Source organism: Hesperophylax consimilis, chromosome 4 (genome assembly GCF_061612785.1).
Source record: "Hesperophylax consimilis isolate HC1 chromosome 4, BYU_Hcon_1.0, whole genome shotgun sequence".
In the NCBI taxonomy this organism is placed as follows: Eukaryota; Metazoa; Arthropoda; class Insecta; order Trichoptera; family Limnephilidae; genus Hesperophylax; species Hesperophylax consimilis.
This window is the reverse complement of record NC_142839.1, coordinates 23,223,391-23,670,716: the sequence shown is the minus strand read 5'-3', so window position 1 is coordinate 23,670,716 and position 447,326 is coordinate 23,223,391. Positions and strand designations below refer to the sequence as shown.

General features: G+C 35.1%; 4 protein-coding genes and 1 long non-coding RNA gene across 9 annotated transcripts; 2 read left to right on the top strand and 3 right to left on the bottom strand.

Annotated features, from left to right (window-relative positions):
* The first annotated feature begins 19,982 nt into the window (after positions 1 to 19,982).
* Positions 19,983 to 51,624, top strand: l(2)34Fc (reeler domain-containing lethal (2) 34Fc). The gene is made up of 4 exons (XM_089631325.1): positions 19,983 to 20,033; positions 25,192 to 25,525; positions 45,956 to 46,056; positions 51,250 to 51,624. The coding sequence occupies exons 2-4, from the start codon at positions 25,193 to 25,195 to the stop codon at positions 51,317 to 51,319; spliced, it is 504 nt and encodes a 167-aa protein (XP_089487451.1). The 5' UTR covers positions 19,983 to 20,033; position 25,192; the 3' UTR covers positions 51,320 to 51,624.
* A 5,194-nt stretch (positions 51,625 to 56,818) lies between these two features.
* Positions 56,819 to 62,885, bottom strand: LOC149424391 (MKRN2 opposite strand protein). 2 transcript variants are annotated; one of them, XM_089631322.1, is made up of 5 exons: positions 62,566 to 62,885; positions 61,725 to 61,854; positions 61,459 to 61,536; positions 60,061 to 60,232; positions 56,819 to 58,237 (listed from the first exon to the last, which is right to left on the bottom strand). In XM_089631322.1, exons 2-5 carry the CDS (start codon positions 61,847 to 61,849, stop codon positions 57,971 to 57,973), a joined length of 642 nt encoding a protein of 213 aa, XP_089487448.1. In that variant the 5' UTR covers positions 61,850 to 61,854; positions 62,566 to 62,885; the 3' UTR covers positions 56,819 to 57,970. The 2 variants fall into 2 exon arrangements, with proteins under 2 accessions (XP_089487448.1, XP_089487449.1); XM_089631323.1 differs by having other exon boundaries at positions 58,077 to 58,237; positions 60,057 to 60,232.
* A 39,949-nt stretch (positions 62,886 to 102,834) lies between these two features.
* Positions 102,835 to 199,038, top strand: eys (eyes shut). The gene is made up of 22 exons (XM_089631321.1): positions 102,835 to 102,962; positions 177,378 to 177,555; positions 180,986 to 181,134; positions 183,547 to 183,777; positions 184,337 to 184,450; positions 184,650 to 184,818; positions 184,908 to 186,093; positions 186,210 to 186,523; positions 187,236 to 187,449; positions 187,855 to 188,006; positions 188,558 to 188,694; positions 188,790 to 189,038; positions 189,191 to 189,367; positions 189,828 to 190,062; positions 190,523 to 190,686; positions 191,296 to 191,499; positions 191,818 to 192,018; positions 193,617 to 193,745; positions 194,271 to 194,516; positions 194,613 to 194,794; positions 195,283 to 195,604; positions 197,588 to 199,038. The coding sequence occupies exons 2-22, from the start codon at positions 177,401 to 177,403 to the stop codon at positions 197,752 to 197,754; spliced, it is 5,097 nt and encodes a 1,698-aa protein (XP_089487447.1). The 5' UTR covers positions 102,835 to 102,962; positions 177,378 to 177,400; the 3' UTR covers positions 197,755 to 199,038.
* LOC149424390 (uncharacterized) lies at positions 126,742 to 127,321 on the bottom strand. The gene is made up of 2 exons (XR_016302113.1): positions 127,133 to 127,321; positions 126,742 to 126,986 (listed from the first exon to the last, which is right to left on the bottom strand). It is a non-coding gene; the product is annotated as an uncharacterized LOC149424390 (long non-coding RNA).
* Positions 199,039 to 199,097: 59 nt separating the features above from the next.
* Positions 199,098 to 433,331, bottom strand: mtgo (miles to go). Of its 4 annotated transcripts, none has more exons than XM_089651521.1 (8): positions 432,953 to 433,331; positions 312,490 to 312,857; positions 231,367 to 231,584; positions 208,013 to 208,238; positions 205,931 to 206,169; positions 205,508 to 205,674; positions 202,130 to 204,359; positions 199,098 to 202,046 (listed from the first exon to the last, which is right to left on the bottom strand). In XM_089651521.1, exons 2-8 carry the CDS (start codon positions 312,677 to 312,679, stop codon positions 201,708 to 201,710), a joined length of 3,609 nt encoding a protein of 1,202 aa, XP_089507647.1. In that variant the 5' UTR covers positions 312,680 to 312,857; positions 432,953 to 433,331; the 3' UTR covers positions 199,098 to 201,707. The 4 variants fall into 4 exon arrangements, with proteins under 4 accessions (XP_089507647.1, XP_089507648.1, XP_089507649.1 ...); XM_089651522.1 differs by lacking the exon at positions 432,953 to 433,331 and adding an exon at positions 312,951 to 313,329; XM_089651523.1 differs by lacking the exons at positions 231,367 to 231,584; positions 312,490 to 312,857; positions 432,953 to 433,331 and adding an exon at positions 209,270 to 209,429.
* Positions 433,332 to 447,326: the final 13,995 nt, after the last annotated feature.

The window sequence follows — 447,326 nt, the reverse complement described above, 5'->3', positions numbered from 1 at the left end:
AAATATCTGGAGTCGGTGAATTATTTTCCCATTTGATCTCTGGTGAGTTTACGTGATGTTCTTGTATTGTTTTGTATTTATTTTGCTTATATAATGCACTTACATAATGTTGATTGACTAGATCAAGGCTGCCCAACCTTTTTAACAGTTGGGCGAAATTGACTATTTAAAAATCACTGGCGGGCCACTGAATACTGGCGGTTCCTATTTCCATGGGGGGGGGGGGGGGTTGTTAGAGAATTTCTATAAACATAATTCCCCACAAAAAAAATTAGTGCTCCCCACAAAAAATATTTGAAATCCATGGGGGGGGGGGTTGTTACGGAACTTCGCTGAGAAAAATTCCGCACACCCAAAAAGATCATTGTTTAAAAAGTAAGTTCAAGAAGTTAGATTTTTCGTTTTTTTTTCGTTCTGAGTAGCCTAAATAGCGATAAATCGCTTTCGTTGGCAACACTGGTGACCGCGCGCAAGCTGCATTGTTTGTTTTACGCGACACTTTTTCAAATTGGCGGGTTTTTTGAAAATGGTTCACGCGGGCCACTTATACTTCGTTCACGGGCCACAATGTGGCCCGCGGGACTGGGGTTGGGCATCCTTGGACTAGATGATCATTTGTGGAAAAGTGAGTGGAAGGGTTAAGTTTTTCCTTTGGCGAAGATTTAACCCGGACAACAAAATCGGAAGTCAAAAAATGTGTGTATTATTTATTTATTTGTTAATCATTATGTTTATGTAGAAATATTCTCTGAATATTTAAAATTAATGAAACATAAATATATCTGCGTTTCTATTTGATTGAATAGGCTAATAATAATAATCTTAATCGTAGTTCGCCTAGCCTGGAAAATAAATTCCACCAGAAAATAAATTTTAATTAATTAATTCCCTTCTTCAATATTCGAAAATAATTCGCTTTATAAACACATTTACTTTTGTAAGATTTAATTAATTTCCTATTAAAAGTTAAAAAATAAATTAATATTCCTCTGATAAACTCACAATGAAAAAGATGTATGCTGTGCAAAGTGAAATGTGTGATCTATATTTTATATTATCACACGACATCGCACCGAATTACAATCACTTACAGCGAAATCGTCACATACATTATTATTTATTTACGGCTGGTTCACGCAAAACCAGGTTGAAAACCTTATTTAGAAACTAAGTGTCCAAGTTTCACCCTTTCAATACCAAAGTTCCTCCTGAGGAACTTGAACGAAATCGTCACATATTATTATTTGTGTGTGACGGCGGGTTCACGCCCAAAACAGATAATTAATTACCATGTCGAAAACTTTATTGAGAAACTGAGAGCCCAATTTTAACCATTTCAATACCAAAGTTCCTCCTGAGGAACTTGAACGAAAACGACACATTTTATTATTTGCATGGGACGACGGGTTCACGCCCAAAACAGGTAATTAATTGCCATGTCGAAAACTTTATTGAGAAACTGAGCGCCCAAATTTAACCCTTTCAATACCAAAGTTCCTCCTGAGGAACATGAACGAAATCGTCACATATTATTATATGTGTGTGACGGCGGGTTCACACCCAAAACAGGTAATTACCACGTCGAAAACCTTATTGAGAAACTGAGTGCCCAAGTTTCACCCTTTCAATACCAAAGTTCCTCCTGAGGAACATGAACGAAATCGTCATATATTATTGTTTGTGTGTGACGGCGGGTTCGCGCCCAAAAGATGTAATTACCATGTCGAAAACTTCATTGAGAAACTGAGAACCCAATTTTAACCCTTTTAATACCAAAGTTCCTCCTGAGGAACTTGAAAGAAATCGTCACATATTAATATTTGTGTGTGACGGCGGTTTCACGCCCAAAACAAATTAATTACCACGTTGAAAACCTTCTGAGAAACTGAATGCTCAAGATTAACCCTTTCAATACCAAAGTTCCTCCTGAGGAACATGAACGAAATCGTCACATATTATTACGTGTATGTGACGGCAGGTTCACGCCCAAGTTAGATAAGTTTTGTATAATATTTATACAAAACTTAGATATGTAACCAGTGCAATAGTAACTCAACGCAATTATAACTTGTTAGTATAATACACCATGTTCAGAAAATAGCAGGTAAAAGAACATGCTGAAAACCTTATTGAGAAACTGAGTGCACAAGTTTAACCCTTTCAATTTCGTTCAAGTTCCTCCTGAGGAACGTGTTATATATATTAAACAATTGTCTGAGCGATAGGTTTTTTTTCCTTACTAGTAAAAAATAACCTAAAAATAATAAAAATCAAATTAAGCAAAAGTGAGAAAAAAAAATCATACTCCAAAAATTTTCAAATAATTGTTTATCAAGCTTAAAATATGGTCTGCATGTGGAAATAAAATTGCGGTGCTGAAAGGGTTAAAAACTACTTATTTATGAATTAACTGATTAAGGACGGGTTGTTTCACAGAATTTGAATAATACATCATTAAGTGTGATTAACACATTCATTCATAATCTCCACACAAATACAGCCAATGGCCGAGAAAAATTGAGCTGCATCACAATGAAGTATATTAAACGAAAAACATCCTTGCCTCTGAAACATTATGTTATAATCCCAGCCCGAGGGTCGTAGCAATATTTTTAACTCATGCTTTGAAAATTGTGCTGAAATGAGAATTTCGCCGGCGAATTTTAAAAACTTTCCAGGGGCGGACCCCCCGTTCTGCAGGGCATTATGTATTACCTCCGATAAGCCCGCACCACATGTTCAGCCTCGGGGTCTACTGATCCTAAATTCAGCCCTGCAGGGTGCCCACACAATAGTGAATTAATGGAATTTGTCATGAACGATGTTGGAAAATCCAAGAAAACCCGTAAAAATTCCAGATACCATTTGCTTCCAGAATTTGTATGGTTTTCCTTAAAAATGGTGATAATATTTCGTCATATTCATTTTAATTCATATATAATATTTATGACGATGAAAGTACCTACATAATGAATATTGAAAATAATCAGATATTTTAAAATTCCGAGTGAATATAAGAAAGTAGTTTGTTTGTCTGAATCTGAAGCAACAAAATTCTCGAGCTTCGGGATCTGGCGTCATGAAATGTATTCTATATGTGTCACACACATAATACGCTATGTTGCAGATACGTTCAGAATCGTACTGGTAAGAAAAACACTATCGAAGTTGATTTAGCCGTGTTCAGTGACCAGCTAATGAGCCAGGTACTTGGTACATCCCAATTCACAACTCCCTCTTCTTAATTTCCTCTCCCTTTCCGTTCCCTCAGCACCACAACAATCTCCAATTTCGGAATAATAAGGTTATAGGTTTTTATCAAAAGTAGATAGATACCTAGAACGTTTTGTTATTTTAAACAGAAATTAAATAAGAATACACCACGAACAAACTTTAAACACAACTTTTACACGACTGATAAACAACCATTATTTATTGAAGAAGAAGAAGATAATACTAATAAACATGAAACAGAATAAGACAGACAAGACAGAAAATAAAAAGGTAACCGTCTGAACTGGGGATCGAATCCAGGATATCTGTCTCACCGGAACTATCGACCAACTCGGCAAAGATAATACCGTTAATTTATTTTAATTTTTAAGTGTCTTGTTCCGTTTCATGTTTTATTATATTTTATAGTATTATCTTTTCTTCAATGATATATTATTATTATTAAATTGATGGTTATAACTTATAACCTTCAAAACTGATTAATTAACTGAAAAAATTTTATTTCTACAAAATTGAACCATTATTTAAAATTGTCCAAAGAATGGAAGCTAGCAGTACTCAATGAATTGCTGAACATAACCTGATATATGGCAGTCAAGCAGATGGAAGATAAAAGTAAACTGAATGAGGTAAAAATGGAAGCTAGCAGTCCTCAATGAATTGCTGAACATAACCTGATATATGGCAGTCAAGCAAATGGAAGATAAAAGTAAACTGAATGAGGTAAAAATGGAAGCTAGCAGTCCTCAATGAATTGCTGAACATAACCTGATATATGGCAGTCAAGCAGATGGAAGATAAAAGTAAACTGAATGAGGTAAAAATGGAAGCTAGCAGTCCTCAATGAATTGCTGAACATAACCTGATATATGGCAGTCAAGCAGATGGAAGATAAAAGTAAACTGAATGAGGTAAAAATGGAAGCTAGCAGTCCTCAATGAATTGCTGAACATAACCTGATATATGGCAGTCAAGCAGATGGAAGATAAAAGTAAACTGAATGAGGTAAAAATGGAAGCTAGCAGTCCTCAATGAATTGCTGAACATAACCTGATATATGGCAGTCAAGCAGATGGAAGATAAAAGTAAACTGAATGAGGTGGAAATGAGATCTCTAAAGCGTATATATGTGGTAATTCGTCAGATTAAAGATTGTAAACATGTAGAGCGAATGAACGAATAATGGAATGTAAGGAGAATATTATATGACACGAATGTGAACCATATACTTAAGACGGCCATGGCAAGAGTCAGAATAACAGAAGGTGTGTAATAATCAAAGTGTGTTTGCCAAGACAGAGTTATTTGGCGGTCCGTCCTGTCTGCCTTACCTTGCGGAGAAACGGTGTGATGGTTAGTTAGTTAGAGTTAGATAATGATTTTTAATCAGTTGTGTAAAATGTAACATAGTTTTATTAGTAAGGCCCTGATATTAGAACTTTGCCAAACACGGCGACGCACGTGTTCTTTTTACAGAACAAGTTTTCGTTTTTAGTTAATGTAATTAATTCAAAATTACATTTACAAATTAACTTTTATGAATCTATTAAGAACTTGTCTAATTTCTCACTTGGCCTAGTACACATTTAAATAAACGAGTTGTTCTCTTTTACACAATATGGAGGTAGGTCAAATTCACTTTTTTATAATGTGAAATGGTACCTTCTTTGCCATTTTATTATTAAATATTTTTTATCAATACACGCAATGTATGTAAGTATTTGTTAAAATGATTTTTTCAAGGATATTGGTAAATAAATTTTATTATAAATTTTAGTTGCTTGCGGTATGTATATATTGAGGAAAATAATTCTCCTCAGGTCATGTGTCATCTTTGGGGATGCTGGAGGTTTTTTTTTTTAAATTCCAGGAAGGAAAAAGGTATAAGGGGTGGGTAGGAATCTGGGGTCAGTGTGTCCAGGAGTGATAGATGTATGAAGTCATGTCTTCCACTGTGGTGCAATGCGATGTTCGTAGAAAGACCTGTCGAAGAGGTCAAAAGATATTCCTCAACCAGTCTCTCCCGATCTGGCCCGCCAAGCAGATGGTGTGATCAGGTCAGACCTCACTCCCACGAACCGGGCACTCCTGCTAAGCCACCAAACGTAGCGTTTAACTTGGGGTAACCTAAGACAGACTTGTTGGTAATCCTATAATTGGTTCTCGGGGCACCGGTACCAATACCCGTCTCTAAAATTGTAATAATGGTTCCGTGACACCTGTACACAGTGACAATTTAACTTGCCTTCAAACCCCTGCAATTCCAATTTCTACAGATTTATGACATATTTCTCTTTAACTCTTTAAATTTTTAAGTTGTTTTTGAAGATAATATCAATATATTTGCGTTATATCTGTCTTACTTGGCAGATTTAAGGGTTGGGAACTCTTTGTTAAAAAGTAAAAGATTCTACTTATAATTGCGTTTATTTACGTTATAAATAATAGGTCTGGATTTAGCTACACTGTTCATTACCCGAGGGTTGGTGATTCTCTTGTTCAAAAAGGTCGTTCCCTCTCAATCTCATCTCACAAGTAATTGTTACACTCTAGTGATATCTGTCGGACTCTGGAGTAAGCTTTATGACTAGCGCCATCTATCGCTTAAATATTCAACTTAATACCATACATCACAATTTGTAATGGCGAAACGGTAATTATATGAAATTTCCCTCCATAGAAAAAAATCGCAAAGTAAGCTCTGAAAATTATTAAAACGATGTTTGGTTTTGTTATTTAATATGTTATAGGCAGTTAAAAAATTATAGTGTATCTTTAAATGCAACGAAAGCATTTATCGAGATTTTTGCTCTATTTCAAACGACTCGTATTTTATTAAATATTTTCACAATTTTCGCCTAATTATTATCGTTTTTTTTAATATTAGCGCGCCCACTCTAACATTAATATTTACATATCTCCCTTTCAAACCATCTTTGAAAGTTTACTACAGGGCCTTTGAAAGCTTACTACAGTCATTAAAAGCGATGAATAAAACAAACCTGTAAACATAACCTACGTAACCTAATTAACCTAGTTTTTGTTTCATCACTTTTCATGACTTAATTTCACCTGTTAAAGGTGTGTTGAATTGTAATTTTGGTGGGTTATCCGTTCAACATTATAAATAGAAGACGGATTAGGTTATACACATCGATCAAAATTATTCATTATTCACGTAAGGATCTAAATACTTTATTCAGTCATTGCTAAATACCTAATAATACCTAATATGTAGCTGCCAAATATAATGGGATAAATTAGTTGCAAGATGATATTGTTAGTTCTGAAATTTGAAATATGATATCGACACATATGACGTTTAATAAATAGTTCTCAATGGTCGAGTGGTTAATACGCCCGTCCCGGTAAGACAAGAGATCCTGGGTTCGATTCCTAGATGTGACCGTTATCTTCTTATTTTTCTGTGTTAGGTTCATGTTATTCTATTTCATATTTCGTTTAGATTTTTCTGTGTTAGGTTCATGTTATTCTATTTCATATTTCGTTTAGATTTTTCTGTGTTAGGTTCATGTTATTCTATTTCATATTTCGTTTAGATTTTTCTGTGTTAGGTTCATGTTATTCTATTTCATATTTCGTTTAGATTTTTCTGTGTTAGGTTCATGTTATTCTATTTCATATTTCGTTTAGATTTATAAGTATTATCTTCTTCTACAATAAAATAGTTTTATTTTATTAATATTCACCGTTAAATAAATAGATGACGAAGTCACACATCTTTCCCGGTTATGGACACTGGTTCGAAACGTTAACTAAAGAAAGAGGTAGCGCAACACGGCATAATACCCCAAAAATAAATCACTTTATTAAATAAATTTCTCAATCATAATATTACAAATTATTTGAAGGTCATAAATACCTACTAAGTAATAATATTATTAAATGACTATTCATAGAAAAAATAATATCCTGGAACTATTGCGTAGCGGGAATATCCAAAGATTTCTGGAAAACTTGCAATTAAATCGTGGTTTACCTTCATATATAAAAAATATAATAATAATCCGGTTTCGTCCGAGATCCGGGTCGATTTTTCTTCAGTTAATTGAATATTTTAAGTCTTTGTAGCGCGTAATGAAAATTGTTGTATGGAGATAAAAATTTCACAAAGAAATAAACTATGCAAATTTCACTGTGACAGAACTCAGCGTTGAAGAGTTTTTGTCGATTCAGGAAAACCGAAATTCTGCTTTATAACTAAGATTATATATTATTATCTGTTGTACATTTAGGATGTTAAATTTGTATTCAACCCAAGACATGATATAATTATATCACAGTGTTTTGGTTGTTCTCTTGTTGAGGTTAAAAAAGATTGTACGATACCGCAGTTTTCAATAGAGAGAATAATTATGACTTTATTAACGGAGGTTCCCAAACTTTTTAGGCCCATTGACCATTACTTTTCAAATATATTTTTCTTCAGCGCCTCCCCCCCACAATTCGACTAGGCCCGAATAAAAAATAAACCGATAATAATTATTTTGGTTAATTATTTTGGTTCAGAAAATCATATACAAAAGATTTTTTTTTTAATTTTATGAAACCGAAACCAAAATCAAACGTAAAACTCAACAAAAAAGTGCTGAATTTAAATCATATACAATCGCCTCCCGAAGAACTTTTTACTTTTGATCTCCCACAAGCTACTGAATCTGAAAAGTAGACCCCAGAAGTCAATTATTTCCGACACAATGAAGTCTGTAGTAATTCCAAAACAATCATTTTTCTAATTGGATTCCATTTAAAACAGGTTTTCCGAATATCTGGAAGAGCCGTCTTATGATCGCCAGGAAATGAAAATGGTTGTTTTCTTATAAGTTAAGATATTTATTTCCTAGATGGCAGTAATGCATAGCAGATTCAGATTATTATTTTTTACATAAGGTTAGGGGTAGAGTCCTAGACATCGATCGCGGGTTCGGATCACCGTGTCTAGCTTGCAAAGCGTTCCCAAATAAATTTTATTCAATCAAATTATTGGTATAACACATTTAATTCATATAAGGTGGGGCAAAAGTAATGTCATAATGTGAAATTAACAAAAAGCAATGGAGCCGTACACACCTGAAGAACGCGGAATTATTGTTACTGCTTATTTGACCAATTTCCGGTCTGTTGTTTTAACGCAGTACGAATTTCGACGTCGTTTTCCTCTTCGTCCTGCACTGTATGCGCGAACAATTAAGCGTTTGGCTGAGCGTCTCAAGGAACCTGGGTCCACTAGAGATTAGAAATGTTGCTCGTTTGGCCGAGAATACGTCTGGGAGTTCACAAATATTTGGCATCAGCAGACGTTCATTGCGTCGAATTTTGGTGAAAGACCTGAAGATGTTCCCATACAAAGTGCAAACCGTTCACTAATTGGTGCCTGCTGACCGTCAAGTGAGGTTAACTTACTCCCACAAAATCATAATGAGCGACGAGGCCCATTTCCACAAGTAGTTATGTGAATACATTTTTTTGCGTTTCTGGGGAACAGAGAATTCACGCGAAATGCTCGAAGAGCCGTTGCATTCCATCAAAGTGACTGTTAGTGCAGTATTTGCAGTGAAAAGTGATTGGCCCTAATTTTTTTTAAGCTGACGGCGCGGCACCGGCGTGGTGAGTGCTAGAGACAGATTTTAAATGAGTTTTTTTTGCCGTAAGTTGCTGAATTGGGTCTCGATCATTGTTGGTTCCAGCGGGACGAAGCACAGCTCGGGCAACGATGGAGATTTTGAAACACCAATTTCCGGCCCGTGTGATCTCCGGTCTGGCGAACTGACGGTGACTTCTTCCTTTGGGGTTTAACATTGAAGAAGAATTCACCAATTTGGAGCCAGATGTTTTGCGAGCAACAATTCCAAATGCCGTAAAGCGAGCACAAATGTGCATCAACTCAGGAGGTCATTTGAGCGATATCATTTTGATGACATACCCGGTCACCCATTTTATCATCTTAATGTCATCAATTGCACACCCTCAAATAAACTTTCCGTGATAACAGAGCCCATTTTTTTTTCATTTCTAACAAAATGGCAGCCAATTCACATGATGATATTACTTTTGCCCCACCTTGTACAAAACAATGCGTAGTGTACTTACCGCACGTTGCGGTAGATAATCTCAGTATCACCCTGGTGAAAGGAGACTAATCGGAATGGAAACGTTAATTTGAACGGCTTCAGCCGTGTTTCGTGACCAATGAATAGCTGGGAGTAACTAACTTTTAATTATATATTTTATTAAGGAGTTGACGGTAGGTAAAAACATAATAATTTAGGAGTGGTAGCGGAGGTCGCGGGTTCACGTGAGCATGTAAATTGTTTTCCCAAGTTGGAAATCACTGCTACCACTAAAAATCTAATCAAAACTAATCACTATATCTTATCTACTCTAAGAAGGGGACGGCAACCTGCAGCTCACGAACTAAATTTTGCTCTTCGGCTTTTAGTTGCATACTTCTGATAAGATGCAACACTAAAAATACTACAGATCAAAAGTGAAAGATAAAATAATAAACTATGAAATTTAAAATTGAATGGGTTTTGGCGGTCGTTGGTCCGATGGGTACAGCGCCCGACTATCAACCGAAGGAATCAGGTTAGATATTTATTTCAGATTCCAATTTAAACATTTTTTCAAAAACAAGTAAAACTGACTGAAAAGGTCTGTACTATAAATATAAGGGTTTATTACTTTAAACAAATCGTTTCTTACAGTACTTACATAATATACATATTAAAAGGATCTTTGTTTTTCCATTAGACCATGTAACTGTGTGAATGAGGTCATAAATATATGTTTTAATTGGCTGTAAATTATTTCAGACCAGATTTTTTGTTTTATATTAAAACGCGCACCTGGAGGTAACTTACACATACCTGATATTGATAGACTCACTGAAGATATTTAGAACTAAAATATACTACAATAATGCATTATTGTCATCGATAAGGTTACCGACTCATGTGCTGCCCAGTCAATGAAGGGAAAAAAAGACCCAATGTCGGAACTAATTCCCCGGAAGCTGAATTTTTCACAGATGTTAGAAGACCTTTAGACATGTATTTTTAGAAAAGTCCCCGACTTTCCCCCTTGTGCTTCCTTCCCCACCCCCCCCTTGAATATATTTTTCAAAGCCTTTCGGAATACGCTAATATCTCCTTAATGGTTTTATAAAATCAGATTATTTATTTTTTGTTTAGTTTCTTATTAGTTATTTTAAAAAATTGTATTCTTTCATTTTTGCAAAAAAAGCTATAAAATCTCTACAATTTATTAGTAAAGGAAAAATATCAGTTTTTAAAATAGTATTTCAGAATATATTTGCACATAACTTTTTTCTGAGCCTGTTAACGAAAAAAAATAAATCAATAAAACTTGTAAACAATATTTCTAGCTATAAAATAATGTATATAATGATGGGTTTTAATTTATAATAAGGCACGTAGGCTGTCAATAAGGAGCACGGCGCGCGGCGGCTCGAACGCGCAGCGGTTCCCGGCGCAGCGAGAAATTACAAAAAACCTTAGGAAAGTAATGATTAATTCATGTGTTTGCTTTTTTCATAACAAATTCATCTAACGTTGAAGAATTTTATTGTTATTTACCAGGTTTAGTTCGGAGGGGAGGGGGGGAATATAAATATTTTCCCCTGCCCAATGAAGCGCTTTCATTATCAGCCAACCGCCGTGCCCCGGTCTGGCTAAACAGTCATATTATGGTGTATGATTGTTTGTGACTTATTATTTAAATAAAGGTATGTGGGAAATTTATGGGAATCAGTTTACGCGTCCTCAACAGTAACCCAGATGCTCCAGGGACATGAATATTCTCGGGCAAACAGAGCCTACACTTTAACAGCAGCGTCTCTTGTCCACGTAATCAGAGAAGAATACCGAGAAATTGATGTGAAATTAAGACAAATAGAAAATATGTATCAAGATTTTACGTGTTACGTGGAATAAAGATATGAGGAGCGTAATAATGATGACAATCTAAAAGAGACGATTTCATATACTGAAGCAAGTGAAGACAGGATTAAGGAATCATCGAGTAGGACTGCCAAGTTGTGGCTTTACCTTCTACATTGTATCGACCTCATGCTTAGATTTATATTTGCAGAGAAGTCCGAGAATCTGAAAATGCACCTAAATACTATTGTTGATATGCTTCCATTTTTCCACCCGGCAGGACATTTACCATACGCAAAATCAGCACATATGTACGTTCAAAGTATGTTGCAACTCGAATCAAGAATAACTAAAGAAGAATATAAACTATTCACTGAAAATGGGTACTTTACATTAAGAAGAAGCGACAGATATTGGTCCGGTACGTGGACGGACATGATCATCGAGCAGTGTCTCATGCGACCAATGAAGTCAGTAGGAGGTTTGACACTTGGGCGCGGAATCACTGACAACGCTTTGTCAAAGTGGAAACTTGGAACCACTTACTGCGTGAAAGTGCAAGAGAGCATTGAAGAATTCATCGGTATAGAATTTCATTTTACTGAACAGCATATTGAGCTGCGCAAATCGCAGAAGAAAAGGGATTAGCTAGATATAGGAAAATATATATCATGGCTAAGACAGCACAGCCCGTTCACCAAGCTCTTGGGGGAGCTGGTGTCTTTATCTTCAGGGTTTATTTCGGATAATAGTGTCAATTGTGATAACGCTTATGAGGTGGGCCTGGCAGCTATGCAAAAAATGGAAGGATGTAATTTTGGAGATATACGACTGAAAAGGAAAGACATGGTGACTACCCAGCAAGATTCAAATCCGCAACTGTTAGGACGAGACAAGTTGCAGTAAACCCCCAGCAGCTATTTAACAGAATACTGTGCATTAGTGATAGTCCTAGCAAGCTTTAGACCTACTTAGGAAATGAATTGGCTTCAAGACCCCTTCTATTTTTGATGAAGTCTCCCTTCGTAAAGGAACAAAATCATGTATGGCGAAAGTATTTATCGAAAGTATTCATGACGAAGTTGATTTGGAAAATGCTGCAATAGTCATCGATGGGGGATACCTACTGCACTCTGTTGTTTGGCAAACTGAAACTACTTACGGAGACATCATTAAATCATACTCACGTTTCGTCCATACTAAATTTGGCAAACATTCTATTGTCGTTTTCGATGGATACCCTGAAGAACCAACTGTAAAATATGAAGAACAAAGACGAAGGTCGGCTAACAACTCATCGTGCGATATTGAATTAAACTGCACTACACGTTGTTTGACTAAGAATGAAGCTTTCTTACCTAATAATAAAAACAACAAAAATAATGATAGAAGCACTGTGTCATGAATTTAGTGAATCTGGTTTGTAAACAGTCACGGCCGCAGGTGATGCCGATATTGACATTGTACTAACCGGCATCGAACAACTCAACATCTTCTCAAAAGTGATTGTTGTTGGCACGGATAGTGGTCTTTTGGTATTACTTGTAAGTCTTGCTCCTGAAGAAAAATCTATTTTTTTCTGTAAAGATGTTGGTGGAAAGCCCCCTTCAAGAACTTTCAACATCATAGAGAAACCTATAATGTTACGTAAAGATATTCGAAAACACATGCTATTTACCCATGCCATTACGGGCTGTGATACGACCCTATCATTATATGGGTTAGGAAAGATAAAAGTTGTTGACATGATGAAAAACAATCCCGAAGCAAAACACGCAGCGGAGGCATTTCTGGAAAAAGATGCAACTGAAGAGAACTTGTTGCAAAATGGAGAAAAATTCGCTCTCGCCATGTATGGTTTTGGTAGCTACTCTAATTGAAACGAAGTTCGAAACTATAAGTTTACCAGACTAACGACAAAATCAGCTTTTAAAACTAAATTTGACTTGGCAAAACTACCACCGACTTCAGAATCGTGTCATCAACATTTTTTGAGAGTTTATTTGCAAGTACAGTTGTACAGTTTGGTTAGGAAACAAACTAAACCCTATAAACTGGGGATGGAGATATGAAAATGTAAATGAAAATGGTGGAAAGAAGAAATTTTTGAAATAATTTGCTCCTGATGACCTTCTTTCTATGGTGTACTGTTCCTGCAAGTCTGGATGTGGAAATTACTGTGGCTGCAGAAAATCTGGATTTACCTGCTCTGCCATGTGCTACAACCGTAACGGATTATCATGTCTGAACACACGCCAGTATGACGAATAAATGGAAGACTCTCTTGACTAGAAAATTATTTAAATATTTGCCTAATTTTGTCATAGATAATATTGATAAGCATATAATATAATTTACAAACCGTTTTTTCATTATAATATTTTTTGAGGTATATTTTAAGAAGCTTGTTTGAAAGTAAACCATTTTAGATCCATGCAATATGTGATTTGTTGTTTCGGTATTTTATTGTTGATAGGTGCACATAATAAAACAAGTGAGAATCTCCACAAAAGATTTTTCAGAACTTCGCCATAACATAAGGTCTGCAATATTTTAATGTTGTGAAAGGGTAGTCCTACGCTGTTGTAGATATTTTTGGCTTATTTAAATAATAAGTTACAAACAATCATACAACATAATATGACTGTTTAGCCAGACCGGGGCACGGCGGTTGGCTGATAATGAAAGCGCTTCATTGGGCAGGGGAAAATATTTATATTCCCCCCTCCCCTCCGAACTAAACCTGGTAAATAACAATAAAACTCTTCAACGTTAGATGAACTTGTTATAAAAAAAGCAAACACATGAATTAATCATTACTTTCCTAAGGTTTTTGTAATTTCTCGCTGCGCCGCGAACCGCTGCGCGTTCGAGCCGCCGCGCGCCGTGCTCCTTATTGACAGCCTACGTGCCTTATTATAAATTAAAACCCATCATTATATACATTATTTTATAGCTAGAAATATTGTCTACAAGTTTTATTGATTTATTTTTTTTTGTTAACAGGCTCAGAAAAAAGTTATGTGCAAATATATTCTGAAATACTATTTTAAAAACTGATATTTTTCCTTTACTAATAAATTGTAGAGATTTTATAGCTTTTCTTGCAAAAATGAGAGAATACAATTTTTTAAAATAACTAATAAGAAACTAAACAAAAAATAAATAATCTGATTTTATAAAACCATTAAGGAGATATTAGCGTATTCCGAAAGGCTTTGAAAAATATATTCAAGGGGGGGTGGGGAAGGAAGCACAAGGGGGAAAGTCGGGGACTTTTGTAAAAATACATGTCTAAAGGTCTTCTAACATCTGTGAAAAATTCAGCTTCCGGGGAATTAGTTCCGACACAAAACCTTCATTGACTGGGCTAGACAAACCATTATCATGAATTGTTAACCCTCGAGGCTAATATGTTTGCTTAGAGTTACAAATACAGTGGTGCCTCACACAACGAACGCCTCGCACAGCGAATGCTGCACACAACGAACTTCCTTTTCGTTCATTTCACGATTCATACAACGAACTTCGCTTCACACAACGAACTTCGCTTCACACAACGAAGTCGCCCGATCTTCTACGATCACTGCCGATTAATTGCATCCTCCCGCGCAGGCAGTCGTTACGTTAGACTCGTTAGTCACTGCGTAGTACGCTTAACTTACGCACGTATCGCAGCAATCGTTCTTCATTACGAATTAAATCGCACACGTATCACGGCAGTCGTCCTTTTAAGATAAACTCAACATTTTTTTTTATATGATGAGTTCTAAAAAAAGCAGGAAGGTGATTTCTCTTTTGCGCACCATCGGCGGAAAATGGATGAAGATGTGCAAGATTCGATTATTTCTTAAAATTAAAAAATGTGTGTTTTTTCATTATGTTTTTAGATGTATCTAAATAAAAATAATAACAAAAAATTTATCTTTTTTTATGTCATCTTACCATATTTTATGCTACAGAACGAATTATTTTTTTTAACAAGTATTGTTATGGGAAAACGCGTTTCACATAACGAACTTTTCGCATAACGAACTTGCTCCTGGAACGAATTAAGTTCGTTGTGTGAGGCACCACTGTAACCATTTTGGAATTTTGCAATTTTATATGTAGCCATCTTAAATGTGCTATATAAATTTCGTATTTTTTGACTTGTTGTATAAGCCATTATCATACCATTTTAGAAAAAAAAAATTTATGTGAATACCGCACAAGAGTCCCAACTGCTTCCTGAGAATGATGAGACTATGGCATCCCCATTTGGCGAATGTTATGATGCTGAAGGTAGTGGGGAAGGTAAGGAGATGGGGTAGAAAAAGGTGGAGGAGTACCTGGCTATTCACCAAACACAGCTAAAGCCATTTCAAGCGAAGTTTCAATTCTGAATGACGGTTTTGCACCAGGGCGATACTAAGAGTATCGTCCACTCTGTACAAGTATATAATATAATGAATAAATAGTGAAATAACACAAATTAGTCAAATAAAATTTACTTGCGCACGCCGAGATTTGAACCCGCAACCTTCGGCTTACTAGTGGAGAGCCTTACCCCTCCACCACGGACACCGTCAATACTAATATTATCTATTAAATATTTTCTAAGATTGTATTCGAAATAAACTTCTAAATAAAAATGTTATCAAAAAAGATTACAACATACATTTTACTCCAAATATTGAAAATTATGCTGAGAAATTGGATTTTAAAAAAATTAAGGAAACTGTCACATCACTTTTAATCTCGTTCTTACAAACTTTTAACTCTGAGAATTTCCAAAGAAAATAACAAAAAAATATCTCACTTTTTTTGCGCACATAAAATGCTGATTTCTTGAATATTCATTTTACGGAAAAAAACACTTACAGTGATCATAGTAATACATTTTGAAAATGTTCGATTTATATCTGATGTTACATTACCACACTTTCAGATTTAAATTTCAACTTCAATTTAAAACAATACGTTATTGTATTGTTTGTGGACTATGAACGAAAAATAATACAAAAGTCGTATAAATATAAAGATTTTTAATGATGTAATAAGTTACCTGGACTTTTTAAAGAAATTATGCCCGAAAACAAATTTTAATAAAACATTGTCACTTTAGACAGATAACAAACAAATTTTAATAAAACATTGTCACTTTAGACCATAGACATATGAATATTAGTAGACCTGCCCTAAGTGATTAAAAGCGTATTATCCCCACTCCCCATACCGGTTCCATTGAGCCGGCTGGGCTCGCGTACGGCCTCAAGTGATATTTGAAAACGTGACGTCATCATTCTTGTGCGAACTATGGTCGAGGCATCATCGGTTCATTTTACGAAATAACACGGCAAAATGTTTACTTGTACTATGAAAACTGGTAAAAATAGATGCGAAAAAAGAGAATAAACCCAATTGTCGTATTACATTCCATATATAAGCATTATTTTATTTTATTTTAAGCATATTCACATCGTATAATATGAATCAGTTGTTACTATCACATCGAGAAACGTCTGGACGCGAAACACAAAGCTGGTTGGTTGCTGGGAAGTAAATTATGAACATTTATAAAAGTGTCTTAACTAAATACTCTGAAACAAACTACGACTCTGAATATAGAAGCTGCCTTACTTTGCCGAATTTGGACTTCGCAAATTTGTTCATAACGTGGCGAGTAATTTGCGCTCCCATGTAAAAATGTCTATTCATTCAAAGCAGATTTTACTTTTAAGAAGTAAATGGTGATATTATAATGCGAGATGCCTATTTACTGTCAGATTGATTTATTGACGAATCACAGTCATCTTCACTCCCTTCGTTCTTCAACAGTTGATTTTACCCCTCGCCTTTATCTTCTCGTCTATTAATTCCTATGTCTGTGCTTTAGACAGATAACTGATAGCGAATTTTGAGTTCTTCACTTTGGCTATTCTTAAGATTTTATCTATGAAATCTAATGTATACATTTAGATGGAAAGATACATAACCACAAGGAAGAATATTAAAATACTAATAATATATGCAAGCGGCTCTAATGGCATAATCATATTTTGTGATGTTTGTGGCTAGAAATATCCTTCTGGGGCTAATCCATTCTCTTGGTTGAATGTTGAATCTAAAAGTTCGAATGTTTTAAGATTTTAGCGACCTTAGTCTGTCTTAGTATGTTGATTATTATTTGAGTTGGACCTTGCTGCATTTCCTCCTTCTCATTAGGTCAACGATTCGGATAGTAGCCACTATCAATATTTATACTATCACAGATAATAGAAACAATGGAGTAGCTCCATGAACTACTATTAGTATAAAACCGCACGCACGGAAGTGTGGCCAACATCGTTTACCTATACTACTGCAAATTGTTAATGTTGGGTGCAGGTCCACGACGAATAAATATATGTTATACCACACAACCGTCTGGAGTCCTGAAACCATGGCATCCTCAATTGGAATGTGTTGTGAAGTTGAAGGTGGTGGGTAGGGCTTCCATGCTGTATCTCAATTTTTACCGACTCTCTTTTATGTTTGGCTCAATGCGGGAGGGCAAATCAGAAGCAAAAAACAAACCTATCTACAAAATTGGAATGGAAGACTTGTTTAAAATTTATGATTTTCTGATGTATTCCTGTTCATTTATAACTATTTTTTAGGTAGGTACTCATTTCAACATAACTAGTAACTCAATTTCCTTTTCACGTCCCCAAAGGAATAATAGGCCCAGTGTTATCGTAAATTCGCACTCTGGTAAGTTTATATTGCAATTATTTATATTTGTACAAACTAATAATATCGATGTATTTATTTCTCCCAAACACCTTGATGCTAAATGCCACCAGTAGCGTAGAACAGATTTAATGAAAAATATTATTAACGCAATACAATTTTATAATTTAAAGATTTTTTGTTCTGTGAGGAACAAAGTTAACAATTTTAATTTAATGTTATTGCATGTCATTTCATTGGTGATAATTATTTGGCTTTCTGCATTTTTTTTTATGAAATGGTGATAGGTATACCAAAAACCTTCCTATTGAAAGTGCTTTCTTGATAATGCGATGATTCTTATGAACAATTTTACGAAGCCATTATGATGCGTATAAGGAGGAGAAATTTACCGCGAGCCGAGCCACAAATTACAGGAATGGAACGAAGCAACCGCAAACTTCGTTCCTTTCCCATAATTCGTGGTTCTGCTCGCGGTAAGTTTATCTTGTTTATACACAGCTTCACCTGTAATCCTAAGCATGAATGTTATTTTTTTGTTGCGGCACATGATTGAAAACGGGGAATCAGAAACCTTACTTGCGCGAAGGTGCAGTGGACCTTGTAGGCGGTTGAGCGGGAGCTGCGTAGACCAGTGAGGATGCTGCGTGTCCTCGTGGTGGTCATGGTGCATGGATGAAGCGCTGGTCAGCGGCGCTGGAACCATGGCGCTGTAATCCGTTGTAGCGCTAGCCAGGGACAACGGCCGGAGCCAAGGCGCTAGGATGATGTCCCGATAGAGTCCATGATGAATACGGGCGAAGCCGGGAATATTGTCCTTCGCGCAAATAAGGTGCACGGATTATCACTCATTGATCCTTGTAAACTGACGGCGGATTGATGACTGGCTGACTGACTAGTTCCTTCACGCTGCCGCTTTTATAAGGTGAAGAAACTTCTCGAACATTTTGGTTGCTATGTAGATATTACCAAAGCAAAATTAAAAAATAAAAGAACATCCAAGAAGCTTGTTTAGAAAAAGCCGAAACTTCTAGAATGCCGTTCGAATCAAGTAGTGGCGTACCACTACATACCTATATAAGAACCGTCCAATACCCACCCGAGAAATGTTTTTAAAAGTTTGTTATATTCTGCCCCTACAGCGATTGAAATGTAATGTTACAACATGTTTTGCATAAAATAGTATTACTTACAGATTGATCATCAATTTCCAATTAAAATATCCTTTATATTACCAGACTAGAGAGGAGTTGGATTCGAGTCCCAATTGCCACCTTAAGCTTTATTTTTAATTTTCAATGTCTGTCTGTTTCATATTTTCATACGGAGGCATCATAAGGATGCACTATTCCTGTATAAAGTAGTTAACCATAATATTCAATGCCCAGAAGTGCTAAACAAGATTCCATTCAATATACCTGCGCGTTCAACACGCTCTTGTGTCCTGTTCAGGGTTGATCAAAGTAAAACGAACTCTAAGCAGAATTCTTGCCTGAACAGACTATGCAATAATTACAATAGCGTATTATCTAAGGTTGATATTTTCAGTTGCGAACTTACCAAATACAAGAGGTCCATAAAAGAATATTTCTCCGATGGTTTGTGAATAATGTTTATGTCTCTATTGTTTATATTGTTTGAATCTCTATTATGATTTGATTTATATCTACAACCTCTCTCCATGGCTATAAATGTATTGTTTTGTAAATTTTCCTTTTCATATAATTTTTTTTTTGTATATTTTTAAAAATTAATATTCCTTTCTCACAAATTAAAGTCTCAGTTGAAGTCACAAGGAGGAAATCCATAATTGGTTTTATTTTACTAAATAACACTTATGTACAAACTGATTAAATGTAAACTGTCGATTTCCCAAAAATGAATAAATATCTCCATTGATAGTTGTTGATATTATCAGTGTCAATGATAAAATATGGCAGTGAGGTTTAAGCTTCATAAAGTTATCCCAAATAAAATATTGAACTAAAAAATTAATTTCATATATTGTTTAAAAATAAATAAATTTGTGTTCCGACGCCACTGGCAATATATCCCCTTCCACGCACAGCAAAGCGGCCGAGAATTGTAAAAAGACCGCGTTGGCCAGTTCTCACCACACTGTCCAGTTTGAATTCGTTCCGTAAAGATCAATCAAATATTCAGGTGAGTTCATATTTATATTACTAACCAATAAATCCATTTTAATTGTACCATTAACACGATCAATTAAAACATACATTAAGCCGTCCCAACGATCGATTTGTCTCGTTAATCCTGACAGCCTTTGCGGTCGATCACCCATGTAATTTTATTTTATTTAAATGACCTTTTAATCGATTTGGAATGTTAGAATACTGGTTAACACTTGTTTGAATTGATTTTATTTTACTGTTTTATGATTTTTCAATAGTTTTATTACGGTTCAATACATTGTTTTATTGTAGGTGAATAACGTAGGTAGATTTATTTTATTAAATATTTGGAAAATAATAGTAATATCAGTGTTAAATTTAAAAAAAAAAAAAAATTGGTTTAAAATTCAGGAAAACGGGACACAACGGGTTTGGTGGGCTCATTTTATTTAAAAAAAAAACTTAGTATCAGCTTTTAAAAATGAGAAACAACTACATATTTCAGTAGCCGAAAATGGAAAATAATTTTAATCGTCATCCATGTTTTGGCATAGGTAAATATTAAAATAAAATTAGGCAAGTTTTTTAATTTATTTTTTAATTAAACACAAACTAAGAACCAAAAAAAATATGTTGTTTTTGGGATAAATTAGAGAAACAAACCTTATAATTTTCACGTCAATAAGCCGCCAAGTGAAAAAATACAAATTTTAACAATATAATTATTTTTATTATTTTATTTAGTACATGATAATATACATAATATATATTTGTGTGATATTTTGACTGTCCATCTTGTATAATTCCCATTTTACGACAGTCAAAACTTGAATGAATTAGCATACATGTTTTGTACAGAAAAAAATAACTGAGGCCTGTTTAGCATAAATTAAAATGATAATAAAAATAAAATTATTGGTACATATACGTAAATTATGTATTGCCATTTTTCTCATTCTCATTATTATCTAATTGATATAAATTGGTTTTTTTAAGTGCATAATGGACTGTGTCCCACTTTTCTGTATATTTACTTTTTAGTATAGAGATAGTTGTGCGAACATAATCTTAAATTTTAAGGAAGTTGGTGACATTTTATAATACGATTGACAAATGTTATAGTGGGTTCTAGCAAAACCTCCTAGATCACAAGGCCAGGACACTCATTCAAACAGCCTCCTAAATGGAATGGGATTTTACAAATATTAGTTTTAATTTTTTTTCAATTTATTCTTATTTATCTAAACATCTTAAAATGTTTTAGCTAATTTAAAAAAAAAAAAAAATTTTGAGGTTCCCATACAAGTTAGGAGGCTGATTTGATTGATCTAGGAGGTTTTGGTTCTACCCTTTGTTCAACCTATGGTACCTACCATTTATTCGCTTTTGTGTGGTTTAAACTTTGGAGTAAGTACTTTCGTAGTTTTACTTAAAAGATACGTGCAGTCCTTACTGAACTATTCTAGAAAATATGCGAAACGTATAAAGAAAGATTTTAGTAAAACCTTACATTAACGTCATGTTATTTGATACATCATCTAAAGCATTTTCTGGTATTTACAGTTATTTAGAATTTCTACCCAAAAAAAATTCTTTAGACCTAACACGAAGACAGGTAATTACATTTTTTGTTTGGAGAGATAAATCGTTATTTTAAATCCATAATAAGAACAAATTCCGCAGCTCATCTTGCTGTACAAATTTACAAACCTCTCAAAAGAAGTTCTTTCATTTGTTTGTAAATTAAAACTTTTTTCTGTTGTAATTGAGAACTGAAAAACAATTATAATTATTATTATTACCTACCCATTACAATCATTTCGCAGTTGCAAGTACCTAGCCAAGGTAGAAGCTGCCTTTGCAATGTTGACATAGTTTATTGCAGAGAAGATTAACATTTTTTTCTGGTATATTACTCTAGCTTATTACTCGTCACGTACTTACCTTCAAGATTTAAATGATAATAGTTTTACCTTGCGCTAGAATGGGAAAAGAGGTAAAAACTGAATAGGTACCCGTTTAGCTACTGGTTACTAGTTTTTAAACAATTTTGTTAGTTTAATGCTTGTGACAGACCACGCTATATATAGCGCACTATATTTTCGTGATTTGTCGCCTTCCTAATTGTTCAAAGAAGAAGAAAATATTAACAAATCTCAATTGTATTTACAACAGAAAAGACACAGAAAAAAATATAACTGTCCCAACTGGGAAATGAATTTAGATCCTTTGTCTTAATGGGATAACACTCTCCCAATTGAGCTTGTGATGCCTAGTTATATTCGGTAATTTTTGGAGTTCATTGGTTCGCGTACGAGTTCAACAAAATGGTTATTTTTTAAACAGGTGGTCTATAACTTAAACCACATCTACAACATAACTTTTTGACATATTTAGACTTCTGAGCTTTTTGCTGATAACCCAAAGCAAACACTTGTGGCATTTGCAATTTCTCCCTTATCTCTGCCTAAGGGTGTGGGGTTCTAGAAGAATGTATTTATTATAATGTTTTAGATATATTACTCAAACTTCATTAGATACCTTATACTAATTTTTACCTTACTTAACATTGCGCACTTGAGGTGATTTTTCACGAAAACGGCTCTCTATATAAATTAACTAAATATTATTATCATTATCTGATAAAACTTTAGTTAGCTTAGCAACCGTTCTTTGGCTGAGTTACGAAACCATTCTAGAGTGGGTAGTAGGTCACCTGAGCTAACCTCTGACCCTCTCTTGTTACATCCCATACATCCTTTATACGTAATTGAGGGCGACAGGTTCTCACACAAGTGTGCTTTTGGGATTCCAGCCTGTTTCGATTCTCTGTAATAAATAAGATTATATTATTAGATAACATTATATATGAATTCTTTGATTTTTAAAGGGTAAATATTTAATTAATCTGAAACGTGTCTTTACTCAAAACCGAAATTTTTAAATTTCTTAAATAAGAACTGAAAAACTGTTTTTAAATAATATGTTAATACATAGAAAAAACATAGCTTTTAAGGTTTTTAAACTTTGTCGAGTTCTGAATTTGCCGAAGGCAAATCTAACAACACTTTGCTTTGCAAAGGTCATTGATAGATCTGAAAATATAATAAAATTATGTATAATCCAATACGCAAACACACAATTAGGTACCGCTCATTTGTAATACATCTGAGATTTTTTTGCTATTATCGCATCGACTCAAGTAGATATATAATGCATGGAAATGGGACAAGGTTGATTGAACTTTCTTGCGTGTCAAAACAGCTTTTTCCACTCGTCAATGAGTTTTTGGCTGTTGGATGTGATCATGCATCCACATAGACAAAATTTATTTTAATAGTAATAGTACTTATCAAGGTTGACAGAAGATGACAACTCTAGAGTTAGTTGAAAGCAGTCAATGACATGTATATAAGAAACACGAAACAACTGCAGGTTGTAGCCAATAGTTGTGATGTTAGCCAATACTGTGCTAAAGGTTAAGCTCTTTGAGAATCATTTTGACCTTATGGCTACAGCATCTCTCTTACTTCTATAGCTAACAAACGTATCTATAACATCTGAAGAGGCTTCGTAGGATATCTTAGGATTTTGTATGTATGTACCTATATAATTAAGTATACTATACATGTAATATTCGATCAAAGTTCAGGGTTATCCATCGTACCCTTACGATATACATTAGTACCTTAGATACGCAAAGGGTTGTTAATTAATATCTGTCAATTAAATGCTAATTAAGATTGATTACCATAGATTTTATCCTCTAAGCAATATGCTCAAGGTTGGTGGGGCCGGCAGCCTATAGGTATAATATTCTATCCAGTACCTGTCCCCAGGGGTATGATGGCTAATTTCCTAATGTCGCACTTTTCTAGCTCAAAATGATTAAGATTTGATCATTGATAAAACTTTTATAACACGTTTTATAGAAGAAAACTGTAAAATGATATGAATACACTTATCGGGTAAATAAAAACAATCTTGTTTACTCGGAAAGATCCAACATAAACGTGATCCAAAAAATCTCAATCCAATCTCAAAGTTGGCCGGAATTCACCCAAATATTTCACACTGATCTTCACGACTGCTGTCATTACTTGTATATTATTATTAACTAAAAAACTAAAACTATTAGCTTAAGCTTATTATTAGCTTAAAACAACCACTTCTACTGCTTGTAGTGGTCATATAGTAATTTTTCTCTCATTTCCATCCTATCTACATCGCATACTTACAAAAAACGAGTAGTTATAAATATATAATATTATTTGAATGTATGTAGGTGAGTATTCCAAAACGTCGCGTCGCGGGTTCAATTATCTGCAACTTGAGCGATTGGTTGTATATATTATAATATACATTTACTATATTATTTAATTTATACCATTCCTCAAAATATTAATATGGAAACAAATTAAATGCCTTACTGCGGTTTAAAGCTAATGAATCCACCTAGATTTCACCGTTTATATTTTAGGTTCTATAAATTTGGCACATTATGGCCAGCGATCGCTCAAAACATTTTTGCAAACATGCCATAGTACGCCAAAAATCGCTCGAGTGGATAGCAAAATGTTTGTACACGTTGTTTTTACACGACTTCATCACTTATGTCGTTAAGATTTCCACTTTTTTTAAGCGATTTGTTAGGGCAAATTCAACCGCAGGTCTGTCCGATACACCAGGGCCGCGCGTCGTATATTTTTATGCACGACTGCTTTACTTACGTCGTTAAGTTCCTGGCTTTATTTTAGGGTATTGCCTCGTCTTACCATACCTCCCGTTTTGAACGGCACCGACTCGTTTTCCGGTTATCGGTCCCGGTATCCCAAAGAGAGCTTTAGGACACCAAAATATCTCATTTTAGAAATGCGTCATCATATAAATGATGGTGGGTGAAATTATGATAGCACTTCCCCCCGCTCCAAGTGTCCCGTTTTGGGGGAAAAGATAAATGGTAACGTTACTCATAGCTCATCTCCGGTGTTTCTATTGTTCATGGTCGTGATTGATGAGTCATGAGTATCGAACATCATCGTCAAACTACCCACCTGGATATCGACCACCACTGTACTTAGTAAGAAGATTATTAATGATGTTTTCATTGGATGTAGATGACTTGGTTTTTGTGGTTTCACGCCTGTCATTATGATGGAATCGTTGTAACTTAAGTATTACTTTTCCAGTATGTCCTCCGCCCTGTGCTTCCTGATGATCGCCGCTCTGGCCGTGCCCGCGCTGGGTTATTCGACCGGCGCGCCCCAGGACGCTTGCGCGGACATGGTGCCCCAACATGAAACGCCCGCGCAGACTTCCGCCGCGCCCTACACGCTGGCCACCAGCCGCAAGGCCATCCGCGGCGGAGACGAGATCGTCCTCACCGTGTCCGGCAAGGGGGCCGCTGACAAGATCCGCGGCTTCATGGTGCAGGCTCGCCAAGGCAACAACATCGTCGGCTCCTTCAAGGTCGACCCCAAGGATAACTTCGTGCAGCTGATGGACTGCGGCAGCGGAAAGGGGGTAAGTTTCAGCTAGAGATAATAGATTGTAGGTACCAAATTAATGGTACTTACCTACTCGTACAAGCGAAGTGATGTCTTATTCCATGTTCAAATATTTTGTTAACCTCGAATAGGAGACATAAATAACGTAGGTACCTACATATAAAGTAGGACTACTCGTTTATTGACGCGTCGTAAGAAAATTATTGTATCTAGCTCGTGTTTCTATATTATGAATCCAAGATTATTAAGAACAAGATTAAGAACTATTTTTATAATATTTGGGAAATAATTAAAAAAAATTACTTTCCCTCTATTTGAATTTCCTTTTGTTTTCGGTAATGAATGAATGAATGATGTGGAAACTAACCCACTTCATGACATCATATACTCGTTATTGATGACAATGCACTCTATCAACAATCATGCACACACACGCGCGGCATATACTCATTTCTCTGAAATTGGATGGCATTACATCAAAAATAAATTTCAGTGTTTCGTTTTATCGGAACGTTCAAACTGGGTGATGGTGCAACTATGTTAAAAATACGACTCCTACGATTCTCTAAGTAGATATGTATTATAGAAAAAAAAAATTTAACGGGTTGAATTTTTGTTACTGACAATCATTTCAATCTACGAATACTTCTCAGATTACTTCTTTTCAGATTGATTGATTGATAGCTACGGATAATCGACTAGTAGCTATGTAAATCGGAATTTCGCAATGCCTAGACAAATAGACTATGGCAACCTCGCTATGTGCGACATTCCTCGATCAAATTCGAGCGGGCTAAATCGGCCGCTTCAGCATTGGTAAGCCGACAAATATGACATTTACGTGAGTAATTGCGCTCTTCCATCTCACCGAAATATACGTGAATTGCATAATTTTGTCAATACGGACTGCTATATTCATCGAGCGATGAGGGAAGTTGACGTAATTAATTGATAATCTATCTAAAAAGACAAATAGTCTGATAAGGTATTATAAGATGAGTATCAAAGCCAGGAAAGTGTTTCCAGCCTTTGTTTGTCATAATTTCATGAATAGCGAATTGAGTACATCCAAATTAATAATATTAAAAATTGGTATCTTAATGAAAAAATCAACTCGTAAATTATCCCGCCTAAAACATTTTAAATTTCGAAAGTTCTCGATCTCCCGATGACAGTAGAGAGCACAGATGTACCACTCACGTAGATTGTAATGAGAAAATTAAGAACATTCCTCTATTAACATCAAAGACAAAACGTGTAATATTACTAATATCTAAGCTTTCGACCTATATACGGATTATGTTCCAAGCCGCGCTAAGCTCGAAATTCCAACCAAGCCTAGCTTTAAATCAACCGATATACCGGGCCTATACATATTATATTGGCAATCGAATTTCTATGAATATAAATCGGATTGCAGTGTTAGTTAGAGTTGCATGTGAATGCAAAACCAACATGACCTAGAGAAACTAATTATGAAAGTGAACAACAAGAACTTATTCGTTGAATAAGTTATTCGTTCTATGGCTCCCTTACAAATTGCAAAGACTCACATGGGAAAATGTTATACATTTTATTTTAACTAGCTAATGTACCACATTATTTATTACCAACGATTTGTTATATCGTGGCTGGTTATTCAACCTCGCAATTCTTACATATAAATTATTTCCTCTAACGCCTAACTGTCTTGCAGTTTGCATAAACGTTTAATTAACCACTATAATTTAATTACGGATCTGTCACAAGTCATAAGGCAAGGGGAAAATACTCAGAAATAATACAAAAATATGTATTTTGCAATTGATTTCACTGCTAGTTGTGACCAATAATTATTGTCAGTAGAAGTAGAATCGATTAACATTCTGTATATTTAACGTGTTTTTTCTACATTTTTTTACCTAGGCATATTATGGAGGTTAGAGACGTTGCACACACTAGGGTGGAGTGACGTTGTATGGGACTTTTTTTTTTAAGATGCCAGTACTGTAATAGCAAAAAAAAGTTGCCTTTATATAACACCTCTTTCGTCTTAAAAAATCAACTCGATCGAAACATTCCTTTATTCAACAACCAGCACATTTATATTTAGAAAAAAATTGTATGAAAAAAGTCGCTGAAAACTCTGCCAAGCATTATAAACAAGCGATATTCATAGCAAAAATACAATTTTATCAGTGGTTTTATAGCTAATAAGGTGCATAACACATGTGAAAATAAATATAAAATTACCATAGTTTCAAGGCGGGGTCTATTTTTGGTTTTTTGAAGAGGATTATTGATTTTTTATTGTTTTTTTCGTGTTTTTGAGAAACATGTTTTTTTATTAAATAAAATACTTTAACAAAGAGAATTTTTTTAAACATTATTGAAGTTTTATAATATTTATCGTGTTTGAAATGAGATTTGGTGTGAAATTCGGGCATTATATGCCTAGATTTTATTGTCGCCCGAATGAATCCATCTCTTGCTTCAGGCCCAACTGTAGACAACGATGCCTCGGTAACTAATTTGATGCACCTCTCGACTGCTTGAGTGTGGCAGGGAAATCTGGGAAATTCAATACTGTCCTTTTCTTCACCGAAATTATTTATCATTTTGACTAGGTCGTCATTACTGATTTCGGATAGTATTGGTGGCGGTGTAACTTCGCATTCCTGCCAGTTGATAATATCGTAATATTTACTTGCTGAAAAGTTTATTGTTGGAATAATAAAGTCTGTAACAACAGATGGACTCAGACATCTATCTCGCGCCTTTAATATTCGTCTCAAACCCAATTCTCTTACAATAAGGTTGTCATCCATTATCATGGATATTAGCAGATTTTCCGGGTGGCAAAAATAGGCGTTTCTTTGAATTACTGGATAAATTATAGCTCGTAGATCGGTGCTCAAATATCGGGTGAGTTTTATTATAGTAAAAACATGTAATGCCCCATCTTTACACGACGGGTGCCTCTTTATCTCAAACCATGTCGGAGCATATGCTTTAACAACATATTCAGCAAGAATTTTTAGGTTCACTGAAGGGTTAGTTGTTCCTATATATAATCGAAGTATTGAGTTTGCTGTCGTCAACCAGCGTGAGTGACAAATACTACCTGGATGACGGTTTGCTAAATTTGGTGGGCAGTAACCTGTTGTAACTGCAAAACATATTTCACACAAGTATTTTTGGTCCGTGCTCAAATTTTTCAACTCCTCTGCGTTGAGTTTGTGCAACTCAAAGTGTATTGGTGAATAATTTATAACGGTGTTTTTAGAGCTGCTTGAAAGAAGTTTTCCAATAGGTCCTGAAAACCCTTTAGGTCCTGTTGTAGCACCATCTAAGTGTTGAAACAAGTGGCGAAGGGGAAGTTCGTTTGCATGCAGCTGACAGATAAACCATTGTAACGAATGACCTAATTCCAATTCCATGAATCTAATAGTTCCATTTTTTGCCTGTATTGACAGCAGTCCCATCACATCCAATCGCTGATAAATCATTCAAATTAAAACCGTTCATTTTTAAATGGTGTAACATGCTCTTTGCGATGTTTTTGCTAGTTCCTGATGATGGTGTAACATGTCCAACATATTGAGACCCCGGCTCAGATAAAATGGAATAATGTTCTTCTGAAATCGTTCTCCGATGATATCTATCCCCTATTTTTTCCTGAGACAGTGTTTTATCCTTCCTTCCATCGAAATATAGACCTCGAATTTTTGTTGACTCCGACGACATCTGCCATGTTTTTATTAAAGAAGTGCGACACGTTTGTCTAGCTCGTTTGAGTTTGCTCCTATCAATCACCATTTTAGAGTCGTCTTCGGTTACTATGCCAAAATCTTGTAATGTAGCACTTGCAACAGCTAATGCCGACCTGTCTGACAAACCATACTGATCGCAGATTCTGGCCAAAGTGGGGAGTTTTAACATCATACGGGAATTTTCTGGAGGTTGCGAAGAATGTGAAGAAAATGATTGGTTTTCATCAAAAAAGGGTTGACGTGGTTTTGTAGCTGATGCTGTAGATGAGCTGACCTTCGAAGCAAGTTCAGATAAACAAGCTTGCATCCTCATTTTCCGATGTAATTTTTTTGTTGTGTCGGTGTCTATTGCTCCCAGCATCATTTTTCTCGAGAATCTTTGGTCTTGAAGGAATGCTTGTTCTTTGGTGGGTACCTTGCGCGTCTTTTCGCAGGAACACATATTCAGATTGTTACATTTGCATGAAACAATATCGAAAAGTTTATTCATTTTGATTTTATAAGAATTTAACTTAACATAATAATTCACACTTTTTTTTTGCCAATTTTTAAGTTTTAAGTATTCGTTATAATGATCTTGGATCAGTTTCATCACTCGATTGTGTGAAACAATGGGAATAGAAGCGCGCTTCCAAATTCCTTCAACAATTATTGCAGATTTTATTTTATTTAACACTTTTTATTTCAAATACTGACGGTTTTTTTGTAGAGTTAAGATTACGCTATATCGTAAGAACAAATAATGTTTAATCACTTCTGAGACAGTAGGTAACACTTGAGAGTTCATTTCAGTTGGTGCCCCGAATATTGGACATAAAATTTTGCTTCTCGTGTAATTTGCATTCATTTTCACAACAATTATATGTGTTAAAATTTAATCGGACAAGGATTCTAACACGTCTACGGTCAGCGGTAGCCGAAACGAAACTAGATGCAAGTCGCATCTAGTTTCTGCGACGAAACAATAGGAGCGAAATTATCCCCCCCACCTCCACAGCGCTCACAAACTCACTAGTTTAACAGCAATTTATGCAGTGTCTTTTTTTTATAAAACATGTAATGTTAAATAAGGTAAATGCAATTGAAATTAATGGATATTATTTTATATTTTTGAGACTGTACTCAGATTTTGGGAAAAAAAGGCTAAATTTACGTTTTTTACGTTACGAAATCGCTAGGTTGTTGAATGAAGACATAAGTTTAGATTTTTTTAAGTATTTTTACGAGAATATGAATGACATGAAGCATCTTTTGGCAGCTATTACAATACCGAGATTTGATTTTTGCAATGTCGCTCCATCCTATTGCACACGCACACCCTACCTAGAAGTTTCAATATACAGGGTGGGTCAGCACGTACTCGAAGGATTCCAACCAGCGATTCCAGAGCATATTTTGAGTTAAAAACTTTTATTTATTTTTTTATTTATAAAAGATATATATTTCTCCATACACGTCGCCACTGTGTAATTGGGTGCAGCCTAGCAGGTCACGTGATACGCACTCCGTCTCGCTCCAGCAGCACGCTAACAGCGTTATTCGTCGCAAGGCGTAGCAGTTTGATCAGTGGCGGAATGTTTCTCAGACAGATGTGGGTTTGAGGAGGCAATTTGGGAGGTGGTTTGGGTACCGCCGCCCCGGGAACCATTTACTGGATAACCAACATCATTCACATAGGTCATTTCAAGTGGTTCGCGACGTTTGGCGACTTAGCAGGGGTGCACGGGTTTATGGGGTGAGGTTTGTCTAGGTCTTGGCGGCGGATTTGTTTGCCCACCTACCTCGTGGCGGGTCGAATGGGGAGAGACTGGGTGAGGGAGACCTTTTTTACCTATCCAGCCGGACTCCTCGACCCATCGCCTTGCACCCCAGTGGGAGGTGTGGATTCATACGTCCGTCACTCCTGGACACATTAATCCCCAGATTCCTACCCACCCCCCATACCTTTTTCCTTGCCAGAACTTTCTCTCCTTCCTTTCCCTAAAAAGTCACACCAAAGATGACCGTCAATTAGGATCGATAGATACATATATACATAATTGGGTAGCGGTAATATATTTAAAACCTATTTTGAAGCTCATTAGTTTTTATTCTAAAGAATTGACATTTATTTGAAACTGTTTTTTAAATCAATGTGCAACAGAATTATATGACTCCAGTTTCGATCGGCAGTGCTTTATTTCCCATTACATAAGTCGTGGTTATATAATTTAAACTTGATACAAGCGCGCAAGAGGCCCGCTTATGGCAATGGAACGATAAACATGTTTAACATGTTCTCTTAAGCTATATTATAATATGAATTGTGTTAATATATGTCTGTGTGCAAAAGTTAAATAAGCAATGTAAATTAATTTAAAAAAAACATTTAACCTTTAGAACACCAGAACCTTTTTGAGGGAAATCAAAAATGGAATAAAAAATTAACTCTAAAGTGTTTCAAGTGCAAGCGATTATGTTAAAAAAAATTACGCATTTTCTCATGGCACACGGGTTTAAATCGCATATCAAAAAATTCCAGCTAGGGCGAAATTCAAATGCCAGCAACCACCCAGCAACGCATAAACAGTTTCTCGGCGGGAAAAAATTCTTGTCACTTGTGCACGAACGGTTTAGATAAGCACTTCTATTAGTTTTCATACCTACGTGTTATTTTTGTTTAGTAAACGACCTCGTTTCTAGTTTTGAAGATTATGAACTTTGATTTAACATTATCCTTTCGTACTACCTTCTTGGCCACACTCAAAATCAACCACAGTCTACTAAGAAACCCCGAAACTTTCCATATTCCTTTCCAAAGTGCCAACGTAACCTTCTCACAAACTAACTCTTGTGCGAATGTGTCGACTATAATATAACTTGCAAAGGGTAATGGAAAGATTCCGCACATATTTAACGATGGCCCCCAGAACTTTTGTGAATTTCTCTTATTTTAACTTGACACATGACCTAAACTTTATTGTATATTGTTTTTGTTGTTTTACATACTTACTTTCTGTATTTTTACATATTATGGATGGTTTGTATTTTATATTCTTTGCATTTTTTAATGTTAAACGTCTCTTCATCTGTTGTGCGCGTAAAAAAATAATAATCGTATTAGGTTCTCAGAGATTATAGTATTTCGGTCTTCCATATTCTCCAAACGCTTTCCTTTTATGCTAATTGATGATTTAATGACACATTTAATCTTTTGATTGTGAATGAAAACTGGTTCGGTTGTAATCGTAGACTGCATGTCATAACAGTTGTTGTCATTCTCGTCAGTAGTGGGCTTACCTAATATGAAAATAAATATTATTCGCCTTTCTTATAAACGCGATGTAAATATTACGCGTCGCGTAGGTTCAGAACAATGGAAAACTTGACTTAAAACCTTGGCTATTTTTTTAATGATAAACTTATGTTTATAAGACAAGGTTTTATGCAAAGCACAAAGGATAACAAATTATTAGAAGCAATAATTAGTCGCCTGAAATATCAATACAAATTGAAAATAACATATTGGATTATTTGGCGTGTTGGAAATAAACCGACGTAGCTCAGTGGTCCAGACCACCTGACCGGACATTAGAAGGTGTGGGTTCAATTCCCGTCGGAGGCATTTTTTTTTACTGAATGAGATCCCGTAATGAGTAAGATTAAGAAAGGGGCCCTTAGATGGTTTGGGCATGTAGAGCGAATGAGCGAAGATAGGAGTGGAAGGAGGATATATGATGCAAATGCGAATGGTAGCAGAAGTCGGGGACGCCCGAGGACGACATGGCACGATCAAGTGAATCAGATACTCGAGTCGGGCCATGTCAAGAGTCAGAATAATAGAAGAGTATGTATGAGACGATGTATGAATGTGAATGAGGCCAGAAGTGTGTGCCAAGACCGAGTTGTTTGGCGGCCCGTCCTCTCTGCCTACCCCTGCGGGGAAACGACGTAGTGGTTAGTTAGTTAGCTTTAGTATGTTCGGTTAAAACGATCTTAAACCAGGCTCAAGGCCGGCTTTACAACCGACGTTGAACCGGCGTGTAATAATCTAATTTAAATATATAAGCATCCGAATAATTTGAATTATCTAAATATGTCGATGTTCTCACAAATGCCCCGCTCCATGCATACCACAAAAAAGTGTCATGGTTAAAATACTTTTTTTTTTTAAACATTATATGTACAGGGTGTCCGGAAACTAGTAGTACAAGCAGGAAAATGGTGAATCGACTTCACATTGAAACCAAAAACTTTTTTTTTTCAATCTGAATATTTCAGAAGTTTAAATCACACGATCGACTTCAAATGTGATGTAAATTCACCAGTACCACTAGTTTTCCGGAGACCATTATGTATATATGCGTATAATACAATATAGGTGTAGGCTTTTACGTATTTACATTAAGCCAGGATAATTTCTAGTTTTTTTTAATTGAATGATTTACAATTATTATATTATTTATTGACATCGATTCTCGATCAGCTGTTGCACAACCTAATTTAACACATTTTTAACACCAGGTCTAGACTTGATAAGTGTCATCATTAAGTGCGGAAAATAATAACGGAACATTCGGAAAGTGTCGTGCATTCAGTATTAGTTATTCCTTCGTGAAATGTGGAATCTGATTCAATGAACTCAATTTTGCTTCAATTGTATCATTTTCAAAATTTGAATTGCTTCTGTAAATAATAATTCAGACAAGCGATAAAGTTGGTAGGTATAGTTACACACTTATAAGATAATATTTTAACGTAAAATTATTTTAATAATGGTCTTTGTCGAAATTGGAATTACAATATCCCGTGATTTTACATGAGAATGTAGTAGTAATAATAATTTATATGTAAATCTACCAACGCTTAATAAATACACGACAGAATTAAAAAGCTTATTTCGCACAAGTGTAATTGGAATAAAAAAATACCTCATATTAATCTTAATGGTTGGGGATTAAAATAACGTTTGGGTTAAGATATTTTGGCTTTGACCACGGTCATTCCCACCGAGCCCCTTTTGGCAACGAGTTCACATATAATAATATAGGTAGATACCAGGTACCAGGTACCTAATCATGGATTTTCGAGCATGAATTGCTGTCGTCATTAATTGGGATTCTGTAAGTAAGATTCTGAAGTAAGATGAACGAAATCACGAATGAGAGTCATGATAGCCAGATGTATGTAAGTAGATCATCGTCATCTCATGACCCGCTATATCAGTCAGTCCGAATCCTCGTTATGTGCGACTTCCTCATGCCCATTTAAGCGAGCTTAAGCCTTGGTAAGCCGCAGAACAGTTCCCTCTTTAGACACTGAGGTGCGAGCAGTAACAAATGTCAAATATGACATTTACGTAAGTAATTACTCCAATCTCACCGAAATATACGTAAATTGTATAATTTTATCAGTATGGACATTACATTCATCGAGCGATGGAGGATTTGATGTTTTTAATCGATAATCAATCTCGAAAAATAGTCTGACAAGGTATTATAAAAGGTATTTTTCCATGAATAGTGCATTGACTACAGAAAAAAAATACTATTTGAAAATAGTATTCTTGCATAAACCACCATAATTGAAATGAAGAACTTTATAATAAAAACAACTCGTAAATTAGCCCGCCCAAAACATTTAACATTTTGAAATCTCTTGATGACGTAGGAGCATAGATATGCCACTCACGCAGCATAGAAAATCAAGTACTTTCCTCTAGTAAAATCATAGACAATATTGTAATATTGCTGATATCTAGGCTTTCGACCTATATACAGATTATTCCTGACCGCGCTAAGCTCCACATTCCAACCAAGCCGAGCTTTAAATCAGCCGATATACCGGGCCTAGTAGGTAGGTACCCCCCTACAGTAGCTGGACACACAAAACTTGAATAACGAAAACTGCATATCTTTAAAGACTCCTTTGTGAACGATGCCTAGCCATGTACCAAGTTTCAGTGTAACTTACCTTTCACTTTTGTAAAGTGTTCAAACAATTCAGTTGTACGTATACATTGTAATCATGGGATGCAATTCTACAAACCAAGGTCTATGACCAAGATACGAATTTACAACGAATTGTTTCGAGAATAGGTATTGATTGTATAAGCATGAAACATGAACTGTTTTCCGTCTATAATTATTATAATTGATTCGTTGCATCTAACGACCTGCCTGCAGTTTATTTGAGTTCAAACACCTTTAACGGCATCAAAAACATGCTGGAATTTGTTTGAAGTTTGAAGGTTAGTACCATCCTAACTAATATTATCTTCTACGTATAAATAAAAATGTAAATGTTCGTTTGTTAAAAATACTATAAAGTTCTTCACTGATTGCTTTGAAATTTTTACACAACTTGCATTCGAATACGCGTTTGTTTTTATATACCTATATTATATGGATGTCACTTGTGACAGGTAAATACATCCTTTTTTTGAAAAACAGCGCCATCTGTGTACAAAAAACAACACGCGCTATAATTAACCGAATGGGGTTCAGCTAGTTTATAATATAATGCGAAAATGTGCATATTTTTTTCCCTTTTTTCACTACGCAACGGAGCGACTTATTCTAATATCTTTGGCAGCAACTGATCGACGTGGTTTTTGCATAGGGGTAGTTGGAGGACTCGGAATGGACATTTCATCCCCGTGGGAAAATTCTATGCACAGTAATTTCACCTTAATGCTTAAAAGCTAGTCGATATATATAGTACCAATGCAGTATATTATAGGATATTAAGAGACGTACCTGATTATTCCTGATAATATTTGGAATTAAAAATATGATATAATATTATTTTTTTAATGGTTTATAAGACAAGGTTTTTTATACATAGCACAAAGGATAACCATTTATTATTATAAGCAATAATTAGTCGCCTGAAATATCCATACAAATAGAAAATAACTCCCGAGAAAAAATAAATGCCGCCGACGGGAATTGAGCCCGTACCTTCTGATGTCCGGTCAGGTGCTCTGGACTGAAATATACAAAATAAAGTTGGTTGTTTACAAGTGAAAAAATAAACTGAGCCGTAATTGTTGATTGAATTACTAGTACATATTGAATTATTTGCGTGTTGGAAATCCATCATGACTCTGTTTAATACCTACTGTTTTTTCAATGATTTGTTAATGAAAAATAAAGAAAATTAGGTCACCGACGACCAAAATGTCATCCACATTTTTTACTCCAATTAACCTCGGGAAACACTGATTATAGTAAATCAGGTACTTCTGTATCGGTATTCAAGAGAGATCGCCATGAGCGATAGTTTTGAAAATACGCAATAAAGCTGTTGTGAGAAAGACGAATATTAAATAATAACATCGCATCAAAAGTCAGTCAAAACCTGATTATTGAACTGTTGCGCGATCCTTTAATCGTGATTGAGTGAAAAATTTATTCAAAAATAAAAATGAATGTTTCATAATAACGTCAATATATTTTTAAATTGTTGATTTATTATAATACTAGCTGACTTTTACAGATACACACCATCGCGAATTATTCTGTTATTGCCTTTTCAAGATGTACGATTCCGTAGAACATTTATTTATGTATCTCATAAGATTTAGCCAGCGTTAGCAATGAAAACGCCCGAAAATATTTTCATACGACTTGATTATGAAACATCGAATTTTCTCCATTTTGTCTAAGCATAAAATGCATGTCTTATATATAAACATTCCAGAAGAAATTCTCAAAATCCGTTGCGTAGTTTAGAAGAACTAAACGCACAGACAGAAGCGGAGAGCGACTTCATTTTATACTATTTAGAAATTAGAGATTAGTAGATGATGACACAGCTTTTTGTTGATTTATTATAATATAAGTAGATGATGGCACAACTTTTTGTTGATTTATTATAATATTAGTAGATGATGGCACAAATTTTTGTTGATTTATTATAATGTTAGTAGATGATTGCACAACTTTATGTTGATTTATTATAATATTAGTAGATGATGGCTCAACTTTTTGTTGATTTATTATAATATTAGTAGATGATGGCACAACTTTTTGTTGATTTATTATAATATTGGTAGATGATGGCACAACTTTTTGTTGATTTATTATAAAATTTGTAGATGATGGCACAACTTTTTCTGTTCCCCGCCACGCGTTGCTGTACTGTCTGTGCAGATAGAGATACAATAGCGCGTGTTGCTTTTACGTCCAACAGATGAAAAAAAACCTGTCACAGGTGATATCTATATAATATAAAGATAGTACATAAAAACACACGCGTATACACACGTTTTATTATTGTTTGTTTCAGTCGACCACAATAATTACAGTAGTTACCCCGTCTAATTATTGTTGATTATCTGATACTTCGGCGATATCACGGGTTGATTTTATGCATAATAAAGTTAATTTTCGTTTTTAATTACCAAGGAAATGTGCTTTTATAGGAAAGATTTTTACCAAACTACCATTTCCGACAAACATGTTTTATTTACTTTAACCAACCGCCAACATAACCAAGTTATCAAAAATGTCGGTTCAAAGAAGCGTCGGAATCGGACAGAAACAGTTTGTGTCATTACGGATAGAACTCCATCAGACTTCTAACCTTACAGCGGCCATTCAAGAGCTCATACGGAATAAAACCTACTGATATAAAATATGGCTAATTTATCAAAAATCTCTTCAACATATTCGCAATCCTATTAAAAACTGGACTGCAGGCCCTAAGTAAATGAATTGATAGGTTTCATGTTTAACTTTTAGTATAAAAGGAATGTACTAACGCGACGTGAGAACACGTATTCATAAAAATCATTATATTTTCGCATTTCGTCATTATATATTAACGCAGGTGCATGAACAAGTGTTCCGATATATTCGTAAAGTATTAACATTTTATAAGGATACGGCATGCTGTCCCGTTTTAAACAGGATTTTAATAAATCAGCAATACTTATTTGTCTCCGTGCAGTTGGGAATTTATGCCTCGTTCGCATTTGTTTGTGACCTTGTTTCTTTATGCAATGTCCATGTTTTCCGTTCTCTATCCAACAATCTCCTTTCTCTCTCTTTTAAAAATGATCTTCAATCGACAAGTTCTCATCCTCAAACTACCGGATTTCTTCAGAAGTAGAATAAAAAATTAGCAGAATGAAGTTTAGTGAGTTGTAAACAATTCAAAAGAAACCACACCCTTGTACTTTCATGATGTCGATTACTTTTTTATGTAAGAAAAACATCAATAAAAAATAATGAATCAACTAAATATTAATCTATCATAATGACAAGGAACTAGGTTATATCTAGTTATTTTTTTATGTGCACGACCATACACGAGTTTCCATGGGACCATAAAAACTTTTAGGGTGATAATGCTCATTGAATATTTTGTTGCCATGTAATCATAAATGTTTGATTATTTTTTTAATAACTGGTTCTTCTGGAGTAGAAGCCCAACATTGAGAGAATTCTGCGAAGTCCTTGAATTAAATTAACCACGACATTGTTGGTATATTTTTTACGCCTTAATAATTATATGTTTCGTTTCTGGCAATGGCAAACGGTTATAATATTATAACCGTTTAATTAAAAATCAGTCAGGTCTGTCTTGTTCGGTTCAAGTACGAATTTATTGTACCTAATACAAAAATTACTGTAGATTTCTTTAAAAAACTGTTTAAAAAAACAAACTAAATTACAGGTAAGTATAATACATAACAACCCAAGGCTATTGTTTCTTTTGTTGGACGTTTTTACAAGAAGTAGACAAAAAATGCAGGATCAAAAAAATATTGACGGACAAGGTTTTCTTTGTAAAATAAACAAATAATTACAGTTGGAAACATTGTAATGGTGACATTGTGACATTTTCATTCTCAAGGTTTTTAATAACTAACCATCCCGCCGTTTCCCCTCAGGGGGAGGCAGAGAGGACGGAACGCCAAACAACTCGGTGTTGGCACACACTCCTTGCCTCATTCACATTCATACATCGTCTATAAATACTCTTCTATTATTCTAACTCTTGATATGGCCCGACTCAAGTATCTGATTCACTTTATTTTTTTTATTTTTTATTACAAGATAATACATTACAAAATGATAACAAAGTAATAATGTATTATTCCCAGTGAGTTTATAAAACTCATTTCGGGAAAGACAACATTAGAAAGGACAAGACAAATAAATAAAATACATTAAAATAAATAAACGCAGATGTTATTATGGAGTTCCAGAGAGAGATTGTGTTAGTCATTAATGAAAATGCTAAGGAAATAGCTTTTACCAATGTTTTTTTGTTCGTTGCCGGAAGTTTTAAATTACTAGGTAATGCGTTATATTGTTTATGTGCAATGTATTGTAAGGAGTTAATTCCAAATTTGGTCGTGTAAGTAGATGACGATAAATGTATTTGATTTTGTGCTGGTGTATGTCAGAATTAAAGACTGGTTTAGTGTTGGTGTGTGAGGAGTGTTGAATTATTTGTAGAGTGGCAGTTGTGATGTTACTTGATCGTGCCATGTCATCCTCGGGCGTCCCCGACTTCTGCTACCATTCAATTACTAAATTTAATAATTATCTTTTAAAAATCTATCGTATTCTAATCTATCTTAGTTAATAACTAAGTTAACTGATGTATATAGGTACTTCACATTGTTTATTAATCTTTAATGGGTTAAAAAATTCGGTGAAGTAAAAATATCTTTTCCTGGAAAATTATATTCAATTAGGAACTGGACTTGTAATGTAAAGCTGCCAACCAAAAACGCCCCTGCAAAGTAGCTGGATTATTTAAACTTTGAAGTTTTTTTTCGGAAGGGTGGTTATTAAGTAATTGTGCTAATTACTTTATAATCAGCTACCTGCCATAAATTAATTTTTCACGAAATTTTTGGTAAAATTAGAAAAAAAAATTACTTCAAAAACATCTTCTGTAAATTAACTGAAATCAGAGAGATACTTAAGTAGGGTTCGTCGAAAGATTTTTTTTTGTTTTTTTTTTATATATATTTATATGTATAGGTAGCAGTAGAAACACACAATAAGCCAAAAATAACGAAAACCTAGTAAGAATCTGTATATTCCGATCTAACCACTGAGTACAGTTGAAGCCATTTCAAGCATCGCAACCCAATTTCTACCGATTTACAATAAGTTTCTCGTTAACTCTTTAAGATGTTAAGTTTTATAAAAATAGTTATTTTAGAAGATACTATCTATACATTTGTTATGCCGAAACGTTAATTATAAATGAAAGAAGAAAATCGCAAAGTAAGCTCCGAAAATGATTTAAATCACGTTTTGTTATTTTATTTAATATGTTATAGGCATGAAAAAATGTACAGTAACTAAAGTGCAACTAAAGCATTTGTGGAGAGATGCTTTATTTCAAACGAGTCGTCTTTTATTTAATAATTTTACCATTTTCACTCAAGGCGATGCACTACGTAGTAAAGCAAAATCATGTGTTTTTGGTTTGAAAATTTGGTCGCCTAGAAATGTTTCAGATGCTTTAATTAAATACTGCAAGCAGAATACATCCTGGTCTTTAAAATAATGGAGTTTTTTTTAGATAAGTCTTTTTATAAGCCCAGAAAAAAATAGTGTATAAGGCCTATAAAAACTGCTTTAAAGTTCAAAATCTCCTACTTACGAACCCATTTTCGGTTATTTTTCATTTTATAATGTGGCAAATTAAGTTATTTATAAAGTCATCGAAAAAAAATTAAATATTTGTGCCTGAAATTCCACAAAATAAAATAAAAGGCACTTTTTGGCCATGTTTTTTTCTTGCATAAATCAAAACAGGTGGATGGTGTTAAGCGGGAATTTAAGCCTTATCGCCGTCTACGTAAGGTGTGTTATTGATAGCGGCTCGATTTAAAATATAACACGACGTAGTGTATTGCCTTAATTATTATCGTTTTTTAATAGTAGCGTGCTCCTTCTAACATTCGTATTTACTTATCTCCCTTTCAAACCATATTTGAACGTTTACTACGGGTTCTTAAGGTTAAACGCAACGCTCGTTGTATTCTATGTGTTCACAGATGGCGTTAATTAAATAATTTTGTTTAAATACGCTTTTGCAAGGTATTGCTTTACAGTATTAAGACAAATTATTTGTTTGCGCCCTCATATACGCAATATGAATATGAATAAATAGTTTTGTCCATATAAAAACTCAATTCTATCGAGAAAGGCATACAAATACAATATTGGATTGAATCATCGGTAAAATATTGTATTTGTGTGCCTTTCTCGAAAGAATTAAGTCTTTAAACGAACAAAACTATTGATTCATATTCATATTGCGTATATATACGGGCGCAAACAAATGATTTGTTTTAATATTGTAAAGCAATACCTTGCAAAAGCGTATTTAAACAAAAATTAATTAATTAACGCCATCTGTGAACACGTAGAATACAACGAGCGTTGCGTTTAACCTTAAGTTTTCACTCTGCAACGAAGCCAAATGAGTTATTATTTATTCATTGCAAAAGCAATTGTTCAGTAGGTTATGTAAAAAATCTGTTTAGCACACTTTTATTTGAAATTATCGCAATGGAGGTCAAGATCACCATACACGAGAATTAACGAAATCCAACCTTCCTCAGATGTTAGGTAAAATAAAACTAGTTTTATTTGGACAGTCCTTCATCCCAAAGCAGCCGTGAACACTAGAAGGTCGTCAGGGTCTATTGCCTCTAAATATTAAAGGTATCATTATTTATTGATTGTCAAATAAGTTTCAATATGAGTAACCCAAATCAAGGTTTGTCCATTCGTGTCGCTTGGCAAAGTGTATTAAATGCGCGACCAGTTTCCGAGTGTTTTTACTGAATTTATTTGATATGAATGAATTAAAGCTTTTTATAATCAATATTCCCACCAATGACTAAAGAATATGATTCAGACAACATTACATTATTATATAATAATTCATTGAGCTACTTTTTTTTTTTTTTTTGTATTAGGCAATTCACCCTAAAAAGAGTGCTATGTGCCGTTAAAGATAGGGGAGATGGTTATAATTTTATGGGAAATCTATACGGGAATAGGAAATCTCAAATATTGAAGTCATTCAAGTCTATGAACTTGTATAGAACTGAGAAAATGCGAGAATTGTTAAGAGAAAGTAAATAAGGAATACTAAGGGGAGATTGGTGGGTGATTTTTATAAGTAAACGATAAATGCCTTTGAAAGATGAATGATTTTTACAATTAAAGAAAACATGATCAAGAGTCTCATTTTCCAGGCCGCACTGGCAGAGTGGACTATCTAGGACCCGGATTTTAAATAAATGGGATGCAATGGAGCAATGACCAATTCTCATTCTCGAGATACAGGAAATAAATCTTTTGGATTTTTTCTTGCCGTGGAACCAAGGTTTACTTGGTATATGATTTTGTATTCCAGCATAAAAAGCACCAGTTCGGGTTTTCGTATCAGACCAATTTTCTTCCCAGGAGCGAATCATATTGGATTTAAGAATTGGGATGACGTCAGAGATAGGAATTCTAAAATCTAAAGGATTAGAGCCAGAAATTGTTCCAAGTTTAGCTAGAGAATATACTTCATATTACTGTAATCAAATATGAAATGAAAATTTAGTATATAAATTGTTGTATCTCCGATGTTTTCTCTCAAACTCTCCGATTCAATAAAACTCCGGCTTCAACACAAAACTTGGACTTTTATTGTGATAAATTAACAGTGATTCTGATATATTAATTGTCCTTGAGGTTCTCACTTTATTTATTCTCCTACTATTCTCCGACAGCTAACGCCATATATGGGTAACCTAATAGACTAAACTAGTGCCATCAATGGGTGACTTCATATACTAAAAATGAGGACATTATATGTTTGAAATCTAGGGAGATCCCTATGAGAATATACATATATTTATTTTTTCAATTTCCAACTTATTATAATAAGATGGCAGTAAATATTAAGATTAAGGACGGATCGTTTCACAGAATTTGATTTTTAAGTTCTGTGAAGGTTCTATTCAAGTTCTGCTATTATTTCAGTTTTGTTAGACAACTGACCAATAATGAGTACCTACTAAGTATTTTCTGGTTAAAAATGTTTCCTTGATTTTATTCAAACAATCATATTTATTTTTTCATAATTTGTATAGGCAGGTAGGTAGGTACTACACGGAGAACACTTGATATGAAATACTATATTATTAGTTTTATTATTAAAAACGGGACTGCAGGTCTTTATCGAATGAATTGACAGAGTTGAATGTTTTATGAGGACGGCGGAACACATATTCATACAAATATTGATATTGACATACTGATATTGTCTCATTCTGTCATGAATTATTTATTAAAAGAATAACACGTGTTCTCGGTATATTCTGAATAGCTTATATTTTATCAGGAAGTTGGCATGATATCACTTTTTAACAGGATCATTTTTCTCAGTGTAGTTGCGACTGGTGAATTTTCTCGCCATTTTCGCGATTTTCCGAAACAAGCAAATGTTTTTCGAATATGTTCTATTCGAAAACATGTTCTTTTTTTAAATTTTAGTACAAAAATTTTTTTGGTGGGTAATAGACGATGGACCGCTCCACAACACCTTTCTTCCTTCACATTCATACATCGTCTCAAACATACACTTCTGTTGTACTGGCAAGTTTTAGATTCAATTATTGATCGTGCCGTGTCTTTGAGCTCATTCCATTTACTTGAACATCATACCAATATTGTTGGCTTTTCATAGTTCCTCTTGTAAGTACTTACTTATTTCAATAATTAACATATTGATCAATTAAACCAATAGCTACGAAGTATGGTGACATATCTACAGAACACTAAGGTATGGATGGAGAATTATATATTTTGCTTTTCATGGTTCCTCCTGTAAGTACTTACTTACTTCAATAATTAACATATTGATCAATTGAATCAATAGCCACGAGGCATGGTTACATATCTACAGAACACTAAGGTATGGATGAAGAATTATATTCAAAAGTAATCGTAACTCAAAGTGGGCCTGTGGGTATACATTAATTAGCGCAGAGGCCAAAAGTTTAACGTAATTATTATTTGCAAAACATGCTGCGACCGGTTATTTAAAAGACGTGAATATTACACCACTGAAATACTTACTTAATTATTCGTAACGCGCTTATTATATGTAAATTTACGAATCTCCTTGAAATAAGAATTTTAAGTGTACTTACACTAAATTAAAATTAAAAATTTAAATTAACCCCACCCTGAGGAAAATAATTTGATCTTAGCCTATGTCATCTTTTGGGATGCTGTGTGGAGGGTCTTTTTCAAAGAAAGGAAGGATAGGAAGTTCTGGGAAGGTAAAATGAATGAGGGTTGGGTAGGAATCATGGAATCAGGGGAGATCAAGGGGTTTTCCAAATCAGCCTCTCCCGATCAGACACGCCACGTGGGCATGTAACATCCTAAATACACCTCAAACGATGAACCCAGGCACCCCTACTAAAACACCAAACGTAGCGAACCACTTGGGATGACCTATGGCAGACCCCTTGATGACCCAGTCCAAAACACAGGGTCCAGCGTCGCTTATTTGTGTGCATGGTTTCTTCACTTACGTTGTTATGATTCCAATGTTATTTTAGGGTATCGTCCTAATTAGACTGGTAGCTAAAGATATGCGTTAACCCTGATGCCGGGATGAAATGCCAATCGCCCGCGGTATACGGGCTGACACTATTTTCGTAATAACTTACTAGTGTCATGTTAAATATTTTTTTGTTACGTCTTACTAGATAATGTATTTATATATTTATAAAAAAATATAAATCTTTCCTATGCAGTTTCCCTAGAGGTGTATAATATCTTCAGAGAAATGTTTTTTTCTCTCTCTAATGTTAAAAAAAATATTATGTAATTAAAACGTACGAAAATATTTTTGAGTTTGGTTTATTTTATTTTACTGCTAAATAAGCGTTTTTCACAATTAAAATAATTCATAATATGAAGCTTTTCTGTAAACAAATAAAGAATAAAATGGAATTAAAATGAAGACATTGAATTTTACGACGCTTTTTTCCACAGATAAAATCCCGGGAAGTACTAATACTTATTCATCGTCTAGAAAAATCAAATTCGGTGCTTACCGTTAAGTTTATAGTATTTCAAACCGTTTTATATAAGTACTGCATAGACATATGAATTCCTATGTCTGTGAAGTACTGTTATTATTAATATGATATATAAATAGCCTACGTCCGTAGGGATTGCTTAAAAAATATTTGTATATTATCGTTAGGAATTCGTCTGAATTAATTATAATGTGAGCACGAGCGAATCCCAGTTATTAGTCTTATGTCGCTTTGAGGAATGTGTTATTTTCTTTGCTTTTCTATTTATTACACCGTAATATCGTAACATAACTAGTTCAGACATAAAATAATTTGTGATATGCGATGTATTGGTAGGTACTAACTGTGAACTGTGATGGTATAAGAGAAATACAAGAAGTTAACTACTAAACAATATGTTCAACGTTTTTAAATTCATGAACTTTGAAGTCATAGTCTCAATAATACTTCCAGTATAATTAGTAATGTTGCCAGTTTTGCGGAAAATAATTAGCTACCAATTGAATTGATAATGAAGATAATGAAATTTCAAAACAACGAAGAAGTACCTTACAAATACCTACTTATACAATTTAAAAATATGATTTTAATAACCTATTTTACTGTTTCTTTCCAGAACTCTGTCACCCACAAGAAGCACGAACAGAAAGACGACAAGAGGTCCTTCAAAGTGACCTGGGTGGCCCCCAAGGATCTCAAGAACGACATTGAATTCAGGTGAGATTACCACGCTTCGGGAAGTTCGATTTCTTCGGGAAGTTCGATTCTAATTAGGGCCTAACATAACTTGGAACTTGTAATGACTCTGATCGATTCTGAAAATAAATGTTAGGTTTGAAACATAGAATAAAGAAAAACACAAGAAATACATGTGGGTGCGTTTCGTGATTAAAAAAGGGCGTGCTATACGGGCTAGAACCAAAAGGTACTTATTACTAAGTCAGTGGCGACATTGGTTTTCATTTAAATCTACATGGAATGCATTTTTTTCAAGTCATCTTCTTTATTCTATGGTTTGAAAGGATAGATAATAGAGAAAAGCAAGGGAGTGGAACCATTATAGTATAAAATAGGGCGCAAAAAACTGTCGCCGACATCGTCACCCATATCGCATCTATGCGCACGGCGTCCCGCCTTTGTTTCTACCTACACTCCAAACACATAACTTTCATCAGCTCCACCACTTTGATGAGCTTTGAAAGCATGCCGGCGACAGTGGGCACGCTTCCATGCCTTATCTCTGATAGTTTTAATTATCTATGGTTTGAAACGAAGTCATCCAGTTTTCATGCTTAGCTGTTGTTTGTTTGATAGATTTACAATCTTATCTAAGCAGGCTGCTAAAAATGAACGTAAAACATTTTTTTTGTGTGAATAACGCAAAAACGTCCCAATTACTTGGAGCCTATTGGGACTATGGTATCCTCATATGGTGAATTTGTGCGGCCAAACGGAGTGGGGAGGGAAATAAGATATGGAAAAGGAAGGTTGCGATCTTCCTGGCCATTCAGATCTAGTCAATATATATTTTTTAAATAAACTAACAAATTCTAATTTGTTTGCACATTATCGGCAATATTTACAGTAGCGACACCTAATTTATCTCAATAAGAAGTCAATTCAAAAGGAAAATTGTGTTTGAAAGCGATTAGGTAGGTACTATTGGTAAAGACACAAAGGTTTTCGTTTCAATAGGTACTTGAATGTCGGTATTTTAAATTGCAGACATTGAAATGTAGACGGAGAAAACTTACTGACATGAAATATTGAAAATTTATTAAAAATCTGGTCAAATTATTCGTTTTCCAGTTAAAAACAGGACTAGAGGCCTATAACGAATGATTTGACAAATTTCATAACAAACCATCAGTAAAGCAGGAATATTTAGGAATGCAAGAGAATCATTAATAGGTCAAAATTCGAACACGACCTGCAGATCAGCAAAAAGCTGGCTGCCTGTCCGCATGGCAGCAGAGCATTCTGGTCGCTTGCGGGCTCAATAGGTCGAAATTTTTGCAAACCCAGTTTGCCACCTCTTACCAGACCTGACGGCTCACTAGCAAACACCGCCACCGAAAAGGCTAACTTATTAGGGAAAATGTTTGCGGAAAACTCGACCCTCGACGACGGGGGTGCTGTTCCGCCGTCGGTTCCTCACTGCGGCTTCTATATGAAAAAGCTGAGGATCCGGCATCGGGATGTACTCCACGTCATACGGGGTCTCGATGTTAACAAAGCTAGTGGACCTGATGGAATACCTGCCCTGGTATTGCAGAGGTGTGCTGCGGAAATAGTTCCAGTTTTGACAAAGCTCTTCAAAATGTCCCTGAAGTGTGGCACTGTGCCCTCTGGTTGGAAAAAAGCGGTAATTCACCCTATTCCCAAGAAAGGTGACCGCTCCAACCCGGCCAACTACCGCCCCATAGCGATCACATCAGTTCTGTCCAAAGTGATGGAACGTGTGATCAACGACAAACTGCTCACATACCTCGAGAAGAACAAAATTATCAACGACCGTCAATACGGATTCCGGCGGAACCGCTCGTGCGGTGATCTTCTCGCGTATGTGACGCATGTTTGGGGGCGGTGCCTGGAACGTCACGGTGAGACCCAAACGGTCGCACTAGACATATCCAAGGCCTTTGACCGGGCCTGGCACCGAGGACTTGTCAACAAATTGCATTCTTACGGACTTCCCGCATCCCTGTGTACGTGGATTGCTGACTTTTTAAGGGATAGGTCGATTCAGGCGGTTGCTGACGGTTTCACCTCTTCCTCGCACTCCATAAATGCTGGCGTCCCACAGGGATCGGTTCTGTCTCCGACTTTGTTTTTGTTGCACATCAATGACCTTTTGACATGTGCACCGATTCATTGTTACGCGGATGACAGTACAGTTCATGATAGCTTTTTGTTTGATAAGCCCCCAAAGGGCACACAAACTCCAACGGCTCGGAGGGCTTTGAAGCAGAGAATGGACGGTTATCTCGAGAGTATTTCCTCCTGGGGTAAAAATAATCTCGTCGAATTTAATGTTTCAAAGACCCAATCCTGTCTGATTACGTCTAAAAGGGATCCAAATGATAATCTAGTCTCCTTCAACGGAAGCAATCTTCCGAACAGGCCTTCCATTGATATGCTTGGTGTAACTATAAGTGACCAGCTCAGGTACGGGGGCTCCATCGAAGCCAGAGTAAAGATGGCCTCTCAGAAGCTGGGCGTACTGTACAGGGCCCGCAGATACTTTAATAGTACACAACTGCTCACCCTGTACAAATCGCAAGTGCGCCCTACTGTCGAATTTGGCAGCCATCTCTGGTCTGGAGCCCCAAAATACCTGAAAAAAACCCTTGACTCTGTGCAGAAACGGGCGGTCCGTTTGATAGATTCCCCAATCTTAACAAACGGACTGCAATCTTTAGAGCACAGGCGTCAGGTAGGTATGCTGTCCTTGTTCTATCGGTATTACAATGGAAGATGCTCTGAGGAACTAGCGTCATTGATCCCTTCGGCACCGGTGCGTAGTCAGGATACACGCCAAACGCGCGCCCAACATTTGTACACAGTTGACACTTGTCACATGAGAACGGGTCGCTTCTACGATTCGTTCTTAAGTTCAACAGCTCGGCTGTGGAACGAACTGCCGGCCTCTGTGTTTCCTCCCTCCTAAAACATGGGACTCTTCAAGACCCATGTTCACTCCTTCCTCTCCACAAAAAGACCCTCCACACAGCATCAAAAGATGACATAGGCCCTGAGGGAAATTATTTTCTTCAGGGCCTCCTGTGTGGAGTAAATATATAAAAAAAAAAAAAAAAAAAAAAAAAAAAATTTATGCGGAATTCGTAAGTCGGAACACGTGTTCTTCAAAATAATAATATTTTCGCATCTCGTCCATTATATTTATTCTGACAAGACCACCTGCGTTGAACACGTGTTCAGATATATTCTGATTGGGTAATATTATACTAGGAAAAGGTCACGCAGTCACATTAAATTTAACTCTAACTCTTGATAAAAAAAATCGGTACTCTTTTTTTTTCGTGTATACGGTACACCCATGTTTGTATATCGATACGTGTATATCGGTGACCGGATAAATCATCACATCTTTAAAAAGTCACGGAAAGTTATGAAACAAAAACTTTATTAAATGGGTTAAGTAGGTTAGGTTAAAAAAAAAAATTTCATCGTTTCTAATGACTTTATATCACTTTTTAAAAGTGTGTTGAATTGTCACTGTGTTGAGTTATCATGGAATCGTGTATATCATCGACATGATCATGTATACCCATTTAGCTTTAAAATTAAAAGTTATTATTGCTAATCTGGGATTTAGGATCACAGGGGCCTATTTACAAAAACATAGTTTTGAAATTTACGCAAATAATTATTGGAATGCTCATTTGCCCAACGGATATGCCCAACTGTATCTCTTAAACAGTTTTATGTACGAGATAGACCGCCGTGAAGCTAATAAATATTATTATGTCATTACCGAAACCAAGCTTAACTCAAAAGATGAGTTTTTGAAGATAGGCCCCTGTACTACTCAACCCCCGAACTGATCCGGGTTGCGGTGTCGTGCAAAATGTCATAGTTAATAATAATATTTGGCTCATTTATATAGCGCCGTTTTCTTGAGAAATCACTTCAAGTTACTGATTACAACGAGAAACCGGGATCCTTGGAAACATTATAGCTATTTCCTTATTTTCAATTTCCATGAAATAATGACGACCTTCTTAGTTAGCATTTCAATATTTATTGTATATAATATAATAAAAATTAATAAAACTTTATTACTTTTGTGAGGTCAACAAAAATACGATTGATAAACAAATCATGGTATTAGAATTAGAAACCATATTGATGTAAAAATCATTAATTTGTTGGTTTTATCCATAGACATATGAATATTAGTAGACCTGCCCTAAGTGATTAAAAGCGTATTATTCCCCACTCCCCATACCGGTTCCATTGGAGCCGGCTGGGCTCGCGTATGGCTTCCCGTGAATCTTCTTGTCGTGACGTCATCATTCTTGTTCGAACTAGCGTCGAGCTATGGTCGAGGCATTTTATGAAATAACACGGCAAAATAGTGGCTTGTGATATGAAAACTTGTAAAAATAGATGTGAAAAAGAGAATAAACCCAATTGTCGTATTACATTCCATATGTAAGCATCATTTTAAGCTTATTCACGTCGTATAATATGAATCAGTTGTAGAAACATATACTATCACATCGAGCCAACATTGGTCGAATGTAGCGATTCTCAAGTGTGCGCATCGTTGAATTTTTTTTTGCCGAATTTAGACTTCGCAAATTTGTTCATAACGTAGCGAGTAATTTGCGCTCCCATGTAAAAATGTCTATTCATTCAAAAGCAGATTTTACTTTTAAGAACTAAATGGTGATATTATAATGCGAGATGCCTATATACTGTCAGATTGATTTATTGACGAATCACAGTCAGCTTTACCCCCTTCGTTCTTCAACAGTTGATTTTACCCCTCACCTTTAATTTCTAGTCTATATATTCATATGTCTGTGGTTTTATCTAGTTTTTTTTTACTTAAGTAGATAGGTACTACATAATTATTCAATTTTAAGAAGAACTCGGTATGTAACACGTCTTGTAAGATACACTTAAAAAAGACTTGCAAAAGTAAATCTTATCACACATTTACAAAATAGAATAAAATTATTTTCTAAAATATTATATGCAGTGCCTACTTAATCGTTTGTCTGAATTTGAAAAGATTATTTTTAATTTGATCATTTCCTTAACACAATCATCATCGATTTCAATTTTGTAAAGCTCACTCGTGTACAAATGTAGTACATACTCCAAAGGAAAATGCATAATCGGTATGATTGTATAATTTATGAAATTTACTATTTTCAGGGCCACCATCGCTCTCAATGGCGGAACTTTCTGGGTTGCAGTTCCCTCCGAGAAGGTGAAGATTCACTAAACTATAGCATAAGTACTAAAATGGCGACCAGGGCCAAAAAGTGGCTTATCAAAAATTAATGATTAAAAGTCCAAATTTTATTTATGGGAAAACCATAATATCTCTACTTATTCCGAAATTATTCATTCCAAAAGAATTTGGTTTTATTTTACTAAATAAGCCGCTCTAAAGTTGCCAAAATAAGATAATATCAGTTATAAGTTTATTTTTAACACCTATTGTAATATTTATAATGACCATTTTTCTTAATTGAAAATAATTGTACACAAACGCCACATTATAATAATTTTTATATATATAAATATGTATAGGACAATAAATATTTTCTTTTATTTATCCCGAAAACCAAATGTGTAGTGAAATGTTTTTTTTTATATTTATTTGATTATATTATTGTGTAAACACCAAAGATATTAGAAGAACGAGATGTGCTTTGCGCAGTTCGTACTGAGTGGAATTGTTTTGCCGAGTGTCGCCGGTTTTGTTCACCAATACTACTGCACACCTTCGCTTGCGCTAAGGTATCCGCACTAATACATAGAACAGATTTCTGTGCGTACACGTCCCGATACCGTTCAAAGTACCCTAATTAGGTAGTACTCCGGGTACGGTCCGGCGGCCAACATAGCATATCTCGTTCTTCTAATATCTTTGGTAAACACCTACTTACTGAAGCCTTAGACACATTACACTATAAGTTCAAAGCATTTTGTGTAACTCTATATTGCTCGCCATACAATCCCATACAGACCTGTCACACCTAAAAATATGATGTGTTGTAAGTGTGGGCGTGGCGACGATATGCGTTGTGATCTGCTAGCCAGACTATATTTAAAAATTATTCGACTCCTGTCTACGGTAGGAGAAGGGTGAGTGGTTTATTTATGAGAGAAGGTGTCGGAACCATTTATAGAGCGCCGTAATTACGCGACTGTCAAGGTGACAGAGCACATACAAATAAATGATATTCCGCGGCAGTCCCGCAATTGATCTGACCCCTTCTCCTGAGGAAGATTATAGCGTAGTGTGTCACCCCAACATATAATACGTACATGCCACGCCCAATTTATGCGCGCATAATATAGCGCAATGTGTCTAAGGATTTATAAATTTTTGGAAAGTAAATATAGCAGTAACTGTCCATGTGATGTTATAAACAGACTATTCAAATAGGGTTTAATCTAACATAATAATTTTTGTTTTGTTTTGAAAGACATTTCACAGCAGTTTAGAGCCAGTTCCTGGTGAGGAAGGTTCAATCTTCAGTCGAACTATTTTTTCAAATATATATTAAATACATATTAATATATAAAAATCACGTGTCACTGTGTTCGTACACGCTAATCTCCTAGCTAGTTTTGGACACGATAGGTAACGCTGTTGTCGAGATCTAAAAAAAAATTTCAACGATTTTTTTTTTCAAACTTCTCATCCGAAAATACATACAACCACAAACTTTAATTCCCTATATAGAAGGCCATCTGTGGAAGAACAACGTCTGCCCGGGCCCACTAGTCTATTAATAAAAATAGATGCATCGTAAAAGAAAAAATATTTTTATGCGTTGATTTTTTAAGCAATTATACAGGTGTCTGGGGGTAAAGTGCACAAACTTCGGAAGGTGTTTCAACATGATGGTAGAAATAAAGAAGATAAGACAAAAACTTTTTTCTAAATTCCATCGTTTTTTTTCCATACAAAAATATTGTTCCACAAGAATATTAATTTTTCCATAAAATTTGTTAAAAAAAAGATGATAATGAAACGTTTATTATTATTATTTTCTGTCCAATATATAAAGTTGATTGTCTGTTTGTGGCGGGAGGGGCGGCGTGGATTTGATCTGTTTACAAATCTGCACACTTGACCTTCAAAACAAGAGGAAGGTCACTGACCACATGAGATTTCGAAAAACCACCCCAATACCTTTGTCCTACCCCAGTAGTATTTTGATACTTTTTGGTGAAATTTTGCACAAAAGGAAAATTACTGTCTACATCTGATTTAGATAAAGAAAAACCCGGGAAACCCAGGCACTTCAGTTATATATTATTAACATTTAAATATAAAGTGGTGTCCCGGTGTAGCCTTCGTTTTTAAACAAATCTACAGTTTTATCCTGAGATCAATGAATTTTTGCACACTCAACTATCAAACCAAGAGGAAAGTCACTGTCTATATGAGATTTCAAAAAACCACCCCATCCCCTTTTCCCACCCCTTAAAGCAGAATTTTGATGCTACTCAATGATTTTTTAAACATTTGAAATTCAAATTAGAGTCTACAACTGATTTCGAAAAACTCTGCGTAAAGCTGGGGACTTCACCTATATGCATCTGTCTATATACCTACGTAAAGAAGGGTGTGCTGGTCTAGTTTGTTTTTTTTTATAAAAATTAACATTTTTATTCTGCGATTGTTCAAACTTTCCACACTTTACCTTAAAAACAAGAGGGAGGTCACTGTTTACATAAGATTCCAAAAAACTGTCCCCATCGACCCCATCCTACCTTTACACTGTACCGACAGGGACGCTCTTGTGAGGTGTGAATTTTGATGCATCATCGTGAAATTTTGTTCAAATTAAGATGATAATTACTGTCTCCATTTGAATTCTAAAAACTCTGCATGAAGTCCGGGCAACGCCGGGGACATTAAACTTGTTTGACAAACATAAAGACCAAAAGCTGAAAACTCAACAAAGTTCAAATTGTAAACCTAAAAGCTCAAAGATCTAAATTCAAAGCTCTCAAACAAAACGTCAACCAACATCATTGTCGTGGTTTAGCTCTCCACTCAATGAGTGATGGATGCAGTATCCATTAATTTTATATTTTCGTTCATTCCCAATCATATTTATTATTTTTATCATAATTTTTCGCATGTTATGTAGCAAACAGGGATTGCACCGTCCGTTTCACTAATAAAGATATTGAATTATGAAGTGGTAGTGTATGGTAAAGAAAGTTGGGGATGTCCGAGGAAGATATGGCATAATCAAGAGAATCAAATAATTAAGTGTGATAAAATGAGACGTATCTGACAAACTACGAAAGGTGTGTAGTCATAATATATGTCGTGGAAGTGAATGGTTGGAGAAGTCGAGGTCTTCCAAGGAAAAGATGAAACAATAGGTACTTTTTTTATTGTACAACAGAACGTTCATGCCAGTTACAGTACAATTTTACATCAGCATTTAGCTAAGTGACTCTTCAATAATTGTTTTAGGTCATTTAGAGAAGTCACTTACATCTATATTCTTTGCTAGTTCTTTCAATAACGCCACTCCCTTCATCATGCTATGCTTTGCCAGGACGTCGGTTTTGCCTTTTGGTACTCTGAATAAGTCATGGTATCGACTTCGGCTGTAGTGGTCTGGTACATATAAATCATAGCATCCCAAGAGGAATGAGCTATTGATAAAATTGTTCCAAATTTTGTAAGACATAATAGCTAAACTTGCTTTCCGCTTAGTTTCCAGACTCACAGAATTAGTTTCCTCAGGTAAGTCGATATGGTGCATGAACCTAGGACAGGTTCCATGCGTCCGCATATAGACATACTTGAGGAATTTCTTCTGGATTTGCTCTATCATATCAATGTACTTCTGGTGGTACGGTGCCCAAACATCGCTCGCATACTCCAGCTTGCTTCTCAGTATGCCAACAAAGAATGCTAACATAGCATCTTGGTTATTGAACTGCTTGCATGCCCTAATGACGAACCCAAGAAGTTTGTAGCAAGACTGAGTGAGCTGCGATATATGGTCAGAGAATTTCAGTTCGGGATCAAAGACGACACCGAGATCCTTTACGGAATTTAAACGTGATAGTGTATCTTATAATCCTAAAGTATAGTATTTAGAGAACGAGTGTAAGACATGGTGACACATTTTTTTGTATTGAAATCTAATTTGTTTATCAACGACCATTCAGATAGTGCATCCAGATCAGCTTGCATTTTAAGACAACCTTGTTGGTAGCTTATTTCCATCAGAATTTTAAGGTCATCTGCAAACAGTAGACATTTACTATTCTTACATAGTTTTGGATGTCATTTATTAGTATTAGAAACAACAGCAGTTCGAGGTTAGACCCTTGAGGAATTCCAGATTTCACTGAGAATTTTTTCGAATTATGCCCATTTACCGAAACAAATTGGTTTCTGGATTTTAAATATGATGAGAAAAAGTTTAGTGTTGGTAGGTCGAAGCCTAGTTTAAAAATTTTCCTCAGTAGGATATCATGGTTAACACGGTAAATTAAAATTTACGGTAAGTTAAATTACTTATCTGTAGTTAAGCGAGATGTAAGGATTTATAAGGCTGATGTAAGCGAAATGGACAAGATTAAGATGAGACAATACCCTAAATTCAAGGCAGAACCTTAGCGATGCAAGTGAAGTAGCCGTGTACAAAAATATGACAAACCTGCAGTTGAATTTGCTCTATCAAATGTCTGGCTTATTGGACGACCTGCGGTCGACTTTGCCTTCCCAGCCCTAGACAATCGATCTTTCTGTGGGGTTTATTTTAATTATTTTTGATGAATGTATTACTAAAGTCTTAAATGTTTCTAGAGCGATCCTTCGGGAAGTTTCTAATTCATTGTCTAGAAAAATAAAATCTGGTCCTTACCAGTAATTTTATAGTTGAAAAACATAAATAAAATTTTAAAACCTTTTATATAAAATATTTTAATGGTTAATTTATTTTAATTCTGTTTTTATTAATCTTAAATTTAAATAACTTACATCCGTAGGGATCCTCTAGAGACATTTGAGATTTTAGTAATACATTCATCAGAAATATGTGAGTGTCAAACAAACCCCGTTATTAGAGTCTTTTGCCATGTTAAGAAAGGGATGCTTAAATTTTTTGGCCAAAGAGAGCGAATGACAAAGAAAGGAGTGTGGTGAGATTATATATGACATCGAAGTGAATAGTGGAAGAAGTCAGGGACGCCCGGGAAGACATGAAATAAATCAAATACCTACAAAAATTTATTAACAATATTATTATTTCTACCTTAAAACTACACCCAGTTTACTAGAGTTCACAACCCCAAAATTTTACTCCAAACCATTAATAACCCCGAGCAACTCCGGGCTCACTTCAGCTATTTATATAAAGAAGATTGTCTGTGACAGCCGGAGTTCCTTTGAATTTTATACAAATCTAGCTTTATTATGAGATTGATAAAATTTCACAGACGTGATCTCCAAAATAAGAGGAACGTCACTGTCTATGTTTGATTTTGAAAAAGTTAATGAATAAACCCCGAGAAACGTTGGGGAGTTCAGCTAGTTTTATTTTTTATTAATGACTATTAATAAATAAGTAAGCAGAGAGGTAAGAGCACCAGACATCACAGTTCCATTGAATAACTTTCCCACCCCCATCGAAACCTTATAAAAATTTTCCTCTACAATATTTCGCTTAGCCTGCTTGGAAAAAATAAACAGTAATAAATAAATAGAAAAACGTATTTTGCTTTAATTTAATAATACATAAATTCAAGTCAATATTCTACACACAATGTGTAGAAGAAAATACAAGAAAAAAATGGAATTTATTTTACAAATATCAATAAATAGAAATAAATTATTGAGGGTTGCCATCTACTTGCTAATTCCTACCTAACTATGGTATCTAAACTATTTACAAATGGCATTTAATAATACTGTACTTCCAGTCAAAACTTCTTTTAATAAATAATAAATATTTTAGTGCAAATCAATATTATTTGGTAATTTGTTGGAACTTTACTTGTGTACTTTGTACCATGGTTTTTATATGCACCGTTTCATCTAATTTAAGACTAATGTTGTTACAATAACTAAAGTATTATTCAGCGATGAAAAAAATAAATATGACGATAAGTTGACAATTATAAGGCACAGAACTGATAATACATAGTTGGATATCATTGTACTTTTTATAGAATAAATAATAAGTTTAATCCGACCACAGTCAGTTTTGAAAGAGTTGAACCTTGAACCTGCGTCATTCGGCTCTGGTAAGCCAATAAAATATATTTTTTTAAATATCAATACATCCCAAAAAACTGCTGCATGAAACCAACTATTTCAATAAATACTTTGGACCTCTCAGTTGATAAATTACAGAGCTCAAAATTTTTATACTGACTAACCTCGTCCAAATGAAAATGGCCAACTTTGAAAGAAATAATAACTGAATACATAATGCAGTTTCAGATCACAACTTTATACACATTAACTATTAGAACGTTATATGAATTATTATATTAAAAAAATTAGGCTGGTATTTTTACCACCCCAGAAGGTTTATAGTTTTTCAAATATAGCTTTCGGGGAGATTGCACTTTCAAAACGGAGATTAGATGATTCACATATTTTCTTACAAAAGTACAATATTTGAAAAACATAAACAATATGCAAAGCTTTTCATTTGAGAAAATTAGGAAATTCTAAAAAAAATTCCATGGAATGCATCAAATGTGCAGGCACAATCAGAGCAGTCCGCTTCGGGTGCCAACTTGCCAAGGTGCCAAGGAGCAAAGGAACAAAGTTGCTGATAATAACCCAACACCTAACACAGCACCTTTTAGGTTTTTACTAGCGCCAGGCGCCATTTTGTTCAGGGCCGACCCTAACCTTAAGATAGATTAATTATTTATTATTTCTCTTATTATGTCCTTTCCCATCTTCCCAGTGAATAAACTGTCCGCTGTCGCGCACCCTCCTATAAAGGGAGATATATTTGCCAGCAGCGGTGGTCCTGGGAACAATGAACTTTTCACAGAAAGTGGTTCTACATGCGGCTGCCTCAGACATCTTGCCGCAGTTTACTTCCCGCAAGAATGCCAAAACGAAGGTGTAACAGTTGTATGATTCCTCTTTGTAGTTATTTGGGGTCCAATATGGCTGCTTGCAAATCTAAAAACAAATATATACATATTTTATAATTATACGAAACAAATCATTACTTTTACAACTTCATGCATCACATGAATCGCCATGACAGACATCTGCCTACATAGCTGCCGATTGTCTATGTATTACATTAGCGATAGCCGCGTAAGACCAGGTTAAGGAGCATTTAAGTATATTTCTTGTTACAATTTGTATGAGGCGCGATAACATGGTAGTTTGGTACAGTTTAGAGCTAGAACCAAGAGTGACTTTATTTTATCTATCAATACAATCAGGTGGGTAACGCAACATTCTTGAAAGCATAATATCAAAGATGGTATTTGTTTCAGTATGGTACATAATAATAATGTAAAGGTCTGTAAAACAAAAATGCCCACTACAGCCTTTAAGCCTGTGAAAGTCCACGCTATAAGCGTGCTACATTTTCGTGGCTTTGCCTATTTCAGCATATCGCTCGCAGTACATTGCCATTGGTAGTGTATGGCGAGCGATATGCTGAAATATACCAAGCAATGATGCGTATAGCGTAATGTGTCGCCTACATTATTCATTTAAAAACTAGCTGCCGTGTACCCAGCGTTACTCGGGGTTAGCATGGTTTGGAGTAAAGTATTAAGGTTGTGACTTCTAGTACAGGTAATGCATGCTATGGGTGCATTTTTATGGATTGTAAAGAATCGAAAAGTTTATTTTTTTAAGCATTTGATTCATTTGATCATGCCATATTTTCGACGAGCGTCCTTGACTTTTACTACCATTCACTACTGTATACCACATTGTTAGTATTGAAAAAGTATATTATATCGACTCTTTCCGACTCCGTATCTTATTCTAGGGCAGAGATAATGTGAGGCGATGCCATACGTAGTAATGCAAAATCATGTGTTTTTGGTTTGAAAATTTGGTTGCCTAGAAATGTTTCAGATGCTTTAATTAAATGCTGCGAGTATAATACATATTGGCCTTTGAAACAATCGAGTATTTTTTAGATAAGTCTTTTTATAAGCTCAGAAAAAAATAATGTTTAAGGCCTATGAAAACTGCTATAAAGTTCAAAATCTCCTACTTACGAACCCATTTTCAGTTATGATTTTATTGTATAATGTGGGAAATGAAGTTATTTATAAAATGATCGAAAAAAAATTATATATTTATGCCTGAACATCCACAAATTAAAATAAAAGGCACTTTTTGGCCTTGTTTTTTTCTTGCATAAATCAAAACAGGCGGATGGTGTTAAGCGGGAATTTAAACCTTATCGCCATCTACGTAAGGGTTGTTATTGATAGCGGCTCAATTTAAAATACTACACGACGTAGTGCATCGTCTTAAAGTCTTTCTCGGGCGTCCATGACTTCTTCTACCATTAAAACAACTCTCTAAACACTCCTGGTATTAATAAGAACAATTTTTGAAATTTTTAGCGAAATCGGTCTGGTAGTTTTGGAGTCTAAAAAGCACACACATCCGGACATTGCATTTTAATTGTATGGATAGATGATAGATGACTCTTTTGCTAAATTTAGAGCTTTGTTTCTTAATATCAAAAGATAAATTTTCACTTTGGTTTATGTAATCATTGAGGTAACACAAAAATACACTATAGTGAGAAAACGGCTACCTGAGAAATATCAACGTGGTTTTAGTGGGTAATGGGGCCTTATTGGAAGAGCATAGAAAGTAAGGTTAAAGGGGGCTCTATAGTGAGTAGAAGGCCATTGTAATGTGTGCCGCTAACTGAGTTGTTTTTACTTGAGGAACACAGAGACACAGACCGTAGTTATAAACGAAGGATAGTGGTGCATTAAATAATTTGGCATACCAACCAGTTCAAGGGTTTCATCCCAGTGGTCCGCCCAAGAGGCGGGAAGCTGTCCGATAAGGAGGCACTGGCCCCAATTCTCCCCTTTCCTCTGGAGTCCTTTTTTATCAAATTCTATGACTTTGCATGTTGAAGTCGTCACGCCAATGTGCAGATCCTTAGAGTTGAAATATTCACTGAAACCAACAAATGGGGGGGTATAAAAATAAAACGGCCATTTGTTCATTTAGACCTAATGATTGATTAGTGATCTATATTTCACTCTCTACACCATGCAATCTTCAAACTAAAGCAAAAAAGGCTCTAAGTCATTCATAAACGACTTTTAAAACAGTGGTCTCTTCCACTTTTGGTAAGGTTCAAAAGCGCCACTCTCGAAATGCACCAATCACGATCCAGAAATCCAACGTGACAGCCGAGCTGGTTGAAGTACAAAACCGCTACTCTAACAATTGTTCAGAAACCTTCAATCAAGAAAAGTTCAAAAATGGCACTAAACCTCCACCATTCAAATTCATTTGTTTTTAAAACAAATTATTGATTTGTAAATGCGAATCTATAAAAAAACATTCAAAAACTTGCAAAAAAAAAATCACAAAAAAACTTAAAGGGCAATATGCAAATCATTTTTTTTTAAATGCTGATCATTTTGAATTTGTGACGGTCTTGCTTTTACACCCCTCAAATGTTGTATTATTTTTATACAAAAATTAAATAACTTTAGTTAGGCACTTGCCAAAATATTTTACTTCTTCAGACATTTCCTACCAACATTCTCTAAACGGGGCTATAATAAGTCCAAAGACTATTATTCAGTTTTTAGTAGTAATGTCAAACAGCTTTTTTACAGTATATTAATGTTAGTAGTAAACATCTGCTGACCCTGCACAATTGCGAGTGTGCACTACTGTTGCATTTGGCAACCACCTCTGGTCTGGAGCCTTTAAAAACTTGAAAAACCCTCGACTCTGTGCGGAAACGGGCGGTGGTTTGATAGATTCCCATGTCTCAGTAAACGGATTGCAATCTTGAGAACACAGACATCAGGTGGGAATGCTGTCCTTATTATACCGGTATTTCAATGGAAGATGCCCTGAGGAACTTCCACGACTTGTTCTTGAGCTCGGATGTAGTACGATTTCCATTTGAACAATTTGAGTCTCTTCAGTACGCATGTTCACTCTTTCCTCTCCTCGAAAAGACCCTCCACGTAGCATCCCAAAGATGACATAGGCCTTGAAGGAATTTTTTTTTCAGGGCCTCCTTATTTTTGATTATTTCTTATAATCTTTTCAGCAATAAATAATGGATTTTGTAGTAATTAAATTATGAATCAAGCTCATTAACGTTGACACGAGATAGAAGTTTCAACAAGCAAAATGAAATCTAAATAATAACTTACTTTAAAAAATCACCTGTCGTGGGTTTGATTAACACCGCACAAGAATTCTGCGATGCCTTGACAAATGGGAAGGGTACTCTGAAAGAAGAAAAAAGTTATAAAGAGAAGTTTTAGAGAAGTTTGTAGAGAAGTTAGAAGTTTGAATACAAGCAGATTTTATCAGTTTCTTGTCAAAGTAGAATATCTTTGTAAAATAGAAACTATCACAAGGAAAATGAATTAAAAAATATATATTATTCCATTTAAAAGATAATGTTTACACTTACCTGAAAGGTAAAAGCCCAAAGTTGGCCAGAGATAAATCAACCTTACAAACAGGACAACTTTCAGGAAGTTCTTTACAAAATACTTTTGGTCCACAGTGCTGGAAGCAAATTATTCCAGGCTCCATGTTTACTGAAAAGAGAAAAACTGCATAAATAAGGAGATTACCATAAAAAGAGCATAAATCTTAATGCACTTTTCATTAGCGATGTTAATAATAGCGTGAGACCGGATGAGCCGCAAAATGCAAAATACCTGGCATTCATGAAAAAGAAAAAAATTCCATTTTTCTCACTCATTCGTGCTAGCGGAACATTTCGAATTTCGAATACAATGGCGACTAGTCGACTAGCGACATCTAACCTTTTTCAATACAGCTACGGGACTCGAATATTATTATTTCTATTTCATTATTTGACATTCTGACAGGCCCCGGCCCCCGATACATTATAACCTAGATCTTTGCTCTTCTATTGTTCTAAAGTAGAGCAAAACCTCGAATGTGGAACTGTTCTGTATCGAATTTCAAATGGAGGTGGTCGATTGTCCGAATGATGGTATCGCCACTAAAACAATGCTAAATTTATTCCAATAAGGATTTCAGTTTCTCTTCCGAAACTGAAACAAAATGTTATCAGCGATAAACAATAATAATAACAAAAGCTAAACAATGTTACACATCAATTAGTGTGATTAATTTAAACTTTAGTACCTACATTTCATTTAACACCCTTTAACTTTTAACATCATAACTATGAAAGAAGATTGAAAGAATAAAGCGAACAAAACATATATTTTTAAATTTTAAATTAAATTTAATTAAATAAAATGAAGTTAAATTACCAGAGTATAGAAAAATAAATAATCTCCTCCTATTTGTCCAACATTTTCACTTGCTTTTCATTTTAAAAATGAAAAAACTTTTGACATTATAGCGCGAATAAAAACAAACTTGTACGTATCGAATTACCCGTCAATATCATCGAGAAAACACTTGAATTTTATAAAAAATTGTATCATTTAACATTTTTTACTATTGAAGTAAGTTTATATGGTTTTTCTTGTATTTCACATAATAAAAAAGTTTTCACAGCTTCAAAATGCTTCGAATTCTTTTGTTTTGACAAGATTGGATGACGCATGCGCAGACGGCAGACACCCGCGCGCAGGTGCGGCCGATTTGAAACTGTTCGAAAAAAAACAAGAAACCGCCCGGTGCCAGCCGCTGCTAGCCACTTCTAGCTGTAGCCAGGTAAAGGTAAATACCGCCGCAAACAGCCTAAACTTTTCACCGTTTGATTGCATTCCAATCTTGCGCTGATAAATCTCAACTTTAATAGTCAAACAGCATAATATATATTCGTTCAGCATCATTTTTATGAAATATCTGGGTAGGTACATAATTATTATTATGCAAAAATTACCACGCGCATTTCTTTTATTATTCGTAAGAATCATACCTACGTAGGCAAGAACCCGTATCGATGATGAACGACTTTACGCAGTTGATATACAAATATGAAAAAACGTGTAAATATGTAAGTATCTACCATAAGTAGGTACTTTTTAAAAATTACAAAAGTAACAGGTTCAGTCAAATCCTTTGAGCTTTTGAATGCATTTGTGCACACCTATAGTAGTTCAAATTGTTCGAAAGTTCGAAATATGACATGTATTGTATTTATTTAACTACTTACTTACCGCGCTTACCGTGGTTTATTTGTGCAGCCGGTCCTATGAGGGCGCAATTGGAGCAGACAGCTCCTGGCTCCGGGTGCTGACTTGCCAAGGCGACGAGGAACCAAGGAACCAAGGCGCTGATAAAACCTAACACAGCGCCCTTGAGGTTTTTACTAGCGCCAGGCGCCGTAGAGCCGGCTCTGAATAGAGTACATCACTACACAAGTTCCAATATTGACGATTTGAGTTTTTTGGTTGATTAAAAATGTAGAAGAAACAATGTGGCACCTGTCGTCTTAATTTTGACAATTAAACTATACTCCGTAGCTTATATTGAAAATGAAATTGCCAGCTGAAAAGAGTGGCTTCACATAGAAATTCCAGACAGAAGAGGTAGGCAGTGAGTGGTTTATTTATGGGTAGGCAATACACATTTTTATGATGTCAGCTCACCGTTCGAGAGTAGTTTTTGCTGCTTCAGCACTTCATTTTTATATCTCATCAAAGAAATAATATATCCGTAACATAATTATTGCTGACTGCGGTCACAAAGATTTCAAGTTTTTTTTTTCAAGAAATAGTATCTGCTTGCATTGACCCGGAAAATACATTATCTGAAAAAATACTAAAGTTGAACCTTTCGAACGGCATGACATATGACTCATCGATGTAAGAGCGGGTTCAAACGTTTCAATTTTAGTTGATCAACTCGACACTTAGCATATTGACAAGTGTGAACCTTATTTCAAGAACGTTGATCAAGTTTTTAGTTAGAAATATAATTACTTCTCCAAATTTTGCCAATTCACTTTGTGGCACCATTTTATTGATGAAATAATTAAAAACACTTTGTTCTTACCACGATATATATATTTTTTAAATCAACATGGTTCGAGAACGATGTTCTCTTCATCAGGACATTAAACGTGCTAAAACTAAATTATCAAGTATAGAAAAACAGGCGTTGGTAGAAATAGAAGTAGTGGGTGGGGGGAAGGGGAGAGAGGTGGAAAAGGGAGGAGCTCAGAAGATCAAAGACAAAAAAATACAATGGAAATATGTTTAGGATAGGGTTATTCACAAAATCAATTTGATTATTAATAATATTTAAATTTCTATTGACATTTTTCCTAATTTATAATATTTCCTAAAGATCTAAGTGGAAACCACTTAACTTTAGTGTGTACTACACGCCTGTTTTACTATACTTGATAATTTAGTTTTAGTACATTTAATGTCCTGATTTAGAGAACATCGTTCTCAAACATGTTGATTTAAAAAATATATATTATCGTGGTAAAAACAAAGTGTTTTCAATTATTTCATTAGAAATATAATTGTTCAATAAAAACTGATCAACTAAAATTGAAACGTCGGAACCCCGCTATTTTGTTTTCTTTGTAGATACTAAATGCATTAAAATAATATTTTTCGCCATTTCGCCTTTCGACCTTTTTCAAAGCAACAAAACAATGATACACTAAACTTGTTAGCGATGACCCACTGCCATTTTCATGGTTCTACTTTTATTATACCTATATTAGTTTATTTTTTATTAGTTTCAAATGGCAAAGTTTGCACATGATGTAGGTATAAAGTAAAATACAAGTATAAATTCATATTTTTCACAGTCCTCACTGGGGTTTCCTGTTCTGAGACGGCAGTTAGAGACGGTAGTTTTTTAAACTTTTGTGTTTAGTTTCAAGTTGTCTTTATCACTTTGTTCTCTCAGCGATGTTTTTACTTTTGTTGTAAATATATTAATTTCCATTGTTTTCTTTGTTTGATTTAGTAGAGTATTGTATAGATTCGTATCATAAAATTGAATATTTCTCTGGCTAAGTACTTATGTTGGGCAGTGGAGTATTCGGGTATATATTTTTTTTACTTTTACACTTTGTAAATTGAAAGTTTTTAATATTTCACTTGTCGGAGTTTTAACCAGAACTTACTTTTGGGCTATGTTGAGCCGATTTTGTGTGAGTGGTCAGGGCAGACTTCCAATTGTCCCGTACCTACTCTATTAGAAAATGACACAAAGCATGGTTACTTCTTGAATGTCGTTTATGTTGAGGATATTACGAATATTTCGAAAGAAGTATAATATGTACCTTGTGAGTTTTTTGTAATTATGTTAATGTTTTAGTTCCATCGGAGATTATCATCTAAAAAATAATAATAGTGTTTTATTATCTTTTTTGTAACAAATGGATATAATGATATCCTCACTGGGTTCTTCCGTGCTATTTCAATTCCAAGATATTTGATGATTTTGTGTGCTATAGGTAATAATGTGTCAGAGGTATGATAAACCTTGATTATGTTGATAGATTGCTAGGAATGTATGTAATTTGAGATTACGTACAAGTAGTTTCAAAAGTCAATATAAACAAGATAAAATTCTTATTTATACCTACGAACATCCGTTATATTTTCAATAATGGAACTGATGTAAGTATTATAATCTTTTCAAACGATAAAGATACCTACAATTCATTCTCAAAACCTTCATTGGGGACACAACAAACATCTCAGGGGAGGTGGGATAAATAAAATTGAGCGATTACATCGAAACACGATAATGTCTTACTAAGGACGGGTTGTTTCGGAGAATTTGAACAATTCATCAAATTTCAACGTTCATTTTCGCGTTCTGTGAAAGTCCTATTTAAATTCTGTTATTATATCATTGTAGGCTAGTTGCTTGAAAAAACTGAAATAAAAACAGAACTTGAAAAAATCTTTCACAGAACTTGAAAATGAACGTTGAAATTTGATGAATTGTTCAAATTCTCCGAAACAACCCGTCCTAACATTATTGCAGTGAAAGGGATCGTCACTTGATAGTATTAAGTTAAACATACCACAAAACTATTGTATTTAATGTTGTAGGTAGGTACTTGGGTAGGTACCCCAGATTACTCTACATAGATAGCACATAATCTATTCAGTATGTAGTCTATTGATTAAAATAATGTTGATATTAAATGTTGCCATAATGTGTTCAGTGTCAGTGTGGTAATACGAAAGCCCTTTGAACTTGTAACGCATACCGTTTTGTTTCGTGTATAAGTACAGTTACGAAGTTTATAATTCCTAATCTAGGGTGTTATTCATTCCGTGAACTTTTCCCGAACTAAGGGCGGGTACGAACGAGCAGTCATTTGTGTTGTTTTAAAACACCATTTCAATAGGAACTGTAGGAGAGGGAAGCAATTATTTTAAGGAGGATTAATGTTCCTACTTCGGCGATCTGGTAACCGGAAAACACGTACATATTTCAATAAATACTATTATCTGGTCCAATGAGGGATGATTCGGGCATTATCATTTGACATTATATTATTTATACACAACCCATTAGGCCGGATCAATGCTGGAAGGAATATTTTGTTCAGGGAATTTGGATTATTTTGTAAATGTATATTATAACGGCAGTAATTACTTAGATTACCTACTTGTTGATTTTATATTGGTTCAGAATGATTTGATGTTTTACATTACAAAAAACCAAGCAAATAATTTTCTATATAACTTATGTGTAAAAAAATAATGGAAAAAAAAGAAATAAAAAGCCAGAAATTTGAAAGTTTTAACACAGATTTAGCAGATTTCACGTGTCGGTATGATGAAGGTAATTAATCTTGTTTCTGACGGGTTGGCTGGTGGTTTGTGGTATTCCTGTGAACCGTGACCCTGGTACCTCTGCCACGGTGGGATCACAAACGCATTTAGCAAACGAACGTACTACGAACTAGTTTGTTGAATTTAGTAGTTACGACGATTTGGAAAAGTCTGCCGTGCCATTACGTCATGTCCCGTGATGTCGGCTACCGTACACGCCGCTAATATACTCGCGTATATGGTTAAACTGCAGAAGAAGCAGTAGAAAGTTAAGAAGTTAAAACATATTTTTCTTTGTATTACAATTTCTAGTTTGCGTAGTTTTGATAATTTCAGAATATTATTCGATTACGGCGTGTTGCGCATTCGTTTTTCCTGTTTTTGGTTAAGAAAATGTGGTCTATCTACAGTTTGCAGAACTATCAGTATGTACCTAAGTAATGAAATTTCCGCAGTGAAAATCAGCTAAGTGAACTGAATTGCAACCTTGAATCTCGAGCCTTGAACTTTGAGCTTAGAACCTTAATTCTTTAAAAATACAAATCGCTGACGTCTTGGTCGCGGGGCAACGTTTACTAAGTACTTTTAAATTCTCTGTCTTTAAAATAAAAGACTCGCGATTCAATTCGACAATGTTCATTTTTTTTCATTCTTCAGCTTCCTAACAAAAACAACATTATTAGATATTAAATTAATATATTATTAAATGCATCCAATAGACCATTGCACAAGCAAGGGTCTTTTTAAAGCGATGTACCTGTATTTACCTGCTTACCTCTAATAATAGCAAAGCAGGACTCGGCTGGTTTTTTCATCACTGACTTCCTAGTAACAAATATCCAAGCCTCACGGAAAATAAACACGGGCGGATCTATAAAGGAAAGTAGGTGGTACTACGTGGTCGGAAAATATATGCCGTTATGGGTAAAATGGCGATTTCGTGGGCCAACAGTCGGCAAACACGCATCACGTGAACCAGGTCACGACTCCATGACTTCTGACTGGCTGTGCCTGGGTCTGGGTCTGTGGCTGGCTCGGTGTTTGTGTCTAGTTTGTGTCTGTGTGAGTGAGTGACTACCATCAGCGTTCTGTCCCTGCATGTTTTATGCAGTTAAAGTGTCGCTTCGGTGACTTTTAGCGTGTTAATTGATGTAAAACAGAAGACAGCTCGAACAATGGTACTAATTTGTAGAATAGGAATAGGACAGAGATGTTTATTATCATTTTTCTGGAAAACTTAGATTCTCTCGGGATTTGGATTTTGTATACCTACAGATATATTTTTTTTCAGTATTATATTTCATTGAAAAAGCACCGAAAACTAATTGGCGCTTGCAAGGAAAAAGAACCGATTCAAATGAAGTTCGATATTCTTCGATATTCAAAATTTAGAAGTTTTTTGTTCATATTGAAACCTTTGAGACTGGTTTACAACATCAAAATGTCACTGCCTGTTATTATTCAGATAATCCTCGGATAAGTAATCCACTGGCAACAAAACTCAGATAATTCATAGAGGTGATATTTATACCATCTTCACTACCTGATACTTATACTACATACGCTCCAGGAATCTCATTTCTAGTGCACTAGTTTACTTACATTTTAAATCTGCCGGTTTCACGCTACAAATCCATATATCAGGATTGGTATCAGAACTCTGTTGTGAACTTTCGTTAATCGATACATCGTGCACATTAAAATAGTGATTTATCTTAAGGCGATGCACTACGTAGCAATGCAAAATCATGTGTTTTTGGTTTGAAAATTTGATCTCCTAGAAATTTTTCAGATGCTTTAAATAAATTCCGCGAGTATAATACATCTTGGCCTTTGAAATAATCGAGTATTTTTTACATCAGTGTTTTTATAAGCCCAGAAAAAAATATTTTATAAGCCCTACTAAAACTGCTTTAAAGTTCAAAATTTCCTACTTACGAACCCATTTTCGGTTATGGTTTTATTGCATAATGTGGCAAATTAAGTTATTTATAAAATGATCGGAAAACATTTTAATATTTATGCCTGAACATCCACAAAATAAAATAAAAGGCACTTTTTGGACATGTTTTTTTCTCTTAAAGTACTGATTATGTGCGGATGTTAAAATAATATAATTAATATTATCACTATTCACTTGGGTTCAACATGCAAACCATGATAATTCATAATGCTGTACTTACTATGACAAATATGTAATTACCACTGAATAATAAATGTATTATAATTATTTTTGGGGTATTATGCCGTGTTGCGCTACCTCTTTCTTTGGCCAATGTTACGAGCTGAATTACAGTGTCCATTATCACGGCATAATTCCCCAAAAATAAATCACTATAATACTTTTAGCCATGAATATTTAAAATATCATATCATAATTCATTCAGTGGCGGGTAATAATGTAGTAAATATAATATTACACTGCCATCTACGTATTTCAAATGAAAACTGGTTGAAATGTACTAAATGTACTACTTTAGATTGTATCATTATTAATGCATCCCTATTGCGCAGTGGCGTGCGGCTGATGTATAAATGCACCCATAGATTTGAATGGAAATCAATGGCGCCACCGATTCTGTACCTTTTATCTTGTGTCATGATCGTTCTACCGTAAGAAATTATTGTTTTTACTAGGTCAATAAAAGCCCATGTTTAGTTGTAATCTGCCTTGAGCGTCCTTCATACATGGAGAAAACATACAGAAATAAAATATTGCTATTTAATTAAGAATCTATATGAAAATGAAATTCTTTACATACACCACTTTTAATTATTAAACTATCACAATTTAATTATTGGTATTAATATTCTCTTTACATTATTCATATTCCGATTAAAAACGGGACTGCAGGCATTTAACTAATGAAATCATAGATTTCCAAATAAACTATGAGTAAAACACGAATGTCTTTGGTAATAAGATTAAACACTTCCTTTGCACAAAATTAATATACATACCAAGGAAGAACCTTTTTCAATCAACTCCCTGAGGAAATCAGAATCATAAACGACAGAAGACAAGCTTTGAACATTTTGAAAAAATATTTTAAAGTTAAATTATCAAAAAAATGAATAGTAAATATTCTATTTAAGAAGCAACTTCTTCTCCAAATATAGTATAGGTACATATTAATAAAATAATAATTGTCTTTATCCCAGAAACTAATAACATCATATTTTAAATTTATATTTAATAGCTTTATTTACAATATTTTTTCCTACTTCTCTTGATTCTATATTTATATCTACAATAACATAATGTACACTCCTCTTCCAACCACAAGCGAATGTTTCTCTGGAAGATATTGTCATTGTAAATTGTAAACCTTATTACTTACATGTACTTTTTCCTTGAATAAATAAAAATAAAAAATCTATCAGTAAAACACGAGTGTCTTTGGTAATAAACTACCAGTAAAACACGAATATCTTTGGTAATAAACTATCAGTAAAACACGAATGTCTTATGGTGATGTCGGAACACGTGCTTATAAAATGTCTAATATTTTTGCAGTTCGTCATTGTATATTATTAGGACAAAGCAGGTGCATAAACACGTGTTCCGATATATTATGAATGTACTAAAAGTTTATTAGAGTTTTAATAAATCAACAATACTAATTTATCTCCATGTACTACACAATAATCAACATTTGAAAAGCTATAGCCCACTCTTGGTCATGAAGAAATGCACGCCACTGGTATTGCGTATTGCGTCAAACCTATAATTATAATTGACTACATGGACAGTAGATTCAGATAATGAAAATATGGTTAAATTCAACCTCACAATAATAATAAAATTACAACATACAGTTTCATATGTCAACTGCTAGCGCATATGAACATGTGCAAAAATAATGCAACGGATGAAAGTTTGGGAATTTTTTTATAATTTTATTACTTTTTTTGTTACATTTCATTGATTTCCTTACTTGCCATGCTAACTTGAGCCGTGTTGTAGCAAGCAATTTACTCAATTTTGCTCAAGATAAAAAGTAAAAATTAAACGTACTTATTACGAAAATTAACGATAACGAAATAATGGTCAATATATCATAATAATCCATCTTAACAAATGGATTGCAATCGTTAAAGCACAGGTGTCGGGCGGGAATGCTGTCCTTGTTCTACCAGTATTTCAATGGAAGATGCTCCGAAGAAGTAACGTCATATTCGGGCAACACGCCAAACGCACGCTAACATTTGTGCACAGTTGACATTTGTTATATGAGAACGGGTCATTTCTACGACTCGTTTTTGAGTTCAACAGTTTGGCTGTAGAAAGATTTTAGTGTTTTCATCCCTCCTACAACATTCAAGACCCATTTTCACAATCTTATCTTCTCTTAAAGATCCTCCACACAACATCCCCAAAGATGACACTGGCCCTCGGCTGTGGAACGATTTTCCGATCTCTGTATTTGATGCCACCTACAACGTTGGTCACTTCAAGACCCAGGTTCACTCCTTCCTTTCCACGAAAATATCCTCCACACTACATCCCCAAAGATGATATCTGCCCTGAGGCAAATTATTTTCCTCAATTTAATTTAATATTATTTTTTTAATCTTTTTAATTTAAAAAAAACTTTATATCTGTGAAAAAAATAACGTACTTCACCTTTTAGATTTTAGTTCACAAGTTCGAGTTGTTCACTCGATGGTGACATATCAAACTTATGGCCAGGCTCGGCTTGGCTCGGCTCGATTGTGTGTGTTCCCTAATTTGTGTAAAATGGCTCCTTCGTGTGTGTCCAGCTTTAGACCGTAAGCTTCTAAGTAGTTATATATGAAATACTTATTTACTGAAATTTTGAGTAAAAAGTTCTAAATTGTCACTGGTTTTCAAAATGCATCTTTTTATTCAAACAGTAATTTTTATATTTATTTCATTTAACTTAAAATATAACAGTTTGAGAATTTTTGTCACAGGAAACCTTTTACATTTTCCTAACTACCGGTGTAGAGTTTACAGATAACACATTTTTTATTCTTTGTTATATTTTTGTTTTTTATTCTATTTGCCATGTTTAAAAAAAGAGTACACATGCTATATTGCATCTTTTCTCAAAAAACATTTCGCCAGAAAATTTTCCTAAACACATTGCTGGCAACATAGAATAAATAAGAAAATTAAATTGCCTTCTTTACAAATTTGAATGGAAACAAATGCGTTACTGACTTAGTACCTTTTGGTTCTAGTCCATTCAGCACATTGTCTGTCTCTCTTACACTAAACTTGCCTGAAAATGTACATCGGCATCCCATTTGAATTTCGTAATGCTGGTGAAACGATGTTTTTGTATAAAAATATAGGCCCAAATTGGGCTTATATTTGGATCACGAAACACGGCCATAAGGCACTTCTTGTGATATTCTTTATTCTATAGCTGGAAAGCTTAGGAATGTTTATTTATGAAGAAGTTTTGTCCTGATCACGTATAATAGAAACAACGGAAATGAGTCTTGAACCATAATTAGTAAGAAACTGTCGCCAACATTGTTCACCCGGTAACCGGATAAATCATCACAATGATAATTCATCACATCCTTAAAAAGTTATATAAATTCATATAAAGTAATGAAACAAAAACTTTATTAACTGGGTTATGTAGGTTAGGTTAGGTTAAAAAAAATTTTTTTTCGTGGCTTCTAATGACTTTATATCACTTTTTAAAAGTGTGTTGAATTGTCACTGTATTTAGTTATCATGGAACCCGTTCACCCATACTACTGCAAATCGCATCTCCGCACAGTGGGCACAATCGGAAAGACAGGGTATAAAAATTCAAAGAATAATACGAACTTCCACATCATAATATCTGCCAAATTCTGACTAGGAGTTCAGTGTGTTCTACACTCTTGTGTTGTGTTTTATTATTTAAATAAGGATTCGTTGACGACCTACAATAGGTGAGAGATCGTAAAAATAACTAAAGATATTGTACGGTTTCTTTGTGCAAAAATACTTCTGCTACAATTTTTTTTTTCATAGCACACAGAAATGCAAAAGGTCAAAGCCAACGGAGTTTTCAGTGCTGCTATGTAAAAAAAAAACGTACAGAATTTTATAAAACACTAGCTGTACCCGTAGTCGTCTGTGCAGATAGAGAAACAATAGCGCGTGTTGCATTTACGTCCAACAGATGGCGCTGTTTTTAAAAAGCCTGTTTGTGGAACAGAAGGCACAGTTTTTTTTAAATGCATGTTTTTACCTGTCACAGGTGACATCTTTATAAAATAGGCATATAAAAAAACGGATTCGAATGCGACGTTGTGTGAAAATTCGAAGCAATAGGTGAGGATCAAACGAACTCTTACATTTTTATTTATATGCTCGTGACGTCACGAGCAAAAAAATGGAATGGTTTATTTTATTATTAGAAAACTATTCTTTCATTCATTTTTGAAATCGTATTAGAAAGATCTATCCACACGTCTATATTACATTTCATTGCCTTCGCCGCCTTTTTGATAATCTAGGTAGTTTGGTGACGCTACGGTCGGCAGACTTTCGTAACACATCTCCCTTTGTTTCTTTTATCTATGGTCTCGATGGTCAGAGATAGGAAGAGAAAAAAAATACATTCGAAAAAAACAATTTTATTCAAAAGTACCTACTTTTGAATAAAATATTACGGTTAAATCATTTATAGAGATTCTTGCACACATGTCCTGCATGGCGGGAATGGCAGGCGGGTGTTCCTAAATAATTCGAAACTTAAACTTTATAACAAATTATTATAAGCAATAATTATTGGCCTGAAACACAAATATAAATTGAGAAAATCTTCCGAGAAAAAATAAATAAACTTTATATCGGTGTTCAGAAATAAATCCAAACATTCGCTCTTTAAAATGATTTGCCTGTACCTAACTACATAATATACAATAGAAAGTATTTATTTTGATAAAGTTATCCAGTACCAGCTATATGTAATGTGAGTTTTTGCAAAGTTTTAAAAATAATGATTTATTTGTGTACTTTAGTACTTGCGTTATATCTACGTGAACGTAGGTAGGTACCGGTACGTTTCTTTACTTAACAACTTGGCAGTTGGCACACCTGCTCACAGCAGATAATATATAATAAACACATTTTACCCATAGAGTAAAATCTGATTCACGTTTTCGGCCATAAAACGTTACCTACTTTAACTGCGTTGTTTGGCAAACAATGATAAATATGTTTTTAGCATGTAATTTATTTTTTTAATCCCATAAATGTTTACCCAGACACTCAATTTGATTATAGTATCATTGAAAATACAAAACATACATTTTATAATTAGTAATTATGTGAACTGTAGAATTCGCGTCGCTAATAAATAAATCAAAACCAAAATTTCCTCTGAAATCATAAGACTTGTAAGTAGGTGTAGGTACCTAAATACCTACCTACTTAATTACTAACCATAAATATTTTACTTAAATTTAAAAAAAAATCAATTTATGAATTATTTCGAATGTGTGCGAAGATACGTCATCATCTCAATAACAATTATTGTTTTAAAACTTTTATTCAGGCCGGTAGATACCAAATAATACTGATTATTCCGATTTGGCAGCTCGTAGAAGGAACCAGTGCGATCTCTGACGGGATAGAAAAGTATTATCCAACAAGGCCACCATCTTGAACCGGAACCGGAACGTAACAAACAAATTTACAGACAGATGAAATAACACAACATGGTCGAGGTTAAAACAGGACTCTGCTACTCTAATAATGAAAAATATGTATAAATTTAAATATATGTATGACAAATTAAGAATATGATGATGGATAAATTGAATATGGTATTTTATTCATGGATGATAGACATCAAAGAGAAGTACTTTTCAAATAAGTAATAAGTAAGTAATAATGACCTTGATCTTAAAATTCTCCACTTTGAATAATATTTATAATGAGATTAGTACTTACGACAAACGTCGATTCTGAATATATATTTAAAAAAATCAAAACATCCTTTAAGTCATTCGCCCCATTTTAGCATTTTGGAGAGATTGAGTAGATAAACTAATTTTTAATCATTTATTCTACATAAAATGTATTAGAAAATAAAATGTTGGCATTAGAGTTCTTCATTTCGATTTCGATTGCAGCCAAAAATATATTTTGATAGTGAACTTGCAGTGTAATATATATTTAGTAAGTCTATCTTCCCTTTAATCATTGAAAATTGTGGATAGGTACTACATTAATTTGCTGGAACCCCCAACGTAGTCAGGAATATATTTAAATGGAGCGAAAGATCGCCGGAGAAAATTACCGGGAAATACTCTACAAAGTGGAGTGCAGTTCACGAGCGCCTGTCTGCCGAATCTAATAATTGCAATTTGAATTTCAGATTTCATCGGGGACTATTTTCTAGACGGCTTCATAAAAAAATAATATTTTCACAATTCGATGCACGAATATCAAAAGTTCGCTGTGTAATAAAATTATCGCGAAAATACTATCAAGAAATCTGCAGATTCTCTTCTATTACAGAATGACAAACATCCACGTATTATGAATAACCTGACAAGATTTTGAAAACTTCTACTATTATCATTATTATTTTGCTTCCTCAATGATGGATGACTTTCCAATTATGTTCAGCATCACTTTGTAGTCAAAGGTACTAAAAATGATAACTGTAAATTCTATCCGGGGTATTTAATGGTACGTATACATTTGCGAACTGAAACGCGAACCGAGCCACGAATTACGGGAAATGAACTAAGCAACTGCAAGCGGAGTTTCGCGCCCTTTTGCGGTTGCTTTGTTCCTTTCCCATAAGTTGAGGTTCAGTTCGGCAGTTCGGCTCGCGTATGTATACTTAGCGTAAGGTTTCCACTGACAAAAACCCTTAAGGCGATGCCATACGTAGTAATGCAAAATCATGTGTTTTTGGTTTGAAAATTTGGTCGCCTAGAAATGTTTCAGGTGCTTTAATTAAATACTACGAGTAGAATACATCTTGACCTTTGAAATAATCGAGTATTTTTTTAGATAAGTCTTTTTATAAGCCCAGAAAAAAATTATGGAAAGGCCTATGAAAACTGCTTTAAAGTTCAAAATCTCCTACTTACGAACCCATTTTCGGTTATGATTTTATTGTATAATGTGGAAAATTAAGTTATTTATAAAATGATCGAAAAAAATTTAAAAATTTATGCCTGAACATACACAAAATAAAATAAAAGGCACTTTTTGGTCATGTTTTTTTCTTGCACAACCAAAACAGGCGGATGGTGTTAAGCGGGAATTTAAACCTTATCGCCATCTACGTAAGGGTTGTTTTTGATAGCGGCTCAATTTAAAATATTACACGACGTAGTGCATCGTCTTAAATTGTAATATTTTAATTTCTATGAAATACATACCAATATATATGTAGGTACTGTTAAAAGGTTCAGTTTGAAAACCAGTGAGGGCCTTTTTGAACTTCTTTAGCTAAAATGCTGTTTTTTTCATATTTTATATAGAACTTAAAAGCTTACAGCCAAAGAACTTCACTTTTTTCAATGGAAACCTTACATTCATCATCCCAACTACTTATGTACGCACGTATATATATACTACATATATATAGACCGGTCGGTGGCCGAGTTGAAATCGCATTTGGGTCCTACCCAGGCGTAGTGTGTTCAATTCCTCGGCTGGCTAAGTCCTCCATCACAACACAAGCATCATTTTCAGCTTACTGTGGTGGTAGTAGGAGATTTTCAAATATTGTCAGGTTATTCGTAACCTGGGAATGTTTTACTTTCTTTAAAAAAAAAATATATATATATATATATATATATTGTTGTGTTCCCACAAACAGTTCTTCAACTCGTCGTGGAAGGAGATTATAAAAATAAATGGTTCTTTATGATAAATCAGGGATTTATTAATACTTCGCGGATTACAATGGTGACTCGATAGTCGACCTAACTAGAAGCTGGCTAATTGAGATCTGAAACAGTAAGTTTGTCTGGGAGCATTCTCACTGGCCCTGGCGACTACTGACCACTTGCTGCCATCTTTGAAGGTCTTACTTCCCAACAAAATCATTCATAGTATTTCTTGCAACAGACTAAGAAGTTTGTGGTTTTGGGTGCTGACCGTCAAATATTGAATTGATTCTAATGATCATCAAATCACAAGCATTGTATAAATATATGACCAAGGCTGATAGATATAGATACAAATAGGTTTACGAAGGGACATGGGTTAGGTTTTTAATGTGATTTAAGATAATATCAAGCAGTCAATATCGTTATTTGATTGATATGTGTTATTTAATATTAAATCATTTGAAATAATATAATGTCTATTTGCGGAACGTTCCAGATAAAATAAAGGACATACTCTCAATATCGCATTTTATATATATATAGACCACCATTCAGTTTTGAAACGTTAATAATTGAAATATATATATATATATATAGACCACCATTCAGTTTTGAAACGTTAATAATTGAAATAGCTTTAGCTGTGTTTGGTGACCAGATTTGAATACTTACTTCCCTCTTCCCCATCTCCTCCCCACCGCTGCCTTAAGCCTCACGACATACCCCAATTGGGAATGCCATAGTCTCGCTGGCTCCAGACGGTTATGAGCAGTTAGGAGTTACTCACAAAAAAGAATCAGCTTGTTATTTCAAGGATTTTCTGCTTCTTGAAGCTTACCTAGAACAATATACAATTGAGTCTGGTTAGATGACCGTTCTGTAACGTGGACCTAACAAGCGCCGGACATAGCATTAGTGCGATTTTGTATGAATGACATCAATGTCAATGTTTTCAAAGACAAATCTAGGGTGAGGGGAAATTGAAAAAACTTTTGAAATGATTTGTTGCATAATTAACTATTATAATTTTACAATTATAACGATTTATGATATTTTTTGGGTGTTTGATGAGACAGGGAATGGGATATGTCAATGGTAAAATTACATTTGGTAATTAGGTGTTGGTATTTTTCATGCATCTTCCTGCTCACCCCGCGGTTTCAAATTGTTCTCGAATAGGGCTTTTTAGGTTCATGTTCTGGAAGGAAAAACTTCCATTATGTTTATTAATTATACCGTGACATTTGGTAGTTTCATTTTAGACAGGGGTTAACTCTGGCCAGCGTAGGTATCTTGAATCAATTTTAGTTTTATTTTTTTTAAATAACGTGAATTAGGTAGATTTTGGGAAAAAATAACGTGACCGAAAAACTAAGAATTTAATTTCAAGATTTAAAAATTTTCTTAAATAAAAAAACTCCTAAAAATGTTACTGTATCGTCCGAGTTTGAAGACTATTTTTAAGAAATCCATTTTCTACGGAATATTTGAAAAATTTGAAAACTCTTTCTTATTTTTTGTACAATAATTTTCGAGGCTCAATAGCTTACGATGAATAAAATGATATGCTCAAATAATGATACATTCTAAACGAGAAAATTTTTCGCAAACGACGCCAGGCCTCTCCCTTCTACAGTTTATGTTTCAGAAACACATAACTGAATAAACAAAGTTTTTTTTACCTACCATACCCTTAGTTCCTAGTCGGTATATAAATACATTCAAACTCTGACTAATCCTGTACCCAATTATTATCATGGATAATATTTCCATGTTGCTCGTTATCCATGTTTCCCTTACATACGAGTACAATTTGGTCATTATTTAACGAAATACTTCGCTGGCTTGGGTTGCTATTCTAAAAATATTTATTCCTCTACATTCTCATATCAACAATGCAAAAACTGCTTGTTACGGATCGTTGAGTGATTTCAGGGCGCGTTTATTATTTCTAACAACTGCCTACTCGTTTTTCCGGCAACACAAGTAACCGGGGATGTCCCGTTTCCTGAAAGTTAAACCCTTATCTTCTGCCACTGAGTTGATTAAATGAAAGGTAATTTTTCCCAATTATTTGCCGCCCTCAAACTGAATAATTTTACTACGTGAACACTTTTTATTTAACGAATATTCTAATTTGGTTAAAAAAGTCTAGGAATTGTGAAGTTGTTGATGTAGAATCTTTTCTCATTTTTGCGATATTATGATTATTGATGTAGAGTTGAAACATTGCATTAGCTTAGAAATTTCATACATCACGTTGCACATTTCCCAACTGACTGGAAATTATGGTAGCTAAAAACCAACTTCGCTTTCTTGCGTCAATCTATTATTCAATTTGGTATAACAGGATGGGGTGTCACTTATGAAACTCATGCACAATCTCTTTACATTGCGCAAAAACTAATTAATTAAATCATTTTTAAGAAATCATTTTAAATCCTTCAGAACCATTGAGTTGTACAGGGTTTTCCAATAAGAGGTGTTATTTTGATATTCAATCGTAAAAGATCAATGGTTTCGTTGCTTGAGTGGTACGTAGCGCCGTCTTGTTGAAATTAAACGTTGTCCTGATCAATACCATCCAATTCCGGCCATAAAAAATCATTAATCATCTCTCGATAGCGCAATCCATTCACCGTAACTGTTACTCCAGCCTCATTTTCGAAAAAGTAAGGTCCAATGACTCCACCGGACCATAAACCGCACCAAACTGTCACACGTTGAGGATAGAGAGGCTTTCAACAATAACTCTTGGGTTTTCCGAGCCCCAGATGCGACGATTTTGCTTGTTGACGAAGCCACCTAGGTGGAAATGGGCCTCATCACTCAAGATGATTTGCATTTGATTCACTCAAGTGAATTTTAATAATTTCAATTCGTTGTTGAAGGGTGTATCGTTCCATTTTTATTAATGGCGTAGTTTCTACTTGTCAAATGTCAAAAAATGACAGCTTCAAAAGTAACATCTACAGAAATGGCGGGCTATTCAAAATAACACATCTTATTGAAAAACCCTGTATATAAATAGAGACTACATTTCTCGCAATATCAGTGTTAAAATTTTGTTTCCGTGCGGGAAGTTGGAAGGGGGGTGTGGCGGCTGTCGGTGTCGCCCGAATCTTTCTGACCGCGAACGAACTCAACGAACGAGCTGAAGGTGACCGGCGCGCCGCCACCAAATGTTCCACGAGTTTTTGACATTAGTAAGTCAGTTTATACTACTACTGATTATGGTAAAACCATACTTAGCGATAAAAGGTTATACCATGGTTTTCCCTATATTTTACAGTACAGATATTTTGTATAATATCTCAGCGTGCAAGTCTGCATTCTGTAGTTATCGCAGGAGACCTGCGCCCGGCGAACGCTTGTAACTGACTGATGCCCGTGATATCTCACATCGGACAAACATCCGATATGCATCCGAACCCCAAAGCCGACTCTATCTATATACCTCATTGTTCAGAACTCATATTTAAAGAATTTAAGGTCCTAGACCACACAATTTTACAAGTGTATCAAGAAGATTAATAAAGACGCACCATTCAGAAACACAACAAATCTCGAGCAAAACCGCAACTGCACTGTCAACAGAACTACAAAAACATGGGAACAAAATTCTTTAATAGGTTACGAGAACGTATAACATCCCTTCATAACTCCTTGAAAGAATTCAAAACACAACTAATAAAATACACTGAAAACTTAATATAATGTATAATAATCTCAATTTAAAAAAAATAAAAAAACAACAGAAAAACATTTTCCACTCTCCCCCTCCATACACAAGCAAAGCTTTTTATGGGGGTATCTTTGAATAAAAATATGGATACATTATTACGAAAATGAAATGTTTTCATTATTACATTATTTCTCCGTTATCTCAATATTTTTGTATAGTAAATTTATTTGAAAAAAAGAACACAAGAAGTAAGTTTGTAGGTGTGTTTCGTGAGATCCAAAAGTCTGACCATTTTTGCTTAAATTTCATATACAGAATATACAATGTAAGTAAGACTAAATGGGCTAGACCCAAAGGATACTGGCGACATTGGTTTACATGTAAAAGTACACGGAAAGCTTTATTAGTGTTCTCATTAATGGAATGATGACAACCCTTATGTCGAGAATTACGAAGAAAGGGAAGAAGAAGGGGAGGAAGCGTGTATTACTATATTTATTTTTGATACCTCACAAGCGTTCCAAGTGCACTTGCACTTACCTTGCTAATATATCAAGACAAAATCGGATTTTCATGAATAAAATAATAAATTTGTAATGTACTAAAAGTTTATCAGCAAATCTGTTAATTCATTCGTTAAGGCCTGCAGTCCTGTTATTACGCGGATTACCAACCAAACATTTACTTTTATTATAAGACCAAACGTCATGCTCACTGTGTCTACTAATAGAAATTTATAACCGCTGTTGAAATGCGGCAAGAATAGTTTTCCTTGAGTTGCGTCTACAGATAATTCCGCAAATCTAAATACGTTCAAAACACAAGACTGGTTTAAACATAAGAGAACTCTGCATAAGAGTCTGCGAGCTTAAATAATCGTTATGTGTGGACAATCAAATTTCAGCAGATGGTGTGAAACTAGAATTTAAACTTCAGTCGGAGAACGCAAAGGGTTTGTTTCGAAATGCGTCAGCAGGTGAATCCGCATTTGGAATTTTAACACATCGTACGGAAAACAAAACTGCTTTTAACTTAAGATTGAATCTTTGTGTGAGTCCCCAGCTTTACCACTGCACCTCGAACGCGATAATGTTTTCCTCCAAAATGCGTCAGCAGATGACATGTATCCATTACTGGAATGCATAGTTATATTCTGAACACAACACAAGCTTTAAGTTAAAAGTTACTCCTTGTGCGTGTTCCCAACTAGAATTTAAACTATACCAAGAACACGAAAACGGTTCCCTTAAATGCGCCTGCAGATGAATCCACAACTGTATTTTTATCTGTAAGCGAGTTCTTAGTTTAATTAACACCCATTGTTTATTATACACGTTTCATTTCTTATTAGTAAAATAATAAAAATTTAAATAAACACGGGAAGTTGCATCGCATATTTATTTGTACGTAGTTGTCAGCCATGTTATACCTTTCTCTGGATTTTGTAATAATGTCTTTAAAATGTATCTGAAAAACTGTGAAAGAAAATCGTTCTCGCGTTTGAGAGTTATTTTTTACACCTTTTTTGTGGTCAGCAGGCCGCACCGAAAGAGCTTGCGAGCCGCTCAAAAAAAATCGAGAGCCGCAGGTTCCCCACACCTGGTTTGATCGCTTATAAAATCGGAAAGACTTTTTCCGGCCCTAGCTGTGTATGTGTCCGAATAAAATGTATTTCTTGAAAATGTTTATTGTTTCTTTACATCAAGTTGGAATTTTTAACCTCACTAGGTCAAGCCTGTGTTGAGGTTAATAATTTTACAAAATAATAAAAGTAACATAAAAAAATATATTGAGAGAACAATATTGTTACATTAATGTTTCTACGAATTTGGTACCTAAACTAATTCTAGACAATTCATTACAGCATAATGTAGTAAACATGTAGGGTGACCATTATATACTTTGATATTTCATTGTAAAAAAAACATAATGAACTATTATTTTTAAAGGGAGAGAAGAAAAAAACACATATATTACAAGCTGTACCCCATAACGCGTTGCTGTGTCTCAGTTTGTCTTTGCAGATAGAGAAACAATAGCGCGTGTTGCTTTTTCGTCCAACAGATGGCACTGTTTAAAAAAAAGCATGTTTGTCCAATAGATTTTTTTTCACAGCTGCTGCGCTGTTTTTCAAAAAAACTTGTTTTTATCTATCTCATGTGACACCTATATACTATAGGTATATAAAAAGCACACGCGTTTTCTAATGCAAAGTTGTGTCAAAATTTGAAAGCAATTGGTGAAGAACTTTCGTACATATAAGATTTTGAACAATCGAACATTAACATTTTTATTTATATTGATAATATATAATCGACCGATTAAAATCTCTCGTTTACGTAAAATCTAATCTCGTGGTTCTTCTAAAATCTAGACACCAGATACAGGAAAAGCTGCTTACATTATGAATTGATACCCTGCATTTCCACCACATAATCCAAGTGCAACAGTCTTAATTCCTATTTCTTTAATTACCTTAGAACTTGTAGGAACTACGTTATGTAGGTGATAGTTAATAGTCTATAGTGTTTGTATTTAATTGTTGTGTAACTCAACGTCCGTGTGCAAGATTATTTGTGGTTGATTACAAATTACACCCATTAGTCTAGTATACCCGAAGGCTAAATGGAATTGCCTTTAATCTCGTGTAAACCATTTCCGTGGTAGAGCTCCTTGTACAGTACATGTCGCGTGTTCAAAATCCGTCGTGAAAATATGTTTAATTCGAATTACTTTTTTTACACATTAACGTGAATCCCACACATCCCTTAAAGTAATAGAGAAATTGAGTGAAAATGTAAAATTGCAAGTGAATTACAAAAAAAATCTCACCGTTTGCTTTATTGGGTTTTAAAAAATACGCTAGTTTTGTGAAACAAACAGTTCTGTATACATATTTCATATAAAATTTCATGTTTACTGGGTTGGATAAACCAATTCGAATTTTACACAAAAATAATTTAGAATAAAATATATATAAAATACAACATAATATTGATAGTGGAATTGAGAGAAAAAAACGAACATTAAATAATAAATAATGTAAGCAATATTACAAACGATAAACGAAATAAAATAAAGAAAAACAAAATCATGAAAATGAGTAAAACGAATGATCTTATTTATATACGGCAGGTTTTGAGAGTTCGTAATTATTCACCTTGTGATTTAAGTTTTTCCTACTAAATTTACCTGGGGATAAATGAAAAATATCAGCATCTGAAACTATGTTTTTTTTGTTCTTCTGAGAAATCAATGTTGTTTGTTTTTTTACTAGACAGTGAAAATGAAAGTTTTTCTAAAAGGAAGTCATTGTAAATAGCGTTGTGATTTATTAAAGAAATTTTTTGTTGGATATATTTCTTTTATCTTCTGGCGTCGATAACTTATACTATAAAATCCATGTTTTGTATTTTTGTATTTTTTTTAATGTTCATTTTTAAATACTGCTAAAGCAAAGGTACTATCAATCTCTCCATTGTCTACCCGCACTTTAAACACACATTTAAACAGGTTATAACTTCAATTTTGCAAAGATAATGTGGAAATCACATGCACCATCCCTCTAGTCAACCCGCTTTTGTGTATATATTAAGGATGTTATCTATACTCTATGCAATTCTATGTCTTATCGACGTCTATATGACAGATCTTAACCTAATTTAACACAGTTAATCTTTAGGAAATTGCGCAATACGCGGCAACCCCCTCCACCCCATCTGGACACTCCCCCACCCGCAGATAAAATAGTTATTTCATTGAACCATCTGTTCTACATTTTGCTCAGTTGCAGTCTAGGAGCGTATTGGAAAATCCACTCGCCCCACTCAACTTTATACACCCGGATATTTCTCCTCCTCTGGCCTTTACCAAATTTTGCATACATACATCGTTAAGTACTCTTGAGAGTTTGCGCAAAATAGACTGTCAGATAATTTTCTAATACTCCATTATTTTAATTTACTGCAATTGGGTATTTTCATAGAATAATGAACACTAGAAATGCGCTGTTTCGTGATTCAAATATTGCAAATCGGGTCTTAAATTTCCTATACAAACCGTGTTTCATCAAAATTCGAATGGGATGGTGATATACAATATCACGTAAGTGTAAGAAAGACAGAGAGCATGCTAAATAAAAAGGTTTTAAGTCAGTGGTGACATTGGTTTCCATTTCAATCTACAGGGAAGGCATCTCTAGTATATATTACTTATTTGTTTTTTTTTATCTACATTACATTTGTATTAGGCAAAACATAATCATTTATTAAATTTGGTGCACGTATATTGAAGTTGTCATTATGTTTGCTGGTCGATATTAAATCCTAGCTAAATATGTTGCCTGTTCTATAGATGTATTAATGCTTTTAAAACTCTACACATAACAGTACCTATAACCACGTACAACAGTATAACCACGCGTGCAAGGCGCTGTTCGGCCTCCCTTGGCGGTGCAGCGCTTCGTAGATGTTTGCAGAGGGAAGTGAAGTAGGTTCGCCGCAGAGTAGCCGCAACGAGTGGCCGCTACCGGAAATCGGAAAACACTCTTGTCCAGGCCGTTGCCAGTGGCACGGTGCGCCCCTACTCCATACATGAAGAATTTTCCTCAAGCCACCGTAGTACATATTTAACTATTGTATTTTATATATCCTATATTCAATTTCATATCATATAACTCTTTTACATTTAGGCTTTTATATGGCGTTCAATGAGCATTGAACTCACCGCTCTGTTCAACTGAATTGAAGAAACTTTATTATTATCATTTATTATTTTTTAACGATAAACTAATCTTTATAAGACAAGGTTTTATGCATAGCATAAAGGATAACAAATGATTAGTCGCCTGAAATATCAATACAAATTTATTTATTTTTACTCGGGAGATATTTTCAATTTGTATTGATATTTCAGGCGACTAATTATTGCTTATAATTATTTGTTATTATCATATAACGTTAGTCAGAAGCATTAAAAAATATAATTCTTCTCTCCTGTTACCTTTATTGATTGTTGAATACACATAAAATTGAAATAATAGGTATATCAAAAAATGTTTAAGGCACATAAATTATAAAGTAAATATTGCAATTAATAATCTAAATTATTGTGATTTTGTTCAGTAAATTACCCGAATTATGAGAGCGAAGTTTTTTTGGAATATTTTATTACTACTTTAAATCAATAACGGAAAGGCAAACAGGAAAACGAGCTTAATGCTCCATTTCATGTAGTTTCTTCTCGCACTAATTTTAAGTACAATTCTTGTTTACGGAGATTGCGTCGTGTGGGGAAAGAAACTAATTATAACGCAAAAAGTCATCTTGAAAGTATAACTCAAAGTACCTATCAGAACTTGCTCTGACCATATTAAACAATATGGTCAGAGCATAATAATCAACTCTTTGCTAAAACCGTACCTATTTATACTCACACAAATAATACACTTGATCTACTAATGAACATACCTAACAAAATCACTAGATCCTTCAATAAAAAATACATCCAACAAGCAAAAACGAAGAAATTTCATTTACTACGGCATAAAACTTTACAACAGACTACCACTCTCGTACAAAAAACTAGCAAATGTCAATATATTCAAAGCATTAATAAAAAATGGATCTGGGACACAGGGAGACACGAATTTTATAGAATATTGCAACTAAACACAGACAGATTGAAGAGCAGAGGCGGATTTGCCCTTAGGCCTATGTAGGCCCGGGCCTAGGGCGGCCAGATATTAGGGGCGGCCAATCGTGACAAAAAAGTCACAGATGATAACAAGAAATTACTTCCTAAGTACCTAAATATTCTACGTACGAAATAGCGATATGCAAGAGCGTGTTCACACACAGCACACAGCGCGCCTCCACGCCCCGCAGCCGCCCTCGCCACAAGGTCGAAAGGCCTCCCTCACCCAGTCTCTCTCGATCCGGCCCGCCACGCAGCAGGTGGGCAGACGTATCCGCCGCCAAGACCTGGACAAATTTCACCCCATGAACCATGAATGATAATGGCAGGAAAATTAAAACGGTTTTGACCCTAGGAACTTACTGAAAAGTTTGGATACTCCTGGTCAATATGATGGGTACTGAGAAACGGGCGGCTACATGGACTGGGGCCTAGGGCGGCCAAGACTGCAAATCCGCCTCTGTTGAAGAGAGACAACCTGTGTAATATCCAATTGATATAAGTATAATTAAAAGAATCTATATTAGCTAAACTGTTAAGTTTTAAAAAATACAAAAAATTGTGGCACACATTCTAATTAGTGTAATAGATTATATTAAAATTTTTATTTAACTAAATTGTGGTGTATGTGTGTAAGGGGAACAGCATGAGAGCGAGACAGCGAGTACGAGACGTATATAAGAGATCGTATGAGCGGGAATGAGCCTCTCAGTCCAGAACCGTGATAGTCTTCTTTCAAATAAATATTATAATACAAGCATTGTTATTATTGAGTATGTAGAGATAACATACGTTACAGTGGCGCAGCACGGTAGTTCGTAAATTATTAAAAGTTTACGGAGAATCAGATGATTCAAGAAGATTATTCGAATTTTTGGTGATCACAGTATAGTCTGGCGCTTTTGGGCGTTGGATCGCTAAATTTTGAAGGAAGAAGAAGAATAATAAAAGGCTATCAAATTGGAGAATTCACACGCAGCCGAGGCGAGCACGCAGATCGGGCCGGGCAAATTGCGCGGTAAAAACGCAATTTTACACGTGTGTGGGAGCCGACATTGCAACATTTTGTCGAGAATACACCGTTACACGGGGTACGCAGAAGATCCAGGATCAAGATCGGCATCAAGGGTGAATTGGCCGGAATCCGGGACCGGGGTTCTGTCGCTACAGCGGGAAGGAAGACCTTGGAAGGTGATCGTGTCCGCAGCTGAAGGGAGACGGAGCCAGAAAAGGGTGCTGAGACGTTGGTGATTCACAGGCTCAGGGCAGGGGCTCGGAGCATAACCTCTGGAAGGGCTGAGATACGTATATTTTATTCAACTTGTTTCAGTTCTTCTCCCAATGGAGGCGATTTGTAAGAATTTGGGGACGTTCTGTTACAGAACGGGAGACTGGTCATTGTTCAGGGAACGATTGGATCAGGCCCTCATTTTAAATGATGATAAGTTGTTGTCACCAGAACGCAAAAGAGCATTTTTGCTGAGTTGCCTCACGGAAGAAACTTTCTCTCTATTATGTGATTTATGTTTTCCAAAAAAGGTTTCTGTTTGTTCTTTTGAAGATTTATGTAAATTATTTGATTCACATTGCAAACCAGTTAAAAATATTTTTGAGTCTCGTGAATTATTTTATAAATGTAAACAGTTTCCTAGCGAATCCGTTAAAGATTACGCGGCTAGATTGAGAGGGTTAAGTTTATCTTGTAATTTTGAGCTGAGATTGGAACCATGTTTAAAGGACATATTCGTTATTGGGATTTTTAATGAAAAATTGAAACACAAGCTATTCGTAGAGGCAATCAATACTTCTTTTACGGATTGCATTAATCTAGCGGCGACGTGGGAACATGTTGTGGCTTTTAAAAAAGTAAATCCGAATTTAAATGTTGTTCATAAGGAAAGCGAGTATTTCCATAAATCCAGGAAAGATAGTCCTTCCAGGAATAAAAATTCAATGCGGAGTAAATCACCGGTTAATGGTACGTTAAAAACTTGTTTTTTGTGTGGAAAAAAAAATCATTTGCAAAGAGATTGCTGGAAAAAAAATTTGTGTAATCATTGTAACAAATCGGGTCATCCTAGTAATTTGTGTAAATACAATAAAAATTATGTAGGTACTAAAAATAAACGGTTGAATTCGGTGTTCGTGGTTAATAATAATGTGGGGCCGGAACCCACATATATAGATTTGTTAATTGGTATCATAATATTGCCGGCGTTGGTAGATACGGGAGCTGCGATAAACGCGATACCATATGAAGTGTATTTAAGATATTTTGTTTCTTACGATTTAGAAAAGTATAATGTTCATTTGTCAGGGTATGACGGAACGCAGTTAAATGTTTTAGGTAAAGTGAATTTAGAGGTGTCATTTTTAGGTAAAAGTGCGAAAATACAGTTCGTAATAATTAAAAATGGTAATTCTACAATAGTTGGTAGAGATTTTTTACAAGTTTTCGGTATCGGATTAAGTGGAATAAATTCTGTAAAATTCAGTGAGATTAATTGTGATAATCATCTTGTTTTTCGTGAAAGTTTAAAGAAGAAATATGCTCATGTTTTTTCAGAAAAATCGGGTAGGCTTAAAAATTATGAGGCAAACATTGAAGTTAATTCGGACTTTAGGCCAAAGTTTGTAAATCCGAGGCCATTACCTTTTAGTTTACGTGAGAAAGTAGAGATAGAGTTACAGAGAATGTTGCATGAAGACATTATTGAAAAGGTAGAAATAAGCGATATTGCAAGCCCGATTGTTGTTGTAAAAAAGAAAGACGCTTCAATTAGGATTTGTACTGATTTCAAAACAACATTGAATCCTATGTTAGCGAAGTTGAAATACCCACTACCTCGTATTGACGATTTAATTTCATCTCTGAATGGTGCAAAATATTTTGCTAAGATAGACTTACGAAATGCATTTGGACAAATTTCATTGAACGAAAAGTCTAGAAAATTATGTGTGATTAGTACGCATATAGGTTTATTTGCATATAAAGTATTGCCTTTTGGCTTAAGCACGAGTCCGGCCATCTTTACGCAAGTCATTACGGCGATAGTTGGTGGACTTAGGAACGTTCGTGTATTTTTAGATGATCTACTTTTATTTGGGAATTCTAAAGAGGAATTATTTTCTATTTGTGAAGCAGTACTTAGCAAGTTAAGTGATTGCGGATTAACTATTAATGAAAATAAGTGTTCTTTTCTAGAAACAGAGATAGAATATTTAGGTTATAGAATTTCGCAGAAAGGAGTTATGCCTTTAGAAAATAAAATATATGCTATTACCCAAATGAGTGTACCGAAAAATGTTTCGGAACTTAGAAGTTTGCTGGGAGTTATTTCCTACTATAGGTCTTTTATACAGAATGTGTCAGGTATTTTGTCTCCTTTATACCAATTGTTGAAAAAAGGGATAAAATTTGTATGGTCTCAGGAATGCAATATTGCGTTTGAGCAAGTTAAGAAACTGCTGACGTCAGACAATATTTTGGTGCATTTTGACCCACAATTACCTATCAAGCTAATTACAGACGCGAGTGATATAGGTATATCTGCTATTATATGTCACGTATATGAGAATGGCATGGAAAGACCGATTGCATTCGCTAGCCGTTTATTGTCAAAAACGGAATTGAGGTATTCCATTCTAGATAAGGAAGCGTGTGCAATAATATTTGGTTTAAAAAAATTCTTTCAATATTTATATGGTAATAAATTCGTTCTAACTTGTGATAATAAAGCTTTGGTACATATTTTGAACACTGAAAAACAAGTGCCAATACTAGCGGCAAATAGGCTACAGCGCTATGCGTTGATTTTACAAACATTTGACTATAATATAGAATATGTCAAGTCGGGTGAGAACAAAGCGGATTTCTTATCTAGATTGCCGGTTAATAGTAATAATAATTTAAGTGATTGTATCGACGAGGTCGACGGTAGCGAATATTTCTTAAATTATATTGGTAGTCTGAACGTTGATAAGATTGAATCGGATTTTTTAAATATAATTGAGGCGGAAACGACAATTTCAAAAGAAACGATGAAGCAGTTTTCGATTAAAGATGTAAACATAGCAAGCATTACTGGGTTCGTAATCAATGGTTGGCCGGATAAAAAGTTTTTAAAGGATGACTTGTTAAAATTCTGGTATTTTAGAAATAAATTATCGACTTATGACTCGTGTTTATTTTATAATAATAAATTTGTGGTTCCGAGGGAATTAAGGGAAATCATATTGAATTTCATACATCAATCGCATTTAGGTATTGTTAAATCTAAAAATCTTGCTCGAAATTATTTTTTTTGGTTAGGTATGAACTCAGAGGTAGAAGCAACTGTGAAGCAGTGCGTTCGATGCTTGGAGTGTTTACCCACTCCATGTAAAGTTGAGTTACAGCCGTGGCCAATCAGTGGATTAATATGGAATAGATTGCATATTGATTTCATGGGACCTTTTGGTGGTTACAATTTTTTGATAATCGTTGATGCAACTACAAAATGGATAGACTGTCACATCGTAAATAAAGTAGATTCGTTTTGTACAATAAAAGTTTTGAAAAGATTATTTTCTAATTTCGGAATTCCGGAGCAGATAGTAAGTGACAATGGTACAGCGTTCACTTCAACAGTTTTTAAGGAATTTTGTCATAATTTTAATATTAAATCGTTGACATCTCCTGTCAACCATCCAGCTTCTAACGGACTTGCCGAAAATGGGGTTAGAACGGTAAAGAATTTTTAAAAAAAAATTATGATAAATAATAAATTGCCTGCTGATTTTGAGGATAAACTTTTAACATTTTTGGTTGATATTAGGAATACGCCTTCTATGTCTACGGGGATTGAACCTAGTAAATTAATTTTGGGAAGGAAAATTAGATCAATTTTTAATACAATCATTCCAATATTAGATAATGTTGAAGGTCAAGGTTTTAAAGGGATTGATAACACGATTAAAGATAAGATGTTATTGAGTCAGCAAAAACAAAAAAAGTATTATAGAGGAAAAAAGATTAAAAAGTACTTTGATGTTGGATCTAAAGTTTTAACCAGGGATTTGAGAAGTGATAAAAACAAATGGATTTTAGGAGAAATTTATAAAAGATTGGGGAATAGGGTTTATTTAGTAAAAATTATGTCTACAGGACAAGTGTGGAAACGCCACCATGATCAAATTTCAGAGAGGAAGGTTAGGTGGGGGGAGAGTGACAGGAGTGACAGAAAATGTCTTCCCCAGCTCAGGAAATCCCAGTGGGGAAAACATTATGAAATAAAATTATGTCAATACAAATCTTCATTGTTGTGTCTTGCTTTCCAACTAAAATGTTATTTTAAAGGACCCTATATAAAGGTAATTCCCCATTAGCTGAAACCGGTTACGGTCAAATATAAAAAATAGTGGAAAAAATTTTAAAAACACTTTATTATTTTATTTATTACAATGGAATTCCACCACGAATTGTCAGTATCAGAAATAGAAATATTAATTAATCATAACTAAATTTTAGACAGTAGCTGGTTTGTACCTATGAACATAATAGCTAAAAAGTAGAAAATCTGTTTATCTAAAGTAGCTTAAAGAGAGTTTTAATTTTCTTTTTAATTTGTACAGCTTTTTCTGTCTTTTCTAATTCAACTCAACGATTTTCGGCTCTCAATATCATTTCCATCATGAAGAATTTACATATTATGTAACTGCTTGGGAGGTACATTGTGTCTTCTATAGTTTTAAATTAATACAAAAAGAAAAAAAATAGCTGGTTAAAGTAATTATTATATTATCATCACGAGTAGGCAGATACTATGGGCCGCCACACATTTCTGTCCCGGCACGCACTCCTGGCTTCATTCTCATTTAAACACCGGTCTCAGACATACTACTGTCATTCCGACTCTTGACATGACCCGAACAAGTATGTATTTTAATGGGTTGATATTGTCATATCTCCCTCAGGCGTTCCTGACTTCTTCTAACATCTGCTTTCACTCCTTTCTCGGACGATAAATAAATATTTGATTTGATAAATATTTTTTCACTTAATTCGTAAATCAATCAATGTTTTTGTCGTCATCTCTATTGTCACAAGTCACCCTAGATAATCGTTATTTCTGCCATTAAGTTTTTCTGTTTCATTTCTCGGTAAAAACTAGTTGGAAGAGATTTCTAGATTGAGATTTGTGTACACGTATGTGGCCCTTCTGTATTGTGCTTTGTATACAGTAGGGAGGACCGTCAAAGCATTTAACTGAATTCGGATGTATCAGGGCTCTAAAAAGCAACGAATTCAAATATTGGTGACGCAAAAATTTAGAAAATTAGTAAAATGTGTAATTATATATATAATTTTACCCATTGCCAATTTGGGAGGCGTGGTTGTGTACCGCTGTCCCGGGACCATTCATTGAATAACCAACACCTCTTCCATTGGTCACTCCAAGTGGTTCGCTGCGTTTGGTGACTTAGCAGGTGTGCACGGGTTCATGGGGGTAAGGATCGTCTAGGTCTAGGCGGCGGATGCTTCTGCCCACCTACTGTGGGGCTGGAGAGACTGGTTGGGGGAGATCTTTTTACCTCTCCAGCAGGACTTTCTCGACCCATCTTTGCACCGCAGTGGGAGGGAACGTTCATCACTCCTGGACATACTGATCCCCAGATTCTTTTCCACCCCTTTTATTTTTATCTTTCCCAGATCTTCTTCTCCTTCCTCTCCTTCCATTCCTTAAAAAAACTGCATCCCAAAGAAGACATAGGCCCTGATGGAAATAATTTTCCTCAGGGCCTCCTGTGTGGAGCTAATAAAATTTTTAAGTAGTGATTTATTTTCATTAAATTAAAATGACGGCACAACTTTAATTTGCAATTATTAAATTATTTATAAATATAAATTATGTCATTCTACTTTTTACAGTGTGCCAGAGGAAAAAGTTTTGAAACTCACACCCATCGGCTTCGCCAAGTTCAATAAATATCTTTACCATTAATTCGACATTTTTACCATACTATTTTTTCCCATATCGCTTTTGAACACCTACATGTATTTGTTTAGATTGAGATGTTGTAGAGAACCGTCGAAAGTCATTTCTCTACAACATCTCAATCTAAACATTGAGAGGTTCTCTACAACATCTCAATCTAAACATTGAGATGTTGTAGAGAACCTCTCAATGTTTAGATTGAGATGTTGTAGAGAAATGACTTTCGACGGTTGAGACATGAGATGTTGTAGAGAACCGTCGAAAGTTATTATTCTATGTAAAAAAGTACCTAATTTATTTAAAAAATCGCAAAATCAATTATATTCGTCTCTATATAGAGCCAAAAGCACAACCGAATCTGAAAATAAAAATAATTAGTTAATTATACAAATATTAATAGACGTAGCAGCCAAACTTTTAAAATATGAACTAACAAACGAATTATTTTAAAAGCCATGATTTTGTTTGTATCCACACCGACTTATTGTCCACCGACTGACAAATAAAGTGTGCCAAAGAGAAGAACATCTAAAAAAACCTTTATGGGTGTAGTGACGGTCCACCCTACGTATGACGTACAACCCCTTTTGGGGTCTATTTATATATTTATACAGCACAGTGGGCTTTTCCGATGAGGCTGTAAGAACTTTACGACTCACCGCATCCTCCTTTGATCTTGTTTATCTTAATAAAGATACATTGAAAATGACATAGGCACAGGCAGCCTCCCAACTTTATACTCTAAAGATCGGAACAATATTCCGATATTATGTACATACAAACTTCTAAAGAAAATTCTACCTAAGAAAAAAATGATTACGTTAACTCAATTTCATGGTGATATTTTAAAATCTTTTTGAAAGTAAAAACTCGAGTTATGTAAGGGAGCTTTATTTTATGAAGAAATATACGCAATGTCGATAGTATAATTTTATTTTGTAACAATGTGCCAACCGATTTTTGTTCAACCTTGCCTTCATCAGGGCAGGTACAAATATCTACTCTGACGATAATAAAGGTGTACCGAAACCGGCTGACGTATTTTTATGTTTCAAAAATAGATTGAATTTTCAATTAAGCAAAATATTTGAAGAAATATAATTATAGTATTCTACAACTTTTATTGAATTTTTTTTAGAGGAATAAAAAAAAATATTCCGCTCGTGCAAAATATAAAATATGTTGCTAATTAAGGACGGGTTGTTTTTCACAGAATTTGAAGATTTCATAAAATTTCAAAAGTTAATTTTCAAGTTCTGTAAAGGTTCTATTCATGTTCTCTTACTATATCACTATTGGCCAATTGTTACACAAAACTGGAAATAATAACAGAACGTGGAAAATTCATGACCTTTGAAATTTGACGAATTGTTCAAATTCTCTGAACAACCCGTCCTAAGTATTCTGCCAATTCACATTCATTTTAGAAATTTTCATGTCTTAATAATAATGTTAATATTTTTTCATTGAATAATGAGTAACTGAATGTGATTCAGTGAACAACATTGAAAAACTGACATTTTTAAAAGAGGCATCTAATTACCGGGTTTTGCGAGCTTTAAAAAGAGTCATCTAATTACCGGGTTTTGCGAGCTTTAAAAAGAGTCATCTAATTACCGGGTTTTGCGAGCTTTAAAAAGAGTCATCTAATTACCGGACTTTTGCGAGCTTCAAAAAGAGTCATCTAACTATCGGGCTTTTGTGAGCTTTGGTTTTTACTAAGGATCTATGAGACCAAATAGACCACAGCTTTGGATTTCTGATAATGACGATAGATTAAAAAATCATCTTTTTTTTAACATTTATGAAAAATAAATCAATTTTACGAGCAAAATGGGAAGCTTTGGATGTGAAATTCGGGATCGTTTTCTTAGACTCCAAAATAGGCCAAATCAACCGAAACATTGGTTTGGTGATAATTATAGTGATTTATGATTTTGATTTGTGATAATAGTGATAGACTGGGCACGATTCAATAAAAATATCATCGATTCGTATCAACAATGAAAAATGCATAAAATTTACTAGCTAGTTGTGGAACACTCCCTATGTAGAAAACTTCGGCCTTTGCAGTTTTAGTAACGCGACGAAAAATGGCCTCTTAAATATGGCTGGACAGCAACATCTGTGTGCAAAGTTAGTCCTAAAAAAGGAAGTTGGCAAAAACTATGTGGGGTTTAAAGACCCCTTTTGTGAAAACAAGTTACCTGGTTCTCTTTAAATAAATAAATTAGAAGGTATGTAGGTAACACAATCAGCCATATATAATATACTTACAGTTCGTTGTATCAATCCCTTTTCAGTTTTCCAAATGACCAATCAAACGCAACTCGATGCGTAATTATTAATAGTGGTTCAATAAGTAAAGTGAAGTGATATATGGTCTGGTATACCTGTATTTTGTATTGTATATACAGTCTGTAACACGTGCACTGGTTTCCAAGTAATTCTATTCTAAATAATATATCCAGATGTTCGACTGAGAATAATATCTCAGTTGAATACAGCAGGGCAGAAAACCTTCCAGAGGTTGACGGCAATGTTTGAAGGTTGAAGAATTCACAGACACGTGCATTAGGGGTAAATTACTTAGGACGGGTTGTTTGAGAGAACTTGAACAATTCATCAAATTTCAAAGTTAGTTTCCAAGTTCTGTGAAAGTCCTATTGAAGTTCTATTATTAAATCAACATAGGCTAGTTGCTTCACAGAACTGAAAAAATAATAGAACTTTCACAGTCCTTGAAAATTAACTGTGAAATTTGATGAATTGTTTAAAGTCTCTGAAACAACCCGTTCTTATTGTCTCTCAGAGCACGTGAATAGTCCACGATGCTTGGATAAGTTTGTATTAGTAAAGTTAGTGCTCTAAATAAAAGGAATGTATTTTCAACATCAAAATAATTATTAGAGCTTTATTTTTATCTAGTATTTTTATTTCCAAAAATATTGATTAGGTGTTTTTGACCACAGGTTAAAATATTACTATTTTGGTCTGGATATTCGTTTAGGTAAACAAAAAATGTCAAGATATCTATGTATGTAATTTCTATAAATAAAATGTGTATTTGATACTTGTCCTTACTTTTCTGTCGTTTCATACAAAAATAATTAATAAAAAATTCAATTCTCTCGAGTTTTTTTTGCAAATTGCCGTCGGTAGCTTATGTTTCATAAAGGTGCACTCTTTAATTCTGTTCTGTGGTTAATTAACTGGTTTTCTCATTGTAACATCGTTTATATCATATTTCTCACCACAACGGCAAAGATTTCTGTGAGACCATATGACTTGTTCCCAAAGGCGAACAAATTATCCTGAATGGTTAACTATCCCGCAGCCAAGTGGAGGTGTAGGTAGTACCCAAAATCACCATCCTCCTTATATTAGCTAATACTTGACATATCATTTTATTATTTTACGTATTCCTGCGCAAATACATAAATTACCATTAATTGACTGAATAATTGGGATGTCTATAGTTTAAAAGCCATGCATGGGGTCGTCGGAAGACCCACTTAGTTACAGACGTTTTGTTTGGCATCTTGCCTGTCAAGAGTTAAATAGACATTTGCTTACGTGGTGGTGTGGCGGATGGATAAAAAGATTAGGTTATATGAATGAATGTTAGGAAGCTAAAGAATGAAACAAAGAAACATTATCTAAATGAATCCTGAGGATGAATTTAAACGAAAATAAAGTCTCAATACGCACCCAGTATCTTAGGGTATTATTTGTTGGTTGAGGTTTACAAGTGACTAGGGGCGTGTGTTTCAAACTAGTTCGAAAAACTTTTTATACCATCGATGTGCACAAATACATTCATAGTGTCCTCTTTAAAACGATTTGCCTTTACATACTTAATACTTTATTTGTACGCTATAATTACTTCTTTAACGTTAAAAAGTAGCATTAGATGGGAAAAAATGGTTGTGATTTAAAAATCGTTTATATTTTCTTCGCTCCAACAACCCAGTTTTCATTTTCATTTTCATTTTCATTTTCGTTTTCGTTTTCAATTTTTTTAAGGAATTTATCTTTTCCAAATTAAATAAATTTAATATAGAAGGTCGTGAGCACCTCGTAATAAGGGTAGCAGATTGAAATGCCGCAAACTTGACTGAACTTAATAGAGTTTACGAGCCCCTTGAAGTTCAAAGGTAGGTTGTCGTTATATTAGTATAGAATGCTTCTCCTACGAGCTTTGAGCAGTGGCGGCTCGCGTTTACACGGCGAAAACTTACTGATATAAAATACTGTAGATTTATTTAAAATCTGGTCAAATTATTCGTTTTACTGTTAAAAACGGGACTGCAGACCTTTAACGAATGAATTGAGAGAGTTCTCAACAAAGTATCAGTTAAAAGCGAATGCTTTATGAGGACGGCGTAACACGTGTTCATACAAATACTGATATTGATATTGACATACTAATATTGTCACATTCCGTCATGATATTTACTAGGAAAAGAACACGTGTTCTCGATACATTCTGAATGACTAATATTTTATCAGGAAATTGGCGTGGTAACACTTTTTTAACAGGTTATTTTTTCTCCGTGTGGAGATATATTTTTATAGCCAAAACGAACAAACAAATACCTCTTCGGATGAGTAGGTATAATATCATTCTAGGTATTAAATATAAATGGTGAAAATTAATCGTTAGTTTTGTGTCGCTATTTTAATATCAAGAGTCCCAATCGCCCACAACCGCCTGGAGCCAGTGATACTATTGATTCCCCAATTGTATACTTATATTGTGAGGCTGAAGCTAGAAAGGAGGGAAAGGAGACGGTGATGAGGTATGTGGAGGAAATACCTGGTTATAAACGTGGCTAAAGCCAATTCAGACAACGTTTCAATTCTGAAGAGTGGTCTTTCACAAGGGCGATACTGAGAGTATCTCCCACGTATATTATTCACAAAAAATGTATATTATTCAATAGGCTCATTTTTTTATGTTACAGCAATTATAAGAGCTCCTTTGTAACTTCTCTTATTGCTACATTCGTCGTTTATAACAATATGAAGTAACAACGAAGATATCAGCGGTATCCCTTAAATAGTATGTTTCAATGATATAAAGAGTAGGTACGTATTTAAATAGAAGTTTTATATAAATTGCCAAGGTATTTGATCGAGTTGATCATGACACTTTACTACTCAAAATGTTCAAACTTGGCTTTCGATCAACAAACATTTATCTTATTACCCTCCTATTTGAAATCCAGAAACCAATATGTGTTAAAAAATGGACATAAATCTAAAAAAATCATGTGATGTCAGGTGTTCCCCAGGGGTCAAACCTTGGTCCTCTGCTGTTCCTCATAATTATAGACGACATCCAGGTGTGTGTAAAATATATCAAATGTCTTCTGTTTACAGATCACCTCAAACTTGATGGAAATGATCTCTTACCAAGACTGCTTACAAATGCAATCTGACCATGATGCCGTAGCAGAATAGTAAGAAAGAAACAAGAATATCAGAATGAAAAGATTGTACTGTCACTCTGATACGATCTTATATCTACACATAAAAATGTTACATTGAAGGTGTAACATTGATGTGAGATCGAACTGCTTCCGACTGCTAATCGATGACCATCTCAATATAACTCTTTGTTATTATTTTTTCGTATGAAACAATTACTTTGTGACATTTTATATTTAAATAAAATACTTTGTTAAATAACCACGGGTTTTTATTAATTTTACATAAATCATCACAGTGATAATTCATCACATCTTTAAAAAGTTATATAAAGTCATGGAAATTGATGAAACAAAAACTTTATTAACTGGGTTAAGTAGGTTAGGTTAGGTTAAAAAAAATGTTCATCGTTTCTAATGACTTTATATCACTTTTTAAAAGTGTGTTGAATTGTCACTGTGGTGGGTTATCATGGAACCAATTTTCACACATCTACCGGTTTCGCTTCAGTCAAGTTTCATCAGGATGTTAGTTAAAAACTTTAAAAGTTTTTAACTAACAAAGTATTTTATTTAAATATCTTTGCTATTAAATTGTTATTGTTATTACTGTTATTTTAGTTATTAGTTGGGACGGCATATTATTTAATTAAATTTTGTTAGTTAGTAAAAAAACGCTTTCTTGAAAATCTAAAAATCGCAATCCCTGAAAAATCACGAAAACCCTAAGAAATTCAAACAAACGTAATAAATTTTTCAATTTTGCAATACAACTTGAATAATTTTCCTAAACAAATATATTTTTTTATTATTACAGATGGTGATGATACACTGATGAAAATTTGTTAAGGCCTACAATCCCGTTTTTAACCGGCTTACCAATGATTTTAAGAGATTCTTAATATATTAGCAATACTCATTTTTCTCCGTGTATTATACACCTACTCAAACCATTCTAAAATAAACACATTAATTTAATAAGTTTATAATTCTCTTAAGCATCTGACGTAATCCGTACGCATTATCTTTCACATTCACGTGATTACGCGTATTACGTTTGATGTTAAAAATGACAAAATAACTCCAACTTCTTTTGTTATTGTTTTTCTGACGTACTTACATATTTCTCATTGTGTTGTATTGTCGGTAAAAATAGCACAAAAATACGGAGTCGTGCAATGTGCAATGCGTTAAACACGTTATTTTTTAAATGCCGGTGACCAGTGTAGTTTTCCCTTGTTTGGGTCAGATATCGAAGTGTTAAAGTATAAGAAAATAATATTGTGCAATCAATGAAATATCCAATTCGGGCGCTGCTGCTACTATTCGAACTAAATCTAAATAATTTATGCATTTGGGAACATATCGAGGGATTTCGACGCAACGCACAAATCATAACCACAAATCAGAATTTTGGCTTCTTCGTCAGAATCTGAAGCATACTCGAACGGTGAAATCTGACTTTATGAAACATGTTTCTTATTTTGTTGAGTAATTTCCATCATGAGATACGTGCTCTAAAATACTTATTTTAAACTGTCTAAATAATAGATAAGACACCAATTAAAAAAACTCCACACAAGAGGCCTTGAGAAAAATAATTTCCTTCTTTTTGAGTAGAGGAAGGAGTGAACATTGCTTTTCACAACCGAGCTATTTAACTTAAGAACGAATAAATGACCTGTTCTCATTTATCAAATGTCAACCGTGTACAAATGTTGGGCGCTCGTTTGGCGTCTTTGCCGACTATGCACCGGTGTCGAAGGGATCAATGATGCTAGTACCTCGGAGCACCTTCCATTTTAATACCGGTAGAATAGGAACAGCATTCCCACCTGACACCTCTGCTCTAGAGATTGTAATCTGCTTATTGATAGTGGAATCTATCTTTTGTTGACTCCGCGTTTTAGAATGATACACAACACAAGGACTACGATATCGCTACATAATAACTTATGTTAAGGCAATGCCATACGTAGTCATTCAAAATCATGTGTTTTTTGTTTGAAAATTTGCTCATCTAGAAATGTTTCAGATGCTTTAATTAAATACTGCGAGTAGAATACATCTTGGCCTTTGAAATAATCGAGTATTTTTTAGATAAGTCTTTTTATAAGCCCAGAAAAAAATAATGTAAAGGCCCATGAAAACTGCCTTAAAGTTCAAAATCTCCTACTTACGAACCCATTTTCGGTTATGATTTTATTGTATAATGTGGCAAATTAAGTTATTTATAAAATGATCGAAAAAAATTTAATATTTATGCCTGAACATCCACAAAATAAAATAAAAGGCACTTTTTGGCCATGTTTTTTTCTTGCATAAAAAAAAACAGGCGGATGGTGTTAAGCGGGAATTTAAACCTTATCGCCATCTACGTAAAGGTTGTTATTGATAGCAGCTCAATTTAAAATATTACACGACGTAGTGCATCGCCTTAAAGAAAAAAACTTAAAATAATGTTGTCTGTCAAAAGATTTAATTTAATAAAAAACACTAATTCACGAAAAATATCATATTACATATTTTACATTTCACATAGTCATCATTTTGAGCTTTTTCGTGAATTATGGAGGGAATATTATACAAGGATCCAAAGGCTAGTTATCATAGCTAGTTTAAATTAAATATGTTGAGTGCATTTAAAACATCCGTGGGTATTTTTCTAACAATAAATTCTATAATATCTACCTTCACACACACAAGGCATTCTTCGCAAAAGAGTGTTTTTTTATATCTATAGTCTATATCTTCATCTTTTTCATATTCCCGCACTCCACCAAATCCTTTTACAAAGTATTCCATAGATCCCTGGCTCCGGACTGTAAGACTACCTTTGTTACATACAATAAATCGATGTCTATGCGTGCGCGTCTAAACCTCGTAATATAAGTTATTTTTGCCGTTCGTTAACCCCGAGCCTTCGTTTTATAAATATATAATTCATTTCCATAAAAAAAGAAAACCGAACAACGCGGAATCGATGAATTTCCACTTTACTTAAATAGTTATGAGCGATTCCATTTTAACGACGCTATAAAAATGGTGTCATTCGTAAACATAGGCAGCAAGCACCTAAATGTGTTTTTTTTTAAGTTTGTGGTTTTCATTAAAGGTTAGATGGGATGACTTCAAGCATGCGACATGAACTTTTCCAAAAAATATTTACGACAAATGTTGAGTTTTATCAGAATTTATTGAAAAAAATTCTAAATTTTATACGCAGAAATTTTCCAAGCGATAAATTTGAGATTCATTGCCCAAATTTGGGACACTTTCACGATAAAAAACAGTAACAAGAAAAAACCCTTCGTTTATTTTAAAAGGCTTTTAGGGTATAATACTATAATGTCGGTTGTATACTATGTTCATATTGTTCATAGCTGGGAAGGGCTCATAGCTCATACACTTAGCGGTCAAATGGAATGTGTTTAATTTGAAATATATCCTACATTATTGTTTGGGGTAACATTGAAAGTGCCAACTAATGTTTCGCAAACAAAAAGCTTTTGCCTCCCTTGACCGGAGTAGCCTGTGGCCTCATGTGTGTAGAAAAGTTAGCAATGTACTGTTACCGGTGGAAGGTATTAGGAGAGGTGCGCCGCAGCAAACATCGGTAAACCCTCGGGGAGCGAGTCACGGCCCGTGTTGTTTACTGGTCTCCATGGTTACTACAACTGCCTATATCGCTACCCGTACAGTCCTACAGGGCGAGCGGCTAGCCATGTCATCTCTACAGCGATAACGTTTGTAGTTATAAACACGCGAAACCACAACCAAGATACACCCTTTAATCAAAATTATGACACAATTTGTACCAACGTCTAAGCATGTACACTCAAACTAAAAAACTTTTTTACTAAGGGTGTTTTTACTTAACGAATTTTTTTCTTTGTAAAGAAATGGACGGAAAACCGCAGACCTAGTCTACGTTGTGCGACGTGAAAATGGAACACAATAAAGGAACAAATCAAATCCATCACAACAAAATAATATTCATACTAATGGAGTGACTTTTTTATAATGTGGTTGTATTTTGCTTGTTTGTTGTGAAAATGCATCCCATTAGTTTAGTTTTCCGTATCAGTCCTGTCGAGTTTTCCACCCTCAAACCGTCCTCCGAAACGAATCCGCCGTCAGTATGTTTCTGGCCGTCACGGAGACAGGACGTATCCTTGCGCGTCCAGAAGGCCTGTACAGAAAGAGGCTCGCGTTGTGATGATTGGCCGCTACTCCGTCAGAGTGGGGGCACGTTGCAAGATTTGAATTTTTAAAAAGGACGCCGTGAATACAAGAGTGGCATTTTCTGAACACGTGAGTTTTTTCCAAATTTTTATTCAAAAGTTCATCAGCTTAGAACTTTCAGCTTTTGGCTTTCATGAACCTAGTTACATGATTAAAAGTACTAGTTACACAGGGACATTCTTAACTTTGCAGTCAGTAAGGTAGATTATGTAGATACAAAAATAGGTTTAAAAAATAGTTCATTAGTTTCTCATTTTACTGTATTTTATTCTATGATTATGTCAACCTAACCTAACCTCAACAAGTTTCAACCCTTTTTTTCTAAACATTTTTAAATATGGAACATATTCAATAGCTCGTGATGGAAATGAGAAATCCATAGAAAACTGAGCATATTTCATGACGCCAGAGCGCATCCAAGAATTTTTGATGCCTAAGAAAGATAAAACCTTAGTTTTTCCATGAATAAAAAAAAGAAATTATTTTAAAGCTGATTTAATGAAAAGAATACAAATATGGTTGCCATTTAATATTTTAATTTCAAGATGAAACGAATATAATTATATCAATAAGCTTACAAATACCTTCAGCAGTATTAAATAGTATTTCTCTCGACCTTCTAATTAATATACCCTAGCCACGCTAGACTAGATCTAGGCTAGAGGTGGCCTAGTCGAAAGGGGGGATTCCTAGATAACGTTTACAACATCACTTATACACTTTAATGGCACTAATCAAAGAAAATTTCCATAATATTAACCTAATATTTTACGCCATTCTATCGCAGGGGTCGGTGGAGTGAATAAAGCCGTATAAAACTGAACTTTTCAACCGTAAAATGCTAAATTAACTACAGTTGTTGTTTAATGCATTTCTTCGGCAAATACATAATAATACACCTCCTTTAAATAGCTTTAATGTCTCCTTTTGACGACCTACGTGTGGAATACATAAGACAAAAAAAATCTTAGTGTATCTTATACTACCGCAAACATAGGTGATATACACAAAAATCGCTTGGCAAACAGAATTTTAAAACGGTAGAAGCGCAAAAGCATGTATTTATTTATTTTGTGAATAATTACATAAAAAAGTTAATCAAGAGAAATTGTCACAAATAATCTTAGGCATAAAACTGTATTTTTTTAAAGTTGTTTCATATAAGCGTTCATAATTTTCTACTGAAAAAAATATTTAGTTCTTCAATATATATTTTTTTTGTAAAACCGCACACGAGTCCCAACTGCTCCCAGCCATCTGGAGCCATTGAGACTATGGCATCCCTAACTGGTGTATTTTGTGAGGCTGCAGGTAGTGGGGAAGGGGAGGAGATGGGGAAATACCTGGTTGTTCAGATCTAGTCACCAAACACGGCCAAAATCATTTCAAGCAACGTTTCAATTCTGAATGGTGGTATCACACCAGGGCGATACTAAGAGTATCTTCCACTCCGGAATGTGTCACAAATATACTGTTTATTGTTTTAAATCCATAAATTATGAAATAACACAAATTAATCAAATAACATCTGCCGGGATTGGAACCCGTGACCTCTGGCTTGCTACTTTAGAGCCTTACCCCTCAACCACGGAGGCCCCCAAAATCACTTTGTGGTGTCATTTTTATTAAAATAAAATAAATAATTATTTATAACTTTTAAAGTTTATATTTGTACTGTCCTGATGAAGGTTGAGTTCAACCGAAACCGGTCGACGTATATAAATGTAATAAAGTGGTTTAAAACAAAGATATTCTTTCATTTGTATAATAATGTCAAGCCACAAAGTGTTTGCTTCCTTCGATAATTATTTATTAGTTTACCCTCATATTTTATATGAATTAATTAAAATGTTATTTTAATTTTCTCAAGCGAAACGATATGAAAAACTTCTATTTATCAAAAGTATATTTTTGGTATTCATAGCGTAAACCGATTCGTAGCAAAGATTGAGGGGAAGCTACAAGCCAAAAATGTGTATATTTTTGGTATACATTATATTGTAGGTAATAGGCATTAAAATCGCTTGACAAACGGGGTCTAGAAACGTTCAATTTCAATCACAAAACTGGTTTTTATTTATTTTGTAAATAATTTAAATAAGAAAGCATAAAAGTTAATCAAATGAAACTGTCACAGATAATCTTAGCTATAATACTGATTTTTTTAAAGTTGTTTCCTTTACGCGTTCGTACATTTCTATTGAAATGTATTTTTTTAGTGACTTACATTTATATTTTTTATTTAGTAATTTATTTTTTTATTCGTATTCTACTCAAGCGAAATGATAGGAAAACCTTCAATTTATCTAAAGCATATTTTTTGGTATTCATAATGTACACCAATTCGTTATAAAGATTAAATAGTGTTTTGGCATTAAGCTTCGCCTTAATGGAAAATAGTGATTTCAATGATAGCTTCGCCCTTTGGCCCCAGAATCAGAGGTACGAATCTCGGCGAGCGCTAATATTTAATAATAGTAATTGTATTTGCATATTATATCAAAAATGTACTTGCCAACCTTCCTCTTTTTCTTACGCATCCCCAGTTCACCCAGAGTTGCAACTTACCCCAATTGTGGACGTCATAGTCTCACGGATACAAATACAAGGCACAATTCTTAAGAGTTTTTTAAATTAAGAATATATTTATATGCCAACAATGTAGTGGTAACCCTTTCAGACTTGAATTAAGACTGGCAGTGATAGAAAATATTTGTGGCTTGATAAGAATTTTTTTTCCAATTGTTTAGAATTTATTGCTACTTTAATTTGAAAGAATATAAGGTCTTGGACGGCGTGCTTCACATAAAATCACTAATCGTAGACTGTATACAAAAAATGTAATATTTTGATAAATTCAAAAAATATTATATAAATTCAAACATTGAAAAACACCTTCAAACTTATATAATAAAATTAAAAAATACGGGAGAAAAATTCGGTCGAGATTAAACACAAAATCATTTTTAAAAATGTAAAAATGGCTACTGCCTGAACTAGTGGCTGAAATTCAGTAAAATAATAGACCGCAAATTAGAAAATAAACTTAATAATGTTTGCTCTAGATAGTTTTTTGAAATCGAAAAAATAAATAATAAATATAAACGGTCTGAAAGGGTTATATAAATACAATACCTTACCAGCACGTTTCAGAGTAGCCTACCTTGTACCCTAAGTATCCTCCTTGAGCACCATTTGAAATCTTGCAATGGATTTAGCCATGTTTAGTGACCAGCCATTTGAAAAACCTACTACTACTTCTTAATCCCTCTCTTTCCCAACTCCTTCCCATTCCCACTCTATTTAGTTCTAAAACATACCCCAATTCGTTATTTCAAATTCATTGTTACTAGCGGATACTTCACCGGTTGACACAATCAAGTAAACTACGTACGTAAACTACTTACGTCAAAATGTGTATGCAACCGATTGTTTTTCCAAGTAAAAAAAATGATGTCATAGTTCCACTGGCTCCACCAGATCTGACTCTTGTATGGTATTCATATAGTAATATGTTATGCTTACCAGAAAATGTGCGTGGTATTATGCCATAAATTATGAACTTAAAAAAATAGCGATGAATGCGTGCATTTTCCTTATTTTACTGTTCGGGGATCATGGTATAGGTTATTGATAAAACAAGGTTTGACTTTTACCGCCCGAACGCACATCCCAAAGAAATCGATACGAGAATGAGACTACTAAATCATGTTTAATGGATGTCACCGTGTTCAACAGGTATTCACCGTAATATTATGTATATTATAAGACAGGTAAATAACTAAGCGGAATCGATTTAACAGCTTTAAGAATAAACAAAGAATGAGTTTTATACGATTTAAGGATAAAAATTGTGAGGCTTGGAATGCAAATTATATTCTTTTAGATATTGTAGGGTAGGAGAAAATTGGGGATGAGAGGTAAAATGATAAAGGTGGGGGTTTAGTTTGCTATGTAGATCTAATATCTTTTAGCGAAGTAATAACTTTTACTGCATTTTTACGTGATGTAAAAGATTTCTATTATTTGCAATTTTTCTACCTGGCTTCCTCGAGTTTCAACATTCTTTCAAAGATTTATTATTCTCGTTGCGCATTATTATTATATGCAAAATATGGAAAACCACAAAACATGATAACAGTTCGATCTGTACCGATTTGAAAGAAGTCTGATGTCACCAACAAATAAAGACAGAGTTTCAAATTTCTAACGAAATAATATATATATATATTTACTTTCTGTGAATACTTAGTTTTGAAGCTCTTAAAAAATGTTGTTTTTGAAGATAATTTCTACACATTTGCCGAGTTGAAAAAATGTTATGTTAAATTCTGTCTCTAAGTATACGAAAATTACAAAAACACATCTCATTCTGTTAGTCAACATCTTTTTAAATTGTTTTTTTAATGAATACCACAAAATAGTCCCAAATGCTCCCAACCGTCTGGAGCCAATGTGACTAAGGCTTCCCCAATTGGGGCATGTTGTAAGGCTGAATGTTATGGGGAGGGGAAGGAGATGAGGAAGAAAATGGTGCGGGACTACCTAGCTGTTCAGATCTGGTCACCAAACACTTCTAAAGCCATTTCAAGTGACGTTTAAATTCTGAACGGTGGTCTTATACCTTACACCAGGGTGATACTAAGAGTGTCTTCCCCCTGAAATGTACCGCAAGTATACTATAAGTTATTTTAAATGAATGGGAAACAACACATATTAATAAAATACAATTTAGTTGCGCCCGTCGGGAGTTGAACCCGCGACCTTCGGCTTGCTAGTCTTACCCCTCGACCACGGAGGCCGTCAAAAATCAATCAAATCTTGTAGGTATAAAAAAAATCGATCACAAAAAAGATTTTTGTTTTAAATAAGTTATGCTTTATTAAATATTTTCGCTTACGCCTATTAATCATAATCGATTTTCTGTAATAGAAAGTTCCCTCTAACATTCGTATTTACATTATCTCCCTTACAAACCATCTTCTTTTTTAATGCCATGTGCGGAGCCTTGAGGAACAGCTGCGCGACCTTTTTCATACGAAACTTAAATTTTGATTTTAGGCTGAAATACCCAACCGAACTGAATATTTTTAAAACCAAAAGTTGCAATAAATATCTAGTAAGGATATGTGCTATTTCTACTTTAGAAAAAAAATGTCACGGGATGCCAAAATTTCGTTCACAATTTTTAGCCCAAAGTCAAGTACGTCCCAACATCCTTTATATAATCTGTAATTTACTTTTTTATGTGAATATTTACTTTAAATGTTGATTTTTGCTATTTGCTCCTGGCAGGTATCAAATTTATCAATACGTCTCTTCTCTCTTCTCTCTTCTCTCTTCTCTCTTCTCTCTTCTCTCTTCTCTCTTCTCTCTTCTCTCTTCTCTCTTCTCTCTTCTCTCTTCTCTCTTCTCTCTTCTCTCTTCTCTCTTCTCTCTTCTCTCTTCTCTCTTTTTCTTCTCTCGTCTCTCGTCTCTCTTATCTTTTCGCTCTTCCTTTTATTTGTTGTACTTTATTTGTATTATTTTCATTTCATTCATTTAGTTGCTTTCTTTTTTTTATATTCTATAATTGCCATAAATATAATATGGATAAATTAAATTGCATAAAAATATTGATTTTATTATTATATTAATCTGAATGCACTATGTATATTTATGTAAGAGCCCAAAGGGAGTATATTAATGGTTAAATTTAAAAAAAAAAAGATTTTCCACAACTTGCTTTTGATTAACAATTTTTATCGCGTCATTCCACTAGACCACGGATGCCAGATCTTGCGTTAACCACGCGTTGTTGATTATAAATTACAAATTAAATATGCTGAAGACATTACCGTAACCCTTTCTTGTACATTGTGACCCAGAGGAATCCGCTTTGTATATTCGTGGCTTGGATGTTATGTAAATCTATCTTGCAAACCTTACCTTAATACGAGAGCCAGTTAATTTGATTAATCATTAAAACGGAGCAGAACCCCCTGAAGCCTTACAAGATGGTAAACTACTTCTTGGTGAGATATAATTGATAGGATAATAATTAATTGCTCATTTGGCCGATCAGGAATAAAGGCGGAGTGCTTTTCCATTTCACTGAGCGGCCCGGCCCGATGGAGGTATTATGTAAATATGAAGTTATTCACGAGCTTTGCCTTTCCACGTCCCGTATATCTACGTTCTACGGTTCTACGTTCTGGATATTTACGTTTCCCTTCGACGTATTTGTTTATTTAGTATATAAGATAAATATATGGGTATCAATGATGTAGTTTATTTGGTATTTGTATAACCGAGGAGGCTTTTTTAATTAGGGCAGAGATATTGCATTAAGTATTAATTCTACTATTTACACAACAAATATAAATTTTCAATGATATCGATTGACAACTCTTTGAGTTTTACGAGAACAAACATAAGCTGGCTAAATTTTTATATATTAAGACTACATTTTTATATATTAGTTTCTAGAAACCAGTTAGAATTTAACTCAACCACTTGAAATGCATTTTATAATAAAATACATTGTCCTGCCACAGACCGCTTTCTATGTAGGGAAGTTAAAATTTGTGGTTGTATATATTTTTGCATTAGTAATCTGAAAAAAAAATCTAATTTTTTGGGTCCACACTATCCTGTATTTCAAGCTGGAACCAACATTACACATTCACGAAATTTCATTGAAATCTTTTGGGTGGTTTCGGAGATTAGCGTGTAGGAACAGTGAAGCGATCATATGAAGCGAAAATGAGTTGGGGACGTCTGAGGAAGACATGACGCCAAGTGATTCATTTCTCACTAGTCAATGAGTTGGAATAATAAGTAAGCATTTTTATTAGTCGTATTTACGGATGATGAGCTTATTTATATTACTGGTAAGGATTATGAAAATATAATTGAGAAAATCAATAGCGATATAAACAATGTGTTCAAATAGCTGAAAATTAAACTTAAACTCAACATCTCGAAAACGAATCCATGATCATTGGTAACTGAAAGTTTGGTGAGTTTCAAAAAGGCTAAAAAGGTGTCTTTCCTTGGAACAATTAGGAAAAAATTTCTATAAAAAAAACGAATTTACTAATTCACAAAACAATTATTGCACTACACATCTACTATTCCAGTATTATACTGTTTTATCATTCTCAATCGTAAGTATCGTAGTAATGAAGGTAGCTTAAAAAACTCCAAATAATCCAGAATAGAACAATGATACATTTTTCGAAGGATAATAAATATAAATCAATACAAAATTGCTTAAGGAATTAGACATTAGAATGCGTGTTTTAACAATTTACTACCGACATTCATTAGAGACCTACATTATAATATAGATTTCTACACACACCATGCAAGACACAAAGAAAACATTTGACTAAAAGTTGAACAAATCAAAACACAGGATTGTTTACTGTTTATTATGCAGTGTATAAAGGCATAGAAATGTACAGCTTAGTTCCCGGTCAAATTAAAAATTTACCTATATTAAGCATATAGAAAAATGTAAGAAATATGTATGTAATAAGTGTTAGAAATAAGCAAAGTGTAAACTAAAATATGAAATGTACGTCTGTTTACATTAGACATCATAAAGTGGATCTACATTGAGTTAAATAAATAAAAAATAATAATGAGTCTGGCGGTAACCGTCATTTAGTCTCTGCCTAGGAGGAAACGGCGAGATGATTAGTTAGTAAGATTGTAAATCAATGTAATATGTCAATCAATGCCACATTTCTGGCTGGTCCAATCGCTCCACTCATTCTCGGCAGGACTGCCAGACGACTGCAACTTAGGTGCTTTGGTCAAGTCACAATCTCATCCTAATGTTTTTTTTATAATTCTTGTAACTTTTTACTCTTTATCTTAATAAAATTTTAGCAGAAACACTAATTAGTGGAGATGAGATTTAATCCAGTTATATAATTCATGTACGCACTCGCTTACTGCCTACTAACACTGGATGCCTGGACATTGGGGGTCTACAGTCATTTTTATAAAAAAGTATCTTCCTTTAAAAATAAAACATCAGAGGCTTGACGTGTACGGTGGAAGGAAGAAACCATCTGTTTCCTTAGAACGCCCTTGGAAAAGTGGTAGGCCTCCAAATGCCGTATTCAAAATAACAGAACTCTGTCTTCAAACACACTCCTTTCAAAAATCATAGAACGACTGATTTTTACATATTGAATTTATTCATGTAACAAAATCGTACCGTCAATACAATTTTTAGTATTATTTCACCCGCCATGCTAGGGATGTATCCGTGTTATGGTGGGTAAAGTTTACATATTGAATTTATTTATACAGGGTGTATCGGCACTAACCCGACAAACTTTAACCAGCTATTCCTTAGCACATTTGGAGTAAAAAATGCTATGGGCACTTTGCTGTCCGGTAGCATTTTTTTTCAATTAAAAACAAAAAAAATAAAAATTTCCACACTACATCACTGTCATTGGCATTGCTTTTCGTGTTCAACAGCTGTTATAAGCAAGTATGTCGAAAAGCGTCTTCGCTCTTTCGCACACACTAAATAATAATAGTTAAAAATGAGACGAATGGTGCCGTGCCATTTCGTTGTGATTGTAAAAGTGCGCCAATATAGGTACACATGTACATTATTCAACGGAATTCGAATAAAATATTGCCAGAAGGGTTTTCAAACTTTGAAAAGGGATAAAATAGTGGTGACATGTGGTGAAAATATGAATAGTAAATTTTTTATTTAAAAAAAACGTTACCGAACAGCAAAGTGCACATAAGATTTTTTACTCCAAATATGCTAAGGAATAGCTGGTTAAAGTTTGTCGGGTACGTGCCGATACACCCTGTATATTAAAATTGATGATAGTATTTATCAAATGTATTACACAATTTAGATTGATTTCTAAATATTTTATATGGTAATTAAATTAAGTAAATCAAATAAGTATTGTGATACATGTTTGGGTATTATCATTAAACTATATTTCAGATGTAATAATACTCGTACACAACGTTATTTGTGTTTTCGGTTTCGGTTTTTAGGTCAGATTAGGGAGACGGTTGAAGATTTTATGAGTTAGGTAGATGAATTGTCTTCTGACACAGTATGTAGTTTAGGTACTTTGTGGTGCCGGTTGGTTTTATAATTCTGGTGGTGTAATTGTCTTAGCATTCATTTTAGATGGAGTTGTTTAAGATATTATACTTGATGAGTAGTCAAATGAGGGAATATCTTGTCGGTCGCTTGTTGATAATATGTATTACCATTTTTTGGGCTTTTTGTAGAGGATCGATAATAGTTTGAGCATATCCACCACAAATGATAAGTTTCAAATGTTATAAGGTATCCCCAGTTTTGGACGTATGTCTCAAATGTTATAATGTATCCCCAGTTTTGGACGTATGTCTCAAATGTTATAATGTATCCCCAGTTTTGGACGTATGTCTCAAATGTTATAATGTATCCCCAGTTTGGACATATTTCTCAAGTGTTATAATGTATCCCCAGTTTTGGACGTATGTCTCAAGTGTTATAATGTATCCCCAGTTTTGGACGTATGTCTCAAGTGTTATAATGTATCCCCAGTTTTGGACGTATGTATCAAGTGTTATAATGTATCCCCAGTTTTGGACGTATGTCTCAAGTGTTATAATGTATCCCCAGTTTTGGACGTATTTCTCAAGTGTTTTAATGTATCCCCAGTTTTGGACGTATGTCTCAAGTGTTTTAATGTATCCCCAGTTTTGGACGTATGTCTCAAGTGTTATAATGTATCCCCAGTTTTGGACGTATGTCTCAAGTGTTATAATGTATCCCCAGTTTTGGACGTATGTCTCAAGTGTTATAATGTATCCCCAGTTTTGGACGTATGTATCAAGTGTTATAATGTATCCCCAGTTTTGGACGTATGTCTCAAGTGTTATAATGTATCCCCAGTTTTGGACGAATGTCTCAAGTGTTATAATGTATCCCCAGTTTTGGACGTATGTCTCAAGTGTTGTAATGTATCCCCAGTTTTGGACGTATGTCTCAAGTGTTTTAATGTATCCCCTGTTTTACCGATTTTCGATAGGTTCTCATGCCGCCGCAAAAGTTATATGGGATGATATGTATTATATATAATTGAATACATATTGTAAAGAGTCTGGGCTGCACACCGGTACTGTTCGTCGGATTCGTATTTAAATAACTGTAGAACAAACACGCCATTCCTACCACTCACACTACACTGACTTACTCAAATGAAGGGAAAATAAAGATTGGCTGCTGTTTTCTCAAAACAAATTAAAAATGCCCTTTTTTCAAATTCTGTACCCATTAAATTATATTTCAAACAGACTAATGCCATACTAAATATAGGGATTATCGAACAGTACTGTAAAATAAAAAGGTATCTCTTTGCAAAATACTTCACATTTTTGACAATTATTTCGTAATGTGATTTTTTTTTTGCCATGTGATATTTTTGTAATGTGATATATATTTTTATTGTAAAGTGGTATTTTAATTTTTAGTAATGTGATGTGGAATGTTACAGCATTTTTTGTTTTGATATGTTTATTCTTGGGTAGCGTCCAATTTATTTAACGAAAAGTAGTTCATGTTTTTAATAGGATAAGCTGCAGTGTGACGAAATCGGTTTGCATTATAAACTTTATAATAGTTTAATTAAGCGGGTAACTCGATCGGAATGATTTTACTAAATTTTATTACAAACTAAAAAGAACAACATAGTTACGTCAATTAAAATGAAATTAACACTTTTAAATTAACTTAAAATTATTTTTAAATATCATGTGAAATCACACTGCATAATTTCTGTATTAACGTTGTTAAATAAAATATATATCCTGATTAACATTATTTTAACACATGAACCATTCATATTATCAATCATACCAATTTCAGTTGTATGTGATGATGTGAAAAATTTCAGCGTAATGTAATGCGAAACATTATTCGCGTTCAATAAAACTTTCATTTTCAAAATTGAAGCTCACTGTGGGAACCCAGCGATAAAATCAGATTTTAATCTATCAAATGTATATTTCTTTTTTTTTTTTAATTTTCTCTTCTAATCTGAATCAAGGATGCTTTTAAAGTTTTCTAACGGTGTTCATTCGAAAGGTTAATTCTCTCTAATTATTTTTTTGATACGCACATTCTGATGATTCTGAGGAAAATATTTTAAAAATGCTTTTAACTTCACAAATCCTCCAATTATAATATCCCCAGTTACATATAATGTACATATATCATTGTGCACTTATCCAGTATATTTAAATCCCTTTAATGGGGCTAAAAGATTAGGCTATACGCATTACGGCTTAGCCTATTTCAGCATATCGCTCACCGTACAATCCCAATGGAAAAGTATGGCAAGCGATATGCTGAAATGGGCCAAGCCTCGAGAATATGGCGTGGTCTGTCACAGGCTTTACATAATATTATGTGCAAAAAAGGGAAATAATCTATAGGTATATGTGAGTGTGTATGTGTGCGAGGGTAACTTTGGACGTGTGTGTGTGTGTCGTACGACGGTGATTGCCGTGACTCCTCAGAAAATAAAAAAAGCCTCATTTCTCATTCGTAGAAGATTGAGAATGACTGGGAATTTCCAGATCAAATTGAAATAAAATCAGTTAACGAGAGTGGATGAAAATTTGAATACAATCCACCAAAATAGGTACTGACGAAGCTTGTTTTTTTATCTACTTGAAAAAATTCTGCTGGAATTTAAATAATCACACAGAAAATATTTGAATATGTGTACTGAAGAGGAAACTACAAGCCAAAAATTTGTATATTCTTAGTATACCTTATATTGTAGGTAATAGGCATTAAAATCACTTGACACACGGAGTCTAGAAACGTTCGATTTCAAGCACAAAACTGGTTTTTATTTATTTTCTAAATAATTTTATAATAAAGCAAAAAAGTCAATCAAGTGAAACTGTCACAGATAATCTTAGCTATAATAATGTATTTTTTAAAATTTGTTGCCTTTATGCTTTCATACATTTCTATTGAAAAAATTTTTTTTCAGTAGTTTACATTTATATTTTTTATTTAGTAATGTATTTTTTTATTTGTATTCTACTCAAGCGAAGCAATAGGAAAACCTTCAATGTATCTGAAGCATATTTTTTGGTATTCATAATGTTCACCAATTCGTTATAAAAATTAATCAAAAGAGTGATTTGGCATTAAGCTTCGCCTGAAGCAGAAAACCTCTATAACAATCAGCTCTAGCATTATGAAATTTGCACAGCTTCTTTATGTCTGAAGTATTTTCTGCTTGCAAAATTATTTTCAATGGACTATGGAGATTTGGAATATTCATTCCAAAAGATTTATGTGAATACCGCACAAGACTCCCAACCGTCTGGAACCAGGGAGACTACGGCATCTCCAACTTGGGAATGTTATGAGGCTTAAATGTTTTTGTTTACAAAAATTCTGTTGAAACTCGGTCACTGAACTGTACAGGTTAATAACTAATTACATTATACGTAAGACAGCTATACAGTCCAAATATTTACATTATTCGAGACGCGAATAAAATATGCCACCCCTCCGGCCCACCCTATTCCGGGCAACCCCACTCTCCCCTATACTAACGTTTTTTTACATTGAATCCCATCCGATCCAAATCTTGCTCAGTTGCATTCTAGGTCCTGAGGAAAATATTCTCACCCGCCGTAGATCTGACTCTTATCTTGTCTAAATCAATTTTTGTTTACCTTCATCGTTTTTATAAAGGCTTTGCGAAAAAACAATTGGCTTAAACACGGAGAAAAATGATCCTGTTTAAAAAGTGATAGCATTCCAATTTCCTTCTAAAATATTAGTCATTCAGGATATATCGGAACACGTGTTCTTTTCGTAATAAATATCATGACGCAATGCGACAACTATGTCAATATCAATATCTGTATTTGTATTACAATTTGAGGTTTTACTCATTGAGTTATTCCAACAATAAAAATAAAGTAAAAAATAAAATAAAAAAAATAAAAATAAATATGGGGGCCTCAGCACGGGTAAACAACCCAGTGAGGCCAACATTACTAAATTGAAATATGAAATATTGTAAAAAAAATGTATCAACAATAAAAAAATAAAAAAATAAAAAAGTTTTTAGCTGCTATTCCAGCTCTCTTGGATGACAGCGAAAAATCCATTATTTTCAAGGTTAATGACAATTTCTAAACCTTAGTGGAGCTGAAATCGCCCCTTGTAACTGGTAAGACCGGGCACAGACATATAGTATTAAGATAAATCATTAATACGTTTAAACATATTTTAGTTTTCTATTTTAAATAATTAAATTAGGAGGAATGTAATATAGGTAGGTAACTAATCATATTAGTTTTTTTCTATTTTAAATAATTAAATTAGGAGGAATGTAATGTAGGTAGGTAACTAATCATATTAGTAGTTTTCTATTTTAAATAATTAAATTACGAGGAATGTAATGTAGGTAGGTAACTAATCATGTTAGTAGTTTCCTATTTTAAGTAATTAAATTATGAGGAATGTAATGTAGTTAGGTAACTAATCATATTAGTAGTTTTCAATTTTAAATAATTTAATTAGGAGGAATGTAATGTAGGTAGGTACCTTATCATATTAGTAGTTTTCCATATTAAATAAATAAATTAGGAGGAATGTAATATAGGTAAGTTCCTAAACATAAGATTTTTACTGCACTTTTTGTTACAAAGCCTTATTACAGCTTTTGGCAAATAGTTTTTTCCATAAAAATCCTCTTTCATTATTTAAAAATGGTTACCTTACCTTGTTTGACCTTTGCTACTGTGGATTTTAAATTTTACATTATCTTTTTACATTAGCTTTTAAATTACCTTTTATTTTTTTTTACATTAGCTTTTAATAGGGTGCTTTTTTAAATAAAGTTTTAATTTAAAATTGTTAGCATTCTTCATATTCAATTGGGAATATGTCGGCACGTAGCGAGAAACATACTATGAGTGTTTTAGTTTCAATATCTTCGTAGGGATTAGATTTATTGGGAAAAAGAAACAGAGGTCGGGCTGTGCGAGGGCTGGCGATTTTTGTGTAGGTCTCTTCCTTGTTGACTCCTTTCTTAACTTAAAAAAAATCTCTGCACAACTTCTTCAAAGTTGACATTATTATGTATATAATATTTCATAGATCAACATTTTGGACTCTTAAACGGTGTACAGAAATTAGTGGTACAATGGGAAAATTGATGACTACAATACATTTAGAGCGGATTTTTAGGTATAACTTATTGAACCGGTTCCAAAAGGTTTTTATAACCCTTAAAATAAATACCCTGAAATGAATGCTTTTATCGAAATGTTCATAATTTTAAAAAAATGCATTTTTTGGGTTCTCTGTGTAATGTAGATTCAACATTTTCCACTTGCACCACTAGTTTCTGGACACCGTGTATTAAAATAACAAAATGTTTATTTTAGTTCTGAATTGAAATCAATTATATCAACTTATAAAACAATGTTTTCCATTTGAGAGCAAAAAATATTACCTCTCACAAAATAAATCTAAAAAATGATTTTAAATGTGTTCAAAAACCTTAAAAATGTATTTATTGAATATTTGTGAATTTTTTATTATTTTCGATGTCAATATTTTAAAAAAATGGGGTGTACCTTCAATGGCCAGCGGCCTTTTCCGCCCATCTCTCTCCATGCTACATGACAGGCAATTTAAATTTCCACGCATAAAGGAAATATATCGGGTATCACAAAAACGTGCTTAAATTATATACTTTCGATGTTATTTCAGGACCCAAACTAGGTAAAATACCAAGCCAGTATTGTTACCATTTAGAATACCTAAAAAGATCAATTTCAATCATCTATACTTTATACGGTGATTAAAAAAAATGCTAAATTGAAAGAAAAATTAACTTTTGGACGAATGTAAATTTAATATATTTTCTTCATGCTGCTAAATAGAACCAAGGGTAATGGGCCGTGGACCATTATTGGTATGAAACCATGCGCCCAAAATTTTCGCCAACATCGTTTATCCATTCTACTGCAAATCACATCTACGCAGAGCAGCCCCCGCCTTTGTTTCTACCTACATGCTAAACGCACAGCTTTCATTAGTCCGTTCAGTTTTGTCGTATTTTGGCGACAGTTTCAATTTCACAAGTGGCCCGAAGCCAGGAAATCAATCGCACAAAATATTAATTTGCATGGCAGATCTTTCGTAAAATCATCGTCTGAAAAATCTCCATTATTTGAAGGTTCTGGTAGTTATTTATACATAGGTTTGAGTGCAGTTAGTGTATCTAACTAACTGATGCAAACACAGAGAATAAAGAAGAATACTAGTAATGCATCCCATGAAGATTTTAATGGAAACCACTGACCCACGGCCGACTGGTTATAGCCCATTTGGCATGCGCTCTGTCTCTCTTATATTTGTCTCACATGAATTTCACAATGATGGTAAAAAACAATTCTGCTTTTGGATCACGAAACACGCCCATGCGGTATTTCTTATGTTCTTCTTGTTCCATGAATGCAAATATTCTCCCCGTTTCTTGGTTTAAAGGATTTTTTATTTGCTAAGTAACGGTACCTATCTAAAATATTTTAAAATCTTAGCTAAAATAATACCTACTGGCTGTTTTTGGATTTTAAACTAATTTCCATTTCAGTTTGAAATTGAAATAGAAACCCATCGCTTTTTGAAGTTCCAGGTGCTTTTTTGCACGTGAATGCGAAGTTACTTGTGTAACATTTTTAACTAAATATGCATCTTGGCAACATCCGCAATTTTTTACGGGTTTCAACATACACACATTGATTTTCTTTGGAGATAAAAAACCCAATGTCTTCACTACTTTTTTATGGACATGGAAGTTGTCCATTTAATTTTATGATGAATGTCCAAAAAGCCTAACCATTTCACCATTTTTATACATCGATATATAATAACAATAGATTAGCCGCCCCCTATCAAATTCCAATGCTTCGCTTTGAAGGCTTGGATATAAATACAAGTTCCTTACAACACAAAACAGAGCACAAAGTTATCGCTCAATCCCATGTTGTAATTTGTTAATTTTATCGGCCAATAGCAGCTTCTAAAAACAAACAGATCTTTCATTTTTCGTGACGTAGTTTTGCTGAAAAGAAAAGTTAGGTTGTTTTTATCATTTGTTTCTTTAATCGATACGCCGGCCGCCGCCTCGAAGCTATCCATAGATCTTCACAATACTCATGGGATGAACTTGCTGGAAGACGAAACAAGGTAAAAAGCAATGATTCTTCCGATATTTCGACTGCAAAATAATGCACTTTGTTTTTGAGAGATGTTTTCTTGAACCAATATTTTTGGTTTCGGTGTTAATTTTTAGGTTCACACGACCTGTCTAGATAATACTCTGTCGGTGTCTTTATAACATTTTGATGTTCCATTTCCTTATTGTGATCTGTACTGTTTATGATATTTTCAGCAACATTTCTAATGCTTCGATACTCTTCATTCCAATTATTTCCAATGTCAAAATCTCGCTCACTTAAGAGAAGATTTTCATTGTATTATGCGTATATAGCATTCGTTCACGACCTCAGAGTAGAGTTGAGTGCAAGAAGAATGTCTTTGTAAAAGCTTCTCTGGACATTTACACTCTTTCCCTTATCTCGTTTCCGGGATCCCAGCTCACGTTTAGCGAAGCGCCACTTACTTGACCTTTTCCACCGGAACCCATTTACTAACAATGACTAACAGGCTGACATCACTCTACTTAACTTTAACTGATGGACACTCTATTTGTTTTCGTAACATGAGGACCAAAACATTTTATTATGCCAAAATGTTGCTTTATTGTATCAACATTCACTGACAAAGTATTTCATTTTGCCAGCGAAGTTATTTCTTCTAAATAAAACAACTCAACGTCGCATCCCGGAGCAGAGATCAATAAGCGCCGTCCATACAAATTGGATGTTCCTACTCCTCTAATATTTCAATTACATCCCGTATTTTCGTCCACAATCTCAAGATGTTATTTCAGATAATAATCTCAGATATCCAACGAACCGTACGGGCACGTGTTTGGCCTTTTTCATAATAAAAAGTCAGCATTTTCGCAGGACTCTTTATGACTATAACTAACGCGTAATTAAATTATTCAAAGGATTTAGCTACGTTTTATTTGTTTACTCGAAACGACGTCGGATTCCTGCCTCGTGTAACGTGTAGTGGTTAGTTCACTTGACTCTGGATCTTGAAGTTGCTGTTCTATTCCCATCCAAAATATATTAAATTACTCTCTTCAACATTCACCATCCTGTGAAGGATGTGTATTGTGTGTGTGTGTGTAATCCCACTTTATAAATATAATAAACGTTCCTACGCGGGGTATACGGGGAAAAAACACTTAATGTGACAGACAAAGTTAACCCCTAGAAAACATTTCACAAATTCCCTTTATGTAATAAAATGGTTAAATTTCACGTTTTCCAATAACAGGTGAGCAGAGAACATGAGCCCGTAAGGGTTGGTTCACAGAACGAATGAAACAATACACAACACGACTTAGTCCTATATTATTGCCTTTAAGCTTGCTTTATACCCTTTTTACGTTTCTGAAAGAAAAATATTTTTATTATGGCAAAATTATTTAATTTTTTTTTTATGGCAAAATCAAATTTATCTTCCGAAAATATCAGCTCAGATTATTGTCTTGTTCATTGAGAAATTTCATCAGCAGAAAAATTGCCAGATATTTAAAATCAATAAACTATTCAACATTTAGAAGTACTTATCATCCTATCGAATACTTATTTATCCACAGGTATACCTCCATATGCCCTTTTCTCAATCAATGACGTCAGGAAATTTCACGAGTCGAATCAATGACTTCAGATTACTTCACGAGTTGAATCAACAAATAGAACTTTTGATTACTCAGTCTTGTTCTAGCATATACAGTACCTAATGACTTAACAACAAACTTTCCAGGACTTTTCTAGGGAATAATTTGATGTCATCTAATATTTCTTTAAACAAGTCACAGACATTTTTAGCACAGCAAAAATATTTTGTAAGATTTACGTTAATAATTATTGTGAAATTACATTACACCAGTTAAAGTTATACGAAATAAATGTCGGTCCTACCCAATGAGCAGATGACTGTGTGATGTCCCTGGGGAGACAGGTTCAATTCTTAGGACGGTTTGCATCATAAGTTAAACTTGGTTTGTCGACTTGGCGTCTTGCACCACAAAATTTAAGTCGTTAAATGCGTTCAAAGAACTGTCAAAGTTAAATACCCTAAAGGGGTTGTTAAACCGAGTTCAACGTGTTTAGCCCTACTCACAAAGCAGTACTGTCAATTTTTTTTAGGTTATCCCTTCAATTTCTGATTTTAGTTAAAATCTATCTCATTTTAATTTGTATTCACAATGAACATTTGGGATTTGTATTCTGACGATGATGAAGATATTATAAAGTTTATAAGTAGACCGTTTATAGCCAGAGAAGTAAACACAAGAACACATTTTATTTGAAACACTCAGTGCCAAGAAGTTTCAAAGAAGATTTCGTCTCAGTCAAGAGACGACATCATTATTAGTGCAAGAAATTGAACCTCAATTAAAATTCAACACCAATAAAAACAATGCTGCGACTCCTATGAATCAGGTATTATGTGCATTAAGATTTTATGCAACAGGGAGTCAAATAATTACTTGTGGCGATGTGATTGGAGTTGACGAGTCCACAGCTTGTCGTATTGTGCACCATGTTACCCATGTCATCGCTACTTTTTATAAAAAAAATATCAAAATGCCTAATAATTCTCAGGAGCAGCAGAAAATTTCATCAGAATTTTACAGAATAGCGAAATTTCCTCGAGTATGTGGTGCCATTGATGGCACACATGTGCGCTTACTGTCTCCTGGCGGAGGTATGGCAGAGATTTTTAGGAATAGAAAAGGGTGCTTCTCTATAATACGCAGTATGTAGCTGCAGCTGATCTACAATTCCTTGATGTTGTGGCGCGGTGGCATAGGTCAGCCCATGATTCTAACATATGGGACAATTCTGCCCTGAAAAGAAATTTTCTTCAGAGAAAATTTGACAATAAAGTATTGTTAGGTGACAGTGGTTATGCTCAAACCAATTATATGATGACACCCCTTACAGAAGGTACTATACAAACGAGAGGACAAGCATTGTACCAAGAGTCACAAATAAAGACAAGAGAGCTCAGCGAGATGCTCTTAACTTGGAGCGAACACTTCTTATCGAGGAGTACTTTACAATGTTGTAAACATCTAATCATACCTACAGCATTCTTATAATAATTTAAAACAATATAATATCGGAGTTTATATTATTGCTGTTCAGACGCAAAAAATTGTCATTACAAAGATATTTAAATTTAAAGAGTTTTACCGAAATTCACTGTAAAATTTTGGTACCTCGAAGTGGCGAAGTGTAAGAGCTTGCATTGTGCATTATTTAATTCACACTTAACCAACTCATAATAATCCAAAACTAATATTTGAATACGCCAAGTGTCAAACAATTTAGTATTTTTATTGTTAACTTTGTGGGTATCTACCTATACCGAAGCCGCAGTGAGTAGTGTATTGGCCAGTATAGTACCTACTAACATATTGGTTCCGAGTGCGCTGAGATATCTAGGCTGTCCCATTAGCCACATCTGCAAGTAAATAATTACAACTTTTTCTTTCCAAAAACCATTCTTAATATGGATGCTCAGGCATATATTTGTCTCGCAAAGGACGCAGTGAACTTACTGACCAACATGATTATGGATCCCAATAATAAATTCACGAAAGAACATATCGCTAAAATTATTCCTAGAACCAATGACATATTAGGAACAATTGGCCAAATGGCTGTTAAAATGGCGAATCTTGAGGGTGAATTAACAGCTCTTAAAACTGCAACCCCTAATGTGTGCACCCCCTCAGTTTCACAAACTCAGAGTGTCTGTGATATCCTCGCCGAAATCAAAGAACAAAGTTACAGAGATAAAAATTTGATTATTCATAATATTCCGGAGAATACATCGTTATCTCAGACTGAATCAATAAATAGCGACATAGTGTCAGTGAAAAAAATAATTTCAGATTTAGATATGTCAACATTAAATCTTGACTTGAAAATCTACAGATTGGGTCAAAGGCGTGCCGATAAACCAAGAGGAATTAAAATCGAGTTTCCGGAAGCTAAATGGCCGAAAGTACTATTAAGCAAGAAACACGCATTAAAAAATAATATACGTATTTACCAAGATCAGTCATTTATGCAGCGGAAACAATTGAGTGACCTAAGAAAAGAATTGGAAAATAGAAAATCTTCTGGTGAAACGGATATCACGATAAAATACATAAATAATAATCCGTCGATAGTCAAATCGAACCCAAAAAACTAAATTCTAAAATAAAAATATTTTATCAAAACGTACGTGGACTAAGAACAAAATTACAGGACCTGAAATCAACCTTACCTACTCTGGATTACGATTCTTACGCTTTCACTGAGACATGGCTGAACAAAAACATTGATACTACGGAATTGGGTTTCTTTGAACACACAGTGTACAGACAAGATAGAAGCAATAGCAATAAAACTAGAGGAGGTGGTGTGTTAATATCCGTAAATAAGAAATTCAACTCAAGAAAACTCAAATGCATCTACACTCATCTGGAACAACTATTCATCATGGTGTCTACCAATAAGGAAAAAATTATTGTTGGCTGCTTATATATACCCCCTTCTTCTGATGCTCAATTATACAAAGACCACTACCTCGAAGCTGAAACAATACGAAGAAAATTTCCAGATGCCACTTTGATATTAACAGGAGACTACAATCTACCTAATGTAACGTGGGACACAGAAAACAATAAAACTTCATGCACGGACAACATCAATCATGGTTCCCATGATATAATCGAGATGTCAAATTTTTTAAGTCTCCGGCAGTTAAACTACGTCTACAATGTTAACGCTCGTCTTCTCGATCTAGTGTTTTCCAATTCTTCTTCTGTAAAAGTATCCGCATCTGCTGAAGATATTCTCCCAATCGACAAGTATCACCCTCCTTTAACGATCGAATGCTACAGTTCAAAAATAGAAAAAAATCCATCTCCATCAACAAAATTAAACTTTTTCAAAGCTGATTTTAAGCAAATCACAAATCTTCTATTGTCTACTGACTGGAACTTTCTTGACTTTGAAGAAAACCTAAATGTAATGGTAGACAAATTTTACTTAATTTTAAATAATGCAATTGAATTGTTTGTACCCGTCACTAAAATCACTGTGCACAACTACCCAAAATGGTTTAGCAACGACCTTATTAAAATAATTAGAGACAAAAAAATTGCTCATAAAGTTTATAAATCGTCACGTGATCCTAAAGATTATGTAAAATTTTGTGAACTAAGAAAGACAACTAAAAATATGTCCAAGTTATGTTACAAAAGGTGTATCGAAAACTGCGAAGAGTTGGCAGCAGCTAATCCTCAGAACATTTATAAATTTGCGAACATGCTCAATAATAATGACTCTAGTATTCCGTCAAACATGTATTTAGATAATAAAATGGCCGATACCCCCCAAGAAGTCGTCAATCTGTTTGCTGAATTTTTCAGCAAAGTCTATGATACTGCAAACAACTCTCCATTATTCGATACAACTACAGCTAACAATGACAACAAGATCGATTTTAGCCAATGTATATTCAAAGAAAGCGATATTAGAACTAAATTAAAATCCCTTGATATTAATAAATCGGCTGGTCCCGATAACATTCCTCCAATTTTCTTATCAAAATGCTTATCAGTTTTAACATTACCTCTAACTAAACTTTTTAACTTGTCTCTAAAAATTGGTACCTTTCCACAAAAATGGAAAACCAGTTTTCTATTTCCAATCTTTAAGAAAGGAAATAGATCAGATATCTCTAACTATAGACCTATATGTATCCAATCGTCAATCCCTAAACTATTTGAATCTGCTCTGCTTTCTAAACTCTCGCCTGAGATTAACAAAGTTATTTCACATCGTCAACATGGTTTCATGGCAAAAAGATCTACTTTTACAAACTTGATGATCTATCAGGAATACCTATTTAATACAATGCAAAAGCGTCTTCAAACAGACGTAGTGTATACTGACTTTAGTAAGGCATTCGACAAAGTCTCACATAAAATTCTCATACATAAACTTAGTGCCCTTGGAATAACAGGGAATATTTTGAGATGGTTTGAGAGTTATCTGCATAAAAGAAAAATATGTGTTAAACTCAACTCACACTATTCACACCAGTTCGAAGTCTTTACCGGCGTCCCACAGGGGTCTCATTTAGGACCAGTACTATTTTTATTGTTTATCAATGATATAACTACGGTTTTTGATGGAGTCATGATTCTCTTATTTGCAGATGATCTCAAAATTTATAAAACCATTACAAATATTCATGACTGTTACGTACTACAATTTAATCTTGTGAGGCTACAAGAGTGGTGCACCCACAATGAACTATTTCTCAATATCGATAAATGTCAAACGATAACTTTTGCCCGAATCAAAAATCCCATTACGCATCAATATAGCATCAACAACATTTTCCTAAAAAGAGTTGAGAATATTAAGGATCTTGGTATTATTTTTGACAGGCAACTAACATTTGTTCCTCATATAAACGAAATAACCAACAATGCCATGAAATGTTTGGGTTTTATATTAAGGACAGCGAAAGATTTTAAATTAATAAATTCCTTCAAACTGCTATTCACTGGTTTAGTTAGAAGTAATCTAGAGTATAACTCAACAATCTGGTCTCCATTTTATAAGATTCACCAATTAAAAATTGAAAGAGTGCAACATAAATTTCTGCGATTTATTAATTATAAATTAGGAATTCCAAACGAATATCTTAATTACACTTTCCTCATGAACTTACTAAATTTAACCGATTTATCATTGAGACGCACAGTGTGCGACTTAGTATCTCTTTTCAAAATTTCGAATGGCAGACTGGACGCCATTGATTTGACGAGTCTTATATCGCTCCGTGTACCTACGCGCGACACTCGACAGACCGCTCTATATAATGTTCCCATATCTGCTAACAATTATTTTCAAAACTCACCTATTCAAAGACTTCACATACTCGGTAATAAGTATAGCTCAATTGATGTTTATCATCACCAATCAGTATACAAACTAAAATACAGTATACTAGAATGTTTGTAACAGATTCATAATTTTTTTTTTCAAACGCATATTTTATTGTTTCATTAACTAAGCTTTGTTTTGTAAAATTCCCAATCGGGCAAAATAAAGATTGATGATTACAAAGATGGTTTACAACAAACTGTAGTGTTTATCTTTATAATAATAATAACAAACTTACTTGTCTTGTGTGTATTACCTACTTACATTATTGTACTCTTGTAACTACACTATATTTATATAAACTTATCGAACTCATTGTCCAAATTCCAATAACTATATACTTGAATTGTATCTACTTAACTACCTACCTATATCTGTTATATTTTTCTCAAGTTTATGTATTAGTTTAACCTATGTTCTGTAAAATATTCAACCGACGTACTTTGTACAATAAACTTTGCTTGCTTATGTTTATAAAATAATAACACCATAACAATAACCCTACACATTGTTATGTAAGTTCATACTCAATTGATTATGCTATGTAATTAAAATATTTTATAATGCTACTGAACAACAAAACCCATAACATGTATATGTAAAAGCCTTCTAGGCGTTAATAAAATGAAATAAATAAATAAATATGTAAAAGAAATAAAAAACAAAATTACTCGGATATTTTTTTTATTTTTAATTCCATCAACAGAAGCTCTTTTTGTCTTATTTCGTCATTATGTCTATTTGCTTTAACTTTTTCTTCAAATTCTAGAAGATTCATTTTTTTTTTGTGCTCAATTTCTATTTCAAGCGATTCTTTTTGTAGCTGAACCAACTCCAGCTTTGTCTCAGAAAGGTCTGTGGAACTTTCTTTGTAATTTTTCTTCATCTTCTTCGGATTTCCTTCAGTCTTATCTGGAAATAAAAGAGTATATAATTAAGATTTTAGTGCTTTCTCAGACAATGTAAAATGAATTTATGTTGCCTAAATAAACTTAAATTTAAAAAATTTATTTATATACTTAAGTATACTACCAAAAATTGATATTTAGAAATTTTACATTTGGTTTCGACTGCATCCGTTTTCTTGCTTTCAATGTGATTGTAAAACTCCATTACTTTTAAGGCCAAAAATTGTTCTTCCTTCGAAAAGTTATGAGCTCTCGCACGGGACTTTATTATTTCGGCACTCATTTTATGGATTAAAATAAATGAACACACTATGCAACCACAACACAATCACAATATATTTTGACACTTCAAGTAAAATGAAACATCGTAGCTGTTTTATCGACGCGTAATGGCGGTAACCATGCGGTAACTGTTTTACCGACGCGTTAATGACGTTTAACTAAAATTGCCACCCAACTGCGTGGTGAAGGACGCAACTAAACGCATTTAAGTTAAATGTATTTAGGGTCTTAAATTCGTTTAGTTAAATACAATTTAAGATATAATTTGCGATAGTTGGTGCAAGAAACATACATTTTTAAATACATTAATAAAAATATTTGTATTTTTATTGTTATGTTATTATTACTGTATTAAACATTTATTCTGTGCTTTCCTAAGTTAAAACGGTTAAATTAAAATGCTGTGCTCATGGTTGTTTTACAGCATAAAAAAGTGTTTTAATGTGACAGCCCTACAACTGAACGGGAATTAAAAATCCAAGAAACACCTGCAATAATATTAAAATACATACATGTATTGGAAGAACACGGCAGGTTTAATTGCTACAATAGTTCAGAGAAAAGAGAATTCGTCCACTTAATGGAAGATCCCGTGGCGTTCGAATCCGGGACGCAGCAATAACCTTTTTTTCTCGTCTTAGGCCTAGGCCAGAATCTTAACGACGTAAGTGAAGCAGCCGTGCACAAAAATATGTGAAGCGCGGCCCTGGTGTATTGGACAGACCTGCGGTTGAATTTGCCCTATCAAATCTCTAAAATAAAGTCGTGAAAAAACAATATTCAGCGAGCGGCCCGGCGTAATGACTACGGTCGACTGTGCCTTAGCAGGCCTAGAAATCGATTTTTCCGTGGGGTTTATTTTAAATATTTCTGATGAACGCATTACTAAAACTTCAAATGTTTCTAGATATATCCCTCGGGAAGTTACTAATTCATCGTCTAGAAAACTAAAATTTTAAAGCTATTCTTTAGTTTTCAAACCAGTTTACATAAAATATTTTAATGGTAAGGGACCTGTTTTTGTTAATTACTTAGGGATCCCTCTAGACAGATTTGAGATTTTATTAATACGTTCATTAGTAATAATTAAAATTTAAGCGTCGAGAAAACCCCCGTTAAGTATTTTGTCGTCTTAACCGTGGATTCTTGGTAAGTCAGCATTTGGTAATTTCATGTGCGTTATGATTGACGATTGATCAAATAAACGGACTTAAAATTTGACAGAATTTGAGTCGAAAATCGACGGTAAACTTCCGGGTAACCGTTACAATACATGAAGTGGCCAAAAGATGGTTTATTTGATAGCGATGTCAAATGTGACGGGGGTACGAAAACTGGACTTAATGCCTATGACAGACCACGCTATATTATTTTGGCTTGGCCTATTTCAGCATATCTACCTTAATCAATGACATTACAATACATCCAGACTTATTATTGTTTCACAAAATTAAGATAAAATATGGCAAGTACGAAAAACTCTTATGTTTCCACTAAATTATTAATTCAATGTTCATGTATGACAAAGATAGACAGTCGAAAATATATACGTATGAACGAAAAAACGATAGGACCGGGCGGCGTTTTCGTATTCAAAAGTGTCGAGCACTACCTCAAAGCCGACTAGAGTTACAAGCCTGAGCGGCTGATGGATGTTAAGGCGAAGCTTAATGACAAATCACTATTTTGATAAATCTTTATAACGAATTGGTGTACATTATGAATACCAAAAAATATGCTATAGATAAATTGAAGGTTTTCCTATCGTTTCGCTTGAGTAGAATACAAATAAAAAAAGAAATTACACAATAAAAAATATAAGTGTAAACTACTAAAAAAATATTTTTAAAGGAAACAACTTTAAAAAATACAGTATTATGGCTAAGATTATCTGTGACAGTTTCACTTGATTAACTTTTCTGCTTTGTTATAAAATTATTTACAAAATAAATAAAAACCAGTTTTGTGCTTGAAATCGAACGTTTCTAGACTCCGTTTGTGAAGCGATTTTAATGCCTATTACCTCCAATATTAGGTATACCAAGAATATACACATTTTTGGCTTGTAGCTTCCTCTTAAGATGTCAAGTGATCGAGTAATAGATCAACCACAGTTTTTAAATTGCGGTGATTGTTGTTGATACTCGTTGTTATTGCTGATTGGCATGTCATTTTACCGCAAGCATATAATAAACAGAGTGATTAGACTATGTAAAACAGCAAAGTTTAGTTGGCAATAGCACTGACTTCGTAATTAGGCTGTTGAGTGCCCAGACCTCTACTCCGGTCTGCCTTGGATTTTCTTTATGACAACTGTACTATTTATGATATTAAATATCAAATAATAATATATACTATTTATGAAATGGTATTTATTTGCTTTTACTGGTGTTTGCCGAGTAATTAAAACACTTTCTCATCACACATGAGAGCATTTTTTTTTTCATTTTTTTAAGGCAGAACACATAGAGGTAGCACGACCTTACGTGACGCGTGACAGTTTATAAAAATACGAAATCGAAAGCACTACAATCGACATACTATTTGCTTGCGACTTTGAGATTTCTACATCGCATCTTTATATATTGTAACGTCGTTGGTATAAGTTGATGATTTTAGTTAAATTTATTTTATAAAACAAAGCATCGGTTAAGCGCAGTATCCACCGCGAATGTTACTAAGCTAGTACTAACTTAGTTGTGTCTTTTCATACTTTCGTTTCCAACACGAGCTTGTATTAAAGTACGAAAAAATAAGTTAGTACCATTAGTAGTTTAGTACTAGCTTAGCTTCGTTCGCAGTTGATATTGCGTTTAACACTTCAAACTCGGTAGAAGTAATGTTAGGTTAGGTTAATATAGAGTTCACACTAGCCTTTGTAGGCATAAAGCAAAGCATCGGTTATACCTACCTTTATTTGGGTCAATAAATTTTTTTAAATTAAAAAAAAGTAAAGTAAGTTCACGTATATGCCTATAAAGGTGTAAAGAAAAGCGTCGGTCACACTTTTGACTCGGCATTAAAATATCGCGGTCATTCCCCCATGATGAATTTTCGCGCCGCCTTTCTTTCAACCATCCCTTATATTTTCATTTACTTTATATTTATGTGGCAGCCTTATAAAAATATTCCCCTCTACACGGCATTAAAATTCTACGCTGTGTTTTAAAAAAATACTTAATAATGGCGTAATTGCCAGAGGCGGGATTTATCTAAGGATTTAAACAGATACTTAAACAATTATTGCAATTAGCATTACAGGGAAATACGTGTTTTAAATAAAGCGGTATGTTTTGATTACTCAATATAACCGTGTTTTAATTTTTTCACAACAAACGGAAAAAAATCTAAGTAGATTATTTACATTGCCGTTGCCATGGTTTACAACCAACTAAATGCAATTATTAAAATGTGTTCGTTTTAAGTACTTACCTAATGATTAAAGTACTCGATTAGATTTACATACCAAATAAATATAGGTATATGACAAAATTTCTCGAAATATTATTAAACAAAAATTGTTGATATTTTTTTAATATTGACGAACCATGGCTTAATTCTGAATATTTTTTTAACATGTTTAAAAAATGCATGGAAAATTAACCAGTAATTATTTTTTTTTTACTATAATGTATCTTTTTTATTAATAAATGTATTTAAAATACATGTATATATATATATTTTTTTGGTTTGACTGAGGATTAAACCTACCTCCCCTGAGACTGGAGTCAACCGCGCTCAAAACTGAGTTAAATCCCAATCGGGTAGGACTGACATTTATTTCGTATATTAGCTACTGTAATGTCTTACTATATCCGTACTACATAATATATATACTGTAATATATCCGTGTGTGTATGCGTGGTTGCCTCCAAAAGTTGAACGGGAAGTGGGTTTAATAGATGTGTTTAAAAATAGAATATTTGAGCAACAATAATTACTGAGCGTGCTTGGGGGTGATCTTTGAAGTCATATTTACGGTATAGTTTGCCTTTGTGCCTTTGGTACATAATACGTGTGAAGTCATACTTACGATATAGTTTGTTTGTGCCTTTGGTACATAATTCCTATGAAGTCATATTTCACAATAATGGTGCTATAAGAATTATCCAATAAGGTTGGTTTTGTAGTACATTACAGAGGAATATCGATTGTTAAAGACGGGTTTTTTCACCGAATTTGAACAATTCTTCTAATTTCAAAGTCGTTTTTAAAGTTGTGTAAAGGTTCTATTCAAGTTTTTTTTTATATAATTATTGGCCATTTGTTTCACAAAACTGAAATAATGACAAAACTTGAAAATCATCTTTGAAATTTGGTGAAATGTTCGAATTCTGTGAAACAACTCGTCCTTAGTATTTTAAATAAAATAAGTCTAATTATTTAATCAAAATCATCAATAATTTGATATCACAAAGAGAATGTGTAATTATTGAAAAAATAAGTATTCTATTTAATGTCCTCATACATATATTTATATATTTATGGTGATAAATAAATATATTTATTATCACCATAAATTAACTTTTTTATTATGTTAAATTTATTTTTTATTTCATCTAGTCATAAATATGGATACTCTTTCTAACTGTAAGTTTATCTTACATTTTAATCAAAGTATTGCGAACAAAATACCTAGTTCAAGCTAATGGGCAGTATATTATGCAGTATTTAGCTAGACAGTATTTAGATAGACCAGTTCTGAGAACAGGCTCCAGAACTTAGTCACTAATATCGATCTGACAAAACAAAGTAGCGCTTAAACTAATACACTTATTGACTATTATGATTTCTATTGACAATATGAAAACATGCATTACAATTAATTTAATTGAATTAAAAAAATATTTTTTTACATTAGCTCCGTACAGGAAAATTATCCCATACTACATGGCAGAAGCAAAACAAAACATATTGAAAATGTAAATTGTGTACTCTAACATATAAATAAACAAATAACGATACTATAATAATACATCCCCGTAAACACAAGCTCAGACTAATTATATGGGTACATCTTATATTATGAAAAATTACTATTTCATTGGAGGCGGGTATGGGTACCGCCGCCCCGGCAACCATTTATTTGATAACCAACAACTCAGTCATAGGTCACCCCAAGTGGTTCGCTACGTTTGGTGACTTAACAGGAGTGCTCGGGTTTGTCCAGGTCCTGACGGCGGATGCATCTGCCCACCAACTGCCTGACAAGTGGGATCGGGTGAGGCCGGTTGAGGCAGGTACTTTTTAACATCTTCAGTCGTACACACTCGTCCCATCGCCTTGCACTGCAGTAGGGGGGATGGATTCATACGTCCGTCACTCCTGGACACATTGACCTCCAGATTCCTACCCACCCATCATACCTTTTTCCTAAACAAAATTCCTTCCTTTCCTCAGTAAGACCGTACACACAACATCCTCAAAGATCCCTCAGTGCCTCCTGTGTGGGGTTCATATTTATAAAAGATGTTTTTTGTGATAAATTAATAATGATTTTTTTTTAATTATGTAACAATACTTTTTGAGTAAAAATATTTTGAAAGCGGTACCCACACCCGCCTCCCAAATTTTAAACTATATTTTATTCCGAGGTTTTACAATATTTTATTAAATATGGTGTTTCATTTTGCTGGAGATGTATTCAAATGCAGAAATTTTTTCTCCATTTGCAATGTACACGGGTAAATGTAATTATTCCTTGCCTGAGTGTAATTAGTGCGGCCTACCTGTGGTCGCTAGCGCGGCTCCTTTTCACCTTCACAACAACACAAAGCTTTATGTGGTGAATACTAAATGCTCTGTACTCTGCAGTTCAGGTACGTACCCTTCACAGGGAAAAGGCTAGCCTCCGCTGCAAGCACTCAGCGCGCGCTACACGCCAGTTTAGTTTTTCCGCTATGAAATGAATTCGTGGTTTCCTAGATCGGTATACGCGGACCAGGTGGTACGGCGACTATGAATCAATACTCAGTCATACCTGTGGACAGAGTTCTACATACAGCGGCCTAACTGAGTAGCGTAGCTTACACACCCGGTTCAACTTCTGCAACCCCGGCACCGAAGTTTGAACACAGCTTAGAGATCAGAGTTGCTTAGTTGCCAGAGTTTTTGCAACAGTTTCCAGTGTTGCCTGTAGAAACCTGGAGTTGCCCGGTGAAGCCGTATGAATTATCCCAGAGTGGCGACTTCATTAGCGCGTTGCGAGTTTTTCATGCGTATGTATGGCCGCGGAGGGAGCAACTAGGTCCCTCACCCAATAAAACTTTGTAATATTTTGATGCTTTTGTTAGCATTAATGTGCCCATTCCGCCGGATGAACTTTTACAATTATTTTTTCGCAGAGCGAGTACTGAAAGCAATAAAGACAAAACCTCTGCCAATTTTTATTATTCCATCATATGGGGATGATGTGGAACGGGATAAGTAAGAACTATGCAGGTTTGTTTATTTTAACTGAAATGTTTCTTCAGAATAATTTAGTTTAGGACGGGTTGTTTCACGGAATTTACTATTATATACAAGGATACAATTATGGTTTAAGATTGTTTACAAAATATACATCATTTTTTTCAATAGTACTACCCATCTCAGTTGAGAAATATATTCGCGTGTTTGAGATGCACGAAAATTACCTAATTATTCGTATTCCTGTTAAAAACGGGACTGCAGGCCTTTAACGAATGAATAGGCAGGTTTCCTAGCAAATTGTCGGTAAAACACAAATATGCTATAACTTACTGATATAAAATATGGTTAATTTAGTAAAAATCTAGTCAAATTATTCGTTTTTCGATTTAAAACGAATGATCTTACAAATTTCATAACAAACTAACTGTAAAGCACGAATATGTTATGAGGAAGTCGGAACACGTTTTGTTCAAAATAATAATATTTTCGATTTATCCATTGAATTTATTTGGACAAGACCACCTGCATTGAATACATGTTCAGATATATTCTGAATGACTAATATTTTATCTAATACTGTCGAATTTCGTCATTATATTTATCAGAAAAAGCGCAGTTGCATAATCAGGTGTTCCGATATATTCTGAATGTACTAATATCTTAATAGGAAATGTTTTTAACAGGATTTCATTAAATCAGCCATACTCGTTTTTCTCTGTGTGGGGAGTAGTGCAACGACAGTTTTAATTTAATTGCGTAATATAATAATATGATGTAATAATAAGGTTACGCGACATAAATGAAATAATAGTGCACTGCAAAATTGTAACAATAAATTATTGTAAACAAAATATAATTTGATCATCAAATTTAAGGTTGATATTCAAGTTCTGTGAAAGTCCTATTCACGTGCTTTTACTATCCAAGTACTGTGGAACAACCGGCCCATGATGAAATAATAACAGAACTTGAATTTTAACTTTAAAATATGCTGATTGTTTTATCTGCGAAACAACCCCTCCTTTTACTTACATCAATTTACATTGACAAATGAGAACGTAGAAAAATATGGAAAAAAAAACTATACTATCCAAAGCGTCGTAGCATCTTGTACATATTATGGCAAAATTAATAGCTATTTAAAATGATTTAAATAACATTGGGAGCTTCAAATAATTATGTCCTGTAAATTACAGACTGCGGACAAGCTGTGCCAAATTTCATCATGCTGTACAAATACGCCATTCGAGAATATTATAAGTCGGACACACAAACAGATTTTCTGAATCTTATCTAGTTCAGATTAAAAATAATGAACCCTTTATAATTCAGTGAAGAAGAAGATATAATACTAACAAATCTAAACGGAACATAAAAAAAACAAGACACAGAAAATTTAAAAAAAGTTAACGGTTACAATACCGGAACAGCGTCTTAACCACTCGACCATTAGAACCTAGTTATTAAACGTTAAATTTCCAATTTAGAATTAACAATATTATCTTGCAAACAATTTTCCCATATTTTTGGCAAATACCTTTTTGAATGGTAACAATTTTTTTTTATAATTAATTTCGAGAGACCAGAAAACTGTTAACTAATCAAAATTCTCAAGAACTGTTGCATACTATTATATCAAGGTAGTAGCATATTATTTAATGCTTACAAAAAATATTTTAAAATATGTTAAATCTTGGTCTAAAATGTACCAAAATAGATATATATTTTGTTATAAGCCTACAGTAGTGTTTCCTTAACATCGGTTGTGCGATGCCATAGATTCACGTCCTTGTTTTTCATTTTGATTGCACAATATTTATAGTTACTTATGGGTTCTTGTATAAAACTTCTGCTTTTCAAAACATTAGTAGGTAAGTACCATATTTTTATGTTTAGTTTAAAACTTCCACCGAAAATGTCATATATTATGTTATTTTTTGTTTTGTCTTTTATCTTTAAATAAAATGAACACTTTAACTAATTCACTTCTACGGCTTAAGAATAAAATATGTAATTAAGGTGTACATTTTATTTAAAGAAAAATAAAATTAAAGTGTACATTTTAATCAATTTTATGTTTTTTTTTTAAACCTTAGAAGTGTCATAATAACTACTATAAATAATATCTACTCATCTACACAAGCACAGGCTTTGCCTTCTTGTTTTTTTGCTACATACTACAACGTATTTTTATATGTTTAACTGTTCCAATGTTTCAAAACAAGTATTAAAACATTCAATAAAAAAATCAAGGAAAGCTTAGGAATGTATGGTTTTTGTAAGCGAACTTCAAGTTTCTTAATTAATTTAGTTTGAAAAATAATCACAATTACTCGGAGGACTTATCTGATCTGACGAAGGAGTTTTCCTAGAAACATTAGTTCCCAACAAGAGAAGTTGTGGAAAAGCCGACAGAATTACCCGCGAACTGAAAAACTCCCCCTCAAAGATGATTTATTGTGGCGAAATCTCTATTTTAACGATCACGAGTTGGTTCTTTCTTTCTATATTGGAAATTCCCTTCTCATCCATTTGTTCCATGTTCGTCTTCATGGTATTTACCTCCTCGGATCTCCCTGCCTCCTGTCTCCCTGTACTCTCATCTCCCAACTCCCATTAGCTTTCTTACATATTCACACACCCGTTCCTCGATCACGAAATATTACTTTGAGAAAATTTCTGATTAAAACTTGGAATCGGAGTTACTTGGGAAACAAGAGTTGGGATAAAATAATAATTTTCGATTTCGGAGGTATAAATCCATATTCATGAACATATTGGAGCGGCTTGGCGTAAATTTTATTCATTTCGACTTTGGGTTCATCTCCTACAAGTTCCGAAAATTGAATTATTTTACCACGAAGACAATTTTTGCAATTCTCAAACAAAAAAGTGATACAGAAAAAGATGCGGTCTCATCTGGAAAAGTTCAATTCCTGGAGATTGGATTGAATTCCTAGAAATATAAAAGTTCAATTGAGTTAGTTTACAATTCAATCAATTAAAAAACGAATTAAAACACGTCATTTTATATTTTCTTATTTGTAAATGATGCCAATGGATTTACATTATTTGGAGCATACCTTAATAATTTCTCAATAAAATTTTTTAACATGTTATAATTTATAATCTTAAACAAAGGTTTAAAATGTAAGCAAAATAAACATTTAGAAATGTTTACAAAGCTAAGAATATGATACATTATTTCACTTAATTAATTATTAAACAACTAGCAAGCAGATACGCGTGTAGTTTTACGGGTAAATTAAATGACATTTATTAATATTGTTGATATTTAATTTCTTTAATTGCCTCAGAGCAAAATTTATTAAAACCACTAATTAGGCCGCAAAAAAATTGCAGTAGTCATAACAATTTGCAGTATGTATTTCTTTTTTATATTGTGATCATTTTGGCAAAAAGGCTGATGCAAAAATAATCTATAAACTATTTATTAGAAAATGAAAAATCTGAACGGATTGTGATTCCCACAAAAACAACAATAGGAGATAAATGTGATAACTATGATCTAGTGAGATTTTTTCTATGAGCGGAATTGAAGAAGAATGTTATACTAATTTATATGAAGGTTTTTAATATTTGAAAAACATTTTGATTGTGTAGTTAACAGATTTTTTTTGGTTGAGGCTGGGTTAAAGAATTTCCTTTGATTTTTCCAATGAATGTCAAACAAATGTTGGTTCTTTTTTTTGAGATTTTTTTGGTACTAATTTGTATTTCTGCTTTGACGCTTTGACTTTGTTCTAGAACAAAAAGCAGAAAATTATGTTTTGATTAGTTACTTATAGAGAACGCCTTGAATAGTGAAGAGCTTGTTTTGGTTCAACATACCCACGGCCCTGGGGTTTACACTCGCCGCTTGCATCGCAAATAACAACTCAACTTTGGACTGAACATAGCAAAAGCATTACCAAGAGCACTACAAACTACGACTACGTTAGAAAGTAGAATATAATTTATTGGTTGAGGCGTGGTAAGTAATTCTCCACACCCCTTCAGTCTAATAACATACCCCAGATTGGGGATGCCATACTTCCACTGGCCCCGCGCGATGTGTCTCGCAAATGTTAAAAAAACAAACATCTTTCATCAAGTCAGCGGCAAAATGTTTTCAAAACATCCGACAAAAACAAAAACATTGGGGTGTAGGGCCACAATGTTTTCAGTTTCCGTGGCTGATGGAAAACAAAAACCGTTGTGGCTCCGACCTATATCCCGAGTATCTACAAAAAGTGTACGTTTTTGTCGAAGAAGACACGCCTTCAGTTGTCGGCCAAAGAAATTAAGGTACCTACCTTCCTACCAAGTAGTCTAAAACAATTTGTTAATTAATGAAACAGAATGAAATAATTTATTTCAGTATTATTCAGTTGAACTGAAGAATTTACCAATCACTGGCCACTAGGAACATCGGACTAACATTACAAAAGTGGTTCTTCAATGGACGTTATTCCTAATTTGCCTTATCATCCTCATCTTGTGCTCAATCTTACAATCTTCTTTAATAAAAACGCAGCTCTGCAAAACTGGCATCACAAATTCTTCGTATCCAAACCATCGTTTTTTTAAAGAGAGGAATTGAAAAACGTTTCTTCTTGAATGTTGAGAATCAATCGTAAATAACACAGAATACAGTACAGGGATATATAATATAGACTAGCCCCACAAGTTTCAGTGATTTCTGACCTAATTTAGAAAAACCTTTTTTCAAATGCAAACAACAACAAACAATTAAATATTTCTCTTGATGTCTCTAGTCTCTCGGCCGAGTAACCGACCGACCCTAACTATCCAATACCTACATTGATTTATTTTCTAGGGTGAAAATTTGAATTTGAAGTTACCGGTAAACAAAATGACTTTACATTTTTTACTCCAAATAAGCTGTGAAATCACTCTTAACAGTTTGTTTGGTACATCCTGATACATCCCTTATAAGTGTATATCACGAATAAGTTAACGTTTCTTTAATTTGCAACACGTTCCAGTATTCGATTACTAGATCTGAATAACCAGGTACTTCCCATTCTGTCTCCTTCCCTTCTCCGCTCCCCTCATCATCGAATTGACACGCCATAGTCGCACTGGTACCGGACAATTAGGAGCAGTTGGGACTCTTATGCGGCATTCAAGTAAAAAAAAATCTACTAGTATCTTATCCGGATGATTGATTTAAAATTTCGTAACTAAGGCGATGCCATACGTAGTAATGCAAAATCATGTGTTTTTGGTTTGAAAATTCGGTCGCCTAGAAATGTTTCAGATGCTTTAATTAAATACTGCGAGCAGAATACATCTTGGCCTTTGAAATAATCGAGTATTTTTTAGATAAGTCTTTTTATAAGCCCTGAAAAAAATAATGTATAAGGCATATGAAAACTGCTTTAAAGTTCAAAATCTCCTACTTACGAACCCATTTTCGGTTATGATTTTATTGTATAATGTGGCAAATTAAGTTATTTATAAAATGATCGAAAAATAATTAAATATTTATGCCTGAACAGTGAACATCCACAAAATAAAATAAAAGGCATTTTTGGCCATGTTTTTTCTTGCATAAATCAAAACAGGCGGATGGTAACAAGCGGGAATTTAAACCTTATCGCCATCTACGTAAGGGTTGTTATTGATAGCGGCTCAATTTAAAATATTACACGACGTAGTGCATCGCCTTAATATAATTTGATAGATAGAGCTATTGTTTCAGCGTCAAAATGATCAATGATTTCGAGATAATCCGATAAAATTTAATTAGTCACCCCTTGATGTCACCCCTCTTGGTGTCACCCCTCGTGGCGTGAGTGGGGTCACCCCATGGCACGCGACACTGCCTCGTCTCGGAAAACCAGCGGAGCCTTCATTATGTAGTGCTAATCATGAATATCATTACTCTTCATTTGCATCTAGGTAGGTACCGCCGAAACTTTATCCAGTCCCAATGGTCCGAATACGTGAGGAATGCTGAGTGTGTACTCCAAACTCTAAGTGCTGTTTCTTCGTATGCAGTGTAAACTCAAGTCAGTGGCGTACCGAAAATGGATCCATTCAAAGTTAACAAACCTAATGTTTGACATTTGTCATCTGTAGTCATTGAGGTTATAAACAAAATCAACCCGTAAAAAATATATCTTTTTTTTTACTAAAATGGAAGTGCTTGCTATGCCTAGCTAGCACTTCTGTTTTGCTATGTGGGATACAGAGCAGATCTTGGTGTCGTCCCTGGCTGTGGTTGTTCGGTACCTATAGCATTCCAGCGGGTTAGCTACTAAAGTATTAATGATTTTTTCTCCTCGAATGGAAACTTTGGTAGCGCATGTCAGCGAACAAATATTCGTGACAAGTATTTATATAACTTTTTTGAATCTTTTATAATTTCTCAATGTATTTTTGCATGGTATGGGCCCATACAGCTTTGAAAGGGTATTTTTTTGTGTCCTGGCCAAGATAATTTTTTTAATACTGTTGTAAATAAAGTTGGTTAGATTAATTTTATTTAAAATGACATCACAAAAGAATTTTTCAATTATTGAAGAAGTGAAAAATGTAACATTTCACACTTTAAGAAAAAATTAAAAACAAAAACTAATGTCTCCCTCTCACGTCCCCACTATTCCAGCAGCACCGTACAGACGAGACGGAGCGCCAATCAATCGATCAATCGATGCGCTAGGTTATATCCAATTACATCTTTTAGAACGATTAAGATCAGGAATTGCTGGTTAGTCCGTCGGGTACGCCCTGATGCACCCTTTAGGTATATTTCTCAATTTGGGTACGAGTACAGCACCCCCCCCCCCCGGGGATCCTTTATTGGTTAACCAAGAGGTTCGCGACGTTTTGTGACTTAGCAGGGGTGTCCGGGATCATGGGATGAGGTTTGTTCGGTCTTGGCGGCGGATACCTCACCAACTTTATGGTAGGATAGTAGGTTGAGGGAAACCTTTGACCTTTCCAGCAGGACTCTCTCGGAACACCGCCTTGCTCCGCATTTATACTTCCGTCACATACATCCTTCCCAAAACTTCCTCTCCTAACTTTCCCGAAAGCTATTTTGCTGAAAACTCACATCGAGAAGCAAAAAAGTGTAAATGGTGTTCTAAAAATAAACGCTAAGACAATAAATTGTAGAGAATAATTGTCAGTTTCGGAGTCATAAATCCATATTCATGGACATATCCGAGGGGCTCTTTCCAAAAGTTTAATAATTTCACGACAAGAGCTACTATCCCATGCAAAAATACATCGTGCTTCATTCCAGTTGAAGTTTGAGAATGCAGTAAGGAGTGGAGTGCGCCGCATGCGGAAGTATTGCATATTTATTATTCACACGGGTTTCTTGGCGGTCTCTACGCCACTGTGCAGATCACAGCTTCCCAACATTTTTTGAGATCCCATCCAATTTAACATTACATTGATCCAAGTGACATGCGAACATTTTTACCTGGTTGGATGTACCAAAGTTTAGTCAGTCCATTATAAGGGTGTTATTAAGATCTTCAACTGGAATTCATAATTTATAGTTAATAAATCTCAATTAATAAAAATAAATTATAACTTAGAAATTTATGCTGCACTCTCTCGATTTTTAGTTTAGTTTCAAACATTTGAACACGGAAATTTTCAAGAGTAATTGGGTGATATTTAACTTTTGCCCAAAGTATTCAGTTTGTGTTTTGTTTTTTTATTATTTATTAAACAACTATTAACAACTCTAAACGATAACTTGTATTTTACCTACTTATATTATCATTAAAAAATAAGTATATCAATAAATAATTAGTTTATTGTCAAAGTAATTTATTTTCGTTAAAAAAAATGCAAATTCTGTGTTTTAAAAGGCAATGATCCTGAGGCAAACATTTTTTATAAGTTATTTAAACATCACAAATCGAACAGTCATAATATATAATATTGTAATTAATAAAACAGAAAATTTCATATTGGTAATTTTTTTTAAAGAACTATATAAATTTAGCTTTAACTGGTGGCTGGGTAGTCAAAAAAACAAAACTCATAGTTTGAGAGGCCTTGATGTAGTAAATAACTTGTATTTATAAAGCCACCCGTCCTAAACTACGAGGCAACCTTTGCATTGATACCTGAAAGGACCGTTCAAATAATGTAGGTGAACCCCATTGTGTAATTAAATCCATTTCAGAGTTAGTCGAAATTCCGCTGTATTACAATACATAAAATATATATTATTCGGCCTCGAAATTCGCTGCACGTCTGGCCTTTTTTGTGCAGTGTGAATTACTACGTAGCTCTAACGGAACATGCAAATTAGTCACCGCTGAGGTACAGATCCAATACGTACACAGTGGGTACAGTACAGTATGTACTAGGTACAGTAGAAACAGTACAGTACATGTACTGTACAATATGTACATGTACGTGCACACGGACAAGGTCCCGGGACAGATACTAATCGAGTTCTGTATCTGCGCCTCCTTTATTACTTTTCGGGCTTTTGTTTACGTCCCAACTCCAGAATACCATTTCTCTTTTCATCTTTTGAAATAGCACTTCTCTCTCCGTGTTTCTAAAGTTATTTATGAGAACTATTTGTTTGGTATTTTTTAAACTTTCTACAAAAACTACAAAAGATTTTCGAATATTATTTACTTTGACATTTTTTTCAAAGTAAATAATATTCGAAAATAATAAACACGAATTTCGAGCGTAAAAAGCGTTTATCAAACGTTAATATTTTAATACATTTGGAATTTCAATTTGGGAAGCGGGTTTTGGTACCGCCACACAGCAGCCTCAAAAGATGACATTATTTTCCTCAAGACATCTATCCTGTGCGGGGTTAATGTAAAAAGAAAACCAAAAAACGTTAATACTACATTAATACTTTTACGTTAATAAGTTAAAACGTCAAATCATTAATTTGTTCATTCGTCCGTACGTTTATTACTATTTTTAACCTATAAATTTCAGCCTAACCTTCAGTCCTTAATTATATTTTTTTTGTCCTTTCGGTCCGTAAATATGTATATTTTTGGATGACGAAATACAAATATTTTGGCGTCAAATCGTATTATGCACACGATTAAAAACCACCTTTTTTCTTCTTTTGTATGGTGGGGGGTCAAAAACAAGCCCTTATGAAATACAATTTCTCTTTCGGCTTTAAAAACTAAAGAACTTATGTTTAATGACGGTACAAATTTATGATAGCGTGCGTCCCGTAGAATTTTCAGACAGATAATAACAAACACAAATAAAATGTAAATTGTGTATTTAGGACGGGTTGTTTCGGAGAATTTGAACAATTCATCAAATTTCAACGTTCATTTTCGGGTTCTGTGAAAGTCCTATTCAAGTTCTGTTATTATATCATTATAGGCTAGTTGCTTGACAAAACTGAAATAAAAACAGAACTTGAAAAATCTTTCACAGAACTTGAAAATGAACGTTGAAATTTGATGAATTGTTCAAATTCTCCGAAACAACCCGTCCTTAGTGAGTTAAATAATGTGACAGAAATCTGGTTTGATTTGAAGTGAGAGGTTTATATCCATAATAACGTAGGAATGTTGTGGGTTATTATTTCGATGCAGCAAAAGAATTTTAATTGACTCTTAATGTAAGCGTGCATAAATTCGTAAACATAATTGTCTGTCACTAGTGTGGCATGAGACGATTCTGTCAGTTTTTATTGGCTGAATATTTGAGGTTATAGAATATACCCTATTTTCAGAGAAAGGGTATTTAAGAAGAAATAAACTTGATTAAGATAATAAAAGCCAAATTGATTTTTAACGGGCATTTTGTGGCAAAATTGGCTATTCCAAGTAGTATTATGAATGAAGTCAGCTAAACCATTAGTTTTTAAACATTTATAATTGCGGGATTCCAAGATCGTAAAAATATATAATCAAAAGGATTAAATATGTCGGGGCCAACATGAAAATCAGCTAAATTGGCAAATCTAATACATAAGATGGCACCAAAATTGTATTTTATATTTGTTTGGTTTAACAGCTTAAGACCTTATTTTAAAACTATGAAAGTCGTTAACATTTTAAAACGTTGAATTTTGAAAAAAATATCCATGTCCATGAGAAACAGCTGTGCGGCATATTTCATACAAAACTTAATTTTAGATTTGATGTCAAAATATTCAACCAAACTGAACAATAATACTTTTTCAAAGAATATAGTAAATTTCTAGCACAAATATGATATAGCTTAGTTATTTGCTCTTTAAATACAATGAAATATAAAATAAGAAGCATTTTGATGAGTTTACATTTAAACTACAAACGACCGATTTACGTATGAACACAATAATGTCGTATTTAAATTAAAATTTCCACCCAAAAAAAAAAATTTTTTTCAATGTTTTTTTTTTATTATTTAATATTTCTTTATATTAATGCAGTAGGTAGGGTAAGATTATTTTTTAATAATTATTATTAACTCACAAAAATGCCAAAGTCGCATATAAAACCAATTACAATCACAAAAATCGAACTCTTTAAAAGCCTATATTTTATAATTTGAAACAGAAATAAATAAAATAGATCACATCAGTACTAGATATTTGCTATATTTTTTGAAAAAAAAATATTATTCAGTTAGGTTGGTTATTTCGGCCTCAAATCCAAAATTAAATTTTGTATGAAAAAGGTCGTGCAGCTGTTCCTCTTATAACATTGAAAAAAAAAGAAATTTGTCCACTTCTTATGAAAATGTAGGTAGGTATTTATTATTCTTATAAATGATGAAAGTAGGTACTAATAGTAAAAAGTAATGTAGTTTAGAGAGTGATGTAGAATCATTTGAAACATTGTATTAGGAATGCGTAAGAATAATAATTAAGCTGGAATATCATTAGATCACCTATGCACCGATAACCGAAATTTGTATGTTTAATTACCATACTATAACGATTTTAAGTGACAATTTCAAACCCACCAAACTTGATCCTTACATAATAAATACAAGCACTTAACCCCAACATTATAATAAATTACAAATACCCCTCGTAAGCATAAAGTGGGAAAATGTAATTTCAAAGCATGTTATTTCTATTGGTGTGCCGTAAGTATTTCCATTTTACCCTTTTAATCCGAAATTATTAATTTCATTTTGTGGAACCAGAAACCTTAAAATAAACGCAGAACGAAATAGCAGCGGAAAGTTGACGTAATAAAATGGTTTCGTGTCATTTAATGTGATTTTAGTAACTTTGAATAAATAGGTTTAATATTGATTGAATAAAATCAGCGCGACGTTTAAGCTGACAGGTGCTTAGCGAAAGGTATTTAGCCTGGAGTAAGTCACGCACTGGATGTTAAACTAATCCCTTGTTCACCGGAATGAAGCCTGGACTGACTAGGAAAATCACCCTTATTTGAAAGCTTCAACGAAATCGAATAACTCCTGAATTTCGAGCTTCCGGAATGAAAATAATATATATTCCTCATATTTCAAAGTTTGACGCGGAAAGGGGATTTTCTCTCCTGCTTTCTTTCCGGTTTCTATTTTTGTCTGTGTTTTACAATTATTTATTTGGTGGTTTGACAAAATGATTTAGTTTAAGATGACTGTGTTCGTACACGCTAATCTCCGACACCGCCCAACCGATTTCAATGATTATTTTTATGAACGTGTATGGTTAGTTTCAGCTTGAAATATAGAATTGTTTCAGACCCGATAGGTGGCGCTGTTGTCGAAATCTAAAAAATATATAAATGTTTTTTTTTTTTTTAGATTTCTCAAATTTAAACTTCCCTTCATAGAAGGCGATCTGTGGCAGGACAACGTCTGGCACAACACAACTCGATTTGTGATTCTACAACGATGATAGTAATTTTTTTCTAGTAAAATACTTTCCTTACACCTTTCACAAATTTTTCAAAGATATATGCAGGGAAAGGGTTTTTCAATTTCGCCTTTCTCTCGGACTTATGTTTTTATTAAAAATACATATTTGGAGGGTTGTCAACTTCCCTTTTCTCAAAGTTAGTAATTAGTGAGACGTTCTTTTTTGAAGACTATATATTTTTAGACGTAATTTAAGTACTTTATCTAGTGATCCCTGACATTATTTAGAGCAGGGGTTCCCAACCTTTTTGTACTCTAGAGCACATTCTAAAATATCGGTAGGGTGGCGGGCACCACCTATTTTTAATCGACAAAATCGGGGCAGCAATCCCAATCAAAATGACAACAACGCGGTTCCAGGCGGGGTGCTATTTTTACATCACTCCTTGTACACGCAGAAAACCCGAAGTGAGCCGATGATCGCCGAACCGAGCGGGACGGTACGAGCACGTGACGACTGTCAGTTTGGCTGTCGGGGCCATGCTTATTGCTTTCACTGACAGACAGAGCTGGCAGAGTCATGTGCCATGTGTAAGAGTCTGAGCGGTCACTCAGCTGAGTGACCCGTGACGATATGTGGAGGTAAAAAGAATTCGTTTTGCAAAAAAAAACATTAAAAGTCACCGGAGACCAAATTTACCTATATATTTCTTACTAAACATAATATTGTCATGAATCGCTGGTTAAAGTAATACAAGTACGTCCATTATCATCTTGTATAATGTGGTCAGGAATCGCTGGTTAAAGTAAGTCAAGTACGTCCATTATCATCTTGTATAATGTGGTCAGGAATCGCTGGTTAAAGTAAGTCAAGTACGTCCATTATCATCTTGTATAATGTTGTCAGGAATCGCTGGTTAAAGTAAGACAAGTACGTCCATTATCATCTTGTATAATGTTGTCAGGAATCGCTGGTTAAAGTAAGTCAAGTACGTCCATTATCATCTTGTATAATGTTGTCAGGAATCGCTGATTAAAGTAAGTCAAGTACGTCCATTATCATCTTGTATAATGTTGTCAGGAATCGCTGGTTAAAATAAGTCAAGTACGTCCATTATCATCTTGTATAATATTGTCAGGAATCGCTGGTTAAAATAAGTCAAGTACGTCCCTTAATATCCTGAATAATACGATTCGTGGTTCCAAACGATATTAATTTCTAAATATTTCACTTAAAATTTGTTAGTTTTTATGTTTTCTGTATTCGTCTATGATATCAAAAAACAAACTTTTGAAACGTTAGAGGAAACTCCAAAATACCCAGAGCAACTGGGCACGTGGGGTAACTCTAATTCAGAAGTCTTCGTCGAAAGGCTAAAATTGAGACAGTGCATTAAATAAAAAATAAAACTACAATATCTTGGTCACATTACGTCGAGCAATATATACATATACACGAGCATTATCTCTTCGGTGAGTTGAGCCAACTAATAAATTAGGTTAACATTCATAGGAGGCGTAACATAAGAAAACGCCGCACCCCATTACTTCTAAACCTAAGGATGCAGTCTGAAGATTGCTGTGATGAGAGCCAACCCCCGATAAGAAAGGACACCTGAAAAGCACAACGAAGAAAAAGATTAATTCTGCTCAATCGATTCGGAAAAAAAGTATCCTGTTTAAGCCCCCGCTTACCCGATTAATCATTAACTCGTTAAGTTTTTAAGTCCCAAAAAAAGACTTTTTTGAAAATAATATCTATACATTTGTTATGCCGAAACGTTAACTATATTAACGGTCATGAAGTACCACCTTACACAGTATACACACATCTTAATCGCTCCGAACTAACATTAAAAAATATATGATTTTTAACCCATGAAATAGAAAGTAAAAAGTTTGTGCGGTGTTTGAAGTGTTTACAGTGAAGGATTTCAATTCAATTTAACTCAAAAGTGACTTGTGTACTGAGAAACATTAATAAACATTTTTGATCCAATGATAAAATGAAGTGACAATCAAAAAGTGACAGTTCAATGTCTTTTACCAGCTACGATTTAAATTTGTCTAGCGAAATACATCAAATTCCATTGATATAAAATTAGCTAACAATAATTAAACTATTATACGAAGTGTTTTAGAATCGATGAAATAGGACTCAAATCTCTAAAAAAAAAATTTTAACAGATCAATGAACACAACAATAAACAACTATTTTTATTTTCTTTGCTGCTCGGTTCCTATTATAATCTGATAAATCCACAGATCACCTTGCGGGGTTCGTGGGTCAGTGGTATAAACAGCCGGACGAGTTTATGCAGACATTCTGGTGAAATCAGATCGAATCCTACTGAAGCCCAAAGAAAAAAAATATTTTATTTAAATTCATAAGCGGCCGCTACACTACTCGCTTCGACGCTTCGACGAAGTCCTCGACGAAGTTCGAAGTGCGTGCCCACACACTCGTGTACTTCGCGAGTAACTCAGTCCAACCAGTCAGTGATTGGTTTATTTATGCCGTGACGCTTCGAGTCCTTTGACTCGGGCGCATTTACCGACAACAATCGGAAGTCTTGCGAAGCGAAGCGAAGATGCCCGAAGCGAAGCGAAGTTCGTGCCCACACTATCGTATTCGGTCAACTTCGATCAACTTCGCGAGTAGTGTAGCTGGGCTAATACATTTTTATTTTTAAACTAATAATATCCGATCATCGAACCTTTCTTCAAAATGAATAAGCAAAAGAAACCTCAAAAAAAGGCGCCATCTAGCGACTCAGAAGAAGAAGACACAATGACTAATAAAATGATCAAATGCATTGAAAAAAAAATTAATGAATTAACCAGTCAACTCATGAAATCTTTTAATGAACAAATAAAAGAACTTAAGAAGTCCGTTGAATTTTGTTGCGAGAAACTAGACGAATATGAAGAAAAAAACAAAAATAAAGAAATATTGATTAAACAACTTCAAGTAGAAAATAAAGAAATTAAACTACAAATTAATAAAATGGAGCAAAATGAAATAAAAAACAACGTCGAAATACAGGGTGTTCCTTTTAAGGAAAATGAAAATATTAAAAAATTATTTAATAAGATACTAGAAACACTCAAATGCGATATAGAAACTATTAAAGTGGCAAATATTTACAGAATCAAAAATAAAAACCCGAACAAAAATCCTCCCATAGTAGTTTATCTACAAAACAAAGATAGTAAAGACGTTATCATAACACATAAAAAAATATATGGTATTTTATATGCAAAAAACATAAATTTTGAAGAAAACAGCATAATATATATTAACGAACAACTGACCCAACACAATAAACACCTACTTTACCTAGCTAAATCGTCAAGGCTTGGATATAAATTTATTTGGGCAAAGAACGGAAAAATTTGGATGAGAAAAAATGAAAAATCTCCAATCATACAAATAAGAAGCTCAGAAGACATCCCCTCCGAATAAATAATAATAACACCACATAGCAAACACCAATCAACCTTTAACATGGCTGAAGAAAACCACATACATGAAAATTATAAATGTACCAACCCATATGAACTAAATCTACTTTTTAAAAATGTTATTAAAAAAAATATCTCTATCTTAAACATGAATATTAGAAGTTTACGGAAACACTTCGATGAGCTCTGTATCCTTATTAATAACCTAGATTTTTCTCCAAGCATAATTGTTTTGACTGAAACTCAAATGAAAAATGTTATCCCATATAACTTATCAGATTATACCACAATTTCCTCTGCCTGTAAGCATACTGGTCATGATGGAGTCACTGTCTTCTTTCATAATACTCTGAAAAATGTTGCCACTGAATTTATTGAATTTAAGTCAGCCAATGCAATAAAATTAACCTTTTTTCAAAACAACTATAAATATCATGTACTAGCCATATACAGATCCCCATCATTAAATGATTTTTTATTTGTAAAAGAATTAAAATCTTTTGTTATAAATCTTGACAGAAACAATTTTACTTTTTTCCATTTTGACAGGTGACATTAATATAAATATTAATGATAAGAATATAAATGTAAATTGTCAAAATGAGTATCTAGATTGTTTATCAAGCTCTGGATATATGTCATATATTACCTCACCAACTAGAGTAACCTTAAGTAACTCTGCATGTTTAGACCACATATTTGTCAAATCGCACAAGGCGACCAATATTATCTCTTCAATTCTTGAAACTAATATAACAGATCATTACCCGACCTTTTATGGACACCAATTCAAAAATACACATTTAAACCAAAATTCTGTAACTCTAGAAAAAGTAGACATTGATTATAAAACTTTAAACTCTTTACTTCAGTCAGAAAACTGGGAAAATGTAATATCAATAGAAAATCCACATTTAGCATTAGAGAATTTCTATAATACTCTTAGAGATTATATTCTAAAAAGTGAAAGTAAAATAGTTGTCACTAACAGAAAATATAAAAAAATTAAACCTTGGATTGCAGTTTGATATATCAATTAAACAAAGGGATAAATTATATAGAGAAATGATAAAATATCAAATGGATTGCCAAAATAATAATCTCAGAACAATGCCTTATCTGAAAACAAAATATCTAATGTACCGAAACTTACTAAATAGACTGATACGAAACTGCAAAAAGAAATACTATTGTGAACAAATTGAAAATGCTAAAAATAATACTAAAAAAACTTGGAATATTATAGATGAAATTGCCAACAAAAAAAATATTTCTTCAAATATTGTAAATGAGGTTAAAATAAATAATGAAATAATAACTAACAAATCGACCATTGCAGAATGTTTTAATAATTTTTTTACAAATATAGTAGACGAGGTACTTGAATCTTCCGGCATTAATGTTAATCATGATTATATGGAGACATCTCCTCAATTAGATTCTAATAACGATTCAATTAACTCTATAGAATATTTTTCTCCTATTACATTTAAAGAAATTGAAAAATATATTGATAACCTAAAACCATCCAACTCTAAGGGAAATGATGGACTATCATGTGATACATTAAAAAAAAACAACAAGTATTAACGCCATTACAACATATTTTTAATATATGCCTCAAAGATGGTCATTTTCCAGAACAATTTAAAATCTCCACTATAATACCTATTCATAAATCTGGGGATACGCATAAATTAGACAATTACAGACCAATATCCCTTGTTTCAAACCTATAAAAAATATTCTTAAAATGCATCAAATTTAGAGTCATTGAACACTTAGAAAAATATAAAATTCTATCGAAAAACCAATACGGCTTTCGTAAAGATCTAAGCACTGAGGATGCCATATATGAATTGACAAAAAATATTTATACATCTATCGATAAAAAAAAAGAAATGTCTTGCCATATTCCTAGATTTAAGAAAAGCTCTCGACACCGTTAATCATAATTTACTCATTAAAAAAATAACTCGACTGGGCTTCAAAAAAGACACACTAAAATTACTATCAAACTATCTTAAAGACAGAACACAAAAAACAAAAATTGGGAATAATTATAGTTCAGAGAAACAGATAAAAAACGGAGTTCCGCAGGGAACTGTTCTTGGCCCAATTTTATTCTTAATTTATATTAATGATTTATGTAATTTTGAAATCCCTGGTAAAATTGTTTCTTACGCCGATGACACGGCAATAATAGTGGATGGTAATAATTGGACAGAAACTTTTTCGAAAGCAACTGTATGTATTTCACTTGTTTCAAAATGGTTAAAATACAACAAACTTGTCTTAAACTACAGCAAAACATTTTACTTACCTTTTTTATAAAAACATGAAAAACAAACCAAAAGACAACCTTAAAATTAGAATCCATAATACAACTTGCAATTAAGAATTGTGCTTCCTGTGCAACGAACTCGCTAATGTCAAAAATATAAAATATTTAGGAGTATCAATAGATATTAATCTTAATTGGAAATCACATATTAATCAAACCACTTCTAAACTAAGATATCTTACCTACATATTTTATAGACTCAAGGAAATTTAAACGCTGAAAAATTGAAAATGATCTACTTCTCTCTGGTGCAATCTGCAATCACTTATGGCATAATAGGATGGGGTGGTGCACCTGATACATTTATTAAGCCTCTACAAATAATTCAAAAACACATAATTAAAGTCATATATAACAACAATAAAACATTCTCGACCGACCTATTATACAAGGAATCTAAATTATTTAACATTCGTAAATTATTTATATTACAAACTATGAAATATTTATTTAAAAACAAAAATATTTTCAAAATAAATGAAAACAGAATGAGCAAAATAACAAATAATATATATATATATTTTTTTTTATAGTGAATACCTCACAAGAGTCCCAACTGCTCCCGTCTGGAGCCAGTGAGACTATGGCATCCCCGATTGGGGGATGTTGTGAGGCTGAAGGTAAGTGGGGAAGGGAAAGAGGAAGGTGGGGAAGTACCTGGCTATTCAGATCTAGTCACTAAACACGGCTAAAGCCATTTGGAGCAACGTTTCAATTCTGAATGGTGGTCTTACACCAGGGCGATACTGGTAGTATCTTCCACTCTGGAACGTGCCGCAAATATACTATATATTATTTTAATTAATTAATTGTGAAATAACACAAATCAATCAAATAAAATTTATTTGCGCACGCCGGGTTCGAACCCGCGACCATCGGAATGGCAGTCCAATGCGTTACCACTGGACTATGCCGGCCGTCTATATATTTTATTTTTTCTAAATATTTTAATATATTTTACACCCCCAAACCAATACTAAATTAATGCAGACACATAGCAGTTTCATTGGTCCTCGTACATTTAACCTTCTACCACTACAAACTCAAATGATAAATAAAAAGATAGAATATATTAAAGAGGTAAAATTATGGCTAAATGAGGCAGATATTGAAACGCTTTTTATATAAATTTATTGATCCTTTCTACAACTCACTTGCTGAAACTTTATAAACTATTGTACATAATGTTTTCTCTTTACTTTTTATAATAACTATAAACAAAAAAAAACTTTTCTACTAATGTATATTATACTTTAGGTACGTGAAATATAGTAATCGTTTTATATTACCCACACTCAGGCAGTGCCTTAGTGGGTTTTCATTTCTTGTGTATACTATTTGGTATTATATATTGTGTTATTATATACTATCTATTAATATGTATAATATGTGTAAAGAAATGAAAATAAATAAAGTAATAAAAAAAAATTACCTCTATTGAAAAAAAAAACGAAAAATTAGCTCCGAAAACTATTAAAAACACGTTTTGTTAAGTTATTTAATATATTATAGGCATGAAAAAATCACAGCGCATCATTATATGCCTTTAGTTGAATCTGTCAAGAGATGTTTGCTCTATTTCAAACGAGTCGTGTTTTATAAAATATTTTCACCATTTTCGCTTAATAACGTTTTTTAACATTAGCGCGCTCCCTCTTACATTCGTATTTACATTTCTCCCTTTCAAACCATCTTTGAACGCTTACTACGGGGCCTTATTTAGTGCCTAAATGTGGTATAAGCAGAATTAAAAAACCTTTTTTTTTCTTCTAATTAGTATCTACTTTAGCTTTCTTAAGCTTAATAAGCTCGTAATTCCACAAATTTCCGATATTCGCATTATTTTTTGCGTCAGACGGCAGTTCTTTTAAATTTTCAGAAAATTTTCATAGTTCATACAGAATACACTTCCTTCTTACTGTATTTAAATTGGTAATGCTTGCAAGATATTGTGCACTTTTAAGTAACGTATAATTGGAAATTTGTTCAGCAATCAATTATGTATTGCTAGAGCTGAACTGAATTTGTTCATCAATCAAGTATGTATTGCTAGAGCTTAACTGAATTTGTTCAGCAATCAAGTATGTATTGCTAGAGTTGAACTAAATTCTTGTCGAAATAAAATTACATTTTTACAAAAAAAAACCTAATTTCAGTAGCGCCGCTCCCATAGAAACAGAGAAAAAACGTTTTTTAAAACTAAAATTTGCCATAATATGGTGTTCTAGTTGGTAAACTTAGAATGAGGTTCAAAGAATACCAACAGGTAAAACATCACAAAAGCTCTAGCAGCCACTGCCGCATTACACGTTTCCTTTGAACCAGCAAAAATATTTAAACTATATATATAAATTCTCAGTGCATATTTACAAATTGTAGATTCCGAAGTTTATTTTTTACGGAAAATGCTTTTGTAGAATTTTAAAATAAGCTACCAACTTTACAGACAGACAAATCTTTACACTACGTGTAACTTCTCTGAATTGGTTAAAGTTGGTATCCACTGTGACATCTGAACTCGATCCGTCCGACTTCTAAACTAGCATCCTACCGGAAAATTGATTTGTTTGTAAGTTTTTATTGTCAAGCTAAGACCAAAGTTTACAAGTTCCAGTGGTGGATTAATGGGCGTTTTACACTATCCTTTTTTTCATACCGTATGATTTTTTGTTTTTGTTTTAGACGATCATTATTTTCACACATACCATTTCAAACAGATAATTGCCATTAGAGAAAAAAATAATAATCATATATATAATCAACCAACCAACATCCATGATGGTCATCCATCATGGATGTATTCTGTTTCTTGTATCATTTAGATTTGTTAGTATTATCTATGTCTTCAATGATATAATTTTGAACTTAATTATTTAATTAACATGAATTTCATACGTTGTGGCCTGTTGGTTTATGGGCATGGCCAGTTTCCACGATTAGAGGGAAGGGCAAGTAATGGTTTGGGTGTTAGTCCGCCACTGCGGACGTGGCGGATTAAGTATTTCCTTACTAAACCTATGTCAATCGCTTCTGTCACCCGGATACTGGCTACAGAGGCTACCCAATTAATCGGCTGGTGACAGCGGATCACGCTCTTTGGACGCCCAAAGTTGCACTAACTCCCTTTGACTGATATTATTATTTAATTAGCCCATAACATCGAATCGTTACTTCAGCTTCAATTAAATTAATGCCTTGCATACTTTCCCACCCCCACGTCCACCCCCTCATCTTGCCACCCCCCTCATCCTGGCACCCCACTCCTTCCAACGAGCTAAATATTACAGTGGTCACCCGTCATGGGAGTAGAGAACAGAATATGTGTACGTGGGTGTTTATACTGCTTATCTGATTATCATCATTATTTAAGTAGGGTCTGGGACATTGCTTTGATAGACAAGCAAAAGAACACCTGGAAGTAGGGATAACTTTTGTATCTTTTTTGTGTTTTAAGTTTTCAAGCGATCAATATTAGAAATGTGTTATCATTATACAGGATTTTCCAATAAGAGATGTTATTTTCAGAGATGTGCTTTATTTCAAATAAATCCATTTCAAATGGAAATGCAAAATGCAAAATGGGTATTTTCCATTTTGCATTTTAAATGCTTTTCTCAATGCATTTATCATTTTAAATGCTTTTTTGCAACATTCTTCCTACTTTCTCCACTCATCTATTTTTCATAGGCCCCAAATGTCAGTCGGTCCTCAACCTCGCTATGAGAGATAATTTACATTTTTCAAGTTGCTTCCTGGTAGAAGCCCTGGCAATCGAGTGATACCATTACAAAAAATACTGATTCAAATACTAAAAATGGGGCCATGACGCTGTAATATTGAATGTTAGATAGCAGTTTCTATGTTTTTACGTTGGCAACATTTGTCCCGCGCAAATTTTTTGTGGTTCATAATCTGTAGTCGTGGCATTTTTTGATTTACCATCATGTAATATGTTTGTTCTACATTAATGTCCATTATTAAATGACAAAACTGTTTAAAAATTCTATAATCATTTTAATTGTTTGACCTGAGAAACCATTTTGCATTTTCAATGCATTTTGAAAATAGGTATTTTGCATTTTGCATTTGAAATGCTTTTCTAAAAACCATTTTGCATTTTGCATTTTCAAATGGAAAAGTTTTGACCCATTTTCATTTTGCATTTCAAATGGTTTTTGGTACCCATTTTGCACATCTCTGGTTATTTTGATATTCAATCGTAAAAGATCAATGGTTTCGTGTGGCACGTAGCGCCGTCTTGTTGAAAGTAAACGTTCTCCAGATCAGTACCATCCAATTCCGGCCATGAAAAATAATTAATCAATAATAATAATAATAATAATAATAATTGGATAATTTGTAGAGCGCCGTTTTTGTGAAAAATCACCTCAAGGGCGCTCATCATCTCTCGATAGCGCAATCCATTCACCGTAACTGTTACTCCAGACTCATTTTCGAAAAAGTAAGGTCCAATGACTCCGCTGGACCATAAACCGCACCAAACAGTCACACTTTGAGGATAGAGAGGCTTTTCAACAATAACTCTTGGGTTTTTCGAGCCCCAGATGCGACAATTTTGCTTGTTGACGAAGCCACCGAGGTGGAAATGGGCCTCATCACTCAAGATGATTTGCATTTGATTCACTCAAGTGAATTTTAATTATTTCAATGGGTTGTTGAAGCGTTTATCGTTCCATTTTTATTAATGACGTAGTTTTTACTTGTCAAATGTCAAAAAATGACAGCTTCAAAAGTAACATCTACCAAAATAGCGGGCTATTCAAAATAACACCTCTTATTGGAAAACCATATGCATGTTCATTATACAAGATTGAGAGAAGGATACATATTCAGAATTTAACCAATCTAATACATTTCATTGAGATTGGTGAGACATTACTTCGTAATTTCGCAAACGATACCAAGACTATTTTTATTTTATTATTTTTCATTTTAGTTAATACTAACCGTGCGTCGAGAAATAAGGTAGTTACCTACGTATGCGAAGTATTGTAAATTTCATTAATTTAATCATATGGTAATACCTCTTCGATTTTTAAATACTTTCACAGATTCTTCTGTATACCAATAAAAAAAACAGATAACACTATTTTTATTTAATTTCGAATTAAGAAGTTTGATTAAAAAGGACATAATTAGTTATAGTCTTACTTTCATTTTTTTTTCAATGTATGTTGCAATGATTTCAGACACAGGCGTCTAAAAAAAATGCCTACGAAATATGATCTTTACCAGGCAATAAGTGTGCAAATTATAAAAAAAACAGCAACCAAATCATTTTTGTCTTGGAAAAACTGAAAGTAAACGGATGCTCTTACTTTTCTCACGTGATGTGTCTGATTTTATATTTTTTTAATGAGTTCATATTCTGTAAACATAAATTAAAGATAATTATAAGCGAATGTATTTGAGAAGAAATACGATTGTGGACGGAGCAAGTAAGTGTACAAGAACAGAGGTATGTTGCTTTACATCATATCTGACTCGCCCGGAGGGAACATGGAGTGATGATTAGTTTTTTTCATTATTTGTTTTATTGATAAAATAAAATAACGTACTTTCAAACAGAATATGATAATGTGGGCACCACTGTTTCGCAATAATTTCGCAATTTAATAAAATTAGATAAAATGAAATACAATGATAAAGGCAGTAACGATTTTTTTTTAAATCCGTCAATTTTTTGAGGTACGGTTGAATACGTTGTATATAATGAAGAACGTGTTGTAATTTTATTGTATATATATGTTTTATTCTTATACCATATAATTTTTTTGTAATATTGCCTTTTTTATTCTTATGATCAATTTTATATCTGAAATTTGTTTGTATCCCTCATTTTTTGTATCGAGTGAAAGATTGTTGAATGCTTTTATTGTCTGGTATTTTTGGTGTCTTTATCCAAAGCTTTTGTGTTTACCTTTGAGGTTTTCATGTTTTTTTGTACGCTTGTCTAACTGGTCTATTAATAATAGTTTTTGTTTGTTGAAATTTGTGTCAAAATGTAGTTTAGTAGTGTTTTTTATGAATACTTGGCGTATTTCTAGTACGTCGAACATATTGAATATTTGATCACTGTCGTTTTTTTTAAGTATTACCTTTAAGGGGGTTTTCTGTGCGATTTCCATATGACTGATAGCTGAGTTAGTTACTCCTCTCCAAACAATGATTCCATATTATATTTTGGATTGACAAAGTGTTAAATGTTTTTTTTCATATATGTTTGAGAAAATGTGTATCGTTTAAGGAGTTTATTTGTGACTAGTTTGATATGATGTGTTCAACTGAGGTTATGGTCTGTTTTTTTAAATAGGTTCCATAGTGAAATGGTGAAATAAATTTTTCAATATCACGAGATTTTCCATCAGTGAAATTTAATGTTATGTAAACATTTTATTATTACCGCTAACAACATTTTTTAAACCTACCAAACAATATTATATTAACTGTGTGTTAAAATTTGGATTTCACAACAGTTAGACAAAACTTCCTTTAGCTTCCTTTACATTTAAAGGAAGTTCATTGAACCTTTTAATATTATTGACTGAGCTTAGCGAAGTCCGGTTTTAACTCGTTTTGAACGTTTTGCATTTTGTCTGTTTGTAAATTTGTTTCTGCTTTCCGTTTTCGGTTCAATGTGATGATTACTTTCTTATTCTCGTTTTTTAAATATGATGGTACCTGCATGCCTGAAGAAAGTGTGTTTATTATTAAGTTGGTAAGCATTTAAGTGTCTGTTTGCAAAATCTGATGATTTCAGTGCAAATTTTAGTTGCGATTAATTAAATAAAAGACAGTTAGAAACATAATTTTTGGACGCGAAATCCATTGTTCACAGAATTACTAGTTATTATCGAAGAAATAAGCACTACTTACTAAGACTTTATAGTATATAGTATATATATTATATATATATATCTTTACAAAATTGACAAAAATTTCAAGTTTACATTACAAATTACGAAGTAATACGAACCAAGCTGCACCGTGAAAATGACTTAAGATTTAAATGTACTTCACGAAAGTCCTATACTTTAAATCCATTTTAAAATCATGTGTCGCGACAGAAGACCAACACCCACACACGTAAGTGTACAAGAACTCTGAACTAAAGTGTGAGTAAAGATCTCATAAACAGATGCGAACTCTGCTTAGAGTGTGATCATTATTATTTATGAGTCAAATTCCTTAAGTTTTCAGTAAATCTTTGTGCAAAAAATAGACTAACCGTTCTACTCGTAAGATTCTTACGCGCCGGTTCAGCAGCTTGACAGTCTTGTATATACAAGACTGTCAAGCCCGGTTTAACTATACTTAACAGAAAGCCACAAACCAAAAATGTGTGAATTCTTAGTGTGCCTTATATTGCCACGAATAGGCATACAAAAAGAGTCCAAAAACGCTCGATTTCAAGCGCAAAAATGGTTTTTATTCATTTTTTAATAATTTTATAAGAAGGAAAAAAGTAAATCAACAGAAACTGTCCCAGATAATCTTAGTCATAATATTGTAGTTTTTTTGCATGCGTTCATACATTTCTAATGAAAAATAAAAAATTTAGTAGTTTACGCTATAAAGTGATTAACAATTGTATTTTCATTCTGCTCAATAGGATAGGAAAAGCTTCAATTTATTCAAAGCATATTTTTTGGTATTCATAATGTAAACCAATTCGTAGTAAACATTAATCTAAAATAGTGATTTCGCGTTAAGCTTCGCCTTAAGTGGTGGTAATAAGTCAAGTTTTCACTATTCCGTCCTAATTAATGGGGATAATGTTTTCGGCAACAATACGAAAAGTTTGTTAAAACTAAGTAAAACTGTGGTTGAAATGCCAGTATTTTAATCACGAGGTTTGCTGGTTGATTCTCAGCGTACTCTAATTTATATGACTTTGTCTTGATTTTCGGAAGCGCTCACAATAGTTTCAAGATCTTACTGCTTTATTTATCAGAGAAATTGAAGTGAAGGCTTGGAGATGAGTTCATAGTAACAAGAGAAGTACAAAAAGGTCCGGGAATTGCTGGTCGGAATAGTCGGTCGGAATGGTCGGAGTCTAAAGTCAAAAGTATACAACATGGTACAGTTAAGTATATACTTGTACTTCGAAAGGCAAACTAGGAACGAGGAACATTGTATATATTTACCGCTGGGTTGGAGAATGTTGAGAGTGAAAATTGGAGAAGGCAATGGAAACTGAAATAGGGAATTTTTTTATCTGCATTATTCTATTTATCTAAGGTACATGTCTTAACATGGTAAATAATATTATAAATTAGCATGCAAACCGCTTGAACTCATCTACAAATCTACTACTATTATCATGTTTAAACCTTTTAATTTTAAGTTTTTTTTACATATTAAATAATATTAAATAGTTTATTTATAAACAAGTCCTGCTATGTAATTATTACTACGCGAGACAGCTGTTTCGCATTCTGAAGGCATCATACGATACTCAGAAATCAATAGTAGGTAGGTTAAAAAAAAACAATTTTTATTTCTAAGTAAGGTATATGGAAAAAAATATCTATAAATATAGCGTCGGTCAGTGGCTTCACATAGTTTTATGATGATTTTTGAAGGCGAAACAGCTGTTAATAGTTATAATAATTACACAAAACTTTTTTTAAATAAATTTAATAGTAATATTATTGAATACACAAAAGAAAAACTTAAAATTATAACAGGACCATTAATAATTTAATCAAGTACCTACATAATTCAGAAAATTTCCTATTTTTGTTGCATTTATGAACTGGTTTCGTTGAGATTAGGATTGAGAAATAGGGAACCGAAACTATGGATTGTTTATTATTATTTTTTGCAATGAAATAAATATTTCAAAGTAGTTATTCATGCGGGCGAAAACAAGGGTTTCCTTCGAGAAAATTGATTTAGTTTTAAATAGCTGTCTTATAAAATAACACATAATTTAAATTATTTTTTTACATAGTACTCAACACATTTTTGTATTATGACTCAATAAACTGAAGTCAAAGTCAGTGTTGGGCCATTTAACACCTCTGACATCGGTCACCCCCGATGGTTCTATACGTTTGTAGACTTAGCAGGGGTCACTCCCGGACACATTAACCCTCAGATTCCTACCCACTGTTCATACATTTTTCCTTCCCAGAACTTTCTCTCCTTCATTTCCTCCACACAGTATCCCCAAAGATGACATTGTGGAGCTAATTAAAAAAAGCCCGGCGGTAAAAGTAGAATTACCCTTCTGGTCGGTGTATTAAGATGGATATGACGTTGGAAGCTGAAAAATCTTACCAGGTTAAGTTTTGACCGTTTCATTCAATCAGATTTCCCTTTTATAGTTAAGATTGTAATTAGAGAGGACCTACTGTCTTACCTGGAGGTGATCGAATTATTGTTTCAGATAATTCATCCAAATGAGTTCCCTTAATAATTCTATTTTCAAACTAATTTTAATACTTAACTTTCAGTGATTAAAAGTTAACCGGGATTTTGCACGGGTACAAGCTGGCATAATAACATTAAAAAAGTGTGTAAGCTTGCTGAGAAGATTAATTCGTTCAAAATAATAAGCTGATTTATTAAAATCCTGTTAAAAACGGGACAGCAGGCCGTTTCCTGACAAAATTTTAGTACTTTCCGAATATATCGGAACATGTTCATAAATCGTTTCGCTACAACCGGAGCTTCATAAGGCTGTATTATACAGCCCTGATGAAGCTACGGTTGTAGCGAAATCCGGTCGGCATTAAGATGGCACGAGAGATATTTCAATATTTTTTGGTTTTATGCATTTTCAAAGTCACTTGTGGCTATAAAAGCACCTCGAAAAAAATATTTATCAATTAAAACTATTAGATCAATGCATGTTCTCTCTTTTTCAGTTACAATCAAATTTTAAAAAAATATATTTTTATTACTTTACAACTGTTTATAAAAGATCATTTTCCAATAAATCATAAATTTACGCTCCAAATGCTTTACATCTGGGTCATACACGAAAAGAAAAAAAAAAATTTTGTCCTAAAACAGATATTTACCTAAATCACCCTATTTATATTTTTTTATGAAATATCTTAATAATGACACAATATTATTTTTTTAAACTACGTAAATCACTTTGAAAGTGATTTTAGGGATTGAAATACAGGTATTTGAAATACAGGTATTTGAAAAAAAAATGTATTTCAATACCTAAAATCACTTTGCAAGTGTTGAAATACAGGTATTTGAAATACAGGTATTTGAAAAAAAATTGTATTTCAAAGTGATTTTAGGTACTGAACTACAGGTATTTGAAAAAAAAATTGCTAATTAAAGCAGTATTTAAGCTACGTTACTTGATAAAAAACATCAATAATTTTTTTAGTCATATTCAATTTTTTATCTTTACCCAAAACACATAAAAGTAGACGATTTTTTTGTTCCTGTTCATAATAGAGGGAGTCGTACTAGCTCGTCTTGATACTTGGATCAACTAGTACAAGAGAGAATAAATACCTATTCCAATTACCAGTGATTGTGAGCCCAAAATTTTTATTTCCCTTGATTTCAGAATGGATTTGTGTGGGGTATTGCTCACTCAGTACCCACAAAATTTTCTAAATAGAATTCTGAAGTACGATTCCCCTATTCGCTTACTACATTATATTCGTCATTATTACTGTCTTATTGAAGATTGAAGAATATTATCAACCGGGAGCATCCATTCTGATTCGACGTAAGAATAGTAGAACAATGTTTATAAAATTATAAAAATGGTCTTGGGCCCGAGGTGGATTAACTTGATTTTTTTCAATATTGGTCCAAATTTATGTAAAAACTTTATATTTTCAAAAAACATATCATCCAAGATATATATATATCATTTTACAACACCACAATATTAATCTTATATACCTAAAATTAAATACGAAATCAGACTTTTCCATTTGATCTAAATAATTAATAAAAAAATATACAGGTTTGGCAGTTGTGTTTAACTGACTAAATAAGTAAAATTAATAAATTTGCATGTTAACATAACTTTTCAATATTCTGTAATACGTAACTATGAAAAAAATCAATCAAAATCGTGAGACACGACAAAAACTCAATGTAACTCAAATTTTGGCTAAAATGCTCAAGACTTCATTCGAATCTCAAATGTATACATACTGGAGTCCATTTATGGTCATGGATTTGAAGTACATGGTGCTTTTAAATGCTGAATCATTTTAGTTCAAGTAGAAAACTTCCACCCGCGAGTAATGGATGAAAATAGTTTCCGGCAGACCGTTCCGGACTTATTTGATGAGTTTTCCGTAATATATCATAACAGAGGTCTACGCCATACACCGCTGCGCCGGCATGGAGAACTCCCCTTCCATACGCCACTAGCTACGGGCTACGAGAGATGAGGTACTAAGTACCAACTACTACGCCTAGCCAGTACTCCGTAGTAATGGTACTGGATCCACGTCCATAAGCTAAGTTTGTAGAACTGGCGTAGCGTATAAATGGGTAAACACCGTCTGGCTCGGATGGTGAATTTAAATTGGATGAGAGAACCTGCTATGGTCAGTTTCCGGACTCGGACTTCTGTGGGAAGCTTTCAATTTTAATTAGTCGGTGCCGCGCAGCCCAATTGGAGGGATTCTGCTCTGTATATTATTCAAATCCCAAGTCAGCGGCATGTGAAAATCTCACTCACTCTACAGAAACATTTGTAATAAAGTAATATTCCTAGTTAGCGTGTTTGTTATGCCAAAGTCGGACAATACCATGAAGATCCCTTTGTAATTGTTAGTTTGCGTAGGAATACTGTAAGCACGGAAAGGAGAAACATTTAGGTGCTTATGTATTATGTACAGTGAGGGAGCTGTGCCAAAGGAAAATATAAAAGTGTATTAATACAAATATTATTTTCCTTTACCCGGAATCCTCTCGTCTTTCATTAAATAAACAGTAAAAAAAATATTCCTTTGACATAACCCTAATTTGAGCGAGATACACTTTTATATAATACTAGCTCCACTCATCGGCGTCGCAAGGGCTTCACATCATACTTAGATAGTAACGTTCCTCTTGTTTGAATGTAAGTACGGAAAATTTTATCAATATTGGAATAAAACTGAAGATTTGTATGAAAATCAAACAAACGCCGGCCGCCACAGACAATCTTCTTTATATAAATAACTAGTGAAACCGGCCTTAGTCAAGGTAATTAATGGTTTGGAGTAATGTTCTGGGGTTTCAGAATTCTAAACAACTGGGTGTAGTTTTGATATGGAAATAATAATATTGTCAATAATTGAAAAAGTTAATTTTTTTAAGTATTAGATTCACTCCATTGTGCCATGTCTTCCTCTGTCTTTCCAGACTGCATCTACCATTCACTTCCACGTCTTTTAATTTCATAACACAAAGGAGTGTGATTAATGATTGACTTATTTTGAACGCCAAATGTGCAAAATTAATTTACAATGTATCTAAATTCTACTTTAAGGCAGGGACAGTGGATGGGGTTTTTTTTTAGAAATTTCATGTAAACAGTAACTAGCCCTTATTTTGAATGCCAAGTTTGCAAAATTTCATATCGAAATAAAACTGTAGATTTGTATGAAAAAACAAAGCCACACCAGAACATTTTTTATATAGATATTAATCGATAATATATAGCTAATTTTTCCAGCGTTGTAGGCAGTAATTTTTCTCTTATTTTGAACATAACTTCTTTAAGGGGTGGGGAAGAGGGATGGAGGTGATTTTTCAAAATCTCATACAGACAGTGACCTTCCTCATGTTTTGAAGGTCAAGTGTGCAAATTTTCATTAACCTCGGAATAAAACTGCAGATTTTTATACAAATCAAATCTACGCCGCCCGCCCGACGGTCGCCCCTCCGCCGTCCGTCTGCCATCTATCCGCCACAGACAATTTACTATATATATATTAGATATCAACAAACGAGTTGCAACATAGAAGGTGGAAAGCTGTGCCTACCCTAAGGAAAACGAGCCTCAAAAAGAAACGAATATAATAAATCAACCGAAAACAAAATAACTTGAAGTACCTACGTTATTTATTCCAATGTAAACATAAATAATCTCAACCAGATGGCTAAAATGATCTGTAAAAGATGATTATAAAATGGCAATCTTCAAATATTTAATTCATACCCGGGCTTGAAAAAACTACACACAGCCTACCTTTAGTTGGAGCGATGCACGCCACTGTGTAGACACCGGGTGCAGGTAATGTGGGATCATTTATTGTAAAAATATACTTCGTGAGTAAATGGATTCCCAAATAATTTAGCACTTTCTTTGAGGTCCCATTACCTGCGCGTAACTTTGAAGCTTTCTTTTCACTAATGGATAACACTCCTTGCTTTGCCCCTTAAAAGCACAATCTGGACATAATGTTGGCTGTTAAACTTTTTCAGCAACAGTTTTACATGGGTAAGAATTTGAACAACAATATTCTTTGTGTTTCAAATAAATTCGTGAAATATTAGGAAGTATTTTTAACAAAATTATGTAAATCCGTAACTTTTTTCTTGTTACGAAATATGTTTATGAAATGTTTTGACGTGGGGAACATTAACAGCGGTCCGTCAATCTTCCATCTTTTACAATTTTGTTAAAAGCCCCATAACACTTTATAACGGGAGTTTTAAACTAAATCGTGAATCATGCTGTGTGATTTGTAATCAAATATAGGTCAGCCTTCCCCTCGAGCATCAATCTTGGCTAAGGTAACATGTTTTATCTATTATGACATAAAATTTTATGAATCCTGAGTCCTTACAGTCACCGCAACGTGTGACATTCCTCGCTCCCCAATGACCAGAAGGCTTGGGGGGGCTGAGGTATTATATATTAAAATATTGACAGGCGGTTGGTAAGGGCTGATGGAGCAACCCTCTACCAGGTCCGACTCCCGGCTACCGGCTGCCGGCTCCCAGGGGCGGATGTCGGCAAGTAATACCCTTTGAAAGATGATATTAAAAGTTTCCTCTAAGTGAATTGCAAGTATTCCCGGGAAAATTGAATTCATTAAATCGGTAAAGCGTAACACGTAATATTACCGGAACTAAATCCAATTTCATGTTTTAAATTGATTTTCGACGGTTGGCTATTAATTTGTGCTGCCAGAGATTTTCGCCAGTATCATCTGTTTTATTAGCACTGGAGTCAAGGGTCCTACGTATATAGGAATATAAAAAATATTCCTACCATGTGGGCGCGCAATACTTCCCACATAGGTAGTTTACTAATTTGAACGATTAAATTGTTTACGTACCTATTTTAGTTTCGTGTGAAACGCCGCGGTCTGTCACTGAGTTCTGGCAGGATATTGACACTCAAACGGGCGCGTTCCTGTGTGACGGATTATTTTCACCATTGTACATTTAGGTACCTACATACAAGAGTTATTGTTTGATAATGACACTACCAGTAGAAGGTTCTTTTAGAATGTCACAATTAATCAAATAAGTTTTACTACCCTAGTTAATAATTAGATCCAGGGTTTGAACTCCAAGTTACACTTCAACGACCGGGAATTGGCGATCAACGGTTGTCTTTATTGAAAATGGCAAACATTTTAAAAGCTGTTGGGCGAATTGACACTATATCAAAAATGTCACGGGGGTTTTAACAACTAGGCTACATTTTATAATTATAGGTGGTAAGTTGATGGATAGATTAAGTTTGAATTTAATTTCTTACCGTTCGTTTCTTTGGATCATTTCACTAAATTGTATGTTACTAATTTGTAGATTGTAAGACAATTTGAATACAGATTTATTTTCACAGTGTGTGTTTAAATTTGGGTAATTTAAATAATGTCATGTGCCTAATTGTAGGTTGCAAGATAGATTAAGTTTGAATTTAATATCTTTTCGTTTCTTTGTGTTATTCGACTTATTTTAGAAGACCCTAAGGACAACTTCATAAAAAGTATATAATTTATCCATTTATTATTACGATAACTCCTATGAAGACGATAAAATGGCATTTTTCGCTTGTTTTCCCAGGGGCAAATCACAATATTAACGGTATGAAATCATCGGGAATATGTGCACATTAGGGCCCGGCCCGTTGGCGTTGCCTCGGGGCTTATTCGGTGTGCCCTCTGCCGTGCTCACACTGCTCACTGCCCACCTCCTCTTCCAGGGCCCTGCCGGAGCCCTGCGGCCCTCGCCCACTGCCTCGAGGCCTGCTATCCACTCTCACGCCTCTGCCTCTGGGATAAATGAATTAGGGAGTAATTTCAACCCTTGATGTCAGATGTTCAGAGGACGCAGCGAGTGATAAAAACTGCTAAATTTTTATAAATATGAGTTTTTGAAAAAACTTATAATAACAGAAAAATGTGAATCGTCAAAAATAATCCTCTTAAAAAACTGATAGCAAGCAGTTTCCTATTAAAATATTATTCATTCATAATACATCGAGAACACGTGTTCTTTTCATAATAAATATCATGATAGAATGCGACAATATCAGTTTGTCAATATCAATATCTGTATGAACACGTCCACAGTCCTCATAAAACATTCCGCTTTTAACTGATAAAGTCCTGCAGTCCCGTTTTTAATAGGGAAACGAATAATTTAACCAGATTTTTAATAAATTACCAGTATTTTATACCAGTAAGTTGGTAGAGGTGTATGAGGGGTAGGTAGGAATCTAGGGATCAGTGTATGAAGGAGTGACGGACATATGAATATATCCTCCCTGGTGCGCGCAATGGATGGTCGAGAGACCAGTTGGAGAGGTCAAAGGGTCACTCCAAATCAGCCTCTCCCAATCTACCACAGGCACATCCTGAAAACACCTCACCCGATGAACCCGGGCACTCCTGCTAAATCACAAAACTTAACGAACTACTTGGGGTGACTTATGGATATATGTTTTTTATTATCCAATAAATTATTCCCGAGGCAGCGGTCCCTTATCCGTCTCTAAATCAATAATAAATATCGATATGAAAGTGAATGAAGTAGTGTGTGTACCAAGACAGAGTTGTGTGGCAGTCTATCCTCTGTCTAACCCTGCCGAGAAACGGCGTCATGATTAATCCTTTAGTTATTTCTTTATCAATCGTGAGTTTGTCTTCAAATATAGATGCAAGACTTAACATATATTTTAAGTAGGTGCTTTAATTTGTACTTTTATTATTTTTAATCTATCAATATTATGTATTTATCTAATTTCTACTGAAACCGTACACAGTAGGTACCTCGGAATATACGTATTTTGCATCCCTCATTCTATGTCAATAAAATTCAATTTAAAGTAAACGTGTAATCCAGATGTTTTTACTTCAAAAGTCTGTCGGGTACGTTAAGATTAACTCGGTATAGAAAATAGATACAAACATATGTATATCTATTCACGTCTTGTAAAAATACGTTTGCATAATATATTATTTACGCGAAGAGTTATGAAGAAGCCTAGGTCCCGGGAGTGGCCAAGGAACTTTCGTGTGTGGCGGAACATTCATCGTATTCAACTGAGTGCTGACAGTAGACTGCTAGCAACAACTTTATATCTCCTTTTGAAATAAAAAAGAGCCCCAACACGGAAATGGAAGGCCTCATTTCGACAGGGGGTGTTTTAGTGTGGCGCAATTATTATTGCCGCACTGGGAATCTGATACGAGGGTGCATGCAGGAGTTGTAGCCCGGTGACTGAGAAACTAAAAGCGGAAAAGACATGAAGGTCTTCTATTTTATTTGTATTATTATTGAAATATATTCCAATTATACAATGAATGTTTGAGGATTGGTAAAGAGACGAATGAAAGGTGGAGAATTCCCCGGGCCGAAGATCGACACCGCGTCGGAGGATGTAGTCAGTGGCGAATCCTACAGGTCGATGGTCAACACCAGATTAAAGCGGAGATGACGGTGGTCGAGGCGATGAAGTTAGTGGCTCAACACCCCGTTGATGGAGACTGGACTTGTAGATGGTTCTTTCCGGTACTCCAGTGTGAAGTAGGTAGAGAATAAAGCGCGCTTATAGGTCTGTCACAGGCTTTATGGTTCATGGTCCATCCCCCTCCATTCTATTATCTATGGATTCTTACATCAGGAATATAGAGATTAACGCAACTATTGTCATCACTCGTCGTGAGCTTTTATTAACAAATTGGCTGTCTAAATATAAGACTTGACGCCGTGTTTTTGTACCACATTATTCAATTATTAATATGTCGGGTGATACTGTATAAATATGTAAACACATTATCTGGTAAGACGTTACAATTTACAAAAACACCATTTTAAACACACACAAAAACAAGTAAGTTATAACGAAAATAGTGTCAGCTGGTATACGGCGGGCGATTAGGATTTTACTCTAGGCATTCTAAAGGTTAAACAAAGGTTTCGACAAGTCTTTTTATTCCTCGTCTGAATGCGTCTGATAGTCAACGAATTTTATTTTGCATCATAAATTTTATGTTACAAGTTAGGTTCCCACGCCGAAGTGCAGAAGAAAAATTATGATATTTTTTCTGTATACAAACATATAACAAGCCTGCCTGCTTCACAAAGGATTTATTTTTTATTTTTCAAAAACAAACGTATCGCAAAACAAAATGTTGTTATGTTGGCGCTTCTTTCCCAGCATTACATATATTCAGTAAAATAGCCAAGTATGTTTTTTGCATTGTTTCACATCCTCTTTGGCATATTACAGATCTACGCATTTGACAATGAGATCGCGGGTTCGATTCCTGTTGCAGCGGAAAATAGATGGTGCTGCAGCAGAAGCGTGCATTCCATGTAGACACAACGGTACTGTAGGCTGTGCCTATCATACCTTATTCACATAAATAACGTTAAAATTTGTGAAATGATTGCAATAAATCAATTAGCACTTACCAATACGAATTGCAGCGCCGAGTGCGACGTGTGAAACTCCGAAAGCATATATATAAGGTGTCAAAAGCAGAACCTAAGTATGCAAAATTACGTCATATTCAAGTGCTGACTGTATTATACGAAAGAGGCTGTGTCTTTGGGTACAGATATAGATACCTTTACATGAGTTTGGGTACTACCCTTTGTTGTATCCCTCTGACTCTCTCGCTGGAATGCTAGGACCAGATCGTCTAGACTCATCGCAATCGCAGATCGCAATGGTGGTAGTAGCACATAAACTGCTCAACGGACATATTTGCAATCCTGATGTTCTGGAAAGTATTACGCTTTATGTCCCAGATAACTTCACCGGAGCTAGGCAACACATGCTTTTTATTTTTCCAATATGCGTGACTAACCTACCAATGATCATGCCTTTGGGGAGAATGACTACGCTATTAAACCAACTATCTTCTGATATTGTTTTCATTCAAACCTCAGTGAAATCAAAATTAACATGAGTATTTTTTTAACGCGAGGCTACATCGCAACGTATGTGTGTTATTAATTTGTAATGTTACTGGAATCACTGTTTTGCACAGTAAACAATACATAAATAAATAATATTATATTGGCTTTTTTCATTGCATTGTCTGTCTATTTAAGGGGAAAAGTATCGAAATTTTGTATACCCAATAATTGGCTTTTAATTATGTAAGCGGTTATTTGGATATTTGACCAGCAGCTAAGACATTCTTAGAGAAAACATTAGCGAAGGGATTGTCGGTGGTATCAATATCAATTAATTGCTATTTTTCATACTGCCTACCCCGATTAAAAATAAATTTGTGCACGACACAAAAATGGCTTTGCAGCTATCATAAATTAAAAAGTACTTATCAACGACCCTTTTCACCTCTAGTCCTTCCTTTCGCTCGTATTTCCACATCGTACCACGGTCAATGAAAACTACCATAGTTCTACTAACTAAAGGTAGTGGAATTCTAACCCATTTAACGAAATACCATTTTTGTAAACATGTTTCTATTATTTATTTTAAATACACTTTATACTTTCGCTTGCCAGCAATCGTATAAAGCACAGAACCATTTTGTTTTTAGATAAATCGGTTTCCATCATTTCTAGTACCTAACACATCACCCCTTATCTTTCATCGTGTCTTCAGTCTCTGGTCCTCCCGCCCCCGACGCGCCAACTCGTAAATGCTTTATACTCAATTAATTCTGGTACGATTAGCGCGGCTCGGCCCAAGTACGCATCGGACGCGACCCTTATCATTATTACTCCTGCGATTGGACCAGACTGCCTGTGTCCATTATTTATACTCAACGCGGACACTTGGAAATAAACATCGCTTTCTTCACTACGGAAACAAACATTTATCACTTATCGTTAGGAGACCCGCGTAATTATTTATAAGCATAATTGTTATGAATTACAAACATAGATTTTAAAATATGATGACCGGATAAATAATCAAAATGATAATTCATCACATCTTTAAAAAGTTATATAAAGTCATGGAAAGTGATGAAACAAAAACTTTATTAACTGGGTTAAGAAGGTTAGGTTATGTTAGTTTTAAATTTTATTTTTTTTCATCGTTTCTAATGACTTTATATCACTTTTTAAAGGTGTGTTGAATTGTCGATGTGTTGATTTATCATGGAACCTTAAAATATATGTGTACTTACAGTAGTCCCAGTCATCGACGGGAAATCTTCCTTCTCTCACATTTTGCATGTAACGAAAAAGACAGAAGATACTAGAACGATGGCGTCACGTACAACCTCTATCTGGGACTACTATACAGTTATCCGTCTTACTTATTAAATTCTTACGTACCGGTTCAGCGCTGGTGCAATTACGTCTGGTTTAAGGCTGTTTTAACCTTACCTACGCCCTGGTAAATCAAGTATTTCACTACACCTATCTTACGCTGACTGACGATGACGCTGGGCGTCAGTAATGCTGTGTTCGAATACGCTCCCATACACTTCTTATCGCTGTGCTCGAAGGACATGAGTGTAATTTCAACCCACGATCAAAGGTCTTCTGCTTCTTCGCCTGCCTCCTACCGTCCAGATTTCGACAAAGGCCTCCTTTTGTCTTTTTTTATTTTTTTGTAATTCTTAACAGCTCTTACTCATCCGAAGTCGACAATCTACTTAAAGACAGCCCACTTCTTTCGCGGGCGACCTCTGTTTCTCTTGCTCTTTCAATTACACAGGTGATGTTTATTTACATTCTAGCATCACGATCATGCATTGTAAATATAGTTTTGTATTAGTGATCAACGAACCGGTGGATGCAATCTGTTACCCATAAAATGATAATTATTTGACTAGTCCATAGTTAGTAATAATATAGATCATTGTGGAAATATGTTATAATTTTTCACAGCGCCCTTGATGTGATTTAGCACAAAAACTGCGCTATACAAATCATCCAAATATTATTATTATTGAGCTCTACCAACATTATCATTGATCAGCATATTTTAACTTGAGTGAGGCTATCGCACATAATTATAAATGTTGTTTCCTATCAACAAACCTAACCGTAAACCTAAATACCGATTTGTTTTTCATTTCCTACTACGCTCTTACAAAGGTTTTTGTCATTGCAAATACATTGTATAAAAGGGACAATTATAACGACTTAGACCCCAATCTGTAATAATGAAAAAAATTGTACAAATTGAATAAAATAAATAAATAATACAATCGAGAAGCCGCACATCTAAAATGACTCTGTAAAAATGCCATTACGGCACACGTGTCTTTTTCTATAAAATATTGAAACGATCGTAATGAACGTTATTATATGGTACTTTTATGGATAGGAACTTATTTTCCTACGTCGGGGTCGAGGCGAGGGGAGATAATTTTTCTGATTTTGCCGGTTCAATCAATTGAAAATTGCTGATTCCCAGTTTTGGTTCAATTGCTGAATTCCAACTTGAAGCTACGACTTAACTGTAAACCACAGAGTTGGCAAAATGTGTAGGAATTAAGTTATGTGGGATTTTTTTAACTCCTCGGGCTGATTTGTTACCCGCCGAGTCAATATGTTCGCTTTTCGGATCAGCTTATGTCTCATGGAAATCGTTGTGTCTCCTTTACCGTCATAGTTAGAAATATGAACTAAGCCGTGTGAGAGAGAAAACACCAAGCTTTATAAACAAAAATAGAAGTTAACTACAAAATAATTAGAATGTACACCTCAATGAAACCAAACGTTCCGACCGGATTTCGAGAAAAAAAAAACAAATTAATTATTTTTACATGAAACAACAACTTTTTTATGTTTGATATCAAAATTAAAAATACACATTTTTATTTCTATAATATTTTTGCGAACGAACCAATTGTAAGCAGCGTTTCGCGCCATTTGCGGTTGCTTCATTCCTTTCCCACAAGTTGTGGTTCAGTTCGGTAAACGTAGAAAGAGTTTTTAGTTTTCGGATACGCTCAGAAATATCCCATCTAGTTTTTATTGAGAAGCAGAAATACACACAAATTCTCCGACTTTCTGACAGCATATTTAATGAATATAACGATCAATATGCCAGAGGTCTGAACGGATAATGATCAGATCAGGATCAACGTAAAATAATGTTACGCCATGCTTTAAATCAAAGGTTCCCAAACTTTTTTGCCCCGTAGACCACTTTTTTTTTCAGTATACCCCCTGCCTGCCGAATATTGAATTTTTCTAAAACTATTAACGTCCCATATGATATACATTTATTTTTTTCGTATAAAGATTCTCTTCCCTTGCCTGCCCTACAACCGGGTGGCGATATAGTTCCTCTGTTTTTGCATTGTGCAGACAGGGGCGCCCTTGTGATGGTGGTATTACACCAAATGAAAATGGAGCAGGATAAGCAACGGGAATTTCTTTCTGTAGCTGGCCCTACAGAACTGCCCCTTAAGTTCTTTCTGTAGCTGGCTTATTTCGATCAGTTCTTCTTGTCATATGATATCAGATTCTTCAACATTCCATTTCCACAGTCAAAATATCCTCAAACTTAGTTTTGAAGTCTGTGTGAAGTACATCTAAATGTTGAACGTCATTATTACCCTGGACGTTTTTCAAAAACAAGTTGAGGAAATGTGCAATGTTTTTGTTCAATATATTAATTCTGACGAGAAAAGGAACGTAGACTCTATTTATATACCTCAATAAACAACTTTACGATATATAAACGTACACATATCAAAAAAGTAATTTCTCAGTCTATTATAAGTATTACGTAAACTGTGTTATTTGTGTTAGGTGTATTGTGTCATTTACGGAACTCATAAATATTGAGTTGAGGTAAATGGGGGTCCGCTCGTATGTACCCCCATTTGAATCTCGTGGACCCCCAAATTTTTTTCTCGCTGATATAGACCCCCAGCAAGCCGATATCGACCCCTGGGGGTCCATATAGACCACTTTGGGAACCTCTGCTTTAAATCGAGGCTTTTCTGTTAACTTTGTAGAACTGCATACTACATTTTAGTAAGGAATATAAAATTACTCTATTCGAAATATTTAAATAGTGTTCAAATGATGGTAAGTAAAAAAAACATTAAATTTGCGGAACATGTAATGTACACGTTTTTAAAGTTATTTGATATATTTTTAAATATTGTCGACTTACTTCTAAAAACATTTAATTAATAAAGTGACAACATCATAAACATAATTAATTTCTAACCAAGTTAAGCAAGAGAATAATTAATGTAGCAAAACTCTAAGCATTAAACCATTTTTACAGCGCGAAATTAAAACATAACGCCATAAGCCGAGAAACGCCCGAGGGACTAGCGCATAAATTAAAATGAAACACCTTATGTACTTATACAAACCTGGCGTTTTACATTTTAAACATACATATTTAAACAAACCTGGCATACTTTATATTACATATTTATTCAAAACTCCCGCCTTTGAAGAATACCGTGTCGCGAGGCCGACGTCCTCCTGATTAAGTTTTTTTTACGTAAATTCCCGAGAAACAATAACAATGAATAAATTAGTCTGTATTAATTTCAAACTTGGTTGAGAATTTTCCACTGGGAGTTTTAATCCTAAGCCTTCTGGTATAGATAAAAATGCGTATTTTAGTGCCATCGTATCTATTAAAAAAATTTCAAAACATTGCCTTTATTTTTTCACTTCCTACGAGGATGTAAATTATTTTCAATTTTGTGATTTTTTGCAATAATTATCTCCCGAGTAAAAATAATTAAAAATTAAACATAGTTGATTGAAGTACCTACTAGTACATATTGAATTATTTTGCGTGTTGGAAAGGGGCCGTTCAAGTATTATGTAAGCACTCTAGGGGGGCAGGGGGGTCTTTGCTTTGCTTATTTTTGATGACATGGGGGGGAGGGGGGGTCGAGATAGTGATTACGTCAGCACTGCTCAGCAGTAGTTATTTTTTTACACATTGGCAACCCACACATTGTCTATGTTTGAAAACCGAATACATATTCGAGGATTCCCACGAATAATTAATACTTTTAGGTACTCGCTTAAAAAACAGAATACATTAACAGAAAAATGCATATAGGTACCAATTTTTACGTAAGCATGGGAGGGGGGGGTAAGAGCTTTGCTTACTTTTGGCGATAAGGGGGAAGAGGGGGTAAATAATTGTAATAAATCTGCTTACGTAATACTTGAACGGCCCCAAATAAGCCGACGTAGCTTAGTGGTCCAGAGCACCTGACCGGACATCATAAGGTGCTGGTTCAATTCCCGTCGGCAGCATTTATTTTTACTCAGGAGATATTTTCAATTTGTATTGATATTTCAGGTGACTAATTATTGCTTATAATAATTTGTTATCATTTGTGCTATGCATAAAACCTTGTCTTATAAATATTAGTTTTTCATAAAAAAAAATTTTTTAAATGATTAATATTTTACTAACATGACGACGTCTTTACCAATATTCGTGGTATTTTCAAAGTTCTGTAATAACGGTTTACTAAGAAATCAAAACCTCTAATAGCGCCTACATGGAGAATACTTACTGATGTAAAATATTGTTAATTTATTAAGAATCTCTCAAAATTGTTCTTATTCCGATTAAAAACGGGACTGCAGGCCCCTAACGAATGAATTGACAGGTTTCCTAAACACGAATGTGTTATTGCGATGTCCGAACACGTGTTCATAATTCTAATATTTTCGCATTTCGTCATTGTGTACTATCAGGACAAACGCAGGTACATCCTAAATGTACTGAAAGTTTATTAGAAAAAATTACTCATTTGTCTCCGTGTATCGTGGTTACAAGGAATACATTTTCGATCATAATATAGTGCAGTACATTTTATAACCAGTGGCGGCTCGTGACTTCTGGGTGCACTAGAATGCTAATAATAAATAAAATGGCATTATTGATGAAAATGATTTATTTTTATTTTCTAAAATTCAATTTTTTGTATGAAGATTTTCAGAAAATCAGTGCAGTGCGCTGCCAAACTGAAATTGAATGAAAATCTTCATTCAAAAAATCTAATTTTCGAAAAGAAATAAAAAAACGTTTCAGGCTACAACCAACATCAATAATGCCATTTTATATAATATTAGCATTCTAGTGCACCCAAAAGTCACGAGCCACCGGTTACAACTATTATAAATCACCTAATACACTGCTTGTAGGCGAACGTTGATAATGTATGAATATATATGTAAAACTTACATTTTTCTCCACGGGTTAACGAAAATCGGTATTCATGGGAGTCCTCAGTATTCATTATTCTCGACTTTTCATGTAGTTCAAATCGTTAATTGCTGACACGTTTCAGCATTTCTAACCAAACTGCTGACGATTTCGGAACATCAGATCTATTTTAGGACTAGAATGTTCTTATATTATGCTTTCAGTAACGTTTATGAATTATTCGTTGATTATTGATTACAAAACCTACGTAAATTACATGAATGCTATTTATATCACTGTTGCTTACGATAAATATTCGTAAAATGTTCGAAAAACTTATGCTTATACTCTCTGCGTCATACGATTATGTTTAATTTATTTATGTGAGCATGGTAAGTGGTAACATGTCTAGGTTAAAGTCGTGAGAGCGTGGTAAGTGGTAACATGTCTAGATTAAAGTCGTAATATGAAAATATTAATGAGAGCGTGGTAAGTGGTAACATGTCTAGATTAACGTCGTAATATGAAAATATTAATGAGAGCGTGGTAAGTGGTAACATGTCTATATTAAAGTCGTAATATGAAAATATTAATGAGAGCGTGGTAAGTGGTAACATGTCTATATTAAAGTCGTAATATGAAAATATTAATGAGAGCGTGGTAAGTGGTAACATGTCTATATTAAAGTCGTAATATGAAAATATTAATGAGAGCGTGGTAAGTGGTAACATGTCTATATTAAAGTCGTAATATGAAAATATTAATGAGAGCGTGGTAAGTGGTAACATGTCTATATTAAAGTCGTAATATGAAAATATTAATAAGAGCGTGGTAAGTGGTAACATGTCTATATTAAAGTCGTAATATGAAAATATTAATGAGAGCGTGGTAAGTGGTAACATGTCTAGATTAAAGTCGTAATATGAAAATATTAATGAGAGCGTGGTAAGTGGTAACATGTCTATATTAAAGTCGTAATATGAAAAAATGAATGTGAGCTTGGTAAGTGGTAACATGTCTAGATTAAATTGGTAATATGAAAATGTTGTTGTGGAGTGTAAGGTTAAAATTTTATTTATTTATGTACAAAACTGACGATAAAAAATAATGATTGAAGGATTTCAGCCATTCTAAATGATACCAAACTAAACCACACACACTTATTTAGACAGGCATATTAGCGTATTTCTTGATCCTGAAATAACATCTATGCGTAGGTCCTGAAATAACATCGAAATTACCTACATCTTTGCGTAGTTACTTAGGTCCTGAAATAACACCTTTGCGTAGTTAAGTAGGTCCTGGAATAACATCGAAATTACATTTTTGCTTAGTTACTTAGGTCCTAAAATAACACATTTGAGTAGTTGCGTAGGTCCTGAAATTACATATTTACGTATATAGGTAATATAAGCTCGTTTTGTGTTACCCGGTATGATGTATTAATGAGTGGAAATTTGAATCTCTCTTGTTTCATGTGTTTTAAAAAAGAATAGTTGATAACTAATTAGGTATTTGTTTGTTTGTTTCAGCCCTCGGGCCGTGGCCATGTGACATGAGGGAGTGTGTGAGGGAGCGGGCGGAGTGGGGGGCGGGGGCGCTACTGGCCCTGGGCGCCGCCCTCCTGGCGCTGGCAGGGGGCGCGCTGGGCGGCCTGGCCTGCCTCAGCAATCCCTGTCTGCACGGGGTGTGCATCGATGACCTCAACAGGTGACTGATTATTAATTTCCACCCAGTTCAATGACCAAAGAGAACACGGTAGAAAAGTGAGGATAAAATAACTATTCTAACTTCACATATTATTTCTTCAACAATTGCAAAACCACTTTGTGGCGTCATTTTGATTTAAATTAAATAAATCACTTATTTAATCAAAGAGGATCGACATGATTCAAGACCAGTGGTTTTTCGTCAGGATAAAGGGAGTGACAGATTACGCTATAAGTTCAAAGCGTTTTATATAACTCCATGTTGCTCGCCATACAATCCTATACATACCTGTCACACCTAAAAAAGACAAAGATATAGTATTATAAGTGTGGGCGTGGTGATGATATGCGCTGTGATCTGCTAGCCAGGCTTTATTTGAAAATTATATCAGAACAATTTACGGAGCGCCGTAAATTACGCGACTGTCATCTGTCAAAGTGACAGATCCCATACAAAGAAATGATATTCCACGGCAGTTCCCCAATTGATCTGACCCCCTTTCCTAAGGAAGATTATAGCGTATTGTATCACCCCAACACATAATACGTACATGCCATACCGAAATTATGCGCGAATAATATAGCGTAATGTGTCTAAGGCTTGAACGTATAATGAAAATTAACCAAAAATAGACAAAAATATTACAATGAGCGGTGATTAATCAGTTATTATTATATCGTCGCATTAATTCGTAGACTGCGTAACTCCAAATTTTTCGAAAATACGTTTTTAATGCCATCTGGTGTTAAAATTAGTCCCGCATCGACTAGTAAAACTCGAAAATTTAAAAAAAAATTAACCCTTTAGATAAACACAAATTAGGAAACTGCGTAAAATCATGGTGCCATTTTTACTCGCGAATACTTCGAAACTCCTTAATTCAGTATTGGCCGGTGAGCCGTGCACGCTTGTTGTGTTTTTGACTGAGGAAATTTATTTACAGTGTGATAGTTTTATCGTGAAATTAACTGAGATAAGTTGATTAATCAATTTTGAACATTTTATAACCTTAATTTTAATTGTGAAGTCACGAATAGCGTTTTGTATCTGTAGTCTAAACTGACGTCTTCTGCACCGTGTGACGCTCTCCCGTAGCTCTCTTGTTTTATGTGCCTCTGCGGTTGAGTTCACCGCTTTTACAGTGGTACCTGCTTATCACCACACGCCCTCCTGATGTCATCATCACTGCATGAATTGATTTAACTAACCCGGGGCCCTTCGCGTCCTACCTAATAGGTCGTTGTTCTGTGATTATCTCTTCTTCAAGGTCACCATCTCTTTGCAAGCGGATCTCCTCCTGATGCATATCCGGATCCGGTTCTTCACTGTCCTCTTCAAACAAACCCAAAATATTGACGGTGGAACGTGCGGCAATTCCATCTCGTCTCTCCTCAGACACAGTCCGTTCTCTGTCAGGCATCTTCCGCGGGTCAAGCACATGTCTTGGTATGCCATCTACTTCGATGTTGTTGACTGAAGTAAGTCCTGTCACCCTTTCACGCACGATGTGCATCTCCCATCTACTGGCTTAACCGCAAGGAGATCGCTCACTTAGAACTCAGTCAATATAAGCCAAAGATTGTACCAAAACACTGCCTGCAGGGGATCGCTTCCACTTCTGGCTGCAGTTCTCTTAATTGTTTGATGATTTCGTTCAACTATACCGTTTCCAGCTGGTCGGTATGCCGCGCGAAATCTTTGACGAACATTCCATCTCTTACACTTATCTGTAACACTGTAGGAACAAAATGCAGTACCATTGTCCATGAGAACTACTTTGGGCGGGCCTCTTTCCCGAAACACTTCTTCCAAATGTCTGATAATCGAAGCTGCATTATCTGACTCGATTTCCCGCCACACGGCAAATCTACTTGGACCCCAATCGATAAATGTGAGTAAACATTTCCTACCAAAATGAGTAACATCAACTGCCAAGCGACTCCAGGTTGTCACAACATTAAGATTACCCGCTTCATGGGATGATGGCGGAGGGTCAATTGTCCTGCATTGTACGCAGGAACGCACGCATCTATCGACGTCCTTTCTTCTCGCCTCGGGATCGACCAGCCGGGCAAGATGAAGCGTTCACTTTACTCCAAAGTGATGCTGAGCATGAAGAGTTTCTACGCAAAGCACATGTTTGCTCACCAGTTCCACTTTCAAGTCTCTCCCACCTATCTTCACACTCTGAGGAGTCTCTTTCACAACGTTTCCTGTCATGGCTACTCTTTGCCCGGGTCTTGCAAACCCTAGTAAGTACATCAGTTTTATTTCTACAGGACAACAAGGGTGATCGACAATGTCAGATCAAATTCTTCTACAATCTCCTTCATCAACTCCAAGCATCACTTAACGAGCATCTCTGACACGACTACTCCCGGTCAGTGTAGATCTCACCCAGCACAAAACCGTCGCCGAATCTGTAATGATCTCCAGAGTTTGAAGATTTCACTTGAGAGTCAGATTTAATCCCTTAAGGAAGAAAAATTACCAGCATTTACAAGACTTAAAACAGACATTAGAAAAGGATTACCACTCCTTTTACGATAACCTTCCGCATCATTAAAATGCATCTAAATAGACTGCCTCGACATATACATACATTGTTGTGTTTTATTTTGTTAATGTGAAATTCCTATCTCCCAAATTTTCCGCTAGGTTGTTCATAAAACTGTTCGCAGAAAAGTATGTATCTTTTGTAAAATATGTATCTCCATTCTCGGTTTTTATGTAAACTTCCTAACTCCGATTTGAAATAGAAAGCCTTAACTTACAAAAGTTTAATGATTGAAAATAAATTTCGAAATATATTATATGTTCGAAACATAAATAAAAAGAATGAGCCGTCTTTCATTTTTTTTCACTGCGAGGTTTTTTGTGCCTCCTGTAAAATTTTACATTTGGTGGTTATGCATTCTACGAATTAATGCGACGATATAAAACAATTATACATGTTATCATAAAATAGGCAATTAGTTTATATAACAAACACTTTTATAAAATAACACATTTGTGTGTACATCCATAACTTTCCCCGACAAGGAAGAGGCCCTGGGTTCAATTCCCAGATGCAACCAAATCTATTTCTGTTTCAAATTTTTCGTTTGAGAGTCGTTAATATTCAAGAAACTAATGAGCCCTTAAAAGAGCATCAGTGTGATTTTCTAAGAATAACGTTGAAGCCAAATCTAGGGTAAAGAAAACTGCCTGGCTATGACAAACTTTTGAAATGATTTGTACGCAAAGTAATAAAATGAATAATTTTAATTTATTTTTCATATTGTTAATGCAATTATAACAGCTTATGAGTTAATGGGTGTTTGATGCAGTGGATGGCGGCTTCAAATTGTGCTCGATTAGCTACGTCCAAGACCATTAAGGTTCATGTTAATATTGTCTTCATTGATTAAATATAGAATTTATTGTCCAGTACGTATTCGTGCTACTGCATCGATGGCTACACAGGAATACAGTGCCAGACTAACTGGGACGAGTGCTGGTCCAGTCCCTGTGAGAACGGGGGATCCTGTATCGATGGGATCGCAGAGTATAACTGCACATGTCCAGAAGGTTTTGTTGGTAAGTTCAAATATACCAAGTATTTAGGATCTGTAGATCCCGAGGCTGAAGCTGTGTTGTGGGCCCTGGTTGGTCTGGGGGAGCAATCCATAATGATTTTTTTTTAATAATTACTCTGCAAAAGTTGCATCTCTGAGCAATTTTCTACCTAGAAAGAAACATTCTAAATTTATTATCAAATTGAAGAAAATTTTACTATACCACATTTATAAGTCGAGGAAATGATGAATTGAAAATCATTAAGGCAACATATTATTTATTAACATTGCTATTTATTTATTTTTATTTAAGTACATAAAACAGGCATGGTGCCCAAAAATTTACATACATGGATGTTTAAATGCATAATAATAACAAAAATAGTAACAATATGAATAAGCTAAATATGCAGAAGTAAATAACAAATAAGAATGGGTAAAAGGTAAATACAAATATGTTCATAAACGATTTGTTATTGTCACACCTGTACTGGTGAGACACTGATTAGGTAGGTGCAATGTTGCTTCTCTTTAAATAAAGGGCTTCATTACAATATCAGCTTAGTATGATTAAAGGTAATACGTTTTTTTTAAGTGTTTAATTTAATTAAAAATGTCTATTTCATTATTAGAGCCATGTATAATGTTTTAATTTCTTAATGTTCGCGGTACAGGAGAAAAATATCCTGTATTTGTGTGGTAGGCTTTAATATAGAAAATGTCTTTCATCCTCCTTGTTGATTTTCTTGATGGTATATTGATGTTAATTTGGGAAAAAATGTTTGGTGTATGTATAATTTTGTGTAGAAGCAGTACGTTAGAGAGTTTACGTCTGACCGTCAGTGAGTGTAGTTTATAGTGCAAAATTCGGTCATTATATGTTCCAAATTGACCAGATAAACCTTCATGATAAGCAATTACATGGGTTAGTTTCCTTTGTATGGATTCAATCCTATAATTATGAATCTCATAATTGGGAGACCAAATTGTTGATGTGTATTCGAGAATACTTCGCACAATTGATTTATATAATGTTAAAGTTAATTCTGTACCTTTAAAACAATTTGTGATTCTTAGCGTTAATTCTAATACTTGTGATGCACTTTTTGAAATTGTATCTACATGTTTATTGAAGCTAAGTGACGAGTCAAATGTCACGCCTAAGTCTTTGATTGAAGTTGTTTTTAGTAAATGGATATTGAATGTGATATGTGTTTGAGAATTTATTAATGTTCTTTGTGAATGAAATTACGGCACATTTGTTTTCATTAAAATATAAATCATTTAGTGTGCACCATTCATGAAGTGATGATAAATCTTTTTGCAAATCGGTGCAATCTTCTAATGATGTAATTTTTTTGTACAACTTATGAACAAAAAAGAACACAAAGCTGAGATTCATGTCCATGTTCATGCAAAAATCAGTATTTTTTTTTGTTTTTAATTAATCTAAAATAAAATGCATTGATAAGAAATTGTACTCAATGGACTTAACTTTACTTGGAAATAATTTAATGACTCATTGGTTTGCGCCTACACATCATACTGATGAAGCTACTAATAATTTCTTCACAACGTAACTTTAAACAATTTGTGGTGCGGGCCCATATGCTGCAGCCTTGGTAGTATGCGCCCAAATACGTCCCTGACTCCATGCGTTAAAAAACCCATTTTTCAATTTCACCCGGTTTTGAATCTGTAACCTTTGAAACCGGATCCAAAACTCTTACTGTTCTGTCACAGAGCTCACTTAGATATACAAATATATGACAACAACAAAAAACACTTTAAACCGTTTTGCACACATACATTCTACACAATAAGTAACTGATAAAAAAATTTTTTAATCACATTGTCATAATGTATAAGAAAATGGGAGAAGGGTTCTATTTCACGAAAGTCACTCCACACGATCCTGGTGTTGAAAAATAAAACACATTATTGTTTATTCCTACACTATCGGATAGTGTACGCATGACACGGGGGATGTCAAAAATCTAGAATTCTAATGAGAACGGAATTACCACTACACTTTATGACCGTGTGTTTTTTTTTACATGATCAACAGATTTTGTTCAATGAGTGTTATTTAAATTTTCCTAATACAAGCTGGTGCTTGTAAAGGAAAGAAGTTCTCATTATTTTATAATTATTATTTTATAATTGTTATTTTATAATTATTATTTTATAATAATTTTTTTATAATAAGTAATTATTTTAAAACTGTATGGGAAAACAAACATAAAAAGTAAAAATAAAGGTTTTAAAAGGAAGGATAATAATAACACAGAAACATGAATGACAATTTTTAAAAATGACAAAAGTACGTTACATATTAATAAAATGAGTTTTTCACAGATATTATTTTTATGCAAGATTAATACAAACGTATGGAAACAACAAAAACTCACATGGCAATTTAATTTATTTTCAGGACTCAACTGCGAAGAAGACTTTGACGAATGCGTCACGAACCCTTGCCAAAACAATGGGACATGCCAAGATGTCCCAAACGGCTACGAGTGTCTCTGCCTGCCGGGCTATTCGGGTCCCCATTGCGAGGTGGACATGGCCGTATGCAATACCACGGAGGAGGCCCGCTGCGACAACGGGGGCAAGTGCGTGGAGGGTCTCGGCATGGCATTTTCCTGCCACTGCACTCCAGGTGAGTTGAACCGAATTGTTACAAGCCAAAACTATGGGACATGTCAGGACGTCCCAAATTGCTACGAGTGTCTCTGCCTGCCCGGCTACTCGGGCCCCCCATTGCTAGGTGGACATGGCCGTGTGCAATACCACGGAGGAGACCCGCTGTGACAACAGAGGCAAGTGTGTGCTGGGTCTCGGCATGACATTTTTTTGCCACTCACTCTAGGTGAGTTCAACCGACTTATTACAGGCCAAAACCAGGGGACGAGTCACAATGTCCTAATAGGCTATGAGCGCCTCTGCCGGGCTACAGGGACCCCCACTATGTGAAACATTAGCAGGGCCGGCCCTGTGCATGCACAATTAGTAACTACAGTCTTTAATTGATGGATATGTTTAAAAAATGTTATTTAAAAAAAAAGCATTAGTTTGACACTGAAAAAAAACTTTATTCAGAAATATCCCGGAACTAAAAACTATGAGCACCATTGACTTATTTTTACCTTTTACATAAATATATAAAGTTTCATCCAATTATTGTGTGTTAAAATAAAGAAAGATATTTTTTCTTCTAGGATGGGAAGGAAAACTTTGTGATCTGTCGATAGATGAGTGCGCTTCCTCGCCTTGCCAAAATGGTGGACTTTGCATAGACCAGCATGCTGATTTTATATGTGCTTGCACATTTGGTAATACATTTTATCAATTCAGACCAATAGAATAATAAAAAAAATATTGTGAATTTCCAATACCAAACAGCTCCTTTTAGCCCCTGGACTAAAATAGCAGTTCTGGGAAATTATGGCTACCTTGTGGTGCAATTCGATGATAGTTTTTTTACTCTGCAACTATTATGTAATATCAGTTTCAAATCTTTATTATTTTCAGGATACACTGGAAAGCGTTGTGAGTCCCAAATAGAATTGTGCTCAAACAATCCATGTACCAACAAGGCACTCTGCATGATGGAGGACACTATCAAAGTGTGTTATTGTGTTCCCGATTTTCATGGAGAAAAGTGTCAATTCCAGTACGATGAATGTCTCCTGGGGCCCAGGTTAGGTTACCCAAAATCTTTACCAGAAAATATTGTGAAATGGTACTAGAGAAAAAATTTCAATGATAATAATTAACATTATCTTTCAGATGCATGAATGGTGGCACATGCTTAGATGGAGTGGACAATTTTACCTGCTCCTGTCCTCCAGGGTTAACGGGAATTCTCTGCGAGTGTCTTATTCTAGATGACAATCAATTGGACTGCGAATACGTTAGCCCAACTCCTCTTTTCGAGAACACTACGTCAATATATGTAACTCCCACGTCACAACTATACACAATCTACAGTACTTCTGTGGAAACTTCAACTGCCGATGGCGAAACATCAACCGTTGAAGATACAACCTTCAAATATAAAACAACCATGTTGTTCACAGAGCAAGGGACCTCTGTAACGAATGTGCCAATGTCTACATGGGACCAAAGTAGCCTTTCAACTTTAGATAATAATAATTATACAGTAAGCTTTTCATCATCACAATCACCTTCAGAAATAACCACAGAATATGCTGAAACTTCAACGGAACCAGCATCCAAACCTTCGTCAGAGTCCACGCAGACAGTATATTCTACAGACGCAACAACAAACAACGAATTATTTTTGACAAGTGCATACCCATTCAATCAGAGTACAACTCAAATGTATACGACGTCTTCCGATTACCAAAGTACAAATTTACCTTATTCGATACCCTTCACTTATACTCTCAGTTCATCCACTGACAAAGATGAAGTGTTAAAAAGTACCTACTCTACAGACTCTAATATAATTCTAACAACTGAATCTACTAATACAGACACTACTGAAAGGTCGCCTGATTCTATTACTACAGAGGGGACTACAAATGAAATATTAACAACTAATGACGGTACTGCTTCTTCAACAGTATACAGCACAGCTGTTAATGAAGAAGATTTGAACACAAGATTCATACCTGAAAATATGAAGACTGACAGCACTTCAACCAGCACTACGACTACTTCTACAACCGAGTCTATTGAATTTACTACCCCCCCAGCTGTATTGACAGAGGAACCATCGATTCCTCCCTCCAGAGACTCTACAATAATGACGTCTTTCAATATGGAAACAACGTCCGAAATGTCATCATTATTTACCGAGTCACCTTTATCTTCGAGTGGGTCTACATTTAGTTATGAAACAACTGATCAGACCTATGAATATACATCAGTGAGTACTGTAGACCCAGACTGTTCAAAACTAGGATGTTTGAATGGGGGCAGTTGTGTTCATTCAACTGAGGGACCCAAGGTAAGTCATCAAATACCAAACTAATAATAAACCTATCATGAAATGAACACATCACATGAAATCTGTTCTCAAAGTATGTACATATTAATGATGAATTGTTTAATTTGTTTATTTAGTGCGTCTGCAAGTTTGATTTTGACGGTCCTGTCTGCGAACACACGTTAGGTATCGCTTCAGCGGCGTTCAGTGGAGATTCCTACTTGACTCACAAGTTGCATAACCTGACCGGTATTACCGTCCAGCTGAGAGCGAGGACTCTGTCTACCGAAGGAATGATACTGTACGCTAACATCGGACAGGACACATACATTTGCCTATACATGCAGAAGGGGCTGATGAAGTTTAAGTTCTCCTGTGGATACCAAACAATGTTACTTAGCGAATTGGAAGTACCAGTGAATAACGGATATGAGTTGAGAATTAAGGCAATGTAAGGGTTAAATTTGTTTTTTAAATGAGTTTCCTAGTGCCATTATGGTAATCAGATGAAACAGATCTGTGACATGTTGTAAATATCTCAAAAGTGGCAAGCGAAATACACGGCAATTGTCGTACTGTCGATTTAGTGGTTTTAACTGTCACATGTCGCATGAGGTCTTATGCTATCTATAACCAAATTGATTTTTTCCCATAGATTTTAAGCGCCATTACAGAAATTGAGATAGCGAATGTAGCAAAACATAAGCATAAGCAGGACAAAATAGTGGCAGTAGGTTGTCTCATACAGCATTCCGTATTAGTTATTCGTCTTAGTGGAAGTGAGTAAGAGTATCTTGTCATCTCAATCACCCGCAATGTAAAATGAAGTATTCGCTGCAACTTTTAAATATAAAAAGGCCGCCCAATCCTATTTCTATATATTGTTCGCAGACACACGTTTTCTTTGAATTATACACGAACAAAATTTGAATTAAGAATTTACTGGAAACGTAAGAGTGTTTGTTACTTGCCACATTTTTTTCTAATTTTGTAAGACCATAACGGGTCTAAATATATTCTAATGTCATTGATGATAAGAGAATAAGTTGGGTTAGTTTGTTGTATGTTCTTTTTCTTCACTTTTCTTCAGTGTTCTGTTTTATCATGGAACCCTTAAATGCATTTAAAATAAATGATTTATAAAATAACATGTGTCTTTGTAGATTAGAACTCACCGACCATAGAAGACACTGCAATGCCTCGCTCCATATCAATGACACTCTGGCGATGAGCGGCGGCCAAACAGCAGCTCCGACTTCCTACCCGCCGGACAGAAACTCCTGGCTTCACCTGGGGGCAGTAGCGGATGGCTTTGGAGTCATTGACCATTCCCCTCCAGATCTAGCTCCCTTCACGGGCTGCATGATGAGGCTGCAAGTAAGTGTGAACAAAAACAATTAATCCTAGTTTTTTTTATTCTTGGCACATCAGCCGTGAATCGGTGGTTAACAGGCACAATTTTTATAGTAGCAAAAGTAAAAAAAATTAAAAATGGTGCAGATCGTCAATTTTATAACCATTTTTTATAGCCCTTTGTGAGTACAATTGGAGCAGTCCACGCCAGGTGCCGACTTGCCAAGGCGCTAATAATACATACCTAACACTTAACCCTTGATTATTTTTCATAAAAACGGCCCTACACAAATCATCAAAATGAATTAATCCAGTGATAACCTACAGTTGGGCCGGCCCCGGGTCAATTGAATCAATATTATTTTTCATTTGAGGAAAATTCTCATATAATAATTCGACTGATTAAGTTTTAATTATTGTTGTTTCTAGATCGATGGAAGACAAAGACACATCTTCAAAGATGCTGTTGATGGGTTTGAGATAAAGGAATGTTCATCTCTGGCCTGCCTCTCAAGTCCATGTGCAAATGGTGGCTCTTGCAATGATGATGGTGATCACTGGACTTGTAGTTGTGCCAACGGGTAATTTTATTATTAAATATATCTAGGTGCTGGAAAATACAAAATGTTTGAATTTCTAACCATGTGAAGTTGGATTTTAACATTGTATTATCAAAAACAGGTAGGTACCTAACACATTGAAAATTATTGTAGTAAGTACCTACCTGCCTAGTTAAAAATAATGTAGTTTTTTTATTATTATTTGTAAATACCTACCTACTTCTCCAAGTTTAAGGTCTCTAAACACTTATATTCTTGTTCGACAGTTTGGCTCGATCGAACATGTTGACTTGGAAGAATACTCGTTCATTGCGTCCAAGACAATGCCATTGCATCCTCGACGCAAGACGGCTCAGTCAAATCGTAAATTTCTGTCAAACATCGAGTAAGAATTACGGCCCTTGTATTCGCATCGAGCCGTTTTCTCGATATCGAACAAAAAAGCATAGAGTTAGATGGTACTCACTTTGATACATGTTCGAATGAGCATAAAACCACCAAACAAGAACGAGTGTGGGTACTTTACCTGGCATCCCATATTATGTGTTGTAAAATAATGTATTCTTTTACAGGTATTTGGGCCATGACTGCACGGAATCTGTATGTAGCACAAACCCATGTCAGTTTGGCGGGACTTGTGTGCGCCACCCAGGAAGCGGATTCTTATGTTTATGTCCTCTGGGAAAGCATGGCCTATTCTGTGAACATAGTAAGTAAAAAGCTTTTCTATTATTGAATAAAATCCAGCAGTCTTTATCTTGGTACCAGAAAATATCAATATTTAACTTAATTAATTTATTTCAGATTTGGACATTGCCCAACCTTCCTTTTCTCCAATGGTGGGAGGTTTGTCTTCGTTTGCAGCATATCCCCTGCCCCTGCAACTAATATCTCATGGTCTGGAAATGCATTTCAAGATAAAGCCACATAATATGGACCAAATAGCACTTCTGGCATTTTTGGGACAGTCAAGCCTGCATGATCCCAAAAGTGACCACTTGGCCGTTACATTTGTGAAAGGATACATAATGCTGACTTGGAATTTAGGAAATGGTACGTATGGGTGGGAATACACGGACTAGGGAACTATGCAGTCACTGCTTGAAGCTGTCGATATTGACTGCTTGTAGCAGTCTATTTATTCCCAGCCTATATATTAATTTATTAAATCATCGTTATTTGCCAGTAATTCGTTATGTTTTCAGGTCCAAGACGAATATTCACCAGCAGACCATTGCTAGCCCGTGGCAATCGTCCGCACACAATAAGGATTGGCAGATTGGGTCGGGCGGCTTGGCTCTCAGTTGATACAATGCCTAATATTACCGGCAATGCCCCAGGAAATCTTCACCAGTTGAATGTCGTGCCTCTACTTTATTTAGGTAGCTAAGAAATTTGAACTATTTTTAACTAAAATCAAAAATCGATAGGTGGGTACCTACTTACCTAGATTACAGCCATAGGACTGGAACCAAATTAACTTTCTCAGCTTTTATCAGTTCATTTTTTATTTTAAATCTTCTACAAACCTCCTGCACATATTATCCATCGTACAGTAACAGTCATTAGGTGTATCCGAGGGTACAGCACATTATCGGCAGGTTTACGCACAACTTAAGTGTGGCCTAAAACAATTATTTAATAATCGGTTTTAAAGTTATATACTCATATTACACACTCATATATATATATATCTAAAGTTCTTAGATATATATGAGTATAATATGTAATTGTCACATTATCCAAGCTCCATAATCGACGATGATGGTTTCGATAATATTTGTGTCTCAGATACCAATATAACCTAAATGTAACATAACACTTTCTAATCATATTTCCTAGGTGGTCACGAATCTTCCAACTTCTCTATGTTGCCCCACGACCTTCCTTTACACGGGGGCTTCTCGGGGTGCATCTTCGACCTCTGGCTGCGAGGTGGCGGAGGGTCAGGAGGGGGCGCTGGAGTGCCCTGGGCCCCCGTGAAGGGCCGCGCCGTGGGGCAGTGCAGCGTCACCCAATGTCATCCCATGCTCTGCAATAATGGAGGCGCCTGTCTGCATCATTCTGCCTCATACAGGTGAGATATTTGCTCAATACATTCTCAAGCTCGGTACCAAAGTATTCACCACATTGTAAAGAATCTTACACTCTTACCATTACATTACTCTTGAGACTATTACCTCAGCACTTACATGCAGTAAAATTGAATCATTTCAACACATCTGTATCACTCCCAAATGAGATAATATTCAACGATCAAACCAGTGCCAGGAAGACAGATCATGGTAGAAGTACGCACTCAATGCTCGTGAAATATCGTCATTAAAAAGTGAAGCATTGATTGTGTTTTGTTTAGTAACAAATTCTGAATAATCAGGTAGATTCTGCTCAACCACCTTTCCCTGTGTCTTTGAGCCATTTTCACTATTGTAGTAGGGATGCCGTAGGTTCTCTGAAGACTTACGTTATGTACTAACTAGCAGCAATTTTGGAATAACATGCGTATCATTTTATTTATTCAATTGTTTCCTTTCCAGTTGCCTGTGCAGCGATGGATGGTTCGGCCCCCTATGCACCAACCAGCGCAATCCCTGTGACTCCACCGTACACAACTGTTCCAATGGTGCCACCTGCGTTCCCATAGTAACGGGCTATCAGTGTGATTGTCCTTTGGGGAAAACAGGGGCCTTCTGCGAAAAAGGTTAAGATAATGCATGCCTACTTCATAATTGGTTGAGCAAGAAAATAAACTTACATTTTATTGCCTTTGCGCTTGCAAGACCGGCCATGTGAGTTTTAAATTTTACAGGGGAAGCACAAAACTTCCCAGTTTTGTATTCAAAAGCATCAACAAACAATATTTAAAAAAGTATTCTGCGGTGGTTAAACTTATGCTTGTAGCCGAGACTGGGCCCGATTCCTTGATTTTTTAACAACTTTTTCGTATGAAATTTATTTATTTTTTAAATCTTGCACATAGCCGTTTTTGCAAAAGCGCAACTACAGTATATTATTGTCACTGTTCTGGTAATCTCTTGTCTCAATTTGTAAAATATTCGTTTCGGAGAGAAAAAATGTTAATAAATTCACACCAATATAATTTCGAGGCATTTCGCTGATATTGGAGCTCTCATGGGAATCACAAAATCATTAAAATAATAGTGTATAAATGACAACAAGAAATTATTATTTTGATATCATATTTTACGGATGTATTCACTTTATTATGACTCGTGTCTTTATGGCCAAAGCTTTGATATTTTTACTGTGGTTGCAAAACAAGTTATATGACGTGAATATTTTTTTACAGATGTAGAATTATCAGACGTGTCTTTCTCCGGGACTCGATCATATGTGAAGCTGAGTTCAATACCGATGGGAGATATTCATTTCAGCCTCGACTTTGAAGCTCGACCATCTCATCCCAAAGGATTGCTATTTTATTCAGAAACACATGATGGCTGTTTCGTCTCTTTGTCACTGCAGGGCGGTTTGTTGGAATACAGATGGGCCGGTAAGTATTTTTTAATTGTGTTACAAGAAAGAACTTATTTGCAATCGAACTTTAAATGGAACAAGACAACAGAAGAATCAGTAGAATAGAATTACTATAAAATCACCAATTAAAACATAAATCATTACCTCTTGTTCATCCTTCTCTTCAAGAACAACACAACCGCTGTTTGAAATAAGAATTATATTATCTGTGGTCATCCTTCTCACAAAACACAACACAACTACTGTTTGAAATAAGAATTGTAATATCTGTGGTCATCCTTTTCTGTTTGATTGTTTGAAACTAGAACTATAATCTATGGTCATCTTTCTCCAGGCATAGAATGGGGTGTGGGTTCTGCAGGGCGGGTTGTGGTAGTGGTACGCAGCGGGGTGGTGTTGTCGCTAGGCTCATGGCACGTGGTGCGAGCCGGCCGCTATGGGCGCCGTCTATTTCTCTGGGTGGATGGCACTATGACCACAGAGACACTGGCCACCCATCACTCATTCAGTTCTTTCAACACTTCAGTTTTCATAGGTAAGCCAAATTATTAAAACCATAAAACCTTTGTGATAATGAGAATTTTTATGATCGCTCGTACCTTAGCTATTGGAGATACAGTAAAACCCAAGTTCCAAAAGTTTATAATAAAAAGTAATTCTTTACACCCAACAAATACATATGTAAAATAATAATAATACCCAATAACAAATATACAGTGCATAACAAAAATTATAAAAAAGAATTAAAAATAATTTCTCCTCGTTGTTGCCGGATCTAATGAGAAACAAAAGTGAAAAGTTTATAATTAAATTTATACACACATTTTAACAATATGTAATAAGACGATAGCTAGGGCAGTTTAACTCACTATCACAGGGCTGTCCCATCATGAATATGCCTTATAATTAGCCTGGTAGTGAACAAATTAAACACTTACCCCCTAAAACCAGTTCACCGAGAGTTTTTATGAAGAAATCTTAATTAAAGAAGAGGGGAGAAACTCCTGAAAACTCTAAGGAAATATAGTGATTAATAGTGGGTTGTGCGGTGACTGTTCCAGATTGTCTTAGCCTAACTGATTGCAAGGTCAGGGTCTATCCATTCCCTTGAAAGGGAGGTTTAAATTTAAACAAAATAAAACATAATATGTCCAGTTTCGAACAGCTAACACGCACTAAACTTGTTAGTGTTAGTTAATACAAATAAAAGAGAGCAAACAAAATCATGAAAAATAAATAAACAAAATTAATGAATCAGTTGGTAGTAAACAGAAATAATGGAATTTAAACTAAAACCATTTAAGAAAAAACGTAAGACATGAACACATACTGTCAGCTAACACGCACTAAACCTGTTAGTGTTAGTTAATACAAATAAAAGAGAGCAAACAAAATCATGAAAAATAAATAAACAAAATAATGAATCAGTTGGTAGTAAACAGAAATAATGGAATTTAAACTAAAACCATTTAAGAAAAAACGTAAGACATGAACACATACTGTCAACTATGTTAGCAGTTTAATAACATAAGAAATATAGGTTAATAATATGTAATAAAATCGTAATACAAGAAAAACCGAGGAGTGTCAGAAGCAATACATTTGGCACCTGAAACGAAAGATGAAATTGCTCTAATCAGCAACTCTAAGCACAGGCCACCTTTCAACCCAAATTTGGACAATTTTTTCAAACATTCAAAATTATCTTTGTAAGACACAACATCAGCATTCCAAGCCCGTCTTGTTATAGTGCTCAAACCATCCAACATTTCCTCTCTCGTTCTTTCATAAGCTCGCAATATTGTTATCAGTGCCACAAAATTTGCCCGGCAGACTGGTTTGTATCATCACATGAGCAATTCGGATGAGAAGACAGTGTCAGAAAATGTAGCCTTCCCCTGAACTCGCCACGTCTGGACAAAATTTGTGTCATGTGATCCAGTTTGATGTATTATGTATATGCTCGATTTTCCTTTGTCCAACAGTAGGTGGATAATTTAAAGCTTGATTTAGAGAAAACACTGTCAAATCTTTGGCTTCTCTCTAATGAGCCAGTCAGTAGTGAAATTTTCGTGTGCCATCTAATCAGGAACCCATTCGATTATTAACAGGGAATATGTATTATGATTTTAGGGGGAGTAAGGGACCTATCAACCCTCCCATCGGATGTGATGTCAGGTCCACCCATGTCCTACACTGGATGCATCAGGAAGATGATAATAAACACCCAGCCCATTCCTCTAAATAAGAAACACATAACAGGTACAATCTACACATACATTGTATTACAATTTGGGTGGCGAAAATGGGTACCGCCGCCCTGGTACAATTTATTGGATAACCAACACCTCTGCCATAGATCACCTCAAGTGGTTCGCTACGTTTGGTGACTAACAGGGGTGCCCGGGTTCATGGTTGAGAGGTTTGTCCTGCAGATGCCTCTGCCCACCAACGGCGTGTCAGGCCGGATCGGGAGAGACTGGTTGAGGGAGACCTTTTGACCTCTCCAGCAGAACTCTCTCGGATGGATTTATATGTCCGTCACTTCTGGACACAATGACTCCCAGATTCTATCACTCCTCCTACCTTTTTCCATAACTTCCTCGCCTTCCTTTGCTAAAAAGACCCACCACACAGCATCTCCAAAGATGACATAGGACCTGAGGGAAATTATTTAAAATGTTCTCGGATAATATAAATAAAGCTACATACTCGTGTATGAAACCTCCAAAACTACCCATGAAAGTGTCAGAGCAAAAAGTAATTAAACCTAACACTAATTTGCAGATTCCCGCAATATTGATGACTGCGATGGTGAAGTCTGCGGGGGTGACGTGTGCTGGAATGGAGGAACCTGTTTTATCGATCGAATACGAGATCACAATATTGCGCGCTGCGTATGCGATCCACTCTTCATGGGAGACAGATGCATGCAAGCCATTCCTTGCTCAGAGGGTCGCTGCAATAAGGGGAGATGTGTGAAAGGCACATGCATTTGTCCCACAGGCTGGAATGGATATTTCTGTCAAAACCGTGAGTTAATTAAACAATATTGTATTGATTTCACAAATATTACTTACATATTAATAGATTTTAAAATACTTATATGTATAACTTTTTCATTTACAGAACTAAAAGTTGGCACCCCTCAATTTACTGGAAACAGTTTTATGATCATTGATGAAAGCAAACTGCACAAGTTTGAGAAACAAAATGTCCTCGATAAGTACAGGTTTAGAAGGAACATCAATAACATTTATATGAACTTTACAACTGTGCAGCCAAATGGTCTCTTATTATGGGGTGAAATGGTGAGTTTTCAATCACTTATAACTTATTGCTATAATCCCAGATCAAAATTAAATAGTTTCTTCTTTCATTATACTTTCTTAATTTGGAAGGCGGGCACGGGTACTGCCACCCTTGAACCATTTATCGGATAGCCAACACCTCTGCCACAGGTCACCCCAAGTGGTTCGCAAACAATGTTTGGTAACTTAGCAGGGGTGCCCGGGTTCATGGCGACAGACACGTCTGCCCACCAACTGGAGAGACTGGTTGAGGTAGAGCTTATGACCTCTCCAGCAGGACTCTCAGAACATCGCCTTGACACACTTACACCCCAGATTCCGACCCAACCCTCATACTTTTTCCCTCCCAGAACTTCCTCCCCTTCCTTTCCTAAAACACCCACCACACGGCATACCCAAAGATGACAGGCCCCGAGGGGAATTTATTTCCCCGGGCCTCCAGTCGGGTTCTAATAAAATAAAAGTTCTTGTATTCTCTTTGGTTTTAGGATAATAAGAAATTCGTCAGTATTGGCCTTGAAGGGGGTTATTTAAAACTCAGTTGGACGTTGCTAAAACCAACCCGAGAAAAGAAGTCACAGAACAGCATGCCAGTAAATGGCAAACTGAGTGGATGGCCACATCAAACTGTCAGCGATACGGTTGTCATCAAAGTCCTGCAGGCTGGCAAGTTCTCCAATGGAGACTGGCATACTCTAGAGTTGGAAATCCTTCCTGGAAATATAACTTTGCTGACAGACAATAAGAAGGTTTATGAGGAATCGGGAGGGAAATATGAAATGAAAAATTCCGATGTCACTTTGTTCATAGGTAAGTCATTATTTTATCCTCTCATGTTGATTGTGTACACATTTAATTCTATTTTTATTGCGCACCTCCACAAGCTCTATTATAATAAAATTATTCACTACTGCTTTTGATTTTGATTTGAAGGTAATAATAATTTGGAATACAGGATAAAAATTCCTTACAAATCTTTTGTTAATTTTCCTATACCAAAATAGTGATTTCAAACATTTGATATGGAAATTCTTAAGTCTAAAGATAAACTTGAGGTGAATTAAAATCTGCGCTGAACAGGCGCCTTAAGCTGGGAATACTTGTCCAATTTTTCCATCCTTAGTCTGATCCACAGACATAGGAATTAATAGACGAGAAGATATGGGCGAGGGGTAAAATCAACTGTTGAAGAACGAAGGGGGTGAAGCTGACTGTGATTCGTCAATAAATCAATCTGACAGTAAATAGGCATCTCGCATTATAATATCACCATTTACTTCTTAAAAGTAAAATCTGCTTTGAATGAATAGACATTTTTACATGGGAGCGCAAATTACTCGCCACGTTATGAACAAATTTGCGAAGTCCAAATTCGGCAAAGTAAGGCAGCTTCTATTTTCAGAGTCGTAGTTAGTTTCAGAGTATTTAGTTAAGACACTTTTATAAATGTTCATAATTTACTTCCCAGCAACCAACCAGCTTTGTGTTTCGCGTCCAGACGTTTCTCGATGTGATAGTAACAACTGATTCATATTATACGATGTGAATATGCTTAAAATAAAGTAAAATAATGCTTATATATGGAATGTAATACGACAATTGGGTTTATTCTCTTTTTTCACATCTATTTTTACCAGTTTTCATAGTACAAGTCAAAATTTTGCCGTGTTATTTAGTAAAATGAACCGATGATGCCTCGACCATAGTTCGCACAAGAATGATGACGTCACGTTTTCAAATTTCATTTGAGGCCATACGCGAGCCCAGCCGGCTCAATGGAACCGGTATGGGGAGTGGGGATAATACGCTTTTAATCACTTAGGGCAGGTCTACTAATATTCATATGTCTATGGTCTGATCAGACTATCGGAAGGCCTTCATCTATCATGCATCTGTTGAAACAGTAGACCCAACTATCGGATCAGATGACCAACTCGGAAAGGGTGCCGCCGATTTCGTTACGAATCTGATTGTGAGTGCTTTCTTTTGCATAGAAATGAAATACATGTCCGACTTTTTCAACTCATCAAATCATATCAAAATTTTCAGTTTCCAATGAGTATTGACAACGAACTACTACTATCAATGCCTATATAATTACGATAATAATTCAATTTGTAAAAAAAAATAATTTTATAACTGCTGTGTAATTATTGACAGCTATTTTGTCTTCTGAAAGAATCAAACCTGATAATGTCTTCAGAAGGCGAAACAAATATTTATTTATAAATTGAATAGGTGAATTAAGTAATAATAATATTGTTGAATATAAAATAAATACTTTAAATTAAAATGGAGTTCTACAAATTATGTCTATGTAACATAAGGTTAAAGGAGTACCATTAAACTGAGAGGAAGTCTGTAAATAAATAAATAATTAAATTGTGCCATAGATTATATTTTGTGGTGATTGTAGAGTTTCGCTAGACAGATCGGAAACGACTGAAACCACAAAAAATCTGACACGAGAATCGGAAGTATATTTGGTTCATTCGATCTCATAGTCTAATCAGACAATTGGAAAGCAAAATTAGACATGTATTCCCGGCCTCACAGACCATCATGCCATTCCGTAATATCTCTCCCAAGTAAATTTAGATCTCAAGTAATAAACATACATTGTTTCATTGGATTCTTACAGAAAATCGTATTTTGCTTGGCAACTGATTCTTATAGCAACTTACATCTGAAGATTTTACTAAATATTTTATTATTATATTTTGATGTGGTAAATTCCATTGATTTGCTAGCCAGTTTATTTAATTTAATTAATGAAATGTTCAACTTTTCCAGGAGGTTTTCCCGCTAACGTATCGACCGCCAATTACACCCGAGGACTGTACTCCTCAAACTTCGTGGGTTGCGTCAGCGCTGTGTCTTTCGGCGCAGATAAACAAACTATCAACAACTTTTCCAACTTTGAAAGTGAAAATATAGAAACATGCAAATTCTTCACTTAAATAATCATGTACGAAATGCAACATTTATTTCAGATAATGTAAATATTTAAGAAAAGTACAAACAAGTGCCAGGTTAATGTGAATGGTGCTCCGCTGAGCCAGAGGCAAAATGTTTGCTGTTCACGGTCAATTATTTACTGATTTTTTTATTACCTACATACTACGGATATTTTCAAAAAAGTAATAAATTGAAGAGAGATTTAAATCTTGTTTACCTGTCAAAATTCGGAAAAATTGGAATGTCGATTTTGAAGGGGTCGTTGAAGCGAGTGAACGCTTTATGGCTTTTCCAAGATTCGTGTGGTGTAAATACTTTTCCTGCTATCTACCTATTTCAACTGTGCAGTTAGTTTTGGTGATAAATTTCAAAGTTAAAGTTGAACAGCTGAATTTTTGTTGTGCAATTAAATAAACATATTCATGCTGTGCATATGTACTAGTAAAAACCACAAAGGCACTGTGAGGTGTTAGGTATTATCAGCACCTTGGTCCCTTGAAAGTCGGCACCCCGGGATACGGGTGAAAATGAAAGATTCCCCAACCTTCTGTCACCCAGCCTTCCCGTACCCCATATATGAAGGAAGTCGGCGCCCCGGGGTATGGGTGAAAATATGAAAGAACCCCAACCTTCTGTCACCCAGCCTTCCCCTACCCCATATATTATGAGGGAAGTCAGCGCCCTGGGGTATAAGTGAAAATATGAAGGATCCCCCAACCTTCCGTCACCCAGTCTTCCCCGTACCCCCTATATTACGAAGAAAGTCGGCGCCCCGGGATAAGAGTGAAAATATGAAAGATCCCCCAACCTTCGGGCACCCAGTCTTCTCGTACCCCATATATTATGAGGGAAGTTGGCGCCCCGGGATACGGGTGAAAACACGAAAGATCCCCCCAAGTCGGACCCAGCCTTCCCGTACCCCATATATTATGAGGGAAGTTGGCGCCCCGGGATACGGGTGAAAACACGAAAGATCCCCCCAACCTTCTGTCGGACCCAGCCTTCCCGTACCCCATATATTATGAGGGAAGTCAATATCTCATTAATTCAATACCATAAATTAACGATAATAATTTATTTAACTTGTGATTGGCGAAACCCATTAACTCAATCTCACATAAAAGTTTCAATAATTTTATTTATTTAAAACTTTGGAAAATATATAAGACTGCCCAGGGTTTTATTAAAACAAAAGTTTTGTAATAAGTAGCTTTACGTTGGGTCGTACGTAGTTTTTGGTCTTAGAGATTCCTGTTACAGAATTGGAAGGTAACGCACACTTTGTTCATGTTTAGTTGTTTAGAATAAGACATTTGTTGAATCAAATAATAAACACGTATTATAGTACATAAAATATAATTGTTTTATTAATATTTATAATGATGTTTATAATATATATATATTCATATAAATTGTATATCTATTTTTCATATAATATGTATATTTATATATATATTTCTTCCTAAATTAATGGATTTACAAATATTCCAAACATTTCAACTCTAGTTATGTTTACAAGTCAATACCTCGATGTGGCGACATTCGTTAGTTAGAGAACCAATCACGAGCAATTAGCAATTATCCTTACAGTTACTGAGCAGAGTAGGCTGAGTAGTACTGACTACGTTCCCTTCAGTACGAATAGTAGTGTTAAGATCAATGCTGTTCTGTTGCGGTTGCTCTTGCTGTTGCTGTTTTTCAGGGGTTAAGGAATATTGTAAATTTACAGTGTCACATCCAATACACTCAACATATATAATACATATGTCACTACTTTATGATAACTTTGTTTACAAATGTTCAAAGTTTGATAAAGAAAAATCTGCTTTCCAACCGTCGAGATATTACGTTAACAGCAGAAGGTTTTACATATAACACACATTTAGGCCACTTACATATAAATATATATTATAGAAAAATAACACAACATAGTCATAAACCAACTATAGAAAAAATATATTATCTTTTAAATTAATAACTCTTATAGAATGATTTAAACATGACAAATTAATTTTCATTTAGTACCAACTAAGGAGTCGCAAATGGAAGCAAACATTCATTTTTTCAATTTCAATAAAATATGAGGACTTCAAAATAATGTAAAAACAAAAATAATCTCAACATTAATTTACTTAGATTTCTTTCAATAAAAATATTACAAATTACCAGCTGTATAAAAGATTTATCAGAGTGCCCCGAAACAGTAAAGTAGTTTAGATCCATAAATAAGTTAAGGTATAACACATTAATAGGACATGAACATACGTACAACACGGCACAACAACATTGTATTATTATTTGTACATTGACATACGAGTAATGAAGATAGAAAAGCAAAAAGGAATCAGCCAACATAGCAATCAGCGGCTCATCACGTGGGAGGAATGTTTGGGACTATTTCATACTCACACGGTGCCGGGAGCGGACATTCCAGTCACATCCGGGACACTCCAGCGTCAAACACTTCAAACTTCCTTCATAACTAAAGCTCGTCATCACTTGTTCCTCCCTCTCCCTCCAATCAACCAATCTATGTTCTACTTTAAATCTTTATAAAATCAACAATAAAACTATAATTTACACAATACATACCATTTTGATCCAGCCCCGGGATATACAACATTATGACATATAACCACCTCGTCTTGGCCTAACTAAAATATTATAATATGTAGAATTTTGCTATAAAATTATTTCATTTAGCACCAAATATATGTATAACTGTATATGTATATTATAATAAAATAACATGTCTGCGATGGCACAAGTCTGTCTCGCAAGAAGAGGAAATATTCAAACCCTAAAATAAACACAAGAGGTCAACAGGGGTAAACGGGGCCTCTCGTTTCTCAACTCTCGCATACTCTCCCAACAAACAAACAAACAAACAACCAGCCCAGCCATCCTTTGGTCCATATTCATATCAAAATATATATCATGTATCATCAATACAAACGTATTACTAAGACATCAATCAAAATTGCAGGAAAATTCAGAAGGCTAATATATCATAATATGTATAATAACAGTTCACTCAATAAAAAGCGCCATAAGACGGGGTCATACCCCAATGTAATTCATAGTAATATTTATGTATATTTATTCAATACTTGAAATAGCACATATTGGGGACACAGGCAGAACACTTGGTTGGAAAGCAGCTAACAGATATCTCTTTATATGTTAACTCTATTAATGAACAACCATTAACACCGTATATAGGGGATTCTTCAATAGATTAATCCATTTTACAGATCTTACGCAATTAGGGTATCATTACTGAAAACACCAAACAAAACTTTGCAAAAAGCATGAGTAAGTTTAATTCAAAGACCAGGAGGTGGACGTTCTCTAAACTAATACTTCCTATACTTTATCAAAACAACATATTATTATTATAAATCTTTTGTTTTCACGAGGAACATCCAAACTATTACGATCGATTGGCTCGCATTTCTATACAACTGCCAGAAGATAAAAAAGATTTGTTTGCAATTTTTCACCAATTCCTTATTATTTATAAATCAGCCTTTGAAAGTTTGAGTTGTATATTTGACATTGACGGCAGATGTAATCGGCAATCTGATTGTTTTCTATTCCATACATTTTAACAATATTATATCTGGGAACTGGGTTTAACAATTATTCTTTCAACATATTTTGGAGAAATCTGGTGGAATAAAAGTGTGAAATCTTATAATACCCGTGTTTAGAATCAACTGACAATACTTAGCTAAACACACAATAAACACTCACACGGTGCATATGTCAGAAAAGGGTTGAATTTGATATAATTTTATATGAGCTTGACATAAACACTTACCTGTAAAAATACTCATAATAATTGTTGGCTGTCGATAATAGACAAACTTTTAATAATTGATCTGACATTGTAACACGCACGGTGTCTAGTTTAAATATGATTTCTCATCCCAAATATTGACCTGTAGGAATCCTATACCGAAGTGTGCCAGTCGATGAATTGCTTTACTGCCATTACACTGAAGACAGCGACGCAGAGGAAGCCAAACACGAAGAGGCAGGCCCACTGGTGATCGGTCATGGGGGCTGCATTGGACTTCCTTGCGGACCGGCGAGGGGCGGCAGTCACGGTGGGTGGGGCGGGGGCGGGGGGCAGGCTAGGGGGCGCCGGGGGCGACAGACCCAGCACCGGAGACCAGGCACCCTGCAGCGGGCGGCCCTGTACCTCCCTCTCTGCACACACTCGCACCAGGTACTCACAGCCGCCCTCCAGTTCCTCTATCTTCATGCTGGTCTCCAAGCCTCGATACACCTAATGGTTAAACACATAGAATTACGGATCATGAAAACAAATGTTAAGTTGGTAACTGATTCGTATAATATAATGCTTATTACCTGTTTATAGTCCATATCTTTGGTTCTGCAGCACTGCACGATGAAAGTGAGCGGCTCCTCAGACATGCCTTTGGGCGGGACCCACTCAATGAGGCTGGAGTTCTCAGTCAGCTCTACTTGTCGAGGAGCTCTCAGGGTGATGGGAGGGGCAGGGGTAGTCTCCCACGCCACGGGCTCAGAGTACTCCCCCTGTCCACCAGCGTCGTTGTGAGCGCACACCCTGAACTTGTACTCGGTACACTCCTGGAGCTTCTTTACCCTAAATGAGAGGCTGGTTCCCTGGTACACCACCTGGTACTCCTTCCTCCTGGGACTCTGCATCTCCACGATGTACTGCGTAAAGTCAGGATTCTTTCCATCTCCCCACTTCAGCTTCAGGAAGTTGTGTCCCTGTTGGACACACTGAAGTACGGGTGGAGGAGGTGGTGGGGGAAGAGTCTCAAACTTAAGTGTGGGTGAATAGTTTCCTGTGCCAATTTCATTGACAGCCTGAATTCTCACTTTGTAAGTGGTTTCTGGCAACAATTTATCTATTTGATGCTCGAGGATAGGGCCTTGCGTGAGGAAAACCCTTTCTCCGAGGTCTATGCGGTAGTGAGAGATAGCAGAGCCATTGCAGTCAGGCTCCTGCCAGGCAAGTGAGGCATCGCGAGCCGTGGCCTCAGCTCGCAGCGTTGGAGGGGCAGCGGGCACGGCTGCCGGGGTACACACGCTGCGCTCCTCCGACCATGCACTCTGTCCCGCTTTGTTACTGGCACACACCCGAAACACATACTTGGTGAAAGGTGTCAGACTTTTAACATCGTGAGTATGATGCAAACCGTTGAAGATTTGCGAGAATGTATTGTCTTGGTCATTTGGCAGGCTCATTTCCAATCTGTAGTCTGTAATGGGACCGCCATTGCAAGGTGCCTCCGCCCACTTGACTTGGATACTAAATGGAGACTTGGCAATGGCTGTGAGGGACTGCGGGGGCTCTGGGGGCGCGGCGCCGCTGGTAACCTCCAAGGGCTCCGACCACAGGCCTCCTCCCGCCCTGCTGAATGCTTTCACCTTAAAGGAATATAGTCTTCCAGGTAGGAGTTCATGGACGGTGCATTCTGTTTCAACACCTTTATATACAAGTCTACTGTTCTCTTGTTGGGATAATTCTACATTATATTCTAGGATAGGAGAGCCGCCGTCGTAGTCAGGTTTGTTCCAGCGAAGGGAAATGGAGTGCGGACGAGGTTCCCCTAGCAACTGGGGAGGAAGGCAAGCCCCTGGGACAGTGGCTTCTGTGGTGATGCTCTGGATATCCGACCAGCCACTAAGGCCGCCGCCCGTGGTACAGGACACCCTCAAATGGTAAGTGTGTCCAGGCTGCAGCCTGTCGCAGGTCACCTCCTGATCTGTCCCCGTATATACAACTTCAAACTCCGCTTCCGACTTCATTTCTAGAGTGTAAAGTTCAATCTCCGTTCCGCCCTTATCTACGGGAGGTTCCCATCGAACTCTGAAGGACTGGGTGTGTTTCTTTCCCTTCAGGACGGGCTTGGAAGGAGCACCGGGTCTCTCGGGTAGAGTGCGATACGTCACCTCTTCAGACCATTGAGATCCTCCATCTTCATTATGGGCTTGAAGTCTAAATACGTAATTAGAGTATCTTGCCAATCCTTCGCATCGCGCTTCCACCTCTCTGCCGTTGTAGGCGGCAATGAATCCATGTTGAGCGGCATGGTCGGCGTCTTCCATTTGAAGCGTGAAGGTATCGTCTCCCGGCCGGCGATCCCAGTACAGAGTTAAGGCGTGGGACTGACAGTTTTCGAGGGTGGGTGGAGCGGGAGGTGGGGGCGGATAGCCGCATGTGGTGAAGGCGACTTCCTCACTCCAGGGGCCCTGACCCACATCGTTGATGGCAGCGAGACGGAAGCGATAGCGAGTGGAGGCTTCCAGCTTCTGCAGGTGATGTTGCTTCATGCGGGTATTGCAGAGGTCCACAAAGTCCCCACCTTTGCCTTCATCGTACTGCAGCACGTAGCTCTGGATGCTGGCGCCGTTGTCATGAGGCGGCTGCCAGCGCAGCTGCAGGGAGGCGCGCGTGCGCTGGGCGGCGCGGGGAGCGGTTGGTGAGGTGGGCTCGGCAGGGGCGGTGCGCACCACGGCGGCTGCCGATGCCGAGCCCGTCACTCCTTCGGAGCGCGCTTGCAGGCACAGCGAGTATTCCGTTCCAGGGCGTAGGTCCTGAACCCTGTATGAAAATAATCTCAACTTAAAAGACAACCCCACCTATACAGAGTTTTTCAGCATATACCTGAAGGATTTTAACCAGCAATTCCTAAGTTCCTAAAAATTATAATTTCTATCACACATTGCCGAGGCGGAGAGCATATCAGGTGACCCGCTAGGCTGTGGCGTTGTGTGATGGAATTTTTTTTTTGTTTTGATTCAAAATAAATATCATCAGTAGCAAAATAATATCTAAAATTTTAACTTCAAATGTGCTCAGGAATCACTGGTTAAAATCCTTCACGTACATGCTGATACACCTGTATTTGCAAACATCACATAGATACTAAGATATTTGTACTAAATAAAAAAAAATTAAATCTTAATTACAAAAGCGACAGCAATACAAGAAATGTTTTAACAATGGGGAAAGATACTTTCCACAATTAATACTATATTTTATAATTTATTATATGAATAACTTTAACCCCTCAATCTAATTTGTCCGCTTCTGGGAACAGTTGATATTAAGTTCTCATAGAAATCATTGTATCCCCCTTACTGTCATAGGGAGAAATATGATTCGAACGGTTAGAAAGAGAAAACACCACGCTTTACATTCGAATCTAGAAGTTAAAGAACGATTAAAATGTACACCTCTACGAAACCAAAGGTTCCAATGTCAATTCGAGAAAAAAAATTATGAAATTTTGTGAATTTTTTATTAATTATTTTTATATGAAATCGAATAGAAGCGAGTTGACAGTAATATTTATAATGCATTTGTCTATAAAAACATATATTTTTTTTTGTTATCGGTGATTTTAGTTCAGTATTTAGATGAAAAAATGTTAGGTGAGCCACTTATAAAACTTTTTTATGTTTGCATTCAAAATGTTAATATTTCAAAAATCGTATGTTTATTTCTAAAAATAAAATTTTAAGGCGTATTTCATCACCTTTCAATGACAATTTTTAGTTTTGGGATACATTCAGAAATATTCCATTCATTTGGATTTTATCATAAAGCCGAAATACTCCAAACTTCTAACAGAATATGCCAGAGGCCTGAGGGGTTAATGAATAAAGTGGTTTGATGGCCAACCACTTACGTTTTGTCAGAAATTGATCTTATTTGTCGAGCAAATATGAAAGAATCGGAGTGCGAACCTGCAAGAGAGCGAGGGGCCACTATATATGGCCTTGTAGCGCCCCTTGTCGCCTAGCAGCAGTTCATAACGCAACTCTCCACAGGGCGGGGGCGCCACGGGGGGCACTCCCTCCAGGCACGGAGGGCTCCACTGCACCAGGGCGGTGCGAGCTGTCACCTCAGATACCTACATTTGAAGTAAAGCATAATGTTAATTATCTAGAATGGGGGGATGAAAATACGTAGAAAGAAATGACAATCACAAATCCAACAATCACCAGTGTATTTGATCGTAACAGTTAATAATCAGCATCGATACACATATCAATCCTTGATACGTTAACACGATTATTGGAACAGAATATTTGGTGATGATGTCCAAGCAGAGGTAAGACAATAAGAGCAAAAATAAAGCATAGGTAAGTCTCTAGAAGGTAGCTTACATGAGGTGTCTGGAGCGATGATAGGTAATCCAGCAGTGGCAGCGAGTCCTCCTCGTCCCCCTGTACAGAGGTGGCGGCCGAGGAGCCTCCCTCGCCCTCCGAGGAGGTGCCGCCCACCACAGAGCCACCGCCGCCCCCGCCGACCCCCGTGCTGCCGCCGCCCCCCTGCGATCGGTAGCGCCCGTTGGAGAACTCCTTGCGCGGGGAGAGGGCGGGCGTACTGTGCCCAGAGTTAAACCCTGCAAATAAACAGAAAATCAGACAAAATGTTATATCAACCGTTTGGTTATCTTATCTATGGGGCTGTCGCATATGTGATCCATGTGTTTCAGTAAAACACATACATTGCGTCAAAAGGTTTTGATGAGATATATTCTGTTGATAAGGCCAGTCTTGTAAAGGTTAAATTTCTTCTCTCTTCACTACAGTAATCGCCTGTTAACTGAGTCAAATCAACTGTTTACAGCTCGCTTTGTCATTTCCATCGTGAGCTTTGGAGCTTTTAAAGAGTGTTGTATTCTACTGTTGAGACAGAAATAAATCGATTATACTTATCAAATTTAATTTAGTTATTATGTACAGTTTATCTTATCCAAATCTAAGGCGAATCGTAGCATAGTAAAATATATTTTTATAAAACTAGATATATAGGTACCTACATATTACAGAAGGAGTAGATAGAGCTTGAAATATTTATTAAAAATATATTATACAGATAATATGGCAGAATGTGTTTTTAAAACTCAAACTATTTTATAATCGGTGAGACCACCTACAGCAGTCAGTTAGTACTTTAACTCAAATAAATTAGATGCAAACTTATTTATTCATAATGATTTATTTTGTGATATATTTTTTATTCATGTGATTTATTTTTGGGGTATTAACCATGTTGCGCTACCTCCTTCTTTAGCCAACGTTTCGGACAGCATTACAGTGTCCATCATCAGGGCAGATGTGTAAAGATTGTGGTAAAGTGAGCTTATGTATGTACATGTGATACCGTGTCGCCAACTCCAATCCTCTAAGAGCTGGTAAAACATTAAAATTTTAGATTGGTTTTTGCCTTTAGTTTTGGTGTAGCCCTCAATTATCGGATACCAAGAACTATTGAGCTTAGCGCCGTCGTCTTTATTAATATTTATAGGATTTTTATGAATTTCAATTTCCTCCATAATAAGGCGTGCTCTATATCTTTTAGGTCTTCATCCAAAATTTCAGGAACAAATCGAAAATAATGGCCGGTTTCAATTAAATGATCGGATAATCGATTTTTTCTTCTTTTTTCTAAAAATTTTAAAGTTTAAGAATTGACAATATTATTACTTTTCTTGTTTTAGTGCATAGTAACAGCATGCATATTTTGAACAAATACTGCTGCTTATTCATAATCCATGTTTAATTGATATAATATTGCAATCAAACACAGATTGATTGAAAGACAACCTGTGTAATATCCAATTAATATAACTGTATAATTAAAACAAACTATGTATATTAGCTTTTAGATTTACATTGTAAAATGTTAAGCATTTATATATACAAAAAATTGTAGCACACATCCTAACTAACATAATAGGTATCAGATTATATCAAAACATAAATTGAATAAAATAAAATACGAATAATGTATTCCCCAGCATGGGAAATCCCAGTTGGTAAACATTATGATATCTAATTATATCAATACAAATTATCTATCAACTATTTATATTGATAAAAATGGAAATTTTTGTCTGTTCAAAATCTTAAATCTCCAAAAGTTCTTTACCGATTGCTTTGAAATTTGGACACAACGTTGCATTGGAATACGTATGTGTTTTTATGTACCTATATTATATAGATGTCACCTGCGACAGGTAAAAACATGCTTTTTGGAAAACAGCGCTATCTGTTGAACGTAAAAGCGACACGCGCTATTGTTTCTCTATCTGCAAAAACAGACTGAGCCAAAGCAAAGCGTGGCGGGGTACAGCTAGTAGTAAATAAGTAAAGAAATAGCAAAAAGAAAATTGCCAGCCAGCCAAATAAGAGAAAACATATTTTTTAATGTTTTCTCTTAAATTAAATAAAAGTTCTTACCTAATCCGTCATTCCTCTGTTTCTGGTCAAGCTTCTTGCGCAGTTTAGCGTGCTGGCGCTGCGTCCGCTCATCCTTATGGTAGGGGTGCGGGGGCGAGGGGGGTGCCATGAGGTGGTGTGCTGACGGAGGAGGGCCCATTGGGGGCGGGTGGTAGTGGGGTGGGGGGTAGCCCGGGGGGATCTGATAATAGGACTGCTGGTGGCCATTGGCACCGTTTGATGGGCCCTGGAATTATATAAATACACAATAAATAAAAATAAATTTAAATAGTTTTTTGTGAATAAGTCTCAAAGGCTTGGAGCCGATGGGAATACGGCTTCGGTGTGCTGTTAGGCTGAAGGAAGTGGAGACGGAAATGAGACATGAAAGAGGAAGGGTGACTAGGAAGTAACTGGCTATTTGGATCTTTCATTCAGCAAAGCTAATACCACTTCAATCAACATTTCCTTCCTGAATACTGGTCTTTCACTACGGCGACACTGAGAATATCCACCACTCTGACAATGCATTACAAAAATAAGATGTTAAAGGTTATTACGCAATCCGTACAGGCAGCAGAGAAGGTCGCATTGAAGAGAGATACTTTCGTTTGAATCTCGCCTCACTTTATATGAACCATCTATATTTTTAACTGTTTTATTTATTTTTGCTGCTTTCGAATATATATTTTTGCAGCCTTCATGTCTAGCACAAATCTAAGCTTCCTCGGCAGTAAATATTTACAAAATTCAAAACGTAAATGAGTATTTTGTCGCTTATGCTTTACTGGATAAATGAACTCATACTTTTACGAATAAACAAATTATAGTATATATTCAAATTATCTGATCGTATAGACACAATAATATAAAACAATAGCATAATCTTATCGTATAGACACAATATGGAACAATAAAAAAACGAAATGATAACAAAATTGCACAAAAATGTATATATTATTTCAGATTTAGGGTTTAGCCCACCCTGAAGTGTTGACACCACAAAAATAGGGTTGAATAATATTTTGTTAAAAGTAAAAGCAATATCTGTATTTCTTTTGTTTTATCATTTACACACAAACTTACGTCTGGATTTGTGTAAAAAGGTAAGGAATTCATTTATCCCGATTGTTCGCGCGTAATTTCACCCCGAGCGTCGATCGAATCGACAACAGGCCAGACACCAAATGTCAAATAGATGCCAACATGGCGCCACGTAAACAAACAACAAGGCGTTCCTTATGGAGTAATCTAAAAAACAAACTCAAGTGCACTTACGGAATTAACCGGCTGTTTCTCGCGGTTATCGACCTCCTGCTCTTGATCATCCGACATTTTCATTATTTATTGTTGTAGTTTTACATTAATACGACCGTTGGACAAAAATAACCCGTTGATATAGACACTCGCGATCGAACTGACGTTGTTCGCCACGGGGCAAGGTTGGCAATCCGTTTTATCAAAACAAGCGCGAAATGTTTCACCGGCGACTGCTGATATGGCATATCGGGAAATAATCAGCTCTTCTCAATGCACAATGCGGTTTGTATTGAATTTATAATAATGCTATTATCAAATAGAGGTGAAGTTAAAAATTCGTCATTATTATTTAATAAATTGCGCTGTTAAGTACCTACCTGCGTAGAAATAATTATTTATTTTGAACATCGAATCTAATTTTTTTTAATGTGTATACATATATTTGCTGTGGCCCAGTTTGTCTATGCATATAAAGAAACAATAGCGCGTTTTGCTTTTACGTCCAATAGAGTTTTTCAAAAAAGCACGTTTTTACCTGTCACGCCAGAACACACGCGTATTCGAATGCAACGTTGTGTCAAAATTCCAAAGCAATCGGTGAAGAACTTTTGGAGATTTAAGATTTTGAACAAACTTTACATTTTTATTTATAAAGATTTTTGTAGGTGGGGCAAGGTTCCTCGAGGACTGCTAGGTAGGTACCGTCCAAGGTTCGTAGAAAATGTATTTAACAGGTAGGTACCGTCAAAAAGAAAACGACACTCCTTTTACGAATACGAGGTATAAAACGTATTATTGGTTTTATTCAATTTTGGAACGTTTGGCAAGCTGAACTTTTAGATATACGAAAAATTTAGTGTGTGCAATGTCAGAAATTTATATTTTCACGAAATGTATACTTTACAAAAAACGAAAATCGCTCAAGCAGTAGAGTAAATAATGCATTTGAGGTTCCCCTATGCAAAACTAGGCTTGCGCAGAGACATGCTTTTTTTCATTGCGCCAAAAATTTACAATGCACTCTATCAGACTGTAGAAATTAGATGTAAAAATATAGCGTATACAAAAATGTAATAAAGACTTGGATCGTTACTAATGACACAAATACTTAACTGCTATAATAACATCCTACCTGCTCTAACTTTATAAATTCTTAATTTTTATATAACTTGTTTTGTTTTTTTTTATTTATAATTTTGTAAATACGGAATTATTTGTTTTATAATATTTTAAAACATAATGTTATAATTTATAATCTTTACCGCGTAATATAAGTAGGTATAACCACGAACTGGCGATACCTATGTGGGATTTTTTGATATTAAACATATATGCAAACTACTATACTATATTTTTTGTTTAATTGTATAATTTTTTTTTAAATTTTATAGTTCTTTCTTTTTTACTTAATATAAAATTTATATATTTATATGTATGTGTGTAACAAAATATCAAATTTAAAATAGAAAACATTTGTACAATTTTTATAATAGTTTTGAGAAACACAACGATTATTCATAGTATTATTTTCTCGTCGAATTGTTATTTGGAATTTTACAAGTAAGTGTGCGAGTGTACTTTAGATGTTGTATATCGACGTTTGTATGAACATTGAGTATGTATTCAGCTGTGTTCTGCAGCCACTCTTCAAACATCAAGAAAGAATCCCATATTTGGTTGAGAATATAAATGTCTAATGATTCTAGTTCGGAGTTATATAAAGTTTTGAGGAAGATAGTAACTGTGTAGATAGGTTAGATTATGCCGTATTTAAAACGGGGTGAAAATTACACCCCGTCGTCAGTTTCTAATCAATGTCCGCTTTAAAATGTTCGCCATTGTTTTTCCGTATTAAATATTTGTATCCAACAAATAAATTAGTGCATATTACTTACCTACTTGCTTTGTTACCTACCCGAATCAACCGGAATGAAATAATATTAACTAAACAATATGGTGAATTGCGTAAATTTGTGACAGCTAAATGGATATTTCATAATATTCATCGTTAATCTATAAATTAGAGACAAAACTTTCTGTGCAAATTCAATGTTACCAGAGCTCACCGTTCAAGAGTTTCGTTGCTACAGAAAAACATATTTTCTTGCTAAATAACAATATCTACAAGTGACCTGCGAAAAGTGTTGATAATGGAAATAATTGATGTAAATTAGTCAATGATGGGAATCCATGCGAGAGCATTAATTTTTTTGTGTTAATATATAACTTGATTACGTGGGATAATTTTAGCCGCCAACCACCAAAAAGTTGAAGAGATTAAACTGATAGAAGTGTGATTTGGGCGTGTGCATGTGCCCGAAGCTCAATTTTTCCTTACTCTCGGTGAAATTGTATGTGATTTTAAATTAAAAAAAAACAGACAAACATTCCCGGGTTATGAATAACCTGACAATATTTTAATTCATTAAATATACAGAAAATGGGGTTACGCTATACGCATATTTTGTTTTTAATATTCTTCCTATCGGTTAGATAATAATGAAATAAGTAATTATTTCAGTTTATGGAAATGAAAAGTAATGAATTAATAGTTATCCCGTTAAAACTAAAACCGATTGTTACTTGGCGGCCATTGTTATTGATGTCAAAGAGGTTAGTTTTTTTCTTCACTTATTTAAAACAAAATGTGAACCTATGATCCTAAAATAGATTCTTAGGTTGTCAGTTTGGGTTTAATTAAAACATAAATAAATAAAAAAGTAACCTAAAAAAATTGTCAAAACATAGGGGGAATAAAAGACGTCAAATTATCCGTTTTTTACGAAATAGCTACTAAAATGGATTATTTTTCATTTTCGGAAACTGGAATACTTACTTCTCATTGTTATTTAACTGACACATAGTGGTTTCTCTATTAAAAGTGCGTTGCCCCTATTTTCTGTATATTTTCCTGTAATTCATCTTACTACAATCATTATAATGAGGAAATGTTGCTTGTGCAATGATAGAGAACTTATCTAGGATAGCCACATTTCTATAGATTATCTATTCAGCGACGTCCAATGCTGTCTAACATAATACAAATCGCAGGCCGGTATTTTTTTACTGCCGAGCGAATACTTTTGCACAATCACAATGGAAATTTCCGGTAGGTACTGTGTTTTATTACATTAAATCGAGTTTTATTGATATGTAGGTGTCAAGCATTGTTAAAAATATCGGATGTATGTATTGTGAACCTTACCATATATGTACATAATATTATATTATGTTCATTTCATATTCATGTAAATAAATAACACAATTTACTCGTAGAAATTGTGTTTATTGGAAATATGCATTGTAAAAGATAATACGTGAGAAATACATTTTCCGTTCAATGGTAACATCGAAATATAAAAAGAATCTTTTCAAATCCAGAAAAGCGATTAACCCCTTGGGCAATTTTCAAAGATATTCTTTAGACAAAAACAATATTAGTCTTTTTGTGAGATACCTATAATATCTCCTAGCATGACACGGTCTCATAAAAGTTATGTTATCTCATTTTGTATTATTGTGAGAAATATGATTTAAACGATGTTAGAAAGAGAGAATTTCGCGGTTCAAGTTTAGGTTTTTTTAATACCGTAGAAACTCACGAAAAAAATTAAATAATTCAATGAAAACCATATTTAGCATTTGAAAAATATTTGTCAAGGTTAGCAAATTTTTAAACTTTCAGTGAGGACTGTGAAAAAAAAAAAATTTATGCTTATATTATACTTTATACCTATATCATGTACAAACTTTACAATTGCAACTAATAAAAAAAAAAAATCTACAAAAATTATGTATTCCATCACTTGTTCATATTTTGGTAACACGTTCACAGGTCGAAATTCTTCACATTTTTTATTTCAAATCTTTGGAATTTTTATCACCCTGCGCAGAAGATTAAGTTCGCTATAGTAAGGTGATCTGCAGCGTAGTTCAGTATGGAACTTTTCTGTGCATGTCGATTGCTTACTGACTGACCCGTGGCACGACGGGCTAAGAAACTGTTCTCCTATTTACAGGTAATGAATCTTCTAAAATTTTAATAGTGATCCCATCTTGGCTGGGCTTCGATTTGATGTCTGACAGTTTTATGCGGAGTTTCTGACAGTTTATTTTCTTAAATTAAACTTTTTCTTCTAAAAATGATTACATTATTAGGTCTAGATCAAGGCTGCCCAACCTTTTTAACAGTTGGGCCAAATTGACGATTTTGAATCACTGGCGGGCCACTGAATACCTGACGGTTCCTATTTCCATGGGGGGGGGGGTTGTTAGAGAATTTCCATAAAACATAATTCCTCACAAAAAAGTTCAAAATGAGTTCTCCCCACCAAATATTTAAAATCCATGGGGGGGGGGGGTTGTTACGGAACTTCACTGAGAAAAAATTCCGCGCACCCAAAAACATCATATGATAGGATATATATGACGACACTTTTTCAAATTGGCGGATTGGCGGGTTTTTTGAAAATGGTTCACGCGGGCCAATTATAATTCGTTCGCGGGCCACATTATGGCCCGCGGGCCTGGGGTTGGGCAGCCTTGGTCTAGATATTACCTCCGTAGGTACCTGTCACCTGAGATTAATTTGAAAGGTACGTGCAATAAGCACCTCTTTCTCCGGCCGGAAGTAGGTACCTATGTAATTAATAGTATCTAGTAGTTGGTAGACAGCGGAAGTAGGCTGGTTCAGAGCACGCACGTATTATTGCACATCGTGTCACAGAACAGAGGAACCTCCCTAAATGGCGCTCCTTGGCGGGACAATAACAGTGTGCTTCAGATGTATGGAACGCTAATGACTTATGACTATCAAGGCAGGTACCTAGAGCAATGACTATATACTAGTTAGGTACTTAGGTTCAGGACAGGCCATGTGCAGGAGCATTTGGAATAATCCGATCCGGGCGCCGACTTGCCAAGGCGCTGATAATACCTAACACCTAATACAGCGCCCTTGAGGTTCTTACTTTTTTATGTAAAATCGCACAAAAGTGCCAACTGCTCCCAACCGTCTGGAGTCAGTGAGACTATGGTATCCCCGATTAGGGTATGTTGTGAGGCTGAAGGTAGTGGATTGGAGCAAGAGATGGGGAAGAGGAAGGTGGGAGAACGTACCTTGCTATTTAGATCTGTTCGCCAAACACGGCCAAAGCCATTTCAAGCAACGTTTCAACTCTGAATGGTGGTCTTAGATCAGGCCGATACTGAGAGCATCTTCCACTCTGGAATGTGCCGAAAATATACTACAGGATTTTCCAATAAGAGGTGTTATTTTGAATAGCCCGCTATTTCGGTAGATGTTACTTTTGAAGCTGTCATTTTTTGACATTTGACAAGTAGAAACTACGCCATTAATAAAAATGGAACGATACACGCTTCAACAACCCATTGAAATTATTAAAATTCACTTGAGTGAATCAAATGCAAATCATCTTGAGTGATGAAGCCCATTTCCACCTCGGTGGCTTCGTCAACAAGCAAAATTGTCGCATCTGGGGCTCGGAAAACCCAAGAGTTATTGTTGAAAAGCCTCTCTATCCTCAACGTGTGACTGTTTGGTGCGGTTTATGGTCCGGCAGAGTCATTGGACCTTACTTTTTCGAAAATGAGGCTGCAGCAACAGTTACGGTGAATGGATTGCGCTATCGAGAGATGATTAATGATTTTTATGGCCGGAATTGGATGGTATTGATCTGGACAACGGTTACCTTCAACAAGACGGCGCTACGTGCCACACAAGCAACGAAACCATTGATCTTTTACCATTGAATATCAAAATAACACATCTTATTGGAAAACCCTGTAAATATATATATATATAACTATATGGATAATTTGTTAAATAACACAAATTAATCAAATAAAATGTACTTGCGCACGCCAGGATTTGAACCTGCGCCCTCCAGCTTGTCGAGAACCTTACCCCTCGACCATGGAGAATAGCGCCAAGCGCCGTTTGTCTCGGGACCGGTCCTATGTAGGTTATTACAGGTTTGAAATGGAAAACTGGCTATATTAGAATGCTGCAGAAAACTGGAATTCCTTCATCAGCTAATGTGCCTACTAGTCAGAAGTTCATATCAATTAAAAACAGAATACCTACTTATAGACTTCCCTAGCAAAGGACCATCGCGTCGTTAGTCATTGACAAATTAATAATGTTTATCTTGCTAAATTCTTCCGAAATGATCCTCCTTCCACGAATTTCGCAGGATTCCAATCAAATACCCGTAGAAATTGAAGACGTACGTTCTGTCTAAATCGTTATAAAAATATTGGGTTCGATTTATGAATGGCAACTGTCGACGTGTCACGTACGGATTTGAGTTTTACGATCAATCGTAGATTTAACACGGTGGTTCCCAACGCGGGGGCCATCAAAGGTTTTAAAAGAGCGTTGGGGGCGATTTTACATGATTTGGTGGGCGATAGGCATACTTTGTGCACTTACTTTATTATATATTCACTGTAGATAATTCAGTGTTTTTTTTTTGTTGAGATCTACTTTTGATGCAATTTAAAGGTTTCCTTTTCATAAAATTCCAATAGATTTTTCGTAACGAAAAAAGTGTTCTTTGGAATCTGATTTCCTAACGATAAAAATTAACATAATTTTTTGGCTTGTCCTTGGCGATAGTAAATTTTTGGGGAGGAGGGGGGCGCTGAAGAAAAATATACTTGAAAAGTGGACAATGGGCCCAAATAGGTTCGGAAGCTAAGATTTAAGATGTAAATCTCAAAGAAACTGAAAGTCCAGCTCTGCTAAGCAAATATAATAATTCTAATTTATATTCACTAAAAATACCATACAGTAATGCAATAATCTTAACATTTCTGTCGGCTTTAAATCCGCCGTATTGTTTATTCCTTGTTAATTTGTTACAAAAAATCAACCCGTAAAAACAAAGTTTTTTAAACTATAATACATCTGGTAAGTTTTTAGATTCTCAAGGCCAAAAGCATTTTTATTGTTTGTTTTTGGGGTGTTATGCCGTGTTGCGCTAACTCCTTCTTTAGCCAGGCTAAAGAAGGAGTTAGCGCAACACGGCATAACACCCCAAAAACAAACAATAAAAATATAATACATCTATTTTAAAATGTATTTAAAACTTTCAAAAAATATTTGATTAAGTATTGAACCTTCCTATACAAGAACTGAAGCCGACAAATCTACCATCCGCACCATATGCCGATCGGGTAGGACTGACATTTATTTCATATAATTGCTGTAATGTCATCCTACTTCAGAGGAATGCAGATATGTCCGCGTGTGTGTACTTGATTGCCACCAAAAATGCACTGTCAACGACAAAGGGTCTATCTGCCAAGCTTCAGCTCGATCGGGTCAGGAAGTAGGTTAATTTTTTGATCCAAGATATAAATTTTTTGATCCAAGATATAAATTTTTTGATCCAAGATATAAATTTTTTGATTCCATATATAAATTTTTTGACCAAGATATAAATTTTTTGATCCAAGATATACATTTTTTGATCCAAGATATAAATTACCATTTTTTTAAATTTCCAAATTTCAATCCAAGATTTGAATTCATTCGACGGCCGGCATAGTCCAGTGGTAACGCATTGGACTGCCATTCCGAAGGTCGCGGGTTCGAACCCGGCGTGCGCGAATAAATTTTATTTGATTAATTTGTGTTATTTCACAATTAATTAATTAAAATAATATATAGTATATTTGCGGCACGTTCCAGAGTGGAAGATACTACCAGTATCGCCCTGGTGTAAGACCACCATTCAGAATTGAAACGTTGCTCCAAATGGCTTTAGCCGTGTTTAGTGACTAGATCTGAATAGCCAGGTACTTCCCCACCTTCCTCTTTCCCTTCCCCACTTACCTTCAGCCTCACAACATCCCCCAATTGGGGATGCCATAGTCTCACTGGCTCCAGACGGGAGCAGTTGGGACTCTTGTGAGGTATTCACTATAAAAAAAAAAAAAACAAAGGTGAAATTTAAATAGATGTATTGAAAAAAAAAGGGTGTTGCGGTCTCTGGCAATTCCGGGTAGTGAAATTAGTAATAAAATAAAAGCACGTAGTGATTGCCTCCTATGATTAGGTATACAATTAGTGCGGGTCTATGACGATAGGTAAGCCAAGATCTCTCCGATATGCCATTGCAATAGAGAATAGAGATAGCGCAATAGACAGAGCCGGTAATTGAGTCACTTGATCCACTGAATAGATAGGCCTATAGAAGAGAAATTTGATAAACTTTTTTTTAAATCGATATTCTTTCTTGTAAAAAGAGAGATAATGAATGTCATTGCTTTCTGAGACCTGGGAGACGAAAGATCTTTTATGAAATGAAGAAATCAGTTTTATATCAAATCGGTGTTGATCATATTCTAGGGTTTATCTGTTCATCTGTTCAGTTGTTGAGCCACAATTGTGAAGTGCTGCAGTGAGTATGTAGTGTTTAGATCAGTCATGCCCAAAGTTTTTTTTTTTTTTTTTTATAGTCAATACCTCACAAGAGTCCCAACTGCTCCCGTCTGGAGCCAGTGAGACTATGGCATCCCCAATTGGGGGATGTTGTGAGGCTGAAGGTAAGTGGGGAAGGGAAAGAGGAAGGTGGGGAAGTACCTGGCTATTCAGATCTAGTCACTAAACACGGCTAAAGCCATTTGGAGCAACGTTTCAATTCTGAATGGTGGTCTTACACCAGGGCGATACTGGTAGTATCTTCCACTCTGGAACATGCCGCAAATATACTATATATTATTTTAATTAATTAATTGTAAAATAACACAAATTAATCAAATAAAATTTATTTGCGCACGCCGGGTTCGAACCCGCGACCTTCGGAATGGCAGTCCAATGCGTTACCACTGGACTATGCCGGCCGTCAAAAGTGGTCTATATCGACCCCCAGGGGTCGACTTCGACCTGCAGGGATTCCATGACATGAAATGAAAAAAAAATGGATGTGCGTGAGATGTAAATGGGGGTCTACGATAGTAGATCCCATTAAGGCAGGCTGTCATCAGAATTTTGGCTTTTATGCATGTATTAATCGTCCTATCACAGATATTACCCATGTAGGTACTTACGTAATAGTTTCTTATGTTAGATTTATATATTTCCTAATTAGTATGAAATATAAATTGTGTAAGCAGGCTATTCGCTTTGTGGTCGCAGTGCCTACGTGTAAAAACTACGATACACTAAAAGACTAAGATACCAGAAGCAACGCTTTGCGCCCATCCGCTCAATAGCAATGCTTGTGCGAAATTGTACCGTAGCGCGGCTACCTGTGTCAGCATCAAAAACAAATTTAAGTTATTGATTTTGTAAAAAAAACAGTATAAGGAAAATAAGGGTCTACCTAAAATAGAAAAAAATCGGTATGTGGTCAACGGGACAAAAAAGTTTAGGGACCTCTGGTTTAGATGGTCGATATTCCTGCCCGGTTACTTGGAATCGGTTCCTTGTCACTGGAATCGTTGATATTGTTTATCTGAGGAACCGATTACAAATGTTTATCAAAAATGAAAATATATATGTTAGAAAAATTAAAAAAGCTCGCTTTTTTGAGGAACCGGTTCCAGAAGAAACTGGATAAACAACCGGATAATTGGAAACGAAGTGACAACTCATTTCAGATATATTATCAACCATCTCTAGTAGTGTGTACACTGTGCAGTGGAATAGTACCGGGGTATCAATTAGCGAGGATCCAGCGAACAGTTGCAGTCGCCGCCAGCAATTGAGCAATTATCCAACGTGACGGGGGGTTTTACGCCCTAGATTATAATAATATAGTACCCACTCGTATAAATACATATTATAAGGGAGAGAAGGCATAGAAGTTGATTGTAAACTCGGTTTGGTTGAAATGTCGAGCACCGTAAATCCGTATATAGGTCGTCAACCTAGATATCAGCAATATTAAACTATTAACTATAATTTTAATAGAAGAACGTGTTTATTTTGTCTTTGTAAAACAGAACTACTCTCTGCGTGGATGATATGGTATATATATATATATATATATAGATGTACCATAAAGTTCTTTATATATATAAAGAAAGCCAACGACATTACCTACATTTTTTATATATTTTATTAATGTTATGATCTTTGGGTTGATTTTGAAAACACATTTTGAAAGAACACTTGCTTAGTAGGTAAATATAAATATTAGGCATTCTGTACATGAAGAGACAGCGAGAGGAACACCCTTCACCCCAACATAAATCTCGTTCATCATGTTAAAGCGACATAAGATTCTAATGACGGGAGTTCGCTCGAAGTTAACATTTAATTAATTCTGATGAATCCGTAACGGTAATATATTTATAAAATATACTTTTTATTATTAATTTTAAAGCGTTCCCTACGGATGTGAGTTATTTATATTTAAGATTAATGAAAACAGGACCTTACAATTAAAATATTTTGTTTAAAAAAAAGGTCTAAAAATTTAATGAAACGTTTTTCAACTATAAAATTAGCGGTAAACACCAGATTTTATTTTTCTAGACAGTAGATTAGTAACTTCCCTCTAGAAACAACTGAGATTTTAGTAATACGTTCATTAGAAATAATTAAAATAAAACAATAAAAAGATCAATCTTCTAGGCCTACTAGGGTAAATTCGACCGCAGACCCGTCCATTACACAGTATTTTAGAGATTTTCTACAGCAAATTCAATCGTAGGTCTGTCCGCATAGGTCGCGAGTCGCATATTTGTGCGCATGGAAGCTTCACTATGTATTGTGTATTCTCACAGTTCACATATTATGAAGTATATTCCAATTTACAATAATTTATCACAATAGTTTTGTCACAATCTTCACATTCAAAAATGATTTCGCACACGGCGGCGCGACGCGTCAAACTTCAGTTTGCGTGTGAAAACTAATTTATTATTATAATAGTATATAGTTTTAATAACAGAGGGCGCCACTTCCGTTCACAACAATCTTAAACAGTGCACTCATTGGAATAATACGATCAGATAATAATAATACTTTCAGGAAGTGTGTTTTGTATTATGAATAATTTAATAGTAATAAATTTTCAAAAGAAAAATACTTTTAAAAGTAAAAAGTATGCATTTGTTGCAAGAATAAATCAATAATGATTCCTTGATATTATTTTAGCTATTAATAGTGCGGCTCGAGATGAAATGAAAGTATGTAAAATCAACTGTGACTGAAGCAAATTGCAATTCTCTGAAGTGGTGGCAAAATGTTGCATCGGAATTTATCCGAAAGAAAACATGGCTAGAATCAGAGGCGGCTCTAGGGATTCAGTCGTGGTAGGTCATTTGAAAAAAATGTGTGACTAATCTTTATTTGATATTGTGAAAAATGCCCATATATTATTAACTATATCAATTTGTTATAGAGTTTTAGAGTCGCGGACTCTAAATAAATATTATGTTAATATAATAAATTGGAAATAAATACACAATCCATGTACTTACGGCAAATTATTTTTAAGATATTAAGTTTTAATGTAGTTGTCCACAACATTAAAATAAATAAAATCAGTGTTTGATTCTATTTGACAATGATTTTTTACGTTTTTTGTTTTGTTTCATTCTAAATCGATAACAACATAAATAATTATTCTAATCCTTTCCCGAACTATGCAATTGAAAAACAACCATTGTTCCACACACTACAAGCGTGTAAAATGAAAAAACGACATTTGTTTATGTCACCATCTCTGTAAAACATATAATATTCACCGTGTTGTCTCCCCCACGGTCATGACCTAAGCGTCCCTAAACTTTCTTCGGAAGCTAATTTTTACTTCGACGAAAAATATAGTGCCATCTCGTTTATTCTATGGCGCGCGTAGGGACAGAAGATGCCAAATTGGACATTCTTTAAATTGACCCAGCGAATCGTGTGGACTTGTGAATGAAAGCTTCTATTAGAGACAACAGATGTCACTGCTAGTCACTCGCCGCCGCCGCTGTTTCGCGTTACATTTTAAATGTTTTGATGCACATAATTGATTATTATATTTATTATTGTTGTCTTATAATTTTGGGGGGTCAAACACCAATTGACCTAAGGGAAGAACCGCCACTGGCTAGAATAATGTGATAATAGCTGTGGTCTATAACTTAATTTTCTCATCTCTAAGGTTGTCATCAAATGGAAATAGTTATCAATACTGGGTACCTACATATTAATACAGTAAGTAAATTTTTGATGTGAATTTTCACAGATAAGGCGCTGTACAAATCATCCAAATATCATTATTATTATTACTAAGGTAATCAAATCCTACTGCTTTGAAATATATTTTTATAAATCAACAATATTTTTTTAATCTCCAGGTCACGCAAGACGTAAAAGCGATAAATCAGCTTAAATAAAATTCTCAAAACGAAACCTTTCAATACTTTGCGATAACAATTATTCCGAGAAATGTTTTCAACCGTTTAAATTAAATTGCCCGACAAAGCTATAAAATTATCTTTATTAGTTTTGCATACGTACATAAAAATATGCATTTTTGTCAAAATTTGAAGAGGAATTTAGTTCAAATTGACAAGAATATTGTCGGTGAAGAACAGTTATTTAATTCATAAAAATTATGAACTTTAAGCTAACAAAAGTAATCGTTTGAAATGGAGTTGGCTAATAAAAAGAAAAAGTTTATAATGATAGATATAAAGTTTTAAACACTTATCAGGCGGCCATTGAGCAAAGAGCAACTGACAAACAATTTGTTTATACTGTCACGTCACCGACCTCATACTTATGTATGTCGTTCTGTAATGCAATACATCTATTAATTCTGCCATTGCCATGCAATTTTTTGTTCTGTGCTTGAAATTACCTAGTTTTAAGACCTCTAAGTTAGAAAAGTGAGAATATGGATTAATGAATGGCCTACAATCGTTCTATTTTCCATTTCACATAATAACCAGGTAGGTACCATACATTATATTTTTATATCACAACCACAATAATAATTCCACAGCATCCACCATGTTAATGTTGATTATATGAAAGTTAGCAATGATGGCATAATTATTACCATTTTCTTGGCAGAATGATTATAATAATTACAATTCAGCATGTCTATTATGTTCATGCCCACAGAAATATAAAGCGCACGATTTATTCAGTGAAATGTGAGTGGCGACATCTGTAAATGGCGAGCGACACCTCAGCTGAGAAAATTAAAACGCGGAATAAAAGGCGGGAAATACACACAATCGGTTCGGTGGCCAATGTGGCCACCCATGCGACATGCGGCGCGCGCATACGTGGGAAAACTGTGGGGACTGCGTTTCACACACACTGGGTAGGTACCTGCCTAATTATTGTACAAAAACAACTATCTAATATTTTAATACATAATATAATAATTAAGTTGGTATATTCATAGTTATAAAAGTGTTGTCCATCTAACGTCTATTCTTCCATTTTCGAATATTCTTAATTTTCGAAATGTTCAAAACGAATCGACTTGTAAGTATTCTATACTCTTTCCCGTTTCCTCATGAGGTCATTTAGTGTAGGTACTAGCCTCATTATTATTGCACAGATGTTAATTTTGCTAGATGTTAAATTATCCTAGATTCTTTAACGAGTAGTGTGCACTCACCTAGAGATCATTTTATGAGAATAACGAATTGGAATCAGTGTTGTATTTGATTCAGAGATGTTTAGAAGAAGCGGAAAGCATATATTCCATAACAAATCAAAACATTTTTTAAAAATTGACTAAGTCAAACATGAAAAAACCGTGCCCGATTACCGATTCTAACATAATGTATGGAAAGCTGAAAGAATTGTGGTTTCTGTTGATACTGGGAACTAGCAGGTTCGATTTTAATGATCTGGACCGAAGTGAAATGAGTCAGTGACTGTTGTATTATTAGTTGAGATTTGGAACTGGGAGGTTCGATCCTGAGAGGGTTAATACTTCTTGAAGGGGTTCCCTGAGATGAGGGTTAGGGATAAAGTTTTTGGGTGCGAAAACTACATATATTTATAGTTTAGTTGGAATGGGATTATGACCGAACAATTTCAAACGAATTAATTTTCGCATAAATCAGTACCTCGTAAAATGAAGCCTTTTCAAAAACAAAGAAATTCCAGATTGAATTTATGCAGCAAAACTATGCTAAAGGATATATTAGAACTTTAGTGAAATAGTTATTATAATAATATTTATGATTTGATTTCTATAGCGTCATTTTTCGTGATAAATCACCAAGAGGTCGCTTTAGAAAGTAAGTAGTTAATACGCAAGTTTAGAGATAAAATAAACTTATCATTATCATGAATGCAATGAGACACAATGACTCGTGACTTCTGAGTCACGCTAAATCGATAAACAAAAGTGGGTAAGATTATCTATAGGTCAGGGAAGGTTGAAATAATTACTAGAAATACTAACACGATGTTTAATGGCCAGTTGGTTGACCATTCAAGATTCCAATACAGCCGCCACAATACTATTAAACTAATTGATTTGCATTATTTGTGCAGCGAATGGAGTCTTCCAGCATTGCTCTTCGCGTTTTACGAGTACTCTCGGGCAGACTGTTTTTAAACCGGCCCAATAAATCATGCGTAATAACGGCCGGAAAACACTAATACAAATGTACAGAACGTGAACACAGTGGCTAATATAACAAATGTATACATTTGTGGCTTTTATTTAATTCTGCAAACAACTGACGATGATCTAAGCAACACATTCGGTGAGTAAGAATCTTGGGAGAACACATTGAAGCAGATCAGAAATGAGATAAATTTAATAATATAATATATATGTAACATAGACTACAAGATAAAGAGCTTATTGACAGACCGGACACGTACAGTGTACCACTGTGCTATCCGCAGAGCCAGATCTCCATAATGTGCATATATAGTCATACCGCTGATAGATCCGATGTAACCTCTCTTTCTGTTAAAATTGTACAAGGAGAGGACATCGGCATCTCTGTGCCAGGGAATGTTCAAGCAAGCACGGGCGTGCGTCCGTGCGTGCCTGAACCGGCAAGCTCCGACTTAGAGAAGACGGGAAGATCACGAGTCCTGGCAATCTCATTGGTCATCTCGGGGAATACATGCAAGAGAGATGTAATAATGTAGTATTTATCAAATAGCTTATAGCTTAGGATCCCGATACAACAATCCTACGTCATCGAGTACATAGATGAAACTACTTTGTAGTGAGAATAGACGTATAGTATGACTCTTGGAGGGTTCGGAGCGGTCATGGAAATAGTGAACTATTTTTTTCGTAAACATTAGGTCATAAGGTACATGAACGTAAATGGTTTCTTACGTTAGGGGTCGATTAGTAAATGAGAAAAAAGCAGATTTGCCGACCGGCAGCCTGGAACATTCGCAGGCAACCGGATTTAAAGTTGGATAAAAATTGGTAAATTTTACGTCATCGGATACACGAACGAAACCAACGAATAACTAGTCTAGATCATCCCATTTAAAGAATTTCTTGGTCTTGCGACCAGCAGCCCGTCAGTGTGTTCATTTCAATATAAAGTAGTTATTATTAACAATTTATCAAATTTCAAAGAAAATTTTCAAGTTCTGTGAAAGTTCTATTAAAATTCTATTATTGTCTGAGTTTGTGAAACAACCGGCAATAATGATATAATAACAGAACTTGAATAGAACCTTTAGAGAATTTACAAAGTATCTTTGAAATTTTATCGATTATTCAAATTCTGTGAAACAACTGGCCCTTGAAAAATTGCAACTAGAACTTACTACCTACCCCCGGTCTCTCAGACCGCTGACCAAATGCAAACGCACGAACGTGTCACTTCGATGTGGCACCGGAGAAGGTACGTGGACGCACGAAATTTAAAGACGCTTAGTTAGCTACAAAAATAATACCTCTGGTGTCTGTGAGACCGGGAGTAGGTTGGTAAAGGTTAAAGATTTCTAACCTCAGACATTGGAATCTAACATCAATATATTTTCTAAACCAATCCAAGTGTGGGTAAATGGCAAAATTCGAATCCTTCTTGAACTGAGGAATTCTAAGAAAACATTATTTTCTTTTGCGAATTATATAATATTATTACACTATACAAGAAAACGAGGCAAAAGGCAATACAAAAATAACCCTTTCGTCTATTTATAGATATAAAATCCTCTGAATTCAGTACTCACGGCGGAAAATTGCTATTTTTAGAACAAGCAAATGAAGATCTTATCTGAGAGGAGACTCCGAACAGAGCAGATTATAGCGTGGTATTCTCCCTAGAGATTATACTAATATTAGCCTTATGAGACTAACAAAATAAATAAATATCTGTATTTTGAACATTACATTGAAATATGGAATAAACATAAAGGTTATATAATAGTTTTTTTTAATAGTCCTAGGGGTATAGCATTACATAAATAATTTATTTACAGTCTTAGGCTTAGAACGTACTGTGATTCAACGCAGCGATTTAGGAATAGCTGAAAACGCCAAACTTATAAAAAATCCCTAATACGCCGCTTTAGCGTTGATATAGCTACACGAGGAAGAGGGCCGTACATTGCTCGGGTTAAAATCGTTACTCATAATACTATCGGATGCCAGATTTTTTTAGGCTGGCTGACTGTTCCAAGCCTCAATAACACGGTCATATTCGCATTTCACGTTTTGTTGCTAAGTTCACGTTACTTCAGATGACATTTGTAATGTCATTGACCCAGTAAATTTTTATTTACATCGAAATCCGGCCAATTCGGCCATGCGTTCGGTGATTGCTTTGAATGGATTTAAAATATCCCTTCTATAGTGATTCAATTGATCGTGCCATGTCTTGCTCGGGCGTCTCCGACTTCTGCTGCCATTCGCATTTGCGCCATGTATTACATGGAGATGCAAATGGGTAATACTGCTTTTTTACATTTTCATCAGGCGAAAAAATGTGAACAATGTATCATATTGCCGGCGCTATCCTGACGGTATACTAAGGGGCCAGCCGATATAAATCTGACAGCTACTAATACGGCCGGTATACGTATCTGCAGCGATTAAGAGTAACGTTTCCCACTATCCCGACCTTATACGCCCGTATTATATTTATACCGCGATATATTCATGCACTGCTGATAGAAAAGCGAAATATTCATAACGGAATTATTCGCATAAAGAAAAAAGTCCATTTATACATGGTGTCCGGAAACAAGTCGAAACTTTGTGAATCTACATCACATTTGGGGTCAATTTTGTGTTACAACATTTTTGATTTGAGCTTATGAAAATATTTGTAAACACGTTCAAATAACACAAATTATGAATTTATCATGCATCGTCTAAACAACAATGACTGTGTCTAGATAGGTACGTCAGTACACAGTGCGCACACTTACACCCACAAAAATTCTGACACAATTATGACAGGAGATATAATCTGAAATAAAGCATAATACGCCATAAATTCGTTAAATAATATTCCATAAGAGAGCTTTCGGGAGATTTAAATCTGCGTTAAGCCGCTGTCAACCAGTGGCGGATCCAGGGGGGGGGTCACGGTGGTCATGACCCCCCCCCTGGATCCCAGCCCAGGGGGGGGGTCATGACTACCTAGGTCCTGGGCCCATCCAGGACCTAGGTGGACCACTAATTAAAATTGTTAAACATAATGTTTTTATATATTTTTGGTCACAATATAAATTTTATTTAAGTACTTTCAATATTTAATTAATTTAATATAATACTTTGTTTGACGGCAAACGCATTATTCGGGAACGAACGCATCGAAAATTTGAATGTTACCGCGTCACCGCGCACCGCCACCGGCGCGCGCTTCGGCCGCCACCTTTCATATTATTATGACACATTTCGTGTAACCACGTGTGACGCTTGCGCGCGCTTTGTTTCGACTAACGTCTAGCGTCTAGCAAAACCTAACCTCAATCGGAACGACTAAACTTTATTAATAAAGTGTTTACTTTTATTTGTTTACTAAGTTAAAAAAAAATAAGTTCCAATATAAGTAATAGTGTTCTTAAAAATTGTTGCTGCAAATTCAATTCATTACAAGAAATGGTAAGTAATCTAATCAGTTTCTTCATTATGCCAGTGTATGTGTGTTTAAACTCAAATGTTATTTGTTAATGTTCTAAGGCTGGGGTTAGACTCGTAAGTTTTTTTCCTGTAAATCGCTCTTGAAGGCGAGTTTGGCCAAATTCCCAATGTAAACAACACCAAAAGTCACTTAACGTAAATTTAGTAAGTTACAGAACTTATTCTTTCGGAAGTTTTTTGACAGGTTTGGACAGGTCTAACGCGCCCGCGCGAATTACCAGCCTTCCTATACTTCCTAAAGCAATTCTTAAGGCGAGACACAACCTCGTTCATCGAGGTTTTGCCCAAGGCTAACATTTTAATTTATTTCGGCGAAATTATAATTGAATTTAAAAAAAATAAAATTATGCCGCACGAGGGATGCAAGTTATTTATATTTTAGATTAATAAAACAATACCTTACAATTAATATATTTTACGTTCAACGATTTTAAAACTTTATAACCCGTGTATAACTATAAAGTTAGCGGACTTAGCGGTAAGTACCAGATTTTATTTTTCTAGATGATGAATTAATAACTTCGGAAGTGGACACATTTTTAATATTTGTAACAAATTCTTCAGAATCAATTAAAATGAAGGCTAAAAGTGTGGTTAATTTTTTTACTAAGATTACGAAAACGTGAGTAATTTTTTTTAGAAATGCATAGTATTATTTTTAATGATGGATTTTGAATGATTTACATGAAAATGTTCCGTCTCCGATTATGTTCGCTTAATTTTGTAAAATTCCACACTGATTATTTTTTTTATACGGCAACACTTTGATATCCGGCGAATTTTTGAATTTGACGTTTAACGTTCACTAGATTTATTGTTTGTTCTCTGCGAACTTAACCACTTAACCTTTGATTTGACTTTTTGCATGAGTAGGTGATTTGGTATATTTATGCTTTTTGCTAAAGATGGCGGTGTTTTGACAGATGTTATGAACAGAACTCCGTACAATTTCATGCCATTTTTGTGACATTCGTGTGGAAAACGTTCTTTTTTAAATGACTTTCGGCTAGTTAATTACCGTTTTTTTGCACATATAAAATTATGTCCCGTCTTTCCGGTTTATAAAAAATTGTCTGATTTTTCGAGTTGAAATTTTAAAAAAATCACCAGGGTTTCAAAAATACGATTAAAAAAAAATACGGAACGTCTTAGAATATTTGTATATATTATTATCAAAATTAAATTATAACTTCTTGTAACTGTAACTGACCGGACCTAAGTCCTCCATCACAACACAAGCAAGCATTTTCGGCTTTCTGTGGTAGTGGTAGGAGTTATTGTTGGGTTATTCGTAACCCGGGAATGTTTGTCTTTCTTTAAAAAAAAAAAAAACTTGACCACGACTACGTGACCCCCCCCTGGCGCCAAAGCTGGATCCGCCCTTGCTGTCAACCCGTAGTACATAATAAGTCTTTCGTCCCGACCAGACATTTCCCTAATAGATTTCATAACATGAAAAATTGCTTTATATTAAACAAGACACCACGGGCGGCGCACGGTGTTACGAAAATGTGTTTTTGTGAACATGGTTTATTTATGAGGAAAACTGTTTTTTTTTACTGTAATTACTGTATTTTTCATGAAAATTTTTACAATTCTTCCAGAAAAATGTAGACCTAAGAAAAATAAATTAAGGTTAAGGTACTGAATAAAATTAACAAAACACGGAAATTGTGTTATTTTAGTGATTTATAAGTGAATTATTAATCATAAAACAATGTTTTATAGGTTTTTCATAATTTTTTTATGAACGTTTGAGATTATTGTAGCACTAAAAAACAAGTCTTTGAATTAAGGTTTAAATTGATACATCAAAATAATTTTTAGGTATGTAGGTAACTAAGTACTAAAAACTGATCTTGAGAAATATAAATTAGGTGTGTTAAAATTTTATTAATTTTATAGTACCTACTAAAAATATTTTTAGATAGCGACAGAGTATAGGAAAATATGTTAATAATAAAAGTTAGTAGACATAAATAATAATAATCCTCATTCACGATACGGCAAAAATTATCTCTCCAAATATATGTAAAGTTAATAAAAAAATTAACTTAACCGCAAATATCTGCAGCTGAAATTTTGCAACCAATAGTTATGACAAATTTCTTTATATTGATTTCCTAGAGGATCCAGGTGGACAAACTATATTTAAGTTTAAAAAATTACCCTCTATGTCCGAGACCGTAAAAAATCCATAAAGCATGAAAAATAAAAAAAATAAAAAAATATTATAACAACCAAAAGATGTTTTACATACGACACGAGCCTTCGAAATCAACCCAAAATTATTTCAAATTGATCAAAGTTTGTGCCACCATTATGTCCACTCAAATCTCGTCAAAATAATCCTCAAAAGCATTTTCGGTCATAAAAAGTGTTAATTTCAATATATCGTCAAAATTCACGATGTCCAATCGGTACTATGGGGTGAAGACAATGTGCGGCGCAGCTCGAGACACTCGACAGCTAGCAGACTTCGAATTCGTGAAATTATCTCCGAAGGAGGAAAATCACTACTACCGCTATATATTTCGAAAATAAAACTGTTTTTAGTGTCATCAAGTTAACTTGTGGAACATTTGATGTCATTTTGATTATATATAAATAAAACACTTTGTTTACACCACTTATATATTCAATAATATTATTATTATTCAATTTCCAAAAAAAAACAATAAAGAATAACACAAGAAGTGCTTTATGGGTGTTACGTAATCCTAATATTTGCCTAATCGAGTCTTAAATTTCCAATATAAAACTGTATTCACGAAATTCAAATAGCACGGAGATATACGACGTTAGACGAGTGTAAATGAGACTAAGGGCCTGATGTTTCTCAGAATTTTAACTTCTGAGAATTTTTTTTTAAAGTTCTGTGAAAGTTCTGCTTTTATATCTGATATAATAATAGAACTTGAACATCTTCAAAAAAAATCAAATTCAAATAGAACATTTGTTTCCATTCAAATTTTTCATTGAACATTTGTTTCCATTCAATTTTGTGTGGAAGGCACTTTCAGTATTTTTTAAATTTTATGAATTTCAGTCTTGTTGCACAGAGGTCCACAACCCTAATTGGAATCGCCAAAAAATTCAACAATATGTTGTAGTATCGAATTTCATTAAAGGTATTTTCCCTAACAGGTAACTAGAAGACGATTTGTGACAAGTGGCAAGACATGACTGAAACAGCTTTTACCGCATTGATTGTCATAAAAACTGAGGATCTCGCTCCAGACTGGGTGAACATAGAAATAAAAAAAAACTGATTCGGGAGTGGCTCTTTCCAATATATCAAAGGACGCTGAGTGGACGATGAGTTCACGCCACTGACCACAAAACGTGTATGAAATAATAAACAATAGCTAGGACCAGAAGAGTACCTTGGTACCTATTTGAACCAACTTTTGTGTTGTAATTTCGGCCATTTTTAATTCTTCTGTAGCCGCTGAAAATACTTTCTTAGATTTAAAGCTGAATACTGTTCTAGCAAATTTGAATGACCAAAATATCTTAGAAATCTTACAATTAACACTTTCTGCACTGAACTTTTATATTCATTCTTTCTGAAAGCATGAACATAAAAGGTCCTGGAAAGAGCATTTTTGTTTGAATGACATTGAAGCCAAATATTTTTGAAAAAAATCAGGGAAAATTGCCTGGCACTTGTACGACAATTTTTTTAAATGATTTGTAAGTGGTTTTAAACGAACTATTTTATTTTTATATTGTTAACGCATAATGGTTTTATGGCATTTGATGGGACAGGGAATGGGATGTCATTAAAAAAATAAATATGCAGTCCCCCTCTCCCCGCGGCATTAAATTGATCTCGAATAGCTCTGTCCAAGGAGTTTTAGTTTCATGGTTGAAAGACCATGCACTTTAACCGTGTTTGCTGATCAGATCTCAATATCCAACTCACAACATATCCCAATTGAGGATGCCACAATACCAGTGGCTTTGGTTAGTATGTAGGAGTTAATAACTATGTTGCAGTAATAACTATGAATAAAATAGTATTGCAATACTAACATAGTGCTGGGGCGGATGCTGGTGGTTCTGGGGCGGGGGGTGCTGCAGGTGGGGCGGCAGGTGGCTGGGCGGGGGCGGGGGCTGCGGCGACAGGAACACGTGCCGGACGTTACCGCTCTCGTCCATGATATGCTGGACCATGTGGCCGGAGGGCACCTGCACGGGCACGCCCATCGAGCCCTGCTGCTGCCCGGGCACTCCCATCGGCATAACGGGCCCTGCAACACACATACATATTACTAAATGTAGACAATTACATATTACGCAAGACAGATCCTATAACAAGTGCACAACTCAAGGCCGGAGAGATCAGTGTTCATAATAATACATTATTATGTACATTTCGGTTCTACTATATCAGTATATGTCAAGCACCAACGAGCGCTGAAATAATTTTATGTTTTTGGTGATTTTATTAGTAATAATTAATAATATTACCAGTATTGACTAAAATTGAGTTAATTGTTTTGTGTTTAATTCGTAGATCTGCATTTATTTAAATTTTTTAATTTAGTATAAATCTAATTTAACATTATTTATATATTACAGTTTGAAAATGGCCTCGAAAGCCGAAACAGCTGTGACATAATAATAAAAACCAAAATACTTGCAGAACTTAATAATAATATTATAAATGGTGTGGTGAAAGATAACTCCGCAGTCTTCCTATCAAACGGGTTGGGATATGCACGTATTTGATAACCAAGATATTAAGGATATAATGGGGGATATAGGAAAAACGTTATTAGGTTATGATAAAAAAAAACCAACAGTGAACGATAAAACAATTGAAAATACCAACAACGCCTGGCTGGGCAATGACCATATCGGCAATTGGGTGACGTTACAGACCCATAAAATATTCCACTACTAATTTTTGATTGATAACAAATCACAATGTTAATATTTGCGATTGCTAACAGGCTAGTTATGAGATTCAAAGACGATAAAGAGCGCTATAAAAAGTGGTATCCATTAACCTTAATAACTCCACAAGAACAGCCAAATGATAACCAATCTTCATTGGACGGCATGTTACTGTTACTGATACTGTTTGGCTACCAACAATCTACGAATTGACAAAAAGACTAAATCAATTAGGCGACATTACCATTACTCTTCTTATTCGATGAATCACAAGTGGAAATAACTTGAATTGGATAGCATGGAATAAATAATGCAGGACTGGAGCGGGCGGGATGCAACATTAATCATAGTATGAACCCCGGAGGAGAAACTGCACTCTAGATTCTGGAAAGCTTCGTTAATCAAATCCTGAAAATTAATCTGTTAGATACACTTGGAATTATCGGCTGTCTTTGGTTCTAGGGGAGTTATTATTTCACCCTTCGAAACAATGGATTCATAGAATAATGTGTACTTCTTTCAACCTCTGAATAATGAAGGTCACTTTTTATCATAATTTTCCAGAAATCACAATATTAAGACGATCATTTTAATAAAATAAGCATGCGATTACCAGATTACGTCCCGGACCAAGTATAAGATAAATAAAACGGAATTCATTTCTCAGAAATAAAAACACGTTAAAGTAGTTAAGGCACAACAGCCTTTTTAGCATGGAACACTGAGACGCTGGAAACGGGCCAACTGCCACCAGTTATATCATACTTTACAATCGCTAATTTAATTTACTGTCTGGGAAATGGCTTTTTTTAATACGAAAATCAGTTGTATGTAGATTTTTCGAAGCACGCCGTAGCAAATTTATTGTGACAATTATTTGCTTCCATGACAGAGTTGGAAAAAATTAGATAATTCTAAGAATTTAGATGTTAAATACACATTGACACCCCTGAGTAAGGACATGCTAATTGCTCATCAAAAGAAGAAGCATTTTGGAAAACAGTCAAAATCTAAATAATTAAATAATGAGCCTATGGTTTAAAAACGAATTTACAACAGTTTATTTTAATTGGGGTGATTTAAGTTCAATCGCAACATAGCGATAAAAATCCAACAAATCTTCAGCGATATTCACATATTTCATAACATTTACATAACTTCCAAGCTTTTGACAATGTACCTAAATAATTATAATTTTTAATGGGCATAAATCGCGATAAATTATTTATGTTATTGCTTGCAATAAAATGACAGAACACCCACCGTATGCACTGTGAAATGTATGGTTTAATACGGTAATAACAAACGAATGAAATTATTTTTATCAATGTTGAAGGTAAAATGATTGTACTATGAAGAAACGCCAAAAGCAATAAAAAATGTTTACGATCGTAAAGAATTATTATCAAAAGTCAAGGAGACCATAAGAATGACGAAAAACGCATTGCTTAGGAATAATTAAAAATCCTACATAATATTTTGCAAAACGGAAATGTTAATAATTAAAAGTGCTACAAAATATTTTGCATGACGGAAATTTTAATAATTAAAAGTGCTACCTACATAATATTTTGCATGACGGAAATGTTAATAATTAAAAGTGCTACATAATATTTTGCATGGCGGAAATGTTAATAATAAAAGTGCTACATATTATTTTGCAAAACGGAAATGTTAATAATTTTTTACGTAATATTTTGCATAACGGAAATGTTAGTAATTAAAAGTGCTACATAATATTTTGCATGACGGATGTTAATAATTAAAAGGCAATTAATTAAATTCAGAAAAAAAAATAATTGAAAAGCAATATTTCATTTGCTTTATTAATTGAACCGAATTCACAGAAAGAACAAAATTATTATTTCTTGTTAAATTTGGCATAGCTTTTAAAACTTTTTTTTCACTTTACTCGGGGAAACCTCATCAAGTAACGGCGAAAAAATTATAATTATGAGTCTTATTTTAGGGAAGGAATAATGTGTTTCCAAATTAACTTGAATTCTGGGCTTCAAAGGTTAATTGGAATCGTATTGATTTCAACGATTTAATTACACAGACATGCAATCTCGTATCAATATCTTTGTATCCTACCTTATTTTTATTTTTATCTTTATGTTTACAAGATTCACCTACTCCAATTCCTTTCCTGTATGTGATCATGTACATAATATTATATATTCAGTATTGGTTATTTATGAAGGGAAAGAACTATTTTAAAGAATACCTGACATCATTAAATAAGTTCATTTGCTTTATTATTCTTTTTTTTCATTTCAATTCTGTTTAAAATTTCTTTTTAAAATAATTATTTAATTTATCTTTATTTTCATCGCTTTCTTATTTTCAATTGAACCTATTTAACCTATACCTATTTTACAACTGAATGAATCATGTATTACATTTATATAATTATACACAAATTTCGACTACCATAATACGGACATGTGTCTAGTGTGGCAGTCGAAAAGCATGTAAAAAAACCTGTATCCAAATATATTTTTATGAAAAAAGAAAAAATAAATAAATAACCGTAGGCACATAGGGGTGGGCTGTTAAAGGTTTTTTTTTTAAATTAGATAGCAATTTCTCTGAGGGGTGACAAATGTTGTTATTTAGATTATACCTGGCCTCATTTTTAGTTTTCAGATTTGATCCTTTTGAGAGGCTTAAAAATTCGACATTTATAAGTGAATTATTGAAGTTTCTTAATTATTCATCCAGTACAACCACAACTCATGCAAGGGTCTCTTCAAAATGCTGTATGTATGTATCGATGTATTTATAAATGTATATATGTATTTATCGATTTAATAACTATTACAGAAACATACTAGTAAATTAGTGATCTTCTATGATAAACCATTCTCCCTCTCTCTTTCTCTCTCAAAAATATCCTGAATCGGATCGTATATTTTGCTCGCGGGGCACCAAGCCTAAAATTATATTTAAGATGCAAATTTTTAAAGGAGATTTCTATTTAAATAAATTTCACATCAGTGCGATGCGAATTGGAGTTTCATTGATGGAACCTGCCCACGTTACATATGTACATATTGTACTACATGTATGTGCCACCATATCCATGTGTCCGAGGCACGGGAATAATCGATTGGTCACGTATTGTGTTTTTTATTGTATCAGTAATTATTAATCGACGAAACGTGATTTTATATTTCATCGTTTGTAATTCATTGTAGCAAACTGCAACGGAACGCGTTCTCGAGAATAATTAATATATAAATATGCATTGCCGAGAAGTCATAATAATAAACCCAAAGAGCACAGAGAAGTAAACAATCATTAAAATAACGATAACCTCGGCGAGTTGATTGGAAAAACCGGCAAAAAGAAAAAGCGTAAAACAAATTAAGCAGTAAAATATCATCATAAAAATTGTGATAAAATTTTACTAAAGCTAAAGTTTGCGTTACGTAAAAAAAAAACAAGGAGAACTTGATCATAGCGGGGGTGGAATAAAAATGCCTTCCATATAATAGACAGTGTCGGCCAGTGACCAAAATTTCAGGGGGTGCAATAAAACTTTTTTTATGTAGACAAAATCATTGTTCGCTCCTTAAAGTATTTAATATAAGATACGAAACACGTTAGTTGCATGAATGCGCCCTAAATAAATAAATTTAATAACACTATACTATAGAGTTGAAGATGTTACCAAAACCACCATAATAACGTACGTTTTCATGGAAAGAAATACGTAATATTTATTAGGTAAATCATTACTTTCTTATCATGAATGAAAGAAGTCATACATGAAAATACCGCACAATAAAACAGCTATTTAGGTAAATCATTACTTTCTTATCATGAATGTAAGAATGCATACATGAAAATACTGCAAAATAAAACAGCTATTTAGGTAAATCATTACTTTCTTATCAAGAATGTAAGAAGGCATACATGAAAATACCTCAAAATAAAACAGCTATTTAGGTAAATCATTACTTTTGTATCATGAATGTAAGAAATAAAACAGCTATTTGCTCACAGTGTTTGAAGTAGGTGTTCGGTGGAGGAATGGAATGAAATGAAATGAAATAAACGTGGCGACTGGAGAATGATATTAGAATTTACGAGTATTCCAGCCAAGCAGTCATCTCAGTTGGGAAGCGGAACGAGAGAAACGGGGTCGATACTCAACCAAATAGAGAATAATTATTGCACTACAAAATATGGACCGAGCTATGGATTGTGTGCCATGTTGGAAAGGTTAATACTACTATGTAGAATAAAAGTAATTTGTATAAAGGTGAAGATATTTTGAAACTACACGGAGAAAACATACTGACATGAAACACTGTTAATTTTTTAAAAATCTGATCAAATTATTAATTTTCCTGTTAAAACGGGACTGCAGGCCAATAACGAATGTATTTTTATTTATTTATTTCATCATAGCAATGATGAATGTTGGCATGCAAGTTTTGTATTTATACTTTTTAATAGCATCAATATCATTAAGCAACTCTACTTTGCCTACGTACGAAGTCATCTGGAGTTTGCATCAGTTGTTTGATCTCAATTTTTTAAAATCCATAAAAACAAAATCGAAGCAATTCAAAAGAAATTCCTAAAATATCTTTGTTACAAGTAATTTGTAAGATTTAATAATTATGCAGAGGCAGCTTCATACTTTAAAATTGATTCACTGAGTGTACAGAGGCATCATAAGGGCACTATTCCTGTATAAAGTAGTTAACAATATAATATTCAATGCCCAGAGTTGCTAAATAAGATTCAATTCACATTTCAATGTACCTGCGCGTTTAACACGCTCTTCTGTCCTGTTCAGGGTGGATCAATGCAAAACGAACTGTAAGCAGAATTCTTGTCTGAACAGACTATGCAATAATTACAATAGCGTATTATCCAAGGTGGATATTTTCAATTGCGAACTTACCAAATACAAGAGGTCCATAAAATAATATTTTCTCTGATCTCTTTTGGCTATATAATACTTATATACAAACTGAAATAAACTGCCGATTTCCAGAAAATCAATAAATAAAATAAATATACCCAATCTGGCATTACAAAGGTTTGCTAAATACTAACATGCTTAACAATAAACATTTCATATTTATTATGACTTACATCAACATTGTTCCGATACTACTTTCATAGTAACTTAAGTACATATCTTATACAACAACTATTACTTGTATGTTCAACAACTCTCAACGATAACTAGTATTGTACCTGCTTATATTGTCCGTACTCGGCCTATTATGTTATGTAATTTATACACATTATTGCACTCCTGATCAGCTTACCTTAAACATTGTATACACATTAAAGCCTTCATAGCGTGAATAAATAAATAAATAAAATAGAATGTTTTATGAGGACGGCGGAAAACGTGTTCATACAAATACTGATATTGATATTGTCGCATTCCGTCATGATATCTTTTACGAAAAGAACACGTGTTCTCGATATATTCTGAATGACTAATATAATTATTTAACAGTGTCATTTTTCTCCGTGCACATAAACCAATTCCGGTAGCACTCTAATAATGCACATAGAATATTATTTGAGCTCTGGTTTTACAATGTTTAGGGAAGTTCGCATCTTTGCCACAGATTTGCCTTCCTCCTGAGGGCGCAGAAACGAATGCAACTACCTCATTAAGGCGATGCACTACGTCGTGTAATATTTTAAATTGAGCCGCTATCAATAACAACCCTTACGTAGATGGCGATAAGGTTTAAACTCCCGCTTAACACCATCCGCCTGTTTTGATTTAGGCAAGAAAAAAACATGGCCAAAAAGTGCCTTTTATGTTATTTTGTGGATGTTCAGGCATAATTTTTTTTTTTCGATCATTTTATAAATAACTTATTGCCACATTATACAATAATATTATAACCGAAAATGGGTTTGTAAGCAGGAGATGAACTTTAAAGCAGTTTTCATAGGCCTTATACATTATTTTTTTCTGGGCTTATAAAAAGACTTATCTAAAAAATACTCGATTATTTCAAAGGCCAAGATGTATTCTACTCGCAGTATTTAATTAAAGCATCTGAAACATTTCTAGGCGACCAAATTTTCAAGCCAAAAACACATGATTTTGCATTACTACGTATGGCATCGCCTTAATTCAAGTATCATCTTCACGGTAGGTATTCTAGTAATAAAGTAACGAGTGTAAAACGTAAAATAAGAACCACTCATTAAACATACTAAATTCGGTTGTCTGTGATGTCCTTTATTCCTACGTGAAATTCTTCATAGTAAATGAACTCAATAATTTGATTTGAATTTAATCGCTATTTTCAAAATTGGAACTGCTAGTGGGAAGAATAATTCAGACTTAAATTAGGTACCTACCTAAAATATAAGATTTTAACAGGAAATTATTTTAATTTACTTTTTCAAAATTGGAATTATAATGTGTAATCCTGTGATAAATCACGTGTTGTTGTCAATGAAAACAAAATATGTATAAGTAAAAAATTAAATGTCACGCCGAGAATCGAGCCCCAATTAAGAACTTGAAAGACAACTGATATGACAATGACAATGCTTACACCACCAACTATTGTAAGAACGGCAGTATAAATTCATTGTATGCAAGTACTGAAAATAAGAATGATGTATTTTTGATTTTTTTAGAATGTAACGTAGGTACATACCACCACAACTCAAATTATATTATTTAATTTTTTACAAAAATAAATATCTATCTAATTTACGAATATGCTACACTTTTACGTATTGCACATGTTTCAAAAAAACATTTATTTAAGAATTAATAAAACTGTCATTACCTATATTATTTTTGTTGCTGGCTTTTTTCTAATTATGAAAGAAAAATACGACAAGCCAAAAAAATAAACTTAAAAACGGCGGCCTTGACGCGATGCAGGTGGGCGTCGCGACGGCGCAACAGGTGTCGGCGTCCCGCTCTGCGCTGCAACCTGCTACTATAATACAGCCTACAGCCCTGAGCCCGGGCAGGTGGGTCGCGCGACCCTCACCCAACCACACTCCCTCCCCCCGGGCCAGCAGTCAAGGGCGACCCGGCCGGAACAGAGCGACAGCACACTACTCTAACTACTGCAGTGATGATCAGCCTTTGTAACAGGATTTATCAAATATCTATATGCTAAAGGGCCGCACGGGGTAGGGTACATACAGCTTGACATGGATGATTTTGCAGTTCGTGGTATCGCAAACCTATTTATATTTTCTTAAAACGCCTTTTTTTAATAAAACAAAAACTATAAATAAGCGCCACAGGCGAAAACTTTATATCTCCAATCCAAACAATTAAGTGGTGTCAAATTTAATCATTCTGAAATATAAAATAACATAAAAATGCTTGGAATTTTGGGCAGCTGATTCTAATTAGACAAATAAAAGTTGGTCACGAAAACCTTTCGTATTTGTAATACAGATTTTGAAAACGTCAAATATTTATTTTTCGCATTGGTGGCTATTAAATAAGCAATATCAAAACTCTTTTCTTTTGCTTATAATAATATATGTTTTCAGAAACATATTTTGGAAGCGTAGCCTTACAAAAAGGAACCCATGCTAAATATCAACCAAAGCGCGCACGTAGGAAGCGCCACAGGCAAAAATATTGCTGGTTTCAAGGTCAAATCAATAAATTAATGCTGTTGATTTTTATACTTCAGAAAGTTACACAAAAACTAGTGAAGATTTTTTTGTTATTAAAAATAACGGAAGGAAACCTTTAAAATGCATTAAGAAGATTCTGCGCTGTGAAAGTTAATAATTTTCTACAATAATAAAGGTCGAACCACGAAATTATGTCTTAAGAATTTGAAAAAAAGCTTACTGTTTTGAGTGGCCGATTTAAAACTTTGATGAAAGACTAAAGTTGGACCCTTTTACAAAATAGAACAGAAACCGTTGAATATTTTTTCAGAATTTTATTGGTATTTTATTTGGCCGTACGAAAGGGGTCGTGGGGCACACGAAATGGGCTCGCGGGCCGCGTGTTGCTCATCACCGAATCTATCTGGTAGCCAGCTGTTTGTTCAAATCGACCCGAGATGCTAGTACACAGATCGGTAAGTGTACAAATATAAAAAACAGCTGATTTATATGATAACCGTACCTAACCTGGAATAAAAAAAAACATACCATATAGCTACATATAATATACTTACTGTACCTAGGTATATCTTAGGGCCAGTTGTGCGAGATGTATATATTATGGGCGTCAGCAGGGGGAGGGCGGGGGGACCCCTAGACAAATTGGTGAAAAAAAAAGTTACGTTTGTAACTGGCGCCAAAACAAAAAATCTGTTGTTTTTTATAATAAATGTGACAAGTTTAGTGCCAGATACAGGCGTAACGCGTCGTCTCGGTCAGGGCCGGTCTTCCGCTTAGGCCCGATAAGGCATAATATATCGTCTGTGGGGATGTTGTGAAAATGGTTGGTACACATTGAGAACACAGGACTAGAACAGAAAATAATATATCAAATTATCCATAAAGCCGAAGGGCCCCCGGCTAGGTTCCAAAATGATACACATTGAGGAAAAAGAACTCAAGAAAAAAAAACACTCTTTTAGGAAAACTTAGCTAGCAGTGCTTTGAAGTCGCGACGCCTGGGCGGGAGTTTGAAGCATTTGAGCACTCGGCTACTCGACGATTAAGTTATATGTTTTAAAGGTTCCGTTTTAAGCAATAATACCTAAATTATTTCCGTTTAAGAAAATACTAAAGAATTTTTGTTTGAATATTGTTGGGGTTGTTGACACCAAAAATAAAAAACAATAGCATTTATTGGTCAGTGCTTCGAGAGTGTTATAATTCATATTCCACTCTCTTCACCCGCACCGCATACCTACCCCTATTTTGAATACCGTAGAAAAAAATTCACCTGTGACCAGAGGCGGTTCCTTGGTACGTGCATTTGTGCATTGCACTGCTTGTCTTCAATCTCTACATAACAAATTACAACGACATCTGTGCCCCAGTGATCGATGTAAGAAATTCGTAATTCCCGTCAGGTCATTATTTGAGCTATCTTCTAGTAAAAAAATCCCGCTCAAAAGCAAGCGGTCGTGCATACCCAGATATGCACAGAACCAACTTTTACTATACTACTAAAACAGCATCGGGCGGTATCGAGACAGCCCGAAGTAGCCGAAACGGTGACATGAGCGAGACAGATTACACTCTTAACGTCAAATTACGTGTTAGAGCAGTGCAGATACATAACCAATCCGTGCATTATCGAAGTGCTTTGACGGCGAGTGAATTTTGCATCACTTTGATCATGCGTAATCCAATGCGTTTGGAATGGATTCGCTTAGAAATACTAATGTTCAATGTTAACGCAACAACATTAACACATTGGAACTCGTTCGCGGTGAAATCAAACGGTTTCGCTATATTTTCAACGATGAATTGAGTGTCCTTTATTTTCAAGATAATTTTGTATTATTTAATCAGTTATTTTACAAATATAACTTAGAAGATAGAAGGAATTGCAGTAGGTGTTCCCATTCATTAATTTGCTCCACCTAAATTACAGACTAGGTACATTTTAAAAGTGAAATGCACTGCTGGTAATTACAGTCACGGGCCGCGTCTGCCTGTGACGCTTTTCCGTTTCTTTGTGAGAGTTGTAAGTAATTTTCCACTACCTTCGCTCTCGTCACTTACTCCAGTTGGGGATGTCATAGTCCCACAGAGCTCCGAGATCATTGAGGAATTGGGAACATTTTATACAACAATTTATACAAATGATAAACAAAAATTAATTGTATTAATCTATTCTTATCGTTCTTTTTTTACAATAACTTTTTATTTATTTTTCGGAATAACTTTATTGAGTAAAACCTCAAATTGTAATATTTAATTATTGAAGACAATATTAGCGATTTCTAAACGAAAATCTGAAACAGAAAAATCAGAAAATGATACGGTCGCATCTAGGACTCGAACCCAGGACCCTTGTCTTTCCGGGATACCGCTCTACCACTGAGCTAATGGGACCCTATCCCCTTCGGTCACTTTTAATAAGAACTACCAACATTGTCTTCATTTTTTCACCGCACATTTTTATTGGCAACTATCTTTATGTATGATCGCAAGATTCAACCCGAACTAAAAGCAATCTAGACAGCGTCTTTTTTTAGATAAACCTATTTTATTTTTATTTTTAATGTGCGACATCTATTGACTTTTCTGCAAGTCTAGAATGAATATTTAATTTTCAGAATAACTTTATTGAGTAAAAGATATAAATTATTATAGGAAATTATATATATTACATTACTTTATTTCCTATTCCTCAGTGGTAGAGCGGTGTCCCGGAAAGACAAGGGTCCTGGGTTCGAGTCCTAGATGTGACCGTATCATTCTCTGATTTTTCTGTTTCAGATTTTCGTTTAGAAATCGCTAATATTGTCTTCAATAATTAAATAACTTTTTTTATATCAACGCATTAAATGTAAAATTAATTCACTTGTACAACTGTATACAATTACAATTGGGTATAAACGAGTATATACATACAATGGGATCAAGGGGTACGGCTCTCGACTAGCAAGCCGGCGAGGGTTCAAATCCCGGCGAGAGAAAGTAAATTTTGTTTGATTAATATATGTTATTTCACACATTTCAAATAATACATAATCTCAGTATATGCCTGGTGAATAACCACCATTCAGAATTAAAATGTGTTTGGTGATCAGATCTGAATATCCAGGTACTTCCCCACCTTCCTATTCTCAATCTCCTTCCTCTCCCCACTACCTTCAGCCTCACAACATATCCCAATTGCGGTTGCCATAGTCTCACTGGCTCCAGACGGTTGGGAGCAGTTGAAATTGTTTGCTTGATATTGTTTTTAAAAAAATATCACATTACTTAAGCCACAGACAGTAATGAATCGATACAATAATAAAAAGTTACTCCGAGAATGCTAATCGAACTTAGTTGGCCTTTTATTCAATTTGGTCGATTCTACCGTTAAGAGGGTGAGAGAGATTTTTTCGAAGAAAACCTCTTCTTGTTTTTCGTGGACTTGGATATTTTATTTATAAACAGTTTCAGGAAGCAAAGAATGAAAAAAATAGTAAATTCACAGAAAGGCGAATAACGTTTCAAGGAAACGAGTAAAATAAAGAGAATTATTTCAAAGGAGTTTCGCTGACATCTCTTTAAATATTATATCATATTACGTTGCTTCGTTTCTTTCCCATAATTCGAGGCTGGGCTCATATTTCAGCACGTAAATGTATACGCAGCATTACATGTTGTTTACACTAATTTGTTGTTTTCTTTTATTATTAAAAATAATTTAGAAACATCAGTTAAAACCTATTATTGGTTCAGTTATTTTACCTACATTAAAGAATAGTGTTAACAGTTGGTTTTTCCAATAAAATAAAATACATATATATTTTTAAATACCAAAACGTTTTCGTCAAATTATTAATTAGATTTATGGGTTCCATGATAACTCAAAACCTAACCTTTCAAAAGTGACAATGTCATTAAAAGTAGTGGAAAAACCTAAAACCTAACCTACGTAACCTATTTAACCTAGTTTTTATTTCATCACTTTTCATGACTTTATATCACTTTTTAAAGGTGTGTTGAATTGTGACCAGATTTCTGATAGCGTTGTCACTGTGAGAAACAGTTTACTTTCCTTTTCACTTCTATCTATTTTTGAACAAATAATGCAAACAAGCGTATTTCCCCGAACTGATAATTAAAGAACCTCCCGGGCCGAGTCCATTTGCATTATCCGCTACACACTACACAACTTCCGCAATGTTTTTTTTTTATTTTTAATTTAGGCACAATATTTTTTACATTTCAAAATTTTCCAGTAATGTTGGCCTCACTGGGTGGCTTGCCCGTGCTGAGGCCCTCATTTTATAATATAAAAATATAATCTACATAATACATTTAAAGAGATTTTTTTTTTATATTTACTCCACACAGGAGGCCCTGAAGAAAATAATTTCCCTCAGGGCCTATGTCATCTTTGGGGATGCTGTGTGGAGGGTCTTTTTGTGGAGAGGAAGGAGTGAACATGGGTCTTGAAGAGTCCCATGTTGTAGGAGGGAGGAAACACAGAGGCCGGCAGTTCGTTCCACAGCCGAGCTGTTGAACTTAAGAACGAATCGTAGAAGCGACCCGTTCTCATGTGACAAGTGTCAACTGTGTACAAATGTTGGGCGCGCGTTTGGCGTGTATCCCGACTACGCACCGGTGCCGAAGGGATCAATGACGCTAGTTCCTCAGAGCATCTTCCATTGTAATACCGATAGAACAAAGACAGCATACCTACCTGACGCCTGTGCTCTAAAAATAATATATTTAAAATATAATCTTGTATGTTTGTGAGTGATGTGTTTTTTATATTGGTTTTATGTGTTACGTGTAGGTTTTTTTTAAATTTTACTGTATGAAATTTTGGTAAAATTGTCTTTTTTGTTCTTTAATTCATTTTGTAATTTTGTGTGTAAATTTATTTTTATTTTCCTCAATTTTAATTTCAAGTTTTACACTGTTGAATGCTTTTATAGCATGGTAATGGTAGTGTCTTTGACCAAAGCTTGAATTTACTGTCGGAGTTTTTACGTTTTCTTTGTACGCTTGTCTAACTGGTCTGTTTTTGTGTATGTTGAAATTTTTTTTTTGTGAAAAATGTAGTTTATTAGTGTTTTAACGTATAATTGGCGTATATCTAGTACTTTACAGCTGTTGAATATTTGGTCTGTATCAGTCAGTCTATGTTTTTTTAGTTTTACCTTTAAGATCGTTTTCTGTGCGAAGATTTCTATGTAATCGATATCCGAGTTTGTTGCTCCTCCCCATGCAATAAATTCCATATTCTATTATTGATTGGTTTAGGATACGAATGCACCTTTAGGATTCGCCACAAAGTCTATACAAAACATACGCATACGTCATACTGTAACCTGTCGAAGGAAATTCATATTCAATATAGGTGATGTTTAAATACATAACCCGCATCGAGGTAAAAATTTCAATGATGCATAAAGACGTGAAGTGAATCACCCCAGACAAAGTTATGAGAAGCAACTCCAGAGGTTGTGTGAGGAGTGATTACGCAGAGAAAAATGAGTATTTCTTATTTATTAAAAATCTCTTCAAATTATTGGTTATCTGGTTATAAATGGGATTGCAAGCCGTATCCTGATAAACTTTTAGTAAATTCCTCATATATCGAAACACGTGTTCATGCACCTCACCTCACCTCTCCTAACCGCATACCTTGATAATATACAATGATGAAATGCGAGAAGATCAATTTTTATAAACACGTTTATGTTAAGTTTGTTAGGAAACCTATCAATTCATTCGCTAAGGACCTGCAATCCCATTTTTAACCGGATTACGAATAATTTGAAGAGATTCATAATAAAATTAGCAATATTCAATATTAGTAATTGTTCTCCGTGAGGGCCTACTATTATATGGGTATGAACTGATTGTCATGACAGGGATGTCTGGAGGCGAATCGAATAGCTTAAGGGTTTGAGGATGAGAAGAGTAGGAGTTAAGCATTCAAAGTAATGATAGGGCATTTACCGGCGCACTCAAATTCGAACAAGGTGATGCCATACGTAGTAATGCAAAATCATGTGTTTTTGGTTTGAAAATTTGGTCGCCTAGAAATGTTTCAGATGCTTTAATTAAATACTGCGAGTAGAATACATCTTGGCCTTTGAAATAATCGAGTATTTTTTAGATAAGTCTTTTTATAAGCCCAGAAAAAAAAGTGTATAAGGCCTATGAAAAGTGCTTTCAAATCAAATTGAGTTCAAAATCTCCTACTTACGAACCCATTTTCGGTTATAATTTTATTGTATAATGTGGCAAATTAAGTTATTTATAAAATGATAGGAAAAAAATTAAATATTTATGCCTGAACATCCACAAAATAAAATAGAAGGCACTTTTTGGCAATGTTTTTTTCTTGCATAAATCAAAACAGGCGGATGGTGTTAAGCGGGAATTTAAACCTTATCGCCATCTACGTAAGGGTTGTTATTGATAGCGGCTCAATTTAAAATTTTACATGACGTAGTGCATCGCCTTCAGTGGAAATATTTTATTCTAAGCATATATACAGGATGTCCGGAGGTAAAGTGCGCTAACTTCGGGAGGTGATTCTAAATGTTGGTAGAAGTAAAAAATTTGATCAACTTTTTTCGAAATTTCAATGATTTATAGTAGTTTTTAGGTAAAAAGTTGATTTGTTTGTATGGGAAAATAAATATCTTCTACTGAAAATATTTTTGTATGGATAAATAAATATCCGAATTGTTTTATAATACATTTTAAGTCCATCAAAATCAAGTTTACGTATTTGAACCAACATGACGTGTTATTTTATGAATCTACATGTAAAATATTACAATGTAAACTATCTTGTATTATCCTTTATACGCGTAAAAGAAAATTTCACGTGAAAACATTTTGAAAATCGATTATTTTCTCATTACAACACAACGTTGTAGGTATATGTACCAAGAAACATCACTCAATAATGATACAAATTAATATACTCGTACGAGCTGTGTTCACACGAATAATAATAATGAAAAGTGTAGACACACATCAATTCCACAATATTACAGGAATTATGTGAAACTTAAAGTAACTCGGATGATTTATATTTTTAACGTATCAAATTTGACACGTGTGGGATTGTGCATGTCAAATTATTATTAATATTTAACCACAGTCAAATAAATCAATTTAAATGAAGGATCAAAGGGAAAGGCTTCATGATCCTTTTCATAAAAAAATTAAATTATGATTTAAGGCTAAAATATCGAATTTGGGTAACGATTATAAGGATGTTGTTGACATATTTAATGTAACAATCACTAAATATAAACAACAGGTCCTAGAATAATTTATGGGTATGTAAAAAATGTGTAGGTATATTGACTGCCTCAACACAGGCTATCCGCTAGCCTAGTGAGGCAGGTTATGAGAATCCTCAACTTCTAATTTTGTTTTCTATCATTTATTAAATAAAGATATTATTATTATATCGAAGAGCAAAACAAAAAATCTAATTAAAGAACACTTCGAAATTTTTTTTAATCTACGGATATGTGCTACTTTATTTATTTCTCTTTTTAATTATACATAGCTACTTAATTTATATGTGTTTTAAATTATATGAGACATTGGTTGAAGAAGATCTTTTTACTTATAATATATATTTTTTACTTTTACCTCCAGAATTTTACCCACCCCTCGTAATTTTTCCTTCCCAGATTTTACTCTCCTTCCTTTCCTTAAAAATAACCCTCCACAGAGCATCCCCAAAGATAACAGGCCCTATGGGAAAGAATTGTCTTATTTCCTTCTATTTAAATATGAAATAAAATTTAAAAAAATAAAACTAATACAAAAGCATTTCAATTTAAATTATATTAACGACTGATTTACGCTGGAACATATATTTTACAATGATTTATTTTAAGTTGTATTATAATATTCGGACAGTAGGTATAGTAAAATAATTTTTTAATAAGTAATTCATTAAAAATGCCAAAATCGCCCTTAAAATCATGCAAAATCGATTTTATGAAATCATGAAAATTAATGGCCACATAAAAATAGCACATATCCACACTAGATATTTGCTATTCCTTTTGAATATTCAATTCAATAATGAATTCGATTCAATAATTATTCAGTTTGTTTTAGCCTCAAATGCAAATTCGAATTTTGTACGAAAAAGGCCGCGCAACCGATGTATTTCATAAAGGTTAAAAAAAACTTATTAGTTTTACGCCTGTCAGGCCCGGGTTACGTGTGAAAATGTAAAATAAAACGTTGATCAAACAGCATCAAATTATCAGAATCATCGGGATCCCACTCAGGCGTTGTAGGTTCAATCCACTGCTGGTTAAGTCCTCCATCATTGCACAAGCAATTTCTTCCGCCTATACAACACTGCTTGAAGTTGGCAGCAATTTTATTTGAAGGAACATAATAAGAGAGAAGAATAAGTAATTGAAATCACAACATATCACCAGTAACGACACTGACACAAAAGTCCCAACTGCTCCCAAATGTCCAGGGTCAGTAGGACCATTCAATCCCCAACAATCGGGGTATGTTGTGAGGCTTAAGGCAGTAGGGGAAGGAGATAGGAGATAGAGTAGGGGAGGAGAGAGAGAGAGAGAGAGAGAGAGAGAGAGAGAGAGAGAAAGAGAGAGAGAGAGAGAGAGAGAGAGAGGTTGGGAGAAACCTAGCTATTCAGACCTGGTCACCAAACATGACTTAAGCCAATCAAGCAAAATTTGTGACTCTCCATTTATGGGTCCATGACTAAACAGGAAAGTTACAAATCAGAACACCTCTAAAGAATGATATAAAATATACCTTACGAGTGGACATATTCTTATTTTTGTATAACATGTTTATTATATAGCGAATCTAGGAATCACGCAAGTGAAAAAATGGTTGGACTCAAATACACTCACACTAAACATATCGAAAACAAAATTCACAACGTACAGCATAACCAACACAGGACAGCCAAAAAACAATACAAACACCATAAAAATACACGAATGCATAAACACCAACATCTGCGATTGCCCCCCTCTAGAAAAAACAGAACAAATAAAGTATCTAGGAATCGTAATTGACCATAATCTTAGATGGACACATCACATCAAACAAATCACAAATAGACTCCTCAGAACAATACACATTTTCCTAAATATAAGAAACATATATAAAATAAAACAATTGAAAACAATATATTATGCACTATGCCAATCAATAATAGAATATGGAATAATTGCTTGGGGAGGAGCAACAAACGCAGCTATCGCTCAAATAGAAATCGCACAGAAAACGATATTAAAGGTAATACTCAAAAAACATAAACTAACCGACACAGACCAAATATTTAAAAGCTGTGACATACTTGATATACGCCAATTATATGTTAAAACTCTACTAAACTACATTTTCGACCAAAAAAACAATCCCCAACAAACACAAAATATCACTAATAGACCGGTCAGAAAAGCGTATAAAAAAAACATAAAAACTCCGACGGTAAACACTACCTTTGGACAAAGACACCATAAATACCACGCAATCAAAGCATTCAACAGTCTTCCACTTGAAACAAAAATTGAAGAAAATAAAAATAAATTCAAACACAAAATAAAAAAATGGATTAAAGAACAAAAAAGACAATATTTCCAAAATTCTATAACATAAGAGAATAAAACATATACACGCAACACAAAAAATGTATAAGGCAAGCGGCACGCACAAGCACATAGATCATTGTAAATGCCGATTTCCATTCTCTTCTAATGTTTTTATTTTGGTATGAGAATTGGATTTTGATTTCTAATCTTTATTTTTGATGTAAATTTATCTTTATTTTAATGTTGTTTTTTGTTTAAATGTATAAACTCGTATATTTTAAAATGGGTCCTCAGCACGGGTGAACAACCCAGTGAGGCCAACGTTGCTGAATTGAAATGTAAAGTACTGTAGGTAGAGTAATGTATCAATAAATAAATAAATAAATAAATACTACACATAAATAATTATTGTATGCATATACGTACAGGGTTTTCCAATAAGAGGTGTTATTTTGATATTCAATCGTAAACTATCAATGGTTTCGTTGCTTGTGTGGCACATAGCGCCGTCTTGTTGAAAGTAAACGTTGTCCAGATCAATACCATCCAATTCCGAAAAAACCATTAATCATCTCTCGATAGCGCAATCCATTCACCGTAACTGTTGCTCCAGCCTCATTTTCGAAAAAGTAAGGTCTAATGATTCCGCCGGACAATAAACCGCACCAAACAGTCACACGTTGAGGATAGAGAGGCTTTTCAACAATAACTCTTGGGTTTTCCGAGCCCCAGATGCGACAATTTTGCTTGTTGACGAAGCCACCGAGGTGGAAATGGGCCTCATCACTAAAGATGATTTGCATTTGATTCTCTCAAGTGAATTTTAATAATTTCAATGGGTTGTTGAAGCGTGTATCGTTCCATTTGTATTAATGGCGTCGTTTCTACTTGTCAAATGTCAAAAAATGACAGCTTCAAAAGTAACATCTACCGAAATAGCGGGCTATTCAAAATAACACCTCTTATTGGAAAACCCTATATTTACTTTCTTAGTATCTGTCAAATTTTATGGTTATTGTGTTATCGTTATTACTACTCATTATGCACATGTAATCTTTACAATTTTTTTTATAAACTATGTGTACTAAAAGCCCAATAGGCGTCTAAGTAAATAATATTCTTTGCGAAAAATCACCTCAAGGGCGCGGTACAAATATTAATTGCTAGTTTTATTTTATTATGAACAAACGCCAAAACAAACTCTCCAATAATAATGTAAATGTAATATAAGTATAGTGTACCTAAATATTCTGGTAGTATTGGCGAACATTTGTAACTTCTTGAAAGTAATACAATGCATGAAGCAGAGGAAATTTGTACGTTGCAATACCGCTGCAACAATGTCTCGTTGGAAAAGGCGATGTTACATTGTGGAAGATATAAAAGATAAGTGAAACGGCTACAAGCCAGCGATGAGATTGGAAGATAGAAGTAGGGGGTGCTGGGACGGGCATCTCCGTTAAAGTAACAAGTCTGCACTATAGGTAAAGAGCATAGCTTCTCAAGTTTTTTACTTTTCAATGCCCAACTCCATCGGGACTTCAGAGTCCCGGTGGAGTTGGGCATTTTATCCATTTGGATCTTCCAGGGCTATGCGTATGGCTTTATTTTGAAATGTTTGGATTTTTTAAAATGGGACTCTGTAGCGTGGGCCCAGATGGGTCTTGCATATTATGTTAGTTTTGGCATCATCGTTGATTTGTAAATTAGGAGTTTGTTTTTTGCTGATGGTTTATTATTTCTTTTGCATAGGATGGGTTATTTTTAACTGGGTCTTCTGTGACTCTGGTTGAGAAACATTGGTCTAAGTCTAAAGTTATAAAGTAACATGTCAGGTAGTAAACCCTTGGTTAGTTCGCTGCGAAGCAATGACTCTAAACCTGGAGGACACCGAGGAGCTTTTGTTGAAATACGCTTCATTAGACCTGACCTTATATACTTGACCTTATGGAACGTATAGATAATAGAAACAAGGGAGGTGGGCCATAAGAAGATAACTTATTGATATAAAATACTGTTAATTTAATAAAAATCTGGTCAAATTATTCGTTTTGACTTTTTACTTACTGATACTGATATTTATTAGGAAACTAACATGTGTACTCGATATATTATGAATGACTAATATTTTATCAGGAAATGTCATGCTATCACTTTTTTAGCAAAATCATTTTTCTCCGTGCACGAACCTTAACCCATTATCACCAGTAACCGTAAGCACAAAAGTCTCGTCAACATAATTAACCCATACTACTGCAAATTGCATATAAGTACAGCGACGCCCCAACTTTTTTCTACCTACAGTCGGCACGCTATCATATCTAAGGTTGTATCTATGGATAATGCTAAAAAAATTTTACCAAATCTAACCAAATTTTCTCACTGCATTTAAAGGAGTAATACCGTACTAGCTATTACAATATGCATTATGTTACAATAAACCGTGAGAATAAACCTTATACCGTACTAGGTACTACAATATGCACTATATTACAATAAACCGTGAGAGTAAGCCCGATACCGGCCTATGTACTACAATATGCACTACATATGTTACAATAACAAACAAATTATTAATTTGGTGTAATGAAAATAGACTTTACTTAAATATCTCAAAATTTGAAATAGTTAGATTTTATCGAATAAAAAATCCAGTGATTTTTGATTACAACATTGATAACAATGCTCTTCAAAGACTTAGGCATCACTTTTCAATCAAATCTCTCATTTGTTAACCACGTAACAGAAATCTCTAATAAGGGCTTATAAATGTTGGGATTTATAGCTAGGCTAACCAGAAATTTTAACAATATAAAGTGTATTAAACTGTTATATTTTGCCTATGTAAGAAGTCAACTGGAGTACAATTCTCCTATCTGGAACCCACATTATAATATACATGTACAATAGGGTGTATCGATTTTTAACTTTTTTTTTGTTTTCAAATTCCAAGTTGAAATAAAGTTGCTACTAGGTACCACAACTTACCACAATTTTTTTTGGATTTTTAAAAAAATGTGTAGGTCTCCCGCACAAGGCCTAAAGTTTTAATTTTTTTCAAAAAATATCAATTTTTTTTAAATTTAAAAAAATAAATTCATAACTTTTGTGTTTATTCCAAGTTAAAAAACAGTAATATTAGGGCATAAAAATAAGTAAGAAACGGTTTTTTTTTATAAAATATGGTATTTTGGTCTCCCGCACAAGCCCTAAAGTTTGTTAATTTTGATGAAATTTTGTAATTTTGTGTACATATATGAACCATGTTTTTTTAAAGTTTAAGCCACCGGAATTAATTGTACTTTTCTTACAGAGGGCATAAAATGAGACAATATATATATACATAATTCTTATATACATACACTAAAAATATATAGCACATATATACTATATATATATAATATGTTTTATACCTGAAAAAAGATAGTTGGACGGTGTAAATTGTATGAGAAAGGTGTTGAAAGAAACTGATGTTATTTGCTATTACTGTTGTTTATTACAAAAGTATAAAAGGTTATAACATGTCATAAAATGTAGTATAAAAACTAAGTACAAAATGTTGCTGATTACTTTCCATACGACATGAGTGGCAGTTTTCTTGTTCTACTGCAAATTTACTGACTTGTTTAAGTATTCGTCCTTTCATCTTGGCTTCAAAACCTTAAATCAAAATTATGTATAGTATTTACATAGGCCTAGTGAAAATTTTATAAATGTTATTACAGTTCCCAAATAAAATTTCAATTTAATATGGGAGACAATTCTATTGCAGAAGAGTTGGCCAAACGAAACCCCGGCAACATCTCGCACGCCAGGTGGCTTACTCTGGCAAATCGAGTCCTTCGTTTGTATGTAGCCACCGATGATCCGACCCCTCAGCTAAGAAAGCTTGCAGAGTTCATGATGAAGGTCTACATACCATCATGGTTCTCAATTAAGTGCAATCCCCAAATCCCGCAACCTTCCATTCATTTTTTTAAAATGATTCTTTTCAGCAATTACTTGGTAGATGAGCTAAGAAAAGTCGTCCATGCAACGTTACAGATAAATGCTTTCATGGCTCACCCAGAGCATGTTTTGATAGCTATGCTGTTCGATGAACGAAAACATATCAGAGCCTTGGCTTCTGAGAATCCAGAAAGCTCGCTCAACCGTAAGGAAAGGGGTAATGGTATTTAAACCCCCTCAGATCAATTTTGATGCCGAAGACTATATAGATATGATTGATTGGAAATCCACTTCAGTAACCGAACCCCCTCTTATTACTGATATGAGCCTTGAAAAGTTGGAGTCAATTGCGGAAACTGGCAGAAGTGGAAGGGTTGAATTTAGAATTCCTTCTCACACTCAAGCGGTGGAACGAATTGTCAAGGAAGTCACAGAAGCTTTGAAGCGAGTATGTGGGCTAATCGAAAGAGATAGAGATAGATACGACATAAGTGGCAGTTTTCTTGTTCTACTGCAAATTTACTGACTTGTTTAAGTATTCGTCCTTTCATCTTGGCTTCAAAACCTTAAATCAAAATTATGTATAGTATTTACATAGGCCTAGTGAAAATTTTATAAATGTTATTACAGTTCCCAAATAAAATTTCAATTTAATATGGAAGACAGTATGATAAAGACGTTATTTAGAAACATTATAACTACAAAATAGTAGAAAAAAACTTACTTAAATTCTAATCCTTTGCAGAGGTTTTGTACTGGCTCTTGGTCTCGAACGTAGGTAACTCTTTACGGTCTTCCAGTCTGGCACGGATAAAACTATCTCTTTCGATTAGCCCACATACTCGCTTCAAAGCTTCTGTGACTTCCTTGACAATTCGTTCCACCGCTTGAGTGTGAGAAGGAATTCTAAATTCAACCCTTCCACTTCTGCCAGTTTCCGCAATTGACTCCAACTTTTCAAGGCTCATATCAGTAATAAGAGGGGGTTCGGTTACTGAAGTGGATTTCCAATCAATCATATCTATATAGTCTTCGGCATCAAAATTGATCTGAGGGGGTTTAAATACCATTACCCCTTTCCTTACGGTTGAGCGAGCTTTCTGGATTCTCTTATAAGCCAAGGCTCTGATATGTTTTCGTTCATCGAACAGCATAGCTATCAAAACATGCTCTGGGTGAGCCATGAAAGCATTTATCTGTAACGTTGCATGGACGACTTTTCTTAGCTCATCTACCAAGTAATTGCTGAAAAGAATCATTTTAAAAAAATGAATGGAAGGTTGCGGGATTTGGGGATTGCACTTAATTGAGAACCATGATGGTATGTAGACCTTCATCATGAACTCTGCAAGCTTTCTTAGCTGAGGGGTCGGATCATCGGTGGCTACATACAAACGAAGGACTCGATTTGCCAGAGTAAGCCACCTGGCGTGCGAGATGTTGCCGGGGTTTCGTTTGGCCAACTCTTCTGCAATAGAATTGTCTCCCATATTAAATTGAAATTTTATTTGGGAACTGTAATAACATTTATAAAATTTTCACTAGGCCTATGTAAATACTATACATAATTTTGATTTAAGGTTTTGAAGCCAAGATGAAAGGACGAATACTTAAACAAGTCAGTAAATTTGCAGTAGAACAAGAAAACTGCCACTCATGTCGTATGGAAAGTAATCAGCAACATTTTGTACTTAGTTTTTATACTACATTTTATGACATGTTATAACCTTTTATACTTTTGTAATAAACAACAGTAATAGCAAATAACATCAGTTTCTTTCAACACCTTTCTCATACAATTTACACCGTCCAACTATATTTTTCAGGTATAAAACATATTATATATATATAGTATATATGTGCTATATATTTTTAGTGTATGTATATAAGAATTATGTATATATATATTGTCTCATTTTATGCCCTCTGTAAGAAAAGTACAATTAATTCCGGTGGCTTAAACTTTAAAAAAACATGGTTCATATATGTACACAAAATTACAAAATTTCATCAAAATTAACAAACTTTAGGGCTTGTGCGGGAGACCAAAATACCATATTTTATAAAAAAAAACCGTTTCTTACTTATTTTTATGCCCTAATATTACTGTTTTTTAACTTGGAATAAACACAAAAGTTATGAATTTATTTTTTTAAATTTAAAAAAAAATTGATATTTTTTGAAAAAAATTAAAACTTTAGGCCTTGTGCGGGAGACCTACACATTTTTTTAAAAATCCAAAAAAAATTGTGGTAAGTTGTGGTACCTAGTAGCAACTTTATTTCAACTTGGAATTTGAAAACAAAAAAAAAGTTAAAAATCGATACACCCTAATGTACAAGCTGTTGAAAGAATACAAAACAAATTATTACGTTTTATAGATTTTAAAATAGGAATTCCAGCAATTATTTTGAACTACAACACTCTGTTAAATTATATGAATATGCTCAAATCGTCAGACAGAAGAATTTTCACTGACTTGGTATTTCTATATAAAATTCTAAATGATTTAGTTGATAGTCCGGTATTGCTAGAATTGATAAGGTTTCGGATTCCACAACGTAATACTAGAAGTCAGGATTTATTTCATTACAGAAATTCTGGGACTAACTACCATATGTATTCCTCTTTGCCCAGAATACTAATGGAGGGAAACAATGATACCAAGTCAGTGGACATCTTCAATTTATCTTTAAACAAATATAAAATGTTGTTAATGAAGCAATTTAGTTATGTACAATAAATAATGTATATTTCTGAATATTCTCATGTAAAAGCCACGAAAAAGGGCGTTAATAAATAAATAACCCGTGAGAATAAAGCCGATATCGTACGAGGTACTAGAATATTCACTATGTTACAATAAACCGTGAGAATAAACCCGATACCATACTAGCCACAAGGTACTAGGAATTACAATATGCACTATATTACAGACTGAAAACTTCTGTGGAGCCACCAAAATGTATGAAACTATTATGTTATGTGAGTTCTGTTGATAGTTTACCAACTTTAGGAGTGCATGGCAGATGCCCTACATTTGGTATTCCGACCCCAAGTGTCATTGAAAAGTTTCAATAACTACACGTTACATATTTGGCTACAATATACAATCATAAGTTATAATAATATCATATGAACTTTTGCCACAACACTTGATATCAAAGTCCAACCAAATTTAAATAAAGTACATACCCTAAATTTTTGATTAAGTTATAATATTTGATGAAAACTTCTTAGAAAACAGTTCTCTTTGGAAATTTTAGATGGCGCCACTTATGTTGGCATGCGAAGCGAGAGGGTACGGCAGACATTAACGTAATAATATTCGGATGTTCATCGCACAGGAAAAAATATTATTATTTAAAAGGTCGATAGGCACAATGCAGAGGATCGTTTAACAACCAAAGAAAAAATATTATAATGTAAAAATAATTATGATTGAGAATACCGCGCAACAGTCGACTCTAACTTCTTCCAACCGCTTGGAGCCAGTGAGACTACAACATTGTGATGCTGAAGGTAGTTGGAAGGTGGAAGGAGATGGGGAGGAGGAAGGTGAGGAAGTACCCGGCTATTCAGATATGGTCACCAAACACGGCTAAACAAAGCCATTTCAAGCAACATTTTAATTCTGAATGGTGGTCTTAATCCATGGCGACAAAGAGAGTATTGCCACTCTGGAACAAGCGGCAAATATACTACTTCAGTTGTAAGGAATGAACCCTATTTTCAATATCATACGTATCAAATCAAGTAATACTTTAAAGATAAGTATTAGAAATAAAACTTACTGGTGATAGTATATTCATATAGGTACCTACCTATTTTGTATCTACTAGGTCAACGCACTGCATTTGTATTTATTTATGTTTACGCACTCCGACGTATAATTTACAAATATGTACGTAACTACTTATTAGGAAGAAAGCTACAACCGAGAATTCAACAACAAATAATTGTTATTTCATCGGAACCATGCTGTAGTTTTCGTTAGCCGCGCGGGTGTACGCCTGCAGAGGAATGAATTCGGTATTTCTATCTCGTAGGTACTACATATTATTTTGAATGAATAATTAGTGAAAACACAATTTACTCACTTACGCACTCCTGAAATCAAGTCGAGAGCCTTGCCTCTCGACCTCGCCCATTTACCCATAAACCTTTTTTATTATAGTTATTATAGGTATCATACCTACATATTCTTGAAATAGAAAACTTAATGTGATTATTATTGACTTCGCGTTAAAACTAATATTTATTTCTATTGATTTGTTGATGTTTCGCTATCGGAGTCGACCAACATACCACTTACTAAATAGAGACCTTGACATTTCAATAAAACACATAGGCATGGTTCTGCCGCCGAGAGCTGGGTCGTCACCTCTCTTTCCGTCACACGCCTCGGTTATGAAGAAGAGGGAGAGGTTGCAACGGAGTATTGGCTGAACAAAACTTGCAATTAATTCCGTCTAGCTTTAAACTTTACACTGAGCAGAAAATCCCTAGAAGCGTAATTAATCAACCAATTTACACAAGACCTTTGACTAATCCTACCGTTATCATCAGTATTTACTAATCAGTATAATTATAGCAGTAGTCAGTATTTGTATGCCATTACACGATCTCAGTATACTTACGTCAGTATTGTAAGTAATGTTGCGAGAATCCCGCATATATACCTATAGACAATGCCTGTACGACTATAATTTTGCCGCTCGGTACAAAGAAACTAGTGAAGCGTTAAAGATGGGTGAAGGACTGGTTTTAATGGATGAAATTTTGCTGACTGATCCACACGACTACAAAGATAATTTTAGGATGCTTTAAATTGGTAGATATGGTTACTCCATATATTTTGAAACAAAATACACAAAATGAGAGCGAGAGAAAAATTAGATGTATCTCTACGTTTCTATGTGTGGTGTTTGTGTTAAGGTGTATAAGTGCAAGCGAGATAGTATGTTTGCGAGATTTTATAAAAGGCGATACATGCACGTAGAGTGTCTATTTTGTTACAAGCAGCTCCCTAATAAATACCAGTACTTGATTACGTATATACTTTACTGTGTACTACACAATGAAGGGCACGACAAGTGCGTAAATACCGCTCCAGCCGCAATATTGGACACAGCCCGATTTCTCTTGAGCGTATTTTTGTAGTCAAGAAATACTGACGACTGGTGTACAGAACGCCCATCAGTATCCCCACCACTTTTCGTACTGATAAGCCGATCCAAATATGTATATGCATCAGTAATGTCGTTAGTATTTTGCCAATACTGACGTGTGTAATGGGGGTATTGATCCCAATTAGGTCAGTAAAATTGATTGGCTGTTCTAGAAATAATTTCGATACTTTAAAAATTTTTAGGAAAAATTGAGCTAACACACCCACAACGCACTTCTAAAGGTCTATCCCTTCATTGGGTGTACTTTTGGCTGAGCTGAGGCGTGGGAGTAGGGCTCCCATCTGTTTCTCTGAAAGCTCGACAGAAATACTCCGAAAAAAACACTACCGAAATACGCTAAAAATAATATATACTGAAAAATCCTTCTACCATTCCCGCTCAATGAAGAATTAAATTTTAAAAAAGCCATTTTAATAGAAGTTAGTATTATGTGACATGTACGAAAACTAGTGCATGGAGAAAAATGAGTATTCCTAATTTATTAAGAATCTATTCAAATTATCGGTAATCCGCATAAAACGGGATTGCAGGACTTAAAGAATAAATTAACAGGTTTTCTGTTTAACATTTAGTAAATTACGAATACATTATTACGATGTCGGAACACGTGATCGTGAAAATCCGAATATATGATGCGTAATTTTATATTTGTTTTATTGTTTTTTTTTTTAATTTTTGTTTTACGAAAATAATTTCCTTTTCCATTATGTACCATAATAAGGGCATGGGCACGGTAGTTGAGAAAATCACCAAAATATTTATAAAATATTTATAAATTTATAACAACGAAGATTCGAAAATATTCGGACATCGTGTTCCGACATTGTGATAAATACATTCGTAATTTACTAAAGTTTATCGGGAATCCTGTTAATTCGTTGCTTAAGGCCGGCATTCCCGTTTTTAACCAGATTACCAATATTTTGAATTGATTCTTAATAAATTAACTCATTTATCTCCCTACAAGGTGGAAATTGGTTAATCTTCATCATATCTGTGGTCGATTTTTGTCATAACTTTAATTTTTTTTGTGCTTTCGCTTTCGAGTAAATCGGGCCCGAAGGATGATGATTGTTGGGAACTAATAATTTAGCAATCGGTGAAGAACTATCGGAGATTTACGATTTTTATATTTTTATTTATATAGATATGGTCACCAAACACGGCTAAAGCCATTTCAAGTAATTTTTCAATACTAAATGGTGGTCTTTCTGAGAATATTTTCCATTTTGATAACCATTTTTGTTATATTCATCGTTGAAAAAGAGGGAGAGATTATAGCGGAGCTATCGGCGGTAAACCTGTCTCGCATATTGGCTGATATAGGCCGCCAACACAGGCTTTTAATTCTTCCCAGGTCCAGAACTAACTTACCAATGGTGATGCCCCTGGGAAGACTCACTAGGTTAATTAACTCCCTTCCAGCTAACTTGGATATTTTCCATATGTCCTACAACGACTTTAAACGCGAAATATTGTATTTGTTTTAACTGTATACTTATGTATAATTTTTTTTCCATATTTTGTTTACCGCTTTTGCATATGTTTTAATTGTATACTTATGTATAAAATTTTCTTCAATAATTTGTGTACCGCTTTTGCAATGTATTGGTTTTTGTACTGTTTTTGCAAATAAATAAAAAAAAAAAAAAAAATAAAAGATAAAAAATATCCCATATTACAAAGTTATAATAATAATATTATTATATTACCAATAAGTACATGTGTTATACATACGTTAGTACCAATAAAGGGTAATTATTTATCAATAAAATCGACTGGATAATACATTACATTTTAATCATATGTTTCGCGGAGGTGATCACATGCTATCCAGTTTGGCTAATGACATTAAAATGAATTAATAAAATTGTTTTTAAACTTAATACTGTACCTACTTGCATTTGTACCGCGAAACATTTACGTTATTCCCTGTAGTCATGCAAAACGTCCATTAGGGAGCATTTAACCCTTTACTACAAGTGTCATTCCACAAACTCCTAGCACGAACACATAGATGTGTTTAAACAAGTTGGTGATATATTTGATAAAAATCTTTATCAATAATCGATAATAACCAAAAAAAAAATTTATCATTAATCGATAAAAAATATTTATCGATAGTCGATAAACAATCTTTATCGATAGTCGATAAAAATATCTTTATCGATAGTCGATAAAAATATCTTTATCGATAATTTATAAAAAAGATTTTATCGATTTTGCCGGTAACTCGTTTTCTTTCCCGACTGCAGATCGGCAGACAAACAAGAGCATTCGACTTGAATTATTATTGTTTGTTCGTTGGCAATCTGCAGTTGTGCTTGGGAATGAAAATAAGTTACTGACACTGATAATCGATTAAATCTTTATCGACGTGTCCGTGCTTGAAGGACAGATATTTTTAAAGTGGTTGAAATATGAAAAGATATATTTTTTAACTTTCAATCTAACTTTTTTACTTAATTGTACAATTTATGATTAATAGATTATTTCAAGTAAAATATTGGTTTTTGAATTCACGTTTGATAAAATAAACATTGATATACTTATGAGAGTATATTGGTCGGTAGCGATTGTTTTTCATCACATCGACGTGCCACAAAAACAACCTTACTAATAAACGTATTTAAAATTTTACACAACTGATAAATAATCGTTGAAGATACACAAATGGTTGTTGATCAGTTGTGTAAAATTTATAACACAATTATTAGTAAGCCTGAAAGTGCTTGATCTGCACATCTGCAGTACGTTAACGTCTAGTACACACATTCGTTCTTTCTCGATCGAGTAAAACCGTCGAGTAAAAACGAAAGTTTGATGTTCAGACGTACTCGGCTACGAACGGGCTCGAAGCGCGCCGTGAGTTTTGCCGACCACGCGGTGATATTTACTCAATATCGAGTAAAAGAAAAAAATTGCAACTAGGCTTTAACAGGTGCAAATAATGTTCACAGTTATTACAAACAAATATCCTGATGAATACTAATTTAAAATATGAATATTTAGTAGGGGATTTATCATAAGTAAATAGCAAAAGAAATCAATCAATAAATAATTAAGTATTTTTTTCCGTTTACGATAAATCATTTTTAAAATGTCTTTTAAACATTTAATTTTTTTGTTTTTGCTTTGACCGACGATTGAACCTTCCTACTCAGAAACTGGAGTCGACAACTCTACAAAACCTCGCCAAATGCCGATCGGGTAAGACCGACATTTATTTCGTATATTAACTGCTTTAATGTCACCTTCAGAGAAAAACGGTGACCGGATCCATCAAAATGACAATTCAACACACCTACAAAAAGTAATATAGTCATGAAAAGTGATGAATAGCTTAAATAGGTTACAATGGTAATTTAACAAGTTTTTGTTTAGGTTACATAATAGGTACCTATTTAACCAAGTTTTTGTTTCATCACTTTTAATAACCCTATATCACTTTTTAAAGGTGTGTTGAATTGTCATTTTGATGAGACATCATGGAACCACCAAATTATAAATGTCACCAAAGTTCATAGAGTCCATTGTTGGTTAATTTCCGCTTCCAAGATTAACATTAATCTATTACCGAAAACAAAAGTGAAATTCAAATAGATTTAAAAAAAAACCGCTGGCTAGAATAATTCTGGTAGGTAGTGAAAGGTTAACTTTGATAATATCTACATTATCAATGGAATTAACTGTGTCGTTGCGAATCGCTTTGAAACAATTATTGACATAGATAAAAGCAAACTTTTTAATGGCCTTCGCCACGAACGTATACAAATAAATATTCCCTTATGGGAATATTTGTACATGTAGGTACTACTCACTAATACCACTTTGTTTTACTTTCACTGATCACTATTGCTTTGGCAAATTTTAAAATACGTTTTTTGTATCACCACGGGAGGTTGAAGGATAAACTAAGCAAGAAAAACTAACTATACTTTAAAAATTCGGTTCGGTTTTTATAATTCAACATACTGACAATTCAACATACCTTTAAAAAGTGATATAGTCATGAAAAGCGATGAAAAAACTAACATGTATGTATACCTTACCCACGTAACCTAATTGACCTATTTTTTGTTTCATCACTTTTCATGACTTTATATTAATTTTTTAAGATGTGTTGAATTGTCATTTGATGATCTGGTCACCTGAAAATTCATACCATTTCATGTAAAATGCAAACGAAATTGGTAACAATTTACTTTCGTTAATGTGTGTAAAAAAAAATAAACTATCAAGGGAGAAAAAACACACACACAGAAGATTCCAATTCGAATGTTAGTACAAAATAAAATGTAATATTATGTATTTTAGGTTCCTTGGACAGGGTCTGAAATAAGGGTCCAAACTCAACCCGCAGTGACCCTCAATTAAACAAACAACTCAAATTATCCTAACGCGGAATAAAGGTAACCAGGAACCTAAATAATAATGTGGGTTTAGAGAAGAATTATTAGAACTCCTGGTTGAGTTATATAAATGCCTGTATCTTTTTTAAAGTACTTTTTGATAAAATACAGGGTGTCCGGAAACTCGTAGTACAAGCGGAAAACTGGTGAATCTACATCACATTTGGAGTCGATTTTGTAGTATATTTTTTTTTTATTTGAGCTTTCGTTATCGAGTAAATCGAGTTTGAAGTTGATTTTTTTATTTTTTTTTATTTTTTTTTTAATCAAATTCTTATAAATTATTACTGAAGATCAAAGTACCCAACTAATTAAAACTATTTGAAAGTAAAACAAATGAAGAAACTCGGATTTGAAGCATTATTTTGAAATCACCCTTCATTTAACCCGGTGTAATCATAAAATATTTCTGCTCTGCAGGGTTAAAACATCTGTTATTCAACCCTAAACACCAGAAAAAACTTTAACCCTAAAATAGCCGAAAAATATTTTTTTTTGGTTTTTTTTTTTTTTTTTTTTTAAATGCTCAAATCAAAAAACTTTATGTTTTTTGGGTTCCCCATGTGGTGTAGATTCTCCAGTTTCCCGCTTGTACTACGAGTTTCCGGACACCGTGTATAAGACGAAAATAAAATAAAGTCGGAATCTTAACACAAACAAAACTGAACTTCTAAAATTTTGTCCAGTACAAGCTACACATATAAACATAAATGTTAACTTTAATAACAATCATATCGAACCTTCCCAAATTTGTTCACTGCTGGGAATACAACTAGATGCAAATATAAACTGGAAAGAACATGTATCTAAAGTAGAAAAAAAATCAGTAGCTTTTCTTTTGTTCTAGGCACCCTTAAAATATCTTAAACATCGAGTCAGTAATCACCGCATACTATGGAAACGTATACTCAAATACGGAATAGTTTTTTGGGGAAATTCAGTAAACGCTAAAGATGTTTTTATCATCCAAAAGAGGTTCCTACGAAAAATTACAAACTCTGATTACCGGGATTCATGTAGACCAATTTTAAAAAATCTCAAACTTCTGACAGTGACGGACTATACAGGGTATATCGGCACGTACCCGACAAACTTTAACCAGCTATTCCTTAGCACATTTGGAGTAAAAAATGTTATGGGCACTTTGCTGTCCGGTTCTGGTTGTCGAAACTACATTTATTTATTTATTTATACTGGGTTTTACAGATGATCACACTTACGTGAGAACAATCCACTTATAAAAATTCAGTTATTGTACAATTACAAAAATCTACAATTAAATAAAGATACAATAAATTAAATACAGATACATACAATTTAAATACAGATACATGCAATTAGAAAACAAAAACATCAAAAAATAAAAATAAAATACACAATCATATACAAGCTCGCTCAAGTAACACATTACACTATACATTATTACAAGTGGTAAGAGGCATAAGAAATACGAGAGGTATGTATAGAGAGAAAATTGACACAATGAATTAGCTAATATTTTTTAATAGCGCCAGAACTTTTTTTCTGAATCCGTACAAATTATCGACGAAAATATCTATTTCAGCACACTCTATCTTGTTATATAGTCGACACATCTGGGTCAGAGGGCTAAAGTAGGCGATATTATTTATAAATGTATTCAGGTGAAAAATATTATGGCGCCTTAAACAATGCGAATTGGGGACATTTATTTTAATATTGCTAAGACATAATGTAGTATCAAGTTGACCGTGAATAATTTTATGTAAACATATGAGATCAGTCAATTGCCTTCTAATTTTAAGTGTATCAATCTTGAAGTAATCACGACGTACGTCATATGATCTTAGATGGTCATGTAATCCACATTTGAAGGATAACATTCTTAGCATTTTTTTTTTAATGGATTCTGCAATATTTTCATATTTGCAGTAATGTGGATTCCAAATAGAGCTTCCATATTCAAGTTTACTTCTAATTAAGGCATTGTAAAGAGTTAGAATTGATTGAGGATCTTGGAAAGGTTTACATATTCTATGAATAAATCCCATCATTTTTAATGATTTGCACTTAATGTCGTTAATGTGTACATCAAATATGAATTTAGAATCAAGAGTGATTCCTAGATCTCTTATTGAAGATACTTTTTTGAGAATAATATTATTAATAACGTAGGAAAAATCCTTTATAATTCTATTTCTAGTGAAGTTTAAAATGTAACATTTTTCAACATTTAAGTGCATATCATTGACAGTACACCAGTTATTAAGTGTGTGGAGGTCGTTTTGAAGCAGTTGATGATCGGAAACAGACTTGATTTTACGAAAAATTTTAAGATCATCGGCGAAAAAAGCATAATCACAATTTAATTTCGAGCCAAGGTCATTTATGAATATAAGAAAAAGCAGGGGGCCAAGATTTGAACCCTGTGGTACACCGGAAGTTACAATTATAGGGGATGATTTGTATCCATTAATAAGAACTAATTGAGTTCTGTTATACAAATATGATTTCATCCAGCGAAGTAGATTTATTTATTTATTTATTAAACGCCATAAAAGGCTTTTACAGTAATGTGAAACATTGGATTATAAGTACACAGTTCAGGGCTGTCAGAGACTTGACAATTAGAAATAGCATTTTTCATTAAAATAATACATCCACAAGCAGTTTTTATTGATGCTATACATATACATTTCACATATATGTATATATGTGGAATGTATATGTATAGAACACCATATATATGTTACACATAAAGAAGAACACAACAGTCAGTATGATGCAGTACAAACAGACATTTAACATTTCACAAACATATCAGTTACATTCATAACCAAGTATTTTTGCCTTGATGCAAGACGGTGAGGTTTTGAAAATATCAAAAAGGTCTGTATACGTGTTGGCAGTGCGGTGAAAACGCGCCAACGGTGAATGATACAAATAGTTAGTGCTATGATTGTCACTGTGGAAAAGATGGTGGAGTCGAGTTGATTTAACAGGGACACGAAAATTTATAACACTTAACATTTGAGGGCAGTCTATGAGATTGTTCAGTAATTTAAAAAGTATAAGAATGTCATTAATAGTTCGCCGGGTAGAAAGAAGTGGTAGATTTAGACCAGACATTAATGTATTATAGCAGATATCAATTACAGGCTGTCTCAATTTGAATTGAACGTATCGAAGAAATTTTCTTTGTACTTTCTCCAAGCGGTGTAAGTTACAGGTATAAATCGGAGACCATACAGGAGATGCATATTCTAGGTGCGATCTCACAAGAGAGCAGTAGAGTAATTTAATTGACTCAATGTTTTGAAAAGTCCTTGTGTTACGCATTACAAAACCTAGAATTTGCATGGCCTTATTGGAAATTGTTTCACAGTGACGATCAAAGGTAAGTTTTCTGTCAAAAATAACACCAAGGTCTTTGATAAATGGTACTAATGCAATTTCATTATTGTTAATTGAATACGATATGGTTATTGGAGTCCGTGAACGGTAAAAACACATGTGGAAACACTTTTTTACGTTTAGGAATAATTTGTTTATTTCACACCAGCTAGCAAGTCTATCTATATTATGCTGAAGGATAAGTGCATCATTTAAACATTTTATAATCTTAAAAAGCTTTAGGTCATCTGCAAATAGAATGAATTTGACATTTTCGAAACATAAAGATAAATCATTTATAAACAATACGAAGAGAAGTGGGCTCCATGTATTCCTATTTGTTCAACAAACTAGTTACAATAAACTTATTCATGGTATATTCAGAATCGACGTTTGTTTTTTCTCTACGAATTTATATCTATTCCTCATTATCATTGAATTATCATTGATAATGTTGCTATAAAGATAAACAGTTTTAGAAAGGAAAAATGAAGAATGAATCGCCTGTCGGCATGCGGGCAGACATTAATATTCATGATACAGGCCTTCTCCTGCGTACTGTTATTAAAATGGCATTAATTATTGGGGTCCGCGGTCGGGAGTGTTGGGGGGGGGGAGCGGCCAGCCTCCCACACAGAGGCGGCGGGTTAGGGCGGATTTGCAAATTAATATTACAATCCCCTTAGTAACAATTTTGGCTTCATCAGCTGTGATGGGTTATCATTGGGTCAGACTCTTTGTACTTTTTAAATAATGGTAACTTCACCTCTTCTAGCCGAATGGTGAATATTTATTTGCGAGCCGAAACGCGAATGGCCGAATGGCGCGAAACGCCGCTTGCGGTTGCTTCGTTCCTTTCCCCATAATTCGAGGCTCGACTCGTGTTCCGATTCGTAAATGTATTCGCGCCATAAGACTAACATAAACAATTCAGTACCAGCTTGACAAAATGCACTGCAAAGTTACTAAATAACAACAAAAACTCTTATAACTAACTACCATAATATTATTATAGGAAACAATACCAACATAATATTAGCTTAGGAAGCTGGACCTACCTACTACCTACCTACTACCTACCTGCTCCCTATTGCCTATCTACTACCTACCCATTTAAGTGTTATAAAATAAGAATTATTGCTCCATATATTCTTAAATTGCTGAGGGAAAAGATGGTTTCAACTCGGACAAAGATGGAATGTAACTACTTGTCCACTATTATTAATATGATATTATTTGAGTACTAGTTCCGTCATTTTGATAATGCACATCTGAACAAAAGTTTCCACTTAGAAATGAAAGTTATGTTTCGAATATTCTATTCTATTTTAGACCAGCTTTTACCCAGAGAATTTCTAGAGGGCGAAACTTCCAGCCCTTATATCTTCAAAAGCAAGCCCTTCAGGTGAAAACGGGAACCTTCTTCATGGAGGGTTACCACACCATATAAATTCATTCATTTTCAAACATTTGATTAAAATTGGCAATATTGATATTAAATTATACAATCTACACATTCGAGACATTTGATTGAAATATGCAAAGTTTTTATTAAATTAAACTCAATATGAAATTTTTAACGACTCCTTAAATAGCGACTATTAGGAACTTTATTGTGAATATTACTTAGAAAATGAGTGATAAGATATTAATTCAGTATATTGTCTTCTTTTTTCTAATGTAAGAAAATTAAAGTATTGTGGTCGTTCCTCGTAAGATTGGAGTAAGGTGTTTTGTTGGAACAGTTACCACTTTACATATTGACATGACATCACTGTTCAAATAACGCTGAGCTCCGCCGCTGCGTGGCGTTACGCGAAGGTTCCATTAATTATGTTGTTTTACAAGGATCCTATTCTTCAACCCGGCGATAATGAATGTCCCCTACAATAAATACCCGACATAGCCACGATCCCCCGCTCCCCGCTTCCAACTGGGGACTAGAGCAGGCAACTATAGACTATTGAGGCCCAGTACTGGGGAACGGGTAGCTACTAAACGACACACTTCGGTGTCATTGTTATTCCAGGCGAGATGTATGGCGGGCGGTGACTCAGCGGGATACGCTGTACGCCACACAAAACCCAATATCAATGTTGCCAATCAAGAATACTTCAAAAAGCAACGAGTCAAAGTAGGAAAGTTGTAGAGCTTGGCAAACTAAAGAATGCGCTATGCGCTTTGCGCTTCGCGTACTGCGCAGCTTTGCCGAAGTTATTTGGAAATCCAGAATGGTGATTGATTACTAATTAGTGACTTTTTCCGGTTGATCCCGCCTTCTACCAAAATCGGTTTCTGCTCATCTACCAGAAGGCGCATTTCCTTGTTTGCCAGACTTCTACTTATCAGCATTAAGTAAAAAAAAATACGTTTCATAAGATATGATTCTGCTGATGCGAAGGTTTATAATATCGTTTTTCGAAATTCCAACTTTTGAAGTTAGTTTACAGGCAAAAAAGGTAGTTGAATTAAGAAGTTAAGAATTTCGAAAAAAAAATTTTACGAAGTTAGTGCACTTACCCCCGGACACCATGTATGAGAGAAGATATATGAATGTGATTGTGGAAAAGAGTGCGCGCCGAGAGACAGATGCGTTTCATCCACTATGTTTACCCCGCAGTTAAAAGTAAGTTTTACCAATGACATCTCTAATTATAATAATTATTATTATCTCTAAATAGTATAAAATAAAGTCGCTATCTGCGTCTGTCTGTTTGTGCGCTTAGTTCTACTAAACTATGCAACGGAGTTTGACAGGGTTTTCACTTTCATTTAGAAAATTTCTTGCGGAAGGTTTACATTTATGATACATGCATATTATATTTAAAGAAAGTAGAAAAAAGTTCATGTTTTATAATCAACTCGTAAAAATTTCGGGCACTACATTGCTAACGCTGGCTAAACCTGAGATACATTAAAATAATTCAATAGGGAATTGTACAGGGTTTTCCAAAAAGAGGTGTTATTTTGATATTCAATGGTTTCGTTGCTTGTGTGGCACGTAGCGCCGTCTTATTGAAAGTAAACATTGTCCAGATCAATGCCATCCAATTCCGGCCATAAAAAATCATTAATCATCTCTCCATAGCGCAATCCATTCACCGTAACTGTTGCTCCAGCCTCATTTTCGAAAAAGTAAGGTCCGATGACTCCGCCGGACCATAAACCGCACCAAACAGTCACACGTTGAGGATAGAGAGGCTTTTCAACAATAACTCTTGGGTTTTCCGAGCCCCAGATGCGACAATTTCGCTTGTTGACGAAGCCACCGAGGTGGAAATGGGCCTCATCACTCAAGATAATTTGCATTTGATTCACTCAAGTGAATTTTAATAATTTCAATGCGTTGTTGAAGCGTGTATCGTTCCATTTGTATTAATGGCGTAGTTTCTACTTGTCAAATGTCAAAAAATGAGAGCTTCAAAAGTAACATCTACCGAAATAGCGGGCTATTTAAAATAACACCTCTTATTGGAAAACCCTGTATATCTTAAAAAGGCCTCACAACCTCAAAACTTTACCCCAAACCACGTATTAGTCTGTTTATAAGTCCCCGAGCAAAGCCGGGTTTACGTCAGCTAGTTGATAATAATTTGCATGTTTTGATGCTCGTAGCACCATGTTTTATCTCGTTTCACGTAGCAGACGCCCAATATGAAAATGCTTCATTAATTGAAATAAAATTAATAATAAGAATATTTTAAAAAAATCAGCAACAATAATCTAGTTTTGTACAATTAAGACCACCCGTTTTCATAATATAGGTACTTCGTTTATAACTAACGGTGATATTTCTTCGGGAGTGTTGTTATCAGTAATTTAATTATTAATTAGCCGTGAGCCAAGCTTCATGTCTGTTTTTTTGCAAGCCTAAAAGCATTTAAGCATTAAAATGAATCATCAACATAAAATGTTTTTTTTTCAACTTTGAGGATTTAAAAAAAAAAATCACAAGTTGCGCCACAATACGAAGTATGTCAAAAAATACGAATAAATAAATAGTAGTATATCTGTGTGTAAGGATATGATGGCCAACCTTATGATTCCAGAGATAGCCTCATTTTTAATGTCAGTGCCATACAACTTTTTCTTAAAATGATAACTCCTTCATTTGTACACGCAATTGCTTCGTACGAAATTTTATAGTATAGTAATGATCAGCAGAATCCATTTCTAGCCAAAAAAAAATACCCTTGAAAATTCAAGTCTCTATGTCTATGAAAGGCGATTTTCAGCCCACTGTGCGCCATTACAAATTTGTTCATTATTTGTATTTGCCTGTAGGTAACACTCCTGGAAAATGTCTTCCTGCCATGGAAGTTTCAGAAAAAATGGACAAGTAAATACAATCTTGGCAGGTGACTATTATTGAATTTAAAAAATAATTACATATTATTAATAAGATTTATAAGGGTAGTTTGGGACGACTCTTTGACATCTTCAACTGGTCTTTCGAGCCATCGCCTTGTGCCGCAGTGGGAGGGATGTTCATAGGTCCGCCACTCCTAGACAAACTGATCCTTAGATTCCAACCTACCCCTCATACCTTTTCCTTCCCAGATCTTTTTCTCCTTCTTTTCCTTAAAAAAGGCCTCCACACAGCAACCGCAAAGATGACATAGGCTCTGAGGGAAATTATTTTCCTCAAGGCCTCCTGTGTGGGGTTAGTGTAAAAAAAAATGTGCATTAACCGGGGAACTCCGATGGGTCTCTGGAGAACATGTGAGCATTCTAATATGATCCTTGTTGCGATTTTGACCATAATGCTTAGAAAAATGTATGAAAAACAATATCAGCATCGTTTGGGCTAATAAAACTTTAAATTCCACCAATATTTTTCTGTTTCATGCTCCGGCCTTCAACACGTTAAAAACGTAATTTCTAATTTAATTATTAAAGTGTACCAATAAATTAATATTCTTATGAGTGAAGGTCAGAACAAAGGTCTCACTTTTGATGGTCTAGAAAAGTATTAACCCTCTGTACTCCAAATTATTTTCTATATGGTATACAAGCTACTTCATAGGGTGTAATGTAAAAATATGAGGAAAAATTACGATATTTTTAGAAAATTAGAAAAAATGTTTGGTAAGGCAGTAAAAAAAATTGTATAGTTTTGTTAAGAAATATATATTTATTATCATATAAGATTGTTAATAAAAGAAAAATTTGCATATTCTAATCTTTATAATTTTTAACGTGTGGTATTTTAGAAACCAGTCACCCAAATGCATATGTGGCTTGTTAGGACACTTGTCACAGTACTCACTGGTTACCCGTCTGCCACATTTTACTGCACTTTTCGACCAGACCACACAGTCCCTCTTGGGACATTTTCTTAAAATATGGAGTTTTCTATTGAGCTTGGTCTCTGATGGAGTGAGAATATTTATTGCCCAGTAAAAAATATTCAAATAAAATTAATGCGTAGTTATTGTTATGTATGAAAAACAGAGCAAAAAGCACAACCAATCGTAAATGGGTACTGTATACAACTGAATATAATCATGTATATACCTGTAAAAGCACCCTTTTATTTTTTAAACAGTAAAATGTATACCCAATCTTTATGTGGCCGCTGCGGCGCCATGGGATTTGTTAGAATGTTTCCTATGTCGCCGTGGCGGCGACAACGGAGTACAAAAAGTTAATGTATTTGAAATTTAAAACTTTTACCATACCTAAAAGCTGGTCCAAAGTTCAAAATCAATTTAGCAGAAAATGAATACATTTCATAAGCCGGTATATCAGTTTCTCCGTATGCTCGCTAAGAGAGATATTTACCTCCGTCAAGTTGCTGTCTGGTAAGAGCCCTGCTGAGATAAGCCTGGTGTTATAACATGGAGAAAACTTACTTATATGAAATATTATTAATTTATTAAAAATAGGAATGGAGGCCTATAACGAATGATTCAACAAATTTCATAACAAACTATCAGTAAAGCACAAATATGTTATGATGATGTTGGAACATGTGTTTTTCAAAATAATAATAGTTTCGCATCACGTCCATTATATTTATTTAACACGTGTTCCGTTATATACCGAATGACTAATAATTTATTATAAATGGTCATGCAGTCACATTTTTAACAGCATATTATATTCCGAACACTTGAACTGTGAATCATATAAAATTTAAACCAATATAACAACACCCCCCATACACACAAGCCCTGCTTTTTTATGGGGGTACATCATATACTTATATTATATAATTAATAACTGTATTATGTAATTCGTCATATAATTCATGTAATTCGTGTATCTTTTTTTTTCTTAGAAAAATGTATGGATGTATGCCGAGTTGACATCGCGTTTGGGTCCCACCCAGGCGTAGTGAGTTCAATTCCTCGGCTGGCTAAGTCCTTCATCACAACACAAGCAACATTTTCAGCTTAGTGTGGTGGTAGTAGGATATTTTCAAATATTGTCAGGTTATTCGTAACATGGAAATGTTTGAATTTCTTTAAAAAATAATAATAATAATAAAAAAATAATAAAAAATAGAATTTTGGTACCGGTAAAAATAAGAAAGTAGATACTTAGTAGGTGCAGGATGTAGGTACATATGTTAGAGTCCAGATGTCGGACTGGCAGGAGCCTTTTACGTCTCTGCTTGTGTAATAACAATTAATGCGCTATTTTTCTAAAATATCTAAAGATAAAAAAGAGTAACCGTTAAATTGAGCCGTGGTACGGTTTACCGGGAGTCGTGCGAATACGGCTCATTAAAAAGAGCCTCAATACGGCTCGCTCTTGAACGAATTATCATCAGCGCTTGTCCACCATTGTTACACGATAAAAAAACAATACTTTCCAGACAGACTTTAAACCAGTACATTAATATTTATCTTAAGCTCATATAAAAGCTTTTTTCATACCTTATCAGTCTTATCTCAAAAAATATTATTTTGGCTGGCAATTATCCGCACGACAACCAATGACTGATTACGATTAAATATTTTTTGTATGTTGACAGTAGAAGTGGCCACACACGGCTGTCAATTAAGTCCAGATTTGCTCTCAGCTATCAAGACACTCACGAAATATTTTATTTGAGAAGGGGAGAAAAAAAGACAAGTGACAAGACATGTCGTCGCGGCGGGAGTCAGTTTTAAATATAAATAATAGATGTTCTTCACGATCTTGACATAAACATTAACTTGTAGATTAATTGTTATTTTGCTTTGAGAGTTATAATTTTGTTTTTTCCTGGGAATTCTGACGATAATTGCGAAAATTCCCGGTAAAATTAAGGGATGAAGGCTGAAACATCTCACGGTGAAGCAAACTATACATTTGAATGTATTTATTTTTTTACATAAAATTAACATAAATAGTTTGTAAGGAACTGAAAAAAATATAATGATGAAATTCACGGACATGGGACGAGAAAAGAAATGTAAAGCAAATTAGATTTCCAACAAGGAAGATCTCAAGCACCCAGAAATCTCAAATACAAGTCGCCCAAATAAAATAAACAGTTAAAAACATAGCATTACGCCTTCTTTTCTTTACAGAAAAATTGAAACAATGAAACTATTTTTGTTATTTGTTTTTGGGGTGTTATGCCGTGTTGCGCTAACTTCTTCTTTAGCCAACGTTTCGGACAACGTTACAGCGTCCATCATCAGTTGTCATCACATCATTATTCGGAACCACGACCAAGATACAAGACTTACTGAGGTCTGCAAAGACTTAGGACGGGTTGTTTCGGAGAATTTGAACAATTCATCAAATTTCAACGTTCATTTCCGGGTTCTGTGAAAGTCCTATTCAAGTTCTGTTATTATATCATTATAGGCTAGTTGCTTGACAAAACTGAAATTAAAACAGAACTTTAAAAAATCTTTCACAGAACTTGAAATTTGATGAATTGTTCAAATTCTCCGAAACAACCCGTCCTAAGTTTCCTCTGGAAACGGATGGAGTGTATAAACTCAGCTGTTCCGGATGTGATAAGGTCTATGTAGGCCAGACAGAGCGGACTATTTCCAAAAGGATTTCAAAGCACTTTCGAGCATGTAAACTCGGCCATCCTGACAAATCGGCAATCGCGGAGCATTTGATTGAAACCGGCCATTACTTTGGATTTGTTCCTGAAGTCCTCGGAAGACGCAAAACTCACACAGCTCGCCTAGTTACGGAAGCAATTGAAATGCACAAAAAATCCATTAATATTTATAGAGACGACGGATCTAAGCTCAATAGTTCTTGGTATCCGGTAATTGACAGTCACACCAAAGCTAAACGCAGAAAACCATTTTAAATTTTACTGTTAAACCAGCTCGTAGAGTAGTGGAGCTGGCAACACTGTATCGCACACACATACTTAAACACGCATTTCACCACTATCAATTACACATCTGCCCTGATGATGGACATGATCGATGTCCGAAACTTGGATAAAGAAGGAGTTAGCGCAACACGGCATAACACCCCAAAAACAAATAACAGAAATACTTGGCCGTGAAAATCTTAAATCATAATGAAACTATTACACAAATATTAAAGAAGGAAAGTTTCAATTTCCATTGAATTTTGCTAGGGGAGATGTTGAAAGCGAGGAAGCAGGAACGAAGGAAGAGAGTGCATGGCTATTCGACCTGATCACTAAACGGAGCCAAAGCCATTTCAAGTAACGTTTCGATTGTTAATGGTTGTCTCTGAGAAGGGCAACCATGAGAGTTGCTCACACTTTGAATAAGGTGCAAATAAATTATATTTTGTAATAAAATAATTAAAAAATATTTAAAAAATTCATTGCGGGTTTGGAAAACGCGACCCCTGAATCCAGGAGTCCAGGAGCTTACTGCTCTGCCAAGAAGATTTTGAAATGAGATAATTTGTACACGGACAAAAATGGAATTGCTGATTTATTAAAATTTTGTTAAAACGGGACAGGAGACTGTTTCCTAATAAAATGTTAGTACATTCCCAATACATCGGAACACGTGTTCATGCATCTGTGTTTGCCCAGTAAATATATTTACTGGGTTTGTCTGTTTATTTTTGTATTTTTTGTAATGTTTTGTAGTTTTTATACTGCCTCAATTATTTTATTTTTATAAATTTACGTTAGGTACTTTATTTATTTTATTTTATTTCATTTAAATTCGTTTAATTTAACATAATTTCAATACATGTCTGTCCATTTTATTTACAAACATAATTGTCACATAAGATTGTAAAAGAGGGGCCTCAGCAAAGGAAAGCATCCAGTGAGGCTCACATTACCAAATAATACTTATAATGTATCAATAAATAAAAATGATCTTATTTTTATAATACATGTTAATTTAACGGTACTTGTACCGTAAAAAAACAATAAAGATGGTAATCATCCCTTTGTTAAATACTGGGTTCGATTGTGATCTAGGAGGTTTTGGTTCGATTCCCAGTTGAGACCGTCATCTTTTTATTTTTCTATGTCTTGTTCTGTTTCATGTCTCGTTTAGATGCATTTGTATTATCTTCTTCTTCAATAAAATAAAAACATGTTCATCACTAGGTGACGGCCTCCGTGGTCTATTTTGTGTTATTTCACAAATTACTCATTTAAGGCGATGCCATACGTCGTGTGACATTTCGAATCAAGCCGCTAACAATAACACCCCTTATGAAGATAGCGATAAGGTTTGATTCCCGTTCAACACCATCCGTCTTTTTTGATAAATACAAGAAAAAACATCGCCAAAAAGTGGCTTTTATTTTATTTTGCGGACGTTCAGGCACAAATATTTAATTGTTTTACGATCATTTTATAAGGAACTTAATTTGCCACATTATACAATAAAACCGTAACCGAAAATGGGCTCGTAAGTAGGAGATTTTGAACTTTAAAGCAGTTTGTATAGGCCTGATACATAATTTTTTCTAGGGTTATTAAAAGACTTATCTAAAAAATACTGGATCATTTAGTAGGCCAAGATGTGTTCTACTCGCAGTATTTAATTAAAGCATCTACAACATTTCTAAGTGATCAAATTTTAAACCAATAAAACATGAATTTGCATTGCTACGTATGGCATCACCTTAAAATAATATATAATATATTAACTCTCGGTATCGCCCTGGTGTAAGACCACCATTCAAAATTGAAAAGTTGCTTGAAATGGCTTTGGCCATGTTTAGTGACCAGATCTGAAAAGCCAGGTACTTCTCCACTTTCCTCTTCACCATCTCCTTCCCCTCCCCACCACCTTCAGCCTCACAACATACCCTAATTGAGAGCAATTGGGACAATTGTGGGGTTTCACAGAAAAAAAAATATGTAAGTTCAAATGTCCACTAACGCTGTACAAAGTATACATTTTCGTTAACATGTCATGTGAACTCATACTAAGGTACACGTTGAAATATGTACATAATGAACAATAAAGTTCTTGTATGTAGGCCATTGGGGTTTCCAACATACGAGAACGAGTACATTTTGATGACATACAACACTAAACATGTTCTCAGAAAAAGAACCGGCGCAGCGACGATTTATTGGGTCGTAAAATGCAGAATCGAGGACGCGTCAAATACTGAATGCAGGAACCTACCTCAACATCAAAACAGAATACACCACTCAATGTTGAGTCGATACAAAATCAGATAATAAATTCAATATGTGATATATTTCCAAACAGAATCACAAACAGTGGAATTAAAAAAAAAATAATTGAACGTATTCTAAGGACTAAGGATATAATGTAATGAGAGGGTCTGAAGTAGGGATGCGTATGAACGATACATTTTAATAAAATAATGATGTTCAGAATTAATCGTTCTTATTTTTTTACGCGGGACAGTGACTTAATTGTGGAATCTAAAGTATTTAAATGAATTTTGATAGTTACCTAAGTTTAATGGAACCATACAAATAAATATTACTCTTTTCGAAATGTTTGACGTTATCATTTCGAAATGCTTAATTTATCTATGTATCTCGATTATGCCCATCACTAGGGTGATTCACCCAGTAACATACCATGACTTTTCGAATAGAGTTTTTTTTATATAACCTTTCGTACGCCGCTGTGATCTTCTCAACCTAAAATAAAGTAATATACCCTGTACTACGATTGCTGTCGTATAAATAGCAATCGGTGTAGACATTGGTATAAAATAATAAAACTACCCGATAAACATACGAAAACATCCCATTCGGTAAGGTACCATGATTGCTGATGACAGAATACCCAAAAATCTTCACAATACGCCTATTCAGAATGCATCATCATTGGATATGACAATATTACTCGAAAACATCCATGTATACGCGCGACGCGATAACTGAAGTGACACGTATAAAATGCACTGTTAGGCGGCGTCTAGACTCTAGACAACTGGAGAGCCGCCGTCGCGACGCCCTATTTATAGACGACGTGAAAAACAAATGGCTCTTCCTTCCCGTCAACTGACTCCGTCCGCCACCACCGTACAGTGTACGTGTACTACAAGCCCTGTCAGTGTACTCTGTCTCTGTACTTCCAACCTGCTACCCCCGCCCACGATAGCCTCCTCCCGCCCATGTGGGCAGAAAGCTCCAGAAAGATCAGTGTTAATTTTAGGCTCTCTTTGGAGTGTTTAAAGACGTAGGCGGATAATCATTACCATTACTCATTAAGATAATGGAATAATTTTCTTCTTGAAAGAGTGGAGCAAAAGGTTAGATAGAAACAAGAAATAATTTCACTTTACTTTTACTAACTTCTAGTTACTAGACTTTCATTATATTTATTTATACGCCCATTGGGCTTTTACGTAAGATTTAAAATGAGCAGTGGAACAAAATAATACCTTAACTATAAAGCAGATTTGTGTTTAAAGTAATAATAACTAGAACGTATATATTAACAACAACCTATGAATAGTTGAAAATATGAAAATCTTAACTTTATCGCAGAAAATCTGTTTACTTCTCTCAGAAACAACTATTGAACGATGAATTAGCGTTGTTGAGGGACGAACTAGACTGACTTAGCAATGATTCGTGATTATTTGGATTAAAAAATGTACTCGTAAATTACATTTTGGTCTCCGATGACATTTTTGAAGTTTTTTTTTCAATAAAAAATATTAAAAAATCAGTAGGTATTGGACAGTTAGGACTGGTTTTTTCTCATAATTTGAACAGGTCATCGAATTACAATGTGTATTTCATGCGTTCAGGTTCTATGACAACGAAATTTGTTGAATTGTTCAAATTTTGTGAAACAACCCGTCCATAGAGTTGGGTTGAGGGGTTGAGCGGTTACTTGGCTAAGTGACCAATTAGGACAATTTTGAAAAAAATCATAAAAAAGTCACCGAAGACCAAAATTTCCGTAACATTTTTTACTCAAATACTGGTCAGGAATTACTGGTTAAAGAAAGTTATGTACATCCTTTAACAACCAGACCCTGTATATAAATAAGAACCATAATAACCATAAGAACCATAATTTTGTTTCATTTCAATGATAAAATAATTTGTATAATTTTACTTGGTTTTTTAATTGGTGTAATTTTACACGCGTTCTAATTGGTATAATTTAAAATGTATTATAATTGGTATAGTTTAATATGTATTTTAATTGGCATAATTTTACACGTATTTTAATTGGTATAAATTTACATGTATGTATATTAATTGGTATAATTTAACATTTATATTAATTGGTATAATTTAACATTTATATTAATTGGTATAATTTAACATGTATTTGAATTGGTATAATTTAACACGTATTTTAATTGGTATAATTTTACACGTATTTTAATTGGTATAATTATACATGTATTTATTTTCCGACTTTATGTCCGGGTTAAATCTTCCCCGCAGGAAAAACTAAACCCTTCCACACACTTTTCCACAAGTGATCATCTAGTCAATCCACACTATGCAAGTGCATTATACAAGCTTAATAAATACAAAAACAATACGTCAAATCACCAGGACCAAATGGGAAAATAATTCACTCCAAATATTTTCATATCAGAGGGTTCGGCTCGGTAGAACTTCTAATTGGACTTATAAATCCTACTGATCCCTCAGTACAAATATTTAAAAAAATCTTACTTTTAATATTTTGATTTGTATTTCTATTTTCTTTAAAATATCTTTTTATCAATCAGTTTAATCTTCATTTTTATTTCTAATATGGTTTCTAAAATAATATTATTTTTTAAATTTTTCTTTATGTCATGTCCATTTCCATTACGTTTTATTATTTCTTTTACAAAATATTTTGGTAAAAACACTTGGTTCGTCACTAAATAATTACCCACCACGCCGTTTTCCAACATACGTAGACATAAAGGATACCGCCACACAGTAAACTTTGTTCACACTCCTTGCTTCATTTACATTCATACATCGACTCATACATCGACTCTTACATACTCTCTCATATTCTTACTCTTGATATGGCCCGGTCTCAAATATTTGTGCCATGGTTCGCGTCCCGAGTTCAAATTTGCATCTCTTCCGTGTTATTATTTATTATCGTTATACTCGGTAGGTTATTTTGGTGAGAGTATCGGGAATCGACAGCAGCAGTTACCAGTTACTTCGGGAGAAGCTGTTAACCGATTTTATGGGTTTATCGGCTTCGAAATGCATCACCGACACTATAAATATTTGTGAACGCGGAAGCAAAACAAGATGATACTTTGTACAGTCCGTAACACATAAAAACAGCAGGTATCACGATAACTAATGTTTAATTTTTAGGCGTTGCGAATTGAAAAGCGTTTTCACAATAAATATCCACTGAAACGGTTTTAAATGAATAATAATCAATCACGCGAGGTTAATATTTTATGTTTTAATATTTTATTTTATCATCTTTAAATGCCTGTTAAGTTACACGTGATGGAAAAAAATAATACATTTGAGAAAACCCATCTTTATTTTTACAAAAGAGAAATATCTACACTAATCTACAAATTCTATCTTAATCTATCTACATTTTGCACCTAGAGAGTGTTGAGAATTATGTAGGGCGCAAGTGTTGAGAATTGGCGTGGGGCGCCAGTGTTGAGTTTGGAGCTCCCCACGTTATGCGCCAGTGTTGAGAATCACGTAGAGCGCTAGTGCCGGCTTTGGCATTGTCAGTGGTAGAATCATGAGAATCTAATTATTCAGTAAGGTTAGGTTCGGCAAGGAATGCCTTTATACGGGGGACATTCAACAATCTAGACTCCACTTCCCTCGTCAAATGAAACTCCTGAATGGTACATGAGTGTATTTATAGTCACCAGGTACATTGTATAACACAGTATACATCCTAAATTATTTCCTGGCTGATTGAATTGAACAATCTCTTTCTCGTATTTGCTCTGACTGGCAGATGTGTTTAACAGACATTAAAAGAAGGCACATGATGGGGCAAAGGTTTGGTATACGCTTACATGAGTTGCCCGGGGGATGCAGGAGTTGCGAGGCCATCGAGGTGTTACTCACAGTCGTTTGTCGTTTCCCATACATACATAGTACCATAGGTTCCTACCTAGATAGAATAAAGCCATACTAGAGATTTATATACAGGGTTTTCCAATAAGAGGTGTTATTTTGATATTCAATCGTAAAAGATCAATGGTTGCGTTGCTTGTGTGGCACGTAGCGCCGTCTTGTTGAAAGTAAACATTGTCCAAATCAATACCATCAAATTCCGGCCATAAAAAATCATTAATCATCTCTTGATAGCACAATCCATTCGCCGTAACTGTTGTTCCAGCCTCATTTTCGAAAAAGTAAGGTCCAATGACTCCGCCGGACCACAAACCGCACCAAACAGTCACACGTTGAGGATAGAGAGGCTTTTCAACAATAACTCTTGGGTTTTCCGAGCCCCAGATGCGACAATTTTGCTTGTTGACGAAGCTACCGAGGTGGAAATGGGCCTCATCACTCAAGATGATTTGCATTTGATTCACTCAAGTGAATTTTAATAATTTCTATGCGTTGTTGAAGCGTATATCGTTCCATTTTTATTAATGGCGTAGTTTCTACTCCTCAAATGTCAAATAATGACAGCTTCAAAAGTAACATCTACCGAAATAGCGGGCTATTCAAAATAACACCTCTTATTGGAAAACCCTGTATATATCATCAAATAAAATTTACATGGGCACGCCGGGATTTGAACCCGCGACATTCAGATTGCTAGTCGAGATCCTGACCCCTCCACCACGAAGGCCGTCAAATCTAGAAGGATGTGGAAATTATAGCAGCGCGGCAATTTATTTGTACAGCACGTTAAATTATTCATCGTCATCTTTTGTTCGGGCCAACCGCGTTTAATCCTTCATTTACCCTTCTTTCAATATCTTTGTCATCCTTTGCATCTTTCTTATGTCGAAGCTAGTAAATATTTATAATAATTCGTGTAATGCTAGAACACGAATAACTCTATTCGTATTCATGATAATATATTATTTATTGTGTTGGCATGCCTAAGATATTATGACTTCACGGTCCATAAACATAAAATGCGGGACGTGGAGTGGAGGAGTTAGTAGGTTAGCCCATCCCGACTTTTATGAATGTCAGAATCGAGTATGGCTAGAACGGGTCCAAGCAAAACCACCTCAACACAGGCCGGGACTCATTTCTACAAAACTTTAATAAAATATCTCTCTAAATAAACTAAACAAAGAGTTCAAATTTAAGGTATTCCCCCGGAACACATGTATGTGTTGCATTAAGTAATTACAATATATAATTTAAATTTTTGGTTGTTATTTGTTTTTGGGGTGTTATGCCGTGTTGCGCTAACTCCTTCTTTAGCAAACGTTTCAGAAAACTTTACAGTGTCCGTCATCAGGGCAGATGTGTTACTGTAACCTGATGATGGACACTGTAACGTTGTCCGAAACGTTGGCTAAAGAAGGAGTAAGCGCAACACGGCATAACACCCCAAAAACAAATAACAAAAATACTCTTGGCCGTGAAAATCTTAAATCATGCAATATATAAATATTTACCGAGTGTACCGGAGGACGAGGAATTTTTTAACACCGTAAGGGAATGGTTAATACGGGTTTGTGGCGTGGGTAAACCGGCTGCAGGAAAGTTCCGAAAGATACAGAGTAGGCCCCCAGGTTACGAATAATCTGACAATATTTGAAAATCTCCTACTACTACTATCACAGTAAGCGGAAAATTTTTATTGTGTCGTGATGGAGGACTTATCGAGCCGAGGAATTGAATACACTACGCATGGGTGGAACCAGACGCGATGCCAACTCAACCACTGACTCGTCGAAACCTTATAAAAATAAATATGTAGATTTCCACATGATTATTTTATAAGGTAGAATAGCTCCTTACACCATAAGGATTTTATATAAGTAAGAGGCTAACCTGATTCAGTATCGTGGCCTGAATCTAGATTCATTAATTCTATAAGATCCTGCAACATAATGTGTTACAAGGTGGAATGGCTTAGGATCTTATACACATAAGCGGCCAACTTGTTTCAGTATTCGGCCAGGATTGAAGTTTTTCCATCTAAATAGTTACGTAATAGGACAGAATGCCTTACAACATAATCCTAGAGGATAATCTTATATAAATAAGAGGCCGACTTGTTTCAGTGTTCTGCCGGGGTCGAGGTGGTTTCTCATCTTAATAGTTATGTAATAAGATAAAATACCTTACAACATAATCCAATAGGTTAATCTTATATAAATAAGAGGCCAACTTGTATCAGTGTCCTGGCCAGGGTGGAGGTGGTTTTCTTCCTACATAGTTATGTTATAAAACAGAATAACTTACAACATAATTTTATTGGAGGATCATACATAAATAAGAGGCCAACTTCAGTGTCCTGGCCTGGGTTGAGGTGGTTTTGGTCTGGAGACGTAAACGGCGTTGCGCACATACTCGTAAATGATTTAATAGAGCAAACTGGTCTTCCTGCATTTATGTTGTTATCGACTCATCGAGAAACTAGAAGCGCATTTCGATATTATTTGCACCGTTAATCAAAGTAAATGTTGTTTGCATAAAACTTAAATACTCACCAGTATTTTTCATAGTAAAACATATTTTCAAAGTTAGCCTGATGGGAAGTGAGCCTTATACGTTTTTTTTAATCATGACTTATGAGGAAGCTACATGCCAAGAATGTGTATATTCTTGGTATACCTTATATTGTAGGTAATAGGCATTAAAATAGATTGACAAACGGAGTCTAGAATCGTTCGATTTCAAGCACAAAACTGGAACTGACACAGATAAGCTTAGCTATAATACTGTATTTTTAAAAAGTTGTTTCATTTATGCGTTCATACAGTTAGCTGTTTAAATTAGAAATAGACGATTTTTCTTTTCTGAACCGGATCCTTGAAAATTTTGAAAATTTATTAACCTGGCAAAACAAAGTTATTTTACTACAATACTCGTATATATCTATTTTCAATTTTCGACCTATTTATTTATTGTTTGAAACATTTACAGAGTGTTAACAATTATTACATTTATATTATTTGGGTGGGAATGTGCACAGATATTAACACCCCAATTAAAATTGTTCACAGCATGCGTAAACAAGGTTTAGTTGATATTAGGCGGAGATGCTATTAGTGAAAGAAAAAAATATATATATAATAATAATTAAAAAGAAATATAAAACATGAATATTAAATATGAAATATAAAATATAGTAAATGTACACCTGAGAGCGAGCTGCTTGATCGTCAGGAGATTAATACACGCACGTGAGATATTTTATTAATCCTCATGAATTAGACACATAATCTTTTAGATATCACCATGTTTATAAATTCGTTTAGACTAGTTTCTAGACTGGCGCTCAGTGGTGATGTCTTATTTTAAGATGTTTAGTTAATATAATTTTACGAGTGAAACATCGTGGTCAAGTTCAAATTACGTTGTGCTTTCAAATAGCCAACCACCGAACCACCCCTGATTTTCTAAATATAAGTCTTTGCTCTTGTATAGTTTAAATTAAATATACAATTATATTATTATATCTTTTTTTTTTTTTTTTATTAAAAAAGAAAGACAAACATTCCCGGGTTACGAATAATCCAACAATGTTTGAAAATCTCCTACTACCACCACAGAAAGCCGAAAATGTTGCTTGTGTTGTGATGGAGGACTTAGCCAGCCGAGGAATCGAACACGCGACGCTCGGGTGAGACCCAAGCGCTATGCCCACTCAACCACTGACCGGTCTCAATTCTATCTCAATTGATATTCTGAGTGTTCATTTCAATTCCCCTTATTGCTGCAAGCTATGGTGGAGCATATTACCAGAATACGGTAAGTTTTAATACATGTGGTGACAATCTGACATTACAAACTGGCAAACCTAGTTTCGAGAAGCTCTAAAAACCTTCTAAACCTCTTAAATCGTAATTGGGTAGGACCGACATTTATTTCGTATTTTGTATGTCATCCAATTTCAGAATATGTAAGCGTGTGTATTCGTGATTGAAAAAAAAAACAAAAACAAAAGTTGATAGAATGCATTTTCCTTCCTGATTTTGCACAAAAACGGCGCTATGCAAATATTATTATCTTCAACAAAGAGTCTATCTGCTGAGTTTCAGCTTGATCGAATGGCGGGAAGTGGGTTAATTTCCACTTCCAAGATTCCATTTCATTCGCATAATCATTCAAGAAAACAAAAATAAAAAAAAGATTTTTTGTGTAGATTTTGTGTTTGAATTTTGCTAAGGAATTTGAAGATTTTCCTTATCTTTATGGGGAATTGGTTATTGTCCTTGATATTTTAGAAGACTTGTTGACCTTACTATTATTTCACTTCAACAATGTACACACATACCTATACATATATATTTTAATAATTTTTCTTCATTCAGTGAAATGGTTATTACAGTCAATGTTTAGACCACCAAGCTAGGCACATACACATGCCTGTGTTGTGTTGGTTGATATATGATGTTTATTGGTTTCACTCTCTTAAATATTACTTATAAATAATCGATCTATACAGGGTGTATCGGCACGTACCCGACAAACTTTAACCAGCTATTCCTTAGCACATTTGGAGTAAAAAATGTTATGGGCACTTTGCTGTCCGGTAACATTTTTTTTCTTTTAAAAACAAAAAATAAATAAAATTTCCACACTCCGTTACTGCCCCCAGTATAGGGGTAAAGTACTTGGCAACGCCGCGCTACTGTCATCTCTTTCACACGTATTCTGTCTCAAGTCCCGTGTGGGCTATCATAAGCAAGTGTGTCGAAAACCATCTTCGCTCTTTCCTACACACTAAATAATAATAGTTAAAAATGAGACGAATGATGCCATACCATTGTTATTGTAAAAGCGCGCCAATACGTAAGTATACAACGAAACTCGAATAAGAATTGCCAGGTGGGTTTTTTAATCGCTTTAATCTGACTTCTAACAATAATTAAACACGTAAAAATTTATTCAAATATTTCCAAGTATTATTTAATATAATATTACAGTACAGTACTTTGAACCTTCGCAATAAATTTATTTGATTTTAAGTTTTGTTTGTAGAACTCCATTTCAATTTAGAGATTTTTTTAATTTTTAACAGTCTTATTATTAAATTTATAAAAACAGTGTGTTTATAAACAAGTTCTGCTAGTTGTAATTATTATTACGCGTGACAGCTGTTTCACCTTCTGACGGCATTATCAAACTGTGGTGAAGCCACTTACAGATGACGTAAGTGATAACTTTCTATTTTTATTATCCTGGCTTTATTGATTTCCGAGTAAATTGTCGTAAATTATTATATGCTAATTCCTATTATTGCATTGTTTAAAATTTCACTTAATGTCGTTGGTATTTCTAACTGATGACTCAGGGGTTTATTTCCCTGAATAATTAAGTATTTTGGGGTCTAATTATCATGCATTTCATTACATCCGATATATCTACACAATTTTTATGTTGAATTGGGGAAAGTTTTATGGCTAAGGGAAGGAGTGGAAGGTGAGGAAGTACCTGGATATTCAGATCTGGTCACCAAATACGGCTAGTCATTTCAAGCAACGTTTAAATTATGAATTAATTAATCAATTACGAAAAAGCGTGGGGTTAAGAATATTTTTTTAAATTATAGTTGTAATTTATTGTCGAGTTTTTAAAAAATTTGCGATGTTTTAAATAAAATTTATTAATTATTATGTAAATAACTTAGCAATCTGGCAGCATTCATTTGCAGGTGGTCAATCCAATGCAGTCATGACGTTTGTGTGAGTGCTTTCCTTTGTGTGCGTGTGTTGCGCAGCAGTTTTATATGAACCGTTTTTTTATTCATCAGGATTGTTTTTAAAACTATACATTCTTTGTACCTTCAAATTAGTGGAAATAAACTTAAGTGTGTCAAGCTGCTCGTTATGTTCCGGTAATTCTGGAAGGCTTTTAACATAAGCAATAATATTCATAAATCACATTCCGCGATGTTGTAAGTAACTAAATTTATTAAAAAATATACGTTGTAGGATAGCCTAGCAAGTAACATTTTGACAGAGCACTTACGGTGATTTAAAAAACAACGGCGCTGTTCAAATAATCCAATTATTATTATTGATAAGTACCTAAGTGAGGAAAATTGTTTTTAAAAGTGCTCAGAATTATTGGACTTCGATTATAAATTCAGGAAACCTACTAATTAGTTTCTTAGTTTCAAAATTAGACTATTTAATACGTGAAACGCGTAAGAGGTGAAACCAGAGCATTCCAGAGGTGAAACAATTTAGATACAAAAATAAAACTGATGTGTACAATACAAGAAGACAATCAGTGATTCGCATACGAAAAATGTGAATAATCATTATTGTTAAATAAAATATTTATTTTCTGGTACTGGATTATGTAATACGGGCTTCGTTCGCAGCGGCACGCGAGTTGCGACGTTGCTTTCAAATTTTGACAAAGGATAAAACAGTGGTGACATGTGGTGAAAATATGTTTAATTATTTTATTATTTAAAAAAAACGTTACCGGACAGCAAAGTGCACATAACATTTTTTACTCCAAATGTGCTAAGGAATAGCTGGTTAAAGTTTGTCGGGTTAGTGCCGATACACCCTGTATAGATATATGTAAAGCCTGTGGGCTTGTTTTTTTAAACAAATCTACAGTTTTTTTTTCTGAGAATTATGAAATTTTCCGTACTTGAGTCACAAAATAGACGGAAGGTTACTGTCCACATGCAATTTAGAAACAACTCCCACCCCACTAAAGCAGAATGTTGATACTGATTGATTAATTTTTTTTTAATTTCAAAATATCTGATTTAATAACTTTGTGTAAAGCACGGGTAACACCAGAGACTTAAACTAAATAATACCAAAAAAAATAAGAGGAAACCGAACAGACAATTTTTTAAAGCTAAATGACAAAAATCCATTTTTAAGCCATTGACTTATGGTTGCCTGCAGAATTAACTATGACAATCTGTATGTACTTCGAGAAGATTAGTACATTAGCACTAATGGATAAAAGCCACGATATTTGGAGACTAACTTAACAATAGTTTTGAATCGTTAGAAAATATTCGTGATAAGGATATATTATATTCAGTGCAAGGAACATGTTTGTATCATTTGAAAAAAGAACACAAGGAAAATGTTTGTGTGATTAGGATGCATTCAATGCAGAAAACCGTTATGAATTTGCAGATAAGATAATATAATGCAGTGTAAGGAGCATGTTTGCATCACTTGAAACTAGTGATGTAGACCCGGGAATATTCCCGGGTCGTGTGGAATAGCACTGTATGTCGTGTACGTCTCAAAGGTATGTTAAAGTTAATAAGGGACAGAAGTTCAGTACAGTCAATGTCATTGTTTCAAATTCTGTGTATAAATATTGAGTCAGCTACTGCTCGTCTTTGCTGAACAGTTTCAAATGTACACTCAAAGTTATTGTTGATAAATAAATAATATAAAGATATAATGTGCACAATGTACTTGTGGGCGCAGCGTGTAGGCGTCTTGTATAGGGCCAGCTGATAATTCAATGGTGACCAGCTGCTAACCCTATACAAATCTCAAGTACGTCCAACAATTGAATTTGCGAACCACCTCAGTGCTGGAGCCCCACAATACTTGATAAACCTAGTTGATTCTGTGTAAAGGAGGGCGGACCGTCTAATTAACAATCCATTGTTAACAGACCGATTGCCATCTAGTACGCACAGACGTAATATGGGCATGCTGAGTCTGTTCTACGGGTATTTTAATGGAGCCTGTTCTAAGGAGCTATCAGCAGCATCGTTGCTCATTCGTGAAACACCCGTTCACAGTTGATGTAGGCTTCATGATAACGGGCCGTTTCTTCGACTCGTTTTTGTGTGAGATTTGAATATGGAATTTTTTTATTTAACAATAGTGTCTGTTTGTTATTAAATATTCGCGATAAATACATAATAATATTATACAGGGTGTATCTGCAAGTACCCGACAAACTTAGCCAGCTATTCCTCAGCACATTTGGAGTAAAAAATGTTATGGGCGCTTTGCTGTCCGGTAACATTTTTTTTCCATTAAAAACAAAAAATAAATAAAAAATCCACACTCCGTCACTGTCATTTGCCTTGTTTATCGCGTTCAACAGCTGTTATTAGCAAGTGCGTCAAAAAGTGTCCTCGCTCTGTCGTACACACTAAATAATAATAGTTAAAAATGAGACGAATGGTGCTGTGCCATTTCGTTGTGATTGTAAAAGGGCGCCAACGTAGGTACGTACGTACATTATTCAACGAAACTCGAACAAAATATTGCCAGATGGGTTTTCAAGCTTTGACAAAGGATAAAACATTGGTGACATGTTGTGAAAATATGAATAATAAATTTTTTATTAAAAAAAAATGTTACCGGACAGCAAAGTGCCCATTACATTTTTTACTCCAAATGTGCTAAGGAATAGCTGGTAAAAGTTTGTCGGGTACGTGCCGATACACCCGTATGTGTTATATTATAATGCAGTGAGTGTAGGTTAAATGCGTTTATCAGTGAGAGTTTTTTTAACATGTCAGCACAAACCACGGAGCCGTAAAACATTCCGAATCGGTCGAGTTATCTGACAGATTAGACTTCCGGTCGCTTAAATTGCTCAAATGCTTTTTTGCGATAAAAAAAACATGTAGATATGCGGATAATCAATATGTAAAAAATGTTAATCTAGCGAATTCCACGTTCTTTGAAATATTGGCACCATAGATAATAGAAACAATGGAGATGTGCCATGGACCAACAAATGCGTCTTCGACACTCGCAAAACTCGCTCTGAAAATTTCTGCTGGTTCTGATTCATCCACGCTACACCTAGTCACATCTATGGATTTCCGAAAAACTCCGGAGCGGGTTTTGCAAGTCGACGACTCAAATAACTATAATAAAATAAAATAATAAAAATATTAATGCATACGCAGAGCGGCGCCCCGCCTTTGTTTCTACCTACAAACGCACAACATTTCGCACCTAACCTTTTTCCTTCCCAGATCTTCATCTCCTTAATTTCCACATAACGACTCTCCACCCAGCATCTACAACATTTTATTGGCTCCGCCGTTTTGATAGTGCGTGCAGTTCAGTGGTGGCCAGGTATAACTGCCCTATATATATATACATTTTTTTACTATTATTGTATTAGGCAAAAGTCGGCAAGCGTCCATGACACATCTCCCTTTGTATCTTTTATGCATGGTTGGTACATAGCTCTATTACAGAGGCCAAACACAATCGCAAATATAGTTTTTGCATGGCCTTATCAATATAATTCTAGATCGCATTGAACGATTTCGACCTAACCTAACAATGTTAGGTTAGGTTAGGTTAGGTTAGGTTCGTTCATGTTAGGCTAACATGAACGAAAAGATACAGGACGAGGAACGCTGTTAGATTACATTAGTTAGGTTAGGTTAGGTTAAGAAGGACATGCACAATACTGCACAATGCAATCATGAGAGCATGCCAGTACGAAACACACGATCAAACAAACTGTTCCGCATCACGTACTCAAAACTAAATACACACAATTTTCATTTTTCAGAAGAAAGTGCAAAATACAATAATATCCTTTCAAAGGCCGATATTTTCCAATTGTCCTCAAGGGCATTTTACTAAATGTATATTATAAAAAACTAAATCAAATTGTTAATTACTAAACTATTTCTTTCATTTTCACTGTGTAGTTTTTCTTTCTTTATTTTGTCTATTTTTATCTTTGATAAAGTATGTATTATTTGTTTATTATTTTAATCTTATACTATCTATCTGTATACATTCAATCCGTGCTTTTTTAAAATTGTCTTGTTCTATCAACTTCACTTTAGGTTTTTCTTTAAATATTAATGGTTTTCAATATATAATAATATGAATTTTATGCCGAAACTTATTACTGGTTCATGCAACTATATGTTCATGTAATTATTTCAATAAAATATGTAAAAAAATTGTTTCCCTAATAAACAAAAACAGTTTTATTTTCGATTGTATTTGTACTTCATGTAGGTACGTTTTTTTGTACTTTAGAATCATCGTTATATTTAAAAAAAAATGTATTACCGAAAACCCAAAAAATACTAAAATCTTGTGTATATCAGTAGTGGTTGTACGTTAACTTATTTACACTTCCAGAGTCCAGACATGATACCTAATATGGCGATCAACCAAACAACGCTTTTTCAGGCTAACAATTTGTCATCAATCTATGCCAAGAAAACGTAAACAGAAGCTTCGGGCAGTGTAATATATTTTTTACATTTCTTTTTTGGGAAAGAAAGGAGAAAAAGTTCTTGGAAGGAAAAATGTATGAGGGGTGTGTAGGAATCACTGCGGTGTACGGCGATGGATTGAGAGAGTCCGGCTGGAGAGGTCAAAAGGTCTCCCCCAACCAGTTTCTTTCCATCCGACCCGCAACGCAGTAGGTGGGCAAACGCATCCGTCGCAAAGACCTAGACAAACCTCACCCCCATGAACCCGGGCACCCCTCTGCTAATTCACCAAACGTAGCGAACCACTTGGGATAACCTATGGCAGGGGTGTTGGTTATCAAATAAATGGCAGTACCCATACCCGCTTCCCAAATTATAAAAAAACGTTAAAATAAAGGTTTTATGGATAACAAAACTGTTCAGTCACTACATTGTATTACTACAATTTCGCTTTTAGAAATTAAAAATACATACAATTATTGTTTGTATTATGAATTGAAATATGTGTAATGGTAGGTAAAGAATGTTGAAATCGGAAGGTATAGACTAATTTCAGTAAAGCCAACATACACCCTTGTGAAAACTTTTGCGTTATTATCTTGGAGATAAAACGTGATACTTAGCAAAAACGCCTTCTCCCAACAAGATAATTATTAGGCTATCTGCTTCACACCGTTCGAAGCCAAGGTATGTTAGGAGACTGAAGGGGCGGGGAGGGGAGGGAGACGGGGAGGAGGAAGGTCGGAAAGTACCAGGCTAATCAGATCTGGTCAAAAAACAGCTAAAGCCATTTCCGAATGTAACTTAGAGGTTCGTTGTAACACCAGTTTGGCACACGGCGTCTGACACAAATCATTCCACGACATTATATTATGTAAGTATACATATATATACAGGGTTTTCCAATAAGAGGTGTTATTTTGATATTCAATCGTAAAAGATCAATGGTTTCGTTGCTTGTGTGGCACGTAGCGCCGTCTTGTTGAAAGTAAACGTTGTCCAGATCAATACCATCCAATTCCGGCCATAAAAAATCATTAATCATCTCTCGATAGCGATCCATTCACCGTAACTGTTGCTCCAGCCTCATTTTCGAAAAAGTAAGGTCCAATGACTCCGCCGGACCATAAACCGCACCAAACAGTCACACGTTGATGATAGAGAGGCTTTTCAACAATAACTCTTGGGTTTTCCGAGCCCCAGATGCGACAATTTTGCTTGTTGACGAAATGTCAAAGTCACATTTGCATTTGATTCACTCAGGTGAATTTTAATAATTTCAATGCGTTGTTGAAGCGTGTATCGTTCCATTTTTATTAATGGCGTAGTTTCTACTTGTCAGATGTCAAAAAATGACAGCTTCAAAAGTAACATCTACCGAAATAGCGGGCTATTCAAAATAACACCACTTATTATAAAACCCTGTATACGTACAGATTTTGTGATATATTAATATAGTGAAACATTAAGCTTGGCAAAATTGAAGCCAATTAAAGATACATAAATCACAAGAAAGTGTAAAACATATTAATTATTATAGAAAACATAATTAAACAGTTTGTTTTTGGCACTGTTTTTAATGTATCGACATGTTCCCGAACAAATGGTCCCTTCCTCAAGATACAAAGTATGCCAAAATGATATACAAGTATGTAAAGACATAATCTAAACTGTAAAAATAAGTGTTGGTCGAGGATAAGGGGGGCGGAGGCGTATATGTGTAAAACCATGTATGATCGTGTGAGAAATGTGGAGAGGGAGTAAGTGTTATGAGTAAGATTAAGAAAGGGACGCTTAGATGGTTTGGGCATGTAGAGCGAATGAGCAAAGAAAGGAGTGTAAGGAGAATATTTCACGAAATGCGCATTGTAGCAGAAGTCGGGGACGCCCGAGAAACACATGGCACGATCAAGTGAATCAGATACTTGAATCGGGTCATATCAAGAGTCAGAATAGGAATTGCAGATTCCTGTGTTGGGAACTCTTTGAAAAAGTAAAAGGTTCTTTACTATAATTGCGTTTATTTACGTTACAATAAATAAGTCTGATTTAGCTACACTGTTCATTAGAGGGTTGGTAATTCTGTTTCTAGAAGCTTGTTGTCTGGCAATAATATCCCACAGGCAATTGCTACACTCTAGCGACATCTGCCAGACTCTGGAGTAAGCTTTATGACTGGTGCCATCTATCGCTTTAAAACCCAACTTATTACCAAACATCACACTTAACGCAACACCGGAATAATATACAGAGTAGAATTAAAGTCAATGTAATGTAGTTTTTTTAACAATGACATTGTGCTATACAGTAGTGAATGGTGGAAGAAGTCGGAGACGCCCGAGAGAGGCATTAGCAATAGCGAAGCATTGAGGGATGCACTAGTGAGATATAAATGGTACCAAGAAGTAATTTTGCAATAATGAAGAAGTCATAATAATATTATTATTTATTTATTTTTGTAAGAAAGAAACAGATATAAATATACAAGTTAACTGAAGTCAAGCCACAGAAGTTTCTTATGTTAAAGTTCATTGGAAATGAAGTTTTAATATCTTATAATTAATTTGGTGTTAAAGGAAGGGGAGAGGAAGAGGAAAATAGGAAGGGGATAGGAGGTGCTCCCGATACATAACATACATATTTATCATCTCTATTATGACTAAGCGGCGGTGAATTACGCTGAAGAATGCATGAAAGCTATAATAGAACAGCTACAGTGAAAAGAATGCATGTAAGTAAAATGAATTGAAACATATTTCACAACAATATGTATTATTGTTGCAAAGGGCAGTACCCAATAAAGCAAACAATGTAATGAGAAACATATGTTTGTTATTTAAAACTGGATGACAAATTACCAACTGATTTATGACGAGTCGAGAAGCCGCTTATTAAAACATTGATGATTATTTTATATTTAATTATTATCCTAAGTTTAATGTATCACATTCATTGTGCTCGACAAATCATATTCCGATATTATTCAATCAAATATTTCAATTAAAAACGTCATAAAATAATAGAGAAGGAATTAATTAATTAATTGAGACTTTATGAACATAAAGTCATCATTCCAAGTAGAAAAGTTTTATTCAAAATGTTTCATTTCCCATAAAATTGGAAAACTTCTATAATGGAATGAATTACGTCCACCTTGATAATTTTGAAGGAGTTAATAATATGCTCAGTGTTCAGATGTAATAAAACAATGGTGATAGCCTCCGTGGTTGAGGGGTAGGGCTCTCGACTATTAATCCGGAGATCAAATCCTGGCGTGCGCAAGCAAATTAATTTGCATTATTTCATAATTTATTCATATTTAAGGAACGTTCCAGAGTGAAAAATACTCTTAGAATTGGCGTGGTGTACCGCCACCATTCAGAATTGAAACGTTCCTTGAAATGGCTTTAGCCGGATTTGGTGACTAGATCTGTATAGCGGGGTACTTCCCGTCTCTTCCATATTTCCTTCCCCTCCCCATTAGTAATATTTGGATGATTGGTATAGCGCCGTTTTTTGTGAAAAAATACGTCTCAAGGGCGCACATAAATGGGAATGTCATAGTTTCACTTGTTTCATAATAGTCGGGAGAAGTTTGAAATCTTATGCGGTATTCACATTAAAAAAGCCAAAAAAATGTTTTGACTGATGGTCTTATTGAATTTGAATCTTTAAAAAGTTAGAAAATTATGACGGGAATAATTTCCTCATTGTCCATTGTACTATGAGGAAATAATGTAATATCCTTTTTATTCAGATGGGTCAGAAAATTTGATGATTTAACTAACATTCTGCTGCGTATTTTAGCGCAACGAAACTTCGTTCCTTTCGCGATTAGCGTGTTGAATTTTCAATAAAATTTGCACGAGTTCTACTTGAGTCATATTTTTTTGTAACTCTTGCGTTTAATCATTTAAATTTATTGATTTAATCCGATTATCGAAGGCAATATTATGTTAAATGCCTACTCATAAAAAGCGAATGTGAATTTGAACTATTAGCAAGTTAAATTGAAAAGAAATTGTGCAAAAGTTCATGCAAAAAGAAGGAAAACATGCAGACAATAAATTCTAAAATTAAATCAACATAATATTATTAACTATTAATTGATTGGTTTCTCAGTATTTGGAAAGTAAATTGTTTGCGGTTTCAGCGTTTATAATAGCATAATAGGTTATTATGACAAATATACAAGGCGGGGAAAAAATAATGTAATAATGTGAATGTGCCATAATTTTTGCAAAGCAGTCAAATGTAATTGTGCAGGACGATGACGAAATTAAGGCTGCGTTAAAACAACAGACCGGAAATTGGTCAAATAAGCAGTAACAATAACGCCACGTTCTTATCTTATGTATTGCTCCATTGCTTGTTGTCAACTAATTCTCTATCTCTATGAACTTATACAATTTAAAACGGAGGTGGGAAAATAAGTGCGTTGTCGGTAAAATATGAAAAGTCTGGAAAAACATAGTTTATTTCAAATGAAGTTATAAAAATAATAATAAACTTTAAACACGTTAAAGAGATATTGAAATCATACGTTTCCATACCATTTATTTATCTTAACTTAAAAAAAATATTAATACAACATTATTAGATACAGTTAATTTCATAACACGAGTATACCCTTTGTATTTGAGTGATTCACTGATTATGTTTTTAATTACAAATTTTACATATTTATAACATGTGTGATAATCATTATGCACATACGAGTGGTTGCATTCATAAAAAACAAATTGTACAGAAGGTGGTAACAAAATTAATGATCCATGCCTTTACAGTAAAATACCATTCTACGTATTCCCAACCCTTCAGTACTTTCAACACTTTTGTTCAGTTTGCAATGTTTTCTGGGTATTTCAAATGCGCTATATACATATTTTTTATTAATTTTCCGTAAAAACAAATACATTTTTAGAAACTAGATAAAATTATCTTTCCGGTATATGCATTCTTCTCAAATTATACCGAATAAATTAAATTTCATCATTTTAACTCCCTCCAAACCCGACGTCTAATTTTTGATCAAATATTTTTAAAATCCTAAATAATGGTCTAGACTCACCAGAACTTACTAATTTAATAAATCTTCATATTCCGTCTAGATCAACCCGACAATCTGATTTATTTTATCTACCCTTGTGTAGAACAAACATTCGAAAAAATTCCCAAATTCCTCCTATAGTCCAGTCAGCCTGTGTTTTTATATGTAACTAAATAGTATAAAGCTAATTTTTTCCCCATCGACTACTATCATCTAGACAAGTGTTTAGCAAAAAGTCCCCGCCCCTACCCCTCTTGCCTCCCCCCCTGTGCCCCCCCAAACATGAAAAGTGTAAGGGTTTCGTAAATCGCGTCTATCTCAATTACTAAACAACATATCGGATTGCAATTTTTTTTATTCTCTTTGCTGTAACGTTATTTACAAAAAAAATTCAGTTAACTTTCGTCGTAACTTTTACCGTTTGTTTGTAATTCGTATGATAAGGTAAGAATTTGTATATTTTTTGGCACATAATTTTACATTTTGTCACAGAACTTTTCAGGCCGACATTTTATGAAAAAATATTTCCTACAAAAGTTGTAGCCCCTATTATTACCTTTAAAATGATATAAAATAGTACTTACTTTGTTGGAGATCCAGCGAGATTATCATGGCGGGTTCGGTCGAGGTGGGGCCGGCCGGCGCGGCGTTGCAATGCAGATATTGTTGTATAGTGATAGTGTTTTTTATCTTCAAGGAACACTATTGCATTTTCCATAAATAAAACTAATCGAGTCTCGGTGAAACCTAAATTCCCCACTTTTTAAATTTGTTTCAAATAATAATAAGTCCTTGTATACAGCGAAAATAGGTATTTTAAATAGTTTTTGGTTTGAAAATGCATGTAATATTTTTTAAAGATGTTATTTTAGAACAAAATAATTGCGGTAGCTTAATTTGATCATATCCTAAACTTCCATGAGAGGTTCTTCATTTTCCTCGACTTCAACCAAAGTTACATTGCTGCATGATCCACCACAGCTCCCGCACATTTCTGTGCAATCAAGTGATGCTTTAAAGCAGCTACAATTATTTTTGCAAGCCTTTTTGCAGTTGCAGGAAACTAAGTTTATAACTTCTTCAGGTGCCGGTGGTTTTTTTGAGTGCACTGGGTACAGCATGTTGTCTGTTAAAATCTATCCCCAGTCCGTAGCGCTGATTTCCTTATCTCCAATCCATTTTTGAATCTGATAGTATGTTCGATAGGCGTGTTGTTCAGCAGCATCAGATGTTGGAGGGAGGGACGCCATTTTAAATTTGGATTTTAATGACATTTTTGCAACAGCTTTAAGGTACATTGAATATCTACTGTCATTCAGACTTGCAGACTTTGTGCATCCATATAGTTTCAAGACAAAAGCCTCTCCTACCTCTTTGAGAATATTTTTGTCTGCCTGTTTTTCATAAAACTGTAAAACTTTTGTGCGGAGATCATTTGATGAACTTAGCAATTTGTACGCGTTAATTTTGCCTTTGCCGAATAAATAAGATGTGGTATCACATCCTGTGATAGCATGCAAAAATAATACCACATCCTTCATATCACCAATATCTTCACGAATCTTGCTGATGTCATACGTTGATGGTGTGCCAGAGGGTTTTTGAAAGAATAGTTGCACATTTTGACACTGTGGTAGCCCTAACAATAGAACGAAAAGATCAGTATCCTGTCCGACAACAACTACAGGCCTCCCACTTTGAATCTGGAAGACATCTATTGCTCTTCCGACCACTTTAGTATCTGCATCTTCCTCCGCCACAATGGTTGGAATGTTTGCTTCATTAAGCTTCTGAGAGAGCTGTTCAATAAGCTGGCTTTTGTTTTTTGGATTTGCCAAAAATTCATTTTGCTTCACAGAGCATTCCATATTAACGTTGAATTTCATTTCTAGAGATGTTTTTTTACTTCTCCGCATATGTTCGACCCCTTTTGTGGTGGGATAGTCAGGATACCCATCGAACACAACATGACAATCTTTCCCATACCGTTTCATTACAGTATCAACATACTTCTCTATGATGCTGCTATATGTTACTTTGTCAGGCCAAATAACACTGTGAAAAAGATACCCTCCATCTACTACATATATTTTTGGGGGCAAATTTTTAAAAACTTCGTTGCTTACTGTCCACTTTTCAAATATTTTCATAAGACTTGATTTAGTTCCCTTTCTTATCATTTTATTGTTTTCAAATAAAGACAAAGGGTATGGGCTAAGTTCATAGTCGAAGTATTGTTTGAGATTATTTGTTCCTTGAGACATACATATAACCCTATTAAACAGCTGATCAGGATTAATTGGCACTTCTTCAGATCTCACATTTATACCACTTACTACGGAGCCTATAGTTTTAACTTTATTTTTTCTTTTCAATTTAACATCTGCAAAATTATTTCCTTCGATGTCTTTCAAGCATTTCATTCCTACATCATACGCTTCATCGCAGTTTACACCCGAACTTGTCACTACTAGACCAGAGGATAAAGAAATTAAATCGTTGCTCTGTCGGAAAGGATTATGGATACGCAGCCACCCGAGAAATTTATTAATATCTTGCAAGTCCCTTTCTCTTCTACTGCATCTAAGTTCAGTGTGCTGTTCGTTAAACTGAGTCAAGCAGCCATAGAACTTCTCGAAAGCCTCACAAATTTGTAGGGATGCAGGAGCGCAAGCAATGAACTTGGTTAGCGTCCTCTCGCTTAATCCTGGTCCATGAGTAAGGCCACCTATGGATTTTGATGATCGCATTAATGTCTGCTCTATGGTCATGTCCGTCCAGATACCGGTAAAAAATCCATCTGTACGCCGAACTGTAAAAAAACCTTTATTGACGAACCTTTCGAAGTCTTCATTTGACATCTTCGATTGTAGACTCAACATTTGTTGTAGGTATATGTGTGCGGATTTGGCGTAGAGCAAATGTCCAGCAGCATGGAAATACGGTATCATTTGCTTGACTGTATTAATGTGCAAATTCCAATCGCCGATTCTCTCTGCCAGAATAAAGTCTAGAGCCAAATTCACCAATTTAAACTCTTGTAGCCACAGTTTTGAAGTTCTACTAGTTTTAACCAAATCTTCATACACTTCTTCTAGTCTTGTCATTATTTCATTTGTTTTACACTCTCTCATGGCGTCTTCAACAGTTGTTTGTTTGTTAATTGTTTGGATATGAATATCATTAAAGTCGTTTGTAATCATTTCTTTAAGAGATGAACATTCCTCGAATAGCAGTAACATCAAAGCTGCCTGGGTCATCATGTGAGCTCTATAAGACCTTGCGTAAGCATGTCCTGACATAAGGTGAGGAATCGTTGATTTTCCATAAACAGAGGTCCACATTTCTTCGATTCCACTACCTTCCATAAACTTTCCTAAGCAACCAAGGAAACTCATTAGAAGATGGAATCCGCCTAGTCTGACGATTACTCCAGATATTTCACTTTCTGTAGAAGAACTTGCCTATTTATGGCCTTGACATCAGTCACTCTGCATGCAACAACCTGAAACCCCCTCCTCAAGGCCAGTACACTCTGATGTCACATCCCGACTTTCACGGTTGATATTTGGCGTTTCCTAGCCATAAAGTACACATTAAAATATATCATTTTAAAGGTAATAACAGGGACTACAACTTTTTTAGGAAATATTTTTTCATAAAATGTCAGCCTGAAAAGTTCTGTGACAAAATATAAAATTATATGCCAAAAAATATACAAATTTTTACCTTATCATACGAATTACAAACAAAAGGTAAAAGCTACGACGAAAGTTAACTGAACTTTTTTTGTAGAAAATGTTACAGCAAAGAGATTAAAAAAAATTCCAATCCGATATGTTGTTTAATAATTGAGATAGACGTGATTTACGAAACCCTTACACTTTTCATGTTTGGGGGGGCACAGGGGGGGAAGCAAGGGGGGTAGGGGCGGGGACTTTTTTCTAAACACTTATCTAAATGGTAGTAGTCGAAGGGGAAAAAATTAGCTTTATACTATTTAGTTGGTCTAAATGGTGTTCTACGACACAGGCTGACTGGACTACTATATGTGCACAATATAATAGAAAATTTTACAGAATTGACATTTTTTGTAATAACCTAAAGAAATATCGATATGAAGTAATGCGTACGATCGATTATTAATATGAGAGTATGGAATGTATCGGGAGCATCTCCTATCCTCTTCCTATTTTCCTCTTCCTCTCCCCTTCCTTTAACACCAAATTAATTTTAAGATATTAAAACTTCATTTCCAATGAACTTTAACATAAGAAACTTCTGTGGCTTGACTTCAGTTAACTTGTATATTTATATCTATCATTGTATATTATATAAAAGCTGTTTGTTTCTTACAAAAAAAAAATTAAAATGAACATTACTCTTTCTAAATAATAAAATTTTAATATCTAACGTAAAAATGTTGTCAAAAACGCTAATGTTGAAATATTATAGGTACGTACTTTTTTTTATTTTTTTTTATTATCAATATAAAGTTTTTTTACAGGTTTTTTTTACGATGTCTGTCTCACTAGGATAAACCTGTGTCGAGACAGACGAGTTATTTATCGCGTGTATGAATTCTTCGCACAATCAATTCCATTTTGTAAAATGCCATTTAAACTCAGGACGCACAGATAACTGAAAGCAGCAATTTTGATGACGATTTCTGTTTCTCTCTAATTATATATATTTTTTAATATTATTGTTATTAGCATGCATTAGTTTGACAGTTGAGTACTGAGCGTAGCGAAGTCCTGTTTGAAGTCGAGCGCTTTGCATTTCATCTATCTGTAATTTTGAATTGTGTATTCCGTGTCCGGTCAATCCTGTCAAGATGGTAGCCGTGTTGGACAGTACTTTTTTACTCCGCCATAGTTGAATGAGCGACGTGCTGTCAAATGGGAATAATCAACATTACGCCAGATCCACTGTTCACAGAACTACTAGTTTAAAATTCAAATGTTTATACATATTCTGTTTCTTCATGCGTTACGCGAATAGTAACAACTAGGTTACGTGTACCTTTTTTCTACTTTTCTCAACATTCTATAAATATAATATGCATGTATTATATATAATTATATATTCTTATTTGTTATTTACTTGCATATTTAGCTTACATATTATTATAATAGATTAATATTAATATTACTTACATTTTCCTTTTGTTACTATTTTTGTTATTATCATTTTGTTATTATTATGTATTTAAACATCCATGTATATAAATTTTTGGGCACCATGCCTGTTTTATGTACTTAAATAAAAATAAATAAATAAAATAAATAAATAAATTATATATAAACTTCCGGAATAAATTCTAAAAATGATAGCGAAAACCTTATCCAAATCCGTCACGTAGTTTAGAAGAACTAGGGGAGACCCAGGCAAAGCGGATGTGTTAAAGGGGGGCTAGGGTTTTAAAATTTTTTTTTTTGCATTTTTTTTTAAATTTTTAAAATAAATGCTTAATATTTTAAGAATATTGTGTTCAAATTTCAAGTTGATTGGAGCAAAATTGACGAAGTTACGAGTATTTTTATACCTGTCGGATTTTAACCCCTACCCGACCATACGTATAAGCCGAGCAGAGCAGGAAGCTGAGAGACAAACTAAAGAAGGCAGGATTCGTCGTAGACAGGAGCAAAAAGGTGCTTTAGACATAATGGATGATAGCAACATCCTTTATGGACCTGGCATTGATGATTCAGTGTGACGTAAGCCGATAAAATTTGCTTATAAACGTTTAATACCAGATTTTTTAGTGTTCAAAACTTTAAAGCGTTTTTCCCACAACTCACGTTTTCAAAGTCGGTGCCCGTCATAACTTCAAAACTACTGCACCGATCCTTTTGAAATTTTGAAAACTATTTCTGTACATAATTTACGAGGTAACGCTGGAGTTTTTTTAAAATTTGTTAATAATTATTATTTTACAATAACAAATTAGCCGATTTTTTTCACTAAAAATAGCCTTTTTCCCTTCAAAGTGTTCCAAAAAAGTGAAAAATTAAAATTTCGAAAAACCCTCCCAGCGTTACCTGGGAAAAACTATTATCTAACGAATGAACTTTAATTTTTTGATTTCAAATGACCCAGCACCGAGTTATGAGGGGCACCGCCATTCTACTTTTTTTTGAGACGCGTCCGAATAATTGCTGCCATTGCCGTATTTTTTAATATTTCTCCGTGAAAATTTTATACAACATTCTTAAAATGTCATACTTTACTGTACTCTTAGATTTAATAAAGAGATTTTAACTGTGTTGTCACAAAAAATTCACAAAAAAATGCCTTTTTTCGTACGAATTAACCCTAGCCCCCCCTTAAGGGAGATATTAAATAAAACACACAATGTTTGCACAACATAAAAACTTTATAGAGTGAAATGTTAAAAAATGTTTGTCTACAAAAGTAAAATAAATGAAAAGGTAATAAATATTATTTAGAATTATAAAAATAATGTAAATTTAAAAAAACTCTTCGTATTGTTCACTTTGCCCGGGTACCCGGGCAAAGTGAACTTGGGCTCCGGGCAAAGAGAATTAGGAATCACAATCGTAGTAGAAGTAAGAACCATATCCACCATATGAGGTTCATGATTCGTGAGCCCAACTTTTATACTGGCTGCATTGAATCCAATTCTCTATTAATGGTTCAACATAATTTTAGTTACAATTAAGGGAAATCAATTTTTTTCAAACTTTTAGTCCGCTGGTAGATGGGCCAAGTTTATTTTATTAATTATTTATTTTATTTTTTCGATTGTTGGCTTCATTTTCGTCTTTTTGTATGTTTTTGATGGGATATTTAATACGCAATTGCACATAATCAATCAAAAAGTTCATTCACTCGGGTAAAGCGAATGGTCCATCCGCTTTGCCCTATTCGCTTTGCCCAAGGCAGTATCAAATAACATTTTGCTAAAAAATATAATGTGGTTTCTGTATTTCTTAATTAAAGTTAGTTTTTTAGATAGGAAACAAATAAACATTGGATGAAATAAACTAATCCTCACATTAAATATAACCAAACAATAATAATCACAAATACCTTACCTTAGTTTATCGTATGAAAGTTCTAAGAAAACGATTTCTTATCAAAAGGAGCGTGCGTTCTTGCCAAACGACAAATATTCACTGTCATGGCGTCGGTAGTGATGCGGTACACCGATTATGAAGTATTAGCGCATTGTAGTGGTAATTTTCGGAAATATTCAATTCACCCGCTTTACCTGGTCCATTCGCTTTGCCTGGGTCTCCCCTAAGCGTACAAACAGACATATGCGGATTCAACTTTATTTTAGTACTAACTGACGTGTACCCGGCGGAATAAATTCCCTAAATGATAGTAAAACCCTATTAAACTCCGTTGCATAGTTTAGAAGAACGAAGCGCACAAACAGACAGACAGACCCGGATAGAGACTTTGTTTTAGACTATTTAGAGATAATAGAGAAGAGATAATATGTAATTAAGAAGCTTACGAAACGGGAATGTTGCTCTCTCATTAAATTATATGAATATTTTGCAAGTTGCTACATAATAACATGAGACTAATCATTATTGTGTCCTTCTATCTCACAAAGTTAATTGTGGACAATAAATGAATTATTGTACAGTATTCCGTGTATTGTACTACAAGACTACAGCATGTACTAGTGCGGTGTGCACCGTACAGCGGGTCCCCACAAATCTTAACAATGGTGAAAGGCAATAAATTGCGAATGATGCTATGAATAATTTGTTTCAGCTATTGAATTATTAATGGGAAATGATACAGGAAGAGACAATCTCTTTCCTCGAATTTCTCTTCATAATGAATATGGTATACTTTGGTTGTCATTTCAGATTGATTTCTGCCTACGTTATAAGTACTACCCGGTTTGAGTATATAATGTGTTGATTCATTATATTCAATAAATAATACTAATGCGATATTATAATCATTTTGGCAAAATAACAACGAATTTGCAGCGGTCGGAGTGATAACAAGTTAAATAAAAAGTTATTATTTTCCAAAGCAGACAAACAATTCTATACAAGATGTTACACTAATATTGATTAAATTTCGCGAGTCAAAGCTTTTGAAGCATTTATTCTAGAGGTGGGTCCTATGAGTAGGTACTTTTCGTTACTGGGTACAACGAGTACAGGTACAAAGAAATACCTGGTAAAAAATACCGGTGACAAAATACTCAAAAGTATTTAATACCGACCTGAGGATTGATTCAGAATAAGTAATTTCTAAACTGCCCTCACATAAATTCTGCCCACATATTCTCCACAAATTTTGTGCGTAAGCTTGATTCCCATTAATTATTCGAAATGCAGGAGGGGGCGGGTTGTTAGAGAATTTCTGTGATACATAATTCCCCACAAAAAAAAAAAATCAATTATGTACTTCCCCACAAAATATTTCAAAATCCATGCGGGGGAGGGTTTTTACAGAACTTCTGTGAAAAAATTTACCTCACAAACAAAAATTCATATGTGATTCCCCACAATAATTTTTCAAAATCCATGGGTGGTGACTGGTGAGTGGTTACGGGATTCCCTGTCGAAAAATTCCCCACATTTTTTCGAGCAAAAGTAAAAAGTCACAAATACCCATGAAAAGTACCCATCAAAAATACCCATCAGGAATGCCCATCAAAAATACCTATTACAAATACCCATCAAAAATATCTGGTAAAAGTACCTATTAAAAATATTTAGTCCCGGTATAAAATACTTGTAAGTATTTTGGAACCAGGTATTTTGGAGATTTGTCACAATTACAAAGTATCACATGAAAATACCCGGTACTTTTACTGTGTACGATAAATACGCCTCACCTCTAATCTAATCCCATGTTAAATAGTGTTTAGTATACAGATTGTCCAAAAATGGTAGCTGGTATTTGATAGTTGGATAAAAAAAATGGTTGTTTATTCTTTATTTATAGACAGTGATCGGAAAAATTATTTAGCAAAGATTATGTTGTCCAGATGTCCGCCCTTCGCACTGTATGTCAAATGGCTTCATATTGTTGGAAGCATGCATCTAACTAATCAATTGAAGCTGAGAACGAACTGTTCCCGAATAAAGTGATTTCTCGTAAAGGCACAATTAACTGGCCTCCCGAGAGCCCTGACCTCAGTCCGATGGATTATTTTTATGGAGATACCTAAAAAGTAAGGTATACGAGAACCAACTGACGAATTTGAAGCAAAATATTAGATCAGAAATGGCAGCCATCTCAAGAGCGACGTGTCAACGCGTTGTTGCTAATCTACGTTCAAGATTCTGGATGTGCCAGCAATGCGAAGGGCGGTATCTGGATGACATAGTCTTTGCTAAATAATTGTTCAAATCAGTGTCTGTAAATAAAGAATAAACAACGAATTTTAATATTTAAATTTTTTTGTTTTATCCAACTATTAAATACCCGCTACCCTTTTTGGACACCCTGAACAAATAATCAATATTTTAGTATTATTTATAAAAGGCCTATTGATTACGTACTGATTATAAATTAAAGAACAGCAGTATAACATAAATAAAAAATATATCAAAATAAATTTAAAGAACCATTGAAATTTATATAGAAGTAATAAAAATATATATTGTGAATACGCATACGCATAAATTTTGATTACTCGTTATTTATATTAACAAAAAGTGCTGAACTAATTTGGCTTTGAATGCGTCAAAATTTAAAACTAAAATAACTACGACATCTATTAGTTCATTGCCCAATCTACGTACACAAAATTAGTATTGTGACGTCTGATACAATAATAATACTGAGTTTGGTCGTAATGTTGACGTCTAACTGCATTAACCCGGAATGCAAAAAATTTGTGATTTGTAAGTAATAGGGGTTGACTTCTTTTCATAATACGTATATACTCGTACATATTAAAACGTTAACGTTAAACCACAAAATATTCAGCTCAACCATTTTATACATTTTAAAAGAAGTCAACCACTATTACTTACAAATTGGTGGTTTGTAAGTAATAGTGGTTGACTTCTTTTCATAATACGTATATACTCGTACATATTAAAACGTTAACGTTAAACCACAAAATATTCAGCTCAACCATTTTATTCATTTTAAAAGAAGTCAACCACTATTACTTACAAATTGGTGGTTTGTAAATAATATTGGTTGACTTCTTTTCATAATACGTATATACTCGTACATATTAAAACGTTAACGTTAAACCACAAAATATTCAGCTCAACCATTTTATTAATTTTAAAAGAAGTCAATCACTATTACTTACAAATTGGTTGTTTGGTAAGTAATATTGGTTGACTTCTTCTCATAATACGTATATACTCGTACATATTAAAACGTTAACGTTAAACCACAAAATATTCAGCTCAACCATTTTATTCATTTTAAAAGAAGTCAATCACTATTACTTACAAATTGGTGGTTTGTAAGTAATATTGGTTGACTTCTTTTCATAATACGTATATACTCGTATATATTAAAACGTTTACGTTAAACCACAAAATATTCAGCTCAACCATTTTATTCATTTTAAAAACACTAGAAAACACAATTCAATTCAATTCGTTTTTAAAGATACGTGAAGAAAACAAATGAATAGATATATAGCTTTTATACATATATGTATATACATGTATACAAGCAGATTTTATAGGAGGAGCAACAAAGCTTGCCGTTTAAATTAAGCTTCATTGATGTTAATTATATCGCTTTATTTCCTACGGCTTTACAGCTTGATTATATCAGGTTCATTTAAACATTTTAAAACATCACAGCCTGGAACTAGTGGATTCTTTTCAATATATTTCTGTACTAAGGGCACCCCTAATATTGAGGAATGTTGCCAGAAGGACGAAGTAAGAAAAAGGGAATTTGGGAATTTATGTATGAAATTTAGTGGTTTTTTTACGTTAGTTGTACACACGAGGCCTGAGGAAAAGAATTTCCCTCAGGGCCTATGTCAGCTTTGGGGATGCTGCGTGGAGGTTTTTTTTAAAGAAATTGAAGGAGATGAAGATCTGTGCAGGAAAAAAGTATGTGGGGTGAATAGGAATCTACGGGTCAGTGTGTCCGGAAGTTACAGACGTATGAATTCAACCGTCAAAATCTGACCAGCTAAATAGTAGGTGAGCAGACCCATCTGTCGCCAAGACCTAGACACTCCTCACCCCATGACCCCGGGCACCCCTGCTAAGTCGCCAAACGCAGCAAACCACTTGGGGTGATCTATAGCAGAGATGTAGGTTATCCAATGAATGGTTTCCGGGGCGGCGGTACTCATACCTGCCTCCCAAATAGGTAAATAATAAATTGCTGTTTAATATTATGCTACGTATACATACGCGAGCCGAACTGCCGAACTGAACCTCAACTTATAGAAAAAGAACTAAGCAACCGCAAATGGCACGGAACGCCGCTTGCAGTTAATTTGTTCCTTTCCCGTAATTCGAGGCTCGATTCGCAAATGTATACGTACCATTAGAAGCATGGAATTTAGTAATTGGTTTATGTGACGACATCTGATGGTATTTTATGTCTCCATACTGTTGTAACAGAACCGTGGTAATACCATACGGGTGTGTCATGACTCATGACAACTACTCATCACTGCACTATGCGGATTTCGGAGTGTCCTGTTCGCAAACGAGGAAAAATAATAATAAAATATTTATACATTGCAAGCAAAGCAAAAATAAAATCTGATTTTTGTGTTTAAGGATTCTTAGAAATACAACCAGGTTTTAAGAAAAACAAAAAACTGTGGAATTTTAACCTTTTACTTTTCAACTTATTTTTCGACTTAAGGCGAAGCTTAATGCCAAATCACTATTTTGATTAATCTTTATAACGAATGGTGTATATTATGAATACAGAAAAATATGCTTTAGATAAATTGAAGGTTTTCCTATCGCTTTGCTTGAGTAGAATACAAATAAATATATATAAATTATTCGATAAAAAATATAAATGCAAACTACTAAAAAATTTTTTTTTAATATAAATGTATGAACGCATAAAGGAAACAAAAAAATACAGTATTATAGCTAAAATTATCAGTGAGAGTTTCACTTGATTAACTTTTTTGCTTTCTTATAAAATTATTTTCAAAATAAATAAAAAACAGTTTTTTGCTTGACATCGAACGTTCCTAGACTCCGTTTGTCAAGCGATTGTAATGCCTATTACCTACGATATAAGGTATACAAAGAATATAGACATTTTTGGCTTGTAGCTTCCTCTTAAATCAACGAAATTTTCTACAATTCTTGTGTGTTTGTGGAGATGGAGGACAGAATACAACAAAATCAAGCAGTAGGCAAGAGTATAAGTATACAACTTTTAAAATAGTGATATAGTTATTTGTAAATGTGCGGTGGGCACGGGCCCGGATGGTGTTGCGAGTGAAGCAGCCGTAAGAGGAAAGCGCCAATTAGATACGATAATGAGGAGACAAGAGACAACAGACAAGGCGGCCTCTGCGAAGGTCTGTGCTCCTAGGAGTTACACATGACTTTTAACAGGCAGACTTTTGGACAGAATTGGGTAAAATCCACACGAAAAAAAAACCAAGCGCAAGGTAAAAGCATCGCTTCTAAATCTTTTTAGTGTTGCGACCCCCTTAAAAGTCAGAAAAGACAGTTAAAAAAAACCTTACCATATATATTTTAACGTTTTACATTATTGCATTGTTAACGTGAAAAACAATGTATACACTTGCAACGAATATTGATGAGCGACAAGTTCAAACCACAAGACAAGTATTCATTCATCAAGAAGCTTGTTATTTGGATTATTCATCTTTAAGAACGCAATTTGAAGCATTTTATCTTAAACATAAGGCGATGCCATATGTAGTAATGCAAAATCATGTGTTTTTGGTTTGAGAATTTGGTCGCCTAGAAATATTTTAGATACTTTAATTAAATACTGCGAGTAGAATACATCTTGGCCTTTGAAATAATCGAGTATTTTTTAGATAAGTCTTTTTATAAGCCCAGAAAAAATAATGTATACGTTCTATGAAAACTGCTTTAAAGTTCAAAATCTCCTACTTACGAACCCATTTTCGGTTATTATTTTATTGTATAATGTGGCAAATCAAGTTATTTATAAAATGATCGAAAAAAAAAATCAATATTTATGCCTGAACATCCGCAAAATAAAATAAAAGGCACTTTTTGGCCATGTTTTTTTTCTTGCATAAATCAAAACAGGCAGATGGTGTTAAGCGGGAATTTAAACCTTATCGCCATCTACGTAAGGGTTGTTATTGATAGCGGCTCAATTTAAAATATTACACGACGTAGTGCATCGCCTTAATATAAATTTGTTGCAGCTGCAAATTTCCGGTTGAGATTCACGACCAACTAATTGAAATATCGGCTGAAAAAAACTCTACAACTATAATTTTTGTATTGTAAGATTTAGATTAGTTTTGGCTTGCACTACCATAAATATGAATGTAATGAATGATTTGAAAAGTTTGATCTCACTTGCCACTTCATAGTTGTGCGAAAAAGGTTTCCCGTCTAAGGTGTCTTTTGCTTTTGCCAGCGTTTGGGTCACGTGTGATCGGGAGTTCTTATTTTATAAAAGTTTTTTATCTTTTTTTCTATCATGCGGAAATACTTAATTTTTTGACGTTAGAAAGAGAAATAATAATTCTTTCCAGTTTGCCTCCAATATAGGGTTTTCCAATAAGAGGTGTTATTTTGAATAGCCCGCTATTTGGGTACATGTTACTTTTGAAACTGTCATTTTTTGACATTTGACAAGTAGAAACTACGCCATTAATAAAAATGGAACGATACACGCTTCAACAACGCATTGAAATTATTAAAATTCACTCGAGTGAATCAAATGCAAATCATCTTGAGTGATGAGGCCCATTTCCACCTCGGAGGCTTCGTCAACAAGCATAATTGTCGCATCTGGGGCTCGGAAAACCCAAGAGTTATTGTTGAAAAGCCTCTCTATTCTTAACGTGTGACTGTTTGGTGCGGTTTATGGCCCGGTGGAGTCATTGGACCTTACTTTTTCGAAAATGAGGCTGGGGCAATAGTTACGGTGAATGGATTGCGCTATCGAGAGATGATTAATGAGTTTTTATGGCCGGATTTGGATGGTATTGATCTGGACAACGTTTACTTTCAACAAGACGGCGCTACGTGCCACACAAGCAACCATTGATCTTTTACGATTGAATATCAAAATAACACCTCTTATTGGAAAACCCTGTATATAAAGATTAGATAAGAATGGTAGCAGAAGTCGAGGACGCCCGGGGAGGACATGGTACGATCAAGTGAATCAGATACTTGAGTCGGGCCATGTCAAGAGTCAGACTAATAGAAGAGTATATATGAATGTGAATGAGGCAAGGAGTGTGTGCCAAGACCGGGTTGTTTGGCGGTCCTTTCTTTCTGCCTATCCCTGCGGGGAAACAGCGTGACGTCTAGTTAGTTAGTTAGATTAGATAAGTACATTATAATAATAAATGTACGAGTTTATTACCAAACACCGGATGTTTATGGAGGAAACAGACTAGTTTTTTTTTTTTAATTTATAATTAGCAAGAATAAAACGAGCGGCAGTTGCGTACAAGTTACATACACGCAGTGATAAGAATGTTCATTCACTTATCAATAAATAAATTAGTAGGTATCAAACAAAACCCTTTAACAAGCAATGCTTACTAAAATAGTAATATAATTTATTTTATGTTTCGGAAAATTGTTTGGTATATAATATTGCATATTATAATATGTATTTTTTTCTACTTTTCAAATAGGACTAATTAGAACACTAAATAACTATCGTGATAGCATGCATCAGATGGTCGGAGAATTTTCGCTTTGCAATATAATCCAAGTAAATGGAATATTTATGAACGTATCCAAAAATTTAAAATTGCTTTTGAAAGATGACGAAATACGCTATCAAAGATTTTTATTTTTAGAAATAAACATATAATTTAGATAAATAAAATGTTTGAATGCATACATAAAAAGCTATAAAACATTTATGTTTGCATTACATTACATTTTTTCATCTAAATACTGAACTAAAATTACCGATAAAAAATACATGTTTTATTAGACAAATGAATTATAAACATTAATTTCACCTCACTTTTATGCTGTTTCGTATAAAAATAATTAATAAAAAGTTCATATTTTTTTCTCGAATGGCGGTCGGAATTTTTGATTTAATAGAAATGTATATTTTAATTATTTTGTGGTTAACTTCTAGATTACAATATTAAGCGTCGTGTTTTCTCTTTCTAATATCGTTTGACAGTAAAGGAGACACAACGATTTCTAAAGACTAATTTCTATAAAGTACCATATTTCAAACTTACTTAAATACTATTATAAATAAACCGTTGCAATTTAGCGTCGAAATCTACTAAACTGCCACAGATTACAGTAATTTAGGATTATAACCCTATATAATTATCATTCATACTTTCAAATTGAAACAAAAAACACATGAGTATTTTTGGTAATCAATATATCCATAGAGTGAAGATGCCAAAATACAGTCGATTCAGTTTGGTATATTTTACATAAAGCAACTTTTGAAAGCATTTGTTAAAACACGCGTGAACAACGCGGTGACTGGTCAAAAGAATCCCGTGGAAAGAAAAAATAAGTGAAATTCCCGCCAAACCAACAAATGTGGGTGGCAAAGGGTTAACAAAACTTTCAGTTGATTTAGTATTTTTTCTTTGGTTGGGCTGTTCGGTCCAGTTAGGTCAAATGGGTAGGAACGTAAATGACCCTGGATATGGAAAGGTCAACCGCTGACCTCTGGTGATTAACTGCGACCCGGAGATGTTAATTCTCCAGTCCACATGATGGCCTTATATCAGCACCACAAGTATATATCACAAAACGTTACCGCATATACGGTTCATTAATTACTACATTATAAATTATTCATTCGTCGTTTTTATGAATTAAATTAACAGAATGTTTAAAATACTCGCAAAAGTTTGTACCGTAGATATAATTAATATTACTCCGATAAAAAATTCACTCTCTCTCTCTCTCTGTAAACTTCACTCGGTCTCTCTGTAAATGTAAATAAAAGAAAGGTTTTGAAATCCTCCTTTGAAGGAGCTCTCATCCTCATAACTATTATAGAATCTTACGTATGCATGATATTCTGCATACTGCATCCTTTTCGAGAAATCGGTCAAACGTCAACAAATCACAATCCCAAAGACACTTATAAAATTGTTATTGTAGATATCGTTTCAAAAAGCTTTAGTGACGAGATCCGGAAAAAAGTATATGTAAGAGTATTTACCAACCGTCGACTTTATCCTTTGATTTTCCAGAAAACCACTGGCTTCGGTCAGTTAAATTAAAAAAAAAAAAACAATCCAAAATTAGGACGTACCATAGTCACCGTGCAGAGTGCAGAGGTGCGGTGGCTGCGGACACATCTCCGGCGGGGGCACGTAGTAGGGGTCCTGGGAGTAGAACTCCCCGTAGGGTGAGCAGTACATGTCGTGGGGGCCCAGCGGGGCCGGGGGCGGGCAGGCCGCGGGGGGCGGCGGCTGCCCCGCCACCACGTCCACGCGCACCATCTCCTAGCGAGACACCATCACCCACCACTGCAAGCACTGCGCACTGCTGCACTGCCAGGGGCGCACTCCTGCACGGCTGCACCCGCGCTCACTGTACACTGCACTTCCTACTACACCGCCTAGTCCCGAGTCCCGAGCCTCAAGCTCTGGTCCGGAAGAGCTTCTTGCGTTGCGTTATCTGTCAACAAAGAAAGCACCAAATAAGATAACTGATGGAGAGTAGTACAATATTATCTAAAATCTAAACTTCACTGCTTTCCGTCTCTAGTACCTTCGTAGCTGCGAGTGGTCCACGTCAACTGTCACTCGGCATGCACCGCAATCGTAAATAACAAATAATTGCACTTATTTAAAGCCCACCGGCGACTAGTTCTCACGTCTAGCGGAAAGTATCACGATTTATCGTAACGAATCCGTTAGTTCGTAGCACAAAAAAGTCAATTTAGTTAATTAAACCCAGTGCAGTCGGCTACCGCGAAATATTCGCTAACGTACCTAGAATCGTAACACCTCCGATGAGAAAGGAATAAAGGAGCAAAGAATGAGAAAAGAGAAGGGTTCGGCAAGAGGCCTACTGCGCGAGAAGAACCGGAGAACACTGGCAACTTTAGAGGCAACTGACAACAACTGGCACACAGACTGACAGAGCAATACACACTGACTGACTGGATAAGAGTATAGTCTGTATAGTGCACACAAGACACGGAACGCGGGCCGCGGGCCGCGGGCAGCGGGACGGGCGGATAGTGAAGCATTCCACAGAGAACGGCATTCCCCGGCCGGTCGGGGGGAGGGGCGTGACGTCACTAGCGAGCAGCGACCCGAGCCTGTGCCTAAGCGATATTCGCCACTATTTCATTTCTGCTACAGACTACAGACAACAGCTACGGGAAAACCTCCGTAGTAGTATCCGCACTCTATACCCGCCCAACGGCCCAACACAACCTCAGAGGCAGGCGGGTCATCAGTGATGCCGCCGTCGTCATCTGCTCCACTTCAGAATCTGGACACTCTTGAGGGCCGCGCCGGGTGGTTGGGCTTTAAATGTATTACGGAATTAGTAAAATCAGACCAGACAGAAAAAAGCCTTTAGCCTGAAGATACGTTACAGAGATAAAGCGCGTGGTCTCACTGAACTAGGTCCAGTGGACATACTTTAGCCGGTCGTTCATATTGCTATTTCATGTGTAGACAAATTCTTTGAAAGGCTATCTTTTTCATAAACGGTGCTACATTTTTTGTTCGAATAGTATGAATATGATGTTTCTTGTATTTTTATAATGCCATTGCTAACGAATTCCTCTGGAAAGATATCAGGAAAACGCCACTTACATGAAGAAGAATGAATATTGCAAATTTATTAGGAATCTCTTCAAGTTATTGTTAAAGCGGTTAAAAACCGGATTTAAGGCCCTTTAAATACGAATATATTATTACGAAGTCGGAAAACAAAGTTCAGTTGTAAAAGGCCTGCAATCCCGTTTTTAACGGGATTACCAATAATTTGAAGAGATTCTTAATAAATTAGCAATACTAATTTTTCTCCGTGGAAAAATTGTGGTCTTTTGAAACGCAAAAGGGTGTGATTTCCTAAATGTAAACGAGCCGTAAGAATTCTTATTTTATAAGCAATAATTATTAGCCTGAAACACTCATAAACATTGAAAAATCTCCTGATAAAAGATACCTGTCACAACAGATGTCCCGTTGGCGTCATGTATCTTTTATCAGGAGATTTTTCAATGTGGATGAGTGTTTCAGGCTAATAATTATTGCTTATAAAATAATTGTTACCCTTTGTGCTATGCATAAAAAATCTTGTCTTAAACATTAGTTTACCAAAAAAATAATAAGTAAGGATTCTTATTGAATTCAGAGAAGATAATGCGAGTTTGATCTTAACAATGGGTAGCACTGTAACTCATTACAAGCTGCAATCGAGGGAAAAGTTTCACAATGAAAAGCGCTTTGAATGAGAGCGAAAAGAAGGTGCATTCGACATGTACCGATGAGAGCTATGTGAATGACGCCTATATGCCAATACGCTTAGAAACGCTACGAAATCTGGAACGATTTCATTCAATTATCCGTTCCGCAACAAATTTTAGCGAAAGTACAGAACATCAGTCCAAATAATATCCGGTTCATTGTTCCAGCGAGAGTTCGCGTCGGCATCGGCATCGGCAACAGCATCTGGGTCATACAGCGAGTACATAACATAGGAGCATACTACGCCGTACCGGTACCGGTACGCCATCGTATATAGACACTACATAAACAGATAAGTACAACAGAGCAGTACAAACAGACACCAGAGTACAGTACAGACTACATTATGCTCCACTTAGTTAGCCAGCCAACCAACATTCCCCGCATAGCGAAAACAAAACTCAATTCCCGTGGAACGATCTAATTATTCCCTGCAGGGAATCTTTACGCGAAATGCGAAACTGTGACGCCAGAGAATTTCCCGGTAATAATGGAATATATTATAACATTATAACAATATCGCCTTTCAGTCAACTCGCCGCTACTCTCTAGTCGGGTAAAACCCAAGCCCAAGAGGCCAAATTGCTTACGTTAAAACAATCCCGAGAATATTATTATTTTGGTGATTATAAAAATCATCTGAACAACTCGTCGAACAATCTGCTTTTCAGTCGTTGAGTCGGATAAATTAAATAAACAATATTACAATTAGGTTTTGCAAGATTCACGAGAAATATATTCATATCAGTGTATTTTTATTTTTTGGTAAAGTCTGTTCGGGTCTGGCAGTCCACAGTTGAGATTTGGTGCCAACTCTGATGTAGACAGTAATGAACTGGCAGAGGAAAGACGGAAGTAGTTTGAATGTAGTACAATATGATATGAAATCCTAAGCAAGGGGTGCGTGAAAGAGTTATGTGGTCCGACCCCTTGAGGGTTAAAAACGCAACAGTGATCCTCCACCCACTGTATGGTGTACATGATCTAGATCTAATCTGTAATACGAGTTGGTTAGTTAGATACTATCTAGGATTACCTAATACAATTCCCATGTGATAATGTGTGTCGGAAAAGTGAATAAGCAGCTACGTAGACACCAGATGTAATAATATAATAATTACTATAATAAATAATACGTGCAACTAGGATACAATAATTAAAAGTGACGAGAAAAAATCTATAAACTAGTGTGAGAAAACTCAACGCATTCCGTTTGCATTTGTATATGAATTATTTTACACGGACAACTTCCCATATAAAGTAAAGGGAATTCATTTCACAAGTGTCATTTTTCTATATACAGCAGCAATTACAAGGCAAATCTGAGAGTTCTCTCGATGAATGCTAAAACGCGATTAGATGTTATGACGTGACGTCATTTCGTCTAGACCAGTGGTTCTTGACCTTTAAGGAGGTACCGAACCCCACCAGTTACATATGCGCATTCACCGAACCCCTCCTAATTTGAAAAATAAAATTAGATTTTTACAAATTCAAAACGCGGTATATATTTATGTATAGGTGTACTTACAAACGGTATACAAATTTCCAGAGCTTTCTTAGCAATAACAGGGTATGTTTCCATTTGTTGACACCAAAACGTTGAGAGCCATGTTGTTCTGAAGAGTTGCTGTTGAACCTGGCTCTGCTGAATTTCAATGATTTCATCAAAGTATTCATCAATGATGTTGACTGATGTCTCAATACTAAACGTGAACGGCTGTCTCACCCATGCAGCCAATAATGGACAAGCGGGGCGTGTCACCACGAATCATATAAGTCGGGGGTCTTGACCTCCACCGAACCCCCGAGACTGACTCACCGAACCCCTGGGGTTCGATCGAACCCAGGTTAAGAACCACTGGTCTAGACGTTTTACGCAAAATGGAGACCTCGTTAGAAATCGGACAGCTGTCATAATATGGAATAGACAACAGACTAAAATACTAATGGTCTAATTTAGATGTTAATAATAGACTATTAGAGTGAAGTTTGTATTATTTAAAATAGTGATAGTTTATAGCCTAAATTCAATTTAGATGTCTATTGTTCCCACTCGCTTTTTATTTGTGGCTCTATGAAATATACATATAAATAAAAAAAATAATGCAAATAAAAAAGTTTTTTAAGCATTATTTTAAAATCTATTATGAATTTATTTTACATAAATTTATTCTATTTTGAGGAAATTATCAACATTATTATGAGTATAATTTTATTTTTTATTTTTTTATTATTTAATAAATGTTTACATGTTACATTTTTTGACATTTTTTAACTACCATACTAGGCTAATGCCCGTGTTGTGGTAGTTATACATTAAATAATAATAGCAATGCCATAAAAGAACTAAAAAATACTATTTTATAGAAACATGAGTACGTATGTAAGTATGAATCATGCATGAAGTAATAATAAAAATAACTTAGAAGAATTAAAAAATCCTATTTTATAGAAACATAAGAAAGAAATGAAGAAAAAAAAAACAAATTTAATGATAAATAAAACTAAAAACAAATATACATATATTAATTAATAGTACACAGAAAAATAAAGAAAAAGTATATGTATATTTAAAAAGATACAAATTATTCATTGGCTTTTTCCCTTAGGGATAGGCAAAGAGGAACAAACTCGTTATATCGACATGTTATAAAGGAGTTCTCAGCAGCGGGGATTACATATCTGATAATGTGCTTATGTTTTATATGGACGATACGGTTATGTTTTATTTGTATTTCAGTAATAAAGTCACATCACATATCTCCCCCTAAGCAGCTATGACGAGGGTAATTTTGGATAGAAATTACTTTTTATCATTTAAAACGAGCTTGGGCTACGTAAAATTGCTATAGCGTGAAAGAATAAAACTACTGGCAGACTAAACAAGAGTTGGCGATGAATGGAATAGCGAGTTTAAATAAACAGATGTGAATTTGGGAAGAAGACGAATGCAGAGATCGACAACCCGTCAACAAGTTGTCGGGCTTTTAGAGCACGCTTTGTGGTTATGTACTTTACGCCAAAAACATACTAGCATACCGCTCAAACACAGTACTCTATTTGACAATGTTCAAACTGCACGTGATACCTATTCAATCCAGGGCACAATCTCTTAATTATCCTTTTCGCTAAAATAACATTTGGCCAAAGAAATTTTAGACACTTGGCAACAAAGCTAAGCACTGCACTTCCACTGGCCAATTACGCTAAATTATAAAATAAATTGGGCTAAATTATAAATAAAATTACGCTAAAATAAATTGGACTCAAAGTCTTCGATCACCAACCTGTTCCGTCACGCCGATTTGCTCTTGACAGGCCGTGTGCTGACCAATAGTATGGTCAGAATTTGAACTGTACAGTTTGAATTCACACACGTCAACTATAATTGTCCCAACCAATGTGTGTACTATCGCCGGTTATTTATCGGAATAATCCCTTAAACGTATTTTATCGCAACTATCGCAATCCAATTCAACATAACGAGTGCTACCGTACAACGATCACCGTTCCAGTGCTGACAGATGATTCTCGAGATGCAGATTTCGTTAGCCACCCGGTAAGCTGACTGTGAATCAACCTTACAATTGGGTTATCGCAATCGCCTGTCATAAGCTGTGTGGAATAGCCCTTCAAAATACGGCTATCCCAACCCTTGTTCGTTCCTCGAACACCAACCATATAGATCAAACATCAACGGTTTTTTTTAAACCTCCTTATAGTATTACCAATGTAATGAATGAGTTGTTTGAATGGTACAAGAAGTCGGGACGCCATGAGATTTTGAAAAACTCTGAGCCCGGGCAACGGCTAAACTTTACTATAGTTTATGTTTCCATTGTCCTGAAGAAGGTTGAGTACAACCGAAACCGGTCGACCTATATAACTCAATAAAATGATTAAAAACAGAAAAAAAATCATTTATATAATGTCAAGCCAAAAATTGTATGCTTTCTTCGATAATTAAAAATATATATATATTTAAACATCCATGCTAATATAGCTTTCGGTATGTTTAGTGAACAGATTATTATATGGCCTTTTGCATCTAATCCTAGCATATCTTTCAATCAAAATACAGAAATCCTTTCTTAATAGTGTTAGGGTGCATAGTCTTAATGGGTTCCGGAAGATCTGATTATTTTGCGGTCATTACCTATTACGGAGCGGATATTGCTATTTGGGTGGTGTTATTTTGTGCGCATGCATATTTTGACCAAATGTTCTAGTTTCTGGATATTTCGCAAATCTCTGTAAAATACGTATCAAAATACGTCAACACTCATAAATTACGAAAACTCAAAGCAATAATCCAAACTGATTGCGGAATATAAAGAATCGCCAACTTACTCTATTGGATCAAGCAGTAATTTATCTGAGGAATGTTTGATGCAACTATCATGCACGGATTGCATATTCTTCGTTTCAATATTCAAATTGAAAATCTGGTCAAATCAAGTATCAGTTAAAAGCCAATGTTTTATGAGGACAAATATTGATATTGTTATTGGCATACTGATATTGTCTTATTGCGTCGACAATTATACACAATGAAAAAGAATGTGGCCATGTTCAAACACTATCTCGGCCCTTTGGGATAACTGGATTATATCTAACACATCACTGTTACGATAATATTGAGCTCTAAAGAAACTCTCTAGAGACAGATAAAAACTTACTATTCTAACAGGAATAGTGACGTCAGATGACGTCGAGCAATAATTTTGCGCATACAATTTAATTATCTCAAACTTCAAAAGGTTGCAGACCCCTTCCATAAATATAACACAGTACAAAACCACTTCATGGAATGAACTCGCGGGCGGCCCCAGATTGACAAAAGAAGAATTAATAAATGTACCGAACTGATTCCACATTCTAAACTAGCAGATCTTATCAAAGAATGGGTGCTGAATCATTTTTTTTACTTGAGTTTTGAAAAAAGAAAGATAAAAAAAACGTGCATGGAGAAATACAATCATTTTGTCAGTGGCATAGCGACCGAAGTAAAGGCGGCCAGGACTCTAAATACACAATGGCCTTGGCCAGGACCAAAGATATTAGAAGAACGAGATATGCTATGTTGGCCGCCGGACCGTAGGCGGAGTACTACCTAATTAGGGTACTTTGAATACTATCGGGACGTGTACGCACAGAAATCTGTTCTATGTATTAGTGCGGATACCTTAGCGTAAGCGAAGGTGTGCAGTAGTATTGGTGAACAAAACCGGCGACACTGGGCAAAACAATTCCACACAGTATGAACTGCTCATAGCACATCTCGTTCTTTTAATATCTTTGGCCAGGACTCTAAATGCACAATGGCCTTGGCCACGAAAGCACAAGGAAATTTAATAAAATTTAGATAATTTGCATAGCGCCGTTTTTGTGAAAAACCACATCAAAAGCGGTATAAAAGGAAGAAAAATAAGAAAAAATTACAAAACATATAATATACAACCAGAGTAAGAACCGTGCCCCCCTTACCAGGCACAAGAGCTCCACAAGAGCTCTACTATAAGGTTTACGTGATCAAAAATGACTTTAGATATAATATTTTGCAAAATATAAATGTTTAAATAATGTAAGCCATATTTTTACTATTTAATAATGTAATCCATATTTTAATATTTAATAATGTAACTCATATTTTAATATTTAATAATGTAACCCATATTTATTATATTATAAAAAAAAAATATATAAACATTTTTTTAAATCTAGCCTGCGGCGCTTTTCGTCATTTTACTTGGCATATATTTATATTTGAATGGATGTGTTTCAACCTGTTTTCCTGACGACACACGCGACGTTTTTGAGGAAGAGGGAGAGATTACAATGGATTTATCAGCGGTATACCTTATTGCATGTTACGCAGATAAGCAATCTTTTCATGGACACGAACAAAAACTGTTGAATATCGTCACCCCGTTATTTGATAATATCATTCATACATGCATAAAGAATGATACATGCATTTTAGACTTGGTTAGTCATTCTTTTTTATTATCGACTCATTTATCGCCCTGAATTTTATCGCTATTTAAGTAACATGTGCCAAATTGCTTCACTGGAAAAATATTTTAACCAATAGCTACGTACCCAAATATGGTAGGCTCATAATTTGGGTTATGAATATGGTCAAACAATTGATATTTTCAAAGCCATACTTGAATTTTATTAAAGTACCTACTTTTATGCCAATAAGTAGGTAATCAATATAATTTATCAAATCAATTAATTTTCTTTCATTTCATAGGGTGAATGTCCCAAAGGTCAGCCTCTTAACATTTTTACTTGATTTATTACAGTTTAAAAAGTAGTAAATAGCGTTTAAGTTTCTAACAATTACACCTTATTATAGTTCAAAGAACAGACTATTCACTTATCATTATTGGAAATGTATTTGTTTCAATGAAAATGATTTAAAGGCCTTTCAAAAATTAAATGCCAAAATCACCCAAAGTCAGCCACCATGTGCCTATCTCCAGCCTTTCGAGTTCCTAAAGTCAGCCTAGTCGACGGCTGAGGGTTTTAAATTATTACATATGACGTGAAATTAAAAAAATAGGTATTCAATAGTAGCAATTTTATTTATATCTACATAGTAAGCAGACAAATATGGCAAGTAAATTGTTTAGAAGCAACTTCCGCATAAGGTATACCCCGTTTTTGGGTACACTTGAGGTGATACCATCTTGGACAGATGTCACAACCAACAGTTTTCAGATCATCGTCTTCTACATCACTGATTAATTCTTCTTCACATCCAGTGCATGAAATTTTAGATTTTTTCAGATCATCATCTACTACATCACTGTGTAATTCTTCTTCACATCCAGTGCTTGAAATTTTAGATTGAGTAGATGTTACATTTAATTTCTTATTGGTTTCTCCGGTCTTTCGTCCTAGGTTCTTGTATTTGTCAGTGTTTGCTTTTCGTTTCATTTGTTCTTCCCTTCTTTTCGTTCGTTCTTCTATTTTTGTAGCCTGTTCTTCTTTTCTTTTTTTTATTACTTCTTGCCTTTCAATCCTCTTTTTTACTAGTGCCTGTTTTATATCTTCTTTTTTGGCCATGTAATTCTTCCAAGCATCAGACGAAATTGCCATCGGCATCGGTTCTCCTGGTTTCAATTTTCTTTTTCCAAATTGCAAACATTTTGGAGTGAACAAGTGATTGCTGAAGGAGGGAGATATTCCGCTTTTAATTTTGTTGGTTACGCACGACAAAGGTGTTGTTGCAGGCACCGGCGGTGGTGTATTTACAGACTTAGTAATAATTGAGGTAGGGCTTGAGTGGAGAGAGAAATTGGAATGATTTGTCATGTCCAGTGATTCAAAATCATCATCAGGAATAGACAAAAATAAATTATTTTGAGCATCTTCTTGGTCGCAATTTACTATGCAATCACTAATTTGTAATTCATTTGCTTCATAGCCTGAAGTTGAGGGTTGAGGGTCAGCATCTGGTTCCAGAACACCTTTGGAATTTAAAACGTAGTTTCCAATAGTGACAACACGATTGTCTGCTTCAGTAAAAGAAGCTTCGATAATTTCGATAACACGGAGTGCATCTATGTTCTCATCCTCTAATTGTTTTTTTATGCTTTTGATGACGTTTTGTGCTGTTATTATTTCTTGTCTGTTAAAAGTAACCGCATCTTTTGGAGTGGTTAATTGTTCAATTCTGTTGGTATTTTCCGCACGCTCTAATGTATTTTGAATACACTTAGTGTAGTCAACGGCATCCGGGTTAAAAGGGAACAGCCCACATTTTCTAAACCCATTCTTAATAATATCTGTCATATCTTTTTGTAGCACTTTGTTCAGTAATGGACAAAAGGTGCTCTTAGACAAGACTGAATTATAATTTTCCGAATTCCCTTGCCATTCTCTAATAGTTTTTCGCCATTCGACTTTAAGAGGCCGGAAAACGCTGACGTCAGCTGGTTGCATCAAGTGAGTCGTGTTTGGGGGTAATGAATAGAGAATTATTTGATTATCATTGCAGAATTTGCTCAGCTCAAGAGTAAGGTGGGATTTATGCCCATCTACTAACAAGAGTACTGGTTTTGGAACAGAGTTTTTCTCCAACCAAGAATTCACTGCATTGGCTACGTATTCAAAGAATATTTCACTCCTCATCCAACCAGTCTCCGAACGACCAAGAAACCACTCATCGGGCATACTTTGTATTACATCTCGCGGTGGTCGAACATATGGAAAGACGACCATCGGTTGTAAGGTGTCACCTGCAGCTGTGAAAACTAACAATACCGTTATAGTTTCTTTTTCATTCCCGGCTTGAATTTCGTATACATTTTTCCAGCCTTTAGGTGCGATAACTTTTCCAGTTTTAGGGCAAACACTAAAACTGGTTTCATCGCCATTAAGTATTCTTCTCGGGTCTTCCAAAAGATCTATAGCATTAATGTCACTTAAATACTTTTTGAGATCATTAAACCATTTGCGTATGTACTCTTCAGTAACAACCGCTCTACCCTTACTTATACCTTCCGGGACACGCTCATTCAAGATTGGATGTCTCTTAATAAATAGGTCGTACCATTTTCTTCCCGGTCTATCATTTGTGAAGGGGTTTGGGCGTTTGTCATCCTTCATAATTTTTTGAACTGTGTTTAAAAGATCATCCTTCTTTCTTGAAAATCCACATTTGGCCAATTCGGATAACCATTGCACAAAGACTCTTCTTCCTCTTTAGTTAATGTGGTATCTCTACCCATATTTGTTTTATCAGGAACTCTGCCGTGGAGACGATCTTGTAGAGTTCCCCTGGGAACTCCATATTTTCTGCTGGCTTCTCTGATGCTAATTTGATCTCCCCTTATTGCTCGGAGAGCATCTTCAATTTTGCTTCGGTCGTATTGTAGAAGGGGTTTTTTATATCCCTTTGGTTTGACGATCTTCTCTTTCGGCATGTTGAATTTCGTTTTTATGAATACCTACCTAGAATTCAAATACAACATTAAATCATTCACCATGCCATAAAGTGTATTAGCACGTTGATGGCTGACATTTGGATCATTAAGTTCCTAAAGTCAGCCACGTCTACCCCAAAACAAAATGAGGCGGCTGACCTTTGGTGTTTTTATTTTAATGCATTTATTTGTGTATGTAAGATCACATTGTAAAGATAGAGAACACTACTGCACACTTAGATTCCATATTTGAAATAACCTACACATGGCCTAAGGACAGCCCCCCCGGCTGACTTTAGGATGCTCTAACAAAATTTGTTCCTAAAGTCAACCACCACAACATTGCAAAAATCAAACATCATAAACATAATTTGAATGCTTGAAAACAAGGCAAAATAATCACAGAAACATAAAATAACACTTACTCAACAATATTAGTAAAATTCAGGGTTTTTAAACTTACTTTGAAACCGTGGTCAACTGCAAATTTATTATGGCGCGCGGGAGAATGTCTGACAGGTCTTCACTTGTTTGAAAGCAACGGTCGAATATAGGGACAGAAAATAAGTTAGAGCCGCCATTTTGAAACCATGTTTGGTTCATTAGTTACTAGTGCGTGAACATTCTCATAGATGGTGATAGAGTGCACATTTTTCTTATTATTTCACGAAATTATGAAAGAGGCTGACAATAGGCACAGGCTGACTATAGGAGCGTTCACCCTATTTGTTTCTGAGAAACAGAATGGATTTAAATTGTTTTCTTCTGCAAATTGACGGCCTCCGTCATCGAGGGACAAGGCGCTCGACTAGCCAGCCGGAGGTGGCGGGTTCAAATCCCGGCGTGGGCAAGTAAATTTTATTTGATTAATTTGCGTTATTTCACAATTTACTAATTTAAAATAATACACTGGTACATTTACGGCACGTTAAAGAGTGGAAGATACTCTCAGTATCACCCTGGTGTGAGACCACCATTCAGAATTGAAACATTGCTTGATATAGCTTTTGCCGTGTTTGGTGACCAGATCTGAATAGTCGGGTACTTCCACACCTTTATCTTCCCCTCTCCATTACCTTCAGGCTCACGACATACCCTATTGGGGATGTCATCCATAGTCTAACTGGCACCAGACGGTTGGGAGGAATATATTATAGTATCATTTATGATTGCGCAAAAAAAGCATAAGACGTACGTCCTTTATCACAATAATGTGCAACTATTTCTTACACACTAAATAACAGTACCTATGTAAGAAACAGCTGTTGAAAATGAGAAAAACGATGTACGTATGTCTACAGCCCCCAGGGAGAAATGCAATTATTATCATACATCTCTCTCAAACGTATTAAAGAAATGAAACGCCGTTGTCATCGCAGTGCCGTAGCGACTATTACCTTTTTATTATATGTCATATTCTGTATATCATATTATTTTCTTCAGTGATAAAATAAAACTGTATAGGGGTGCGTATAAACAAGACAACATTTCACGAATTACGGGAAAGGAACAAATCAACCTCAAGCGGCTTTTCGCCTTGTCATATTAATATGTAGCATAATGCATCCTTGGGATATTTTGGACACATCGCTGGTCAATTCGAAAACTCGAACCTGGAAAAATTTGGGTTTCCTACTGGCAAAATGACAAGAGTAAAAGCAAAAGCAAGATGTATGGTACCAATCGTCGGACAAAGCGTTCGAAACATTTTCGTTCGGTAATATTTTTAGAACAGGGCCTCAGAACGATTGAGGCGAGGATAATGATTCTCACTAATGAGGGAAAGACAAAATTAATTCAATTACACTATACTGAGTACATTACGGAATAAAGAATTTGTTGATATTTCAATCTTTTCCTCGATTCAGTAGATAGCAGGACTGCGAACTGCAGACTGCGAGTGCACGTGTCCACTGCCCAGTGGCATACTGATGAAGTTGACTATCCAGTTTTAGAAAATTAAATAATAAACAAGGTTTTTCATGACATGTCCATCATTTATAATAATCGTCCTTGAGTGACATTCATCGCCATAACTTGAAAATTACATATGCAACGAATTCCGAGATACAGGTACCTACTATTCCAACGATGAAAGAACTGCTAAGATTTTCAGACACGACAAACTACAGGCAAATCGTTTTAAAAAGGACACGTTTGAATGTATTTGGGAACACCGATAGGCTTAAAGAAAATAAGGAAATATAGCATAGACGCGTGCCGCCAAGCTAAGACCAAATTGCATGGATTATCAAAGTGGCAGGAAAAATGAAAATTTCGTTTAGTGTATAGATAGAAAGAAACGAATGCGGGGCGCCGCTGTGCGTAGATGCGAAATTTGCACTCATTTGCATTTGTAAGGGTGACCGATGTTGGTGACACTTGCGTTGCGCGCGGCTTCATACTAAAAGGTTCATGGCCCACCTTCCTTGAAACTAGGTCTATGGCGATGACTACGGTCCGCAGTATTAACATGCGAGTAAAACACAATGATTTGTCATCATCTACACGTTAATACTCGGTCTATGTTTGTCACCTTATAAAATGCGTATAATCGATTTTTTTACCGTATTTGGTATTCGAATATTAGATTGCTCCAATCACTTTGTAAATTTCTAATATTCTCAAAAATTGATAATAATAAACTCATTGAAATAACTTCAATTAATTATGTAATCTGTGCTAATAGGTAAATATTTCTCTATCATTAAACAGCAATTAAATACATAATACGCTTCCTAGCATGCAGATCTGATAGCTTTGCACTCGGATGGCAGATACAGACATGCATTCAACAAATGCAATGGATACTTTACCAAGTCTTGATTGAGGCTGTTCTAATGTCTGTTGTTATGTAATGATATTTCAATCGTCATAAGCCACAAGAAATAATAGCTTATTTTAAATAATTATTTCACTTTTGTAAGTTTTCAGCACATAATTGCGTATCGCATTCGTTATTGCGTCCTTCAAAATGCTATCTAGCAGCTAGATTGCCTACCCTGATTTTAACCCCCATAAACGCGGTGTAAATATTACGGAGCGCGTAAGGTTGGAATAGTGAAAACGTAACTTATTACATTAGCACGGCGCAGGTAATGTTAAACCGACATTAAGGCGATGCACTACGTCGTGTAATATTTTAAATTGAGCCGCTATCAATAATAACCCTTACGTGGATGGCGATAAGGTTTAAATTCCCGCTTAACACCATCCGCCTGTTTTGATTTACGCAAGAAAAAAACATGGCCAAAAAATGCCTTTTATTTTATTTTGTTGATGTTCAGGCATAAATATTTAATTATTTTTCGATCATTTTATAAATAACTTAATTTGCCACATTATACAAAAAAATAATAACGGAAAATTGGTTCGTAAGTAGGAGATTTTGAACTTTAAAGCAGTTTTCATAGGCCTTATACATTATTTTTTTCTGGGCTTATAAAAAGACTTATCTAAAAATACTCGATTATCTCAAAGGCCAAGATGTATTCTACTCGCAGAATTTAATTAAAGCATCTGAAACATTTCTAGGCGACCAAATTTTCATACCAAAAACACATGATTTTGCATTACTACGTATGGCATCGCCTTAAACCGGGCCTAACAATCGTTTTCGTCAACGAAGGATGAGAACGACACTCGGACCCTCATATGATTGTATTTTTCGTTATAAACCAATTTCATAATCAAGTTTAATTAATTAAGTTTATAACCCAAGCCTCAAGCAACAAGAGACAACGGTATTTATTATACGCACAACGTCAGCATTCGCAGAAATTATTGAAGTTTTATCATTCATTGAAGTGGAGAAATGTCAAGAAAAATCTAAAACGTAGGTATATATTTATATTTTGTTAATAGGATATCTCTTGGCCAATGTTCGCGCGGTGTGCTTATCAGCAGACCAACACACGGACACTTGAGGTGGTGACGTCATTCAATGACGTATCCGCGATACATGAGCTCAATAAAAGGATATTATTCTAATAATTGATTGAAAGGTTAAACTAAATGTTCCGTTTCAAATCTTACTACACGGAGAAAAATGATCCTTTTGACAGAGATAGCGTGCCAATTTCCTGATAAAATATTAGTCATTCAGGCATGGCCTGAAAAGCCTTGGCCGGAACAATTCGAGAACAACTTGAAGCCGCGGGGTGAGGGGAAAGATGTATGAAAAATACAAAAATCTGCTTAATTTTTTTAATGGCGTATCCCACTCTTCGTCTCATCAAATACCCCAAAAATTCAAAAGTCGTTATAACTGCATTAACACAAAAATAAAATAATAATAGTTCATTATGCACTACTTTGCATTAAACTCAGTTCAAAAATTAGTCATACAAGATGGCTGCCAGGCAATTTCCCCTTACCCTAGATTTGGCTTCAATGCCATTCATACAAATGCTCTGTCCAGGGATTGTAATTCTGCGCATACATTTGCGAGCTGAAACGCGAGCCGAGCCTCGAGTATGGGAAAGAACGAAGCAACCGCAAGTGGCGTTTCACGCCATTTACTGTTAGGTCCATGCATTCAGAATATATCGAGAACACGTGTTCTTTTCCTAATAAATATCATGACGGGATGCGACCTTCCTTGAACCTTCCTCCCCATGAACTGGAGTCGATAACTCTATCGACCTCGCCAAAAATGACCATCGGGTAAGACCGTCATTTATTTCGTATATTAACTGCTATAATGGCATCCGATTTTAGAGAATTATGTCCGCGTGTGTATACGTGATTGTCGCTAAAAGTTAATAGAATGCATTGGAATCGATGTATACGTGAAGTGCTAACACTACGTATCATTTATTTTAATTTACCTTTTAACTTTTGGGTGGATTGGTTGATAGTTCGTGCAATTTGGTCGTAATTCGGCGACAGCTAGCACGCTCCCATGCCAAATCTCGCTTTTACGATCCATGAGTTAATATTAGTTACAGACTGATGTTTCGGTTTCAGGTTCAGAGATCTGTTGTATTCATATTGTAATTCCTAAAGTTAAACTACCTATAGCTAGCTATTGAAGACATGACAACGAACCAAAACTCGCTAAAGGTAAACCAACGTATTAATTAAATTGAACTCATATAAGTTTAAGAATAAAAACTGTGTTTTTTTAACTTATTTATAAGATTTCGGTTCAGGCCGAAACTAGAACAGAAGTCGAAATTCGGTTTCGGCTGATAATCTAGTTTCTGTCATTCACCGGTCATATATCTTCTTTCTTTATATAAAGAAAAGTGCGACGAGCGGCTGCGTGGTGGAGGGTCGCGTGGCAGACAGCGGCGTGGCGGGTGGACGGCAAGGCTTTGATTTGTTTTTAAACTACAATTTTTTAGGGTGACCGGATAAATCATCAAAATGATAACTCATCACATCTTTAAAAAGTTAAAATAAAGTCATGGAATGTGATGAAACAAAAACATTATTAAGGCGATGCCATACGTAGTAATGCAAAATCATGTGTTTTTGGTTTGAAAATTTGGTCGCCGAGAAATGTTTCAGATGCTTTAATTAAATACTGAAGTAGAATACACCTTGGCCTTTGAAATAATCGAGTATTTTTTAGATAAACTTTTTATAAGTCCAGAAAAAAATAATGTAAAGGCCTATGAAAACTGCTTTAAAGTTCAAAATCTCCTACTTACGAACCCATTTTCGGTTATGATTTTATTGTATAATGTGGAAAATTAAGTTACTTATAAAATGATCGATAAAAAATTAAATATTTATGCCTGAATATCCACAAAATAAAATAAAAGGCGCTTTTTGGCCATGTTTTTTTCTTGCATAAATCAAAACAGGCGGATGGTGTTAAGCTGGAATTTAAACCTTATCGCCATCTACGTAAGGGTTGTTATTGATAGCGACTCAATTTAAAATATTACACGACGTAGTGCATCGCCTTAACTGGGTTAAGTAGGTTAAGCTAGGTTTAATTTTTTTTTCATCGTTTTTAATGACTTTATATCACTTTATTCGTGTGTTGAATTGTCACTGTGTTGAGTTATCATGGAACCATTTTTCAGACCTTCAAAACAAAAGGAAGGTCACTGTCTACATCTGATTTCTAAAAACTGTGTGTAAAGCTAGTATAATATATATCGAATGGTCCTAGAGCAACGCTTAAAACGGTTTACAATAAATATACATAATTCACATTTCTATTAAGAGTGAAAATACTAGAGGAAATGTGCCTTCATCTGCGCAGGCCCCTCAAGAGTAATTAATTATATTCAATTTTGTAACACAACTTAGTTAAATAATATGAGATGTTCAGAAATGGAATATCGCCGCTATAACAGTCCATTAGAATAAAAACACTAACAACGCATTAAATAAGAAATATGTAATCAAGTTCACATATTTTTACAGCTGAGTGTACCTTATTGCAAAGTTCAATTATTTTTTAAACTCCTATTATTCAGAAATGGAATATCGCCGCTATAACAGTCCATTAGAATAAAAACACTAATAACGCATTAAAAAAAATAATAGAGCCCGTATACGGTAATATGGCAACACATTACGTCATATATTACTATGTACCGCTAGAGACTATGATGTCTTGGTAGTGTATAAAAGCTAAGGTTAATTTGCAAAAATAATTGAACTTTGCGACAACCCGCATATTGTTATGAAACTATGATGCAACATATTGTACTGGAACCATCAATAATATATCGATAACTGGGAAGCAATAAGGCACACGCAGCTGTAAAAATATGTGAACTTGATTACATATTTCTACATGTTATTTGTATTTAATGTTGCCGTCGGGTAGATATTATTATAGAGCTCTCATTCCACAATTTATTTCTGTTCTATAACTTTTGTCCTGGTGAATGAAGGGTTCTTCCGAAACCGGTCGGCAGTTTGAATAATTTTAAGTGATTAAATTTGTTAAATTTAACGGCAAATAGAAAAAATTACAACTGACACGTTGGTGCCCCATCTAGATTAGATTAGAAAAGCTTACGAAATATTTTTCTAGTTATTTTCATATTTATTTATGCAATTAATGTGTAAACAAAAACACTATTGCAAGTGATGCAGTTATTAATATAAGTGATGTAAGAGAATGCATAATTCAAAATAAATATACAGGGTGTCCGGAAACTCGTAGTACAAGCGGGAAACTGGTGAATCTACATCACATTTGGAGTCGATTTTGTAGTATATATTTTTTTTATTTGAGCTTTCGTTATCGAGTAAATCGAGTTTGAAGTTGATTTTTTTTTTTTTTTTTTTTTTAATCAAATTCTTATAAATTATTACTGAAGATCAAAGTACCCAACTAATTAAAACTATTTGAAAGTAAAACAAATGAAGAAACTCGGATTTGAAGCATTATTTTGAAATCACCCTTCATTTAACCCGGTGTAATCATAAAATATTTCTGCTCTGCAGGGTTAAAACATCTGTTATTCAACCCTAAACACCAGAAAAAACTTTAACCCTAAAATAGCCGAAAAATATTTTTTTTTGGTTTTTTTTTTTTTTTGAAAATGCTCAAATCAAAAAACTTTATGTTTTTTTGGGTTCGCCATGTGGTGTAGATTCTCCAGTTTCCCGCTTGTACTACGAGTTTCCGGACACCGTGTATACAAGTGTAACAATAGTTGAACTACCTTGTACTAGGTTTGTATAAGACCTGTCATAAGTCGAAGTATATACTACATATGATAATAGTCAGTATTGAGTTTATTGTAACCCACAAAATTAATTGTACTTGGAATAGCTGAGTAGGCATCGGAACTTGGCATTAACAATTCAGGGCTGTCAGCGATTCAATAATACTTATGAATAAAAAATAAATTTTTAATAAAGTAATACATGTGTTACCTAACACTATAAGATATCAAGGAGCCATGCAGAAGAATATTATCATTCCTGACATTGATTATGATAATTATGGCAACAATGGCACCGAAGTGGTAACAATGAAAACTGAAATGGCAACAATGAAAACGTAAGTGGCAACAATGGAAACAATTAAAAGTGAAATGACAACAATAAAAACTGAAGTGGCAACAATGACTACTGTAGTGGCAACAATGGTAACAACGACAACCCCAGAGCAGGGATCAGACAGTTAACTTTTCGTTCATTTCTGTCCTTCATTTTGCCTCTTTGATCCGTCGATGTTGGATTTCAGCATACGGCATCTTTCACTCGCGCTCGGAATGAAAGAAAATTGAAACGTCTGATCGCGGAATGAACGCTGTTTGATTCTGTTGCAGACGCACGTCACGTCGCACGCATCAAAATGGTATTTAAGTGAAACGATGAGAACACCCTGCTCTTTAGAGAATTTTAAGAATTACCAATGCCTTTGGAATCAGTAAACTTAAGTAGTAAGAGTACTTAAAATTAACTTTTATCCATTCGAAGATGATTAAAAATGATTCAGAATCTTCCTCCGCTAATTCTCTCAAAAAAGTATTTGAAGCTTCCAACACTGTAGAAGACGGGTTTGGGTACCGCCGCCCCGGGAACCATTTATTGCATAACCAACACCTCTGCCATGTCACCCCAAGTGGTTCACCACCAGCGTCGCATGACAGATTGGGAGATGCTGGTTTGGGGAGACCCTTTGACTTCTCCAACTGGTCTCTTGACCCATCGCCTTGCGCCACAGCGCTTATTTATAGGTCACTCCTGGACACACTGATCCCTAAATTCCTACCCACCCCTAGTACCCTTTTTCCTTCCCAGAACTTCCTCTATTTAACAACACCCCCCACGCAGCATCGCCAAAGATGACTTCTGTCTGGGGTAATGGTATGTAAAACAACAAAAAAACACGTTTTCCTAAAAGCCATGGAAGCACCCACAACCGTCGACGTTTTCTTTGCTTCTTTTTAGTCAATTCTGCGATGAAACGATCACAAATCAAACGCGCATGACTTTGTTCGACGACATCGTAGTGGGAAAGGATGGATGAACGTTCATTTATATTTGATTCTGTATGTGCCGTGTGAACACGGAATGAAACAAAAATGAACGTTCACTCGAGTGAACATTCACCCGAGTGAAACGTCACTTTTAAGGGTCTTTCATTAGCTAGAAAATTAGTCCGAGAGCTTTTGGATTCTAAACGCAAACATGACACCAACGTTCTTACAATGGTATTTGCAGATTCCTGAATGTATACATTTGGAATATCTAATATGGTGATAGTGTATTGTGTATAGATAAGTATGCATTGCACACAATAGATACAATCTATGGATTTACGCACACGATTTTATAGCGGTTTTAACAACTTACGTCAAAAGTAAATGTTATCGAACGTTTTGTTTACTTTATGACGCATTTTATTTCTATATTATAATAATAACGGATTTAAGGTGTTTATTACAAGATTCACCGTGAATTTATAATTTAGTTCCTGCATACGTAGATAAGGAATAACATAAGGTGATCCAAATATTTGCCTAATCGAGGCTTAAATTTCCAATACAAAACTGTATTTACGAAATTCAAATAGGATGGAGATCTACGATGTCAGGCGAGTAAAAGTGAGATATAGCTCGGCGCTGGGCTATTGGGCTAAATGAAACATTTGTTTACATTCAAATTCGTATGGAAGGTACTTCTAGTGCTATTCTTTATTGTATGATAGAATATAATTATTTGGCTATACAATCTGATCATTTATTATACATATTTTTCATTCGAATGAATCGAAAAGTTAAAAAAAACCGAATAACTTAAAAATATTGAATCTACATATTTTCAATTTCGCCACCGATGTCGAATTATTTATTATGTATTCTGCGTTTTCCTGCCAAAATAAGTCGCCAGCAGTTTCAGAATTACTTAAAAAAATAACTCAATTGTGACTGTTTTCTGAGCTGTTTTGCATTCGTGCCGTTTCGCAATAATTCAAACTGACGAATAAAACATGATTTACATAAACTTACGATTTTGAAATCCGCGAACAAAATCGACCCATCGACCAACTTAATATAATAATCGATGCTTGCATCGCATATTTTAGGTAGATTCAAACATTTAAATAGTGAATTTTTTAAATGTATGAATCATTTTCATCACTCATTTTCATTTTCAATCATTTATCTCGTTTTGTACGCCGCGATTTAGAAATGACTTCCGACCGATCTCGATTCTCGACGAAGTCATTCCACTCGAACAACGAGTCGAACCCACTCGTTGTTCGAGTGGAACGACTTTTGACGTTTGGCGTAAATAAATACGTACCTTCGACAAGACTCTGGAATAAGAAGGTCGAGCAACGTATGTACTTTTGACGGCGATTGCGAGCGGCCTGGATTGAAGAATCGATACCCAGTTATTAACAGAATATTTATTACTCAAGTGCAATTTCTAAGCAAACTCTCGTTTTATCATAAAATCAAAGGTCTGACAGAATTCTTAAATTGATACACAAATACTATTCGCACGCGTTCGTTATTCATATTATTGCATATTGAAATATTGTAAAGCCCCGGGGATTAGATAAAAATATATTGCGAACATACCAAACCTTGTCTCAAACAACGCAAAAAACCCGGCTTTGGTAAATGTAGGTACATTTTACAATACTGAACCATATTGCCCGGATTCCGGATGGTAACAGTAGGAACACGGACATAGTTTATTCGATATAATAGTTTTTTTATCGATTTGACTATTCTTGCAACATTTCCGCGGTATTGTAATGTGGACGAAATGTCGACAGGTGCGATGTTAACAATAGGTAAGTGGTCGTAAACTTTTGATCCCATACAAATTCCAACGAATATTTTCAGCGTGCATTGCGGTGCTTATTTACAAAAATCTATGTGATATCGGGTAGCCAAGATGAATCAAACCACTGCGTAAAAATATTTTTTGTAAATAAGACAGAACAAACCACAACACAGGGAGAGGGAAAATTTTGAAGCAATAGATCCGAGTAAAGGCGGTTGTGATCTTTTACCAGTTTACCTGATTGATGAAATTAAAGTGATGCTGAACTCTCCCAGAACCGACAAAACTAAAAAATATTTTAAAAGAACTCAAGACGATGTGTTCGAAGCAGTGCGTAAAACTTGGGAGAAAAACTTGATACCGGCAAACACGCATGCACAGATTATCAACATACATAAGGAGCCGGCAGCCCGCTCGCATGTTGAGGTAGTTCGCAGAGTATGCGTGAATGCGTGTCGCATCTGTACACGGCCCGACACCACCACGTAGGCAGCTTCTACTCGTACAACTTCCACCACGCTACGGACATTTCCCGAACAATCGAGATTGTAGAACAACTAGTTGTACCTATACGGCTGTCTTCGTGTATAGTTCATTGGCCCCATTATTGCCGCGGTGCGAGTGTGCGTGCACATTCCTCAAGGGGCTGCCCGAGTTGAGTTAGTACCGCTGGTTGATGGTAGGCACTCGGCACTGTAGGCACTAGGCACTAAGCACTAGGCACCTAGGCATTATTAGCCAGTAGCCAGCCCGTAGTCTGCCTGTGCCTCTGAATGCCGAGAGTCCTGCGCAGAGGCGGATTTGAGGCCCCTGGCGGTGAAAATTTCGAGGCCCTTGACGAGCGATTCCGATTTTTTTTTACCACAGCACCCTAAACAGCCGCTTGGATATTGGCGGAACCTCAGCTCCATCCCAATCATATTATTAGCGATTTCGAACATACAACATTTATGATGCCACTTCCTAATACGAAAGAAATACATTATTTTAATATAACTGGAGTTGTGTTAGGCTTTGATACATTATAGTTTTTTATGTGATTCCCGTACATTAGTCCCAATTTCGCGAAGCCAGTGGGACTTTGGCATCCCGAATTGGGGTATGTAACAAGGCTAAAGGGAGTGGAATATGAGTTACAACGTTCAGGAATGCTCGGGGGGAAGTAGCACTAGCGAAAATTTACAAATCTCCGGTCAAACCAATAAATGATATCAATTTTTATCACAAGGAAAGTACGTTTTCAAAGAATCTTCAGGTTTTTAAGACGAGAACCTTTCAAATTTCCATAAAGATGCGCCGCAGACGGAAACATCTTCTACACATATACGGAGAAAAATGAGTATTGGTAATTTATTTTGAAAAATCAAATTATTGGTAATCTGGTTAAAAACGGGATTGCAGGCCCTTAAAGAATGAATAAATAGGTTTCCTGTTAAACTTTTAGTAAAATACGAATATATTATCACGATACCGGAACACGTGTTCTTTAAAAAAATCCCAATATTTTCGCATTTCGTCACTATATATTACCAAGGTAAATGCAGATGCATGAATATATAAATGAAATAAACAGCCTGCAAACCCGTTTTTAACCGGATTACCAATAATTTGAAGAGATTCTTAATAAATTAACAATACTCATTTTTTTCCGTGTATAAGGTGGAACCACAAAAGCATTGAAGACAGACTTAAGTGTGTAGTAAAACCCTTTTATGTATTTTAAAACAGAACAGAAATCTTTTGATCATATAGCGACCAGAAATTCGATCAACGGCTAGAGGAAGAGAAATTGAGATTTTAATGCATAAGCGATTTAGAACCATCCATTATAATTCATAAACTTATTCATGTTGATACTTTTACTTCACAATTATTCACACAAAATATTGAAACTATTTAGAGTTTTGTCAATTTTCAAATCTTTCGAGCACAAAGCCCCGAAGAGATTCGAGGTAGAGCTGGGTCGATCGATCATTGTATACGACCCGGGTCGCTTACGACCCACTGCCGTAGTGATCGGGTACATTTACACATAAAAAAAAATCTATAGAGAAAAGAATTAGATACGCACGCCAGTGATCTAAACCCGAGTACCCTTCAGCAGATATTTGAATGGGTACTTTCTTTTGAAGGTAGTAGGTAAATGTTAGCCTAATTTCAGGAATCTACCATCTCTATTTGTCCGTCTCGAGAACGAGACTCGAGATGCTCGGTTCACAAAATTACATCCATGGCCGCTGGCCACACCGGCACACAGTGGGCTGAAAATCGCCTTTCATAGACATAGAGACTTGAATTTTCAAGTGTATTTTTTTTGGCTAGAAATGGATTCTGCTGATCATTAATATGCTATAAAATTATGTATGAAGCAATTGCGTGTACAAATGAAGGAGTCATCATTTTTTTAAGAAAAATTTGTATGGAACTGGCATTAAAAATGAGGCTATCTCTGGAATCATAGGGTTGACCATTATATCCTTACACACAAATATACTACTATTTATTTTAATTTTTTTGACATACTTCGTACTGTGGCGAAACTTGTGATTTTTTTTTTTTAAATCCTCAAAGTTGAAAAAAAAACTTTTTTATGTTGAAGATTCATTTTAATGCTTAAATGCTTTTCATATGAGTATGCCTTGTCTAGTTTACAATATTTTATTTACACTGCAAGCCTAAAAGCATTTAAGCATTAAAACGAATCATCAACATTAAAAAGGGTTTTTTTCAACTTTGAGAATTTAAAAAAAAAAAAATCGCACCTTGCGCCACAATATGAAGTATGTCAAAAAATACAAATAAATAGTAGTATTATCTGTGTGTAAAGATAGAACGGCCAACCTTATGATTCCAGAGATTTTTTACATTTATTACATTTTTAATGTCAGCGCCATACAATTTTTTCTTAAAAAAATTATAACTCCTTCATTTGTACACGCAATTGCTTCGTACGACATTTTATAGCATAGTAATGATCAGCAGAATCCATTTCTAGCCAAAAAAAATACCCTTGAAAATTCAAGTCTCTATGTCTATGAAAGGCGATTTTCAGCCCACTGTGCGGCACCCATCACGATAATCGAACCATTTTTGAAAGAGTAAGCGATTGCTCATTGGTAATTCGAGATAGGGTTACAATGATCGGGTAGGTAACAATCGACCCACGACCCATGGTTCCCCCCTGGATCTGCACCGCGGATTGCGTACACTGACTGACGGTACACTCTGTGCACTGTACAGTGTAGTTTGTACAGAGAGTGTATACCGAGGTTTCTAGTGTTTACGAGTAGAACTCGTCGTCCAACGTAGCGTGAGATAATATTATATATCATTCACAATGCCTTCCTCTTGTTATTCCGCACTCGAGAGAACAAATTAAGATGGAAACTGATCCACTCTCGTGCGATCGAGTCTTATCTAGGTACGTTATTTTTAATACATCTAGAAATGTATTACAATGATTCTAAAAACATTTCTATCAGTCAGCAACGCTGGGGTTAGAGGTTACGTCTAAATCAAAATTGAATAATATCCAATTCAGCGAACACAAGCGACATCTGATAAATTAGAAATTAGTAGCAATTTGAGGGTTTAGTGATATTCCGTATTATCTTTTTTTTACACGGAGAAAAATGTGTACGTTTTTTTATCAAGATAGTGTTAAAAATGTGACTGCATGATCATTTCACAATAAAATATTAGTCATTCAGAATATATCGGAAGACGTGTTCACGCAGTTGCCCGAATAAATATAATGGATTATATGCGAAACTATTATTATCTTGAATAACACGTGTTCCGACTTCCTCATAACATATTCGTGCTTTACTGATAGTTTGTTATGAAATTGTTCAAGTCATTTTTTATAGGCTTTCAGTCCCATTTTTAACAGGAAAACCAATAATTTGATCAGATTTTTAATAAATTAACAATATTTTATTTGAGTAAGTTTTCTCCGTGTAGGAAGGGACAGGAAGTGACAGGAAGCAATCAATTTCAAACTCTGAAAATCAAGGAACAGTCGCAATTTAAACGATCCATCGAAAACAATTACACGAGAAATTAATATTTATGATCCATGCTTTTAGATAGTAGAGTATAAATGATAGGATTTTTTTGAATAATATTTTTACTGCACCTACCTTCTAATTCTAGATCAAAGCATTCTCCTTCCAGAATCAGTGCTGACTCAATGTTTACATTTTGTTCAGAAGCAAACAGAAGGTGCATATTGATAAAAAGCAGGTGAATGCAAACAAGTTTTTTTAGCACAAACTTTTTGTAACTTCAATGTACATATTTCATAACATTTTACAAACTTCTCATTATTCAGAGTAGGCAGCTTAACTTTCTAAATGTTAACCGTACTATAATATTTCAAAATAAAACAGAGTTTGGGTCGAAAACACAAAGTAAAGAGTGCTGCCAGTGTCAACAATCCCGCTAGAGAAACATGGGGGCTCCGAGAAACACGCACGTCTAAATGGGGACTCGAGATCTAAATTAGTTTCACCCGTATAAATGACTATTTCCAGACCAGAAAAAAGTATTTGTAATTACACACACTATATTTGTGTACGTTAAAAGCGGGACGCACACGTGTAGTATCCAAAAATATATTTAGAAGAAACGGTCGCGTGATGAAATAACTACAGGACATGTTACTCTAACTTGTTCACAACTTTACCTTAAAGCTTCCTAGAATAAATTATTCTATTATTCTTAAAAGATCTGATAAGCTAGTGGTTTTATTTTAAACATTATTGAGTCAATCATAGCTACGTGGTTCATCTCATGGTCTTCTTTAAATATGTTATTATTATATCATAAATTATTAACCAACACCTCTGCCATAGGGCGGGTACATCAGGCGAGTGTGTTCAGGATGCGACTGTCCACCAGCTGCGTGACGTGCCAGATCAGAAGAGGCCGGTTTGGGGAGAACGTTTGATCTCTCCAATTGGTCGCTCTTTACCTATCGCCTTGCGCCGCAGCGGGAGGGATAGATTAATATGTCAGTCACTCCTAGACATAGGTACTGATCCAAGATTTCTACCCACCCCTCATTCCTTACTAGAACTTCCACCCCTTCCTTTCCCTAAAAAAACACCTCGGCACAGCATCCCCAAAGATGACATAGGCCCTGAGTTTAGGTCTTAGTGTCGTTTATCCATGACATTTAGCGATCTGAAGGAATTTTAACAAATCTATCAAATACAATTGCAACCATTAAGACCGAAAGCAGAACAGTGACGAAACAGAACAAATACAATTGCAACCACCAAGACCGAAAGCAGAACATTGACGAAACAGAACAAATACAATTGCAACCACTAAGACCGAAAGCAGAACAGTGACGAAACAGAACAAATACAATTGCAACCACTAAGACCGAAAGCAGAACAGTGACGAAACAGAACAAATACAATTGCAACCATTAAGACCGAAAGCAGAACAGTGACGAAACATAACAAATACAATTGCAACCACTAAGACCGAAAGCAGAACATTGACGAAACAGAACAAATACAATTGCAACCATTAAGACCGAAAGCAGAACAGTGACGAAACATAAAAAATACAATTGCAACCATTAAGACCGAAAGCAGAACAGTGACGAAACATAACAAATACAATTGCAACAACTAAGACCGAAAGCAGAACAGTGACGAAACAGAACAAATACAATTGCAGTCACTAAGACCGAAAGCAGAACAGAGACGAAACAGAACAAATACAATTGCAACAACTAAGACCGAAAGCAGAACAGTGACGAAACAGAACAAATACAATTGCAGCCACTAAGACCGAAAGCAGAACAGTGACGAAACGGAACATAATAAAATAATAGTTTAGGTTGGATTAGCTTTTTTCTATTACTTTTTATGATTTCAAGAGATTGTTGTAAAATAGAATATCAATGCCATCTTTTGATTGCTGAACTTCAAATAAAAAATCAAAATGGCGTTGATGGCAGATTTTACGGCACTGTCAAATATGAAGTAGGTTTAAACAATTTAAAATACCAGACCTCACGGCCAACGCCAACACAAAATACAAATTAATCATGAAAATATCAAGAGAAAAAATACGAGCACGTCAAATAAGTGAATGGCGGCCATGGTGAATTTTACTGGAAGGGTTGTTTCACAGAATTTCAATAATATTCTCAATATAGTCAGTTCTCCACAGGTGTATAATCTGTGGAGGTAGTGGATTTGAGTTCATGTGTGTAGTAAAAGATTCAGGGTCACGGTTGGGTCCCCACAAAGGAGACCATTCACACAATATTACTACAGGAGTTTACTTAATCGTGTCCACGCCAATCTGCGAACTACGAGACAGTTCTTACTGTGGGGTTGGCAGTGGCAGTCCTGTGAGTCTTATGGAATGTCGACTTTACAAATTTCACAAAGCGCAACGAAATTTCGTACATTTGACAAAAGGATTAAAAAAAATTAGTTATGAAATTAAATTAACATTGAAGGAAATATTTCATTAGTAAAAATTTATGATAATATTGTACTGGGTTTGAAACATTGAAGCGAAAAAAATATTTCCTATTTATTATTATTTTTTAAAATATTTTATTACTTACATGACTTTATTATTTGAGCGTGAATTCCCTCATCAAACACAAGAGCCTGATGGTGAGGAAAAGCTATTTTTTCTTTATCTTAGTGTGTCATGATGAAATTTGGATATTTATTGGAAAAAAATACATATATTAAAATAACAGGCCTAACTTTTTACCGGTAAAATAAATATTTCAAAGCTCCATAACTCTTGATGAAAGTGGCGTGGGAAGCTGAAAATAGTTGTGTTAAACTATAAATCCTTGTCACAAAAATGTGTGCAAATTTCGTGAGGTTATTTGGAGGAAATTATTTAATCGAAGACGATTTTTGCGACAGGTACCTAATACATACTCGTACAGTAAAATACCTAATAAATACTCGTACAGTAAAATACCTAATACATGTTCGTACAGTAAAATACTTTATACATGCTCGTACAGTAAAATACCTAATTCATGCTCGTACAGTAATAAGCTTATACATGCTCGTACAGTAAAATACCTAATACATGCTTGTACAGTAAAATATTCCTAAATAAATCATGTATAACCACAATTCATTTTATATTTAGCAAAAATACCTGTAAAAATAGTTTATTGTTTTGAAGTTTAATTTATAGAACTCCATTTTATTATTATTACTAGGCATTATGAAGTTTCATAATGCCTTCGGAAGGCGAAATAGCTGTCATGCGTAGTGATATTAACCCGGAAGAGCATGTTTATAAGTTTTATAAATTAAATAACAATATTGTTAAAATAAATAATAATTTTAATTTGTCGTCAAACTAACTAACTAACTAACCATCACGCCGTTTCCCCGCAGGGGTAGGCAGAGAGTACTGACCTCCAACAACTCGGTCTTGGCACACACTCCATGCCTCATTTACATTCACACACCGTCTCATTCATACTCTTTTACTATTCTGACTCTTGACATGGCCCGACTCAAGTACGTTATTCACTCGTGCCATGTCTTCTTCGGGCGTCCCCGACTTCTGATACCATTCACATTTGTGTCATATATTCTCCCTACACTCCTTCCTCTACATGTTTGTCAAACGAAGTTTACAAAGTGAGTGGTCAAACCGGTAGTTTTCTGTAACCAATTTATGAAATAAATATACAGGTGTATAGTGTGTAACATTTGAAACTGTGTGGGATTGCCATTCGGACGAAAAAAGTTTCAAAAGATGAATAAAAAGAAATAGGTGTATCATCAAAAAACACAAGTAGGTACTCTAGTAGTTCAAAACAAAATACTACTAGACGTTCAAAGTTTCAAAGTTCAAAGTTATTTTTCGGCGAAACTCGCGTCATTTTTAGCGATATTCACAATATTTTGGCGAAATTCACGTCCTTTCAAGTGGAGTTTTTCGGAAAAGGGGTGGTTTTTTTAGCAAAAGCGGTGGTATTTTGCAAAAAGTGTTGTTATATTGAATGTTTTGTTTTCATTTTTTGAAAATCGAAAGAAATTTTCGATGGGAAATTCATTTTATGGCTACGTAAGCTGGTCAAAACTATAGACAAATACATATTAAGGCCCCATTGTAAGCGTTCAAAGATGGTTTGAAAGGCAGATATGTAAATAAGAATAAGAAAATAGGGAAAATATTTAATAAACACAACTCGTTTGAAATCCAGCAAAAATTTGCCCGCCAAATGCTTTAGTTGCATTTAAAGATACACTGTAAAAATGTTCATGCCTATAACATATTAAATAAGAGAAAAAGCGTGTTTTTAATAATTTTAGGAGCTTACTTTGCGATTTTTTTCTATCGAGGGAATTTCATATAATTGACGTTTCGGCATAACAAATGTTTAGATATTATCTTCAAAAATAAAATATATTTTTTTGGAACTTTGTTTGAAACTTGTTATAAATCGGTAGAAATTGGGAATGCGGGGGCTTAATAATACATAATAACACTTTCATACTTTAAAATACTAGAAAATCGAGCGATAAAGTAATAATACAAAAATTAGCGCTATCATTCAAAAATGGTGAATTTCGCGTTATTCACTTGATAGCGGCAAAATTCGCATTATCGCAAGCGGAAATTTTCAGACCTCTATCAATGCCCAATAATTCACGTTTTCCTAATACTAATATGACTATTACCTCTAACATAATTTCACTACCAGCCATTTAAAATGTCTATATCTATTTTCATTTAGAAGTTCATAATATTTATGTTTTAGTTATGAGAAAATAATTCTTGAAATAGAAGACAGACGGTAAGGTAAGTGACGGCTGAGGACATATCTGGTCTCTGCTAAGAGAATATTAAGTTTTATTTTCTTACAAAGCTTATTCAAGTCTCCGGAGCAGAGCTTTTCAACTTCATGTACAGATTCCTTTCAAATTATTGATAAACAATAAAATCAAAGAAAAACAAGATGAGATTCCCTTTTTAATGTTTTTTTTATTATGGTTACAAGAAATCTACAAATGCCTTCTTAAGAGGAAGCTGCAAGCCAAAAATGTGTATATTCTTGGTAAACCTTATATTGTAGGTAATAGGCATTAAAATCGCTTGACAAACGGAGTCTAGAAACGTTCGATTTCAAGCACAAAACTGTTTTTTATTTATTTTGTAAATAATTTTATAAGAAAGCAAAAAAGTTAATCAAGTGAAGCTGCCACAGATAATCTTAGTTATAATACTTTATTTTTATTAAGTTGTTTCCTTTATGCGTTCATACATTTCTATCGAAAAAATATATTTTTTAGTAGTTTACATTTATATTTTTTATTGAGTAATTTATTTTTTTATTTGTATTCTACTCAAGCGAAACGTTAGGAAAACCTTCAATTTATCTAAAGCATATTTTCGGGTATTCATAATGTACACCAATTCGTTATAAAGATTAATCAAAATAGTGATTTGGCATTAAGCTTCGCCTTAAGGGAATAATTAAATTCCCTTGTTTGTTGATTGAATTCACTACTTTTTCTTTATTTACAGGAAAATCTACAGATTAAAAAATCTTAAGGATATTTTAATGAAATCGTGCTTCGTACTTATATCAATAGTGGTAGATACTCTCAGTATCGCCCTGGAGAATGAACACCATTCAGAATCGAAACGTTTCTTGACGAGGTTTTAGTCGCGTTGTTTTACACTAACCCCACACAGTATCACACCCCACAATTTCCCTCAAGGCCTATGTAATCTTTAGGGATGCTGTGTGGGGTTATTTTTAGGGTCATTGTGCCCAGGAGTAACGGACCTATGAATACATCCCAATCCAACCCGCCACACAGCTGGAGGCCTGAAAAAAACTCACCCGTTGAAACAAGGTCACACCTGCTAAGTCACCAAACGTGGCGAACCACTTAGGGTGACTTACGACGGAGATGTTGGTTTAGTAGTTCCCCGGGGCGGCGGTAACCATACCCGCCTCCCAAATGAGTCGTTTAGAATCAAAGGCAGAACCATACAAAACATTGATAAAATAAATTAAATATGCCATATTATTATTTAGGTCATAATATGCTTAAATTTTTTATTTTTTTATCTAAATGGTATCTCAGTTGTGTTAAAAATTATTTGAAAATCGTGTTTTGTATTAAAGTTTGAACCTTCCAGGAATTTAGATTCAAATGCAGAACTGTTAGTTCTGCCTCTGATTCCAAACGACTCAAATCTGAAATAGATCGTTAAATATCTTATCTAGCTTCTTCACCTCCGCACTCCCAGCCTCATAACAGTCCCATAATGCGAGATGACATAATCCTACTGGCTCTGGGCAGTTGGAAACCTTATGTGGCATTCACACAAAAAATTTACTACATATTATATGATTTTCGCTTCATAAATTCCATTGTAGGTAAAATAGGTAAAAATGGGGTGGGTATTTAATTAATAAATATTATTAAATTAGAGTGAACGTACGTTTATAAGATCCACACCCACACCACTATGAAGACTTTGTCTTAGCCTATTCGCAAGTGTGAGAGTGTTCAAAAATGACACGCGAAATTAATTTGATTAGTTGGTAATTCAGTTACATATAAAATATGAACATCGGATGGTTCCAAACGCACGTTTATAAGACCCGTGGATCTTATAAACGTGCGTTTTCCTTACTTAATTTATGCTAAAAATATACTCAAGTTTTGGTAATTGAATTTACAATAGAGCTCACGCTTAAACGACTGTATGTTGAAACGTGAATGAAAAGGTACATAGTCCAAGTCACATACTGATACTGCCGTATAACCAGATCTAAAACCAGTCCAGCTAGAGGGAACTAACAAACTGTCGGAGTACGGGAACCAAGTTTAGCAGTGTAGGAACCAAAGTATAGGAACTAAGGCCGGGTTGTTTGGTTCGCTGGCTAGGTGTGTGACCGGGCGGTGCTTGAACCCAAGCGCCCGCAGCGAGAGTGCCCTTGTGCCTTACCACGAGGCCAGACGACCTACCGCCACCGGCGCACCGTTGTGAAAACAAATCAGACGAGGTGCCCAACAAAATGTATGGATATAGGAGCTATAACAAAAAATATCGCTAGAGCCCATTTTATATGGGACAAATAATTTTGGCGCCAACTTGGACGATCTGTCGAATGTAATTTTTTTATGATCAAAATACACAAACATACAATCTCCAATAACACCAGAAAAAATGCCTTTTTTAGTAATTAACGTCAAAAATATTTACTAGTATCTATATGAGACTTAAACAATGCATAATTTATGAGATAGATTTTTCTTTTTTAAAATGGTTCAGTGTTCAATATACATATTAGATATGCTCGATTCAGGAGTTTAAGCATTCTTGTTTTTTCTTCTAATTACTGGGCAACACTGTTAATTTATTTATAAGTACAACAAAATTGGGATTTCATTTGCATTTTACCACTAGACTTTGTGGTATTTAAACGATTGGTATCCCAATTTTACTACAAGCATAAAATTAATACAGGATTCTCCCTCATTGTTATTTTTGTATACTATTTCAATATCAGTGGAATAAAACAAATTACAGCAAGCATTTGTAATCAAAACAGGTTTTTGTGGCGCCTATAAATAATAAACGAAATAAAATTCCAGTCAGTTCGTTTAATATTATAATAGTATCTTAATTATGATAACACAACCGTAAATCCCCGGCGTTGTCTGGGTTTAACGCAGAGTTCATCAGATGCACGGAGATAAATGCGTATTGCTAATGTATTAAGAATCTCTTCAAATAATTGGTAATCCGGTTAAAAACGGGATTTCAGGCTGTTTCCTGATAAACTTTTAGTATATTCCTAATATATCAGAACACGTGTTCATGCACCTGCATGTGCCTTGATAACATGTAATGACGAAATGCACGTCATCCTACATCGTGATAATACATTTGTATTTTACTAAAATTTTATCAGGAAACCTATCAATTCATTCGTTAAGGGCCTGCAATCCCGCTTTTAACCGGATTGCGAATAATTTGAAGAGATTCGTAATAAATTGGCAATACTCATTGTTCTCCGTGTGGAGACAGTAATTTTCCTCTTATTTTAAGTGTACAAAATTTCATCAAGAAGTATCATAATTCTGCTTTGGGGTGAAAAAATGGACCTCCCTCTTGTTTTGAAGGTCAAGTCCGCAAAATTTCATCAATCTCTGAATATGAATAAATATTTGCTCGCCGCATTCTAAATTTATATAAATAGATAGATTTTCCATAGTAAGAGATCCATGAAAAAAATCGTTCTAATTTCAAAGCACGATATAAGTACTCGTAAATGGCTGTGGTCTGGTTCGAATTCTGAACCATTTCATGAACTAGTATTTGAAGTCAATTGAAAGGAGACTACTGTGTCATCTAAATTGGGCTTAACAAGATACCCGTTTGTAGCGGCGTCGGAGAGGGGATATGACCATACTGTTTCTCCTATAAGCGTGAATAAAACTAATGGAAATAATGATTCATCATCAATCCTATTTAATTTATCTCATTTCATCAATGTGCAAATAAGAAATCAACATTTTATCTTATTTTTAAACTTAATATTCTTAGGCCGGGTTTTCCCATATTTTAACTATGGTTTAGCCAAATTTAAAACATTATTTATTTTTGCTCATTCCTAAAATTTATATATATATTTAGTGCTTTGGCTAAAACTCGGCTTTAGGACGAAACAACCCGGCTTAAGCGAGTGAAGTAAAAATGCTTGTTTTACTACATGGAAAAAAAGTCACGTGATGGACAAACTTATCTGTGTAGATACTGTAGACGCCGGTTAGTGTGATCACGTCTGTACGGACCGATTTGAACAGATAAAACGGAGGCCCTTCGAAAATTACGTAAAACAGAAACTATAATTCAACACTCTTTTTCAGAATAGTGACCATGTTTGTTTCTGTTTACTTACTAGGTAGTTTTTCTATGATAGCTTGTTAACATATTATTATAAAATTGTACTATATGATATTCCTCCAATATCGGTAAAAAAGGAGGGACACAAACCTGTTGATTCTTGAGGTAGCAAACACCTTCATGATTTGTCCCGGAGGATACGAAAATAGATCAGATTAAGCGACTGATTCTATTAACCACCATTAACAACTCGAACAAACTAAATACCTACACACTTACTGTAAAAGCTCACGATAAATCTGTCAAAACGTAACAAACCGAAAGGAAGAGAGAAACCTGGAATTGCGAGTGTTACTTTTAACAAAATCCGTGTTATTTTCCTAAATGTTCATTATCGAAGGGCTGCTGTTGGAAGTCAATTACTTTACTGAGCGATATTTTTTTACATGTTACTAAAATACGACTGTTAAAAAAACTAGAACTAAGAAAACCTAAATTGGCTAGGCAAATAGGATACGAAAATAGATCAGATTAAGCGACCGATTCTATTAATCACCATTGTAAATAGACATTAATCGGCGCCTACCATACTAGACGCAACATTAAAAGATTGTATTAGTTTTATAATGCTCCGATGACCACAAAACATCAAGCAATGAGCGCCATTAGTTGCGCTAAGAAAATTCATAAATACCAGTACCTACTTCAGAAGAACGTGACATCAAATATATTACAGAATGCCTTTTCCACAATGTTTTAAATTTACAACAACAAAAAAAACCGAAACAATAGCAAGTTTTTAGTAATGCAAGGTACTTACCTATTATATATGGGTTAACCCAATAAGCAACAGCAAGGAAGAAGATGCGCCATGAACATTATGAAACCAGTATGGGTACGAATACATTTGCGAACCGAAACGCGAACCTATTACGGGAAAGGAACGAAGCAACTGCAAGCGGCGTTTCGCGGCATTTGCGGTTGATTCGTTTCTTTCCCATAATTTGAGGTTCAGTTCGGCAGTTCGGCTCGCGGATGTATACGTAGCATATGAAACCGCAAGCACAAAAGTGTTGCCAACGTCGTTCACCGCCGCGGCGCCGCGGCCGGACCTTTATGAACCTGTTAACCGGGCGGGACGTATAAATACGTCAAACGTAAACAGTATCGGGTACGGGTAGGACGTATAAATACGTCCTTGAAATATATGTTGCGCCCTGGAACGAGCGGAACGTATATTTCCGAAAATATCACACGGAAATTTAGTTTTTAATTTTTACATATTTTAATTTTTTAAACTTAATGTTTCTCTTTTATTTGTTGTTCTGTAATTATAATCTTTTTAATATTTTTTTGTAATCTTTATAATTGTTTATAAATATTCTCTTTTTTTAATTCGATGTTTTCACTTTTTTTGATGCATAAATAAAAAAAAATAAAAATATTATTAACATCCACCGGGCGTGACGTATTGATACGTCCTAGTGAAGAAGTTCGCGCCCGTTATATGCTGCGTAATTCAAAACTGAACTCCCCGGTCAACAGGTTAAATACATCTGTTTGAATTTAACTTTAGTTATCGCGAATGAATGAATGCAAATCTTGAAAGTGGAAACTAACCCACTCTCAGCAGACAGACTCGTTATCGATGACAATGCATTATATCAACTTTTGATGGCAACCACGCATACACACGCTTGCATATACGCATTTCTCCAAAATCGGACATTAGAGCAGTTGATATACAAAATAAAGTTCAGTCTAACCCAATCGAGATTTGGCTCAGCTGTTAGCGCGGATGACTCCAGTCCCTGGGGAAGAAGGTTCAATCCTCAGTCAAACCAAAAAAATATTTTTCAATAGATGAAAATAAATAAATTATAGTAAAAAAGGCTTGACTTCTTATCTATCTACACTCTTAACGTATGACTTTAATTAAACGCCATATCACATTTTTTTTATTATCTATGGTTAAACCAAACATGTTTCTACAGTGAATCACATAATAATATACAATGGGTTATGCGGGTTATACCACACAGGAATTATCATATTGTACCACATCACTATGATAATAGGTAACTTTGAAAGGTTAACGTTACACTAATTGTGTACAACACACAATAAGGTATTCGGCGTTAAATACGCCATAAATTTATTATTAATTTATATAATTTTGTCAAGTGTTAATTATTAATTAGCATGCAACGAATAAAAAGCCCAATTAAAAACATATTGTAAAATGTTGTTCTACTGCTTTTACAGCATCCATAAAACGAATCACCAATTAAAACCACGAGTATTTTTTATACGCATTACGTATTTTTTTAAAGGTTTTATTAATAACTTGATTTCGTTCCTGTTCACGACTGCAGATAGCCAACGAGCAGACGACAGTTCACGTCGACCAGATATGTTTAATTTAGTCGATGTTTATTCGTAGGAGATATTCAGTCTTACTCGGGAACGATCACAAGTTACCGACATACTCGTATATACGAGTATACATAATACAGGGTTTTCCAGTAAGAGGTGTTATTTTGAATAGCCCGCTATTCCGGTAGATATTTTATGACATTTGACAAGTAGAAACTACGTCATTAATAAAAATGGAACGATACACGCTTCAACAACGCATTGAAATGATTAAAATTCACTTGAGTGAATCAAATGTAAATCATCTTGAGTGATGAGGCCCATTTCCACCTCGGTGGCTTCGTCAACAAGCAAAATTGTCGCATCTGGGGCTCGGAAAACCCAAGAGTTATTGTTGAAAAGCCTCTCTATCCACAACGTGTGATTGTTTGGTGCGGTTTATGGTCCGGCGGAGTCATTGGACCTTGATTTTTCGAAAATGAGGCTGGAGCAACAGTTACGGTGAATGGATTGCGCTATCGAGAGATGATTAATGATTTTTTATTCCCGGAATTGGATGGTATTGATCTGGACAACGTTTACTTTCAACAAGACGGCGCTACGTGCCACACAAGCAACGAAACCATTGATCTTTTACGATTGAATATCAAAATAACACCTCTTATTGGAAAAACCTGTATATAAATTTTTTTTTGTTTGTTTGTCCCATATAGACTCGAAAACTACTTCAATTTCGCTGAAAATTTCCAAATTTGATCTTCTTATTTTCAGGAGTGTTTAGAGGGTGATTTTAATGGTATAAAAATTCGGTGACGCCCGGGAAAGACTTCGCATTATCTCTGCACTGGAATGAGATAAGGAGTCTAATGAAAGTCGATGTAATGTGGTTTTTTTAGTAGTAACAATGTGGTATACAGTAGTAAATGGTGGAATTCACGCCCGAGGAAGATGTGGCACGATCAAGTGAAACTTTAGAATAATATTATCTTTACCTTAAAGTTTACTTCTTTACGTACTTTAACTTGGTGTAGTTGATATCGAATAGGCAAAGAAAATATAATAAGAATAAAAGGAAAAAAAGCGTTAAAATAAGTTCGGGATCAGAAGGGCCTGGAATTCGTCTACGGTACATACGAACTTTCATTCTAGCAGGCCAATGTACAAGACACCATAACCTGAACCAAAATTTTCATTTCTAATTAATAATACATGAATTCAAATCAACAGAGCGGGCGGGGTGAATATTACAAAATTATTATACAAAATACAGTGTTAGGTTTTACAATAATAATATTAATATAACGGTTCTGCAACATTTAATATTTGTTTTATCAATCGAAACACTAGTTGGGCCGTCCAGTCCTAGAGTACATCCGCCGGTTGACATTTCATAGCATTATACTCGTATGATAAGAGCATCTGTTCGCCTCATCAAGCGGCGAAATAACAATAAAACATGGTGTTAGATCACCAGCTCCATGGGCTGCTCTGTTACAAGTGACACAGCATCCGATTAATGGTTATATTACTTATTACAATTTCGTCATCAGTACCTCTTATTGCAATAATAGTAATCCACGAATTAGCTCGATATTTCAATAAGCAAAACTGTGCAATATTCAATTTGACTGCAATATTCAATTTGATACCGCTGCCCCGGGAACCATTTATTGGATAACCAACACCTCTGCCATAGGTCACACCCGGGTTCATCGGGTGAGGTGTGTTCACTGTTCAGGAAGCACCTACCCACATGTTACATCAGTTACTTTGATAGCCCATACAATATGGTCGTAGCTCGGCGACAGGCTTCCATGTCATATCTTATTTATTTCTATTATCTACGGTATTGGTATTGTACCTATCTTGGAGGAAAAATACTGTTTCTCCAAGTTAACGTACAGACTATATATATTTATTATTTTAAACAATTTAAGACGATTTAAATATAAATCGATATTTTCCCAATAATTGACTACTGGATTGAAAAATAAGCGAAAGGGTTTCAAGATTTGATTGTCTAAATATTTATAGCATTTTACAGTGGAAACACTAAAATACTTGACATGAGGTTTTGCGTTGGTGGAAATAATTAATATAATTGGCAACGTCCATTAAGCCGTCTTCTTTGATAAATTGTTTCCGATATGTTTCATTTTTGGAGTTTTAACTCTGTTCGTAAACAATGATAATGTTGTAAGAGTGATAAAAAAAACGCGTTGGTTACATTTCGATAACCTTTCCGGTTGTTGATGTTCAGCCAATTATTTTACATTATATATATTTTAAATCATAACAAAAAAATTATCATCCAATTTAATGTTAACATTATCATTCGTCATTACTCATTATACATTAGCGTAATAAACCGATGACAAAATTTTTGTTATTTGTTTTTGGGGTATTATGCCGTGTTGCGCTAACTCCTTCTTTAGCCAACGTTTCGGACAGCATTGCAGTGTCCATCATCAGGGCAGATGTCTTATTTGTGTGTATTTGTGTGTATGCCTTGTAAACCCGATGACAAAATTATTATTTTTTTTTTTTTTATAAGTAAATAAAATGTAAAAAGTGTAACAGTTAATATATTATTATGCAGGAGAATTTCAAATAATAGTCTGCAGATAAGTATATAACTGTTTATTGATGATTCAATCACAAGTTGACGTAAATAGCAGTTCGGTATATGTTGTACAGTGTTTTTCAATAAGAGGTGTTATTTTGATATTCAATCGTAAAAGATCAATGGTTTCGTTGCTTGTGTGGCACGTAGCGCCGTCTTGTTGAAAGTAAACGTTGTCCAGATCAATACTATCCAATTACGGCCATAAAAATCATTAATCATCTCTCGATAGCGCAATCCATTCACCGTAACTGTTGCTCCAGCCTCATTTTCGAAAAAGTAAGGTCCAATGACTCCGCCGGACCTTAAACCGCACCAAACAGTCACACGTTGAGGATAGAGAGGCTTTTCAACAATAACTCTTGGGTTTTCCGAGCCCCAGATGCGACAATTTTGCTTGTTGACGAAGCCACCGAGATGGAAATGGGCCTCATCACTCAAGATGATTTGCATTTGATTCACTCAAGTGAATTTTAATAATTTCAATTCGTTGTTGAAGCGTGTATCGTTCCATTTTATGAATGGCGTAGTTTCTACTTGTCAAATGTCAAAAAATGACCTATTCAAAAGTAACATCTACCGAAATAGCGGGCTATTCAAAATAACACCTCTTATTTGAAAACCCTGTATTTCTTGTTGCCATTGCAACTGGAAACTCTTCCTTGTCGTATACTTCTGCTAGGCTCCTAATTGCGTCCCATTGCTGGCCACGTGTAATTTTTTTTTTATTTTTTTTTTATATTTATAGAAGAGGTGAAACCGTCAGCAACCGCCTGAATCGACCTATCCCTTAAAAAGTCAGCAATCCACGTACACAGGGATGCGGGAAGTCCGTAAGAATGCAATTTGTTGACAAGTCCTCGGTGCCAGACCCGGTCAAAGGCCTTGGATATGTCTAGTGCGACCGTTTGGGTCTCACCGTGACGTTCCAGGCACCGCCCCCAAACATGCGTCACATACGCGAGAAGATCACCGCACGAGCGGTTCCGCCGGAATCCGTATTGACGGTCGTTGATAATTTTGTTCTTCTCGAGGTATGTGAGCAGTTTGTCGTTGATCACACGTTCCATCACTTTGGACAGAACTGATGTGATCGCTATGGGGCGGTAGTTGGCCGGGTTGGAGCGGTCACCTTTCTTGGGAATAGGGTGAATTACCGCTTTTTTCCAACCAGAGGGCACAGTGCCACACTTTCAGGGACAGGGAAAACTGGAACTATTTCCGCAGCACACCTCTGCAATACCAGGGCAGGTATTCCATCAGGTCCACTAGCTTTGTTAACATCGAGCCCCCGTATGACGTGGAGTACATCCCGATGCCGGATCCTCAGCTTTTTCATATAGAAGCCGCAGTGAGGAACCGACGGCGGAACAGCACCCCCGTCGTCGAGGGTCGAGTTTTCCGCAAACATTTTCCCTAATAAGTTAGCCTTTTCGGTGGCGGTGTTTGCTAGTGAGCCGTCAGGTCTGGTAAGAGGTGGCAAAATGGGTTTGCAAAAATTTCGACCTATTGAGCCCGCAAGCGACCAGAATGCTCTGCTGCCATGCGGACAGGCAGCCAGCTTTTTGCTGATCTGCAGGTCGTGTTCGAATTTTGACCTATTGATGATTCTCTTGCATTCCTTTGCCGATTTGTTGTATGCTGATCGGCTTTCGGGAGTTCGAGATGTGTTGTGGGCTCGGTAAGCCGCGTTTTTTCGTCGGACTGCTTCGGAGCATTGTCGACTGAACCACGGCTTTGAGCCCACACCAGTTTCTTTAGTAGTCGATTGTATGAAGCCATCCATCGCCGATTTGATGACTTCACCAATCTCCTGGGCACATCTTGAAGGGTCCGAAGTCCGAAAACAAACAGCTGACCACGGAAAAGCATTGAAATGGGCCCGCATACCGAACCAATCTGCTGACCTATAGTGCCACACTTTTCTCCTCAGCCTCTCATTGGTTGGTCTGAGGCTAACGGGGATTGATGTCGTCACTAGGCAGTGGTCAGATGATCCCAGAGGCGCTGTGACGTCAATCTTATAACCGTGTGGCACAGTAGTTAAGAATAGGTCTAACAGATTGGAGCGGTGAGTCTGGACATCAGGAACCCTTGTAGGCTCCTGAACCAATTGCTCTAATCCGTAGCAAATGGCAAAGGATTCCGCCTGTCGGCCAGCCGAGTCCGTTGGGCCTGAGAACTTCAACCATGGTTCGTTATGAACGTTGAAGTCCCCCAGAACAGAAAACTCGGCCGAAGGGTAGCGGGGCAAGAGATCATCAATAGTATCGCTCAAATGTTTGAAGAGCTCGGAAGTGTCTGATTCGCTATGGTTCGGTGAGCGGTATAGACATGCGTAGAATCTTGCCGTACTGGCAAGATTGACGCGCACCCACATTACGTCGAATCTGGAGTTTTCCAGACTCAATAGTCGCACACAGTTGACGTCAGCTCGACTATAGAGGCAGACTCCTCCTTTCAGTCGGAATTTGCTTGCGAGGGTAAAGCCCGGGCAGTCCAGTTAGGAGGAGTCTGGCGGCTCGGCTATCTGAGTTTCGGATAGGAAAAGAAGGTTGGGACGTTGGGACAAAAGATGGTGATGGACGGAATTTAAATTTGTGTGCAGGCCGCGAATGTTGGCAAAATTTACCAACAGTTTTGGCCCGCACCGGGGACGCCTGCTACTCGCCGCTGTAACGACGTTAAAATTGTTGTGTTGTATGTTCATGAATTTTTTTTTTTTTTTTTTATAAGGTTAGGAGGTGAAAGGAAAGGTCTGGAAAGGAAAGGTATGAGGGGTGGGTAGGAATCTGGGGTTCAGGCTGTCCAGGAGTGATGAGCGTTTGGTTCCAGCCCACCCACTGCGGTGCTAGGCGATAGGCTGGGAGAGTCCGGCTGGAGAGGGCATCCAATGCGCCCCAAACGCTGCTGCTGGGTCCCCTCCGGTCACGAACCGGCACAACAGCAGTGGCGGGGTTTTTTCACTCGCTGATGGGGCAGCCCACCCTTAGTCGTGAGCCTGAGGGTCGGGCCCCTGTACTATCGAGCGGCCCGGACAGCGGTAACCGGTTGTAAAGGGTCTCCCTCAACCAGCATCTCCCAACCGGCCCGCCACGCAGAAGGTGGGCCGACGCACAAATAAATAAACGGTTGTTACATTAAGTTATATTATTTACATTGATTGAACTATTATTACAACAAAACAACATTTTCAAGTTTATAAAGTTGAAGTTTTCCTATAGTAAAATATAGGTCCTTTTCAAGCTGCCATGCTACCCCCTTTTGTAATATCAAAAAAAGTACATAAAAAGAGATTTTTCGGAATATGACTCCAACTGGAAGAATATGAAGAGTTATCGTTTTGCATTTGTCTACTGTTTCGATTTATCAACTTAAACCCCAGAAACACCCATAAAGAGGGCTGGGAACCAGTGATCTAACAGAAGTTAAAGTGTTTATATGGTTTTTCATGTTTTGCTTTGTTTTCTTCTGCATAATCTATTTTATTTATCAGCTGCTATTACGTAAATCGCATTTGAAAGCACAGCCCAAATCACAAGCAAGTACACAAAATGTTTTGCTTACCAAATTCTCTTATTAAACAGAAGATTGTTCGCAGAATCCGCTGGCGATAAAAGTAAACTAAAATTAGCCAAGCCTCTCCGTAGTAACAAACGTTTACGGATTCCGAATAATACCGGTATTCATTAGCAATGATACAATTATTATTATTCCTTACTCTGAAATATGTGTATCTGTGTACTTGGGATCGACTCAAACTCAACAACGTCCGTTTCGGCTTATTTAATAATATCTGTCTGGTTCTTGAGAATAGAGATTATTCTCGGAATGTGCCCACTGTGCGGCATATCAAATAAAATATAAATATTTACATAGGCGAATATTTTATATTTTAACAAGCCCGAAATGGTCAGTAAATTAATTGAATGAAGTCGCCGATAAGATTTGTCGAGAAAAGTATAAAAATAGTGGTGACTCCTCCGCAGCCATCCATTGAAAGAGAAGACATTCTATAGAACATACCTAATTATGTTGAAGGTTTACTGGGTAGCTACTAGGTACTGGAGTTGCAACTTTAACAAACTAAATACCTACATACTTACTTTAAAAGCTCACGATAAATCTGTCAACACGTAACAAACCGTAAGGAAGAGAGTGTTACTTTTAACAAAATCCTCGTTATTTTCTTAAATGTTCATTATCGAAGGGCTGCTGTTGGAAGTCAATTACTTTACTGAGCGATATTTTTTTACATGTTACTGATATACGACTGTTAAAAACACTAGGCTATGCAAACCCAAACGTTGTTATACAACTGTAAAAATGGGGCTTTAGCACTGATACATAAAAACATAATTGTGGTAAATTTAATCAAATAAATAAACAAAAGACTAAGATAAAAACCAGTTTTTTAAACATTTACGATCCGTTGACATTGGGATTGAAATGCTCCGGGCCTCTTTTTTTAGTAAATGTCAACCGCTGTAGCAACAATGGTGACATTTTTTAGATTTAGATTTAAAAAAGATTCCGGAATTTTATGTCTACCAATGTGAACAGGGCGTTCTTTCAAAAAATCATGCAGAAATAAGTAAGTACGAATGCAAACAAAAATCTTGTTGATGCATGTATTTTAGGGCATGTTTTAATTACAATAATAAACAACATAATTCATGTGAAAATGGCATAGTTTCACGATTGCGAAAAAGAAGAGCGCTGTTATTCCTCGAAACCAAACTGCTTTTTATTTACGTTGAATAATTGGAAACAGAACAGACCGTAAGCTCCACCAATTCTATCATTATACTGGATAAGTCTATTGACCAGCAAGTCAATGGCAGGAGTGAGCAGATCAATAGGTAGGACTGGCGAAGTCGTTGGGAATGGCAGGAATAGAAGTTGAATTAAGATCGGCGAAGCTTTCCTTTATCTCGAGGACCAGGCGGGGTACAATAATTGTGTTTGTGAACTGTACTCCAATAAAACCACTTCGGTGTGCATTACAATTAAGATAAGCGGATTGGGGCACGTGCACCAACGTTATAAGTTTAAATAAAGCATTGTTGTGAACGAGAGAGACTATAGACACAAGTATTAATAAAAAAATATTTTTGAAATACGAAAATATTATCACATCTCCGAATACCGAATATGTCTACACTGACATCCAACCAAAATATAACGTAAAATAAATAAACGTTCCTTCCATTATATCGCCGTATTTACTCACGAACTTATTGTAAGGTAATTTTTTTAATAATAATTACCTTTTTAATAATTAAATAATTGTTATATTTTTGTATATATTCGTTTATTTTTACATGGAGAAAAATGAGTATTACTAATTTATTAAAAATCTCTTAAAATTATTGGTAATCCAGTTAAAAACGGGATTGCAGGCCTTCTGATACAGGTTTCCTGATAAATTTTTAGAAAATATTTAATATATTATAACTATGTGCACGTGCTCGAACATTCATTAAAATGATGCCACAAAGTGGCATTGCTATTACTGAAGACGACGATAGAAGTCTATCTCCATGCACTGCTCTGAAAACTATACATATCTTTTCAAAGTTCAATCATAGCGTCCTTGGAATGAACTAACTTCTGTTATCAATCTCAATCTGATGAAGGCTAAATTTAAAATGTTATCCCTGTTCCTAAAAGCATAATGCTTCATTTTCCACGACCTTCATTTCTTTCCTTATCCGTCCCCACTCAGGTCGGGAATACAAGCCCGATTTCGTGTTCGATTTTTGTAGTCCTAGGCGTTTCCAATCAGTCCAGCGCAGTGATCGGCAAAGTGCGGCTCCGGAGCCGCATGCGGCTCTTTGGCTCCTTAAATGCGGCTCTGCCCCAAATATCCACGGGCCCGGGCAAGCGCATCGCGCCGAGGGAATAAACCCCCACACACACTTATACTTCGGAGCGACGGTATCACGCGCCGCTTCAGGCCGCCGTGTAGAAAAGTCTCACAATGAACTGCGCTGTAAAACCGTTACCTTACTTTCGGATTTTGCGTGAGAACCTGGAATCATGCCTAAAATTAAAAAAAAACAACAACATTCAAACCTGACTTACTGAAACTATTCAAGGAGATGCAAGGACATTGTTCGCATTAAGTGTTTGTCAGTCATTGTCATGGTCTGCTTTCAGAAACTGGTCACAATGTAAGTGCGATAACGAGAAAGAGCAACTCCGGATAGTGTATAAGCAAATCAAAAAGACAGTAAAGAAAATAGTTGCCTCTGCACAACATGAGGCATTGAGAGAGCTGTATGATGACCTAGAAACACCCAACGGAGTGCAAAGAATATACAAAATCGCAGCACACAGGAGAGAAAGGGCCAAATCTATTAGAACACCCAAATACATAGAAAACACTGATGGTGAGTTGATCACAGACGAAATCAAAATATGTGAAAGATGGAAAGATTATTATTCTACATTACTGAACGAAGAATTTCCAAGAACAATTCATATGTCAGAGAAACCAGTGCTGGGGCTAGTTGAAGAAATCACTCCGATAGAAGTTAAAGTAGCCATATCACAAATGAAAAAGGGGAAAGCAGTGGGGCCAGACAATATTCCAGCCGAATTATGGAAAGAGTGTGGGGAAGTGGGACATAAATGGCTGTGCAACCTGTATAATAAAGTACTGACCGGAGAACCAATGCCAGAAAGCTTTAGGAAAAGCTATCTTCTTCCATTTTACAAAAATAAGGGAGACTCTAGGAAGTGCGACAATTATAGAGGGATAAAGCTTATGTCTCACAACATGAAAATATATGAGAGGATTATAAACACACGAATTAGGAATATTGTAAAAATACACGACGATCAATGCGGCTTTGTATCGGGGAAATCAACAATAGATGCTATTCAAACAGTCAGAATCATAGTTGAAAAATATCGAGATGCAAAAAAAGATTTACACATGGTATTTATAGACTTGGAAAAAGCATTTGACAGGGTACCCCGAAGCCTGATATGGGCGGCATTGAGATCTCATAACGTACCAGAAGGATATGTGCTCTCCATACAAGATATGTATACAGACGTAGAAACACAAGTAAGATGCACATCAGGGATGTCACCAACATTTCCAATTAAAGTGGGGGTACACCAAGGATCTGTCCTCAGCCCATTGCTATTCATAATGGTCATGAATTACCTAACGAGTCAACAAATGAACAGTATTCTCAAGACTATGCTTTTTGCAGATGATGTAGTACTGATAGAAGAAAACCATTGTGATCTACAAAATAGCCTGGAAAGGTGGAGAAAGATCCTGGAGGATAATGGACTAAAAATTAGCAGGAAAAAGACGGAATATTTGTATTTACCATTTGAAGACCCAAATGCTGTAACTCCTTCGATGCAATTGGATGGAGTAACATTAGCCAACTGTGACTCATTTAAGTATCTGGGCTCACTCATCCACAGAGACGGAGGATGTGCAGCGGATGTCAACCATAGGATAGGAGTGGGATGGATGAAATTTAGATCCGTAACAGGAATTTTGTGCGACACGAAAATGCCAATAAAACTTAAAGGAAAGACATACCAGACTATTGTTAGACCCGCGATAATGTATGGCTCCGAATGCTGGACTATGTACAACTCCTACTCTAGGCAACTCGAATCAGCAGAAATGCGAATGCTTAGATGGACGGCAGGAGTATCATTAAAAGATAAAATTAAAAGCTCACGCATTCGTGGTAGCCTGGGTGTCACTGACATAAACATTAAGCTAGAGGAACGACAGTTAAGATGGTATGGGCACATAAGACGGAGACCACCAGACCACACAGTGAAGCAGGCAATGTCTATAGAGCTTCAAAGATAGTCATCCAGAGGTAGACCAAAGAACTCCTGGATGACCCAATGCTCCAAAATCCTACAAAGAAACGGCCTAGATGAAAGCGACACTCAGAACCGAAGAAGCTATAACCTGAGAACGAGAAGAGCCGACCCCAACAGCCTACCTAGGCAATGAGTTGGGATAGTGCTAGGAAGAAGAAGTCATTGTCATGATTTAAATTTATGGATACCTTACTTTCATACTATTGTTTTCAAAGAGTAAATCTTTATTAAGTGTGAAATCAAGTTTTATTCAGTGTACCTGTAATTTAATGAAGGACTAAAGTTATAATACTTTTGTTTACTAAATTAAAAAAAAAAAAAAAAACAGATTTGGCTCTCAGAATTTTTTTGAATCGTTGTAATGTACATATTTGGCTCTTTGGCCAATAAGTTTGCCGACCACTGGTCTAGCGAAACAATCAATCACCGCAAAGTATAATCTAGGGAACAATTTATTTATTTATTTACAGACATCCTCCCAACCCCAGTTAATTGCATATCATTGTAGTCCTTTAACCCAACGTTACATAGGCATTGATACTTATTTATTGTTATCAACTTTTAATTTATATTTTTCATTTATGTACCTATTCAATAATATTATTATAAAATTTATAAATAAATATTTGTGTATAAGGCTGGGAATACATGTACGATTTTTTCATCCGATAGTCTGTTCAGACTACCGAAAGGCCTTTGTGCCATACATCGGTTGAAACAGTCCATACGGTGACAGGATAACTCATCAATATGTACAACATACAACACATCTTCAAAAAGTAATATGAAGTCATGAAAAGTGATGAGACAAAAACTAGATTTAAATAGGTTAGGTTTATATGTTAGTTTAATTAATCGTTTTTAATGACTTTAAATCACTTTTAAATGTGTGTTTAATTGTTGTGTTGAGTTATTACAGAACCAGTCCAAAATACACTTCCGGTCGATTCCGATCCGACTATCGGAACGATAGACTATCGTTCCGATAGTCGGATCAGATTTAAAAAAACGGAAAGCAAAATCGGGAATGTATTCCCGGCCTAAAAACTTGAATTTCCAACTCCACTGTGACAATTCTATATTTTTCACCGTGACAACCATATCACAACCCACTATCGCAACTTCACCAAACTGCCATATCCTATTTTTAGTTATTAGATACCTCGACTTTTTAAAAGTCTAAATGAATATTCAGGAACAACTTTTTCATTTCAACATATATAAAAGGTTATGCCCATCAATGTAAAATATCATTGAAGAAGAAGATAATACTAATAAATCTAAATGAAACATGAAACAGAACAAGACAGAGAAAAATAAAAAGATAACGATCACAACCAGGAATTTAACCAAAGATCTCTGGTATTACAGGGACAGGCGTCTTAAACCACTTGTCGATATCATATTTCAAATTCAGAATTAACAATAACATCTTGCAACAAATTTTTCAACATATTAGGTTACAAACCAATTTCATTAGAAACTTTGTTTCCATTTAAAAAGGTAGCTGCCAAAATTATTATCCTCTTTTTCGATGATAAATATAAAACAACTCTGTGATAAAAAAAGTGTATAGGTACAGTTTAAATAAATAAAATGCTGAATCAAATCAAGCGTGACCAACATAACACGTGAGCAAATAACGTGACAATTTGAGTTGGTAGGCGGTCGGAATTAAAACAAGAACCATAGATCCTGTGCAATTAGACAAACAAGTAAAGGACTACAAGGCCGTCTGACAAAACATTTGATGTGCCTTCGTCCGCTGATTTGACACGCTTATAATTTCCTGCAAAATGGAGGTTATCCAACTCCTAAATCTTTAACCTACACACGTGCCGAACATCGCACCCAACTCAAATAAGATGAAGTTTGTGGATTGGGCACGGTTAGTCCAAATGTAATTTTTATCCAAATTCCCTGTTCTAATTGTTCTTACCCGGGTTGACGCGAGGCTAAGAGGTCGGGGAAAACAAGCCTCCGTTTAATGCGTAGGTTACACGAAGCCAGTAGAGAGGACAGTGATAAGTAGTAATATCTAAATCACTGTCCTGAGATAAGTTCCATCTACACGTGCAATTAAGCAAGTGGGATTTAGTAAACTCTGTATTTGTAGTGAAACTTGACTGTTTTTGCTTATATACGATACCGTTTTTTTTAATATGAATACCGCAAGAGTTCCAACTGCTCCCAACCGTTTGGAGCCAGTTAGACTATGATATACCCATTTTTTAACGTTAAGGTTAAACGCAACGCTCGTTGTATTCTACGTGTTCACAGATGGCGTTAATTAATTAATTTTGTTTAAATACGCTTTTGCAAGGTATTGCTTTACAGTATTAAGACAAATTATTTGTTTGCGCCCTCATATACGCAATATGAATATGAATAAATAGTTTTGTCCATATAAAAACTCAATTCTATCGAGAAAGGCATACAAATACAATATTGGATTGAATCATCGGTAAAATATTGTATTTGTGTGCCTTTCTCGAAAGAATTAAGTCTTTAAACGAACAAAACTATTGATTCATATTCATATTGCGTATATACGGGCGCAAACAAATGATTTGTTTTAATATTGTAAAGCAATACCTTGCAAAAGCGTATTTAAACAAAATTAACGCCATCTGTGAACACGTAGAATACAACGAGCGTTGCGTTTAACCTTAACTCCACACGGGAGGCCCTGAGAAAAAAAATCCCTCATCCCCTGGGAATGCTGTGTGGGGGTCTTCGGATTACTAGTCGAGAGCCTTACCATTCGACCACGGACCACGGAGCACTGTACAGTTTACATCCTTTCATAAAACATCCTTTGAGAAGTCCATCTCCGTTCGCCTTGTGATTTTATCTTTTCAAAGAGGTCCTTGCTATAGTAAAACTCGCAATAAACCTCAAGGCCAATAATAACAAAAGTACTAAAGTAGTCTGCGAATTCTGAATTCTTGCAGTTGTTTACTGTTGGGAAAATAGACAAAAATGGACTATCAAAACATTTCCCTCTGTTCGCGTCCGACGGACTACCGAGACGAAATACGGTTCACCTTAAAAAAACGCCATTACATTTTTCGAGGGAATATCCGAATCACACAAATGAAAATAATGCGTTTGTGTAAACAAACGTTTACTGGCAGACTAAAAAAAGGCAGATCTCACTTGTTTAATAACCCTATCTCCAAAGAAAAACTAAGCACAGCTCAATTAATACAGAATGTGTGTTTTGGATTAATATTACATTCGTTTCATTACAAAATCGGCATCGTATACGGCAAATATATTTCGTGCGGTCTATATTCTATAAGTATAACAATCGCTGACATTATTTTTCAGGCTTACTAGAAACTCAACAAACTACTGGTTGAACTTTGAAGCCTGCATTCTTGGAAAAGTGTTATCTTATGGCCTGTTCTCTGTAAAAAGGCACAAAATGTTTACGTTTTAGTTATTGACAACCACGAGAAAATCGCAGACCACATAAAACACTTTTAGAAACTGGCACTGGCTGGAAAAGCCTGGAAGGTTTTTTACTTCCAATCTGATCTTCCGTCTACGATCAACTCAAGCTGGACATACACGGCAGACAACGAACCAAATGGCCCCGCGCCGAGCCAAATCTTAACGCGTGTGGGGAACCTCAGATGGGTCGGAGTGGCTTGGCGGGGTCCGCTTGATATTCGGCCAGGTCAGAATCCACCGATCTGAGCCAAAATTCGTTCAGCATTATTCAGGGGGGTATAACTCCGATCGAAAATCGTAACCGAAGAAAAGACACGGTAATCACTATGGCTTATGACGTCACATTTTTGACTAACCACATCCACCAATGAAAACTCTGAATTTCTTGAACACTTGGTTGCTTGCACTTTAATTGGTTTTTTGATATTTTGAACTGGAACTACGCCGTTGTGTCGTGGAGTTTTGGCGGATTTGAATATATTGTTTATCCGATATTAGCGAGATGTCCGTCAGTTTGTGGCTCTCATTTCTCAATCGGAAGTAAAAGGTCGAGTGGTTTGTTAAGGTATTACGCGTTGCCAACGCTTAATCTTGACATCTCGAACACAAAATATAGAACGTGTCTGTAACCAAAAAAACAGGTGAGAATCTTTCGTTCTTAATTTGCTAATTTGTAATAGCCTTAATTTAACTTCACCGCAGAAATGAATCTATTTTCTTTTTCAAACAGTATCCGTGTTCTTGCCAGGAGTATGGGTATTGTGAGGTCGTAGGGTATCGTTTCTATTTCATGCAAGGTACTAGAAATCCATCGTTCTACCTTATTAATTAATGATTTGACCTGTATCAATAATTTATTGCCTTGTTGAAATCAAAATGCTTAACATGTAACTGAGTTTTTCTTTTTCCTGTCGTGAGGTAATATTTTGACATTTCACACATTTGTAGTAATGATGTAGGCTCCGAATGAGAATTATATTATTTTCTCTACCTCGTCGATAGTGTATGACGTAGCATTAATTATTTCTTACTATCTAATTTTATATAAACCTTTGTTGAATATATATGAAAAAATATCCTATTTTGTTTAGGTACCTATATTCGATTTTAGTTCACTAGTTCGAGTTCGATGGTGACGTAGATCAAAATATCAAGGCTCGTGTCCTAATTTGGACCGTGTCCAAGTAGAATTATCCAAATGGCTCGTGGTCAAATGACTGTCTTGTGTGTCCAGCTTTAACGTGTGGATTGTACTTTATGCATCCAAAACGAGAATGAGGGCCTGAGTATTTCCATGAAAGATCTGATGCTAAGGACCTAGCGCCAATGATCCAGCCATGCAGCCAAGACCGACAACAAACTAACAAACAATATGTATGTCGTTTGTTGTACAATAACGAGATTTTGTTTTGTTCCTTGTACCTTTTCTTCTCCTATGGAAACCCAGGTGTTCTGTTTCCTCTGCCTAAAGACAATTCACACAGCATTCCCACCCATGGCATAGGTACATAAGTCCAGGGAGAAATCTCAAGGCCTCATGCGCGGAGTCAACACAAATCTAAAAAGGTTAACTACATTTCCAGCCTGAAGGTAGAGTTTCCTCTTTGTGTTTGGTGGTAAATTAGCGTAATAAACCACAGTATCACGTGAACCATCTTACACGAGTATTATGCATGGCGGGCGTTGCATCCGACACCGAAACACAATGATTTCACGGCTATGACCCTAGACAGAGCCAACAGTTCCCACAGTAAACATTAAACACTAAACATGTCCAGCGGGCGAGGAGTATGCAGAAGGACACGGATGATTCCCAGACCCGTAGAAAGGCAAACAATGGGATCACCTCGTACCTCTCGATGAACTCATGAAACTATTAGCTGTGTGCAACCTCCATGGGAGAGTACCAAACTGCATTCAGTGCATAAGCGGACGATTGTACAGACACAACCATCCACACGCACAGATATGCTTGTCACTCGGCCTGTGACGTCACGCCTGTGCTCGCCCGGTCAAGCTCGGCTATAGTGATAATTTAGTTAGTACAATGGAATGTCCATACAACCAGATTGCAAGCTGAAGGCTATACTCAAAACCATGACCTGTATATGTATATGGGTTTGCCACTAAGTTAGGTTTCATTCGATGGTCATCTTCAATCGTTTTATCAACCGGAACGCAGCTAGGTAATTATTATGACCTTTTTAAGAACATATTTAACTATTTGATTACTTTTTAAAATAAATGCTTTTAAAATTTATATTTCATTATGTTTCATGTTATGCTACGTATACATATGCGAGCAGAGCTGCCGAACTGAACTTTAACTTACGGGAAAGGAACGAAGCAACCGCAAATAGCGCTAAACGCAGCTTGCAGTTACTTCTGTCCTTTTCCGTAATTCGTGGCACGGTTTGCGTTTCGGTTGGCAAATGTATACGTACCATTAGGTATACTCATCATTATAAGCATTTTCAAACAACATTTAAATGTGGATTGGGTAGAAAAAAACTATAATAAGGTCATGTACATATCGCTTCTCTTTAAAAATTTATATGTGAAAATATTAGGATCATGTAAATTTAACCGCGTATTTAGGCAGTTGTGTTACTTATATATATATTAGAACTGTCAACACGTGGGGTTAATGGTAATGGTAAAGCTTTTAAAAAGATAAAGGCTCAGACCCCAGGGCGGGAATTATAAGATTGTTTTAATTCAATATTTCACAAGCAGGAACAGCATTCCGGTTTGTCAAGGTTAAGTTTAAGCACTGGTTCAATTATTCTCTTGATAACAATATTATTTGAAGGAAAACTTGTCAGCAATTTGCAGTCAATTTTGAGAAGACGCGGGTTTAGATTAAAAGATGAACAGAAAAAAACAGAAATAGTGTGAACGTATGAGTAGATCAAATCTTACGTTAAGTGAAGTTAAACGTATAATTAGGACGGATGATGTAATTTGCACTCTAATTAGCCCCCACCAGAGTCACACTTGGAGAAGCACTATCGACACAACATCTTTATGGAAAAAAGTAAAAAGAAGTTCATTCATTTTAATACCTCCGTACTTGACTGAATAAGCTTTTGCCGAACCTTTACCATCGTACTCGTATAAATAATAATGTAAGAAACATTATTCTGGTATTGATTTTAAGAAAAAGATAATATCGTTAGTGGTTATTTCCAAGGCTTCTTGGAAAAAAACTGCAAAATTGACAGGTTTATGTCTTAACCAAATCACGACTTAAAATAAGATAAACATAGAGCTTCCAGTGAGATACCTATTCCCTGTAAATGTGTTGATACGTTGTTTACGTAGAAAATCTATTTGGAATGATCACAGAACTCCAAACAGGACATTGGAAGTTTCCAAGTTGTCGTCACGGATACAGAAGGGGTACTAAATGGAGGTAAGCGTAACAATCAAAGTATCACTAAAGATACGCAAACTTTGGTATGCGTTCCTTCCACTTAGAACACGAACTAAAGAGTAGATAGCAACATAAAAAATATTATGTAGGCAAAATAGACAACTGAAATTGTATGCTGACTGACAAAGGGAATTTATCGTTACCTAGATAAAATAAAGCCATACTAGAGATTTATGTACAGGGTTTTCAAATAAGAGGTGTTATTTTGATATTTAATCGTAAAATATCAATGGATTCGTTGCTTGTGTGGCACGTAGCGCCGTCTTGTTGAAAGTAAACGTTGTCCAGATTCAATACCATCCAATTCCGGCAATAAAAAATCATAAATCATCTCTCGATAGCGCAATCCATTTACGTTAAAGTAAGGTCCAATGACTCCGCCGGACCATAAACCGTACCAAACAGTCAAACGTTGAGGATAGAGAGGCTTTTCAACAATAACTCTTGTGTTTTCCGACAATTTTGCTTGTTGACGAAGTCACCGAGGTGGAAATGGGCCTCATCACTCAAGATGATTTGCATTTGATTCACTCAAGTGAATTTTAATAATTTCAACGCGTTTTTGAAGCGTGTATCGTTAGTTTCTACTTGCCAAATGTCAAAAAATAACAGCTTCAAAAGTAACATCTACCGAAATATCGGGCTATTCAAAATAACACCTCTTATTGGAAAACCCTGTATAATTCACGAAATTTACCGTGCATATAAATTGCAGTCATTGTAGGATTTCTGCGCGGGGTCCCCGATTTTTGTCAATTCGGTACCAATACCGAACTAGTGGGAAGACGCATAGACTAAATCCCTTCAAGAAAATCCATATTTTGATGAATTTTAGAGACAGGCGACATGTGGTAATGCCGAGCCTATTTTACAAGTATTTTAATGTAAGATGTTCTGAGAAACAACCGTAATTATTGACGCCTTCGGCGTTGGGGCGCATATTAAATTCATGACAAACGCGTGTCTAAATGACGAATCTTTTTATGACTAGTTCAATTTATCTTACCAAGTGTGTTACTTATGATGCATAAAACTGGGACGGTTCCGTTGAGCAAGATAACTATGTAGCAAGAATGGAAGATAACACACAACAAAGGAGGTTTATCTGTAATAGGCCAGCAGGAATATGAAGGATTTTTTTAGGCCTAAACGTGGGTAGCTGACCGTCTCAAGGAAACGTCTCCCAACTCTCCAAGACTATCCTTACACTACCAAGAAGAATAATTATAGGTACTATCAGATGAATTATTAAGTTCAATATTTATCCTCAAGAATGAATTATTGCAAGTCTACCTTCCCATAACATGGATTTTCCCAAAAATCAGGTTCAAACCCACAGGACCCCTGCTCTGCGTAGATGTAAAGTAGGTATGTAGTTAGTAGTTACAATCCCAATGTACACAATAAGGGCACACATACTGTGTACTGAGTACTGACAGTGTAATGAACACAGCACTACACAAAGTGCCACACGTCCGTGTGTGAGACGCTCGATTAGATAGTACAATGTTGCCCACAATGAACACTGTTGAAGTTTAAATGAAATTAAGAGTTGGCCGTTGCTTAGCAGCGGTCTCGTAACTTGATTGATACAATAAGTGACGAAGATACAGCCACGAACTGAGCGCGTAACCGGAACTTTAGTATGATAACATTACTACTGATCAATGATCTGTGACTATTATTGATGTTATGACTTGTGACATCATGGGTAGTGTATAAATCAATTAGGAATCAACCAACATCGTGGAAATTGCGAAACGATTGATGAAATGCCAGTTGAGGGCAGGAATAATTCTAGTGGAAATAGAATCAGATTTTCCCTATGCATGCGAATAATACGACGATAAGTCAGTCATTGGTGCTGTGTCGTTGGTACCTACTAGTATCTAGCTATAAACGAGGCAAAACAACCAATCACCTCCATTTTCAAGTCAGTTAAAAATATAAAATGTTCGTTTGTTCAACATCATAAATCTCCGAAAGTTTTTCACCGATTGCTTTGAAATTTGGACACAAAGTTGAATTCGAATACTCGAATGTCACCTATGACAGTTTAAAGCAGCGCCATCTGTTGGACGTACAAGCAACACACCTTATTGTTTCTCTATCTAACAAACAGAGCCACAGTAACACGTGGCGGGGTACTAAATAAATATTCTTGAACAAGTGGTCAGTCGTCTAAAAGTGTGTAAAATATGATTGCTGTACATGTATTTTAATGTATTTAGATAATAACGTGACTTTTTAGTGTCCTGAAAAGTAAAAAAATGCGTATTATAAGCCAAATATTTGCCTACATTATATTACGACATTTTATTTCTGCCACAAAATATATGCGCTAGACCCTAAAATATACAGGGTGTATCGGCACGTACCCGACAAATTTTAACCAGCGATTCCTGAGCATGGAGTAAAAAATGTTATGGCCACTTTGCTGTTTGGTAACGTTTTTTTTTAATAAAAAAAATATTATTCATATTTTCACCACATGTCACCACTGTTTTATCCTTTGTCAAAGTTTGAAAACCCATCTGGCAATATTTTATTCGTGTTTCGTTGAATAATGTACGTATGTACCTACATTGGCTCGCTTTTACAATCACAACGAAATGGCACGGCACCATTCGTCTCATTTTTAACTATTATTATTTAGTGTGTACGAAAGAGCGAAGATGCTTTTTGACACACTTGCTGATAACAACTGATGAACACGAGAAGCAATGCCAATGACAGTGACGGAGTGTGGATTTATTTTTATTTTTTGTTTTTCATTGAAAAAAAATGTTACCAGACAGCAAAGTGCCCATAACATTTTTTACTACAAATGTGCAAAGGAATAGCTGGTTAAAGTTTGTCGGGTACGTGCCGATACACCCTGTATAATCGCAATAACGTAGGAATGTGGAACATGACCCATTGTTTACCCGGGTACCGCCTTTTAACATGTTTGGCGTATTTCTAAATACCGCGAAGTTAAGCATTTTATTCACAATTTATTGCCACATCCTGCAGTATTTAATGCCACCGTTGCAACGCGCACAGAGTCATGCAAACTATATAGCATATTGAATGTAATATCAATGATGGGCAACAATTTAATTATTAAATAAATATACTGTATTACAGAATTTGTTTTCATCTGTACGCTAGAGCATGATCAAAATGTTATTGTTATCTATGAACTGCGCAATCAATATTGCCGGATGTTTTACCTAAACAATTCAAGAATTGCACTTTTCACAGAATTACAGACAAACTGACAAACATCAAAATGTAATAAACATCCTCCACGTGGAAATGATCTACAATGACAGCCTCGAAGAACAATGCACCAATACCAAGCTATTAAGTTAAAAGCAGAAGTGGAGAGTATATTTAGAAGCAAGTATATATAAAAGAAGAAGTATATATAAAAGCGCTTTTAAAAGCAATTGACATGTTCTAGAATACTATGTATTTCGGTAAACATATTGTGACAAACTTGGTCTTGACAATCTTAATACTTAATATTATAATATATTGTTTGTTTAAAGATTGTGTCTATTAGTAGTCGTTAGTTTATGTTAATATCAAATTATATTATCAAGCAGCCGCATAAATGGTTAATACTTTTACAAAACAACACTTTGAATCCAAGAATTTTATATTTAGATGGAATAGCACCATGAGAATGCGTCACTTACCAGTTAGGTGAGGTAGTAAGAATGTTCTAAGAGGTTGATTTTAATTTTAATAAGTATGCTAAACAAACATCAGTTTATGTTTTAATCTATTTTTATTCCTTTACTTCTCTTTTTTGTTGTTGTTAAAAATGTGTATGCTAATTCGTCCAAATTCTGACTGTGCTAAAACGGGAATTCCTCCTAGTCGGACAGTCAAAACATTTTACAAATTTAATGTACTAAATGAATGAATAAAATAAATAAATTGTAAGAATCCAGAAAAAGAAATATCTGACCCGATGCAAATTCGTGCTGTGCAACTGAAGGCTGGGCGGTTTTTTTACGAAATTTTAACTTAGAAACTTCAGAGCGCACGAGCTCGTTGCTGCTGAAGAAATAACATTACAATAAAAGAGCAAAAGCTACAAAAACAAATCCGGATTATAAGGAGCCCAGAATGGCTGAAGAGGTTAGATCAACAACCGGTCGGGAGCGGTGTGTGTAAAATAAAATAATAATAAAAGCGCAAGGAGCAAACTTGAGGATTATTGGGAGCGCAGGAGAGGAAAGAGGTGAGAGTAACCGGTCGCGCCGGCGCGAAGGTTCGGGAGGCAAGAGATGTAAAATAATGGGGAGGGGGCGACCTTAGCATGCGACGCCAAGGTCAGGATCATTGACCAAGGACGACGCATTCCTCGGAGCGCGGGCATTCCAGATCATCTGTCTCTCATCCCCCGGTTCTGCACCGGGCCGCTAATATAACCACCTCAAACACTCGTAAGATGGAACACGAGACCTAGCCACTAACCACCCTTACACGGCAATAATAAAACCACCCTTCTTGACATTGCATCGTCTTGAAACGGTTTAGTTAGAATAATTTTTCGATTTCAATGCATCATTTCTTTTATTTCATTTTACCTGTCGACGCAGAAAGCGGTTGAAATTTTGAATAGTAGATCAACTAGGGGTTCAACATTTTGGAATACAAAAACAATTTCAACAAAATATCATTTTTATGAAAGCCAGAACGAGTCCTGAGGGCAGGTGGATACTATACACAAGTTTCACAATTTCGGCTTGAAGTTCATTTTGTTAGAACAAAATAAAAATACAAAGTTTTAAGTTTTTCCACTCGCGAATAATATTCACAGAGAGCAACTTTTTGCTTTAACACACCTCGCCATTGAAGTAAGTGCATGTACGAGTATGTAGGAACTGAGTGCACTTTAAAATGAATGCACATCAACGTTTAAAATGTCATCGTGCTCAAAGGATTCCAAAGCGAATCAACTAGTTAACAACTTTCTAATTAGCTGTAAAACGTTCTAATTTTCTCTCGTAAACCAAAACCAAAATTTTCTTTGAAATTGTAAGATTTGTAAGTAGGTATTTAAATACTACGTATAAACGACATATTTTATGTAACTTAAATAAAATAAGTTAATAACTAAATCAAATAAGGAATTATACAATTTGTTTAAATAAACGTCGCTATCTCAATGCCAATTCCTTTTTCAAACTTTCTTCAGGCAGGTAGGGACCGTAACATTTAAATGAAATTGAAATAATCATAATAATAGCGAGTAAGAAAGTCCAAATAAACACGATGATTTTACATTTGAAAAAAATATCTTTGAAGAACCATTAAAACGGCCATCATCTTAAAACGGAACTTACAAACAAATTTACGGACAGACGAAATGCAAAACGGTCATGTTAAAACAGAACTTCGCTATGGTCACTGAACTATCCATTACATTGATTGATTTCATACAGGGAGACCGAGGGAAGTACGATTGTGCCGGCGTTCACTTGGATTAAGGAGTCTGCCCACAAAACCGGAGCATACCATGACCATGCTATGAACATACCGGGCACGAAAAGAAACATGATACGCTTTAATATGCCCACTTCATAAATTACAAAGTGTTTTTGTTCAATTTTAGTGTTTTGTTCAATTGTCTGTATTTGGTGTCAGTATATTATCTATTTCTGAATACCCAATGTTTTGTATCCAGTTTTTTATTTTAGATTTAAATGTTAAAATATGTATTGTTATATTGAAGGTCCGGTCATGGCACGCTATAGTGTTGGTCGGTGACGGAACAGACTAGTGGGAGTTGTTTCATATTCATTCATCGAAATAATTTTTTTGGATGTGTCGATACGGTTACGGTCATGGTATGATACGTTGCAGTGGGCAGAGTCCTTAAACGTAAAAAAATAGTTTTACAAAAGATTGCATGGACAGAATGAAAAATTTACGCTTTTCATTTGAGCAAAGCGGCGCCGACGTTGGCTCAACAATTCTAAAATTAGTCCATAATGCCAGATGTTGATTATCAAAAATTTATTTCTATGGAAAGCCAGCCTGAAACTCGTAAGGTAACCAATTACACATACACATAAACATACTACTGTTAGGACGGGTTGTTTCGGGGAATTTGAACAATTCATCAAATTTCACGGTTCATTTTAGGGTTCTGTGAAAGTCCTATTCAAGTTCTGTTATTATATCATTGTAGGCTAGTTGCTTGACAAAACTGAAATAAAAACCGAACTTGAAAAAATCTTTCACAGAACTTGAAAATGAACGATGAAATTTGATGAATTGTTCAAATTCTCCGAAACAACCCGTCCTTACTGTTCCATAATTCGAATTCTACACAGAATAAATAAGAGTTCAAGAAATGCGATGTGGGCGTATCGTGATTATAAAGTCTGACCATTCTTTGCTTAAATTTCAAGTACAAAACTGTTTTTCATCATCATTATGAAATTTTTACATTTCGATCAAATAGGATGGCGATATACGATGTCAGGCAAGTGTAAGAGAGACGGAACGCGTACTAAATAAGTCAGTTGCGACATTGGTTTCCATTCAAAATTACATGAAATTAATTTCTAGTGTGCATTATACATATGTATGCATATTACTGGATTCACCAATTGAATACAGGCTCAATGTAAATTTATATTTAATAGTAATTACGGTAACCACTAATTAACAACTAAATTATAAGGCACTGTTTTTTTTTAATTAACGCCAGCGATATTTAACAAAAAATATTTTTTTTAATGTGGAATGCTTATTTTTATCAAGAAATGTTTTTTCCAACACTTTATTTATTTAAAAGTTTATACACATTATAATACACTCCTCATTACTGTTCCGGACTGTAGTTATTTGTGTCGGTGTTACATCATGATTTCGTCATCTTCATGTTTGTTGACTGTAGGTTGTGTTGGTGTTACATCATGGTTTCCTCATCTTCATGTTTGTTGATTTTTTCATCTTCATGTTTTTTGATTCCACCATCTTCATGTGTGTTGACTGTATGTTGTGTTGGTGTTACATCATGGTTTCCTCATCTTCATGTTTGTTGATTTCTTCATCTTCATGTTTTTTTATTCCACCATCTTCATGTGTGTTGACTGTAGGTTGTGTTGGTGTTACTTCATGATTTTTATACTTTTCCTCACCTTCATGTTTACTTAGCCATATTTTGGTATTATTTATCTCCATGGTATTTTCATTTGGAAGGGCATTATATAAGTTGTAAGCATTATATTTGTAGCATGAGATTTACGATTTTTTTTTTGGCAAAAATGTATGTAATTTTGGGATGTTAACTAGATATAAGGTTTAGTCCTTGTAGTGTAAGTGATTAATGGACCACTATTAATGGTCAGTAAGATACTCATTGTTTCCGTTTAATTTTGAGAGTAATCTTTAATATTATATTAGAAGGAAGCCCTATAAACTAACCTGCAAAGACATAGACTAAATATTTTTTTTCCTGCAGACGGAAAGCATACATTTTAATACCAACCAATTACCTGATTCTGGCATTTGTGAGTTTATGACAGTTACTACTAATATTCATACCTAAGGCGATGCACTACGTCGTTTAATATTTTAAATTGAGCCGCTATCAATAACAACCCTTACGTAGATGGCGATAAGGCTTAAATTCCCGCTTAACACCATCCAGCTGTTTTGATTTAGGCAAGAAAAAAACATGACCAAAAAGTGCTTTTATTTTATTTTGTGGATGTTCAGGCATAAATATTTAATTTTTTTCCGATCATATTATAAATAACTTAATTTGCCACATTACACAATAAAATTATAACCGAAAATGGGTTCGTAAGTAGGTGATTTTGAAATTTAAAACAGATTTCATAGGCCTTATATATTATTTTTTTCTGGGCTTACAAAGATACGTATCTAAAAAATACTCGATTATTTCAAAGGCCAAGATATTTTCTACTCGCAGTATTTAATTAAAGCATCTAAAACATTTCTAGGCGACCAAATTTTCAAACCAAAAACACATGATTTTGCATTACTACGTATGGCATCGCCCTAAGGCAACATAAGACTAATAACGGGGGTTTACTCGACGCTTACATTTTAATTATTTCTGACGAACGTATTACTAAAATCTCAAATATTTATAGAGCGATCCCTACCAATTTCAAGTTATTTATCATTAAGATTAATAAAAACATGACCTTACCATTAAAACATTTTACGTAAAACAGCTTGAAAAATTTATAAAACGTTCTTCAACTATAAAATTGGCGGTATGGACCAGATTTAATTTTTCTAGACGATGAATTAGTAACTTCCCAAGGGATATTCACTAGAAACATTTGAAATTTTAGTTATACGTTCTTCAGAAATAATGATAATAAACCCCACAGAAAGATCGATTTTCTAGGTCTGCTATGGCAAACTCGACCGTAGGTCCGTCCATTAAGCCGAGCCGCGCGCCGAATATTGTTTGTACACAACTTCATCACTTATGTCGTTAAGATTCCTACTTTATTATAGAGATTTGATAGGGAAAATTTAACCGCAGGTCTGTCCAATAAACCAGGGCCGCGCGCCGCATATTTTTGTGCACGACTGCTTCACTTACGTCGTTAAGATTCTGGCTTTATTTTCGGGTATTATCTCGTCTTATGTTGTTCTTCTTGCAATACCCACTGAAAGGCATTCAAATCTAACCTTTTGTCATGACTAGCTGCTGCTTCAGCCTGAATGACAAACAATTTAAGACAAAACACGGAGCAAAAACTGACTTAGCATATCATGGGTCGTTTTCAACTGGCAAAAAATCAAAAACAGGCAAAACTTCGCTAAAAGTAACTTTAAATGAAACAACAATTCTCGGAAAGAGGAACCGGACCCACCGTTTGCGGTCGGCATCTTGTTCTGTTCGCTAATGTCGCTGTACTGTCTGTACTGTACCCTGTAGTACCACTACCAAATGAGTGGCCGTGCCTGTAGAACTGTTGTAGCGCTAAATATGCTTTTAAATCTACACTTTCAAAGGAGACGAGGCCGGATTTAGTGGTCCATTAATCCGGAGCTGATGATATTTGCTATGGAGACAGCGCATGGTTATTAATTTGATTTTGATGGGCATCCGGGAATATTCCCCGACCTAATATAAATTCTTTAAAGGCGGGAATTTTTAATTTTTACTAAAGTTTTAAGTCTTTTTTCTACGAAAATGTATTATATTTAAAGAGTCAACAACAACAGTAGAATTAGTTTCTCGATATCTCCAAAAATGTCTTCGAAAATGACCGAAGGGAATAGAGTCGGATTATTTTATTTTATTTATTTAAGTTTTAATCCAGCAGGACTGGGAGGATAGTGCAATCCCAGTCTGCCATATTACATGAAATGCAGTAAAACAGGGAAACAATAACATAAAGTAAAAAATTATAAAAATTGAAATAAGTTAAAACAAAGAGAAAAAAAATATATTAGGCAGGTACCTAAACATAAAATTTAAATATAAATCAATAATAAAATAGTCATATAAATAGGTAACACAATAAAAACAATTAGATTAAATTAAATTAAACCGTCCATCAGCCTACTGGTAGAGCAAAGTCTCGGCCATGCCGATGTCCTGGGTTCAATTCCTAGATGTGACGGACTCTTTTTCTGAATTTTCTGTTTCAGATTTTTCCTTTGAGAGTTAATATCATCTTCAATGATTAATCATTAGTATCATTACTATTTGAGGTTTTGCTCAATAAGTTATTCCACTATAAAAGTTTTGAAAAAAAATCTGATAGTTCCTCCTCTATGCAAATGATATATTTACGTCAGGTAGAAGATTTACTGAAATGAAACGGAATGTAATAGGAAAGCAACGCTGCAGAAAAACAAACAAAACGTAGGTAAATTATATTGTAATGAATTTTAATTTGGATAATCAAACAAAAAAAAAATATATTTACTTGAGGCCCCTTAGTAAGCGTTCAAAGATGGTTTGAAAGGGAGATAGGTAAATACGAATGTTAGAGGGAGCGCGCTAATATTAAAAAACGATCATAATTAAGGCGATGCCATACGTAGTAATGCAAAATCATGTGTTTTTGGTTTGAAAATTTGGTCGCCTAGAAATGTTTCAGATGCTTTAAATAAATACCGCGAGTATAATACATCTTGGCCTTTGAAATAATCGAGTATTTTTTACATAAATCTTTTTATAAGCTCAGAAAAAAATAATTTATAAGGCCTTTGAAAACTGCTTTAAATTTCGAAATTTCCTACTTACGAACCCATTTTCGGTTATGGTTTTATTGTATAATGTGGCAAATAAAGTTATTTATAAAATGATGGGAAAACATTTAAATATCTATGCCTGAACATCCACAAAATAAAATAAAAGGCACTTTTTGGCCATGTTTTTTTCTTGCCTAAATCAAAAGAGCTGGATGGTGTTAAGCGGGAATTTAAGCCTTATCGCCATCTACGTAGGGAGTGTTATTGATGGCGGCTCGATTCAAAATATTACACGACGTAGTGCATCGCCTTAAACGAAAATAGTGAAAATATTTAATAAAACACGACTTGTTTGAAATAGAGCAAAAATCTCTCAACAAATAAATAGTTGCAGAACAAAACGTGTTTTTAATAGTTTTCGGAGCTTATTCTGCGATTTTTTTATATCGAGGTAATTTCATATAATTAACGTTTCTGTATAACAAATATATAGATATTATCTTCAAAAATAACATACATTATTTTAGAACTTAATAAATGAGTTAAAGAGAAACTTGTTTTTAATCGGTAGAAATTGGCAATGCGGGGGTTTAAATAATGTTTACATATTCTCGTATTAAGTCAAAACTATACAATAAAGAGTAATCATTTTGCTCATTTAATAATATTTAAATTATGTAATATTAATAAACTGCTTTGGCAGTTTAGCGGCTGTTTTAATGACGAATAAAAAAATAAAAAAATAAATTCTTCTAAAATAGTAGTTCGTACCTTGAGTGAGGTCGTGTCCTACTCTTTTGATGAAAATATAATAATTAGTTTTTCAATATCTCCAAAAATGAAGACGACATGAGTATTCATAGTCAACTTGTGTAAAACGTATGTAACCTTTACAATTTGGGAGGAGGCTATGGGTACCATTAATTTTGTAACCAACACCCCTCGCCATAAGTCACCCCAAGTGGTGTGCTACATTTGGTGACTTAGCAGAGGTGTCCAGGTTCATGGGGTGAGGGTTGTCCAAGTCTAGGCGGTGGATGCGTTTGCCCACCTACTGCGTGGCTGGTCGGATCGGGATTTGTTGAGGGAGACCTTTTGACCTCTCCAGCTAGACTCGCCGACGTCACACGAGACATAATTCAACTCGTCAAATATCAACATTTTGACGACTTATATTTTCGTATATTACTACTATCGTATATTAGTACGATTCCGTATGTTTTCCAAAAATTCTAAAAGTTCTATCCACAGCAGGCTCTAGTTAAAATGATACATTTGTGAAAAAACATTAAATTTCGCTGTATGAGACGACCTCATTTTCGACAAATCAGTTCCAATTTTTAAAAAGGCAATTTAAATCTTTTTCGGTTAATTTTCACAAAATATTGTGTCGTAGGTAGGTACATAATCGATTTATTATAATCAGTTCCAAAATTGAATATAACACTTAAATTCAAAGCAAAAGTATTAGAGTTCATTGAGCCGGAGTTGCAAACAGACAGATGGAATCACAGCCGAAATAATTATTTTTAATAATAAAAATAATTCACGAAAGTGAATTATTATTAAATTAAGATTTTTTTATTTAAGAGCCTTGGAACTTCTCAATCTTGTGTTTTCAGCTCAGCCAAATTCCCAATATTCTAATATATTAACGAAACAAACAAGGAAAACATGTTCAAAATACGATTACAATATCCCAGTTGATTCGTGTAACATCCATTGAATGGTCACATCTGAATGTAACTTTCATTTTTATCGCGTTTAATATACTACAATCTTTTGACCTGTTTCGGGGTCATATTATTTTGTCTAGATTCATGTCGAATTAAGAACCATTTTATAAAAATAAACTACAGCTTTTAGTTACATGCACACTCGAATAATCAAACAACTTATTCAAATAATGATAACTCGTGAAAATGATAAATAACCTACTTTGGTACAATTTTTTATTTATGATATGAATTTGTTCGAGATGAAAAACTTAAATGAAAGTAATACAGGGTGTTCGGGGGCAAAGTGTAAACCGTGTAAAAAACGTCGCCAAAATTGTTCACCCATACTGTTGAATATCATCTACGCACATCGGCGTGCTGCTTTTGTTACTACATACACACCAAACGCATAATTTTCATTAACTCAGCCGAGCCATTTCCATAGTCCGTGCAGTTTGGTCGTACCTTGGTGACAGTCTGCAAGCTTTCCCATACAGACAATTCAACTTTTGAACCTAAAAACTACCTCAAAACATTGGAATTTCGACAAAAGTTATTTTTCTTTTTTACTTCTAAAATCATGTAGAATCATCCCCCCCCCGAAGTTAGCGCACCCCCGGACACCCTGTATAATGTGAACTGCTTTTAAATTTCCCGTACCGTAGAGGTCATAGATAATATAAATAAAGGGAGACATTGCACGAAAGCTTGCCGACTGTCGCCAAGGTACGACCAAACTGCACGGACTATGGTAGCGGCGCGGCGGAATCAATGAAAGTTATGTGTTTGGTGTGTATGTAGAAACAAAAGCAGCACGCCGCTGTGCGTAGATGATATTCAAAAGTATGGGTGAACGATTTTGGCGACGTTTTTTACGCGGTCAATACTAATAAAGATGTTGATTAAAAATATATATTAACATATTAATATTAATTATTTGTAGGGTTATGTAATATAATGTGTATTTGTTGGGTAAGCTGGAAGAAATAGGATGTAACCTATAAGCCTTTGTACTCTGTATTTTTGTGCAATAAATCAAAAATTGTGCGAATCCTCGCCGGGGTCAAAGCAGCAGTAAAAAAATAAGTTTCTATGGTGAAAAAATTAATTTGCATTTTAGTGCGGTTGTGTTTGTCATTTTCGGGTTCTCGGGTTCTTGGTCTCTTGATATTTATGTGCATAGCTTTGTGGGCAGAGATTTATCTCTTTTTTGGAGTCAAAAAGTATAAATGCATAAATAAGAGCAAATATTCTTTGAATTTTGATCGCATATCATTTGAGTATTGTTTTTTACTCCCGTCATAAAGAGCCACTATAATTCAATTGAATTGATTTTTATACCGAGAATAGGTACAAAAGCGCTACAACTTCTTAATAATTTTACTCCGTGTTATCAAATCTTTAAAAATATCTGGTTTCTGAATATTTTCACATAATACTTGAAATTTGAGGTTTTAAAACTGACTATTACACTAACGATTTTAACTTGCACACATTATTTTAACGAAATTGTTTATTTAAGTATTGGATTTATTTCCACTCCACCACGAATTAGATCAAATAGTGATTTAATTGAATTAGTATTGTTTGTATTAATACAAAAACTATAAAATCTCATAATGATAACATGATTGGGGCATCTCAGTGACTCTCATGGAACGCAAGTTTTATTTTGCATCTTGGCATGTTAAAGGAAAAATTGTTCTCTTGTGAATGTTTATACTGTGACAAATTCGAGCTCTCGGCAAAGAAAATATGAAATGCTAAGGAAATATTGATTGATAGAAAACGCTTTAATTGAAACGAGCAAAGTAAAAGTAAGTAGTTAGTAGTTACAGATATTAACCGGTTCAGTGCCAATCACTCCTATGGGCGGACCAATCATATATGAAATTTAAATGGTAACAAAAGCTCCTGGTAGCGAATGTGGCCTAGTGCGCCCAGCTTACAGCTTATTGAACGTGGAGTGAGTCAGTGGTATTTTGTATGGCGAGATTTGTCCTCACTCCTCTATTATGAACTCTAATTGTGCAAACTGATAATGTTCGAGGCGTTGCGCAAACACTGTCGTTGTTGTCGCAGTATAATAACTAATAATACGATGCGTTCGCCAGAAACCAATAAAATTCGCATTGGCGAGGTTGCGTCAACACATTGGGAATTAAGATCGCTGACTCAAAACAATTCAGAATTAGGTAGTACGATTTGGTTCCATGACAAAACGAAACACTGAAGAAAGTTGATGAAAAAAATAAACATTTCTAGTCTAAAGTTAGTTACTGAATAACTTAATCTCTACCCCAACCTACTATTTTATCTCGGCCCGTATTGTCTCGGTTCTGCAAGGTATTTAATATATTACAAAATATGAACAATTCTATTTGTGATAAATTATTCAAAATGAGTTAAACCCTTAATTTCAACATTTGTTCAGTTTGCAATAGTATTTCAAATGCGCTATACACATCTTACCGTATCATTACCGTAAGAACAAATACTGTTATAGAAACCAGATAAAATTACATTTCCGTTGAAATAAACATTAATATTTATAAATAATAAAGCTTTAATATCAAACGTGAAAAATGAGGTCAAAACTACATTTTTACTTAATTTTTTTACTCCAATTATAGAAAAATTGAGAGAACTCGATATTTCGAAAACACATTCGTTTTTTTAGGGAATTTGTAAGAAAACTGTAACTTCAATTATTTCTCGTTCATGTAATAAAAAATTAAGAAAATATTTTTTAAGTTGACCCGGTTGTTACGATAGCTTAGCGAAATATGAATTATTTATTTTGGCTATTTTTAGGATTTTATTAAATTCAGTATAAATATTTGAGACAAACTGGAAAGAATTATTATTTCTCTTTCTAACGTCAAAAAATTAAGTATTTCCGCATAATGGAAAAACAGATAAAAAATACTTTTATAAAATATGGATGCCCGGTCATATATGACCCTAAAACTCTGGATGGGTTAATAAAACTAAAACTCATTTCGGGAAAGATAACATTTTACGATTAAGACGAAACAATACCCAAAAATAAACCTTAAATCTTAACGACGTAAGTGAAGCAGCCGTGCACAAAAAATATGCGGTGCGTGGCCGTGTGTATTGAACATCTCTGCGGTTGAATTTGCCACATCAAATCTCTAAAATAAATTGGGAATCTGAACGACATAAGTGATGAACTCGTGTAAAAACAATAGTCAGAAGGCGGCCCGGCATAATGGATGGCCCTACGGTTGACGGGTTTATTTGAATTATTTCCGATGAACGTATTGCTAAAATCGCAAATGTTTTTCTAGAGTGATACCTTGGGAAGTTACTAATTTATCGTCTAGAAAAATAATATCTGGTGCTTACCGATAATTTTAAAGTTGAAAAACGTTTTATAAAATTTTTAAACCGTTTTACATGAAACATTTTAATGGTAAGGTGCTGTTTTTATTAAAAGAAAATATAAATAACTTGCATCTGTAGGTATCCCTCTAGAAACATTTGAGATTTCAGTAATGCGTTCATCAGAAATAATTCAAATGTGAACATCGAGCAAACCCCCGTTATTAGAGTCTTATGTCGCCTTAAAAGGAAATTATTTTTACATAAAAATACGAATTTCAGTTCAATGAAAACTGTACATAAATTTTAAAACACACCAGATAGACTTTTTTGAGTGTCTGTATCAATGACTAAAGAAAATATTCTTTATTCAATGGGCTCTATCGGCGCATTCTCACGATTGCGTTGCTCGTTTTTTACATTACTGAATGCTTTAAAAACTTTTTGTTTAATTTTATTTATTATATTCTATTCTTATAATCGACGTAAAACCAAATAACGTAAAATTCTCCTCGTAATTAGGATATCGGTTAACAGCAACGGGCTAACAGCAATCCTATTATTTTGGTATTGTTCCATTTGGCCAATCCCCACATATGTTTTACTGTTGGGTTAGGTAAGGTTTTATTTTTGATTGCATTTTGCACATCTCGATTGTATTTTAGGTTTGGATCAGTCATACGTACCATAACTAATAATATGACGAAAGTAATAAAATTCGCATTGGCGAGGTTGCGTCAGCGCGACTCAAAGCAATTCAGCAAATTATTAGTACGTTCTGTGGTTCATAACTTATTTCTGAAGACATTATTGTTTGCGCAAAGTCGACATCATGCCATTGCCGTACCTGGGAAGTTACGACTTGACAAACTACGTTCCTAAGGTTTGACCGATGAACTTACATTCTGTCGAACAAATTAAAGACTGATTGGTTTATAAGTCCTCACAATGCACTTGCAGTGTATAGCCATGATTATATTATTCAGTCCCTTTAGCGGAAGCAGTGCGGCAATAATAAAACTAATAAAATAAAACTAATAATAAAATATAACAGAAATAAAGGAAGATATGGCATGGAAATATGCAGAGTGTCGCCGAGCTACGACCAAACTGCACGGAGCCAATTAATATTTCTAATCTGAGTGATGGTAGCCACCATTCTCACCACGGCAACATCGATCTTCCACTCTGGAACAAAGTGCTAAGAACATACTACATATTTTAAATTAACTCGGAGAAAAATGATCCTTTTATAAAAGTGACAGCATGCCAACTACCTGATAAAATATTAGTCATTCGGAATATTTCGAAAACACGGGTTCTTGTCGTAATAGATCAAATAGTGGTATCATTCGTTGTCCAATGTCCAACGGTGATGAATAAATCGGTTTTCATGGGAAAGCTCTACAGTGAAGAAAATAAAAAGGTGAAAGTAATTGACAATATTATTGTATTGTTCAAATTGTATCAAATTTGACTTTGGTGTTATTGGTGCCTTAGCGCTTTGGCGGGTGGTGTCGGGGAAAGGAGGGGAGAGGGATCTATTTGTGGGCAACTTCCTGACCCACATCCCACATTTAGGCGTCTCGGCCCGTCGCACAGTGGGCTGAAAATCGCCTTTCATAGACATAGAGACTTGAGTTTTCAAGGGTATTTTTTTTTGGCTAGAAATGGATTCTGCTGATCATTACTATGCTATAAAATTTCGTACGAAGCAATTGGGTGTACAAATGAAGGAGTTATCATTTTTTTTAAGAAAAATTTGTATGGCACCGACATTAAAAATGAGGCTTTCGCTGGAATCATAAGGTTGGCCATTCTATCCTTACACACAGATATATTACTATTTATTTGTATTTATTGACATACTTCGTATTGTGGCGCAACTTGCAATTTTTTTTTTAAATCTTCAAAGTTGAAAAAAACACTTTTTAATGTTGATGATTCATTTTAATGCTTAAATGCTTAACATAAGGCGATTTTCAGCCCACTGTGCGTCGCACGACCATTCATTCTCTGATTCACTGTTAGACTCTAGACTAGGGGTGGGTAACCTTTTTGCCGTCGCGGGCCATTTAGAGCACTCGCGAACCGCACTTTAATTTATAGATGTATGGAATGGGGTGGAGGCGATGGGGGAGGGGGAGTTCCGAATCCTCGAAATATGTTTAACACCTCATTTTAAATACTGCAAGTAGAACACATCTTGGCCTTTGAAATAATAAGCCCTTCATATTAAAAATAAAGTATCAGGCCTATAAAAACTGTTTAAAGTCCAGCAAAACTGTAAAAATCTCCTACTTACGAACCCCTTTTTGGTTGCGGTTTCATTGTATAATGTGGCAAATTAAATTCTTTAGAAAATTAACGTAAAACATTTAAATATTTTCTTGCATTAATCTTAATCACATATTGTTTTAAGCGGGAATTATATAAATTAAATATTAATATCGCCATCTACATAAGGAGTGTTACTGATAGCGGCCCGATTCAAAATTTTACACGACGTAGTAAATTGTCGTAAGAATAAATCTGCATACAAGTCTATCAGCTTAAATTGTAATTGCAACTCGGAATATGTGAAAGTCCTGTAAATGGGCTGCAACTAAAAAGCCTCGAGGGCCACAGTTTCCCCACCCCTGCTCTAGACTGCCGAACAGACCAAGCGACTCTGGGCCTAAACACTTCGTATACAACTGCTTACTACTGACTACACGTTACACAATGCCCATTTCCAATAGACAGATAGTATACATCTAATTGTTGACATTGGTAAAGTCCTGGACCTCGATTCTGGGCGAAGTCAATCCACTCGAATAACGAGAATGTTGGGTGCGCATTTTGATTATTTCCTGACTATGCACTAGTGCCGAAGGGATCGATGACGCAAGTTCCTCGGAGAATCTTCCTTTTAAATACCGGTAGAACAAGGACATCATTCCACCTGATGTATGTGCCATGAAGGCTCTGGTAAACTTACTCGCTTGCCAGAGCTCGGAATCTATCAAACGGACCGTCTGAATCATCTTTAAATCTATGGTCTGAATCTATAAAGTTACTTTCATTGCATAGCTGCTTTAATAGTATGTGCAGTTAGGTCGTAGCAATGAACTAAAAGCAAATAATGTAGCAATACTGAAAGTAAAGCAAAGATAAGAGAAGGTTGTCTATTATACACTTTAAAATATCATCTGAAAACTTCAAGCTTGTTCAAACAGTATTCTCAACACCTCGAGTGAAAGGTAAACATGCTTTTTCACCGCAACATAAAAAATATACATCATACTTTTAGCCCACCACTTTCTCAACGCTCCGGCTCCAAGTTCTAACGTCATTTAGGGTGGCCCGCTAAGGCTGCCTTATAAGCGGAAGATTACTGAAAATGGTTTGAAAGGAAGATATGTAAACACGAATTATAGAGAGAGCGCGCTAACATAAAAAACTATTATAATTATGTAATAGGCGTAGGTGACTATTGTGAAGATATTTAATAAAACATGACTTATTAGCAAAAATTTAAAATTATTAAAAAAAAAAATTAAATTTAAAAAAAAGAAAGATAAACATTCCCGGGTTACGAATAACCTGACAATATTTGAAAATCTCGTACTACCACCACAGTAAGCGGAAAATGTTGCTTATGTTGTGATGGAGGACTTAGCCAGTCGAGGAATTGAACACACTACGCCTGAGTTAAGTAGCATTTAAAGAAAAAACTATGAATTTTTGCATACCTACAGCATATTATTATTTTATTATATAATTGTCCCGAAGTACTTCGATGTATCAATATCCATGTTCCCAAAAAATCATGCCGACATTCCTTACCTTTTTACTTCAATAACACCAGGACACTAGCTTACCAAAATTCTCCGATTCCGAGACTTCACAATCTCGGAAACAAATATTCTGATCTGGGTGATATATTTCATTTGAAAACTAATCAGTGTAAATGTTGTATATTCTATCACTTTTATTCTTCTAGACACAAATAGACCTATGTACCCATATAACTTCTCCGCTTCTACTATTTTGTTTTGTTGAATCTTTCAAATTCAATTATATGCGTGAGGATTCATTTTTGCCATTATGTTTACATTCTTCTTTATTGTATTAATTTTTAAGTGTTGACTCTGATACAAAATGCTTGTATTTTTTTTAAAGAAAATCCTACTAGGGCGTGTAATAAATAAATACATAAATAAATATTAAACTTAACTTACACTGTCCAAATTACACCGAATCTATTAAATTTCACAGCTTCGACTTCATTCATACGCGACGTAATTTTTAATCAAATCTTGTTATTTAAAATTCCTAATAATGGCCGGAACTTACTAGAACATATTATTTTAATAAAAATTAATAATCCGTAAGATCAAGATCAATGAAGACATTCTTAGCAATAACCTTCAGAAATGTGGAACAGAAATAACGAGTACGACCATAAATTAATAAGTGAGTATTTATTAGTAAGATTAAGAAAAGGACGCTTAGATGGTTTGGGCATGTAGAGCGAATGAGCGAAAAAATGAGAAAATTAGTGTAATTACGCAAATGTGAATAGTGGCAGAAGTCAGGGACGCCCGAGGAAGACATGGCAAGATCAAGTAAATCAGATACTCGAGTCGGGCCATGTCAAGAGTCAGAATAATAGAAGAGTATGTATGCGGCAAGGAGTGTGTGCCAAGACCGAGTTGTTTGGCGGTCCGTCCTCTCTGCCTACTGCGTGAAGGTTAGTTAGTTTTTTTTTTAGTTAGAGTATGGAATATATCGGAAGCATCTCATATCCTTATCCTTATTATATATTCCTCTTCCTCTCCCTTTAGCGTAAAATAGTTTTAAGAAACAATAAAACTCCTACCTATCGCAAAGCAATGTTATCACATGAAACTTTGTTGGTTTAACTTTAATTAACCTCATATCTATATTTGAATTATACAGGGTGTTAAGGGACGTACTTGACTTACTTTGACCAGTGATTTCCGACAATATTTGGAGTAAAAAATGTAAATGAAATGTTTGTCTCCGGCTTCAGTAAGTCAAGTACGTCCCTTACCACCTGTATATTCTTTTTGTTTCTTACAAATAAATACATTTAAGTAAATAAATACCAGAACCAGTGTTTTTTATAATTTTTGGAGCATACTTTAAAATTACTTTTTATCGACAGAATTTTCTTTTTATAATTACTTTCGTAATAGAGATTATCTTAAAAAAATAGCACATGTATTTTATGAGCTTAAAAACTTAAGGACTACGGGAATTATGTTATAAGTATTTCGTTAGAAATTCGGGTCCTTAAAGCTTCTTTAAATTTGGACACGTCAGGGGTCGTCAGTTGCGTATTAAAATACTAAATAGGAACTTTTAAAACACTAAGTTCCATACTGATTTACAGAGCCAAAGTAAACAAAATTGTTTGACTACAGTTCAAATCTCTGTACACTTCCAAAAGTATGATTGAATAACAAAATTAAAAATAAGCTTACAATCCATTCTTTTGAAATCCCTGAGAGAAAGATTTAAAAAGCCTCCAATATATCGAAGGCCCAGTCTAACATACCTACGTACTTATGATGCCAGCGGGGCCGGAACGAATTGATTATAATCATCAATTCCGTATTATATATTCACAATTTTTCTACAAAAAAATAACGTAAATAGAACTGACGTACCAGACTTCTGCCAAAATAAGCTGTGGCATTTCGTATAATTTTATGGGTGCGTTGATAGCTGATTTTACAATACGGCCAGTAACGGTGGGTTGAGCACAAAGCACACTGCTCGCTGATCATATCATTATTATTTTACATTAGCTCCACACAGGAGGCCCTGAGGAAAATAATGTCATCTTTGGGGGTGATGTGTGGAGAATTTTTTTAATGAAAGGAAGGAGAAGAACTTCTGGGAAGGAAAAACGTATGAGGGGTTGATAGGAATCTGCGTGTCAGTGTGTCCAGTTCTGTTGGAGAGGTAAAAAAAAAATAAAAATAAAAAAATAAAATCCAAACACAACATTTAAACAAACGTCACAAGTACACGAACATTATACTAGGCAGCATAACAAATTGTACACACATGCTGTAAGGACTGAAAGTGGCAAAAGGGGCATTGGCCACGAGGGTGTACAAATATACAATCTCCTTCCAGATAAACTTAAAACGGAGAATATAAATGTATTTAAAAAAAAACTTTTTAATCTTAAGTTATTAAAACAATATTAGAAAACTACTTATTGAATGTTATATATTTAAGTTAAGAAAGTGAAATGTAAATTTCTTTTTAACTTAATAAACTTAATAAATAAATTTTTTTAAAAAGTAGATTTCCCTCAACCAGTGTCTCCAAATCCGGCCCGCCATGCAGTAGGCGAGCAGACGCATCCGCCGTCAAGACCTAAACAATCCTCACCCCACGAACCCGGGCGCCCCTGCTAAGTTACCAAACTTAGCGATCAACTTGGGGTGATCTATGGCATAGGTGGTGGTTGTTTAATAAATGGTTCCCGGGGCTAAGTTAAAAAATAATAATAATTTCTAATAAGGAATTATACAATTTGTCCAAAGAAACGTCACATCCAATGACAATTCTATTCTCCGTGCAGACACGAACATTAAAAAGAATTACTACCTATAATGCTTGCTTACACTTTCGGCGAGACAACACGAGGGAGCCCGAGTCTCCTAGCATCGCCTAGCCTACTACGAGGCACCAAGGTACCTACTACAAAGGATACGAGGCAAAACGAAGCGTACCGGTAACGAATGAACGCAGCTAGTAAGGATCGAAGCAACAATTGAGCGATACGAGAGTCAATAGATAGCATTCGGGATAACTCGACCGACCCAAAGCTAACATGAAAATAAAGCACACATTTACTGATATGCGTTCGAAAGCAGCAAGTTATTAGCTAAATGAATAAAATATTTAAGATGTGCATAAGATGGAATTCGGATTGTTATGGCATTCACCAGTGTAAACTAGTTTCTTCTTCAGAGACTTTCACAGTCCTGTCGCATACCGGAAGGCACGACGTACCTACTCGGAGAAAGGAAATAATGGCATTCTTTGAACAACACGGCGACGGCGTCACTTCCACTTGTACTGTGACTGCCAGGGGCCTGGCCAACCAGGCACTGTGCACTGGGCAGAATGGCCAGGGAATATAGGCCGAGTGCAGCGGCAAGTCGATAACGGATATTGCGGACGCTCTTTTCGTTCTATTTTTCATATGAGACCTCGCCTATCGCCCATCGCCACCAACTTTCATTCCGTCAGAACAATGGGGCAGATAACAGAAAGCTATCGGCTGTAACAGTCGATAAGCTGAAAGAGAATGGCCAAGAAAACAATTATAAGGCGCCAATTTCGACACTAACTCGGTACTTACCTAAATACCTCGGAGATTAACAAATGAAAAATCCGTGAGATGACTGCGGCTGACGAAATCTTTGCATACGAACATCGCGGCTTAAACCGTATTCGCAAGGAAAACATTCAGCCTTACTAATAAAAAATCACTTCACAATCGTTAAACGGCGTTTTTGTTACACATTGCATAAATATTGTAAAAGTTTAAATTCGAGTTGGTACTAATAAAAAACACCGTTTAACTCTGTTTTTTAGATCCGGCAACAATGGTTTTTGCATCTAGGAGTTACTTAAATCTGAAAGTATATTTCAAATATAGGGTTTTCCAATAAGAGGTGTTATTTTGATATTCAATCGTAAAAGATTAATGGTTTCGTTGCTTGTGTGGCACGTAGCGCCGTCTTGTTGAAAGTAAACGTTGTCCAGATCAATACCATCCAATTCCGGCCATAAAAAATCATTAATCATCTCTCGATAGCGCAATCCATTCACCGTAACTGTTGCTTCAGCCCCATTTTCGAAAAAGTAAGGTCCAATGACTCCGCCGGACCTTAAACCGCACCAAACAGTCACACGTTGAGAATAGAGAGGCTTTTCAACAATAGCTCTTGGGTTTTCCGAGCCCCAGATGCGACAATTTTGCTTGTTGACGAAGCCACCGAGGTGGAAATGGGCTTCATCACTCAAGATGATTTGCATTTGATTCACTCAAGTGAATTTTAATGCGTTGTTGAAGCATGTATCGTTCCAATTTTATTAATGGCGTAGTTTCTACTTGTCAAATGTCAAAAAATGACAGCTTCAAAAGTAACATTTACCGAAATAGCGGGCTATTCAAAATAACACCTCTTATTGGAAAACCCTGTGCAAAAGTGTGAAAGGTAATTTTATCTTGTTTCTGAAATGGTATTTGTTTTAACGATATCTTCAAAAAGAAATATAAAATACCTTGGAAAAATTCAGAAATTCGATGAGATTTTATTATTTCAAGTTTATACAACAGATAAACAACCCTCTTTGACTGGATAAGCAATGTATATTTCTCATGTTACTATTTTATGGTCAGTGACGAGAAAACCTTTTAAAGTATCAGCACGCAATGCTGAGTTTTATGAATGGAAAATAAGTAGTGACATAATGCATTTCAAATAATTTTGTAATGAAATGAATAAGAATTTGCATTGACGCAACAATTAAGCTTGCGGTTTGCCGTAGTTATAGCCACAATGTAGTCATATAGTATCTTTGATAGCATATTCTAAGGTGAATATTATTTTAAATGATTGTGAAGAATTCACAATACAACACATTTTGTTGAAATGATTGCTGGGATATTGATTACTCCGGTAGAAAGCCAATACGTAAAAATAAGATTGACAGTGACAGGTCAAAACAGATACTGAATTTCAAGGTATTTTTATTTGAAGTCTTCCAATGAAAACAAAGATACGTTTTTTACTCGGAATCAAATGAGTGGATTGATTTTGTGAATTGTGTAAACCTACCCAAATGAAAATAAACACTGTCTCAACAGATTTAATGCAACACGATTCCGATAGCTGATTTTGAAAGTGATTCATGACGACTATTTAATAAGAAAAATAAGACATCAAATCAGACAGAGAGACAGATTCACCTACAAGAATCGTCAGGGAAAACCACCTGGTGAACATGGCAGAAGAATACGAAAGGTGGATCCTTATATTAGAAAGTTGTTTTATTAAACAAGTGCAGACTATCGTGATTTATTTTTAGATAATTATACCGTGTTCCTTCATCTTTAGCCAACGTTTCGGATAGCGTTACAGTGTCCATCATCAGGGCAGATGTGTAGATTGTGGTGAAGTGAGTGTTTATGTATGTACAGGTGATACTAACATAAATTTCGTGTGTTTTCTATTTATTTCTCTGTTTGTTTTGATGTTTTGATATTTTTAGTCTTGACGGTTCAGTTTTGACAGTTGATACCACAAAGCAGAATAAGAGTAATTTGACTATAGATTTTTACTAGTTTCTACCTTTGCATAATCCCAAAGATGACCATGTAAAAATAAGCAAGTAATGTATTATTTTATTTGATGGAAGTAGTTAGTGAAACGGATCTAGAGAAGTAAGTAAGTGTTTCGAGTTTCAATCTCCTCACAAGTACTGACAACCGCCACGCTGTTAGTTCCGCGTGCTTTCACTCCATCACCAATCAGATGGGCAGTGGGAAGTGGGAAGACTTTCCTCTCGGTACAATTTTCATCAAACACGCTCCGAGATAGCGATCAGACGGTGGCGATAGATCAGGTAATAGGGGTATACGATCAGCCTCAGCCAAGGGGGGAGGTCTGCGGGCTGCGGACTGCGGGCTGCGGGCTGCGGGCTGCAGGCAGCTCCGTGCATAATTCCCATCGCATTATTTTGTCGTTGCAAAAGGCTGTCGCAGCTTGCAGCTCGCAACCAGCTCGCAGCTAGCTTACACAACGGAATATTGCTCTGCAGGCGCAATTATCGGAATTGAGATGCACCACGGGGAGCACGACGCGCCAGAGTAATAAACTTATTGCATATCCTCAAAAGAAGACGGCTATTACAATTTTAGCTGGCACGAAAATCGTGGATCTGCAATAGGGACTCACAAAGGAAGTTGTCAACACCCTCACGACCGGCGACTCTAACTGGAGCGGGAGAATCTAATTTTACATCAATCATCAAATTAGCGCCAATTCTAGGACATGATCAGATTTACGTGTTTATTAGGTAGTACCAAATGTAAATCAAACTATAAAGATACACGTATCCGTAACGAATAATCCGTCTGCGAACAATCGTATCACGTACGTCAAATGTATCCAAGTACCTAAACAAATAATTTATATTATCTACATGAAAATTACTTATTAGAGGTAATCTGCTACAAATTAAAATTCAGCACAAGGAGCACCTCAACTAGCAAAGCACACGTATTATTCGAATAATAAATTGATAGAAATTAAAATTCTAAGCACGAAAGCATAGGTTTGATATGTAACAGCGATATCCATATTTGGCGAAAATTCGCTTAAAGTTTCTTTAAAAAATATACAATTGAAACTATTTAAAAATACGGAATCATACTAGACCGCGTATCCATCACACTATATCGAATCAAACAAAAACATTCTAAGTTATAAAACCACATTCGCACAAAGAAAGAACATTTATTCCACTACATACTTCCCCCAGATATAAAACTAATAGAAAATTTTAATGAGTACAAATCAAGAATAAAAATCTGGATGAAAGAGGTCAATAAAAAATATTGAAAACAACAAAATAGACAAAAAAAATAAAATAATTTAAAAAAACTTTAATCCGCTTCAGCCAGCTTCAGCACAGGACACTCTAGTGGGCACTTATGGCCGTTTTACATGACACCTTTTTTCATCCAGTTTGTCCAATCGGGATGAAAAAAAGACGTGTTCTATTTTGGTAGTTGGTACCGTGAGAGTCGTGTGTTGGTATTACCGATTGTCGTACATTTTAAGATGGCGGAAATTATTTGACGTCTGCCACCTATCAATGTTTTACGTAACTATATTACGTGAAAATTATTTTGTTTTATATTTACAATATTGGTAAAGAAGACTAAGATATCTAATTATTACTGATTGTGAATGTGTATTACTTTTAGGTATTGTGAATTTCGCGTGTATATTTAATGATTGACATTTTGTTTCTGCCATATCTCATTGTTTTACGTAACTATATTACGTGAAAATGTTTATTTTATTAATTCTATATTTAAAATATTAATAAAAAGTTTAGTACCTATTAACTAAAATATGTACTGCTGTGTTTTGGTAGTTCCACCTCATATATTATACAAATATCGTACCGATAAGTATACGATGATCAAGTAGGCAATTTTGCCAAGGCATAGGTACCTGTAAAATCATTTCGAATGAAGGTTCAAAGACGAACGGGTAGACAAAAACATCGAAAAAGCACGTGACAAAGCTCGCAAATGACAGTGATAGATGATATCATGATTGTGATCCATGGTTATGTTCAATGTGTTTGTGTTCCATTTTTGACGATTTAGTACAATCTCAAAATATTAGTTCTTATATAATGGCAACTATCTATTTGAAATCGTAAGTATGAAAATAATGATCGTGTAAAGCGAAAATTTTTAGTGTGGGTACCGATATGTTGATCGGTGTGAAAAAAGTATGGTGTAAAGCAGTCATAAGAAATACCATTTCTGTACTTAAATTCACCATAGTATTTTGTATGTACAATGTTTTATACACGGAGAAAAATTAGTATTGCTGACTTATTAAAATCCAGTTAAAAACGAGATTGCGGGCCGTTTCCTGACAAACTTTTAGTACATTCCTAATACATCGGAATACGTATTCATGCTCCTGCATTTGCCCTGATAATACATAATGACGAAATTCGAAAATATAATGATTTTTATGAACACGTGTTTCGACATCGCGATAATCCATTCCTTTTTTACTAAAAGTTTAACAGGAAACCTATCAATTCATTCAGGGCCTGCACTCCCATTTTTAACAGGATTAAGAAAAAATTGAAGATATTCTTAATAAATTAACAATATTTTATATTAATTTTCTCCATGCATAGTTGCTAAAATAAAATAAACCTTTGTACTTCGTAGAGTATCGTTCGGTTATCTGTTACCAATGATTGCGTCTTGTGAGCCGGAAAATGCACTTAATGATACGGTTTCTGCAAAGCGGAGGACAACAATGGTCCCACGGTGTCCCCCTCCGCGGCACTAGAAGAGGACTGGAGATTTTGTAACAGAGACGGCGGAGAGAATGATTACTTTCATTTCATTTCCCCATCGGAACAATGCAGACATTCTTAGGAGCCACCAGCAGTCACCATTCAACCGACTTACCAGCCAACTAAGCAACCAGCGCTATCATGTGTGTGGAGGATGTGATCTGAACACGCGATGTGACGTCGTGGGACCGGTCCACCATGTGAAGCTGGCATTTAGTAACAAATCTATGTATTCAAATGTCGCAGGCTCTTGGTTCAAACCAGCGATTCCCAAAGTGGGCGATATCTTCCCCATCAGAAACTACGATGGCGGTGGTGGCAGCGAGGGTGATAAGAAATACCTGAAAACCTGAAGCAATCGATGTAGACGAAATTGAAATATTTACGGAATGATTTGAGTCACACCAAAGAATTGATGTATATTTTGAAATTTCACAGGCTTTTGAGGAAAATGATTCTGAAATGGGGTGTTTTTATTTTGCCTCGAAACCTTAGAGGAAAAATGAAGATAACTATTGAAAGCCAACAACAGGGTGGGGGAGAACATTTTCCACTCGAATTTACCGTATGTAAGAATAATACTTAAGGCATACTACTGATAGCTCTAGCACAGTGGTGCACAACCGACGGCCGTCCGCGGGCCTTTTCGTGCGGTCCTGTTGCGGAAATGTTTTTTCTGACAACATAGAAGTAACGAAAGTGAAATTTGATATTTTTTATTTAAAAACAATCTTTACGATTTCTTGTCCCACTATATTATAAAGATTTAACGGATTCCGCTCTGTTTTACAAAATACGAAAGTTATCGCAACAAACTTGTCCGTGTTCAATACTTTTAGTCAGCTTTCTAAAATAGCAAAATAAAAATTTTAGATTGATGAAAATCGACATCATTTGATATTGAGGTTTGTCCTTAAACATGGAGATTTTTTTGCCTGCGGCGCTTCTACAAATTACAAAAGGTTACTGTATCGAAATTTATTTTTAAATCCTTGACCTATAAATTGTATATTTTTAAATAAATTTCAAATGGATTCTAATGATTTATCATGAAATGCAATAACCACTTTTTTTATTGGATACCTACTGGCAATAACTGACATAAATTTTGTGCAACACTGCTTCAACATCTCCTCAGAGAAGTAAAGTAACCGAGTTCTCAGTGGCAGGACTATATTAACCGTACATTATGATTTATTTTCTAAAATAATACATTTTTAACAATAGTCTTAGTGCACAATTCAGTTTCAAGGTAGTTTACATATAAAAAATAACATTGTAGATGTGAAAAGCGATACAGTTTGGGAAACTCTGCTGTAAACTGTAAGTAAATAGGCGCTTCAGGGCACATTGGACACTGTCTACATAATGTTGCGCAAATCTTCAACATATCCTATACTTTGAAATAAAAACTGTATGGAAAGCCTTATCTCCGTAAATAGGGTATTTTCACTGCTTTATTGACTCTCGAAAAAAATTACGATAATTAAGGTATTTTCATTTGATTATTGAAGACAATATTAGCGATTCCTAAACGAAAATTAGAAACAGAAAAATCAGAAAATGATACGGTCACATCAAGGATTCGAACCCAGGGCCTTTGACAACAACCAACCAACTGAGCTAATGGGACCCTATCTCCTTCGGTCATATTTAACTGTATCATACTTCGAATAAGAACTACCAACATTATCTTCATTTTCTTACCGCACATTTTTATTAGCTGCTATCTTTATGTATGATCGCAACATTCATGTCCTAGATGTGACCGTATCTTTTTCGGATTTTTTTAAATTTTGAGATTTTACTCATTAAGTCATTCCAAAAAAAGGTATTTTCATTTCATTTTACGTTGACGAATAATTTTTCTATAAAGATGTAAAATGTGCCATTTTAATTTGCCACCAAAACGACATGATCGTTTTATTCGTGAATTAGGCGGCGTTGACGTCACGGCCTACTACGTTGGTGAAGGCCGCTTTACCAGACATTATGGCGTTTTATATTAAAATTACATATTTTTAGCACGACAATCATAATCAAAAAAATAAACTTTTAAGATGGGTTGTTTCGGAGAATTTGAACAATTCATCAAATTTCAATGTTCATTTTCGGGTTCTGTGAAAATTTATTCAAGTTCTATTATTATATCATTGTAGGCTAGTTGCTTGACAAAACTGAAATAAAAATAAACTTGAAAAAATCTTTCACAGAACTTGAAAATGAACGTTGAAATTTGATGAATTGTTCAAATTCTCCGAAACAACCCGTCCCACATTTTTCACAGTATTTATAGTTCGAGAAAATACCCCATTATTTACAGGGGTGTTTATTTCTTGTATACAGGGTGTATCGGCACTAACCCGACAAACTTTAACCAGCTATTCCTTAGCACATTTGGAGTAAAAAATGTTATGTACACTTTGCTGTCCGGTAACATTTTTTTTCTTTTAAAAACAAAAAATAAATAAAATTTCCACACTCCGCTACTGCCCACAGTATAGGGGTAAAATAATTGGCAACGCCGCGCTACTGTCATCTCTTTCACACATATTCTGTCTCAAGTCCCGTGTGGTTCCCGCCACCCCGTCTCGTATCAGTGGTCAGTGCTGTTTTGGGAGTTCGCATGTCATCAAGTTTCTAGTTTCGTTTTTGTTTTGTTATCTAAGTTTTTACTGTTGAAATATGCCCCTCAATTATCCACCTGCCGAGCAAGCAGATATTGTTTTTGTTTATGGATTTTGCAATGGAAATTCACGAGCAGCCGTAAGGGAGTATCGCATGAGGTTTCCTGGAAGACGCGTCCCACACCATGCTACCTTTGTCCAGGTTTGTACCCTATCAATTGTTTATTGAAACTATTTACATTCATTGATAATGCCAAAAAGCGCTTTTGAAATTTAAACTGGGAACATTAAAAACATAACAAGGGGCCACCAACTTTAAAAATGTAAATTGTACTTTAGGTGATTTGTGTTCAGTGGTCACTAAACGGCGTTTTAAAAAGTTAATTAATTTTAATCTCTAATAAATGCATCATTCACTGCAATTGAATTCACTCCCTTTCTCACCATGGGATTATTTAAATTACTTGAATTCAATTTCACCCCTGTGAATCCAAGATATCAACCGTACCTAGTTAAGAAAATTATAATTTAAAACACTTTGTTATACATTTTACTATAAAAAAATGAAATAAATGAAGAGAAAACGTAAGTTTTCTGATATGTGCCTAAAATAAGTGTTCTTTAAAAATAAAATGAGTGAAAAAGCCCGCGATTGTTTATTTGACATTATTACTGAGCTGAATAATAAAAGCAGTTGTTATTTGTTGTTTTGTTTCAGATGTATCAACAATTGCGTGACTGTGGCATCGGACGGATTGAAGGCGCCGGCGGAGGACACAACATCGTTCCTGTGGCAGTTGAGGAGAGAATCCTGAACTTAATTACCGAAGACCCCACGCTGTCCGTGCGTCGGGTCGCTCTGATGATAGGACACAGGGAACACATGGCGGTATGGAGAGTTCTGAAGAAGCACGGGCTCAAACCTTTTCACTATAGGCGCTGCCAAGGCCTCATGGAGAATGACCACTTTTCCAGAGTCGTGTACTGCAGAAGAATGCTGCATAATGTCATAAGAGATGCAGACTTCATGAAAAACATATTGTTTACCGACGAAGCACAGTTCACTAAAACAGGAGTGCTAAATGTGCACAACTTGCACCATTGGGCTGAACAAAACCCCAAGCTTGTTCGGGAGTCGTCGAGCCAGGACAGATTTTCCATCAACATGTGGGCAGGAATCCTGGGAAATCAAATACTCGGTCCAATCGAGTTGCCTCCCAGACTAAATGGACCGATGTATTTGGAGTTCTTACAAGTGCAACTGGGCGAGATTCTGGAAGATGTGAACCTCGAATTACTACGGAGAATGTGGTTCCAGCACGATGGAGCCCCACCACACTATTCGATTGCCGTGCGGAACTACTTGGATGTCGAGTTTCCTGGTCGTTGGATAGGCCGTGGAAGTCCGGCCATTGCTTGGCCACCAAGATCACCCGACCTGACCCCCCTGGATTACTACCTGTGGGGGGCTCTCAAGGAAAAAGTGTATGCTAAGCCAATAGCCTCAAGAGAGCAACTGCTCGAACGAGTGATGGAAGCCGCTGCAGAAATTAAAGCAAATCCTGCAAACTTAAATAATCAAAATATAACAAGACTACACGCTTGCATCGAAAATAATGGTAGTCACTTCGAACAAATGCTCCAATAAAAAAATTAACATAAACTACATGTCCGCATTTTCATTTATTATTTATTGGTAAAATTCTCACAATGTCATTCATTTACACATCAATATTACCTACATATCAATATTTAATAAAATCTGTAGAAGAGTATGCCCGTCGGCATTCAACAAGTTTTTCGACAAGTGTGTCGAAAAGCGTCTTCTCTCTTTCCTACACACTAAATATTAATGGTTAAAAATGAGACGACTGATGCTTGTAAGCGCGCCAATACGTAAAAACAACGAAACTCGAATAAGAATTGCCAGGTGGGTTTTTTAATCGCTTTAATCTGACTTTAAACAATAATTAAACACGTAAAAATTATTTAATATAATATTACAGTACAGTACTTTGAACCTTCGCAATAAATTTATTTGATTTTAAGTTTAGTTTGTAGAACTCCATTTCAATTTAGAGATTTTTTTTATTTTAACAGTCTTATTAAAAAATTTATAAAAACAGTGTGTTTATAAACAAGTTCTGCTAGTTGTAATTATTATTACGCGTGACAGCTGTTTCACCTTCTGACGGCATTATCAAACTTTGGTAAAGCCACTTACAGACGACGTAAGTGATAACTTTCTTTTTTTATTATTCTGGCTTTATTGATTTCCGAGTAAATTGTCGTAAATTATTATTTGCTAATCCCAATATTATTTGCTAATGCTAATAATTAAGTGAAATTTTAAACAATGCAATAATAGGATTATTGCATTGTTAATTTCACTTAATGTCGTTGGTATTTCCAACTGATGACTCAGGGGTTTATTTCCCTGAATAATTAAGTATTTTGGGGTCTAATTATTATGCATTTCATTACATCCGATAATTTAAACAATTTTTATGTTGAATTGGGGTAAGTTTTATGGCTAAGGGAAGGAGTGGAAGGTGAGGAAGTACCTGGATATTCAGATCTGGTCACCAAATACGGCTAGTCATTTCAAGCAACGTTTAAATTCTAAACCTGGATATTCAGATCTGGTCACCAAATACGGCTAGTCATTTCAAGCAACGTTTAAATTCTGAACCTGGATATTCAGATCTGGTCACCAAATACGGCTAGTCATTTCAAGTAACGTTTAAATTCTAAACCTGGATATTCAGATCTGGTCACCAAATACGGCTAGTCATTTCAAGCAACGTTTAAATTCTGAACCTGGATATTCAGATCTGGTCACCAAATACGGCTAGTCATTTCAAGCAACGTTTAAATTCTAAACCTGGATATTCAGATCTGGTCACCAAATACGGCTAGTCATTTCAAGCAACGTTTAAATTCTGAACCTGGATATTCAGATCTGGTCACCAAATACGGCTAGTCATTTCAAGCAACGTTTAAATTCTAAACCTGGATATTCAGATCTGGTCACCAAATACGGCTAGTCATTTCAAGCAACGTTTAAATTCTGAACCTGGATATTCAGATCTGGTCACCAAATACGGCTAGTCATTTCAAGCAACGTTTAAATTCTGAATTAATTAATCAATTACGAAAAAGCGTGGGGTTAAGAATATTTTTTTTAAATTATAGTTGTAATTTATTGTCGATTTTTTAAAAAAATTGCGATATTTTAAATAAAATTTAATAATTATTGTTTAAATAAATTAGCAATCTGGCAGCATTCATTTGCAGGTGGTCAATCCAATGCAGTCATGACGTTTGTGTGAGTGCTTTCCTTTGTCTCAGTGTGTTGCGCAGCAGTTTTATATGAACCGTTTTTTGATTCATCGGGATTGTTTTTAAAACTATACATTCTTTGTACCTTCAAATTAGTGGAAATAAACTTAAGTGTGTCAAGCTGCTCGTTATATTCCGGTAATTCTGGAAGGCTTTTAACATAAGCAATAATATTCATAAATCACATTCCGCGAAGTTGTAAATAACTAAATTTATTAAAAAATATACGTTGTAGGATAGCCTAGCAAGTAACATTTTGACAGAGCACTTACGGTGATTTAAAAAACAACGGCGCTGTTCAAATAATCCAATTATTATTATTGATAAGTACCTAAGTGAGGAAAATTGTTTTTAAAAGTGCTCAGAATTATTGGACTTCGATTATAAATTCAGGAAATCTACTAATTAGTTTCTTAGTTTCAAAATTAGACTATTTAATACGTGAAACGCGTAAGAGGTGAAACCAAAGCATTCCAGAGGTGAAACAATTTAGATACAAAAATAAAACTGATGTGTACAATACAAGAAGACAATCAGTGATTCGCATACGAAAAATGTGAATAATCATTATTGTTAAATAAAATATTTCTTTTCTGGTACTGGATTATGTAATACGGGCTTCGTTCGCAGCAACACGCGAGAGTTGCGATGTTGCTTTCAAATTTTGACAAAGGATAAAACAGTGGTGACATGTGGTGAAAATATGTTTAATTAATTTTTTATTAAAAAAAAACGTTACCGGACAGCAAAGTGCACATAACATTTTTTACTCCAAATGTGCTAAGGAATAGCTGGTTAAAGTTTGTCGGGTTAGTGCCGATACACCCTGTATTTAATTGAACGGAGAAAGAACTAAGAGGAAAATAAATTACGAGCGAGAGGATGTAAGAAGAATTCTGGGAAGACAAAGCGGTAGGTACTTATAGTATCGCCTTGGTGAAAGACTACCGTTCAGAATCGAAACTTTGCTTGAAATGGCTTTAGCCATATTTGATGACCAGATCTGAATATCAAGATACTTTCTCCAGTCTTTATCCATCTCCTCTCCTTTCCCATGCCCAAAAGAGTTTGTGCGAGACGATGTATGGATATGAAAGAAGCCAAATGTGTACCAAAATAAAGTTGTACGGCGATGCATCTTCTCTGCGTATCCCTGCAGATATGGCGTGATGGTCAATTCTTTGCTAAATCTTGCGACAATAACGTATAAGTTCGTGATTTATTTGTCACAAATAACATTTAAAAAATAATTGATTCCATCTGGTTGGTTTGAAAAGGTCAGAAAAAATTATAATCGATCAATTTCCGAGTATCTCAATAAAAAGCGATTTGTTCACAAATCAAAGCTAGTAACGATTACCTACATAATAATTGCACCGTGACTGCATAAGAACACAATGTCGTGACTTATTAACAAAAAGACTGCAATAAATTGAAACGGTAAATAATTTAAAGAAATAATATTAAAATGTGATGCACATAATGCAACGTTGCTAATTAAGGTAACTTATTTTCAGAAAATAATTGAGTAATTCGACTCGTAATTAGATTAGGTATAATTTTTAGTGATACCAAGATTCCTGAACTATAACATCTCAATTTGGAAAATATTATGAGGCTGAAGGAATCACAGAAGGGGTTAACTAGATCTAGTTACCAAACACGGCTAAGGCCGTTTCGTGCAATGTTTTTTTTTAATGCGATTACCGCACAAGAGTCCCAACTGCTCTCAATCGTCTGAAGCCAGTGAGACTATGGCATCCGCAATTGGGGTATTTTGTGAGGCCTAAAGTAGTGCGAGGGGAATTATATGAGACAGAGAAAGGTGGGAAGGTTCATTCAGATCCGGTCACCAAAACAAGGCAAAAGCCATTTCAAGCAAAGTTTCAATTGTAAATCATTATAATTCACCGGGGCGATACTGGGCCTGGTGCCAATTTGGATGAAAAAATGCCTGAACTAATGTCCTATGATATAATATCAGCGATGGTGTCACAATGGCATTGAATAATCCGTTATTATAAATAAAGGGTTTTCCAATAAGAGGTGTTATTTTGATATTCAATCGTAAAAGATCAATGGTTTCGTTGCTTGTGTGGCACGTAGTGCCGTCTTGTTTAAAGTAAACGTTGTCCAGATCAATACCATCCAATTCCGGCCATAAAAAATCATTAATCATCAATAAATGACAACTTCAAAAGTAACACTTACCGAAATAGAGGGCTATTCAAAATAACACCTCTTATTGGAAAACCCTATGCATATTTATGAATACTGTAGCTTTATTGTTTTTTTATAAAGATTGCCAAAGGAACGTATCGACGAATTTTTTGTAAAAACCTAAGCTTAATAAACTTATACATTTCCAAATAATGACAATCCACTCTAATAATGCGCACCATTTTACAGACGATTCTGAATGTAATTAATGGTAAGTAAAACAGCACTGAGTGATGGTGACGAGGATGATTTACACTTCATCCATCGCCGGATTTTTGTTTTTTGATACCTCTCCCAAACTAAGCTTCCTCCGTCTTGTTAGTCACTCAACACAATATCCCATAGTACCTACTGGAAATCTAACTATTCCAAATAACACCACATCGAAACGTAAAAGTGGGAAACAAATGTTTTAATAGTTGGTATATGAAGTGTTCTGATAAGATAAGCTATAGAGATTTTGAGGCTTGGTTAATCGAATGGACCAATGGAAATTCATAGGAACTTTGATTAATAAACAAAGGACACATAATGTAGATACGGAATCCGCAATGATGAGGAGGACCAATAACTCTTTAATGAACACTTTGTGAACAAAGTTTACTAAAGAATTGTGTTATATAAAAAAAACCATTTCTGGTCTTACTACGCCAGACATATACAAGGAAAAGATCAAAACCACATAAGAGTCATAACATTAATAACTGAAAACTTTAAAAACAGCGCTTGAATCTATTGGGCAACATCACATTTTACAAGAATCACCAATACAGGAATCACATTTTACAATAATTAACAATACAGGAATCACATTTTACAAGAGTAAAATCCAATAAACTGTATTTGGACAGTGACTTGAGTTGTTTGACTACAGTATTTCGACGTTAAAAAAATGTCAGAAAGAGATCGTGATGTAGTTAATGAAAACATAAATCTGGGCTTTCAGGATTCTAAAAAAGATCAGTATGATGTTCCATTTTTAACAATTTGGTCAATTCTTTAATCGAACGTAAATTTCGGTAAGGTGGCAGAAGTACGTAATTATTTACGTAGACGTCAGCTTTGATATGCGCTACTGCTAGCGCCTCGGCGTCTAAAAAGGAACTATTCTGCGGCCCACCAGGGCTAGAGCGGCCGATTTGGCCCGCTTAAATTTGAGCGAGGAATGTAATGAGAGTACATAGATAGGATACTGACCGACTGATATACCGGGCCTAAGATACGTTTAAGTAACATAAGATAGATTTTTGCTGATTAAAATCAGTGATAAATGAAAGCTCAGTCTGGGCCGTCTGGGGTAAAATTCCGACTGACAAGTGGCGATAACGAAATATGACAGAATATAAAACCACACATCACTTGTCAGCCCTAACCGTACATAAGATATTTTATACTTCTACCTGATAAAATAATATATATTGTTATGTACAACATTGTACTAAACACTAAACAGAACAATAATAAGGACGAGTTGTTTCGCAAAATTTGAACAATTCATCAAATTTAAAAGTTAATTTTAAAGTTCTATTAATTTTTTGTTCCCACTTTTAACTTACCTACTTCCCGACATGCGATCGACCTGAAATTCGACAGATAGATTCGCTGTCGATAACAATGTATTAGGTGATCAGGTGGCAATTACGCACACGCATGCGGACATTCACGCATCTCTCTGAAATCCGATGACATTGCATATATCAAAAGCTCCTAGATCACAAGGCCACTAAATCAAATCAGCCTCCTAACTTCTATGGTATCCTCAAAAAAAAAAGATTTTTTTTACATTTTTAAGATATTTTTATAAATAAGAATAAACGTATCATTATTAGGTAAATTTATAACGTAAATTTTTGTTAAATCCAATACAAGTTAGGAGGCTGCTTTGAATGAGTGTCCCGGCCTTGTGATCTAGGAATATTCGGTTGTCATGTTAGGGCAAGACTATTAATGTGTATGTCTATGCATACGGCAATAAAACGTAACAAAAAATAACGTAACTTTAACATTTTCAAAGTTTTCAAAATGGTTGTGGAAAATACGTACAGACTCTAAATTTGTAAATCTGATAATACTAATCCCTGTTATCGCGAAGTAATAGGTAACCACCGGCAGGAAGAAGATAATGAAATCGATGGCAAGAAGGTAGAATAGCGGTGGTTAGGTTAGCGGTAGGGCGGGGGTGGTGTGGGTGGCTGGCATGCAGCCTACGCCACCGGCAGGCGGCGTGGTGCAGGCTGTGTCGCCGTCGCCTGGCAACCAGGGCAGGGAGGCGGAGAGGGCGGGGGCGCAGTCTGGCCAGGGCCGTCAGCGGCTCCCGCCCCCCCCCCGTTGCGCCGGGACGCGTCATAGTGGGGATCACATGGGAATCGATACGCGCATCACTGTGGCAGTGCACTCGATGCTCGGTGCGTACTCTGCCGCCAGGGAGAGTTACCCTGTTGAGGGGTGATTGAACAGTAACACCACCACCAACACGATGCGAGGCGTTCTGCTACTGCGACTGCTGCGGCCTCCATATAGTGGATCACATGGGAATCGATACGCGCATTACTGTGGCAGTGCAGTGTGTACTCGATGCTCGATGCGTACTCTGCCGCCAGGGAGAGTTACCCTGAGAGTTGAGTTACCTGTTGAGGGGTGATTGAATAGTAACACCGGCCACCGACACGATGCGAGGCATTCTGCTACTGCGACTGCTGCGGCCTCCATATGGTGGGGATCACATGGGAATCGATACGCTCATCACTGTAGCAGTGCACTCAATGCTCGGTGCGTGCTCTGCCGCCAGGGACAGTTACCCTGATAGTTGAGTTACCTGTTGAGGGGTGATTGAATAGTAACACCGGCCACCGACACGATGCGAGGCATTCTGCTACTGCGACTGCTGCGGCCTCCATATGGTGGGGATCACATGGGAATCGATACGCTCATCACTGTAGCAGTGCACTCAATGCTCGGTGCGTGCTCTGCCGCCAGGGACAGTTACCCTGTTGAGTAGAACAGTAACACCGACCACCGACACGATACGAGGCGTTCTGTTACTGCGACTGCTGGGGCCTTCATATGACATCTTCCATATCGCCAATTAGACCTTTTTTTTTGGGATAGGATGAGCCAAAAAAAATTTTTCAAATAATTTCTAGTTTGAAAAAGTCTGGATAAAAACTTCTTATATTAGTGCAACAACTTATTTCAAGTTAATAAGTATTCTTACATTTTGATATCCTTGATATCAAAAACGGCGTATATAAAGTATCCAATTAGTATTATTATTATTTCTAATAGGTTTAAAAAATCATATTAGAAATAATATCAGAATACAATCTACAAGAAAATTCGGGTGCTATAGAAGCAGCAATAACTCTCAAACTGTGAATTCTGGCATCATGAAATTTGCACAGCTTTTTCTGCATGAAAATATCAGATCAACGAAACTACTTTCATGTTTCTATCTTAATTCCATCACGAGGTACGGAGCTATATGACAAATAATGATTTGTACTAAATATTTCAAACGCTCAATAAAATAACGAGTACTAAACCTCAGAACTGTCTAGGTACTACACAGATTTGAACATTTTATCATATCTTAAGGCGCTTCCGTCCAAAACCCTTTCATTGTGAGAAAGGTAGATATCGAAAAAGTGCATTATCCAATGGATAAGAGATAAATTCTTCCATAAAGTGGGATATAGATAAGGATGTTTTCGTTACTTTACTCCCCGGCACGTGTTTGAATATTAGATGTATCCGCGAGAGTGTTTGCCGTTGACGCCCACATCGCGTACCCACTCTTTGAATTATTATTTTCATATAGATTGGCTTCGAAAACAACTCAGTTAGCCGTATTTATACAACGAGATTATAAGAGATCAAAAGAGCCCGAGCGACGGGAGTGCTGTATCGGATGTTCGCTGTCGTCGACCCCACTACAGAATGAACTAAAACATCAACCAAATTCAAATTAATTAACCGAAAAAGCTACAGAAAACCAGTAGAACCGATGGGAAATGTATTAAATGCCCACGCGATAAAAATATAAGAACACCGTTACTTCTACCAGTTAAATCGAAACCATCAAAAGACATGAGTCATGGTAATGATACAGGGGGGGAGGGAATTGAGGGGTATACAACGCAAGAAAATTCGTTCAAAATGGCGAATTTTCTGTTGTATGTTATTTTTGACGACTCGTGGCAGAGGGGTAACATCCATGAAATTTAAGTCCAGCCACAAGTTCAAATCCCGGCGTGAGCAAATTAAGAATACATCGTTTTTTACCTCGTAGCGAAAGATACTCTCAGTATCGCCCTGGTGAAAGATAATCTCGGTATCGCCCTGTTGAAAGATACTCTCGGTATTACCCTGGTAAAAGATACTCTCGGTATTGTCCAGGTGAAAGATACTCGCGGTATCGCCCAGGTGAAAGATACTCTCGGTATTGTCCAGGTGAAAGATACTCGCGGTATCGCCCAGGTGAAAGATACTCTCGGTATCGCCCAGGTGAAAGATACTCGCGGTATCGCTTAGGTGAAAGATACTCTCGGTATCGCCCAGGTGAAAGATACTCGCGGTATCGCCCAGGTGAAAGATACTCGCGGTATCGCCCAGGTGAAAGATACTCTCGGTATCGCCCAGGTGAAAGATACTCGCGGTATCGCCCAGGTGAAAGATACTCTCGGTATCGCCCAGGTGAAAGATACTCGCGGTATCGCCCAGGTGAAAGATACTCTCGGTATCGCCCAGGTGAAAGATACTCGCGGTATCGCCCAGGTGAAAGATACTCTCGGTATCGCCCAGGTGAAAGATACTCGCGGTATCGCCCAGGTGAAAGACTGAAATAAAGATTAAAAACATTGCTAGAAATGGCTCTTAAAGTTGATAATAGTTCTACTGAACGTGTCACATAAAAATAGTCTTCATAGTCGGTAGATGTATACATTAAATAATTTAAACTTTTCGACTTGGAAGTCATCGCAAGGCCATTACAGAATACAGAGTTGTCGGCTGCCGGCGCTGCTTTATGCTTCAAGAGCGCCGTCAGTTGTCACTGTCAGTTTTCATCCACACGTTGTTCGTTTCATTCATTCACATATGACGCTCATGACAGTTGTTAAATTAATGGAAGTTAACAGCATGCTCCGGTCTGTAGGTAACTTCATTTTATAGAAAACTGACCAAAAACGGGCTACATACAACGTCAGTATGCATATTTCACACACCTGTTAGATTCCATTCAAAATCAGGATGACCAAAATAATTACGCGGTACTATAATCCTCTTAAGCGTTTGAAGATACATAAACATTATGAACAAAAATAATCATTTTAAATGATACATTTATTATGCATTCATTCGTACATCTTGGAAAATAAACAATAATGGACCAATTTAACTTTTATGGAAATAAACAGTCCATTACATTATTACGAAAATCGCAAATGTTGGCGAAAAACTTTGGGGTTTTCTTTTACCAAAGAGAAAAGTTTGCTCCTAACCGTGTTGTAACTTAAGTATCAGGAAAAACTTTTAGCGCTCAAAGAAAAGTAAGAAAATCCAATTCCAGGCAGGTACCTACCCAGTAAAGTTGTAGGTCTGCCGGCTGGAAATCTGAGCATTCTATTAATTTGGTTGAATTTAAAAATATGTACATAATATCAGATTTAGAGATTTGTGTATGATGATTTGTTGTTGATGAACGATATCGTTATGATAACATGTTGGTGTCATGCAAAAAACACAAATCGCCGGTAATTTGAAAGGATGGGTGGTTTATAAAAGGTTCGATGTTTTCAAATCAAATCGCCGGTATATTGAAGGGATGGTTGGTCTTTTAATAAAATGGTTCGATGTTTTAGAATCAAATCGGCGGTAAATTGAAGGGATGGTTGGTCTTTTAATAAAATGGTTCGATGTTTTCGAATCGAATCGCCGGTATATTGAAGGGATGGTTGGTCTTTTAATAAAATGTTTTGGTGTTTTCGAATCAAATCGCCGGTATATTGAAGGGATGGTTGGTCTTTTAGTAAAATGGTTCGACGTTTTCGAATCAAATAGCCGGTAGATTGAAGGGATGGTTGGTCTTTTAATAAAATGTTTTGATGTTTTCGAATCAAATCGCCGGTATATTGAAGGGATGGTTGGTCTTTTAGTAAAATGGTTCGACGTTTTCGAATCAAATAGCCGGTAGATTGAAGGGATGGTTGGTCTTTTAATAAAATGGTTAGATGTTTTCGAATCAAATCGCCGGTATATTGAAGGGATGGTTGGTCTTTTAGTAAAATGGTTCGATGTTTTCGAATCAAATCGCCGGTATATTGAAGGGATGGTTGGTCTTTTAGTAAAATGGTTCGACGTTTTCGAATCAAATAGCCGGTAGATTGAAGGGATGGTTGGTCTTTTAATAAAATGGTTAGATGTTTTCGAATCAAATCGCCGGTATATTGAAGGGATGGTTGGTCTTTTAGTAAAATGGTTCGATGTTTTCGAATCAAATCGCCGGTATATTGAAGGGATGGTTGGTCTTCTAATAAAATTGTTCGATGTTTTCGAATCAAATCGCCGGTATATTGAAGGGATGGTTGGTCTTTTAATAAAATGGTTAGATGTTTTCGAATCAAATCGCCGGTATATTGAAGGGATGGTTGGTCTTTTAATAAAATGGTTCGATGTTTTCGAATCAAATCGCCGGTATATTGAAGGGATGGTTGGTCTTTTAATAAAATGGTTCGATGTTTTCGAATCAAATCGCCGGTGTATTGAAGGGATGGTTGATCTTTTAATAAAATGGTTCGATGTTTTCGAATCAAATCGCCGGTATATTTAAGGGATGGTTGGTCTTTTAGTAAAATGGTTCGACGTTTTCGAATCAAATAGCCGGTATATTGAAGGGATGGTTGGTCTTTTAATAAAATGGTAAGATGTTTTCGAATCAAATCGCCGGTATATTGAAGGGATGGTTGGTCTTTTAATAAAATGGTTCGATGTTTTCGAATCAAATCGCCGCACATTGGGGTGACTTCATGTAACGCGCTGGCTGAAATTCAGAAAATCAAATGTTCTTTACAATGAAGCAAGTATGCTGGTTTTGAAGTTTATTAAGTGTTGCATAATTACCCCGGAGCGTGTTGCCCAAATCGCGATACTGACGGGAAGAGATCAGTTTGAACTTGACCTTTGTGCGGGTGACTGTGTCAGTTTTCGAAAGCGCGTAAATTTCAATACTTTTCAAGTTTATAAAAAGCAAAATCTATCAAGTGTACAGATCCAATTCAATATGGATACGATGTCTTATGGTATGTACTTTAATTATATTATAGTAGTTATTAATATCCTCATACTATATGTCATAAATTTAAATTAAAACAAACACCCATTTGAATGAAATATTTTTTTGTAAATATATTAAACATAGAGGTATATAGTTTAGAGTTCCACGAGATCGCGTCATATTTTAATTGTTTTTATATAGTTTAGTATCTTAGCTACAAGATTCAATTATAAATTGTTAAAAGTATGCACAATTTTTTTAATTATAGTACTTGAAAGTGAGGACTATCGGTTTTCATAAAAAACAGTTGTAGTCTAATAATCAATGTGTTTTGTTTTAGATACAATTTCTGACGTGGTTCTTACGAGATTCGAATTATACATGATTATGAAGAATTCTGGCGTTAAGAAATTTGACGAAAAAGTAAAATTCCTGAAAAAACACCTCTTAGAACTTACTCATTGTCAACTCTTTAATAAAAAAAAAACTTTTTAATGAAATAGCTGCATTCTGTTCTAAATTGAAAACCAAATGGTCGAAGTGTCACAGAATCCATGACTTCTTTTTATTAAATAATAAAGAATGGCTCGAAAGCCTCCTTATGTTTAAGAATTATAAACCTTTACCAGAAATAGTAAAAACGAAAAGAGGTCGACCCACACTGTCATTTGATATGTCGTCTGAGCGTACGAAACGTCATAAAACTATACTATTGCGATCTAAAACATCTAGTACTGAGTTAGCCTTTGCTACCCACATGAGTTTTCGGTTGGCAGGTAAAGCAGTAGTCAAAGACGTCACGTTAAGTACGCCGACCAGAGCAAATAAGTACAGAAAAGCATTTACGATAAAACCCAAAACAAAAAGGTATTGAGTGGTGATGAAGCACTCGCTTTGATTGTAGATGCCAAACTTAGTCGCTACCAATACAATTTAATAAGAGAAAAGGATAAAGAGATATTTCCTTCATACAAAATTGTACAAGGAGCTAAGAAAAAATGTTACCCATTAAGTGAATTCATAACGGTCACGGAATCTTCAGCGGAAGTGAAATTGCAACAATTGCTGGATCACACTGCTGAGCGTTTAATACAAGTTTAGCAGCCGGACAATGAAGACAATTTCAAAAGAAGTACTGAAAATGCTAAAGACACCAGACCTTAATACGATTCCCAGGAATGATTCGATAGTTGAATCAAGTAGTGATGAAGATAGTATATTGTCACAAGATGATGAAGACGATTTATTATGTGTATAACTGTCAATAAATAGCACGAGAAATAAATTGAGCATTTTGACTGATTTAATTTATCTTATATTATTAAATTTTATATTTTTGTACCAAGTATGCGTAACTTTTCGAACATTTTTTTTCACTTATTTTTATCAACATGTCTATACGGAACTAAAAATCGAAAAAGATTTGATGTCATTGCAACCACTGATTTGATGCCAACTTTCGGGGTCATCGGCCCCATTGTGCGCCGGTATATTGAAGGGATGGTTGGTCTTTCAATAAAATGGTTCGATGTTTTTTAATCAAATCGCCGCTATATTGAAGGGACGGTTGGTCTTTTAATAGAATGGTTCGATGTTTTCGAATCAAATCGCCAGAGCATTGAAGTCAATCGATTTGAAGTGGCACGCGAGCGTATGCAATGAAAAAATCTCATCAGCATCAGCAATGCGTCGCTTGGAGTTGATTGCTCCATTGGAGGGGACCCACCCTTTCCCAACGGCTGTATGAGGAAACTGATTGTTTAACCTCCTTAGCTAATTTTTTTGTAAAAATAAGCTACATTTATTTTAAACGATTCTATGCATGCATGATTGTTAGTACGAAATAATGTATGCATACTTACATTAATAGTAACACAAAATAAGAACACATCAGAGATGTGTTCGGTGGTGGTTTGGCATCTAAAATTAAATAATAAAGAAGGAAAACAGTTGATTGCTCCAGTTGCGCCATCATAAGATACTGTTAAACTTGCACAAATTGAAAGTGAACCCCACCGTTAAATTTAGCAGCCAACTTTGGTAAATACCAAAATACCTGACAAACAAAACTCTTGACTGTGCACAAAGAGACGGGCGATCCGTTTGACAGATTCTCCTATCTTAACAAACTTGCAATCTTAGCAATCTTTAGATCACAGGCGTCGGGTGGAAATGCTATCCCTGTTCTGCCGGTATTTCAATGGAAGATGCTCCAAAGAACTAATTAATTCATCCTTCGTAACCAGTGCACCAGGAAATACGGAAACGCGCGGCTAACATTTGTACGCAGTTGATAATTGTCACATGAGAACGGATCGTTTCTACGACTCATTCTTGGTTTAACAGCTCGGCTGTGGAACGATTTGCCGGCATCTGTGTTTCCTCCCTCCCTACAACAAAGTCATGTAAGAAAGACCTGGGTTAATCTCGTCAATATCCAGGTTCACTACTTTCCTTCCACCAAAATACCCCCTACACAGTATCCCCAAAGATGACATAGGCCCTGAGGGGAGATATTTTCCTCAGGGCCTCCCGTGTGGAGTTAATTTAAAAATAAAACCAGACTTCATTTTGTGATTGCCGGACAAGACTCAAGACATTCCAACTTCCCGAAGCCATGACATCCATAATTCGGCGTATGTTGTGATGCTGAAGGAAGTGGTGAAAAGAAAGAGATAGGATTAAGAAGTTGGGAAAGGTTGTCTCAGTACAAGGACCTATTATTATTACTCATAATATAAAAACGCTTCTGTTATGCTAATATTTTCAACAGGAGTCATTTGGCCGTCACCATGAGTCAGCTAAGTCGCGTCATAATATGATGGTATTAGGGAGTTGGGTATACTAGGCCCAGGTGCAGGTATACACTGTAATATTAGGGAGGTAGGTACTAGGTCTAGGTACACACTGTATTACCAGCGGCTGGTTCACAGGTCACGGGTCATAGTTGCAGTTCACGGCGTGAACTGTGAACTGACTAACAACCGACTAAGGAGACTGAATTGTGAAGGGCTACATAATAAGTTAACTATTCAATTTTTTTAAAATTTTTTTTTATTATTTAATAAATGTTCATATGTTACATTTTTAGACATATTTTTAACTACCATACTAGGCTAATGCCCGTGTTATGGTAGTTATACATGAAATAATAATAACAATGACATAAAAGAACTAAAAAATACTATTTTAAAGAAACATAAGAAAGAAGTAAAGAAAAAAAAACAAATTTAATGATAAATAAAACTGAAAACAAATATATTAAAATTAATAGTAAACTGAAAAATAAAGAAAAAGTATAAGTATGTATATTTAAAAAGATACAAATAAAAATCAAAAATATTAAACATTAAGATTAAAATATAAACATAATTAATATAGATTGTTTAATGCATATAATTGTTTTGTGTGCAAGTTTATTTATCGTAGGTATTATCTATAAGACAACATGTTTATGTTCAACACTTAATTTTAATTTTCGTGATATGAGACAAGTTGGAAAGAAGTTTTTATAATTTTTTTTTTCTTTTGTGTTAGTAACTCATATAATCTTTAAAGAAAGGTCGTCGCCTTTCAAATATCCATTGATGTACACGGGCAGTAAATATGGATATAGAATTACTTGACTTTAAGTCGGTACTCAATGCATTGTATATTTTAGGCGCGATGAACCAGAATTGCCGTTGAGCGAATGAGGTTTTAGTTTGAGGAACCACGCAACCCAGGTTTGATGAAAAGCGGGTGTGAGCTTTTTGGAGTTTTTTTTAATTTGGGAGCCGGGTTTGAGTACCGCCGCTCTGGGACCATTTATTGGATAATCAACACCTTTGCCTTACTTAGGTCACTCCAAGTGGTTCGCTACTTTGGTGATTTAGTAGGGGTTTCCGGGTTCATCGGGTGAGGTGTGTTCAGAATACGCCTGCCCACCATCTGCGTGGCTTGTCAGATCTGGAGAGGCAGGTTTAGGGAGACCCTTTGATCTCTCCACTGGTCTCTCAAGGACCCATCGACTTGTGCCGCAGTGGGAGGGATATGTTCGTATGTCCGTCACTCCTGGACAGACTGATCACTATATTCCTACCCACCCCCTATACCTTTTACCTTCCTAGAACTTCCTCTCCTTCCTTTCCATAAAAAAACCCTCCACACATCATCCCAAAAGATTACATAGGTCCTGAGGGAAATTATTTTGTCCGGGCCTCTGGTGTGGGGTTAATGTTAAAAAAAACTTTTCGCAATATTACAGGGTTTTCCAATAAGAGGTGTTATTTTGATATTCAATCGTAAGAGATCAATGGTTTCGTTGCTTGTGTGGCACGTAGCGCCGTCTTGTTGAAAGTAAACGTTGTACAGATCAATACCATCCAATTCCGGCCATAAAAAATCATTAATCATCTCTCGATAGCGCAATCCATTCACCGTAACTGTTGCTCCAGCCTCATTTTCGAAAAAGTAAGGTCCAATGACTCCGCCGGACCATAAACCGCACCAAACAGTCCCACGTTGAGGATAGAGAGGCTTTTCAACAATAACTCTTGGGTTTTCCGAGCCCCAGATGCGACAATTTTGCTTGTTGACGAAGCCACCGAGGTGGAAATGGGCCTCATCACTCAAGATGATTTGCATTTGATTCACTCAAGTGAATTTTAATAATTTCGTGTATCGTTCCATTTTTATTAATGGCGTAGTTTCTACTTGTCAAATGTCAAAAAATGACAGCTTGAAAAGTAACATCTACCGAAATAGCGTGCTATTCAAAATAACACCTCTTATTGGAAAACCTGTATAATAATATCTTATTAATTCTCATTTTTCTTTTTTTAAACTAATTTTTGGTTATGTCACATTAATGGTTTATGATGCCTAAATCATATGAAGTACTCGCACGGAGCGGCGTTGGCGAGAACTAATTATAGTTTCCATAAACGTGGAGGATCAGCGAGTGAGCAAGTGAGCCAGTGAGCCAGTCACCAATCACCAATCAGCTAACCCGCAGCCATTAAACGTGTCACTTCCTTTTTGTAATGCGTCAATCAATATTCATCTTTATAGATTGCAAACATTCACTCATTCATTGAACCCGCACTCACCTACGTACGACCCACACCGAATTACTTGCCGCTGATGTAACGGTAACTAAACATCGTTAAAGTACCTTAGTATATTAGTTATAAGTATATCACACTAAATCTTCATTTGGTCAAGGAAATTAATAAAATTATTATTATTTCCATCTTAAAACTATACCCAGTTTACTAGAATTCAAAACCACAAAACTTTACTAAAAAACATTAATAACCCCGAACAACGCCGGGTTCACTTCAGCCAGTCTATTTACATAAAGAAGAATGTCTGGGGTGGGCGGGCGAAAGGGGGGCGTGGTTATGAGTTTTATTCCGAAATTTTGCCCAGCTGATCTTCGAAATAAGAGAAAGGTTACCGTCTGCACGAAATTTCTAAAAACTCAAGAGCAACGCCGCACAGTGGGCTGAAAATCGCCTTTCATAGACATAGAGACTTGAATTTTCAAGGGTCTTTTTTTTGGCTAGAAATGGATTCTGCTGATGATTAATTACTATGCTATAAAAATTCGTATGAAGCAATTGCGTGTACAAATGAAGGAGTTATCATTTTTTTAAGAAAAATTTGTATGGCACTGACATTAAAAATAAGGCTCTCTCTGGAATCATAAGGTTGGCCATTATATCCTTACACACAGATATACTACTATTTATTTGTATTTTTTTGACATACTTCGTATTGTAATCCTCAAAGTTGAAAAAAAAACTTTTTTATGTTGATGATTCATTTTAATGCTTTACATATGAGTATGCTTTGTCTAGTTTACAATATTATCTTATGTTTATGAAAGGCGATTTTCAGCCCACTGTGCGCCGGGGACTTAAGCTAGTGTATTATAAATACATACTGTTATTATTCTTCTAGTTAAAGTTTCTAAATAGGTAACCACCTCATTTATTACTAATGTTCAGTTATGGTTTACTATGAATATAATAAAATATAGTCAAATTATGTACGGTAAAACTATTTTTTTAATCCGAGAATTACCCTAAAAATTAAATTGTTGTATTTTTACACTGTCGTACAATAACAATAGTGATGAGATGACGACATTTGACAATGTGTTCTAAGTGTTCTAAGCGGTTAAATTAGAGAATGGAAAACGTCTCGATGCTCCCATACAAAATACAGTGCTCTGTTACTGACCCTGTCAAAGTAAACAGAAAGCTCGCTGTGACTTCACACCCGCCATTCCAAATTCGGTACGTTTTGGCGGGCCTTCAAAATAAAAACTTAAAAAAAATTATACTTGTATTAAGTTAGTAAAAAAAGGGCTGGAGTTTCTTTTCCACAATCTTTTAAAAAAAAAATTAGGCGAATTAGGCTAAAAGAACTGGTTACCCAGGAAACAAAAACCCGAAGAATTTTTATACCAACCGATAATACAACATAGTATCCTCTAATGCCAGCTTGCTATAGGTAATCTAGTAGCGGGATGAGTAATATTGTATTGGATGCATAAAATAGGTGAATAAAAATGACAAACAGCGCAAAAACTTCACAAAATACAAATGAATTTGTAATTATTTACGCTGTGCTTTCATAAGACTAAAATAAACTTCTGATGAAACTGAACCATATTATAACGGCGATCGCGGCGCAAAGAGGTGGGACAAGAGGGCCGGGTAAGTGGGGGGTACAATCCTCCACATTCCTCTCCCTCAACCCTTCCACTTTCCCTTCTACATAGCTTCCCGCCGTTCAGCCTGTCAGGAGACCACACAGGAGACCGACCCGGCAGCCTAAAGCAGCATTCACAACATATTTCAACGAATAAGAAACTTAATGCATCCAATTGGCGCACGTAAAAAGTTGGTTGGCGTTCTTTTTTATTTTTGTATGTGGGTACATAAAGGCAAACCGTTTGTGAAACGTCTGAATCAAATAGTAATACCACAGACATCCAAATTAATAGACGAGCCAATCAGGGAAAGGGGAATAAACCAAGTTGCGAAGAGCGCGGGAGTCGACGTGATCGTCCCACTTTCGGTGATTTGCATAGACATATGAATATTAGTAGACCTGCCCTAAGTGATTAAAAGCGTATTATTCCCCACTCCCAATACCGGTTCCATTGGAGCCGGCTGGGCTTGCGTATGGCCTCAAGTGAATTTAGAAAACGTGACGTCATCATTCTTGTGCGAACTATGGTCGAGGCATCATCGGTTCATTTTACGAAATAACATGGCAAAATGGTGGCTTGTGGTATGAAAACTTGTAAAAATAGATGTGAAAAAGAGAATTAACCCAATTGTCGTATTACATTCCATAAGAAAGCATTATTTTACTTTATTTTAAGCATATTCACATCGTATAATATGGATCAGTTGTAGAAACATATACTATCACATCGAGATACGTCTGGACGCGAAACACAAAGCTGGTTGGTTGCTGGGAAGTAAATTATGAACATTTATAAAAGTGTCTTAACTAAATACGTAAACGAAATATTCAACTCTGAAAATAGAAGAAATTTATTCTGCCGAATTTGGACTTCGCAAATTTGTTCATAACGTGGCGAGTAATTTGCGCTCTCATGTAAAAATGTCTATTCATTCAAAAGCAGATTTTACTTTTAAGAACTAAATGGTGATATTATAATGCGAGATGCCTATATACTGTAAGATTGATTTATTGACGAATCACAGTCAGCCTTACCCCCTTCGTTCTTCAACAGTTTATTTTACCCCTCATCTTTAATTTCCAGTCTATATATTCATATGTCTGTGGTGATTTGCAAATAAATGAATTTGAGGAGATGTACCGAATGTGGCATATGTCCCCCCTAATATGAGATGGTGGTGTTTCTCAAAAGCTAAGTAAGAGCATCTTTATAAACCAGCGTTCCCGAATTCCCACCGACTGACCCAAAACATATCAGTATTCTTCCGGACGCCGGCCACACTACACGCGACTGAGAGAGAGAAGTTTTCGTGCCTAACCGATTTGATATGTACGTAAGTTTCACTTTATTCTTTCTCCACAAGATTGTCACTGATCGACGATATTATAAACTAATATTTATGTTTCATAACGTTTCGAAATTAAAGTATATTTTATTCTATGAATGTATTTGATTGCATTGATCTTGTTCCTAATATTACTGTTCAGGACTATACAGCAACGATATCAGAGGCGAAGAATGCATTCAGCCTGCCGTCATTGGTGCCGTATTAACTGTTGCTGGTTCGGGGGCTGATATACCGACTTCATATGAGATTATTGTATGCAATTTTTCAGTTTATCCCATAATAGGAGCACTTTTTTGAAACTGGTTTTTTTCTATTGTTTTACTTTTTGTTTAAAATAGAGACGTCCGAGTGCTTTTTTAGATTTCAATAACATTTAATGTTACATTACTATGTTTCCAAAGATTTAAATGTGATATACTTAACAATCGATTTATTTCTAATTAATTATTTTTTTTCCTAAGCTATTTCATATTCAGTACATTTCCTCTATACAGGCAACTCGAATTGTAATATCACCATTATCCCAAAAAAGTTCGGGTTTGTTTCCAAAATTTAATATTTTGTTAAGACACTTTAAAAAACGTGTTATAATTTAGCAACCCCACTCAATTTCAGCATCGTTTCTCATCGATTCGTTTAAAAAGTCCCACAATGGATAGTGCTGCAAACCGTTACCCTACTTTAGCGAACATTACTTTGCTGCGCATGTTCTCATCATTTCAATGTGCGCTCTTCGGTGGTCAATGTACGACTGATGTCACAGTTTATTCAAAGCATTCTAGAACCCTCCGATGCCAAAAATACGGTCCTGTGGTTTTGCCTCCAGCTCACCTAGATTTCATGTTAGGGTAAGTCTATTAATAATACTATTAATGTAACCAGGAAGGAACACTTCAAAAAATATTTTAAAACGGTCGCTTCGTGAATCGTCGGAACCTGTTGACGTCGAATCCAAAAATTGTACATAGCAATACTACAAGTGTAACCAGGAAGGAGCACTTCAAGAAATACTTTAAAACAACAAATTACAACATTCATGGATTTTAGATTATCAGGCAAATAAATATATAATAGATATTATGATTTTTAACATCCATCATTGGGTCTGACATAGTCTGGCCTTTCAAAGTGTTGACTCAAGAAAAAGAGGGAGGCAAAACACGACTTAACACACAAAATCAAACACGATCAAACAAATAACAACAAGTAACACGCTTATCACCAACACATTCGGTGTTGTGATTAGAAACGGGTTCTCGAATGGTTGATCCCTTGAGAAAGTAATATTATTTGTGTAATGAACATAGGTTCTGCTAGTATATGTATGAAAGAGACATTAGTGTGTGAAAGAGACAGCGTGATTAGGTCGAATAGTAAAAATGGGTTGGTTTTCTTTTGTTTCATGTCTTTTTACTAGTATCCTCTTTCTAAGTAACATGTACCAATAGTGCTAATAAACGTGTAAATAATGTACTCACACTCCAGTATTATTATTGTAAAACTACCCATCATTATTATACGAAATCATCCACTGATCTCTATCAAAAGAATAAATAAAATATTATACAAAGAGGAACCAGTCCATTACAAAGTGACTATCAGAAGTCACCACAAATTGGCGTAGTCGATAAGATCACTACAATTTGTAAGTAAACTGTTTTTTTATGAACACCGCAACATATAAGTATTTATTTACGATATATATTTTTTTTAGAATAATGCAGAACTAAACCAATTAAATATTATTATATCTGTCAAGTCTGAGTTCGAAAAATAAGCACTCGGTTGTAATGCATACATAACACACAAATTCACACGTTAGTTGACTCCAGAGGAGCCATATAAATCTAAAGCGGTGATAAACACAACGAAGTTAACAGCCTTATGATAAACATAAACAACAAGATACGAATGGTCGGAACGGAATCACACGTAAACAATCTTGTGCAAGGAAAACAGATTTTTAAATTTTAAGATAAATAACGTTGTGGTACTTCTTAATATACCAACGATGCAACAAGTACAAGTCATAATATCAATTATCAGAAATTACTGGAATACGAAGAAGTGTGACAAGACAACTCTTCAAAAATCCAATAGAAGAACTGCCGTGCTTACGGGCGGTTTTTTTCCAGCGTTAGTTTTAAGAACATGATGCCATTTTTTAAATCTGCCTAACCCTTTTTTAATATTATTCAAAAAATCATGCTAGTTTTTTTTAATGACACTGGTTGTTGCGTGACATTAGTTTTGGCCTTCTAATCCAATATCGATTTGTATCTAGAACAATGTCGGCTCATGACTTTTGAGTGTGGTGAATTTTGAGTGCTAAAGTTTGAAAAATCCTCATAATGCTGTTTAGTCCAAAACCATTTTTTATTTTTTTTCGAGAATTTTCAGTAAATTTCAGTTTGGCCGTACGGATTTACTGAAAATCTTCATTTAAAAAACCGAATTTACAAAATAAAAAAGAGGATGTAATCGGCTACAACAACATCAACAGTGCAATTTTTTTAATGTAGCACTCTAGTACACTTGGGTGTACGAGTGTACACTTTAAGTCATACTAATGATTACACTCTAGTACACTTTAAGTCACGAGCCGCCACTGATCTAGAACTCGACGATTACTGGGCCTTGTTGCCATTCAAACCTCTCCACCGAATTCTTGCTTAATGATATTTTAACTTTTTCTGAGAAAAATATACCGTGTATTACCTACCACTGACTTTTTACTTGAATATTACCTATTACTGCCTTTTAAGTTGAATATTCCTAACAATTTACCGAAACACTGGAAAAACAATTATTCCGGAACCGCTAAATTTTGTCTATAAATTTGAAAAAAATATTCATTTATAAGATCTATCGGGGATATAGGCTTCACAATATTACCGAGTCCTCAGATATATATTATGCAATCTAAAAAAGTTTCATGGTCCGTAGTTATTACACAGATTTTTTGTTCTTGTTCCGTGAATCTTGATGAAACAGAAAAACGTTCGACGGTAATGAAATTATTAATTGTTATATCCACAAATTATGGATACCATTCACCAATGTCCAGATTGGCAAGACTTGTATTTTTTGTGTAAGCCTTAATGATTTTTGTCATTCATTACGCAAGTAATATTTAATATTGATGTGGCAGAAGAAGTCGTCCGTTAGTAAATAAGTACATTTTTTTATGACGGAGCAATCAATTTTTGAAACATTAGAAAGATCTTTTGTAACAAATCAGGGCATTAGAGAATTTGGGAAAGCTGCTAACTTGGCAGCTTCTTGCGTTGTGTTGTGAATGTCGATAATCCGTGGCCGTGGATCTGATTGAGGAGATGCGGTTTTAGAAAGGTGAACGTCTGTCGGCTCCTTGCTTCAGCAGTTACCAGTTACTGCTGTCTGTTGGCTGGTTACCGCATGCAGTCAGCAGACACAGATGGCAGTGAACGGAGTAAACAAAGGCCCGAGGCGCAGGTTACATAAAGCGATGGTGAAATCGGGAAGTTTCCACAAACTACACTTTATTCTACAGTAAACAGGCAACCCAGGCATACCTGTTATTCCAAACCAAAAACACCCTGAAAAGTTGGTTTCGATAGTACGTACCTCTTGCTTAATTTCCAGAGTGGTAGATACGATGCTCCCTGTATAGCCCTGTTGGGAGAGACTTCCACTCAGAATCGTGACGCTCGTTGTTTGAAATCCGTAATATATCGGTATAAATAAAGAGATTAAGCCGTATTGAGTACCCAAATCAGGTAATTTCCAACTTTTCTCTTCCCCATCTCCGTCCTCTCCCCGCCTGCCCGCTCACCTCACAACACACTTCAAAATAGGCGATTATAATATCCTATAATATCCGGTGTCGAATGATTTTGAAACCCACATCTATTACTGACTTCTGATTTCTGTTAGCGAAGACCCACGAAGGCTTGTGTTAATTTTGAGATGAATTGAAATAATTTTCGCAAGTACTTTCCACGTAATTTGCCGATACCGCTCCGAGCGCCGAGCAAGCGAGTAACTTGAGAAACGGGAACGACAAAACGACTAATGAATGAATATTTGTTCCTTTGTAAGACAACACCGTGCCATCGCATGTCAAATGGTTATTTATGTGTGTCACAAATGACCTTTGTCTGGGCCCGGAGCATGAAAGGCAATTCCCGAGAAACGAACATTCCTGCAGTCTGTGGTATTCAGGTTTGTGTCTGTGCACACTCGGTGATTGCATTTCTGTTTCTCTCAAGGCAAACCACTCCACACTCTACGGCAAACATCGCGTTCTTCTTGCGTCTTACATTCAGCCACTTCCAGCAAACTATCTACTACCACCGCCGACTTTAGCTACTGCTAGATGTTCGTCATAATCTTGATCCGGCTAGCCTCTGTAACGACACGACCGACACTATGTACTACTCCAGACAAATGCTTAGGTAAAATATTATATTTGCATTACAAGTATTTATTTTTATTAGCGGGTGTGTGCCGCCCCCGGAACCATTAATTGGATGACGAACACCTCTGCCATAGGTCACCGAAAGTGTTTCGCTAAGTTTGGCGACTTAGCAGGGGCGCCCGGGTTAATGGGGAGAGGATTGTCTAGATCTTGGCTGCCAATACGCGTGCCTACCCACTGTTTGGAGGGGCCGAATTTGGAGAGACTGGTTGAGCAGACCCATCGCCTTGCACCGCAGTGGGAGGGATGAATTAAAACGTCTGTCACTTCTGGACACACTGAATTCCTATCCACCCCTAATATCTTTTTACTTCCCAGATCTTCCTCTCCTTCCTTTCTTTAAAAAAACACCACACAGCATCCCCAAATATCAAAGATGAGTGAGTGTGCAGAGCTAATGTAAAAAAATAGTAATACAATTTATCCAAGTTACATGAAAAACCCTTTAACGATACTAACAAAATAAGTAGTCAATATACCATTTCTCTATTGGGTTGGACATCTTCCATTTACGTGGACCAAATAAAGTACATATAAAGTATTAGTATTATCCTATCTATTTGTCCACCACCTAACCTCTCTTTCGCGATATTGTAGGCTTTGATCGGCCTTACTATCTTTTCGGATCTCCAAATCTTAATTCGGTGGTAGGTACCTGCATGATTTTTCCAGAGAGGAATTTTCGATTCTCAGAATTCACGATTTAATTAGAATGGACATCGTACGATTTTATAAAACGAGACGCTACAAGGAAGCTCTCTCACGCATCGGGGGAGAGGTTACAAGTAACAATAGATCTTTCAGCGGCTGGCAATTGTGAAATATGGCACATTCGTCACCCATTGCGCCCCCAGTTGGCTGACGACTGGCGAGTGGCGACAAGTGGACATTGAATCATAAGTAAATGGCGAGCACCCGGTCACTACAATTCTTTACTTGTTTATTTGAATTCCCCCGCGGAGGTATGCCGCTCCGCTTGATTAGCAGTCACATTCACGGGAAGCCAGCGCGGCTCTCCGTTTGAATTTTGCAGTACTGAGTACTGACTCTGGGTACAGTGTGTAAGTAATGTACTGGGTACTAACTGTACTGCTGTGTAGGTGCTGTGCGCTGTGTGACAATCGCAGAAACCCATTTTCAATTATTTGTTCGTTACTTTGTTGTGCATTCCGTTCACCTCGCCTCCTCTCAACTCCCAGTTGAGAGGAGGCGGTCTGGCAATACAAACACAAATAGTACGCTATTGAGAGAACGGGTACTTTCTTATATTATGTTCTCCATTTCCTCATGGTATATTATTTGTTAAATTAAAAACAGAATTTTAGAAATATTTTAAAGCAAAACTCTACCTAAAATTTTATGTATTCGGTTTACCTCCTGGGAATTGATTATTATTATAATAAATATTACTGTGGGGAGGTGGTCTGTCAATACGAGTACAATCTTGAAAGCATGAGTTATTATTGTTGGGAACGGAGTTCTTCTTTTATATCTTCTACTTTTCCTAGAGGGATATTTTTTGCCAAATTTAGTCGAATTATTTCTTAGAGGGATATTTTTGCCAAATTATTTTTAGCAAAACTCAACTGTAACTTTGTTGTGTATTATTTAGTTCCAGGAGGCAGACAGTAGTTGTGGGGAGGCGGCTGTCGATGCAAGCACAAATACGTTATTAGAAATATTTTTCGAAAACGCGTGCTTTCTTTTATGTCTTTTTTTTTTTTTTTTTTTTATTTTTTTATTTAGGAGAAAAAACAGATACAGATGTCAATTGACAAGAATATACAAAACATCAACTAGAGAATTTACCTGCATCCAAACTATTTCTCACGAATTAACTTAAACAGCAGTTAAAAACATTTACAAATATTTTGACTTATAAATAGGGGAAAAATATATACATAAGAATATTATTTTACAAATAGAGATATGAAAGAAATGCGCAATATCCTTATAAGAATTTACAAATTATTTTTGAAAAAATTTAGAGAGTAAAACAAAAAAAAATATATATATATATATATATATAAATAGATAAACAATGTTAAACAGAAATTAAAAAATATATACATATTTAAACAAGTATGTCTAAGTTTTTTACTGTGAACTTTGTAGGAAAACAGTCTTCATTTTTCTACTAAAAGTAGTGCGTGTATCAAAGAATAAGTCAGAGTCCTTGAGGTTTTGGTTCTGATTAAGTGATTCGCACATTCTTCTGATTGGATCCCTGACACCAGCATTTGTACGCGTCCTGCTAATGTGGAATAAGTCGTTAAGCCTTGTTACTCTGGGTGGTACTTTGAAGTTTATTAATTTCAGTAAGTCGGGACAGTCAATAACGTTGTTACAGATTTTATACAGAGTCATGAGATCAAGGTATGTTCGCCGGTTAGATAGAGTGGAGACTTTATAACTCGAGAGCATATTTATGTACCCGCGTTTGGGTGCGCTCATTCTGTAATTGAGGCAACGCAGAAATTTCTTTTGAATACTTTCAATATTTTCTTTATAGATATCGTAAAGTGGATTCCATATGGAGGTGCAGTATTCAAGTTGAGAACGGACCAGAGTGTGGTAAAGAAGAAGATATGTTTCAGGTTTTCGAAATTCACGGCTGTTTCTGATGACAAATCCTAGCATGCTGTAAGCTTTATTCACAATATTATCAATGTGCGCATCGAAGTGGAGTTTGGAATCAAAAAGAACGCCTAGATCTCTTATACAGTAAACGCGCTCGAGTAAATAATTACCAATACAATAATTGTGTTTGATAGCGTTGTGGTTTTTAGTAAAACTTATTTGTTTACATTTATTGTAGCTTAGGTAAATTTTGTTTTCATTGCAAAACGTTTCGAACCTTACTAAGTCGCTTTGTATGAGCAGACAATCGTTTAGATTCCGAACAATGGCAAATATTTTTATGTCATCAGCGTACAAAAGATATAAACAATGCACGAAACATTTAGTAACAGTGTTAATAAAAAGAATAAACAACAGCGGACCCAGGATTGACCCCTGAGGCACGCCAGAAGTAACTGGTTCCCATGTAGAAGTGTGTCCTCGTAATGATACGGCTTGTTGTCTTTTTGTTAAATATGAGATAAACCAACGTAATAAATTTCCTCTAATTCCGTTGTACATAATTTTTTTGATAAGAATAAGGTGGTCAACCTTGTCAAAAGCTTTTTTGAAATCGCAATATATTGCATCTACCTGGTGGCCTCGATCCATACTAGTAAATAAGAAATTTGAGTAAATAAGTAAATTACTCATGGTAGATTTGCCTTTTACAAACCCGTGTTGTTGTTCAGTAATTTTGGCAGCAAGCTGGGGATATATATTGTTATGGACAAGTCTTTCCAATAGTTTAGGGATCGCCGAGAGAATGGATATTGGTCTATAGTTTTCCACTCTTTGACGCGAGTCACCCTTGTGGACCGGTATAATATTATTCATTTTCTTGTCCCCAATCAAGCCCATTAAAAAAAAAAATAATGTGTGATATGTCATCAGCGTCTTAATAGGCAAACAATATACCTATATCATAAAATACTTCAACTACGCCATTAATAAATAATAAAAACAAGATTGGCCCCAAGTAAGAACCTAATGAAAATCCACCAGTTGCCTTAAATTTACGATAAATATGATGCATAATCATATTAGATGTAAAAATTGATCTGTAAAAGTCCAGTTGGTAATAAATAATTGTTAGCAAAATGCAGGTATTGGACCAGGAGAACAGGAGCGCAGAAGGAAAGAGGACAGGGTGGTAATGATCTGAGCTAAAGCTGTGAGCAGGGCACGCACAAGAGGAAAAACTCAGTGGGTACTAGAGCCAGAGGTAGTATAATAAGCGGTATAGTCACACACAGGCTCAGAACTGGCTAACCGTTAGTTACTCCGACCCGACCATCGCACGTCGCACCCCGCGGCCCCATCTCAACTGAATTCCATCGACATCGCATATATTTTGTATTACCTAGTTCCACACTGATGCCTGCATTTCGGTGTACTCTCTACATATATTCTGTTTCCTTCATTACTTCAAGTTGCCAACAAGTCCACAAATTACTCATTATCAAGTGAGTAGCGGGCGCAGGCATGCTTGGTAGCTTTCCGTAAACAGTTGTACTATTATTATACTAGCAACATTCAATATTTATTTAACGGCTTTCAAAGTATTAAGATTTCTAATCATTTAATCGAAGATCTAAGTTATAAATTGCAAAAAAATCTAAAATGCAGGCTAGGTATATTAATTTTTCTATCTACTTCATCATTCCTTAGGCTCCTCCATGCCTCGCGATTCTGCAGGATCTGCGGGCATCAACATATCGGCCGCCAGTGATGCCTACTCACAAATTATGATCGCTAAAATGCGTTCTTATCATGAAAATTGGTTGGACTTGAAAGTGGCGAGTGTCGAGTACACTTACAGGTATGATGAAATTGAACAACTTTAAACCTTTCTTCTTTAGAAAGGTTTAAAGTTGATTGAACTAAATTTCATATTAAAAAATATCAACGGTATTATTGTCACCCTGTTCATCTAGCTCATTCCTTCCCGTAGACTCCGAAATAATCATTGCTGTTCTTCAATCAACACTCTACTAAGGATACATTTCTCCTCTGTCCAGAATCTCAAGACACTTCTTCTCTAATACTTCATCGAAATCTTGTTTAGGTTTTGACTTAAATACAATTTCTAGACATTTAGTTTCAAAAGAGTTTTTTAATTTCGCTACCGGTTTCATCACATCCGAATCATCAACTAGCGTTTTTAAAACTAAATTTATTCAACTAAAAAGTCGGGTAAATTGTAAAATCGGGGTAGAGGGAGTAGAGAGTTGAAGGGAAAGTGGAGGATTCAAAATAAGGAAACACGGTTAGCAATGATTTACAGGGTGCTGTTGTTTTGTTCTCAAAATTTATTTTGCACATTTTTTTTATTTAAAAAGTTTCCAAGGCGGAAAATTAAAAATATGTATTAATATTAGTTTGTTTAAAAATGATTTTTTTCTTTATCGAATCCATGACCTGTTTTCAACAAATGATTGGGAAAGTAAGAGTAGTTATTATTCCGTAAACACAGTTCATGTTCCCTGATCCTAATTTAGTAGCGAAATATTAAAAATAAGTAAGAAATGTGCATTACAAAATAAAACTCTTAACAGCAAAATTGACATTAATTTATTTATGCACATCTTTGTAATAATTTTTATTTTTCCGCTTCTTGCATAATGTGGTCTCCTTTCACAGTCATCCTCTGTTTTTTTTCCATTCGTGTGATTTTAGGTATATTGCTTTTATTTTTAAATTTTATATTAAATAATTAATAAATAAATTGGCTGGGAAACATGAAATATTTATTTAGCGAACATCAGTTAGAAATGAAGAAACAATGTAAAAGTGTTTATGGTACCTACGTACAACACTACATATTATAGCAGAGCTGCAATTTCGATTTCTTGATATTTATGGCTTAGATCATTGATTGAATATCAGATTTCATAATACTCCACTAAAAGCCGTCAAACTAGATAGGAAATCGTGAAAATTACTGGTGTTATAAAGTAATATGTAATATCGCCACAGCGCGGCGTGTAGTAAACCAGATTATAAATAGTGAGGTTACATCCATCCCAGAGCCAAACTAGAAATACCAAGTGCAAAAGTCTATTGAACAAGATACAAAAGATATGCAAGTGGTGGTAAGCTTCAAACAGATTGCTCAGAGTATAGCTATGGATGGTATAGTCCATGCGAGCGGGATGCCATAAATAAAACATTAGACGAGACTGCTTAGCGTCTCCTTGTATGGGGATTGTCGTGGCAAATGACAACATAACCGTTACACGTTACACGTTACAAGTTACAAGCAGTGGTCAGTGGATAGTGGATTGACATTGCGGCCTTGATCAGTATCGGTGATCACAGTTTCCTTGACATCTATGGAGGAGATCATGTCAACTGTTGAACATTTTGCAACTCCATTATTCCGAAAACATTATTATTTTCTTGTAAAAGTATGTATATAATTTGACAATGAGTAAGAGTGATAAGCCGTTTGGCACTGAATCCTGATCCAGAAGTAACGGGTTCAAGACCAAGTGTGGGAAAAATATATATATGCTTTTACCTTTATTCAATGACAAGATCTGAACAGCCAAGTTACTACCTTAATCTTCTTTTTCTCTTTTTCTCATTTTCCATTCCCTTTACCGCATTCTTCATCCTCATAACATACCCAAATTATTAGTGAAACAGTCCCACTTATCTGAATATTATGGTACGTCGCAACCTCATGTGAATTCAATTGAAATAATCATGTATTGTTTCAAAGCTCTTTCACACAAACGAAGATTTGAATTGCATAAGTCTAAACTTAAACTTAAGGACCATTATCTTCATACCCCCCACTCCCCCTCTCCAATCCACAATACACCCATGGGAATACCACAATTCCACCGACTCCGGGCATTCGATGTGCGGTATCACACAAAAAATGTCAATTCCAATAATACAATTATTCTAAATTGATCGAAAGCAGTCCCTCGCTGTGAAAGTATCAAAGCCGTGAGAAGCTCGAAAGTTGAAAGTTTTCATTAAAATTCACGAGGCACACAGGCGATTGTGCCAACAGGCATCAGACATTAGGCATCTGCTATCAGTCATCGGGAATCAGGCTTCAGAAATCAGGCACCCTTCAGCTCTGTGCCGGTTAGGCTGACTGCAAGGCAATTAGGCAATTACTCAGGAATTCAGCGGTCTGCTGCTAACGGAACATTTTCTGTGGAACTGATGCGAATACTGTAACCTCGAAACTGGCATAGCCTGCAACAAGGTATCTATTATATACGAGCTTTACTTCAAGTGCTGCAGGCTGTAGGCTAAAGGGACCCCTTTGCGTACCATGGCAAATATTTATAAGTAGGTATAATTTTCGTAGAAGACTAATCTAAATTTACTTTGATTTGATTTGAAAAGTCCTATTACATACGAGTGGTTATTATACATTAGAAAATATATATTTTATAGGGGTGGCATTTTTGTTTTGTTTTGGCAGGCGGCGGCACCCCTCGCGGAGCCCTACGATCGCATCCTGACGCGGTTCGAAATTGAAAGGAGCCGGATCCTTTTTTATGAAAACTGAAAGGTTCCGGTTCGTTTTACAACGGAACACTTTAATTTACGTTTGGGGATTCGAAGATCCGATATAACTGGATCGCCAGAAGAGCGGAAGTTGACTACATCGCAATGTGAGATGCGCGGAATACGAGTGAAATTATAATGATTTGAGTTGCTGACATACTGTTACTATTATAGATAATATTAGACCACACTACTGTACTAATAATATTGTACTATTATGGATAATATTACTAGGAAAGCGTGCAGCGCAAATTTTTAAGATTTATTAATTTCAAACTAGACACAAATTCACCACATAAACGATACATTGTTATTAAATACACTTAAGGCGATGCACTACGTCGTGTAATATTTTAAATTGAGCCGCTATCAATAACAACCCTTACGTAGATGGCGATAAGGTTTAAATTCCCGCTTAACACCATCCGCCTGTTTTGATTTGTGCAAGAAAAAAACATGGTCGAAAAGTGCCTTTTATTTTATTTTGTGGATGTTCAGGCATAAATATTAAAAAATTTTCCGATCATTTTATAAATAATTTAATTTGCCACATTATACAATAAAATTATAACCGAAAATGGGTTCGTAAGTAGGAGATTTTGATATTTAAATAAATTTTCATAGGCCATACATAATTTTTTTCTGAGGCCAAGATGTATTCTACTCGCAGTATTGAATTAAAGCATCTTAAACATTTCTAGGTGACCAAATTTTCAAACCAAAAACACATGATTTTGCATTACTACGTATGGCATCGCCTTAAAATACATACTTAAAAAATATATTGAATTTTTTTGAAAAATATATTTGCACTCCGAACTCCTGCACCTCAAATACCTACTACGGTACCAAATAGAACTACTGGGCAAATATATTATTCTGCAACAGTCATTCCGGGACCAACTCCCACATACATGCACCTGTTTCTTTACAACAAATTCACTTCAAATAACGACATATTTTATACATATAAGTTTACCGGTATTTAAAAAGTGTATTTACATAAAATAATTAAATTTACGCCATCTATGAAGGAGTAGATTATAACCCACGTTACGTTTACACAAACGGATAACTACCAGTAATACCAAGCGTTATGTATATTTTTTCAAAGATACTATATTGTATTTGCATTCCTTTCTTCAAAGAATTGAGTTTTTGTACGGACAAAACTATTCATTCATATCCACATTGCTTTTGTGCGGACGCAAACAAATAATTCGTCTTAAGGCGAAGCTTAATGCTAAATCACTATTTTGATTAATCTTTATAACGAATTGGTGTACATTATGAATACCAAAAAATATGCTTTAGATAAATTGAAGGTTTTCCTATCATTTCGCTTGAGTAGAATACAAATAAAATAATAAATTACTCAATAAAAAATATAAATGTAAACTACTAAAAAAATCATTTTTTTAATAGAAGTGTATGAACGCGTGAAGGAAACAACTTTAAAAACATACAGTATTATAGCTAAAATTATCTATGACAGTTTCACTTGATTAACTTTTTTTCTTTCTTATAAAATTATTTACAAAATAAATAAAAACCAGTTTTGTGCTTGAAATTGAACGATTCTAGACTCCGTTTGTCAAGAGATTTTAATGCCTATTGCCTACAATATAAGGTATACCGAGATATACACATTTTTGGCTTGTAGCTTCCTCTTAATATTTCAAAGCATAACTTGCAAAAAGTGTGTGTTTATAAAATAGGATAGAATAGGTTACGTTTACTGTTAAATGGATAACTACTAGTACAACCGAGCATTATGTCATTATTTAGTTTTCTTTAGTTATCTAAACCTTTAATAGCGACATAATAGCGCGTGTTGATTTTACGTCCAATATGGCGCTGTTTAAACTAATTATGGTTTTACCTGTCACAGGTGAGAGCTATATAATTTACGTATATAAAAAAACACGCGTATTCGAATGCTACGTTATGTCAAAATTGAAGTTTGAAGAACTTTGGAGATTTAGGATTTTGAACAAACGAACAATTAAATTATTATTTATATATTATAAATATACTAGCTGTACTCCGCCACGCGTTGCTGTGGTTCAGTCAGTCCGTGCAGACAGAAAAACAATAGCATCCACAGTTTACAGTGATAAAGTTTGTGTTGATCTGAAGGAGTAAAAACTCTCTAATGGTGAGCTCTTGCGTCATGAATGTTGCAAGGTTTTTTCTTTTGAAATTTCTAGGTCGGCGAAACTATAATAGTATGCTCGTAATCTCATTTTTATCGTGGGCTATTTAGGTTTTGAAAATAAATATGACGTAAGTATTCAACAATACAAAACGCCAATATTGTTGTTCCAGGTTTATCAATTGTAATAGGTACCTACTTTAAAGTAATATTACATTATAAATAAGTAGGTACTTGGATGTCTATGTCTTGGATAGACATATCCAGAAACTACTAGTGGAAGCAGGAAATTTGAGAATCTAATCACATTATGTGTAGTTGTTTTTAATTTTATTATTTGAGCTTCCATTTTCCAGTAAATCGAGTCCGAAGTTGGAATCTTTTAGGTCAAATTTGAAAAATAATCGGTCGCTACTATCGTCTCCAAAATTTTTTTCAACTCCTGTGTTTACGCTGAAAAAAGTAAAAAAAGATATCTAAATGCTCAGATAAAAAAAAAAGCTTTTTGCGTTCTCCTATTACTAGATTAACACTTACCTTGTACCGTTGTGCCACTAGTTTCCGGACACCGTCTATTAAATTTGATAAAACATACGCGAAATTGCGAACATTGTGCAATATTGTCAAACCGATTACTGCATTTAAAAAAATATATATTAATTAATAATATCCTTTAAACTTAATATTTTTATAGTTAGTGATAAGAGATGAATCTACCAGAAAAAAAGAATGCCCGTGCGTTGCTTATTGCTTATATAATATTAGAGATTGCAGCGGTAAGCTGGTTGAAGGAGTAAAGTGCTGAATCAGTGTCAGACACCCAGCCAAACAACCCCATGGCTAGCATATGGCCCAGCCGGGGTGGGCTTGACATTTGGCACTTCCACTCTGACATTTGCCCGGGGGCAGGTACGGAGGGGGCGGCATATGGTGCCTGCCACTCGATACTGCGGGGAAGACCACCTATTCGCAACACTGACTTTGTTTACTAACAGATTTGTTATCGTCATTGCGCTTATTACTGCATAGGTATATGTTGTTAATACGCCGGTGAACACAATATTTTACCTGGACATAAATACTATTCCATATGTTAGGAATTATTTCGATTGCGGCTGTTCGCAGAGATATTAGAGAGTGCATGATTATAGCGGGCCGGATTTCGCGGAATTAGCGCCAAATGCGTGTGTTGTTTGTTTGCTATAAAAACATTACAGTAAAGTCAAAACGATGGAGAATTTACTCACAGAATATGGTAAAGTGCTGCCGGCCGGCACTGTCACTTCCACTTGGCACAACAATCCTTCTGGAAGTAGAAGCGGGCGTATATGGATGTGGATATACTGGCTATTAACAATTGAAACCGTTAAAACAGGCGCTTCACTTTAATTCGATCAATTTGACGAAACGTCAGCGGCTTCTTTGTTTACTGTGTAAGAAGTCTTCTAAGACCGCTGCTCCAGTTGGATAAGTCAACGATTCCTGATCGCCAATGATTAGTTTGCAGCCAAACGTTTTGTTATCAAAAAATGTCAAAACTTCAAAGTTACAATAACATCAAATTAACAATAATTTACAAGGGCGTTTTTGACAGCAGCACTAAACAAACCACTCGCTCCCGTCGTAAACCGGCGACTAGCGTAGCGACTAGAAAAGGAGAAACGCGCGACGTGTCACCCGAACGCGGTTCGGGAAGGTTCGGGCTCCGTCGACTGAATTCGGGAAACTTCGGTTGCCCCCAGCGTCCGAGCGAAGTCGAAGTGAATGCCCCCGTCGCGACACTCAGGATAACTACCACGACCTACAGCAGACTGCCAACTACAACTTCCATTCTCCATACTTCCATCTTCAATGCTTCCATCGCTCCATCCAGTTGGCAATGTTGGCAGTTGTTCAGCCTTCAGACTGTTCATCCACCGCCAGCAACCGTCATCCGATGGCTGCAGCGGAACCTGCTACAAATCTGCAACCGAAACAAACCAAGCAAGAGAAAGAGACAGGAGGCTCACGCGGGATGTCTTCTTGCGATTATTTTACTCTGTCGTAACTATCATTGTTCTATTGTTCAGTAATACTATAATAACAAAAAAAAACATATTTTTTCTTGATCTGACCCAGTGATCCTGTAATTGAAAATATCTGATTAACAAATTGAAATAAACAAAATATCGTCGAAAAAAGTTAAAGTCGTCTTTATTGCCATCCCCATCAATATTGTAATCTACATTTCCCACCTCATCTGAGTTATGTTAATAACCTATGTCATAGAATCTATGAAATAGGTCATTTTATTTCAGATTTATTTTCTCGGTATTATTATTTACAATATACCTACAAGTGTTAAGGGACGTATTTTATTTCAGATTTATTTTCTCGGTATTATTATTTACAGTATACAAGTGTTACGGGACGTATTTTATTTACTTTAACCAGAGATTACTGACATTATTTGGAGAAATATTGGTCTCCGGTGACTTTTTTTAACATAGAAAATCAGTAGAAATTGGACAGCTAGGGTTGATGTGATGGGTTTGGCGGTTACTCGGCTGAATGACCAGTAACGACACGTGAAAGAACTTTTTTAAATTTTTTAATTGAAAAAAAAAAAAAATTTAAAAGTCACCGGAGACATAAATTTCATTAACATTTTTTACTCAAAATAATGTCAGTACTAGTTGAAGTAAGTCAAGTGTGTCCCTTAACACCCTGTATACATATTATTACTTACTTTTTAAGATGTCATTATTTGAGCTTGAATTTCCTTACCAAAAACAAGAGCCTCGTCTCTTTATGGTGAGGAAAAACTATTATTTTTTTTCTTTATTATACATATATATATATATATATATACTTCTCTGTGTAACATGTAATAAAATTGATGAGGTTGGAACGTGTCATATTAAACAGATCAGTAAAAATAGGTTGTCTATGTGATAACAACCCAAAGTTGAACGGACTTGAACTTTCATTAGATGAATGGTATTAATTTATAATAATATAATAGATACGATGGAAAGCCAGCATACTGCATTACCGACGACGAATGAACGCAACCAGTTACAATAAAATAACGAACAACGTACTAACAATAACAACTAACAATATAATAGATACGATGAAAAGCTGGCATACTGCATTACCGACGACGAATGAACGCAACCAGTTACAATAAAATAACGAACAACGTACTAACAATAACAACTAACAATATAATAGATACGATGGAAAGCCGGCATTCTGCATTACCGACGACGGATGAACGCAACCAGTTACAATAAAATAACGAACAACGTACTAACAATAACAACTAACAATATAATAGATACGATGGAAAGCCGGCACACTGCATTACCGACGCGCGACGACGAATGAACGCAACCAGTTACAATAAAATAACGAACAACGTACTAACAATAACAACTAACAATATAATAGATACGATGAAAAGCCGGCATACTGCATTACCGACGACGAATGAACGCAACCAGTTACAATAAAATAACGAACAACGTACTAACAATAACAACTAACAATATAATAGATACGATGAAAAGCCGGCATACTGCATTACCGACGACGAAACAAACGCAACCAGTTACAATAAAATAACGAACAACGTACTAACAATAACAACTAACAATATAATAGATACGATGAAAAGCCGGCATACTGCATTACCGACGACGAATGAACGCAACCAGTTACAATAAAATAACGAACAACGTACTAACAATAACAACTAACAATATAATAGATACGATGGAAAGCCAGCATACTGCATTACCGACGACGTATAAACACAACCAGTTACAATAAAATAACGAACAACGTACCAACAATATAAAAATATCACGACGGAAAATCTCAACCACCTGCACAAACCATCCAGCATCCCTCATGAACGCCGGTACCCCTGCTAAGACACAAAACGTAGCGAACCACTTTGGTAGAGATTTTGGTAATCCAATTAATGGTTCCTGGGGCGGCGGTACCCAGAACCGCCTCCCAAATTGCTTAACATACAATTCAATACACGGGCACATACCTATGGCATCCCCAATTGGGATAGATGGTATTGAGGAAAAGAAAGAGATAGCTAAATCATATTTACTTCTTCTTTTTTGTTATGTCACGGCCGTCGAATTTAACATTAATACGGAAATTATCGTGACATTTTTTTGTGTATACGCGAGTGAGTTTTTTATTTGTAACTTTTGATAACACAATCATAACAATAGAAGTGCGTGATAATTTACACACATCTGAATTATTGACAATCTCTTTGATGAGCGATACGCGAAATTGAGGCCGAGCGTATCCGGTATTAGATGAAAAATAAACACTGTATTCATTTATCTCCTCAGGCTAATTTGTTCGGTTTTGGGTACAAATAGTAAATATTTTCGCTTTTCGAACTTTTAGAAATAGCAACTAAATGGTGTTATGGTACGTATAGATTTGAGCCACGAAAAAAGTCCGAAGCAACTGCAAGCGGCGTTTCGCGCCATTTGCGGTTGCTCCGTTCCGTTCCTATAAGTTGAGGTTCACCTCTTCAGTTCGGCTCGCGTATGTATACGCAGCACTAGAAAGAGAGAAAAAAAAAAACAAACTTTATATTCAATAGAGAAGTTAACCACAGAATATTTATAATGTACACCTCCGTAAAACCAAAGGTTCCGACAGCAATTTGAGAAAATATTATAAAACTTTTAAAGAAATTTTATTAATTATTTTTATACGAAACGAGAAAAAGCGAGGTAATGATACTTTTGTCTAATAATTTTTTTTTTTTGTATCATTCATTTCATTTCAGTATTTAGTTGAAAAAACGTAAGGTGAGCCATTAAAACTTTTTATGATTCATTTTTTAATTTTATTATTTAAAAAAATGTACGTTTATTTCTAATAATACAATTTGAAAGCGTATTTCACCACCTTTCAAAAACCGTTTTTAGTTTTCGGATACGTTCAGAAAAATTCCATTTATTCGGATTTTATTGAGAATCTGAAATACACAAAAATTCTCCGACTTTCTGACAGAATCTTAAAGAAATATAACGGTCAAAATGCCAGAGGCCTGAAGGGTTAAATATTTCCACCACTAATAGTATAATAATGGTAGAATAATTTTGAAAATTATTTTGTATTGTTGAGTAAGTACCTACATAAATAAAAAATGGTCCAGTCATTAGTGGGTGCTGAAAAGGGATTTGCTGTTTTTCTGATTACGAATCTGATGTTTTCGAATAAAAAAATATTTGGGATTGGAGTAAAAAGAAGGTTATTATAAAGGTTACCTTATTATAACTCAAAATTATCTACTATGGAAAAAACATTATTCTATACTAAATTAATCTGCATAAAATTTCCTATAATTTAGGTACTTAAGGCCGAAACACACTGAGCCGTGTACTGCTGGTTGTAGGTTGTAAGTATGGTTGTAGCCGCTGAAAACCGCCGAATAAATATTAATTCGCGTAAAAAGGCCAGACCAGGGGTATTTAACTAAGCTTTGGCCTTGAAACTCATTTGAAACCGCCACGCCCACCTCAAAATTCTTATAGAAAACGAATAATATGGCTAAAAGCTCAGATCTCATTGGTGAGAACAGAAGGATTGGTTTGATCTCTCGCTCTCTACCATAATGACTCGTGTAACAGAAAGAGATGACGGAATTTTGCCGTTTGACAGTTTCAAATCATTCAAACATTCAAACAAAATGTGAGTGGTTTATTTATACACGCGGGTTGTCATTTGCTGCCGAAATACTATCATTTCCGTCGAAAATATTGCGTGTTAAAGTTGTTCGTGATAAAAATACAATATAAGCCAGTATAGTGTTAGCGAGTTACAAACATATATTCAACCTACCTATGTAAGTTCAAGTTTAAAGTGAATTAACAGTTTTTTAGGTTATTCGTTCGGTTTTTTGAACAATGCTTCATACTTGACATATGTCTTCCTCCACAACGTATAAATGTTATTTATTATATCGATAAACTTATTCATGTTATTGATTAGTGTTATCCTGTATTATCTTATTGTTTTGGTGAAATTAAAGATTTTTAAACATATGTAACCATGAGTTCATGAGGCTGAAAAATGTCGGAATTTTTCGTCGTACTGTCGGAAAATCATGTTTTGGAAATTTTCTTCAGTGTTTTTGCAAATTTCTTGTCATTTTGGGTTTCTTCTTCTCAGATTAACAAGTTTCATCTTAAGGAAATGCACTGTAAAAGTTTATTTTCTTAGTCAGATGAACCTTGCCCTTGGAAAACATTTCGACATTTTTCTGCTTCAAGGACATTTTTATTTTTATAATAGTTTTTTTGGGCTAGTGAATGAATAGAGTAGGCTGAGAGCAATTATGTTGTCTATGATCGCATCTTTTTTTAAATGGCCTTGAGTTTCCTCTACCTTGTCTACTGCTCTGCTCCGCACGGTAGGTACTGCTTGTATATCTGTGGTTAAGTACTGTATAATTCTGTTGGATACAAAAAGCCCGAAGATATCGATCTAGAGAGTGGTATATTTATGGGCCAGCCAGTGTGCATGAGACTTCTAAGCCCTATAACGCTCGACGTAACAACGTATAACACGCATGATGAGGCCGTCCAGGAGTATTCGTATGTAGCGCGATGTGTACGTGGAACACGACGTAAAATGAGCTGCGAAAGATACGCTCAGTGTGTCTCGGCCCTTACAAGTACTTACGCCACGCGTAAAAGTAATAAAAAATGTAGATAAGATGTACATCATACATAAAAAATTATAAAAAAGTTTAAATTATATGGTGGTACTACAATTTTTTTATAATTATCGTGTTTCTGTTCGTATATCAAGGGGTAATTGATTAAATAATTTTATTCCCTTATATGCATGCAATGCTTTCATAAGAGTGGTTTAGTTAAGGTAAAAACACACTGGGTTTACGTACGCTACGTAAGCAAAGCATTCAGATATCTGGACTAATAAGGAAGTATGTAGATGTTTTGGAAACACACAGTGCCGTCTTAAACTAGGCTGGGGCCCTTGGGCACACAAGAATTTGGGGCCCTTTTGGAAAGTAAAAAAGCAAATTATAATACCATTTTTTTTTACTATGTTACTATGTTCTTTTCGACATAATTATAAACTGTTGATAAACTGTTGATTTCCCTAAAATAAAATAAATAAATAATGAAATAATGTACGAACAAATCAAAACTTCTGTTTATCTTACTCAATTTTAAATAACAAACGAAACAAAATAACGCCACTCACTCCTATCAGACTGAAAGTTTAACCTGTCATGAGTGTCATGGGTCGGGCCTGATGGGGCCCCCTTCCCTTCCCTTTCCCTAACAAAGCACCACTTTGAATTTTAAATTGAATGTTTTGTGGATTCATTTTGAGCTATCATATATTTTATTGACCGAAACACATTCCTAGAACAATAAAATATGTACCAAAACAACATTAATTGCGTTAATTTGATAAATTTGACATTTCGATTCCAAAGATAAATTATTTAAAAATATTCTGGTGTTGCCAGATGAAAGAAACTAGTGGCTATATCATCAATGATGTTGGCGCAAGCGATTCTTACCTTGTTCTTTATACAAATTCTGTACACAGAAGGGTCAAAATCGCATTCAAAAATTTTTCCGCGCGCATGCGCACACACCGCCCGCATTGTCGCGTTTCGCGAGAGAAATTGTCAGTCCTTCGGGGCCCCTGAGAATGGGGGCCCTGGGCACGGGCCCCGTGTGCCCTTATGGTGAAGACGGTATTGGAAACACACCTGCCACACGCAACGAAAACCCACGCTTCCATCACTGCGCCGATCTGGGGTGTTTAGATCACATCTATGAGTGATATTGTCTACGCATCTACTGTTATGGTATATCATGGGTATATCGATGGTTTTTTGTTTTGACAGTTGGCTTAGTAATATAATAAACTCAGTAAATCGTCCTCAAATCTCTCTCTCTGTATCGCAAGACATGACAAAGCAACGAATAGCGTCTGCTAAGAAGTCAAACACGTAAACATAACCTAAAAATAAACTCAAATCAACAAACGCGCCTGCGCGCCGCGTACTTAAAAACTAGAGGCTAATTGTCACGTGGTCACACATGTTACGTGCGTAGAACCGGTGTGCACGTTGATCTGGGAACGTAGTAATGCGAGTATTGCGTATGTCGACCCAGTGTGTTTCTACCTTTAGTCCACCAACAGAATTATTTCTTAATATTTAGCGGTGGGATATTATATTTATTAAAAAGATATTTATATAACTGAAGTAATGCAATTTTGTTGTAAAAGTGGCGGAACCGGAAAATCTTAGAATACCTACATGTTTTAAGTGGCGGAACGGGGAATTCTTAGAATACCTACATTTATTGTTGGGTAGTAATATGGTTTAAGATAATTTTTATCAGTATTTTTTGTATTGTTTCGAGTGGAAGTGTGGATGATTTAGTTTGACGAATGTTTTGCTTATCTGTTAGCGAGACATGAATAACAAGAAACGATCCTGTCTATCATGCACTAAAATTAACTGTGTTGTGAATAAAACTTTTCTATCTGTGTCAAGTTAATAAACCTTTTCTAACGTAAAATATTTTGTGCAAACAACGTTTCATCTGTTATAATATTACGAATAAAATGCCTTCACTTAGCCTCTCGATGGAATGAACTCACGATGCCCGGATGGGACCCAGACGCGATGCCAACTCAGCCACTGACCGGTCAAATTAGTATTTAAATAATAGGCACCGGATAGATAATACCTACACACTTTCAAATATAAATATATACCTTCCTTGTAGATTTGAATGGAAACCAATATCGCCGCTGACATATTACCTTTTGACTATTATATTAGATCGAGAGAACCAATCAACGTTGCGTTCTCTGCCTCTCTTATGCTACGTATACATAGGCGAGCCGAACTGCCGAGCTAAACCTCAACTTATGGGAAAGGAACGAAGCAACCGCAAATGTCGCTATTATGAAATAAAAAGTCGGGGACGCCCGAGGAAGACAAGGTTCGAGAATTTAGAAATTCTTAAGTACAAAGGTCATCCAGAAAGTAAGTTTACAAGGACTCCTGAGGCCGGGGGAAATTTTTTGTTCCGAAGTTGGCACACCTGGCATGTAGGGGGGATCCTGACGGTCAATTTGTTTGGTCCCGCGTGTTTGTCGGCCATTTTATTCAGTCACAGTAAATTCTTCCGATGGAGAAGTCGTCGCGCGCTCCCGCGACATCCGCGCGCGATTATCCATCGGAAGCTCGTGGAAGTTTATAGGGGGCGAGTGGTGGGTGTCACTATACCCCAGAATGCAAAAGACAATCACTTCGGTGGCGTCATTCAACTTCCCCATCCACCAAAAAGTTCAAGAAAACCTATTTAGCCGGAAAAGTCATGGCATCTGTTTTTTGGGACCGGAAGGGGGACCTATGCCTAAAAGGACTACCATTAATGCAGAGGCTTACTGCAATGGAGACTCAGAAGAGCCATTCAGAACCGCAGAAGGGATAATTATTTCCCTCCATAAGTATTCTGCCCAATGAGAAATACATATGGTAGTTAGTTCCAGAATTTCTAGTATTACGTAGTGGAATCCGAAAGCTTGTCAATGTATGCAATTCTGGACTATCAAATGCATTATTAGAATTTTATTTATGGAAATACAGTCAGTGAAAATCCTTCTGTCAGACAATTTAAGCATATTAGTTTCGTATTTGTAAAAAGCATTAACTTTATTGCTCGTCATAATTTACAATAAAAACGCATAAATTTGTTATTGATCACTTTAATTTTATTTACACTCTACCGGCTTCGATAGAACCCTTCTTTCATCAAGAGAAAAAAAAAAAAAAACCCTTTTTTCATTCATGTCTTCCGGTTTGCGCCATCTATAGAAAATCACGAACAGAAGGAACGTTTCCCCTCAAGTGGAAATCAGCCATTATCTCACCCATCTATAAAACCGCTGATAAGCATGACGTTAAAAACTACCGTCCAATTTCCCAACTTCCGATTTTAAGCAAAGTTCTAGAAAAAATTGTCTTTGATCAATTATACTCGGCTATTTCCACAATCATTACACCGAATCAGCACGGATTCATGAGAGGTCGGTCTATGACATCCAACCTGGCCCTTTTCATTAACTTCTTGCATAGCAAGATGGATTACAAAGAGAAGGGTGTTACTATGTATACAGACATCTCTAAGGCTTTCGATCGCGTAATACACTCAATTCTTTTGAAAAAGCTCGTTCTACTTGGTATACACGGTGACCAAATCTTACCTTAGTAACTGTAATCAAGTAATCTTAATCAACGGTGTCTTCTCAAAATCTATCGAGGTAAAATCTGGTGTCCCCCAAGGGTCCCACCTAGGTCCGCTAATGTTCAAAATTTGTATAAATGATATTGGATTATGTTTTCAAAATTCCAAATATGAACTTTATGGCGATGACATGAAAATATTCAAAGTTATTCACTCTCTTTCTGACTGTAAAGCGTTACAGAGTGACCTAGATGGGCTTTGCAAGTATTACAAAATTAACTGTCTAGATATAAACGTTTCTAAATGTCACACTATGATATTCACCAGAAATAAACACGTAAAAGTACTCATATTCACTCAACAATGAACCTGTCATCTCTAAAACAGAATGTAAAGACCTTGGCGTTTACCTTGATAGCAAACTTATATTTAATAAGCACATTGACTCAATCGTTAATAGGTCGTATAAAATGCTTGGTTTCGTGCTATGTGTAAGTAAAATATTCAGTAATCCGCGTACAATTGTAATGTTATATTTCGCATTAGTCAGAAGTACACTGGAATATGCATCGCCTATTCGGAATCCACAATATAAACTTTACATATATAGTATAGAACGAATCCAAAACAAGTTTATAAAATATATTACCTACAAATTTAACAATAACTTTGAGTGTACATTTGAAACTTTGCAGCGAAGACGAGCAGTAGCTGCAGTGGCGGATTAACCCTAAGGCAAAGTAGGCACGTGCCTAGGGGCGCCAGTTACAAAGGGGCGCCGGCGGGCGCCCCTAGAATTAAAAAAAAATATATATATAAACTTAATTTTGTAAGTAAGTATGCACCTGCTTACACAATATAAAAGATTATTTACTTCTGTAGAGATGCAGAGCTTCCAAAGCATACTCGCCTTCTTGATTATTCCTCCATGCCTCCATCGCATGATTTTTTAATAGAAGACCGCTCGCTCGTGGATTCGTTCGCGGGCGTTGCTAGATTGCAGGGCAAAGGGCGCAGCGGGGGCAGGGGCTAAGCGGCCGGCACCGGACTTCCGAACGGATGACGGGGTGACAGTCACACTCATCACTTTCAGCTTGGATGTTGCCGGTTACGCGCGCTTCTATTGATTACGTACTCGCAGCGGTATTTGTGTGAATTAATTAGTACATTGCGTTTTAGTTCATTACCCAAATAATGAGTGAATTGAAGAAGAAACCTAGTGGTGCAGCTTATAAAAGGAAGGCTAAGAAAAAAGAAGAAAAAAATCAAAATATTATAAAGCATACGAAACATATTGAGACATTTTTTTCTAAATTAAAAAGTGATGATTCGGAATTTTCTAACGCAATTCACAGTGCGTCTTCTACCGAGTCTATTCAATGTGAAATTCCTACTAGTTCTAAACAACACGATTTGTCCATGCTGCCTACTCCGTCAGCCGTAGAAGTTGTGAGGCAGTCGCAAAATAGACTGTTTATCGTGGGATGTGACCCAGTCAAGTGGGATATCAATAACGAAACACAAGAATACATTGCAATTAATGGATTTAATCAAAATCAAAATGCAGATTTTTCATTGAGTAAGAGAATATATGAAGATAAAATCTCACGTTTTTTAACAAAAACAATGTTTGAAAGAAAGTTGTTAAATAGAGAAAAACTTCCAAGGAAATGGCTTATTTACTCTCCAAGCACAGGTAAAGTTTATTGTGGACCTTGTTTATTATTCGGTGGTGGAACTAGTTTTGGAAAACAAGATGTTGGTTTTAATGATTGGAAGAACGCATCGAATAGATTAGAAAGCCACGAAAACTCATGTGAACATAAAACATGTATTTTGAGCTTGTAATTTAAACACAAAGGGATCCTAGGCATTTCTAGGTAGGTACTTATTAGTGAGTACTTATTCCTTTACATAAATAATTAATCATTTAAATTTTTTATGTTTTATTAATTATCCCTATTAATATTATAACTGCGAAAGTGTATATGTGTGTGTTTGTATAGGTATATGTTACTTCTTCATACAAAAAAACTACTGAACCGATTGTGATGAAACTTGGTATGTAAAAAAAAGATAGCTGGCAGTGTTGCCAACGAGGGCGATATATCGCCATTTAGGCTACTCAGAACGAGAATCGGCGCTGAAAAAATCTAAAAGGCGACTGATCGGGCTACTTCAGAGTCAAGTTAAAAACATAATTTTCACGTAAAAACATCAATTTTAAACAATTCTCTAGCCACCCCCCCCCCCCCCCATGAATTTTTTTTTTCGGGACAAATTTTATTTTCTTGAAATTCTCTAGCCACCCCCCCCCCCCCTCCCACGAAATTTTTATTTTCACGTAAAACCCACCTAACTACAAATTCGGCTACTTTAGGTACTTGTTAAAATTTATAATATGTGGTCGCTAGAGGGGCGCCGATGAGGTGCTTGCCTAGGGCGCTCTCAACAGTTAATCCGCCTCTGAGTAGCTGACTCAATATTTATACACAGAATTTTAAACAATGACATTGACTGTACTGAACTTCTGTCCCTTATTAACTTTAACATACCTACCTTTGAGACGTACACGACATACAGTGCTATTCCACACGCTTAATTATAAAAAAAATGCAGCATCTAATTCGCCAATTAACCGAGCTCTTCATACTCTAAATAATATTTGTCTTAACTCTAACGACATTTTTTCAGAATCACTGCCCAAATTCAAACGTGGCATCATGTCAATAATTTAAACTATTCAATGCGTATACATAAAGAAACACACACAGATACATTACATACCTTGAGGTGTTTTTGCACAAAACGGCGCTATAAAAGTCATCCAGGTATTATTATTATTATATTATTATACGTCACACACACACGCCACCTGAAAATTAAGGAATAAACATACCACTTAGCAGACATTACAAGGAAACATATAGGTACCCAACATGAAATATTTTATTCCTGTATATTGTTTCATCTCTGTAAATCATGCACTGTTTGTTTCTATAATATAAAAGAGAATATTAAAAACTATTCTACGACACAAAATATTGAGTTTTATAAAAAAAATTGATGTTTGAAGGAGAGGTGAACAAAGTGGAAGGGGTAATGATATATATATATAATAAAGTCTGTTTTCATTGCACCAAATTAACAATTCGTTTATAATTATTATCTTGGAGAATATTACAATGATAAATATTTTGAACAATTCAAAAAATTTTGAGATCATTTTGGAGGAGGCCCACCACTTCCCCGCCCTGTTTTAGGTACTGATGGTACCCCTTCAGAGCTCTCGCAAGGACGCTAATTTTTTAAAAAACGAATCTACATTTAAAATTTCAAAACAAGACCTCCAAAATACCTCGATAGATTTTGAGATCAGCAAAAAGTAATGTAGGTTTGTATATATCACTACATACTTTGAAAACATAACCATTACATAACTTTAACCAATGTTGAAATTGGCAGCCACCTTTGGTCTGGAGCCCCAAAATACTTGATTGAAACCCTTGTCTTAACAAACGAATTGCAATCTTTAGAGCATAGGCGTCGGATGGAAATACTTGTTCTACTGGTATTTCAATGGAAGATGCTCATAGGAACTGTTGTCATTTATCCCTCCGGCACCGGTGCGTAGTCGGAAACACTCCAAAAGCGCGCCCATCATTTATACTTGGTTGACATTATTATTCTCATGAGAACGGGTCGTTTCTAAGAGTCGTTCTTGAGTTCATCACAGTGGATAAATTTTCGTGTTTCCTCACTCCTACAACATGGGTCTCTTCAAGACACATCACCATCTCAAAAAGACACAGAATCCCCAAAGATGACATAGTTGTGAGGGAAATATTTTTCTCGGGGTCTCCCGTGTGGACTTAATATTAAAAAAAATACTCATTAGTATCTTAATCCATATGAAAATTAGGCTTATTTCCGTATAATTATGTTGTATTATAAATGAATTGTATTATTCCGAACATTAGTTTTTAATAAAATAATTAGAATATTATATAAATATGTACAAAATAAGTAGTTCTTTTATATAATAATTCTGTATGTAATTGTTATAATATTACCAACGTATCATAAATAAATCATTTGCAAATGCATGCAGAGTAACTAGACACCACTTGTATTGAAGTAAATTCAAGACTTTCTAGTCAATCACAGCTCCACGTATACATTTTCTACAAACCTTGGGTATAGGGCATAAATAAACCACTAGAGGGGTTAACCAGGTATAGGAGGGCTCAGAATAAAACTTATTAGTTTCTTCTTCGCACCACTTTGTGGCATTTTACAATGGAGAATGTTCAATTTTAGTTTTAAAGTTAGTTAAAACACCGTCCGTGTTTATCATTCAGTAGGTACATACATATTATTATTTATATATTATGTGCTTTGCATTTAGGATTGGAATATTTTTGCTAAAATCTATACCTGTATACATTACCATTTTTACACTTCCCATTTGGTTTTCTTTTTTGTCGACAGGAAAAAGCTATGGAAGGTGTTGTCCAAGTATGGAGTAAATACGAATCTGACTCAGGCGATTGCGTCTCTGTATGAGGGAAGCGTTGCATGTGTTAGGGTGAACGGTGATTTTACGGGGTGGTTTGATATCACAAAAGGTGTTAAACAAGGCTGCGCAATGTCACCATGGTTATTCAATCTATACATGGATAATTGTATGCAAGAATTGAAAGAGGTGGGATTGGGCGCGAATTTGAGTAATTTGAAAGTATTTTGCCTCTTGTATGCTGATGATGCGGTGCTGATTGCTAATAGTATGGATGATCTGCAGTCTCTAGTGTCTAGGATGAACGAAGTATGCATGAAGAATGAGTTAATGATGACTGTAAGTAAGTCAAAAGTAATGGTGTTTGAAAGAGAGAGTACGAAAATAGTGTGCAATATAGCTGTGAATGATGAATACTTGGAGCAGGTGGATGAGTTTGTGTATTTAGGAAGCATGTTTACGAGAGATGGGAAGGCTGACAGAGATATTGAAAGAAGAGTAAATGCAGGTAACTCCATTAATGGAGGACTGAACGCAGTTGGCGCTAACAAAAAATTGTCCAAAGAAGCGAAGTTAGCAGTCCACAATGGAGTGCTGGTACCTACCCTGATGTATGGAAGTGAGGCATGGAACTGGCAAAGAAAGGATGAAAGTAGATTGAATGCTGTTGAAATGAGATCCCTGAGGCGTATGTGTGGTAAAACCATGTATGATCGTGTGAGGAATGTGGAGATCCGCAAAGAGTGCAAGGCTGATGTAAGCGTAATGAGTAAGATCAAGAAAGGGACGCTTAGATGGTTTGGGCATGTAGAGCGAATGAGCGAA

Coding starts and splice junctions, on each gene's coding strand:
- LOC149424391 (XM_089631322.1), bottom strand. CDS start 61,849: ATGGAGCCTGGAATAATTTGCTTCCAGCACTGTGGACCAAAAGTATTT. Junction 61,537..61,724: donor TTTGGGCTTTTACCTTTCAG/GTAAGTGTAAAC, acceptor TTCTTCTTTCAG/AGTACCCTTCCCATTTGTCA. Junction 60,233..61,458: donor ACGACAGGTGATTTTTTAAA/GTAAGTTATTAT, acceptor TGTTGGTTTCAG/TGAATATTTCAACTCTAAGG.
- eys (XM_089631321.1), top strand. CDS start 177,401: ATGAGGGAGTGTGTGAGGGAGCGGGCGGAGTGGGGGGCGGGGGCGCTA. Junction 193,746..194,270: donor AAATAAGAAACACATAACAG/GTACAATCTACA, acceptor ACTAATTTGCAG/ATTCCCGCAATATTGATGAC. Junction 195,605..197,587: donor CGATGTCACTTTGTTCATAG/GTAAGTCATTAT, acceptor CAACTTTTCCAG/GAGGTTTTCCCGCTAACGTA.
- mtgo (XM_089651521.1), bottom strand. CDS start 312,679: ATGGTGCGCGTGGACGTGGTGGCGGGGCAGCCGCCGCCCCCCGCGGCC. Junction 231,585..312,489: donor CACTCTGCACGGTGACTATG/GTACGTCCTAAT, acceptor TGTGTGTTGCAG/GGCCCGTTATGCCGATGGGA. Junction 206,170..208,012: donor ACAGAGGAATGACGGATTAG/GTAAGAACTTTT, acceptor GTTTATTTGCAG/GGTTTAACTCTGGGCACAGT.